Source organism: Peromyscus californicus, unplaced genomic scaffold (genome assembly GCF_007827085.1).
Source record: "Peromyscus californicus insignis strain IS unplaced genomic scaffold, ASM782708v3 Scaffold_6__1_contigs__length_162567912, whole genome shotgun sequence".
Classification (NCBI taxonomy): Eukaryota; Metazoa; Chordata; class Mammalia; order Rodentia; family Cricetidae; genus Peromyscus; species Peromyscus californicus.
Window position 1 is genome coordinate 70,291,371 of NW_026294584.1, and position 576,716 is coordinate 70,868,086.

General features: G+C 43.3%; 2 protein-coding genes, 1 non-coding gene and 1 pseudogene across 6 annotated transcripts; 2 read left to right on the top strand and 2 right to left on the bottom strand.

Moving 5' to 3' along the window:
- The first annotated feature begins 66,492 nt into the window (after nt 1-66,492).
- Tax1bp1 (Tax1 binding protein 1) lies at nt 66,493-130,715 on the top strand. Of its 3 annotated transcripts, XM_052721266.1 has the most exons (18): nt 66,493-66,625; nt 75,546-75,714; nt 84,620-84,722; nt 92,018-92,205; nt 95,984-96,142; nt 99,034-99,182; nt 99,275-99,365; nt 101,992-102,177; nt 105,772-105,984; nt 107,208-107,354; nt 108,702-108,828; nt 111,123-111,223; nt 114,221-114,346; nt 118,619-118,690; nt 122,323-122,497; nt 122,976-123,118; nt 129,244-129,326; nt 130,097-130,715. In XM_052721266.1, exons 2-18 carry the CDS (start codon nt 75,553-75,555, stop codon nt 130,296-130,298), a joined length of 2,427 nt encoding a protein of 808 aa, XP_052577226.1. In that variant the 5' UTR covers nt 66,493-66,625; nt 75,546-75,552; the 3' UTR covers nt 130,299-130,715. The 3 variants fall into 3 exon arrangements, with proteins under 3 accessions (XP_052577226.1, XP_052577227.1, XP_052577228.1); XM_052721267.1 differs by lacking the exon at nt 118,619-118,690; XM_052721268.1 differs by lacking the exon at nt 75,546-75,714 and having other exon boundaries at nt 66,532-66,625.
- Nucleotides 130,716-132,397: 1,682 nt separating this feature from the next.
- Jazf1 (JAZF zinc finger 1) lies at nt 132,398-455,162 on the bottom strand. 2 transcript variants are annotated; one of them, XM_052721270.1, is made up of 5 exons: nt 454,876-455,162; nt 272,490-272,562; nt 187,284-187,480; nt 142,126-142,295; nt 132,398-134,686 (listed from the first exon to the last, which is right to left on the bottom strand). In XM_052721270.1, the coding sequence occupies exons 1-5, from the start codon at nt 454,988-454,990 to the stop codon at nt 134,510-134,512; spliced, it is 732 nt and encodes a 243-aa protein (XP_052577230.1). In that variant the 5' UTR covers nt 454,991-455,162; the 3' UTR covers nt 132,398-134,509. The 2 variants fall into 2 exon arrangements, with proteins under 2 accessions (XP_052577230.1, XP_052577231.1); XM_052721271.1 differs by lacking the exon at nt 272,490-272,562 and having other exon boundaries at nt 454,876-454,895.
- Nucleotides 332,865-333,396, top strand: LOC128098608 (cAMP-regulated phosphoprotein 19-like; annotated as a pseudogene).
- LOC128100224 (small Cajal body-specific RNA 20) lies at nt 394,847-394,967 on the bottom strand. The gene has a single exon (XR_008214736.1). It is a non-coding gene; the product is annotated as a small Cajal body-specific RNA 20 (non-coding RNA).
- Nucleotides 455,163-576,716: the final 121,554 nt, after the last annotated feature.

Below are 576,716 nucleotides of genomic sequence, written 5' to 3' on the forward strand. Positions count from 1 at the left end.
TCTTTAGGTTTTAACTGGAATGGATTTTCTGCAACCAATAAATGTGTCCCTACAGGTTTCTATATTTAACTGCCGAAGTGCAGTCTGCTTTCCCGCTATGGCGACCCCCACAGCAGAGCTGTTTACGACACAAGACAACACATCAATTCATCTCTGCAGCTCCCTGAGTTAATATCCCAGTCCTCTTGAGATTTTACACCCAATCAGATTGCTTTTGTCATTTTTATTGTGGGCTACCGTTTTTGTTTCTCTGGGTTGTTTATGGGGCTCTTTTCTTGAAAATGAGTTATTTCTTTACAAAAGGCTGACTCTTGGGAACACCATCCTCCTAGGAGTAAAAGGAACCGAGGCTGTGAGAGAGCAAGCAGAGCTCTACTTGTGTGCTTGCTTTGGTTTAGTTTGGTTTGATTTTTGCCCTGGCTTTGAAACTCATAATATTGAAAGTTTGATTCTTTTTGTCTCAATGCCATAAAGGGATAAGTCATAATTTTAACTTATTCTCACATTATATAGACTGTTGTCTCCTCCCAGAAGCCCTAAACTGCATCACAAAGGATTTTCAAAGGAGGGTTTACATATGTGCTGTGACTTTGTTATCAATTCTTACTGTTTATTAGGCAGTTACTGCCTATGGTTAGCTTTGGAGGTGGGAGCTAGGATTTAAGACAGTGTCTCCCTCTGTAGCATCGACTGGCCTGGAACTTGCTATATAAACTAGGGTGGCCTCAAATTCACAGAGATTCACCTGCTGTGGTGCGAATTCTAATTGGTCTTAATAATAAAATCCCAGAGTTAGATGTTGGAGTAAATACTGAAAGATCAGAGAAATAAAGGAGCAGCCAAAGTCACCTCTTGCCTCCACATCTCCTCAGACCGAAAGAGGGCTGAGCTCCTGTTTCCACCCACCTTATATTCCTCTCTCTGCCCAGACATATCTGTCTCCTGTCTATACAGACCTCCAGACCTCTATGGTTAACTAGTGGCTAGCTTCACCCTCTGATCTTCAGGCAAGCTTTATTTGTTAGAGCACAAACAAAATATCACCACAACCTGCCTCTGCCTCCTGAGTGCTGGGATTAAAGATGTATATCACCACACCCGGCCCATTCCGTGACTCTTTATGAACCTGGTATATCCCAGACTGAGAACTGGAGAAAGTAAATGTGAGGAGCACAGGAAGCACTCCTTAGGTCCCAAACCCGGGACAAGTGGCTACTGAGGTGCCTGATAACATATCAAAGCGGACCCTGACAGCCTAGCTCTCACAGCATCTCTCAATGCCTGTTAGAGTTGTCCTGACTGGCATATCCTGCCCAGGGCCTGGGACGCCCCTTACCCCAGCTGCTCTTCCCTATAAAATCCAGCCATTTTTGGTAAACTTTTACCTCTTTGCCTCTTGGTCTCCTGGCTCTCCCTCTCTCTTTTCCCCTCTCCTCTCCCCACTCTCCTCACATGACCTGACTCAATATGCTGGTCATGTCTACTCTGGACTCTCCTAGATGTCTCTGCCTCTGCCTGTGCTCTCCCTTATACCTATAATAAAAACCTCAACCCCTTAAGAACAGTCATGTCCTCCTTCCATTTCTTTTCTTCATTCAGCCGGAGAACAGAGAGGAGGTCAGATAGGTGAAGGTTCTTTGGAGTCAGAGATTCCTCAGGTTCAGGAATGCAAGTGGGCAGGAGAGAAAGACTCAGAAAGGGAGAGCTCAAGAGCTTAGGTAAAAGCGTAGGGATAAGGTAGCTCTTCTCATTTGCCCGTTCGCTGGCAGAAGTTAGATAATTCCCGTGAAATATCAGGGTTCAAGCAGCCGTTACGTGGCCATATTTACGCAAAATAGGGATTTTTAAGGCATTTCTCGGAGGAGGAGTGGAATCAAGAGGAGGGAGTTTTTATATCCCATGACTGCAGCCGAGAGGCATGGGTACTGCCATCATCAACAGTGGGCGGCAATGAAGTCCTTTCTGTGAGAATGCTTCCCCACCCTCTTGGTGTCACAGAGGTAAAGAGTCCAGAGTTCCACCCTTACTTGAGAGCAGTGGGGCTCCCCTGCCTTGCTCAGCTGGGATGGTGTCAGAGGACACCTAGGAAAGAATCGCCTTTTATCACTAAGGCGTGTGGGGAACGAGAAAGAGGTGGCCAGCACCTGCTGGCTGGGGAAGTATGGCAGATGTTTCCTGGGGAGCTGAAGCCAGGCCAACCATGAATGCATAACAAGAAAAAAAAATGGAAATTTTAGAGCTGAAAAATGCAGTTATTGAAATTGTAAAAACCCAGTTAATAAGAATAGAGTAGGCCAGGCAGTGGTGGTGCATGCCTTTAATCCTAGCACTTCGGAAGCAGGGCAAGTGTATCTCTGTGAGTCTGAGGTCAGCTCGATCTACAAAGAGAGGTCCAGAACAGCCAGAGCTGTTAAACAGAGAAACCCTATCTCCAAACAAACAAACAAAACAATAGAATGGAGGAAATTGGCAAACTGGAAGATGGAACCCTAAAATCATCCAAACTAAATAGGAAATACACAGCACATGTCCACTCAGGACCATCAAGTATACACCCAGGTGGTAAGGAACAGTAACAGTCAAAAGGTATCTACACCCCAAGACCAAAAGGGGTCTGGGCTCTGCAAAAAACAGACTTTAATATAACAATCCATTACTGTCAAATGCTCTCAGGAATTGATCACCTTTGTCTCTTGGATGCTAAACTAATAAAGGAAACAGGTGCCTTAAAATAATCTGTCTCTGATAAGGCTTACCTCAGGTAAAAATTAAAAGCATGTTCCAAATATCGATCTTTCTGTCTCTCTCTCTCACTAACACTAACCAATATAAGCAGAGTACTAAAACATTACAATAATATGGTCACCAGCTCAAGATTTTAAATTTCCCATGGTTGCTTCTTAATATGTTTAAAATTTTTCCTGAGCTCCAGAGAATCCACCTGGACAGGTCAGCAAGCTCCAGAATCAGCTTGAATCCATCTGAACAGGTTGGATCTGCTTCAGATAGATGCAACCCAAACTTTCCTGGTCCCAGGACACCCTCTCTCACCCTGGGGACCGGAAAAAAATAAAAATAATAATAATTCTTTTTTCTAAGCTTTTCTGTGTCTCACCAGTACTCTCTCAGACTCAAGCAGCCAGAGTCCCAAGCCAAGAAAGATGGTCAACTCCAAGGCAGCAGATGACAGCCCACCATTCCAGGACGCCTGTCTACCTCAGAAGCCCCCTTCCCTATCTCCCCTAAGAGTCAACCGATGCCCATCAAGTCAGCTGGAAGCAGTTTTTCAGGAGAAATGATGCCCCTATTCCAGTTCACCCACTTTTTTATAATAAGCAAAAAGTTTGGAATGTTAAGATTCTGTCACTCCTCCAGCTGCATGACCACACATGTTAAGTAGTTAAGTAAGGGGTCTTACATCATCAGTGCACTGTGTGATTACGCAATCTGTGCATACATGGCGTAGCTCCCTAAGCCCACATGCGCATGTGCAGGGAAATCCTTAAAAAACCGTTCACAGACTCCTCCCCTCTCTTCTGCTCTCTCCTCCTCCTCCTTCCCTCCTCCCCATGTGTCTCTTCCACAGGCCTGGTCACTCTCTTCTGTCCACTCCCCTCCTTCTAATAAAGCTCTGATACTGGGTTTTGTCATGCCTTGTGATCTTTCCTCACAGAGTAAAAGCACCGTATTTAAAACCAACAAGTAGGGCAGGGGGCAAGGGCTAAAACTTGTGTAACTGTAAGAAAAGACCTAATGCTCCTGTTGTCAGACTTAAAAAGACTTTTCCTAATACACAGAACTAGCTAACTCTTCACTTATCCCTAAGATAGTACCCTACTGCAGGAATTTTGATCACACTCTGAGATTTCGACTTCCGAGTCTTTGTTAGTTAATAGAACAATAGAGACTTCATTTAAACCTGCATATGTTAGGGTCCTGGAGTAGTCCCACAAAAGACCATCATCTACATATGCAATCAGCAAGAGCATTTATTATCTCGAGAAAGCTTCCAACATACTGGGGCCGGTCATCCCGCACAAAGGCAAAATGGTGACGACCCGAGGGGAGCTTGCAGGCTCCTTTTAAGCATAGGCAAGGGGAGGTCCTAAGGCAGTTAGGTCATTTTAGATATGATTGGCTTAAGCAAGTGGCAATCATACTAGTATGTTCTAATTGGCTAGGGCTGGCAGGGGCTGGTTAAGACTACAGCTACTCCATTTTGGGGCAGGCCTGGACAAGTCCCAGGCTTTCCCCTTATTTGGTTATTACCTTGAACTTGCTGACTATTGCTCAGGCCTGGCCTGGCCTGATATTGCATGTGCCAGGCCTCCTTGTCCTTGCTGTCGGGCAGCTCTTGGAGATTTTTTGTGGCTCTTTCAGAAACTGCTTGTTCAGTCTCAGGAAACTGAAATTGAGACCTGATCTCTGAGAGAAGACTGAGCAGCCTGTTATGATGTCTGCTTGGTCCTCTCATGTATCTGCCAAGGCCGCTCAGGACCAGAAGGCCCTCAGGGCTGAGGCCTGAGTGGCTGCTGGGGCATTGACTGCAGGGCCCTGGGGCCTCAGAGGATAATTAAAATATCAGTAGATTCATGTGCAGCCACTAAGCTGACAGAAAAACATCAGTACCCTTACTTACCTCCATGATAATATGATACTGTCTCCTTTGCTTCATCACTCTGAGTTCCCCAATTGTCTCCTTATTCCTTCCTTTCCTCCCTTCTTTCTTTCTGCAACAATTTTACTTCTCAATTTCCAAGACTTACTTGGAAGTGACCTTCCCAAAGTCTTTTTCTTGGGTAACAAATAAGTACCATAAATATTTCAGTCTGGTTTAAGAGCTGGATCAAGATGTTCATATAGCTCGGCGGTAGAGCGCTTGCCTAGTATGTGTTGAATAGTCAGCACTGAGCAGGGAGTCAGGGAGAAGGAAGGATACCCAAAGTCACTTGACACTTTCAGAAATATATAAACTTCGCCTCAGGTTTGGCTGGCTGAAACCAAAAGTCCAAAGGACAGCAATTCTTTTTTTCCATGCACAAGTGAAGCCAGGTCTGGAAGTGTAACTTAGTAGTACAGTATATGTGAATCTATGTATATGTGCATGTAGCATGTGCCAGGACCTGCACTCATTACCACCACCATCAAAAAAAAAAAGCTTTTTGGTAGATGAACCGTTTCCAGTATGACAGCCAAGGTCAGCTCTAGCTTGTTTCTGGTCTGGTCTGGTTTCACTACTTTGCACTGCTTTCAGCTTTTCATCGTGTGGGAGTCCCAGGCAAAGGGAAAGATGAAAGGCGTAAAGGAGCCCACTGGCTGTCCTCATGATCACACTCAAACTGCCACCCTACAATTTCTCATCCCATGCTAGACCTTAGTCACCTAGCAATTCCTAGCTCCAAAGAAATATTAAAAAATAATGGAGAGAATGTTTTTTAATTATTTTTCAAAAGAGTGGATCTGGATAGGCATGACCACCAGTCTTTCCCGTAATCAATTTAAAAAAAAAAAAAGTTTTGGAACACAAAACATTGATAAAATAATTGAACTATAGCCCAAGTAGAGAGCTTATCTGAGTTCATATTATTGTGTTTATTTAAGAGGATTAAATTTTTTATAGTAGAAATTCATGTTTAGCAGGTATATATACACAAGTTATTGTGCACACACATATCTCCTTGCTCTGTCATCAAAGGGGGCAATGAGCACGTGAGCACACCTAGTATTATGTGTTGTCTAGTTCCATTTTACAATCTTTGACTGTGGTGGTCAACAGTTGTCTACCCCTTGTAAATAAGAATTACAAAGATTACTGAATGAAATCGATCACCAGATATTAGAGTTGGAACATGAAATGTCCCCCACAGGTCCATGTTTTGAACACCTGTTTCCCCAGCTGGGGCTGCTGTTTGGAGATACTGTAGAGCCTTTAGGAGGCTGATCTAGCTGGTGGACATAGGCTTAATTTGTATTGTCATTCTTTGTGTTCCCTGTAAATACGCATGACCTTGAAAATGGCCTGGTGTATGTATGACATGGTTCCCTTGAAGACCGGATATTTTAACTATCTAGAAATTTCCCTTTATTGCTCTCCATGCCTACCCAGTGTGTCTCAGAAACCACTTGATGCACTTTGAGAAAGAAAAAGAAAGAAAACTGAGAAAGGGGGGGGAGGTCATTAGCCCCTCTTAAGCCACGAGAATTGCATATACAGATTCTGCTAAGACAAATGTCACTGTCTGTCCAGAAGGCTACACTCACACTTGGCTATGCACTGCCCCTTTCCTAAGGGCTCTCTCCATTAATGCCTACATTTAAATTTAGGTTAAAATCTCTTTTTAATGAACTCCAAGTTATTTTAAAAAGCACAGGAAACTGTAATAACCCACCAAGTAGAGATTAATTAATATATTAGGGAAATAAAATAAGGATTTCCACTTTAGGACGTAATCAGCACATTCTATGTGCTCTAGTAAAGTACACAGAAAGCAAAGTCATATTCAGAAACCGTTTCACTGACCCGCCAGGCTTGAGTTCACATGCCAACCCATTCTCTCCCTGTACACAGACCCATACTAGAATTCAATGGCTGCTTCATGGGCATGGCATTGAAAGAAGGGGAAACAAATCAGATGTCCGACAGACTTGTTCTTATTTTTGTGCCCATGATAACTGAAAGTACTCACAATCAATGCCTAAATCTCCCGTGTTTCTTTTTGAGTTAGACATGGTGCTGCCACTGGACATACAAGGTCCAAGTTAGAGGATAGGGTTTCCTCTTGCCTGGACAATGAGCATCAACAAGGGTCACTTCTGCCCTTTCCTATCCCAAGGCCTGGACCAGAGTGTTTTGCTTCTCTTTAAGGAGATTTCACCCCTATTTTTGAAGAAAATATGTCCTTGGATCAATAAACTTTGGGGAAAGGACTGTCTTCATTCTAAGACAACGCTATTTCTTATTTATTTATTTATTTATTTATTTATTTATTTATTTATTTTGTGGAAAATATCTTTTTCCTGTAGGAGTCGATATGTCTTTACATGCCAACTTCTGTCGTTTGGAAAGTTGACAGCACTTCACCGGGTCGTCTGATATTTTGAGGTGGTCATAAAACTGCAAGTCCTGGAAGTACTGCTTGAGCCTGATACAGCCGAATGACAGCATCCTGAAAAGATAACAACTTCAAACTGTTCACACTGACCTTTGGGGGCCTTAGAGCTGTCCTTAAGATTATTTCTCTTTTTTTTCCATTTTGAGTAGCATTTATTAATTGTACAAATAATGGATTTCATTTTGACATTTCATGCATAATATACTCTCATCATCCTCAGACCCCTATTTTTATATACTGCTCCCCTTCCCACTTTCTTCTTCCAAGCCCTCTTTCTACTTTCAAATATTATCTTTATTGTTTTCTTTTTTCTTTATTATTGTTACATATAAATAAAACCTGCTGGTCATAGGCCCAAAGGGAGAACCTACTCCTTTTGTTCTTCTAAATGAGCATAGTATTAAAATGACTCCTCCTGGATTAGTGCATCTCCCAAACCTCATCAGAGAAGCTTCTTCTTGCAATAAGTGACAATTATTTCAGAGATCAGCAACTGGCCAACAGGCACAGAATAGGAGATTACAGAATGCTCAGGCATAAATGGGATGTCTATATCACACCCTTCTCCCAGTGCTCAGGGGCCTTTTTGGAAGAGGTGGACAGATAGATTTTAAGAGCCTGAAGTGGCATTTCCAGACACAGTGTTTCCAGATACAGTGGGACAGCTGCACATATGTACTCACAGCAATTGAGATAGCAAGCACAAGACTTTGGACAGCTTCAGCCAGACAAAAATCCCAACATGGAGTGGAAAAGATAGGCAGGAAGAAGCACCCTTAGCTGAGGAGCTATTGGCATTTGATAGCTGCCGGGAGAGGGAAGAGTCTGTTTTGTCGTTGTTGGTTAATAATGTGACCCTTTGTAGGTAGACCATACTCCAAGCCAGGCCCCACCCTTGAGAGTGTATGAACATCACACATTGGACTCCATGAGTTTAAATGAAAGGAAAGAAGATGAAGTTGAGTGGATAAGGAGGTGGGGGTGGACCTGGGAGGAGGTGGAGGAAGGGGTGAACATGACCAAAATACATTGTATGAAATCCTCAAGTAGTTCATTAAAATATTATCTTAAACAATTTAAACAAAAAAAGAACTGGAACCAGGCATTTGATTCTGACATCCGTGTTAAAAAGCACTATGTAAAGTGATGGAAGCTACCTTCTTATTGGGAATTTGATCCTTAGTTTTATGTGCTTTAACAAAACTCGTGACACTTTACAGGGCTTTGTTTAGCACTCTTAATATTTGGTACATGAAAAATACTCAGTGCTAAACCTAATCTACCTCATGTATATGCAAACAGCATTTTTCACTATTTGTGAATTCTTTGCCTCTAAACTAACTCCTCACTACACCTTTCTCAAAATAATCCATTTATCAAGTGGGTGCATGAGTGTGTATGTGTGCATGTAAAGGTGTACATGTGTGAACATTTATATGGAGACCAGAGGTGGATATTGGATATCCTTCCCAATAACGCTCTACCTTATGTCTTATGAACAGGTCTCTCACTGAACCTGGAACTCACCAGTTTGACTAGACTAGCTGGTCCCAGGGATCTTCCTGTCTCTACATCCCTGAAAATGGAATTACAGTCATGAGTTGTACCTCACTTTAATATGTGAGTTCTTGTAGGCAGAGTTTCTCTGTATCTCGGCAGTCACTCCCAAATAACCACACAGAGACTTATTATTAATTATAAATGCTCAGCTGATAGCTCAGGCTGGTTACTAGCTAACCCTTACATTTTAAATTAACCTGTATTTCTTATCTACCTTCTGCCACATGGCAGTACCTTCTTTTAACACGACACGTTATCTTGCTTCTCTTTGCCTCTCCTTGTAACTCCCAAGACGCTGCCCTTCTTCTTCCCAGCATCCTCTGTCTGACTGTCCCATCTATACATCCTGCCTAGCTACAGGCCAGTCAGTTCTTTTATTAAACCAATCAGAAGGCTCCTTGGCAAAGACACGTCTTCAGAGTGTACAAAATGATTATTCCGTAACAGGTTCTGGGGATTAAAGTCAGGCCCTCATGCTTATGAGACAAGCACTATTGACTGAACCATCTCTTCAGCCCCCAAACTAGTATTCTTTTTTATTACATTTATTTTGTGGGGGTTGGGGAACATGCTCATGCCATAGTGAGTATGTGGAGATCAGAGGAAAACTTGTGGGAGTCAGTTCTTTCCCTCTACCATATGAGTCCTGGAGTCAAACCAAGTTTGTTGGGCTTGGTGACAAGAGCCTTTGCCCTCTGAGTCCTCTGGCTGGCCATAATATACCTTAAAAAAGAAATTTGACCTGGTGCTTATAGTAGATTTTTGGTTCTTTTGTTTATTTGTCAACAAACTTCCTGCTTTAGCTTAGAGAACAACTTGACTATAAGGCCAGCCTTCCTTATTTGCTTTTCTGGAATCTGACCTTGGATGCTGTTGAACTAATATCTGTCTTTCATACTGAATCCTCTAAGCTTTGATGTTCTTCTACTAATCTCTCTAGAGCAGTGGTTTTCAACCTTCCTAATGCTGCAACCCTTTAAAGCAGTTCCTCATGTTGTGGTGCCCCCCAACTAATCCCCAACCAGAAAATTATTTTTGTTGCTACTTCATAACTGTAATTTTGCTACTGTTATGAATCATAATGTAAATAAATATCTGATATGCAAGATATCTGATATGTGACCCCTGTAAAAGGATCATTTGATTTCCCCGAAGGGGTCACGACCCACAGGTTGAGAACATCTATTCTAGAGCATGTCCTATATAACCTTTCCTAGGAGGTGTCTTCTGGGACATATACATTGTATGCCAATTTCCCACATACCATTGGCCTTGACTTTTAGAGTTCTGAGTCCTTCAACCACATTCTACAATGCACAGTGTATCTATGTTAACTCTTTCTCATTGTTTATTTGTTTTGACACAAAATCTTATAATGGAGTTCAAGCTGGCCCCAAACTTCCTAGGCTAACCTTGAACTCATAATCCTCCTGTTTCCCAAGTGCTGAGACTAAGGGAATGTGCCACCAAACATGTTTAAACCAAAAATAATCTACCTTTAAGTCTTCCTCTGATAGGTTCTGTGTATTATTTTTGAGGGTCTCCAAGACCACTCCCAGGGTTAACTGTTCACTAGAAGGACTCAGAAGTATGCATGTGTAAGTCTTAGCTATAATTTATTATAGTAAAAGGATACAAAGCAAAGTTGTGCATGTAAAAAGTACATGAGGTAAAGTCCAAAGGAAACAAATTGCCCTCTTACAGTGAAGCCACACAGGACACAATTCCTCAGCAAGGAGTCATGGCAACACACATGGACAGCTGTCTGCAGGGAAAGCCAGATTCAGAAGGGGACTGTTCATATAGGCACCCTCTGCCTATTGTCCTCTTCCAGGTTCCTAACAAGAAAACAAATGTTTAGCCTAAAACACATTGCTTGCCCAAAGAGTTAGGACAAGCAAGTCTATTTATTTATTTATTTATTTATTTATTTATTTATTTATTTATTTATTCATTCATTCATTCATTCATTCATTCATTTATTCATTTATTTATTGGGTCTTGATCTATAGTTCTGGCTGACCTGGACCTCCTTATGTAGATCCTGAGTCCTGGGATTGAAAGGGGAGTTCCACCACACATAGCCAGTATATTATTTTTTTTAATCCATCAACATAGTAAAAGACTTTCCCAAATCAAGCTTCCTATATCCCAGCCAAGAATCATGCTTACAAGGAGGCTTTTTTAAAAATCAGCAGTCAAGCCGGGCGGTGGTGGCGCATGCCTTTAATCCCAGCACTCGGGAGGCAGAGCCAGGCGGATCTCTGTGAGTTCAAGGCCAGCCTGGGCTACCAAGTGAGTCCCAGGAAAGGCGCAAAGCTACACAGAGAAACCCTGTCTCGAAAAACAAAAAAAAACAAAAAAAAAATCAGCAGTCAAGCTGGACATGGTGCTGCACACCTTTACCCCCAGCTCTCAGGAGACAGATGCAGGAAGATCAAAGTTCAAAGCCAGCCTAGTTTACACTTTGTGATCCAGGACAGCAGAGGATTATATAGTGAGATCTTGTCAAAAAAAAAAAAAATCAATGAAGGGCTAGGACAATAGTTCAGTGGGTAACAATACTTACTGCATAAGCAGAAGGACCTGAGTTTGAATCCCAGCACCTGTGTTTAAAAAAAGAAAGAAAGAAGGAAGGAAGGAAGAAAGGAAGGGACAGAAGAAGGGAGGGAGGGGAGAGAGAGAGAGAGAGAGAGAGAGAGAGAGGAAGGAAGGAAGGAAGGAAGGAAGGAAGGAAGGAAGAAAAAGAAGGAAGGAAGAAAAGAAGGAAGGAAGAAAGAAAAGAAAAAAGAAAAGCCAGACGTGGCTATGCATGCCTATAACTCCATCACCACTGGGGGAGGAGGCATACCAACCTCAGGAATAGCCAGTTTAGCTAAAATAGCCAGCTTCCAGTTCAATGAGAGACCCTGTCTCAATACAATAAGATACTCAATGCTCTCTTCTGCTCTCCATATGCATACATATGGGTAAACACCCCACATGTACATGCATACATTACACACACACACACACACACACACACACACACACACACACACACACAGAGCAGTTATAAAGAGAGCAGTCAAGCATGCTATGCTATGTTAATTTTACTTTCTTCTTTTTATTGTTTTTTTTTTTCCCTCCGCAGAGATGCAGATAAAGGAGATCCGAGGTCTGGTAGAACAGATGCAGGGCAAATTCTTTGAGGGAAAGCCAAGAATCTGAGGCTGGAGCTCTAAGCCATAACTGCCACATCTCAGGAAATGGAAAAGAAGGTAAAAACAAAATCAAAACGAAAACCCTACAGTGAAACCCGCTGTGATGCTGACTGCCAAATTGATGAGATTTAGAGTCACCATGGAAACAAATCTGTGAGTGTGTCTGGGACAGACTATCTAGATTAGGTCAACTGAGGTTGGAAGACCCACCCTAAGTATGGGTGGTACCATTCCAAGGGCTAGGGTATTGGAATGAGTGAAAAAGAGAGTGAGCTGAACAGAAGCACTCATCTTTCTGGACTTCCGGACCGAAGATGCAATGTGATCAGTGACATCAAGATTTTGCTGCCATGTCTTCCCCACCATAACAGACTGTACCCTCAAAGCCAGCCAAATTAACCCTTCTTTCCTTAAGTTGTATCTGTCAAGTTACTTTGTCTCAACAGTAAGAATCGTGACTTACACATCCACTGAATTGCTTTGGTCAAAGGGGACTGATTCTGTGTTAGCTTCATGTTTTTACAGTGAAATAGCCAAGGCAACCAACTTCGTATAGAGAAAAGGTTTACCGAGCTCACTGTTTTACAGGTCCAAGATTTGGCAGGTACCATCAGTTTGGTCTCTGGTGAGGGTAATGAATGAGACTGATGAGTACTAACAAGCAGTCACTTAACCAACTGAAGTAGAAGGAGGGAAGGGAAAAGGAGGAGGAATGAAAAGAGGGAAGAAGGGAGACTGGATGGGACCCTATATCCCTTTTGAGAGCACAACCCAACTACCTAAGGCCCACCCACTAGGTCTTGCCTCTCACAGGTTCTGCTCCCTCCCTGCAGCACCACCCTGGAGACCAGCCCTTTAACTCGTGGGCCTTTAGGGGGATATTCAACAACCAAACCATAGTAGAGCCTAAATGCTGCTGAGTGCTAGAAGGCACCCTTCCAAGGGCTCAACTGTCTCATGGAGCTTAGAGGTACAGAGAGAGTCTCCCCAAATGTCCCCACAGCATGGCAGGGTGGCCATAGGCAGAAAGGCAGACACTGGCTGTTGTGGAGAGTATTTTCTAGAAAGTCAGCACCGTGACAGTCTCCCGGGTCTCATTTTCCTTCTTTCTCAACTTCCTTGTTTCCATCCAAAGTCTGACAACTCCACAGTGTCTAACATGGACCCAGTGGCCCTTTCAGGGTCCATTTGTGGCAGATGATGACTTCTGTAGAGAGTACTGCCACAGCATATGGTCAACTGTTGGGGGAGGGGGGCAGATCCACTTTTGGCTTCAAACCAACTTTTCTGTGTCCCATGTTCCTTGGAATAATGAGAGCCCATGTCAGGAATACTGGGACTTGAACATTGTGATCCTACACATCAATATCCACAAACTTCTTCCCAAATCAGTACTGATGTTAATGAGCTCACTGTAGTCACCTTAGTTACTGTTCAGAAAGAGGGTACACAAAGAGTGTAAGAGGCAAAGGGTAGGAGGGATGCTGTGGATGCTGTCTTCTGGACACAACCTGATTGACTGTTGTACTCATGAACTCATAACAGCTGTGGTTACCTGCATAAGACTTGCACAAGATGGAACCCATCAACATTACAACATGGATTGGGGAGGAACTCATGAGGCCCACCCCCAGCTAGAGACTTATTGGCAGTTAATAGCTGGGAGGGAAGAGGAAATAATTAGTGGTGTAGCCACTGGTAAGTTGCCTGTGCTTGGGTGAATAACCACACAACTCAAGCAGACAACTGTAACTACACTTAGTGGCTCACTGGAAGAAAAGAAATAATAAAGAATGTGGATGTTGGAGGGAGCTTGTTTTGAATAAGAATGGGTCCAAAGGGATTAGGAGGGGGGATAAGAGAGGGCAATGGGGAACTATGATCAAAATACATTACATACATGTATGAAATTGCCAAAGAATAAATGAAAATACTAAAGATGAATAAATATGCTGTGGAATAATCCTTTTGTACACTGTGAAGATGTGTTGCTCTCATTGTTAATAAGGAGCTGACTGGCCAATAGTTAACCAGGAAGAGGTTAGGTGGGAGAGCTAGACTGTGAGAATGCTGGGAAGAAGGAGGGCAGAATTGCCAGGCAGACTCAGAGGAAGCAGGAGATGAACATGCAGTGCTGAAAAAAGGCACCACCATGTGGTAGGATGAAGATAAGAAATATGGGTTAATTTAAGTTGAAAGAGTTAGTTGGTAACAAGCCTAAGCTATTAGCCCAGCATTTATAACTAATAATAAGTCTCTGTGTGAATATGGGGAGCTGGCTGGTGGGACAGAAAAGTCCATCTACATCAATATATTTTAAAATTTAATCTGATATTTAAGGTTGTTTATTTCGTTTCTTCCTATAATAAATGTTAAAACTTATTAGAGGCATATTTTACATTGGCCTTGTCATACTAGATCTTCAAGAGCTCAGGTCTATTTTGCATTTAAAACTCATCTCTGTCTGGCTCAGCCTCATTTCTAGTGCTCAGTGGTGACAGGTGACAGCCACTGTTAAATAGTGAAGCTCTAAACAAAATCCAAGACGACACTCAGAATCCAGCCTCTGTCATAGCTGTGAGGAAACTGGAAAGCCTGTAAAGTACCCTACATTTGTCATCTGTTGACAGTACACCATGTCCCCAGGGCCAGTGATGCCTAGACAGGTGCTCTGTAAAGTGCTTAGTGGCTTCACATCCGGTGTCACTACAGGAGCTAAAGGTAACTACACAAGATAAACAACTTCTCACGGTGAGATTCATCAACTCCGAAAGGCCTCATCTAAAGGAAAAAAAAAAAGTTAACTCAAAATGAAGTCCCAAGCAGAGAGAGAATCCTAGCAATTAAAGCCAGAGGCACCATTTATTAACCACTCTTAATGATTATTCTTGAGTCTCCACAGGCTTTGAAGCAGAAGAAGCCAGAAGCTACTCCCATCATACCCCATTTATTCAGAAGCCTCCATGACCTTGCAGACTCTAAAGGACTGCAAACCTTACCAGAGGCATCGCAGCAGTCTTCCTAGACCCCCAGCCCTTGAGAGGCTGTGGGCATAGCCGACTGTCACCAGCCGGACTGAGAAGACATCTTTCAGGGCTGCTATATGTCTCTAAGTCTTCTAGAAAACCATGTTATATGATTTGGTAATAATTTTACATTTTCTCTTGGTCTATCTCAGGGGCAATAGGGCTATAGTCTATTGCTTATATCTGACCATAGTTAACCCTGGCTAATCAGCCATATGTACGAAAGCTGTGCCAGAGTAGAGCAGATCTCAGAATCAGTCCTGATCATCATGTGGGTCAGGACATCTATGCTTGTCACCCATCCCTCATGACATCTCAAAGGCAAGTCTGAGTCTCTTTTCTGTCACCACTTAACTCATGCCCAAAGATCCACAAGCTCCCCATGCCTGGAATTCCAGCCCTCAGGAGTCAGTCAGTAGATTAACAGTCCAAGCCCAGCCGGGACTACTTAATGAGATTCTGGCTCAAAACAAAACCCCAGAAGAACACATGAACCAAATACTAGACTGTTTCATATTAAAAATGTATTTTTAATTTTATTGCTTTTTGAAAGACTCATAAGTGAATACTGTATTTACATCATTTACACCTTTCTTTCTCCCTCCTCCAGCCCTTTCTATTTCCTCTCCACCCCCTCTCATACTTTAGTTATCATTGTTACATCGATAGACAGATACCCTGTGAATTCCATTTAGTGTTGCCCATGTGCGTGTGTTTGGGGCTGACCGCTTGGGACTGGATAGGCCTGAAGAAGACTAATTCCCCCTCTCTCAGCCCCCATGGATTGCCTACAGCTCTTCACCTAGGAATGGCACTTTGCTACATTTCCCTCACCCACATTCAAGGCATCTTTTGAGGAGGACATTTGCCCTTTCATATCAATTTCATTGAATTTTTAAATAATTCCACACAACCAGAATTAAAAATATGGGCCCACCTTCCTTTTCCCTCCCCCTTCTTTCCTTCCATTTTCTTTTTTTTTCTTTTATTTTTAATTATGTGTATGCCTGTGTGTGGATATGTACGTACATGGGTATGTACGTACCCATGGAGACCAGAAGAGGATATCAAATGCCATGGAGCTGGAGTTGTAGGTGGTTGTGAGCTGCCCAACTTGAGTGTTGGAAATCAAACTCAGGCCCTTTGCTAAAGCAGCAAGTACTCTTAAGCTCTGAGCTGTAGCTAGAGTTTTCCTGCCTGGCCCACAGTCAGGACAAATCTTTGTCACCCGCCAGTCCCACAGCCGCTCAGACCCAACCAAGTAAACACAGAGACTTATATTGCTTACAAACTGTATGGCCATGGCAGGCTCCTTGTTAACTGTTCTTACAGCTTAAATTAATCCATTTCTATAAATCTATACCTTGCCACGTGGCTTGTGGCTTACCGGCATCTTCACATGCTGCTTGTCCTAGTGGCGGCTGGCAGTGACTCCTTCTGCCTTCCTGTTCTTTCTTTTCTCCTCTCTGTTAGTCCCGCCTATACTTCCTGCCTAGCCACTGGCCAATCAGTGTTTTATTTATTGACCAATCAGAGCAACACATTTGCCATACAGAACATCCCACAGCACTGAGCCATCTGTCCAGATATACCTGCCACACTTTTTCCATCTTGGAAAAAATATTAGGCACTTAGCTCTTTGGGACGGTCTATAGGTATTACCAGAGATCTCAGAGGTATTCACTTGTTTATCTCCAAAGTATTTAAGGAAACAACAAAATGGATGTTTCTGTTAAGCACTAGGAACAGCCTGAACTTATAAAATTGTTATTAGTGGGTGGGCTTTTATAGATGAGGTCTTGTTGTGTAGTGCTGCAAGCCACAGGAAAATGTATGGAATCCAGCAACTGTCACAAAAGCTACTACTTAGGAGGTCAAGGACTTTTCCAAAGGTCAAGCCGTGGCTTAAGAAGTCTTGGTGATATTTTAGCTTTTGTATATATACATATTAGCTGATTTCTGCAATGACTTTCTTGTATGCTATGTATGCTTCCAAGAACTCCTAACAGTGTATTTTATCTGAAATACCTATCAAGCATCCAAAGCCAAACGATCTCCTGAATTAAGATAAATTTAGCTCAAACCTCCTTTCTTATGCAGCCTTAGTGGTATTTATACTAACATTATAGACTCTTAACATTTACCTAACCACCTCTAGAAATGTAGTTTGAGCACATAAATTCCCTTTTTTTTTTTTTTTTTGGTTTTTCGAGACAGGGTTTCTCTGTGTAGCTTTGCGCCTTTTCCTGGAACTCACTTGGTAGCCCAGGCTGGCCTCGAACTCACAGAGATCTGCCTGGCTCTGCCTCCCGAGTGCCGGGATTAAAGGCGTGCGCCACCACCGCCCGGCCCTTTTTCTGATATGTTAACCAATATTAGCTCTCAGTTGACCTCCTCCTTTACCACTCCCTTTTTGGGTTGTAAAAGAAAGCCTGATGGTCACTGCCTGAGGAAAACTCTTGTCTGCCTTTATGACCCTGTAAGAATTCAAGCCTGGTGACCTTGCTTTAGCTAGAGCACTGCTATTGCATGGGCATATAACTGTAAACTTCAGAGACTGAGGAGGATTTTGACTGGAGAACTAGAAGAATGAGATGGAAGATGAGGAAGAGCCAGATAGGGAAGAACGAGATGAGAAAGACCACGATGGGGCAGAACTAAGATGAGAAAATGAAGATAGAACTTAGAGGGGACGGCAGATAATGGTAGAGAGAAATCAAACAAGAAAGGAGCTAGGCATGAGAACAGAACTGAAGCTGTGTAGACAGAGTTTTATCCCGGAGGAACAGAGCAGATGGACGAAAGAGCTCCGTGTACTTAGATTCTTTTCTCCCCGAGAATCATTTGCGCCCTTTGTGGCTTCTCTTCTGGGCCCCTGGGAAGAAGGTTATTAAGGCTGGACCATAATGATTCCCAAAAGTGTAGCCCAGGCTGGCCTTAAACTTTCAATCCTCCCTGCCTCAGCTCCCCAAATGCTGGGATTATAGGTGTGTGCCAACGCACCTGGCTGCAAACTGAACCTTTTGCAGCACTGATGCATGTATTATCTACTTTTCTGTTGCTGTGATAAAATCATGACAAAGAGAACTTACGTAAGAAGAAGTTTATTTTGACTTTGGCGAAGGGGCACAGCAGCAAGTGGTAGGCCCGGCAGAAGGAGCAGAAAGCCAAGAGCCCACATCTTGAACTGATGGCAGCAACCAGAGGGAGGGAACTGGAAGTGGTCTGAGGTTTTTAATCTCCAAACCCACCTCCAGTGACGTGCTTCTTCCAGCAAGGACACGCTTCCTAAACCTCCGCCAACACGCCACCAACTGGAGACTGCAATATTCAAAATACCTGAGCTTACGAGGGACATTCTCTTTCAAACCACTGCAATGCAGTATGACTCAGAATAGAGCCCTGCTGGTCTGGGAATGAGCATGAGTGGGCTGAAATGGTGCCTTATTTGTATTTTGTTTTTATCATTTTGTTTCTTGTTTGTTTTATTTGCTTGTTATATTGGACTATTAGCAATTCATAGTAAGCAGAACCTAGAAGTAGTGATATGCTAGTAAATGTTAAAATGACCTCTTCATAGAGAGCATATGCACATACACTTATATGTCTGTTTGTTTATATATATATATATATATATATATACATATATATATATATATATGCTTACTAGAAATTTTCTAATATAAATATGTATGGCAGGTAATTTACAAATAAACTCTAAAATACTTTATATTATATATACATATGTTTATATATGTGTGATATATATAGATATAGATATAAAGATTCTTATAGAATGCACTTGTGTTTTGCCAAACTTTTGTTTCTGTGGCCAACATATGGTTGCAATGAACTATGATTTGACACATGGAGCTGCATCCCAATCTGCATGCTTTCCCCCATAAGCCTATTGTCATTAAATCCGACATGTGTATTTTATTTTTCTTGAGGGTTTTGTTTAATAGCCAGCTTGCAAAATTCCTAAAATTTTATAACCAGCTCTTGCAACTTGGTACAAGCCAACTCCAGTGTGTACTATTGCTCATAAGCTCTACTTCTGCAATCTGGGGACAAAATGATATTGTGATTCAAAGACTACTTTTCTGATACCAAGAACATGTCTTTCTCCTTGGTGATTTCCTTCCCAACCCCCCTCTAGTCATCCCCCATCTCTCAGCCTAAGAAATGCATGTACCTTAAGGACTGTGCAATCAGCTCTCCTTATAATTACCTCCAGAAGAGAAAAATCAGAAATGCAGCTCTATTAGCTAAAGTGGTACATTGGGCAGGGGCCAAACCATTCTGGTATCACAGCCACATGGTGGCACTATTGAAACATGGGTATTGCATCTGCCTCAGTACCCTCCCACCAGCAAGCACCCCGTTTTATTGTCCTCTATCTTGCAAAGCTTTCCAGTGAACCCACATACATCTCTTCTACAAGCCTAGTTCCTTAACCCATTTACATATAGTTCTTTTCTGTTCAGGAAATGCCAAGCTCAAAAGGCTCATGAGTATTCTGCATGCTTGAGATTTATATAAACAAGGTCTTCCTGTTACATCTGTTCTGGCAACTTCTATTTCCACCCCTTGCTCTCCACTGCCCAGTGCTGGGGACTGAAACCAGGGCTGTATGCATACTATATGAACATTCTACCACTGAGCTACGTCCCCAGCCAAGATCTTCTACGTCTTTTTGTGAGAAGGGTGTCTATAGTCTAGGCTAACCTTAAACTCATGTTCCTTCTGCCTCAGCTTCCTAAGCGCTGAGTTAATTTTGACTTCTGATTTTTAGGCTTTGTCATCCATAGGCCACAAGGAGCCTCTCTCTCTCTTAGTGTCTCTGAATATCAGCCCAAGGCTGGAGAAGCTCAAGCTTTCCTTATTATTTGTATCTTTCTGTCTTGTTTAGTTTGTTACTACATTTGTCTGTTGGTTTATATATTTATTTGTGTGTGTGTGTGTGTGTGTGTGTGTGTGTGTGTGTGTGTGTGTACAGGACACAGGGAAGCTTTCAGGAATCTGCTCTTTCCTTCCACCATTTTGGGCCCGGGATCAAACTGGACTGTCAGGCTCGGTTGGCTAGAGTCTTCACTTATTGAGCCATCTCTCCCGCCCCACATCTGTCTTTCACTGTCCATTCTACCTGACTGGCCTGCTAGGCTCTGCTCCACATTAGGCCCCAGTGCAAATCTCCATTGTTGACCATCTTCCATAGGAAATCTGACAAAGAACATTTTTGTGTTTTGGCAACTTCATTAAAATGATTCCAAGTCTATATAAACATTCCCAGGAAGGACCCTATTTGTCCCAGGTCAGGTCATTTGCCCACTTCTGGATCAGAGTATGATCAAAGAGATGAAATACTACACGTGATTAGATCTGCCTGCCCTCCCCTTCCCACCCACGCCATGCTAGTTTTGCGATAAGTGGAATATGAATAGCATCTCAGAACTGCAAGAAACGAAGCATGGGGATCCCCTCTTGTGACACACGGTGTGATGAGAAGAGACAGGAAACGCCGAGAAAACAAGAGTAGCAAATGTCTGACACCAGCAGAGTCTCTGTCTCTCTCAGAAGTCTTGGAATTGTGAAGGAAACAAGGAACCATATGCTTTGTGGGAAAGACTGGCAAAATAGAAACGTGTTTAACATAAAGTAACAGAATGCCAAAAGATGGCCTTTGAAGCATTCCTTTGAAATCCTGGCCAAGAATCTGCAATCTGAAAACCTGAAATCGAAAATGCTCTAAAACTTGTAACTTCTCGAGTGCTGATATGTCGCCATGATGGAAAACTCCACACCATGAAACTTTGTTTTATCACAAATGATGGTAAATATTATATGTGTGGTACCTTCAGGCTATGTGTAGAAGATAGATATGAAGCTAAAAGGAATTTCATGTCCATACTTAAGTCCAATCCATAAAAATCTCATTGTGGACATGTAAGTCTTTCAAGACACCAGGAAATGAAAATCTGAAACAGTTCTGATTCTAAGCATGTTGGGTAGGAGTTCCTCAGTCTGTTTTAGATTATCTATCTATTATAAAGTTTAGATTCTCAGACAACTGTGCTCAAAGCAAGGCACAGTTTTTGAGTGCTTTAAATCCCTCTGACATAATGTGCTACTTTAAATGTTCACTTAACTTGGCATCAGTATAACTTAGGTGTTTCAATAGGAACATTAAATTAGCAGCTTCTACTATTGAAATGGAGCCCAAACAATGTGGAACAATCTTACTACTGTTCGTTCTTCTATTTTAGCCTTTTGTTTTTGAACCTGGTCATTAGTTCCATTTATAAAACTTCAATATATAAAAGTCAAAAGTATATGAAAGAATTAGACTTTGCAATATGAGCTGTTCACCAATGGGAAGCATTAATGAGGTTGGTTGATTTGTCCCAATTTTCTGGCCTGCATGCTGCTGTCCATGTGCTCAGTGCTGGAAGGCAATCTTGTTTCTCGCATTTTATATCTATATAGCACATGCATGTCTCTTCTTAAAATCATTTAGAAGAGTGACTTGAAACTGGGTGTTCATTCCCTGGGGTACATGAAGAATTTGAAAACTCACGTGGCAATGAATATTTTGTTTTTGTTCGTTTGTTTGAGACGGGGTGCTCTGGGATGGTCCTTCTGTATGCTGTGAATGTGTTTTGCTCTCATGGGTTGATAATAAAGCTGTTTTGGCCAATAGCCAGGCAGCATAAGGTTAGGCAGAAAAATCAAGGTGATGGAGATGGCGGAGTCAGGGTAGATGCAAGCCAGCCACCCAAAAAGCAAGATGTCAGAGAACCAGTAAGCCATGGGCCACGCAGCAATGTATAGGTTAATAGAAATGGGTTGATTTAAATGTAAGACCTAGTTAATAATAAGCCTGAGCCATCGACTAAGCATTTATAATTTACAACAGGTTCTCTCTATGTAACCCTGGCTGGCCCGGAACTCACTGTGTAGACCAAGCTGATCTCAAACTCACAGAGATCTTCCTGCCTCTGCCTCCCACAAAGATGTGTGCCACCACGCCCATAGACAATGAATAATTTTAATGCAGTATGTCTGCAGACTCAGCTTGTATGTCTCTTCCCAGGGTCTGGCAATTCCTCCCTTTTCATTAGCCACTTCCTTCCATCATGTGGAAGACAAGCCCACCCATCTCTCTTCCAACCCAAATGTTATCTTGGTGCCCTGTTCTGGGATACACAAATCTCAAGGTAGTTCATAAAGGGTTAATTTGAAATGCATTGCTTTTCAGGGTCTTCTTCCCATCCCTGCCCCTAAACAAACCAAAGAAAGCCTTAACAACAGCTAAGGACTCACTTTATACAAACAACAAATGCTTGGCAAGACTCTATGCCTTTCCTTTACCTCTTCTTTGCCTCTGTCCTGTTGAATTAAGGCTCACAGAATATTGTCCCATTTGCTTCACAATTAAAAAGATAGGCAATAAGTCCAGTATAGTGGGTGAGTTTGACAGTGAAGGCTGACTTCTCTAGCAATGCATTTACATGATGAAGTCACTCCATAAATTGAGTAAGCTAAACCTACAACCCCGGGACTTGATATAAGTAAAAGCGTAGCCAAGTGTGGAAGGCCACATCTAGAATTCCAGTATTTGGGAGACTGAGGCAACAGAATTTTGTCTCAAAAATCAAAAGTATATAATCAAATAACAATATACCCAGAAACACATTCTTTACAATGACTTCAACTCGATAAAACATTTTAACCAGGCCTACAGCACAGGACTATAATCCCAGCTTCTTTCTAATCAGACCAAAGCAGGAGGTTCAAAGCCTGCCTAAACTACAGAATAACATCAAAGCCAGACTGGGTAACTTAACATGACCATGTCTCAAAGTAAAAACAAAATGTGGGAAAAAGAAAAAATTAGCTGCTGATCTAGCTCGGTGGTAGAGCATCTACCATCCAGCACACATACAATCTTAGGTACAACTTCTGTTTTGAAAGGAAAAAAGATAAAACACTTTTTGGCGCCCATGTACAATGTTCAGAGGATCCAAGGCTTTTTCCAAAATTCTTTTGGGATTAGATATGCTAAAGAAAAAATGTGAAGACCTCTGTTCTAGGGAACCTGGAAACCACCTTAAGCAATTTAAACTCTTCATTAAAGCAATATGACCATGTGACTTAGAGCTACAATTAACTAGAAAAGAAGAAAGTGTTGACGGAAAACAACATCTCAGTAAAATGCACGCTTAACTAAGTTTGCATATTCTTATGTCTAGTTCTTTACTCAAGAAGAATCCAGGGGGCTGGGGGTTGCCCTTGGAGAGGCATAACCAAAACCTTCAACCTCACTATACTTCAACCTTTTGTTTATTCTGCAGTTGAGAGGCGGCTGGGCCTTACACTATTTTCCTAACGTTTAATCATGTGGAGCTTGTTTCTGAACCTTTAGAGAAGCAACGTTTTCTGATGTTCTGGTGTTTTCCCTTTCCACTAAAGATCACAGAAGACAACAGTGATTTTTCCAGACTCTGGTAGATCCTATGACTGTTTCTACTCCATGAAGACGAAAAATTGCAAAACTACTATGAACGCTTTGAGTTCCTTGTTCCATTTCTTAGACAGCTTATGGTCACTTAACACAATACAATGCAAAATTAATCACTACGGTTTGATTCTATTAAATTGCCAGACGGATTTACTGACCCAGCGCCAACTGGCTTTCCCACTACCAGAATTTTCCTCCCTGTTTCTAATAACTGAAAAATGTTGAAACACATAAGGATGTTGTAAATACTTAGCGGTGCAATTTTCTCCACTAACAGTACCCTCTTACCCATTAATTAGCTGCCAGCTGAGAGCAAAATTCAGCCAGAGACAAGAGACCCCTGAGAGCTGGAGGGAGGGAGGAGGAGAGGTGACCACAAAGAGCAAAGGCAGCTATTTGGAACTGGTATGCTGGGGACAAGCTTACTGTTGCACAGATTTGCCTGTAACCAAGCTAGGCCTGGAGGACAGCACACACCTTCATCCTCTCATGTAGCTTGAGGTGACCATGACATACATACATGCGTGTGTATGTAATATATATATATATATATATATATATATATATATATATATATCCCAAGGGTTAATTTAAATTTAGATTTCTGTGTTTAATTTTATTTCCTCTAAATATATGTATTGGTACAAACCCTGAGGTTTGAAGAAGATACTCTAGCTGTAGTGTTTGAGGGGCCTTTCCTGTTCCCTTTTCCCACTGTGATGGTTGTTTCATCTACACCTTGCACTTGTATGTTGTAAAGATTTTTTCTGTAGAGTCATTTGAGGAGTAAAAACTCCATCCAGAAGAAAAATTTATTTCATTTTTGTTTTTTTAAAGAAATTAATCGCAAGAGGGGATTATATGACAGTTGGGAGAGGGTAGGAATATTTTCTTCTAAGATCAGCAGGTACTTCTAAGCAATCATTAGACAATGAGAATAAGGCCATAGTTATGTGGAAGTAAGGTGTGATTCATCACAGATAGATGATTAAATGGTAGATATGTTACAGAGGGAAAAAACAACTTAATGACTAGTTATGTATTTTTAAACGATTAAAAACAAACAAGCAAATCCCAATTCCTCTGCAAAGCAATTCTTTCCTAGCACAGACTAAAAGAAGATCTAAGTGCAGTTGAAAGCATGTGCATACAGTGAAGGGCAGGAGATCCTTCTTGCCAGATGTCTCATTTTAATAATGACACCAAGTTCACTGAGGAGTTCACTGTGGCTTTGTCCACAGAAAAACTCCATGTTGACCACTCACAAGACTGCTTTATACAATGTAAGAATAATAAGTTTATATTAACAACCCAGTCTATTTTGTAACTATTGTGTTTAATACTAGGGATGAAACCATGCTATGCACATGAGCTCTACCGCTGAGCTACACCCCTAGCCTCCTTATAATTCCTGTAGCCCAACAAAGATTTCCACAGTTCCTTAGTAGATGCCATTCTACATAGGGTTTCTTTTTTCATAGTCTTCTAGAGCTCTACCAAAAATCATTAAAGCATAGCCTAGCTTTCTACCTCAAGGCACCAAGTCTCTCTTGAAAGACACAGGATAATGCATTCAAAAGCAGACCAGAAGACTGACCAGATCTCTTAGTATGATACAATAAGAAATAACATGGCATAATCAAGTAGAGGCATTCAAGCATGGTAGCACATCTATAATCCTAGCACTTAAGAGATACAAGCAGGAAGATCAGCAGTTCAATGTCAACCTCATACTCAGTAAGCTCAAGGACTAAGTAAGTCTCTGTCTCAAAGGACAGAAAAACAAAATGTGGAGGCAGGAGGAAGAGTGTGAATAAGACATGGATGTTGTTTATAAATACAAATTGAAAATAATTTCCTCCCTGTATTTAGGTCAAGGCAGAAAGAGTTCATTTGGAAGCAACAGTCACTTACACAAACCACCTTCCGCAGCATAATAGATAGAACGTTAAACACATATTCTAAAGCGTTAAAAGTATTCTAAGGGGCAGGAGAGATGGCTCAGCGGTTAAGAGCACTGGCTGCTCTTCCAGAGGACCCAGGTTCAATTCTCAGCACCCACATGTCACCTCACAACTGTCTGTAACTCTCTGGTTCCAGGGGACCTGACACTTTCACAGGACACTAATAAAATAAGCAAATTATCTTAAAAAGAAGAAGAAGTATTCTATTGACTCCTGTTAAAGCACAGTGAGGAAGACCTGAGAACCGAGGCAATAAGCTTTTTCACTGGGGTAGAGAGATGGGCCCCACTCCAAAGACAGCACAGCAAGTGGGAGCTTTCCCCAGGAAAAAGGACGAGAGGGCTGGAGAGGTAGCTCAGTGTTTAAAGTCCTGCTCCTGCAGAGAACCCAAGTTTGGTTCCCAACACCTGTACCAGGTGGGTCACAGTTACTTGCATCTTCAGCTCCAGAGGATTCAAGGCTCTCTCTTCTAGCCCCGCTGGGGGCACCTACACTCATGAGTACAGACTTCACTCAGACACACACAAGGACACATGATGTAAAATAAAAATAAATCTTTTAAAGAAGGGGAATAGGGTGGGGGTGCAGTGGATGGAGAATTTCTAAGAGCGTACATCAGGGTTAGTGGTTATTTCATAGATAAAAAGATTTACAGGATTCATGTGAAGGTCAGAGTGATCGGAACGGCCTGGGGAAGTGGTAAGTGATGAGGACCCCCTATCAATATCAAGAGTGCCGATTCCTCCTAAAACTAGGTTATACAAGGAAGTGTATAGATAGGCATAGGAGGAGGCTTACCAGTCTGACTGACGTTCTGAAGTAAGATGGCCAGGAGTGATGTATGCATAGAGAAATAGTTTGTGTCATGTAGAAGTCATAGTTAATTGTCAGTAATGTGTACAACAACATCCTCTTTCACAGAAAACAAATTTCCCCTCCATCTAGTGTGTGTGTATGATAAACAAATTATACAAGTTTGATTACATTACTATTGTGGAAAAAAGTGCTCTCCTTTTAACACATTGTTGTTAACTGGCAGGAACAAAATATAGAAAGAAAATAGTATTTTTTAATTAGTTTATCTAATGTGTATGTGTATATATGTGCCATGTGTGTGCAGTGAGAGTAGGGGTCAAGAGAAGGCTGGACGTAGGGATGGGGGAAGACAGCATAGGCCCCCCTGACACTAGAGGTACAGATGTTTGAAGCAATTGTGTGTGTGTGTGTGTGTGTGTGTGTGTGTGTGTGTGTGTGTGTGTGTGTGTGTTGGGGACCACACCCAGGTTTTCTGCAAGACCAGTAAGTGCCATTAACCATTAAGCCATCTCTCCAGGCCTCAGGGTGTTCCTTCTATGACTCTGTATTTCTTGAACAGTCACAGTCAGCTTGAATCATCTGCATAACTTGAAAAACCCCATATTAAAGAAACTGTAAAAAAAAACTTTACATGAGGCTAGATTTTTTTTTTTTTTTTTTTTTTTTTTTTTTTTTTTTTTTTTTTGGTTTTTCGAGACAGGGTCTCTCTGTGTAGCTTTGCGCCTTTCCTGGAACTCACTTGGTAGTCCAGGCTGGCCTCGAACTCACAGAGATCCGCCTGGCTCTGCCTCCCGAGTGCTGGGATTAAAGGCGAGGCTAGATTTTACATAGTTTCTAGATTCAAGAGTAAGTGTCAGGGATGAGGATTATAACTCAGAGTTAGAGTTCTGGGCCTAGAATTCATGAAGCCCTGGGTTTAATCCCTAGCACCACAAAAATAAATGATAGATAGATAGATAGATAGATAGATAGATAGATAGATAGAAGGATAAATGTTATTAAAGGAGCCTTTTTTTGAAAGTTAGGTGCATACTGGCTCAGATTCATTGATAAAATTTCTAAATTTCATGAAACTATAAAAGTAATGAATAGGCTGGGCAGTGGTGGCGCACACCTTTGATCCCCAGTATTTGGGAGGCAGAGGCAGGCAGGTCTCTGTGAGTTCCAGGCCAGCCTGATCTATAGAGCAAGTTGCAGGACAGTCAGGCCTATACAGAGAAACACTGTCTTGAAAAATAAATAAACAAAAAAGCAATAAATATTCATTTTAGGAAGACTGAAAAATGAATACAGAGAGAGAGAGAGAAAAAGAAAAAGAAAATGGGAACTGAGGTATAGTTCACTGGTAGAGCACGTGCTTAGCATGCAAGAAAGCCAGGGGTTGACGCCCAGCACCAAAAAACAATAATAAAGAAGTAACTCCAGGACTGGACCTACCTGGACTGAGTCTACCAGGTTGATCTCAGTCCGTAGGGAAGGCTTTGCCCTGGAGGAGGTGGGAATGGGGGGTGGGCTGGGGGGAAGGTGAGGAGGGCGGGAGGGGGGAGAACAAGGGTATCCGTGGCTGATATGTAGAACTGAATTGTATTGCAAAATAAAAATAAAAAAATAAAAAAAGAAGTAACTCCAGTAATTCCAGTCTTTAGAGATAGCAGTATGAACACTTAAATGTATTTCCAGCTGTTTGCTCTCTGTGTACCCATGTATTTGAATATCTTTGTTTGTTTGTTTGTTTTGGAGGGGGGTTGGAGACAGGGTTTCTCTGTGTAGCTTTGTGCCTTTCCTGGAACTTGCTTTGTAGACCAGGCTGGCCTCGAACTCACAGAGATCCTCCTGGCTCTGTCTCCCGAGTGCTGGGATTAAAGCATGCGCCACCACTGCCCAGACTTGAATATCTTTTAAAAAATGCTACCCCTAACCAACACAAAGGTTTCTGACATAATGAAATATCCTTTTCCAGCAGTAATTTGGTGGCAATACTGAAACCCATATATGCTAGGATTACATTTGGCTAAAGCAAAGCAATATGAAAGTGAACTTTTCAAACAGTGTAATGACGATGAAGTCAAGGCTGGCTAGGTAGTAGTGGCACCCGGTGCATTCTGAAAACATGGAACCCCCTTTTTTTTTTTTTTTTTTTTAAGATTTATTTACTTACTACATATACAGTGTTCTGCCTGCATGTATGCCTGAATGCCAGAAGAGGGCACCAGATCTCATTATAGATGGTTGTGAGTCACCATGTGGTTGCTGGGAATTGAACTCAGGACCTCTGGAGGAACAGCCAGTGCTCTTAACCTCTGAGCCATCTCTCCAGTCCCCGGAACCCCTTTTTTTAAAACATGGATTTCCATAGAAAACACTAAGGGGAGAGCCAGATGGCTCAGAGGGTAAAGAACCTGCTGCCAAGCCTGATGAGTTGAGTTCTGTACCAGGGACCCACATGGTAGGAAGAGAGATGATTCCCTCAAATTGTCTTCTAATGAACTGGCTAGTTTTATATCAATTTGAACCAAGCTAGAGTCATCAGAAAGGAGGGAGCCTCAACTGAGAAAATGCTTCCATAAGATCAGGCTGTGGCATTTTCTTAATTAGTGAATCATGGAAGTGAGCCCAGCCCATTGTGGGTGGTGCCATCCCTGGGCTGGTGGTCCTGGGTTCTATTAGAAAGCAGGCTAAGCAAGCCATGGGGAGTAAGCCAGTAAGCAGCACCCCTCCATGGCCTCTGCATCAGCTCCTGCCTCCAGGTTCCTGCCCTTCGGGAGTTCCTGCCCTTGCTACTTTTGATAAGGAACTGTTAAAATAGAACTGTGAGTGAATTAACCCTTTTCTCCTCAAGTTCCTTTTGGTCATCACAACAATAGTAACCCTAAGACACAGCAACACACACACACACACACACACACACACACACACACACACACACACACACACCATAATTTTTTTAATTGGTAAAATGATAAAATGAAAATAAAAGTACTAAAGTATAGGCCAAGGTTGAAGCTCAGAGGTGGAGCATTTGTGGAACATTCTCTAAGCCCTGGCCTGATCTGCAGCAGTAAACCAAAGAGAAGACACTTTTGGTTTGTTTTTTTGTTTGTTTTTTAAACCAAAGAGAAGACATGTTTGGCTTGTTTTCTGTTTGTTTTTTAAGACTCTTCTCTTGATTTATCATAGCAGTTTTTTAATTTATTTATATTTTATGTATGAGTGCTCTGCATGCTGGAAGAGGGCATTAGTTCCTATAAATGGTTGTGAATCATCATGTGGGTGCTGGGAATTGAACTCAGGACCTCTGGAAGAGCAGCCAGTGCTCTTAAACACTGAGCCATCTCTCCAGCCCCCAGTGTTGCTGTTTTTAATCTTCTGCTTTATTGATATTCTATGTAACAGAAAATTGAGTTATTAATTTGAATTTTGTCCTTCATTACATTGAGCAGCACTAGTTTTAAGTACAGATATAGGAGCATTTCATGGGTACATAGACTCGCTGAATTCACAGCGTCTTCTAGCATGTACCGACATTTGTACTGTTATTACATGAACAACGACAACGGCACAAAATGAAGCCACCGGTTTTTATTCCACTCCTTGCTGCACACCTCCACCCACGGTCTCTCCCTTGGCTCACTGACAGTAAGGAGAATCTGAAATGGAAAGATCTGAGTTGGCTGTTACTCCTTTATTTCTACATCATCATTTGCAGAGTAAGTGACTGACCGTCACCATACTGTTGAAATCCTGGAACGTTTGTGTTTCTAGAAATGGCATTGCCATTTTCCTGCATGGAAAATCCAAGTTCTGAGCAGCACATTCTCTGGGTACTTGTTTTGGGGTGGAGTCCTGCTCCAGGCGGGCCCACCAGAACTCAGAGTTTGTCTTGCTGTGTGATAGGTAGGAGAACAGCAAACAGGTGTTGGCGCACAGTCTCTCTTCTGCGCATGCTCCGGGATTCTAGTAGCTCACACTTTGAGAATATAACTTAAGAATTTCAAGGTAGCAGCAATAGAGCATTAAAAGTTGATGCCTTTCTGAGCGTTGTGACAGCACAGCTCACCTGCCCACAGAGCAGGCTTGTTCTACCAGGTTTATAAAGACTTGGATTTCCTTTTCTTGAAGCCCCTTCATCTTCTCTATGGGGTTTCCATTCTCAATGTCACTCGTGGTACAAGTTCATTGCTGGGATTAAACATCAGCAGAAAGGACAAGAGGAGGGGGCACAACGGTCCTCCGGCCAGTTCCTTACAAGGAGCCTGAGCAGAAGCCCAGCCCAGCTTGTGACTCCTACATTCAAAGGACACAGGGAAAAAGGAGTCTTGGTGCTGGATACTTCGCCACCTTGGGGGAAGACAAGGATGTCACTAACTTGTAAAGGCGAATAAATAAGGCATGGCCATTAACAGTCTGCCACACCAGTTTTAAAAAAATAACCTTTAGCAGGGCAATGGTGGTGCACACGTTTAAACCCACCACTCAAGAGGCAGAGGCAGGAGTGTCTCTGTGAGTTGGAGGCCAGCCTGGTCTACAGAGTGAGTTCTAAGACAGCCAGGGCTACACAGAGAAACCTTGTCTTGAAAAACAAAAGCAAACAAGCAAACAAACAAGACTGTAAAGAAAGTTTTAATTTCATTCCTTACAGTTTTTTTGGGTGTGTGTGTGTGTGTGTGTGTGTGTGTGTGTGTGTGTGTGTGTGCCATTGCCAGCATCACTTATGAACCATTTAAACTGTTCAGCTGTTGTATTCTTTTCACTTTTTTGGAAACAGGCTCATGATATAACTCAGGCTGATCTTGAACTCACAATCCTCCTGCCTCAGGCTCCATATATCACCATGCCTGTCTTTGCTTTAAACCTTTAAAAACTTACTATTAAAAAACTAGTATGTTAGCCTTTAAATCCCAGCACTTGAGAGGCAGAAGCTGGTGGATCTCTATGTTACACAAAGTGAGTTCCAGGCCCTCCAGGACTACACAGTGAGACCTTTCCTTAAAAAATAAAAACAAACAAACAAACAAAAAACCCCAGCAAAACTAGTATGCTTCTTCAGAAGAACCTTTCTATTTACTAAATAAAACTCAACAATTTTTTTCTTCATTTAAATGTTAATGATAGTAGGATTCTTTTTGAAGGAAGGGGGCCAAAGCAGGATGATTCCTAGTCCCTAGGAGTTTGAGGCCAGCCTTGGCAATATAGGGAGACTCCATCTCAAAAACAAACAATAAAAACAAAACGGGGGCAATTAAATGTTTACACATATGTTTAGTTCTGAAATAAATGCTGTGTGGGACAAAATGGCTAAAGATGAAAGCATGCTAAATTTTGTGGGTTTTCTGGTCTTCTTATCCTCTACAGTATTATTAATTTATACAACTAAATTACAAAAAACTAAAGTAATGTCAGAAGCATCTGCAGGGCTTTTTTTTAAAGCTTATTTACATTTGTAAGAATCAATCTAGGGCTACAGAGGTTAAGAGCACTTACTGCTTTTCCAGAGGACCTGAGTTCAGTTCCCAGCACCCATATCAGACAGTTCACAGCTTCTTGTAACCCCAGCTCCTGGGGCACCCTCTTCTGGCCTTCATGGACACATTATCTTCACACAGATACACATAATTTAAAAAGTGTATATTACTAATATCTGGAGACACTGTACTATCTTGTATTAATGTTATCTCTATCTAATATTGCTTATATGGGCACCTTCTAAAATATTGATTTGGTGCTATGTCATTTCTAATATTGATACATCATCTCACCCTGGAGTAATGTTCTCTACTGAAGCATACAGGATTACAACACTCCAGTGTCAACTTGAGTATTGTTTATTTCTGCATTAGCATTTTGCATAGCATATAAGCAAGCTATTTGTTAATTGTGGAAACTGGTTTCCTGATGGAGTGACTCAAGACTGAAATAGCTTGAATACTCTAAGTTCATTTTTTATGTTGCTCACATCTTTGCCAAGCTTATCAGATTATTTCCATATGAAATGAAAAAAAAAAAGACTTTACTAGCTTCCAAAACATTTTTATTTGAAGTAAATAACTGTGAAAGAATTCACTTACTCTAGCCAGGTTTTTTTTTCTAACAAGTTTCTAAGTTATAAGAACTTGTGACTTATTAAATAAAACAGTATTTGGGTATTTAGATTCTAACTTGGAATTTTTCTGAATGAATTTGGGCACAATTAGATTTCATAAATTGAGCCGTTAAAATGTGGGCATTATGGGCAAACTATTATTTATAGAGTACAGTTCTACATACTCCAACATTTTGTATTTCACATATAAATATCTGGGTACATGCACCATCTGAGTGTATAAAATTAAACTACCTGAACACCTTTAAAAAATTAGAGTCAAACATAAAAATGTCTATAAAAAGAAATTCATTAGAGATTTCAAAATATCCGTAAGTGCTAAATAAGGTTTCCAAAAATCGGTGATTATGCTGAGGCGTGTCGCAAGGGGAACTGTTAACAAGTGTTACTTTGCCAATGGTAGGAAAATTGCCAACCTTTAATTGGCCTTAAAGTTGGTGTTCTATCAATGGTGTATTGTAAAGGTAATAATGCCCATATTTATGGCTTAATCTTGAAATGGGAACCCTGGGTTTGACTAAATGTGGCACTATGTACTGGTCCTTCTAATTAAAAATATTCAAATGCTTGCCTTTACATTTGATTAAGATGTACTATCATCATGTTTTTATATAAGGCAACAACAAAACAAAAGATGTGTGTATACACTTCACAATGTACAATGACCGGCCAACCCTCATTCTCACATTGCTATGTGTTAACTTTTGTTCTAGGGAAAATACTGAGAAAAACTCCTGGGTGGCTGCTAGGAAGAGAAAATTCTACTAAACAAACCCAAAGCCTGGCATGGACTCAATGTTTGGATTGTAAGGGGATGGGACAGTGTCCTCTTTAATAAATGCAAATGACAGATGATATTATCCTTAGCAAGCAGAGCAAACAATCGATGCTCTGCCTACTGGCTTTGGTATTTCTAACCATGAATTCCTAGATGTCTAACCCTGACCCTGCTGCTGTGCAAATGGAGCTCTTGAATCACAATGATGAATAGGCAAATAGGAAATAAAAGTTCAATCATGCCATTAAGGGGAGAGTCCCATCAGAGAAAACATCACCAATGTGTGGGGGGCTTCCAAGAGTGTGAGAAAGATCCATGGATAGCTTCTGAGAGAGCTCTCAGTAATATTTAGTGTTAGCATTCAGTTGAACCCGGCAGGTTAGTCCTATTGACTTGAATAGCTTTGTAGATTAGAGAAAGTTTATGGCTCTTCCCCACTCTGGAGGTTATAGATTCATGCTTTTCCTCTCTTTTCTTCCTCCTTGCCTGTGTGGCATTCTCAACACTTACATTCTAGCCCATTGCTCATAAGAAATGCACAGGGCATGTGCAGTTCCACAGTTCCCTGTGGCAGACACCATTGCTGCCTTCCCTAGCTCATTTACCCACCTAGACGCCTCAGTTCCTCGCTGGTGGGGCTATCATGCAGCAGAGACAGAAAACGCCAAGGATTTCCATTCCCCTCTGTTTTCCTCTGGCTCCATTTCTGGTTTTTACTGATGTGGAGTTTTCTGAGAATTTCAGGGAAAGAAGACAAAAAACAAAACAAAACAAACAAACAAAAAAAGCCCAAAAAACAAAACAAAAAAAACCCCAACCAAACAAAAAAACTATTTCTCTTCATCTCCCAAACCCAGTCCTTCTGTTTTTAAAGTGTTTGTGTGTACATGTGATGCTCAGATGCCAAGAGGTCATTTTATAACAATGAAGATAAAGATAAAAAATTGCAGAACAGTTAACAGAAAGCCGTCTGGGTTTTTGTTTGAAAGGTAATAAAGGGGCTGGAGAGATGGCTCAGGGGTTAATAAGAGCACTGGCAGCTCTTCCAGAGGTCCTGTATTCAATTTCCAGAAACCACATGGTGGCTCACAACCATCTGAAATGAGATCTGATGCCCTCTTCTGGTGTGCAGGAATATGTGTAGACAGAACACTGTATACATAATAAATAAATAAATCTTTAAAAAAAAAGAAAAGCAATAAAGCAATCTATTTTATCTGTAATAACCTGTTGATAGCTTTCTAAAATATTAGCATACATTAATTATGCATAATTGTCTTAATTATATTTTAATACACATACACAATGCATTTCAATCATATTGACACACACATAAAATCATATAAATAGTCACAGAGTGTGTTAGAGTTTGGATCTTGAACACCCCCCCAAGGCCTATGTGTTGCTGAAGGCTTAGTCCCTGGCCTGTGGAGCTGCTGAGAAGTGAAGCCTTTAGGAGGTGGGGTTTAGTAAGAGAATTAGTCATTGGGGGTGTGCCCTCGAAGCAGGTATTGTGAACCCATTCCTTCCTGTCTGTTTCCTGAGCACCTTGAGATGAGTAGCTGCCTCTGCCAGAGGAGCCTCACCACAATTCACTGTCTTGTCCCAACTCAAAAGCAATAAACCAAGCAGTCGTGGACTGAAACAATGGTCCACAATAGACCTTTCTGTTTGTTCAGCTGATTCTTTCACGCATCTTGTCACCAAGTGTAGAATACTGACAGATACAACGGGTAGCCTTTCGTCAGTTTTTCAAAGGATGTTAATTTTGTATCACTGTGACAAAGTGATAGAACTTAAACAGGAACTCACAGGAGAAAGAAAAATATACTTTGCCTTTCGGTTTCCAAGTTCATTCCCTCACAGCAGGGAGGATGTGAGAGCACAGAGCAGATGGCTTCAGTTGGACAAGGCAGGTCAGGAAGTAGAGGAAGGGGAATGCAGGAACTTGGCTAGCTTTCTCCTTTTACTCCTTTTTATTCTTTCTGGGCTCAGAGCCCATTGGACAGTGCTGTCCACACTCCCCGGTGGCTTCCCTTCTTAGTGACCTCTCCAGGAACTCCTCACAGACACATCTAAAGACACCCCTCCATCGCCTCAGTGGTTCTAAATCCAGTGAAACTGACAGTGAAAATGTCACCATCATCGAAGGTTTGGGGGCTCTCTGTACTCTTTCTGTAACGTCTCCATCATCCTGACATTATTTTCAAATTAAAAAGCTTTTAGAGAAAAGTCCATTTTCATTGCTTTCTGTTGGTGATGATCCCAGACGAGAAGCAGGAGTGAGAGCTGAAGGGGGTGTGGGACCAAGCAACGCCTTCAGCTGTGTCTTACTAAGCAGAGTCATTCACCTGGCCAGGGCCCACGATAAGGGTGTGACTGAAGCCACAGAAAGTGAAACTGATCACTAGAGGTACCATTGTCTGCCAGCTTTTGTTTCTAAGGCAGCGGTTCTCAACCTTCCCAGTGCTGCGACCCTTTAATCTCATGATGCGGAGAACCCCAACCATAAAATTATTTCCCTTGCTACCTCATAACTAGTTTTGCTACTGTTATGAATTGTAATATAATAGTTTTGGAGATCGAAGTTTGCTAAAGGGGTCATGACATGTTGAGAACCACGGCTCTAGGGTGATAATAGATGGCTTTGTGATCTAATATAGTTTTGATCACTCAAACTTGTTTGCTTTACTTTTTATTTAATTTTGTTAAAAGTAATTTTTGTGGTGCTGGGGTCAAACCCAGAGCTTCATGTGTGATACGAAACACCCTAACCAATGGACATCTACATGTCTAGTCGTCTTACTTTCAATCTTTGCATTCTGAAAAGGTAAAATTGCTTTACAAATTATCTCTTTAATCTTCAAAATACTGTTATGAAATATACTGAGAATCAGCTATAATCTTTGAAGAACATAAAGTTAATAACATATTAATTTATAGAACATATACATATTTACTAATGATTGCAGTGTCACATGTAAAATAGACATGCATTCTAAATAGGCCGAATTCTTAGCATTCTGGATAGGCTGAATTCATGGCATTCTGGATATGCTGAACTCTTGGCATTCTTATGTGAACATGGATTAAGTAACAGGGTGGAGTAAATTTTATGCCATCTTTGTCGTGGTAATCTCATGGGCAAGACTTCGTAACAATGGAGGTCTAAGGACACTTACTGATAATTAAATTCATGTTAAACATATACAAAACAGTACTATCATTTGCCCATAGGTGCAAATGCATGAAAACAACCTGAATGCATGGTTATTTGAAAACTGTGAAGAGGTTTTGAAGAGCTGAGATGGAATCAGAACGGAGGAAATTAGTTTTATCTGCCCCATATTGATTTATCTCTCTATCTTCTAGCTTTACAAAAAGCCAATAGTTACATATTATTTTAATAATTAAAATAATTTAAAATGAAATTGTGAGGGTGGAGAGATTAGCTCTGAGGCTAACTATTGGTGAAATTATTAAGGCTACTCCATGTAGTTAAAAGGGAGGTTTATTTTGTGTGGTAACTTACAAGTGAAGGGATAGGTTACAGGGTCTGGGAAAGGTGTAGCGCAGTCCGGTGGTGTTCTCTGGAGAACTCTGCTTGGTCTACCTCCAGCGTCCAGGGTCCAGGAACCAAGAGAGCCGGTGCATCTGGATCTCAGGTCTTCAGGGTCCTCTCTCGGCAACGCCTTGTAGGTATGACAGTTACTGAAGCCACAATGGGGGTTGGAACTTCCAGATCAAAGCTGGAATGGCTACCCACTACAATTAACAGCACTTACTCTTTTTGGCAGAGGACCCAGGCTGGGTTCCCAGCACCCACAATAGTGACTCACAGGAGTCTGTAACTCCAGTTCAGGGAATCCATTGCCCTCTTCTGACCTCTATGTGAACCTGGCACACTCATGATGCACATACATGCATGCAGACAAAACATCCATACACATCAAAGTAAATAAATAAAATACTTTTAAAAGTGAAAATGCTCAATGGGGTTGATCTTTCTCTTTACAAGCTAGAACTGCTACGGTCGTCAGTGGGTCCCTATAATCTTGTTCTTCCTTAAGTCTGCCTACCTGGTACATAGTGATATAGATTCTTTCTACCACAAAGGGTAGACTGGAGATTCGTTCTCTATGAAATTCCTGCATACAAATATGATGGCAGAGAAAGATGACTAGCATTCAGCCCTTAAGGCTCCGGCTGCTGTTTTGTTATAAATAACAATCTGGGGTTAATTAATATTTATTTGGTACTTGCTCTTGCTCTTAAGGAAAGCTGGAAGGAGTGAACAACCATAAACAAAAGGTTAAAACTGTAGTAAGAGCAAAGCTAATGGGAGCCCAAGTTGCCAGGACACCGAGGAAGGCTTACTAGGGGAAGTCATTCCATGCACTATCCCCTCTAGCTGGTTCTGCCTTGCACCGTGGGGACCCTGCCAGCTGGATTCACTGTGGGTGATGCAGCAGCAGTCAGTTGACTCCAAGGCACAGTACAGCTTTGATAGGGGCTCAAAAGGAAGAAGCTACAGAAAGTTACTTAGGTGGAAGCTACGGTTACTCATCAGGTGGTTTGGGCGGTAGTAAATAAACATGTCTTGTGCAGTGGTAGGTGGGAATATGGAAATGAAATGTACATTGGCAGAGTCAGGAGTCCTGTGTGTGGAACACAGAAGTCTGCGAAGTTATGGTTAAGTCCATCCATCTGTGATCTTACTAAGAAGATAAGAATCTGAAAGAGAGAGGGTTAAGTCCATTTGGTCTTGGCAGTGTATGTGGTACCTTACGGTTTCCTGCAGTTTATCTGTTTTGAGTCACGGTGTATTTTCCAAATTGCATTGTTTCATTTCCAGGATCCATTTGTGCAAATATAGAAGGGGATGAGAGGCCATGGTACAAATTGTAAGTGTTTCAGGAAAGTAATTCCTGAGACTAGAAGTCAGGCCCGGGCCTGGGCAGTGATCCATCACAGATGTCTCCCTGCTCCCTGTTGCTAGGCAGGTGCATAGGATCATATGGGTGGTGGATCCAGTCTTAGCTTAGGTTGTGTGTCGGGAGGTCAAGAACAAATTTGTGAGTCTTCAGAAGTCAGGGTTGGAGACGTGTGTATGAGTAGGTTGTCAAAACAAGGGAGCTTGAAATGGGGATCTTAAGCCAGACTTGGAAAGAACTTAGAATAGTCGATTATGCTGAGCAAGTAAATTTCCTAGAGATGTGTTTGCATATTAAAATCAAAGGCCAAGAATGCCATCGGAAAAATCCACACACCAGATAAGAACTAGACGGTCTCTGAAGTCCTTTCCAAATGTAAAGTGCCAAAAGGATGAAGACAGGAAGGACAAAGAAGGGCTGGTGGACATATGGATAGGAAGAGTGCCTGCATGTGCATATGAGTACATGCAAGTAAATAAATAAATGAAATAAAAAATAAAATCACAGGGCTGGAGAGATGGCTCAGAGGTTAAGAGCACTGGCTGCTCTTCCAGAGGTCCTGAGTTCAATTCCCAGCAACCACATGGTGGCTCACAACCATCTGTAATAAGATCTGGCGCCCTCTTCTGGCCTGCAGTCATACATGCTGTATACATGATAAATAAATAAATCTTTAAAAAATAAAAATAAAAAAAATAAAATAAAATCACGAGTCCGAGTCTTCCCTAACTGATGTTTACTGTGCAAATCTTTGGTGCTACACAGAATTGCTTTGTTGTTGTGGCAAGGTCTTGCTGCATGTAGATATGTGCCATCATGACTGACTACTTTAACGTGTATCTTTTCTTCCACACAATAGAGCCTGAAAACACTGTAAAATGAGATAAGTATTATTATCTCTCCAAAATGCATGTGATTTCTACTTAAAGGTCTATTTTTAAATTTTCTAATTTTAGTCCAGCAATTTATTATGTATGCAAAGGAATAAATTCTAAGCATGTGCAAACATTTTAGTCTTCTGAGTATTGATATTGTTACTTTTAATAGTAAGCTGCAATGAAGGGCTGTGGATGTAGCTCAGTGGTCCAACACTTGCTTAGCACACTTGAAGCCCTTGGTTTGAACTCCAACACTGCAAGAAAAACACCCACTATGATTTGAAAGCATCCCCCAAAGTCCATTTTTCACAATGCATTTTCTGCTTTTTATAACCATCATGAAACTCCTCTTAAAAGGTTCAAAAATATGGTCAGCAAGATGGCTCAGTAGGTGAAGGTTCTTGCTGCCAACCTGAATTCAATCCCCAGAACCCACATGGAAGAATGAGAGAACTGATTCTAAAAAGTTGTCCTCACCTCACACGTGCACCCCACCAGAATGTAAACTTTTTTAATTAAAAAAAGCCCAGAAATAAACCTGATTTTCCATATATGATCTGACTAGAGCCTATTCCTGGTCAGAAGCTAGAAGATGAATTAAAACAAAAGAGAAGCTGCACATATCTATAATCTCACTATTTGGGAGGTGGAGATGGAAAGATTAGGAGTTCAAGGTTCAAGGCAATATAGAATCCAATCTCAAAAATAATCTAGGAAAGGAGAGAGGTGGAGAAAAATTGACAGAGAGAGTGGGAGAAGGAAAGGGAGGGGAAGGAAAAGAGAAGCAGGGGAGGAGAGAGGGAGACAGGGGAAGGAAGGGGAGGGAGGGAGAGAGGGAGGGAGGGAGAGAGGGAGGGAGGGAGGGAGAGAGGGAGGGAGGGAGGGAAGGAGAGAGAGAGAGAGAGAGAGAGAGAGGGGGGGGGGAAAGATGTAAGGACGAAAGTAGGGCACTTCTCACTGATTAACTTATTTAATCTACCAGTCATCAAAAAGGCAAGGTATAATAGAGGTCTCCAGCATCACACAAAGCCATATTTCCAATCCAGGTGTACCTGGCCCACCTCCTACTAGCTTATTTTAAGGACAATTATGACCCATCTCTCCCCCCACACTAGTTTATTTTAAGGACAGTATGACCCATATTCTATCCATGTACCGCCCATTGTTCTTCCCAGATGAATACAAAAGGCAGTTAGTCATTCTCTACCTAGAATGAACCCTTTCTCTGAATTCACTTACTTAAACATTTTAGCTGCTACTATGGAAATGGTCATATTTTTCAGGAGGGACTCTGGACAAAAACAAGGGCAGATGGAACACACAGCCCCAGCTGGTAAATGTGTGAAAGATAAGCATGTTGGTAGTTGATCAAAACCTTTTCCTTTACCAACAGGTTTCCAGGAACAATAAGTGCAGGAGAACACTGTACGATTATGTGATTGGAGCTGGCAATAAGGATGGACCGTCGTTAGGAAATCAGCAATACCCAGGTCTATAAATGTGTTGTTTGTTCTAGCTTATGAGATCAGGACACTTATCAAGATTCAGAGGTAAATGGGTAACTCTGTGTTTGTCAAGGTTGAGAAACACTGATTTATTGGGTAGGTTCTACGTGGCCAAGTGCCTATGGAAAGAAAGGCCTTTTTTCTTTTGAGATAAATTGTCAATTTAATTATGTGAGTGAGTGTATATGTTAACTTATCATCACACTAAAGCTTGGGGAAGTAGCTCCGTGGCAGATTGCTTGGCTGGCATATGCAATAACCTGGGTTTAATCCCCAGCACTACAAAGAAACAAAGGCATGTGCCCCCAACTTCAAAACATCACATTATATCCCCTTAAGTATACACAATTATTTGTCAATTAATAACAGAGCTATACCCAGGTGTGGTGGCTCATGTCTGTAATCTCCAAACTTCAGAAGCCAAGGCAAAAGGATCCTCCCAAGTTGAAGAAGTTTAGCCTGGGCTACAGAGTGAAATCCAGTCAGAAAAGAATTGTTTAGATATACGGAAATTTGGTTCTTCCACAGCAGCTGTGAAACTATACACTATTTATAGTGCCTGTGTCATCGTGAGTCAACATTAAGTGCTTGATTGACACTCTTTTTCTCATTAACCTTCCCACAGATTGCAAGAGGAAGAAAGAGGGTCTGATCACCATTTCACAAAGAATGAGCTGAAGCTTGGGAACATTAAGTACTGTTAGTCATTTAGTATCGAGCAAGGTCAGACCCTGGATTTGTCTGATTCCTACATAGGATTAAGAGAACAGTTTATTTGGATTAAACATGAACATATGAGTCTGGGCATGCGTGGTACATGGCTGACCTTGAACAGGTCCACCACCTGGAGTTTGGGATAAAGATGCCCCTCAGAGATGAAATAAACAGAAATGTTCAGTCAGTCCTAGAATGTAATAGTATGCTGTGGTGCTGAGGTCTCACAGTCTGGACCCTAGACTAGAACTTTAGATAAAAGAAAGCCAACCTTCCTCTACAAGTGGATTGATGAATTTGATACATGATTTATTACAACAAATCTAACATCTGTCTTAGTAAAATCAATAGGACAAAATGTTAGATAATCAAGACTGAGGAAACAACTTTCAACGGCCTCTAGGGGTAGAAAGAGTACAAAAAAGGTATGGAAAAATGTATACATAAGTATGAAGAAAATATAGGACATTCCCAGGTAGTTTCCTCCTAAATGGAAATCAACAACAGTAATGATGAGGGCTCAATGACTTTAGCTCTGACTGATACAAGCAGGTATGACTGAATGACATATGAACTTCAGAAATTTATTCCTTAAAGTTCTAAAGTTTTGGTCCTCAAAAGAAGGAAAGGAAGAAGGAAGGAAAGAAGGAAAGAAGGGAGGAAGGAAGGAAGGAAGGAAGGAAGCAAGCAAGCAAGCAAGCAAGCAGGCCAGAAGTTCAAGATCTGGATGCTGGCATGGTTGAGCTCAGGTGAGGGCTCTTTCACAATGCAGACTGCTAACTTCTTAGGGTAGTCTCACATAGCAGAAAGAGGATAACAGAGAGCTCTCTAGAACATCTTTTACAAAGTCATTCATCCCATTCATGAGGGCTCTACCCTCATAACCTCCCAAAGGCCCCATCCGCTTATATCATAACATGGGGCTAATATTATAACATATGAATTTGGCATGGTTACACATATTCAGTGCATTAGAGATAGCAAGCGGTCTGAATGCTCACCATATACAGACACCTATGTGAGTATTTTGTAACTATGAATAAATGTTTCAAAGATGAAGAAAACGAAGGCTTATAGAAGTCAGGTTGCTTTCATGAGGTCATTCAGGTCTGCTGGACTCCAAAACTAAAGAAATATGCCACCCTTTATCCATGTTTATATCACTGATTATACAGCCAGGGTGTCTTCCTGTGCCCTAAGAAGACATGTAGACAAAGAGGAGTGTGGAGAGAAAGTCTGTGAATTACCTGAGGACGAGAGTCCCTGGACAGGATCCTCAGGACAGAGCTAGATTTTGTTTAGATATTGTAGGGTTGGAGATCTGCGCTTGCTCAGCTCCACTGTACTTAAGAAGTTCGTATTTTCCTTGTGTGCACCCCTTTGTTTTCAATCACGTTCTTATGGAAAATTCCACTTGCCTTGCTGGACAGAGGAAAACAATGTTCTTTTGTGCATGCTTGAGCCCAAAGGGAATAATCATTTCTTTGTCAAGAATGACAGGATAGGATGAGGTGGGAGTGTGGGCAGGGCAGAGGTAACGGTGGATATCTACGTTAGAGACGCCTATGTGGGCTGTCCATAAGACACACACAGTCCTGGGCTTTGTATTTCAGTTATGTTGCTACGAAGGGGCAGACAGTGAAGAGGAGCAAGTACCCTCATATTAGGCACTGTCCTCTCTGGTCTGGAGGTGCCCTCTGTGAGACAGGCTGGTGGAGCACAGGTAGGTTCTCTAGGGATGACTATTCAGAGCTTCCCTGCTGTTCAGCTCTTTGGATCTAAAGAAACAAGCCTGACTTTTGTACTGTTCTGTTTAATTTAATGATTTTGGTTTTGAGACATAGCCTTACTATATAGCCCCCACTGGCCTGGTACTCTTCTATGTAGCCCAGGCTAGCCAAGTATGTACCATCACGCCTACTTTCTGACATTTAAAAAAAAAAAAACCACCAATTTCCTTTCCTTTCCTTCATCCTGTTGCTCCTTGGTCTGTGTCACCCCGCCAACCAGGAAACTCATTTGAATGGGGGGGGGGGGACCCTCAAGATGGGTCAAACCTGTCTATCTTCCTCAATGCCTAATTAGCCAAAAATGACTACTTGTAATCCCCACCCGCTCCAAAGTAATCTGACCAATTACACACAAGCAAAAACCAAACCCAAACCACACAACTGTCGTTCACTTGTGCTTTATCAGCTAAGTCTAAAACAGTGCCATCTTGCAGAGCCTCACCTCTGCCACGTGGGTTAGGGTTGGGGTTAGTGTTTGGATTAGAGCTAGGCTTAGGGAGAACGAGCACGGCACTCGACTTTTTGTGCCTGCCTTCACGCCATCATGCCACATGACCTGTCCCGCTCACACAGGCCAGGAGGATGCATCAGTAATGCTACCAGTTTACTACTGACCTCTTCATTAGGTTTAGTTTGGGTTGAACACAAGGAGGAAGCAGGGGGATCAAGGCATGATAAGGAGAGGTAACTCACAACCCTGCTATTTCGTTCAGAATTCCTTTGTGTGTCAGCTCGCTCTGTTAGGGGTGACGGTGGAGGAAGAAAATTAAGCTTTGCTTTCAGCCCAGCCTACAGTGGGTGTCTTAAGGTTTTCTGGAGAATCTACAAGGGAAGTGCAAACTCTATTTCATTCAGTTTTAGCACCTTTCTCAGCTTTGGGGGTGTCTCTTCACAATTTAGAGGTGACAGGGGAACATCTTACTAGCATCCAATGATATATACTAAAGCAACAGCAAAGGCGTAAAAATACGTTTGTCTCAGTTACCTCCATGTAAGACTGAAATGAGATGGTAAAGAAGCTGGCAGCCTCAGTCCACGACAGCCATGAAAGCAGTGGTAGCCATTGTCATTCCAGAATCTCTGATATGGACCCCGTAGGGCCCAGCATGTTCTAGAATTCATCATTCTGTGGTGAGAATAGTGATTCTATTTGTAATGTGACACTCCCCAAGGGAATCAGTAACAAAGCGTGTGTGTGTGTGTGTGTGTGTGTGTGTGTGTGTGTGTGTGTGTGTGCGCGCGCGTGCGTGCGTGCGTGCGTGCGCGCGCGCCCATGTGCAGAGGTCAGAGGTCGTCAGTGTTGGGTGTCTTCTTCAACGATCTTTACCTTATTTTTTGAGATGGGATCTCTCACTGAACCTGGACTTTTCCAATTTGGCTATTTGAGCCCCAGGGATCCTTTGTCTCTATTTCCCCAGTAGTAAGACTATAGGTGTATAGTAAGATATAAGATTATCAGTGCACCCAGGTTTTTTATATGGGTGCGGGGGATTAAACTCAGGTCTCCATGTTAGCATGCCAAGCACTTTACTGAAAATCTCTCCAGTCCCCCACCCCTTTTTTGTTTTGTTTGAGTTAGGTTAACCTAGGCTGGCCTTGAACTTGCTGTGTAGAAGAGGGTTACCTTGAACTGACCCTCTTGTCTCTGCCTCTCAAGTGAAAACTTTCTAGTTAAGTACATGACTCTTTCTTCAGTAGCATACGGTCATAGTAGGTGACTTAAATGATCTAGTGTTAGTTACTTTAGGTGGTGATTTGTCACCAAAATGACTTTAGATACATGTAAGATTTTAGTAGCAAATGAGTTTTCAACAAATTATTGTCAGCTTTCAGTGTTGTTTGAACTTCAGAAAAAAGATTGTAGAACTGTATAAAGAATATGAAAATCTTTGTTGTATGCATGAAACACCAAAGCCCAAGTCATTACACTGTAACCCTCTTCACTGCTGGTTCCCATCAATGCCTCATTGATCTAGCCCATTCCAAAGTAAACTGTGCTTCTTTGACCCATTCATATTTTCCTGAGGCAGCCTATGACAGTGTTCTCTCTAAGTGCATCAATTGTTCAGTCTACCACTTTGGCAAGAGTCATTGGTATCCAAGAGACAAGGCCACTCAGATGACTATAATAGTAGAGAGATTTACTAAGACTGTTAATAAGCTGTTACACACAACTCTGAAATACACCTAAATTATAACCAGAGACGGTCAGGAACAAGGCTGAGTTCATTGGGAACTTAGCTCGCCTTGAAGAGTACAGTGTGCACTCCTCGGTCATTAGCTTTGTAGACGTGTTTCGTTCTGGCTACCTGCGGGTGATTATGCATGCTACAAGCTTTCATTGGCTGGACTCCAGGTCGTCCAGGTACCTTCTACTTTTGAATGGCTGCTTTTTTTCTTCTTACTTAAAAAAAAAAGGAGAATGAAAAACGATAAATTAAATCACTGAGTCCTTAGATTGCTTACAATTATTATTTATTTTTACTACCAATTAGCTGACCCATTTAAAATAATGTAGGGTAGAAAGAGACATGTTATGCTAAAATATTTTAATATTAACTTATTAGAGCACTAAGAAATATTTTTAGCATAATTTAAAGCATGCCCTAGAGCTTTAGAACTGAAAGGGTATGTTCATAATTCCTACAGGGTTGGCACAAACACGATCCCCAAGGACTATAGAGGATGATAAACTCTCACTTCAGAATAAAGCAGAGTAGTGTGAAATGACAGAATCTTGAGCTTCTGATCCTCTTACCTCTGCCTCTGAATGATGGGATTACAGATTTTCTGCAACCATGACTTGCTTTATGTGGTGCTGAGGATTGAACTCAGGGTTTCAGGAATTCTAGGCAAGCATTCTACTAACTGAATTACATCCCTTGTCCCAAACTGTAGCCATACCAGGGCAGTTTCCTTTCTTAAGTTTAAATTGTTTTAAACAGTATTGGGAACTAAACCTAGGGTCTATTTCCTGCTAGACAAGCACTGTGTCACTGAGCTATATCCTCAGTCCCTCCTTTATATTTCTTTGATATACTTCATGATAAATCAAATACTGACATATCATTTTCAATGACCAAACCTGGGTTATACCTTCATGATGATGTGTTATTTTTGTGTCATTTTTAATCAGTCATTATTCCATGCATTTGCCTCTTGGGTCCTTCCATATTTCTTGATTACTGTTCCCAATGCTCAGAAGTTTAAGAGTTATTTTTAGACAAAGAGAAAGGCTTTTCTACACAGACTATAACGCATGATTTCATTTTAACAGGAAGTGCAATGTTTTATTCTTAGAAGGAGCTAGAAAATCCCACAGGCGCTCCTGTCCTTGGCCAAGGCCCACAGGGGTTACCATTTCTGTCCCTTTGGTTGGTGTTTGCATGTCTCCCCTTAGCATTACCTTTGAACCTTTGGCCATGCTGCTATCATGCTCTGCTTCCTTTCTCACAGATACTATTAAAAACAAAGGCATCATTATTACATGGGAGTGGAGTTTCCCAGAATCCAAGGCTCTTTCCTGTAAAAAAATTTATATGCAAAAAAAAGAGCCAGAGTCCACACTGGCCAGCCTTTACAAGATGTGGGAGCATAATCAAGGATCTCTTCCATTTCGTCTCAGAGTAAATGAGAAAAACCTCCCTGCAGGCAAATGTTAAAACAAACATTTCCCAATGCTTATTAACCACTGTCTATACAAACTGTAGGGTTTTGAACAGCTTCTCTTACTAAAATATTGTTCTCCTTTTAGATATCATTACCATAGTTGGTTGACATTCCAAGAGTGTAGTTCAAGTAAGAAGGGTCTTCAGAAGCCACGGAATGTAGCAGATAACTGTAATACTAGTACTTAGGATGCTGAGGCAGGAGGATCATGAGTTACAGGCCAGTCTGTATGTGCTTCTAATGTGCTTGCTCACAGAATCTTGGAAAGATATGTTTATTCCTTTGAAGTAAAATATACCAAATTTAGAATCCTCAAAGAAATTCAAGATTTTTGATATGTGTTACTTCATAAAAGACAACAGGTAGTTTTTGCTGGTGCTGTTCAATCCCTGCTTGGGGAGGGACAGTCATTGTAAAATGGGCAGGTCTACGACCTCCTGGCTCAGTTGGTGTTTCCATTAACTGCTCCAAAGAGCTACAGGGAACATCAGAAATAGAAATAGAATAAGGACAGAAAGTGACAGTCTCTGAAGAGTGTCTAGAAGTCAATGTCATGATGAACAAGGCAAGGAGGGCTAAGAAGGGGACCTCAGGGCCTTTCTAGACTTAGGTTTCACCAGGGAAGCCTCTGGTTTCCTTGATTCCATCAGCAGAGGCATGCTCAGTCTTCAGGGAGTTCTCCCAGCTGCTTCTCCAAAGGCTAAATCTTTTGCTGTAAGAGACCAGAGTAAATTCACAACTATCACAGGAGCAGTCCCTAATGATGGTTTTTGTCAGAGTACGGGACAAAGTCCTGATTGATTTTTGTCAACTTGATGAAAACTTAGACCTATCTGGGAAGAGGGACTCTTAATTGCAAAAACGTCTCCATAAAACTGACCTGTAGGCAAGTCTATGGGGCACTTTCTTAATGATTAATGTGGGAGAGTCCAGCCCGTTGTGGTGGTAATACTCCTGGGTAGGTCAAAGTCAGCTTGGGTAGGAAAGGGTTTGCTTCAGCTTACATTTAGGTTTCAGTCCATCAGTGAAGGAAGTCAGGGCAGGAACTCAAGGCAGGAACCTGGAGGCAGGAACTAAAGCAGAAGGCCATGGAGAAACTCTGCTTACTGGCTTGCTCAGCCTGCTTTCTTATGCATCCTGGTATTACCTACCCAGGACAGTTGGCTAAAATATTTATGACTTTGTTTATGGTGCTAGAGATGCAGGCCAGGGCCATGCACATGCTTGGCAAACACTCTGTCCCCCTATACCTCAACCCTTGCTTTTTTGAGGCCAATTCTCACTATATGGCTCAGGCTGACCTGGAGCTCTTGATCTCCCAGCATGCACCACCACACCCAGCTACAGTGAGTGTTTGTATACTGCTACTTGTGATGTCAGGGAAATAGCAAAGAGGATAATGGGCTAAGAACAAAGGCAGACTCAGACTCAAGGTATTTGTTCAACTAAGGAGAAGGCAAGTGGATTACAATGCACAGATCTATGCTACAGGCTTCTATGTCTACTTGGAATGTTGCTCTGGTAGATCCAGCCCCAGGAGAAACAACAGAGGAGATGACATTGCTCCACCCTTGAAGTCCTTGAGTCCTCTTCCCAAGACACTCCTTAAAGTATGCAGGCAGGAAAGAACATCAACCTTTATAAACTTTCAAAATGATACTTCCTGATAAAACAGGGAACCAGCTCATATCAGAACATGGTCCAAGAATAGAGTTGTATGAGAAGAATTCTGAGTTTTTCCATAGTGGCCTATAAAGGATAATTTAAACATCTAATTGAATAACAACGGCAAGCAATAATGAGTAACACTTCAAGAAAACAAGAGTCTTGGGACCTCAGTTTCTTTAAACTGAATTCTTCTTGAAATGGTTTGTGTTCCTCCCAGGTGTAGTGGATAAGAGTGCATTTACCTCAGATCACTCATTATTGCTTGCTGTTGTTATTCGATTAGATATTTAAATTATCCTTTATAGCCCTCTTTGGAAAAACATATTTTTGCCCCATTTGGCTTGTCCTTGTGATTGTATATAGCTTGAACTCATGAGAACTTTATACTCCAGGATCTTTTTTAACCCTCAGAGTATAAACTGTCTGATGCTCTGGATAAAGTCGGCTATGGCCTGAGACTTTAGTCTGCCTTATTTATCTGATCCATTCTCCCAGGTTCCACCACCTCTAGAGAGGTACAGCTCAGAGAGATCAAGTGCTTGGTATGTCTGGAGAATGGATTTGAATCTGCTCTGTCTAGCCCCCAAAATTGTTTTCACCTTTATTTTCATACACTTTTTTTTTTTTGTTCTTGGCTTTTTTGTGTTGAAAAAGTTCTTTCTATGTAGTCCAGGCTGGCTTGGAACTCACTGTGTAGCTCAGGCTGGCCTTGAACTTCCCATGTGCTAGAGCGTCATGTGTCACCATGCTTAGCTCACATATTCATTGGTTATTGTCTGTTTCCCCTCTCACTATGAATGAAAGGACTTTTCTTATTTTACTTGCTGTAATACTCCTGGATCTAGCAAAGTGGCTGGCACATAGAAGTATAGTGGGAAGGTTTCTCTAGTCCCGGCCCGCAGTCCCACACCCGCTTATAAAATAATTACTCAGAGGCTTATATTAATTACCAATTGCATGGCCTAAGGCAGGCTTCTTGCTAGTTAGCTCTTATAACTTAAACCATTTTTATTAATCTCTATGTTGTCACGTGTTCCATGGCTTTACCTGTGTGCCATTACATGTTGCTCCCTGGACAGCAGGATGGCATCTCCCACACTCTGCCTTTCTTCTTCCGGTATATCTGCCTGGATTTCCTGCCTGCCTCTAAGCTGCCTTGCCATAGGCCAGTGCAGCTTTATTTACCAACCAATCCGAGCAACGCATATCCACAGCATACAGAAAGACATTCCACAGCATAGAAGAAACTAAAAATATGGTTTGAATGGATGAATGTACATGTTATATGACCTTGAGAGGCTTAGGAAAGGCTTTTTGGAGGGAACAGCTGTACAGATGATACAATTCTCAATGGCTCCGTGAGAAACTGTCCACTCCTCTCTGTCTCCTTCAATTCCTTTTTGGTCCCCAGCTCTAAGATGGATTGGAATGCCATCATGGCTGGTCGTGACGAAGAAGCCAAGGAATGATTCCAAATGAGGTACTTCTCTCACCTCCTAGATTAGTATAAGGTCTGATAATTTCAAGTGCTGGTGGCAAAATGGATTAGCAGGAACGCTTACATGCTGCCGTTATTACCGTAAACCCGGCAATCACTTTATTTTTAAAGAGTTATAGACGGATCTTTATTTGAAACCCTAACCTACCAATTCAGCATTTTCCACCGTCTCGCAGAGACCTTCAGACCTCACAGTCTTTGTTTAGGTGCCTCTCTGGGGACCTTGGCAGCAGCCATTGCTGCCCTCTTCAATGCCTTACCCTTTTTGCGTCCTTGGCAGCCCTGACAGCATGCTCTCACTGAGCTTGCCTAACTTCCGGTTTCTCATTCCTCTTGGCCTTTGTATCAGCAAGAGCTGCACCAGTGATGGCCCGCTGGCGTTCGGCTGTGTGGCGGGTTCTTTTCAGTTTCTTCCTACTGTCCTTTTCCCCAGCTTTCTTCTGTAGAGGACAGTCCAGATGATCTGCCAAGGATTCCTCTTGGAAAGGAACGCAGACTCGCATTTTGCATTAAGAAACTAGGAAAGCTTCCTGTGGGTCCTGGCATAATGCCACCCTTGTCGAGGTAAATCTTGTACTCGATGAAATGGTGCGGCAAGGGCTCCAGGCTGGAAGGAAGATGGCGAAGAGCAATCTGGTAATCACTTTAGAAGAGTTTGGCATTGCATTGTGACGCTGACTTCCTGTGGATTCTAAGATTTAGTGACTGCATTCCTAAACCTTATCCCTTGGGTAATCTGACCCTGTTCACCAGGAGACATTTTCACAGTGGCATCATTCATAAAAACAAAAACAGAACAATAAACCCCGGGGTTGGGGATTTAACTGGGCGGTGGTGGCACAAGCCTTTAATCCCACCACTCAGGAGGCAAAGGCAGGTGGATCTCTGTGAGTTCGAGGCCAGCCTGGGCTACAGAGTGAGTTCCAGGAAAGGCTCCAAAGCTACTCAGAGAAACCGAATCTGGGCTTGGTGGTTCCTTCCTCTAATCCCTGTACAGGGTCAGAGGCAGGAGGATCTTGAACTCAAGAGCAGCCTGGACTACACAGGGAGACCCAATCTAAAAGACTATATATCAAGAGCTGGGTGGTTCAGTGGCAGAGTACTTGCTTAGCATGCACAGGGCTCTGGCTTGCATCCCTAATGCCCCCCACCCTCTGTGGAATGGTTGGAGTTGAAGGGAGAAACAGAAAAATAAAAACAAAATTTAAAATGGCAGTTAGCTCTGAAGATGAGTCAGACTGAATAGAAGAGAAACCTTAAATAGGTAGATGAAAGAAATCGACAACGTTCTAGTTCTTCTCAAGTTACCTGTGCTTTATGGCTGTTTTTATTATTATACTATTTCAAAGGTCAGATACAAAACATGTGGCTTCTTCTATATGTATCAAACCAGATGAAGAAAACGAGCCAGCTAGCTTGGGATGGAACTGTGCATGGAGGTTTCATGTCTGCCATCCACATAACCATCTGCTGGTGCTGGCAGGAGAGCACTTTGGCATCTGGAGGCTGCTGCTTACTGCTCCATGGGTGCCAAGAGGTGAGCTGGTCCCGTAAGTGAGAAATGAAACCCCCTTCAAAGCTGGAACTCCCAAATATATACCCAGTAATTACATGCAGAGAGAGAGAGAGAGGGTGGACACCGCTCAGAGAAAGCATACTGTATTTAAATATTCCTTTACTATCTGACAACATAATGATCCCACTGAGAGGCACCAGGGATTTAAACATGCTCTTTTATAGTTTTCTATATGCCCATTGTACTGCACAAAGCTGCCGAAGCTCACTCCTTAGGCTCACATAGTCTCCGACACGGACATGGAGACACAATTTCTCAGCTACACACGCAGAATGAAAGTGTTTGATCTCACTTGGCCGCGTGTGAGGAAAGTCGCAAGTCTCATCAATCTTTCTGGTCTATGGTTTCTGGGGTCCTGGCAGCCCTTGCCATCTGTAAATGGCTAAGTTCATTAATTCTAATTAAGTGTCAGAAATGAACATCGAAAACACACAGAGAGGCCTTTTCCTTAATGAGGACTATTACCAACATCTGAGCTGAGCTGTGTGCCAAACACAGAAAACACTTGACCTGGAGTCTAAGGTGGCAGACTGTTTTGAAGAATATTAAAAGAACTTTGAAAAATAATTTTTTTCATCATTTTAAATAAGTTTTAGACCATAAAAAACCCTACACTTACTTTCTTCATAATGAAAATGAAGACTTCTTAGAGTCTTAAAGAGATGATCAATATAAATAACTTGGTTGTTTTGACACTCTGGGTTTTTGCTTTATGTTGCTAATTAAATGTTTTCATCATGAAAATCAGATAATTGTTATTTCTCCATTTTGCTTTTTCTAAATTAGGTAGAGTGTCAATAATTGATTCAGGTTATGAAGGTAATTTTCTTGCAAATTAAAAAATGGCTTTTAATGAAGCTATTACAGGCACTACCTCTTCCTCCACCCGCACTGTGAGTGTGTGTGTGTGTGTGTGTGTGTGTGTGTGTGTGTGTGTGTGTGTGTGTGAGATGAGCGCATATTCACATACACGTGTGTATAGAAAATCGTTGTTTGGCTTTTGGTTTCTTGAGGCAGGGTCTCAGGTAGCTCAGGTTGTCTTGGAACTCAAAGCATAGCTGAGGATAACCTTGAACTCTTCCTGATCCCCCTGCCTCCAGTAAGTGTTGGGATTATAGGTATACATCACCACATGCAATTGGGAAAAGTATGTTAAAACACGCCTACTAGAATATGCAACAGTTGATTTATAAAAAAGTAAATGTGTTAATGATTTTTTGTTAGATTAATTCACAGGTAGTTTTTCTTTTGATTATTGTTTGAAAATGGCACACAGAGCAAGATATGTGTAACCCAAAGTTCTGGTCTCTTCTAGGATGATTTCTTATATAGTTATTAGTATTTCTTTGCATAAACTCTTGGTTTACAGGCACCATGCTGCCACTATATTCAATCATTTATTCATTCATTTTATTAGGTGCTAAGGCCATGGTGATGAGCAAAACCAAATGTAATCTTTTACCATATAGAAATATCTACCTACAGACGGATAGTGAAGGATGTTAATAAAATAATCACAAAAACTAATAAATAATTATAAAAGTGAATTAACAGTAGATGTATAGTGTCAAAAGATTCTAGTAGGGAGATGGGACTTGGTGGTACAGGCCTGAAATTCAGTTACTTGGAAGGCTAAGGCAGGAAGATAGCAAGTTCAAGGCCTACCTAGGCAACTTAGTGAGATCATGTCTCAAAATAACTAGCCAAAAGAGGGCTGGGGACAGCTTAGTGGCAGAGCATTGACCTAACATGTGGAAGTTGCTAATTCTGAAAAAAAAAAAAAAAAAAAGAATTACAATCTGGGAATTCGGAGGGCCTCAGGAGGCTTCTCTATGGATGGGTGTTTGCTATGAGGAAGGTCAAGCAGAACTGACCATCTGAGCCAGGTGTGGTGGCTGCAATCCTGCCACTGGGGAGGTAGAGGCAAAAGGATTGTGAGGTCCAGGCCAGCTGCATTACACAGTGAATTCCCACCTCAAATAAATTTGACCATTTGAACTTCTTTTTCATTAGAATTCCTTTTAATTACTGGTATTTACTCTCAAAGCTACTATAGATCATTAATTTTAGTTAAATTCACAAAAATTGACTACTTATTGTCTGAGACGTAGCATGGGAAAACACTAAGATAAGGTTCTTGCCTTTCGTGAATTTACTTAATATGGAGAAAAGCTCAAGATGAAAATATGAAAATTTGATAAGCAAAGTAAGACATATGCAAACACTTCCCTGAGCTTGTGGCATGCATTTTGGACTTTGCAGAATGAGTGGGGGTTTGAGTGAAGACACAGAGGGCAAAGCGTTTCCGTAGAATGCATGAAATATATTCTAGAAACTGTGCATTATTGGGGTTTCCTAAGAGGAAGTGGCCAGAGCTGGACAGTTAGATTGTAATCAGGCTGTGGCAGTTCTTGATCACCATGTTAAGACATTTCTGCAAGCTTCTGACAGGAGTATACGATAATTATTAAGTGTGTGGTACTGTACTCAGCTTTTCCCGGAACGTGGCTCTGAGCCAAAGAAATATTAACATTGTGTCCCTGTCTCTGTCTGCCCTAAGCTGCCTCAAGATGAGAGCAGCAAATTATGCGCATTTGGAACAACACGGCCTGTGTCCTGTAGTCCTTAACTTTGCTCTACTTACACTGAGAAGCCCAACACATCCAGTAAGTCTAACCACTGTTAGTTTCTGTTTCTTCTTGATCTGTAGGTAGAGGCTGGGCCATCAAAGAAGGCCTAAATCTCATATATTCTGCTTTTTAAAAACTACATTTGTTTTCAGTCAAGATAAAACAAATAAACCACTTCACAGACAACCAAATATGCTGTGCCTTCCTGAACCTCAGTTTGAGAGAAAGGAACAAAAGGTATTTGTAAGCCGGGCGGTGGTGGCGCACGCCTTTAATCCCAGCACTCGGGAGGCAGAGCCAGGCGGATCTCTGTGAGTTCGAGGCCAGCCTGGGCTACCAAGTGAGTTCCAGGAAAGGCGCAAAGCTACACAGAGAAACCCTGTCTCGAAAAAAACCAAAAAAAAAAAAAAAAAAAAAGGTATTTGTAGGAACTCTTAGAGGCCAACCTCGTCTACAGAGCAAGTTACAGGACCATGTCTCATGAAGAACCCGTCACTTTGTCCCTAGTGACCACGCAGCTGGTTCTGCTGACCCAACTGATGTTGCTGTGTCTCCCTCTGGAGACCCAGTATTAGCCACCAACATGCTAAGTATATATAGAGGACTGAGAGACAGTTCCATTGGTAAAGTGCTCGCCACACAAGCTTGAGGACCTGAGTCTGATCTCAGCACCCTTCTAAAAACAGATATTGTGGTATGTGTTTGTAATGCTTGTGCCAAGGAGGCAGAAACAGGCAGATCCCTGGGGCACAGTGACCACCCAGCAAAACTTAGAGTGATCCCTGGGACCCAGCATGACACCCTGTCTCAGTAAACATGGCCGATAGCTCTTGAGGAATGAGACCCAAGGTTGACCTCTGGCATCTATACTCATGTGCATACATGTGCATATGAACCTGCACGTATGAACATGCACATAGTATGCATATATTGCCTTTTTTTTTTGAGACAGGGTCTCTTCATGTAGCTCAGGCTGGCCTCAAACTTTCTGTCTTTCTGCCTCTATCTCTACTATGTGTGTGCCTTCATGTTCAGCAGAAGTGTGTGTGTGTCCATGTATGTACAGACAGACAGATATAAATATACAAGTAATAAAATACATAGATTTTGTATCAAAGCAATAATGATGGTAGTAGTTAACATTTACTAAAAATAGCTATGTACCAGATACCATTTAAAAACATATGTATCAACTCATGTAATACGATCAATAAGCCTTCGAGACAGACACTGATGCTAACATTCTCATCTGCTGTGACGGAACTGAAGTTCCAAAGGTTAAGTAAATATTTAAATTATCCAAGTCCCCGGAGCTTGGATAGTAATCCAGGTAGCATCTATGTTCTTTATAGACAGCTTCTCTAATACCGACTGTTCTACGATTTTGTTTAGTCACTTACCAATATAGTTGTTAACATTATTCTTTTCATGATGCAAAATGAGGGCATATTACAGTCTAGCCATTCTCTTTACAAATTTTAAAAAGATTATTTATTTTATCTTATAGGTATGAGTGTTTTTTTTTTTTTTTTTTTTTTTTTTTTTTTGCATGTATGTGGGTGCACCGCATGCCTGGTATACTTGGAGGCCATAAGAAGGTGTCTGATCTCCTGGAATTGGAGTTACAGATGGTTGTGAGTTACCATGTGGGTGCTGAGAATTGAACCCAGGTCCTCTGTAAGAACAGCAAGTGCTCTTAACTGCTAAGTCATCTCTCCAGGCCAAGAACCATTCTTTTATGGATCAACATTTCACTTTTTTTTTCTTATTTAAAACAATACATCCTTTTGAGTATTATTTTTCTGCATATACACAAGTATTCTCAAGAATCCTAAAAGTGCAATTGCTGGATCAAATGGTATGCTTTAGATATCATGTATATTCTTAAACTGTCTTTTGAAAAATGTGCTAATTTGTACCCCATATCACTGTGTATAAATATTTCTTCCCCTTGTCTTGTATCCATTTGAAAGATTACATCAATTGGAAACATTTATTTATTTATTATGAGGGCAAGGTCTTTGGATGGCTTAGAACTCACTGTATAGAACAGACTTGAATCAAACTTGTAGTTCTCATGCCTCTGCCTCAGGAAAGCTGGGATTACAAACCTGGACCACCGTACCTGGGCTGGAAAAACGTTGCATGGTAATTGTAAGGTGTACTTAGCTGGTTGTTAGTCTAGCTCAGCAGCTCCTTGTGTGTTCATTGGCCATTTACTCTCTTCTTTCTATGAATTGGCTATTTGTATTTTAACCCATTTTCCATTTGTTGCTATTTTTCTTGGTTTGAGGACATTCCTCATAAAAAAATCTTTTGTCCATTGCATATGCTATTGGTAGTTAATTTCATGTGAGCTGAGAACTAAGGAATTTTATAAGCAATGAGGGGCTGAGGGTATAGCTCAGAGATAAAGGGCTTTCCTGGCATTTATGGAAAAAAAAGGAAATCTCTCTCTGGGGTGTGTGTGTGTGTGTGTGTGTGTGTGTGTGTGTGTGTGTGTGTACATGCATGAGTATTAAATACAATCTGGGGTGAAATCTTAGCAAGCTTGTTGACTAGTTAGCTAAGTTATGCTAATAGCAATTCCCTTTTTGGTATTGTAATACAGTATAAATGGTGTTCCCATTGCAGAAGCTCCTGATACTGGATTTTTAGGGTTGCTAAATTACCACAGACTGGATGATTTAGAACAAGAGCAATCTACTCTCTCACAGTTCTGGAGATGAGAACTCCACAGTCCAGCAACCCAAGGTCAAGACGTTGTCTTGGAGGGATGAGTTACATTCTTGAAGATGATCTAAGAAGCACCCTACCTTCTCTCTTCCTGGCTGCTAATGGTTACCAAGCAATGTGTGGTACTGCTGGGTTTGTGGATATGTTATAACTTGTGTCTCTGTGTCACATGGTTCATCCTTCATATGTCTTTGGCCAAAGTTTCCTTTTTTTTTTTTTAAAGATTTATTTATTTAGCATGTATGACTGCAGGTCCGAAGAGGGCAGCAGATCTCATTGTAGATGGTTGTGAGCCACCTTGTGGTTGCTGGGAATTGAACTCAGGATCTCTGGAAGAGCAGTCAGTGCTCTTAACCTCTGAGCCATATTCAGCTCCCCTCCCCCCCGCTTTTTTTTTTTTTTTTTTTTTTGGTTTTTCAAGACAAGGCTTCTCTGTAACTTTGGAGCCTGTCCTGGAACTCGCTTTGTAGACCAGGCTGGCCTTGAACTCACAGAGATCCGCCTGGCTCTGCCTCCTGAGTGCTGGGATTAAAGGCGAGCGCCACCACCGCCCGCAAAGTTTCCTTTTTTATGAGAACATAAGTCATTGGATTTAGCGTTCAACCTAATCCATTAATCTCAACCTGATAGATCTGAAAAGACCCAATTTTCAGATAAGGTCCCATTCATAGGCACTTGGGATTAGGACTGGAGCATGTCTCTTGGGAGGACACAACTCAGGACACTGGGAACTCTGTATCATTCTTTAAGCTGCCGTCTGGAAGTCTATACTTATTTCAAGAGAATATTTTTTTAAATCTAACTAGAAAGTCAATTTGAAATTATTAATAATGGTTACTTCTTAGAAGGATTTCACATTTTATTTAGTACACCAGTATGTCTTGGCTTTCATTGAAATTTTGGTATATGATATCTGTAAGTAATTTAAAACCAAAAATTTGGAGCAAAGGCGTGGCCCTACCATCCCAGAGACTGGTGCTCAGTCTGTCGGGAAGAGCTTCAGTGGCAGCATGAAGCAGTGATGAGATGGTGAAGGGAGGCTTGCGTACCGGAAGCTGAGAGGCGAGATAAGAAATGTCTATATTCATTACGATAAGTAGGATTGCTCTGCCTGGTGGTGCAGGCTGGTAATTACTTCTAGTTACTTGTTAGGTTAAGGCAGGAGGATTGAAACTTTAATGCCTGCTTGGGCTGCACAGTTGGCAAGAAGGGGTGAGTGTGAGAAACGTCAGGCAGCAGCACGTGCCGACTGGGCGATTTACCGGACTTCCAGGTTCAGGGTAGGGAAACTGGGTCTTTAGTGTTGCCATTTACTGAGGTGGTAGACTGGTCATTCTTCACTCTCCCTTACCCCAAACTCTTCTCCATTCCTGACTTCTCTGCTTTCTGCCCCAAGAAGCTGACTAGGAAGGAATTAATCACTTGACTTCTGAATGCAGGTTGAGTTTAGCCAGTCAGTAGCATCAGCATGATACAATGGAGAGAGGCCACAGTTTAGTCATCGTTATGGTCACAGCTTCTGTCACATGTGTATCATAAGTTCATTGCCTTGGTACCTTTTAGACTTCCCCTGCTGCCAGTTCTGTTCTTAGAGAAGTTTAGCCGATTTCTTGAATGGTTGTGTCAGTGAACTCTCATCAGTGACTTCCTGAGTGTGCCCTGTTTCCAGCTAGGACCCCAATTGGTATAGAAAGTGAATGTAGATGAAAGGAGCTATAAAGAGAGGGATGAGAGACCGCAATGCAGTTGTGTGACAGAGGACAGGCGGGAAAATGTAGCCAGACATGGTGGTGCACGCCTTTAATCCCAGCACTCAAAAGGCAGAGGCAGGAGGATCTCTGTGATTTTGAGGCCAGCCTGATTCACACAAGGAGCTGCAGAACACTTGGGACTACAGAGAGGAGAGAGAGAGAGAGAGAGAGAGAGAGAGAGAGAGAGAGAGAGAGAGAGAGAGAGAGAGAGAGACTATCTCACAAAAGGGAGGGCGCTGGAGAGATGGTTCAGTAATTAAGAGCACCAGCTGCTCTTCCAGAGGACCTGGATTCAATTCCCAGCACCCACATGGCAGCTCATAACTGTCTGTAGCTCCAGGTCCAGGGGATCTGACACCCTTGTACAGATATATTTGCAGGTAAAACACCATTGGACATGAAATTAAAAAAAATCATTATGAATTTTTAAAAAGGAAAGAAAGAGTATTATTAATCATTGAAAAATTTATAGGATAATTTCTGAGAACTGAAAATGGGTTTGGAAACATGAGGATTAGTGATGACTTGTCACGGGGCCTTTGGGTGTACTGGTAGAAACTGAACACACTGCACAGGTGAGGAATTCCAAATGAAAAAGTATGTGTTGGGGGGCAAAATTGATGAGCATGTACCAGTACAAATGTATAGGCCATTGATCAAGCCTCTCGATAGATGCACATTTTATCTGGGTGCATTTGTGGTAGTGCAAGCATGTGATCCCTACACTCAGGAAGAAAGATAGGAGGATCACGAATTCCAGAAGAACCTGGTAGTGACAGTCTGTCTCAGAAAAATAAAGAGTAAGTAAAAACAAATAAATGCACATTTTCACATACTTCGACAATTCAATTTCTATTTTGAAGAACCCAATTCCAGGTTTCTCAAAAATTTGGAGTGTCGCCGGGCGGTGGTGGCGCACGCCTTTAATCCCAGCACTCGGGAGGCAGAGCCAGGCGGATCTCTGTGAGTTCGAGGCCAGCCTGGACTACCAAGTGAGTTCCAGGAAAGGCGCAAAGCTACACAGAGAAACCCTGTCTCGAAAAACCAAAAAAAAAAAAAAAAAAAAAATTTGGAGTGTCATTCATTACTAAGATGGAGCCGGGGAGATTCAGGAACATTAGCCAGGCTGTGTGTGAGTATCCACTTAGACATACTTTACCACATTGTCAGCTCGGAGAAATCACCAGAGTTGGTGGCATGGAGGATGCCCCACATTCCTTCTCTACTTAGAACACATTTGTCCCTGGATTCCTCTCAAACCATTTTCTATGTAGCTTAAATTTTCTTCCCATTTAGGGGTTTGAGATTTTGGAAACTCAAGCCAAAGAAGTTCCCTTCCATGTTCCATTCCTCAGACAGCAAGCATACTGCTTTATAAGGGCAAGGCTTGGGAGGGCTGGGACAATTACAAGTTACATATAGAGAAAATACCAGGTTTGGGGGGCGGGGGGCAGGTTAATATATCAAGTATCATGCCACGCAGATAATAATTTCCTTCTTTTTTTCTGGTACAGGATATTGCATTTAGAGTCTCATGCCAGCTAGGAAAGTGCTATGATACGGAGCTATGTCCCTCTTTTTTTACTTTTTATTTTGAGAAAGGTCTTGAAGTCACGTTGTCATCCCTGAACTTGTGCAGTCCGTGAACTTGGGATCCTCCTGCTTCAGCCTTCTAAGTAGCTAGAGCTGTGACTCACACCCCCAAACCTAGCTTTAAATTGGTCTTTAAAGAAGCTGAATTGCGACAGGAAGAAGAGAGGGATGCAGTTGGAAGGAAGTATGAAGAGAAAGTCCTGCAGTGACAGCACATGTAGTCCTGAGCCTGTCCATCCTTCCCATGGAGGAGGCAGCCTCAGTGACACACTGCTTCACGCTGGCCTTTGAGGTCTATCATTTGCGTTTAGTTCTCCATAGGCACAGAGATGACTGTTGAGAGTCCGTTCCGTTTCTCCCCCTGGATAAGACTCCCTGGTACCTATCGTTGAGTTTAGGAAGGAAACCGAAAGGGAAGGGATGGTATAGATAGGGAAGGATTTGAGAAAGGAAACTTCGGGCCGGGGAAACAGCTCCACAGCAGAACAGTTTCCTAGCAGTTCTGAGACCCTACAGGAATTCAGTTCTCCAGCACTGAACATTCTGCCAGGCCTAGAGGTTCATACCTTAATCCCAGCCCCTCAGGAGGCTGAGGCAGGAGGATTGCAAATTTAAGGACTTCCTGGGCTACAGATGGAATTCAAGACCAGCCTGGGAAATTTGCAAAGATCCTGTCTCAAAGTAATCTGAGCCTGGTGGTGCATTCTTTTGTTGTTGTTGTTTGAGACAGGGTTTCTCTGTGTAACAGTCCTCGCTGTCCTGGAACTCACTTTGTAGATCAGGCTGGCCTTGAACTCATTGAGATCTGCCTGCCTCTGCCTCCCAAGTGCTGGGATTAAAGGCGTGTGCCACCACCGCCCGGGTGGTGCCTTCTTGTAATCCAGCACTTTGGAGATAGAGGCAGGAGAATCGTAAATTCAAGGTTCACTTGAACTGTACAGCAGTTTAAAGGCATCCTGGACTATTTAGTGAGATCCTGTTTGAGAAACATGAATTAATTATAATTAGTCAAGCCTGCTAGTTCACACCTTTATCCCTAGCCACTCAAAGAGGCTGAAGCAAGGTCTTGAGGTCAAGATCTGCCTGAGTAATTTAGTAAGAAGACCCATCCCCAGATAAAACAGTAAGATAAAAAAAAAAGAGCTGGGACTAGGCAGTGGTGGCACACGCCTTTAATCCCAGCATTTAGGAGGCAAAGGCAGGTGGGTCTCTGAGTTCAAGGTCAGTCTGGTCTACAGAGTTAGTTCCAAGACAGTCAAGGCTACACAGAGAAACCCTGTCTCAAGCAACAACAACAAAGAGCTGAGGCCGTTGCTCACTAATGTTTGATCTTTAGCACAACAAAAAATAACCAAATTAATCAATTTTTAGAAAGGAAATTCCATCAACTCACAGCTTGTCTTGGAACTTGACATATCATGCTAAAAAACTTTAAAAAAAAAAGTCATGTTCTAAACATGGTCAGCATAGAGTACTGAGTAAATTATTTCATATTTCCTTTGTCCTTGTGGCAACATGTTTATAAATATGGTGTCTCCTCATCTATTAAACCCAATGTTAAGTGGTAATAAATCATCATTCACTGAATTCTACAATTTAAACTATATTGTCAATGAAATTCTTACACCTATGCATCATAATTAACATCAAATAACAGTACAAAGTTGCAGGTACAGTGAAGGATTGCAGGACAGTCACTCTGGCTGGTCAGAACTAAACTGACTCCCCGAGCTAGCTTGTGGAAGCCAAAGAGAGTGTTGTATCAGTCAGAGGCCTAGAGGCCGAGAGGCCAAGTGGTGATTTGAACAGGGGAAAGTTTAATTGAAAATTTAACTGTAACAGGCTCAGGCTAATAGGAATAAAGGGAACTCGAAGGAAGTGACCAGGGAAGATACAAGGAACCAATGACAACCTGCAGGGCAGAGATGCCCCCAAAGGAGCAGCTCCCAGGCCTGAGTGCTACACTTCTCGTGGCACTGCAGGGGGCTACTGAATAAATAGGAGAGCTCTCGGAGAACTCAGAAGTCTGTCATGGAGAACTTCCTGGAACTCTGCTGCTAGGGTCTTGGCAAGGTGTTGAAGGAGGAGCGTCTCCCTGGGGGCATTCCATCCCAAAACTCTTCAGAGGAGATTGTATGGAGTTTACGGGTCGAGTCCGGCTGGAAGGAGGCAGTTGCAGGGTTGGGGGTGGGGGGTTGAATGCATCAGCCCCCGAAGTTCTGACTTGTTGGCACAGGACACTGGGAAAGCTGAGTGGGTGTTAAGATGTGGACATTGGAAAAGCCACGCATGCTGCAGGAGCCTGTTTAGTGAGTGCACAGGAACCAGGAAGTAGAATACTTTCCCCTGGAGCCTCTCCAGCACTTTCCACCTGTTCCAGACATTTTAACACTGCCAGCTGGTAAGAGAGGGCCATTTTTAAGTACCTGAGTGCAAAAAGGTGCATTTAGAACTGAGAGGTGCTACAGTGATCATTGGAATGGTGATCAATTACGAATTTCTTCTCTTCCCATTTTTTAGGCCCTTCAACAATCTCTCTCTCTCTCTCTCTCTCTCTCTCTCTCTCTCTCTCTCTCTCTCTCTCTCTCTCAAAAAGAAAGTGAATTAGGACTGGATTGGATTCCTAGCACCTACATGGTGGGTCACAATTGTCTCTAACTCGAGTTTCTGGAGATCCAATCCAATGTCCTCCTGTGGCCTCCCTGGAGACCAGGCTCAGAAAATGACCCATATACATAAAATAAAAATAAATGAATCTCAAGAAATTAATAAATAAAAACTTCTTCAAAAGTGAGTTGCTGAGAATCTCAGGCTGAGACAACTCCCCTACAGAGTCTTCCCACACAGATGAGCGAAGGCTTTCTCTTTGTTCTGTATAATAAAAATCCTTGAGTTTCCAGGTTGGGGAGTAGGCACCCTCTGTCAGAGCCAGTAGGGCATACCCCAACCCAGCTTTTCTGTGTGTGTCTATGGTTTCTTCAGTGTCTGTCATTTCTCCATTGTCCAGTCACCCTAGTCAGGTTTCCAAGACCAAGCTTCACAGGATTTAAGCAGTCACAGGCAGACATGAGCTGCCAGATGTGGGTGCTGGGAACAGAACTTTGGGCTTCTGCAAGAGTGGTAAGTGCTTTTACCTGCTGAGCATTCCTGCAAGGTACTCTGTCCAGGTGACTGTCAAAGCCATTTGGATTAACTTTAAAGGGAGGGGGACAATGGTAGTTTTGTTCTTTAGCAGAAAGCCTGAACTAGACAAGGGTCTTATGATCTTTACACAGTTCAGAATATCATGTCTCTACTCACCGTGACATACGGCTCAGGTCACATGTAGGCCAGGCAGCCCTGAATTCACTGTGTAGCTGAGGATGACCTTAAAATTCTGATCCCTCTTGTTAGTTTTTCAGCTGCGTTGTGTTCTTACCCTGCAAGGAAATGCCACGAAACACGACAGAATCCGCTAACAAGAGTTTTATTAAAGGTAAAGGGACAGAGAGTGAACAGGCCTGCGGGAAGCACGTGTGTGGAGAAGAAGGAGGAAGAAGAAGAAGAAGAAGAAGGAACCGGGAACATGGCGCCGGATTTTAAAGGCTGGGCGTGGACAGATCAGCGTCACTACTACACGCAAGCGCGTAGATCACATGGCCACACTGCGCGCCTACGTAGCCAATGGAACGTCACGGATCTTGGTCACGCGAGATGCCCTGACCCGGAAATGGCTATCCTGACCTGGAACTGGCTAGGTGGAAGTGTCTGTTGGGCATATGCGAACATGCCCGACCGTGGGGGCGTGTTGTAAACCTTTCACCTCTGCCTCCTCCGTCCAGAGTGCTGGGATTCCAGGGCATGCATCACTGTGCCCTGTTTATGTAGGACATTCTAGACAATCACTCTAACTGAGCCCTCAGCCCTGGTCCCCAGTCTTTTAAACAGTAATCAAAGGCCTGCAATTTTGATTCCTGGTTTTACAAACTGCTAATTATGAGGGAGGAGTCCATCTTCAATAACTTTAAGCCTGCTAATAGCTGACCAGTTATCTAGCTACTGGTACTGGGTGGTAGGCTCTAATGCTATCGGTTTCTTATATTGATTTTGCTCAAGCCAAGGAACTGCCATCTTGGGGAGTTTAGCTGTGCCCCTTTGCAAAAGGATTATCCTAGCTGGATTTGTTGACTACATCCTCTCATGGAGGGGTTGGAAGACCCTCACCTGAGTATCCAGCCGCCTCCTACCACCTGCTGTACGCAGCTCTGCCTTCATTGCACAAGGAGCTAGGAGCAGTGGGTCTCAATCTTCCTAATGCTGCGACCCTTTAGTACAGCTCCTCATGTTGTGGTGACCCCCAACCATAACATTATTTTCATTGCTACTTCATAACTGTAATTTTGCTACTTTTGTGAATTGGAATGTAAATGTCCGATATGCAGGATATCTGATATGCGACCCCCAAGGGGGGCACAACCCACAGGTTGAGAACTGCTGGGCTAGAGTCTATAGGATGAGGAAGAGTAGGAGAAGGGAGGTGCTCTATCTGTGCTACTAGGGGAAGCCATTATCCCAGCTGAGCAAAGACTTTCGGGTGCAGCCTTTTGGGGGAGAAGCACCTGCAACCCCACCTATGCTCTGTAGTAAGTTCAATAAACTCATTGGTTCCCCAGAGTGAACTTGGGTGGACTCATGCCTCTGTTTGTCCATTTGCTTTTGGGACCTTGTAAGGAGGGGTAGACATTGCTGCCATCTCCTTCCTGGGAAGGCATTTTAGCAGAAGTTGATTACACAATGTTTTTCCATTGTAAAATGAGGAGGCTAAGACTAATGCAACAAATTTCCCTTGAAATTCTAGTATCAAGTGCAATATACAGCATCAGTCTATTTATTGAGTCGGGGTATTCAGATATGGACATTGGAATTGGGAGGAGGGGGATCTGAAAGACAGTCCAAGCTCTGTTCCTTTTTGTACAACTTGATATTGTAAATCTCTGATCCCAGTTTTCTTAATAAAGTATAAGTTTAGAAATATCAGAATGTCTTCATCCTGGGGCAGTAGACTGTCTTAACTCACAGGCAGCCATGAGATCAATCATGGGACTTTGAGTAATCTCAAAAAGGGCTTTCATATGAAGTAATAAAAACAAAACCCTGCCCCTGTATTTTAGTAGCTATGTTTCCTGACCAACAGAATGCCCCTTTGTGGTTAAATGTCTTCGAGGTTGCAAATGGGTTGCTTCTAATATATGTATGTGTATGTACATATATATATATATACATACACACACACACACACACACACACACACATATATATATATATGGCTCCAGGGCATTTTCCCCCCCATAGCTGCAGAAAAATGAAGGGTCTGAAACCTCAAAAGACCTCAGTTTCATTATATTATTATTAGCATTGTGGTTTTGCAACCCATTTCCCTTTGTGGGTTTTGCTAGAAGAACATAGGAAGAAATAGACTTTGTTAATCAGGATGTGGAAGCGAAAATAATGTAAGTTTAAATTTCTAAAATTACTTATATAGTTTACCTTTCTCTGTTAAACGTACAGTTTGAATTGGAACTTCATGGAAGAAAGTGTATTTTATTCAAATCTATCATATTCCTGTGTTGGAATATTAATTATCTTACCTCATGAATACACTACCTACCTCATTCATAATACTTTTTTTTTTTTTTTGGTTTTTCGAAACAGGGTTTCTCTGTGTAGCTTTGCTCCTTTCCTGGAACTCACTTGGTAGCCCAGGCTGGCCTCGAACTCACAGAGATCTGCCTGGCTCTGCCTCCCGAGTGCTGGAATTAAAGGCATGCGCCACCATCGCCGGTCTACCCACCTCATTCATAATACTTCTTCAAAACCCACAATGTTGACCCGAATGTACTGTTACCTCCCTTTAGAATATTTTGCTAAAGAACTTTTGCTTCAACTGCCTATGTTTCAACAGATTCTTTCCCTTTGGAGGACCAGAATGGAGAGACCCCTGTAAAAATCCTAACTTCGAAGATTTCAATATATAAGAAACAAATGAATTAGCAAACATTGAGTGGACTTGAATTATGTGAGAAATGAAAGAACATGAAACAGATTTTATATATTATTGTTTTCATGTTTAATTTGTTACTCTTCCTAAACTGGTGATACTGTAAATGTCACCAGATTTATGTGGCAACACAGGAATTTGACGGTTCTGTCCGTGGGCGCTCCAACCGTTCTTGGGGGTTCCCTAAATATTTAAACAGATGCATTGGCTCAGACTGATATTTAGGACCCAGGTCGCCTCTGAGCGATCCTTCCCACCTTGCTGGCAAGTCAACTAACTTGTCTTAAAAGGACTGTGTTCTGTGGTAACTACATCACTGAGCGAAAGTCCCAGAGGACAAGCTGTCAGCAAAACCACCAAGGGCCCTTCTTCACAGCTGGCGAGTGGGGCGGGTCGCCGCGGAGCATGCGCAGAGACGGCGGCGGAAGCGAGCGTTCCTAGGGCGGAAGTGACGTGAGGCCGGCTTTCTGCTACGAGTCGGTGTAACCGGTCTATGCTGGGAGGCGGTGGTGGTGGCGGCTGAGCTCCGGAGCGCGGCGGAGCGCGCCGGGCAGAGGCCTTGACAGGTAAGGCTTACGGGCGGGCCGCGTGCCTGACGGGGGAGCCGGCGCTCGCGCTCCGTCTCGGCCCTGGAACCTGGGCCTGGCGAGTGTTGGGAACCGTCTCCGGGGTGACGAAGCTCTCCTTCCCAAGGACAAGTTTCTCCCGGGCCGCGATTGTGACGTGTGCGTGGGCTCGGGTTGGCGGTGGAGTGGGAAGCGCGGCGGAAGCGGGCGAGCTAGGCCGCGGCGGGTCAGGGGGGGGGTCTACCGGGCAGGAGACTGGTGGAGAGCCCCGAGAGTAGCGGACGCTAGGCCGCGGCGGGCTGGGGAAGACCCAGCCGGTGACTAGTGGGACTGTTTTGTTTTGAGTGGCTTCTGGAGGAAGAGGCGGGGACTTCTTGCGCCGCCTTATTATGTGTTTACGTGTTTTGGCCTGAGCGCTGGCTTCCCAAGGGCTAAGAGATTAGTTAAATCTCACTGTTTGGAAAGCAACCCTCCCCCTGGTGCCTGCCTGGAGAAGGCTCTGAAATCGTGGGCAGGGTAACTTCGCTCTTTGGCGGTCTGGACTGACTGGCTTTCAGGTCTCCACCTTCCCAACCCCACCCCCTGCCCAAGCTCACCGGAGTTTGGACAGGTCCGCAGGTGTGAGACAAGTTCCTGCTAGTGCTCATCGCCGGAAAACTACTATTAGAACTTAGCAGGCGTGGACGCTAGTATTTCTCTGTTGAGAAATACGAGGTACAGTTTGTTCCTCAAAGCTTGGTTGGAAAACGTTGTGGCATTTGACTATGAGAGATTTCCGGCTTTACAGTTGCAAGTTAGGATGTTAGAAATTTAGATGGGAAAGTTTTCTTCGCTGCTTCCTGCCAGTGGTAAAATTTCTTGATTAGTACACGAACAAATAGTAATTAAAATTTTAGCGTTCAATCCTAGGACATTTGAAAAAGATTATTTGGATAACATTGGTTAAAGTGGGCAGATTGTGGGCTTATGAGCTTTATAAGGTGCTCTCCCTGTGTGGAGCAGAGGCTGAGGCCACACCTCCTTTCTGTTCCAAATGGTAAATTTGATCTCTGTGTCCCTCCTGAATGTTAGGGTTACAGGCAAACAGCACTACTCTGAACTTAAGTTAAATTTCTGCAAGAATGTATTTGGCTATGTTGGAAATAACTTGTTAACCACCTCCCCCTCATTCTCTTTTTTTTTTGGTTAAATATTTGTTGTATTACTTGTTTTCAAGTTATTACATTAGCCACATATACAAGAACCTTTGCTCTTAGGATCACAGCCATGTATGTGAAATTTAACCAATGAATACGTTTTCTGGGACAAAAATAACATCTTTGCATTATTGGTTGCAACTTAAAAAAATTTTTTAGACTTACTTTATGTGTATGAGGGTTTTGCCTGCATTTATACTGTGCACCATATGTATACTTGGTGGCCACAAGTCAGAAGAGGGTGTCAGATTCCCCGAAACTATAGTGATGAATGGTTGTGAACCACCATCACGTAGGTGCTGGGAACCCAACCTGGGTCCTCTACAAGAACAAGTGCTCTTAATTACTGAGCCATCTCTCCAGCCCCTAGGATGCTTAATCCTATCTATACATTTTTATTTCTTTGGAGGAATTACCTTACCTGTAAAGTTTATTTTTATTATTTATTAGCAGGGTCTCACTGTGTAGTCCTGACTGTCTTGGAACTCTTCATGTAGACCAGCCTGGCCTTGAACTGCCTGCCTTCTGAGTGTTGGTATTAAAGGTGTTTGCCACCAAGCCCAGGTTCACCTGTAAAGTTTATTGGATTGTTTTCTTTTTTCTTTCTTTTTTTGTTTTTCGAGACAGGGTTTCCCTGTGTAGCTTTGCGCCTTTCCTGGAACTCACTTAGTAGCCCAGGCTGGCCTCGAACTCACAGAGATCCGCCTGACTCTGCCTCCCCAGTGCTGGGATTAAAGGCGTATGCCACCACTGCCCGGCTGGATTGTTTTCTTTTGGAATGGCTGTTAGTTCATAAAATTGTTTGGGCTTTATGCATTCGTGGCTCTAAAGCTTACATTGTTTTAAATAAGCCTTAGGAGAAATTACAAATTTCCTGTCCCCTAATATTTGTGGCCAAGAGCATAGTATTTTAGAAAAGAACTTATAAAAGGTTAAATCAGGCCTGATGTTTTAGCACCTGGGATTCTAGCACTTGGGAGTCTTAGTGGGGGGAGTGTCATGAGCTTGAAGCCAGCCTGGACTACAACATATAGCGCCTTTCTCAAGGGAGAAAACTACAACCAGGTGGCAACTGGGCAGAATATAGGGACACTCAGCCTTGAAAGCTACTGGAGACAAAGTGTCTTCAGGAGTGCAGATTAGCAAGGTCTTTGTTTCTGCCTCCTAGAAGGTTGCCTGATAACATCTTTCTGAGAGTATGCTATTCTACAAACTAGGCAAAAGGCTGAAGAATGAGTAAGGGATCTTAGTGACTACCAGGCTATTTTTGTCCCCCTTCAGATGTTTCTGAACACTGGAACAAATATGTATAAGAGCAAATATGCTGGAAATAGGCCCCTATTTTTATAACTGAAGATTTTTTTTTTTTTAAAAACATTGGCTGTCAACCACTATCTTAATTATGGCACTTTGCAAGGGTACAAAGTGTTCATACAATGTTTTCTGTTGAAGTAAGTTAGACATAGGGCTTTTTATTGCCAGTTTGATTTTATTGACTTAATTCTTGAAATTTCTGATCGTACACAAAAGGAATAGAAGCAGTGAAATTAAGATTTTTTTTTTTTTTGCTGTTATTTTTATCCCTGACACATTTGTTTTTTCTTCTGGAGTTTTTAAAGCAAATACTAGAAATCAATCCATTTCAACTATAATTAATTTAGTAACTTACTGATGATTTTAAAATACTTTAATTGTGTCATACAGAGTATTTTTTGAGGCTTAATTAATAGGATAGGTGAAATATCTAAAATTTAAAAAGCCAAGTTTAACTTCGTATGGAGCCACTGGAAGAAATACTACCATGATAGACTGCTTTGTTTGGGGCTTATAAAAGCCCAGAGCAGTAAGTAAAGATGACAGCGAAATGATTTTTCCCTTTTAATTTTAGCCATTTGCTTAGCTGAATGCCGCTGTCTCTTATTTATCTTTTCTTTCAATATTAGTAAATTGTAGGAATAATAAAATTGGGTTTTAGTGCAAAGAGTCATAGAGCAGTAGTTCTCAACCTCCTTAGTGCTGCGGCCCTTTAATAAAGTTCCTCATGTTGTGGTGATCCTCAACCATAAGATTATTTTTGTTGCTACTTCATAATTGTAATCTTGTTATTGTTACGAATTGTAAATATCAAGCCAGGTGACGGCAGGCGCACGCCTTTGATCCCAGCACTTGGGAGGCAGAGCCAGGCAGATCTCTGAGTTCGAGGCCAGCCTGGTCTACAGAGTGATATCCAGGACAGGCACCAAAACTGCATAGAGAAACCCTGTCTCGAAAAACAAAACAAAACAAAACAAAAAAACCAAAAAAAAAAAAAAAAAAAACAAAAAAAGTTAATATCTGTAATATCTGAAAATATCTGTGTTTTCTGATTGTCTTAGGCAATGCCTGTGAAAGTGTCGGTTGACACTCAAAGGGGTCGTGACTCACTGGTTGGGAACCACTGCCATGGAGAATAGTTTACAGCCTGACACACAAAAAGAAGTTGTGCTGGTATTAGAACTTTGGGACTGTGGTAGGAAGAGTTCACTGTAGCATTTCAGGCATTGGTTTTTAGACATAATTGTCAGGCCCTTCAGTTAGTGACTGGGAATTTTTTATTTACCTTTGGCTTTCCAACTTACTTGTTTCTGTAGATTGCTTTAGAGACAAGGAAGTAAGCAGAGTATGGCATGGTGAAGTTCTTTCCAACTAAGCCGGCCTGCTCTTTGCTCTGGAATTTAGTGAAGCTGCACTTCCCAGACGTTAATTAACACACACACACACACACACACACACACACACACACACACACACACACACACGGTGATGCAGTGACTTTGCACGTTGCTCCTCCGCTGGGCTGTGTGATTTCCTGATTTGGCGTTTGCAGTGAATGCCAATGTTTTTAGTAGCTTCCTTGTCACTTCAGTGTATTATCTGTGGGAAGAGTTAAGCAGAGTTACTGTGTGGGAGTAGGAATTTTTTTTTTCCAGTCTAAAATTAATGATTCAGGTTGCGTTTATCCATGCTAACTTTTTTAAAATTAGAAGCTGTATTTTAATAAAAGTAAAAAAAAAAACCCAAATAATAATAATAGAATAGCTTTTGTAAAACAGCCCAAAGCTTTTTTTTTTTTTTTTTTTTTTTTTTGGTTTTTCGAGACAGGGTTTCTCTGTGTAGCTTTGCGCCTTTCCTGGAACTCACTTGGTAGCCCAGGCTGGCCTCGAACTCACAGAGATCCGCCTGGCTCTGCCTCCCGAGTGCTGGGATTAAAGGCGCGCGCCACCACCGCCCGGCAAGACTTTTTTTTTTTTTTTTTTTTTTTTTGGTTTTTTCGAGACAGGGTTTCTCTGTGTAGCTTTGCGCCTTTCCTGGAACTCGCTTTGGAGACCAGGCTGGCCTCGAACTCACAGAGATCCGCCTGGCTCTGCCTCCCGAGTGCTGGGATTAAAGGCGTGCGCCACCACCGCCCGGCAGCCCAAAGCTTTTAATAGCATTGATTTCATACTTCTCTGCTCCTGAGGAAAAAAAACCCAGGGCTTCATGCATGCTAGGCAAATGCTCTACCAACTCACCTCCATTCCCAGATCTTTGTGTGTTCTTGTGGAAGCCTGAGGTTTATGTTAAGTGTTTTCCTCTATGGTTCTCCACCGTGCTTATTTTAAAGATAGTCTTTCATTGAACCTGGAGTTTGCTGATTCAGCTAGACTGGCTGGGCAGAGAGTCCCTATGGTCTGCTTGTCTTTGTTCTCTGGGGTTTGCAAGTGTGCGTCTGGGGATACGAACTCAGGGACTGATGCTAAAGCAAGTGCTTTACCCACCAAGCCATCTCTCCAGTCCCCTTGGTTTTGTTTTTGTTTTTTGAGGGGTCTCATATAGCCTAGGCTGGCCTTCTAATTTCTTTGTAGCTGGGTGATGACTTTGAACTCCTAATTCTTCTGCATCCAAGTGCTAGGATTATAACTCGGGGCCACCAAGCCTGGCTTAATCACAGATTCTTACTTTTCTGATATGAACATCATGAATATGTGTAAAGTATTATGGTAGTTTTGCCTTTTTTTTTTGTTAAAAACGAGTTTGGGGGAGGGATTATTAAAATGAGTTTTATATCAACATGGTCATTTAAAACAAAAATAACATTTATAAATACTTGCAGAAATTTAAATGCTGCATTGAGTTATAAACTTAGGTATATGCCCTCCAAGTATTTAAGATATTCCACATAGCTTGGTGGAAAGTAATTGGAGAGAGTAACTAGAATTTAATGACACCGTAAGTTCAGAGGTGTGGCATCCAGTTTAGGTAGTGTTTCAAAGTATGTGCCTCCCCGCTCTGGCTGCTGGGTAGACTTCTTGTATAAATAGTCAGTTCTTTGAAGTGGCATTCAGCCCAGTGTCGTGTGCATCTCCTTGGATGGAATGTTGCCATGGGAGACCTCATCCGGTCAGTGGTGCCTGCCATTATTGGTGGTGAAGCCATGGCCCAGCAGCAAGCATAGCTCTTTTCCTGTTTGCTTGGTTTCTCCCTCTATTTTCTTTTGAGATAGGGTCTCTGTGTGTAGGCCAGACTGGCTTTGTATCACCATATCTAGTTGGATTATGGCTTTTTATTTCTTAGTTTTTAGATTTTTTTTTTTCCAGTCTCATTATGAAGCCATGGCTGGTCTCAAACTTAAAAAAATCTTGCCTCAGCTTTCAGAGTGTTGGGATAGATCTGCAGCATTATGCCTAATTGATAACATTTTTTAAATAATTCCACAAATGAGTAGCATCTACTGCTGTGCTTTCTAAGTAGGAACTTCATTGAGCTGTGAAGTAAATTAGATTAGTCAGCTCCCCACCCCCCTCCCTGTTTCCCTCGTGTTACAGGGATCCTTTGTAATGACTTAGAAGCAAGTGCTATATAGCCAGTCTTCATTTTTTGTGTGACTGTATCAATACAATCAATGATTGTATTGAGTCTATGATGTGCTCTGTGGGTTGCGTCTTTGAGAAATCCTCACTGGTTTTCCTTTTATCAAAAGCATATTAGAAAACCATTTGAAGCTGGGCTGGTGGCACACACTTGTATTTCCAGCACAAGAGAGGCTGAGGATTGCTGAGACTTGAAGACAAGCCAAGACTATATAGCAAGACCCAGTCTTAACCAAAATAAAGACAAAGGAAACAATCATTTGAGTCTTGCATTTTTTGTGATCCGTCTTTATCATTCATTTAGTGCTCATTTACAGATCCAGTGAGCCTTTATTGGATCTGTGATAGATTTTTCAACACTATATAGTTCATGCACGCTATTCTTTAAAAGCTTGAAAATTTTTATTGTATGTATGGGTGTGGGGTGCAGGTGCCACTGGCCACATGTGGAGAGGACAGCTTTTAGGAGGTGGTTCTCTCCTTGCAGTAGATCCTAGGAATTGAACTCAGGTTGCCAGGTTTGCAGGCACCTTTACCCCTGGAGTCTTTTATCTTTAATCCCATTATTTATTTATTACTTTAGTTTTTGAGATTATAAAACAGTGGCATCATTTCTTCCTTTTCTTTCTCCAAACCCTCCTCAATACCTCCTTCCTTGCCTGCTTTCAAACTCATGGCCTCTTTACTCAATTGTTATATATTCCTAAATATAACCTCCTTGGTCTGTGTGCTGTCACTTCTATGTATAGTTTCAGTTAGTGCCTGTTTATTTTTAATAATAAGTATGTATATGGGTAAAGTAAATGAGTACTAGAAGTCAAGGTAGGTTTTTGTTTTTGTTTTTGAAGATAATATCATTAAACCCAGAAGGAAAGGATAACATCAATACCGGTAGAGGAACAAGCAGGATTTATTTATTTATTGGTTTATTTCGAGACAGGGTTTCTCTACGTAGCTGGCCTCAAACTCAGAGAGAGCCACTACCACTGGCAAGAAGGATTATTTCAAGTAATCAGCTGAGAAAGTTTACATACTTACAGAGTTAAATAACTGGCTTTCTATTTGGCTGCTATAGGATTAAGGATATTTAGAGAGACTGGGGCAGGAGAGTGTGTGTATGTGTGTGTGTGTGCACAGAATCATCGTAATTGTTGTTTAATTTTAAAGGCCCTTAATGGGTCTAATATGAAACCAGGGGTGAGAAATGATGGTCCATTTCTCAGTGGTATCACAATCCTCACAGTCACTGGGTGAGAATGCAAACAGAATGTTAGCATCAGGTTTACTTTATGATAATCCAAACTCTAGAACCTGGGGAGAAGAGGGAGGGGGAAGGCCTCAGTTATGAGGGGAATGTGGTGTTCAGGGATTCTGTACGTAATGGAAGAGTTATTTCAACAATGCTTAATAAAATACTGATACTTATTTTTAATAATTCATTTTTATTTTATGTGCATTGGTGTTTTCCTGCATGTATTCTCTCTCTGGGTGCTGGTTCCCTGGAATTGGAGTTACAGACAGTTGTAAGTGGTTGAGTACTGGGAAATTGAACATGGGTCCTCTGGAAGAGCAGTCAGTGCTCTTAACTGTTAAGCCATCTCTCCAGCCCCTAAAATACTGATATTTAATTGTCCTTCCTCTCTTCCTTCCTTTCTTCCCCCCCACCCTCCCTCCCCTTCCTCCCTCTCTTTCCCTCCCTCCTTCCTCCCTTCCTTCCTCCCTCCTTCCCTCCTCTTTTCCCTCCCTTCCCTTCCCCCTTTCCTCTTCCCCCTTCCCCTTTTCCCCCTTCTTCTCTTCCCCCATTCCCCTCTTCCCCCTTCTTCCTTTGCCTCTTCCCTTTGCTTTCTCTTTCCCTACTGCTAGAGGTCAGCAGGTTTGTATTGGCAGTGTCTATACTAAAACACCACTGTTTCCTTTGCTTTCTGTTAGAAGCAGAGGGCTTGGCTCTCCAGGAGAGCTGGATTGGATTGAGTTTTGTTTTGAGACAGATCTAGTTTTTGGCTTTTAAACTCACTTGTAGCTTCCCGAGTCATGCTAGTGTAGCATGAATTTTAAAGAGTCTTATTAATAAAATCAAACCTGAGCCAGGTATTGGGGTGAACTGGAAGATCAGAAAACCAGAACAAGCCACAGCTAACCTCACCTGGCCAACTTCTCAGCTGGTCCTGTTTCCTCAGACTGGAAGCTTCTGTGTCCTCATCCCAATGGCTCTCAACTGAACTGCTGCTCAAAGCCTGAAGCTTAACCAGCTAAAAGCTTAACCAGCCAAATGCTTCTAGTTTTTGGTCCTCACGCCTTATATACCTTTCTTCTTTCTACCGTCACTCCCTGGGATTAAAGACTGGCTTTCTGGGATTAAAGGCGTGAGTCGCCATGCTTGGCTGTTTCCAATGTGGCCTTGAACTCACAGAGATCCAGAGGGATTTCAATCTCTGGAATGCTAGGATTAAAGGCGTGAGTGCCACCATTTTCTAGCCTTTGTATCTAGTGGCTATCTGTTCTCTGACCCCAGGTAAATTTATTAGGGTACACAATATTTTGGGGACCACAATACCACCACATGCTAGCTTTAGTTGTTTCTCAGTTTTTATTTTTGTATTTGGTCACATTTTAAAGGAATATTTCTCACGTTTAAGGCATGTAGGTATTTAAAATTAGACTTGAAAGCTATACTTGTGTGTGTGTGGTGCTGGGATTGAACCTAGAGCTTGATACATGAGGAACAGGCACTGGACCCACTGACTTGTATCCCTATCCCAAAAGTTACATGAGTTTTAGAAGTGTAAGTTTATTCTTAGTTGACAGTGTTTAACTTACATGAATTACTCTTTTCAGATTCACAATGACATCCTTTCAAGAAGTCCCATTGCAGACTTCCAACTTTGCCCATGTCATCTTTCAAAATGTGGCTAAAAGTTATCTTCCTAATGCACACTTGGAATGTCATTACACCTTAACTCCATATATCCATCCACATCCCAAAGACTGGGTTGGTATATTCAAGGTAAGAAAAGCTTTTGAGTGTGTTTTCCATGTAGATTATTTTTATTTTATTTCTCTTTTTAGAAATTACATTTCTTTGTTTTGTATGTGGGGGTGTGTATAGGTGTGCGGGTGGGCATGCCATGGTTTGTGTCTAGTCAGAGGAAACTTGAAGGAGTTGGTTTTCCCTTTCTACCATGTGGCTTTCAGGGACTGAGCTCAGGTCATCCGACTTGGGGACAGGCATCTTTACCCGAGGAGTCATCTCTACAATCTGTATATTTTCCTTAAACAGATTTGGATGTAGCTTATACTAGTCTTATCTTAACAAACACTATATTAAGTTTCAATTTTGTGCTGGGCAGTGGTGGCATAAATCTCAGGAGTCAGAGGCAGGCCGATTTCTGTGAGTTCAAGGCCAGCCTGGGCTACAGAGTGAGTTCCAGGAAAGGAGCAAAGCTACACAGAGAAACACAGAGAAACGCTATCTCAAAAAACAAACAAACAAACAAACAAACAAAAGTCTCTGGAAGCGAAAATCCACATGATGAAAGGCAGCAAAATCATATTTGCAAAAAAAGAAAAGGGGTGGTTCCTTCTGGTGTTTTGGGACAAAGTCTTACTCTGTACCCCAGAGTAGGCTGGAATTCTCTGTATACCTTAGGGTGCTCCAAAAAAGAACAATTCACTTGGCTCAGCCTTTCAAGTGCTAGGATTACAATACGTGTGGGCCACCATACCCTATTGAATCTGTCATTCTTTTATACTCCTCAGTAGCTAAGTTTGAAACTTACTTTTGTGTCCCCTTAAGGCACCTCAGTTTTGAAAACAGAGATATAGTCATTGGAGCATTTTATGAGACTCCAGTGTTTGTTTTGAATTTGTGTGAGATAGCAGTATTAAGGTCATAATACTAATTGAGAACTGGAGTTTCCTGAAAAAAAAAAAAAAAAAAAAGTCGGAGAGAAAGACAAGAATAGGGAAGTGTGGATGAAGGAGAGGAAAGGATTCCCAACAGTGACGTGAGCAATGACAGGGAAGTGAGACTGTCGAGAGAAATGAGTAAGAACTGTATGCTGCTTGTTGTTTTGTGATTCTCATGGAGCTCAGGATTGCCTGTCCTGAGGAGTCATCTCTACAATGATGTTAGCCATGAATTTGTAGCAATCCTCCTGTCTCAGCCTCCTGAGATATAGATATTTTATAGATGTAAAATACAGTGCTGAGTCGAGCTTTAAAATTTTTTTTCCCCTAACATTTATTGACTTTTCTCTGTGTGAGTATTTTGCCTATATGTGTGTGTGTATGTATGTGATCCACATGCTTGCCTTTTGCCTGAAGAGGCCAGAAGGAGGGTGTCAGTCGGATCTCGTGGAACTGAGTTACACAAGGTTGTGAGCCACCTTAGGCACTGAGCCGTTTTCTAGCTCTGTTTTTGTGTTTTTAGACAAGGTCTCTTGTAACTCACGAAGCCTGAGCCAGCTTCAGACTCACTTTCCAGCTCTGGCTTACTTTGAACTCCTGAGCCTCCTGCTTCCTCCTTCCAAGTGCTGCAATTATGGGGGTGCATAATCACATCAGGCTGAGGTCTGTGGTCTTGGGGTTAGTGCTTATGTAGTGCTTATTACAAGAGTATATACTTAATTTAGAGAAGTTGAGGGAGATTTGAACGTAGTCAAGTTTACTTTTAGGCCAATTTGTAGACTTTCTTGGTGTGGGAAATCTTTGTATATGTGTGAGCTGTTTGTAACATTCAAGATAAATCTTTGTATTTCCCTTCATACTACTTGTTTTTATATTGTGGATTTTATTTTATTTTTCATTAATGGCCCATCACTTCCCTTAACCCCAAATCCTATGACTTTCTCCTTAAATTTAGTCAAATACCTGTTCTGCTCACTCTTCGTTACTTTATGTCTATACCCTTAATTACCACTGCTTTGGTTGTGTTTTTTTTCCGTTCTTTCCATTACTATTGCAGTAAGTCACCTATTTACCTTCTGTTCCTCCCCTTGTCTCTGTTATAGATGTCTGAACTGTAACGGAAGTTGGAATCTTGTTTATATTTTTCTCATTTGAACCTCTTTTGGTGCTGGGGAACCCCTGAGCTATGCCTGTAGCCCTGGGGCTCCTTAGTAGTGCTTTATGCTCTACGTACTGGGCTGAGATCAGTAACTGAAAAGTACTGGACCTTTTGTTAGAGTCTCTCTTCCTTATTTTTGTCACTTCTAGTTGCTTATATTTTGGTTTGTTAATGTAAAACAACTTTCCTTGTACACTGTAGCTGCTGTATCTTTTCTCTAAGTGAAAGAAAGAAATGTGTAGAATGTCTTCTCTTTGTCTGGATAGTACTTTAAAAACTCAACTGGAAATTTAAGTCTGTAGTAAAATTTATGATAGTACAGACAGGTACAAGAAAGAAAATAATTTATGCTTAATAGTTAATCAGTATTAACATTGATATCTGGCTACACACAGTGATACACATATGTGATGTATATATGGTATACTCAAGTACAATTGATGTGTCATACTATTTATAAACATATTCATTGGATCAGTTCATGTACTTGAACAGGTTCTTTAGGACTATGTTATAGCTAAAGTGTTAACTTTTTTTTGAAGCAGGGTCTTAACTCTAGTTAGGGTGTGACTTAGAACTCTGACCCAGAACTCACTGTGTAGCCCAGACTTGCCTTGCATTTGGGATGGTATTCTTGCCTCAGCCTCCCAAGAACTAGAATTACAGGAATTAAATAGATTGTGATAAGTATAGGGTATAAGCCACCACACCTGGCCTGGCTCTTGTAGCTAAATAATTATTATTTAATTTTTTTGTATATGTGTGTGTAGCAGGAATCTTAGGAGGTCTTATTAATAAAATCAAACCTGAGGCCAGTTATTGGGGTGAGTGCTGGAAGATCAGAAGCAGAACAAGCCACAGCTACCTCACCTCGCCAGTTCCTCAGCTGATCCGGTTTCCTCAGACGGAATGCCTCTGAGTCCTCATCCAGAATGAATCTCAGCTGAACTGTTGCTTATAAGCCTGAAAGCTTAACCAGCTAAATGCTTCTAGTTCCTGGTCTTCACGCCTTATATATCTTTCTGCTATCTGCCATCACTCCCTGGGATTAAAGGCTCACTTCTTGGGATTAAAGGCTGTGAGTCATCATGCCTGGCTATTTCCAGTGTGGCCTTGAACTCACAGAGATCCATGCCTCCAGAAGGCTAGGATTAAAGGTGTGAGTGCCACCATTTTCTAGCCTCTGTATCTAGTGGCTGTTCTGTTCTCTGACCCCAGATAAGTTTATTAGGGTACACAATATTTTGGGGAACACAATATCACCATATGTGTGTGTGCTTGTGTGAGCTCATGTGCACTGTATGCATGCAAGAGGCCCAGGAGGCTAGAAGTGGATATTGGGTCCCTTGCAACTGGAGTTATAAATGGTTGTGAGCTGCTGTGTGGGTACTAGTAACTGAATCTAGGTCCTTGGTGAGAGCAGTAAGTGCTTTTAACTGTTGAGCCATCTCTCTAGCCCCATAGCTAAATTCTTAGTATTAAGTAATTTTTAAAAGTCTCTGCAGCTGGGCTGTGGTGGCACACGCCTTTAATCTCAGCACTCGAGAGGCAGAGGCAGAGGCAGGCGGATCTACAGTTGGAAGCCAGTCTGGTCTACAGAGTGAGTTCCAGGACAGCCAGGGCTGCACAGAGAAACCCTGTCTTAAAAAACCAAAACAAAAACAAACAAAACAAAACACAAAAAAGTCTCCAACTAACTCCTTGTTCATCTTGTCTGTTTGCTTCATAGGGTCAGTTCTTGGAGGTGGAATGGCCATGTTTATTGAACTGCTGTGTGCTTTTAAACACTGTGTCTACTGTAAATGGCTTCAGAATGGTTTCCTTATGTGCTTTAGTGATAGGCAAGGCCAGACTACTTGGGTAGTAAAGTAAGGAGGGAGGAGTAAAAGGAGAAGTGTGTGCTTCAGAAAGTACTGACGAGTTGGATCTGCCTGGGACACTCAGTTTGAGGAGACAAATGGGAAAGGGTTCGTTTGGATCATTACATTGTAGACTGTTTGAATATCAACTGAGGAAGATTTTAATTTGTGTGTGTGTGTGTGTGTATGTGAGAGAGAGAGAGAGAGAGAGAGAGAGAGAGAGAGAGAGAGAGAGAGAGTAAAAATACAAATGCTTCTTAAGTATTTATGTATGTATGTACAAAATTGTCAAAGAATAATCTTTTAAAACCCAGGTGTGGTGGTGCATGCTAATAATCCTATTGGGAGGTAGAGGCAGAGGATCAGGAGTTCAAAGCCAAGCTTCAGTTATGTAGCAAGTTTGAGGCCAGCATGAGACCTTCTCCTTAAATATGGAGTTGGGTATTGAAGAAGATGAAGTCTTAACAAAACCAAGGCCGTAGATGTGCATGCTGAAGTTGTGAGGCTTTTGTAAAACCTGAAGAGGTTAAGCCAAAGGGTGTCAGGCGCCAAGTTCTGTTAACTAGCTCTCGTTACCCCGATTTGGGGTGCATGCTTGAGCATGTATTGCCAAGAATCACAGGCCCAGAGCCCAGGTTACAGTTTTGGCTCCAATCCCAGCTCAGGCTCCCTTGCAACTGGAGTTGCTAGTACTAGTACCCACACAGCAGCTCACAACCATTTATAACTCCAGTTGCAAGGGACCCAACCCAAAGGTGCTTAGGCCTCCATGAAGACTCCATATGAAGGCCTCTGCCAATTTGAGGAGTCTTGTGCTGTTTCCACAAATAAACCTGCTCTGCAGAGACAAACTAAATCAATTGCTGTGGAAAGTAGATCTAAAACTGCTTTTAAGTAGATTTAAAACCATTTTGTTTCTTATTTCTCAAAACCTTTTGTTGGGAGAGGTGATATAAGTCACCCATTATAGTATGATAAGGTGCCCTCTGGATTGTAATGTTTTGGCTGAGAAATCTGCAGGTATTCTTACAGAAGGTCCTTTGTATGACAGCTTACCTTCCCCCTGCTCCGTAGAAGACCTCTGACAGCTTGATAATGTTTCTTTTTGGGTTTAGCCTAGTTAAAGAGTACTTGCAGGCTGTTTTGTTTTGTTAGAGACAGGGCCAGGTCCAGGCTGTCCTCAAAATCATTGTACCCCAGGCTACCTCAGCCTCCCAAATTCTGAAACTCTAGGCATAGACCACTGTAGCATGAATCTTAGAAGGTCTTATTAATAAAATCAAACCTGAGGCCAGTTATTGGGGTGAATGCTGGAAGATCAGAGAAGCAGAACAAGCCACAGCTACCTCACCTCGCCAGTTCCTCAGCTGATCCGGTTTCCTCAGACTGGAAACCTCTGAGTCCTTGTCCAGAATGAATCTCAGCTGAACTGCTGCTCCAAACCCTGAAAGCTTAACCAGCTTAATGCTTCTAGTTCCTGGTCTTCACGCCTTATATACCTTTCTGCTCTCTGCCATCACTCCCTGGGATTAAAGGCTCACTTTCTGGGATTAAAGGCATGAGTCACCATGCTTGGCTGTATCCTTGAACACACAGAGTTTCAGGTAGATCTCTGCCTCTGGAATGCTAGGATTAAAGGCGTGTGCTACCACTGCCTATCCTCTATGTTTAATATTGTGGCTGTTCTGTTCTCTGACCCCAGATAAGTTTATTAGCGTGCACAATATTTTGGGGAACACAATACCACCACAGACCACCATGTTTTACTATTTTGGGTTTCTTTACTTTGCTCATTTCCTTTTTCATATCTGGTAAATTTCAGCTGCTACTTGTCCATATACACTCAAAGGCTCACTATTTCTTCTAGAACTCTAAAGTGAATATATTCTTCTTGCTTGTTTTTTCTTTGTGAGTCTTGTACTATTGCTCAGGCTGGCCTTGAATTCACAGTCCTTTCTCAGCCTCGTGAATAATGGGATTGGATGGATGTACACGCTACCCTGTTTATGTTTTTTTATTAATAAGTTCCTTATGCTCAATCCCCTTTTCCATACCCCTTTTTAGTCCTGACTCAGTTATTAATATTATTAAAATTTTAAATTACATTTAATTAATTATGTGTACATGTGTGCTAGTGCCTGTGTGTGTGTGTGTGTGTGTGTAGGTTAGAGGACAGTTTTCAGGAGTCAGTTCTATCCTTCCACTGTGTGAATCTCAGTGATTGAACTTGGGTTGTCAGGCTTGATGGCAAGCCCCTTTACCCATTGAAACTATCTCCCTGAATACCTCCCTCCCTCCCCCTCCCTCCCTCCCTCCCGCTCTCTCCAACATCTTAGTCTGGTCGTGGTGGCACCCACCTTTAATCTTGGCACTCGGGAGGTAGAAGCAGGTAGATCTTTGAATTCTAGGCCAGCCTGGTCTACAATGTGTGTACCAGGTCAGCTAGGGTTATGTAGAGAGACCCTGACTCAAAACAAAAGACAGGGTCTTAATGCAACCCAGGTAGGAGGCCACAGACTTGCTGTGTAGTTGATGTCTGGCCAAGTTTGCAGAATCTTTATTCTGCTTAAGTCAGTTGTGGTAACCCTCTTGTGAATTTTTCAATTCAGTTATTGTATTCATCTCCAGAGGTGAGTGTGTCTGTCTGTCTCTCTCATTGTTATGCTTCATTATTTTTGTATAGTTGATTATCTGTGGTTTTCTGGGAGTGCATTGAACTTCATTAAAATGATTATTTTGGATTGTTGGTCAGAGAATTCATTGAATTCTTTCTTGAGGTTATTTCCTTTTAGCTTAATGTTTCTTAAGAGTTACTTTCTTTATTTGGACCTTCTGTTCTTCAGAAGAATTTTCCCATTTTGTGAATTCCATAAAGTAGCCTCCTCTTTGAGCCATCCTAGATTTGTTTTGTGCAGGGAAGACTTTCCCCATATACCCTGCCCAAAGGTTCTTAAATCTTTCACTGGGGTGTGTTAACATAGTGGCCCTTTGTGCAATTTCCCCACCAGAAAGCAAGTTGCGGGAGTCTGTTCTCTTTCTCCCTCTTGCGTCTGTCTGCGGTACTGCACGTTCTCTGTTGGAGCAGGCTGTTAGATGGTCCTTTTTCCACAGTGCCTAGGCACCCAAAGTACCCTGGTTTTGTCAGTGCCAAGTTAGGTGAGGCAGAAACCTGCACAGTCCATCAAAAAGTCAAAATGTTAGCTACATGTCCCACTCTTCCCTGACCCCCTCACTTGTGCCTACTGAGGGGAAGACCCTTGTGTTTGTTAGAAAACAGTTCTTTTGGTTTGCAGTGGAGCTATTCTTGAACTTTAGCTCAGCTGGAGTACTTATGCACTGTTAAATCGATAGTTGCTGCGGAGTGGAGTATGAGCTGTTTAGTCTCCTTGATATTACTTCACTTTTACTTTTATTTGGGAAAAGCTTCTTTTTCATACATTTTGTATTTTTCTCAGTGCAGACAAAAGATTTTTTTTTGTCCTTTATCAAGTAGTTTTCTCAGGAATTAAATACTCATAGTGCCAGTGTTGGAAGGAAAAAGGTGGAGTTTCAGAAGGTATGAAGAGGGTGCTCTGTTCTGCCAGGAAAGGAGTGAAGAGAACATCAGTGGTTGAGAGCTTTGAACTTTAAGCTCAGACTCGATTAGCTCACGCTAATGGCACACAGCTCAGTAAACTGAGGCTAATCAAAATCATAGGACATGGGGCTGGGGAGGATAGCTCAGAAGGGAACACCGAGGCAGGCAGCCACAGTTCAGTTCCCAGCAAGAAAGTTGTCTTGTGGGATGTGTGCACAAGTGCATCGGGGACACACACACACACACACACACACACACACACACACACACACACACACACGAGTGTCTAGAAAAGTCATAGAATATATAATCTAAGGCTGTGTTAGATGTATAGTTTTATGTAATGTTGTTAACAGTGTACTTGCTTTAAACTTATCTCTAATATTTAGTATTTAACACAGTATAATTTGTTTAGAAAACAGTTTGAAATCTATAGTGTATATATTTAAGTTGGAAATAGTACATCTATTTTAATTTTCACTATTGTATATTTATCATGTGTGTTATTGGCTCATGTAAGGACATGTCTCATGAGTGTACAATGTGCTTTGAACATCTTTTCTTGCATACCTCCAAGGTGAAAGTATGTTGTTAGTAGGTGAAGTGTAGATGATCTCTTAGAATGTAAATACTCCCCCCACCCAAAATTTACAAATTGCTTTCAGGCAAAACTTGTCAAAGATGAGAGATAGTGGCTTTAAGTTACAGGAGAGTGCCTACATTAGAAAAAGAAAGAAAAACAACAACAGTAACACCCCAAACAAACCCTAAATATGAGGTATAAAGCAGTAAGTTATTAAAAGTATACAATGTGGGGCTTGGGAAGATGGCTTAATCAGTAAATTGCCATAAGGACCTGAATTTGGATCCCCAGCACCCATATCATAAAGCTGGGTCTACATGTCTGCAATCCCTACATTGGGCAGGCAGAGACAAAAGGATATCTCAGGTTTGCTGACCAGCTAGTCTAGCCAAATTAGTTAGCTCCAGAATCAGTGAGAGACCTTGTCTCATAAAACAAGGTGGAAAGCAGTGAGGAAGACAGTCAGCATTGACCTCTGGCATCTCCATGCATATAAATGTACCTGTGCACATACAACACTCAGACAAAAATCTACAATGTATAGTTATGTAAATATTTTAAATAAAACAAAAGACTTTGTATTCGATCATGTGTGTATATAGATTGTCTTGGAGAAATTAGGTAACACTTTGCATTTGAATATATAGTAGTTTATGTAAATTTCAGCTTTAGGTCACAGTTTAATAAATCATAATTGAACATGTCTGTTAACTAAGATTTGTAAACATTAAATGCATATTTTAACTTTAGGCTGTAATACAAATGCTGTATCTAGCTAATATTAAGATATTTACTCAAATCTCTTCTTAAATTTTTCTCCTTTAGGTTGGATGGAGCACTGCTCGTGATTATTACACATTTTTATGGTCTCCTATGCCTGAACACTATGTGGAAGGATCAACAGTCAATTGTGTACTAGCATTTCAAGGTAAGAACTAAAAACCGAAGGACTTGATTGAGCTAGCTGTCTTTATTATAGTTAGCTGTTCCAGGCATGTCTAAATGACTGTATTTGTTGACTAAAAGTCAGATGATTGTAAATACCAAATCTAGAGCACATGATGTTTTCTTTTTTCTTTTTTTTTTTTTTTTTGAGTCTTCAGCTGAGACAGCGAGGAAGGTGGTTTATTGTACACGAGTTACACTTGGCCACAAGTGAGAGCAGAACTAGTCCAGAATGCCATAGGTCCAGGGCAGAGGGCCACGGGACTGTTTTGGTTATAATGAACACAAAGTCTCTCAGGTGGTCTCTGCGAGCTGATGATGATGTTCAGGTCCATCAGACTTCTGCGATAGTAGCACACAGTCCAACAACTTGCACCAGCATCCCAGCCTTCAGCATCCTTTGCTTCGGTGCCTTCAGCCTCGTGGGTGCATAAGCTGGTTTACTTGGACCTCTGCCTCAGCTTTCCCCTCTTGGCTTCAGCCTGCGCATTCGCTTCTTCCTCCATTTCGCTCTCCTGGCGCAGGAGTTCCAAGAAAGATGGCGCTAAGGCCAAGAGCACATGATGTTTTCATAGCTACTCAGAATGCTTTTCTTTTTTAAATGAAGCAAACTTGGAGTTTCTTAAGAAAAAGTTTTGATACGTGTCTTAGTTAGGGTTACTATTGCTGTGATGAGACACCATGACCACAGCAACTCTTATAAAGAAAATATTTAATTGTTGTGGCTTGCAGAGGTTCATTCCATCATGGCGGAGAGCATGGTGGCATGTAGACAGGCATGGTGTTGGAAAAATAGCCGAGTGACCTACATCTTGCAAGCAACAGGAAGTTGACTATAACTGCCACACTGAGGGAAGCTTGAGAAAAAGAGACCTCAAAGCCTGCCCCCACAGTGACACTTCTTCCAAGAAGGCCACACCTATAGTGCCACTCCTTTTAGGGGCCATTTTCTTTCAAACCACCACACTACAGATTTATGTCTAAGCATTAAGAAGGGAAGGCAGACAAGTAAGAGGACAGAGTTCATATCCTCACACAAAAGCTGAGGACTGATTGCATGTCTAGGACCAAATATTGGCCAAGGATGAAGTTGATGTTGCCACAGTACTCATTCATACTTTCAAAAGACCCTTTCGTTTATTCCAGCTTTTGATTTGTCACTTGGGTCTGTGAGGGACATAAACCTAATGTGCCCTTGTTTTGAGGGTGTTGTCTTCCTCTTCCTGGTTCCTTTGGGATTAATTGTTTATAGAAATGTGTATCCATGGCTTTAGCAAGTCTACTATTGTGTTTACTAGCAGTACCTTAGGAGAAAAGGGATATGACTTTATTTGATGTACTAGAAACAGTTGCTGAAAGATTTTCATCGTGGGTCCTTAGGCCAATGTTTATCTCTAGGTAAGAATAAACAGTTTTTTTTTTTATTTTTATTTTTTTGATGTCCCAAAGCATGAGAGAAGTGCTAGAATAAACAGTTTTATTGTGCTATGATTGCACTTTAGGTCACTATGGATAATGAGCATGTACTGTCTGTCTCAAAAGATAGAATAAAATGACACTGTCTTTTCTGTTGCTGTATTAAGACATTGTGACCAAGGCAACTTATAGAAGAGTTTATTCTGGGGGCTTACAGTTTCAGAGAGAGAGAGAGAGAGAGAGAGAGAGAGAGAGAGAGAGAGAGAGAGCGAGCGAGCCCATGACCATCATGGTGCATAGCATGACAGCACACGAGCAGACATGGCCCTGCAGCAGTAACTGAGAGCTTACATCATAGAGACAGCCACAAGGCAGAGTGAGCTAGCTGGGAATGGCAGGACCTTTGAAACATTGAAGTATGCCTCCAGTGACACACCTCCTCCAATAAGGTCACGTCTCCTAGTCCTTCCTAAACAGTTCCACCAACTGAAGACCAAGCATGCATATATATGAGTGTACAGGGACCATATTCATTCAAACCACCATAGTCACGCACACATGCATATATATTTGTATATATACATGTATACATACATATACAGAGAAGGGGAGAGAAAGAATAAAAATGAGTGTCAGGTTCTGGATGTAGCCAAGGCTAGCCATGGACTTGTGATCCTCCTGCTCAGTCTCCTGAGTGCTGCTGGGATTTATAGGCACGTACCACCATGCCCAGCTAAGCTGGAACCTGGGTAAAAATGCCATGGCATGGGCCTGTAATCCTAGAACTTCACAGTTTAATGGGAAGTGGATACAGCAGAATCGGTCAGAAACTTGAGACCTGCCTCTAAAAAGCAAAGTGGAAGAAGAGAACCAACTCAAAGCACACATACACAGGCATTTTTCTTTACCCACAAAGTATAACATTTGTAGTATTAAGAAAGATAAGGCTTGGGTTATCAAAAGTGTTACTCAGGGGCTGGGAGTGTTGCCTAATGATGCTGTATTTAGCATGCACAAGGCCCTGGGTTCAATGCTCCGCACCTGCCATCAGCCAGAAACATATTTATGTCTGTAGTTTAGTTTTCCATATGTAGACTTTAAAAACAATTTTATACAACATTTTAATTTCTGAAATGTTATTTTTGAAGATTTATTTATTCATGTATTTTATGTATATGAGTGCTCTATCTTCATGCACACCAGAAGAGGAAATCAAATCCCATTATAGGTGGTTGTGAGCCACCATGTGGTTGCTAGGAATTGAACTGAGGACCTTTGGAAGAGCATTCAAGTCCTCTTAACAGCTGAACCATCTCTCCAGCCCCTGTATATGGACCTTGCCACTCCTCCACCTCCCTACCCCCATTGCCACAAGCATTCATTCCCTGTTCCTGCACCTCCTGCTTCTAGCTCTGGAGACCAGTAATCTGCTTTTTGTCTCTAGGATTTATCTAATTGAGACTTTATTCTTCACTGCTGGCGATCGAACCAGGGACTAATACATGCTAGGCAAGCGCTCTGCCACAGAGCTACAGCCCCAGTCCTGCTCTGGACATTGTATGAATGTCCAGAATGTGGTATGAATGTAATCCTATGAATGTAATTTCATAACATTTTGAGTAGCATGCACAAAATCTCCAGTCCTTTTCATGGAAGAATAATAATTGTATAGACATACCACACTATGTTCACTCCTCAGTTGGTGAACATTTGGGATATTTCTGTTTTGGGGCTGCCATGAGCAATGCTCCTGTGGATATTGTTATGCAGGTCTTTGTGTGGACACATGTTCATTTCTTCTGGGTGGATGCCCACGAGTGGAACTGCTAAGTCCAATGATAACTCTGATAGTTTTGAAGAAGCATCATATTATTTGTGTCTTTTGTGAACAGAACTTCCCCCGGCTTTCTTAACTCGTTAGCACTTTATGACTTGCACTTGAAATCACTATTGAAACAGTATATGAACTTTTTTAGGTGATCAGATTTAAACATGTGCTAGAGCTTGTTTTGTTACATTTCAATTTTTTCTTTAAAAGATGTGAATTTATTTCTGTTCATCTGTTTTTGGTTTTGTTTTTGTTTTTTTCCGAGACAGGGTTTCTCTGTAGACCTGGCTGTCTTAGGACTCACTCTTTAGACCAGGCTGGCCTCAAATTCACAGAGACCCACCTGCCTGGTGTGTGCCAGCACTGCCTGGCCCTCTATGTTTATTGTGAATGTTTTGCTTTTAAAAATGAGTTAACTTACTGGATTTGTTCCAGTGACTAATGCATTTATTAGTGACATAGCAAACATGCAAGAACATCCAGTTTATTTGTCTATATACCTGAAGACATTTTCCTGGGAGCTAAGCACAGAAACAGTAAAGAAGCTTGACTAATTCAGTAGTGTTTTTAGTTTGAATTTGATGTGTATTTTACTGAACACTGATGTCACATTACAGATTGACTAATTTTTACTTGCTTATGCTTTAATTTCTAAACAAATAGTCTTAAATTGTAGCACTGATTGAATACATTTATTTGAAATACTTTTAAAGCAGATCATTTTAGGTTTTTTTAAGTAGCATGTAAGAATATCATCTATATTGTAGGGATTTTCTTTAAAAAAATTTTAAATCATTAAACTGTGTGTGTGTCTGTGTCTGTCTGTCTACCTGTCTGTCTGTCGAAAGCACAGGTCAGAGAACAACTTAGAGGAATTGATTCACTCCTAATATATGGGCATTGGGATTGAACTCAGGTTGCCAGGTTTGGTTGTCAGGTTTGGTGGATAATGATTCTGGCCTTTTATTTTTGTTTTAAAGGTTGATTTTATTTTCTGTGTATGGATGTTGTGCCTGCATATAGGTCTGTGTATCTAGGTGAGTGATTGGTATCCACAGAGGCTAGAAGAAGGTATTGGACCTCCTCTGACTGGAGTTAGAGATATCGTGAGCCACCATGTGGGGGCTGGGAACTGAGCCTGGGTTCTTTGTAAGAGCAGCCAGTGCTTTTAACCAGTTGTTGAGGTGCAGGAATCTTAATTAAAGCACACCCTTTGCTCAGGTGATAGCAATGTTTCCACCCATGCTCTGTTCCTGCTGTTAGAGCCCACCCTAACCTCATATGGTATATATTTGTCAAATCTTTTTTTTTTTTTTTTTTTTTTTTTTTTTTTGGTTTTTCGAGACAGGGTTTCTCTGTGTAGCTTTGCGCCTTTCCTGGGACTCACTTGGTAGTCCAGCCTGGCCTCGAACTCACAGAGATCCGCCTGGCTCTGCCTCCCGAGTGCTGGGATTAAAGGCGTGCGCCACCACCGCCCGGCTTATTTGTCAAATCTTAATCTCCTTGGTGTCTTGTCATCCCTGAGGAATGCTCTTGAGCGTGTCTCCTTTGGGATTAGTTTGCTATTTTCTCATGGTAAGATCGAGATTACACATTTTGAGGGGAAGAGTGTCATAGAAGTAATATACTTTTCACAGTGCATTGTGTTTGGGAGTGTGTTCATCTGCTGGTGTTCATCTGATCACTGATGCCATCTAGGCTCTGCTACCTTAAAGTTAGTAGTTTTCTCTTTTGTAATTAAACAATGTTACGGAGTGAGCTACTTTAAAACTATGAAAATACCTTGCTTCTCTTTATGTTTCAGTCTCTAATTTCAATATCCCTCAGTACATTTTGTTTATAATAGTTATTATTGTGATGTTTATGCACACAATTTGTATCTTAGTTGAAATTTTTATGTTAGAGTTATCCTTTTCCATGAACTCATTTTCTTCTAAGAAATAAAGCCTGGTATTATTTTTAAAAATTGTACTTTTTAAAGTAGTAAAGTTTTTGTTGTTGAAATTGTTCTGGCTTTGGCCCTTAGAAGTACCTTCAGGTGGGTTGCCATTTTTTTTTTTCTTCTGATATGCCCTTTTCTTTCATATCCTTTCATTTTTTTTGTTTTGTTTTGTTTTGTTTTTAGAGAGTTTCTCTGTTGTAATTTTGGTGCCTGTCCTGGATCTCACTCTGTAGACCAGGCTGGCCTTGAACTCACAGAGATCCACCTGCCTCTGCCTCCCGAGTGATGGGATTAAAGGCATGTGCCACCACCACCCGGCTCAAATTTGTTTTTGAGGGCCAGCAAGATGACTGAGCAGGTAAAGAAGGCTGATGGTTGAGTTTGCTCCCTGGGACCCACATTGCGGAAGGAGAGAAGGGACTCCTGGAAGTGGTCCTCTGACCACCATGTGCTCTCCTTGGCATGCTTATGCACGAGTGCACACACATCCACACAAAAGAAATACAGGAAGGCAATTTTAAAGTTCAAATGTATTTTAAGGGCTACCTTTTGCTCACTAAGTACCACGAAAAGTTTTCTGGTTTGCCTTGCATTCGGTTTCTAAGAAGAAAAGCCACCTATTTTTTAAAATAGTTAAAATCAGGTGAGTAAAGTAGGTTTCATAATAAGGAATCTAAAAATTTTAAGACATAGATTTGTAGGTATAGATTTTAGATTTTGGGGTAGTTCCTAAGTGAATATACTCATCTTTATGTACTCAGGTATTATATTCTTCCTTTGTATAAGTCATTGTGATTATAGAATTCATTCATAGATCTTCTATATTCACTTAAATATGCATTTGCCCCTTGGTGTGTACATCTATACCTGTCCTTAGTGTTTTGGAGATCTCAGATATAAAGCATGTACAAAGCTTGGTGTGGTGGTACATGGAAGTATTTTCCAGCTATATGAGAGGCCAGTGCAGAAGGATTATAAATTTGAAACCATGTCTTGACATGAACTTTTTTTTGAAGGCTTTAGGATGTAAAGCACTTGCTTAGCTTGATTGAGGCCCAGGTTCAATTTCCAATACCCCTTAGCTTCCATACTCCCAAAGGCATGTACTTTGTGAGTAGAAATGTAGAGTATAGAATTGAAACCTTTTTTAGATTAAAAAAAACCACTTTGTGTTACATTTAAAGAGATGAAGATTAATTTTGAATTAGGACAGTCTAGCAAAATGTAAAGGGGAGGGTAACAAATTGAAAAAGAAGAAACTCAATATCGAACATGGTATTTTTCATATAGTAATGTTATAAATGCATTATCTGTACAGCTTAAAGAACTTCGATGGCTTCATTCCTATCCTAAATAGACTCTAAAGTTGCAAATCTTACTTTTTTTTCTTGTGCTGCACCAATGGGCTTCTTCATCCTTTTTTGCCTTTACACAGTGCATATATGTAGCATATTCCTATATTTAATATCTCTTTTTTACATCAATGAATGTCACATTGGAGGGAATATTTCTTAAGTCATGTATTCCCCAGTCCCACTCCCAGTCCTTAGACTTAACAGGGTCTTCCCTTACTTCTCCATCCAGCCTCTTTCTCATTTTGAAGTACAGACTTAGCTCTGGAGCTTTGAGTTGATTTTACCATAGTTAAGATATAGGGGGACGGGCTGTGAGAGATGGCTCAGTGGTTAAGCACACTGGCTGGTCTTGCAGAGGACCCAGATTCAGTCTACAGTACCCTTGTGGTAACTCACAACCATCTGTGTAACTTCAATCCCTGTGTATCTGGTGCCTCCTTCTACCTCTGAAGGGACCATGAATGCAGGTGGTACGCAGACATACAAACACCCGTACACGTCAATTAAAAATTAATAAGAAAAAGATAAAGGGGGAGTGGGTATGTATGCTTATATCTAAGATAAAACCTTGGAGTATGTTTGAGAAGAAAGTATTTGGGACTGATCAATTTGTGAATAGGAAAGACTCATTCTAGATATATTCAGAATAATAGTATGGAGGAAAAGATGGAAAGTATTGTTAAGTAAATAAACATTTTATAATAGCAAGTTTAATAATTTTTTTGCCCACCTCTTAGGATATTACCTTCCAAATGATGATGGAGAATTTTATCAGTTCTGTTACGTCACCCATAAGGGTGAAATTCGTGGAGCAAGTACTCCTTTCCAGTTTCGAGCTGCCTCTCCAGTTGAAGAGCTGCTCACTATGGAAGATGAAGGAAATTCTGATATGTTGGTGGTGACCACAAAAGCAGGCCTTCTTGAGGTGAGCACCTACAGTGAGGCATTAGAAGTGAATATATGTGTAGAGGCCAGAAGTCAATGCTGACTGTCTTCCTCAGTCTCTCTCACCCTTACTTTTTGAGACGGGGGTTCTCCTTGAACTTAGAGTTTGCCATCTGGGCTAGACTAGCTGGCAGGGCTAGCCTTTTGGTCAAATTCTTTTGTGGTTCTATTGTGGTAGGCATTGTCAGATGAATAACAAGGAGTCCTAATTTAGGGCCTAAAGGTGCCGTGTGCACAGTAGTTAGTATAGTAGGACAGCCTTGGAGAGCTCTTAGACCAGGGCTCACTTCCTGTCCCCACCCAGGGCTTTCTCCTTCAGGTGCCACAGGTGCCATAGTCTGTATGATTGCTGCGTTGTTCGACCTAGATGGAACTGACCGAGAGTGCAGTGAAGCAGTACATCCAACTGTCATTCACATTGTGAAACTGAATGTTGTGGGTTCGCTGGCCTAACCATGCCGTACGTTTTGGGTTTTAGTAATTAGGAAGTGAGAAAAAAATGTGTTTTAAGATCACATTTTCTCCTTTATATCTGAAAGCTAGACTACTGTTTGAAATAATGTGATTAATTGTATTTAGTCCCTTTATTATAAAAATAGCATTTTAGATTGGTTCACTATATTTTTTGTTAATTATGTCTATTTTATATATTGCTGGTGATTGGTTTTTCTTTATGGACAGATCTTTGAAAACAGATATTTTATGCTTTTGATTTGTCTTTGTTTACCTTTAAGAACTGAGACTAGAAAAGACAAGGCAAGAGTTTACACTGTCATCCACTGTCTTCTGCTGTCAGGCTGTCCCGAGACAGTCCACTCGGGAGTTAGAAGGAGCCGGCCATCTTTTACTGTGAATTCTTCCATCTCTGTCCTTCCTTGTCCTAGAAATTCCTCTCTTATCTAAATAAGAAATGCAACTTTTATAGGGTGACTGAGACATTTCATAGTGACGACTGCCTCTGATCAGAGTCTTAACCTGGTATTTGAATGCTAGGCAGAGATACTGGAATAAACTCTGCTCCTCCTAGGAATGCAGTTAGCATTAATATGTGGTTTTGAATACTTGTCAGACCACCCTTATCTGAAGCCCTGCCACGTGATGGACATTCCATGTCTCTGGAGAGTTTTCTGTAATTGGGACACAGCCCAGTTACTTGCACTTTTTCTTTGCTCCACAAATGCTGTGTTACAAAGAAAATTGGAATTGCTGCCTCTTGGGAAATGTTTCTGAGATAAAAATGTTTTTTTTTTCTCACAAGTCCTATATTCATTGATGTCTTTAATGATTTTATGAACACTGTACATTAAAAGTGATTAATGAGAAATAGTCTTATAACTTGTGAACCTGGGTTGGATAATAGACCAAAGGAAAAAAAAAGATTTTAGGGATCATAAGGAGTGTTTGACCAAGGGATGGATATCTATTGCATGATAAATTATCCTAATTTTCTTAGCTCAATCACAGGAGTGGTTAAAAAGGAGACTGCACTGATTATTATTAGAGGTGCTTGCTCTGAGGTACTTAGGGGTGGAGTGTCCATAATTTTGTTTTGGATGGTTTAGCAAAATTACGTAAACTATGATATAATATAAACCAGATGTGGTGGCACATTACATTACATCTATATTCACAGCATTTGGGAAGCAAAAGCAGGAAGCAGAGTTTTAGGCCAGCCTGTTTTGTTAACCTCTCCCAAAAGAATGAAATGGGAAATGAGCATGGTAACACATTGATGATTAGTGAATTGAGGAGTATTTGCATTCTTAAAAAGATTTCAAAATAGAAATTTGGGAGCAGAAATGTATATTTATATATAGTTTTATTTATAGATTTATATATAGTTTTTTGTTTCCTACCTAAGTACTGACCCTGCTTAGCTTCCAGATCAGAAGAGATCTGTCTCTTTCAGGATGGTATGGCTGTAGACAGTTTGTGTACTTAAAGGAAAAGAAAAAAGAAAAAGAAAGGAAAAAAAAAGCTGTGTTGGGGTTAAATTTTGGACCTTGACACATGTCAGGCAAATACTTTTTTGAACTTTTATCTCCAGACCTAGATTTAATGTTCATTTTAATAAAATTTAAATTCCTTAAAATTTTTCTACTAAGCTTTAGTAAATCCTTTATGAAATGTTATAAATTAATCACTGAAAAAATTTGATTCTGATAATTTTTCTATTGTATTAGGTGAAGATGATCATCATTTCTAATCTGCTAGAAAGTTTTGAGCGGATTTAATGCTAAGTTAATGATGATATTAACCTGTAGGGTTTATAAACTTGCTTGGTCTTAATTTTTCATTGACTTAACTGGATATCATTTATTACAAGTTAATTTTCAATAGGTATAAATATTAAAAATTGAGTGATTAAACTTTTACATCTTTATTCTTTGAAAGTTTCGTACATTTATGTAATATATTTTGGTTGAATCCATCCGCCACCATCTTTCTTCAGTTCTCCTTACCATCCTTCCTCATCGGCTTTTCCACTTTGAGAACATTTATTCTGTGCATTTTGATGTGTGTTGCTGCAAAAAGAAAAAATATTCTAAAGGATTTTAGCAGTCCTGCTTTCCTGAGTTATTTTAGATTTTAGTCACTTATATCTGTGATTCTACAGCCCTAGAAAGCTTTATGTGGGGTCTATTGGGGAAAAACATTTATCAGCTAAACACTTCTTTAGAAATTATTAGCTGAATCTCTATTTTCCTCTGGTTAGAAGCAAAGACTTCTTTTTATAAGAAATGCTAACCATCTTATGACCTGTTAGGTCCTTTACTTTAGGTTTTGTTTAGTGGTTCCTGCTGGAGTTCAGATTTTCCTGAACTGAGTAGTTAGTAGCATTTCCGTAAGAACCAGCTGGAGTTGGTATATTACTATAGTCTTAATCTTTAAATTTGCATTTTTACTTAAAACAGTTGTGGGGTGGGGGCTGTTTCTGCAGATACCAGGGCTGGCAGAGTAATAGTCTACATGAAGCAAGAAGGAAATACAGTTCAGTGTGACTCAGTAGCCCGTGTTGGTTGAAATTCTAGAGTCTGCCACCGGGCAGTTTATTTTAGGCATATTTAAGTATAGTACCATTTTGGAAAAAAATTTCCTGGTAATAATTATCTCAATCCCGTATGTACAATAAAGCATAAGGTGTGACTACATTGAAACTCTTGCAAAGTACATATGACCTCTTTCATAAAGATAGGTTCTGTAACTTACGGGCCTAGGGGGGATCTAATGTGGTCTCATTCATACGGATAGCTTAGAGGTGACCAGGCTATAAAGTACAAGTGACAGCTCCCCTAAGAATAGGTGCTATTGACTGAGAAGCAGATCTAAAGATAAAGGTCTAGGGAGGAAGAGTCTGGAATAAACATAATAAATAGTCTGGGAGATTGAGGTGTAGCCTGGCCTATAGGATAGCACAGGTCACCAGGCTATTAACCACATCTACTCCCAGCCTTCTGTCTGGAAAGCAGGTATGCATCTCTTTGTTAAAGAGACAATCCTGCCTGTTTAATTAACATTCTTGGTTTCCCTAGTGCTTATCTGTGAGCACAAGGACTTTGTGCCCTCTGCACAATTGGCTATATGTTTGTGTATATATGTTGCACACACATTGTGAATTTTTCTAACAGAAAGCTAACAGGCTGAATGATACACAGTAGGTAGAATGTAAAAATTTGTGAATTTACTTTTTAAAAGTAGGAAACTAAAATTGTAATATTTTATGATAAAAACTAATTTATTTGAGGTTTTTTTAAAAGCTGAAAATTGAGAAGATCATGAAAGAAAAAGAAGAATTGGTAAAGTTGATTGCTGTTCTTGAAAAAGAAACAGCACAGCTTCGAGAACAAGTTGGAAGAATGGAGAGAGAACTGAGCCATGAAAAGGGGCGATGTGAGCAGCTGCAGGCTGAGCAGAAGGTTTGTTCCACCATGACTGACAGTCAGGTCTTGAGGAAAGTAGAATAAAGGTGTTCATTTTTTTGTTGTTGTTGTGTGGTGTTTTGTGTGTATGGTACATGTGTGCCACTGTGCACCATGTGCATGCCTGGTGCCCTTGGCGGTCAGAATTGGGGATCCAGTCCTCTGGGTGCTAGGAATAGATGAGTCTTCTGCAAGAGCAGCAAGTGCTCTTAACCATGGAGTCATCTCTCCAGCCCCAGGAATGTCAGTTCCTATTGATCATCTTCCACAACCTCTTTTACATTTAAGAATAGTTAAAATACTCTGAGACTTTTTGGTACCAGGCTTGTTGATGTGGTTCTCAAACTTCTTTGTTTTTCTTACTATGTAACCCAGCCCTTGAACTCTTGGAAATCATCCTTTGCCTTCCCAGTACTAAGATTACAGGCATGAACAACCACATCAGGCTTCTTAAAACCATTTCTCAATATTTTACATCTAATTCTACATTTGCTAGAGTTGAGGAGGGATGTGGGGTGTGAAAAATTCACATAGGAATAATAAACCCTGAATAAATAGAAGCTAGAATGAAGAAGTTAGAATTGCTCTTCAAAACTGTAGTTTAGCTAGGCATGGTGTCACACACCTTGTACCTCACACTCAGTGAGCCAGGAAGACTGAGTTCAAGACCAAGTTCACAACAGCATAGGTTGCACAGTAAGAGCCTTAAGTCCGAACACCCAGACAGCAGCAGAAACAAGGTAGAACTCAGTACCCTGAGTGAAGTTCCTAATGTGAGAAAGGCTGTAAATTATCTTCCAAATAAAACAAAACAAAAACCCTACCTAGCTAAAATGAGCATCATTTCTTGAGCAAAGAAAAATGACTATGTAGAAAACTGGATTTGAGTTTAAAACTGAAAACTATAGAAAAAATGCAGTCACCTGGTCATGGGTTATATAATAACTCACAAAAGTAATTTTTAGTTATCGAAAAAACCCCTAAAGATTATGATTTTTATGGTCACAATCTCAATGTTATATCCAGTTGGCTAGCCTCGTGCCTATGGCCAGCTTTCTTTCAGTTGTGAGTTTCTTTTCTTGTTCTTGTGGCCGACAAGGCCTACTCTTAGTAATTATTTATTCAGTCGTTAGTCAGTGATTCTTAGTCCCTTCCCACCTGGCACCTTTTCCTCTTGCATCTTTTTCTCTGAGACAGGGTCTCTTATGTAAACCAGGCTGGCCTCAGGCTTGCTTATCCTACCTCAGCCTCCTGAGTATTGCCATCACAGGTATATGCTGTCATACACAGCTTTTGGAAAATGAAAATACTTACCAAAGTTTTGGTGTATAGTTTGCCATAGCAGCACCTTTGTATACTTTGTTATACTTGACTCAAAATTTTATCAGTGAGCTAGGGGTGAAACTTAGAGGGCATATTTAATTGTCATAATTCATGTGGTGAAGGTATATTAAGCTTTAAAGTAGTCTCTGTTTAAAGTAGAAAGTTCTATTTTTATCTTTTGTTTTAGTCTTTTTGAATGAATCCCACCGCAGAGAATGTTAGGAGCAGTGGTTTAGATATATAGGCATGTTTTGTAGTTCTTGGATGGTACTTAGTGATATATACTGGAGTGGGTGTTAACCTTGATAGTGTCATATGAGACCAGAATGACTGTCACTGGCATTATAAAAGTAAGATGTCAAAAACAAAAGTAAATTAAGTAGAATTTTTTAATTTAATTTTTTTTGCCTGCCCTCTGGTGGAGAAGTTAGTGAAGTCAAAAAAGAGTGCATGAAAAGCAGAGATGGAAATATGTGTTAATAATTGATACACTAATAGTTCAGGCTAGACATGGTAGTACACGTCTATCTCAGCACATGGGAAGTTGAGGTAGGAGTATCAGCAGTTCAAGGTCAGCCTCAGCTACATGGCATTCTTTCAGAACAAAACAAACACACACTTGGGAGCTAGAGAAAGGCTTAGTGGTTAAATGAATGTGTTCTTCAATCATAAGGACCAGGGTATAGATTCCAGAACCCACATAAAAAGCTGGGCATCACTACAAAAGCCTGTAACCCCAGTTTCAAGCTGGGTAGAGAAAGGAGGAACACTGGGGCTTCCTGGCTTCGGGCTTGATGAAGAAAATGCCTCAGGCTCAAGGGGGAGACTCTGTTTCAAAAGACTAGGTGGTGAGTGATAGGAGAAGACTCGGTGCCCTTTTCTGGCCTTCCATAAGGACAGGCTTGCACACCCTGCACGTATATGTGTGCATAGGTTCACGTGGACACATTATATACTCACAAAAATACAAAACAAAATAAAAACAAAAAGGTTGAATGTATGAAAGTTTAACTGTTAGAATTTCAGGTTTATTTTACAGTCTTGGATTATACAACTTGGAGGAATAAATGTAGGATGGAAATTGTGAGAATTCAAAGCTAGATGTAGTGGTACATTCATGTAGTCCCAGCACCCAAGAGATACAATGAAACCCTTTTTAAAAGCTTATTATTTGAGAAAAGGTCTCTGTTCATAGTCCTCGCTGTCCTGGAACTCGCTCTGTAGACCAGGTTAGCTTCAAACTCACAGAGATCCGCCTGCCTTTGCCGCCCGAGTGCTGGGATTAAAGGTGTGCGCTACCACACTGGACTTCTTTTTTTAAAGGAAAGTGTTCTGAAGTATACACAATACTGCTTTTTTTGTTTGTTTGTTTTGGCTTTTTGAGACAAGGTTTCTCTGTGTAGCTTTGGAGCCTGTCCTGGAACTTGCTTTGTAGACCAGGCTGGCCTTGAACTCAGAGAAATCCGCTTGCCTCTGCCTCTGGAGTGCTGGAATTAAAGGCATGTGTCATCACTGCCCGGCCACAATATTGTTTTACTGAAAAATACTTTATTGTTGTTTCTAAGGACCTTCTTGAAGTCTCACAAAGTTTGAGAATGGAAAATGAAGAGTTTAGGAAGAGATACAGTGATGCTACATCTAAAGCTCACCAACTTGAAGAAGATATTGTGTCAGTGACACATAAAGCAATTGAAAAAGAAACTGAGCTGGACAGGTATGTCTGGTGCTTTAAAAAAGTGACTTCAATGCTTAACAAAGTTCTTGATGGTTTATATTAAGTTTTTTTTTTTTTTCATCTTAACACAGTTTGAAGGATAAACTCAGGAAGGCACAGCATGAAAGAGAACAACTTGAGTGTCAGCTGAAGACAGAAAGGGATGAGAAGGAGCTTTATAAGGTAAAGTGCCATTTCTATTATCTGTTCCTTTCTTACTCCAGTGGGCTTTTAGGGTTGGGAATTTGAGCAGTTCAGCTGAGCTGCTGGTCACTTGCATCATTACAGTCAGGAGAATGATGGGCTGTAGTCTGCTAAAGGTTTGTATGGGGCCTTGGGGAATATACTTTCATGGTTTTATAGTGAGGTCCTCATAGTTTTTGTAAGGAGGCCCTTCAGCTATCTCTAGAAGGCCTCCTGCATGTCTCATGATCATGGCAGTCGACTTTAGGGTGAGCAGTCCAAGATGGGAAGGAAGCAAGAGGAAATCATAACTACAATGCATAGTGTCCCTAAAAGCTAGTGTTTAGAAAATATGCTGATGTTTTAGATATGTAGTAGATACTGTATAATTAAAGAAGTTTAATGGTAGCAGGATAGTTGTTTATCAGAATTCATAGAAAGTGTTTTCACCTTTTAAGAATATACATTTCTTCAGAGATCATATTAAAAAATTTTTACATTTATTTGTTGTGTATATATGTGTGTGTACACGATTGTGTGTACATGAGTGTGGGCATGCAGAAGCGATGGTATGCGTGGAGGTCAGAGAACAACTTGGAGGAGTCTGTTCTCTCTTTCCTGCCATAGGGGGGTTGGGGATTGAGCACAGCCATCAGACTCGGCCACAAGTGCCTGGACCCACCTTGCCAGGCCCCTGCTCATACTTCAGATTGGCTTTTGAAAAAATTGTCAGAGATTACAGGTTTATAAAATACCTCCACTGCTTGTGAGTCTTATCTTTCAAAAATTTTCTATCCTTTTAAAGCCTGCAATATGGACTAAATTAGCTTAATCATGGGTGAAAATTGAGATTAATTTTCTTAAGTATCTAAGAAACATTTCCTGTAGAAAGTTCTAAATTAATGGCTGGGAATATTGCTAAGTGAAAAGGTACTTGCACTTAAGTGTGAGAACCTGAGTTCAGATCCCAAGAGTCCATAGAAAGCTGGACACAATGGCAAGTGTTTTAGTTAGGGTTTCTATTACTCTGAAGAGACACCATGACCACGGCAACTCTTACAAAAGGAAACATTTAGTTGGGGTGGCTTGCTTACAGTTCAGAGGTTCAGTCTATTAACATGGCAGGAAGCAAGACAGCAGCATGCAGACAGACATGGTGCTGGAGTGCTGGAGAGGTATCTGCCACATGTTGATTTGCAGGCAACAGGAAGTAGACTGTCTCACTGGACGGGGCTTGAGCGTATATGAGCCCACAAAGCCTGCCTTCACAGTGTCACACTTTCTCCAACCAGAGCATGCTTACTCCAACAAAACCATACCTCCTAATGGTGCCACTCGCTTTGGGGGCGGTTTTCTTTCAAACCACCACAGCCTATGTCTGTAATCCCAGTTTACTATAATGAGGTGGATGGTGGAGATAAGAGAATCCCTGGAAGCTTGTAGGCCAGCTAGCTTGATGTAGTCAGTGACTGACAAGAGACCCTATCTAGCGAAGGTGGAAGACGGGGTCCAACATCTGAGAATGTCCCCTGACCTTCACATGGGCACCATAGCATATGTGCTCTGTGACACCCGCATACTCCAAACATGAATAGACATACATATACAAAGATTTTTTTTTAAAGGTTTGAGATGAACATTCAAAATTGTCGGCCTCAAGTCCCTTTTATGAGCTGATAGTTATGAGCATTAGATAATGTTTTAGAAGTGATGCTGCAGAGATTTGGGCTGTTGACAGCTTCAGAGGACCAGAGATACATTTCATCCCTAGGAACAGGAATTAGTCCTTTAGCTTCACTATGAAGAGTGAAGTGCAAAAAGCAATTCATTTCTCTTTAGCACATAAAAAAATGTGTGTGTGTATGCCCCTGTACATGTATGTGCATGCATGATGTGAGTACATGATGTGTGTAGGGCTGGGAGTTGTGCCACAGTTGACCTATGGAAGTCAGAGGGCAACTTCGGTCTCATGGAAAATAGACAGCATAGTACTTCTTAGAAGCCGAAAGTGGAATAGGACTGGAAACGGCCCAGTGGTTTAAGGGCCATTTTACTGAGGACCAGAGTGTGGTTGCTAGCACTCACATCAGGTGGCTTACAACCACTCGTAACTCTGATACCTCTGGCCTTTGTGGGCACCTAACATTTGCATACACATACCCATAAACCTACATCTATACACATCATTAAAAGGAAGATATGTCTTTTTAAAAAGTATAACTGTTTAAGATGTTCTGAATGTAGCCCATTTGGTTTTCAGAACTTTTTCACTCAAATTTCTGAATATGCCTGTAGCATGGTGTTCCCCCACCCCCGAAAAACACCCAGTCGTTTACATTTTAAAATAGAAAAGAAATGATTAAACTGATGGAAAAGTCTTTAGAGATCATGTAATACATAGTTAGACATTAGAATTAATCGCTATGGGAAACGAAAATCTTCTTAAAGCTGTGTTCTGCCCCTGTATGCCCAGGTAGCCATTTTGCAGAACTTGAGTCTCCTGCCACCCAGTTCCTCCTTTGGCATTTTTGGATGAGAAAGAAATAATGGTATTTTAAACTTTGACTAACTTGGATTATGATGGTAGCAAGAATATTCTTGACGATTTCAAACACTGCTGTCACAGGTACATTTGAAGAATACAGAAATAGAAAATACCAAGCTTATGTCAGAGGTACAGACTTTAAAGAATTTAGATGGAAACAAAGAAAGCATGATTACCCAGTTCAAAGAAGAGATTGACAAACTGCAGTCATGTTTGGTTGAAAAGGAAAATTTGTCCAGGGCTCTCCTGCTTACAGCCTCAACTAAAGTAAGTACTTTAGAAAAATGTTGTTGAAGATGGTGAAACTTATCTCTAGTATGATTGTTTTTACTCTTGTTTTATATTCTTTCCAGCTTTTTTTTAAAATCCTCTTTCCTTTTTAATTAAGATTTATTTTATTTTTATTTATGTGTCTATGTGTGAAGCATGTGGGCACCTGTGGAGGCCAGAAGAAGCAGTTGGATCCTCTGGAGCTGGGGTTACTTAACCCTGGAGCCATCTCTAGTTCCTCAGCCATTTCTTTTGAAAAATTTTAAAATCACAACCAAGTTACTGAACGCCTCCTGCCTCCAGCTCCTAAGTACTGGGATTAGGCATCTATCACCTACCTGGACTATTGCTTTATGTAGCATGATGTATCTGCTTTAGCATTGCATAGAGCTCTTCCTCATCTTTTCCAGTAGCTACATAGTATTGCATGGATACATTCATCTGTAGGCAGAGTTTTCCTGTCCCGGCAGCCATTTCCCAAATAACCAATACGGAGGCTTAATATTATAATATTATAAATGCTCGTTCAATAGCTTAGGCTTGTTACTAGCTAACTCGTACACTTAAATTAACCTATATTTCTATCTATGCTTTGCCATGTGGCTCATGGGTTGTTACCTCATTTTCTACACTTTGGCTAGCTAGCTGGCATCTCCTCTGACTCTGCCTTCTTCCTCCCAGAGTCCTCTGTTTCTGCCTGTCTCTCCTATACTTCTTGCCTGGCTACTGACCTCTCAGCTTTTTATTAACCAATGAGAGTAATACATATTCACAGTGTCCAGAAAGATTATTCCATATCATTCATCTTATTTTACTGCTTAGCTTTCATGGATGAATATTAGGTTGTTTTGGCATTTTGATGTGAATTATACTGGAGGTATAGTTAATGCAACTCTGAACATGTTTGAAGTCTATGACATTTACAATTCCTGATTAAGCCTACAGTTGCTTTTTTGATCTAAAAGATTGCAAATGAAAATATGAAAAGTGTGTTTGATTATATTTATTTGATGTAATAAGATGCTAAAATATCTTTAAGCATCTTTTTAGCATTTAAGCAAGACTTCAGTGAAAATCATAATTTTTAAATAGTGAGGACAGTGATTACTAATTGCTGAAATGTTTTAGTAGATTGTAATGCAGTGTGAATTTATGGTTATAAAAGAATTTAAATAGTGATAAGGGTGCAAACTAAAAGCTAGCATCCTTTCTTTGCTGTGTGGTTGTAGGATTTTAATTTAAAGTTACATTTTAACTCAAATGGGAATATATGAATGTGTGTGTCTGAGTGTAGTTTCCCAGAACTTTTTACTGTTTTTTGTTTTCTTTTGAGACAGGTTCTCATTCTATAACCCTAGCTGGCCTAGAACTCAGTATGTAGGTCAGACTGGCCTGCTTCTGCCTTTGAATGCTTGGATTAAAGATACTCGGCCCCATATCCAGCCCTAAACTTTTTTTTTTTTTTGAGTTATAAAATGTTACTATGGATATACTTGTAAAACCTTTCATTCATGATTATAGCTACACAGTATTCTTTCTTGTCATTCAGAATCTGTGTAGTCAGTACTTCTGTAGTTTACTCCCTTCAGCTTTTCTGAGCATACTGCAGTCAATATTCTTGTTTAGTTAAAGTTATACTAGGCACATGGTTAAGTCTATAGAATAAATTCTATTTAATGGAGTTGGTGGACTAATGGGCATTTAATTTTTGATAGTTATTTTCAAATTGCCTTTCAGAAGATAGCTGTATTGAGTTTTTCTCCCAGTGGTATAATGTGTGCTCTGGTCTACAGTGGCATTAATAACTTTTCATTGTGTGGAGGTATGGTATGGCATAGTTTATTTAGTTCAAAACAACTGCATTTTAGATACCTTAAAATCTTCAGGATTTTTACTATTTTAAAGTATTGAATTCTGAAAGACAAACCTTTGTCTATACCATTAACAGTTTTCTTGAGTACTTTTTGAAGATGAAATCGCTAGATCAAGACCCAAGAGAAGTTTTAAGGTATTGGTGAATCTTGAAAGCTTGCTGGGAGAGAAGTGCCAGTTAGGGTTCGTGTAATTGTGAATGCTCCTGTTTCTCCAAACCTGTCTAAATAATAGCTTACTATTTTGTCTTGGTCAGTTTGAAAGAAAGCATTTGTTTTAACCTTGTTGATTTGAAACTTTTGTGCATAGCAACGCTTTCTTTTCTTTTTTTCTGTTTTTTAATTAATCTTGCTGTGCAATGGTGGTGGTGCATGCTTTTAATCCTAGCACTCTGAGGCAGAGGCAGGTGGACCTCTGTGCGTTCTAGGCCAGCCTGGTGAGTTCCAGGACAGCCAGGCCTGTGTAGAGGGAATCTGTCTCAAAACAAACAAACAAAAATAGTAATAAATAAAATCAATCTTCCTATGTTTGACCATTTGGGGTATATATACTCCCTTGTGATTGGTTGGGAAAATACTTAAATCAGAATAGTATTAAACTTTCCTTGATTGTATTAAAAGAAATTTTCTGTTAGTTATTTTTTTCCTTTCTTGACACAGAAATTGATGTGTGATTAAAACTACTAAGATTAAAGATATAGGAGCTGGAGAGATGGCTCAGTGGTTAAGAGCACTGGCTCCTCCAGAGGACTCAGGTTCAATTCCCAGCACCCACATGGCAGCTCACAACTGTCTGGAACTATAGTTCCAGGAGATCTGACATCCTTACACCAATACACATAAAATTAAATGAATTATGTAAAAAAGATTCAAGATAGGACTCAGGTGGTAGAGTCCCTCCTTCTGTAGCATGTAGGGAGCCTTGTTCGTTCACCAGTACCACATAAAGGAGACGTTGTAGTGCACACATGCACACCCTTCACTTGGGAGGGCGGGACAGTGTCAGAAGTGTCAGATCATCCAGCCTCTGCAGCATGGCGAGTCCAGACGGACCTGGACCATGAGATCTTGTTAGAAAAACCAAGAAACAAGATGCTGTTACGGTTATGCTTAGGAAGATTTTGTACACCTCAGCCCTATATGGTCATTTAATACATTTTCCTGTGGATCTAACAGTTTCAAAACCAAGATTGAATTGAGTTTTACTTTATTTTACATTATTTTTAGCAGACTAAAAATAGGACTTTCATATTCATTATACTTTAATGTGTTGTATGTTTCTTCCATGTTTTCATGATGATATGATGATAGCTAAATATTTTATTAGCTGTCTTATAGGTTTGAAAAAAGGAGACATCTTTTAACTGGTGTTTTTGGTGTTACAAAGAAGTCTTTGAAGTTATTTTGATTCTAGTGAAAAATGGGAGTCCTGGCGGAGATAACGGGGTAAAGAGAGTGGGGTAGGGGGTTGTCATTCATTCGGTCTCAGCAGCTTTCCTTTGTGTTTAGTCCAGTCAGGACTTTAAGGACCGAGTGTGTTAACTGACTTCGGTCATATGTGGAGTGGGGTAGTGAGCATAGCAGAGGGCTGTTACAGGAGAAATCTTACAGCCTAAGGCATGAGTAGAAAAGCATTGTTTAATTTAAAATTCTGGAACTGTTGAAGCTTTCTAAATTTTAATATTTTAAATGCAACTGAGTATTATTTACCTTTCTTCAGGAAGATACAGTTTTTTTAAAGGAGAAACTTCGTAAAGCAGAGGAACAAGTTCAGGCAACACGGCAAGAAGCTATCTTCCTGGCCAAAGAACTGAGTGATGCTGTGAATGTGCGAGATAAAACAATGGCAGATCTCCATACTGTACGCGTGGAAAACGAGAGAGTGAGAAAGCAGCTGGCAGAGCTGCAGTTAACTGCTGCCAGAAAAGAGCAGGTAAAGCGAGGGGTTTCCCATCTGACCCCCAACACACACAAGCTCCATAACAAGAGAGGAACCCATGGTCAACAAGTTAGGTCAGAAAGACTACTTGCTTTTGTTTGTTTGTTTTGAGACAGGGTGTAGTCCTTCCTGTCCTGGAACTCACTCTGTACATCAGGGTGGCCTCGAACTCACAGAGATCTGTCTGCTTCTGACTTCCAGGTGCTGGGATTAAGACATGTGCCACCACAGCCTGGCCAGAAAGACTGATTGCTATTTATTCTATTAAATCATTGTAATTTCTTGGGTTGGAAAGAGAACTTCTATAATTCTTACTTTTAATTGATTCTTGTGAATTTCATATCATGCACTCCTATCCCCCTCATCTCCCCATCCCTTTTTATCTGCTCTTTGCCCTTGCAACCCTCCCTTCCAAAAGAAAATAAAATAAAAATAATAAAAATGCAAAGTAAAAGAAAAAAATCTTGGTGGAAGCTGCAGTGTATCATGAGGGTCACCTAGTCCACCTTTCTGCCCAAACAGGTTTACTTGCAAATGTTTATTGCAGTGAGTCACTGGTCTGGTTCGAGGCCTCTGGCCTCTGCTGCACTGTCAATACTAGGTTCTCACTGAGACTCCTCTGGATATCCTGTTGTTGCCCTGTGTCATGGAGATCCTGCAGCTTTGGCTCTGCAGTGCTGGCACCTCCATGGAGTCTGTAGGTGGAGTAGATGTTGAGGAGGGCCAACTCAAAGCCCTAGATCTGGGCCTGGGTGGTCACTGAGTTGGTCAGTCTGCCTGTTCTCCTATGCCCACACCACCAGGACTAGCTTTCCCGCTTTGCTCAGGTGAGGGCCAGGGCTAGCTCATCCACTCGAATACCTTTGAGGCCAGCTCTAATGAAGCATAATTCTTAGCAGTAAAAGCTGCTCTATTACATAATTTTGATGTCAGATGGAGATTCCTTTTTGTGGAATTTCTGTTTGCTAGCTATAGAAAGCAGCAATGTGGTTATTTAAAGGAGTTACATATAAGTTACGTTATTGCTGCTCAGGAGGTGGATGCTTTTTCCTCAGCTTTTAAGTAAACCTTAGACTTAGAATATAAAGCCCAAACCCCCAAAACAAATATAAATTAAAAGCCAGGGGGAAAATTATGGAAATGAAGTTAGGATTTACTATTACATTCTGAAGTATCAGAATTTTTTCCTTATAGAAGTGCTTTTTTTGCCCCCCAAGGAAAAGAGTGATACATTGGAACATGAACTGAGAAGAGAGGTTGAAGACCTGAAACTCAGGCTGCAGATGGCTGCAGATCATTACAAAGAAAAGTTTAAGGAGTGCCAGAGGCTCCAAAGACAAATAAACAAGCTTTCAGACCAGTCAGTAAGTGTCCCTGAGTCTATGAACTGAAACTTGCCTTCGTCAGCTTTTTGTTTATACATGAAATGTATAGTATTCTAAATAGTAACCTTTTGAATATAAATTGTCAAACTGTATCTTCTATTACCTTTATTTATGTAGGGGTGTGTGTGTGTGTGTGTGTGTGTGTGTGTGTGTGTGTGTGTGTGTTGGGTGATATGTGAAGGTCAGAAGACAACTAGTAGGAGTTGGTTATCCCTTCTAGCCTCTGGGTCTCAGGGATAGGGGATGCAATGCAGGATGTTGTCAAGTTTAATGGAAGTGCTTTTACACGCTGAGCCTCAGCTTATCACTTCTTGATTTTAAGTCATTGGCCTAATACTGTAATGGAAGTCCTCTTTGTGTTTAAACCTGAGATTTGTATACTGAGAGCCAATAAAGGAAGCTAGATCAGCAGCAAGGATAAGCAAGAGCAAGCACTCTTGTCTTTAGGCCATTGCTCTCTTAAGCTCTCGGTGAGTATCTTTGTTAATTAAATTCAGTATGTAGTATTAAATGTCACAGTGGCAAAGTGGACTGCTCTCATTGTTCTCAGGAGTAGGTAGGTTCATTCATAATAAAGCAGACATTTCATTTGGATGGGTTTATGTATTAAAGGAAAGCCTTGAATTGTACTGAAATAGAAGACTTATGTGAGGGAATCTTGGGAGTGAAGTATAAAAACATTCATTACAGGATACAGACTTGTGTGCTACTGTTCTAGGTTCTCAGGGATAAACAGGAGCAAGGAAGCATATGCAGTAGTAAAGTAGGAAGCGTTTTATGGAGGAACGTTGTAATTCACACAGATTTTGGCTTGTGGGTTTTTGAGCATATTATTTTTTTAAAATTTTTTTAATTAGCTTTATTCATTTTATTTTATGTGTATTTTGCCTGCATGTATGTGTGTGTACCACATATGTGTTTTTGGTGCTTGTGGAAGTCAGAAGAGGGCATTGGATCCCCTAGGATTGAAGTTATAGGTGGCTGCAAACCATTGTGTGTGGTAAGACTCAAACCTAAGTCCTGTGCAAGAGTGACACATGCTCTTAACTGCTGAGCCATCCGTCGCTCCAGGCCCACTGGGTACATTTTGATTTGTGGGATTGTGAGATTTCTATAAATGATGCATTTTGGTGATTTCACAAGAAAAAAACAGTTACTTTTCCTTTGCAGCATTTCCATCAGTTAGGAAAAAGATGTAGCTTTATTCCCTTTAGGCTTTCAAAATAAGAAAACTACTTTTTTGATTATTTAGTAAAGTTTAGTAAAGGAAATCAGTATGAGTCATTCAGTGACTTTTTCAATAATTATTCTTAACTTTTGGAATAGGCCAGTACTAACAGTGTCTTCACAAAGAGAACTGGGAATCAGCAGAAAGTGAATGATGCTTCAATAAACACAGACCCGGCTGCTTCTGCTTCTGCCATGGATGTAAGGCCAGCAGTGTCTTCTGCAGGTAAAACTCTCCTTCTGTCTAGAGTGACCCTCCTTGAAAACTGTATACTGATTTGATGCTGTCTGCTTCCATGTATGAGAATCTCAGGCTGCTTCCGTAAGTTCTTGTGAGTGAGAGAATGGAGGCAAAGGAGCAAAATGAGGTTTTAAAGTGAGGTGAAGTTTATATGTGGTGACTCTGCAGAGTGTGAGTGTAAAGGAATACTTACCTTCAGGAGAACGTTCACTGTTCACATAGAATTGAACTGGTCAAACATGGAACAATGAGATGGAAGAATTCCTTACACTCAAGATTATTATAAATACAGACCAGAGACGGTCACAGAGAGTGACAACGGACAAATGTGGGAAAGTGATGGAGTTGAAAAGCAAGATTTTGCAGCACAGTAACCACACTCAACATGGAGGTTTAGTTTGTGCTTCGAGTAGTTATTTTATCTTAATGATTTTATAACATTAAAAAAAATATAATTCTGTGGGGGGAAAATACCCCATTCTCCTCAATCCCTTCTCTTCCCTCCTGCTTTGGATCACTAGGGTACATCTTGCATTAGTGTACCTGTAGACTGATGTTAATGTTAATGGGTTAAATGTTTAGTAGGTACACTAAATGAGTAATGTAATCATTTGAATTAACTCTAGATTATCATTTCTGCTTCTTTCCCCTCTTTATGTAAATCAAATATCTGACATTAAGGAAAATAGGGACCAGCCAAAGTATATATCCATTTTTAGTGTATGGTGTAATTGATGATTTAGTTTTATAAAACACGATTTCTTAGACTATTAAGTATGTAAGAACAACCCCATAGGAAAGTATGTAGTATTCCATCTATTTGTCTACTGTGTCAGGTTAAATATTCCTTCTTTGAAATACTTGGGAAAGAAATGCTTCCAGGTTTCAAGTTTCTCCACAAATTGGAATGTTTGGGTAAACAGTTCATGATTTCCAATCTGAAAATTAACAAACCCGTAATGCCTTGTATCTGAAGCTCTTGAAGTGTCGAATGTGTTCAAAGAGCTTCAGAGTTTGGAACATTTCAATTTTTTAGGGACCTTGAATTTCAGACTTTAGGATAATGATGTTCAATCTGTAGTACCTCCTCTGATATTGTAGAGTACTGATTTCATGAAGACGTAGTAAAGGGCAGCAGAGGCTCAAAGGATGGACTATTCTCAGGAGCATGTGTAGATATAACCAACCGTCTTATTAAATAAGAAACACAGAGCCCATTCAGAGAAGAAAACCAAGAGGTCAGTGGCTAGGCAGGAAGTATAGGTAGGACTGGAGGAAACTCTAGCTACAAGCACGGCTTTCTTGCTGTCCACCCAGTTGTATAAGAACTGTGATTTTTGTGCTATTTTGAAAACACTGTAGCAACTTTTTTTTTTTTTTTAAAGGATTTCTTACTTATTGAATGTGAATTTTGTTCTGGTCAAAACTGACATTTAAAAATCCTCACATAGAGGTCAGATATGGTGGTACATTCCTGTAACCCCAGCACCCAAGAAGTGGAGATAGTAGGTGTGAACTGAAAGCCATCCTGGGCTATAAAGGAACACTGTCTCACAATAAAACAAACAAGACACACACACACACACACACACACACACACACACACAGCCGGGGAGAGAACAACAAATAGATCTCACATAGAATTTGGTTTTTGTTGGGTTGAACTTTACTAAAATGCTAAACAAATACTCTATCCCAAAGTATTTTGAGGATATGAGCTGGATTTCCAAACCACCCCTTTCTTTTTTAAATTTTTTTTTATTAGAGACAGGATCTTACCAAGTTGCCCAGGCTGGTCCTTCAGCCCTCTGTATCCCTTCAACTGTTGATGTTCCCTGTCCTAGCTTTCTGAGTAGTGAGATTGTAGCTCAGTGTACTCCCAGTTCTGGCAATATGTCAGGTCTTGTTCCACAGTCCACTTACTCAAGTTTTTCTACAGGAAGATAAAATAAAGGAAAAAAATACTTGTTTTGGATTTTGGAATGTCGACCAGGCTGTCCTTGGACAAAGTACTAAAATTTTGTTTTTATTAATTTGTTTTAATGTGTATGGATGTTTTGCCTGTATGTATGCCTGTGCGTGACATGCATGCCTAGCACCTTTGGAGGCTGGAAGAGGATATCAGATCTTTTGGGACTAGAATTATAGATAGTTGTGAGCTGCCATGTGAGTGCTGGCAATGGAACCCAGGTCCTGGTAGAGCAGCTGTTGTTCGTAACAGCTGAGCCACCACTCCAGCTTCCAGACAATAAATACTATTTCTGCTTTTGTTACAACAGAGACGGATTTTGACATGTTAACAAAGGATCATGTCTGTGAAATGACCAAAGAAATTGCTGAGAAAACAGAAAAGTATAATAAATGTAAACAACTCTTGCAGGTAAGTTACCTCCTTTTTCAGTGGAAGATTTATCAAATGTTAAATGCCTTGCCTTAGTTGTTTTCATTGATGTATGGAGGGTTTATTCTCCCATTCTTCTATATTGATACTCCATTTGGGATGATGAAAATGATGTTTTGTATACCTGTACATACAGGTCTTTTTGTAAAATCATGGCCATACACATGATAAAATGTCATTGTCTGAATATGAATAATTGATAATTAGAATTTTATCTGTATTAACATGATACATGGAAAGCATTTGAACTTTATAAGGGAAGTCCTTTTTAAAAATTTATTGTATCAATAACAGACAATTGTATTACATTTATGTGCTTATGTGCTCGCTCATGCACTTGCCAGTGCAGATGCATGTGGAGGCCACAGGTTGATTTCCTGATGTCTTCCTTAGTTGCTTCCTCACAGTACCTTTTCAGACAGGGTCTGTCCTGAGCCTAGAGCCAGTGGTTTGGGCTGGACTGGATGCCTGTGAGCCCCTGAGATCAATTGTGTTTGTTCCACCCCTGGGCTTACAGCCACATGCTGCTGTGGCCAGTGAGTTGCTAGGGATCTGAAGTCAGGTCCTCAATGCTTGTGTAGCAAGTACTTGACCCTTCTAACCATCTCCCAAACCTCTGTCTTTTACTACATATTTGATAACCATATTTTCATAATGAAAAATGGAAATGTTAAGCAAATGAGTTGTCTCTGTCTTAGGGTTTTATTGCTGTGAAGAGACACCATGACCACAGCAACTCTTATAAAAGACAACATTTAATTGTGGTGACTTGCTTACAGTTCAGAGGTTCAGTCCATTATCATTATGGCGGGATATAGTAGCATGCAGGCAGGCATGGTGCAGGCTACATCTTGATTAGACAAAAACAGGAAGTGGTCTGTCACATTGGGCAGTATCTTGAGCATGTATGAGACCTCAAAGCTGGCCTCCACAGTGACACACTTCCTCCAACAAGACCACAGCTCCTAATAGTGCCACTCTCTATGAGTTTATGGGGGCCAATTACATTCAGACTACCACAGTCTCTGTGTGACTTTAATTATTTTAAGCAGCATTGTTCAGATTCTTTCAATTTTGTTGGTGATACTCACTTTGCACTATTTAAAGTATAAGGGAAAAATGCTTCTCATGTATATCTAGCTTAGAATAGAGGGCAAAATAAAATAATTTTGTATTTGTGTATGTGGTTTTTAAGGTTTTGTGTGCATGTTTCTTTTTTGCATATGGGAGAGGAAGGTAACTTTTTTAGAACAACAAAATGAAACTTGTAGATCTGCTCAGTGTTACTAAAATAACAAGATCCTTTTTGTTACTCGCTTAAAGGTAATGTTTAAAGTGTTTTACTCAAGTTGTGAACTGGACATTCTGAGATCTTTCTGTAGAAGAAATGATGAGGATGGTACTGATGTTGTGGTGTGATGCAGTGCTTGTGTTTTTATTGATGCTGGTGTAAAGAAGCTTCGTAGGACAGTGTAGCACACATGACTATACAGTGTATAATACTCAAGACTGTTGCTGAGATGTGTATATAGAGACAGGATCAGTGAGCTGTGGCGATCTGTCTGTCCTTGTGTACCTCAGCTTTAGGACTGCAAATGCATGTTGCCACACCTGGCTTTTACATGAGTGCTGGGGATCCGAATCCAGCTTCTCATGCTTCATGTGGTAGGCACTGTACCCACTCAGCCATCTCTTTAGCCCCTCTGTTATCTTTCTGTAAGTGCTGACATAGTTTTAAAAAATCTTTTATTAAAAAGTTGTTCATCTTGCTATGTAATTTTTTTCTCTTTCTTGAAGAGTAGAAACCAGATTTTGCCAAATTGTGTGGTTACTTAAAGACAAAGAGATGACTAAGCAGGGGTAGCTTTATTGTATACGTGTGGTGGGTGATTTTGACCAGCTGGCCCAAAGAATTCACCCTTCATACTAGAGTAGAAAGAACATCATGAATCTGTTAACTGTGCTACAAGAGCCGTGGGCATGGCGCTGTTAGAACTGCCTGCCTGTCTGCCTGCCTGCCTGGTTTGTAGATACAGCTACTTTCTCTGCTGGATGTGTGCTGTTAACTTTTCCTTTCCTTAATGATGTTTGTAGACAATCAAATTTTAATTTTGATAGAGTATCAATTTCTTTTATATTTTGTATTTCAAAAAATAAAAAGACCTGCAAGGTATTAAACATATTCCTCGGCACTGTTTCCAGGAGTTACTTGTTTTGTTTTTGCTGTTCTTAGAGACCACAGCCAGGGCCTTACAATGTTGAGACCAGTGGTCTGCCAGTGGGCTATGCTCCTGGTCTATCTAGAAGTCTTGTAGTCAGCTTAGAGTTGTGTTTGTGTGTATTCTGAAGTGTGGAATGGAAGGTGTGGAATTTAGATGTTTGATCCTTTCTCCATTGAATTGCTCAAAATATTTTTGAGCTTTACCTCCAAAGAACAAATATTTAAAATGAAATTGGCCCATTTACTTTTTGGTCACTATTTGTAAACTCTTCCTTATGGTGTCTTGTGTTTTTAAGAAAAAAGAGCTGTCATAAAAGCTAAACCATAAAATGGTTTATTTAGATTTCCTCTTTTTGCAAAAGTTACATGAAATGCTATAGTCTTAGAAATGTAAAGAATAGAGGTGATTAAAAAGTACACCCATGATCTTAATCTAAAATACAAGAACTATGGGTATTTTGGGTTGTATTTTTCTCTGCAACACAGACATATTAACTGTTTTAAACAATTGTAAGTAAAATGGGATTATATTATCTGTTGCAGTGTGCTCTTAATAGGACACTTGATGGTCAATGGATCACTTACCTCACTTGTTTAAGTAGATATGTGCTATGCTATAAAATGATTTGTTCAGTCTTGTCTTGGTAAACATTTTGGTTTTATACTGCTACAGTAATCATCACGCATGTGTGTTTGTATAGATACCTGCTCTGTGGAGATGTGACGTTTTTAGTAATTATGCTAACTTTATTTAGGATGAGAAAACCAAATGCAATAAATATGCTGATGAACTTGCAGCAATGGAGCTGAAGTGGAAAGAACAAGTCAAAATTGCTGAGAATGTGAAACTTGAGCTAGCTGAAGTAGAGGACCGGTACAAAGTAAGTTTTGCAGTCTTGATGTGTGCTGTGCTTAGTGAACATGATCCTGTAGAAAATGTGTTACCTATAAAATATCAACTGAGTACCTTTTCCAGTATAGATCAGCTAGGTAGTATTTTGTTCTATAAGTGTGCTATATATTTAGTTACACACGATTTATTCACTAAACTGAGAAATGGGCTCCAACGTGCATTGTTTATTAATTTAGTTCTTTGGATTCAGGTAGATTTTAAAATTTATCTTTTAAAGTTTTTTTTTAGCACATATTAATTATATATAGTAGTAGAGTTCAGTGTATTTTCATGCATCTGTATGATGTATTTTTATAATATTCTCCCCTGGGGGAAAAAAAAAGATTTCTCCCGATACACATTACAGCCTCCCACTGATACCCTGTCCAGGTAGTTCCCTTCTTTCATGCCCTGTCCTGTGTCTGTCTGCACCTCCTTCCCCAGCCCCCATGGGTTTCATTAAGTTGTTTTGCGGAGTGTGGGGAGGAGGTTTTTTACAGGAGCATGGGTAATGCGGCTGTGACTGTACACTGAAGAAAATGTCTCTATTTCCTCCAGCAGCCATCAGCTACCTATTAATCCTCAGAAAATGTGAGGCCTCATTAGATTATAGCCTCCATGATGGAATGTTGATGGGCCAGTCTTGTGCAGGTCTTAGGCAGGTAACCACATTTGCTGAGAATTCAAGGGTACAGAGGCCATGTCACACCCAGAAGTCAGCATTCCGCAGTACTCTACCCCTTTCTCTTTCTCTTGATTTTTTCTCCTGCAGTGTTCCCTGACCCTCGGATGAGGTAACAAAGATGTCCGTTTAGGGCTAAGCATTCTATAGTTATTTAATGTCAGCACTTTTGATCAGTTCTGTAACCACCATTGCAAAGAGAAGCTTCTCTGACCAAAGCTGACTGGAGCACTAATGTGGGTCTGAACATAATAGTTAAAAAACAGCTTGACAGATAGATGTACACACACCATGGCCATTTAGCAGTAGACTAGCAGAAGTCATGTGTTCTCCCTAGCGATGGGCTTTTGACTAGATGTACACTACTAGATATGAGTTCCTTCCAGTGGAGACTCTAACCAGGAAATGATTAGTTACACACACACACACACACACACACACACACACACACACACACGCACGCACGCTATTGCACTGGTGGGCATGTTTTGCTTGGCACATTGGTAGTGTGGCACACAGGATCCAGAGCTTAGTGAGACTGGATGACAATTCTTTCCCAGGAGGTTGCTTAGCACTTTCTGTACAGTGCTCTGAAAGCTAGCCAACCTGGAGGAAGTTCACAGCTCAGTTCCAGCTTGCTTTCTCAAGTCTTGCAAGCAGAGTATGTGATGTCTTAAGCAATAAGGTCTTTCCTTCTAGTTCTGGTATGTAGCTAACGGCAGTGGCAATAGCTTTTGTTTGTTTGGACTGGCCAGCAACACACAGGGAGGTAGCCCAGTCCAAAAAAAAAAAAGTGTATCTTTAAAAGTTATCATTTCAGCCAGGCGATGTGGCGCATGCCATTAATCCCAGCACTCAGGAGGCAGAGCTAGGCAGATCTCTGTGAGTTCGAGGCCAGCCTGGTGTATAGAGCGAGATCCAGGACAGGCACCAAAACTACACAGAGAAACCCTGTCTCGAAAAACCAAAAAAAAAAAAAAAAAAAAAAAAGTTATCATTTCATTTTCTTCTTATTATAAATGTGTGTGTTAAATTATTTTGGGACTTTTTTTAGTTCCCCCAATTTATTATTTTTTAGTGTAATGATATATTATCAGTAACTTTCTAGCTTTAAAATTTATCATACAGATTACTGTGATCCTAAATAAAATACTCTGAGGTAAATGGTATAATATTAATTAAAGAAACTTATTTTCGCCAGTGTAATATTAGGTAACAGTTCAAATAAGAAATGTTATCTGTAAGAATGCTAGAAAACAATGAGCAAGCGCCTGGACTAGGAAGTCAAAAGTGTTATCCTTGTATGTGAGAGATTTTAAGATATCTATATGTAATTTACTTATTTTGTAATTGAAAACTGGTGAGTTCTAAGTAATTTAGCATTGCTTCTCGGCCTTTTGCTAAGATCAAGTGTAGTATCTAAGTAATTTAACTTTACCTCCAGCTAGTTATTTTGGTGTGTGCCTGCGTGTGTCGGGGAGGGTGGGGGTGGAGAGGCACAGCTGCTTGGTGAGAACTGTATCTATACTGGAGTAGATTAGACTTGAACAATACCTTGCGGTCAAGTTCTAGAAGGCCTAAAATAGAATTTGGTTCCTACATGATGTTGAGAATTTTCTAGGAGGAAGGGAACTCAGAGTGTATCCTTTTCAAAGTAATTTATAAGCCCTAAAGAGGCTTTGTAGGGAGTAAGGGGTTAAAGCTGAGATCATAAGTAGAAGTATTCTCAGAATGAAGTGATAAAGTACATTTCCTTCTGGATAGCTTTTTTATTTTTATTCGTGTGTATGGGTTTTTTGCTTGCATGTGTATCTGTGCACTCCTTGTGTTCCTGGTGCCTGGGGCAGCCAGAAGAGTACGTCAGATCTCATGAAACTGGAGTTGTGAGCTGTCATGTGGGTGATCTTAATCCCTGAGCCATCTCTCCAACCCCCTTGGGTACCTTCTTGATCTCTTACTATAGACTGGGGACATGAGCCTAGACAGGTTGATCTGAAATGCATCCTTTAGGAAGAAATACTGAAGAGTAGTGGAGTTGTTGTTGTTGCTGTTGTTTGCTGTTTGGTTCGAGACATGGTTGTACTCTCCCTGTGTAACCCTAAATGACACGGAACATTCTATGTAGATCAAACTTCAAAACCTCAGACTCACAGAGATCTGCCTCTCAAGTTCTGGGATTAAAGGTGTGTGTTACCACACCCAGCAAAGAATAGAATAGTTAGATTTGTCTCCATTAATGCAGGTGGTCTTTGGTAGTTGTTGAAGGATTTTCTGACACAGATTGAAAACGTTGGGGAGTGGAGGAGGAAACAGTTGTAGCTTGTTAAGCTTTGGTCACACTGTTGGTTCTCATGGTGTCTGTCAACTAATGCAAAAAACGTAGGTGTGGGACATTTTGTCTTTCCAAGGCAGGAAAGACGGCCATGAAAACATGTGTTACCATTACTTAAAATGGTAGATTTCCCCAGCCTTGGTAGCACATATCTGTAATCTTGGAAGTTTGAGGCAGGAGAGTGTAGATCATCAGGTCCAGCTTGAACTAAACCTTGAGTTCCTGGCCAGCTTCTGGGAGTTTTGGAATTTGGGAATGAGAATGGTATGTGAATTCATATTTCTGGCTTATCATGAAAAGATGAACAGAAAACCAAAGAAGAATGGTTATAGAACGTCTTTATTTGTGGTTGGTAACGAAAAGTAGACACTAAAGAGCAGGCATTAGGATAGCATAGACAAGATGCTGTTTTACATACTCCAAAGAGTCCTTTTCAAGATAAGGAAAGCTGCCTCCAAGGTGCAAGGGACATAGAAAAAAGGTAGGGCGGAAAGAATGTAAGAGCTAGAGGAAGGCGTGGACTGAGGTAGAATTCTGTCCTGAGAACATGACCTCACTGTTGCACTCTTAATCCCACAGCAGTGGAGATTACTGGCTCAAGACCTGCACAGTATTGGGCCTGTCAGTGGCCTGTCCTAGGAGGAAAAGGGCCAAGGACCTAGCGCAGATAATGGGAGCGAGGAGAGAGGGACTCGTAAGGCCCTTGTCCCTCCCTGAATATTCTGGGACTTAATAGTTGCAGGGTGTGGGAGAGATAATTTATTCAGTGGTATAGCCGCTAGTATGGAACCCATCTTCTCCTACCTAGGACCCTGTAAGCAACCCTGATGAAACCCATTGGGGATTATGGGAGTAGAAGGGAACCAGAGAGGACAGTAGGAGGTGAATATGATTTAAAATACACTATGTATGTGTGATGCCATAATGAAACTTCGGCATAATCAGTGTTAATAAATTGTAAAAGCTAGGTGCGGTGGCACACACCATTGGTCTCATGTCTCAGGATGCTGACTGAGGACAAAACAAGTTCTGAGCCAGCTTACAGAAATCCAAAAATAGGGAGAGAAAAAAAAGAAAGAAAAGAAAAGAAATTGGTCAGTAATGGTAGCTAATTCAAAGACTGAGAACTAAGGAAAATAACTGAATTTGGTGATAGAAATTAGTTTGCTAGTATAGTACTAAGTGGATCTCATATGTAAGGAGAAAGTAGATAATAAAAATATTAACAATAATCTTTTTTTATTCAGCTACAGTTGGCAGAGAAAGACAAAGAAATAAATGATCTGGCTTCCCATTTGGAAACTCTCTCAAGAGAGAAGGTATTGAGCAATGCACTTCAGTAAAATGTGGATATTCTGTAACCATTCTTGGCTTTCTTTTGTTGGTCTTCTCTTTGAAAGCTTCCTTCCATGTCTGCAACTCTCGGCTCCCTGGTAGTAAACAGTAATTGGTGGACCATCCTCATTTCCAGGCTACACACCTGCCAAGTGTCGAGAACTGCTTCAACTATGGTCTTCATCACAGAGTTTGCATTTAACAAGAAACGAAGTTTACAATATTCAAATTTAGGGGAGAAGGGAATTGTAATTCTTTTGGTCAGACTTAGAGGTATTTTTTTGCAAAGAAGTAGAATGAAGCTATTAATGCTGGAAAACAATACTATTTCTTTTTTTTTTTAAATTAATTTATTTATTATGTACACAGAAGAGGGCACCAGATCTCACTACATACAGATGGCTGTGAGCCACCATGTGGGTGCTGGGAATTGAACTCAGGACCTCTGGAAGAGCAGTCGGTGCTCTTAACCGCTGATCCATCTCTCCAGCCCAACAGTACCATTTCTTGACATTGATGAAATTCAAGCTCTTAAGTCAGTGATTCTCAACCTTCCCAATGCTGCAGCCTTTGAATGCAGTTCCTACATTTTTGAGAACTTGGCCTTCTGTGTTAGTTTGATGCTTGCCAATGTGGACAGGGTTTATCTAATGAGTCACGTGGCAGTTTGGGTGGTGTAGTGAAGTGTGCAGCATTTTGAAGATCCACCTAAGGAGGAGATCTCTAGCTTGGATGGTGTTACTGTGCTCCAACATTGGATTGGTTAGCTTCATCGCTTCTGTAATTGGCTTTTGTCGTTCTCCTATAACAGGAAAGACCTTTTGTCTTCCTGTGTTTATAGATGTATTTGTGGTTGGACAATAGTTTGATTATCCCAGGAGTATTCTGCAGTCAGTTGGGATGCTACTGTGAGGTAGCATTGCCATCTCCTACAGGCTAGGCCTCAGTTGCATATTAATTAGTTATCTCTGAAGTCTAACTCCCTCTGCCCCTCACAGGCTTTCTGAGACAGGTTCTTGCCATGTAACACTGGCTGGCCCAATACTCTTGATAGAGCCCAGGGAGGCCTTGAACTATGGCAGCTCTCCTGGGTCAGTCTCCTTGGTACTGTTTTTACCACTCTTGGTGTTTTTTTCCTGGACCTCCTTTGGCCTGCCAGTCCAGTTAGATGCTCACACTAAACTTACCCTGGAGCCTACTTTTGTTTCATGATATTTTCCACAACTTTTAATTATACAAATATATTTGTATCTATTTTATGCTTTGTTGGGTGTCTGTCCCTTTCACTTAACTTCAAGGTCCACAAAGAGTACAGAGTACCTGTTTTAATCATGTGTTTGTGGTCCCCATTACAGTACCTGGTATTTGAAGTCAAATATTTGAATTTTTTGTTTAATAAATAAGCTAATGGAGCAAATTTAATTAATATATAGCATTTGCTTATAAAAAGATTTGATGAAAGAAATATACTGAGATCAGTTTTATTGTCAGTTTAAAAACTGTCAGCCCTTTTCAGGAATGCCATATTGGACACTTGCTGGCTGCTTTGGTTTATTATTATTATTTTAAAACTTTGAAGTTCTTCTTAGTCTCCTGTAGTATTGTCATATTTATATCACTTTAAATGAAGTATTTGCATTTATGATTTTAAATATTGGCAGTTTAAGACATTTATACTTCCACTTAATAATCATTTTGTCAATTTATGCAGAAGCCTGCTGGGATTTTTTATTAGGATTTCATTGTATCTGTAGTTAGCTTGAGGGGAGTTACTAGTATAAAAAACGTTTTCTGTGTGTGTACTTGTTATGCATCTTTCCATTTGTGCCGTCTTCAATCACACTCAGGGTTTTAATGAGTACATCTTTTGCTAACTTACTTCCTTTGCATTTTCTCTTTGATTTCACTCTAAATAAATCAAAAATTTCCCTCTTCTCTTTGTTGCTTATCTATAGGGATAGAATTGATTTATATGTAACTTTGTATCTTGTAACCTGCTTAACGTCACTCATTTTCTTAGCCTCTCTGCCTTAGGTTCATTCTGCATGTTCTCTTGTATCGTCCGAATAAAGGCAGACAGATTTAGTTCCTTTCCTGTCTGCCTTAATCTTGTCTTAGTTACTAGTTATGTTGAAGAGAATTAGGTAGTGCTGCAGAATCCTTTACTTATATTTCATCTGCAGTAGAATCATTTGATTTTTACCTTATACTTTTATAGATTTGTATGACAATTTTTCAAGTTAAATTATTTTTTATTCTATCTTGCTGGATTTTTTTTTTTTTTTTGGTTTTTTCAAGACAGGGTTTCTCTGAGTAGCTTTGCGCCTTTCCTGGAACTCACTTGGTAGCCCAGGCTGGCCTCGAATTCACAGAGATCCGCCTGCCTCTGCCTCCCGAGTGCTGGGATTAAAGGCGTGCGCCACCACCGCCCGGCCTGGATTTTTTTTTTTTTTTTTTTTGGTTTTTCGAGACAGGGTTTCTCTGTGTAGCTTTGCGCCTTTCCTGGAACTCACTTGGTAGCCCAGGCTGGCCTCGAACTCACAGAGATCCGCCTGGCTCTGCCTCCCGAGTGCTGGGATTAAAGGCGTGCGCCACCACCGCCCGGCGCGGCCTGGATTTTTTAAAAACCCTGAACATCTTGAATTGTCTGCATTTGTGTTATTTTTTTTTAAAAGATACTTGTCATAGTCTTGTGGTTAAACTCTTTAGGTTTTTTTTTTTAAATATTAGATTTGAATTGCTAATAAGGATTTTTGCATCAGTGTTTATGAAGGCTGTGGTCTGAAGTTTTTTTGTAATATCCTTGTGTGTGTGCATGGGTGCACACACATGTCTATCCAGGTACACATGTATATGTGGAGGCCCAAGGTAGACACATACGGCTAGCTTCCCTAACCACCTGTGCTCTGGGGGTCCAGCCTCCTCCAGCTGATTCTCATGCCTGATCTGCCTGGATGTGGTCCTATGGATCTGAACTCCAGCCCTCCCTCATGGTTGCCACAAACACTTAAACTGCTGAGCTGTCCCCCTAGTCCTTGGCTTGATTGGATAGCAGAACCTGACCTAGTAACTAAGTTGGGAACTGTTTCTTCCTCATATTTTAAAAAGGCTGTACAGGATTAACGTGCATGTGAGTTTTTGTTTGGAGACAGTTTTATATAGCCCAGGCTAGCCTCCAACTTACTGTGTAGCTTAGGATCACCTTGAACTCCTGAGCCTTAGTCTCTACCTCAGTGGCAAGATAGGTGTAAACTAGCCAGTCTGTCACAGGCTTAGCGTTTTAAAATAGATTTTAAATGATTTGATAGAATTCTTTAGTAGAGGGGCTGGATTTTCCTTTTTTATACTAAAATTTTGTTGATAAGTAGTAGGAGGTTCATAGTTTCCCCTAAATTAGTTGAATAACAAGTACTTTTGGCACAAGTAAATTTGGACGTACATTGGGCTTTATCCTGATTTCTGATTGGGGCATTTAAGAGGTGGACGCAGCTCCCCCACAAGCACACACAGAACATACTAGAGAGATGTTAATGCTGTATTTGGGCTGAATGTTTAATGCTGCCTTCAGAGAATATTTGGCTGCTTTGCTTATTCATCTTTGTTTTGTTAATTTTAGGAACTTAAAAGGAGTTTGGAAGATCAGAAAGGAAGGAAAATGGAAGGTCAGAGCCCCCAACAGGTCTCAAGGTGTCTCAACACATGCTCTGAGCAAAATGGGCTCCTTCCTACACTTCCAAATGCGCAACCAGTTCTGCAGTATGGTAATCCGTATACAGCACAGGAAACACGAGGTTATTCGAGTCTTTTTTGGCTTAGTGGTTAGCTGCCTGTAAGAGTTTTGCCTTTTCATGGAATTAGAGAGCTGAGGGTATAATGAACTCTAATAAATTTTCTTTGTGTAATTTGTCATTTCAATGTTTGATGCTACTACTGACATCTGCAAGTGATCAATCATGAATGAGTAGTCCTAATTGCTTATCATAGACTCAGTTTTTAGACTTGTGGGTTAAAAATAAAAACTTAAGAAACTTAAGAATTTTGCTCTGTAGCCCAGGCTGGCACATTCTGCCATGCCCATGTGGCCTCTGCTGCTCTTCCTATGTGGTGCTGAGGCTCCTAGGCCTTCAGGAAAGCATGTTGCCACTGAGTCACACCCCGACTTCCTGTTTACTTCTCTATTCCCCATATCTACATGTAGAGGAGATAATTTCTATAACTGATTCCATCTGATTTTTCCCCTAAGTGTTTCTCCCATAATTCTTACTACAGATGGAGCAGATGGTGCTTTTTATCCAGATGAAATCCAAAGGCCACCTGTGCGAGTCCCATCTTGGGAAGACAATGTTGTCTGCAGCCAGCCTGCCCGGAACCTTAGCCGGCCCGATGGTTTAGAAGACCCCGAGGACAGCAGAGTAAATTGAGTTTTCATTGTTTGAGCCTGCCTGCTCTTGTGCTTCTGGCTTAGCGGAGTGTTAAGGGTGTGTGTATGGAAAGACTGAATTTGCATTTGGATGGAATTGCCTGCTTAATTTTTTTTGAAAAATCTGTGTTTGAAAACCCAACCAGTATCTTTTTTTTTTTTTGCCACTTAACACTTTAGGATTTATATATAAGTTCAGAGGTTGATTAGGATGTCAGTTATCGGTTAGTTTAATCCTAATTATTACTTCCTAAGTAACTTTCTACAATCTTTTGATTGTGGCTCTGCTGACCTGGAAGAACCAAGTGTTAAGATGCAAAGGTATTATGCAAAGCATAGTATTTATATCCTGTAAATGTTAATGTAAATTTTATCTTTATCATATAGTAGTTTTCTTTTTCTGAGAAATTCCTTTTTTTAACATCCTTAATACTTATGTGACATTTCTTATTCTGGCAGCAACATAAAAATGATAATTAAATTAGATTATATGGCATATCATTTTTTAAAAAGATTATTATTTTGTTTTTGTTTTTTGAGACAGCGTCTCTCTACATAGCCCTGGCTATTCTATAACTCACTATGTAGATGAGGCTGGTCTCCAACTCACAGAAATCCACCTGCCTCTTCCCTTGCTGGGAATAAAAGTATGTGCCACCTTGCTTGGCTAAAAGATGATTCCCCCCCCCCCCCCCCCCCAAGATAGTGTTTCTCTTTGTAACAGCTCTGGGTGTCCTGGAACTCTCTCTGTAGACCAGGCTGGCCTTGAACTCACAGAGATCTTCCTGCTTTTGCCTCAGAGTGCTGGGGTTGAAGTGTGCGCCACCACGCCCAGCTAAAAGATGATTTTTTTTTTCACCATTTAATAAATAGATTGCTTACAGCAGCTCTGGGGGTGGGAGGCTCCTTTTTTTTCATAGCAGCTCTTTCATGTGCATTAAGATAAATTCCAAGGAAATGGTTTTATCGTGCTCTTTGCAAGTACAATGGTATCATGACCTGTTTCTCATTTAATATAGTTTGCTGCATTTAATTGCTATTAACCTTTGCAGAAACTGATCAGTGTTCAGACAGGCATGATTTTAGACCTAGTGTTGAACACTCATAATGGAGAAAAATGTATTTCTCCCTCCTGCCTTTTGGCCTCCTGTGTCCATTACTGGGAATAATTAGGAAAACTGTCAGAACTTTTGTAGCCTGTTTAAGGTCTTGAATATCATCTTACTGCTTTTTTACAACTTTACTTTACATTTTGCATATTTAATCTGATCATTCTTGGCACAGATGTTACATGTGACAAGTCTTTTCTCTTCTGTAATCATCTGCTTCGGTTTAATTAGCAGAATGTTCTTTCTGGTCTGTGTGCTTTGCCCTCCTGCAAACCCGTGAGAAGCAGTGTTAGCATCTTGGGCTCATGTGCTCAGGGGTTTAGATTTGGTAATGATATAGTATGCAGTCCTTACTATGCAGTCCTCTGGAATATTTGTGGTTTGTAAACAAAAGATTTTCCGTAGTAGGAAGGACTTTTTATATACATCGAACATTTCTAAAATTCTTGTCATTTTAACAGCAAAACCACTTGCAAATGAGGAGTTTTATTATGTAGTTTTGGTAAGAATATGGAAAGCAAATTTTTCTGTAGGAATGGTTAATAGTCACAATGTCCCAGTGGGCACCTTGGAGTCAGAGTTGGGATGGCCTGCTCTTCCGGCCTATCCTGCTGCCTCACCGGCTGCCTCTTCCTCTTGTACTAGAAACTGGTGCCTTTCAGAACCCTTTCTAAGACTTATTGCAGCAGTTGTAATGATACTGGTGGTGCCAGTGAATGTTTCTCTAGCTATTGCCTGCTGAACCCTGTGTATATGATGCTCATGCGTTTTCACAGTAGTTCCAGAGTGGGTTGTCAGCATGGCTAGTCAATTGTGGAAGAAGCTGAGCTACCGATGATAGTTAGTTCTAACTCATACCACCGGCAAAGAGGAAGTAGGATCAGAGCCTTTGCAGGTAACCTGTGACCAGAGGTTCTGTACTTCTCCGCTCGTAGCACCCTGAACATTTTCCTCTGTAACATTTCCTAGGCCAAAAGACATACCTAGTAAGTTGAGTTGCCATTAAACATAGTATATCTAAGTTAAAATGTCATGTTTATTTTCAAATACCTAGTTATCTACAGAACGTATGACTGTTGGCCGCTGCACAGCCTCTCAGCGTTGGGACCACATCGGACAAGCTAATTTCTCACTTTGTATTAGCTTTTATATAGCACTTGCTTTATGTTGTAGCAATGCCAGAGACTCGGCTTTTCAAGGCTAGGGTGTGTGGAAAGGAGTATTGGCACTATCCAGATCTGAAACTGAAGAGTGCATTGAATTGTGTTTTCACATGGTATCTGACAAATACAGGGTATTTCTGCATAATTTGATACTTCTTCAAAATGAAATCCCATGGAATCATGTATTTCTGTGGCACCCTTGGCACCTGCATATCCAGTTTTGGGAACCATGATCTGCTCTGCGGAGTCGTTGCTGCTCAGTAAATGTGGCTTGTATATGTGCAGTAGTGCCTCTCCCACGATTGCTGATGTGGAGACAGCCTGAGAGTCCGGGATGTGCATGCGTGTGGTCCGTTGAGCCTCACGGACAGTGGTGCAGACTTCTAATCCTGCTCTTCAGGACGAGCTCTCTCCCTCCATTCACACACGTTACCTCCCACTGCCGTGCATTTTTGTTCCCTTTTTCATTCTTACTTCTGCTAATCAAGTTGTTTTATTGCAGCTTTCCATATGAGTCCTTTATAACGAACCCCCCACTTGAAGATAGTTTCTGTTGATAAACATTTTTCTGTCACAATTTTGGCATTTATTGTTAGGAGTGTAATTCTTTTTTTTTTTTTTTTAAAAGATTTATTTATTTATTATGTACACAGCATGTATCCCTGCAGGCCAGAAGAGGGCACCAGCTCTCATTACAGATGGTTGTGAGCCACCATGTGGGTACTGGGAATTGAACTCAGGACCTCTGGAAGAGCAGACAGTGCTCTTAACCTCTGAGCCATCTCTCCAGCCCAAGGAGTGTAATTCTTAAAGAGTCTTGCGACTCTAGAATTATTGAAAATCACAACTTTAAAGAATCAGGGCTGCTCCACATTTGACACAGTCCACCTCTTGAGGCTTCGCTTTACATTGGCCATCACAATAAAAGTATCTGTTGTAATATCTTTACAAACGTGATAGACAGTGGCATTCAATTTGTTTTTACTCACTAGCCAGAAAAGTAGAGCGAGGGCTCCTTTCTGGAGTCGTTCTTGATTAGGCACAGATAGACTCCTCTCTTTCCTTTTTTCCTTTTTTTAAACCTAGTATGCTGTTTAAAATTTAGTTCCCTTAGAATAGTAGTACTGAGTAATAGCTTTATTGAAATGTAATTCACATCCTCCGCGGTTCACCATGTAAAGTGTGTCGCTCTGCTTCTTAGCAGAGTCAGAGTTGTGCAGTCATGAGGGAATCACTTTGGAACCCTGTGTCCTTTACCTGTCAACTAGCCCTTCTGTTCCTTTACCCCAGGAATCCTTTCATCTGCTCCCTTGTAAACTTCCTCTTCTAGACATCCATTTCTAGAGATAGAACCATACCATGTTTTCAGAGCTGTCCCTATTTTACCATGCATTTATGTTTAGCATGGAAAACATGCTTCCTTACTTTATTGCTGGATATTATCCCACTGTCTGAAAATTCCATATACATGGTTTAGATTTATTTATTTTTATTTTCTGTATATGAGTGTTTGCCTGCATGTATGTCTGTACCCCACATATGTGCCTGGTGCCAGCGGAGGCCAGAATTGGGCATTGGATCCCCTGAAAGTGTAGTTGAAGGCAGTTGTGAGCTATTATGTGGGTTCTGGGAACTGAACTCAGGTCTGCAAGTGTTGTTCTGCATTAGTTGCTATTCTATTGCTGTGAAAAGATACTATGAACAATGCAACTTATAAATGAAAGCATTTAATTGGGGGCTTGCTTACCATTTCAGAGGGTGAGTTGAGTCCATATCATCATGGGAAGAGGCATAGCACTGGATCAGTAGCTGAGAGCTTATATGTTGAGACAAAAAGGCAGAAACCAGGCAGAAAGACCCTCAGAGTCCAGCCTCAGTGACACACCTCCTAATCCTCAAAACCAGTTCTGCCAGCTGAGACCAGGCATTCAAATATATGAGCCTATTGAGACCATTCTCCCTCAGACCACCACAGCATCTTAACAGCCCCAGAAGTCCTTTAAAATAAAAAAAAGGTTCGCAGTCTTCTTCAGTTTCTAGTAGAACTTGACTCAAGTTTATTATTTTAAATATTAATATAAGATGGCACCTCATTCTTTTACCTTAAAAAGCTGTGTGATCAAATGGTAAAATATATTGAAAAATTTGAGTTCTTATTTTGCCTTTGACCTTCTGCCCCAGTTCTATTAAGTATCTGCCTTAATAACTTCACTTCCCAATCCATTCTGCCATTTTCATTGACATGGACTTGGGAATGAAGTAGGATAGAAGACCCTGTCTGCTTCTTTGTTATTTTTAGTTCTTTTTAAGAGAGACAGCATTTAAAATTATTTTCTCTTATATCTCAATAGGACGAAAATATTGAAAAACAACACTGAATGTTTTGTATACTAAGAATGAAACATTTTGCAGAAGCCACTCAGTGTTTTGATGGTGTGTGCCTATAATCTCAGCACTCAGGGGCAGGAATGGGAGGCTTGCTGCATGGTCAAGGCTAGCCCTTCTATCCAGCTATTTTATGCCCTGTCTTAAAGCAAAATCAAAGAGCCATTCTCCAATTGTTTTCTGTGTCAGTCTACTTCATATTTATCTGTCATAAAAATGTAATGAAAAGAAACAGCCCATTTTCTGAATTCATACATTTCAACTGAAAGGCAGATGTACAAACAACGTTTTTTACTGGAATTTAGGGTCCCTCTTCTCTGGAAAGCACACTCTTTAGAAGACCCCAGCCCCAGTAAATGAACTGCTCATTCAGGAAGTGGTCCTGGAATGACTTCATTATGGTTGTAAACACACTAAGTGGAGATCTGATTAATCGTTTTGAATATTAAAGAGTCATTATAGGAGTTGGTTGCTCTGAAGACTTTGCATACTTCATGGCTCAAGCTATCCTCCAAATAGGTGATGATTCCTTATTTCCTAAGAAATTGCTGTTTTTCATTTGAACATCCAGAGTCCAATATTTCTTATCATTATTTGAGACAGAGACTCACTTTGTAGCCTTGACTGGCCTGGAACTCACTATGTAGACCAGGCTAGCCTCAACTCGTAGAGATCCATCTGCTTCTGCCTCCTGAGTGCTCGGGTTAAAGGCCTGTGCCACACCATAGCTGGCCTCCCCTAGTCCTTTTGAGACCTTCTTGGCATGCAGCCATGTCTCCATCTCATGTTGCGCCTCGTTCCTCAGCCTCCCATGTTCTAGGATGACAAGCATGTGCTGCCATGGCCAGCCTTAGAAGTCTGTTTTTAAAAGACAAGAATATGTAGATTATTGCCAGTTTATTTATGGCTTAGTGAGTAGAAATTGCTTTTCCTCTTTTCTCTCCTAGTATTTATTTAATAAGCAGGCAGTTAACATGTCTAATAGATTGAGTGTGGCATTTCAGCCTCCACCGTACTGTACTATTGGCTGATTCATGGTTACTTACAAAACTGTTGAAAGTGGGGGAGTGGCCGGGCAGTGGTGGCGCACGCCTTTAATCCCAGCACTCGGGAGGCAGAGCCAGGCGGATCTCTGTGAGTTCGAGGCCAGCCTGGGCTACCAAGTGAGTCCCAGGAAAGGCGCAAAGCTACACAGAGAAACCCTGTCTCGAAAAACCAAAAAAAAAAAAAGAAAGTGGGGGAGTGAAGGTTAGTGAGTTGTATGGTCTGTTACGGTTTGGGCCCCCCAAAAGTTGTATTTGAAATTTAAATATATGTAAAATAAATATGTGTGAAAGTTTAAATAATAGGGCTGAAAATTTAATTGGGTAATTGAAATGTCATTATGAGCTCACCTGGTTTAAAGAATTGATGCTTGGTTTCACTTTTCTCAAAAGTTGCCCTGCTTTGTTTTGTGGCAGGAAGACGACAATGGGCTTGTCCCTCCTGATCCAGCTAATCAGCATTTACGTGGTCATGGAGCAGGCTTTTGCTTTGATTCCAGGCAAGTTTTTTCCTTTGTAAAATTACATAGAATTATGCAAAATAAGTGATTCTAAAAAATCGTTTCTGGGAACTTGTTAAAAAATACAGTGCTCAGAGCATAGCATACAGAAAGTAAATCCCAGGTAAAGGGTCTAGCTACTCACTTTACATTGCTTTCTTGGTGATTCAGACGTGTCATCCTTTGAAGAGCCAGTGGCATAGAAACTTTGAAATAGACACTTTTAAATTGTGTCATGTCAGTGTGTGGGTTCGTTCACTTGAGTTCAGGTGCTCACAGGGGCTGGAAAAGAGCATGCGGTTCCCTGGAGCTGGAGTTCAGGCAGTTGTGAGCCATCCAGAGAGGGTGCTAATCTCTGCTCCTCTGCAGGAGCAGCACGCACTCTTACTCATTCAAGCCCCTAAAATTCTTGGCTGTTAAACCCAATAGTCACTGATGGAAAATTATGAGTTGTATTCATTGTTAGGGTTTAAAAAAAAAAAGAAAGAAAAACACTCAAGTTAAAAAGTGAGAAAGCTTTTTACAGTAACCCTCATTTCACATAATGTCTGATCTGAATAGATTTGGGGTGTCAATCCAATTGTGAAACCAGATTTAGTGGTGGCTTTGTACCGAGAATCTAGAAGCATAAAAAGGTTCACTAAACTTTCAAGACTTTGAGGATAAGCTGTTCGGTACAACTGTCAGCTGGATGGAGTACTTGTTGTGCACTGACAGGCGCGGTTACAATGAGAACATCCTAATTCTTCATTTTCTTCTTTCTTTAAAAGCTTCGATGTCCACAAGAAGTGTCCCCTCTGTGAACTAATGTTCCCTCCCAACTACGATCAGAGCAAATTTGAAGAACACGTTGAAAGTCACTGGAAGGTGTGCCCCATGTGCAGCGAGCAGTTCCCTCCTGACTACGACCAGCAGGGCTTTGAAAGGCATGTTCAGACCCATTTTGATCAGAATGTTCTAAACTTCGACTAGCTTTTATTAGGAGTTAGTACAATTTAGCAGTTAAAAAAAAAAAAAAACCCTCATAGAGACTAAGGAAACTTCAAGGTGTCACTTCCTGTCCCCTCCTCTACTCTTTTGATTGAGAACTACTTTGGAGTGTGGTGTCGCAAGGGCCAGGTTACAGCTTTGACTACAATAAATACAGTTTTAATCTCTGTTAATCTTGTCTGCTTTAAGAAAAGTTCTTATGTGTTTATATCTCTATTTGTCCTCCAGTTAGAAAAGGTATATGAAGGACACAGGAATTATTTTAATGTTACTGAACTGAAAACATAAATGTGTGATAGTTGTAGATTATTTAGCATAATCAGAAGATTTACAAATTTCTGTTGATCTTGGTGATTGAGCATGACTACTATTATGTAATAAAAAGCATCCATCATAACAGTTCTGTGAAATAATTCTTTGAATAAGAAAAACCCATAATTTAGTCAATGATAAATCCTACGTAGATTTGGAGCTGTATGTAGAAATGAGATCACAGGCTTGAAGATACCCTTTTTTAATATGAGAAATACTGGCTCTAGGAATTAATATAAGGTATATTTTGCTAATTTTTAGATAAAAATTTTAGCTTAATCTGGATGATTATTTTTAAACTATTGAATTTGTATTTATAACTAGTGAGAGAATGGACCAAGATAAGCCAAGTATCATCTGTTCTCATTAAATGACCTTGTCAGTGGTTTGTGGCATAAAATGACAGACTATGTATCAGTGTCTTTCTCACATTTTTCCGATGAGAATGCAAATTGGAAATAACATTCCTCAGTAAGTGATTAAATAGAATTTACAACCCAAATCCACCTAATGTGTTTCTTAGTTGCAGCCCAGCGGTGTGGTGTCTTCACATTAAAGAAGACAGGGCTCCCATTTCATTATCACATTTGCAATAGGTTTTCACTGACCTGGTGCCGGGGGCCTTTACTTCTGAACTGTACCCCTTCCTCCTCTATGATGGGAATGTTAATAAAGTACTTCTCATTTGCTGCTTTAGTAGTTAGCAAAAGATTGAGACCTGTTCTGAGCAAACTGGGTATTTAAGATGTTAAGTAAATATTCAGAGCTGGTAGTCTTCTGGGCTGCTGTATGTGAACTATATTATAGACCGTGTTGCTGGTATTTGTAGGAGCAGAATTGGTGTATTATTTGAATCATTTGAAAAGGTATATATGTTTTAAAATACTTCTATTTTTTACATTTATTTTATTTTTACTTTTTATATTTATTTTATTTGAAAAGTTGTTTGAATCTGGGGCAAACCTGTATGTGACATTCAGATGCCGGCTGTTAGGCAGTCCTGGGAGGCAGTGACAGCAATGCATTCTCCTTCTAGCTCCCTGATAAGTTTTACATAGAGTATAACTTGGGCAGGGCTGGAGAGATGGCTCAGAGGTTAAAAGCACTGGCTATTCTTCCAGAGGACCCGGGTTCAATTCCCAGCACCCATGTGGCAGCTCATATCTGTCTGTAGCTCATTTCAGATGATCTGACACCTTCACACAGATATACATGCAAGCAAAACATGAGTGTCCATGAAATAACAAATAGATAATTTGAAAAAGAGTGTGCTCAGCAAGGGGCCGTGGGGAAGGCTTCCTTAGTAAAGTGCTCGCTCCGCTGCGTTCTGGTCCCTGGCACTCCATGACACACCAGATGTGTGCCTAGAAACCCCTGCTAGGGGGCAGTAACTAGAGGTCTAGACAAACCTTGGAGCTCCAGGCTCAGTGAGAGACCACGTCTCAGTGTGAAGTGATTGAGGAATGATACGTGACGTCGACTTCTGGCTTCCACATGTATACACTGCAGTTAGTAAGTGTGGCCCATGCTAACCTGAAAGTCGTCTGGATGTTAAAGTCCTGTCCGGGAAAGAGTTTTAGCCCCAAGCTTAGGATAAATTATCATTTACAGAAAAGTAAGCAAAACATAAGTGACCAAAATCTTTACATATCTAGATTTTGCAAAATCATTGGGAGCCTAAGAGAACAGGCACCAGACAGATGTTTTAATTCCCACAGTAAACTTGATGCAGGTTCTCACAGTGGAGCTAATTAAAATAAGGAGCCATGTTTATTTTGGGTCAGAGGCAGTTTATTTTAATGTGATTTCACGTACATTTATTAAGCAGCTTTTCTTGACAGAAATTTTGAGTAAATTGCCTTCAGTTCTAATACTTTTGTTTCTTTCAAACTAACTGTGCTCTGTCCCCAACAAAACATATGAAAATATAATTTAAAGCCCAGCTTTCACAGACACAGTACAATCCATTCACTATACACGGTGTAACAAATACCCACCTTACCTGCTTAGTAATACTGTCACAATGAAGAAGTAGAAACGGGTTGATCACTGCAAGAGATTTAACATGCACGACTGTGTTCATGACTGTGTGGCTGCTGAACTACTGATCCAGCCTGCAGTTTCTCACACTAGAAAGAGCAAAGCTAACTAATAATTGCTGGCCTAAAACTTTTTGGTCAACTGTAGGTAGGTATGGAGCGAGTAGGGCCTTCTTCTGTACCAGCTGGTTGATTCTCAATTCTGGAGTATCCTTTTAACATCATGTGGCTAACACTGTATAGTCAGGACCAAGACTGCTTTACAGAGCTGAGGACACTTTTAGTGGGCAGCATCTTTATAAATACTTTTTACAACTTAGGAATGCAGAGGCTCGCCCATCTGTATAGCAGAACTGCCTTTTCACACTGTGAGGAACTGGGAAGGGAGCACTACTCTATCTCCGTGTGGGATTTCATCAGACGACAGACGTTCTTTGAGAGGGAATCGGAGTTTGCTTGTCCCCAGTTGGTACTGGGTGGGTTAGCTGTGTCAGAGCGACTCGGATTGCGCCTTAGGCAAGTGGTAAACTCTTGTGTTTAAAGAACAGCACTTGGGAGAAAAGAACACTCAACACGTGGTGGTACTGTCGGTGAGAAACTTGAGGGATGGTCCTGATGCAGGTCACTCTCAGTGGGTTGTATTAATCCCGCGTTGACCACCTGCTGCAAGAAGCACTTCATTGTCAGTAAGGCTTATTTTCAGATCCTGGCAAAGGTTTTCTAAAGCTAAACAGACGTTTCTAGTGAAAATGCAGACATGTACAGTGCGGTGGGAAAGTGCCTTGAAAAGAGTCAACACTGAGCATGAAAGGGGCACTAGGGGTCTTAAGGGCGGTGTTCCTCTTTGAGACATGTTTCACTTTTATTTCAGATCGCACCCCCCAGATCTCTTAGGGCAACAGTTGCAAGAATTGGCAACATATAAACATAACATTGTTGGCAATAGAGAACTACAAAGTGCTTTAAAACCTCATCTGTTGATGAGGCCGTAACTAAGTTTCACACACACACAATTTGCACTTAAGTATTTCAAAGTGTTTCTTAACAGATTTCAGGGGAACTATTTCAGACACTGCTATCTTGGTCCACAGTAACATTAGGTATAAATTCAGTCTCTTGCACCCAGCAGGCACTCAGTGAGTGTGTTGTTAGTGAGTGAACTGAGTCTTTTGCACAAAGATGCTATTTAGAACACTAAAGTGATTGGTAAGTTCAAGGGCAAGAGTTTCAGCTTTGTAAAGGGCAAGATAATCATTAAACAGAACAAAACAAAGCACACCTTTTATGCATGTTATTTAAATATGAAAATACTTTTAGCATATTACGTTAAACATTCTTATTTATATTTCCATTACCTAAAGTCTTTCTACTCACAAATACTAACTCCATTATGTAAGGCATGGTAACCAGTTTGATAATGAAGGTATTATTTTGGTTTGATGTGAGTTGATGTGTTGAAAAGCTTCAATCACATTACAATCTTGAATAGCATCTCAGTGCCAGCCCCTCCACCCCAGTTAACATCACCGCAGTGTGATTAAACAGTACGCAACGTGCCCTTCATTTGATTTTGTTTGGGGAAAATGTGCTGAAGAACCTAGAGCTTTCTCGTTTAGCACCTTATATCGAAGTAATGGAAATGGGTGTGATGATTACATGTGCAAATGTACAAAATCATCAACTCTACAAAGATACATCATTCCAAAATTACAGAAAAGTTTAAAGCATGCATTTAGTTATTTCTCATGAAAGGGTTGCTGAGTGCTTCCCCTGGAAAAGGTGGCTGTTTTCAAAATCAGCAACTGCTGGTGAGGATCTCTTGGCACAGTTCTGACCAGCACGTCACTGCTGCATCTTCCTGATCATCTCCGCTGACACCGGGGGGTGGAAGTTGATTGTGTGGTGCCGCAGGCCCTGAGCGGTCTTGTAACTCTTCCCACACCGACATTTGAATGGTTTGCGGACGCGGATCTGCGTTCGGTGGCCGTTCTTAGCATGGTACTTTATGCCGTTCACGTTCTGTGGAGAAGAGAAAAAGTTACCTATGAGGAGGCGTCACCTAATGGCTTGTCACTCTTGGCAAACCTTGGCATGGGTTAGGTTCCAGGAGAGTAGCTACTGGATGGCATCTTGGGAAAGGGTGGCCTTCACGTGGGGCTGTTAGGCCTGGGCTATATGCACTAGTCTGTGTGGGAGAACTAAGGGTGCACTTCCCTTGGTTTCTTGAGGCCTCGCTTCTCGGGCACTAAAGCTTGCTACTCAGAAGAGAGTTAATTGGAAATCCTATGAATGTTTCAGAATGACCAACAAAATACCTTTCTAAAGGACACAACAAAAATCAGATCGAATGTAAGATGTGTAAGTTTTTTATTTGGAAACTCATGTTTTGTGGTCACACAGCTGTGGTAAGTTCCCTGCCTCTTCCCTGCCACACCTTGCCTGGAATCTGGACGGTCAGAATCTTGACAGTTAGCCCTGCGTGGGCAGAGCTGTGAGTGGGCACTGCCGTTATTGATGTACTGCACTGCAAACAGCATGCTCTTAAAATTTAGATTATTTGTATAAAGTTGGTCCCACGACTGACAAAATGCTGGTTCGATTTCTTAGCAACAGATGATAAGAATCTGGATATTTAGATTAGCAGAATGCTCCAGAAGCCACATGGGGCTGCTTACAACTGCCCCAGTCTCCAGTTCCAGGGGATCACCCCCTTCTGACCCCAGAAGAAACCTTCACTTAGCTGCACATAAACACAGACCCACTTACACACATAATAATAATTTAAAATGTTTCCTGCCCAAGCTGCTTTCAGTCATGGCGTTTCATCATAGCAGTAGTAAGCTAACTAAGAAAAGCTGTGGGTGTTATGTTTGGGGTAGGAGGGAGAGAATGACAATCTGAGAAAAAGACTCCCAGGGCTGTAGAGTACTTGCGTGGCAGGCATGAACTTCCGGATTTAGTCCCTAGCACTTTCCAAAAAACTTGAAAAGACTCCTGAATCCAGTGTGCTGAAGTTGTCCTCTGGTTCACAAAAGCTAGGAGTTTGTCTTGTCTGCTTGCTAATACCCTGTTTTATCAGCTCAGTGGATCTTCAGTGAACACTAGTGTTTCTGTGGGTGAAGGGCACAAACATTTCATGTCTATTTCTGTGAATCTTGTTGGAAGATGGATGTCTTCGGGTTCCTATTGCTGCGGTAAACACCATGACTGAAGCAGCTTGGGGAGGAAAGGGCTTATTTCACTGATAGTTCCATTTAACAGTCCATCATCCAAAGCAGTGAAGGCAGGAACCTGGAGGCGGGAGCTGATGCAGAGGCCATGGAAGGGTGCTGCTTACTGGATTGCTTCGAATGGCTTGCTCAGCCTGTTTTCTTATAGAACCCAGGACCACCAGCCCAAGAGTGGCCCCACCCACAGTGGGCTGGGCCCTCCCCCACCAATCTCTAATTAAGAAATTGCCCTACACGGTGGTGGCCCACAGCAGGCATTTTCTCAGTTGAGGCTCTCTCCTCTCAGAGGACAATAGCTTGTGTCAAGCTGAGATAAAACTAGCCAGCACAATGGATTAAATAAAACACACCCCCTATGCCCACTACCACTCATACCTTGTTCAGGTAGAAGCAAAGAGGCCGAGTAACTGGTAATGCCATCCGGGCTTGGATTTTTATACCTAGTTAGGCCAGAGAGTTGAAGCCAGACAGACATTTAAAGCCTGCCCCGGGAACCCAAACACAGTCCACCAGGAGTGGGACATGAGTCCGGCAGGCTTTGTTGCCTTTTTCTGAAAAAGGACAAACCTCCCATTAAGGCTTTCTGCTGGGAAGAAGGCAGGCAGCCACATGTTTGGAAGCATGTTATTTCTCAGGATCGCTGAAGAGAGCAGGCTAGCACCTCAGCTGCTGTGGTTTCCCAGCTCCCAGGTATCAGTGGGGAAGCCTTGGCACCGTTGGTGTAGGGATCGCATTCTATGTGAGAAGGTGTGTGTGCCGATGGGTATGCAGAGGCCAGATGATGTGACGACTGCATTATCATTCGCTGCCTGGCTGCCTTCAAGTCTCAGCCTGGGGCTGGGACGGCAGCCAGCAAGCCACAGCAATTTTCCTGGCTGCTCCTTCCTGGCTGTGCCCGCCTGCTATGGGTGCTAGGATCCAGACACAAACGCAAGCTCAGCAAATACTCTCTCACCGAGCCATCTCCAGCCCCGATTCTGTTCTGACTTTATTCTGTTTCTATTGTGTGTGCTTTTGTGTATGCCACATGGAATTCCAGGTACTTGTGAGCTGCTGATGTGGGTACCTGGAACTGAAAGGTCATCTTGAAGAGCAGGAAGTATTCTTAAGTGCTGTGCCATCTCCAGCCCCAGCTCCAGATTCTTAAAAGCTTTCTTCCACCTAGTCACTCAAATATGTAGGCAAGAAGATGACAAGGCAAGAAGAGCGGCTACGAGTCACTCAAATTTGTGATGACATTACGCTTTGAGTTTCTGCCCCTCAGAAATATTAACAAAATGCTCAGATCCTCTGGATTCTCAACAGAGGTGAGGGAACTAAATTTTGAAAGAACAGGAAGGTTCATACAAAGCAAAGTCTAAAAGTTAGCACTGGAGGCTTGATGCTGCCGGATGAGCAAGTCACATTTTAGGTGAGGAAATGACACACAGAGAATGACTGCCTTTGGGAATTGGAAGGGAGTCAGGTAAGGCAGTTGTATGGTCTGTATTTCCTTAGGTGTCCTCCCAAAATGCTAGCTACTGCTCAGTTCAAACACAGCTGGTGATTTGGGCACTTTTTCCTACTGTGAAGGGCTGGGACTCCCAATAGTCTTGACCCTGGGCTAGCTAGGAAGGCAGGCCATACAGGGGCCGAGGAAAGGGCTTAGGTTTGGGGGAATTTGGATCCTACCATTAAGACCTCCTGCCCTTATCAGACTAGACTGATGAGTAGAAAAACTGCAGGCTGTTCCATAGGAGGCCTGAGGCAGACGCTGAGCTGGGCCTCTGGCCTGTTCCATGTTTGGTGTTGAGTGTTTCAGCCCAAATCTCTAGTATGTGATGTGCCTAGATAGGAAAACTGAAATTCAATTCCTTGAGGTCCTCCTGCTCTAGGTGAAGGGAGTGGAGAGGGTTCTTGGGGAATTTGGTGAGAAGGAAAGGGACCACAGCAGCTGAGGAGACCATCTGGAGCAGCAGAGGGGATTCTCAACAGCCCCAGGCCGCACGAGAGGCACGCGGCTTGTCTCCACAGCACTCTGGGTGCGTGACCACACTGGGCTAGTCAGGCAAAAGCGTGCCATGCCCACCATGGGTCACGTGCTCAGTGCACACGTCCATATGCAGATGGTACCAAGGGACTGTGGTGGGACAGGCGCCCTGCTCACATCAAAGGCGGCTCAGGATTTAGTGTATGTGTGTCAAAGAAGTCGCCTCTTCATATACAATGTTACCTGAGGAGGTTCCTTCATTGTTAAATACTTCCGGAGAATAGAATTCTGTGGGCAGAATTTGATTCTCTTCCCTTACTGTTAGTTTACTATTTCCTACATCAGTGCCTACATTTTAAGAGAGGTCAGGGAAGACGTCTTGTGGAGCTGAGGGTGGAAGCCAGAGCAAGTGTACCACTGAGCCACAGTCTCAGTCTAGGATACATTTCTAAAAGGGAAATTAGGGACTTAAGGGAGCACAGTGAAGGCTCTGGCTATTTACTGCCGAGCTCCAGTCCCTTCTGGATCCAAAGGGAACTGGGTCCATTTGAGCCCCCTTGTGGGAATACCCCAAAAACAGACTCATTGCTTCTGCTGGCCTGTCTGCTGCACTCTCAATCCAGGGACACCTATGAAGGGACTTGTTTCGCATTTGTTTGGTTTTTTTCAAGAAAGGGTTTCTCTGTGTAGCTTTGGCACCTTTCCTGGAACTCACTTGGTAGCCCAGGCTGGCCTTGAACTCACAGAGATCTGGCCTGGCTCTGCCTCCCGAGTGCTGGGATTAAAGGCGTGCGCGCCCCGCCCCGCCCCGCCCCCCCCCCCCCCCCCCCCCCCCCCCCCCCCCGCTTCTTCCGAATTTCTTAAGTCACATTCAACCCTCACCACTAGTATACAACTCAGAGGGGAGAAACTGCGCAGCTGGACTTGTTTTTACACTTTCCAAGGTGAGGGCCGGGTGAGGGAGGGTGTGGGTCTCTGCTCTTTGGCTCCAAAGCAGAAGAGTGGAAGCTGCACAGAGGTGGGGGAGGGGTCAGTGCCCTTGGCAGGAAGCACTTGGGGGTTTGGAAAAAACTAAACAAACCATGCTGCCCTGTTGTGCCAGCGCGTCAGAGTGTGGAGAGCCCCACGCCCCTCTTCAGGTGCGATGCTTTACTTGGTTCTGAGGTTATTTATCACATCAGGGGCCCGTGCTGGGTGCCTAGGAGGGCTGTAACAGCAGCTGGCACCTTCAGAGCACTGGGTATGGTGAGAGACCAGTCCAGAGTGGGCACTGGGAGCCTGACAGAGGCAGGAGATTTACAGTAAGAGGTACGCGAGACAGGAAGTATGGGGCCCAGAAAATTCCACCCAAGCATGTCTGCCAAGACTGCTGGGCTGAAAGCAGCCGCATGGCTCTCTGCTCTGCCTCTGCATCCTGCCTTCTCTTCAGGGGAGCCAGGTTAGCCCCTAAAGTCACCTAGCAGCCTGGAGATGGTAGCAGAGAACCTGTAGGCAACACTTCATTGGCCACTCATTTCCCTGTGCACCGTGCAAGTGTGGCCTCTGCCTTCTCTCTAGAAATCGGTGTTCGTTGTTGGAAGATGACAAAGCTGAGACTCACAGCCAGCTCTGAAAACTGCTCTAGTAGTCTTCCTTGTCGGACTTCCTCTTGGGGACCACCAGCTCCCAAATAACGACATGGGGACTTACTATTGGTTATGAAAGTTTGGCCTTAGCTTTAGGCTTTCTCCCAACTAGCTCTTACAACTTAGATTAACCCGTTTCTATTAATCTACGTTTTGCCACATGGGTTTTTACCTCCCCGCTGTACTGTATGTCTGGCTCCCTCTGTGTCTCACTGACATCCCTCTCCCTGCCCAGAATCCTGCCTCTTCTCTCCTGCCGAGCTATTGGCCATTGAGCTCTTTATTGAACCAATCACAGTGATACATCTTCACACAGTGTAAACAGTTATTCTGCAACAACTGCTCACTCATTCCTTGCTGTTCCTATGTGCACATATATGAAACATACATGTTAATAAACTTAGGTTTGTGTTTCACCTTTATCTTATTACAGCTGTTGGGGTGGGAGGTATTTTTCTCCCTCTACAAAGTTCTGGGGGGAGGGCATCCTAAGCCAGGGAAGATGCAGGCATCAGGCCCTCCTCTTAGGTTTCTTTTCTGTGTCCTACTCTTTATGTGAAGTCTAGATGGCGTGAGGAGAGCTACATCTAAGTCGGTGTCCAGCAGGAGAACACCTGCCAGAAACTCCCTGCTGAATGCAGTGTAAAATTAAAGTCTGACTGGTCTTGGGAATAAACAATATGGCCACCCTTATGGACTCCGCCTGATTCCAGAGCACACGGGCAGGTTGCTACCCTCTTGGCAATACCAGTGCCACTAAGTACACCCTGAAGATGAACTAATTCCTTCACAACAGCTCTGCTTGTGCTACAGCTGTGACAGAAGCTCAGCATCTCGTTGGGAGGAGGGGCCGGGTATCTCTGGTGTATCGTCACTGGGCATTCTGGCTCAGAAAAGGAAACACTTCTCTTACAGACATTAGGACCGCTAATTCCACCCTGTCAGCTGTCGGTTAATGGTGCCCAAAGCCTTCATCCCCAGCAGCAGAGGTTCCCTAAGGAGAGAACATTCAAGGCTGCCTGTCAACCCAGACCTAGATAATTAAAGGAAGAAACTGCTGGAAACTTCAAGAGAATAAGAAGACAGAAATGCATGGGATACAGAATAGGAACAAGGAAAAATGTATCTAGAGGGAAGGGGGGAGGAATGCCCCTCCCTCTGGACCAGCGTGAAGGTGGAGCTTGTATCTCCTCCCTTGTCTGGTCCCTTGATGCAAGTTATTCCTTGGACTCCTCAACATAGCTGATGTGCAAGGCTCTGCCCACACGGTGTTCAGACACTGGGGAGGAGGCAGAGGGAAGGGGAGCAGCTGATGGGAGAGTGGGTCAGCACAGGCAGGACAGCCCTGCCATTCCCTGTCTGCCTCTTCCTGGAAATTCAAACAGGAGGAAGCAGCTTTCTGCAGTGAGCGCTGCCCCCAGGGCTCCCCATCTCCCTCTGCCCTTTGGGACTGTTAGAGGCCTATTGTACCAGGACTGTTAGAGGCCCTCTTTTCTCTGTGCCTCGAAGCTTTGATAGAGAAGCTGCACAGGTGTGGTCTGTGATGTCTTGACCTGGCCTGAGCAGCCCTCAGGAGGTGGACAGGACTCACATCTCTGTCCTAGGGCTTGACTTCCTGTTTAATGAAGGCCCTCTGGACTAACAGTTCACAGAGAAGGTGAGTGGGCCACTTAACTTTGTGATGCCCTCCTGGTTTCTGCTTTTCCATAGCAGAGGTTAAAATACTGACAATGAATTGTTCCATGAAGTTCAGAGACACAGCTTTCAGGGGCGGTGTGAGAAGAGCTCATGCTCCCTACCCATGTTCAAGCCTTTAAAAACAGCCAGTGTGTACAGACGGGCAAGTTAGAGGGCTGTGGGGTCTGCCAGGCATGCTTGGACTTTTCTACTTCTACCACAGTTGGATTTTAAAGAGCTGCTACCACTGGTGGGAACTTCCTGCAGATACTTCTCCTTGTTGGTTTGTTTTACTGTTTTGTCTCAGTAGAAGAGTTAGTGCCACCAGCTACCCAGGGAGGCCTGTTAGAGACGCAGCAGGTCCACAGAGCAGAAGCTCAACTGGGGAAATCAAAGCATTTTCTTCTCCTGATCTTTTATGGGGAAGGGGGAGGGGAGTGAGAACTGCCCAGCTGGAAGGCAAACACCCTGCCCTGTTTTCCAGAAGGCTCTGTAAACCGGCTAGAGCTTTTACAGCTTTGGCCACCTGGAAATCTGTCCACTGAAGGAAGCGTTTGGCAAGTTGGTAGGCTGCCACAGGCCTGGCTCTGTTTCTGTGGTGCTGAATGGAAGCAGTTCCTCCTGCATGCTAGGCCCCAATCTCTCCCACGGACACTCCAGCTCCTGTGCTGGACATCTGACAGGCCCTTACTAAGAGGATCCAAGCCAGGGGCCTCCTACACAAGATCTCTTTGCCATGAACCTCCTACACAAGTCAAAGAAGGAGAGACCCCTGCCAGTCATCCAGAACCGAAGCCGATGTTCGGCAGAGGGCACTGGGCATGTGCACCCATGAACTCTGGAAAGGAGGTGTCTGTTCCTGGCCCACAGCAGGCTCTCTGGAACAGTGAAGGGTCAACTCTCTCACACGTGCTCCTCTGCCAGGCACTTACACCAATGAAGAGCTCTTTCCTTTACCTTGTATCGCTTTTTACATCCAGGAACTGGACAGGCAAAAGGCTTTTCTTCGCCTCCATTCATGCACATGGAGCTGAGGATTGCTTCAGAGCTGATGGCACTCTCTGTGGTCCAGGATTCATCGCTATCAGACTCCTCGTAGTCCACCTCCTCCTCATCATACTCGCTGCCTGTGGAGCAGAAGGAAAGTGCAAGGACCGTCAGAAACTGTCACCTCCCCACAGATCTGCCCCAGCCGCAGGACAGGAGGGGCAGCTCACAAATAAGGACACTGAGACTTATTACAGTTAGAAAGCTCAGTCTTAGCTTAGGCTTGTTCCTAACTAGTTCTTATAACTTAACCCATATTATTTAATCTACCTTCTGCCATGTGGCTTGTTACCTCATCTCTATATGGCCCATCTTGCTTCCTATCATGTGTCTAGCTGGAGACTCTGCCTTTCTTCTTCCCAGAGTTCTCTCTCTGCCCAGAAGTCCTGATTATACCTCCTGTCTAGCTATTGGCCGTTCAAATTTTTATTAAACTGATTTGTACACATCCATGCTTGTGTTAATACAGATATGTATGTTACCTTTAAAAGGTTGTGTGTTTTCAGAACAAAAAGACCAGACACCAATGAAGACAAGTAGCCCAGGTGATCCAGCCTCTCAGAATGCCTCTGTTGCAATTTCCTCAAAATTCTGCATCCAGAACATCTTTAATGCTGCTAGCTGGGTTGGTCCAGCCTCACAGACTACTTCAGCCAAGACTTCAGATAAGCCCTATATTTTCCCACCACACAGAGACTAAACAAAAAAATAATTCAGCTAGCTCTCCTAGGACTTGACCATTATCTCAATTTTCTTAGGGTCCCCTAAAGATGCTGTTACCCCCCAGATAACAGGAAGCAGTCTAGAGAACACAAAGCCCGCATTCCCAAGAAGTGGGGTAGGTGGTTTTTGGTGGGTTGTGTATGTTTGTCATGTTTAAGGGGTTATGGTCAGGAAAAAAAAAAACTAAACAAAAGAGGTTGGATTCAAGGATCTTTTTCTGAAAAGAAAAGGGGGGGATATAGAAATGATAGAATAAAAGAGTAGATTATTGAAACTACTTTTAAACTAAAAAAAGCAACTACCAGTCTTAAATATTTTACATTGGTATTGACTTTTATATATTGATACAAATTTAAGGTTAATTTTGTTATACTGTATATATGTTTCTATTCTTTTTTTTTTTTTTTTGGTTTTTCGAGACAGGGTTTCTCGGTGTAGCTTTGCGCCTTTCCTGGATCTCGTGCTGTAGACCAGGCTGGCCTCGAACTCACAGAGATCCGCCTGCCTCTGCCTCCTGAGTGCTGGGATTAAAGGCGTGCGCCACCACCACCCGGCTTTTTTTTTTTTTTTTTTTCTATTCTTGTTTAAGGTATTGTATATATGCAGCTCATTTAACAATGCAATGTAAATTTCTAATCCTTGAAAGTTATTATTACAAACTATTTAGGATAATTAAGAAATACAAGTTAGTAGTTAGTCATCTAACAATCAGATTTGTGGCCATGTTAGGTATGTTTTTAAAGTCAAACAGATATATTTTAAATAGACAGATGGTCTCCAAACACTTCAGAGATCTACAGAATATGGCATTTAAGATGTTTTAATAGCATAGTGCTTTTCATGACAGTGAGACACATCTGCTCCTGGTAGCACCAATCTACTTCAAAAAAGATGATGGGCATCTAAGAACCTCCATGTGGAGCTTGCTTTCACTGTGGCATAGTTAGCCACTGGGGAAGAAACTGCCTTGGCCTCAACTGCTGACAGCATGTTGTCCAAATTGGACAAGCAGGACACAGAAGGAGACTTGCCAAACTTTGCCAAGACAAGGTAGAACAGTCCTTCAAAAATGCCTGCTTCACAGAAAAGTCTGTCAGAGACTCTAGGCCTGTAGGCTGAAGATGGATGCCCCAATGTTGCAGAGGAACCTTGGGTGACTGCCCAGGCAGCCAGATGTCTCTGACATTTCTATAATTTTGGAAGTTGCTTGCTCTGCACTTCCTGTTTACTCAGGTAATATTTTATCCTTCTTGGGTCTCTGATGGGGTTGAAGAATAGATAATTATAGTTTTACAGTTTTCTTGTTTACCAAATTCATAAAAGAAACTCACAAAAGAGGTATAAAGTATATAAGGTTGAGACATAAAAGCATAAATTGTTTAAGAAAATGTTTTGAGGTCTAAAAAGATAGTTTTGGGTTGGTAATGTAAGTTAGGATAGAAAATGAATTAGGAACAAAACTTTGGACTCACCAAGTAGGATAGATAATGGAGTATTTTTTCTGAATTTGTAAATGCAAATAGACTAGACATTGTAGATGCAATTCTTACCTGATAATTTTTCTTACTGTATATAGTTTCACTGTGTTAGAGTAAAAAACCTTCCCTTTTTATTTAGACAAAAACAGAGAAATGTTGTAGGATGTTTTGATTGCACTCTGACACTCCCAGGACTGCTAATAAAGTTTACCTTGAATCAGAGGGCAGAGCTTGCTGACCAAAATTAGCCATAGAGGTTTTGGAGGACCCAGGACATACAGAGAGACTCAGAAAATAGTAGGGAGGAACTTGAAAAGAGCGGCCCTTTTGGATCAAGGAAGGAGACAGAGGAGGTCGCTGGTCACTTCAAGGGTCCAACCACAAATAGTCAACAATGACAAACCCTCTCAATACATACACAAGCCAGATCCCGACATTCTGATGGGCAGAACTCTGTCCCTTGGTTTTCTGCTTTCCTAGTCTAGAATACAAACAGTTCTGGGAGGGAACTGAGCTTCATACATTTTAGGTATCTGTCCTTAGGAGGGGATACCTGTCGGATCTTTAGCCTATGGAGGCTATTGTGGAACTGAAGTGGGGTCACCCCAAGCCAGGAAGCAATGAGGGCAGAAATGCCAAGAGCTACAAGGTGCAGGTCTGGCTTCTGGTAGAGAGAACATTCCTTCCCACCTATCTCATCTGCCCTCTGGCTACACATTTCCCAGCAGACCTGATTTGCTGAATCGCCACTCAGGATGGAAGATGGATCCTTTTATATTTGTAAAGATGAAAGGGACTTTGCCTAGAATTGAATTAAGACTTGGCTTCTCTGGCTTCAGGACAACCGGGATGGAGAACCACTTCAACAGTGGTCCCATTTTACTCTTTTTAATGAGGGAGGCCCAAAGCCATTTATTTTCACTTTTGCACAATACAACCCTGAAGGACATAATTCTACAGATCATAAACAGTGTAAAATAATATGTTGACAAGTCCTAATGCATTTACAAGCCCCGTGGAATAAATAGGAATTATAGCACAACATTAATAAGAATTATATGGTAGCAATTACAGTTGTGAAATTCATCCCCCAGGTGTGAGGCTAAATTGCACCAGGGGCCTGCCTAGGTGCTTCATAGGCTCTCTCTGCAACATCAATTATTTCAACACCAAATATTGGCACTTTTATTGGGTTTCATTTTAATAGGCATTAATAAGACTGTTTGAAGAGCAGTTGAGCCAGCAGCCAAGGACGCCATCATCTGAGACTGAACGTTGAAAGGGTCCAGGAAGGAGGGACTTCTCATTTATTGAGTGCCTCCTATGTTTCAAGTGAGCTCCATGCTTTATCTCATTTAATCCTGTGGTAACTGTCAGGTGGGGAGGAATCCGAGCCCTGTGGGGGTTAAGAGGTGTCCATGTTCTCTATGAGCTATGAAGGGATGCTGCTTTCCCCTTGGCTGCTTCCCTAACCTAAGGTACAGCTCCCCAGTTCCCCTACAGGGTCCATCTTAACTTCCTCCACATTTGCTGGCTCTTCACCACTTACTCAGGTAGAATCCAGGCTTTTCTGTTTTGGTAGCTGCCAGCAGCTCTTGCAGAGAGTATGGGGTGGTAGAGGGAAGGGTACAGAAAAAGTGTTTTTTTTTTTTTTTTTTTTTTTTTTTACTAAAATGAGGCTTGGGAATTAGAAGTGGGTTTTAGTCAACCCCGCTATACTTGATTATGACACCCACCCATCACCACCTAAAATAAAAGAGAGCAAGCTTGGAAATGCTCACACCAGACGACTGGGGTATCACGTGGCCACTTTCCCAGTCTGTCCTGAGCAAAGCTCTAAGGCTATTTCTAAGTAGGGCATTGCTTAAGACATTTTACTCCTAAACAAAGGCCACATGCTGGTGCCCTTTAAATTGCTGGTTAGAAAGCTGTAAATGTGATTTGGAAAGGCAGGACTTCAGAAAATAAAAATGACTAATTTACCCATCTAATTGGGCTAATTTGTCCATCTGAATACCAAGAACCACTCAGCATTTATAACCTGGGGGAGGAGGTGGGGAAGCCCCTTAATGAAGCCCAGTAGAAGATAAAACCTTCAAACTAAACTGGATCAAAAGGGACCAGACCCTGAGGGGGGCTGGACAGGGGTGCTGGAAACCACATGGGCCACAGCCAAAGCAGACAGGCAGGCATGTCATAATGTAGGGTACTTTCAGAGTCAAAGGTAGTGTGAGAGCATGAATAAAGCAGCGCTGTGGGCACCAGACTGGGCACGTGTATATAACCCTAGTCACTGGTGCACCATAGCGCCCCAGGGCACTGCATGAAACTCATCACCTCCCTTGCCTGGGAGTGATGCACAAGATGGACCTGTCTGTATTTAGTTCTCTCCTAGAACTGAGAGCTGTCAGAGCTGGGTTCACATGGTGGCTTTTACCAGCCGATTTTCCACGAAAGTGGTACAGCTCTCTTCCCTGCAACTTAAAGATTAGAACCAATGTCAACAGCACACCCAGCACAGGGGGGCTGACATGTAGTAAGTACTCAGATAAATGGACGACAGTGTAAGAAAACTACTCATATATGTAACATATCATACTTTGAGAAAAGCCAGTTCAGAAGCCAGGCATGGTGGCTCATGCCTTTAATCCCAGCACTCTGGAGGCAGAGGCAGGTGGATCTCTCTGAGTTTGAGGCCAGCCTCGTTTACATAGTGAATTCTAAGACAGTCAGGGCTACATAGTGAGACCTTGTCTCAAAAAACAAGGCAAAACAAGTCAGTTCATGAACTAGGAAAAGGGGGAGGGGAGAGGGGTATGGGGTAATATGCTCAAATATGTTATGTACTTGCATTAACATGGCCTCCCATCATCCTCTCCCATCATCATAAACAAGAAAAGGCAGGAAGGAGTCCACAGGAAGCCAGGCCCTGTCTGCCTTGGCTCAGCAGTACCGGTGGACAGTGTCTCCATCTCTTTTCTCCAGGCTGGGGGTCCAGGCTGGGCCCAGGTGCTGCCCTTGACAAGCTGTGTGAGCGCAGGCAAGTGACACTTCTTTGAGCTTCAGGGTCTTAGACAAGGATTCAGCAGTGTGACCATGATCGTCATTAATGCTTACATATGTAGCATGAATCTTAAAAGGTCTTATTAATAAAAACAAACCCAGAGCCAGGTATTGGGGTGAACGCTGAAAGATCAGAGAAACAGAACAATCCACAGCCAACCTCACCTCACCAACTTCTCAGCTGATCTTGTTTCCTCAAACTGGAAGCCTCTGTGTCCTCGTCCGAATGGATCTCCACTAAAAAGCTTAAAGAGGCTTTAGTTACTGGTCCTCACGCCTTTCTGCTTCCTGCCATCACTTCCTGGGATTAAAGGTGTGTGTCACCATGCCTGGCTATTTTCAGTGTGGCTTTGAACTCACAGAGATCCAGAGGGATCTCTGCCTCTGGAATGCTAGGATTAAAGGTGTGTGTGCCACCATTTTCTGGCCTCCATGTCTATCTAGTGGCTGTTCTGTTCTCTGACTCCAGATAAGTTTATTAGGGTGCACAATATATTGGGGGACACAATATCACCACATACACAAGAAACATAATTTAAGGTGCTATGTTGTAGAGAAAACACGTCAGCTCTGATCTGCTTGGGTTGGATTTTCTACCTTTTGGCCCCACAGGGGCACAGGGCAGCCAGGACTTGAGTTGGGAGGGGAGGGAGGGTTTTGTGCCTTGGTTACTCAAGGCAGCATTTCCAGTTAGGGAAATAAGGAGAGCCCAGAAACTCCCACAGGTTGTCGGCAAAGGTTTTAGAAGAAATGGGTTTTGTGAATCACATGAAGAATATCAACCCCACACACCTGTTCACATCTGGATGGACCTCATGTCGCTGTGTGCAAGCCCGGCTGTTTCTGCCATTTGTTCTCGTGGGCCAACAAGGGTCATTTCTCATCTTGTCCTCTCTCCACTCTCTGCTCTCACTTCCCTTTGCAGAGCCCTTTATTACTAGAGAAAGCTCCACTCATCCTCTGTAGTTCTAAACAGAAGAGTGACGTTTCCCCAAAAACCCGACATGCCGCTTTTTTACAGTGGGCATCATGAATGTTCAAGCAGCGGTGGTAAGTGCAGTAACAGCAAATTCAGACCCTGCTGGGTGTCAGGTTCCAGCAGACAGATCCGCAGGGCACCCCTCTGCCCACCCGGGCCTACCATTCATCAGCAATGCCCGCTTTACTGGGGTTGAAACAGCATCCACACCAACTGGGGGTGGTGAGGACAGCAGGGAGCACCAGTGGCTCCTCCAGGACCACGTGCTCCTGGAGCACTCCTCACTTCCTTGCTCCCAGGCTCAGCTCATGGGATGTCACTGCCCCTCCCCAGCAACCATCCTGTCTTCGACCGACTGTCTCGGAGCTGAGGTAACAGGCTTTCGTGAAGACGTCTGGCCGCTCATGTGCTGCGATCTGAACTCTGGTGACCTGGACTACACAGCAAGTCTTACTGTTTTTAAGGATTCATTTTATTTTTAAATTATATGTATATGTGAATGTCTGTGTGTGAGTATGTGCATGAGTGTGGGTGCCTGCATAGGCCAAGAAGAGAGTATCAGATCCCCTGGAGCTGGAGTTGGGAGCTTCCCAGTGTGGGTGCTGGGAACGGAACCTGGGTCTTCTGCAAGGGCAATATGTATCCTTAACCACTGAACCATCTCTCCAGCCCCAACCTCTACTCTTGACCCATGTACAGTCTTCACAAAAACAAAACAAAACAAACAGAAACAAAAGCTTTCACTTGCCAACTTCCTATAACAGAAACCCCCAACACCTTATTTCACATCATTGTTTCCTGAATCTTTAATACCTGAAGGCCTGGTTTTGTTGTTGTTGTTTTTTTGTTATTTGTTTGAGACAGGATCTTGCTAGGCTGGCTTTGAACTTGGGATCCTCCTGCCTTCATTCCGTGGGTGCTGGTATTATAGGCTTGTACTACCACACTCAGGCATGGTCTGTTTTTTGTGTTTGCTCATTATGTTAAATTTTTAAAGATTTATTTTTACTTTTAATGATGTGTATGAATGTCTGTATGTGGGTGCAAGCATGTGAGTGGGACCCCCTCCTCCACCGAGCTGGAGTTACAGGCAGCTATGAGACACCTGCTGTGGGTTCTGGGACCTGAATTTGGGTCCTCTGCAAGGACAGGATGTACTCATGTTCCCCTACAATCAGCCATCTCCCCAGCCCCAGTTCTTTGGTTTGTGTGACAGAGCGTCACTGTGTAGCCCTGGATGGCCTGGAACTCATGTAGAGTAGGCTGGCTTTGAATGTGTGACTCTCAGTGCTGGGATTATAGGCACGCACTACCACACTCAGCAAGAAATTTTAAAAATTTAAGGACTACTTATACTTACTTAATTTGCTAAATGTTTCTACCTATAAATCTACTTAACAAATATTTCTAAATATTCAAACAGTATCAAATAACTAAGCCAAAATCTAATTTCTAAAATAAAATGCTCCAAAATTATAACAATGTTCCTGTTTTAGTAGTTAAGCTTTAAAATACTATAAAGGGATCAGGGAGATGGCTCAGTGGTTAAGAGGACTGATGCTCTTCCTGAGAATCCAAGTTCAAGTCCCAGCATCCACATGGCAAGTTCCAGGGGTTCTAGTGCCCCCTTCTGGCCTCTGCAGGCATTGCATGCAAGAGGTACACAAACAAGCAGGCCAAATCCGTATATGTAAAGTAAAAATTAAAAAAAAAAAGCTTTTATTTAAAAACAATAAATAGAATGTTTCTAAAACAGGCAAACCAAACAAATGATCACAATGCCTATAAAACCTGCCTGTAACAAGCCAGGCTCCCATATCTTGACTTGTATTTTATCACTTCGATGCTTAGCTGAGGTCGTCCTGCGTTTATAAGAACGTGTGAGACTCAGGAGGAGGGGCCTGGCGATGGTGACTCCTGAATTCTTCCTGGTATAGGAGGCTGAGGAAGGATGCTGAGCTCGAGGGCTAATCTGAGACGGTGCCAAATAAATCAATCTAAAAGGAGCTATGTAAAATGTCTTTAGAGGAGGAGGGAGGCAGGCAGGGGGAGAGCAGGGGAGGGGCACTGATCTCGGGCCAGCAGAACATGGAGGCTCAGTTAGTCAGGACAGCTAGAAAAACGATGGGGTCTAAAGGAAAGTTTGTGTACTCCCTGGTTTGAACCCTTGAGAGGACGTCTGTAAGGTCTGTTTGCTTCATAAACAGTCATTTTTATTTAATTTATTTCTGAGACAGGTTCTCTTACTATGTAGCTCAGCTTTGCCTTGAACATGTGATCCTCCTGCCTCAGCCTCCTGAGTGACGAGATCACAGGTATATGCAACCACATCTGGTTAAATTCTCTTCATATTACTTCAGACAGGCTCCGAGAAGCAGAATGACTCACCCAGGTCATAGTGCTCTTCTGTGGCAGAACAAGACAGGTGCCTATGGTTTGACTCCAGGGCCTGTGTGCCAAACTAGTATCCCACACTGCTTCCCAGAATTCAATGCAAACTCTTCTGTAGAACTGGAAACTTCCTGTGCTTAAACTCATCACCAGGCACCCACCCCACCTCCCCTCTCCTTGCTTTTTTTTTTTTTTTTTTTTTTTTTAAGATTTATTTATTAATTATGTATACAATGTTCTGCCTGCGTGTACGCCTGCAGGCCAGAAGAGGGCACCAGATCTCATTACAGATGGTTGTGAGCCACCATGTGGTTGCTGGGAATTGAACTCAGGACCTCTGGAAGAACAGCCAGTGCTCTTAACCGCTGAGCCATCTCTCCAGCCCTCTCCTTGCTTTTTTATTCTCCATGATTCTCCGAGCATGCTTACTCTAGTGCTGACCCTGACCTAACTGTCCCCCACAGGCCAGGCTTTGGTGGCTTCTGTCCTGAGGTTTGGCTTCACCCCCACTTGGACATCTCTTTGTGTCCCCCTTTCTCAAGGTTCTCTGTCTTCTATCTTTCTGGAAACTCTCTTTATTCAAATGCTATACCTCCAAGACTACCTCCAATTGTGTGTGCAGTACATGTGCCCATGTGTGGACATGGAGGTTGAGTGCACCCCTCTATTGCTGTCTGCATATTCTTTTAAGTCTGGGTTTCTCACTGAGCCTGAAACATGCTGCTTTGGCTGGGCTGGCTGGCCATCGAGCTACCAGGATCTACCCATCTCTGTTCCCAGTGCTGAGGTTACAGGCATGGCAGCCATGGTCATCTTTTTACATGAGGGCTGGGAACTTGAACTCTACTCTGCATGCTCCCCGGACCCTAGTCTCCAATATTGTTTATCTCCTCCCATTTTACAAAAGGAGGTGTGTCACTGGCCCACAACAAACCCAGTCTCTCTCTCTCTCTCTCTCTCTCTCTCTCTCTCTCTCTCTCTCTCTCTCTCTCTCTTTCTCTCCCCCTGCTGCCAGCAAATAAGGATGTAAAGCTCTCAGCAACTGCTCCAACACCATGCCTGTCTGCTTCCCGCTAATGATCATGGACTAACACTATGAAACTGTGAGCAAGCCCCCAATCAAATGCATTCTTTTATAAGTTGTGTTGGTCACGGTGTCTCTTCATAGCAATAGAACAGTGACCAAGACAAACTCCTGTTGGAATCTGATAGCTGACACTGCTGTACTGGAACCCCTCCCTCTGTGTTCATACACCAGGGTGAAGTATGAGTGCAGCTGCCCAGGGTGACTGTCCTGACTCCAGGTGGCACCTGTAGGCCTTTTGTCTTGGGTCTGCTTATCCCAGTGACACAGGCCACCTGCCAACACTACTACTTGGTGAGGTGCTGGACTTGTGACACTTGGGATGGCTCTTCACTTAGTATCTAAACATCCTGAGACCCACACCCAGACCCTGGGCCCTGGCTGGTGCTGGGGCTCAGCACCCCCAGAAAACTCACCTCCTATATCTGTTAAGGGCTGTGAGAAGCTGCCACCTGTCATTGCAGAGTCACTTTTACTTATACTGCTGCATTCAGAGATGTCTCTTGCTCCAGTTTCTTTGGGCAGACATCTAAGCTTTACTGAAATACAAGTTACCCCACTGCACAGCTGCCCATTTCCAGCCACACACATGCCAGTGGTTTCGGCGTATCTGCAGTGTTGTGTGGCTCTCACCACAGTCACTGACAGAAATCCACAGCTCTAAGGTACTGCATGCATCACTCACATCGCTCCAGCTCTTCAGCTTCCTGGATCACTATTCCAGCCTGTGCAGAAGGCTCTCCGTCACTTCAAGAGCACATGTATGTGCAAACTGCTGTGCGGAATGGAAGCTCCTTGGCCTTGGCATTACCTTTCTTCCTACCTTGGATCACTTCTGCTTCATTGTGAGGGACGAAGATGGAGGTAGGTGCCAGGCATGTCAGAAGGACAGGCAGTGCAGTCTCTGGGGTGGATCACCTCTGGTGGAGCACTCACATTAGTCAGTGCTTTGTTATTCTAAAATGGTTTATCTCCTCTGTCTAGGGCCACTTAACCCCCTCCTCTGTTCTGTGTGTGTCCCCCTGTCTTTCTAGTCATATTGCCATGCAGTCACTGCGCTGACTCATGGTAAGTGTCAACTTTGGCCTTCCCTGCGGTCCCCAGGGACAGTGCTTTTCTCCTGTCACCTCTCAGCTGCTCACCTGACTTTCTGCTCAGTGTCATCTCTGCCAAGAAGCCCATTCTGATTGCCTCACACAGAAGTCCTGCAGGCACAACCTATGTCCCCAGTGTCCCCTTCTAGACACTTGAGACATAGGCTGAGCCCCAGCACCAGGCAGGAAGATCACAGGTTCAAGGCCTTCCTGGGCAGCTTAGTGAGGTCGTGTCTTAAAAACAAAAGCGCGGGCTGGAAAGATGGCTCAGCAGTTCGGAGCATTTACTGCTCTTTCATAGGACCTGAATTCGATTCCCAGAACCCGAGTGGGTGGCTCACAACTGCCTGTAACTCCACCTGCAGGGTATTGGATGCCTCTGGTGTCTGTGGGCATATGCACTTATGTGCACACACCCTTCCCCAACCAGCATACAGTTAAAAACAAAGTAAGTCTTTCAAGATAAACAAAAAGTGAGAAGGGGGCCTAGTTTGTGGCTTAGCAGTAGAGAGGGCCTACCTAGCATACATAAGTCCTAAGTTCAACCCCCAGCACTAAAGCAAGAGGAAAATTCCTCAGCATGCCAGGATTCCTTACTTGTTCTGGCTCCAGGTTGTGGATCTGTAATGGGTTCTCTGACATAGTTTCCAGTCCTACAGCCTAAGGAAAGGGCCCACCTACCAGGTCATGTCATGAAGGGTGAGCTGCCTCGTGGGCTAGACCCAGGGAACAAAGGAGCAAAGGCCTTACCGGGAGGAGGGTGGGGAAGTGAACAGAGGTAGCAGCAGACTCCTCCATCACTCCCCCAGGCTCACAGCCAAGTTCTGGGGTGTGTGTGTGTGTGTGTGTGCGTGTGTGTAGTGTATGCGATGACTTCCGGAAGGACTGGTCTCATACCTCTCACTCCTGTCTGAGCTTGTCTTCAGCTCATTCTTGGGAACAGAAGAAGTACACGCAGAGCCTGGGGCACTGAAGGATGATGTACCACGATATAGTCCATGTAGGTATTTGGTAATAATACTTAGTCAAATAGACACTAGAGTTTTATACGATAGAATGAAGGAACCATGACAATGATATTAAGGACTAAAATGTGCCAGAGTATATACAAGGAGGTGAGAGCATATGTGTACACAGACATGTACACACACACACACACACACACACACACACACACACACACACACACACTTCCATGAAATGAGGTTAGGACTACTGCAAAAACCAAAGCAAGTGACTGGAGCTGGGAGCAGGTGTAGGGCCTCCGAAGTAGCCCTGTGAATATCCGGGCTCTTAAAATCATCTGGTGGCCGCAGCCTCACCACTCCACCTCTCTCCACCCCCCTTCCCTCCACCTCTCTCCACCTCCCTTCCCTCCACCTCTCTACACCTCCCTTCCCTCCACCTCTCTCCACCTCCCTTCCCTCCACCTCTCTCCACCTCCCTTCCCTCCACCTCTCTCCACCTCCCTTCCCTCCACCTCTCTCCACCTCCCTTCCCTCCACCTCTCTCCCCCGCCTTCCCTCCACCTCTCTCCCCCCCCTTCCCTCCACCTCTCTCCACCCCCTTCCCTCCACCTCTCTCCACCTCCCTTCCCTCCACCTCTCTCCACCTCCCTCCACCCCCTTCCCTCCACCTCTCTCCACCTCCCTTCCCTCCACCTCTCTCCACCTCCCTTCCCTCCACCTCTCTCCACCCCCTTCCCTCCACCTCTCTCCACCTCCCTTCCCTCCACCTCTCTCCCCCGCCTTCCCTCCACCTCTCTCCCCCCCCTTCCCTCCACCTCTCTCCACCCCCTTCCCTCCACCTCTCTCCACCTCCCTTCCCTCCACCTCTCTCCACCTCCCTCCACCCCCTTCCCTCCACCTCTCTCCACCTCCCTTCCCTCCACCTCTCTCCACCCCCTTCCCTCCACCTCTCTCCCCCCCTTCCCTCCACCTCTCTCCACCTCCCTTCCCTCCACCTCTCTCCATCTCCCTTCCCTCCACCTCTCTCCACCTCCCTTCCCTCCACCTCTCTCCACCCCACTTCCCTCCACCTCTCTCCACCTCCCTTCCCTCCACCTCTCTCCACCCCCCTTCCCTCCACCTCTCTCCACCTCCCTTCCCTCCACCTCTCTACACCTCCCTTCCCTCCACCTCTCTACACCTCCCTTCCCTCCACCTCTCTCCACCTCCCTTCCCTCCACCTCTCTACACCTCCCTTCCCTCCACCTCTCTACACCTCCCTTCCCTCCACCTCTCTACACCCCCCTTCCCTCCACCTCTCTACACCTCCCTTCCCTCCACCTCTCTCCACCTCCCTTCCCTCCACCTCCACCTCTCTCCACCTCCCTTCCCTCCACCTCTCTACACCTCCCTTCCCTCCACCTCTCTACACCCCCCCTTCCCTCCACCTCTCTCCACCTCCCTTCCCTCCACCTCTCTACACCTCCCTTCCCTCCACCTCTCTACACCCCCCTTCCCTCCACCTCTCTACACCTCCCTTCCCTCCATCTCTCTACACCTCCCTTTCCTCCACCTCTCTACACCTCCCTTCCCTCCACCTCTCTACACCTCCCTTCCCTCCACCTCTCTACAGCCCCCTTCCCTCCACCTCTCTACACCTCCCTTCCCTCCACCTCTCTACACCTCCCTTTCCTCCACCTCTCTACAACTCTCTTTCCTCACTGGACACTGGAGATAACCTGGGGCTGAGCTCCCAGGCTGCTGTGAAGACTGGATGATGTAGTGCACATAAGTGTTCAGTCCATTTCTGCCACACAGGGGTATATCCTGCCACTGCGGGGTGGGATTGCTGTCTTCATCAATATCTTAAAGTCACTGGCTTGAAAGAAATAACAAATGGGCCACAAAGCCAAAGAGGAAATGATGTTGTTAAGAGGCTGGGATGTAGCTTAGTGGTAAAGTATTTGCCTAACATGAGTGGCCATCTAGTACTGCAGATCATGTGTGGTGTGTGTTTGTGTGTGTGTGTGTGTGTGTGTGTGTGTGTGTGTGTGTAAGAACAAATTTAGTTCAAATTATCTGCCAAAAATAAATAGAGATGCTTAAGATATGGTTTATTTTTCTAATAGAGGAGACTAGGATGCTAATTTAGAAAGCTTTTGAAAAATATAATGCTGATTTAGGATTCTGTTGAATTATATTGAATATATTAAAGTATATAATTATAGATCTATTACATTCAGGGTTATATTTTCAGTAGTTCGCTCATATTGTTGGAGACCTGGGAATAAACAAGATACACAGCCATCTCTCTGATGAGCTGTGCATGCCGTGAGCATTCACATAGTTCACCATCACACCATGAACCACTCAAGGGCAGAGGTGGGCCAGAGCTAAGGAGAAAGGTAAGATCTCCTGTAGCCCAGGCTGGCCTTGAACTCATGATCCCCCTGCCTCCACCTCCCAAGTGCTGGAATTACAGGCCTGGGCTACCACACCCAGCCTGAGGGCTCGCTGAATGACTCCAAGTCTGGGCACAAAGCAAGCCAAACTGTCGCTTGATTCGAACTGTGTCCTTTCTCGGCAGCACTAAGCCTCTGGCCGAAGCTTGCAGCAGGTCCAGTGCTGTTGTGCTGAGTCATGAGACAGAAGGTGTGGGTACACCTCCAGGCAAGTCAGATATTAGGGTGTGCTGAGAGAAAGCTCCCAAGGAGGTCTGGGGAGGGAGACAGTGAGAAAGTACTGCAGTGGCCAGGAGGAGAAATAATTACAGGCCGTCAGCGAGCAAGCAATTTCTCCGGCAAAGGGGTAATTGTCTCTCTGCAGACAGAGCCCATGACAGGAAAATGTGCCACAACAGAAAAGAAGTTGCTTCTCTAGGGAATAATGTCGTGAGAGTCACTGAAAGTTCACGGCGATCTCAGAGCGCTCCCATAAAAGCTGAGTTTCACACTTCGTCCCATGTGGAAATTGCAGCCTGTGCTGCATGAAAAATGAGTTTTATGAGAGCATTTCTGATGTTTAAGAAGCCTGTTTGGCTTCCCAACAGCACCAGTGATGCTGTTTTATACACTGTGTACCAGGCAGGCGTCCTGGTCAGCCAGGCTGCATTTCAGTCAAATGTCATGAGGATGTCAAACTAGGAAACAGTGACTGCAAGAAACTGGAAGGGCAAGAATGTCCCCTTCAAGAGATTGCTGAAAACACGCTCTAAAAGCAAGTGCATTTCACCAGAGGCAAGACGATGATATGACCCGCCCCATGCACACTCCTTATGTGCTGTCAGAACAGGCTTACAAGGCTGGGGTCTAAGGAAGAGCGCCCAGTGACTGATGATGCTGTAGCTCGCCTTTCTGTTTCCTTAGCAAGATCTCACATGGTCATGAGATGACACTTGGGGCCCTAAAAACCGGGCTTCTAAGGCTGGCTTCATTGAAGATTCCACTCCATGGCCTTGGACAGCTCACGCCTGTTCTTTGCCACTATTCTCTTGCTGTGGATTCCACACCCCGGGGTTTGATGAGCGACTGAATGCTCAGACCCTTACTGCTCACAGCTAGCGTTTTCCCCGGGAAGACCCACATATTTTCTCAAACTAAGTCAAGTAGATTGCCACATGCTGCTCTTTAGACTTTTCAAGATTTAGGGTCATCGAGAGACCCGGTGGGTGACACAGTCGATCAACTCTGCTGCCCAAGGTCACGGGCATAGGCTGCAGCTCTGCTGTGGAGCCCCTGCCTCCCCGGGGACTTGAGCCTTCTGTCTCTCCCTCCTTTCTCCAGGCTCTTGCCTGTGTTTGCCCAAGCTGCAGCTTGCTCTATTTTATTCCTGCTACCTGAGACCACCTCCAGACTCATCCACCCTAGTGTGACCATCCTGGTCAGACCCTCATAGGAAGGCTTACTCCAGCATGGCTGGCTGGCTCCATCATTTCCCATGGTCCAAACCACCGTGGTATGTATTCCACAGCACGCGTGATGTATGGGGCTACTTCTTAGACCACGACACTCCTTTACATTGGGGCCCAGCTGATTTTAAAAATGGCTCAAGAGATGCTGTGATAGCTGTGACAGATGTATCACTTTTGGTGCGAGATGGCCTGTGGGTCAGGGTAGGGCTCTTTAACCCAGACCACCACCAAGAAAACTGTGGATCTCTGGGACCTGGTGGCGCCTTCAAGTCCCAACCCTAACTCCTGGAAAAGGAAATGCACAGACAGTGCTAGCCAGCAGTGGAACAGCAGGGTCAGTGTGTGGCAGAGGGCAGTAGAGATCTGGGTGGGCACTCACACATCAGCAGCACACCCTTCTTCAGAACAGGGCGGCTGGGCGCTTTTCTCTCTCCTGCCCCCACCTCCTCTTCCTTTCAGGGTCGTTGTGGATACACTCAAAGTGGAATGGCAGATTCTGCATTCTCAGGCCACAGCTGGGTTTGTTACAGAATAGTTCAGCAGACAGAGGATGCCACATCAGTGCCACATGAAGATAAGCTCCAGGTTTCCCAGACTCTAACCAGTCTAAGAGTTTATTATTAGACCTCTATTAACACAGTAAACAGGAACAGCTGGGACCTGATAAACGACACCTATCAGTCCCCAAACAAGTGACAATAAAAATAAGGGATGCCCATCAGCAACCCAAAGGCTTCCGTGGAAATGGGATGAATGACATATTTACAGGAAGAACCCAAGGCCCCAGTACTTAAATCCTGTCCTGCTCCAAGGGCCAGCAGCTACCTTGCATGGGAGCTGTTTTACACAAACGACAAGGCCAGGCCAGGGTCTTCTGTGACCTGGGGCAGCTGGTCCCACTGGCACCACATCAGAGGTGGAAACATGGCAGCTGAGCCTTGCTTCCCTGGCCTGCTTCCTCTCCTTGTTTATTCGACAGATAACAGCTTGACCCGTGCTTCTGTGGGGGCCACCTCCCTGTGTGACAATCCCACGGAAGACCTGAGGACTGCTTTTGCCTTTTTCTGGGAATCGCTCGGGAGGGCAGGTCAGGAAGGTACCCACCCACCATTATCACCCTAGAGTAGGAAGGAGCTTTTGTAGGGGAACAACACAAATAGAAATCCAGCAACAAAGGCAGTGTCTCAACGCCTTGCCTTTTGTCCCTCCTGGAGTGGAAATGTGTTCTAGCAACTGTAACCTTCCATGCAAATTTGGTTTGAATTTCTGTGTCTCACTCTTAGATGCTCTGCTCCAACACTACCTTCCTAACTACATTCAATGCAGCTCGCTCTTCTGGGACTTTGAAGGTGATGTCCTCCCAGCTCATCTCCAGGTCCTGCAGCCCAAGCACCTGGTATCTCCCCAGTCTCCTCTGGTCACAGTATGGCCTTTCGTGCATGTCTTCCAGATTGGTTTGAAGTTCTAAGAAGCTTGGACTCTGCTTTCTAGTTCTCTGCCTAGGATCCTAATACTCCCATCCGTTAGGATCTTCCTGAGGGTGGGGGAGTCGAGTTAGAAACACCCATGTCTCATTCTGTGCTATCACCATTAGGTCACTGAAATATAATTTCAAGGGTAGAGGATCTATGCCAACCTTCTCTCCTACAGAGGACAAGACAAGGCCTGGTGAAGTGGCCTGTCCTTGGCAATCACCCCCTGGTGATACACAGCAAAGGTCAAGGCTGGGGGTGGAAGCTGGCGCCAGGTTGTCAACACCACCCCAGTATCTTACCATTTAGCTTCCCACACCATACAAACAGAAAGCCAGCAATCACAAATCAGGCGATGGACTTTTACCATGCCACCCTGTCCTCTAGGACTGTGTGTCTACCCAGACACAACTACCCACTGACTTTTCAGAATCTGAGGTTCAGATAGTGAGTGATTCCTTCAAAATCTGCAGCATAGCTAGAAATGCTTTCTCAGCAGCTTGGACTGCCCTTACAGCTCCAGCTAAGCCCTGCGAATAAAGGTGAGCTTCCTGATTGCATGGAGGACAGGAGGGTGGCACGCTCCCTCAGAACACTTCACTCTTCCTGACTCCATGGAGGACAGGAGGGTGGCACGCTCCCTCAGAACACTTCACTCTTCCTGACTCCATGGAGGACAGGAGGGTGGCACGCTCCCTCAGAACACTTACTCTTCCTGACTGCATGGAGGACAGGAGGGTGGCACGCTCCCTCAGAACACTTCACTCTTCCTGATTGCATGGAGGACAGGAGGGTGGCACGCTCCCTCAGAACACTTCACTCTTCCTGACTGCATGGAGGACAGGAGGGTGGCACGCTCCCTCAGAACACTTACTCTTACCGGAAGGTGGGGGCCGCCAGTGCTTTTTGGCTCCACGGAAATAAAAAGGCAGAAGTTGCCAATGCTAAATGCTCACACCACTGAGTAGTGAATACTGCTCCATCCTTCTCCTACTCATCCATCTGTGACCAGTACCAAGCACAAATGACCCATATATTCACATCAGTCTAGCTCAGACACACCCAGAGCCTCCCTGGGAGGCAGAGGCACCATCTCACACAGGGTACCGCTGTGTCCCTCAGCTCTGGTCTAGCAGTGTTCCTTACCTTGTTTTTGTCTTGCACCATAGGGACAATGCCCCATTTGTCTCAAGGTGAACCAACAACCCTTGGGGAGTCCCTTGGGTTGTCATTTAGACAGATTTTCCAAGGGACAACCTGTGTGCCAGAGACTATAGAGAAGCATTTTCCAGGATCTCAGTGAGGATCCTTGAGCGGCTCCTCAGGTCTTGGTAGACACTCAGTCTCAGCACAGCGCAAGTGACTCATGCATCATTCTGTATGTGGTCATCTCAGCCAACCTCAGGGGCATCCTCGTCAGCTTCAACATCCAGGGGAAGTGTTTTAAGTGATTACTGTAAGGATTATGTCCTTAATTATGTCACCATCCTGCGACGGTGTCCCAGCCTAAAAAGCGGGCGTGCCCTCTCTGTGCCCTCACTTTCCACACTCTCTCCTTCCATATTCTCCCCCCTCCATGTGGTCTCGGTCTCTGTCTCTGTCTCTCCCTCTTTCTCTCAATAAAGCTCTAGAAAGGTAACCATGGCTCGTGAGTCTTCCTCCACCGCAGCATCCAGTAGTCTGCATGGCAGCCCCGGGCAGTGGACGAGCGCCGCCGCTTAACCAACAATTATATTTTTTATAAAAATGACAGTTAAAAAAACAAACAAACAAAAATAAAAACGACAGTTTAGAAAGCTAAACCCCAAATGTAAATTATATCATGATCCCAATATTTTGATGGTGGAGTCTAGACTTAGAAGCATGTGGTTGGGGCGGACAGCATTTCTTCTGCGTTAGCAGACTGACTGCATTTACCCCTCTGTGTGTATTGTGCCTGTCTCATCTGTCTATCATTTATCTTTTGCTTCTGCTCTGTGCAACTGGACTCACTGAATACATGGAGAAAGGGTGTCTGGGTGCCCAGGCAAACCACTACAACTGCACTGCCCACCTTGCTGCCGAGACTTTAGAGCCACAGTGGGCCCACAGCCTCTGGAAGTCACTGGACATTCTTACATCAACTCTTCCCCCCTAGGATCCCGTTCTCCATAGAAAAAGCTCTTTCAATAATGAACAGCTGTCTGTTCCACACGACATAGGAAAAGCATGATAAACCAAGTCACATAGCCTCGGCCGTAAACATACTCTTACACATGACTTCTACAACTCTGCACACACAGAAAGCAAGCCATTAAGTGCTTGCAGAACAACACTAACACACGCTGGGCTTCCTGCCATTACACCACAATGTTTTATGGTGCAATTTTATTTATAACTGAAAAAGGTAAATAAGTAAATATATAAAATGGTGAACAGACCCCTCCCTGCCAAAGGCTTTCTCTGCAAATTAACTTTGTGGTCATAAAAGTCATGCCAGCTGGACCTCTCCCTGTGCTCTGTGGCATGGGCAGCCAGGGCAGGTAGCCGGCCGAGGGGAACAAAGTAGGGCATTTTCCACCATCAGCCAGGCATGCTAATTGAACTTTGGCAAAGGTTTAAAGATTTCTCTCTCCATGTTTGAGAAGGAATTAAAAACAGTTGAGCTGGGGAAAAATGAACATCTGTTACTGACTTACACTCCCGACCACAATGAGAAACATTCATAATTAAAGCAACTTTGCTTCCCTGCTAGTTAGATCTGTAATCTTAGGTTAAAAATATAAATGCAGAGGCTCCTTATTGTCTTTGGGCCTTCTTACGGCTGCTTGTAAAAAAGGTAGTTTATACTGGGTTCGTTTTTTTCCGCTGGAATAACAATATCAGGAAACAGCCTTGCGTAAGAAGATAGGGGTGACGACGACAGCAGCAGAGTGCCTCGGCTGCTCAGCCCCTTTTTATGAAGCCACGTAACAGTAGTCAACAAGTGCTTTATATCTGGAGCTCAAGACGCTTTACAGCTGTGTAAAAACCAGAGCCATTTGGGGCCAAACATAAACATTCCAGTGTCTACAAGGGTTACTTATATGGAGGACTGGGCTCCTTTCTCACTGGGAGGATTTGTGTGTTCTGCATAGCAACGCTGAAAATCCTTCCATACCAATCACTTCCCTTCCAACACCAGGAACTGCATCAAGAAAGTCAAATCCAGTTCCTGCAGTTTGGCGGTGGGGTGGGGATGGGGTTAGGGGTGTCTTCACCCTCAAAACTGATAAACAAAGCCCCAGGCACTTCATCCTCAGATCTGTCTTCCTTCTTACTGTAATACAGCATTTCCTGAGTGCAGACCAGAATCAGAATACCATCATTCTTTGAATGTCTTCTCTTATTTAAAAATGGATTTCCCTCTCCCTACCAACTCTATTGAACAAAACTTCCTTAGCGTGGTAAGGATTTTATATCTCTGTGTATGCTCACTAAGTCCAACCACGAATCCACCGCTAGGCACGCCATTACTTGTACTTGCAATCAAGCTGGCACTATGGGGCTGGGTTTCCTGATGGTCAAAGCCACATGTCTACCCAATCTTCTCCGCTCCCTAGCTGTCATTCTTAAACCCCATACCCCATGTTCCCACCAAAAGACTCATTCCTAAGGAGATGTATGGGACGGCTGTTTCACGTTGCCCTGACGCACACCTGGGCTCTAGGCTACTTCTCCGTAGCCACACTTCCATCTGGTGGAGGGTGGTCATTTTCTTTGACTCATCTGTCCTTCTGAAATAGCGACTGGACCTGGCTGCTTGCTTTGAGTTTCCAGAAAGTTGGTCTAACATTTTGTTTTTTGAAATCTTGCTCGGTGAGCAGGTGCTCTGATAAAATTATTGTAAGATGTCACACCAGTCACGCCACCCCCCCCCCCCCATCAGCATCCTGGTAACCTGGAATCCGGCCAAGCATTTACCAGACCTGGGTTCCAAGTGGAACAGCTATCTTAATTAGCCTCTCTTTTTGGTCGGGCCCACGTGAAATTTACTTGTCGGTCATTAACCTCAGTTTTGGAAAAAGAGCTCACAATAGGGAGCAAATGAACTCATCCCAGGTTCAGCACAGGGCTCTGGTGCTAGAGGCCTGGGTCTATCGACCCAGAGGCCAGGGCAGTCACGAATAGGCTGTGAGCTCTAGCCAGCTCTGGCCCAGTTCCCACACCACAGAATCCACTGGGGTGAAGAAGCCAAGCCTGAGACGCTCCCCAGGGAGAGATGGGCAGAGGACAGCATGGCTATTGCGCCCTGAGCAGAGCACGGGGCTTCCTCTGAGGTTTTGGAATACAAATCTGGCTGGTCTTCTTTCAAAGTGGTGTTGGCTCAGCACACCTCTCCCGCCCTCACCACCCCCACAGGAACAAAACCCAAAAGTGCTGAGGGAGCTGTGATGTTTTTCCTGGCCTCTACACGAGTGGGAAGTGCTATAAATCTCTCCAGAAAGCCCAGGCTCCTGGGACTTCCAGAACCAATCCCCCGATTTATGAGGACTGGATCATTCAGACAGATGTCTGAGCCTTGGGGCCTTATGAGAAACATTAATTTATGGGAACACTCCTGTCACTCAGGAAAGCACGCTCTCAAGGTTCTCCACTTATAAGGACATGCCTGCTGTCTAGGGAAAAACATCAAAGCAACATGGCTTATGCTGGCCCAGTCAGCGACCTCATTCATTTTATTTTATTTTTCAGCTTGTTATCTGGGGCTGGGTGTAGCATGGCATTCACTGCATCTGGGCAGAGATACTGCTCAGTAACACTCAGGTCATCAACAGTAGCCTTGGAAACCTGAAACAGAGCAGTGGCTGGCCAGTGCCAGCATGGCTGAGGCTGAGCTGCCAGCACCGGGGGCGCCAGGCACTGACTCACAGCCTCCATACCTGGCTTTGGCTCATTCGGTTTGGGGGTGGGGTCTACAGAGCCATATTTGTCACATGCTCACAGGTCCCTGGGAAGTTTGGGAATGATTAAAACATCATATCCCATTCCAGGGCAACGATTTAAGACCATGTCGTGTTTTAAAAGCAGAATTCTTGAGACTGACAGCCCCGTTCTTTTCACAGTCTCAGGAAACGGCCCTGTATTATCTCCCCCATACCCCAGCTAAGGAGGCAGGAATCTCCCTTCTCCTGTCTCGCCAGCTCCTGCAGGCTCCATATCATCTGCATCCATCTTGATTCCCACCCTACTGGCACGGTTCCTGGACCTCATTGCTTTCGTCTCCCCTCTGGACTGTGGCTATAGCCCCCTCTCAGACATTCCTATTACTGCTCCCATAACGTTCATTCACAGTCACGATACTTTCTTGAAAAACCATTTTGTTTATTATTACCGTGTATGCGATGTGTGTGAGGGCATGTGTACGGAGGTCAGAGGACAACTTTTGAGTTGAGTCGGTTCTCTCCTTCCACTGTGGGATCCTGGGACTGAACCCAGGTTGTCAGGCCTGCACACAAGAGCTGTTACCTGCTGTGGCATCTCCCGGGTGCCAGAAAAACGTCTTAAGAATGAAAAGCAAACCAAGACATTTCTACAGAGGGCTGCCGAGATGGCTCCATAGTGTTGTTTTAGAAAAAAAAAAAAATGTCCCAACTCTTGTCGCCTGGGTGTTTGCCCCCACCTGCACATCTGACTCCATCAGCTCCTGCATCTTCTTCCTTTTCATCCAGGATGTGCCTTTTCAATTTTCCTCTAGGGACAGTCTTTCCCACTTTTTTTTTTTTTTTTTTTTTTTAAAGAATTATATGCATTGGCGTTTTGCCTGCATGTATGTCTGTGTAAAGGTGTCAGGTCCCCTAGAACTGAAGTTGCAGACAGTTGTGAGCTGCCATGTGGGTGCTGGGAATTGAACTCAGGTCCTCTGGAAGAGAAGTCAGTGCTCTTAACCACTGAGTCATCTCTCCAGCCCTGACGGTCTTTCCTATAGTCTATGCTGGCCCTGGATTCTTGATCCTTTGGCTTCAGCCTCCTGATGCTATGGTTACAGGCACACATCACTACTTCTGGCTCAAGATGTGCCTGTTTTTTGAACATAGTTTGGTGATTCCGTCTTCCTAAGGAGTCTGCTGTGGCTCCCATCTAATCCCGAGCTAGGCATCTCTCTACCGGTGAACTTACTATTACTCTCTCTCTCCTCAACATGCTTCCAGGCTGCTGGGCTTATGTCCTTTACCTCTTTCTGTACATATGTTGGGTCACAGGATGCATCAAGTGTCTGTTTAACTAAAACACTTGTTAGTTTTACCTAGAAAATTAATAACTTCCCAAGCTGAACTGATTGTCCTGGGAGGCCACTCAAATGAATCGCATTCTTCCTTTTTGGTTTAGGCCCTTATCAGTTCTGCGAGGCAGGGGAGGAGAGAACCCAAGACCATGTGTTGGAACAAGGCAGACATGGTTAAGATCAGTCACTAAAACACATTGGCAGTGTGGTGTGTGGAGGTTTCCTAGCATCTCTCACTTTTTAGCCTCTAGTATATACAAAATTGGGGGACAACACGCTCAGCACAGTGCCAGCACGTTCTGAGAGCTCCACATGAGAACAACCGTAGTTAGTCCTCCCTCTCCGGTGGGCCGGCTCTCTAGCACTCTTGCCAAGATGGGTAGAAGGCTAAAGGGTCCGGTTTCAACCCACTGCTGTGGCTTCTACTCAGTGATGCATAGCTCCTGGCGTGCTGCGCTTTGTCAGCCATCTAGGTTTTTAACATCACCGCTAAGGGTCAATCCTACTTGTGAGATAGCTCCATGTCTTTGGATGTCTGAATCCACCCCCATTCTCAGGAGAACCCCTGACCAGGGCCTCAAGGACCACACTCCCTTTCTGTCCTGAGCCTGACAACACACACTGTCATCTTCCAGACCCATCGATGCTCCTGTCATTATCACTGTTAGGACTTCTCTAAATTCTATAGTGGGAAGCACATTTGATTAGAAGTCTGAATAGCTGTGCTGTTGATTTTGAGACAGGGTCTCACTCTGTAGCCCAGGCTGGCCCCTGTGGTAGTCTTCCAGCCTTAGCTTCTGAATTCCTAAATATCACTCTAGATAAATTTTGCCATCCTGGCATCTTAAAATGCCACAGGTTAAACTTCCCTTATCCCAGTAACTAGTCATTAATTAGCTTTGGCACACACAAAAGTGAAAGGTAGGATTGGTTCTCTCTCAAAACTCAATAGAGGACATGGGTCAAATTCAAGGAGGCAGCAAGGGCATTCCGAGTCAAGCCAACCAAAAGTTCCCAGTGATACGTCAGCCCTTGGATGCTGGAGTCCAGGAGGAGTTTCCAGGGCTCTTGGGAGAGAGGCCTGTGTTCTGGGTCTTCCACAATGTGTGCTCTATTCTCTGAGCCTTGAGGACTAGAGGCAGTGGTTTCTTTTACTGCTTTGTCCCCTGGAAGTCCCAGCTAGCGATGACTTTATGGGTTTGTATGGTCTAGACAAGAGGGTTACTCTTTGGTGAAATGGTTCCCTAGGGAAGTGTCTGTGAAAATCCCGTCCAGCTAATTACCACTCAGGAAAGGCTGACTGCGACCAGAGGGCGCTAGACTTAGGCCGAGGCTGGGTCAGTCTCAGGGCCAGCACCCCAGCTTTACCACCAACTGTATTTTCTGCCTTGTCAAAACAAGAGCAGGAAAGGGGAAGAGAGAAATCTCACTGTAGGGCGGTGGGGGAGCAGGGGCAGAGGGGTGCTTGTGCTCTGCCTGCCAGGGCCTGCCTGAGAGACAGGTGGCTGTCAACCACAGCTGCATGGCCACGGGAGGCCTGCCCGCTTCTGCGCGACTTCTGATCTTCAGAAAGCACACAGGTACCATGTCTCCACTCTATGTTGGTTACTAGGTGAAATGCTCAATGCCATCGAGGAACAGTGCAGACCTGGAGCAGAGTGGCCTGCAGCCATCGAGGAATAGTGCAGACCTGGAGCAGAGCGGCCTGCAGCCATGGAGGAGCAGTGCAGACCTGGAGCAGAGCGGCCTGCAGCCATGGAGGAGCAGTGCAGACCTGGAGCAGAGCGGCCTGCAGCCATGGAGGAACAGTGCAGACCTGGAGCAGAGCGGCCTGCAGCCATCGAGGAACAGTGCAGACCTGGAGCAGAGCGGCCTGCAGCCATGGAGGAGCAGTGCAGACCTGGAGCAGAGCGGCCTGCAGTTACTTTCACCTCAGCTTTTTTGCTTGTTTGTTTTTGGGGACAGGGTTTCTCTGTGCAGTCCTGGTTCTCCTGAACCCCCTCTGTAGATCAGGCTGGCCTTGAACTCAGACATCGGCCTGCCTCTGCCTCCCAAGCGCTGGGATTAAAGGCGTGTGCCACCACTGCTGGCTTTCACCTCAGCGTTTGCAGGTCAGGAGAGAGGGAGATGGCTACATGGGAGAAAGCACCTGTCTGGAATGCCCTGGGTCCTGACCAACGGACAACTGGCCCTGGTGACAAGAAGGTGGGACCCAGACTCCCAGCACAGCAAGTTCTGATTGGAGATCGCCTTCCCCAGAAATCCTGGACACCAGTCCTGTGCCATGGTGGCCTCTACCACCACAGCCTCCCCTGTTCCTATGTGCTCTCACAGAGACAGAACCTCCCTCACTGGGGCCATATTTGTTGGGGCAGTTACTGTCTTTCCTGCCCTGAGCATGCGGCGTGGACTGACTGGCTCTTCTCCCGCCCTACTTCATGACCCCGTCCGAGATGGTCTTGTATACTAAACACCACTGACTGCCTACCGTGAAGCACTCAGTGAAGATGGGATTTCTACCAAAAAGACATTCAGAAAAACAAACCAAAATAAGACTTCCTTCCTCTCTGCAGGTGAGCTCTAAGGAAGTATTATTCTGGGAGGTGAATCTGGAGTGGGGAGGGGTTGGGGTGGGTGTGTCCCAGGATCTGCAGCCCAGAGGGAACTGTGCAGCCTATAACTAGATGGGGATCTTGTGAATTCAGAACTACACATTCATCATGATAGAAACATGAAAACATACAGTATTTGTAGTGACTAAGGAATAAATGCTGGGGGACATGGTTGCTGACCACATGCCCCTGGGCTTGACACTGCGCTTGTACAGGGGTGAGCCTGCCCAGATCACTCACTGAATTTGATTTTTCAAACTGATTTATTCTACTTTTTAAAATTTTATTTTATGTGCATTGTGTTTTGCTTGCTTGGGTGTCTGTATGAGGGTGTTGACTCCCACAGAGCTGGAATGAGATAGTTAGGAGTTGTCATGCAGGTGCTAAGAATTGAACCCAGGTCCTCTGGAAGAGCAGCCAGTGCTCTTAACCTCCGAACCATCTCTCCAGCCCAAAATTTCAAATTTTTTGATCTAGCGAAGATTATATTTTACATTATGATTCAGAAAATACCCCCGCCCCCAAAGTATCTAAAGTCAGTGTGAATTCTTAGTAAGTGTGATGTTCTCTCTGTTCTGTTCCCTAATTTCTCTATTTTAAAATGCTGGCCACGCCTGGACTACCAAGTGAGTTCCAGGAAAGGCGCAAAGCTACACAGAGAAACCCTGTCTCGAAAAATCCAAAAAAAAAAAAAAAAAAAAAATGCTGGCCACAATTTACAGTTAGTTCTCATGGGCCCACTCACCAGTGAGATGTGTCTTCAGTCTGAAGACAGCAGCTGAGCTGAGTGTACACAGGCCCCTGCCTTGAAAAGTCCGCATGTATAAAACGTCTGCGGCTGTTCACGACACACCGCTCCTCCCGCTGGAGGAGAGGATCCTGAGGAAGCATGTGCTGCTGCTGATGTAGGCACAGCCATGTCAAGGACCCCAGAGCCTTAGGCTCCGAGGCTCAGAGGGATGGCAAAGTCCTCCTTGGGGACTGAACACAAGTGTGCAGAAAATGTCCACCATTGCCTCCCCTCCCCCAACAGGATGTTTACAGCCTGACCACTGCTCCCTACAGACACTGCTTCCACCCAGATTAGCTACGCCTGCCTGCCTCCTCGTTCAGCGTCGCACCATAAACCTCATCTTGTTCAGCTGTGTGCAACAACTCCATCTAATAAACATATTAAGCTTCCCAGGTGCTGAGGCTTCTCCATCAGAGCCCAGATCACCTGGTCCCAGCTTTCGTCTTCTGTGTGGACTTGTCTTGTCTTCATTCTCCCGCCACCCCAGTGGCATCACCCTTTGCTCTTCCATAGAGAGGGAGGGGTTTGGGGTGGCGGTGTACCCACAAGTGCAGAGGTGTCAAGGAATGACAACTTACATCAGAAAGCCACCCAGTACCTGCTGTTCTCTCCACATTGCTATTGCAGTCCCTTCTAGACAATGAGATCTAAAATGATTCGAGAGCATCCCACTTTTAATACTTATTTGTTTATGTTCTCATATGTGTGCACACACACCTGTGCAGGCTTGTAGAAGCCAGAGGTCCATCACGGTCTCTGCCTCCATCACGGTCTCCCTTATTTTTTGAGACATAATCTCTCACTAAACCCGGAGCTTACCTACTCAGTAAGACTGGCCAGGGAGCCCCAGGGGCCCTCCTGTCTCTGCCTCCCCAGTGCTGGGTTACAGCCCACACTCTTCTATCAGGCTCGTTATGTGGACGCTCAGGGTTGAACTCAGGTTCTCATTCCTACACAGCAAGCATGGTACTGACTGAGGCATCTTCCTAGTCCCTTTTTAAGACCTATTTTTAAAATCAGTTCCATAGTCTAACATTCTGAAGATCTTACACACGGAACACAAAAGAGGACAATAAGATGGCCAGCATGTCACAGCAATATTGCCGCCTTGTTACAGAACAAATTGAGGCCATTCCGAGTTCCTGACAGGAAAGCACTCGAAGCTCCTGCAGCCCGGCAGTTTTCCGAGGTACATAGTGTGCTCAAGAAGACTGGGCTTTGCTGTAGAGCCACAACAGTCTCACCTTGGCCCTGACACCTGTAAGCAGAACCAGAGGCGAGCAGATCTTGGGAGAACCTGATTTCCTGTCTCACTGTTCTTTCCACCTTCCCAGGCACCCTTCTCTGAGAATTCTAAGGGCTCAGGCTCTCTGTAGTGAGGCATCTCACCAGTACCAAGGACACACACTACAGCCCCAGGATGGGGCCCAACTGGCCCACATGAATTAAACTTGACCTCACACTTATTGCACTATTTTCATTTTTTTTTTCTAAACGGAGTCTCATTATGTAGCTCAGGCTGTCCTGGAACTCACTAGTAGGCCAGGCTGGTCTCAAACTCACAGAGGATCTGTGTGCATCTCCTCCAGAGTGTGCCAATATGCCTGGCTATCAAATTTATTATTATTTTGTAATATATATATATATATATATATATATATATATATATATATATATATATATAGAGAGAGAGAGAGAGAGAGAGAGAGAGAGAGAGGTGTAAGAGGCATGCCTGTGTGTCATATGGAGAACGAAGTTGTTCTCTCCTCCCACCTTTATAGGGGCTCTGGGGACTGAACTCAGGTTGCTGGGCTTCCATGGAAAGTGTCTTTATCTGATAAACCATCTCCCTGGCCTATTTCAGACTTATGAACACTATGTTCCAGTCATCTGTTCTAACTCCCAGTCATGGAGTGCCAGGCAGCAAGTGTTGCCAACTGGGAGGACAGGGTATAATGTAAGGACTCTGCTTGGCATCCCTCTCTGTAAATGAGAACTGACTGATGGCAAACACTAACCGGGCACATGAGGACACTACGGTTTGTGAGGTTAACCAATGAAGAACACCCTCCAGATAAGAACTGGATGTCACTCAGGAGACACAAGCTGCTATCTTCTAGAAGACAAAGAGGAGAACAATCTTGTGTCAGGCCCCTCCTCTTTATCAAATGCTCTATTATACAACAGAAATCACAGCTGTGGTGCTTTGAATAAGAATGCCCCTCACTGGCTCATAAATTTGAATGCTTAGTTATCAGGGAGTGGCACTGTTAGAGAAGGATTAGGAGGTGTGGCCTTGTTGGTGGAAGTGTATCACTGGGGATGGGCTTTGAGGTTTCAAAAGCCTAAGGGAGGTCCATCCCCCCACCCCTCACCCCCCACACCTCTCTGCTAGTGCATCAAGATGTAGCTCTTAGCTACTGCTTCAGCACCATGCCTGCATGCCCCCATGCCCCCTGCCATGATAACAATAGACTAAGTCTCTGAAACTATAAGCAAGTCCCTAATTAAATGCTTTCTTTTATAAGAGTTGTGTTGGTCATGGTGTCTCTTCACAGCAATAGAACAGTGACTAAGACATCAGGCAATGTAAACAAAGTCTAGGAGGTGGAAAGATGCTAATTTTAAGAAGTGTAGCACCAGGAAGAAGGAGCTACTTTCCAGTTATATACAGTCTGGCTCGTCTTCCAGCCTGCTCTCCTTGCTTGATGGGATTCAATGACAAGATGCTCTGCCACATTTCAGCTTCCCTCGTGGCAAAGACAGCTCTCAGGTCTTGCAAACCGTCTCCCACTTTTTTGGACAATGCCAACAAATAGACCTTTGTTGAAATGTAAAGTAGGAAGGACCTTTCCCCCCACAAGAATTCTTATTACTTACTCATTTTAGGAACCAGGGCTCTGTGGCTTGAAGTCCTCTTTCAACACCTGTGAGACTTGATTTCAGGACATCTCCCTCTCCACGATACCAAATCTACAGGCATGCAATGGTGTTCTAATTGTATATAACCTATACACATTATGCTGTATGTTTTAAATAATTTCTAGATCACTTCTAACACTCAGCTGGATGTAAATGCTGTATAGTAGTTGTGTGTATTGTTTATGGAGTATTGACAAGATAATCATTAGGGGCTGTGGATGTAGCTCAGTGGTAAAGTGCTTGCCTAGTGTGTTCAGGGCCCTGGATTCAATTACCAATGCTGCAAAATAAAAAAATTGTCTAGATTTGATGGCTTACACCTGTAATCCCAGCCCTTGGGAGATGGAGGTAGGAAGAGCTAGAGTTTGAGGCCAGCATGAGTCACACAGTGGGACCCTATCTCACAAACAAACAGGTGAGCCCATAAATAGGTAAGAGTCTGTACATGTTCAGTATGGATACAATTTTCCACTCAGAACACAGGATACAGATATGGAAGCGCTGACGATATTTGTATACTTGTTAAATACAGTCATAGTTGTTCATTTGCTATTTCCCTTCCAAGGACTGTTCATTAGTTACCAAAGGTACATTTATGCTTATATACTACATATTTACTATATAGTTAGTCCAGAAATGGTTTTATTTAAAAGCTTTTGAAATGAAATTTTTTTCATTGTCATTTAGACAAAGCATCAGCCTACAAAATGAGAAAAGATTTTTACCAACTGCACATCTAATAGAGGGCTAATATCCAAAATATATAAAGAACTCAAAAAACTAGACATCAAGGAAACAACTCAATTAAAAATGGGGTATAGATCTAAGCAGAATTCTCAAAATAGTAAACTCAAATGGCTGAGAAACACTTAAAGAAATGGTCAACATCCTTAGCCATTAGGGAAATGCAATCCAAACCACTTTGAGATTCCATCTTATATCTGTCAGAATGGCTAAGATCAATAACACAAGTGACAGCTCATGCTAGTGAGGATGTGGAGTAAGGGTAACACTCATGCATTGCTGATAGGAGTGCAAATTTGTACAGCCAATATGGAAATCAGTGTGGTGGTTCCTCAAGAAGATGGGTATCAATCTACCCCAAGATCCAACTCCACCACTCTTGGGCATGTGCCCAAAAGCTGCTTCAATCTACCACAGAGACATCTGTTCAGTCATGTTCACTGCTACTCTATTTAAAATAGCCAGAAATTGGAAGCAGCCTAGGTGTCCCTCAGCAGAAGAACAGATCAGGAAAATGTAGTACATTTACACAGTGGAGTATTTCTTAGCCATTAAAAATGAAGAAGAAAAGAAAAGAAAAAAGAAAGAAAAGAAATAATAAAATTCTCAGGTAAATGGATAGAACTAGAAAAAAAAAATCATCCCGAGTGAGGTATCCCAGACCCAGAAAGACAAGTATGATATGTATTCACTTATATGCAGGTATTAGCTGTTAAGTCAATGATAACCAAGTTACAATTTGTAGAACCACAAAGATTAGGTACAGAGGAAGAGACTAGGGAGCACAGAGGATCAGGTGTGGAGGGAGAAGGGAGAAGGGGATGAGGGAGGGAATATGGGGAGAGACAGCTAAAATTTAGGGCCAGTTGAGGGTAGTACACAAACCTAATACAGTAGAAGCATTCTGTAGTAGAATATTATTTTAACAGGAAAAGCCCAGAGGCAAAAGGTAGACGGGATAGTTTAAGATAAGGGAAGCTGGCTAGAAAATAAGCCAAGCTAAGGCTGGGCATTCATAAGTAAGACTAAGCCTCCTTGTGTGGTTTATTTGGGAGTTGGATGGTGGGCCCCCCAAAAAAGAGTCAAAGAACAAACAATGACAGCATCCTAAAGTATATACATATATGAAGATGATCTAAATGATCATGAAATAATAGGGAGACAGTCTCAACTATACATCTCTTGTTACTAAATGAAGCTTCCAGTACCAGGACTGGCTTATGTCTAATTGAGGTTTTGGCCAAAGAGGTCCCATGAGAATCCCCAAACAACCCAGGCTGTTGCCAAGACTCTATCTAGGTTGCTCTCCACTGACAGAGGGCCCTGTTGCTGAAGACAATGCCCATCCACCTCACTGAACATGGAGAACTCACTGAACAAGGTGCCTACATAGAGCTGTCATCCCTACATGCTAGCGTCTTTGGTACAGGAGGGTATCTGTGGTGATGTTTTGTTTGTGCTCTAACCAACAAAGCTTGTCTGGAGATCAGAGTGCAGAGCTAGACACTAGAGGCCAGGCAGTGGTGGCACACACCTTTAATCCCAGCACTTGGGATCTCATGCCTTTGATCCCAGTACTTGGGAGGCACAGGCCTTTGATCTCAACACTTGGGAGGAGAAAACAGGAAGTGATATGGCTGGGCAGAGAGAGGAAGTGATAGGGTGGGGGTGGAGACAGGAGCTCCGCCCCACTCCTTTCAGTCTGAGGATTCCTAGAGATAAGAAGTCTTTCCAGTGGCTGGCTGCTCTGCTTCTCTGATCTTTCAGCTTTCACCCTGATATCTGACTCCGGGTTTTTATCATTAAGACCAATTAGAATTTGCGCTACAGTACCCTGTAGGCCACCAAAAGAGAAATGTAAAAACCAAGCCAGTCACAAACCCTTTGATCTACAATGGTGTCCTGCCTGCAAGATATGCTAGGACAATGAAGGAACAAAGCTTGTGGGAGTAACCAACCAATATCTGATTTGGCCTAAGGCCCATTCCACAAGATGGAGGCCACACCTGACACTTCTTGGGTGACCAAGAACCAGAGACTAGATAGCCTGGGGACCTAGGGCAAAACCAAATACTACTGTTCTGAAAGAACAAAAAACAAAACAAAAGCCAAACCAAACCAGATAACAACAAAATATAGCCATAAAATGACTCCTAATGACATTCTGGTATACACATAGATCAGTACCTTGCTCAGCCATCATCAGAGAAGCTTCCCCCTGCAGCAGATGGGAACAAATACAGAGACCCACAACCAGACATTATGCAGAGTGAGAGACCTTGGAACACTCAGCCCTAATGGGATGTCTCCATCAAATCCCTCCCCTCGGGGCCCAGGGAACGCTTCCAAAGAGGAGGCAGAAAGATTGTAAGAGCTAGAGAGGTCTGGGAACACCAAGAAAACAAGGGCCTCTAAATCAACAGAATTAAAGCTCATATAAACTCACAGAGGCTGAGGCAGCATGCATAGGGCCTACAAGGGTCTGCACCAGTCCTCTGGGTATATCTTATGGCTTCCAGTTTAGTGTTCTTATGGGAGTCCTGAGTGTGAGGAAGAGTGGGTCTCTGACTCTTGGGTTTTCTCTTGGGCTCTTTTCCTTCTGTTGGTTTGTTCTCTCCAATTCCAATGTGTTAGTTTTTGTTTTATCTTATTATTTTTATTTTATTAGATTGCATTTTATTTTATTATTATCCCTTAGAATCCCATTTGTATTCCAATGGGGGGGGGAGTGGATCCAGATGGAGTTGGAGGTGGGGAGGAACTGGGAGAGGCAAAGGAAGGGGAAACCGTAATCAGGACATATGGGAGAAAAAAAAAAAACAAAACTATTTCCAATAAAAGAAAAGCCAGTCAATTTTTCTATTTATAGTTACTTCATATTTTTAATTTTATGATTTTCATTTTGAAAAGGGCTTATGAACCTTTGAGAAGACCATCTTTGCATGGAACCGTAGTACCCACAGGTGGGAAGAGATGCCACCAGCTTCCAAGGACCAACTTCTGTGGCAAGCTCATCTCAGAGGCTCATAACCTACCTGTGGCATCTTATGCTTTTACACATTAACTATGTCACGCTTTGTTAGAGTAAAGACGACATTTTTCTTTCCCATGTAACATAGCATATTCTAAATTATATACAGTTTTTCTACAAATCAAGTGGCTTTCATTTAACCTTTTTAGGCTGTTTCCTTTGCATGGCAGCGAAATGCTGCTCACAGCTTTTCAGTATTTGGCCAAATCTAATTTCACTGAGGTGGACTGTGGGGAGATTTCCAGCATGACAAAGGTCAAGTTTCATGGACTGTTAGTAACTTCTTAGGGGGTGGGATGCCTATTCAGAAAGTGGACCACAATCATGTCCTAAAATGTCATCCTAAACTGCCTGCCTGGTCTTAGTCCTGTAACTGCTAGTGCACAGCGACCTGCCCAGAAATACCAGGTCTACCCAGGGAAGAGAGCCAGTGGTGTGCCAACCAAATGCCTGATGAGGGGCTCAAGATCCTGTTCGGCTGTATTCAGGTTAAACACCCTGATGACAATCCTCCTTCTTTTTCCCCTTCTCCTTCCCCTCCATCTCCCTCCTCTTTCTCCTCCTCCTCTTCTTTTTCTTCTCCTTCCTCCTTTTTTTTTGAGCTAGGAGTCTTACTATGTCACCTGGGTGGCCTTGAACTCTTTGTCACGTGATCCCACTGTCTTAGCCTCCTGAGTGTCCAAATGACAGCACAGAGCCACCATAGCCAGATCTACTGAAATCTTAACTATGCAGCTTATCTTAGAGTGTGGACCTCTTTGTGGGAAGCATCTTCTTTACGCTCTGCCAGGAGGGATATCTGCTTTTTCTTTAAAAATCTGGGAAATGTTGAAATATGTATATATGTTAAAACTATATAAACCCACCCAACTGAAGCTGAAGGTCCTGTCGTAGTGGGTGGACTGTGGCAGGGAATAACTTGCTAGTTCATTCAAAGTTATTCAGTTTTCTGGGTGAGCTGTCCTGGGGCCCCTAGGCATTCAGAGTGTGCCTGCCTGTCTGCCTTCCTTCTTCCTTTATTTCTTTTAAATCAATACTTTGTAACTGAGGAACTAAGACAGAAACCATAGTATATCACAGCACTGGCATATGTTAAGTTCACACAGTCACTCTCAAGAAATTCCAGTTTTTTGTGACTGACTTTATATGCCTCCTCATAGCAAACTGAGCCAGGACTTGCTCGGCCGAGTATGAACTGCACCTTTGAGCTGATAAGACCTCCCCCAGGCATGAACAGGAATCAATGCTGGTACTCATTTTTCCTGGGAGGACGGTGTAGGTTTTTTTGCAAGGTGCTAAGACGGCACAACCAGAAACCATTCTATCCCTGGCATCTGGCAGGGTCCAGCAACCCAAGCTTCCCCTTCCTGGCAATTACCACTTCCTTTTTAGTGCATTTCCAAGAAGTGTGAGCAAAGTTCCGGGCAGGGGCAGGGAGGCTCTGTACTCTGTTGTCTTTTTAGCAACAGCAAATTAGTTAAGTCAAAGCTCCCGCTTCCTTTGCGGATCCTCTCTTTAATGCTGTGCAGCTGGGTGTGCCTGGGGACCATTTTATTGTTAAAACTAGAGCCACATGGAAAAGACATTGAAGTGAGTTCGCTGCTATGATATCCACAAAGATGAAAGGGCTTCTCTGATTTTTAACGTGCCACATTTTAGACAGTGGGTGAGGTGAGGGAGGAGGAGAAGAAAGAGTTCTTCAGAGACCTACCCATTTGGCAGGTCTGCAAATCCATCAGGGTGGACTATGCGCCACCCCCAAACTAGAGGTGTGAGCTAGCTTCTCTCCTCCCATTTCCATAGCATTCACACCATTTCTAGGCTTGGGCTATGGGTTACCCTAGCCCCAACAGTGAGTGCGTGAGGGTGGCTGCTGGCTCATGTGAGCTCTGGACCTCAGCTTGAAAAGGTGGAATTCTCTTGGGATGCAGGAGTGTGGGCTGCAGAGTCCCATGTGTGAGCTGTAAAGCAGCCTTGTCATCAGTCTGGACTTTCTGGGATTTGGCCTCCATTGGGACAAAGAAAAATCAACCAGCACAGGTGACATGTGGCTCTAGGGCAGTCAGGATTTTCCAGCAGGAATTCCTAACAGTGGACATACTGTTTTTATTGGGCTTGATTAAACAATAATAGTTAATAGTGGAGATGAAATTTAGGTTTATAACTAAATGTAAACTGTTAAATACGGGAGCATTGTATGAATATTAACAAACACTGAAAAGTGGTGTTAAAATGGTGGGTCTCGAAACATTACAAGTTAAAATGGACATTTTCCACTACTATGAGATCAACCTGTAGGTGCCCGGGTCACTCTGAGGAGTCTCAGGGCATGGGCTGAAATAGGTAGCTTTACTTTTCTTTCTTGTAAATTTCTCAATATAACAAAGTATTTTTTTATGCCATAGGACAAAAACTATTTTAGATATTGGAAGACCCAGGCATTTAAACACTTTCAGCCACTCATGGCTTTTCAACTGTTCTGGAAGGCGGGTTGGTGGCGATTCTCAGTTTCCCTCCTCTTTCTTCTCCCTTTCATCTGTCTCCCGGTGAGATGAGATTGCTCTCTTTGTTCCAGCTATAGCTTCAGTACTGCCCCAAGTTAGGAGGACAATGAATTCTGCTTACTGTCCTTCAATGGCGAGGAAATGCCAGCACTCTAACTGCTGCTTCCGTGGACTTCCTTTCCTCCTAAGTGGTTGTTTGTAGCAGAGGAAATGCCACTTAGAGCTTCAAGGAGCGCGGAAGTGGAGTGACATTTATGTACGGTGAGATGCACAGCTCTTAACTGGGTCATTCGGTGACCCTGGCAAATATATTTGTGTAACCAACAGCTGGGGCAAAAAGTACATCCAGCCCTCCAGAAGGTTCCTGTTTGAGGCCCCACCCCTGGCTGGACTGGTCTGACTTCGACTGGCACAGGTGGGTTTGACTGTACTTGAACTCCTGTGCTCTGCATGGCAGCTTTCCCTCTGCTCCGCAGGCTTCTGAGATTCGGTTTTGTTTGGTCGTTTGCTGTAAGGCAGTCTGTCACTGTCTGGTTATGTTATGACCCACTTGTCCATTTCCCAAGGATGAACTGCTGAGTCTTTGGGGGCTATTAAGAAGAAAGCTAATCTGTACATCTTAATACCTGGCTTTGTGGACACGTGTTTTCATCCTGCTGGGATAAATACCTAGAGAGGAACTGCCAGGCTAATATCATGGCTTTGTATCCCTGAAAAACTAATTTTGTTAGTCTTGCCTCCCTCCGTTGACTAGAGGGACAATGACATCTGTGCTTTCTTCCCTTGGAACAGCTTTGAGGACATTCTCTGCTCTTCCCAGAGCAGGAGGCTGGGCCTTTCAGAGATGCTGTCATCCAAAGTCCTATGGTCCTGTATACTGATCTGATGTCCTTTACATGGCATATGACTTCAGTCTAAATTTTACCAGTGAAGGATTCAGTGCTATCACTTAATGGGAAACTGAAGTATAAAAGCAACCCAGGGTGGGTTGTCCAGTTCTAAGAATTCTTTCTGTGGTGAGCTAATATTTTCTCCTCTTCTGTTTTTTTGTTTTCTTGATTTTACAATATTATACTTTAAGCATTTTTTAAGGGCATGGGAGTTGGCTTCAGCTATTAAAGGCCTTTGCTGCTCTTGCGGAGAACCTAGGTTCAATTCCCAGTAACCACAATTGTCTGTCACATCAATCCTAGGGGACCTGATTGATATCTTCTTCTGACATCTGAAAGCATGGACATATATGGCAAGAAAAACACTCACACAGATAATAAAATAAATAAGATTAAAATAAAAATGTTTTGATGAAGTTGCCCCATGTTGGTGGCATATACCTTTAATCACAACACTCAGGAAGTAGAGGCAGGCAGATCTCTGAATTCAAGGCCAGTCTGGTCTATAGCGTTCCAGGACAGCCAGGGTTATGCAGAGAAACCCTGTCTAAAAAGAAAGGGAAGTCCCAACTGTTTATGTTTCCTTTGGTCTTACAGGCTCTTCTGATACATCCCCGCATCCACTGTGTCAAGAAAGGGTGGGCCTGCCTTCCCCGAAACCGCCATGCCAGAGCAGGTCACTAGCAGACCCCACCTGTACTATACACTCCTGCCACTAGTCCCCCGAGTTAACACAGACCAAAAATAAACACACACAAGCATCCTGGCCAGGGCATGTGAAATACTGTCAGTCTTTTCAGTTAAGGGCAAGAAAATGTCTTCGTGTTGAAAATGTGCATCGCTACTTCAAGAAGCCGAGCCCAGCCTGACCACAGCATAGCAGCCATATCGGCCTCTGACAGCCAGTGGTCCCTGAATACATGGCTTAGTTACCAGTGCAGGGGCTCTAAGGGTAGAGTGGGCTCTGCCTAGTCTAATGGCCTTCAAGGACAGAAGGTGGCGTAGCTCAGGGTTAATGCCAGGAACTGCTTCCTGTTCTCACTGCACGGACAGAGCCTCACAGTAAAGCAGGCATCGCCACCACTACACCAAAGAGGAAACAGGTTTGGGAAAGCTGAAGGCCATTCATCCCCCAGACTCTCTGAAAAGAAGGGTTCTCACTACTTTACCCCCAACATCCAGAAAACTCTAGATTTTCATACCGCCTTTTGTCAACATCTCCAAGTCTGCTTACTAGTTCCTTAAGCTGAGATTCCACAATGATCTGGGGCTGTGGTCTCCACACCACTTTCTCTCCAATGCCATCTTATTTCCTCCAGAATCCCTCTGTGTTTGGCTTAGAATGCCGTAAGGCATTTCATACAGGTAGGCATCCAGTCTACCTTACAGGAACAGCACCGGTATGGCCTATGTGTAACTGCTATCCCGTCTTACCAGTCTGCAGTGCTGCTCGGTACCCTGTGCACATGCATTGCGTTCACTGTTTTCCAGTGTGTGCTTACCTGGGTTCTACTGAGCAATGCAAGTGTTAACACACCAGGCTATGCCTTATGCTCCTCTGAATGCCAATACAGTACCTTATAACAAGACTGAGACTCAATAAATATGTCCAGTGAAAACATCCCAGTGCTGTGGGAAACAGGGGCTACCCTGCTTGGGAAATACCCAATTCAAGCAAGTTACTCAACCCTCTTTAAAGTAGTGTTAATAATGTGTCTCATCAAGTGTTAACTAAGAACAAATTACACAGTGACTGGGAATGTTGTTGTGCTAAACACATAAATGTACTGTTATCATTACAGATCACATGGGTTTGACTGTTGTCTTCCAGTTAAGAACAACATTGTTTGGGAAGACTTCTTGTAAGTGGTACCTAGCAGTAGCTATATAAAATAGACTAAACCCCATTTCTTTGTCTTTGCTCTTCTAACCACTTTGAGAAGCAAGAGGTTAAAAGCAGCCAGCCACAAGGCTAGCCAGGGGTGGGTGGTTCAGCAGCAGGACACATGCCTAGCCTGCCTGAGGCCCTAGGTTTCACCCCCAGCATAGCGAGTAGGAAAAGAGAGCAAAGCTCTAGATTCTCAGGCAACAGGGGCTCTACTAGTCTATTACACACCTGAGAGGAAGATCAGAACTAAGCAGAATGTAAACAACAAGCTGATGGATCTGAGGCCAGGGAAAGGCCTACAGTGGTTCCAAACACAAACAGGCTGGACAGAGGCTGGGTCTCCTCCGCCAGCCACACTACAGTGCTTTTATGACTAATTGAAGTCAGAGATTTTAGGGAAGGGTTTGTAGGCTCCAGACAGTCCATTCCTCCTCTTCTTTTTTGATTGATTGATTTTTATTTCATGTACATTGGTGTTTTGCCTGCCTGTATGTCTGTGTGAGGGTGTCAGATTCCCTGGAGCTGGAGTTATATAGATAATTGTGAGCTGCCATGTGGGTGCTGGGAATTGAACCCGGGTCCTCTGCCAGTGCTCTTAACTGCTGAGCCATCTCTTCAGCCCAGACAGTCCACTTTTCAAGGCAGAGCATGTTAGCCCAAACTAGAGCCTCCCATGTTTATAATAGATTGTGGACTTCTGTTGGGTGGCCCATTTCTCTTCCTGTGCTCCACTAGCACATCTGATAAGCATCCTCGCTATACAGGCCCTATAGTCCAGCCTCTTTGGGCTCGGGTTAGGGGGCAATGGCTTGAGCTTTGTCTTTTTCCCTTGGTGCTTTTCTGCCCTTATGAAACTTGATTTTAGTTTGATTTCTGAAAATAAAGGTACAGAGAAGGAATCCATTGTAGCTCCACTCACCATAAGCTTCCAAATACCTTGAACAAAAGTCTATCAGCTCATTCTGTAAGTCTGTCCTGTAGGGTCTTTTCCATCCTCAGGAAAAATTAATATTTTAAAAAATGATTTTACATTTATTTCTTCTCTTGTGTGCATGTGTGTGGGCACATCAGATGTGCCACCCTGTATGTGTGGAGGTCAGAGGACAAATTGCAGGAACTGGTTCTATCCTTCTAACCCGTGGGACTTTGGATGACCACGGTTTCAGACTGGGTGGCAAGCACCCTTACCCGCTGAGCCACTTCACCAGCTCAATACTTTATTTTTTAAAAAAGGGATTGCTGTGCATTAGGGACTTCGAAAAATTTAAAATCCTTGTCATTTGAACAACTTACTGTAAAAAAAATGCCATAAAGAAATGCTGAAGAGCCTCCTATAAAGAATAGGAAGTAAAATAAAACAGTATAAACATTGCTGCAGTAACAGCAGTCTAAACAACATTGGTTTCACCCTACTGACTACCTGCACTTATCAGTGTGATGTGAAGACCTTCCCAGCCCATTTCATGAGCAACTATGACGCTGTCTTGAGTGGCTGCTGTGGACTCCTCCTCTGGCCACTCATTATTAATTGGTGACTACTGTATACTTTAGATCTCTATAGATTCAGTCCCGACTAGGATCCCATGAACTAAGAATACATCAGATAACTCAGACTCTGAAAGGACACAAGGGTAAAGTGAAGACACAGTACTGTCCATTAGTATAAACACTACTGCTCTGGCCAGTGTCGAAACATCACTTTAACCAATGATTTGTTTGTAACCCTGGCTATGTAAGCACCAGTTCTCTGGAGTCAGCTCGCTCTTAGACCAAACCTTAAGTTAAACTGGTAACTTCTTCAGCTACAACAAGTTGTGTGAGCAACGAGCGAGGTGGAAGAGGTGTTGCTGTGGGGAGGGTGAGCTGCAATTTCCATGCCTTTACATGCCTTGTGTTTGGAGTCTGGCAGAATCAGGTTAAATTGCTGCGTTGGCTGCATGGCTGCATGGCTGCATGGCTGCAGGAAGGTCTAATAAGAATTTTTAAGCAGCTGGGCATGGGGGTGTACATCTGTGATCTCAGAATTTGGGAGGGTGGGGCAAAGAGGATCAGGAGTTTAAGGTCAGCTTAAACTACATAATGGATTGAGGATGGCTTTGGCTACATAAGAGCTGTCTAAACAACCCCTTAGGAGCCCCCAAAGATCATATACAGTGATTGTGTAATCTCTGAGATGAGGCAATCTTTTAAGAAGGTCAGTGAAAGACAATGAAGAGTGGTTCCACAGAAGAGTCTCTTCTTTCATTGCTTTTAACTACATGCCTGTGAGGTGTCTACAGTGTAAAGGGGAAACCTGACCCAAACCCCAGTCTGCGATGTATCACAGCTCTGTCACCACTTTAGTCATTAGACAATTTTCCTTGTCATCCTGTGTCCATGATTGACAACAGTACCCTACATCTAGATGCCATTTCACAGCTCTTCCAGAACTTTCTGCATGGAGGTTCTTATGCCTTCCCCGGAGTGCTATACACGTTCAAAACAGGGAGTTTCAATTTGCAAATGCCCATCCATCAATCAATCAAGAGAAAGATCAGAAGTTGGCCAATGGCAATCTAGATGGCTCAGCAGGTAAAAGGACTTCTGCCTAACCTTATGACCAAAGTTCAGTCCCTGGAACCCACAGTAGAAGGAGAGAACTGATTTCTGAAAGTTGTCCTCTATTTACACACACACACACACACACACACACACACACACACACACACACACACACACACACACACACACACACACACACACACACACAGAAAAAAAAAAAGCAAAAAAAAAACCCCAAACAAACAGATGTAACTTAAAGAAGTTGGCCAGTGCCTTTCAGCAGGTCCATAGACAATAGATCCAAATGCAGAACTTCCAGATTCCTGAACAGCAATCATTACAGGAATAATATTCAAGGAACAAGCTGGATATGGTAGTGCATGCTTATAACCCAGCACTCTGGAAGTGGAGCCAGGAGGATCATGAGTTCAAGGCTAGCTCAAAATAACCACGACAATGACCTCTTAAAGATGTCAGTGTAAATACTGGTTATCATGGAGTGGGCATACCAGAGAAACCACGTTCTCCGAAAAGGCAGACATGAATGGGAATGTGTGGAGCGACTCTCACAGAGGCTCCTTCTCCCGCACTTGGGTAGCAGTGCTCTCCCTGTGAGCCTGATGTCAGAACTGAGCACAGAATCACACAGAAAAAAACACAGTAAATGAATAGTAAACATGAATGTGAGCTGCCTCCCCCTTAGGAATTATTCTGATACTGCCATTTCTAAAGGACAAGGATGGGAAATGTTCTGACACTTTTGTTTCAGAGAACTGAATTGTGATCATCTTAATATTTCCCCATCTCGATGATTTCAACTTGGGCCTGTGGGTCAAGACCTGTATAACAAAGTGTTCACTTTTGATGAGACATGCCTTGCCCACCTGTTCATGTAGTGGCGGATTCTCCGAGAGACTGCAAAGCAAATGTCACTGCCAAAACCACCTAAAAACATTTGAAGAGGGAAGCTCCAGGCTGTTCAGAGAGCATAGCTTAAAAATATTTATAAATGAAATGCTCGACAAAGTGACCACTCCTCCCACCCCAGGATATACTATGAGTATGGAAGCTGAGGGGTGAATTCAGGAGGCAGAGCCGTGGGAAGTTATTTATAACCTGGCAGTGAAAATGACTAGAACCACATGCGCCAAGCAGAAAGGCCGACCTCCCTAACTACAGGTAAAATAACATTCAGAACAGTGGAAAACACCCACAGTCGATGCTGGGCAGGCCAGGGGTTTAAGGAACCATTTCCCCTGCTGATTTTTGATGTTTATGTGGAATGTTCTTCAAGCAGCAAATAACTTAACGGTGATTCTGACAGACTGAAAATGATACATCTTTCCCAGGACATAAATTAATTCTTTTGGTGGGAAATTGCTAAAATGGACAGGGTGTTACAAAAATTTCTTTATGACTGAAGGAAAAGAAATGATTCCATTTCTTCCGAACATTCTTACATGAAAAATAATAAACTCTCACTTCAAACTGTCCCGATATTCACAGGGCTCACGGTGCCTGTTACTAATTGGGGCAGTCCTGTTTATCTGGTGTTGGCCATGAGTCAGTCCTCATTACCTCAAGTATGAAACACATTCTGCTGGAGACTGCTTGCCCCTACAATTCATATTCCATATGAATAAATACTATAGAGGACCACAGAGAAGAGGACCCAGCACTTTCAATGCCCCATTCTGCTCTTCAGACTTACATGGAAAACACCAAGCAAAGATTCTGGAAGCCACTGTTCACAAAACAGAAAGTAGGAGGATCCTGAGGTCACACCCCCCCCCCCTCCATGACCCAAAACCTCCCAACAACGCTGGGAGACTAGTCCTTGAACACTTGGCAATCCAGAGCACTTTGTGACTTGCTTAAGCTAATAGCGTTTCTGAAGAAAGAACTCGGAGGAAATTCTGGTCCTTGCTTGCTTGTCCACACTTGTTCAAAGTGTGGATAAACGAAGGATATCCATCTCTCATGAGATGGCAGTGCCCCCAGAAAGGTCCCCTAATTACAGCCATTCAGACTGGGGACTGTCCAGGGTCTTTCCTTGGAGTATAATTATGCATATTAAGTCTCACACTAAGGACTCTCCTTTAATTTTGTTGAACCTAGCATCTTCCCAGACACTGGAGGGTCCTTTACCCCAATATTTTGTGAATTAATTAATTAATGTGCAAAATGTATTTTGAGAAGTACAACTCTGGCCACCTCCCTTGATAGGAGATGGAGAAAGGGGAAATATGGGACCTGTACATCTCAGTCAAGGAGGTGATGCTAAGGAGATGCTGGTGCCCTCTGAAATGGCTTATCTTTTCTCTTAGAATTGCCCAGAATCTCTAAAGAGCCATGGTGATGTAGGCTCTGCCACCACCTCAGCTGCCTCCTCAGTGTGGCAGTGTGGCCTGCTGTGGGACACACAGGCTTTCCCACATGAAGCTGCTGTACAGTGGAGCACACTTCTTTCCCTCTTTTCCAGGGACACTCCTTCCTCCCTCACTGTGCCTTACTGACTCCACTGTCTTTCCACAAGCCTCTTCTTCCATTGTTAGCGACTCTGGAAGTGCTCACGTCACCCAGTTCTAGATAACAATGTACTTACTCGGGTTCTTCTTTAATTAATGATAGCCCATATTCCTACAATGGGAGCGGAGAGAATCTGCCCCCTGCTTCTCAGATAAGACAAAGAAGGTCCTTCCCAGCCCCCACTCCTTATTTACACCCCTGCCCTGAAGTGAGGCATATGATCAGCTTGGGGACTGCAGTGCTCTGGGATGCTCTCACCCTGGTGTGAGTTTAGAAGGATGGTATGGGAAACAAATGAATCTGGGAAAGATGTACTAAGAAACTCAATTGTCAGGGACCCAAGTTTCCCATCCCACAGTCTGCTTTATGCAGGGATTGAGTTGGTATTTTTATCTTCGGCTTTGACCCTACTTCAGTGTTTAATCGCCACCACACTTGAGAAGATGCCAACATCTTCTACCAGGTGTAAGACTGAGACAGGGCCTGCTCACTTCCGTAGTTCAGTGTCTGACATGTAGAAGGTGTATGCTTTTGTTCCTCATTTTATTATGAAAAATTTCAAGAATAAGCAAAAATAAGGAGACAGGTATAAAGAATGTTCCAGCGCCCACTGTGTACGGGTGAACTGGCAGGGTGCCTCATCCTTGTCAGGCCAAGAAAACGAGCAGATGAAACATGATTGCTAGTTCACACAAAACGGTAAGGTCTTAAAACCTATAAAACTATCTGTAGGCGGAAGTTTCTTTCCCGCCTGCCTGTTCCCAAATACCTAGCAGCCACTTCCCAAATAATTGACTTGGAATCTTAATATTACTTATAAATGCTCAGCCGGTAGCTCTGGCTTATTACTAACTAGCTCTTACACTTAAATTAAACCATAATTCTTATCTATGTTTAGACATGGGGCGTGGTACCTTTTCTCAATACAACATTCTCATTTTGCTTCCTTTATGTCTGGCTGGAGACCCCTTGATTTCCCCTTCCTCTTCCCAGAATTCTCCTAATCTGTTCACCCTGCCTATACTTCCTGTCTGGCTACTGGCCAATCAGCGTTTTATTAAACCAATTCGAATGACAAATCTTGGCAGTGTACAAGAGCGTTACCCCATAGCAACCATCACCATAGACAGGCACATACTGCATAACTCCTTAAAGATAACAAATAGATGAGTGGACACACAGTGCAAAGGTCAGAGTTGTGGGTCTGAGTCCCCAGCGAAGGGCCTTACCTGTTGGAGTGCTGCTGCGGAATGAAGAGGAGGGAGTGATGGGCGGGGTCACAGGGGGAGTAAGGCTTCCGCTGCTATGACGTGGTGGCGTGGACACATTCCCTCGAGACACGGAGCTGGACAGGGTCAGTGAAAGCTTCGGCTGAATCTTCTTCTTCAAGGACTCCTGTTCTCTGCGTGCAGCATCTGTCATGAATCTGAAATGATAGTTGCAGGTGATCAGTCAAGGCCTCAGAGGAAGGCATGAGACAGTGGAGTTTGATGGATGCTCTGTCCTGGGGAAAATACTTGGGGGCAGGTTGGTTCCATTGGAAGTCTCATGAAAACTTGCCCTTTCCTATGCAGTGAAGTATCTTCCTAGCTTGTTGCTTTTGAGTGTCCTCCAAATTGGGCCATAGTTTTGCCAGGAAACCTTGATACAGATCCATAATCACCTCACTGTCTTCTGGTGTTAATAGCTTTTCTCGTGGGAGATTCTCTCTCCTCCCACCTGGAGGAAGCCATCTATTTATCTGTAAGTCCCTGGCCATTCCTGGGCTGGGAGCGTCCATCCTACAGTAGTAAGTGCTCAAACCACTGACCGATGCTTAACAGCCATGGTCTCATCTCTGTCTGTTCTCTTTAAACATTTTTTTCTTCTAGACTCTTCTAGACTCTCATACTGTTATTGGAATTGAGATGCTTCTGGTTACCTGAAGCCTGAGCACACTGCCAAGCTCTGCTAGGCCAATGGCTGCAGAACAGCTGTGCTCGACAGCTCAAGCACAGTCAAGAGGCATGAGAGCAGGAGGAAGAGGAAGGTCACCCCACCCTGCCCATGGGCCTGCTTAAGTTCTGTTTTTCCTTATCAGAAAGGAGGCCTTATGCCCTGCTCGCCTCATCTGGACATTTCAAAGGTGTTCTCCCAATGTCTGTTCTCTTATTCCTGTATAATCTAATGTTTCATAAGTCCATGTAGCATGAGACACAAGACAATCTGGAAATGGTAGTCTTTACCTAAAAACCAAACACTTCCCACATTATTGGCAGACAGACTTTGTCAGCTGCATTTATGGACATGGTCATGATTAGCAGAGTGACTAGAGAATAGGAAAGCATTCAGGTGATAACAGACACTTGTGTCTACCTGGGCTGTGAGGTGGAATACTCCGGTGCCTCTCAAGTCTTCTCTATCAGTTGTAGTCTGACCAGTTCAATACAAGTCACTGTAAACTAATTGCATTGTACTACATCATGGTATCTCACCAAATCCACTTCATTCTGCTTACAAAACTCCAGAGTGTTTTTCTTCACAATGCTACAAATTTTGGAAGTTAACAGATGGTTCTTAGAGTCAATTAAACACCAAACAAAACAATAGTAATACTGTGCCAGTGTCTTTAAATTCCTACTTTTATATTTGGACCAAAGATGGCTCACTCCTAGCCATGTGTGGTGGTGCACACCTTTCATCCCAGCACTCAGGAGGCAGAGGCAGGTGGATCTCTGTGAGTTCAAGACTTGCCTGGTCTACAAAGTGAGTTCCAGGGCAGCCAAGACTGTTACACAGAGAAATCCTGTTGGAAAACCCAAAAGAGATGGCCCACTCCTTAAATGATCCCTGCAACAAGATCCAGATATACAAAGTGACCTTTCTATGTTGCGCTGCACAGGAATAAAGCTACACACTTTGACTGAGTTCTTAGGTCTGGCGCTATAAGTTGGGCATGGTTTACATGACGTGATTGAACAAGGAGCCTCAGTGTAACAAGGACTGTTTGCACCCAGGAACCCGAACTGGTTGATTCTCAGGTGAAAATTTGGTTGCTTTCCTCCTCTCCCCCAAACCTCCACTCAAAATACAGGTGCTCAGGAGAAAAAAGAAGGCAATGAACTGTGGCTTCCTCTTCTTATTTCAAGTGTAACCACTAACTGGCACAGTGCCAAGTGTCTCACATTGGGGTGTACTGTGTGCCAGAGAGTGGACAAAATCACAGCTGAACTACACAGCTTCTTCCAGGAAGACCAATTGTCCTCAGTGGTGGGTAATTCATATAGTAAGATAAACACAAGTATTTCATTGGGCAGAACCAAGTGGGCAGCTTGTCCTTTTGTGAAGAGTGTGATATTTGGAGTCAGAAGGGCAGGGTTAACCCTACTGGATTACTTACTATGTATGTGACTTGAGGCAAAGTGACAAATCTCCCAAACTTTAGCCTTATTCTCTGTAGAATGAGAATACAGGCTGACAGCTCTTAGCGGATGAGATTGAGACCAGAAAATTTAAAAGGGTTTTGAATTTTAGACTATTTGCACAGACATTATCAATTGAATATCACTAATAAGGAAGTCTGGCGTTTAGAGATTTTGGAGCATTTGGAGTTGGGGATGCTCAATCTGTAATGACTGCTGGTAAAGATACATCTTTCTATTGAAGAATTTGATCTTTGTTTAACTGGAAACCAGTTAAGCTGACATGTCAATATTCTTAAGAGATAACTATGAGCCTTGTCCTACATCACCACTGTGTATACTCACGGGAGGTCTGGTACTCTGACTGGGGATTTGCAACAGGCATCCTTGTGAGACAGGAGGTACCTCGGCTGGACTGGGGGTGGGGCCTCCATCGGCAGGCCATCTCCTGTCTGTGCTGTCTGGCCTGCAGCAGACTCAGACTTGATAGTGGACCACAGCCACTGCAGAGGTCTTTGTGAGGACTGAAGGTGGTGACCTGCCTGTCATTGTCATATAGCAGGTGACTCAAAAGTAGAAACTGGTATTCTACAAAGTGCCACAGAGCGGTTTGTCTTAGTACCTGGTCAGCCTCTCTCAATGACAAATTCTTTGAGTTGGTTCTAAAAGAACTTGAGTGAGCAGAAATCCCACCCGTGGAGTGATGGAAGTGAGTCTCGAGAGCGCATATTGTATCATATAGAAACTGTCCAGCATGCAAGAGGGTCTTCACCACTTTCTCTTTGGTTAAAATGAATCAATATCCCATCAATAAAAACAGAAGGAAAAGGCATCAACAAGTCATGCTTACTCTAAGAGTAAATAGCCTTCTTAGCTCAGCTACTAAGCAACTGTGGCCTAGCTCCTTCTTTCCCACACAGTTACACCCATAGGGTTTGGTTGGGGTACAGAAGACAATTTATCTTCAACTTGCTTTTTCTAAGGACTTTCTACAAGTGAGAACACAGCACTCCCGTTAAAAGCACCAAACACTGCCCACCCTCCTTCCCCTTAGTCTTCCCCAGCCATAAGTCATGGCAAAACTGACACACAAAACACAGAGCTGCATAACACACTTCCAGCAACTGATACACAAGCACACACACAGGAATGCCACACCAGCATGAGTTCCAGTTAAAATGGCCATTTCCCAAGCACAGTGGGTCTAGGCCTTCATTCGCCTTCCCCATTCTAACTTTTATGTTACTTGTTTTGGGGAAAGGGTTGACAGTGTCTAGTTATAGAGCTTGTGCTGACCTTGAACTGGCAATCCTCTTTTGTTGGTCTCCTAAGTCTTTCTCTGTATGAAGACTAAACTCTAAAGCTTTAAGTCATGTTCCATCAATATGCTTGTGAGTCAAGAGGTGGGCATGTTCCCAAAAACAAGGACCCATGGGGGATGCCAGTTAGAAGGCGGCGATGAGGAGGGTGGTTTCAGGCAAGAATGGAAGGCTCCCTGTCTGAGCTCCAACCAGGAGGGCAGCCCCAAGCCAGCCTCATATGGACATACCCTGGCATCCCGCAGACATGGCCTTTCCACCGCCGGGCTGGAAACACTCCCATGCTGTAGCAGAAAGGAGCTGAGGATGTCAAGGTCCTCTGGTCTGAGGAGCCTGCCTCAGGGGTGGACACCATCAGAGGTGCTCGGTGATCACAGGAGACAGGAGGAATTCAGAACTGGCAGAAACTGTGGTGAAGTCGTATCCCCAGTCTGATACACTCACTTTTCACGGTTACTGATGAGTGGGATGACCTGCTCAAGGCCACTGGGATTGGGGAGTGGCTGAGCTGGCAGGAAAGCTAGTCAAGACTTGAGACTGAATCAGTGGCTCCTATGGAGAACTGCTTGGTGACTTCGGCTTTAAAGATGTGCCACAAAGTTCTCAAGGGTTTGGTCTGGGGATGCACAAAGAGACCCCCCCTGGAGCTTACAGATTAGTAAGTGTGATGGTACCTGGGTGGGTGGTCAGAGGGGAGTCCTGGAAGTCTCAGCCAACCACTGCAGTGGCAACTGACTAGCTCCTGGAGACCCTGCTCTTCTGTCTTCAGAGTATATCCTAGAGAATTGGCTGGGTCTTCCTTCCCCATTTCCCTCTGCTCTGCAGTGGTACCAGCTGCGGCAGGTACTGGAACCAGATCATGCTGGCTTGTAAGGGCAAACCATTTTATTTCAGGGACTTTATAAATGGGCTGTGAAATACAACTATTATTAAATGTTAAATTATGTAAACTTATTATTAAATAAAAAGTATTAAAAACAAAGGTTCATTGGTTCTTAATTATCCTACTTCATTTTACTCTGACCTAGGACCTCAAGGTTACTCACATTAATGCTGAGCCTATTGGGTGAAAAGACACCACAGTATCTCGGTATTCTGTAGCACCCCAGTGGTAGCTTGGAACTGCCGCAGTAGGCATAGTTATAGAAATGGACAAATGTTACCATTCAGGACTTGTTCCTCTTCAGGAATTAGCTACTAAACATTAGTCAATAGACGTTGTAATCTTATTTTTAATGTGGAAAAAAGCATTCGAATCAGGCTCCTTGCCTACTCACTGAAGGAACTAGTCAGGGAAGGGATGAGGGAGAGACAATCCTTTTCTTTTTAGCATTATAAAAAGGAATACATCTCAACATATTTTTCTATGAATTTGTAGCATTTTTAAAATGATTTTTAAATTACAGGATACAGGCAAACAAGTAAATGAATTTATTTGAAAAGTTTAAAGAATAATGAAATTATGATCCATGTGCCCAACATTACCAGAAACTTTGAAATTTCTTTTATAACTTGTTTTCCCAAGAGAAATATTACCCAGATCCAAATATAGTTGATTTTTTCAGGATTTTTCTTTCTTTTATATATATATATATATATATATTACACATAGAGAAACTGAATGTTTTTTAAAGAAAAAGTAGTCACTGGAGACTTCATTCACTGTTGACTAACAGCCTGGAAGTCTGCGGTCAGCAAAGCAATGTTTTGATTTTGAAACTGAAGCTGCTGTAAGATTAATTTTAATTTTCCTACAAATCAGAAATGCCCAAGTGACCATAATTGAACACAGTCATTTGTAGTAATATTTGTTATTGTGAGGGGAAGTACATATTTCTTAAGTAAATTTTCAAGACTCCATTATAAACCTTTTAAGTCCTCAGACCACAGTGCTCACTCGGGCGGGGAGGTTAAATATGAACCACGAATGTAACGCAGGGGAAATGGTAGCTGCTGCTCCAGGGAGATCAGCTGCAGCCACAAACTCGGGAATGCACACACAGTACTTTTTGAAACCTGGGCAGACACTCCACTGCCATCTCACTCACCGGCCAGAACACTCATCTGTTCTTCAGGGGGTTGGGGGGGGCGTCACTTGGCTCTCAGTGACACTGGAGGCCCCTGAAATGGAAGTGACCACTTGAAACTATGGTGTTTCTTGGAAAAATCTGAAAGAATTTTTCAGATTTTCAAGAACTGGGTTTTATGGGACCGTAGGAAGTCTGAGCAGCGCCCCGTCAGGAGGCTGCCCTGCTGCTGAGTCCCAGCCCTGGTTCTCCTGCCTGCTGGTACGGAGGACTGTGGTTAGAGGGGCCGAAATGCCAAGAGCCCAGTCCTCTCACTAGAAACGATGCCCTGGGCTGTCTAGGAATACATCATCCTCTTGATTTCTCTGCCTTGGCTCTGGAGAGGAATCAAGCAGTTGGGGTACCCTTCCAACAGGAGGGGGCATGGGAGATACTCCCTGCGGTTAGCAGATGGAAATGGAGTTTCAGATTATAACCTGCCTTCCTCCACTGAGGAAGTTCACAAAGAAACTCAAGGCTCCAACCCCTCAGAAAGCATCAAGGCCACTGTGTTTCCCTTGAAGCTGTAAGCTTTGTTCGGCCTTTTAGTGGCCCTGTGGGCACTGCCACAAAGAGCAATTCTGTGGAACTGGGTGCCTTTGAGAAGAGCTTCTGACATGCTATGCTGCTTTAAGCAACTCATTCCCAGACAATAAGACCTTGGGCATGCCAAGGACGCCGCAGAGCCAGTGAGTCAGCAGAGCCATGCATGGGGCAGTGCCCCCAAGGCTCTGGGGAACAGCTCGGGACAGCAGGGACAGCTCAGTCATGATCCTGTGTGGTCTGTGGGTCAAAGATCTAGCCGTCACAGGTCTCCACGTAATGATGGTGTTCAGAGTCGCATCTGCCGGGAAAGCCAGGACTAGGTCTTCTGGTTTTAGCAGCTATTTGGTTAACACGACTAGCCAATGAAATAAGACTTGAGCTCAGCAAGCGTGACTGCAGCTCGTCATAGCTCCTTCATGAACAGAATGGTCTTTTCTTGTGACCTAGGGCCCTAGCAAGTCATTTCAATAAAGAGAAAACGTGAACACTTAAGTAAAACCAACTTCAGAAAGGTTTTTAAAAAGCTTTGAACAATCCTGTTTATTTCTGTCCCAGAGTCCTCTTTTGCTTGACCCGAAGCCCTGGAGAGACTGATAAACTTTATAAAACTTTGCAGTATCAAGTGAACTGGGGTCTTTTAACATGCTGCCATTAGGGCTGGAGAGGGCTCAGCAGTCAGGAGTGAATACTGTTCTTCCAGAGTTTGATTCCTGGCATTGATTTCAGGCTGCTCATAAAAGCCCATGACTCCTGCTCCAGGGGATCTGATGTCCTCTTCTGGCCTCCTTGGGCACTGTATTCATTGTGCAGAAGCCCACACACGTACATGTAATTTTAAAAAATAGTATAAAATTTAAAAGCATGCTGCCACTAAAATGTTAATGCAAAATAGTCAACTGAAGGCAGCAGCAGGGGAAAGCTGCTCCACCCCAGAGCCTTGCTGTCCCCACAGGGTGTGTGCGTGTGTGCGTGCGTGCGTGTGTGTGCGTGCGTGTGCGTGTGTGTTATCCTGCACTCGCCTCCACTGTGGGCATCCTCTGGAAGGACCAGCAATCAAGTACCACAACATCTACCAACAGCCTTGCTACTGCGGAGGCACTATTTCTTCACAAACTTATGTGGACAGATCTTTGAGTAGCTCTGAGACAATCTGTGGATAAAGAAGGAGGAGGCACACCTCTGTCCTCTCAGACTTAGCCAATTCTGCCTATAAGACAGGGGGGAAAGAGGAGGGCTAGAAGGATGACAAACAGGGAAAAAACGGCCTTTCTCTTTCTCTTTGCTTTCTGTTTCTCTCTGTGTGGAACTGAGGAACAAAGCCTGGGCTTCACACATTCCATGCCAGCCTCCTGCCACTGAGCTAGCCCTCCAACCTCTGCAATAACTTTTTCTGGGTAATTCCTTCTTGCTCTTCTTTACTCAGACATTATAACAACAGTACATAGAAAAGTGTACTTCAAGTTTTCTGACCTAGAGAAGGCATAATATAAAATTTCTCTTGATCATTATTCAATAATCGCATCATATATACATATGTAACATATAATTTGTAACAATATATTACTGATAATTATAGATAAAAAGTATTATAAATACTCACGAAAAAGATCCAACTTAGTTTTCTTTTTTTTTTTTTAAGATTTATTTATTTAGTATACAGTGTTCTGTCTGCATGTCTGCCTGCAGGCCAGAAGAGGGCACCAGATCTCATTGCAGATGGTTGTGAGCTACCACGTGGTTGCTGGGAATTGAACTCAGGACCTTTGGAAGAGGCTAGTGCTCTTAACCTCTGAGCCATCTCTCCAGCCCCCAACTCCGTTTTCTTTTATTGTTAAAAATTCAATTTTATCATGGAAGGATGGCCGAGCGGTTAAGAGCATGTCTGCTATCACAGAGGACCTACATTCAACTCCCAGCACCCACACTGGGCAGCTCACAACCTCTAAGGTTCTCTGGCAAGCACCTGAACTCACATGTCTACACCACCCACACACATAATTAACATATAAAAAATAGATCTTTAAAAGTCTTCCGTTTTAAGGGTGGCTGAGCAAAGTGCACGCTTCCATGAGAAAAGATGACAGACACAAACACAGCCAGAGCCAGCAGCTTCTTCCAGGAACTGGGAAGAGTCAGCAAGCAACACAGGAGGCAGAGGATGCAGGATGACCCTGATCCCAGGCCGTGTGCTGCCCAGGAACCAGACAGCATACAGGCCTGTGTGCACGACCTTCTAGACGGCGCCATCCAGAGACCAGAGGCTGTTCTGTGGACAATACTTAGGATTTCCTCCAGCCTCACTTTCCCTCCCTCCCTGCCTCCCCTTTCTCTTACTTTTTATAAAAGCAGCATCTCACCCTACATTTAATCACTTAAGTGAAATCCATGCACCAAGGCTAGGCAACAGGAATCACAAACCCTGAGACACCATTTTTCTGGACAAACGCTGGCTATTTTCTTCAGCACTGTGGAGTATGCATATGGTCAGCTTTACTAGAGTGTAAGTACTGGCTTACTTGGGGTCCAGCAATCACCCTCGGAAGGCACAGTGAAGCCATTACTTTTTATTTAGCTTAGCCACAAGTAAATTAAGACATGGTCTTTTTTGTTGTTGTTGCTAAGAATAAACCAGTTCTAAGGGCTCCAGTACAGCCCTGCATTTGGAAGGCAGACCTACCCTGGAAACTCCCTGCCCCTCAACCCCCTAGCTTTCTCTGGACTGGGAGCAACGATAGCTGCTCCCCATCCAGGGTTTCATTGTTAATTTGACATCCGTGTAAAAACCAATGGACAAAACAAAGAACTGCTGTTTATGAGATGCTGTGGTCTAAAACTACAAACGGCTTTTCAGTTGTCCTGTTTCATCTTCTCTGAAAGCAAACTAAATTGGCTAACATTGCTAATGAGGTGTGGTGTGATTCTCCCCATAAACTGGAAGACACTTACTTTACTTTTCTGTTTTTTTTTTTTCAAGAGGGTTTGTGTATGTGTGTGTGTGTAGTGCTGCCTGTCTCAGAACGCTCTGTAGACCTCAAACTCACAGAGATCCACCTGCCTCTGCCTCCCAAGTGCTGGGATTAAAGGCGTGCACCACCACTACCTAGTTGGAAGAAGTTTAAAAATAGGAGAAAAGAAATCGAATCTAGGATCTCTTGGAGTTTTGTTATGGTTTATATGCAGTATATATGCAACACTGCCTGGGGCATATTCCTAATTTGATTTGCTTGGTTTTCTGAGCCTTGAAAAATTTACCCTTTCTGGACTTGGGTCCCTTATTATAAACCAGACATGATCCCAAGATCTCACAGAAGCTGCTGTCAAGACCTTAGAAGGCGAACACATGAGAAGCACTTGGCCTGCTTAGGAATACCCATCAGGGCATCTCATGGGCATGGCATTTCCATGGGTATTGGTTTTTCCTGACCGTCACCCTGGAATTAGGAGAAACTATTCGTAAGTGTCACAGCCATCCGGTTGGGCAATTCCTACAGAAAGTCACTTTCTGGGAAGCTACATAGTTCAGAGAAGGGCTGAGGTAAAGTAGCTGAATTTGCAATGAGAAGGCTCCATTTTCATATACAAGTGTTTCATGCTGTCTGAACTTGGACTTAGGTGGGCGCCTCCTGTCTCAGTTCCCAGCCCCCAAAGTGGATACTCAGTGGGGTCTCAGAGGTTAGTGAAATGGCGTGTGAAAAAGGGAGAAGGGGAAAAGTTGGTGGAGGATCTTCCATATAAGATCTTCCGTGTATTTTGTTTTTGTGGTATGATCACTCAGGTGCCAGTCACCATGAGCTCTGCTCCAGATGTGTGGCTAATAGTTCACAGCCTCCTTGTCCGCTGTTTTCTTTTTCCAACTGCAAATTTCCCCAGTCGTCCACAGTGCTAGCCACCCATGCCAATGGGGACGACACACAGCGGAGAGGGGTGACCCCTACCCCCTGACAGTTCTGCTGGATCTCAGCCTAGGCTTAATTGAACTGGCAATGACTGAAGACTGAAGATGGCGGACTCAATGCCTGAGAGAAAAGGCAGGATATGCCCCAAACCAGAGCTGCCCCAAAGGTGAGCAGGAACACCAAGCAGACACACAGCAGCTATTCATGAGTGTATTACAGAAAGAGGGACTGAGGATCGTGGTGGAACAATGACATGGGAGCAAGCAAGCTGGTTAAGACCAGGAACCAACAAGATGGAGACCAGTCTGCCATGGATTATCCTTGAGTCTCAATATACTTCACTCAAATTCGCTACCATTGTCAGATCTCTGCTAGAGGGAGCTGTAACACAAATCTAGGTATATTTTGAGCTGTGTGTAAAAAGTAATACGTGCTCTGGAAGTTTCTTCTCTTTACCAGATAAATCATGAATGCCCAAAAGCTGTCCCAGAAAAAGCATGAATACTCAAGTCCTTTCTGCCCAGGGCTGCTCTGGCTATGGAGATGCCTGCTGTACTTCTTTTCTGCAGGCAACTTCCATCTCTCCTTCATTTCAGAATTAGTCAAGTATGATTTTCATCTAACACAGTGGTTCTTAACCTGTGGGACGTGACCCCCCCCCCAGTCACATATCAGAGATCCTGCATATCAGATATTTATATTATGATTCACAGCAAAATTATAGTCATGAAGTAGCAATGAAAATAATTTTATGATTGGGGGTCACCACAACATGGGGAGCTGTATTAAAGGGTCACAGCATTAGAAAAGTTGAGAACCAAAGCTCTAACAGGAAAGGGAGGACCAACCTAGCCTCTGACATCATATGGGCAACTACTCAATGGACTTTATTTTTGTGGATACGTGTTGACTTATGTAGAGTTACAGTCAGTGGATTGTTTAGAAATATTGTGGCATTAACAGCATGTTTTCTTCTTAAAATCTTATTTATGTGTTCATGTGTGTCTGTGGGAGTGTCATGTGTGAGCTCATGTTGTATGTGTGCATGTCCACAGGGCCAGAAGTGGATGTTGGGTCCTTCGGAGCTGGAGTTACAAGAAGTTGTGAGTCACTAGATGTGGATGCTAGCAACTGAACTCGGGTCCTCTGGAAGGGCAGCATGGTCTCTTAACCTCTGAACCGTCTCCCCAGCTCCAACAGGATGTTTTCTTAGATGGATGAATCCACTTAGACAGTGAAACTATTTTGGGGGCCAAGTAGACTCCATACACGGGCTGTCCCTTAATATAGTGAAATGCACATGGGCATCTGAGACTCACAGATTTCAAGTTTCACAGGCCTCAGGGGCTTATATTTTTCCAAGGGTTTCCCCCCCTTTTTATTGCAAGAGTTCAGTTTAATTGCTCTGAAGAGTATTAAATCATATTCATGGGAGGCCATTGTTTTGGACTGAGCTCCTGCATTAGGATCCAGCGGACCAGTCCAAGCCAGAGCGCAGTCACTCCTGTTAGGTGACACTAATCCAAGTGACCCTTGAACAGGTCAGTTTTCCCCAAAATAAGCAGCTTACTAACCAGTCAAAAGAGCTGGCTTGAGCCGGCTTTCCTGGAATCTCAGGACCAGTCCCCTCTGCTTAACCCCACAAGGGAAGTAACTTGAGCCAATCCGCTTTCATGTCCCCTTTGCCCTTTACAGTCCTTTCTGCCCACGGAGCCAACCTCCTCACACCAGAACAAGTCATCTTCTGCAGAATGGGCTGCTGTGTCACCCATGTGTCACCCCAGAATTGCTAATAAACGTCAATTAGATCTTTCAGGTTCGTATAGCCATGCTCTTTGCCTTTGGTGTTCTGTTTTCCAGGAGGCTGGCCTCTCGTCAAAGTGTTTAGGTATGCAGTCACTCAGGAAAGCACACATGAATAATCTTACTTTAAAGAAATGTGACTGTTTCTCCCTCTTCCTCGTCTCTTCCTCTTCCTGCTGAGGAATTTGTGAGTGGAGGAATCCTTGACAAACTAAACCACATGTGGAGAGTATAAGGAGGCTGATGGCTGTGACAGTTTAAGCATTTTAGTAGAGAAGTTTTTAAAATGCACAAACACTCTGTTTTTGTGCTGCACACTCTGGACGTCTTCCTTCTTCTTCACTGACTTTCTCCCTTTCTTGATCATGATTATTGATCATTCACATATTTTTCATCTTGTGCTCACAAAGTCCTTTAAAAATACATGGGGATTACTACCAGAAAGAGAGGGGAGAGGAATCAAGGGAGGGGGAAATTTCAAACAGCCTCCAAAACCGAGTAAGATGGTTCGTAGCGGCGTAACTGCAGGGGCGCAGTGGTGACACACTGCAACGCTTGCTAAGTTTGAGCACTGCTGGAGTGGACGCCACTGAGTTATACCGAAGACCCATTCATCCGGAAGGTCTGAGTCAATGGTTCCCAGGTCTTTCAGGAATGGAGGCTCTGCTGCAGTGCAGACAGGAAGCTGCTCTGCATTGCATGGTGGTACTTTTGCTATTCTTGAAGTTGAGGAGCAAAAAGGAATGTCCCAAAGCCACTATTTAGTAATCCTTTGAAATGAGTTTGTATTTCACAAGATCCCCTAGCCACCTTAACCCCACATGCTTCGCCCCATACACAGGCTCTATAAATAAGGGAATTTATAGGTTATTTGGAAGAAAAAGAGCAGGGTGTTTAAACTTTAAAAAATGTCACTGTACTTAACTGTTAATGAAGTGTGTGGAGGGGCCTCCAGCTCTTCTGCTGTTTGTAGCCAGCAGCCTTCATTTGCATGCCCTGGGCGCGCACTAATCCACACCATCGGGTGCTCCCCAGAAAAGCATGGGCCCCACAATACCATTCATCCCGCTGGTTTATTTAGCAAAGCCTTTCTTCACAGCACACACAGGCCTCCATTTCAGGCCAAGCTGATTACCCCAGATTCCTAATTAGTGTTAATTAAAGCTTTAATGGATTGCAGCCAGAATTTAAAAGCATGCCACCACCTTTAAAGACCCATTGCTGGTTCAGAGCAGGAATGAGCCAGGCCCAGACTTCCTATGGAGTGACTCGAGCTCCTGGGTACCTTGGCACACAACATGCAGGCCACGTCTGGTGACCTGGAGCCTCCTCATTCTGTTTTCACAAGAAAAACAAGTTGCCTGCTCCAATCCCTGAATGTCGACTGAAGCTATGGACATTTTCCGAGGAGGACATCTTTCAGTATTCCCCAAAAGGCTAGCCTCAGGGGGATTTCCCCACTCCTGTGATGGCTTGGGAAACAGGACAAAATACTCTAACTAAAAATAATTCCAAGGAAACCAATAAAAATTTTTTTAGGCCCCAAAAAAGCATTCTCATATTGATTCTGCTGCAGAGAATAGCTCAGAACATTCCTGATAAGTAAACCCCAAATTCAGCAGTTTAAATCTACACTTTTCTTATGTACTCTCTATCATATGGAAGCTGACTCATTCTTAAAATGGCCAGATTGAGTCATGAATATTCATAATACAGAAGGAAGAAGAGAAGGTGTGGGATTTAGTACGAACACACGACTGCCCAAGGAGACGATGAAGTCACAGGAGGTGTGACCCACCCAGCGTGGGTGCTGGGAACTGAACTTGGGTCCTGTGTAGTAGTGGCAAGTGTGCTTAACCACTGAGCCATCTCTCCAGATCTAGGATTCCCCCCCCTCCCCCCAGACAGGGTTTCTTTGTGTAGCCCTGGCTGTCCTGGATTTCACTCTGTAGACCAGGCTAGTCTCGAACTCATAGAGATCCGCCTGCCTCTGCCTCCCGAGTACTGGGATTAAAGGTGTGTGCCACCACCACCGGCCTAGGATTTTTCATTTTTAAAACAATTTTATTCATATTTGTTTTATGTGCACTGTTTTGTCTGCATGTATGTCTGTATGAGGGTGTCAGATCTCCTGGAACTGTTACAAACAGTTATGAGCTGCCATGTGGGTGCTGGGAATTGAACCTGGGTCCTCTGGAAGAGCAATCAGTGCTCTTAACTGCTGAGCCATCAAATGTAGGATTTTTAAAGAAGTCTATTTAGTGCATACTATGCTAGGGGGTTTGTTTCTGTTTTTGTTTTTTTCCCCCTGAGACAGACTGATCTCAATCTCATCATCTTTATGTAGATAAGGATGATAAGAACTTCTGATCCTCCTGCCTCCACCTCCCATGCTGAAGGTACAGGAATATGTCACCATGCCCAGTTTATGCAGTGCTGGGATTGAACCCATGGCTTTGTGCATGCTTGGTAAGCCCTCTGCTGTCAGCCAGTTTAACTTTCCACAGCCACAGGTGGCCAGCTGGGTCTGTGGGAAAGAGCACCGGAACAGGACTTTCTCCCATCACAGAAAGTTCCTCCCGCTGTGCTGTTTTCGCTGCTACGAAGAATTTTGTTTGGAAATGCCAAGACTTAAGTGGTGGTGAGACCCCAAGGCTGTCAACAAACAGGTTACATGCTGGAGGAGGAAACATGAAGGGCAAACATGGAAAGGTGGGTGACAGCTGAGGACGAGTCTGGGGACCACCCACCTTGTTCTTCAGAGAAATGGGAACCCTCCAAATTATTCCAGAGAGAAATAGTTTCTATACTTTCTTAAAAAAGGTTTAACACCTTATTTCTGTTATTTTTTTAAAAGGAGTATTTGGGGTACAAATAGGAAAAAATTATTTTTCCTATGTGTGTTGTGTATGTGTGTGGTGCAAGTACAATTGCATGTCTGTGTCTGTTTGTGCTCCTGCGGAGGCCAGAGAGACCGCCAGGGGTTTTCTCTCCATGGCTCTCTGCCTTTCTGCTTGTAGACAGGTCTTTAACTGGACCAGAAGCCTGCCTCTGCAGCCTGGTCTGCCAGCCAGAGCACTCTCGGGATCTGCCTTTCTGATAATGCTGGAGTCACTGGCATGTGCAGCCACGCTCAGCTTTTTACATGGAGCTGGGATTTGAACTCAGGTTCTCATGCTTTCAGAGTGAGTACTCTTACCCACAAAGCCATGTCCCTAGCCTCAAAAGATTCCTTTTGTAATGAAAAGCACCTTATTTATTTGTTTGTCTAGCATTTTGCACAAAGGTGTGTTTTCCTTCATGGCTGGGAATAACGGCACATTCTGTAATCTCATTTAGGGGGTGACGAAAGAGGGCTGGCTGTAGTGAGCTCAAAGGCAGCCTGGGATACAGGGATCCTGGCTCAAGACTCCAAGAGCAGCAAACAAGAACAAGCAAAAGCAAACCACAGCAGACGTGTCTTCCAGCCGGGCTGAAGTACATGGGCTACAGGAAAATGTCAGCACGGACGTGGAACTTGGCGCTTGGCGCAGGAAGAAGTAGCTGAAATTTAATTTCAAATTGCCCCACGAACTAAGTTAAAAACAAGACCTCTGGGGCTGAGGAGATGGCTCAGTGGGTAGAATACCTGCTGAGCAAACACCAAGGGCCTGGATTCAGCTCAGCAGCACCATAGCAAAGCTGGGTGTGGTGCCATTTGGTGGGGGGAAGACTCTGGATCTCAGGGGCTTGCTGGTTAGCCAGTCTCGCAGAAAGGCCACCCCGAGGTTCAATGAGAGACCCTGTCTCCAGAATAAGGTTAAGAGAGAGAGGAAGACACCTGACACTGACCTCTGATCTACATGTGTGCATACACAAGTGAGTGTGTTCACAGGTACACATGCAAACCCCTACACACACACACACAGAGGCAGACATATACAGACACACACACACACACACACACACACACACAGAGGCAGACATATACATATACAGACACACACACACACACACACACACACACACACACACACACTCACTCACACACACACACACATCTAATACAGGCCCCTCCTGCTGGGATCCCGAACAGAACTGTAGGCAGGCTTCACTCACCTCCCATCAGCCAGGGAATTCTGCACGAACTTATCTGACCCTGGATTTCTTACCCACTGAAGACCGCTAATTCTGTGCATATCTTCCTTATCAGAGTGAAAATTCGGTGTGCACCTTTGCTGTGGGATGTTCTGTATGGCAAATGTGTTGCTAATTAGTCAATAAATAAAACACTGATTGGCCATTGGCTAGGCAGGAAGTGTAGGCGGGACAAGGAGGAGAATAAAGCTGGGAAGTGGAAGGCTGAGTCAGAGAGACACTGCCAGCTGCCACGATGAGAAACAGCATGTGAAGATGCCGGTAAGCCACGAGCCATGTGGCAAGGTATAGATTTATAGAAATGGATTAATTTAAGCTGTAAGAACAGTTAGCAAGAAGCCTGCCACGGCCATACAGTTTGTAACCAATATAAGTCTCTGTGTTTACTTGGTCGGGTTTGAGCGGCTGTGGGACTGGCAGGTGAGAGAGATTTGTCCTGTGGGCCAGGCAGGAAAACTCTAGCTACACACCTTTGACCTTAATCTTGTAAAACTTGAGACCAAACTCTTGTTTACCCTCAAAGAGGATGAGAGAAATCCGAGGCCAGTTTCCTGGGTCGTCTGTACTCAGGGGATAAAAGGAGCCTTGGAGCTCATCCTCATTTCAAAAGGAAACTCGTACCTGCCAACGGCTGCAGGTGATGCAGGGGGCAGCTACAGCGTGCTAGTTGTTTATTTTAAAGGCAGAAAGGATGTACTCAACACTGCTGGCACGTGGTTTCTTATAAAGCACGTTGCCTGGCTATTTACTAAAATTGTCTCTACTCTTGAGAATTTCATACAAGTATACGATGAAATGTGATCAGACCCACCCTCTTCCTCCAGTCCCTTCTATACCGACAGCAAGTCCTCTTCCTGGCTGCTGCTGCTGCTCTTCCTGATAATGTGCTAAGTGCATGGGTCTGAGGTCAGCTGCTGGAGCATGGGAACCTACTAGTGGGGACAGCCTCACAGAATGATCTCTCTCCCCTAGCAGCTATCAACTGCCAATAGCTCCTCACTCTGGGGTGGGGCTTGGAGAGGATCTCCTCCATCTATGCCAACATCGAGCAGTTCTTTATAGGGAATGGTTAATTTTAACTGTCAAGGTGATACAATCTAGAGTCACCTGGAAGAGAGTCTCAAGAAGAGATTGTCTAGATTGGGTTGGTTTGTGGGCATGCCTGTTGGGGAAGTGTCTAAATTGTTAATGGAGGTGGGAAGATCCACCCACTGTGGGGGCCTCTCCTTGGACAGGAATCCTGAGATGTAAGAATGTAGACATTGAGCTGAGCACAAGCATTCACGCCTCTCTCTCTGCCCTTGACTGCAGCTGTGACTAGCTGTTTCCAGTTCCCGCCTTGACTTCCTGCAGTGACGGAGAACCTGGAACTGTGAGCTAGAATCAACCCTTTCTCCTCTAAGTTGTTTTGTTGGGTGTTTTATCACAGCGCCAGGAACCAAAACCAGGGCGGTGTGGTGACAATGTCAGCAAGACACTGGGGTCAAGATGAAGGTCACAACACGCAAACAAACTTAAAAAGCCAACGAAGACGTCGTTCTTTCTTTTCTTTTGTTAACCATTAATTTACAATGGAAGTTTGGTGGCTGTTCATACCACCCCACACACACACACCCCACACCCCCGTGGCCCTAAGGACACGTGCAAGATTTGGCAGAGGAATTCATGCTTCTTCACGGAATGCTGGAACCAGTCAGATGAAATGCCAGGGTTGCCTATTAAAACTGGGAAAGCCAGGGAGGGGGCAGCGAAGCCACCATGCCCCATCCTGGCGTTTCCAATCACTGCTGCTGAATTACACAGCCGGTCCTGGCCTCATTTACAAAATTAACCAGACTTTCACCAAGTCTGCATCACTCCCTGGGAGAGCATGGGGAATTTATGAAGAGACATTATATCTCTGAGGAGACTGGGGGGCCATTTAGCGGGTAATTCACTGAAAGGAACCCCAGTGTCTTTGAAGGAGTTAATTCACCTCCCGAGGCTGTGGGAGTTAGCTTCCTCTTCTGGCCTAACTCATGGGGGAAGGTGATTACAGAAGAGCTGACATGGTTTTTGAAACTTTTCTAACCACGAAATTCATTAAGAAAAGGGAAAACTCTATGATACCAGAGAAGGCCTGACTTCCTGGAGTCTTCCTAAAGGTCAGTGAGGTCTTTCCTATGGCCTGGCTTATCTTTGCTCTGAATGAGGAGAGCCCACATGTGAAGGGAGCTTGCTAGGTTTGGTCACCTGAGGGGCACCGAGGATGCACAGCCGTTAGCTTGTCTCTGCACTAAAATACCCCTTGCTCTTCATCAGGGCACAGTTCAGACCTATTCTTCTCCTCCACCTCCTGACTGATTCACATCTTCAGAAGGAGATGTTCAGTCCACTGCTGGAACCTTCCGGACTCATCATTACCCTTAAATTCCAGCAAATACACACCATTTCATGTCTGACCTGAGGTCCTCTTGCTCTCATTGAAGGCTACTGCCAGAGGGGGACAGGCAGACAAGAGAAACCTGCATCCATCCCCCAGCCCTGCCTGTGGCGGTCTCAGCCCCTCAGGCTGTCAGCTGTGACATAGGAGAAGGTTGTTCACTCATTTATTCTGTTAGTTCTGAAAGAATATCAAGAAACAGGTGTTCGTTCCCAGAGGGGTTGCCGTCCACGGCCTGAGAGGGGTGGAAGAGTCCAGAGGAATCTGCTCCGTGTCCTGCTGGCAGCCTGGCATGGGAGCCTACAGAAGGCACGGAGGGGCCTCAAGCACATGATTGGAAGCATGCTATAAATAAGATGAAGCTCAAGACACAGGACGATGATGGCTGGACAAGGGGACACACTAAGTCATGAACACTGTGAACTCTGTGCCTATCACTCCCGGAAGTCTTCATGCCTGTAATGAAACTGGAAAACTCTGCTCACCGACCCAGGAGGGTGCCTATGGCTGGCGTTTAACTTTGCCACTCTTCCTTGGTCTCCCACTTCTCAAAAAGGACAGAAGAGATCAATGTCCACCACATACAGGGTTCCTTCCCACTGTACCCATCTCTTCACACTTGAGTCCAGCTCAGGTCCCACTTTCTTACAGACCAGTGGTTCTCAACCTGTGGGTCATGACCCCCTTGGGCCAAATGACCCTTTCACAGGGGTCACTTAAGCCCTCAGGAAAACACAGAGATTTACATTACAATTCACAACAGTAGTAAAATTATAGTTATGAAGTAGCAAAGGAAATAATTTTATGGTTGGGGGTCACCACAACATGAAGAACGATATTAAAGGGTCACAGCAGTAGGAAGGTTGAGAACCACTGCTCTAGACTAAGGGCTCTTCTAGACTACAGAACCCACGACTGGCATGCTAATATAACTCATTTTTATTTTGTTTTATAACCAGAGCATCATTTATGTGAAGAATTTTAACTGGTGTAAGCATAGAAGCAGCCCCAGTAACCCAGAAGACGGCAACCCTCTTAGCCATTTTAGCTACAAATCATGGCTAAGAGTTTTCTGTGAGGCCAATTCCTTCACGTAGGCCCTATTAAAAAATAATTGCCATCTGCCAGACTCCCTTCTTTTTTTCATTAAACTGTCATTAATTACGGGTAACAACAAATTTCATTTGGATTTTATGGAGTAATTATAAAATAAACAGGGAGAACATCAAGCTTCCTGCTCTGTTGAAGGCAGGGAATCTTTATAATGCTCCATTCATAAGGCGGCCACGATAAGTACTCCATTCCATTTACTGTGATAATTATAACTCTCAGACTCATCCTTCCTTGGTTAACAAGTGTCTTCTTTCAGCTGAGTTCAGCCTGACTTCAGCATGGGTCAGTAGACTGTGAACCCGTCTTCGCTCTCGGGAACAATAGATCTTTTGTGGGTTATTGCATCATTCACGGAGGATGTTGCATAATTTGACCACTATGTCTTGAAGTTTTCATATTCCACATATATGACAATATATTATTGTAGAGTAATTAAAAATAGAGTGGGTTTTAATGTTCTGATTAGAGCAGGTTTATTGTCTGGATAAGGTGAAGTGCAAAGTTTTACTGATGCTTTTCAACTCCAACATTTAGGTTAAAACATTTGAAACAAGTCATTAATTTAATAACGTGTTCATCCACAACAAATCATAACTCATTTCTTTTTACTGCAGAAGTAATTGAGTAATGAATAATGAAAATCATCCCCCTGAAGAAGGGCAGTAAATATGTTGACTTTATTATTAATACTCAATTTTGGTTAATAAGGCAGCTATTAAATGTGAAACAGGATGGATCTAATTTATTGACTATTCAAGATAACAGTGAAATATTACCTAGTAAATACCTGGGTTCTTACAAGAGAAGATTTGATTCTAAACCAAGGGCTAGAATCCAACTGAGATGCCAGTTCTCACTGAAAACTCTATGACCTTAACCTGCTTCTCCCCGCACCTTAAATAATTTAAAGTAGGTGCATGTGCACACACGCAGGGACACTGGAGAGGGCCACACACCTCCTCTCTTTGTGTTGTAGTGAGCTGGAATTCTCTAGTGAATGAGTTCATGATCTAAGGGAAGGCTTGCTGCTGACATCTCAGAGGCAGTATTTAGTGACTGGTTGGAGAAAGGAAAAAGCCAATTCTCATTAACAGCAAAAGGGTTAGAGCAAGGGGTTTCCCACTCTACCCCTGTCAACAGGATTATAACTGATTCTCGTTATTCAGTATGGTGCTGAGTTCAAGAAGCCTGAACCACTACTCAGGGAAGCATGGGCTGAGATTCCTAGGAGCCTCTGGTCACTCTAATACTTGGGTTTTTGTTTTGTTTTGTTGAGACAGGGTTTCTCTGTGTAGCTCTGGCTGTCCTGGAATTCATTCTGTGGACCAGGTTGGCCTCAGGCTCACAGAGATCTGCCTACCTCTGCCTTCTGAGTACTGGGATTAAAGGTGTGTGCCACCACTGCTCGGCTCCAGTACTTATTTTATGTATGTTTCTGTTTATGGATACGCTATTGGTTCTCTGAAGTTGCAACCAGCTGCAGTGACTCATGTCTGGAGAAAGCTAATACTTGGATTTTCTCTATAAGGCACATCACCCCCCTCTTGTGCTTCCAGACACAAGACAAAATGTGGGACTAGTCTTGGGGAGCATATTCGTGAAAAGCCAACCAAAAGCATGAAACCTTGAAATAAAGTAAAAAGAGTGTCACCAAATGGACTGTGGAGGGGACTCTTGCTAGCAGGCACGCTGAAACAGGAGGACAGCGCCTCGCCCTCTCTGACCTCAAGCTGTGGGCCTGCACATGTTGACAAGTGACAACAAAATGCTTCAAGTAACAGGTCTGGGGTTACGTATAGATGTTCAGCAAGAAGGCAAACTTGCAAAAGCCCAGTCTACAGATAACATGGCCTGCCCGGGCCTTACACTGTGTGCTCCACCAGTCCCCTGCCTGCACGCTACACTCGCTTTCCTCTGCAGTTCTTCTCACTTAGGGGCCTTCTCAGTCCACACACTGCCTTCGGACAGCAGGAAGGGCTAGAACATACACTGATTATTCAATTAACCATGAAATTCATTTCTAGAAATCACTATCTTCTAGAACTGTACTAGACGTCAAAGCCTCAAATAAAACATGTGTTTGGGAACATCTCAAGAGACGGCCCAACATTTTCTTATTTGGATGTTTCAGAGAAGAGCTCCATTTAACTAGAGGTACATTGTATAACACCCTAAGTTTGCTAATGGCTCTAAAGTGACAGTGTCACTTGTGACCCCAAGACTTCCTGCTTGACCTTCAAAGGAAGAGTATTCACAGCTTAACACTAATGATGTGTGACATTTCTACAGGAGAAAATTGCAGTTCAATGACATCTCACACAACGACCTAGACTCGTAGATTCTCTTAAGGAGCATCAGTACTTATTTTAGAGGACACAAATTCCTACAGAGCAACAATGAGGCGCTTGAGAGAAACAACCTCCTGTGTCTCATAGAAGGGCTATGGGCTCTCAAACTCACTCTCTATTATTCTAGAACATAGCCAGGTCTGCTGATTGATGTCACTTGCCTGATACTCCTGAACATTTGATCACTCTTCCCTAGGTGTGGACACATTTTCCCAATACTTCCTTAACAAACAATTAGCTATCTACTAGGTACGAGGCAGTTTGGCTCCATGAGAATAGTTCAAGAAGCCCTGGTCCAAACTTGAGAACCTGACAGAAAGTGAACAAACAAAATATCAAAACCAAAGCTAACCAACTGAGCAGAAACTATCCAGTAGGAAAGGATGGGGTTTTAAAATACACCAAGGGGATTTCGGGTGGCAAGGGATGATAACTCCAGACTCACCCACAGGGGCTGCACTGTGAGGAGGTCCTGCGGCCAATGTAATCGTAGGAACCTTTGCTGTAATGACTAGGATGGAAGGAGTAACTCACCCCGAGAAGGCTTTTAGGGGTATTACAATTTTTAGGTTAGGCACAGGGGGCCCGTTATGTTTTATATGCTTTCTTTTAAAATAGACTTAGGCTTTCTATACATTTTGAATGGTTTCAACTAGCTCTCCAGGCTCATCTACTCCTCCAAACGCGTATACAGGTACCAGCAAAATGGCTCACTTATTGTATTGTCCATGTCACTATTCTGACAGCCAGCATTGATTGACATCCTACAGGCATGCCTGGAGACGAAGGGCAGGGAGGGGGGATTTACATGTTAGTAAAGAAGTTTCTTCAAGCTGGCTACTCCTCAAGGGGGGCAGAGAAGCTTTAGACTTCCTATGTTGGGGCCCAGACAAGAAATTTGAGTCTTTTAAATGTTGTTTTCTGAATCTGGAGCTCTTTGTAGCACTTTGACTATGAGTTGCACAGAGATGGAAAAGCAATGAGCCAACAGAAAGAAGAACTTGTACGGCCAAAGAGGGTCCTCAAGCAGAACAGGCCAGCACTGACTGAGTCTCTGTCCTCACAGGACAGCATCTCCTGAGTCTTGTGGAAAAGCAAGGAGAGGGCAATTTTGTTTCACAGCTAGGATATGTTTTGCTGCAGTTAACTTTATTAATACAGAATCTATCACCTGCAGAATGTTGGATAAAGGGTGATGCGGAGCCGGGCGGTGGTGGCGCACGCCTTTAATCCCAGCACTCGGGAGGCAGAGCCAGGCGGATCGCTGTGAGTTCGAGGCCAGCTTGGGCTACCAAGTGAGTTCCAGGAAAGGCGCAAAGCTACACAGAGAAACCCTGTCTCGAAAAACCAAAAAAAAAAAAAAAAGGGTGATGCGGATAATGTTGGTATGACAACCAATGAACTGAGATTATCCAAGCTTTGTGACCTGAACACACAGCCTTCAGAGAATTCAAGGGACAGAAGAGTTTGGGATGGAAACTAGCGATATAGTTAATGTACCTGCTCTTTGCTGACATTTCACTGAGACACTGATGCATTCACAGGTGGGAAGCCAAAGGTGTTAAGACAAATCTGAGAAGACTATTTTAGGATCCCCACACAGTAGGACCTTTAGGTGACGATTGCCAGTGTAAAGGCTGCTTTCACTCACTGAGTATAGCAAGGATTTCATCCTCCTAAAGACTTCACAGGCAGTGGTGACACGCACTGATGCTATCTCCCAATAATTCTTGCTCTCCATTTTCTTGGCACATGATAGGTCAGAACTTCTTCATTCCCCTTGAGATTAGATATGGCATATGGCTTGATTTGGCCAGTGGCATGCACATGCTAACAATGCTTCTTCCTGACATGGGTTCCAGAACATGGGTCTATCAGGCAAGATTCTTGAGCGGCTATAAGGAGTGGAACATCTTCAAGTGAGCTCTGAGGCTCCTGAAGAGAGCAAGCAAACTCTTGTCATTGAGATTTAGAGATTATTTGTTGCTGCAGTATTGGCAAACGCACCTGAACTAACATCAAGCTGTAAAAATTTAAAGTTTGTTTTTTTCACTTTTAGTTCAATTAAAAAAAAATCTCAATGGTCCTTCACTCTCTGGCTCAAGTAATATGTTTATCACCACTCCAGCCAACATTTCCCTCTGTGTGTGAGCACCAATTCCAACCATAAGAAGTCACAGAAGTCAGCACTTGGTCATCTCTATTTTCTAATACATGTTAACAGTACTTCACAGAGGGATCAAGAGACTTCAGAAGGGCAGGGGTCACGTGGTCAGCATCTCTGCAACATCATCAGCAAAGGAGGAACGTCAGCAGCTTATAGAAGGTGCTGGCTGAGGACTGGAGCTGCCCATGTTTTCTAGTGCTCAGACTCTTCTGCGTCACTGACCCAGCCAGGTAATCCTGAGCATGCACTGCTGTCCAGAGCATGCGGAGCTGACAACGGACTTGCCAGTAGCCACGAGGCTGCTCCATTAAGTGGACTGTGGCAATCTTGGCCAACTCTGCAGATTTCCATTTTTCTGTATAAACTGACTGTAGATAACCCACTGGCTGTAGCTTCCAAACATAACCAAGGAGCAGAACCGAGCAGCACAATAGTGATAACTTAAGGAGAGAAAACAGCCAGTGGGATTTAAAGCGAGATTTGGTGGGTTTACATTGAAGTGCTGTGAAATGTGAGAAACGGCACAGATTGCTGAAAAGGAATGCTTGAGCCTGGTTCAAGTTTCATTAGTGCAAATAATGTAAACATGGCCCCCATAAAGTCATCTGGCCAGCTCGCTCTCTGCCTGGACATTCTTCTTTCTCAGGCACGCAGAGCTGGGAAAGCAGCACAGCTGACTTCAGGACAGTGCTTGGTGAGCAAGGAGGCTGTGCTCACACAGAGGAGCCATTTGAAACACCAGTGAAGGTGGAGCAGAGTGTCTCACTGCTGCAGGTTCTTAAAGGATAGTTTACAAAACGGAAATTTTTGAGCATAGGGAAGGAACCTATTTTGGATCTGGAAGTTGTGAGCAGGAACTGAAATTGGGAAATTTGGGGAGCTAACCTCAGTGCGAGATAAAGACCATAAGTTTGCTCATTCTCCAATTGGTGATGAGTTAAAAAAAAACAAACAAAAATCAAAAAACAACCATTTAATTGTTCCAAAAAATAAGTGAAAAATGTAAGCCTGTCAATCGTGCTCTAAGCACCCGAGTGGCACATTCTGTCACCATTATAGAACTGACAGAGCAAGGAGGTCACCCTGTGATGATGAGGCAGACATGGAATAATAGCTTCGTAGTGATTAAAGAGATGCCCCAAGTGCTGGAGAGCAAACTCAGGGCGCAGAGAGGATGAGGCTACACTTCTGTGGTTTTGTGGGCCTGGAGATTTAGACAACCGAGGAAGATGCAGGGTGATCAGCTGCCCAACTTTATCTGTTTTACTTGTTAACAATAACTAGTCAACTGTTTCAAGCAGAACCAACTGGAAATAGACTCAACTGCTATGTATGACACTATTACAGACGAGGCATGGAGAGAAGTCACTCCTTGTTCCCAGCACGTGACTGATAAGTGACTGCGGAGGCTCTCCCACTCCACCTCAGGTAACTGCCTTGCACCCTGGGATCCTCAGCTGCTGCTCACACAATCCAAGCAATGGGACAACTCACAGGAGTGGACGCCTTAGACCTTCCCTTATGTTGGAGGAATTGTAAACGCCTCCGCCCCTGACCTGGGACTCACCAACCCCTTACTGTACATTACCCTCACTCTGTTTTAGTGTGCTGAGACCTCAGCTTGATTTTGAGGCCTCAGCCTCATTTGGTAACCCATGCCTCTTGGGACACAAAATTTCGTACGTCGTTAAAACTTCATCAAGTAATAATTTTACTCTGATTGTTAACATAAATAACAGCAGTAAATAAGTACAGAGTGATAGATCTGTTCTCGTTCTCTCCAGAGAATCACGGTTTAGCCTTGATCTATGAAGTCAGGACACTCTTCCCATTGCTTACTGCCGCTTAACTTCCCTTGGCACGCTGTCCCTTGCTTTAGATTAGCATATTCCTAGCTGAACGTTAGAAACAGGTCCGCTTCAAACATAAGGTCTCACACAGGAGTGAGGTCTCAATGATCAGGTATCCCACGGCCGGGCAGGTGTTTCCACCTTCTGCTGTGTTTCCTCCTGACAATAGGAGAAAAAACTGTTCTTGTGAAAATTAAGTGAATTCTGTTCAGAAGGGAAAAGGGGTGCTTACGAACAGATGCAAGCCCCCTTCTTCCCTCCAGGAAGAAGTTCTGTGGCAAGCTACTTTAGTTCCATCGGTCTCAGCAGCACAGGACAACTTTCTCATTTGACGAATGTCCCCCTCACCTTTCCACCAACAACAAAGGTATCGCCTGCTAAGATATATTGCCATAATATGATTGCAGGAAAAATATATGGTGTAATACAGAACAGTCTAAATACCTGTAAGTGGAAAAAGACATAAACGACCATTTTAATTACTTTCCTCATGTAAAACGCAGCTGTAGTAATGTTGGCAGGTCTCACCTGCCTGTTTTAAATCTGTGACATGAAATCATGCCACTTAATTAAGTCTTAATGCATAAAAATATTTTTATTTACTTTTTATGGAATATCAGCATTTAAAGCTTTCTATTTATGTGTGTAAGTGCTTTATAAATTACTTGAAATACTGAAGGAAAAAAATTTGACTACTACTAATCAGGAGTTATAAGTACCAGTTTCAATTTCATTAATTAAATGCCTTTTTGGTGGACTCCTGCTGCTGTGTGAACTAGCTCTAGGCTATGAAAGTAATGAGTCCGGACAGAGTCATCTGATCTCACACTTGGTGCAGAACTCGGGGAAAAGGCCTTGCCCACAATTCCTAGTCTGTTTACCAGACTGCAAGCAGACTGGCTGCTGGAAGCATTAAGAAGCCTCAGGGCTTCCCCCTTCCCCCTTCAGCAGGTTCCCAGTTTCTGCTTTTTATGGGGATTGGCGCAGAAAAGATGGTATTCTAGCGCCCTCTGCAGGCCACATGCTTAGCGGTCGCTTGCCAGCGTGGCTTTTCTTTGAGCAGCAGTGATATCATGACTGTCAAAATCCAGAGTCAGACCTCACTGGAAGGACATTTCTTAAGAGCAGGCTGACTATCCCAAAAAGCCTTAGAAAAGAACTCCTTTGTTAACTTGTTCAGGATGTGAATTTCTGCCTTCAAATCTTCCAATGTTTTTATTGTCACCACCCTGAAATTCTTAAGGTCTGGAAGAATACAGGGCTCCCAGTGGTCCACAGAAAATGTCACTCATACCATGCCTGGGCTAGGGAAGCCTAGTTAGGGAGAAGAACTAAACTAAACTAAACTAAAAGTCAACTGTGTGGACACCCCTGAGATGTCCTCAGCCAAGCTTTCATTCTAATGACGTGCCAACTTAAGAAATGCAGTGATTTTTCTCAAGTGTTTTAGGGAACTCAGCATGAACGTTTACAGGGCATTTTATATTGGTTTAAATGTTTTAGATGGGATGTATAGAAAACATTGCTGAAAGAAAGCTACTTATAAAAAGAGGGGGTGGTGCTGGACAGATGTTCCAGGAATTAAGAGCATTTACTGTTCTTCCACAGTACCTGAGTTCAGTTCCCAGCACCCATGTCAGCCGACTCACAACTGCCTGGAACTCCAGCTCCAGGGGGTCAGAAGCCTTCCTCTGGCCTCAGGGGATCTGAAGTCTTCCTCTGGCCTCAGGGGGTCAGAAGCCTTCCTCTGGCCTCAGGGGATCTGAAGTCTTCCTCTGGCCTCAGGGGGTCAGAAGCCTTCTTCTGGCCTCTGAAGGCACCAACATTCATTTGGCATAACACTCACCCAGATACACATAAATAAAAAAATGTATTTTTTTAAAAAGATAAAAATGAGGAAGTGTCTGACAGACAAACAAGGAAACAGAAGAAGGTGGGCCTCTGTTGAGATCCACTCCCCAGACCACACTGTCAGTCACAGGGTCTGTTCATCAGCAAAACAAACGACTTATTTTATCGGTCTTGCTATAGCTACAGTTAGGCGGCCTTGAACTCAAGGTCTTCCTGCCTCCCCTTTCAAACTGCCGGGCTGACAGGTGTGTGCCGCTACAGCTGGTCTGATAACCTCTCAGAGGACGTGTTTTTCAAAATATTTTCAAGTCAGCACAAATGCTAAAAGGTACTGAGTTATTTTTCTTAACAGTTAGGAGCATTAATTTTTTTCCCCCCTGAAGTTCTGGGGACTGAACTCTGGGCCTCATGCTGAGTAAACACTCTTATCAGTGAGCTTAAAGCATTCATTTGAGGGGAGCAGTTAGCCCAAACAGTCCCTTTTAGTGAGGTTATTCAGGGTAGGGTACTTTTCAGACCTCTTGAATCAGGGCATTCTTTTGCCAACAAAGGTGAACAGACCTCTCATCAGAGTGCTCACCCAGGTAGTTCACACTGAGCCTGGAGGAACTTGCTGCGCTCATTTAACAGACTCTGGAGAGACTGTGGGGTACCAGGAAGGCAGAGGCTGAGGATAGGACCAGGCTGCAGTTGTTGGCAGCCATCTCCAGGCAGTGGGACTCTGGGGATTCTGGCAACATCCTCACCCAGAGGATACTCAGTGCTATATACAGACAAGACCAGTATGTCCTCAGGGGAATGGATCAGAGATTTTGGTTCTAATAAAATCACACTCCCAAACCAAAACCCAAAATTAAAATGTCGAGCTTCCAGATTTAAGTTCCGAGACAAGGGCTCTCAGCAGGACCTGTCAACAGCCCCAGTGAGAAGAGAGCAGCTGCTGGCTGTGTGTAGCTCAGCAGAGCCCATCCCAACCATCCCAATCCAGTCACACACCATTCCTCCAGGCTGGAATCTGGCTGCCAGACGAGGCCCTTGCTCAGCTTATCTCCCACTGGGAGGCCGAGGCTGCCTGGGAGGAATGGCGGCTTCCCAGCAGATGTGGGCTGCTGAGGAATGGCGGTGCAACCCAGGCCTGGCGCCACCACGTTTACGGTCATTCCTCTGCTTCTGCCTCCCGCCTGCTGTCCCCTCACTGCCTGCTGGCAGCTCTGGCCAGGGGACAGGTGAGGAGGATTAAGCCTAGCATATTTGCATATCCTCTGCACAGTGAAGGAAATTAACACCACAGTGACATTTGATTTACTGGCTAAGTTTATACCGTAAAAACCCTGCGCCAGTTCTGAGCAGGGAGATCAAGGAAGGCATAAAAACGCAAACTATCTGGCAGGGATGGGCGAGTCACCAGCTAACGGAAGAAGCAGAAAGAACGGATCCGTTTGGGGAGCAGCGCTGTCTAAAATTCACTCACAGTCACCATTGGGCCCAGGAAACTATTTTGCCTCGTTCTTGTTGGGTGGGATGAACAGTGGTAGGACTGACTACCATTCCCTCCTCTTCAGGAGGCTCTGTTATGGAGGGACAGGTCTTGGGTCACACTCTGCCCACTTACCTGCAGCCAATTTCGGAATCGGTCTGACTGGCAGGTATTTCAGAAATGCCACAGGCATTTTCCCTTTATAACAAGAGCATAGAGACGTTTTCAGACTCTTTCACAGAAGTTTAGGAGAAAAGGATTTGCTCTCATGCATGCACGCTCATTTGCCCAGAGTACCTTCCTTCAGGAGGGCAGGCGAGGGGACACTTTTAAATGAGTATTTAGACAGCCATTTCAGGCTGTAATTGAAGCAGGCAAGAAGGCAGTTGGTGTTATTTCAATTTACTGCCATCCAAAGGTACCTAAGAAAATGGATCCCATCAAAACCGTCTCATTTTCATGATTCAACCATGTAGTGGGCACATTTCTGGGCAAATCTATATAAACCGCTGTAACGGTGCCCACCTCCCACAACAATGATGAGTGTCCCTATTAAGTATAACCCCAGAATTGCCAGGAACAGAAACAGCATCATCCCTCAGGATGATAGCTAACAATAAATCGGCAAGCAAGCTACTTACCGACAAATGCCAGAACATACATCGAAAACAGGGCATCTTCTTTAATGCTGCCATCTGAGGTGGCTGGATGCACTTACTCTAACATGCTGCCAATTTAGTCTCCAAAAACATCTTGGATATTTTCTTGAAAACAGCTTAGGCAAATGGCTGAGCATGTCAATGATCAAATTTGGAGAGCGAGGTGTGCAATTCTAGCCCCAGAACTCTTTGGACCAGAAACTGCAGGGCTAAAAATACCCAAATCAAGTAAGTTTAAGCTAAATGTGGACTTCAACACCAATATAGAAGAGGAAATCCTACTGAGGCTATTTCAAATGTACAACTGAAAGATCTTTAAAATTTTTAATGTATGTGACCAATGTGCATGCTGAGGCCAGAGGGGGACATCGGATGTCTTGTTCAATCACTGTTAGCTTATTCCCTCCAGGCAGTCTTTCACTGAACCTGGGGATAGGCTGGTAACCAGCAAAGCCTGGTGCTCCTCCTTGCCTCTGCTTACCTATCTCCACCAAAATTGCTGAGAGTCTCGTTTTGGAATGTTTATGATTCTGTAAGAGGCAAAATATATGTGGCCACACTCAGCCTCTTATGAGTCCTGCAAGTCTGAACTCAGGCCCTTACGCTCCTGCAGCAAGAGCTCTCACACAATGAGCCATCTCTTCTGTCTGAAGATGTGTTTTAGACAATGAGAGAGATATTTATATATACTTGTAGACATCTCACACTTTTACAGGTTAACAACATGTATTGACTGTACAGAGGTATTTTGGCAAATCTGCCTACTATGCATAATTTGTGGACAGCAAGCTAAATTTCCACCAGAGGAGACCCTAACAGTCTTAGCCACTTCTACATCCAGGATCCACTGGAGGCACAGCATCTGTCTTCTGGACAGACAGTTGAGTGGCAGCTCTGTGTGCTGAGGAATAGTTTTCTACAATACTTGGGAACCCAGTGGAGTCCAGCCTGGATGATCTACCACGGTATGTAGCACTGTGTTCTAGTCAGGGTTATTATTGCTGTGATGAAACACCATAATCAAAGGCAAGTAGGAGAGGAAAGGGTTTATTTGGCTTATGCTTCCATGTCACTGTTCATCACTGAAGGAAGTAAGGACACGAACTCAAACAGGGCAGGAACCTGGAGGCAGGAGCTGATGCAGAGGCCATGGTGGAGTGCTGCTTACTGTCTTGCTCATCATCATGGCTTGCTCAGTCTGCTTTTTTATAGAACCCAGGACCACCAGCCTATGGATGGCCCCACCCACAATGGGCTGAGCCCTCCCCCATCAATCACTAATTAAGAAAATGCCCTACAGGCTTGCCTAGAACCCCACCTTTTGGAGACATTTTCTTAATTGAGGTTCCCTCCTCTCAGATAACTTTAGCTTATGTCAAGTTGACATAAAACTATCTAGCACACATTGAATGCTGGGAATTAAGTGAACACATTGAATGCATGATGAGTCTCAAAAAGGGATATTGATGTCACCTCGTGAACAAGAAAGGCTGGTTTGGAAACAGTATGGCATGTATTAGAGGCTCTTTGTGTGTAGCATTGGGGATCTGGAGGATGACAACTGACAGCATGATCACAAAAACGAGACTGGGACCAGAGCCTCACAGAAGCTCCATCACAGCATATCGCAGGAGCAGATCTGCAAGCCAGCAGCATCATGGCTGCTAATCCTTGGGCATATCTTCACCTGGACACTGTAAGAAAGATGGCAAAAGGGAGTCACTCGGGTCCTGGCCTGCTCTTTCCCCTTGGCCTAATAAGAGACTAACCTTTCTGGTTGAGCATGTTAAGAAGGTAGCTGACTGTCTGCTAATACTGTATAGGGGCCCTACTAGTCAGAGAAACTAAGAGACTTCACCATAGCAACACCACAAGTTCAGTATTCTGTCATCTGTCATCTCATTCATTACCTTGCACATATCACATATTCCATAAAGAATCTGTCAGTGCAGATGAAGACCCCATGATGCACACAATTTGGTCAGTGACATTTAGATAGGAAAAGCATTAGGAGGTCCACTCTATAGACAAGGAGACTGAGGGTTAGGGTACCTCATGGCTAAGAGGATGCTCTTGGGAGAAGGAGTTCAAGCATCCTTGCATTCTTCCTAGTATAATTATGGGACTGGCCCCTAGAGGATTTGAGATTCAGGCTTAGTGGCAGGATGCAGCAGAGTAGGGTTTTGAGATAGGAGAATGTGTCTATACACTTTCTACAGGAACAGCTGACTTGTAGTCCATGTTACTGTGGGTTCTCAGAGGGACAAGGAGCTCCCCAGGGAGAGCCTCATTTTGGAATGTTCTTGTTGCTGCAAGAGGCGAAAACTTGGGCAAAGTTTTCTGTCCAGCTGATTCAGATAAAGTCTTTTAGAAGACAGGGCAGACAGGGACAAGGGAACAGCTAGGGGCCTGATGCCCCCAACATGCCCCACCTGCAAAGTATAGGAGAGTCCGGTGAGTACACAGGATGATCCATTGGCCTCTCCAGCTTCCAATAATCCCTAGGGGCAGAGGCTGTGGCACTCTGCTGATCACATGAAAATCCTCTGTGGAGTTCTCTGCCCTAGTGTCTCCACTGAAGTTCTTTCCATGTTTACTACTGACAGGAACAAAGAACCACTCACTATTGGGAAGGCCCTTTGGCAACATGTTGAAGGGGATCTACCTGGAACCATCCCGTTGTGTTCTGAGCACCAACTTGGCCATCTGTCTACTCTGTGTGCCCATGAACAAGCTTAACATCCCTATGCCTTAGTATTCTGCATCTGCAGACTTAAAGTGCTGGCTTCCTTCTGGGACGTTACAAGTGCTGGATCCTCATAAGAATATCTGGTTCACCTCACCCTCCCCCCAATGATAGGAAGAAGTCCCACAGAGGACTGCTTCATCATGGTGGAACTGGGAACAGTGTGTAGTGAGCGGTTCCCATCTCTCTTCAAATCACCCCAAGTGCTGCTCAGCATCCTGGGAGAATGTCAGATCCAATTTTGGAAGCTAGATTTTCTTTCCCTCAAATCAGTTTTCAAGGAATCCCACAATGAAAACCTCTCCTGTGATACGTTCTTGCTAAAATTAAATAATAAATAATAGAATCTGCAGGGCCTGCATGCAACCCGAGGTCACACATCACTTTACATTAACATTCTGGTGTATTATTTGAAAAGCTCATTTATTTAATTATGTATTTACTTAGAAGTGACACAGAGTCGTTCTGAATTGTGCCAAGTGGCATGTGATTGCTGGACTGAAAATGTTCGGATTATTTTGAATGAATGGGATTTCTTTCCCCCTCGTAGCATTGGGAAGTCTGGCCTGTCTGGTTTCAGTTAAGCAATAGTCTGTGGCCAGCATTTTCTGGTACATTTGAAACTGTTGAACAATGAGAGGTAAAAACTCTCCATTGGCAGCATGGCTTATGCCTAATGTCGATATAAACACATTTAATGGCACTTTATTTAGGTACAGCTTTATTATTCTTAACTTTCATAGTAATTTTGAATCACATTGCATTAACAAATTTTTATTAGGTTTCCCCATGGAAAGCCAGTTGCAGGCACGGCCCTTAATGACTCTCCCTTCAGTCCACTGCAGTCAATCTTAGATTTCCTCCCTAACTCCAGAGAGCACAGAGTTGTGAAAAGCTTGCTTTTGTCGTTTTCTAATTCGGCAGGCTCTCAAGCACATGGGCCCTGCCCTGTGCTCTCTGTTAGGTCCCTATCTATCTCTCCCTACTCAACTGAGCAATCTCCCTACTCAACCACCTTGCAGCATGTGGCAGCTGGTGACAGGGAAAAAGCAACCTATCCCTTTGGACTCTTCTTCCCAACTTGCAAGAACAACTCCCTTAGCTGCTGGGCTTATGAATTATTTAATGGCCTAAACAGTTACCCAGTGATTTGGAGTAGGATGGCTCTAGTAGGCAGCTAGACCTGACCTACAGCATGGCCAGCACATTGTGTGTAGTGTGTAGCAGAGGTAGGGAACTGAAAAGATAGTCATGCTGGAAACCCTGGTGCCCAACAGGCCAACCAACGTGTCCTGTAGTCCTATGGAGGAGACCTGGAGCCCCAGTGGGAAGTGAGGGTCATTCTGGAATCGTCAAGAAAGCATCTTCTCAGGCTGCATTGCCTGAGATCAGAACTTACCTAGGCTACTGTGTTCAACACTTTAGCTTACTCTGGAAGGAAAAAATTGTAGGAGGAGAGAGAATCCCTCACAGGAGTTTCTGTGTGAGCTGTCAGTGGGGAGGCGATGTTTTCCTGTGCCTTAGTTTTCACAAGCATACTGCATGCACGGGGGCATACTACATTCACATAGAATACGGGAAGTATGTAAAAAGCTGTAGCAAAGTGTGGAGTCAAACCACATAAATGGCAGCATTACTCTTCCTAAGACAATGCTGCAGCAATCTTTGAAATGCATACACTATATACATGGCAGGGGGCTAGAAGTACACACCTAAATTCCAACAGTGGTTTGTCCAGTGGTGGATTATAGAAGATCTTTTTACTTTTCTGCTACTATGGTGATATTTTATTTGTATTAAAATGTTATTTGTATGTTAATAAATAAAGTTGCCCGGGGTCAGAGCTATTAGCAAGCCATAGGAAAGCAGGGCAGTGGTGGTGTACGCTTGTAATCCCAGCACTTGGTAGGCAGAGCTAAGTAAGTCTCTGTGTGTTCAGGGATACAGACATTATTGGATACACATGCCTTTAATCTCAATACCAATCATGAAAAACCTGGAGGTCTATACAGCCAGGCCGTGAGGAGGCAGTCATGTGGTTGGGTTTATAACCAATGAGAAGGCAGAACAGAAATTCTATATAAGGACTTTAACACAGAAAGTAGTTCTGGTTTGGAGAGGTAGGACCACCGCAGGAGGAAGGGTAAGGTTTTAGCTCTTAGCTCTGACCTCTTGACTTTCTTCTTTGCATTGGTTCTGTGTTTCTTATTTAATAAGAAGGTTGGTTACATCTACATGCTACTCTCTGTTCTTTTCTATGTTTTTATTTCTATAGTGACATACTACCTTTTTTATCAGAATAAAATAATTATGAAAATAGTTACTGTGGTGGTTTGAATGAGAATGGCCACCATAGGCTCCTCTGTTCAAATGCTTGGTCCCCAGTTAGTGGAACTGTTTGGAAAGGAGTAGGAGGTGTGGCCTTGCTGGAGGGGGTGTGTCACTGGGGCAAGTTTTGGGGTTTCCAAAGACTCCTGCCATTCCCAGTGTCACACTCTCTGCTTCTTTCTTATGAATCAAAATGTAAGCTCTTAGCTACGCTGCAGTGCTGTGCCTGCCTCTCTTCCTGCCAGCTGCCGCACTCCACACCATGATGGTCATGGACTCACCCTCTGGAACTCTAAGCACCAATAAACTCTTTCTGCTATAAGTGTCCTAGGTCATGGTGTCTTATCACAGCAACAGAAAAGTAGCTTTGATAGTTATGGAGAACACGATGAGAAAATGTTATTGTAAGTCTGACCATCTTCTCCCTGAGCGGCGCCTCTGGAATACTCTTACATTATCTTCCTTTTCTACCAAAGAGAACTTATCACAAGTGGTCACAGTGGCAGGAATGTAAGAGGCACACTGATGGCAATGCAAACACGGTGCTATAACATGTTTGCTCACTGTCTGATGGTTCTGGGAGCTTTTGGATACACTAAAAGCAAAAGGGAGCATCAAACTTTTTCATAAGAAGAGAAACGGCTCAGATGATTTAAAAATAACTTAAATTATAGACGTTTGCTTTGCCACCAAGAAAGTGTTCATATAATCTACTTCTGTGTTTATGTCTTTAAAACAAGGCATTTGTGTTGTACCTCCAGAACACAAATATTTCGATGAAATTTCTCCTATAAACTGACAGTAGATTTTTTTTTTAAAGGAAAAGCTAAGTGTTGAATAAAGTATACTAAATCCATCACAGTTATAACCAGGGCAGCACCAGCACTTGAGAGCCTCAGATACTGTATAAACCAGAACTGGAGGCTTTTCTGAGGGTGCCTTGCTCTCAGAAGAACAAAGAAGGTGTTGACAATTACTTCTTTACAGATGAGAGACCAGCTCTAAGAGACAGAATGCCTTGTCTAAGTCTCCCCATAAGTCGATGGCAAAGGAAAATTTCTCAGTGTGTTACTTGCACTTCAAGACCATCTGCAGTGAGATCAGATGTCAAACTAGACTTGGCAATGCTTTCTGCAAAGGGTCAGAAAGTAGGTAGGTGAGGCTCCGTGGGCCAAAGGGTCTCTCCTGTAATGACTTCCCTCTGCTGAGATAGTGTGAAAGCAGCCATGGACAATTAGTAAGTAAGCCGGGGTGGCTCTTGCCAACGAAATTATTTCCCAAGTCTCAGTGTGCCAGTCCTTGAGGAACAGACTGCCAGATTATTAAACTGTCCTTTAAGCTTTGTATTGCAGAAAAAAGAAAAAAGAAAAAGAAAAAAAAGAAAAAGATGTGGTATCCATGAAGAGAACAAAGTGTGTGTAGGGACTGAGGATGCTATCATCAGCATATGGATGTTGGCACATGGTAGGACACACTGGGTCACTTTCTGGGAAGTGCCCGGAAGAATTCCCTGGGGTCCATCATGGCTGAGTCCTAGCAGACTCTCATCAGATACACTCACAGCATGGGCTTCTTATTCTTCTTTTAAAAATTAATTATTTTATTTTATGTGCATTGGTGGTTTGCTTGCATGTATGTCTATGTGAGGGTGTCAGATCCCCTGGAACTGGAGTTAGAGACAATTGTGAGCTGCCATGTGGGTGCTGGGAATTGAACCCGGGTCCTCTGGAAGAGCAGCCAGTGCTCTTAACCTCTGAGCCGTCTCTCCAGCCCCATGGGCTTCTTATATATTTAAAAACTTTTAGATTTATTTATTTCATGTGTTTTGCCTGCATGTATGCATGTGTCCCACATGTATACTTGGTACCCATGGAGGTTAGAAGAAGGCATCAGATTTCCTGGAACTAGAGTTACAGATGGTTGTGAGCCACTACATGGGTCCCAGGAACTGAACCCAGGTCCCCTGGAAGAGCAACAAGTGCTCTTAAGGCTGAGCTATGTTTCCAGCCCCAATATGTATTATTATTATTATTATTATTATTTTTTTTTCTTGGTTTTTCGAGACAGGGTTTCTCTGTGTAGCTTTGCGCCTTTTCCTGGAACTCACTTGGTAGCCCAGGCTGGCCTCGAACTCACAGAGATCCGCCTGGCTCTGCCTCCCGAGTGCTGGGATTAAAGGCGTGCGCCACCACCACCCGGCTATTATTATTATTTTAAAGCCTGATCATAGGGAGGTGAAGGACAGGGAAGAGGAGCAAGAAGAGAATGTTTTTTTTTTCTTTTCTTTTTTAATGTGTAGACAGTGAGAAAGGAAAAAGAGAGACTTGAGGGCCAAGAGCATCACACCTGCAGCTGGAAGGCACGAAGGCAGTTAGTTGCCTCAGGGTCTCCTCCAGTTGTTCTTGCACAGCTGTGAGTAGATAGTGCAAGGGCCATCAGCCCATGCAACTGAACAGTGCTTGAAGTAGCATAGTCTTAGCTCTACAGCCAAGGCAGTTGAGGACAGCATGGTTAGATAGGTGTCCCCATAGCACAACACAGTGTCTTCAAAAGACCACCGAGGGGCAGTCACAGATGCCCATCAGCCCCAGTCCAGGTGCAGGTGGGGGAACATATCTTACATTCTCAGTCAGCTGGAAACGAGATGAAACCAGATTCTCAACACAAAACAGGGACATAAAAATGACTTGGAAGGAAGGTTTTAGTTACACATGATTTATTCTAAACCATTTTAATATGTATCCATCTTTTGCAAATTCATCCTTAAACAACTACAGCTAGAACTAAGTCCAGAGCAAAGACAAAAATGAAGTCTTTCAAGATGTGAAAATGAGCTTGCGGCTGGCTGTTGTGTTCAAAGAGGCCTCCCATCCTCTCCTGCAAATCCTAGCTGGCTTTGGAGCTGCTTCCCTGTGTGGTGAGCCTATGAAAACGCTTCTTTCAGCTTTGAAGTCTACACACTCACACACATTGAAGATTTTTATGCTTCTTTATGCTGATGATGTTTTTGCTGTTCTGTACAGACATGAAAGGGCACGTGGGACTCTGCTCCACAAGGAAGGCCTGCTGAGGAGTGCTGTAGTTCAGTGCAGGCAGCAGGGGGCATCTCACAGATGTTTCCAGGGGAGACACTACCACGGACTTGATGCTTCTATTTTCTAGTTAAGGAAGGTAGGCCTACAAGATGTCAGCCTGGCTCCTCAAGAATGTGGGGTTCAAACCTGGGCCAGTCTGATTTCCAGATGCAATGAGCCAGAGTTCCTCCGACAATGACTATGATCCATCCTGGTGGAGTGAGCACTAGCCTAAGAAGCAGATACGCCAGAACACCCAATCTGTGGGTATAATTTTTTTTCTAAGTTCAAAATACTGTACCTTTCACACATAGCTGCTTCAAAAACTTCCACACACATTTCAGCCCTAAAATAAATTGGAATGAAAAGAAAAAGGGCACTGTGAGGATCTCTGGACTCCTGCTAAAGACGCTGTGGTTGTTACTGAGGCCACTGGTACTTCGGAAGCCTGTCCTGACCTGTGCCTTGCTTACCAACATGTCTTTTTTCTTGCTTCCCCTCTGGGCTATTCAGAACCTTCCACTCCTTCCCTTCTTTGATGTCCCTTTTATAAATTTAATTTACATTTATTTACTGTGTGCACATGTGGAAGTCAAAGGACAACTTTGCAAGAATCAGGCCCCTCTTTCTACTGTGTGGGTTCTGGGGGTCAAACTCAGCTCCCAAGGCACAGTGGAAAGTACCACTGACCACTGAGAAATCTCACCAACTCTCCCTCTTCCTTAGTATTTCTAGGGTTTAATCTTTAAAATTTCCATAAACTGCTAGGGGTTGAACAGGGCCTATGCATGCTACTCTCCATCTGAACTACATCCCCACCACACCCCATCTCCCTAGTCTCTCTAATTAGGAAGTTTTTAGACTATTCAGACCCTCAAACACAGTAGACAATCTACCACTTATGTCCAAGTTCCTATCACCCATTCACTTGACTTCAGTCTTCCATGTGTCTACGGCACATGGACAGCTTTCCACCTATATGGCAGAGAGTGGGCTTCTGGGGATGATCCATGATGGGTAACACTGTATCTATGGAAAATGGACTGTTTCCAACCCATGATGTCTTTGGAACTCAGCCCATCTGTGAATTGGTCGGAAGTGCAGAAAAAGTAAAATAGCAATTTTATTGGTTTAGCATTCTGTGGTTATGCCATTCAGAGACTGCATAAGGCCACTTGTGAGTTAACTGTGCACTTTAGGTATCATTCCCACTGGCTAATGAAGGGTTCTTCCCAGTGCTGTGGGCACTGAGCCAGTAAGTGGATTCCCAGGCAGAAAAAGTCTGAGGCATGGTGAATGAGCCAAGAGAAAGCCACCCTTTCATTTCAAGTTGGTAAAAAGGAACACAGAAGCAGAAAAGAAACCTCACAGTCACCTTCACAACAATACGGCCCCTACCTCCCATGTCCCCATCTTTCTTTCACATCACACCTGAGTTTGGATGCATGGCGGCAGCTGTCATAAGATTATACTGATGCTCTGAAGAAACTCAGCAAGAAAGCTGTCAGCTCAGCACCAGATCAAACGAAAAGTCCTCTGCTCTTTCCTGCCTCTCTGTTTCTAGCTACAGCTTCTGTTCCAAGAGCTGGGAAAACGATTCAGTCCCACAATACAGCTGACCACCTTCTCAGGGCTGGCACTGGGCCACCTCAAGTGAGATACATACCAAGCTGGAATCTCTTGCCTCCTAGCATCTGTGTGGAGGTGAGAGAAATACAGAACCGAATTCCATTCAAAGCAGACATCTGTACAGCAAAACTAGTAAATGTTCCCTTCAAATACTTCATTTCTTTTAGATTTATTTATTTATTATGTACACAGTGCTCTGTCTGCATGTATATCTCCATGACAGAAGAGGGCGCCAGATCTCATTACAGATGGTTGTGAGCCATCATGTGGGTGCTGGGAATTGAACTCAGGACCTCTGGAAGAAAAGCCAGTTCTCTTAACTGCTGAGCCATCTCTCCAGCCCCAAACACTTCATTTTTGAAATTTTAATTTTGTTTGCAGTACACATACACAAATTCTCATTCTTATGATCTCTCTTTATATGTGTTCCAGAATGTTCTGAGTAAAATTAAGCTAAGGAGAATTAAATACTTTTTTTTTCTTTCTTTGTTTCTTTCTCTCTTAAGAAATTCTCTAAAGTCAGTGTCTGGGGCCTGAAGGATAGTATTTAATCTACACTCTAAACAGGGTATATCATATAATGTGATTTTTTTTTCTTCCTGTACTAGGGACCGAACTCAGGCTCTGTGCATTCTGAGCGAACAGTCACTGAGCCACACCCTTGCGCACAGCATAGTTATGAATGCAAACACAGGATGGGAAGCAGGAACAGTCACTAGCTGGCCGACAGCCAGTGAACACACAGAAACAGACATTATCAAAGGACTCCTTCAGGTAGAGAAGGTGAGAACTAGCTGGAATGTCAACTCCAGAGAGCAGCAGGCTGCTTCTACATTGGGACAGATACCACTCTTTAGTTAACACCACCCCCCCCCCCCCCCCGCACACTCCACATGCATACACATGAATATGATGTTTTGTTTTAGGAAAAAGTACAAATAAAATCAAGTAGTGTGATCATTTCATTTACAACAAGAGAATCAGCAGGCTTTATCTGTCTAAGTATTCCTTTCTTATGTCCTCGGTGCTGTGGATGTCCTGTGTCAGTGCTGTGGATGTCCTGTGTCAGTGCTGTGGATGTACTGTGTTCCTGCACACTTGTGGACAAGATGTTGGCTTCATATTACAACCAACATCTTGTCCACATCAGGGGAGCTTTCTCACAAAGACACGCATACCATGTGGGCTACCTGCTGAGTCTGGCAAGCTTGGCAGACTGCACAACATAATGGGAAGGCCGTTGGAGTGGAAAAAAACCTTCCTGGGAATTTTTTAAGTGGTTAAAAAGGATTGCGGGGGGGGGGGGGGGGGGGGAGACCACTTCCTAATGTCCCACACTATGAGTTGGCACAGAGGAGACAATGCAGGAAATACTATGTAAAAGTCATACAGGTTCTCTCCGAGAACAGGCATTTTGCAAATAGCCAACATAAAGGATGCATTTCTCTTTAGAAAGGCAACCACTTGAAAGTTTTACTTTTTAATTAGCCTCATACAAGTTGAAAGAGCTGAGCTGGAGACCATCATTAATCCCACATGGGCTCCTGCCAATGCAGCAGCCCGTTCTCAGAAGTGGCAGGTTCACAGTGGCGAGGCACACAGTCCAAACACCCAGCGGCGGAAGTGGATGTGCTTACTGCCTCATGGGGAAGAGTTCCGTGGGTTAGGCTTCCTGGCTAAGTGTTACCTTAGCTAAACGATGAGATATTTGGAGCTCCCATTTGCTGTAATGATTCCTTTTAGTAAATTATGTTGACTTATCAAAACAGGATGTAAACCCTCTAACTTGAGGAGAAAAAAAAAGGAAAAGAAAGGAAGAGGAATGAAAAGAAAAAGAGCAAATGCTATAGCGCCACCTAAGGGGTATTTCAACAGCAATGAAGACACTGGGTGAGACAACAGTAAGGACTTCTCACTTTCCACACACATTCCATACATACATAAACTCTAAATACAGTAGAGTCGGACTGTTACGATAAAGCAGTTTGCCGGATGAAACACTCTGATATAAACTCTGGAGCTATTATATATTGGTCATATATCTTATCTGAAAAAAAAAATCTATTCTACAGAAAAGATCATTTTGTGAAGTTCAAAATTCATTTGAAAGCCGGGTGGTGGTGGTGGTGGCGGCGGCGGCGGCGGCGGCGGCAGCACTCGGCAGGCAGAGGCAGATGGATCTCTGAGTTTGAGGCCAGCCTGGTCTACAGAGGGAGTTCCAGAACAGCCAAAGCTACACAGAGAAACTGTGTCTCAAAGAAAAAGAAAGAAAGAAAGGAAAGGAAAGAAAAAAAAAGGTGTGAGTCAAAATTCATTCGAATAAGTCAAATATATAGGTTATCAGCCTGAAGTCTAAGAGCTGAGGGTATGAAACCACAGGAGGGGCAAACTGACTGGGTTAGGCAAAAGCAGAGTGAATGAAGAAGAGGAAGAGGAAGAGGAGGAGGAGGAGGAAAGGAGGAGGAGGAAGAGGAAGAAGAGGAGGAGGAAGAGTTGGAGGAGGAGGAGGCGGCGGTGGCGGCGGCAACAGAGCCATATTAAAACTAAAGATTTCAGTACAAACGACAGCATTGGTTCAGGCCTCCCACAAGAAGGCCGGGACATGTGCAGATCGTGTATCTGGTAAGGGTTGTGTACAAGACACACAAAGAATTTCTACAACTCAACTGTGAAAGGATAGATAACCCAATTAAACAGTGGGAAATGATATTTGGACAGAGATTTCTTCAAAGACCACATAGGAATGGATCAGGACTGGATTACTTTTCTCTCTGGACCACCGATCCTGCCTGTGGGTGGCATAAAACATCCTCCCCTTTCTACTTACACATTCTGATTTATTTGTTGTTATTAAAACCCCCTGCTTATTATCCCTTGTAGAATGAGCTCCACATATTTTCATTCAGTTTCTTGCTTTACTCATAGCCAAATATCTGAAATCACCGATATGCCTCCTAACCCCAAGTCCAAGCATCCCCTCCCCCAGCAGGTTAAACAGCAGGTGTCTGGGGGTTATCAGCTTTTCTCTATCTGTTCCCCACTTCACCTCTGCCAAAACCTTCCACCTCTGCCTGACTTCAGATTCTCCTTGCAGAGACCAGAGGCGGGTGCACACGGAAGGGGGCTCTCACATGCGAGTCGCTCTCGCCCTAGGGAAGCAGCTAAGTTTAGCGGTAGACATGCGCTCCACAGTACTAACTTGGACACAGTTTGAAACCTACTGTACAACTCACCAGCTTTGTGACTGCTCTTTATTCTAGACGCTGCCTGTTTTCTTTAACTAAAACCCCAGAACCAACACCCCTCTTGTCCACCAGGCTGTCAACACTGTTGAAAGAGGTGCAACACAGTCCCCCCACAAAGCACTAGTTACCACTGTACCCATGACATCTTTGTATTCTAGTTTTCCACCCCAAATGCGGCCCTTTTTCAAGAGAATATACACTAATCTGGAAAAAAAAATTGACTTGAGAACACACAAAACTCTGCCAAGGACATTTATTGCCTATCACCAAGGGGATGAATTAAGCAATCAGTGTTCTCTTGTGTTTTAAGAAGAGAATCAATATGCTATGAAAAAGCTTTATATCTCATTAGGAACTCTCAGACATTGGCTAGATAGGACCATACATTAAAACTTTTCTCCTTATTTCTTTGAAATTTGAAAAGAATAGATCTTTCCATAAAAATAGAAACATTGTAGACTTATTTATAACCTAGAGGAAGCTGGGAGGCAGCGGGGGTTGTTGAGCAGCAGCCGGTGCCTGCTCAGCATGCACTGGGCCCTGGGCTTGAGCTGTAGTACCTCAAAATGGAAAAAAAAAAAAAAAGAATCTTACATACAACCTCATTCCAACCACTGTCAGTTACTGGGGAAACTTCTGGAATGTAAATTTTTGGACATTTCTTTATCAACTTAAAAACCACTTTTATTTTCTTCTTAAACATAGCAACAAATTATGGGAACCCTTTCAGGTTAGTCAAGAGCAATTCACCTTAGCTGATACTCAAGGCACAGCATCAGTCTTAAACTGAACATTTAGTTACTTCTATGGTTTTGTTTTTTCCTATCGAAAATATTCCAGACCCAAGTCCTAAAGTTCCCCATCTGACCCCGTCTCTGGATGTCTAAGCACATTCTTCCGAGTCTCCCTCACAGGAAGGAGCGGTGTCTGTCCTCTGCTGAACGCTGCTGGTCCGTGTCCTTTCTCTTTGGGAACTTCATGTTGCACACAATCATCACAAGGGCTTGCTTGTCCTTTCTCTTTGGGAACTTCATGTTGCACACAGTCACAAGGGCTTGCTTGTCCTTTCTCTTTGGGAACTTCATGTTGCACACAATCACAAGGGCTTGCTTTGGTCTTTAGGTTTCCAACACCTGATTTCTCCTTAAAAGAGCCCAAACCCCAAATCAACAAGACATTTAGGTTCATGTTCAATTCTGGGGGGTAAACAAAAGACCCGGTCTCCCTTCCTCCAGCCCATGCAGCAGTATTCCCAAGGAGGACGGGAGGAGCACAGTAACCTCTGCCTCACTTCTCGCTGGGGCTACAGCTGGGGGCAAGCGGCCTGCCATCTCTGTCTCAGGTGCCCTATCTGCAAAGTGGGTTTAAGAAAACTGTGAGGATTAAGTGAATTCACACAGGTGCCAAGTGCTTCCAAACTGTGCCTGGCAATAGCCAAGTATTCAACACACTGCAGTTAGAAGTTACGTGGTTGCCTTTATTAAGTTTTTAACGTACCCCAAATACCCATCTCTACCTTTTTCCACAGAGTGGTTCTTGCTCTTGCCCCTAACTCCCGCCTGTCTCTTAGCATCACCACTGCTCAATTAGAAAGCAGAAGCTGAAACCACACCCCCAGGCCCCCCATGCTACAGGGGCGAGGGGCAGCTGGCCAGGCTGATGCTCCAGAACACACTAACAAAACTCCGGTTAGACTGGGGCCAGGCCCGGGCGGCTATCTGGTTAACAGAACTCACTGCTGGTCCCTGGAAGAAACACTTCAGTCTACCTGACTAAGCCAAGGTGGTAGAAACAAGGACTGTGGGGAAGAGGACTGAGGACCAGTGTGAGAACCAGCACAGGGACTAAGGAAGGGGAGACCACCGTCCTATTTCGGCCTCAAGACTGACTCCAAGAGCTCCAAGCCAAAGGGAGGCACCTGAGGACCTGGAGGTGGCCGTCCTGCCAGCCAGCTCGTTACAACCTCAGCTCTTTTGCTTCCCCACATCCATTTCCACACAACTGTAGCACAGAGCAGTTTAGACAAGGGGTGACCTGGGCCAGTTGGAGATGGGGTGGCCCAAAGCCCCAGGGCAAACACCACCTCGCCACCAGGACTAGTTGCCCTTCTTTCATATGCCACCAGCCACTGGAAGACTGGCTTCCAGGATACCCGCTCTTCACTGGCAGGCTCCTGCATTCCCGAGGATTCAGATAGGCTTGCTCCCATCCCAGGTCTGCACACACATGCAGGGAAGGCGCCAACATTGCCAGCTCACTCCCTCTTTGTGTGGAACACTTCCCAACTGCAGTTCAAAGTGGCCCAGCGGCTGTGGCCAGTGTAGAGGGTCTGAGGACCAAGAGCCTCCTGCAGAACAGTGCGTTGTCTCTGGCTTCGGCCGTCTGGTCTCCACGTCCCTACTCCCTGTGGATGCAGCACCGGTTCGTCCATGCCATTCAAAGCAAGCCCCAACACAGAGGCCTCTTCTGTTCCTTTCTGGGCCCTAGGAAAAGGCGGATGAGAAAGGCCACAGCCTTTGCCCGTGGCTCTGCAAGGCTGTAAAGGCTCTTTCTCACAGGCCTCCAGGATCCCGGCCGGGGGAGGGTGCTGTCACCGCCTTCCTTACTGTTAGACTCGGGCCTTCTGCTCCTGACTTCGCATCGCTAACATTCAGTTGTGCTCCCCCTGCCTTTACACCAGCTCGGTGACCCAGACCTACCTCCCTGACTTGTGTAACCCACTTCCTCTCTACGGCTGGTTTTTACAGCGCGCGCGCGCACACACACACACACACACACACACACACACACACACACACACACACACACACACACGGTCTTAGGACAAGCCTCAGTCACCACAGCACAATTAGGCTTTAACAAGAGCTCTCTGATGAGGATGGCAAGCTGCTTGAAATTCTTCTAGGCAAAAGCAGTGTGAAGCCAGAAGCAGCCCGAGAGCCACCGTCTCCTGAGGGTATTCGGGTGCCTGGGCAGACACCGCCTAGGTCCTGGGTTTTACACCAATGCAGCAACCTTTAAAACGAATTTACTATTCAAACCCACGCCTCTCAGTCTGATAAACAAACTGCACATTTACTGTGGATTCTGTCTCTGACCTTTTACACTGGTTTTGTCAACAAAATTTACTGTATTCATAAATACTAATGTTCTCATTTGGTTCCCAATCTTCAGCATACTGTAAATTATAAGCAAGTACATAAATGTCTTGTCTGGTAATATAGTGGCCCGAAATTACTTCCTTTTTGCTTTAAGGATGGTGCATGTTTTAATGGTAGGTGTTTTTAATTAACTTGAAGTGCCATAAACTGCCCATGTATGAACCCAAGACAAGTGAGTTGCATTAAATGAAAAGAGCAGTATCTAACTAATGTTAACAAATTAGGCATGCCTTCGAGATGCATGCTTTTTCTGTTCGGAGTCTCCATCTTATTAATGCAGATACCCTACAGTCCCCACAACAGTGGCACCAAATGAGCCCTTCAAAATGAGTCCTTTTGGCCATCAGCTAGGAATATGATCTTGAGCGTTAGAAAGCCTCCTGCCCAGGCATCAACGGCACTTCTCTCTTTCTTTCACAAATGAGCTCCATTTGAGAATCTGATCTTTTTGCCAATATCAGTCTAAATTAGCACTGTAAATATTGAAATCAAATGTTACTACTTGGCCTAATTTTCTTTCAGCCTGCAGTTAATCTTTATTCAGCCTTAATGAGTATTTATTGTGTGACCCTGACAGCTTGCTACTGCTGTGATAAATTATCTGACTCAAGTCCGATTAAAAATGCAACCCCGAGTGCTAATTATCTCAACAGACCTGCTTAATAATAGTATTTCTTGTCAATTATGGAATCCCAGCATGTGTGTCAATAGCAACAAATGCACGGCCTACCTTAGACGCTGACTTCCCATAATGCTCCTTTACTTGCCATATGTAAATCAGAGTACTCTGTACCTGTGGTGACCTTTTATTAGCAAACTGTCAAAATGATAAAACTCACCCTAGTGAAACCCCCACTACCATACAATTAGGGGCTACAGCTCAGGACAACAGGAGGGCAATCAGACATAGCTAATTATGATGCATCTTACTTATGGCCTGTCCAGCAGGAAGAATTAGCTGCGTCTGAAATTTATGCCAGCTTAAGCATGGCCCACAGGAGGGATGCTACTGTAGTGGGGCTGGAGGGAGAGGCAAGGAACCACACATAACTCAGTTTTTCAGGAAATCTGGACTCAGATCTGAGTTCAACTTTCAGCTTGATTACCTACTTGCTGTCTGACTTTGACTAAATCCTTTCCCAGGAAAAACAGAGCCAATACCATCTCCTTCCTAGTCTACAGGCTCATGGTCACAGTAAATAAACATCTGCCATAGTGCTGTTAGATAGAGGTGCTGAGTCTCAGCCCACTGGCCCCTTTCCTTAATAAAGATTGAGACAACAGCTAATAACAGCATCAAGTCCTGTTCATGAAGCTGTTCTTGTACCCAGCACAGTGTAATACAGGGATCCTGGTACTTTAATCTTTTTTCTTCACCTGCACAGAACTGAAGAGAAGAGCCTCTCCACACAGACTGCCCAGTGCACCTATCCATAGGTACAAATGCCTTGGACTGTTCAAAGCAAGGGGGCTCCCTCCTCTAAGGGAGGCCTGAATGAGACATCTAAGGACCAAGCTTCACAACAGTAAGAGCAGCCCTGTCTCAGTTGAGCACTGACCAGCTCTAGTCATCCTGGCCGGGGCTTTAGTGTATTGAATCTACACCAGCCCGATGACATGGCTCCTTCTATCCTCTTCCCACTGAAGATGAGAAAACAGAGAGGTTAAATGACTTGCCTAATACCCAGAGCCTAATATTCAGGTCTCAGTTGCAGGCCAGAGTCAGAGAACTGACCTCCTAAGACAGGAGGGATATGGAGATATTGCATTTACCCCACAAGGGCTGGCAAGAGTGGCTGCAGGATGAAACAGCACACTGTTGTGGAGCACACTAAAGACCTGGAACAAGACATAACCCACACCTCCTCGGCTCTCTGCTCTGACACACTAGATAGAAGAGCAGGGCCAGAAGCAAGCCTGAAATGTGAGCTGGAGAAAGGGCCTCACTATGCAGGCCAGGCTGGCCTAAAACTCAAGCTCCCCTTCCTTCTGTTTGAGTACTGGGACTGGAGGTGTAAGCCAGCCCAGCCCTAGCCTGACTCTTTCAAGGGTACAAGGGTCCTGAGGAGTAGAGAGAGAAATACTTTTAGATTCGGTAATTTTAGGGGCACAAATTTCCACTGGGTATCACATCTAGAGAAGCTTGCGACTTCAGCTGAAACACTACACCTGTTTAATACCACCCTTCTCGCCTCACTCCCTGCTCTTCCCAGGCCAATAGAACCACATCCACAGAAGAGCAGGGCTCTCTGCACACTTTGAGGAAATCTCCTTAGATACATGTTGAACACCCCTCCATTAGAAGGACATGGTCTCAGGTGAGCCCTACTGGAATACAGATGTTCTTATCACCCACATCTGGACTGCCTGGCCTATTCAGAGGTTAGAGCATCATTCTACTCTGAGATGGTCCAAATGGTGTTTTCTGGGTGGCCACACCCCAGGCGACTGGCAGAAAGGAAAGAGAAACCGCCTGGATACCTTGGCCATAGCTGTAGGCTACACACTGATAGCTAATGAGGCCCAGATGTGTGTCTTGGTGACAGATCGGGGAGATATAAGAAAGGAATGCAATCGTTTCCGGCTGAAACAAGGCACTCCCTCTTTCCTAACACTTGGAGCCCACTTCATGACTTCCTCCACAAATGATCTCAAATAGGAAGCCAATCTCTCTCCTCAATACAATACCAAGTCAGTACCTCGAGGGTACAGATCCTAAGTGTGGTGTGGGCTCCTTCTTCTGAGTGATTCTCCAGTCAGCCATCCTGCCATGAATGTTCATTGTTTCCCAATAAAGGAAATGTGCCTGAAGCTCTGATGAGTGCTGCTGATTGTCTTTTGGAGTATGCTACAAAGTTTTTTCTCCATAGAGACCCCAAGAACCTCCTCTGCAGCAGCCTGAACCAACTTACCCCTGCTCTGTGAACCCAGACTTTAGCTGGGAATAAACATGCATACTGACATGTGTCTTCTGATTTTCCCACTTCCTTCAGTTCCTGTGACACAACGCAATGCTGATGTGGAAATTAGTATGTACCATATGCCCCTTGGCACATCCTTAAACACCCACTCAAATTCCACATACAGTTCTGCAGGAACTATGGAAACACATCCTCTACAGACAAGTTCAGCAAGAAAGTTACTGCCCCACAGGGCAGAGCACAATGGCCTGATATAGTTTAACTCCCTCTGAATGCTACAAAGAGACTAAATCTTTCCAAACACTTTAGCAGTAAGGAATACAATCCCTGTGCCCAGTGTGCTGTGGGCTTCACACTTGTCTTCCCCATGTCCCAAATTGTCCTAAGCCTCATTCTGGTTCAGCCTCGAAGTCTGTGCCTCCAGAGAGTGCATGAGAGTTTAACTGCTGTTTGCTCCCCTGTGGATCAAGCCCTTCATTTTCTGGTTACCCAGCCATTTGCCTGACTGACTACCCCTTTAGAAGAAGATGCCTGGTGACACATTCTATTGAAGAAAATCAAGCAATGTGAAGCACAAACCATGACTTACGTGGTGGACTATAGTTTGTTTTGTGCATGGCTGCCAGATTTGAGTAGCTATTATCTACTTTTTTACCCCCACTTCATAATGGTGACCGCATCTTAAAAATTAATTATGCCTGCTATTTATTTCACAGTTCTGGTCTCAGGCCAGCAAAATAATTCCTTGAACTTGACCGAAACATATGGATGACTTTTGGTAAAGTCACGTTCTCCCAGAACTCCTGCAAGGGTCACGTGAGAACCCTGGGCGTTGCCACTTGCCTGAAGCTGTTTCCATTAGCAACGATTTTCCTAAAAACACATGTCAGCAGTTAATGCTCCAGCAGTGTGAGTAAAGCCAGCCCCAGGGAGCTTTGTTTCTATTTTGGGGCCTCACTGGTCTTCCAAGGGGTGGAAAAAGAATTCAGATAATTTGGCTGTGCAGGAAATCCCTTGCCTAATTTCCACTTCGCTAAGCGCCGCCCTCGTTGCAAGCCTATCATCAGCTGCAGTATGACCTCTAATACAATTCGGATTATGAACAGTAATCTTTGGCATCTCTTCACCATGCATTAGCGGCGTAAAATGATCATAAACCTAAAGAGGAAAAACAGTCTGTAATCGAGGATCTTTGTCAGAGCAAGAACTCAGTTGGTATTTTGGGGTAGTGCATTAGAGGGGTCTGAAAAGTATTGTTTCAGGGCCAGAGCTTGAACACACAACTGCTGGGTGACAAAGCTAGAAAGGCAAGGGGAAGCAGATGCCATGATGGTGCTAGCGTAGGAGACAGCCAGTGCAGCCTGCTGGCACGAGCCCCGGCCACCATACCCTTTCTGCACTGCAAGCAGAGTGGTCCTGCTTGTCTCCCCAGCTTCCCCCGGAGCCGGGGTCTGCTTTCCAGGTAGACCAGCAGTGCACTATTGCTGCACAGTCTCAGGTCTCCAAGGCCTCGGACATCTAGTCTTTCCCGTTTTCCTCTTCCCCCTCTTCTCCACCAAACTACCCAGGTTTGGTCATGTTAGTTTTCGAGGTTATTTAATTCCCTTCAGTTCAGTAACTAACACCCACCAGGGGCTCTAGCTAATTATATCTGTCATTCTGGGCTCTCAGCCTCAGCAATGCCCAGTCCTCAGGAGAAAATGGAGACCTCTGACTCCACCCTTGAACTATGGGATGTGTGGATGGACTCTTGTATCTTGGAAAACATTTTATACTGATAGGAGAAATTTAAAAGTTGTTTCTGAGAGTGCATGAGTGATTCAGGAATTGTGGACAATCCTTAAGACACCAATACCCATGGTTACATTCTAAAATCTCTCAGGTGGAATGCTCAGTCTACCTGGATATTCAGGAGATTTGTCTACAATTTCACTAACTTATTCTAGAAAGGAAAAGAACTGTTTATGCAGACCTCTTAGGGACAGACATTTTTAAAGAGGGGCCCTAACATGGCTGTGCCTACCAAGCATTCTTGTTTTGGAGTGACTCACAGTCAGTGCCACCACATTGGCTAGGGATTACATGAGAAGGATCCAACAGTCTCCATGATTTCCCCAGGATGATGTGTCCTTGAAGTTGTGGAACATTCAGTAGCCACTGGGCTATGAGAGGCTTCCAGAAGCTACCTTGGAAAGGTACCCCCCGGGATGTGTCATCCTTCACAGACTGGAAGACTCTGTGGCAGGGCCATAAACAAAATGAAAACCATTACTGAGGCCACAGAGTGGTTCCAAAGGTGTGCGAGACCTTTTCTTTGTTCCTGCCTTTTGTGCCCTGAGGATCGGGTGAAGGCTTCACAGCACTGAGCCACAGCACCAGCTCCTGGTGGCTTGAATACTATGTCTTTGCCATTCAATCTCAACTGCAAACACAGATTTACAGAGTGAGATGAAGATGGGTTGTGAGTCCAAAGGCAAAGGTCTTTGTTTTTGTGCCAGTCCTTGAGATCATGCCTAGCTGCTTACTAAACCCTACTGTATATCCATCAACTAAATACAGTGAGGGCAGATGATCACCATAACAAATGCCATTGCCCTAAGGGGGAAAAGCAGTGTAATTCAAAATATTTTGGATAGCTCTGCTATATACACTGAATTAAGCTAAAAGTAGTTCTGTGTTCTTTGTGTTGTTTTGGTTAAAGTCTTAGATCATTTTTAGTGGAACTGAAAAGCAATGTATTTTTCTTCACAGCAATGAAAATAAAGAACCACATGTCTGTTAGGTAGGACTATTCCTGTACCAAACACAGCAGGCGATGTGAATTTTGAATGTCTTCAGAACATTTATGTGTTTGCACCTTTCTAGTAGGATTAGACTATTTAATTACTCTGCCCAGAAATGCTCACAATGTCACATGCTTGCAAAATAGTTTTAAATGTTTTCAAATGCTTCCAAGATTAAAACAACCGCTTTGAGTTATTTTTCTCTGTGCTGACAGTTCAATTTCACATCATCTCTGGGTGTACTTTGTCTTCCAGGGAGCCGTAACCACTGCATATTAGTAGCCATTCATAAAGAACAGCATAATAGGAACAATTTGTTTGCCAAGAATCTACCCTCACAGTTTGGGCTCTTCTGTTTTGGGCAGTTGTGGCTCATAAGGGCCTTTGATATTCCTTTCAAGTGAATCTGCTTTTGTACAGCATGTATTTCTTGACATTTTGCATAATTTACTCAACACTCCTTAATTTTTTCTCTTATTCATGATGATCTATAAAGCAACCAGATCAAAAAATCAAACAAACAACAAAACAAAACCAAACAAAAAACCCTATGAATTTCCAAATGTAACAAATCTACCCTCCCCACTTCCCCTTCATTTGGTTATTTACATTGCTAGTGACATATGGTAATAAATTGTCATCACTATCCACTCCTCACTGTAGATCAAAGCCTTGGTACTTGATGAAGTTTTATTGGGCTCTGCCCACCGACTCCCACCTGGCTGCTCAGTTCCTTGGGTGTGGAGACGGACACTCTGATCACTAACAGCTGGGTGGCTGCACCAGCCAGCTCTGCCTGCAGCCTCCAGGGCCGGCGCACTGACTCTCAGTTCTGTTTTCACGGTACCCAGGTCTTTGTCAGGGAGCTGGAGAGGATGCTAGGAGAGAAGCAGGTGCACGTAGCTGCTGATAGCATGTGGGATTCACCAAGTTGATAGGCTGTGCTGCTTGGCTAGAGATCCTTGTGTTGTGTATGGGGCTAGCTGGCCACTAAGGGGACCTGAAGGGCTGAAAGTCAGCAGCTAACAGAGAAACTCTGAAGGGCTTTGCTCTGGGAGATTTATAGGACCTAAGGGCGTTTACATCTGTGCTGAGTTCTGAGCGTTTCATGACTACTTCATGCTATGGCCCTCTGGCTTATGCCACAAAGATGGCCAAATAAAAACTACACGATGGTATTTAGTAAAATTTATATGGGGGGCAGCTGCTTCATTCTTCCAACCCGAGTCTCATCTAATCGAATGATTCAAGCAATAAATATTACAGACCTTAAGGTTTCTAAGCAAAGCACTATTCCCCTCGCCCCACGTTACCCTTTCTCACTACACCACAATGCTTACAGAGAAAGAAACCAAATCAAGCTGGGTATGTTGGCTCAAGTCTCTAACCCCAACATTCAGAAGTAGAGGCAAGGAGGGTCACAAGTTCAAGGCCTGTCTTACTAGTCACTAGTAAGACCTTACTTCAAACAATTCAATCCAAGCCTTAGTAACAGTCTCTAAATATGGTGACAGTGGTGACTGAGCATTTACATACCCTGTGTTTTCCAGAACTGGTGACAACTCTTGCAGTACACCCACCAAGGATGGGTCACCTTGAGATACATAAGAACATTTACACCCAAGGGGTCTGGAACAGGATCACAGTGGCGATCAGAATTGATAATCCACAAGGGCTTTCAGACAGATTTCCATCTCAACTTTCTGGTGTTTTAAAAGACAAGGGACACCTGAGTTTAAAATATCACTCCAGAAAGTAACGGCTGAGTTCTAGAGAACTCTCACCCAGACCCACAGTGCAGCTGTGTTCGAGTTTCACCTGAAGGCAATAGCTGGAGGAGGGCAGTTCACTTCCTGAACTTTTCCCTGTCTTTAGATGCATTCAGAAACAGATGTCTGACAAGGCTACCTGAGAGACTGAGTTGAAGCCCCTCTACCAGGCACATATACACCCTGTAAGAGCTGCTGCCTCACCCTTCATGACATTTATAATTATCTAGACTTGGTTTTCTGGAATTCCCCAGCTCAGTAGGCATTCAGATAAAGTCTGTAAAGCAATGCCACTCAATGCCTGGAGGTCAGGGATTTGGGGAGGGGAAAAGTAGGGGCAGACTGGTGACACGAGGCAGTTCCAGGCAGAATTCACTGTTCCCTGGGCTCATTGCTTCTGAACTTGCCCAGCGTCATGCCTGCCTGTCTGCATGTGCTTCCGAAGGCTCCACACTACTGGCTTTAGCATGTATGTCTAAGGACAGCACACCAAAGCTCCATGCGTTGTGATACCTCCACATGCTTCCCAACCTGTAAATTGTGCTCTTGTGACATTTAGAACTCTATCTCATGGCCACTGGCAACGTTTAAAAGTCACCTCTCAGATCTCTGCCAGCCTCACAGAATTTGTCAGTCCACCCCCAAGACTTAGATCAAAATTCTCTCCTTGTTTCTTAACCTCCATGCCTAGGTACTTCCGATGATCTCTCAACTGCCAGACCCTTTCATCTGCACTTGACTTCAGCCACAGTCCCAGTAGACAGAATTTTCCTTGTTTTTCACCATACTTCAACACCAACTTTTCCCTCTCTGTCGGGGTAGGGTGGGGTGGGCATTAAAGCCACCAGCTGTTACTGTTTCTAAGGTTTAGGCTTCCATTGTGCCATGGTGAGTCTAGCAAATGAATTAGGTATGCCAAAACATCGTGTAATCTGTAGGGGACCACAGAGCAGGGGCGTGGTCAGACACTTCTTTGAAAAGGCAGAGAACCACTGTGGGTGTGGTGATCTGTAATCCTTGAGTGTGACAGGCTGAGGCAGGAGGATTATTGAGAGTCTGAGGCCTCCAGTGTCAGGTTCTTCTTTTTTTCTGCAGAACTACTGAGGCCCTACTCTAGAGTCTGAAGCCACACAGGACTCAGAGCTGCACCCCTAAACAGTTGGAAGTAGAGCAACTGAGGGGGTAAATATGCAATACTGCTTCATCTTCAAGATGATCTGATGTCCTGATACATCTTTATACCATCTGCTTCTCAAGAACTGTCCAATGACCCTAACTTATGTGCCAAAAATACAACAATGGGAGACTCTCCATGAAAAAGTACTATTATGTCTGTGAGGCCTATAAATAAGTTTAGGTCGGCAAGGACTTTGGTAAGAACTGAGCTTGGTATGACATTGGCCCCAACAATTTTACCTCTCACCCTACTAAAAAACTATAGCCTAAACATTGGGTTAGTAATTATAAAACCATTCTAACCTTGAGCCAAACATGGTCAACAAAACTTGAATTCTATATTGTCCAGAGAACACAATGAATTCTCATCGTGTGCCATGAGTTTTGTTTGTTATTTAATCCAATAATTTGCATGCATTGTATCACTTAAGACTACATGAAGCAGTTGGTCACAACATGTCAAGTTAGTGGTTTCCAAAGGGCCACGGTAAAACAGAGTAATCACAAGCACTTAGTAGGTCCTATTAGGAATGTACCATGGCTCTAACAGTCTGAATTCCAAGGCCAGGACACAACTTCACATAAAAGAGCATTTATGGAAATGCCAGTGAGGCACATGTATCTTCTGTTCCCAGTGGTGTCTGAATCAGTGCTGCTATGTTTTCTACAACATGGCCCATTGTTTTTCGTGAGTGATAGCAAAGCTATTTAAACCAATTTAATTGTTTCTATACCGTCATCTTAGGAGGCTTAGCTCACTGCCTGGCACATAGTAGGATCCAGTGAACTGTTCTGAAGCCCATCAACCCTATCTGAACACACTCCTTATCATCTGGACGTGAAGGCTTTCCTGTATGATTATGACACTGGATCGCACTGGAGCCCCATTGGACACTGGCATTTCTTCACACATTATCCCTGCTAAGCCAAAGGACAGCCTTGTTATCTTCATAAGATGCATGTTTCTATTATTTCAATAGTGTAATTTCTTACTCAGTTGTAAATGACTAAGAAGCTGAAGTATGTACTCCATATGTTAGAAAGGCAGCCTTATTGTTACAGTTCTGATTCTGGTCAACTTTCTTTGGTGGCTGCTAGAGTCTAGGTGTGCCCATTCTTTTGGGAAAAAAATAGTTCACTCAGCAAACACTCAGGATTCTATATCCCTTTACAAATGAATTGTGGAGCATCTAGGTCTTGCTGTTGCTGCCTATGAGACACTCTGTCAAAAGGCAAAGGACCACTATGGGTGTGGTGACCTGTAATTCTAGCCTATGAAAGGCTGAGGCAGGAAGATTATTGAGAGTCTGAGGCCTGCCTGGTTACAGAGCAAGACCTTGTCCCCCAAACACCAAAACCAAAGTCAAACCTAAACCACAAACGACTAAAAATGAATGAATAAGTAAATAATCGAATAGTAATTACATATTATAGGAGGAATCAACACATGTTGAATGGTGGCTGGTGGCATGCTCCCCGAGCGCCTCAAGGTCCTTCTCAGACTGAACTATTGAGCAGAAATGTGGCTCTTCTTCCACACTTACCCCTTTCTTCCTCAGGACAGACTACAGAATCCTACTCTTTGGGGGAAATGATTCAACTTCCAAGTTCCCTGTTTAAAATCGATGCTCAATAAATACTTGTAGGATACAAAGCAGAAGACAAGGCAGGTAGGACCAGTGTGCATGAGCAGGGTCAGCTGCTGCTCATCCAGCTGTGGGGGGAAGACAGCTCCCAGACCTCGAGGAAGCTGATGGGACTGCACCGTGCAGGCAGTGCCTTGCATAGAAGGAAGAATGAACTCGGAGGGTTGGCGGAGGTTGGGGAAGTCCTTTTGTCAAAGGCAGGTTTGAGGGGTCAACTTACGTGTCAGCTGGAAAAGGCAAGAGGACCGATTTCACATTTAGTAAAATGTTTCTGCTCTTTGCCTGTGGCATCCATCCCAAGACAGGTTCCCCCTCACTTCCAACGAGAGAGGACCAGTGCAGAAACAGCCTGTACACACAATTACATTTGAATCCATCTATTCTCTTTTGCATTCTTTCATGGGGCCCTCAAGTAAACCAACAGCTGAAACACAGATCGGCTGAAAGAAGGCAAATCCCTTCAGGCCTTCCCAGAGTGGCTGGGCTTTAGCTCAGAGAGGAGCTGTCTCTCTCAGTCCATGAATCACTGGGGAAAGGCGACTGGGGCAAACCGTAGCAAGCTACAGGGCTGGGGTGAGCCGGCAAGCATGTTCCTTTTCTATTAAAATCAGATGTTATCAACTGCAGTCTGTTCTCATCTCTTTATAAGCACAGGCACAGAACTGCATTTCAAACATGTTTCAACCATGCTCAGGAAAAACACATTAAGATATTTTTATTCTTATGAGAGCACAAACACGATGGGGATTTGAAGGCACCTGCTATCAATATTCACTATCAAAAGTCTTACCTATTGGATCCCTTAAATGTTACCAAATGGAGCCGCATCCTGGTCAACAAAGAACTTCCTAACATTAACCACGATCATTTTTGGGCAGGAAAGGGGTGCAGTTTCCTCTGGCTCTATGAGAGCAGCAGGAGTGCAGGATATTTAGCTGCAGCATGAGCAGGACTTGGCTCACTCCATTTTAAAAGCATGGACCAAATGTTGAATGATATCAAACTCAAACTTTCCAGGCTATTAAACCACAGAATGAAGAGTTAAGGCATTTAAGGTGAACTAGTCTCATGACTGAAAATAAGTCCAGCCATCAGATAAATGTTCAGGCTCCATTCCTCCTACCCCTAGGTGAGTAAGTTGTAAGCCTGGACACCTTAAGGTGTAGTAAGCTTTCTGTTAATGACAGCCAAGGGCATAAAGTGTCCAAACCAAAATCTGGTATTCATTTAGAAGGTAACATCGGAGATTTAAATGTATATGTATAGAAAGGACCTATAAACTTAACATGGACTCCAAACTGTGCTGTTTAAGTTAACATGACAGCACTTAGCTGAAGAGGTTGTTGACTGCAAATTCAGCCTTGAGCCTGCAATTTCTGTGGGGCCCCTGCTCTCAGAAAGCGTGGATACTAGGACTGTCTTATTAAATATGGCTCCAATTAGGGGCAGGTGAAACCCACATTCTTTGTGGGGTGTGGTGTGAGAGTTACATAGGATAAGAAAAGAAATTCAGCTAGACAGCTAACAAATAGATTGAAGTTAATGCCTTAAAGCTCTTGACACATCAGGACCAAACAGTGCAAAACGTACTGGGGCTAAGTCCTTGGATGTGCTAAAGTGCTGTTCTCACGAGGGGAGTAAAAGTCACCAGACCTCCACTTCAACCATACACACTTAACCCCTCTGTTGCCTTCCTAGTCAGTCTGTTGAGGAAGCAGGAAGAGGAGGCTTCACATGGCATACTGCAGATGGCTGGAGATATCAGCACAACTCTGGGCTGGGGTAAACATGCAGGGACTTGCTCCAGCCTAGCTCTCAATGGTGGATACCTAGGGTTCCAGGGACCATAGCACTTCTCTGGACTGGGTTTCGTCTCCAACCACTCTGCCCTGTCTGCATGGCCTAGTGAGGTCCTACTGGGTGTACAATGGAGATAAAGACCTTAAAGAGTGGTGCTTGCTGGTCAAACCGGAGAGGGACAGTGACTGTGCAAGAGTATTGCAAACAGCTGGCAACCACTGAACTGGGGACACTAATTCAGGATGGCGGTCTTGGTCGGGCCTCCTTGACCACCTGTATGTAGTGTCAGCCTTGTGTTCCAGCTCCTAAATAAAAGCTCATCTGTACTCAACCCATTCACAAGGTCAAGTTCAGCAACTCAGAGAGAGGTGGTGGCTCAGTATAGCCATTATTAGTGTGGCCAGGAAAGGTGTCTGTTTTGTGATAATCAAATGCACGGTAGTGATGTCCATAATGGGGGGTGGTGGGGGTCAGCCTTCCCCAGTGTGTGAAGGGATCATTCCCCAAGCATAGCACTTGATTTTCTCTTAGGCTCCTAGTGGACTTTAATTTAATGACAGTCAAAAGAGCCTGGGCAATGAGTTTGTATGGTCTAGCCTACATACGCCAAATATATATTAGTCTTTTTATTCAACATTAGTTTCTGCCAAATCTGTGAAGTAACAGAAAAAAGCAGTCATAAGTGAAACACATCCTTTGTAACTCACATGAAAATGAGGCCAAGACACATTTCCCGAATTCATTTGGTGTTTTTTAGGAAAAGAAGAGTAAGTTATATTATTTCATTTCTAACTGTGCTCAGTTAATGCTCTTGGCTGCTTTTGGCAAAGGCCTTCCTATCTGGCCGAAATGACTTGTTCTGCGGCACACTTTCTGTCCTCAATTAATTAGCTTTCTGGTGAGTGCTTTCCTGATGGCCATCACTTCCCTAAACCCTTGAACATTTCCTGGCTTCAAAAAAATAAATTACTTTGTTGTTGTCCCAGGCTTTCCAGGGGTCAAGACCAAACCTGCATTTCATGACACGGACGCCATTGCTCCTTAGAGCCTCCAGGAGTCAGCACAGTCCCCAGACCTGGGGAGCAATTTGACTACATTTTACTTTATAATCGATTGTAAGGAGGTCACTGAAGGATATGTTTATGCCAGCCTGGGGTGCTAAGAATACACAGAGCCACAGTAAGGCATGAACTTGATTTAATTTAGGCTGCTGCGGCTGAAGCAATGGGAGCCCGGGCCCAGCAAGGTTAAGTGATTATTTTGAGTGAAGAAAGGGCTCCAGGAGGTCAGTTTGCATTCTGAACCTTTTACATTTGCATCATGAACACTGCCTTTTCCTTATGACATTCCCCGGACTTACTCAACCAATGAATTCCTTGGCTGGGGAGCAATCCACTTTGGTTCTCAGGTGGATGACCTGATTCGCCACAATAACTCAGCTCTGTGAAAGGAGCGGAGAACTTTGCGTTCTGATGCTGGGGTGAAGTCCTGGTATGAAGTGACAGTAACATGGGGTCCAGGGAGCCTTGGGGAAGGTGTTGTGGGTCGTAAAGGCATTTCTCAAAGCTCAGAGTTTTATGCTGCTCCGAGAGCTACCACAGTGAAAAATGTATAGTAAGGGCACCAAGGACTTTGGGTCCACCCTTTAGTCCTCAATGTTTCCATGAAAACAAGTGGGCATATAAAACAGGGCAAGTCCCCTCTACCACACCACTTCTGACTCTCCCATGAGGCCAAACAGTCTCACTAATGGCATGTTCTTCAGGGTTGTGACCCAGACATTCAAAAAAGATTGTGTGTGTGTGTGTGTGTGTGTGTGTGTGTGTGTGTGTGTTGGGGATGCAATGTAGGACCTTTGGGTCCCAGACAGACTTCACCTGCTCTTAAAGAGAGAGATTTGGACATGGTTTTATTTATGAAATAGAGCTATTTTGTGCATTTGATGTTCCAGGACAGGTGACTCTTGTAGGGAGCCAGGCCTTGAGATGTTCATATTCCTGGGACTGGATGTTTCTGCATGTTTTTGTTTTGTTTCGTGATACTAAGGATAGAACACAGGGTCTCAAGCTTGGTAGAGAGATACTCTACCACAAAGCCACACCTCCAACCTCATCTGCAGGAGGATTTCAAGAAATGCAGCAGCTGACTGAACAAACTATTGCAATGTCCAGGACAGCAGAAACAGATACATTTTAAAAACACATTAAAAACAATGGAATAAAAATGGATTTGGGCTGCCAAGATGCCTCTCAATGTCAGGAAAGGCACTAGCTGCCAAACTGATAATCTGAAAGAACTGATTTCCACAAGTTGTTTTCTGACTTCCACACACAGACACACACATTATGGCACCCTGTGTACACACACACACACACACACACAAAAAAAAAAAAAAAAAAAAAAAAAAAAAAAAAAAAAAACCAAAAAAAAAAAAAAAAACCCAAACAAAACAAACAAAAAAAACCCCAACCTGACTCAAAATTCAGTCTAAAAGTGGTGCTCTGGGTGACCTGCAGAGTTGTGCCCCCTGACTCAGCTCCACTGTTGTGAAATTCTTTTATCTAGGAGCCTCATGCTTTAAGCCACTACCTCACAAATGCCTCTGCTCTGTACCAATACTACTGCAATTACACAGTGAGATTAATGACAGAGAGGCACTTGCTAAGGATTTAATGGCTTCTTAATAGAATGGGGTGCACACACAGCTGAAATACTATGACAAATCATAAAAGCTTCTTAATAAGAAGTCTCAATTAGTTAATTAAAATTTGCTAATTGAAAACTCTAAGAATAGCATGTAAAATATTCCAGACCTCTAGATACAGCAATAAAACACACAATGGATGTGCCCACCAGGCAAGCTTTCCATATCTGTGCAAGGGGAGACCTTTGTAAGTGAAATAAGAAATAAGGGAATAGGTCATCCCATGGAAACCTTGAGCAGGGTCTAATACATCAGGTGTGAGAACTGGAAATTATTATTTATCACGTGGAGAGCAGGTGCAAGGGATGGGGCGCTGTTACTAATTTACTAGTGCATTTATTACTTCTGCCTCCTGTATGGGTCCATCTTTCTGCAGTAGCATAAAGGCATATTTAAGAAATGTTCCACAAGTCTTAAAGTTCTGTATATTTTCATATCTTTTTCTAACCTTAAAGGATGCCCTTGTTCAGGGTGGCTCAATAAGAGAATGCTCAAAATACAAACCAAACAGGTCACCAATGAATTTCTATAGAAGAGAAGGTTAGATTCTGTAAGGTATGAATGCCTTTTAAAACAGGAATAGAAAAAAATGTTTAGGGGTACGTTGTCAGCCCTAAGTTAAGGAGAAAGGAGGAAAAATCCAGTGTGTGCTTGGAAGGGCAAGGGGTGCTTTTGCACCAGAGTCACCTAGCTAGTGGGATGGCACTACTCGGCCGAGGTGACTCAGTTGTGCACAATGGCTCTGCAGTACCAACCCCCAGGCCAGGCTCTCTGATTCACTTTCCCAATGAACTCAAGTATCCAGTGATACCTGGGACCTAGGAGGGTAAGGCTCAGCACTTACTTCTGAATTTGCTGCACTAGCTTCATCGAGTCATGTCCAAGTCAGGTTCTCTTACAAGGATTTTTGGAAGACAAAAAGGACAATTGGGTAGGTGGGAAGGGACAACCTGGGAAAGAGCTGAGATCTGACCTACACATAGAAATGACAACAGCAGCAGCAGCAGCAGCAGCAGCAGGGAAGTGTAATGCAAACACTGTGGCTACCTCAGCATGTAATGACATCAGTCACACCAGGAAACAAGTCTTTTAGACTTTGCAGTCATTTCTCATTATCTTGACTTTACAGCCAAGAAAACTGTGACTCTGTGGTTAGGTGACCTGCCCGAGGCACAGGTTAGGTGACTAGCCCAAAGCACAGGTTAGGTGGCCAGCCCAAGGCACAGGTTAGGTGGCCAGCCCAAGGTACAGAGAGCAAATAGTTAACTTGGACGTCAGGCTTAGAAATCAGACATCCCTGGTGCTTCCCGACCATATGAAGAGTCCTCTGGACAAATCTCAGAAAACGCCTCTAGGCCATTCTTTTTCCATGAAGTGCCATTCCTCTGCCGCTCTAGGTGGCCAACTCCTGTTCACACTATAAAGCTCAAACCACCTCTCCTTCCTCTGTGAGGCCTCCTTCATCACTACAGTTCATATCGAGTCTTAGCGTTGACCAGTGGAGACACGAAGTCAGTGCAGGACATGCTCTGGAGTGGCGACACTTTGCACCACCCTAAGCTTCTGTAAGTGCCATCTTAGTCATCTTAGTATGTGGCACCTGTGTCCATCGCAACCACTCTCTAAATGATGCAGTGTCTGTGCAGAAGACATTTTCCAAGTGCTCAGCTAACGATCACTTGTGTGGGTGTGCACATGGCCAGACACGTCCCAGGAGCAGCATGAGGAAGGTCCAGAGGGCAGTCAGGAAATTCTGTACCCTCACTACCTACTCTCAGCTCAACATAAGAAAGTGTTGGCTTGTTGCCCTAGCATGTGCAAGGTCCTGGGTTCAATCCCAGCCCTGTGGGAAAGGAACCCAGAAACAAAGAAACTGCAGATAATCGCAGACAGTGCGAGGAACACTTAGGGGTATGGGAAGCACTGCGAAGGAAGTCAATGGGACACTAGGTGTGCTGCTGAGGGTCTACTGTCTGTACTTCCCTCTGTGAGACCACTGCAGGGCAACAGTAACTACTGACTAAGGCGTTCTTAACTACAGTCCAGGCACTTTCCTAAGGGCTGTTGGAAAGAGTATCTTATTAAGTACTTACAACACTTTAGGGAGTAGCTATTTCTAGCACCCTTTTACAGACTCAGAACTGAAAGAAGAGAAGGGTTAAGTAATTTTTCCAAGGCCACACAGTTGTAAGGGGGAAAGGTGAGATCTCAATACAACAATCTGTCTTTGGAGTCTGTTATTACTAAACTTTCCCCTCTCCAAGAGACCCTGATGTGTAGTATGATAATATGCGATCTATGTAATATATATGTGAATATGTATCATATATATTATATGTATTTGCAATTGCTTAAGGCTAAGAGTCTCAATTTAGATCATTGCCCAAGGCTAATCTGCGTGGGTGAACAGGATGGGTAACCTCTCCTCCTTGCCGATCACCCCAGGCAGCAGCATAACCAGGAGAAGCCTGTTTCTATTCGACATCACACACATGCCCACATATGTCTGGTGAAGACATTAAAGAATTTTTTCAGAAATATTTTCCCCAAATAAAGCTGACCGAGAATACCAGTGATGGCAAGAAAAGAAGGAAAAAGTGAGGTTTTGCCAGAATAGGGAAGACGTCAGTTTGGGGTAAGTTAAAGAACGGAATGCCGACTTTGATGCTGGTAGGGCTTGTCCTCTGGACACTCTATACCAAACAAGGAAATGGCCTTATGAAAACAGTTTCCATAGGCTTCGGGCCAGCGATGCACTGCATATCTGTGTGTGCCACTGTATACCCAGCTGTGGCAGCTGAGACTCTCCTGAAAGCACACTGCATCCTTTCATCATGGACCTCAAAGGCTTGCTGCCGTCCCCTACCGGCAGAATGCTGTTCTGGTCCAGTGCTAACAGAGTGAACAGTTTGATACCCACATTCCGCAAATTGCCATCCATGTATCACAATAACATTTTTTTTTTTTTTTGGTTTTTTTTCGAGACAGGGTTTCTCTGTGTAGCTTTGCGCCTTTCCTGGATCTCGCGCTGTAGACCAGGCTGGCCTCGAACTCACAGAGATCCGCCTGCCTCTGCCTCCCGAGTGCTGGGATTAAAGGCGTGCGCCACCACCGCCCGGCTCACAATAACATTTTAAGGAAGCTGAAGAGTGTTGCTCTGGGGTTCTGTTTCCACTTGCTAAGGTACACCCCCCCAAAGACAAAACTTAAAACAAACCCCATGAAAACGTAACAGCCCCCTTGTTCAGGTCCTTGCAATTCTATTTGCCAGACTCCTGCAGTTATTAAGAGCAAGGTAACAGAGGACAGACAGCTGTCAGTCCTAGGGGTTCCCATACTGTTCTGAAGATTTCAGATGACAGCTCCAAGTCTGAACACTAATGCTATCTGAAGGTTAATGATCCCTGAGCAGCACCTTGTTACTTTAACTTAATTCCTTAAGTGGGGGCGGGGGGATCCCAACACTAGAAGGGCCACTGATGTACCCGGCACAGTGTGGCCACTGGGGACTTCTCTGGTGTTTCACCACTTCTATCCCGAGTCTTGGCATCTATGAATTCTAAGTTTTCCCTGAAGAATGTATAATGAACATTATCATCCAAAATGTTTACCACGGCACAAAAAGTTGAAGACACTCTGTAAATATCATGAAAACATCTAAGCTCTCTTTCTACACAGCACTTCTGAGAAAAGTTCTAAGGAAAATAATCTACGTGCAAAACGTACTTGCCCAATGAAAGACATTTGCCTCAGTGTGATTTGTAACAGTGGAGCTGTCAGCAGAGGTCACAGCAAACCCAGGCCGTCTCCTTCAGTCACCTTAGCCTCATGAACTACTATGTGGCCATCGAAAACAGCATTTTTGAAGATGTAGCAGTATGGAAAATGTTCATGTCACAACAGTTCGACATCTGCCCCATTTATAACCATACACTGCGACTTACAGAATCAGAACCCAACATAAACAACAAAGGGAACACATAAGCCTATGAGGATTAGGACACTGCCTCAGCTCGTCTCTATGGTTTCAAATCTGACTTTCCTATTTCCCTACCAACAGAGGAAACACCTTGTGAATGGTCAAGATGATATATTAAGTATTTTAAGGGGACCCAAGCAAGAGACGATTAAGAGGAACTGACCTAGTCTAGTGGTCTGAATCTTATAGACTAGTTGGGTAAGTTGTGAATCTACTATTCCTTAAAATATTGGCTAACGTGGCTACGGTAGTTTGAATGCAGTTGGCCCCATAATCTCATAGGGAGTGGCACTATTACAAGGTGTGGCTTTGTTGGAGTAGGTATGGCCTTGTTGGAGGAAGTGTGTCACTGTGACTGTGAGGGTGGGCTTGAAGGTCTCATATATGCTCAAGCCATGTCCAGTGTCTCAGTTCACTTCCTGTTGCCTGAGGATCAAAGTTGTAAAACTCTCAGCATCTTCTCCAGTATCACCTCTGTCTGCATGCTGCCATGCCCCTCCATGATGATAATGGGCTAAATCTCTGAAAATGTAAGCTGCCACTTCAATTAAATGTTTTTCCTTTGTAGGAATTGCTGTGGTCATGGTGTCGCTGCACAGAAACAGAAACCCTAACTAAGAGAGTGGCTAAGCTAATATCTAAGAAATAAAACAAAACACATTAAAAAGGGAGCTAACAGGTGAGAAGTATGCCCATGTGCCTTGTGGTTTGGAACTTAATCTCAGCATCATGTCTATGAATGAATTCACATGCATTTCCTTTTCTAGCATTGGTGGTAGGAGAAGGACTAGAAGAGTGCTGTGTGTTTTCCAGAACTGAAGACAGCTGCAGCAGCTACAGGGATCCCCTCACACACCCACACTCACTGCAGTACCAGTCAGACACAAAGGTTAAATACGTACGCTCTGCTCTGCCCCGTGAAAGCTAAGCAAAGATCTAACTCCTAACATCACCAAAATGTTAGTTAGCTTTCTCTTTTTATATTCAACACAACTTTCTTTCTTGGTATTTTTTCTAACACCGATATGCAAAAAAAAAAAAAAAAATTCAAGAACCTAATAAAAATGCATCCACCTACATGTAAAGCCACCGCCAAGGTGGAACAAGGACAATTATGAGCAGAAGAGCCAAACATGTTTATCCTAGATGCAGGCTGCTGATAGCAAGTTTTTCTTACAGAAGCCTTAACGCTCGTGCCTGCTGACGTTTCCAAAGTGCTCCTTGGGAAGAACGAGTCGTGGACGCCACCCTTCCCCAAGCATGACTACATGAAGGAAGCTGGCAAGCACCCTGGGTTTCAAAAGGTTGCATTGGTATGGGACATGCCTTGTGAGACTATACCTGAATATATCAATAAAGGGTTGATTAACCCTTCTTGGCATTTACTTCTGACAAAAAATTAAAGATCCTGTATTTTATAAATCTTAAGCGCTTTAGGTTTGAGATGGTCTAAGGGCTAATGAAAAATGAAAGAGGAAAAAACCAAAGCCAAGAAACCATAAATCGTGCTTAACTGGAGGCATTCCTCCCTTATCCTAAAAGAGACTCACTCCTGAACAGCTTGTTTGAATTTAACTTCTGAAGCTTGTCTTCTTCTATCCCTAGAACAAGCCAGGCAGTAAGGTATGGAGATAGGACAACATGAATGAAAACACATGAGCAATGTAGCCCCTGCACAGGCAAAGACAAGAGGGGACACAAAATATTAACTGTCAAGTGACATGTCATTTGGATACATGCTTCTGGATCTTGTCATAGATGTTCGATCTGACAGCTGCTGGAAGTACCCGATTCTGCAAAACATCGTCATGTGATCAGCAAAAGCAAGTGCTTCATAAGCAGCAATCTGGCTTCGCTTTCTAGGTCTAGACGACTGGCTAAAAGAAAAGTACTCAGCTCCATGATGTACTCTGTAATTCATTCATCAACCCCAGGATGAGGGCAAGACTCTCGCCTACACAATACCAGGTCCTCGGAGCAGCAGCTGGCATGGGTATTGTGCTTGACTCTGGATTAGGAACAGCGCTGGGTCCTTTTTGTTTGTTTTATCTCTACCCACCCTTTCCGACACCAGCCTCACACATCCATAGTCATGGTTACGAGTACAGAAATGAAAGCCCTCTTCGTGCCCACAGAGCAGCGTAAGGGAACCGGGTAGCTGGGCAACAGATGGAGGAGGGGAGTGACATGTAGGTGAGGAAAGCACAACTCGGGGTTGCCCTGGCAACTGAGGAGCTGGGGGCAGGCACAGTAGTAATGACTGTGGTCCTGTCTGAAATGAGGTCAAGTAGGTGAAGGAAAAGCAGAGCATCAGCCTCCAGTGACCCTAACTGGTGGCCAAACTTCTCCAGTGAGAAAAGGTTTATTTTCTGCTTTCACATTAGTTGAATCTTTGGGAAAAAAAAAAACAAAAAAACCTCAAAAATCTTAGGAACCTCTCATGAGATGATCCTGACTGTCTGACCTGGTTAGTTCTTTTCAGTGTTTTCTTAAGCACTTTGGGGTTCTGATCTGGTAACTTCCAAAGAAGCAGTATAAGATGTCAGGACGAGGCAGTGGGGCTCAAGTTCAGACAGGAAAAGAAAACCAAGGAAGGCGTGGTATGGTGGTTTGAATAAGAGTGATCCCCACAGGTTCATAGATTTGAATGCTTAGGCACCAGGGCAGGGTAGTATTCAAAAGGATCAGAAGGACTAGGAGGTGTGGCCTTGTTGGAAGAACTGTGTCACTGGAGTGGGCTTTGAGGTTTCAAAAGCCCATGCCAGGCCTAGGTTCTCTCTCTCAGCTCACGGATCAGGATGTAGCTCTCAGCTACTGCTCCAGTGGCCGCCTACATGCTGCCATGCTCCCTGTCATGATGACAAGGACTAATCCTCTGAAACTGTAAGTCAGCTTCTATTAAATGCTTTCTTTCATAAGAGTTACCTTGGTCATGGTGTCTCTTCCCAGCAGAATAACAGTGACTAAGACAGAAAGAAGTTGGTACCAGGGCCTGAGTATTGCTGCGGCAGGCCTGGCAATGCTGTTTGTTGGAAGAATGTGGACTTTGGACTAGAAAAGCAGTTGGACACTTTAAGCTGGGCTTAGTGGGCCATCATAGTAAGAGCATGAAAGACTGTGTTGAGGGTGATTTGAACCGTGGGAGCTTGGCTCAAAAGGTTTCAGAGGGGAAGGATATTAATAAGTGGCCGAGAAACCATTCTTGTGATATTTTGGCAAAGAACATGGCTGCCTTCTGTCCTAGTCCTAAAAATTTGCTGGAGGCTAAATTGAAGAGTTTTGGATTAATGGTTGTTGGCAGAGAAGATTTCAAGACAGCCTTGTATTGACTGTGTCATATCATTATTAGTGGTCACTCTTAGGCAGATCTATAATGAAACGGAGCAAGGTGACCAAGGAAAAATACAAAATAGACAGGGTGAGGAGAAAGGGCGTACCAGGAAGTGTAATAGCGTTAAGTCCAGTGCTCAAGGAGATAAAAAGTTTAAAGAAAAGCCTGCTACTAAATGGAATAAAGAGAGTGGTGACCTCAGGGCAAGACCCCACCCACCTAAGCTTCCATCTTGTGAAATGGAATTAAAGAAGAGCTTATTAGTAAGGGAAACCATCAACAACAGAAATCTGAGGCAAATGTAATTGAACAAGGGGGCCAAGTTCAAACCCCATCAAAGCAGCAGAACTTGGCAGCTTCGGCTTTAGAGACAAGGATACAAGAAAGGGGTATGGAATCTCCCTCTGCAACTAAGGAAAGCCGCTGAGGCCGGGCATGCTGAGGGATGTCCATGCAGAGGCCCAGAGAGGCTATCACACGAAGCTGTGAAGGTGAAGCTTGGATTTCAGTGGAGACCCCAAGATGTTGGAGATGCCAGAGTCGTAGGATACCTCACAAGGAGAGATGCAGAATGGGTATGAAACCAGCCAGAGAGAGAGAGAGAGAGAGAGAGAGAGAGAGAGAGAGAGAGAGAGAGAGAGAGAGAGAGAGAGATCTGGTGCAGTTAACAAAGCTGAAAGGAGTTGGAGAGTTGAAGAACACTTTGACATCAGACACAAAGATCCAGAATTTGGAGTTTGACCTGCTGGTTTTTGTCTAGTATTTTCTCAAATTCTCTTCCATTTTGGAATGGTAATGTACATTCTGTGCTACTGTATGTTGGAAGTATGTGATCTGCTTTTTCATTCTGATTTTACAAGGGGTTACAGTTAAGAGATTGCCACGAGTCTCAGAAGAGACTTTGAACTTTGGACTTTTTTTTTTTTGTTTGTTTGTTTTTTTGTTTTTTGAGACTGGGTTTCTCTGTGTAGCTTTGTGCCGTTCCTGGATCTCGCTCTGTAGACCAGGCTGGCCTCGAACTCACAAAGATCCACCTGCCTCTGCCTCCCTAGTGCTGGGATTAAAGGTGTGCGCCACCACCGCCCGGCTGAACTTTGGACTTTTAAATGGTACTGAGACTATGATAGACTATGGGAACTTCTGAAGTTGGACTGAATGCATTTTTGTATGCCTGCAGGCCAGAAGAGGGCACCAGATCTCACTACAGATGGTTGTGAGCCACCATGTGGTTGCTGGGAATTGAACTCAGGACCTCTGGAAGAGCAGCCACTGCTCTTGACCTCTGAGCCATCTCTCCAGTCCATGAGTATATTCTTTATGGAACTAATTTAATCATCTATCAAACAGTGTTGAAGTGTTCATAGTCTTGAATTTCAGTTCTAAAAACATTTCATAGGGAGTTACAACATCACTTATAAAAGTGTAAAAAGGAAAACAATCCAGTGAAATAATATGGTATAGTTAAATATGTGCTAGGGACTAATCCTGCCAAACAGTTGTTTGTAAAATATTTAGAAAGCAAAAATGATCACAGTACAGTTTGGAAAAGCAGACAACAAAATTCTGCTTTGGGCACAATCCCAATTTTGTGAAAAATTATCCACAAGGCAAAGAAAAACACACTAGCAGGAAATCTCTGAGTGGAAAGTTTTCCATATTCCCATTATCTTTTTTGTTTTTACCAAATGTCCATATTTATTAGCTATGACTTGAATAAAGAGAAAACTTCTTTTAATAAGATAGTGACTCAAATAGTCAAGCCTTACAATAATGGAATAAATGTATACTCAGGAAAATGGTAATATATAGCTATATTTAGTAATATGAAAATATTTTCACAATGGATTTCATTGTGGATATCAGAAGGTAGAGGGTGCTAGGTACTGTGGCTCATGCTTATAACTCCAGTGCTTGAGAGGCTACGTCATGAGGATTTCCACTGGTTTGAGGTCAACCTGGGCTACATCATAACATCCAGGATAGTCTGACCAGAATGAGAACCTATTTCAAAAAAAGAGGGAGACAGAGAATTATAAATAATGTAGTGTAGAGTGTGGTCCATTTATACAAATGAATTCAAAGCTTGTATGTATATGCAAAGTCCTGGAAGGTCAAGGTGTAATTTCCTGTGAATGGTGTTGGAAATTGTGGTGGTTTGAATGAGAATGGCCCCATAGACTCATATATTTGAAGGCCTGATCCTCAGTTGGTGGAAATGTTTTGAGGAAGGATTAGGAGGTATGTCCTCCTAATTGGAGGAGGTTTATCACTAGGGGTAGGCTTTGAGGTTCAAATACCAACACCAGGCCCAATCTCTCTCTCTTCCTCTCCTCTTTCTCTCTCTCTCTCTCCATTCCTCCTTTTTGTCTCCTCCATCCCTCCACCCCCCGCCCCACTGCCTCCTTTATGTGGATCAGATATGTGCTACGCTCCAGCACCAAACCAGCCGGGTGCCATGCCCCTTGTCATGATGCTCATGGGCTCACCATCTAAAACTGTAGGCAAGCTTGAATTAAGTGTTTTTTCTTATGCGTTGTCTTGGTCATGGTATCTCTTCATAGCAATAGAAAAGTACCCAAGGTAGAAACTAGAGTGTTTATCATTTTTTCTTTTATGTATTTCAGGGATATGTGACCCGCTAAGCAGAATACATCTTCATGATACTCAGGATTTTCAAGATGTTTAAGGAACACTCCAACAGAGATATGTATACACAGAACCAGCTGCAACCAGGCAGGTCCCTAAGACAGAATGTGACCTGTCTACATTCAGTGTCTTTGAGTGACTACAGAGTACTCATATCCAGGGAGTCTGAGCTTGCAGGACTTTCACTAATTTTTCATGTTTAATTAGGATTTGACTTTGACCTGGTCAGTCCATGGCTGGAGAGGTAACAGACCCGAGAGCAGAGCCTCCTCCTGCCATTCTCCTAAATCCACACCACTCCTTCCAAACTGCTTTCTAAATACCTATCCTTACACCCACAGATAAGTGCAGCTCTTATCCTCAACGAAGCAGCTTCTTTTTGTAGCACATGGAGGCTACTTCAGAGAACCAGAACTGATCAAAATGAGTAAGTGACTATGGGTGCTCAGCCCAGTTGGTACATGGACAGCACAACCACTACACTTAAGACTCAGCAAACACTGTGGAAAAGTGGGTGGAAAGATTATAAGAACCAGAGGACAGTGATGTAAGATAATGTCTTCTAGACGTGACAGGGATGTTGAACCCAAGAAATCTCAACAAAATGTTTGTCTAAAGCCTGAATAATGACCATATCAGTTGACATGCCAATGGAGATGTGTGAAGTTCACAAGGCCTCCCCCTTATGTGGAGAACTACAGGCAGTCACTGGCTGCTGAGGGACAAGTTTTCTCCAGGGATGATTAACCTTATAGGTTGTCCAATCCCAGTGGTCAGCCCTAAATACACATACAATATGAATAAAACGGAATGGACTCAGTAGGTTGTGTATTTGGGTGTGAATGAGTATATGTATATGTATATATGTGTGTGTGCGCGTGCGCGCGCACACACACACACACACACACACACACACACACACACACTCACACACCCCAATACACACACAGAAGAAGAGGTAAGGAAACGAATCCCAAATGGAGCTGTGGGGACGATGAGTTGGAGGGAAGGAAATAATGTACGTACAGTGTACTCATGTATGAAATTATCAAAAAAACTAACTAGACTTGACTTTGATATTACATAAGTCCCCTTAGAACTCTAGGAAACAAGACATTGATGCTTCTGCCCTTAAGAAAGGTTTCGCTAAAGATCAGAAAATTGTTTTTTTCAAGAAAGGTAAATGATCTAAGGGAATAATGTACCTCAATTATTAAGAACTGTTTGGCTTTGAGGCTTCAAAACACTTCCTGCTGCTTAACAAAGACTAATGCAACCCAGAAACTGGCCTTTAATCCTACTTCCATGGCCCAGAACTGAACCTCACTAAACCTGGGGTGCCAAAGCCTGTGATAAAATGGGCGACAAGAAAGCAGGGCTGCGTGTATGGGCACAGTGAAGAAGCACAAAAGGCTTCTGAACTAGTCTGCTCCACATGAGTCATCTCAGTAAGGAAGACACAAAGTACCATGGGTCCGTTTTATACCAGCAGGGCATCAACTCTTCCTTGTAGTGTAGGTCATGGAGGAGTTTGGTCAGGGGCCACACATTCCACAGCACTCTTTCTCCACAACAGTGGAGGGTCAACACTGCTTAGTTTGGGTGAAAGGCAAATCTGGACACCCTCTGATACGAAGAGGAAAAGTCTAACATTTGTCCAGTTGATACTGTGCTTCTGAAGAAGATCCACCACTGACCACTGTTGAAGTCCTGTTAACCTAAACACTGATTGTCTGTGGCACAACCAAGAAAACACATACATGGATACTTCCAAGGAGAGCCGGCCAGTCCAAGAGCCAGATTCGGTTTCTGGGCTTTGCATTCTGAGTAACTACCACCATGGGCAAGGAGGAGGTGACAAGAACTGATGGTATGCTGGCCCCACCACGTATAAATCCCATGTGCTCAGGTTGTCACCTAACTGTACAGGGGGAGTTTGGTGTCCAGGAAAGGTGGAGGATGAGGAGGGTCAGTCCTGCCAACCAAACACCACACAGTCCTAGTAAACAGTGCAGAGTGAGCTCAAAGCTGAGGAAATTGTACTAACTGGCATCAGGCGGGGGAAGCCACCCCCACCCTTGACCCCACAAGGGCTGCCATGAGTGCACTGACCAGGGGCGGAATTACTACCTGCTTAGATTAGAGCGAAAAATCGTCCCTCATTTGGTTTTCATCAGCAACTACAGACAGTGATATAGAATATAACTCTATATTTAAGTTATTTAACTCTGGTAACTCCTCATGGTTCACATGTCTGATTAAATAATCAGGCATACATAAATACCAAGCTGCCGGTTTTTAGAAGTTTTGTGTCAAGTAAGACAGAAGCTGGCACATCAGAGACCCCCGTCTCAGCCTCATCTGCACCCACACAGTACTGAGAGTAATCACTAACATCTCTTTAGCAGTCCAGGACAATGCTAGGACAGTGGTGGGGGGACAACACAAAAAGACCTGGGAGCTCACAGCCCAAGTCTGCTGTTAGCTAGCTGTGTGAACTTGGGCAAGCCAATGAATTCCTCTGAACCTTGTAGAAGGAAGGAAGGAAGGAAGGAAGGAAGGAAGGAAGGAAGGAAGGAAGGAAGGAAGGAAGGAAGGAAGGAAGGGAGGGACAGAGAGCGGGGGAGGAGTGGACAGAGGGAGGAAAGGAGGGAAGGGAAGGAGGGAGGGTAGAAAAAGGAGTGTGTGTGTGGGTGGTGTCCAGAGCATGCTTTTAAAGTAGATTTGTGGCTCATCTAAGAAAAGGGAATGATTTCACAAGAAACCAGATCTTTGTAAGTTATCTATGGAGTTAATGTAAGATAGAAAGGGTTATACACGTTTTAACGCAGATGGTGATATGTAAAATACATGCACTATCTTATGAAAGACAGGCATTAGCATGAGGAGGATCTATGACTCAAGAACACGAAGACCTTGGAATTCTAGCATTTGCGCTGGAGGGCTGCAGAGAAAGCTGCTGATGGAGTGTTCACTGTTCAAGCAAGTGGATGGCCTAGAGTTCAATTCCCAACACCCATGCAAAAAGCCAGCTGTGGTGGCATGGTGGTGGCGTGGTGTTCTCCCTCCAGCCCTGGGAAGGCAGAGACAGCTCACTGTCTGGACAGCCAGTCTAGCACAATCCATGAGCCCCAGGTCCCAGTGAGACAGCCGATCTCAACAAAGAAGATGGATGGCTTCTTTGGAACAGTACCTAAGTTTGATCTCTGGCCTCTGTATGTACCCACTCCCCTACATACAAATGTGTGTTAGGACCCAGACTTGCTCACTGGAAAACTGGGACATCTCCAGGACTCAGGAGTTAGAACCTCTATTTGGGATATGGCATCCAGTGCCTTTCCATCATGAGTTTATGAAGCTAAGCACAGCATTTTCAAAATATCTACACCAGTCAAACAGCATGCAGTTTTAGATGACATGCATATATTTCTGTCATAGTATAAATGTAGCCAAAGTCTCCAAATATTTCTGTCTCATTCACATGAAATTCTGGAAGCTATTAACTCAGTGCCTAAGCTTTCTCATTTGAGACTTGGTTAAGAAACATATGTGTCATTATATCCCAAATTTGTCATTTTTACTATTTTGACAACTGTATTTTATGAATTGGTTTTCTTTGTAATCCTATATATTTTAGTTCATGGATTTAAAAACATTATTTTGGGAAGCAGTCCAGGCATATATTCTTTTTAACAGCTTGCTAAAGGGGTCCATCTCTGTAGATGGCTGGCTAACAGGTCCTGCTTCCTCAGATGTAAATGGAGCTAAGTGTTGTGACACACTGCCAGGACCAATGCACAGCCAGCACACTGAGTGCCACCCGCTCCTGAGAACACTGGGCAGGGACATACTCCTCTGTAGGATGCACCTCTTCCCTTAGACACCACCATTTCAGTACAACTCACAAGGAGGTGAACTCAGTGCCGCTTCATGGCTCTCTAGCCTCTTCTTCTGGGTGGCCTCGTGTGTTGTCTGGGGTGACATGTCTATGTGGAGAGCCGTTCTTTCTTGTCCCCGAATTCTATAGCTGGAAACCACCTGTGTTCAGGCCAGTGGTGAGTAATTCCAGGGAAGAGCCTGCACTGTGGCTGAGGACAGGAAGGACTCACAGGGACAGGGAACTGACTCAGCTGTACTGCTTCTGAGCCAGTGACCAAGGTCTTGGCCATGATGGAGGAAATGAGAGCAAGCTCTTTAGAAGCTAGGCCACGGAACTGATCTAAAGCTTGCCTGTGAAAGGCCCTTCAAAGGCAGGGCCAGGCTGTAGGCTCAGCATAATGAACCTCAGTGTGAGAAAATTAAGTAATGTTTCAAACCGAGTCCCAAGCCAACAGTCTCAGCAATATGAGCACACTCTGCAAACGGGAATGTACTGGAGCTTCAGAGGGAAGATTCATGGTCTTCTTAATTAACTCCGAGGTGCCGCACGTAAGGGGAAAACGATAAATCAGGTAGATTACTGCCAGCAATCTGAATTTCCAAATGAAATAAGAGAGGTATAGCACCTTGAGTCATTTTGTAAATGTGTATGGTGGGGGTGGGGAGGATCGCCAAGGTCATCTCTTAGGCTGTAATTTGCCACTCAGTGATTGAGTTTTATGCAGCATGCCAAGTATTTGCCATACACTCAGGTGTGAAACAGCAGGAAGCAAAGATGAGTGAAACACAAAATGGGAGGGAAACAGAATTCACACACACGTACACAGATACACACACACACACACACACACACACACACACACACACACACACACACACACAAACCTGATTGCTATTTCTGCCTTTACCTAAAAAAAACAACAACAACAAAAAACTGCATACCCACCATGCAACAGCATTCTAAGAGCTGAGGATGTAGTTGTGCTGAGTCAGAATACAGAAAGCCCCTGACCCTGTGAGGCTCACAAGTTAGAAGGGGAAGCAGGGACTCAACACACCATCAAATAAGCCAAGGGATTTCAGGCAGAAAGAAGCACTATGGAAAATGACCAAGAAGAATGAGGGCTCAGGGCTGGTGGGCAGGAAAGTCAGGGACGGCCTGCAGTGGAGGGACATCCACCCAGATGCAGAAAGGAAGGAAGGAGCAGCCTGGGTGACACTCTGTGGTCCAAGACTGTCCCAGCAGAGGGGCCAGTGAGGACCACGGCCTGTGAGCATGGGACAGAAGGTGGTGAGAGGTGAGCCTAGAGGAGCAGGAGGAGTCCTGATCCCAGAAGTCCTTTGCAGTGCTAAGGAGTTCTGTCTTGATTCTAAGTGTGGTAAGTCAGAGAGAGAAACAACCTGGCGGAGGTTCTACTTAGGCATCAATACACGCAAAGAAACGCTGGCTAGCCTAGCAAACGATGATTAATTCCCATTGTGGCTTTATTAGTGGTAAAGGGCACAAAAATCACACTACCAAGCCTGGCATAGACCTAAATACCCAACAATCAATGGTAGAAAGGTAGACTAAACATTACATATTCATATATCAGAATTTAACTTAAAATGCATTGGCTATATCTCTGCTGACCTGGAAGGATGTTAAGGAAACACTAAAGAGAAATGTATACCTGTGTGCTCTATGTATGCCTCTTCCTTTCCTCAGCCACACCTCAAGCTCTTCCTGGGAGCATCTTGCCTACAGACAGGTCTGCACGTAGGGAGAATACTGATGAAACTAAATCACTCCATGGTATGACATTTACTTACTTGGTGTGGTAAGTTTGGTAGAAGACTGAAAGAAAAGCTATTGTTCTAAAAATATATTGTATACAATTTAAACTTTTACAATATTTAGTGGTCATAGTGAATGATATAGATTCTATGATTTTTTGGGAAAAGAAACTTAACCAAAGGCATAAATAATTTCTGCAGGTTAGGGACTCTTCATAAAATAGATGGCAATGTGTCTGGGTGAGCAGAATTATCAAGGCCAGAGCAGAGAGAGAAAGGGCCTAAAGCAGAGGGCAAAACACGCCAGCTTCTTCTATGCCTGCGGCTGACAGATGGACTCTGACAGCTCTTCTGATGGCAAGGGGAGGCGGCAGGGAGAAGAGCAGAGGGAAGAGCTTAGGAATTCTCGGCCAACCCAAAACAGCAGGTTACAAGCAGGAAAGAGGGGCAGGATACTCAGACAAAGTGGATACAAATGTTACACAGGGAAAGTCTGAGGAGTTGAAAAACGGGCTGAGAGAAAGAAATAGAAGATGGCTTTGTGGAGTGTAGAAAGCTTGGTGTTTCTAGACTAATGGGCAGGCAGACACCACTGAATGATACTGTCAAGTAACTATTTTGGAGGGGAAGCGATATAAAGGGTTGGCATTGGGTTAGTGCAGCCTGCCTAGAATGTTCCAGTGGCCACAGAAGTGAGGTGGCCAGAAATGAGAATTTAAAGAAACTGGGACAGAGGGGGTCAAAGAGTCCTCTTCAGGTGACAACTAAGTCCACGGAATGCAATGAATACAGCCAGGGAAAGAAACCGCAAGAGACCAGTACAGAGAAACCTAGAATTCTGGGGACAGAGCTCAGGGAAAAACTCACTATTTGCATGACAAAGAGGTAGCAGCAACCAGTCAGAAGCAGTTAACAGCTGAAGAAAGACAAAGGATTTATTATTTATGTCAGGGTCTCAGTAGCCAGGCTGGTCACAAACTTGCTACTGTCAAAGGGGTGGAAAAAGGGGTTTTCAAAACCAAAGCGGCATTACCACTGTAAGCAGGGTACAGTCTGAAGAAAGATGCCGTATTTACCCATAAGAAAAAGACTGAAGTAGGGAAGAAATTCCTAGGATAGGGACCTTATGATATACGTATATGACATGACCCAAAGGCACCAAGGAGAAGGGGTCTGAAGTCTCAGAAAGACGGATGTGGTGTGCTGGTCATGGCGACAGCTTTGAAGAACATGGAAAGAACATGGAGGAAAGATCCAGGTGAATTAGGAAGTGAAAGGGGGGCATTCAGACCAAAGGCTGAAATGGCCTCTGCTCAGCTAGTTAGCTGGGAGCATAAACTGATGAGGGGTGGGGAGTTCACTTGGGGATTCCCAGCATACTGGGAAACGTTAGAAACTAAGCCGTGTTCAACTGAGTAAGTTTCACTAGAAAGGAAAAGACTGTGGGACAATGTGGACGGTACAGCTGAGGCTGGAGAGCCTATGTTTGCCATGGGGCGACTCGCAGTGCTTTTCTGGAGCGAGTCCCAGGAGCTGCAGGGTAGAGAGATACACATGGGTTTTATCTGAGGCCAAAGCTGGAACACAGTGAGGGACAAGCTCTTGGGGACAAGGGAATGCATCTAAATGGTAGATTCAGAGCAGCTACCCAGCAGTCACCCTGATTGTAGAGGCATATCAAGGCAGGAAGGGCTGAGCTACTAGAATTCTGAGACCAACGTAGCTCCAGGGAGGCCACACAAAGGAGCAGCATGGGAGAATATCAACGGGGAAACTGTTTAGGACAGAGTCCTGGGAATGGCAAGGAAACCAAGAGAAAAATCCATGCTTATTTCTAGATGGTTTTTAGAATCAGTGAACTGTTTTGAAAAGAAAAAAAAATCTAATCTCAAGAAAAATACTAAAAATAAGAAAAAAAGTCACATAGCTTAGAACTGAACTCAAAGATGTGTAAAATGAGTCAGAAATACTGACGAGTAAACACAAGAGAGACTAAAACTACCCTGGCCCGAGACAAGATAGATGTGTGAGCAGCCTGTTGAGAGAGCTGACAGCCCCAGGGATGGATGAGCTGTCAGCTCTGGGGCCAGAGGCCTGGACCTAGCGTGCTATCATCTACAAAGCTTTGTGACTCTCCTTTCCTACAGCGTGTTTTCTGCCAGCACTATAACCAATTTTTTTTTTGGAGTAAGCCAAAACACCAGAGAGGGCTCTTTTCAGCTTCCCAGTGTCCCACAAGAATACATGGTCCTTGCACAGCGCAGTGACCAGGCCAGGCTGGGAGAGAGACAAACACTGCAAGGACAATTTGGCAAGCAGCCACCTCAACTTTGTTGCAATGGATGTCCATAAAACATGGGCTAAGAAAATGGTAGCTCAATGTCTGGCATTTGAAACCTAACAGCATGTAACATGTTTATGGCATGCATTAGGCCACAGACTTCAGTCTGGGGCTGGGACACATAGCAGACTTCAGATCTGGCACACAAAGGAGGGAGCTAGGGAAGCAAGGTTTGTATTGCAATAAACATGACTGCTCTTAGAAGACCATAAACAGGTGGTTTTATGAAGAAAAAAATCTGCGCTCTTAGATTTAAAAATCAAATGCTTCAGTCGTGTTTGTATAAACAAGCGAGGGCTAGTGCAAGCTTTGCTAATTACAGCATCTTCTACGAGGCTCTGACTGATTCTAACCTGGCAAAAACGAGGTCAACTGAAAAAGCAAGAGCGAGAGGTGGGAGGATTAGGAGAGGTTTTGGAGTGAGAGGAAAGGGGGCAAAAAGGAAGAAAGCTTTCATTAAACAGCTTACATTCTAGTAGAAGGAGAAATCGAAACAAAGAATCCAGACTCATTTGATTTTTATTCAAAACAAGCTCTTAGTCAGCGTACTTTTACTCTGAACCCTTGAACACACGGTGACGGGGCTTTCAAGTCCGTTCATCCAAGCACCATTTAGACCTCTCCGACAGGGCCTCTGCTGAGGTCTGTCCCCCTCATTCAGGGAAAACTGTACATCTAGTGGTTTCTTAGTGTACATCAGAGGCTGTGATGTTGGATATTACCATGGAGACTGCTGGGGTTTCCTTTAGCACCTAGTTCAACTTTAGGCTGATGAATCTCAACTCATACAGATTTTATATTTGCTTAGGTCAAATTTGTAGAACCCCAACTATATCTGAAGACCATCTAGCTCAGTCTGTCTCCTCTGAGGGTCTTATAGGATCTTGATTTCAAGCACTACTGCTCCTAGAACAAAGTATTTATCTAGAATCTGAGACCCTTCTGTTATCAGTAACATGATTATAGAGTGCTGCCATGTTTCCATGCTGATCAGGCTGGGATATACCAAGGTCTTTCTTCCATTCCCACCCCTGTAGGGGCTGCTTACCCTGATCATGTGCAGTGTATTTCCAGTCTGGGCTCATGGAGGACCCTGTGGTGGTTTAAATGAGAATGTCCTGCATAGGTTCAGATGTTTGATACTTGGTCCCTTGTTGGTGATGCTTTTTGGGTAGGTTTAGAAAGTGTGACCTTGCTGGAGGGGATGTGTGTCACTGAGGGCGGCTATGAGGTTTCAAAGCCACCCATCACTCCCACGTGTCTCTCTCTCTCTCTCTCTCTCTCTCTCTCTCTCTCTCTCTCTCTCTCTCTCTCTCTCTCTCTGCTTTGTGTTTTCAGTGAAGATATGAACCCTCAACTTCTTGTTCCAACTGCCATGGCCGCTGCCTTTTGCCTCTGCTCTACCATCTGGAACTGTAAGCCCAAATGAACTCTCTCTTCTGGAAGTTGCCTTTGTCATGGTGAGCATTACGGCAACAGTTGGAGAGGAACTAACACATACCCTCGTGCAGATTGCTAGAATATCTGTAGCAGCCCCCTTGTTTCCAGTCAGCTTCTACCCCAGTCATATACAAATGTCCACATATACAAACGTGTGTACACACAGGAATCCCAGCACCCATAGCTCTAACTTTAGCTCTGATGTTTGGCTTCTCAGCCCTGAGGAGTGGCTCTGCTGTACTCAGGCTTCACCTTTCACTACGGTAAGGATACCTTCCTAAGTGCGAGATGGTGGTGCTGACCTCTCGAGCTGTCCTTCTCTCAGGGACCAGTCTTGGACTACCTACTGTCTAGAGCCTGAAAACCATTATCTCATATAAGTTCTCTAGCTATGGGGAGAAGGCAATTCGTGATAGCTATTGCTTAGTACATTTTTATGTTGTAAGTTGGATGAAGGCTGAGTCCAAGTATACAATTTTAATTTTTTCCCCAAAGATTCTTCTATGAACATGGGCAGTTTTTAAAGAATTCTTACAGTTTTCAGAATCATTTATTCACTTACTTATTATTCACAAGAGAATCTATACATTCTTTCAGTAAAAATCACTGAGGGCCAACAATGGGCTCAGCATCGTCGTGGAGGCTGGGCAATGAGAATGTCCCTGCATTCATGAAGCTTATTCCATGGTGTAAATTATTCTGGCCTCCTCCACAGCAGCACTCTCTCTGCTACCATCTCCTTCCCTGGTGCCTTGATAAGGGAAAGGACAAGGTCTTTTGCTTACGTGGCATCACTTACGTCATGGGTGCTGACATTGGTTTTATGTGAATCAATCATCTCAATACAGCACTGGAGGAATTACTCGAGGTGAGGGAAACAGGCAGGGGCGTGCCATCTGCCAGACAGCTCATGAACAGCAAACAGGACTCTAAGATGAACAGCCTGACTCTGTATCATGTCTAAATGAGAGAAAGGGAAGAAACACCTCATGAGGAAAACACTGGGCACAGAAATTAGAAGGTGATTGAGTGAGCATGTTTGGGCACAATTTTGTCTTCTTTTCTCGAGCTGATCATGAGGAAAAAGGCAGTTCTGCATTTTGAATTAGAAAAAAAGAACAGAAAGCCATTCTGTATAAAACCTCCTTCCTTGGGGAAGCTGAGGAGGGAGGTGGAAGGGATATGTATCTTAGCAATTTCAAATGTTTTCAGAACACTAGTCCCATTAGGTGCCTCAAGCAAAAGTAACAAAGAACCCCATCAGAATTATATCATCCCTTTTAGAGCCTGAAAATAGATATCAATCATAGAGGAAGAGGATATGATATGCCCTGCTGTGCAGAAAACTTTGAATTGAGATAGGGAATGATTTGCAGCCATCTGGCCTTGAACTTGTGATCCTCCTGCCTCAGCTTCCCAATTGCTGGGGTTACAGATGTGCAACACCATATCCAGCATATCTATTTCACTAAACTCAAGCTCCCCAGCATTAAAGCCTAGAGTATCCTCCTGTGAGTAAACAGCCATGTGGGAGAGCTCTTGAATCACTCTTGAAATTAATGTTCTAGGAAAAACTGTGATTCAACTTTCAGAGTGAACATTAAAACAAATTCCAATCATTCTTAGAGGTCAGTCTACAGCTCACTGCACCAAGCAGAGCAGGGGTCTTACAAGGAGAGTCAGAGCTGTAATAGAGTTAGATACTAACTTTGTCTTCAGCAGCAGATGAAGAGAATGAAGGACAAGACAGCACTAATTTGCAGTCATACATGATGACTCTTTGCATCTTAGACCAAATGCTGTATGTAATGAGAATTGAATGGATCTGGAAATTCCAATTTATGTTATCTTTTTTCAACTTATGTTACCTTAATAAAAATATTCTGGAGAGAACACAGAATAATTAACAACCTTGCCCATGTATTACATTGTATCTTTAATGCTATCTCCAACACCTATTTCTGGAGAGTCACAAGTGATTAAAAAGTTACCTTATAGCCAGGAGTGATGGTGCACACCTTTAATCCCAGCACTCCGGAGGCAGAGGCAAGCACATCCCTGTGAGTTCAAGGCCAGCCTGGTTTACGCAGTAAGTTCCAGGACAGTCAGAACTATACAGTGAGACCCTGTCTTGAAAAAGTCCCAAAGTTACCTTGTTTCCTTAAGGCAGCAACCTGAACTGCTCAGGCAATAACCTGAAGAAATATCCAGGGGCAGCACATGCTCTTCAGCAAGCACTTGGTGGAGGTTCATCTGTTTTCCTTAGCAGCTCATCCACCCCAACCTCTTGGGTGTCTTGGGTGACTAATGGTGGAGGATGGTTGCCCATGTTCTCCCTTTCCTACTGGCTGCAGAGCCACAGTATCCAGCCCCACTGTAGTTGTTAGGTTGGGATCTACTTCTTCCAATCAACCCTGCTCCAACTTTGTGCTGAAGCAGTATCTTGCGAAGGAATTCACGGACACCTCACGTACAGGTTTTAGACAGTCTCCATTGCTCTCTCTGAGCAAGCTGCTGACATGCAGCTATACTGGGTGTGGTAACTGCTCTGTATTATTTTATGTCTTTGTCCCCTCTGACCAGGTGTCCTATCATGTGTATGCAACATTATTCTTCCTATTTTCCTCTTTTCTTCATTGAGTACTTAACGCTCTGATATCCCAATAAATCTGGCTACACAACAGTTAGATTCCAGAGCCCACTGCTCACGTTTGACCCCAAGTCCCCCCAGGGTACTATCACCTGTCTTTTAAAAATTACATTTATATACTTGTTTATTCATTTATTCGTGTGTGAGTGTGTATGTGTGAGTGTGTGTGTGTGTGTGTGTGTGTGTGTGTGTGTGTATGTGTGTGTATGCCATGTTGCACGTGTGGAGATCAGAGAACAACTTGAAGAGTCAGTCTTCTTCTACCATCTCGATCCTGGGGATTGAACTCAGGTCATCAGGCTTGGCGGCAAGCACCTTTGCCTGCTGGTCTATATCACTAGCCCCTATTTATCTTTTTCTTTCTCGTTTTCTCATGCATGTACTGTAAGGTTTTCCAAGGCCTACATGACACATTGCAGCAGGTTGAATGCAAAATCCCAAAGCTAGGTAGTTCCTACGAAGCAGTCCATTAGCTAGAACCACTTTCAAGGTAATTAAGGGTTTTTCCTTCTGCCTTTAAAGGTCTATTGTGCTTACCACATTATGTTAAATGGACAGAACAATTTAAAATAGGTTAAGCAAAGAATAGGTTTTTATATAATTACTGCTTCTCTTTAAAACAGTACAGAAGGGAAACTCTATACTAGGAATCATAACTCTCTGCTGCAGTGTTATTGCGAAGGGGGTTGAATAACAAGATCCCATTTCAAAAACAAAACAAAGCCAGACACAAACAAACAAAAATGGAACCCGGAAACAAAACAACAAAAACAAAGAAACAAGAGTATGGCTTTCTGTCACAGTCAGGACTCTGCTATCAAGCAGGCATTTCTCCATCCTTAGCCCTCTTCCTCCATCAGAAGTGGCTTTGTCTAAATGCTGGCACTAAGCTTCTCTTCTCAAGGTCCCTCTTCTTTGCATTACAGCCAGGTTTTCAGCTCTCAGTGGTTTGAAACTCTTCTTTGTTCCCCCACCAGGCTTTTATTCACTCCCAACAAACAAACAGTGGGCCTGCCTACCACACGAGGAGTGCTAAGTCCCCAACACAGCATATCCCCCCAAAAGGGTCTTTTGTTCAGCACTGATAACCTGGCAATTTTCATATACTTTCTTCATAGCAAGGTCACTAGTGAGCTTGCTAGTCTGCTAGAGATGTCTGCTCCTCAGACTAGATCTGTCAACATCAGTAGGCTATCTAGTAGAGTTCCATGAATATATAACTAAAGATTTTTCAGCTCTCTTGCTAAGTATAGGAAATAGCACAGAATCTGTGAAAAACTCAGATATCTTTATGTAATCTGATGCAATTATTAAGGTATTCTAACAACATATGTCAAAAATATGGGTGATGAAAGACTAGAGACATGCTACTCCTTGGAAAGTCTGATGAACAGGAAATCAAAAAACGATATTGCTTTGAAAATATGTTTCATTACAAGTACTTGAAGCTGAACACAGGTGACTAACTCACAGCTATGTCTGGGCAGGAATTAACTATGTTTCCTAAAACGACACCAAAATAAGAGTGCAGATAATTCATGGGCAGAGTTCCTCTCCAGACCCTGGTCCACATTCTGGCACCTAGAGACCAAAAAAGATCTTTGCCTTATGGGAAAGGGGCAGCCAATAGAAATAGCTCCACTGAATTATGGGCAGAGAGTACTCACTCTCATTAAAAACTAATTTTGCTCTTACTCTCTCCACTTTGCTTTGAGAGTGTGTGTTTTCTTAACCCAAAGGTGACTCCAAGTTCTTGCCCCCAAATTACTGTCTCCTTAATTATTTGAGTTGGTGGAAACACTAAGTCTTCTTTTAGGTTTGATATTCAAGCACAAAACAGTTCTTTAAAGTTAGGTTCAGAATCAATTTAAGTGAAAACTCATGTTCCTCTACACATATTGGGCAGCTGCTGACAGTGTTTCTACTAAAAGATGAGCTGCTACAAAATGACTTTCTAAAATTCAATGATTTCAATTTGTTAGAGTCCAATATATTCTGATATTACAACTGTGTTTTGAATTCATAAAAAAGTACCTTTTCACCCCAAGATTTAAAAGGTTCACTCAAACATAAATCCACTAATCTCTCACACTGCCCCAGGAAGTCAAAAGAGCATGTTCTAACTCTGCATACAAAATACTTCCAAAATGAGCTTGTAAATCAGCCGTGTTTTCAGACACATGCACAGGGGGCTACAATCTGTATCCTTCAACAGAGAAACAAGAAATCTCCACGTAGAGGTTGCTTTAAAATGATCTAATCCGCACGTTTTTAAACTGAAAGCATGTACTGGTAAAAAGATACATCTAACCAGCAAGGCAGCAGCAAACAGCAGCTGTCCTTCTGGATGGCTTACCTATTAATGTAACTGAGGGCAACATAGGTCGGCTGCTGCAATTCTTGCTTTTCTAAAACACGTGGATCTGTATCTGCAATAAAACACAATTACGATTTTTTTTAGGATTTTTTTTTTTTTTTTTTACATCAGAATATATGAGGCTCCCTAACATAAAGTAACAGAGAGAAAAGGATTGATTTAGAATAGGGAAACTCAGTTCACAAAGCATAAATGATTTGTTCATTCATTCATAAAAACAAGATATTACATTGCTTTTCAAGAAATTCCAAACATCAACAGTGATAAAATGCCCATCTGTCACACAAGCTCTTGCACAACCCCCTCATAAAGACTGGCTTTGCTTGCATACAGTTACTATGCTGGCATGGTTTTCGTGTTTCATCGGCCTAAGAAAGCAAGCCTCTGTTAATTATGCTCAATTATACTGGAACAAATTAGTTTACATTGTAAAGCTCCATCCATTTGAAAATCTATGGAGTATTGTTTTTGCTCACGGAACACTTCTGAGTCCAGATTCATATTCTGGAGGGCTCTCCTCCTTTTTGAATGTGCAATGAATTGATTACAGCTTTTCTAGACTCTTAATCAGAAGTCCTCTTAGTGCTTTGGAGTCAATAGGCAGCGAATTCACCAGGGACTCCCCGCAAAGAGGCAGAGTGCCACACCACAGCAGCACAGAATGCCACACCACAGCAGCACAGAATGCCACACCACAGCAGCAAACACCGCACAATGGCGCTTCTCTAGTGTGGGCCAGTAACGAATGTCCTCCTCACAACCAGAAGCATAGTCTCAAGCTTCACATGGGGGAAATCACTTCCTAAATAGATGTAAAAGAATAATCATATAACAATATACGGGGCAGGGGAGTCACTGTGTATTGCTTTCATGAAGAAAGGTTAAAGCACTTCACACTAATTTCTTTTCATTAGAACCTTATCCATACCATCATCACATGATTAGAAGTCTCTCAGCTGCACTCAGCAGGAACTCCTCTGATGTCATGACAGGCGTTTAAAGCACCTCTGCATGTGGTGGATGTGAGATACACTAACTCCAATGTGCGTTACCAGGTGACAGAGGAAGGAAGGGACGTGGTGGCAGAGAACACAGGTGGCAAAACCAATCAGACTGACATTGCTTTGGACCCTCAGACTATACGCCTGGGCAGCAGAGCCAGCTTTATTCATTACTTTCTTCATTCATAAGAGTCTCACGTTCTCGCTATCGTTTTTCCTGTGCCAAGAATTCCAGGGAACCCTATTCAGGAATCTTCCTTCCTTGGTCTCTGTCACTGTAAGCCCTTGAAAGCTGAATCAGGAACAAGGGACAAAGAATCTCTGAAAGGCTCCACCAAGCCCCGTCTCAGGGTTTTGGCAGAGCAGATGAGACCAGATCCCTAAGTCACATTTCCTCCCCTTTCCCTCCACTTCCTTACGCAGCTGCGGCTGCAGCCTGGTCACTGGTTTAGGGACAAGCTCAGCAGCTGTCAAGGTACAAAGAAGGCACTTCTCAAGGGACATGATTTGCTTTTCTCTTTCTGTCTTTCCTTCCCCCCGCCCCAAGACAGGGTTTCTGTGTAGCCCTGGCTGTCCTGGAACTTGCTTTGTAGACCAGGCTAGTCTTGAACTCACAGAGATCTGCCTGCTCTGCCTCCCGAGTGCTGAATTAAAGGCGTGAGGGGGACATGGCTTTCAAACATAACCCTTAGCACTTATCCAAGTCTGCTGTAATCTCCACACATCTTCACTTTTCTGTGCAGAATGTGCTTGCTGGAGGGGAGCACACAGAACCGTATTTCAGAGGGAAAATGTCTTGTCTACATAAACAGCCACTGGCATGCTGGACAGGCCATGGGTGCAAATGGTTACTGATGTGCCAAAGTAACAGATGAGATTGGAGACAGAAATTGTGAAAATAAGAGAAGGAAGTTAGAAAAACAAGCAAAAGCAAAAAAACCCAGTGGAAGGTTTCCCAGTCCCCACACAACAATTCAAATTTGGCTTAGGTGTGGATGGGGGAGCCGTGCTTTTGTGATGTATTGTTACAGAGTTATTATTTTTTTGTTTTGTTTTTGTTTTTTCGAGACAGGGTTTCTCTGTATAGCTTTGCGCCTTTCCTGGAACTCGCTTTGGAGACCAGGCTGGCCTCGAACTCACAGAGATCTGCCTGCCTCTGCCTCCCGAGTGCTGGGATTAAAGGCGTGCGCCACCACCGCCCGGCTCAGAGTTATTTTTAACTAAATGAGCACTACTATGAGCTTACAATTTGTGTATCAGGGGGCTAATGCCATCTTTCATTTTCTCTTTGTTCTTGTGCCCTGCTTCCTATCAGTTTTCCTACAAACCGTCCTCTAACCATCCCCGTTATTATACTGTGTACTTTCTAAAGTCACTTTAAATGCTGCTTTCCCAGGTTATCCTGATTTTCATTTTTCGTGTGTGTGTGTGTATGTGTGTGTGTGTGTGTGTGTGTGTGTGTGCGCGCGCGCGCGCGCACAGGTATATACATTTCTATTATACTTTTCTACTTCAAGCTTGTAAAAATTTGGATCTTGGAGTTGCCCTCAAGGCTGTGTGTTGAAGGTGTGGTCCCCAGTCTGCGGTACAGTTAGAAGGTGCTGAAATCTTTTAGAGGTGGGGTCTAGAGAAAGGAAGTTAGGTCACTAGGGATGATGTTCTCTTTCCCTAGCTGTCTAGCCAGCATGAGGTGAGCACATCCCAATCAGCTACCTGTTCCCAGTATGAGATTCTGCTCTAACAGGCTGCAAAGCACGTGACCTATCAACCACAGTTGAAATTCTAGAACCGTGAGCCACAACCAAGTTTTCTTGAGCCTCTCGACTGTTTTGCCACAGTAATGGAAATTAGACTACCACAGGAGACTGTCTAGAATCACTCTGAAGGAGGAGAGTCAAGTATCTTCTATAGCATGCTACAGCTCCGATGCTCACCAGAAATGCTGTTGTTGACACTCACACCAACTGCATGGCAGTCTTGTTTGACAGAGCATCAACCATGTTCAACACTCTGTTTGCAAAGCAAGATTCAGAAATTCTATTTTATTTTCCTTCAACATACTCTATAAGTTATGTTTGACATGTCTACATTGCCTCAAGTTGTAAGTTGGAGGCAGACTTCTGGAAGCTTCTAAATGTTACCTTCCCTGAAACAAAACAACCACTGGAAGTTCCTTAAGCATGAAGCACCCCTTGCCCCTTTATCTAGAATGCAGACTCTAGTAAGCAATAAGACATCAGAACATTCTGGACAAACACCCCTAAAACTCAACCTTCTTTTTAGATTAAATGATTCTTTAAAACAACCTTAATTAGAACAAACATCCACCAAAGCTTTGTTATCTTGAAAATGAAATGATGTACTTGGTACAAGTCAGGAGAGACTGAAATAAGGCTACTGGAGAGACCACATCAACTGCTGGTCCCAAATAAGCCTGGTCCCATCACTGGCTTGCTGGCTGTCGTGTGGGGATTATGACCTGCCATTTTATAGATTTTAATCATGCCGTTGAGCATCTCACATTCAGTAAAAGTATAATAGCTGCTTTCATTATTTCCCCCTCTCTGACAGCAACATAACTTTCTGGTGCTCAACACTGTGCAAGGAAAGGACTCCAAAGGCAGACTGACTCTGCGAAGTAGGATGCTTCCCCAGCTGTCAGATGTCATGTCTCCTCCACAGGCTATGAAGGAAAAGGAACATCATCACTGGGTACCACTGGATAGTGCTGAGTTCAAATAAAAAGAAAAGCTTCCTTATACTATGCCCCACACTATTCAGAAATGGGTTTGCACATGGTAAACTACTACAATAAGTAATGTAAAAAGAGACCCCACGGCCATCTAACATCATCTCCTAGGTAGTCTGCAGCTTATTTGTTCACAGTGCCAATAAAATGAGGAAGGGAAATGTTGGATGCAGCTTCTCAGAGATATAATTCACCTCAAAGTGCTCTGTAGATAAAACACTTGAATTTTTCAAATTCATATGATGTTCCTTAAGCAGGTAATTTGGCAATTTGTATAATGTGACCAAGGTACATGGACACACAATAGCACTCATACTTTTATATGTCCAAGGAGTGACAGGAAGAGAAGCTTAGACTTTCTAGTGGGGTAGGGTGGTACCAAAGAGAAAAAGGACACGGATTATGACTGTCTCTGCCCCAGGACAGTCCTGCTAAGTTTCTGAAACAGCAAACTGTAAACAGGCTGGCAATAGGCATCGTCTGTCACCACCTCAGGGAGGTATTTTGTTCTGTGGTGAGAACTGAGCTATTGAGCTCCAGCCCCAGGTACAAAGTGAAAGATTTTCCTAGTTGTGATCCTAGCAATCACGGACTGAAGTGAACTGCAAAGTCCTCATTGTCACAATACTAGTTCCAATTGTTTCTCAAACAATAGCAGCGAATAAAATAAGATCAAATAAAAATGTAAATAAATACTAAAACAAAGTAAGGTGATGGTTGAGACTGGGAAGGAACACTTCACCTCCTTTCAATAAGAATGAGAAATGTGATGTGTACGATTGAAGGTTCACAGCCGCCTTGCTCAGGCCCTGAAGCTGATCATTGATAACCAATGCTTGGGACTTGGAACTTTTCTTTTTCTTTCTTTTTTCTTTTTTTGAGGGAAGTCTCAACGTAGTCCAGGCTGGAGTCAACTTGCTATGTTTGTTTGTTTTTGTTGTGTGATATTTTTAATAAATAATCATTCCTAGTGCCATCTTCAAGCAAACAAACCAACAAACAACAGTGTGGTCATACACACCTGCAATCCTAGCACTCAACTCTGGAGGTGTTGTTTGGTGGGTCAACCAACACTCAGTAATGAACTCAGGGGCTTTGGCTGTGACTTAGTACTGGACCTTGCTGGGACTTTCTATACGTAGAATTACTTATAATTTAATAAAGTCAGAAAACAGCTCTGCTGCTTCTCAAGCAAAACTAAGCAAATGTCACTGGTGACCTGTAGGTTTGGGAGCCACTGTGAACAGGGGATGTGCTTTTGGTCTGTGTTGGGGATGGGTGGGGCGGGGGGGGGGGTGCTAAAAGGAAGTGTGTGGGAGTGCTGTGGGATGGTCTGTATGTCAAATGTGTTGCTGATTGGTCAATGAATAAATCACTGATTGGCAGTGGCCAGGCAGGAAGTATAGGTGGGACTAACAGAAAGGAAAATTGAGAGAACAGGAAGCTGGGAGGGGAGACACTGCCAGACGCCATCAGGACAAGGAAGATGTAAAGTACCGGTAAGCCACAAGCCACGTGGCAAGGTATAGATTAATGGAAATGGATTAATTTAAGCTGTAAGAACAGTTAGCAAGAAGCCTGCCACGGCCATACAGTTTGTAACCAATATAAGTCTCTGTGTTTACTTGATCGGGTTTGAGCGGCTTGGGACTGGCGGGTGAGAGAGATTTGTCCTGACTGGGCCAGGCAGAAAAACTCTAGCAACATGGGAGGGCTGGAGGTTGCAGCAGTAGAAGACCTTAGAGAGTCAGGTACCCACCCAGCCAGACAGGTGATTTTGAGGAGCTGGCCTGGAACCTTCACTTTTCTTTGTGATCATTCGGTGATTCTGACACTAAGTAAAGGGTGCAGCCAGCTTTCATCCTTCCCCTCAGCTGTCAAACTTGCAAAGACAGATAGTAGTCCGTCCAGCACACTCTCTCGCAGCAGCATTCTGGGTAGGGCTTGTCCAACCCTCCCTTTGTTCTCAGACCTCCCGCTAGCACCATGCTAACATCCGGGACGACTTGGCACATCTCGACTCTTCCCATTGAGGCCGCACTTGCTCTCCAGTGCCCAAGAAATACACACAGGGGCAGACAGCTGATTAATCCCACGATGAGAATACTGAAGACTTTGAGTTAAACATGGGAGACCCATCAAGCACATTTGTTTCCTTTACCATTCAGGGTCCCAGGAAAATGATGTGGTTGGTAGGAAAAAAAAAAAAACCCACCAAGGGGAGTAAACAGGAGACAGAAATAGGAGACAAGTTATTTCAGTGTTTTGGGACATAACAAAAGAATATGAGAACATAAAGAGGCTCAGCTAAAGTTACAATCTCCAGAGCCTATAGTGGGGACACACGAGCCAGGAGCTGAGCCTTGCAGAAGCCTGAGAGACCCTGCGCTCAAAGGTGCCTGCTACAGCATGGAGAAAGTTCAGAGCTTAGAACAGAACTCTTTGGGAGGTGACGAAGACAACTACGGGTCACCAAGTGCCTATGATGGAGGGATAGAGGACAGGGAGAGCAAGGCCAGAAACAGGATTGCAGAACACTGCAATCAGTCAGGACTCCTGATTCCACTGAGCAGGTGTGGGGGAAGGAGAGCCCAGATGCTGACATCTGGTGATTCCCTAATTAAATGATCGGCCTGCGGTTACATCCATAGCCAACAAGCTCCACCTGTGCCTCCAGCCCAGGCTTCTACCAGCTTTTCACCGCTGTGGTGCAAGGCTGAGCCAGTGACACTCAGGGAATGATGACTGAGCACCCAGGCAGTCTGGTCCCCAGTGACAGTCACCAGCACAAACACAGGAAAGGGCCCAAGAGAGCGAGGAGCGAGGGCGGGAGAGAAGAGAGGGGCAGGAATGTGGAATGGCTGCAGAGAGCACGGATGCACGCGCGTCTCTGTGACAAGCTTCCTTAAATGAAGCCGGCACCATCAGGGCTAGAGGCCGAAGCTCCGGGTTCTGAGTCTTCCTGAGCCAGGATTCCGATCACCAGCAGGTGAAGTCCGCTCGCTGCTCCCACCCAGTTGTAACGCTGAACTCCACACAGACTTTATAGCCGTCTTACAAGCCCAGTACATTTTTGTTGCAACTTTTATTCCATTTTTAAGACTAAATTTGTTGAACCAACAATTTACAAAGACTGACTTTTAAAATTCATTGCTGGTTTACTTCAGATGCTGAAATAAATATTTCTTGTTGGCACTGGACTTTAAAAAACAGTATGAGTGTATGTAACCAGCCTTTGAATGGATCAACTTTTCCTTAGTTTATAGACACGTCATTTGAAACTTTTCCCAGGCCATAATTTCCATTACAGGAAAGTTAGTGCAAATTATACTGAGACTTTTGCCTTCCCCAATTCACAGTGAAGTCCAGATGCAGCTGAGTGTTGCTGTAAACTTTATGAGCTTAATATCTAAGAGTCGGGGATTCTGTGCAATACAATAACAGTATCTATGAGAAAGCATTCATGTTCCCATGTGGAGCCCGAGTTTTCTTGCACCAGTCAATGACTACACATGACTGAACTGAGAACTCTCTAGACAGTGCTCGGGAGGCTGACTTATGCACAGCCACTGCAGCTACAGCATGCCCTGTGACTAGCATGGCCAGAGGCTTGACGTTCTGCTGTTCTGCTTCCTGGTTCTTTATCAATCCTTCAGATCCTGTGGTCACCCACGAAGATCGTAACTAGTTAGGAAACTTGGTCCTAGAAGTCAAATCTAAGCCAAAGGCTCAGTCAACAATTGGTGTCCACCATGATGGAGGCTCAGTATCTGGATGAGCAACAGGACTCAGCTCAGCATCAGCTCAGGGAGCTCCAGATCAGACAGGCCAGCACAGACCCAGTGTGAGCCACTGTGTCCCCGCACAGACAGAGGGAGCAAGAACACATGGCAGCCCGAGACAAAAGGAGACAGGACGAGGCGAGAGGGAGGGCTCACGTGGGAAGGGTTTACTGATGGAGCCCATAGTGAGTCATTCACAGGGGAGGGTGGGAAGCTGGTGTGGCTCCTAGTTCAAGGCAGCAGGCAGTGAGGTGAAATCTGCGGGCACTGCAGAAGGACAGGAGGGTTAACCAGACAATAATTATAGATTTTTCAAATAGAGATACTTGAGGGGGTGGTTCTGAACTGTGGGCAATCCTCGGCAAAGGCAATGTCTAGAGACCCTGGAGGGAGTGTGCTAATGGATCCTGCTAGATATCCTATCCTGGCCATAATCAGATAACCTCACTACAACAAAACCCACCTGACCTCAAGTATCAGTGCTAGGCTGAGAAACCTTGCCGGAGACCCATGTGATGGTTATGAAGAATAGAGCTACTATATGAAGATAATTTTGGGTTTTCCTATGGTCTAAATCAAGAGGCTAGAAGGCAGTCAATGAGCAGCAGAGCAGTGATACAAGGCGGCTAGGACCTACATTTGAGGAGCCCTTCCTTTATTCTTTCTTTCTTTCTTTCTTTCTTTCTTTCTTTCTTTCTTTCTTTCTTTCTTTCTTTCTTTCTTTCTTTCTTCCTTCCTTCCTTTGTTCCTCCCTTCCTCCCTCCCTCCCTCCCTCCCTCTCTCTTTCTTGACAGGGTTTCTCTGTGTAACTTTGGAGCCTGTCCTGGAACTAGCTCTGTACACCAGGCTGGCCTCGAACTCACAGAGATCCGCCTGCCTCTGCCTCCCGAGTGCTGGGATTAAAGGCGTGCACCACCACCACCTGGCGAGCCCTTGCTTTCTTAGTGGAGTCAAAGAAATTGAATTTATTTCCTGAAAGACATCCAGAATTCTTGTCATGTGCTCCTTGCTTAGAGGAAATTCTAAGTCAGTAGCTCACAAGTGAGCAAGAAAGATGATTGCAACAGCCAGTTAACAATGGTCCAAGGCGGGGAGACGGTGTGGCTGGTAAAGTGCTTGCCTGGCAAGCACAAAGACTAGTTAAATGCCCAGCACCCACATCAAAATGCTGGGTGTGATGGCAACGCTTGAAATCCTAGGGCTGGGGAAGCAGAGACAGGAAGAATCCTGGGTTCAGGGGTCAGCCAGTCTAACTGGTGAGTGCCAGAACAATGACAGGCTGTCTCCAAGGAGGCGGCTGATGACCAAGGCTTACTGCCATCCTCCACAGGCATGTACACATCACCTACCTATATACAAGCTGATGTGTGTGTACACACACACACACACACACACACACACACACACACACACACAACAAAAAGCCCCCAATGCTTCAAGAGAAACCAGCAAGTATACTAACTGCTTCAGAAAGGTGGCATAATTCTTTGTGAGGCTCAGGGCAACGTTTTGGAAGCAGTTTCTAAGAGTCTGAACAGAGACTCGCTTGAGCAGGTGAGCAGGAGAAAGTAAATGGACTGGGAAAGAAGGTGGAGAGAGGCTTGTGTGAAAGGGGCATGAAGTGCAGAGCTAGCTTCCTCATGGAAGGGCTGAAGGACTCTGAGAGTCCGCCTTAATTTCACACACAGAGCAGAGCCACTGGGAGAATAAGCTAAGATGGTCCGTGCGTTAGAAAATAGTGAACAGAGGTAGGGACGATGAGGGAAACGGATACAAAAGACAAGATCTGGTGAAAGAAGAAACAGAAATACAGGATTTTTCTCATGCGGAGCGAGTGCCTTATTATCAACAATGAAGAACCCCAAACTGGGAAAAACATTTGATATCCAAATGAGATCTGCTTCTCATGTGTGAAGGATGCTGTGCAGAATCAAAAAGTTGGTGCTTCCGAGAAGGGAGGGATAAAGGGCTCCTGATGCAGATAGGCACAGAAGTGCTTAAGATCTCATCACAACACCACCCATTCCAAAAGGCAGCAGAGCCACGGCCTGCCCTCAAAACAGTGACACACAGTAACAAGCACCCATTAAAGATGCCAACAGTCAGCTCAGCAAGGATAAGGAAAGGCCTGGGGCACACTGCATTTGGAACCAAGTGACTGGTACATTTCACAACTGAGGATAAAAGACTGGGGTGGGGTGGGCTGGGGTGGGGTGAGTCAAACTGGGGTCCCTAAATCAGTGTTTAGTGGACCTGGTATGTGAATCTCCAAGGCTTACTAAGGGAATCATACTCTTGTTTCAATCTTTGTTCTTACTATATTTTTGGTTGTGAGCCTAGCCTTTAAGAGCTGAGCCATCTCTCTAGCCCTGTTCTTACTTTTTGGCGTTAAGACAATGTGCCACTCTTCACAAATCTAGCTGCCTCTGCTTGGCATTAACTGTATAAGCCTTAGGATTCTTTTTTATTTCCAAAATATTGCTAAGAATAGTACTTCCAGCCCAAAGTAGAAATGAGGAGTAAATCTCTAGTGTGAGACTTTTGAAATTAAGGCTTGCACTGTTGTAAATTGTCACTGTGATAGTCAGCAGCATAACAATGCACAGAAAAAATTAAAACTCATCATTCAAATGAGAGTTATCATGGGCTGCAAGATGCTGCTCAACAGACATTTCCCTCTTTTTTACATCATGATGCCCTGGAACATGGCTGCCTGGTTGAAGGACTACATTTCCCTGCATTCCTTGAAACACTGAGTCTACATCCTGGTTAATAAGGCACAGGGCTTTAAAGAAGTCTCCTTAAAGGTATGTACTTTCTTTGTAGTAGTTTTCCTCTAGGGTGACTGGAAGAATGACTGTCACTCCTGAATCTACTCTAAGGTGAGATAATCTTGTAAATGGAAGTCGTCCTGGGTAAAGCAAAGCAGGAGTGTGTGTGGCTGGGCAGGTAAAGCCCCATCTTCCTCCTGGACTGACCACCTCCAGTGCTTCTGCAACCGAGAGAAAGACACCCTCTTCCACTTCAGACACTGCTACTCAATGGCTTCTCAATAAATGAAGCTAAATCAAATCTTCACACAAACAAACAATGAACGCAATACCCTAAACCATCAGAATCCTAGTTCAAAGTTCTACTGAGAAACACAAACTCTTTTATGTCTTTGTTTTTCTGAATTAAAAAAAGACATTAGATTTTATTACACTAAACTCACAGAATAACAACCAAACCACACTAAAGTCACACCCACACTGCCACATCAGATGTGGCTAACTCCAGTGGAATGGTTAAGGAATGGGAGAAAAAAGAGAACATTATGTCAAATTATGGCTGCTGTGGTTGCTCAAGCCTTTTTCCAGTATTGGTTATTAGTGGGCAATAATGAAGCAAATTGCACATGCATATTGCTCCTGAGTTATCAACAATGCGATGAGGAGTAACCTTTGAAGCTGTCAGGATCTTTTCAGGCAGGCAATTAAAGTGAAAAATGAGAGTGTGCACAACTTCCATCACCCAACACTGCATGTACCAACACCACCCACTAACACTGACATCGGAGTGGGCTCCATCGGAATATTTATTAATGCAGATCTGTTCCCATTTGTTCTTCTTCCTTTCTTGTAACCGGAGCTACCCTCACCTGCCAAAAAAACCCCGATTTTTTTCTTTAAAGGTCAACTCTGACACTATGAATCACATTTATCTGAAACTTACATACACTGTGACATATTTCCTAGCTGCATTAAAATAAACTTTCTTTCCCTTTCCCTTTCAGGAAATAGAAGTTTAGGACAAGCTTGGATTCCAAAGGAGAAAGAAGTTGAGAATGAAGTAATCCCACCTAGAAAAGCACTAAATAACCAAGCTGAAAATAACCAAGGATACTGGAAGTTTATGGAAAGTCAGATATGTATGTCAAGTACTGTGCACAGGTATTGAAAAACTCTCTTCAGCCAAAAAAGAAAAAAACAAAACAACCCAGATCTCCAGCATACTAGACTCCTTGCAACAGATGTGTCATCTATAAAACTCATACTAGAGAATCATGCAATAAAGTTTCAAAATTATAAAACAAAACCAAAAATGCATAAAGTTTTATGTTTTAAGTCAGTTTACAATTTTGTGTTGTGTGGCATCCATAGTTATTCAAGGTACATGTGGTCTATGGCCACAGGTTCATCACACTTGCTGGGGAAGTGCTTCCATTTTAAGAAGATCACATTATATTATAAAAACTAGTATTAAAACACTTGCTGTGAGCTGGAGAAAGGGCTAAGCGATTAAGAGCACTGCTTGCTCTTCCAGAGGACCTGGGTTCAATTCCCAGCACACATGGCACATGCCACATGGCAGCTCACAACTGTCTGTAACTCCAGTTCCAGCGGACCCGACACCCATGGCAAAACACCAATGCACATAAAATATATTAAAAAAGAAAGAAGAGTTAAAACACTTGCTTTTCTGCTAACATGTAGGAACCGTTTACTATATGAATGTCTCCTGATTTAAATACCTGTAAGAACTGCAGTGAAATGTCAGAGGTGCCCATGGAGGGAGCTGCCTGACAGACTGAAGCTCCCAGACAAGGATGAGACTCCTGTGCAGAGTCTGAGGATCCTATCCTCAAGCTGTTTGGTCTTAGTTATTTCTATCCACCAAGTGCCTGGAGACCTGTGGTTCTCAACTAGAATGGCACATCAGCACCTCCTGGGTAACTCCAAAGACTCTGAGGGCCTGGCTCCCCTCCAAAGGTTCTGGTGTGAAACAAGAAGAGACAGTTACCACCAATGACTATGGAGGCTTGGAAATTAGAAAGTAGGCAACAGCTCAGTGGCAACCTGGGTTGATTTCTGGAACCCCAAAAAGGTGAAAAAAGGTGTCCTCTGATTTCCATATATATGCCCCCCAACACATATCATACAGACAGACAGACACACATCACACAGACATATACATATACAGACAAACACAGACAGATGAACACACATCACACACACACACACACACACACACACACACACTTTAAAAAGGAAAAAAACAAAACCAAAAAACCCCAAACGATTGCTTGGAAAAGTTATCAAATGAAAGAATTTGAGTTTTTCCCAAACCCAAAAGGCAGTTGTGAAACTAGAAACAAATGATTGAGCATGCTGCAAAAGTTTTTATAGATAACTCCAATGTGTGGTGAAATCTTTTGTTTAAGTGTGTTTGTGTGTATGCATGTGTGTGTGACGGCATGCAGAGGCCAGACGTCGATGCAGTTTTCTCTTTCTCGCCACCTTATTGTAAGTATTATTTTGAGATGGCACTTCTCACTGACCCTGGAGCTCCCCAGTTCAACCAGACTGGCTGGCTTGCAAGTCCCAGGGGTCCTCTTGGTCTTTGTAACAAAACAAAACCAACTAGCCAAACATGCAAACAAAAAAACCAGCCACAGGAGAAAGAGCTGAACCTCTGGATTCAGGATTACACAATGGCTCTACCTCTGAGTCATTAGATAGACCTACAAGTGTGTATTGGTTACAGCTTGACGTGAGTAGCTCTGGCTGGCCTCTGATGGGATCACACACATGCTGTGTCTGTGCCCAGATTGGGGCCAGGAACACAGTGTTTAGGCTCAAGGGCCTCAGAGATGACACATGGTTTGGGATATGCGGCTCTGGGTTCTGGGCAGATTGCACCTATTCTACTTGCCAATGAGTAGGGACACATGCTGAGGAATCTCGACGATGGTATGAACTTGGGCATTGGGAAGTCCCTGGCCCTCTCACTTGTCTGGAACTTGGCAGATGGCCCCTGACTATCTTGGCTTCTGTAGAAGGACTAGGCAACTCTAGCCTTTCTGATACTTTTTAAAAAAATTTAAAGTTTTTCCCTGGGATAGGCAACATATTATGGAAGTTACTGGTTTGTTTTGATGCGTTCTAACTTCATGACTGGAGCAAGTTTCTCAGGCCAAGCTTTAATTTTCTGATACAGAAGTCAGTGACTCACAGCTTATGAAGTTGTTATGAGGTTGTTAAGGGAATTTAAGAGATAAGCTGTATACTGCACAGAGTACAAGGGCGGGAAACATGGTAAATACCTAATAAACCTTAACTATTACTATTATTTCAGGCTGTTGGTGCTCACATTGAGGGATCACAGTTGTGAACAATCAATCACTCTAAGTGGCAGTAACAGCAAATGAAAGTATTCTTACCATCACGGGGTCCTGCCATGTACATACAGGTGAAGACAGAACCAATTGCTCTCCGCAGGCAGTCCTCCCAGCAGAAGAGCACCTTTGGAAGAGCAGGGGAGACAGGCAGACCATGGGTTGTTTGTTGCCCTTTCCCAAAGGAAACACACTGATCAGAAAAGGCTCTACTTTAGGTCTCAAGTGTACTCATCTGACTCCAGGGAGGGTTGCTCTGCCACTCTGCTTCCCTCAAGCACAAACAACTTGAGTCAGGGCATGAAACCCTTTTCCAAGTGCTTTTGTTTTCTTGTAACAGGCTTTCACACAGCTCTGGCTGGCCCTGGACTTGCTATGTAGTCAAGGATGACAGTAAACTTTGACTCCTCCTGCCTTGCCCTCCCAAACCCTGGGATTATGTGAGACCAAAGCAGGAATAAGAACAGTACATCTTACAAGTTAACGGGAAGCCAAAACAGGAACAATAGACTTTGCAGGTTGAGTTCTGTTTGCAGTTAAGACAATTAAGAATAAGTTCTTTTTGGGCCTGCTTGTTTGACCAGTCTGCACTGGCTGTGCTAGATCACATGAGGGCAGGAGGTATGCAGGCAGGAAGTGTATCAGGATATATGCTTGCTCCTGATTGGATCTGATGGGAAATACTACAGCCATATGGTTTTGCCTTTTTAAGCCCTGCAGAACGTGACTTTTAGCTATTTCCTGGGGACCCAGGGCTGGACCTGGCCAAAGTCCGTCATTCTGGCCAGAATTTAATTAAAGCTTGCTTCAAACTTGGCTCAAAATTGTGGAACTGGTTTTTCTCTCCAGAATCTCAGGATTAACAATTCCACAGGCTTGTGTTCCCATGCCCAGCACAGCACTGAGTTCTATGTTACCACTCAGTTTTAATGCTCTCAAACGAAACTGCCAAGTGGTTGTTCCTTTCCAGTTTGTAGAGGTGATCTTATCCCTTGCACAAATGAAAATGAATTTTTAGAGCCAAATTAAAAGAAGCAGCAGATAATCATTACTATGTAAAAGCGTTTTTTCTTCCAGTATGGCTCAACATCACTTCACACATTTCAGAACACCCCGAGCATTCCCTAGGCATTCTTCTGCCTTGTGCATCAGTCCATTGAAAGGTTCTGGAATCAGAGGACTGGTGGCTTCGCTCCAGGCACAGAACTCCCTGTCTTTCTAAGAACATGCTGCTATGTTGCTGACTCTCAATGTCTGTGCAGGAAGGTGAACTGCTCTTGGGGCTGGCTGGCTTGGGTTTTATTGCCACAGTGTTGGGAATGAGAAGTGCATCACATGACCAACAGAGTGGGAACTATACATCTGGGTAAGCCATGTATTTCCTTAAAATGGATAGAAAGGAACAGAGATCTATCCCACCCCCATACCTCTCCCCCACAAGGGCAGACATCATTGCCATTTCCCCACTGGGTTGGTTTTTCCACTAAAAAAGGTGCTTCTTGAAATTCTTAGGATGAGATCAAATATGAGACATATCAAGATCCATGACAAAGTTTAAAGATCCTGAGCATCCATGTCTGTGGTGGTATTTTACTTGTACTGAAATGTATGTATTTTAATGTATTTTATTTGTATTTTAATTGTATGTTAATAAATAAAGTTGTCTGGGGGTCAGAGCTATTGGAGCCATAGCAAGTGTGTGTCGGCGGTGGCACACGCCTTTAAGGACCTGGAGGGCGGTACATTCAGGCAGTGACGAGGCAGTCACATGTTTGGGTTTACAACCAATGAGAAGGCAGAACAGGAAGACTTTAAAGACAGACACACAGGAAGTAGGTCCTTTTCGGAGAGCTCTCTTGGCTGGAGAGGATCCCTGAATCAGGAAGGGTGAGGCTCTTAGCTCTGACCTCTTGGCTTTCTTCTCTGAATTGGCTCTGTGTTTCTTATTTTATAAGACCATTGGTTACATCTACACATGTCTCTTATCAAATTTCTCCTGCCAGTGAACAGCCTTCAACACCAGAGTGCCTAGTCCTGGCTCTACCTCTTTATAACTGGTTTTATCAAGTTAATCGCCTTACCTGTGAAAGCAAGAGGTGACAAATACCATCTACTTCTCACAAGCTGGAGGCCAGCTACTCACATAAACAGCATTCCACTGTCAACTTTACAGCCCCACCTCTTGCTGCCAAGATAAGGAGGTCTTGAAGTTTTATCCTCCACTAGGAATAACCCATGCTGCCATGTGGTCACTTGTAAGACTTTCTGGCAAGTCATCTATGGAAAGAGAGAGCTTACCCTATATACAAGATGCAGACCAGAAGTAATTAGATTTCATTTCCTTCCACATCTGTGGAGCTTATGTAGAACATGCACACACACCTGGAAAAGTGTTGACCTTCCTCAGAGACTTCAGACAACTTCCTGGCTAGCTTCAGCTGAGGTTATTCTTCTGACTCACAAGAAAAGTGCCATCAACTTACAAGCCAAGGCACATTTAGATGATTTTATCACACATTTAAACAAAATGTGAAGGTTCTGTATCATGTTGAGTAAAATGGACATTATTAAAGTGCTCACACGACCTCAGTTCCTCAGTGAGGCTCACAGGACTTTGGGGATTTGGTAAATTTTACTATCAGTAGAATTCAGAAAATGGAAGGCAGAGATACTAACAGATTTTCTAGGCTTTCTTAAGACGAGGTTTAATACTCTAGATATGGCCCCAACGTTATATGATATTGAACATCTTGTATGTGTGAGGGCGGGTTGGTTTTTAAAAGGAAGGTAGAGATAGAATATGCTTTAAAAATGTCTACAAATCCTCTGCCAACACTGTCTCCTCCCTCAGCTCACCTACACCCAATGAGTTAACTATATTTTTCAATATTTCAATGTAAATTACAACCAGATATACATTTTCTATTATAACTAGCACACTAATCTCCCAGATACAAATGTAAGCTTTAGAAAACATTATTTAATTTACTAACATGTAATGTACCTTGATTAATAAATTTCACTTCTTAAAATATTAGGACAATTCATTAAATTGATCTCATGATCTTCTAATAAGTCCTAATTGGATATGTTTAAGAATACAAATCTTGCTAAATTGGGAATCAATAACATCAAGCGTTAAGCCCTGCTTTATTATTTACATGATAACATTATCTTTTTTTTTTTTTCTTTTGGTTTTTCGAGACAGGGTTTCTCTATGTAGTTTTGCGCCTTTCCTGGAACTCACTTTGTAGATCAGGCTGGCCTCGAACTCACAGAGATCCACCTGCCTCTGCCTCCCGAGATAACATTATCTTATGTAGAATACAGAATATTTACAATGTGGCTGCACCAATCAAACCCTCCAAGTATGTCTCTCAACTGTTTTCCCTTCAATGCCTACACCCCAGCAGCTCTTAATGTCTCTGTCTTCTGTACACATCCTTCTTGCTCACTATACTTCCTGTTCACACCAGCCTGTTTGTTCTTCTCTGCCTTGTTCTGAACCCCATGCTCTGTCCTGGGGCGCTCCTGTGGCTGGTTCTCCATTAGAGGCATCAGGATGGAAGGGTGGTATGAAAGCAGTGAGCAGGCGGTTTCTGTCCACCCCTCCCCACCAGGTGTGCTCTGGGATAGTGGCTGCTACTGTCTGCTTGGAGCCACAGCTATGGCAGTGACCCTTCTTTTCAGCTGCCATCCTCTCTAGGCTTTGGCCACAATGTCACTTCTGTTCCTTCAGCATCCTGCTCTTGCTTGGTCTTGGGTACCTCAGGCTCCTTTTGTCTCCCATGTGCCCATATTTACCTCTCTTCTGCTGCTGGATGACACGCCTTTGTACCACATCTGCTGCTTCACTGTCTGAAAGACTTCACCTTCTTCTCTATGATCATCCCTCGATTCATCCTAGAAGGCCCACTGAAGAGGTTGCTTCTCTCCAGTGCGTTCTACCACACTACACGGTAGAACCTGCTTTAGTGCACCCATCTAGTAAAAGGATGAATTACATTGTAGTGTTACTGTTCCCAACAGATTCAACCTCTCCAAAATACAGCTCCAGACTTCCCTTCTGTCCCTAGCACTTAGCACAAAGGTGTCAGTACTTATGATTACAGAACAAGCCAACAAATGAATGAATGTAATAGGACTTAGTTACAGAATGCAACACAGTTATGTGCCACTAGGAATTGTTCCCTGACAAGACTGTTCACAGAGCTGTTTCCCTGTGACCCCCGTTCTGGGATGGTCTAGTCTAAACGCAGCTGCTGGGATCCAGCTGGAGACAAATGCTGATTACTGCAGTGAACCAGCTAGATGGGTCTTCCCCAACTAGTTCCCCACAATCCCACATCACCTGGCAGGGTGTTTTCTGCTTATTATGCTAATTAGAATTTACTTGAAAGATGTAATTATTGTTGTAACCCAAGGAAATAATTAATGGCCAACTTTAGTGGGCAAAATATTCATTAATCAAGTCAATAGACAAGATACCTACAGAGTTTTGGGGGGGAGTCCTTAGAGAGGAAGAAAAAAGATAATCACCTAGAGAGTTCTCCCTTCCATAAATGTGGGTTAAATCTATTCAATTACAGTCTCTTGAAAGTTGACATTTCAGATTTAGTCCTATGCCTCCTAAAGAAGTCTAGGTTTAAACATCTGGGCTTCAAGTTACATTGTAAAACAGGCTTATTTATTTTAAAACATTGTAGGTAAGAATGAACATGTTTGGATGTGTGTGGAGACAAAATGTCAACCTAGAGTATCATTCTTCAGCTACCATTTTTTTTTTCAAGACAGGGTCTCTCCCTGGCCCAGACCTCATCAATTAGCTAGCTTGTGGGTGATTGGCCAGCAAGCCCTAGGGATCTGTGGGTCTCTACAAGCACCCACTATCATGTCTAGCTTTCTTTATGTGGGTTCTGGGGATCAAACTCAGATTCTCCTGCTTGTAAGGCAAAAACTCTACTTCTTAAACAACCTCCCTAGTCCTATTTAATAATATTAAACAAAAACATGTAGTGATCACAAGGAGACCACAGTGGTCTCATAGTTGGTCTCTCAAAATACGTAACCACTCAAGGACTTCTGAAGGTCACAGACATCAGTTTCTGTTCTCTTACATTAAGGGCAGGGAGAAGAAAGTGGTCAGAAGATCAACTCAGGTTGATCATTGTGCCTTATAAACATCCAGCTTTTAAATCCAAGGGAGGGTGCTCTCGAGCACCTTGGTAATCCGAGCCTGGGAAATATGGGACATTAAAAACAAAGATGCTCCAGAGATAAGATTAAACCCACACTTACTAATAAAGGTGTATCAATCCTAAAGAGCACTGCATCTCAAACAAATAAACAAAAACCATAAACCAAACCAACTCTGGCTCGTCCCCCCACAACCCTTTTATACTATCCAGGCCCTCAGATTTATAGTACTGGACATTAGCTTGACACGTCCCTGCTACATTACAGAGATTTAAGGACTGGAGATGGGCCACAGAAGGCAGCATACAATAACTGACAGTCAACTTAAAACCCAAAAGTATTTCCATGTTTTCTTTTAATTTTAAATGCTAACAACCATATTCTAGCTTCTACTTGCCCATAAAGCTGTTTCACAGTCCAGGAAAAAAATTGTTTTAAATACTGTTCAGCATCCACATCTTAATGGTCTAGATGCTGAAATACTTTTCACTTAGAGTAATGATCTCCAGGAGTAAAAATAATATAATTATAACTGAATGACTTGGTCAGCTAAATCACAACCAGAAATACATGGGTATGTATTTCACTCATGTGCCAAAAAAAATCTTCATTCTGGACCATCAGCACAGCACTAAATTTTGATCTGTCGTTGAAAACAGTCACTTCTATTTCTGGCGTATGCCATGACAACAGGGTACAGCAATTGGCAAAGACAGCTAATAATTCACATTAAACCTTCCCACCTGACCTTAAGAGTCCAAGATGGAGAGACTCACAAATAAGGAATTATTTGTTACATAAATAGTTCTTTTCTTTGAAAAACAACACACACACACACACACACACACACACACACACACACACACACACACACACAAAAAAAAAAAAAAAAAAAACCCACCAAGAAAACCCCTCTTAGTCAAAGCATGGAAGGAAGGTCTTACCTTCTTGTGAAGGAGATGAATTATTGGCAATATATTTGTAAGGTGTGGGCAGCACAGACCCAACGGAGAGAAGCGGGTTCTCCAGGTGGCTCTATGGTCTGAAGGACCAAGCAAGCCCCCATGAGGATTTCAGTGGTGAACTCTGGGGTTCAAGGGCATTGTCAGGTCCTTGGGCGTGCCTTTGAGAGGTAAGACTCAAGGAGAGAGGCTGAACTGCACACGGGGAAGCAAGCACATCTCCTGGTATTCTTCCTACCACTTGTTTTGAAACTACACATGAATCTACATTTAAATCACGTTTTTATCTTCCTGTTAGAATTTCTTTAAAAGAAACTTGGAGGAAAGCTTTGCAGGCACTTCCCTTCCTTTATCTCAACCCAAGTCTCCATAGAGTGACCCCCCAGTGTGCCCCATCCTGGCACGGTCCACATCACCTGAAAATGCTACAATCCACCATGGCTGCCATGCTACCAATGAGTCCCAACCACAGAGCTTGGTACCCTTCTTGTACTTCAGCACAGCCCCAGCTACTCTAATTGAACAGGGATGAAAGACCCACCAAATGAAGTACCTGTATGCAGTTTGCCCCAGGTGGCTTTAATGGGGGACCAGGTCTGAGAGCCACTGAGTATGGTTGGTAAAAATAAGCCTCGCTGCTCTCTTCAGAACCAGCACCCAGCACCGAGCCTTCTACATAAACAGAAGGCCATTCAGGATGGGTCATCTACTAGAATATTAAAGAGCTTCTCAAGCCCTGCCTGCAGGGCCTGGTTCAGCTGCGGGGGGTGGGGGGTGGGGGGGGGTGGGAGGGAGCACCTTAGGGTTTCTGATGTGTGGGTCTGGGTACAGTAGACATCTACATTTCAAACAAGATTCCAGTGGCTCTGATCCTGCTGATCTTAGGAGCATCTTCCAGAGCACTGCACTTAATGACCAAAGCAGCCTGATAACCTTGGATTAGGTACAGAGTGTCACGGGGTAACTGGTGGCCAGGACAGTCATACTATCGGAACATTAAGGAGGGACTGATGGCACTGGTCTTTAATCCTATCTGACTGTGGGTCACAGTGAGCCAGGAACTGAGGAGACTCCTCCCATGGGACTCCAAGCTGGTCAGCAATCCTTCACTTCCATTGCACTGCTATGGGAATCACGGAGTGAGTGTTCTTTTGAGACTCAGGGTGTGCTAGCAAGAACAACAGACTGCCACTACTCTTTTTAATAAAAATCACAGCAAACTTTCCTAGCAATGGGCCCAAGATGAATTTTTCTGAAAGCAACTAGTGGCAGACCTGGGCTGGAGACCAAGCCACGGCTGCTTGTTAAATCAACTCAAGCAGTAGATCCTACAGCTGTAAAAACAGTGGTTTACAATCCAAGCTGCTAACAGCCACCCAGATAGACGCCATACTTAAGTTTTAAACGCACACATTCTGCATCTACCATCAGCTAAGAGACATAGAAAGGAAGAAGGAAAAGGCCAAGGGCATCAGCTTTTCTCCAGACGTCACAGGCTGCTGGCTCCCAGTAATCTCCAAGTGTATAAGCCACTGAGCAGTGACTCACAGGGAGTCATGACCTGGGCAGAGCTTCCCTCTCCACCACAGGGAACTGTCCCATGAACTCCAGCCAGCAGTGACAAATATAGGTGTCAGAAAACTTAATACTTCTGGGTTGTCTGATGGTTAATCTTTGAGGAGTTAATGGAGTAGAAGTAAACAGGAAATTGTGGCCTCTGAAAAGGTTCTCTGTTCCTAGGAAGGCAGTAGCATGAAGACGGTGAGGTTGTCCAAAGGACAGTCACAACCTACCTGCATGCACACACATGGTGTGTTGGGTCCTCAGCCACTCCCACCCTAGACCTCTCCAAAGACAAAAGTGTGCATGTCAGGGTGGGTGCACCGCAATCTACAGCTTTGTAGTCCCACACTGAGAGTTCTGAGAGTTACCGACAGTTTCAGAGTCCTCAGAGCTCGTTGGAATAGATTCCTTTGGGAATTCCAAGAACCACATGGGAAAGAGAAGGTTTTTGGTTTTGTTTTTTCATTTTGAAAATTAAGGTACTGAACTTACACAGCCAAGAAGCCAATGGGGAAACTGGCTAAATGTAACAGGTCATCAAAAAAGGAACATCAGGTCAAAACTGAGGAAATCCAAATAAAGCATGAACTCTAGTTAAGAATGTATCAATATACTAATATAATCAAGATGTTAGTATATGGAAAAACTGGGGCTGGGGATTCTAAACAGTTCTGTATTTTTTTCTGCAAACTTAAAACTAAAACAAAAAGGTTGTTTAAACAATTCAGGAACAGATGATGCTCAGAGAAAATAAAAGAGGGAAGTCTCAGACACATTACTTTCTGTGTGTTTAAGATAGTTTAGATGTGTTTGTAATTGACAAGTATTTCAGGCTTTGAAGCTATAAAACTAACACACACACACACACACACACAGACTTAAAAAAATCCTTTTTCCAAGAGAAGGACAGGGTTTGTGTGGAGAAAAATGCTATGCTCACAAATGGCCTGAAATATACCTCAGCAATCCTTTGCTATAAAGTCTTTCAGCAGGAGCCATTGTGCTCCTGACAAATGACCCACGAAGAAGATGGACTTGGTCCACTCACCTCCAAGAACCTAGATCCCGCCTCTCCCTGACATGCACCAAAGTCTCCACATCTCCTGTGAGCACATTTGTTCCTGTGAGGCCTGCCTCCCAACAATGGTGGGTGACAGCTTAGAGAATATTGTCCCTAACATACCAATGGCATCTGAATGAGGGCCACAGAGAGTCTCTGAGCTCCACACCCATGAACTCAGGGTGAGAAGCCAGTCCAGCCTTAAAGCCAAGCCATTTATCCATCTTCCTATGTTAGTCCTTTGCTGAAGGCTAGATGGCCTTAAATCGGTGGGAAATCCCCCAGCCTTTCATTCAGGAGGAGGGACTCAGAGCTGTAATTGCAGCCTTTGGGAGGTGGAGGCAGGAGGATCAGGAGTTCAAGTCCAGCCTCAGCTACAGAAGACAGTGTTGCAAGCCAGCCAGCCAGCTAGCTACCCTACCTTTCATCTTCCCTAGCAGGAGCTCACATCAAGTCATCTGCATACTACTTTCTTACATTTCCCAACTCCTCCAGGAGTTAAAAATAGGCAGGAGCCTGGAGATTCTGGGGGAGAAGAAGGGCTCAGAAGCCAGGACAATCCACAAACTGAATTCAAACCCCTGGAACAGTGGGGCATTCATAGCTGCCTACATGCTCCTGAGGGTGACTGTTTTTGCTCTGCTGTTTTAATGCCAATACCAAGGAATGTGTATGGAGAGCAGTCTTCTCCCAACACCTTCACCCTGGCACTCACCTAGACCAAAGGAAAGAGGACCACAGAGAGGAGCCGATGGACATCACTTTGAAGTTCAAGACACAAACTCCAAAGGTTACCGGTTTGCTTTCTGCACCAAACATACCCACTTCGCATGTTTGATGGTTGCTTCTGCTCTGGCATGTGTCATGACCTCATTTTCTACTGCTCTCCTCTAGCCTTCCCCTTCTCTGACAAGTCCAGTAAGTCCTAAGTGAAGCCCCAAGGGGGCTCTGTTTTCTCCTGCATTGTTCATTGTCTCATTCAAACACAATTTATTGAACCATTACTATGTGCCACATATTCTTCTAAGCACTAGAAACACAAGAGTGAACTAAAAGGAGAAAATCCCTTCTGTTGGGGGCTTACATTCTGGGTAGGGAAAAGTCCATGGGGACAAATATAAATATATCCTGCTGCATATAGTCTGTCAGGGGGTACCTTCTAGGAAGAAAGAGAACACAAGAAGGGGTATGGAGACAGATGCTCTTCTCATGGCGCCTGGTATCATACACTAATTCAGTTAATGTTTCCATGCTGCCTCTTCAGCTGGATACTTTATTGTTTCTTGAAGGACAGGGGTATTTTAGAATTCTTTCAGCGCAGACTAATGAACACAGTAGGTAATCTACCAGTTCTGCTGTACTAAAGCACTTAGGTAATTATTGCAGCTGACTCACATTTTAGAACCATGGACCTCTGAAGGACAGGAGAGATGGTTAGTCCACATGGAAGTGGTGCTTGGTAAGCTGTTGCAGCTCCATCCCACATCAGTTTATCACAGAGCTGTGTCCTGGGCACTGGGTGTAGCACTCACCAGATTCCAGATGCCGGAAAGGAGCCAGTGCTGAGGCTTAGATACTGCCTGAGTGTGTCCCTAAGGGATGCATGGTCCTTGGGGTGGCAACACTGGGGAGTGTTGTGTGCTTGTAAGAGGTAGAGCCTAGTGGATGGTCATTTGGTCATTGTGGAATTATCTACCCAAAGGGTGAAGATCATTCTTTAAGGACCTTGAGCCAGTTCTCCAGAGACTGAGTTGATATTTAAGGGAGCTGACTCCAAATGTTCTCTGGTTTTGTGTTTTGAGAGTCAGTTTCTTCCTTCTTACACACACAGTCACATACCACCCACCTTCACTGTCTCAACAGAACCCAGTTAATGCTGGCTGACATCAACAGCTAGAGCTACTAGTTCAAGAAACCTCTCTCTTTGTAAAGTTAGCCAGCCTCGAGTACTTTCATTATAGGAACAGAAAGGCAGTCAACACAGCCAGTGAAATCCTACATGCATGACATGGGCACCTCGGGAAAATGCCCACCACAGGATACGTGATCACTTCTTTGTGAGAAACAAGCTAAGTGATGAAAGGGGACTGGGCTAAGTGGTTGGGAGGAGGAGGCTGGGTTGGGAAAGACTCTTCTGAGAAGGCAATGTTCCAGTCCTAACCTAAGAACCAAGAAGGAGCCAGCTGGGCAACGGTGAGAAAGGAGTGGGCTGGGGCAGAGAGAGAGAGGCAAAGGCCTAGGAGTGAAAATGTGCTGAGTGTGCAAAGAACCAGGCCCTGCTAAGGCTGAGAGAAGTGGGGGCTGGTTCTCACAGCTCTGTGCTAGGAGTGAGCTTTACTCTGAGGCAGTGGGAATCCATGGCCGCTGCTAAGCAGGAGAGAATGAGATTGACGAGACAGCCCAGAGTCCCTGACCACACGCTGCAGTCAGGCCGGCTGCCCCAGCACAAGGAGTAAGCTGTAGTCAGCCTACGTGGAACCCATTGTAACTACTGGGATCTGGGCTCTGTAACCATTGATAGACATACAGCAAAAGCTGGATTCAATATGTCCTACAGGGGAAATTAAGGCTTCCCTGCATCTTAATTACGGTAAAGTTCTAGTAAGGAAGAAGAGAAAATTCAATGAACTTCTCTCCGTGATGTCTCCTCTGTTTCACAGCCACTGTCAAGGCAATTCCACCATGGTCCTGTTGGAATCTGTCTTCTCTTGATAGGGATAAAAAGGGCTAGTTAATGGCTGTGGTACTGAGTTACTGAGAGGCTTATTCTCAAAGAAGCTTGCCAGAGTTGCCTTGGCAGGGCTCCAGGTTACATAACCCTGTTTCCCTCACCTCTCCTCCTGTCTTGTTTTTCAAATGTGCAGTCGTCCTGGTGGCTCCTCTGCAGATGCCCTCCAAGTTCCTCACACAGACACAGCACCTCTAAGTTAGATTCCAGAAGCCTCTGCTGTGTTCCCTCCCACATCTTTCCAGAAGCTTCAATCTGCTCTCTGCCTCCACGCCAGGCACTGGACAACTGCAAAGGATCAGACAAACTTGGGTCTGCCCCCTATCCCTCTGGTCAGGCCATTTAAGACAGGATTACCATAATCTTACCATCGCTGTGCTTCTCAGGCAGAAGCGGGGCGAGCTTTGTGGGTCTGGATTATACCCTCTCCTCACATTCCATGTCAGAACCATGGAATGCCAGGGAGAAGAACACTTACACCACTCAGTCAGTAGATGTGCAGAAGGTTGATCGAACCGATAGCTCCCACAGAGCCTTCTCTCTACCTGCGGTCCTTCCACCCATGCCCTGACATCCCCATCCCCTTCCCCATCCCCTGCACTAAGGACTTTGTTTAGCCTCTTGTGGGAAGAGAATAAATAGGTCAATGCGTTATTCATAACATGATACCTCCGCTATAACCGAACTATCGTTCAACAAATGTGTTGAACAAATGCCTGACTGGATTTTGTTTTACTGCTGTCTGTCAGTGTGAGGCACATTCTTACTCTGTAGGAAAGGCTGATCTAGAACTTACAAGAAGACTAGGCTGGCCCTGAACGTGCAGCAATCTGGCTGAGTGCTGGAATGTCAGGCATGAGCCCAGCCCTGGGGTGGATTTTTAAGGCTCCCTGTGGTTTGTTTTATAATATGGACATCTGAAACAGTAACATGGCCAGGCTGTGGTAGGTTACCATCAGCTTTCTGAAAGCAGACAAGTCCAAATCCAGGCCCTGGCACTACTTTATCAGTTAACTGTGGGAAGATGGCATGGGGGGACTTCAAGTTTTTTGTGGCGTAAGAATTAGTGAAATGATTTGGAGAGTAGGTAAAGCTTTCTGAAGAGCTCTAAGATAATGGACAAGTGTGCAGGGAAATGTGCTCATAGCTGATGCTGCAGCAAGAGGAAACAGGCAGGAGATCCGGTGACCTGGCTTCTCCTCAGGAGTTAGAAACCGCAGAGGCACAATTTCAATTCTCACTCCAGGACTGGTGCCATAGTGACATCTTGTGGTCATAGGCTTCATGACATGTGGGCAGCCCTAAGGCAGACCCTGACATGCCTGTATGACTGACTACTAACTTTATGGCACAGCAACGTAAACGTTTTCTTAACCACGAGTTCACTGTTCCCCACTAGGAAATCAGAAGTGAGAGAGGCTGGCCTCAGCTTGCTGCTAATACTCACTCCGGCCACCTCACAGGGGCCTCGAAGTGCCAGTTTAAAGCAGTTGCAGCCATCAGCTGAACACTTACCTGTCACCTGAGACTTGGCCGAGAGTTTCTAAAGCTTGTTGATTGTTTTAAAGGTGAAATGAAAACTACATCTCAGGCTACCAAGTACCAGCCCATGCCACCCCCTCATGAATTCTATGGGCAGTAAGGAGGAAAAAAACCAACTTGCTTCTCTGGAATTTCAAAATGAAATTTCTTTGTATACCGATGCCCTAGAGCTACGCAGTGATGGAGGCAGGCCAGCAATCACCCACCCTGCAGGATCCCATATGGTGTTGAGTGTCGCCTGCCCTCAAAGCACTTGTGGAATCCTGCTGTACCCTGGAGGGCTCATGACAACAGGAAGGAACAGGGCCCCATCACCACAGTGAAGGCGTGGAGAGGGGCTGACTTGAGTAGGGACCCAGAAAAGGCTCCAATGGAGTAGGCAGAAGTTGGTCTTTAGTACCATAGTTTGGGGCCTGGGAAGGCAAAGCTGCCTACCTTTGGAACTGGGCAAAACAGGATTTCATTTCTAGGACCACAACTTCCTGATTGTCCATCTGAGAGTGATCCCTGAATCTTCAAACCCTTCCTCATCTGCAAGCAGGGCTGGGAGCTGGCGTCTACTGTGGTTGGAAGGCGAATGGAGTTGTTGGCGAGTCAGCACACAGTAGGAACACACAGAGGGCAGTGACAGGAGCTGTCAGTCAGACAGTGGAGGCAGACAGTGGAGGCCACTGCCTCTGATGACATCAGGAGCCTGTGTGCAGTGGACTCAGCGATCAGAGACCAGGAGGACTGTCTGAAGAGCACGTGGACTTCAGGCCTGTCCCGCCACCTCTTGTGTTCCTCCAGCCCATCTTCATCTTTCTTCCTCATGGCCTCAAAACCTCAGACCTGCCGCCACCAACCAACTGGCTTATTGTTGTTTCCTGTTTTAAATCATTGTGCTTATTTTGTTGCTTACAAAAGATCTACTTAAAGAGTAAGAAATCTAGAAAACTGTGGGAAACAAGGGACCTATAATCAATGGTCCGAAAGTTCAGCCTGTGTATTTTGCTGTAATTCTTTCTAGTCTTCTCTGCATATTTAAAAAACGGCACCAGGCATTATGCTATAACCAATTATAAGCTGAAGATTTTGTTCCATATTTTACTGTTCATAAGACCCTTCCTAATACTTGGCTAATACAAAGCTGTATGACACTTTGGAGGATTTAAAAACCATGTGAGACCAAGTTCCTCTTCTTCAGAAGCCTGCAGTTTAGCTGCTGACATATGATGGGCACAGGAGGGATGGACACAGTACAGGGTCAGAGACGGGCATTCGTACAAAGATGTCCTCAAGGGGCTCACCCTAGACGAGACTCCCACAGCCCCCAACGTCTAGAGAGGATCTTAGAGTCCCGCTACACAGCACTGTAATTCTGTAGGCACATTGTTAGGAAGCCCCAGCTCATTTCCTCCTTCCCAGTGTACAAAATGGCAGGCCCATTATGGTCACTGACACTGTGGTCACTGACCATACCTTTGTAATTATGGGCCAAACTGAGTTCCTGCAAAAGTTCTTTTCAAAATATCATAAATAAACATGGGAAATTCAGAGAAATTTTCCAATTATGTTTTAGGTCATGAAAAACTTGGCACTTTATGTGAAAATCTAAAAAAAATCCTTATAATTAGAAGTGAATTCTGAAATTCCATATTCCTGGTATATTAATAATCTGTAATGTGAAACTTTGTAAGAACATACTCAATGCGATCATGAAGTCGGAATCACCTTTTCCTGGGGAAAGCATTTCCTGATTAGCCTTGGCTATGGGTTGGAAGTAGTGGTTCTCAAAGGTTCATGACCTGGGGGGCTTAGTCCTCAGCATGGTGATGTGAGGTTGGAACCTGTAGGAGGCGGGACTTATAGGGATTAGGTCATAGGGGAAAGATTAATTCGTTTCCATAGGACCTCAGTGCTCGTTCTCTCTCTCTCTCTCTCTCTCTCTCCCCGCCCCCCCCTCGGCCTTTGACAAAGCAAGCCACCCTATGAGCTTGGTGCTTTCTGTATGGTTCTCTTTCTCTTCCTCACCATGTTATGACTGCCAAGGGGACCACTGATAGAGGCTGAATACACAGGGTTGCTCAATCTTGGACTTTCAGTTCTCAAAGAAAAGCTAAGCAACTTTTTATAAAGTTCCAGCTTCAGGTACTGTGCTTAAGGGACAGAAAACGAAGTCTATGTTCATGCACGCACTCATCTAGGAAATCCTGGATAAACATGTGAAGTGGGGTTAGGGATCAATCAGGTGCTGGAGATGAAAGGCAAGTGAACCAGGGAGTTTCCACGTTCTGTGAACAGACAGTTTAGTAGGTGTGACGCTGATAAAGAACAGACAATCACTATCCTATGTGATTAATGTTACAGATAAATTAGAAACTAAAGACAAATGCCATGTTAAGGAATGACCACCAAGAATGAGTGCTATGTTTACCAAGATCTGGTAAATTAGGAAAGTCTGTTCATAGAGATGGCATTTAAGTTGAAAGGCACAGTCAGGCAAGACCATAAAAGAGGGGTCTAAGAGGAGGGGCTAGCATGCTAGGAGAACCGTGAGGGAGGGTGACAAAAGACCCTCACAACAGCTCAGGCCGAGGGAGAGGAAGGGACTGGTGGATGCACGTCTGTCCATAAGCACACACATGTGCACACACATGTAGTCATCTCACTTCAGCCCCACCAGCACACCCTGTTTTACAGCTGAGGAAACTGAGGCAAGAGAGGACATGAGCTGGTGACAAATTAGCCTAGAATTCTGAATGGAAGGGCACAATGGATTTTGCATTATTGGAGAAACATTGTTGATATAGCATAGAGACGCTCTAATAGGGTCCAGAGGAAAGGTAGAGAGAGTTAAGAGGTAATAGTCAAATCTACGTTTTCCAAACAACTGCTCCCTAAAGCATCTAGCTGAAGTATGGGACTGGCTTCCTTTTTTTCAAGACAGCTAAGGTTCTCCTGAGAAAGCCTTGACCATAGGAAACCAGTGACCATAGCAACAGCCCCAATACTTCTCTGGGCCAGAAAAACAGGACAGTGATAGGGTCAGCCCATATCACCTTCCTATAATCACTGTCTTGACTTCATCTCTCAAGAATCATGTCTACTTGATACTTCAACTGCCCAGGGATGTTTTGGTTTGACCTCCTTTCCTGCCTCCTGGGGGCTACCTATTTCATTATCTCTTTGCTGAAGAAATGCCACTCTTACTGACACTGTTCAAACATTAGTTCTCATTCTTAATACACTTAACATTCTCTCCCCTTCAAGCTCTAAGAAAGGAACAGAAACCAAATCAGACTTTTTAGTCTAATCTAATGGTTCTGTTCAACAATACTATTCTAAAATCTTTACAAGAATCACCACAAGAAAGAGATATGCTGGTCCTCAATAATCAGGTAACAATTCTGGAAAAGTGCACCTGGCTTGTCTTACCCTATGTGGTTAAGTTTCGAACTCCAGTCTGACTTTAAGTTCAGGCTTGCTCTACCTTCTCAATGCACAGTTCAGAGAGAAGCACACGTCATTTGAAAACAAGCTGTCTCAGACTAAAAGACCACATGTTGCCGAAGATTGGTTAAGACATCATGTGAGGAATGGGGGCGGGTAGAGACCCAGCTCAATGGCTAAGAGCGCTCACAGAAGGCTTGACTTTGGCTCCCAGCATCCACATTAGGTGGCTCACAGCTGCCTGAGATACCAGCTCAAGGGGACCCAACATTCTCTTTTGTCTTTCATGGGTACTCTCACACATTTGTGCATAAACACACCTAAACATATGCATAAATTGAAAAGGGGGTGGTGCCTAGAGAGATGGCTTAGTGGTTAAGAGCAGTGACTGCTATTCCAGAGGACCTAGATTCAGTTCCCAGTACACACATGGTGGCTAATAACTGTATGTAACTCCAGTTCCAGTAGATCCAACATTTTCTGGCTTCTGTGGGCACTAGGCACACATGTGGTGTGCAGACATACATGCAAGCAAAACACCCATACACAAAATAAAAGTAAATAAATAAGATAAACAAGTAAATAATCAAGAGAACAATTAGAGGTTTAAAATTCTGCAGATGGTCTCCACCTTACAGTGGTTTAACTTTCAGATGGTGTAAAAGCAATAAACATTCAGTAGAAACCCAATGAGTTTTAAATGTGATCTTAGTGACATACAACACAATCCTGTGATGAGCCATAGCTCCTAGTTGGGCTGGTCACATCATCACAAAAGGTTAATCATTCTACATCACTAGTTAAGACCATTCAGACTCTAAAACTCTACATTCAACCCAACCCTGCATTCTGGCATGGTAATGTGTTTGGTCTTGTCAATATGGTCCTTGTGGCACCAGATATAGACTGCTTTAAAACAGATGAGTCTTTGGCCAGGTTTCAAAAGCCCCAAGTTCTAGAACAACTTCTCAGCTGGTCTCTGGTATAGAAGAGATGTAGGTGGAGGTGTATTATTCAAGTGCACACTTGTTATTCTGAGACTGGGCGTCAAACTCCATCAAGATCTGGGTAAGTGTGGGGGTTATGTGTCAGTCAGACCTGAGCCGATTAGCCATTCATTTCATCATCCAAACTCTTAGAGTATTTCTAAGACTGGAAAGGGGTGCTCGCTGGTAATAATTACATTAACACAAATGTGTAGCCCTGACTGGGCTAGGACCAATCAACTCGTGGTCACCACAGTCATGAAGCCTGCTTACCCTCTTGTTTGGGGCACAGATTGTTGCCTCCTAGAGGCCTTGCTGGGTCTGATCCCAGGCTTATAACCTTGTCTTGGTACTAACAGCCGAGAGTTTTCGCTAAAGTGCAGAGCTAGCCCATTAGCCCTGTTCTAACTCCGGAGTGAGCAAGCCAGAACAGGCAGCCTGACTTTCATATCCCTTCTAGGCCTAGGGCCCAGAGAACAGTCTCCAAGCAAAGGAACACAGAGTAAGAGACAAAGAACCCACGCAGCTGCTAGAATTCTTAGAAAACTGTTTGGGCTTCAAATGGACAGTCCCTGGTTCTGGAAACCTGATAACATCTTGCTGTGTGAACCTCTATTGGGTCCTTTTAACCCAAACCCCAGGCTCCACTTAGGGACTGAAGTGGCCCTAATGTGTGCATTTGAACTGTCTGTGAATTCCTGGGGAAAGGAGGCCAGCACTTCGCCAATGAGGACGTCACTAGTGTGACTATTTGCAATACTTGGCAAAGGGCTGCTTTTGTTCTTTTCAAGTTTGCAAATACAAAGCTGTACTTTATCCTAGCAGTCAAGAAACATTTGCCTTTACCTTTTGGGGATTTGTAAAAAGAGTATTTCTCATGGAGACAGGCCAGAGCTTAAAAGACAATATTGGCCCCTTACCCAGAACCCCAGACCCAGTTGTCTCTTACTAAAGGCTTTTAACTGACTGGAACCCAAACTAAGTATTCCTGGAGCCACTAGGGCTGGAGATGGAAGCAAGCCACTCCTTGGATTGACTAACAGCAAGGGGAGGTTCATGGTAGACCTGCATAAGCAATATCATTCACTGCCCTCCTTACCTCAGGTTTCCACTGCGTCAGGGCAGAAGCTGGTTTGATTTGCTGCACTGAGTGGCCTTCACACCTTCCCTCCTATTCTCCTGTGTGTCTTTTTCCATTACCCATGTTTAAAAACAGACTCTCTAATTTATGGGCATTTAGGACTCCAAGCTCTGGGCTCACCACAGACTAGGCCCCTAAATGGTAACAGCTGAGCTTGCTTGTTAGGAGGGTTGAGGCCCCCACTCTGTCCCTGGAGAAACAGGCAGAATGGATGTTGGGGGCTGCCTGAGAGAAGGGGCTCCCTTGGGAATAGGATGGTGCTGCTCCCTCACAAAGAGGGGAACTCTGTCTGATTCTTTATTAGGGAAGGATGTCTCCTCAGCACCAGCCCAGCCTTCTTCTGACCCCCGGCAGGAGATGAGACATTGAACTAGCCTGCTGTCTATGTACAGTCATGTACTCTTTCAGTTACTAAAACAGTCTTCCTTTTGTGAGATGAGGCTTGGCAGGAGATTTTTTAAAAAGTTTTTCATTAGCAAAAATAAAGAACACTAATGAGTTGACACAACACACCCATGTTATAGAAATTTTACTGCTCTGAAATGACAAAGTCTGGGAAATAGTTCACTAAATTCCTGGCCTGGTCCTCTGAAGAGCAGAGAAAGGGGAATTTGCTTGGAGCATAGGGAGAGCATGCTCATTTGAGAAGCCAGTCTGCTAAAACAGCAGATAGCAAGTCAATAAAAGAGGAAGTAAAGATGTCTTCAGGGATTGCTCCTCATTAGGCTCTGACTCACCTAAGCTCAGCCTGTGACTGCCCCGCAAGGAGAGTTAGTGAAATCAGAGCCCATGGATGCCAAGGGCTCACCCTGGAAATAACACTAGTGGGAGCCTGAGCTTCAGGCCTGGGCCTCTTTCCTGTCCTTGCTTGTGCAGTGGAAAGGGGAGGGGGCTTCTGCCTTTCATGGAACAAGTACCTTGCAGCTTCTAAATAAATCAGTCAGTTCCAAGGGGACTTATTTCTAAACCCAGGTTATCATAGAGACATTACAATGGAATTTCATCTAGTTTCTGCATTTCCAGTTATTTTACTTGAAAATGTGTTTTTCAGAATTGCAGAATTTCTGAAGTGCCTTTAATGGAATGGGGCCACTTTCAATATGAAGTAAAAATCTATCCAGCAGGAGAATCAAAAGTAGCCAAGTAGTCAGGACGCCCTTTTACTCCAAGAACTCTGTTGCTTATAACTACTATCAAAGAAGTGAGTATTCATTAAAACTATCAAAGGACCTGTCATATTTATTGTTCTATTGCTGTGAGGAGACAGCATGAGCAAGGTAACATAAAAGAAAGCATTTACTTGGGAGCTTGCTTACAGTTTCAGGTGGCTAGTTCATGATCATGGTGGCAGGAAGCATGGCAGCAGGCAGGCAGACATGACTGGAGCAGTAGCTGAGAGCTCACAACTGACCCACAAGATGGAGGCAGAGTGAGTGGGACTGAGACTGGAATGGGCTTTCTAAACCTCAAAGCTTACCCCCAGTGACACTTCCTCCAACAAGGCCACACCTTCTCCAACAAAGCCACACCTCCTAATCCTTTCCAAATAGTTCCACTAACTAGAGACCAAGCCTTCAAATAGATGCGCCTATGGGGGCCATCCTCATTAAGTTCGAGGAGCTTGAAAAATATCAAGATGGAGGAATTTGAGTGACTCCTGTGTGTAGATTTAGTTTAACCACAAGTTGCTACTTTTCAAAAAGGCACAAATCACAGTATGACTGTATGTATGTATGTATGTATTTTGAGGCAGGGTCTCAGGGTAGCCTGGAACTCACTATGTAGATCAGACTAGTGCCGAACTAGTAAAGACATGTGTGCCTCTGCCTCCAGAGTGCTAGAACTAAGAGCATACACCTAGCCCTGTCACTGTATTCTTGAAGGCATATAACATTCAGTAGTAAATATAGCCTTTTGTATCCATTTAATTGACTAAATACAATGATATGCTGTGAAATTCTTCTTTACCACCTTCCTAATCTATTCATTTCAACTTGTAGATATACAGCAAGTACTCTGCCTGAGGCATGTATCAATAAGCATCCACTCATTAGCATATGCAAATAAAGGTTTAAAAAAAACAAGTATTAGTACACTTAACTGTAGTAGCAGTTGGATCTGGCATCTTCAGAGTATCTTCATTGTCTTAGCAACACTATTAGCACTGGTGAATAATATCAAGCATTCATTCATTCATCCATTCATCACTCAACAAATAGGTACCAGGCATCTATTAATATGTCAATCATTGTTCTCAGGTTGTGGGTTCACAGAACTGAATTTAAAATATAGATACAAATTTTCGCCACTGTGGACTTTTCCCTCTGTTTGGGAATAGACTGATAATAAACAACAAAATCCTAAGTTACTTAAATTAAGATGCAAAGAATAAATTAAAAAGAGTAATTTCCCACTTGACAACAGAAACTCCTGAGTTTCTTAAGTTTATTTCTTCCTACTAGGAGAAAAGTTATTTTCTTTTCTTCTTTTTTTTTTTGGTTTTTCGAGACAGGGTTTCTCTGTGTAGCTTTGTGCCTTTTCTGGGACTCACTTGGTAGCCTAGGCTGGCCTCGAACTCACAGAGATCCACCTGGCTCTGCCTCCCGAGTGCTGGGATTAAAGGCGTGTGCTTGTAAACGATTTAGCACAATGAATGTGCTTAACCTTCTGTTAATACTCAAGTTCCAGGCGTAGCTTCTTTGCAGTTGTTCCGAGGGCTACAGCAATTCAAAGGACGATGCCAAGCTCATTTTAGAAGATGTCTCCAGGGAGGAAAACAGTTGCCAGCTCAGGATCCTCTCTTCCCATGCTCTGCCAAGTCAGTTACTTCCTAAAACTCTGAGGGTTCAGTAAATAACATGGCAAGCCAGGGTTTCACTCTGCAAGCTCCAGGAGAAACCTTGGACTCCCTTATGATGAGAGAAAGAACGAGGAAGAGACAGTGCAGCTGAGGAGCCGACACATCGATGACACTTGGTTCTTGAAAGGAAGGGCTAACAGGTGCAAAGCCGGTCCTAAAATCCCCTACTCGAGTAAGCAGCTATCAAACGTGGGCTTGCAGACACCGTGCAATCATGGGGGCGGGGGGTTCTATGAAGCAATTGATAGCATTTATTATCCCAAGCAGATGTATGGGGACAAAATAGCAGCAGAAGACAGAGAGACCCAAGTAGAGAAAGACAGAAGACAGCAGGGAAGGGTATGGACTTCCAGGAAATCGTGTACTACATAAAACAAAGACTCTTCTACATATTTCAGACAAATGAAATAGATAAAAAATTTCAACTCATGTTTAGATCTTTTCTTATGCTTTATAAGGTAATTATATTTAATAAGATTTTTAAAAGAAAGCATTGCTACTTTGGTTATTTTCTTTTGAGCAAGGTTTTTAAATATTTTAAATTTATTTATTTCTTTTTGAGAAAGGGTTTTACCATGTAGCCCAGGTTATATCCTAAGAGCTTGGATTACAAGCATGTCCCACCACGTTGAGTTTGCTACATCATCTGAAATCAGCAGAAACAAATTTACCAGAAAGGTGAAGACTGGTACAGTCAGCACCAGGTTCGTTTCTAAGAGGAAGCAGATGACAGAAACGGGGCAGAAGGGTCAGACTATGCAGTGTTAAGGCCATGGGTGGCTGAATGGAGTACTTACTACAGCTGCGCCTCGCCAGTACTCACTTAAAGCATTTTTATTTTCAAAATCCAGAAAGTAGTAAGGTAACACTATGGCCTGCTTATTCTATACACACAAAAGCAAGTGAGCAATGACTCTGAGCCAGTCAGAAGGCCAAAGAGTCCTGGAGGGGCTGTGCTGGGTGAGCAGGTTTTTAAAAAAACGAAGGAGTATCTAGTTTGAACATACAGAAGGTGGCCTTGGCTCTGATTGTGGTGCAACTGAGTTTTATAGGCGTATGGAAGGCAGGCATGGAATACAAGCAAACCAGTGTGGACAGGAGAAGGAGATAAACAGTTTTAAATGTCCTTCACAAAAACTGTTTCTGGAGCCAGGTTCAAAAGGGGAGGCCTGGAAACTTTTGGTCTGGCCACTGCAATTATAGAACTTTCTGAGACTAAGACACAGCAGTGCATTCCCGAGAGAAGCGGAAGGCCTATGCAGGTGAGCTCCCCATGAGGTGACTGGCTACAGAGGGCTCTGCAGAAGCCGGCTGCTGGCCCTTCTACACACTGGCTGCATTCCCTCAGAGGGGAGATCTTATAAACCTCACTTTATCTATTTGTCAGACTGAGACTTGCACCACTAAAAAAAGGGTGTGAGTTACTATGACCCTTTCTACTATTTATAATGCAGAGTCCAGGCTGTCAATTACCATCTTACTTTAAAATAGTTTTTATTTATCTTTGTGTTGGCTTAGCACTTTAACTTTAAATAATGTCTGTCTTTTGGTTTAGGGGGAAGATAATAAAAGTTTTGATTTCTATTTTGGTCTCCACCAAAAGCAGTTCATAAACATTTACTGAGCAGACTGTCAAGCACGACCTAACTGCCCTTGGGACAGAGAAGATGCAAACCTTCTCATGATCTATTCTGACGAATATATCCATCATTTTCATTCTCATGTTATGATTCATACCAACAAGGGCACAGTTGTCATTAAAAGTAACCAGAGTCCACAGGCACCTCATCAATAACCCAAACTACCTATTCTTGGCAAAGCTTGGTTACTATACATGAAACATATTTATATCAACTTCATATAAACATCTCCTAAAACTCCTGCAGTGGGTTGAATGTTTAGCCCTCCAGAGATATCAGGATGCCCAACCTAGGCCTATCTCTTCTTCCATCCTCCTCTACTGAGGTCACCTGCATTCATTAGACCCTGGAAGAGAAATCCCCTTCGGAAAGAGGAGTCTTGTGAAGTGGATATGGGAAAGAGGACAGGCAGGGTCTTCTTGATGGCCATTTCTGCCTGAGAGGCCACACAGTGGCTATTCACAAAAAGCAAACAATGGCATACGGGGAGGCTGGATGCTGAACATAACAAGATGAGGTGACTAAGAGTAGTATTCTGTGGGAAGACATCCCCACTCCTCACTCCCCAGCCCCGTGCCCTCTGCCCTGACTGCTTCTAAGGAAGGGGAGCAGAGGCCAGGAGATGTACACGGCGAACCCGTTGTCTCGGTACTCAAACTGTCCTGCAGAGGTCAACAGTTTAAATACTGAAGCATGTTCATACTGTGTAACCTGCCCACTCAAAACAGTGGCATCTATACTCTGAGAAAGACCACGAAGCAAGGCAGGTGCCTAAGCTTTGTCATATGGGATTTACAGTGGGACAGAAGGAGGATGACGAGATTTAGTTTATTTATTTAGAGACAGAAAGACAGACAGAAACGACTTGCTATGCAGCCTTGGCTACCTTGGAATTCACTACATGGACCAAGATGGTCTGTCTTGAACTTATTATCCCCCTGCCTTCACATTCCCCGTGACAGGATTACAGTCAAGCTACAAGTCTGACCTGTTCCCCATTCCTTCTGCATGCAGGAAGCTCTGCTCTTTTGAGAATATGTTGAAAGGCCTCACTTCACAGTCAGGAGAGACCAGACCAGGGCTGCTTCTCTTTCTAACGGAATGACAAGTCTGCAGGGAGTTCTTTCTTTCTTTCTTTCTTTCTTTTTTTTTTTTTTTTTTTTTTTTGGTTTTTAGAGACAGGGTTTCTCTGTGTAGATTTGGTGCCTGTCCTGGAACTCACTCTGTAGACCAGGCTGGCCTCAAACTCACAGAGATTCGCCTGGCTCTGCCTCCCGAGTGCTGGGATTAAAGGCGTGCGCCACCACCGCCCGGCTTCTGCAGTGAGTTCTAAAGGCAGCATGGCCTATTTGTAAAAACAGTATGCATAAGCAAAACAGTTACCACACAATTTCCCCTTTGCTTTCACGGTTACCTTCCCCTTTCCCTCTCTGTAATGTACAAAAGGGCGCTGTGAAGTCTCTGTAAGAACAGATACAGACTGGGGGCTGGGGAGACAGAGCAGTGGGTGAAGTCCCTGGAACATACACATGAGGGTGGAGCTCACATTTCTAGCACCCACATAAAAGCCACATTACATGTGGTCAACCCCAGTACTGAGTTGTGGAGGTAGGTGGATCCAAGGGGCTTGCTGACCAGCCAGTTTAGCCAAAACTTCCAGCTCCAGGTCCAGTGAAAGACCCTGTCTCAAAAAAACAGGGTTGAGCCGGGCGGTGGTGGCACATGCCTTTAATCCCAGCACTCGGGAGGCAGAGGCAGGCGGATCTCTGTGAGTTCAAGGCCAGCCTGGTCTCCAAAGCGAGTTCCAGGAAAGGCGCAAAGCTACAGAGAAACCCTGTTTCGAAAAACCAAAAAAAAAAAAAAAAAAAACCCAAAAAACAAAAAACAAACCAGGGTTGAGAGAAATAGAGGATGACACTTGATGCTGACCTCTGGCTTCCACATGCAAACCTGCATGTACGTAGGCACGCACGCATGCATACACACAAACACACACACATAAACACACATGAATAAATATAGATTATCCACCTTTATATATAAACCAAAGAAATAGGGATCATCTGAAAGGAGCAGACTAAGGACTTAGTAAGTAGTCTACAGTTTGGAAATGTTTTTAAAATTCCTGGGCATGCTTTGTAAGAATCACACTTTGTAAGTATGTCTCATAGTTTGGGAGACCCAGAACCAGAGTTGCTTGGCTCTGTCTGTCTGGAGACCTTCCCTGCTCTGGCATGCGGGTAAACAGTGTATTTCATTCTGCCAGTGGGAGTGACAGTTTAAGAGAGTCAGGCCATCACCTCACTCGCTAGATCAAATGGCCTTTCGTGTTTGTGATAGGTGAAACCTTATCTTCACTTGAACGACAATTTGTCCCATATGTTTAGAATCTGGGTAGGGCCATTTCTGAAGCAGCTGAACTGCCTCTGTGCTTGCTGCCTTTCAAGCTAGGTCTATGAGTCACACACGGTGGCTGGAGGCTTTGCATGCTGGAGCTGACGTAAGGCTGCCTGGGAAAAGGACAGGCAGGGGTCAGGACAGGCTGGATGCAACATTATCATAAAAGATCTGTTCTCTGACCAAACCCTTCACCTGAATATATACCCCACTGTCTCCTTTGATGTGCCTCTGTCCCCCACCCCAGGCCCAGCCCTTCATGTCTCAGCTTGTCTGAGACAAAGATATATGCCTATCATTTCTTCTCGGCCATTGACTGTTTTTCCTTTATTTCCCACTGCACTTCCCAAACCTAACTTAACGAAGTGTGGATTGTCTTAGTGAGCAGTCTCGATAGCAAGACTCTTTCTTCATCTTTTCCACAAGGATATAGCAAAGTGCCTGGTACTTAGTGAAAGAAATGCTGACCTGTGTAAACATGAGGAGACTGTGCGGTCACTGATTGGTCCAGACCAACGATTATGGCATCAGAAGTTCAGAAGGCAAAGACATTCCCAGAGCTTACAAAGGAAGGCTTGATGTGGAGTCTGGCGTGTGGGACTAGCTGAGCGGCAGAGGACAATGGCAGCAGGCCCGGCAGAGCCATAGTGGGTGGACATTCCAGGCCCTGAACTAGTGGGGTCTAGGGAATGCTGGAGGTAGAAAGGGTGTGTGACCCAAGTCATAAAGGAGGTGGAGCCCAGGGAAGGGAGGGCTCAGGACTTGCATTCTGAGGAGGTGCTGCCAAATGGTCACATGGCACCCCAGCTAGTGAAGACCCAATAGATCAGCTCCACATGTCAATACTGTCCTGAGGGCTTGACAGAAACTCTTCCCAAAGAAGCTGTATTGCAATAATCGCCTGGTTTTGAAAGAGCCCTGATTTCTGAACCTTAAACTATGATATTCTATGGGAACTTTTAATTCTTTCTCAAATCAACTAGTCCTGGTACATAAAGAATACCAAAACCTCACTCCAAAAGGATTCCCTTTGACTTGGCTTTTTGAAATAATGCATTTCACAATAAGGTTTATATAGAATCTTATTCTAATGACTAGAGTCAAGGAACTTGAGAAGGTTCTTCAAGGTTAGGACAGGCTTTGCTCCCTTTCACCAATCTCTAAAAGACTTTCTCACTGGGGGTACCACCCCTGTAAGACAAGTATCAGGGTAAAGAACATTTGAAAACACAGACCCCTTTCTGTTTCTCTGGTACTGTAAGTACATGCTGCAACTTATTTTTGAATGTTGTGGGCAGCTTTGAGGTGGTACGTCACAAATGAAATGGGACGTCAGACTAGATAATGCATATACCCACAGTGTAGCTCTATAGCATAGCATTTACTATCCACAGTGCCGCACTCATAATACCCATGTCCAGAGGACAGTCTCCTTATACCTAACCCTGTCTCCTTCCAGAAAGGATTGACAAAAGACACAAGCTTGTGTTTAGCTCAGAGATGAGCACAGAGAAGCCAACCTAAGCTTGTGACATCCTGACTTTTATGTGCAGGTATGTGCCTGTTGCTAAACCCAATGCCTGACTTTCCTACAAAACACGCAATGACACTATCTTTCTCCTGACAGAGTAATGTATCAAAACAGTTCTTGTTTGCTCAGGAAAGAACCTGTGATCGAACAAATGGTAAACACCATACAGCTTCTGCAGTGTGGCTGTTTGCACACACCAGCAGGCTGGCATTGCATCCTGAGGTATTAGAAACAATACCTCAGGATGCAATGCAGGGGGTCTGATGAGAGGCTGAGGTTGTGGAGGCAGGACCACTGCTGTCTCTGAATTGTCATATGTACATATAAAGAGAAATGTCCAGTTTGTAAACCATAAGTTGAAAGAGATATAGTGGGAGTTACTCTCAAGCAATTAAAAAAAGCAGGGAAAATGAGAAATTTAAGAACTTCAAGGAATTAAAACAAACATCATCAAAAATAACTTTTTTAGAAAAAATGATTTTCGGAGAATGCAAACCCATAAAGACAAATGAGCCACCCAATGAAGACATGTTTTTCCTTCCAGCAGTTGACTGCAGGACAGAGGCATTCTGTCTTTTGCTTTATTCCCGGGACAGGAAGAAAAGACAGTTTAGATTGGAGAGTCAAGTATAGATAGAAAAATTAGAATGTGCTTAAAAAGTATTAGCATGTAGTCGTTAGTGAACACAGAACAGAAATAGTGTACTTGGTAGTTTCCTTCAGGGCTTTGAAACCCAATAACTTCTAAACTATCACCTTGAACCATTCTTGGGTTCAGTTTTCAACACAACAGCACCTTAAAGCCTGAGATCAGACCACAGACACTACAACAATAAACACATGAAAATAAAGGACAGAGGAGAAGAGTAGATACAGTGTCAGACATCACGGCTCAGATTGTGTCTCCCTGCATCAATGTGGGAGGAAGCAAACTTAAACAACATCTTTGCCAAGGCAGTCATTTAACAGGTGGCTCTTTGCAATAACTACAACTCCACCATACACTAATGTTGCAGGAGATTTGTTTACACTGTGTGACGATGTGTCGTTGTGATTGGTTTAATAAAAAGTTGAATGGCCAATAGCTAGGCAAGAGAGGATAGGTGGGACTTCTGGGGAGAGAGGGGAACTCTAGGAAGAAAAGTGGTGGGGAGATGCCAGCAAGGTGTACAGCAAGTCGGACTTACAGAATGGGAGAGAGGTAAAAGCCATGTGGCAGAAAGGGAGTAATAAAAACTGGTTAAGTTATAAGAGCTAGTTGAGAACAAGACTAAGCTAAAGGCCAAGCTTTCATAATTAATAATAGGTCTCAGTGTCATTATTGGGGAGCTGGTGATCCCCCAAAAGAAAGTCTGACAAGAAAGCTTGCTACACACTAATGTCTGCCAGACAGCAGCTGTGCCCTCTGCTGCAATGAACTTCAGCCAGAGTCTGATGAATTTAGCCAGAAGATACCGATCCAGGGACACAGTCCAGCTCACCTGACTGCTGTAGTGAGGTTTTCAGAGGCTCCCCAGGGCCACTCACAGCAGCCAAGCCTGCAAGGAGCACGAAGCCCTGGGTGGTGGCACAGACTCCACTCAGTTTGTGGAAACCACCAGGATGCAAGGGGCTGTGCTGGGTGATTTCAGCAGCTGGCTCTGGATAAACAGAGTGTCCTGGTACTGTTCCGAGTGTGGCTCATTTGGGAAGGAGACTGGGACTTACTTGGGGAACACAGGTATTCTGGGGCTTGCTCAAAAATACCCTAGCCCCTGTACCAAACAGGAAAGGAAGGAAAGCTGCCTTACCGCTGTCATCATTGACTTTTACCCCCACCCCTATTTGAGGCCTGGACATTATAACCCTGTCTTGGTACTCTGGGGTGTGGAATGCTGGGGTGAAGGGAAATATGTGGGGATGGAGAGAAGCACCTGGGGAGAAAATACATATCTAGACAGTGGACACCAGACAGCAAGCATGCCAGGAACCCTCAAACACAGTATCTGCAGCTTCAGAACAAACTCCCTTTCCACATGGCTGATGACAGCACACCTTCAATATCTAGGTTCAAATCCCCAGTGGTTAGAGGTCACTGGCCTGGGGTACACTAGGAAGATGCTGAGTCTGGGTCCTAAACAGATGGCTGAGAAATCCTTACCATGTAGCGAGAGCCAACCGCCTGTTTGAAATTTATTGGGGTTCATGCAGACCCTGCTTAGACTATCCACAGACTCTGTATCTCCAGATACTTTAATGTTATGTCTTCCTGCACATGTCCCAACAATGAGGCACAGAGCAGATGAACTGGAAGATAATATCCCAGAGATGCAGTCAGAAAGCAGTTACTTTTTGATTTTTCAGTTTTCTGGAATGTACAAATAATACCCTTTTTAGCATAATTCTCAGCCAGCCTGTAGTGGTTGTTCTGGATGTAGTCTTGGTCCAATTGCATGCTTCGTAAGAAATATTTGAGGGTCTAGAGAGATAGCTCAATGGTTAAGAGTACTTGCTGCTCTTCCAGAATGTCCTGGTTTAATTCTTAGCACTCCCATGGTGGCTCACACCCAGCTGTAACTCCAGTTCCAGGGGATCTGATGCCCTCTTATGGCCTCCTTAGGCACCAGGCACACATGCAGACAAAACACCATTCACTTAAAATAAAAATAGTAAACAAATTTAAAAAGAAACATAGAACATAGCTCAGGGAAGGATAGAAAAGGAGGGTGACCAGGAGGCCAGCGGTCATATTCGCATATCCAGTGATCCGCTCTGTGGTTCTGGAAGAGGACTTCACTTTCTCAGAACTTTAGTCTCCTCTTCTGAAAGAAGGGGAAGAATCTTCCAAATGTAGCTGTGTCTCTGTTCCTTTGATCTCAATCCACTGCAATCTGGGCACAGCTACAACATAAAGAGTCGAAACCAACTCTTTAAATCCCAGTCCACAGGAGTCCATTTTCCTGAGTTGGTGGGATAGTGAGGTTGCCTAATTCGAATTTTAGCAATGAACTCTAGACTGTCTGAGACCCTGAAGCTGTGAGCACCCTTCTGCTGATGTGCCTCCTCAGAACTTCCACAGAGCTCATGTGTTTCCCTCCAGACACATATGCATATGATGCTTTGAAAGGAACAGGCAGGGCGAGTTTTAAACTTTCCCTTCCCACGACTTATTATCGAAATAGGAGAAACAAGAAGCTTTATGCTTCCATTAGAAAAGCATGACAGCTGGGCAGTGGTGGTGCACACCTTTAATCCCAGCACTCGGGAGGCAGAGGCAGGCAGATCTTTGTGAGTTCAAGGCCAGTCTGGTCTACAGAGTGAGATCCAGGAAAGGCGCAAAGCTACACAGAGAAACCCTGTCTCGAAAAACCAAAAAAAAAAAAAAAAAAAAAAAAGAAAAAAAAAAAAAGAAAAGCATGACAATCAGCTGAACAGTTTTACAAATGGTACAAAGCAGAGTAGTTAAAAATGGAAATCTGCCACCACAATACCATCCAGCCAAGCCTGGTGGCATAGGCCTGCAATCCCATGGACTGCAGCAGCTGAGGCAGGAGGATCACAAATGCAAGGCCTCCTTGTGTTCAAAGACAGCCTGGCAAACTTAGCAGGACCCTACCTCACTAAGGACCTAGGAGTCTACAGTTCTGGGGTAGACATGTGCTTAGCATGAATGAGTCTCTGGCTTCAATCTCCAGTTACCATAAACAAACAAGCAAATACCCCACCAAACAACAGTAAAACACCAAAAGAACAAGGGAGAATGGGAGTTTTCCTTACAGAGTCTGTGCACGTGCACAGCTCAAGGCCATGATCACCCTCAAGTTTATAGGCTTCTTTCAATTAAGTACTAATATTGCTTGTGTCCGTGTTTCATTTACTTAGCCAAAAATAAGCCCACAAAGAATTCTGCAGCTGTTCTTCCAAGAATCAGCTCAATATGCCCGCAGGTAAGAAGCCCAACTCCTCAAGCCTTGCAAACAGCTCTTTACTGTGTTAGTATTCATATAGCTAGTAGATATAGAAGCTCATTTTTCAGAGCTTTATGGTTCAGACATCATAAATATAATGTAGAAATGAACTTGTCAAGCAAATGATTCATGTAATTTTGTTTACATAATTGGACTACATAAAAGAAAAGAGAAGAGAAGATAAAATGCTGCTATTGAATTTGTTTTCATTTGGGCATTCATAAATAATGGAGATAATATTTCCTTTAAATATAAAAACAAAAACTGTTTAAAGGTTTTTCAAAAATAATATTGTTACTTAAGAACATTCAGTGTTTGAAACTCATGTTCCTGAGAATTGCTTGCACATTACATGACCCAAATTCCCAAAGCAGCAGCATATACAGCACAGCTCCAGCAAATGCATGGCTAAGCAAAAGCCAGAACTTGGCCAGGGTTCCGGACTGCCTGCAGCCAGCCCTTCATGTAACTTATATATGAGCACAAGGAGCTACACACATGAATTTGAAGCCGAGCTAGTGTCTATTCAGCCTGATTGCACGTGCAGCACACATGAAGTAGTACACACAAAACAAGTCTTTTCTCTCTTTTAACTCTTCAGCTTAGTGAACTGATTAGATATCTACACTGAAATGTTTGTTAAAAATTAATTAATTAACATTGAGAAAATAAATTGTGCTAAGATGTAAGAAGACACACAAAATTTCATTATTGCTCAGTATGTGTGATATTATATCACAAAATGCTTTTTTTAGTATGCTGTGCTGGACATTGAACGTGGGGCCCCATAAATGCTAGGCAAGTACCCTACCACTAAGCTTACTCCCAGCCCCAAGATCATAGATTTTCGTTTTTCTTTTCTTTGGTTTTTGGAGTCAGGGTCTTACTATGTAACTCTTGCTGTCCTAGAACTCTCTCTGTAGACCAGGCTGGCTTCAAACTCAGAGATCCATCTGCATTTGCTTCCTGAGTGCTGGCATTAAAGGTGTGGGCCACCACTGCCTGGCTCAAGATCACAGAATCTCAAGGTTTAAATGGACTTCAGGCATTTATCTAGTCATTCTTAGAACAGGAATCCTCCATGAACTAAGTGTTTTTAACATGCTTTAGTATCAGGTGCCTGGCTGGGAACACACATACATCTTATTATCTTGCAATAGCTCCTTCACAAAGGACACAATAGTAACCTCTCAGCTTGGAAACTGAGGTTAAGGAAGTTATAGAAGAAAGATGAGAAGACAAAGTAAAAAAAAAAAAAAAAACGGCTGCAGTTTTTGCAAATTCTTTTCTAGAGTTGAATATCTAAAGTACAGAAATTATGCACATAGAATGAAAATGTGCCTCTCTGCCCCTACTGCCGGGATTCCATAACAGACTGACCAAGATGTCGGCAGTGGGTCAGGAGAGCTCCTGGAACATGGCTCAGACAGATAGTTTTTTATCTTTCCTGTACCTTGAGAACAAAGAGATTCAGGATTGCTTTTCACCTATGAAAATTTATGGATTATCATGTAATTAAAATGATTGCTAAAAACTACTTCTCTAAAGATAATCACTGCAATTGTGCTTTTTATTTTAACATTCATTATGTATATGCTCCTCTCCCCCCACTCAGGAGATAAATAATGGAATGACGGAATACAGTACAAAATACAGACAAGAAAAGGTGGCACTTTTAACTTTGAAATCCACTATTCTTGTCAGTTAAAGTCAGACCTAAAACATTAATTTATTCTGAAACACTAATTAACTGGAGTTTTTTGCATTTAATTTTCTCTGGCATTTTGGAATCTATTCCAGGCCCTATGGAAATGGCAGGTCTTATGTTATTAAAGTTAGCCTTTCAGAAAGTCCTCCAGCTGAAGACACCAACACATTAAAAAAATGCTGAGAGTCCAGATAATGCAAATCAAAAGTATTATTAAAGGGTATTCTTTACACACTAAAGAAAACTTTTAATTTCATTCTAAACAAGCCCAACTTTTGCAAAGGCTTCACTCTTGTGGAACACTGGATTATTCAAACTCGACTTAAAGAACACAAGCTGGGGCTGGCTGCCTTCATTGAATCCACTTAGTAACTGGTTCCAGACTCTCCTGAGTGCCAACTGTTTGCCAGGGTGTGCTCTATCCTTGGGAAGAGATCAGTTTAGAAGGGAGAGTGAGTCATATGTACTCACAGAAAGTGTGTGTGTCTGAGTGAGTGAGAGAGAGACAGAGGCAGAAAGTGTGTGTGTGTGTGTGATAGAGACGGAGACAGAGAGACAGAAAGTGTGTGTCTGTGTGTGTGTGTGTGTGTGTGTGTGTGTGTGAGAGAGAGAGAGAGAGAGAGAGAGAGAGAGAGAGAGAGAGAGAGAGAGAGAGAGAGATGGGGGAAGAGCTCCATCGAAAGAAGTGTTGTTTTGGCCAAGAAAGAAGTGGTAAGAATTTGGCGACAAGAAGGACTGGAGTAGACATCTGGTGTCATTATGCTGAGGCAAGCAGGAGCTGGCTGGGCAAAGTCAAGTCGGAAGAAGCCCGAGTCTGAACTGAGTGACAGAGAGGTGGTGCTGTCACTGTCACTGCTTTGGAAGGCAGCAGGCATGGTGTGCCTTTGAGCGATCAGAGTTGAGTTGTGGACATGTGGAGTTTAGATGCCCACTACAAAGAATGGCTTGATAAAGTAATAAATAACAGCAACACAGGACCTTCTGGAGTCAAGGGAGGAGTTCAGGATGGAATCCAGAAGAGGATGTGACATAGTTCTCAAACTACCTTGATTTCATGAGCCCTTTTAGATACTGAAGACAAGTAATACTTAATTATTAAATATAAATTATCAAATATACCTGTATAGTTAATGTGCCTTAAAATAATCTAGCAGAAGAGATCAGGCATGTTCAGGGTGGTACAGCCATAGACAAAGCAGTATCATAAGAAAGAAAATCCTTGTGGGAACCACACCATTGTATTCTATTGTGTAGCTAACATAGTGGGTTCTCAGATACATGATTTCTTTCATAAGTTCCAGATTAACGAGTACTCTAGAGGTATATAGCTAAATATCTTAAAGTTAAAATGTATGTAATACAAGCTGGTTTGAAGAAATTAAAAGTCAAAACAGTGTCTCACAACTCAAAGAATTACTTTGTAGCTGGCAAAGCTGTGTGTGTGCATGCACATGCGTCACTGTTGAGATCATTTAGGCATTTGCTTAAGACTGCATTGGTGCAAGAAGGGATGCTGGCTAGTTGTGGGGGTGGGGAGCTTACCACCTTCTCTCCAAGTTAGACTGCCCCAAATGATTACACTTCTTTACCTGAATTTAGATGGGCTTAATAAGCTTTGTTTATTTGTTTTGTTTTTGTTTTTTTGCTTTTTTTTTCAAGACAGGGTTTCTCTGTGTAGCCCTGGCTGTCCTGGAACTCATTCTGTAGACCAGGCTGGCCTGGAACTCAGAGATCCACCTGCCTCTGCCTCCTGAGTGCTGGGATTAAAGGCATGCACCATCACTGCCCAGTTTTGTTTTAAGATGACATAGATGTAGGAAAATGAAACTAGACATTATTATAGTGTGCAAAATTATGAGGTACCCCAGAATCCCATCAGCATCCTGAGCTGAGGCTCTCAGGAAGACCAAGCCTCACAGCTTCCCTAGACATTCATCAGGTCTGTGTCCACACTCATCAATCTGGACAGACAAGCATGCTCTGCATTATCTGATTTGGGATTGTGACCATAATACCACTTAGGGTCCAGAGTTTTGCTTCTAAGTCTTCTTGCCAGCATTTAGGAAAGAACTGCCTTACCACTCCTTATTAACAGTCCCCAGGGAAAGGATTTCTCAGGAACACAGCTGTCTGCCAACAGATGTGTCCAAAAGGGTCCTCTTACATACTGCAGACACATACTATTTCTTATTCACAAAAAGGAGACTATCGCCTCTGTTTTATGAAACTTGGTAAGGAGTTGTTTTGGCACCCGTTTGACTTCTTCTAAAGAATAGTTCCTCTCTCTCAGAGGAGGAGGGGAAGTAAGTCTGTTCAAACTGTGCACCAAGTTTCAAGACCACCCTGGGAAGGTCTGTCCTCCAGCCCAGTCCAAGATGGTGGAGTCAACACAAGAGAGTAAAGTTCTGGGTTAGAGACAATCCTCCTGGGGAAGAAAAAAAGAAAATATCATAAACCAGAAGGAAGGCAGCCCTGAAGACAGGAAGTGGGTCTGAAGGGTGGACAGGCGTTAAGAGGCTTGGAGAAGAAGCCAGTTGTGTGAACGTGAACACTGGAGGACAAGCATCTGCATCTGCCACAGTCCAAGGGGGGAACAGGAGCTGGGGAGGAGGGTGACGCTGGGGAGGCAGGTGGATCCTCACGGGCCAACCAGGTTAGCCTACTTGCCTACTTGGCAAGCTTAAGGCCAGTAAGATCCTGTCTCAAGAAACAAGGCACATAGTGCTTGAGGAGTGAGAGGTAAGGTTGCCCCCTGGCCTCTACATGCATGCACACACACATGTATGTGTCACCCTTTCCATACCCACGTACCCCATGAAAATGTACATGTGTACACATATACACACACAGAGAAATACCATCTTTTCAACTGCTGCTAGATAGAAGTTGTTTTTCCAACATATGCTGCTGTGTGGGCTGCTTCTCATGCACTGGGATGTGTTCTATTAAGCATCTGTGCTTGGCCTACTGTGGGGTTAACACCCTGCAGAAACAGGATACTGAGAGTACTGTAGCCTCTGTAAAGACCTGAGCATCTCCAGAAGGCTTATCGTGATACTGAAGGAGGCTCATGCTAAGTCATGAAGAGGATGAACAGCACAACCAGCAAACTGCCAGGCTGCTGGCTCTTTGGATGCAGTGACTCCAAGTGATGTGGGCCTGTGTCTTGATCCGAGGATCTGCACTCACGGGATGTGGTGCTTCAAGTGTGGGTCTGCCTCTTCTCATGTGACCTGTTCTTTACTACCCAGTGACTAAGCACTACATCTTCTGAGGACCAGAGCATGAATGTCCTCTGTCTTCCCAACGCCATGTTCATTTCAGAACGGCTTGCTTTTTATTATTCACCTTTGTGATCTCATGGTCCAGCCAAGTGCCTGGCATACCGAATGAAGAACTGTGAATGAAATAGAGCCTTAAACATATTATGGTGTTGACTTCTGCTTGTGGAGCGTGGTGGTATCATCAGTGATTCTAGCACTTGGGATGCAGAAGAAATGATAAGGAGTCTGAGGCTAGCCTGGGCTACATAACAAGACCTATCTCAAAATTTTTTTTGCACAATCATGGGGAACAGTCTGGTATATTCTCAAAGAGTTAAACAGACAATTATAGCGTGCCTGGCAACTCCAGTTCCAGTCACTTACCCAAGCAAATTCAAAACGGTTGTCAAAGATTTGCACACAAATTTTCAGAGCAGTGCTATCTAGAGTAAATGAAAAATGAAAAGAACCAAGCCAACCCAAGGCTGATGGATAAAGAAAACGTGACACATTTCATACAATGGAATGACATTTAACCACACAAACCTGAAGTACTGATGCAGCTAAATACAGGCAGACCCAGAAAACACGTTAAGTGAAAGGCACAGACAGTGTATATGGTGGGATTCTACTGACATAAAACATCCAGACTAAGCACATCTGCAGTGTGCTCCAGGAGCACACTGTGCTTGGCAGGAGCTGGGGAGACGGGGTGACTGCTTTATGGGTGACTGCTCAGTACTGAGAGTACACTGAGAAGAACTGAATTGCACTCTTTACAGTGATCAAATGGTGAAATTCACTTGCAAATTGAAACCGAAAAATTTACCTCAACAACAACAAAAATGAATTTTTAAAGCTCAATCTCACTGAAAACTTAGGCATTCTGGGAGCCCAGAGTCCTGCTTTCTTCAGTCCGACCCTTTGGTCTGCAAACAGGAGCTGCACAATGAGGCCACCTTCACTAGTGCTGTTCTGAGGTATGACAGACAGTTCCTGGGGACGGGTACCCCCCTGCAGGGAGCAGGATGGAGGACAGGGCTTCTGCACTATGCTGAGGAGATGAAGCAGTAAAGGATTTTGTCTGTCCTTGTTCTCCCAGGGTTCAGCAAGATACCAGGAGTTACAAAGAAAGCTAATATGCTATTCTTCTGAGGAAAAAACCCCCACAAACTGTATTTTTCTTTAGTTTTTAAATTAAGACTGTCCTTTTTGAGTCTATGCCTGGAGGCAGCTATAGTAATGAAAACCGATTTCATTTCTGGTGATGCTGCCAGTGTGACATGACCATGGAAAGGGCAAGAACCACCCCAGAATTCCAAGGTCTCAACATCTCACTTAATTGCTGAGGAGGGGTGGTGGTGCACAGATTAACAGACATTATAATCACACTAGTGCAAAGGGCTGGCCTCCCTTCCTGAACCCATTTGAGGCAGGATACCAGAACTGAGCAATTTAATCTCAGTTTTCCTCTAATGCTTTCAGCAACTGGAAAAGCTTGTGAGAATGAGCTCAACCCTAAAGAAATGAAATTTTGACACAGAGGTCAATGGCCTTGAATGAGGTGAGACCAGTCCCTGGCCTGAGGGGAGGAAGGGAAGAGGAAGGCTTGGAGGAGGGGAAAAATTAGGTGACATAAAGGAAGTTTGTTGTGCCTCTTCAAAGAAGGCAAGGTGGGGAGAGGGGCAGCAGGTGTGTGGATAAATGCCTTCAGCCCCCAAAGCAACTCCCCAGGCAGTCTGGCTGTTCCTATCTTCCTCTTGTGTCAGCCTATGCAGAACCATGGGAGGGATGCTGCAGGCAGGGGAATGTTCTAAGGGAGGCTGAGGAAAGGTTATGTGAGCACAGATTAAACTATTTCCCCAACGTTCTCCCTGGATTCTGGATCATTCTGATCATTCCATCCATGATCAGAGACAACTCTGAATTGAGTGTCTTCAACATAGCGACAATTGCTAATGGCAGAATGGGTGTGAGGATAGCATGGGGTGCCACCCTCAGCAGAACCACTTCACAGGAGGCTTCTAGCCACTTTTAAAAAGAACGAATCTTGTGAACTTTAAAAACCACAAAGCAGCATTTATTGTTTTTTTTGTTTTAAGTGGAGATTCAGTAAGCAGTTTAACACAATCCCGCAGAGGTATCAGCCTAAAAACGAAGCTCAGCTCTCAGTCCTCCCTTGGGTGAACTGTGTGAGCGTCCTTCTAGAACCTTCTCAAAGCACAAGCAAACCCAGAGCTAGTGGCACTGGCTTTTGCTTCTGCTTCTCGTAACGGGCTCCTCACTGTGCCCAGTATGATGCTGGGATTATCTCACTACTTTCCACACACTCCTCAGGAGGAGGAGTTCATGGCCACCATTTTAACACATGGTCAGCTCTTAAGCTTCTAGGCTGACATACAGCACTGGCCTGTGACAAATCATGAAAATGGTTCCTTCTCATGACTGTGTGACATTACATTCAATATACAGTCCAAATTTCATTGAAACCCTTCCCTTTCTGAAGGATATTTGGCCTATTTGCTTATCACTGCTATAAATGTTGCTATAACAAATTTCCACTGGACAGCAGTACAACTGTTAGGTTGAGTGCAGTATGGTCTAGTTTGAAGAGGTGCCCCCTCCTCAGCAGCTTCTGCATCCACCTTCCAGCCAGAGCACCCGAGAAGCCCCAAGCTCCACACCTTACCCTTCCAAGTAATGGGCATCATCACATATTTTGATATTGACAACCCAATATATAAAATTTGCTTGAATACTTGTTTCCTTGATAGAAATGGGAGGTATCTGGACATCCATGGCAACACTTTCTGTTTCTTTTGTGTTAGGTTGCTCTGATGGTTTTCACTGCAGAGCCCTTTGCTACACAGGTTTGAGGGAACACTCTGTGAGGTTGGGATAGTAACCCTTTACCAGTTACATGTGTTTCACATATTCTCTCCAGTTGGCTGTCTATACTTTAATTTTGTTTATAGTTCCTTCCAGCATGAGTTCATGAAACTGAATTTGTTAAACATTTTAAGACTTCAGGGCTCCTTGTCATATTTTTAAAGGCCTTCTCCAGGACTATAAAATTATATTACTTTATTTTCTTCTACCATTTTAAAGATTTGTAATGTAGTGTGTGGTATGAATTAGGGATCTAAACATGTATGTTTCCCCAAAGAGACTGCCAATGACTCAAGTCTACTTCTTGCCCAGCCCATCTTCACCTGCTGACCTGAGTGCTGCCTTGATCACATGTTAAACCTCCTGTGCATGTGGATCCACTTCTGAATTTTCCCTAACGTGGTCACAGATCTGCCATGGCAAACATTCTCTAACTATTTCTCTTCTTAAAAATATTTCTTTGCCACTCTGCTAAATCACATCTCTATGTGGACTTCAGGAACAACTTTTCAAGTCATAAACAGTTCTCTTGGAATTTTATTGGGATTGCAGAGAAGTGTGGTCCTTGTTACCACTGTGTTCATCAGTAAAGCTCCATCACTTGCCTCATGTATATTTTTATCTATTTTTATCTTGTATTTTTATAGATTATGATACAATTGGAAAAGGTGTTTTTTGCATATAATTATATATTTGACTAGAGCTATTATATGGGGAAAATACTCATTTTTGTTGCTTGATATGCTAAGGATAGTTCAACTTTACTAAAGGTCTCTTCTTGGACATGACTTGAATGTGGTCCCCCAAGGCTCATGTGTGGGAAGCCTGTTTCTCAGTGTTCTAATGTTGGGTGGTAAAGCTTTTTTGTTATTGTTAGTATATATTAACTATACAAAGGACTGAACACCACTGCGATAGATTCATATACTTATATAAGGTATTAGATCATATCCCCCATCATCCTTATCCTCCCCACCAAATTGTTTTTCCCTACTTTCACGTCTTTTATTAAAATTCTAGGTTCTGCATATGTGAAAAAAACATGTGATATTTGCCCTCTGAATCGGACTTATTCCACATAACATAACTTCATTCTCTTTATGGTGTATTAATGCTCTATTTTGGATATATATATATATATACATATATATATATATATATATGTATGTATATATAATATCACATTTCCCCTCTGTTCATCCACTGATGGGCACCTAGGCTCACTCCATAGCTTGGTTCTTGACTAGGGGCAGTGAACACAGGGGTACAGTCATCTTTACTGTATACACACTTAGATTTCTTTGGGTACATGGCAGTCCTAAGTGCAGTTTTTAGAGGACCCACTATACTGGACTAATATACATGGAAGGTGCTATAAGACAATTAGCTTATTGGGTCTATAAAAGGGACTAGTCTAGTTGTCACAGGACTTGAGTTAGCTCACAGAAAAGTAAATCATTACAACAAGAGAAAGTTCAGGCCCTAATTCCCGTTTTCTGCCTCCTGGTGTGATCTCTCCTGCCTGTGTTTCCTCACTGTAATTGATGTCATCCATTCGGAGGCCCTCACCAGAGGTCACATAGGCTAGCCAACTTCAGACTTCCAGTCTCTAGAGCTGGTATGGTAACTAAGCAACCCTCCCTTCTTTATAAAGTACCCCACCTTGGATTGTTGGGGAATATTATTTTAAGGTGTGTTACTTTTGTTTATGTTGCATTTGTTTAACTCTGTGAAGCTGTGTTACTGTGCCTGTCTAAAACACCTGATGGTCTAATAAAGAACTGAACGGCCAATAGTAAGGCAGAAGAGAGAAATGGGTGAAGTTGGCAGGCAGAGAGGATAAATAGAAGGAGAAATCTGGGAGAAGGAATGAGAGAGAAGGAGCCAGAGAAGGAGGAGGACTCCAGGGGGCAGCCACCCAGCTACACAGCAAGCCACAGAGTAAGAAACAAAGAAAGGTATACAGGGATAGAAAAGGAAAAGCCCAGAGGCAAAAGATAGATGGCATAAGTTAAGAAAAGCTGGCAAGAAACTAAGTCAAGCTAAAGCTGGGCATTCATAAGTAATAATAAGTCTCTGTGTGTGATTTATTTGGGAGCTGGGTGGTGGGCCCCCCAAAAGAGAAAAACAACCAACAACATTGGATATTTTGCTACAGCAACACACCATTGGTCCTAATATAGCACAGATGGAGGTGGACAGATGGGTTTCTCTTCTGACTTCCTTCTCTGCTACTGACTTAGTGAAGTGTACTGACTTCCTAGTATCACACTACCCGGTCTTCACGGAGTAAACTCACCACGCCACGGCACACTGTTATTCTGGAACTTTGCTATACTTGGTTTCCATCTATGTTAAGAAGTGAAGACAGTTCCATGCTGTTTTAGTTGCTTTCTTGTCTGGTTTAGGTTATAATAGTTAATTTCGCTTCTCACTAGACCTAGATGGTTCCCAGCTTTCTCTTTGCTTTGGAGACATTCAAATTGCCAGTAACAAAATCTGCTCCTTAGGAGGGAAGTACTTTTCAAGAATTAGATGGTGGGTTGGGAGGTGGAGAAGTACTTTCATTCTGAAGTTACTTTCTAACCAGGTGATCCAGCTTGAGTCAATTTCAATAACGTGTACTTGTTAAAAAATTCACGTTCATTACTAAGATGACAGATGTGTAGAGAATCCACATGAACCTCTTGCTGTCTCTCCTTGCCCTGCAGTGGAGCTTGAAGAGGTTCCTAGCATGGAGCTACAGCTCCAAAGAACTGTTTCATATCTTGTGTAAGTCAGGCTGGGTTTGTCCTCACTTACTTTTGTAACCTCAGAGTGTGTATCTGCTCCGTATGCACCTGCCATTCTCGTTGATTTTGTTGTGCTTCCCCTTACACATCGATTTCAATGCTCGGAACTGCTGGGAACAGGGGCACTAACTGTCTAATGATGAATATACGCTATCCTGTGTGCCCTAGGGGCACCTCTGGCTGTACTTGCTGGCTTCTTTCTCTCTGCACTTCTCAGCAGTCTGCCACTGTCAAGCACCCTCCTCTTTGAGTTATAAAAACATGTTTGCAGAAAAAAACTATGAGCGTTATTTATAATAGTCAAAAGGGAGAAGCAGACCACATGCCTACTAGTGGGTGAGGGCGTAAACAAAATGCATTTCATGGCCCAGCGGGCCGTAGAGGAACTCTGCTTATGCATGCGGCAGTGTGGCTGGATCCTGACCACAGAGCAAACAGAAGGAGCTATACATAAAAGGTGACATATTGAGTAGTCTGGGTTATAGAAAAGCCTAGAATCAGCATAAAGAGATTCTGTTCCTGTCACAGTATTCCTCCACGTTTCACTTCTGACCCTAGACATGTTCTCCCCCGCACACCAAGCAACTGTCCAGTTCTCAGCTGTGTGCTGCTCTTCAGCTCTGTTATAACTGTGGTCAAAGTCAGCCAGTCCCACAGGCTCGGGCTCTGACCCCAAGACTGCCCCCATTTCATACACCACAGAGTGGTTAATGACTGGTCGGCTCTACACTAGAGGTTCTTATGAGTCTCTATAGTTTGAGGATTTGTTAGACTGATCCAGAAAAGTCTCTTAATTTACCATTTTATTACAAAGGCCGTGTCTCAGGAAGGCCCATGGCAGAGGCCTGCAGGAGCAGAGCTTCTGGGACCCTTGGTGCAGCTGTCACAGCAGCACCAGTTCACCAAGCCAGAGCTGCTGCTGCGCTCACACAGCTCACTGGGTGGGGACAATCATCGAGACCTCAGCACACAGCCATCACCTGTGACTAAGAGTCTCCAGCTTCCCAGGAACAGACGCTGAGGATATAAATCCCAAGCTTCTAATCATGGATTGGCCTCCAGGTGACACACTCTGTCCAGGAGGCAGAAAATAGGTTTAAAAATTACTAGGCTTTGTGGGGAGAGAAATGGGGAGTGCCTGCCAGTGGACATGACCTCACATTAGCGATGATTGGACACTTCAGACAAGGGAATGTTTTTTATCTAAATTGGATATCATGTAACTCTAGCAACAACAGTTATAAAGAGTATTCTAAATATCTCAAGTAATTAGACTTAGGAGGGCTGTCCACAACCATTATTACTGCTTTGTAAGTGAAAAGTGTGGACTGTTGCCTGGTGTGGTACTTTTGGAATGTGCAGAAAATTTTAATGTGGCCTGGTCCATAACTAAGTTTTTTAAGTATCAAATGTGTACTTCAAAAGAATATGTGTTCTCTAATTGTTGGGTAAAAAAGGAATTCCAAGCATACTCCTTTAGTCATGCTTGTTAGCTGAGGTATCGATACTCTCTTTGCTGTTTGCTATTGATCCTTTCTGAGAGCCATGAGAACGCCTACTAGAGGGTTCTTCTGTGGCATGCTATCCTGATCGACAATACCTCTGACCCACTGCAATGCCACCTTTCTCCAGCACACCGGCTTTTGCAGCCTGTTTTCAGCCTGCAGAATGTACTAGAGTTCTTAGACAAACTTGCTACAACAATCAGCACCACCAGGGTGCTGTAAATGACACAGTTCATCAATATTTAAGGCCTGTAAACAAAAACAATTAAAATCACTTAGTAGCTCAAAGTATAGCAAAAATCACAAGGAAATAAATGACACCTAAAGTTGATTTAGACTGGCCTTTGAAACCCTATCATGTGATTTACTGATGGAATCTCAACACTCTAGAGTAGCATAGTAGAAAAAAAAGGGTTTATTTTCCTGTTTAGAAGCAGACGCACTGAACCTGTGACAGATTCAAACTGCAGGGCTACTCTGGGGGCAGGTCTCTGTGATGTTTAAAGAGAAAAAAATCAACCTTGTGCATACTTCCTATATTCACGATCATTAATGAAAAGCCAAAATGTTTAACTTGCTCTGATGTTTCTGTTTTCTGTCATTTTTGTATGGTTAACAGGTTCATAATTTAAGTGAGTCACACACTATAAATAAACTGGATATATTAATCTCTCTTCTTGGTAATTGGACCACCTTTTCTTTCTCCAAAGACACTTGTAAACATTTAACTGAGAGTGTAGTGAATTGCTTGTATTGAAAACTAGATGCCCTGAACCCTGAACTGATAAGCAGGAAGGAAACTGCATGTCTTTGCTGCTTCGTGGACACTTGATTTGATAAGCAACAGCAACCACGTTATCCACGGAACCTCTCCCCAATCTATAAAAAGCTCTAGGACCTTGATTTTGATGAGAGCAAAGGAGGTATGGGTGCCCTACAAGAGTCTGTAGTCTTCTCTGCCAGTCAGCTCTTACCTGCAGGTGGGTTCTCAAGCTATCCGCACAAAAGATGAAGCCACTGAGACAAGAGAGGGTAGGCTATTTCACAAATTAAAAAAAAAAAATCTCCTTTCAGCCCTTGGCTTTTACCAGTAGCAGATCAAAATACACCTAGCCAGGGTGCTAAATCAATCCTGCAAAAATCACACTGAATCAGAATATGAGATACAACAGTGAGGGATCATTTCAATGCAAAGAAACAGTGACAGGTGTGGTGACTGGCTTTTTCAAAAGCTGTCACAGCAGGGGACCTGAGACCTTAGCTATTTTGAGTATAGAGTCCAGCAAATGTCATGTATGTCCGCTGTCCTAGTTTGTTGTCTGTTGATATAATAAACACCATGACCAAAAGCAACTGGGGGAAGAAATGGGTCATTTGGCTTACAGGTCACATTCCATCATTGTGGGAAGCCAGGGCAGGAATTCAAGGCTGGAAGCTGGAGGTAGAAGTAAAGTAGAGAGCATGGAGAAGGACTGCTTATTGGCTTGCTCAGTTACCTTGTACTATGCAAGACCCACCTGCCTAGGGATGACACCACCCACAACAGTGGGCTGGGCCTTCCTACAGCAACTAGTAATTGAGAAAACGACTCACGGACATGGCCATAGGCCAATCTGATGGAGGTAATTTTCAGCTGAGATTCCCTCTTCCCCATGACTCTAGGCTTGTGTCAAGGTGACAGCTGACTATAACAGTCACATTGTGAGCAGCTCTGTTTTAAATCTTGTGAAACCAAAACTCCTTACTACTAATTTGTAGTGATTATTCTCCCTCCTTCCCACCCTTGGTAACTGAAGTTCTAACTATGTTTCTATGATTATTACTGCTTTAGACACTCCACTGGAGTAGCATTATTCAGTGTGCGCTCTTCTATGGCTGGCTTGTTTCACTTAACACAATGTCTTGGGGTTTAACAGTGTTGTTCAAAAAAGATTTGCTTCTTTTTAAAGGCTCTATTCTGTTGATATACCATTTTCTTTATTTACTCATCTTCACGGATATATTTGTGTTGCTTCCAAATCTTGGCTATCGCACATACTGCTGCACAGAATATGGGTGCAAATGTTTCCAGAGCTGCTTTGAATATTTTGGATATACACTCAGACATAAGGCCACTCTCACAGACAACATTACAATTTTAATTTTGTTTTGTTGAAGAACCTGTTTTCCACAATGTTGTGTTTCTGGTTTTGAAGAACTATTTTCCAAAGTAGCTGGACCACTTTACATTCCTCTAATTGTGTGCAAAGGTTTCCCACTTCTTTGCACTCTTGCCTATTTTTGGTCATCCTTATGGGTGTGAAGTGATGATTAAGTGATTTCATTTGCAGTTTGTTACAGATAGTGCAAATGAGTATCTTTTATGTGCATGCTAGTCATCTATCCATCTTCTCTAGAGAACTACCTACCACATTCTTTGGTAGGATCTGGAAACATCTCCCCCATTCCACATGTTGCTTTGCACTGGGTCTTTTCTTTACTGTGCATCAGTTTTAAGATGTCATCTATTTTCTTTTGTTCTCGGTGCATTTGATATCATCTCCAAGAAGTCGTTCAAATCTAATGTCTTAGAGCTGTTGTGAACTTTTTATTTATTTACTTACTGTTTTGCTGGGTATTAAACACAGGGCATCATACTTGCTGGGCAATCACTCTACTAAGCCCCAGCCCTTGAGTTGTTTTCAAATAGTGACAGAAAATTCTGGAAAACTGGTACTCCAAAAACTGAAAGTGATCTGCCCACTATCAGAATATTTGCTGAGAGAGTTGATTCACTCCTTTTGACCTTCACACTCTCAACCCTTGTTTCTTAATTTGGTGAACTGATTTAGGTAAGAATAAAATAGTTACACAGGAGAAAGTCATACTTCAGGGGTGCATTCAGGAAATAATTGATAATATTAGCAAAAGAAAAGAATACATAAACAGTATTTTCATATTTCCTATTAGTAGGGAAAATACACCAAACACCTCCAAACTATTGTAATCTCAAAGCCAGATTTCAATAGAGGATAACCTAAAATGAAACAGTGTTCACATTTTCATACCACCAACCACCGAATTCAAGCAAAAGCATGGGATGGAGTGGGAAGAGAAGACATAGGCTAATCCATTCATAGCGAGGAGACACCAGAGGTCCATGGGCCTTTCCACCCCTCCAGCAGCTCAACAGTCATCTTTTAAAAAAAAAAATCTGTTGATAATCAAAAGTACAAAGGAGAGTCAGCCTTTAATCCTATCTCAGGATTAAACTTTCTTGAAATAGAGTGCCTTCTGTGTCTGATTTGCTCCCCTCCTCATCTGTGTGTGTGTGTGTGTGTGTGTGTGTGTGTGTGTGTGTGTGTGTGTGTGTATGTGTGCGCGTGTGCGCGCACGCACTCGCACGTGCATGCACTGAGCCTCATGTATGCTCAGCAGGTACTCTCACTGAACTACACTCTCAGCTCTTTTTCTACTTTTGAGACAGCTGCACAGGGTGGCCTGGTACTCACAATCCTCCTGTCTCACCTTCCCTAGTAGATGGGATCAAAGACCTCCACCACCATGCCTGCCTTTCAGTCCCCATCTTCATTTTGAAAAGTAAAGAATGGTTACTGGCGGGAGACACAGGGATAGAAGGCGCGCAGTGTCTGTGGAAGTCCCTGAGGGAGTGTTGGAGGAGCAAAAGGAAATGGAAGATACCGTGACTGGTCCAGAGGAAGTTGAGGAAGCAAAGGTAAAAGCAAGGCATCCTCACCAGAACAAAAGCCTGGTGGCTCCACTTTTTTTGTAGGAAACAATTGCTGAAAGTGCAGAAGTACTTTGATTCTGGGGATCACAACACGGTGGGAGCAAAGATGAAGAACAAGCAGCTTCCCGCGCATCCCAGATAAGACAGAGGTCTCGGGTGACCACTTCCCACTCCACAGCACCTTCCACAGAGGAAACCATCCCTGGTTGCTGCAAGCTGGCTGATTAAAAGAGCTCAACTGCATGGGTCTCCTAATGTCCTTCATTCTTCTTACTGCGTTACTGACCCACTTTCTGCTTCCTTTCACTATGTCATTGGAGACTGACAGCTCTGTGGGTAGTGGCAGTGTGCTGTTCTAAGGGAGCACGCATATATAGAGGTTTTGGTTAGTTTAACAGCGCACTGGTGCAAAGAACGTGTAACAGAAACTTGAGTAACTGACGTGACAAAAATTGTACATATCACCTAGCTGGTATAGAGCTGGCTCCAACAAGTAACAAGCAAGTTTACCAGCTTTAATGTTCTTGCTTTCCTTACTTCCTCCTAATTACAGCTTTGTGTACTGCTCTTACTCAACTGAAACTCGGCTGTACTGCTTCTTCTGTATTTTCCTTTTGGATTTTGCAAGACAGAAGTTTAAGACCACAAGTAGGAATTCAAGTCCCATAATTCAAACACAAGTAGAAATGCTACAGGATTTGAATAACTGCTTGGACTCGAAGGTCTTACACCCGCTGTTCCAGCTGTAACAACAGCATCTTACCTGGGTGATATCTGACCGTTCTGGTGTGACCTGTGGGACTCCAGCACTTCCCAGCTGTCACTGATGCTCATGCTTCCCCTTAGTTCTGCAGTGCTGGGACAGCTTTCTCTGAGGATGTGAATGGGCGTTCACATGCACTGACTATTGCCTTCACTGTGCTGTTTTTGTAAATGCAGTAGTTTTGCACAACCTTTTATGAATGTATTAATTTTACCATATTAGAAAGTAGATAATGGCTGGGTATGGTGGCACAAGCCTTTAATCCCAGTACTTGGGAGGCAGAGGTGGGTGGATCGCTGTGAGTTCAAGGCTAACCTGATCTACAGAGTGAATTCCAGGATAGCCAGGGCTACACAGAGAAACCCTGTCTCAAAAAACAAAACAAACAAATAAAGTAGATAACGTGCCAAGCAAGAGCAGAGCACAAGCCTTTGAAGCCTCTCTAGGCCAATGTGCCTGCCGTTGTTGCTTTTGTGTAAGAATTGTTTACAATATGGAGCTTATTAGAACACCAAACTAAACTCTCTACTCAGCCTGCTACAGAATTAAGCTTTTTCATTTGTTACTAATATTCATGACTTTCAGTGACCTTGTACAAATATGATATGTTGCTCAGGCATATCTTCTGTTCTGTGCAGAACATTTCATTTTGACTTTAAAAATTGCAATTCCTATAATTTATATGAACTTCCTTAATAAAAATTTTTTTCCTTCCACACTCAACTTTGGCAATATTAAAGTAAAAAAGGCTTGCATTCTCTGCCTTCTATTTCTCCTCAGCCCCCATTCTTCTCTTTGCTTGTGTGGCTCTTATTGGGCTGCTCCAGTTATATGAAAATGTAAGTGTCTATCTTTACTTTTAAAACTTGATTAAATAAAAAGATTTTTATGAAAAAAAAAGAAACATGCTACAATCCAATTAATCATAGAAAACAAAAATCTGCCTCTCAGGGCATCTGTTCCAGCACACATTTAAGTGTGTAAAACGTTACTTTTACTGATGTCTTTCTCAATCAACACCATTCATCTGTAAAGTCTTTCCTACTGGCTCTGGTACAGAACTAAGCCCAGTGTAGCCACAGAGGCACGAACGTACGAACGAGGGAAGACCAGGCCCATGTCTTTTAGAACTGATTCCTGGATATTTAACTAGTTCCTGGCAGTCCAGTTACCTGCAGTCACCCTGCAGAGGAAAAGGCAAATGCATTGCCCATCAGCCCCCCAAAACCCGCCCCCCACCACACACACACCACTGCAGGGCCTGTGCCACCCAGAGCCAGAGAGCCTCTTGGACACTGGCCGCAGGGCTGCTCCTTGTGCTTTGTGTGCGTATGTTCTGGCCACACTAAAGTCACTTGTAAATATTTCTACTGTTTCCTTTTAGGAAGCCCAGACTTGATATAAAATGTGCTTCTCTCCTGCTTGGGGCCATTAGGGTAAATGCTGGTGTCTCCCCACTTAGAGAGAAGGCAGGAAGACAGGCAGACTCTAGACGCAGTCTGCCTCTCTTCCTGCCATCTGGTTAATGTAGGACTGGCTGCTGGGAGAAAGGGGGGGCAGTGAAGGCCCAGGAGCCAGAAGCGAAAGGGTTGGCACTATGAATTCACCTCAGGCACTGGGGCATCCTTCCCCAAGGGCTATGTGAGTGCAGGCTCACTGCATTTTCTGTTCAAGTCCCCAACACCAGTGCTGTCAATGTGTCACATGGTGTTTATCCAAGGCGCAAATGTGAAACAACCATTTGAAAACTTAGTTGGCTACCCTTAGAATTTGTGTACTTTATGTCAAGACTTGGGAAATTTAGTTTTAAAGTTCCCATGATAAATTTACTAAGCAGAAGAGGCCTTCAATTATCCCCGGAGACTGTTCTTCCTCATCGTGGCGATGACCTCCTTCAGCGTTCGGGCCCACTCTGCTGCACTCATTTCGCATCACTGAAACATTAGCACCCCTCAGGCTTTCTCTCATCAACTTGCTTCACTGCTTAAAAACTCCAATTGCTTCCCATGGTTTGTCACTGTCTCTGACTGTCCCTACCTGGCACTCAGGCCCCTAACGGGATCAGCCAGGCCCCTTGCTCCAATGCAGCCTCTGCAAGCATTGCTAAGTCTGTTGGAAGGAGGTTTCCCACCCAGCCTCTGTGTTAGTGCCTCTCTCCTCACCACCATTCTTGAATTTTCACATCAGACCACTGAAACTTCTCCTTTCCAGAGTCCTCCAATGGATTAACATAGTGGTAGCAGGAGCAACAAATACTTGTTTGTTGCAAGTTAAATTGTGTTACTACATGCTATATTATTATTATTATTATTATTATTATTATTATTATTATTATTATTATTTATTATTAATTACACACATTGCAAGCCACAGAAGTAAAGCTGTTGGACTCAAGGATGCACCTCATGGGTTGGGAAGATGCCCAGCAATGAGGATTTGCTGACTCAATGACAATGTTTATGAATACATGAGTAAAAGCTTGTTTTTCTCACAAATATATTTTCAATAAATCTTTTTCTTTTCAGTACAGGGTATTGAAAACTCACAATCCTCCTGTCTCAGACTTCCTGAGGGCTGGAATTACAGGTGGGCTTTACTATACCCAGAGGAACAAATCATTTTCACTCCCAAGACCGCTGCTGTAATTCGTACAACGTAAGCCAAACACTGTGGAGGGTACAGCTCGGCAATACTGAGTGACGTGTGTAGGGACCCATCGCTCACGGTGCTCAGATGCTGCCCCTCCTCCTTTGCGTCTTCAGAGACCATTCCATCACCACACGCTGGTTTCTGTTAGATGTTAGTTATACTCAAACCTGCTGCTGGTTTCTACTCTTTGTAAACAGAAGAAGGGTCTCCTCACCACAGCATCTTCTGAAGCCCCCAGTCAGAGCTTCGGAAGTAGGGTCTTCATCATACGTAGTCAGTCACTGGAGGCAGGTGAGAAGCGGATGCAGGTGCAACCTGGGGAATTTCTCTTTCAAAAGACAACCTGGATTGTGAAACAGACCAAAGCATGGCTGGACAGTATTTAATATAAAGTCAATTAGTAAAAGGCAGTGGTTCATGTCACATATACGTGGCAGTAGTAAGGAGTGGCCCTGCCAATGGTACTCCTGGGAGTGCAGTCTTTAATAGATTCTTGGACAATAATATTCAGAAAAGAAAACGAATGCATTATCTGAACATGAGCAAGAGTTTTCACAGAAGGCACTGGAAACATTTCTGTGCGCCAGGAACACAAGTGCCAAAGTAGTGGATTAAACTCCAGTGCAGACGGATTCTTTGGTCTGGAAAGTTCTCTTGTGTATGCTCGAATGAGTCTCGGGTTACTGTTTGGCCCTACTCTCCCTGTTTTCACCATCAAAATGACTGTGAGTGCACTCTTGTTCTCTGCCTACATTCCGTGTCCTAGGTCCCATGACTCAAGAGTTAGTTGTACTGTGACATTTCCAAATGTATCCATCTCTAAGTTGGAACTACCTCTATTATTCTTTTTTTATTTATTGTATTTGTGGTTACTATACAAAGAAATGGGTTTCCTTGTGACATTTCCATACTTAGATGTCATTATTATTTGTTCCTATTCAATCCCTCACCTCCACAACTCTTTACTAACAGGTGCATGCCAAAGCATTTGCTGTCCTTTCAGAGGATAAGATTTTGAGCTGTCCTAGAACATGCTGAAATATAAATTCACTAAGTTCTTTTTGGAACATGTGAAGAATGACAGACAGAAGTTTGGCTTTTTTCTCAATTTCTCAACATCAGAAAGTAAAAGTAAAGCAAATCTCTATTGAGTCACCATGCCCTGAGAGCCTCCCACAGAGCAGTCTGAGGAAACGGCAGTGTTGCTCACGAACAGCAGGTTACCAAAGACAGAGGCAGGCTGGACTGCAGGCTTGACCCAGCTCATGGTGAACAATTTGCCAAGAATTCAGCATGGTCATTTTATCAGCACACAAAATAAATGTTTTCATGCCCCAATGTGTTTACCTCTTTACTGACATTTTTGTGGTTTTACTATTCTAAATTCTACTTTTAGATACCAATATAGTCCAAGGCCTGACAAAGCGGGCAAAATTTACTGAGCACTTACTGTCACGCCAAACACAGTGTAAGTACTTTGTATGTGTTTCATTTAATCATCAACCATTCTATGTCTTAAAAATGTGGGCCTAGATCTGAAGAGATACGTCCTGTGCAAGGACGAGGAACTGAGTCCAGGTTCCCAGCATGTGTGTAAAAAGCCAGGTGCACAGCTTCATACATCTGGAACTCCCATGCTGGGGAGGCAGAGACAGTCAGAGCTCTGGAGCTCACTGGCTGGTCGGCCAAGCCAAATGGGTGAACACCGGGTTCAGTAAGAGACCCCGCCTCAAAAGGTAAGGTGGAGAGCTATTGAGGACACCTGAATTTGACCTCTGGCCTCCACACATACCTACTGATTCATCATGCTGTGAGACCCTCCCACTGAGTAACTGGAAGAAACAGCAGTAGCTCTCCACTATGATGGGTTTTTAAAGCTCACAACACAGTTAATGTTGCTTTAGAGTTGCTGACCTATTTACCACTTCATTTCTTGTTGCTTAGTTTAGCTGCAGTTTTTTTTCTTTTTTTGAGATCAATTTCCTTCTTTCCAAAGTATATACTTCAGAGTCTACCCTTCCCTGTTGGGGTTCTGTGGTTTAGCCCAGGAACCCCCATATGCTAGAGTCCCCTCTGTGAGGATCTGTTGGTCCATTTCCTCTGGTCTGAAAATGGCCTTATCCACACCTTCACTTTTGGAAGAAGTAGCACACAGTGGCAGGCTGATTGCGACACTAATCCCAGCACTCCAGACAAGGCTTCCTGGTTGTCTGCTTCTGTAATCACAGCTGCCAGCTAAGCTGTTCCTATAACTGTCTCTGAGCACCACAGCCCTCCTGTCCCCGTGCTCTGCACTTCTCCTGGGCACCTAAGGTATAGATGGCTTCCCATTTCTCACCAGAGTCTAGGGAGAGAGCTCAGTGGGTAAAGTGACTGATCCCCAGGACCCATGTAGCAGCCGGGGGTGGTAGTTTTAGAGGGGGCATGTAGATTCAGGTGGATCCCAGGGCCTCACTGGCCAGCCAGGCTAGTGACATGGTGAGCTCCAGGTTCAGTGAAATGGTTCGTCACAGAAAATGAGGCTGACAGCAATAGGGAAGACACCTAGCTTCAGCCTCTGGTCTCCACATATACACCACCTATACATAACACACACAATGATACACACAGAAAACACTCGGTCTGTGATTTGCTGTGTGTTCTTAATCTGAGGACAGAATCTCTAGTCATTTCTGCAAATTTTGCTGTTCTCCATGTCTTAGCTTTCACATAGTTCCTGTATGTTTCTGTTATGCAGCATTAAATTCTTAATAGTTTGCTTAATTTAACCTTCTAGTTCAACTCTTTCTCTGGTTCTGTCTAATGTACAATTAGCTACCTACAGGAGTTTTAACTTCTGTATTTTTATTTCTACATCATATTGTCTTTTGCAAATGCTCATCGCTATTTTAGCAATTCTGCTCCATAGGCATACATCTGGTCTCCTCTTCTATTTTCCTGACAGTCAGTGTCTTTGTGTCTGATGGCTCTGTATCTGTGGCCTTAGGAGACTGGCTCTGCAGACTGCCTTTCATGGTGACTTGTTTTCTTAGGCTTTGAGAATTTAACTGGAAGCTAACTGAGAAATTCTCTGTGAGGGTTTTTAGTGTTAGGATTAAGGGAGGCTCCCACACAAAGGATCTGCACTTGCCTTTGCTACATGCCCAGATTCTTGGCTGAACTGAATGTTTTCCTGACCACTCAATTCGGCTAGTGCAAATTCCTGCTGTAAATCCATCAGCTGCTCTGAGCTTATACATTTTCTAAGGAGATTATTATTTTTTTCTCCTGCACACATTTTTTAGGTTCAAGACAGAATTTCCCTTGGAGGAACCTCAGTTATTTTGGACTTACTTGCCATTACCAAGAGAATGTAGCTTGGAGGTACAGTTCCCTGGTAGGAGGTGTCTCTGCTGATTATACAGCCATCTTGGGTGGGCCCGAGGCTCTCCCCTTCTGTGGCTCTGGAGGCTGTAAAACCTAAGCAAGTTCAGGGCGAAAGACAGCCTCCTGCCCTCAGCTTACCTCTCTAGTATTTGCTGTTTCATTCTGTCTTGTCAGATGACAGTGTAGTGAAAGAGGAGCCTAGATCCACTGATCCTTCAGGCAGTGTGATTTATTCAAGTGCCTACAGTCTTCATAGGCATGGGAAACTCAATTTTGCTTGAGTGTTTCTACTTGAAAAGTGGAAACAAAAAAGTCCTTGCATCGTTTATGGGCAGTGTGAGGACAAATGAGTTGATACATGTCAGCACTCAGGAAGTGTCCAACTGGAGCATCATAATGAGACCTTACAGCCCTGATTTCCTGCTATCCAGTAGAGCATCATGATGAGACCTCACAGCACTGACCTCCTGCTCTACAGTAGAACATCATGATGAGACCTCACAGCACTGACCTCCTGCTCTACAGTAGAACATCATGATGAGACCTCACAGCACTGACCTCCTGCTCTACAGTAGAACATCATGATGAGACCTTCACAGCACTGACCTCCTGCTCTACACTAGAGCATCATGATGAGACCTCACAGCACTGACCTCCTGCTCTACAGGAGAGCATCATGATGAGTTCACAGCACTGACCTTCTGCTCTACAGTAGTGCTCTCATTAGTTACCATGCTGTAAAATTTAGGTCTGCAAAATTTCACTTTATATTAACACTTCTGCTAATGCATTAATTTTATGAAGCTTCTATTTAAGAAGACAAAACACATAAATGTATGTATCATGATGAATGGTAGATACACCCTACCAGACATCCCTGTTTACTTTCCTGACTTAGGACCAAGAAGAGGAACAGTGAGAAGTTACAAATTAAACTAATCAAAAGTGTCTAGTGTCTGGCAGAAAGTCAGTTACCTTCAAGTATGTGGCGTGTTAAAGGGAAAAGGACTGAGGTCACTGTTCCTTGCTGTATGAGAATGAGAAAGCCAAATAAGAGGCAAACGTGTTTTCAGTACCAGAGTATCCTTTACAGAGAAGAGCCAATAAAAGAGACAACATAAAAAGTCAAACATCTACAAGTATAGTCAGAGAGCTGCCTTAGTAAGTCAAGCTGAGTATTTCTTGATATTAATAAGTGCACATTTATGAGTGTCAAAATTATTCTCTTTATCACAAATACATTTTAAAATTGAGTGTTCAACTTAAACTGCCAGTGTAAACAGCCTACGAGAGAAACGATATCCCACTGATTTTCATGTAACAACATTTTGCTGTTCTTGACAATGAAAGGAACACATTTGGCCAAATTATGGTTTGGGGTCATGTTAGTTATAAACTTAACATCACTCAACTCCAATTTCACCCCTTAGTTGCTTTATAATAACAGTCTGAACTCTATTCTGTATGGTGAGTGCCTTGTTAGACCTTGCCAGTAGAGGGTGCTGCAGGAACATGGCTGTGGTTCCTTTGGACTAGAGCACCCGCTTCATTTTTCCTGAGTAGTGCAATGTCTGCTCTTGAGTACCTCTGGTGATGCTTTACCCTAGCTGCACATCCAACAGGGATGGCAGGACTTCACTGAGAGCCCATTGATTACTTCTCCATGAGTCCTCAATGTAACACAGAATGTTTACAGGTTCTGTGTCCATAGGGGTACCCCACGTGTCCCCAGCCACAGCCTTCCTGTATCTTTCAGAGTTGTTTCCTAGGAGTCAAGCAAATGCAGACCAGCTGTGACTCAGGAAGTCCACACAATTTTCTGCTGTCTCCAGTGAACTGCATCTATGCCCTCTCCAAAGCAACCTGAGCCCAGCCTTGAGGAAGGACAGACACCATCTGCTCTGTCCTTCCTTGAGTACTCTTCTCACTGTGCGGAGGGGCCCTTCTCTGAAAAGTTCCTAAACATCTTAACTTTTTCAGCAGTAACATAACAATCTGAAAGTCCCACAGACAAGATTACTAAAAACATGGCATAAATTCTCTTCAGCTTGTGTACAAAGTGCATATGAACACAAATGAATCTCATGTTTAGACTTGGGTCTCCAAAGCATCTTACTTATGTATATACAAATATTTCAAAATGCCAGATTCCAAACATTTTGGATAAAGGAAAAAACAAACAAGTCTTCTTTGGTGCTAAGGACAAAGCTCCTTGATGAAATTAACACCATCCTCTCATGCCCTGAGACAGGGAAAGATGCTGGGATGCATTACCAAGATTATTTAATTCTCTTTTTTACTACATGAACAGATTCCAAGGTAGATATCTTACCACTCAAGGGTTTAAGCTAATTTAATTACTTAATCCTTTCCTATACCTTGCTGTTTCTTCCTATTACAAAGAAGAGCTGATCTTAGCCTGTAATTCCAAATAATGAATAGAATATATTACCATATCTTATTCTAAGTCATTTTATTTTACAAGAATTTGAGGATCTAATTAGTTCAAGAGTCATAGCATACACATAAAAGTACATTTAAAAATATGGATTGCTTGCTCATTTATCCAGTGATACTGGAGGGTCCAGCAGTAGATAGAGAATAGAGTAGGAATTGTGGCATGCATAAACAAACAAACAAACAAACAAACAAACAAACAAGGCACTCTCCTTTGGCTGCCTAGAATATTTCCCCTGAATACAGGAGGAAAAAGAAAAAGGAGGGAGATTTGGTAGTAAAAAACAATAAGGATTTCACAAGAAGTCACCCTTGTGATCACTGGCCAACACCATTAAGTAGCTTTGCAATCTAGAGTCCTTATGCTTGGAGAAGAAGCCAAGTATCTTCAATAATAAAAATAAATTGCATCCATTTTTGACTTGGGTTGAAGCTAAACTAAAATATAAAACAAAACCACCAACTGAGTAGCAGTTACAATACAATAATACATTCAGTGTGCTCTGTCTGAAGTATTTCCCCATATCATGGGTATTGGAAAAAAGCAAATATCTGGGATTACATTTTTTTTCCCCAGAAATCTGATTCACCACTATGCAAATAATCTGACATTTCAAAAATGTTTTTCCAGTAACATTTGAAGTTCCCTAAGTAAACAGTTTCCAATTTATATGACTCTTTCTGACATGAGGGAGGCTTCGGGGAATGTTGTCTGAAGGTGGCATGATGGAATTTTAAATGTAACGGGTGGGGAAGCACGATGCCTCTCTGGACTCCCAGAGTGCTCTATTTCTAAAGTTCTCCTAAAAGGTCAACCAGTCTATGATGAGAAGTAACTGTCAAGAGTTAGAAAAATGAGGCGCCTTGTAAATTATCATTCTTTAAAACTACAAATGACTGAGGTAGGCAAAATTTATGTGCATCACAAAAGGTATGGAACTAACACTACTTGATGGCCAGAAAAATCTGGCTACACATTTCCTTATTTCCATCTTTTAATTTTAAGTAAGCTACTTTTCCACAGAAAAATAAAATATATTTCAAAGCTCAGCATTTTCTGTTAACTGGCGAGTAGGAAACCAACATAAAATCTAAAAGGAAACTATGTAAGAACCTTACAAGAGCAAATGCTTTTTCAGTCCTTAGTCCTACCTTGTAAATAGAAAGCACCATTTATGGAATCTGTCTATGAGCTAGAAGCAAGGGAAAGAGACAGTCCTTGCCACTGCCCATTCAGCAGAGAACCAGAATTCAGAAAACCATCCCCATCACAACAACTTTGACTATGTGGCACACTACCTTTCATTAATTGAATTCTGACTAGGGCAGAAACATATCTCACCAGAAAGATTTTAAAAAATGGCTTGATGCTTTATAAAGGAACACTGGCAGGGCCTTGGCATGGCAGGCTAGGGCTGGGAGAGAAAGCATCCACTGCAAACGGCGGCCACCATCAAGCCAGACAATAGTAAACCCAGTGGTGCCTGATCTCTATTTGGAAAAGCTCCTGCTTGTTACCAGATGGCAGGTGCGGGCTCCGGCACAGCAGGACGGCCTCTTCTATGGCGGCCACCTTGCTGGCTTTGCTGTCATTGTTTCAATATCCTAACTTGAAAAGTCAGTTTGTGATTTCATTTTATGACTTCAAAGAGACCAACAGCCTTGTTTAAAAAAAAAAAAACTTCTGAAAAAAGCCCTATACCATGCAAGCCAAAGTTGGCCTTGGCTCAATCAGAACCAAAGAGAGCTGGCATTTGGAAAATCTAGGTACATGGGGCCAGGCTCTATTCCAAACGATGGCTGTTCCTTCCAGGTAACCCCTTTGGGTAGGCCTCACCCAGACTAGCAGCCTCTGCCACACCACTGCCGTCCTCAGCTACACAGAGAACACAATGCTGGGTCTCTGTCCACTTGGCAAACCACGCAGGCTCTCCTCTTCCAGACCACAGAAGCCAGGCAGGGAAGGCTGGATCGAACAAAGCCCAGTTAGGATAAACAACCCCTCACTGAATTTGTTTTCCTGTCTCATTAGCACTGTCCAGGAGAAAGTTAAAGGCCCCTCTATCATATTAATTATACCAAATATTTGACTAAAATCTAATTTATGCAAAAGTTATTCTCTGGTCCTTGCCCCAATCCCAGTGCCCAGTTGCTAGAATTCTAATAATAAAATTTGAATCTATTAATAAAGCTTTACGAAGGCCACATGAAAAGTCTCATGAGTGGGCTAAGTACAGAAATATAGATTGAAATTTTAGATGCCTTTCCACATAGGTGACACAGGAATTACAGGCTTAGGGAATTTTGAAGGAGAAAACACAAGCTAGACTCACCTAACAGTTCTGGTGTTTTCCTTGGAGGTGCAGAAGCCCTGCACTGCTGGCCCAGACCATTGACTGAGTCATCCTTGGGCATAGTTTTGACACAATGCCTGATATTATGAACACTGTATACTGGCAAATGCCTCATTTTATGGTTAAGTCCTCTACCGGTAAATCCTGTGAATTCATGCATTTCTAAGAAAATCCCAGAGTGCTAGACATCAGGTCCCCAATTCAAAATTCTCTAACAGAATGTAGTATAGACATTGTGGTTCCATCAGTGTCACAGATGACTTAACAGTCTGGTGGCCACTGTGGGGTAGAGAAAGTTTGGTGTATATGGTTACCTGTAAACTCAAGTCAGTCAGTGTGACTGAGAGGCACATGCTTTTCAGTTGATTTCTAATTTAAATTCCAGGGCCTTTTTCCAGTTAGGTTTTCACATTTTGTGTATTTTCCTGACCCCAACAGGGGAAAAGTGAACTTGTCTTCAACTTGCCTGGTTTAGAAATAAGACAGGTGGCCGATGGAGTTGTGGCCCGGGGTTTCCTGGGACCCTTGGACTTACTTCACAGCATTTAAACCCTGGAGTTACTTGTCCGTCCAAGTTATAACATACACACTGGTCTTGGGAGAAACTGTCCCAATCTGCCTCTGAGCTCCGCACCTCTGACCTGGAGGCCTAGAGCCTGGAATCAGGCCCCAGTCCAGGCTCCTCCCAGCATCCACCCTGAACTTCTCTGGCTGCCCTTTGCTTCCTGCTGGCCGCAGAGTACACTTTGTAAAGCTCTCCTCAGAAGGGAGAGGAACCTGGCTGTGGCCCAGGAGAGGGCTTTTCTGTTGCTCTGCCCTTGATGCAGCCCCACTCACAAACAGCTGTGAACCTTTTCTTCTTTTATTTTTAAGCAATTAAAACTACAGCTTGATCTCATTACTGTAATCTCTCCACGCTGTTTAGACCAACCTTTTCTTATTTAAGACCTCACCTCTCTATGCCAGAGAGAGAAAACCATCTAGAGGACCACATATTTCATCAAAGTGACCTGGCTTTCGTGCCTAAAAAGAAGCCAACTACTTTGGAAGGCAGTTGCGAGCACACATGTGGCCATGCCTGCCTCGCCACTGCTGCCCTGTCCGTAAAGAAAAGAAGAGCTTCTAGACATTGGCAAGGTTTTCTGAGATATAAGTTGTAGTTTAGCAAATGTTCTTGAGATATTCAGACTAGGGACAGAGAGCAGATGTTTCTGGGAGCACTCCCACCAGGCAGCCGCAGCAATCCCCAGTATGCTGATGCTGATGTCTGCTCCTGGGCAGGCCACTGCTGAAGAAATTCCGAACCTCTCTAACTCTTGCTGCACCTTAGCGGGAGATCTCTCTCTCCCCCACACCATGTCCCAAGGGTGGAGAAAGGGGCCCTGCAGCAAGAAGTCGGCAAGGAAGTGTGGAGGTCTCAGGGACAGACCAAATTCTCAGCACACCACTTGGCAACAGAGCCTATAATCACGAGGGCAAGGCTTAGTTCTTACTATGTCCTGAGGCACCAAGGTCTCCAGAACCCATTAAAACATGAGCTCCTCCAGGGCACAGGGCATGTTCTTCTTTGTAGGCCCGGCACTAGTGTGCTGCAGACACACTGTAAATTTGATTGACGGCAATGAAAGCTCTGGAGACCTTCGTGGGAACAGGGCCATGGCCAGCAGCAGGCATCTTAACTGGAACTGGCTCCAGGTAATAGCGAGGTAAACACACATGCCTGCATGGCCAGTGCAGCTGCCTCTATGGATGCAGGTTTGCAGCCCTGCGAGCTACGCTGTGCAGTGTGTTGAACAGCAGCGGGGTGGGATATGAGACCCGATGGGGAGCCACTGAGAGTTCAGTGCCCAGCAAAGGGTGGCACCCCATCACACCGAAAAAGATACAAGTCACAGCCAAGGCCCCAGGCACAAAAAAGTTTAGATCACAGCATACTTTTACCCACCAGCACCAAGGCAGACCTTGAGTGGATACCCCTTCATGGCTACACTCAAATTCTTCTAAAAATCCTGTCTTGACCACACCTCAAAAATCTTTAATACTCCTCACAAACTTTTACAACTGAACTCTTGCTTTTCTTTCTTACTGAACTATTGGAAAGGGTTTTAACAAATAAAATAAATACATTAATATACAAAAGTTAATACTTTCCATAAAAGTATTTTTAACCCAGCTCTCAATCTGCCAAGATGTCAGGGGGTCTTTCACTCACCATGTGCCACCCACACAGACCACGGATAGATTTACCCGTCGTGACAACACTCACAGCTAATTAAAGACCAGGAGATGATGTTTACAACATCATAGGAACCGGGGCGGGGCGGGGAGGGGCACATCTGTGCTCAGCAGACAGGCACACGTGTGGAGGAGGAGAGCTGATTGCGATTGTTCTCTGCCTGGTTCACAGGAGATGTCTACTCCCAGCTCAGCGGCACTATGTTCTTGGGCTTGTATTCCAAAAACCTGGGCCCAGACTACTAACAACAGACAGGAGCTGAGTTCCGACACTGTAACTTTACATTCACGTTCTGCATGAAGTCTAGCAGAGGACAAAGCTCTTGAATTCAGTATGTCCTCTGCTCTAAACCCACCAAAGGGAAGAGCTTCTGAGCAGAGGAAGGAATTATTCATTGCTTGCACAAAACCGGGCACACTGTGAGGGTGAATGACTTCAAACCCAGGCCCTCTCCTCACTGGCGTCCGCCGGAATTGTGCCCAGAATATCCCCAGCCCTTTCATTACAGTGTGAAAGTGTGATGGTGTTGTCAGCCCAGGGTGTAAAACTGACTTGAAACAACTGCAATAATCAAGCTCCCTCCAGACCCCTGAACTACGTAAAAGGGCAGATGTAACAAATAATTAACGCAATTCAAGAAGCGGCTGGAGCCCACCACAGCGCTGAATCTTGGCAAGCCGAAGGCTGAAGTTCACCGAAAATAATTGTTAGCACATTTGCTGTGGATTCTAACTATCTGAGAGTCCACCTTAAACACATCAAACAGCCCAAAGCCAGACCTCAAATGCAAATTGTCTCGAAGACAACTGTCTTCAGACACACTTGTAGAAAACTTCAACTGTAGGAGTTAGAAACTAGGTACACAAAAAGAAAATATATATGCTCCTCATAATTGAACTTTTTTTTTTTACCACCCAAAAAGCTAACATTTTAGAAGTCAAAATATAAACACTTAATAGAAGCATCATAAAACTAGAATGAGTTAAGGGAACAAGGCAGGAGTCAAGTTACCTTTCTTTGTATATTCATTATGTTTTTAATAAGTTAAATTATATATATATATATGTGTGTGTGTGTGTGTGTGTGTGTGTGTGTGTGTGTGTGTGTGTGTGTGTACACACTATCCAAATGTTATTCTCTGCACACATTTAAAAACTTTTTACATTGTATGGATGACACAAAACCACCCATATTTAGGGAAAATTCAAAGCCTCTTGCCTGGTCCCCTCCCTCCCTGCCTACTTTGGTGTACAGCCATGGAGACTAACAACCAGCAGATAAGGTATGGCTAAAACCTTTCTCTCTCACAAATTACAGCACCACTGACATCTAGATTTCACTCATCAGAGGACCACCCCTAACTTAGGCATCCCCCATCTCAAGAGATCATACAGGGCCTAAGTCAGCAAAGCAGGTCACATAAGCCTAGCCTGAGCAGGGCCCTGTGCAGGACTTCCCACCCTTCTGGCTATCTGTGGCTGTTGTGGCTCCCTCCTTTCGGCATTTCCTTCAGAGACAGGTTCATTCCCTAGCCTCACTTCAGCAGAGTGGTGACTTCCAGTTGCTCTCCACCCTGTTCTCTTGTGAAAGGAATCCCCCAAGGTTCCAAAGGCAGTCGAGGCCACCCTTGACCTTTAAAACGATTCTCCAGAACAGAACCTCCGCATTTTGCTGTTTTCACTTCACATCAAAGCAGCTAGTCGGACTAAGTCTCCAGACAGTCTCCTCTCCACAGTTTTTACAAACCCCACTCAAAAGCACCAACGCATGCGCCCTGCAGAGGGAGAAGGCGCTCTCAAGCCTCCCTGAGTGGCTTCACCTTCCACTACCCTCCCTGTCTCAGAACAGCTACTCTCTAGGACTAATTTCCCTGGATCTGTGAGTTGTTCTTTGTAGTAAAAGACAAAATGTCTGTGAGAATCTTATGCTTACACAGAACAATGATTAACAAGCCATACATTAAAAACACCATTAGAAAGAAATGGTATAAAAATGGGAGTCTAGATGTCAAGATATGCCAGCCATCTTTGGAACTGGTGTAGAGGCTCAAAAAGACAATCAGCTCTGGCTAGTCGAAGGCATCGAGATGAGGACATGTTCCCCTGCTGTGGAGTCACGCAAGCACACACTAACCTGCTGCGTGAAAGCCATTGCACGGTCTCAAAAGTCCCTCTTAGGTGTCCATGTACTGCTCTTTCCCCTGGTCAAGGACATTCAAACTGACTCATGTAAGCACAGTGAAAAGTCAGCGTGAGGATGTTGGAAGGAGAATGTTGGTTCAAGTCACAGGAGGAGGCTTACTTGTAGCTAAATTAGTAACTGTTGCATTCATAGGAACAACTACAAATTTTTGAGTTGTGAAGTAGAGCTCAAACCTGAAGCAGGATTTTAATATTGTGGGTAATATCTTAAAATGCTTACAGAAAAACAAGTTTATAGACAAAGGAATCCGAACTTGGCAAGATCCAGAAAACTAAAAAATATGTGAAGATAAAACAGAAATCTCTCTCTCTCTCTGGTCATTTCAAGCTTATGGGTAGGCATCTTGTTTTTATGGAACAAAACAGATCTGTGGCTTAATAAATAAATATTAAACAAGCTATTTGAATAGGCTAGTGTTCAGCATTTGGAAGGTTTTAAAATAATACTTCCATAAGTGTTTGAGGCTTTAACTGTTATATGCTACTTCTCATTAATGAGATCATTCCTGCCTGGCCTGCTCTGTAAAACTATTTCTTTTTCAATTGTACCTTAAATAGACTGAACTGACACAGCTTTACATGGCTCATTTTGGGACAACTCACTCACTGCAGAATCCTCAGCCAAGTGTTTATTAAAATGTTTAGAACAACAATAGCAACAGATGCTGAGTTATACACACATTTTCTGAAGAGAAAGTGAGGATGAAGACGGATGTGGTCCTGGAAATAAAATGTGCCTTTAGAGAACTTTTTCTGGATGCCTGAAGGAAGAGGGGGAGGTGAAGGGATGGTCTTTGGGCATCTCCAAACCTGTGTCCTCAGATGCAGGGCAAAGACCCCAAGAAGCACTGGGAGATGCTTTTCAGAATGACGTCTTCAAGCCCATCCCATTCACTCTCCAGAGCAACAAGACTCCTCTCTGCCTCCTCCTGGCTGTAAAAACTCCTTTATTTATTCACAGCAAGTCATGTGTTTGGAGGAGAGCCATCCCATCCCAAGAATACTAAAGTCCTTGGTTAAATAAATGCTAGAAAATAATTTTTAAAATTTGCATAGAATAAACACAACCTCCTCATTCTCACTTTTCTTTGTTTTACTTTTCATAACTTTTTTCTCTATTTGAGCACTCTCAATGTTAATGGATATTTAAGTGAATCTTAATTTCTCCTCCTAAAAAACTGTTGTATTTACATAGGGTAGTGGTCTAGAAATGGGCTTTCTATGTCCTTAGTTGATTTGACACTGGTAATTTTGATCACAGTGCCATCAGATCATAAATCATAACTAAGATCCTGATGGCCTCAGAACAGGAGAGACGGTTGAGAACACTGTCCTTTGGAGTCCTTCTCCTCATGGGCCTATCCTGGGTCTGGGGTTTCTCGCAGTCTCAGGGAATCCAAGAAGCTGATATGCCTAAAGTATGTGTTTCTAGACTGGGTTTCAAGTCCACTGGCCTTGACTGGACGGGGTCCCTCTGCAGTATTAAACTGCTCTAATTGCATTCTTCAAGCCAGCTGAAGGCTGACAGCTTCCGCTCCCAGCTCATTATCAGAGCACTTCAAGGGCTCCATTATGAGCAGAGCACCTGGTCCAAATTTATTTCAACGGCCCAGAGAAAAATGGGAAGGTGCTTAATGTTCAACCACAATGGTGACATTTTTATGAGATATCCAGGGTTCAGAAACACATAAATGAAAGGTTTGAAAGGAGCATGAACAGAAACCATGACAATAAAAATTCAACATTAATATATCAATTTAAAACATATACCACCCATAGACTTGGGGTAAGGCCAGAGGTTCAGTGTAGGCTAGCCAGCAAGAAAGGGGAGGGGCAAAGAAAGCCAATAGTCTAAGCCCCCCACCCCATGACAGGCTTCCCAAGAAAGACAAATGGAATTCCAAGAACGCTGCAGACAATCAGGCTGAGATGTGCACTCTGAGTTGTGGTTAAAATAACAACTTTCTTCCTCAACGCACCCACATGAGCATGAAAGAAAATTCATCTAGAATTTAAGGCATCCAAAATGTATAATGTTCCTTCTTTTTCTCTGGTTTGCTACAAACTGCTGTCTTTAAAATTTTCCTTATGGAACTATGTGAGTGAATCTTTAGACAAATGTTTCCGTAAGAAATCACCGTGGAACTATGCACTGAGAGCGTTTTCATAAATGCACACTAGGGATATTTTCCCAGGTATGTCTCCGCAGACCCAGAGTAAACACGGCACTGCGACATAAATCTGTATCTAGAGAGTGCTCCTTGGAGTGGTGTTCTCTGTGGCTGAGCGCTTGCAGAGGACTCAGTACCCAGACAACCAATTTTAAAGGCCAGAGGCCCAGCTGCAGCACATTAGAGAGCTCTAGCCTCCACTAAGAATTTGTTTAAAGAAACTTTTAAAATAAATATTTGTGTCCTTTCCCTAAACACAACAATGGTACTTACACTGGGACCTAAGAAATGATGAATGAAACCTCTGGGCCTGGCACTTTATGCTGGGATGCCGGCTCAACAGGGACTTCATGGGCTCAGGGGTTTAGTAAATGTTTAGTCTCTCGAGAGAAAAAGAGGACAATTAATCACTACAAGGAGTTTCCCTCCAGCTATTAGCTGCTTTCGGCTTTGGAATTTTATCTTTCTCAAGCATTTTCCTTATTAAACCAACCATGCAGATGTGCAATACATTAATAGGCCAAACTAGAAAGGCTTTAATTATTTTGCTGATTTAAAAAGGCAAGTAGATGCCACCTATTTTTCACATAGATTGTTCCCACTCTGGTTTCAGATTTAAAGTCATGAATCCTGGGTAGCCAGCCTAACTAGGTAATGCTACTTGAACCCTTTTTTTCTTTCCATCAATGAAAAAATAAAAGCTCTTAAAATTAATTTCCTAATAGAATCACCTAACTACAAAAACTGGTGAACTCCCCTGGAATAACTCTGAGAATCATCCAGTGACTGAACACATGTGGCAGACCACCCAGTACCGGAGGCCACAGAACTGGAGAGCTTAGAGAATCTTCAGCTGAGTGTTTAAGGGGTGATTCATATTGTTCTAACTTAGCATCACTTATTCCTTTACTATTTTCTTCTATCTCCTTTGAAATTACTTAAGAAGCTGGAGCCCTAGAGCCCACAGGAAGTTTCCAAGTTCATCACAGAACCAGGGAAAGGGTTGTTTTGGTTACAGAGATCTGGGTCCTGCCTTCTTCTTCACTTTGATACTCAGTAGCCTCTGTCTTGGTTTTTCCAGATGCCCTGTATAGTCTGGTTCTGAACAACTGAGAGCGCAGTGATGGCTGAGCACGGTGGTTTGTATGAGGTCAGCAGCTCCAGCCTTTCTTGTCTCTCTCTGGAACAGAACACAGGATGTTTCGTTTAAAAAAAAAAAAAAAAAAAGGAGGAGGAGGAGGAGGAGGAGGAGGAGGAGGACTGCTGGCACAGGACAGATGGTTTTCTACATTTGTACAGCCCGTCAAATGTGTCAGGAGGTCACTAGGGTGATCATATTGCCCCACTTGTTAGCAGGGTGGAATTCTAGAGACATAGATTCAAGCATGGGGTTTACTGGCTGTGCAACCATGTGCAAGTCACCGTTAAGCCTTCAGTGTTCGTCTGTCTATACCAAGTGGCCATAACGGTGTCTGCTTACCCCTCACAGAGGACCAGTGAGACCACTGCACATGCGTGGATGACAAGGCATGCAAGCTAAAGTCAGCGGTCTTGCAGGACACAGCTGCTTTCTGCAATCGCCTATGCTGCCCTCTTGTGGTAAGCAAACTGCAATGCCACTCAAATGGCCAAACTATTTCATAACATCTCTCAATTGTCGAATGGAGAGGGCCAGTTAACCCAAAATATATAATGCAAAAGGTGTGCTAGGTCTTCCTTGATGCTATACCAGAGCCTGCAATTTGGGAACAGAAGAAAGAATAAATTTAAGAGGGGGAAATCCCGTTTGTGACCAGTGACCAGATGCTGTATCCCTGCAGGTGTCTTGAACTATGAGAAAACATTTGAAAAGTGGAAACATCAAACAAAAGAAAAATATCTGTCAGTACTGGTGAGAATCTCACCATCTCCCCTGTTTCAGACATAAATATCCAGGCCAATGGAACTGTTCACAAACTGTAAGAGCCAACAGCCAATGATAAATTTGCTTGCAGTCTAGACTTAGAGCAGCTAACTTTTAGAACTGGTAGGGATGGACCTAAGACACTGTATTGTAGTATCTCCTTATGCATGGATTTGGTGGGAAAGTCCAGGAAGTTCTGTGGGACCAGTGGGAGGGTAGAAAGGAGAAGGCAAAAATGGAGGAGGAAGCCAATCAAAGCGTGAAAATGTCAAAAACAAGAACAAAGGAAGGAAGGAAGGAAGGAAGGAAGGAAGGAAGGAAGGAAGGAAGGAAGAAAGGAGAGAAGGAAGGGAGGAAGGAGAGAAAGAAGGAAGGAAGGAAGGAAGGAAGGAAGGAAGGAAGGAAGGAAGGAAGGAAGGAAGGAAGGAAGGAAGGAAAGAAAATGGGAAGGAAGGAGAGGAGGGGGAGAGCGGGGAGGAGGGAGGAGAGGAACCATGGAAGAAGTAGAGAGCAGAGGGAGGGGTTTTTTGTTCTTTGACTCCAGGACAACTGGACAAACAGCTGGTGGGGATATGATCCCGTGGAGAAAAGGCCTGGGGACAAGGAGATGGGGCATGAATGATGATCAGACTGGGAGAGGAAAGCACATGCAGATGAGCAGTTAAGTGGAGGACAGCCACCAACAGGAGGGCTGAGCTCTACCTCAGAGGAAGCCCTGGGAGGTGGGGACTCCTCAGAGGATGGAGGGTGGAGAAGAGATCGACCTGGGAGCCAGAATCTTTCATCAATGTTTGGTCATGCCTAGCATCAATGGTGCAAGTCACTGCCTCTAGGACCCCAGGCAATATTGACAGCTATGAACTTGGTAAGTTATAAAGGCCAGAGAATTTGAGATTCAAATCTTCATGTCTTCCAATCTTCTAAGATTAAAAAACAAACAAAAAAACCAAAAAGCCACAGACTGAAGTTTCTCCATCTCTATTACTTCAAATATGATGGTATCTCATATCACAACGTCACTCTTCTACTTTCTTAACAAGGCCACTAGGAGAAAGGGTCTAGTAAGGCACATGCCTGGTGATAATAGAGTAGGAAGAATTTGTTGAGGAAATCAACGGCTTAAGCTACATTAAAGGTCTAGACAAGTTGACTTCAAAAACTTTCCCAGACTAAAAATACCACATTTTGAGATAGAAATAAGTATATTACTTAAAAGCCCCCAGGCTATGTTAGAGTAAATTGTGTCTGAGGATTATGAGAAAGTATATGGAGAATTAAAACAAGATTGCTAAGGCATTATTCAGGCAGGTACCTCCTGACAAAATGTAAGGTTTGGTAGACTTTCAAACAGACCATGGCAGAGATCACCTCCTACATGTATGTGCATGAACGTGTGCCTGCACATGGATGTATGTGTACATACACATATGTGTGTGGTATATATGTGCTGAGAAGCAGGGCTCGATGTCATTCACAATTACACTGCTACTTTTGACAGTTAAGAACAGTGTTATTCACAGGACCCTCTTCCCTGGGCTTTCCACTTCCTCCTACTTCTGACCACTCCTCCCTCTGTCCAGCCTTCAAGGGTCTTAGGGCATGTTCCTGGGTGTTCTGTGCTCTCCCCTTTCCTGTGTTTAGAGATGGCTCTCAAATCTCTTCCTCCAGCTCTACTGGACTATACAGACTAGCAGGACTGATCATGCCTGACTGTTTCAAAGCTCCCCTGTATCTGGTCCCTCCTCTGATTCTCTCCAGGGTGAGAGGCACATATGGGTCCATCACTTACCCTTGGTCCTCCTGGAAACATTACCCTCAGCTAAATCCCCAAGGACTATGCATCCACCTGAGCACTAATGGAGTCTGCTTCTGACCCTGGTCCCAGCAACAGCGTCTGGGCCTTCACCTCCAGGGTCACGGCTATGCCATACTCCACGGGGCAGCAATGGTCAGCTCCACAGACAGATCTGATGACATAGGTTCCAGCTTAACATCCTCCTGTATCCCACAGTCCTAAGAAAACCAAACTCCTCCAACCCTCATCCGAAGGCCTGGACAGCTTGGCCCTGCTGAGTGCTCTGACTTACTCTCTCACTTACTGGGCACTGGCCAGGCTCGCAGATGAAAGGACTTCACTCCCCACCCCCAGTCCCTTCTGTCTGGGGCCATTCCTGGAAGAGATCAGACAGCCCTGTCACAGGCTCCCCTTGACTCTGCTTGTGTCTCAGCTTTGTCCTCACACCTAGACAGAAGTCTCTGATACACTTCCCGACTCATAAACCTTTAAGACCATCTTGTGCATAATTTAACTTCCAAATCTGCACGAGGCCCACCAACTACAGGTGTTCAATAAGAAGAGCGAATAATTATGACTATTTGACTAGTGAATACTTGACTTTGAGTTATCAATGCAAAGTGGATTGATACTCTGTGGATTTTAGAATAAGATAAACCTGGGTCCCCATGCCAGCTCCAGAGAGCCCAAGTTACAGCATCCTAAAATCGACAGAAACTTCTTCAGGCTCTGTTTCCACATAAACATCCACTTCATAGGTTTGTTGTGAACACTAAATACATTTATTCATGCCAGTGTGCTTGGTTAGTTGTATTTTTCAAAAGTGCAGTGCCTTAAACTCACGTGTTATTATATCACTCAATGACCTGTTGCATTAAGCCTATAGGTTGAGCCAATGCTGAAGGTCTTCAGTGAACAGCTTATTCAATGACACACTGGGTCCTGGACAGCTCACTGAGGACCCTGCTGCTACTGACTGTCAACCTAAGGATTATGGGTATGCTCCCATTTTACATTGTCTGATTCCAAGTCTAAGAACATAAAGAAAACAGTTTGTTTCTTGAATGGAAAGAAAATAGTAATGGGATGTAGTTTGATCATCTCATCCAGCATTATGAACAATCTGAATGCATGGCAGTCATGAGCTGCCATATTGAAACACTTTCTGCTGCCTTGAGAAGATACTGGAAGCACTTCCTGCACTCTCCCATCTGGGGCTCTGAGAATGTTTTCCTTTAGGAGTTTGTTACTGCTCATTAGAGGGAATATCATACTTTCTAATAAATGAAAGGGGAAAGATGGAATCTAGAGAGAAGAGAATGAGTGAGAGAGGAAGAAAGCCTCAAAGTATCAGATCTGTGATGGACTCAACACAATCTTGCTAGGCAGAGAGGCATGGGCCTGGAACCCTAGCACACCAGGCTGAGGTGGGAAGCTGCAGAGTTTGAGACCAGCTTGGACTATACAGTGAGGTCCCGTCTCAAACACAAAATGAAACTGACCAGACAATGTCAAACAACACAGTCTTGGTCACTGATTTTATAGCATGCCTAGTACCTCCATCCCCTCCATGACAAAAACAAACACACAAAACCACCCCTTTCAACCCAGCCAACTGGTGGCTTTGGAATCATTACAAAGTCCAGGAAAAGAACCACTTTTAAAATTAAAACTCTTCATGTACCCAGTAAGTTCAGTAAATTGTGGCAGTTGGGCACCCACTTTAAAAGTCTGGGTTCTGACCACAGCTTCTCATCCATCTGCTTCAAATTCCAACAGTAATCCTGGCTTCTTTGGTCTCTGTGCTTATAAACTTGAAGAAGTACTGCCTGTTAAAATTTGTAAGGCATCTCTCAGTCCTTTTGTGAACTGGTTAGAAAAGAAATGGAAGAAGTCCCAAACTTCGGAGGGTGATGCTTGGGGCGATGGACCGTATCCCCCACACAATTTCCATGCTCAGGAGGTGGATCAGAGATGGCCTTAGAGCAGGTCTTTGTCAACTTTCTCTGGACTGAAGACAGGAGGTGGATCCGGGCATGGTGGCATACACCTGTAACCCCAGCACTCATGTGGAAGCAGGAGGGCTGGGGGCAAAGGCGTCTTTGGCTACAGGAGACCCAAAGGCATTTGTCGTCTTATTCAGGGTCCCCACTTCGTCCTCTCCAAAGCTTATTATACTCTGCTTTGTCCCAGAATTATTTTAACCTAAAAAATTGTTTTGTTTCTAGTTTAAGAGGTGGTTGCCCAGGCTAGCCTTGAACTCCTATGCTGAAGTGATCATCTAGCCTCAGGCTCCACACCAGTTGGGACTTCAGTATGTGCCATTGTGCCCTGCTTGTCTCGGAACTCCTGATTAGGACTTAAAACATTTTATGTGGTTACTTGTCACAAAATCCCAAAGAATTTAATACTGAATGATTTATTAAATGTCTCCTGATATGTATAGTTGTGTTTAAAGACAGCTCTTTCAGCCTAAAATGGACAATAAAATGTCTATCTATAGACTATGTCCTTAGAAAAACTAACAAAATGAGTAGTAGGAAACCCAATTATTTAAAATTTTGTATTTAAAGAATATAAAACTTGAATTTTTATATGCAGCTTAGATCCTCATAAACCTAGAACAGTGATCACTTAAATCTATTCCTTAAAACATCTTTGTTCCCCCAGATTAAGGTTCATATTCAAAGTGTCATCCCAAGTGATTTTTTATGACCAAGTTATAAACCCCTCCAAAAAGAAGGTTTTTAATGGAAGTGTTGACATCACATTAACTATTGCTCTGCAAACTGAACCCACTAATCAAGGCCCATTATATTTATGGGGCGGGTAAAAAAGTCTGTCCCTATTAATCCCAGAGTCTTACTGACAGAGTCTGAGTTTGAGACCCAGTAAAACAAATGCATCCTCTTTCTTGACTCCCTGATACCAACAAGAAATTCTGCAGGCATTTCTATACTTCTCAGTTTTAATGTTTTTACAGAAGTTAGGGAAGTAGCTTTGCTGAAATAGTTCATTTATTTGCACCTGTGGTGGTTACTTTTAGCACATCTGCAGACTACTAGAGATTTTACTCTTCCATAGATAATTCCTGAAAATTATATGCACAAATATGGCATTTGATAGTGCTGCATTATAGTAATAAATATTATAAATCTGTTCACCTAACCTGCACTGAGGCCATACCAAATTGTGATTAATTACCAAAAGAATATTCCACTCCTAAATTATAATTCAGCATCCCCATATAAAACCATCTAAAATGTCAGCACTCTGTCTTTATGACATCATGCCATCCCAGTAATTCTGTTTTACAAGTAAATCCCTATTATACATTAATAAGGGCTGTTGGTGGCTGAACATCTTGCTTCCCCAGTAATGACTTGGTTGAAGGCAATTAGGGCAGCCAGGTGTGGTGGAGCTGGGTACTCATAAAAGTTTTTCTATTTTATTATTTCCGTTTGATTTGGGGAGGTGTGTTCCAATCTACCCAAATTAAAGAGGAAGCTACGTCCATGTTCTCAGCTGTTGTTTGTTTTGACTGTAACTGATAAATCCATTTCATACTTCTTTGAAGATGATTATTAGAGGCATTTAAGTTGTAACACACATCTCTCTTGCACAGTTTGTTACAGTGTCTCTCTCTCTCTCTCTCTCTCTCTCTCTCTCTCTCTCTCACACACACACACACACACACACACACACACACACACACACACACACACTTACTCACATACATACTCATAGAACACACCCACACTCAGGCTGTCTCACATATACAGTCTCTCACACTCACACACCATTCACACACTCTCTCTCTCACACACACACACATACACATGCATTCCCCACCCCTCGACATGCATGCACCCACCCACCCCCAGGTAGCAGAGCTGTGTGCACTTCCATTAGGACTTTACCAGCAGTCCCCCTGAGTATAAAACTGCTGCATGAAAAAGGGACTTTACTCACTTGGTTAACATATTTTTGTTGTAATTAGTTTAGGCTAGTAGAGGAGACTGACAAATTCAAGTTTTATGTCATAATAGGGGCGATGATTTTCCCATTACAAGAAACTCAATTTCCTTCTACAAAGCACAAGCAGAACGTGAAGGAATTAGTAAGTGTAAAGACTTAGCACATCTGCAGCAAAAGAAAAGGTTAGCTCTGGGGATGACAAATCTCCTGCAAACAGGTTTGAAGAGTGAACTGCTTCCCCATGGCACAGTGGAAGAGCGATGTGTCTGTGCAATTTCACCACTGTCCAGCAAGCACAGATCCCTCGATTTAAACCTATGATGTATTTTCCTCCTTGCTTTATAATCCATACTGATCAGTTTGATTAATTCAGTTTTTTAAAAAGTAGTTATATGTTGAATGTTATAGACATTTGTTTTGTGGTACCTAACGTCAGATTTGACTGGGCTCCTGTTCTGTTTTCTAACTTGGTACACAGACACACTGACATATCAACGATCAACAGACAGAAGTAACAACCCCCGCCGACAGTTCAGGCCCCGCTGCCTGCAGAAGTTGGCTCATCACGGTGACAGGAAGTGGGGGTGGAGGTGACCAGGGTAAACCTTACTGCACCCCAAGTGTAAAGTTGTAGTCTGCCTCCCTTCAAAAGCAAATATACACAATTACATCTTAGTAAAAATAGCTTCAACGTGGTCCTTAATTTTCTTTCTCAGCTATTTGGGTATTTCCATTTTGTTTGCTTTTAATTTTTTAGGGAAATCTATACTTAACTAGGGTAGAATTTTAAAACCACAGTATCTCAGTATACTATGTATTTAGAAATACATATTAATAAGGAATCTCTCCATTCTTCTGAAGGAAATGTTCCAGGAAACGAAGCCCCCACACAGCCAACCATGTCTTGCTTTCAGGTGGAGAAGAGTGTGCTGTGGATTTGATTATACCTGACAGCGGGGTTGGTTGGTCAACCAACCTTACTTCGCAGGAGCCAGCAAGGGGGAGGCTGTTTGCTGGCATGAACCGTGGAGTAGGGACTTCTTCCCTTCTCATCTCTGTGGTACTTTCTTTGTCTTCCTTCACCAATGGCTACTCTCTTGACTTTTAAAATGGCAGTTTTTAAGGAGAAAACACAAATGCTCCCAGTATTCTTTGGGGGGAATGTGTTGATGGTAGGGAGTTTAAAAGAAAGATCTGACAACAGGCTTGCATCTCTTTCAAGATATTACTAGACAGGTATCTACCTCCACCTCCAAAGCTCTCCTTCACAGCTTCTGAACTACATCAAAGGCCCTGTGTACAGACTGAATGAATGCTCTCCATTGACAATGTTCAGAAACCTGTCATGGTAGTGGTGGCCAGTGTCTGGGAATGTCCTTTAAGTTTGCTTACAGACTATCTCCTTACCTCCAGACCTTGCCTGCCATCTCCCAGGGAAAGGGGGCTGGTTGTGGGATCTCATCTTCCCCCACCCTCTCCACTCACTGAGGCATCTATTCATCACTGTTTGCACTCCAGTGTCTTGTGTTTCTGTTTTCTTCCTTTTTAATAGGTAAAGGGAAGGGGATTGTTTATATGAGTGTGCATAGTCTCTCTCGGGATAAATTCATTCTTTTTTTTTCTTCAATTTATTCTATGTGTCTTTTACATCATGTATCTTGAGCCCATTCATTCTGCCCCTGTACACCCCCCAAATAAAAAAAATTAAGAGAAAAAGGGAAAATAAAATAAAATAAGGGAAAAACTGAAAAATCTTGTCATGGAAGCTGCAGTGTGACACAGTGAGTCACATCATGAACCACTCGGTCTATATATCTTTACTTCCAAGTGTTCATTGCAGAGTCATTGGTCTGGTTTGAAGTCTCTGGTGTCTACTACCCTATTGATGCTGGGCCCTCACTAGGGCCCCTCCTGGATATCCTGTTGTTGCCCTGTGTTGTAAAGATTCTGTAGCTTTGGGTCTGTGGGTCAGGTCCCTTCACATGCTCCATCCATACATGGATGATGGGGTGGGCCAAGTTTTATACTTGGGTCTGGACCTGGGCAGCTGTAGGGTTGGTCCTCCAGATGTGAAATGAGGACAACGCTCCCATGCTTACAACTTTGGGGCTGGCTCACCCACACCTGTGCTAACAGGGTTGGCTCTATTGTGCTGCCCTGGCAAGGTGCAGGGCCTGTTCTCCCAAGTGTTGCAGCTGGTGGGGGTTGAGATGTGCTATGGTCAGAAGTGTGGGAGACCCATCCCCAACCCCCACCAGGTGCAACAGTTGGGAAAGCAGGTCCTGCACCTTGCCAGGGCAGCACAATAGAGCCAACCCTGTTAGTGGAAGGATAAGTTCATTCTTAAACTAAGGGGCTTGATTTCATATCAATTTTTTTCTCTTATAAAATTTTATCAACATTTCTAAGCTAGGAAGTTGGTCACACAATCAGAACTGTACATACTAAACATATTTTCATCCACCACTATTTTTTAGTAAAAACAACAATACTACCCATGTCACAATCTCCCATGAGGCTATTCCCTATTATCCCATTACATGGCAGTAAGCAATGTGGGAAAATGATGCAAACTGGAGATAAAGCCACAGTATGAATACTTATGAGGACTTAAAAGAATCAAAGCAGTATTTGCTTCTTCCTGACACACTGTCCAGTTTTCACAATCTTACATTAACAGAAAGGCCATATGGATGAGACACTTCCACCTCTTCATAATGCAGATGATATCTTAGATGATGGCCTTGGCAGAGCGCAGGAGGGTTAAGTCCACACTCTGAGGGGATTCCTAGTCTTATAAGAAGAGACAAGAGATCTCACTTCCTCTCTCTCTCTCTCTCTCTCTCTCTCTCTCTCTCTCTCTCTCTCTCTGCCCTCCCAGTAAGCACAGTTTTCACTGCTACCTGAAAACTAGGAAAATGGCCTATCAGAACCCCGAGAGCCAGGAAGAAGCCCATCAGAACCCCAGGAGCCAGGAAGAAGCCCATCAGAACCCCAGGGGCCAGGAAGAAGCCTATCAGAACCTCAAGAGCCAGAAAGAAGCCCATCAGAACCTTGACCTCCGAGTTCCTGAGAATATACCGAATGCCAGTTTTTGGCCCTTGTTTATGGAAGCCTAAGCCAGATCTTCCCCCTTGCAAGATCAAAGCACACCATACAGCCAAGTGTAGACCCTTCCACACACCTGGTAAACACCCCCGTGACCAAATCATCTCCTTATGCAGCCCTGCTGGGGAAAGCAAGCCCAGACTCTCTGACCTTGAGTAAGGTCTCACTAGGAAGCCTCTGTGGGCCACCACACGTGTCTGTATAGCCTTGTGTATCTAAGACTGTTGTACTGTTTATGAAGGGCACTGGATGGATAGGAACTAATATTTAAACTATCAATTTTAATTAATTTCAAATTACTTTTTATTTTAAATTTGTTTTTATGTACATTTGGTGTTTTGCCTGCATATATGCCTATGCATCGTGTGTGTGCCTGATGTCCAAAGAGGCCGGAAGACTGACAGGTGCCATGGAACCGGAGCTACAAATGGTTATGAGACACCACAACGGACGGAGCTAGGAATTGACTCCTGGTTCTCTGGAAGAGTTATCAGTGCTCTTAACTGCTGATCCATCTCTGCAGCCCTCTCAAACTCCTTTCTAAAACCTGCCAACAAAGATCTAAAATCTGATGTCCCACTTTAGGGAAAAGGCAAAGAATCATACTACCCAGTATCAGAACAGAGGTCCCCTACCCCCGACACAGATCCTCATTTTCAGAAGACAGTCCCCACTTCAGCTTTGACTTGGTTAGACACACAGCAGCCTGAGCTCTGCTGCAGCACTGTCTGCTCAGAAGACAGAAGAAGACAAGGAGGGAGGCTGCTCAGACTACACAGGGACTTTTCACTCACAGCCAGGATGATCCATCACTTGCCTAACTCCGTATGATTCTAATCTCGTTAAAACACAGCCTTGAAGAATTTCTACTACCGTCTGTTCCAGCCACAATGTGTGCGAAGAACATAATAAAGCACATGGCTTCAGAGGCAGCTTTAGCGCTGCTTCAAGACCTCACTGCCACTCATTACTCCTGTGTCCCAGCATTAGTTGGACTCTGGTACTGTAAACAAATAAAACATTACTGAGTGAATAACTTCAAATGTCATCCTCTGACAACCCGATTCTTGATCAGTCACACCCTAGATATTTTGTCAATGAACTTGCATTGGTCTATGACCATTTCATGTTGTAAAAACTCAACAAAGTCTACCAAGTGGAGTTCAGTGTGCTGACATTAAATTAGCCAGACATTGCCCCTTCAGAGGAAATGGACCAAATACTATCAGGGCTGTCAGATGTCTGTCTACTTTTCAAATGCTACAGTGCCTCCCTGTGGTAATGCCTGTAAACAAGCCAACGATATGGTTTTCTTTTAGGATGGATCATTGAAAATGAGAAAAGGGGGTGGGTTCCAGAAGCCAGAGGGAGCAGAATGAATCTAGTGCTCAGTAAAACCAATCTTCCCTTTCCATCTTCCATATATTTATTCACGAGTCTTGGAATATGCGATAAGCATCACATAATTGTCAAGTCCACAGGGGGGTCCTGGCCCTATGGGAACTTACATTCTGTATGGCAAGAGACAGAAAACAATCATAAAAACACATAAATAAGATCACTGACTGTGACAAATGTCTCCAGGTCTTAGAATAGGGAGAAAGAAATTTAAGTGTTCCAAATGTTTTAAGACAGTATATAAAGAAATCAGCTACACCATCCTTTGAAATAGAGGTCGAAGTTCCATCTGCTTACTCCATGGCAACAGACATTTCTTTTTTCTAGTCAAGAAAAACATATCCAAAAATCACACAGCTACCACCCGACCAATATTTACTCATTCCCCTTTTCCATCAATACAGATCCATAATGTCCCCTGAATGGAGGCCACACCTGCCAGCTCCTGGGTGCACTGCTTGCAGCGTCAGGACAAGATGCAAAGAGCTGGCCTCATCTACCCTTTCCCACCTTCTCACGGTTTCTTGTCCAAGGCTGCAGCATATGAACCGTGGGGGGCGGTCATAAACATTCTGAGCACAGCCCAGGGAGAACGAGATGTGAGATACTCAGTGGCAGAGGGTGCAGAATGTGCGGAGGCTGCAAAGAGAGAAGGGGAGGCAAGTCCTTCTGCTCCTGGAGCCGCTATGGACAATGAGGTCCACAGTGCTGGGCAAAGCAGCGAGGGGGTAAGAAAAGCCCCCACGTAAAAGGCGACACTGTGGCTGATGCACAGCTGATGGTAATGGGAGCAGACCCTCAGTGCCAACCCCTTCAGCTCACATGCACTTGGACCACAACACTCAGAAATGACCTTGGCTTTGTTCTCTTGTCATGAAAAGAATGGAAAGGGAGTGAAAGCCTTGCTGTCCACCGACCAAGTGAAATAATGTGTCTTATAAGTGCGTGAATGAAGTACTTATACAGTCTATATTTATATATATTTATGGATGAAGAAATCAAGAATAAACAAATCAATAAAGACAAAACTACAACTCAAATCTGTTCTGGACAATTTATTTCCTTGATAAAGTGGCCATTAAAAGAATGTTTTAAAACATTTTCTTTTTCAATTAATTTCTCAAAAGCAAATCTCAAATCACACCTAGACAAGCATTCTAGCTCCCTGCTCTCGCAACACACCACATCAGAAAGCTGACTGGGAATAAATGGCTAGCTTACACTGCCCTCTGCTGGTGCAAGAAGCACATTTCATGCTCTCAGTTTACTAAGTTGCCTGAAAAGAACCCAGTATTTTTGAAGCAGCAAATTCAAGACTAATTACTAAAAACAGGTTGTGGAAAATATTACCAAGCAGCTCCAATACCATCTGTACCACATCAGGCACACATTCCTAATGAAAAGGGCACATGTGTGGGAAGCTGTGGTGCCAAATCACATCTGCTAACCCAATACATAGGGTTTGGTTGTTTTTTTTTTTTTTTTAACTAACTCCTTAAAATATACATTAAATTCACAACACCACCTTTAAATTGCCCTCCTTAGCCATCCAACTCCTGCCATGCCAACCACCTTTTCAGAAAACAGACAAATGTGGCAAAAAATTCAACCTTGGCTTCTACCATTGCACTCTGGCTTTGGCCTAAATCAGCTCAGCAATAAATACTGCATGCTGCCACAGTTCACACAATTTAATTTCTAAGCAAAGACTCTTTTAATTTAGAAGCTGCTAATTTGCCAGAATTCTGCTGGAAAAGTTGCCATTTGTTTAAACACACACACCACCACATACACCAGCCTCCATTAAAACGATGACAGCATCACTCAACAGTCGAAAGCATGTATTAGGTGTCTTTAATGCCACAGGGCATTTTGCTAAGCCCTGTATAAGTGAGTTACACCAAATCCCTGCCTGGAGCTTGTTTCCTAAAATAGATGAAGTAACACGTTGACACAATGGAGCAAACAACAGAGGTATATTAACTTCATATACTCTGTCCTGAGGTAAAGCAAATGGCAGCATTCTAGAACTGTTTATGAAGGATGCAGCAAAAGAAATCAGGCTGTCTAATGCCTTTGGGATGAGGTGGGATTGAGGGAGCCCTGTGGGGGTGGAGACTGGGGAGCTAGGAACCAGGTAGACAGCTAGAGGCCTGGAAGGTTGTGTGCATGTGGGACCATGCCGTAAGGAGATTAGATCTGAGGACCCATGAGTCCCACGGCCGACTTAGCAATGTTCTTTAACCAAGATCAGGACACGGTGCTTCTTCTCAGGCATGTCTGGCCTGGTCCCAGGCTAACAGGCTGAGATGTAGAAGTGTTTCAGACACAGTGGGCAGACACTCCCAGTCCCTAGCCATGCTGGAGGCTCACAATCCCATCTGTTGATGGAGGCCTCACACTCTCCCACGACTTTTGGTGCTCACCCAGCAAACACTAAAAACTGTCCACTACGTAGTTGACGGAGGCCTCACACTCTCCCACGACTTTTGGTGCTCACCCAGCAAACACTAAAAACTGTCTACTACGTAGTTCCATTATTGAGTCACCAAGTTTACCTAGGAGGAAAAGAATCAACCGTTTTGCTTAAGGTCACACAACTACTAAGTGACAAAGTCAGTAATCAAATGCGGTCACTTAGTTTCCAAGCTTAAGATCTTAATCTCTATGCCACATCATATGACAAGTGCAAGCTGTGACCAAGCAGAGGACAGACGTGAGGTTGAGGTAGGCTGAGTTCTTCTGAGGATACAGCCACCCTCCCAGGTCCAGGGGCTGTGACCAACACTGTTGGTCTTTCCCCTGAGGGTGGTGAAGGTCAAGGATTTTTGTCCTCATTTAGAGAGGCAGGCAGACAAATCATCCACTAGCATCATCAATTACCACTCCAAAGAAACAGAGGGGGCACATGTTACTTCCTACTTGGAATTCATGGGCAGAACCAATGATATGGACCAAGCTTTCTTGATACAGTCACTACCTGAACCAAGTATCAACCTTTCCATCTAGCTGAGAAGCCCACAAATACATAGGTGCACAGCAACTGTGTACCCCAACCCCAGCCAGAGGTGGAAGTGCACCTATACTGTGTGTCCAGAGAGGGGAGAAATGGAAATGGGAAATGGGAAAACCAGCATAAAAAGCTACTAGGAAAACGTACTCAGTAACACAACATTGTAGAATTGGGGTGTATGCCCTAGCCCACTCTCAAGAATGTCCATATTGATGTGCTCTCCTACTTGCAGTAATGGGCTTACATAGAGGCAGCCATCTAATCAAACAGAACTGCATCCTAAGCAGCCTCCAATGCTCCAGTGGCCACTCTGGCAGCCACTCCTGCCCATAGGAATCAAAACCATCTCCACATGGCTTTACATAGATCCCTCAGATGCTCCCCCGCTTCCCAGTCCTGTCCATGTCACCGTACTCCTGTCTTCACATCCACTAAGCCTATGAAATGGCTCTAGCCACCACCAAATAAAGTGCTAGCCTGCCAGCCCTCCCTGGAACCCCACCATCCACTGGCTTCTGTGTGCACATTGCCGTACAGCTTTCATCCACTCTGGCCCGGTTTCCTTTGGACTCTACTTCCTGATTTTCAGGGCCCTCTTCTGCCTTTGAGAAACTTTATCTGTGTTTAGCATTACTAGTTGTAATAAATACATATTCATCAGAATATATTCCTGCCCCTGTGCTGGAATTTCCTGTTCTCCAGCCTTGCTCTAGCTTCCTCTTTAGGTCCATAAGAACCACATTAATCAGGCATGGTGGGAATGTTTCTCTCAGCATCTCCAGCTAAAAGTCTATTCCCTATTTTGGTCCAGGTGACTACTGTGCACCTCGTTGCCTGAACTGGATATCACCTTGGTTCACTGTCAACCCTCAAGATCAACAAGGCCTGTCCATTCTGTTCATGAATACATCTCAAATTGGATCAATGGTGCATGATGATCAAACACAATTTACCTGGGCTCAAATCCTGGCCTTGTAATTTACAACTATCAGGCTGGACACATCGTTCCTGCTCTTACCTGTCCAGGAGAAATAACAACAGTCCTCACCCAAAGACACTTCTGAGGATGAAATGAGTCAATCTAGGTGAAGTCCTCAGGGAGTGAGGCAGTGAGAACAATGTGCGTGGATGTGACACAATGTGCGTGAATGTGACACAATGTGCATGGATGTGACGTCTTGCGGTTTATCGTCTCTAACATGGTCCAGGCCTTCATCACCACTCGCCTGGAATTTTCAAAGCTCTTCTCAATTGGTCTCCCTGCCTCCAGTTTCCTTCCCTACAATCAAGTCACCCAGCGTGGCCAGGGTGATCTCTCTGAAATATAAGCGCGATCCCATCCTGACCCTCCCCTTCTTGCGGCTGCTTCCTTCTCTTCTCCTCAGGATGGCTGGCACTGCCCACTCCCTCCTCTCTCCAACCTCACCTGCAGCTGTGAGAAAGGCCTTGATGGTCCCTGAATGCACTTAGCTCTTCCTGGCGTAGGCCAAGGATCATCCTGTACATATGCCGGAATATTTCCCTCTTCCCCAAGCCTCGATCTGGCTTTCTCCCTAGGTCTCAACTGAAATGATTCCTTTCTCAGTGAGCTTCAGCTGACTGTCCAGTCACACCAAAGCCAACAATATTACAATATTTAGCATGAAAATCTCCTCTTCATATGTCTCTAACCACAAGAAAACCAAGGCTTCCTGCCATGAGCTGAATGTCTGTTGCTGTCCACTATTCATGCTGGATCTGCAATAATCACACTTGGGGTGATCTGGAGAAGTCTTTAAGGGGGAGGCTATGAGGGTAGACTTTTAGGAATGGGATTAATACTCCAATGAGCATTTCAAGAGAGATTTGAGTCCTTCCCACCCTCTGTCCTGGAGGGAAGGAAGCCATTAGCCCCCAAGGCAGTGGGCTTTCACTAGGAACTGAATCTGCTGGCCCTCCAGCGAGGGCATCCCTGTATCCAGATGGCGAGAATGTGGGCTGTATAGGCCACCCAGGCTGTGCTGTTGTGTTGCACTTCCTAAACTGCATGTTCCCGAGTAAAGGGATCAGCTCTGCCCTCCTCATCCTGGCAAAGCACCTGGCAGGGGCACAGACCCTCTCAGATGACATTCTCACATAGCCTTCCTCATAGAGCATCCATCTGCTCCACAATGGAGCATGCTTCTTCTTTCTTACACAACACCTTTTCACCAAAGCATACCTAGATTCAAGCTCCTTCAAACTCAGGTACGGGCTGGTGATAAGTGCCGAATTTGTGAATAAGCATGTAATGGTGACAGATGGCTGGCAATAACAATGGTAATAGCCACAGCTAACATTTCTTACAGACCAGTTTGCAAGACACATGATAAACACAGAACTTCATCTAGTCCTCAGAGGAGAAAAAAAAAAACCCCAAAACCCCCAAGGGAGCTGCTACCATCCTCTGTGCAACAGAAAGTCCCACAGGAGACAGGTACTAGTCCTGCCGCTCATCTCTTCTGGAAGTATTCACACAACCAAGTGTCCTCCTGTCTCTCACTGTGGCCAGATGGGCAGCCATGAGACACTAAGCAAAAGGGTGAAGTTAGGACAAGACTGAGGTCTTCTAGCAACATTCTCTCTTTCTGTTACTGCTGACAAACTGGTCAACATGATTCAGGATGCTCTGGGAGTTGTTTGCTTTGTGGGATGGATATCTTCCTATTACTTTTTAAAGACTATAATGTACTTAGTCATGCAAATGTCTAACATCTTGTCTTTTATCCTAAAGCCAGCCAGAATTCCAAAGCAAATTTCAATACTAAAGGGGTTGGGACCTTTTTAAAAGAAGAACTTGTATTCAACTTGACCAAAAACAATCGTATGAAATTATCTTCATCTGTTCAAGACTTAGAGAAAGACTAAAATGCACTGTTTACAGCTAACAATTCCAGTTTAGAAAGATTAAATCTAATCTTTGGAACCTCACCAGAGCAGGGGGACAGAAGTGTACAAGATGGACAGTTTGTAAGCATACTTTTAAAAGCTACAGGGACAACAATACAATCAACAAACAAGGAAGGGGCCTTCCCTCCTACAAAGTGATATAATTTGTTTGTTTGTTTGTTTGTTTGTTTGAGCTCACAGATGTACTTCTCTTGATCTTGAAACAGCCAAGGGAGGCGTTTGTGCTTGCTAGGAAAACAGACACACTAAACACTGTGTTCTTTTTAATGGCTCTCCTGACATACATCCAAGTACTTAAAGTCAAGCTTTTTAAAGATACTTGTTTTATTCTGTTAATTGGTCTGAAGTCTAATGTTGGAAGAAGAGAAATGGACAGTATGTTCCACACTCCCAACTTAGTAAAAGGGAAAAAAGGCGAGTTCTGAAGAGAGGATGAGTGAAGAAACCCATCAATCTCAGTAAATGAGAGTAATACTTTTGTTCAAAAGTCAAATTCAAAATAAATTTAAATAGGGAAATCTAAAAGAATACACAAGAGCATTTTTATGAACTACAATCCTTACATAAACTCTGGTTTTATGGTTTTTTCTTCTTGCAGTGATGGGACTGAAATCCAGAGCCTTGTACATGCCAAGTAGGCACTCTCCTTCTAAGCTATGTTCCAGCCCCAGACTCCAGGTTTTAGATCAGTGTCTCTGAGCTTGTCCAGAATGCTGACAAAGTAAGCAAATGAAATGTCATTATACTTCTGAAAGTTTTTATTGTTGAGGGAGCATGTATGTTCACCCAAGAAGATAGAAGGGGAAGAGTTCCTTTATGGATAGGTACAGAGACTTTGGATATATGGAAGGCACGTGTCAGACAACTGTAGATGACACCTGGCACCCTGTGTGGGAAGCACTGTAAGCAGAGTGGCCAGTGTCCTGGGAAAGGAGACAGGGTAGACTTCCTCTAGAGGCACCTGCTCTCTGAACACATTAGACACAAACTTAAGAATGTGGAAACAGAAGGTAGAGGCTCCCAGCCCCTCACTGGCATTGCTTAGTTTCTCCTGCCAACACCTGTGGGATGAAGGACTTTCCAAAGAAAAGCATCAGGACATTAGCTGGATGGAGTTCCTAGCATGTGGTCAGAATCCACCAAGTGAGGGTGTGTGTGTGTGTGTGTGTGTGTGTGTGTGTGTGTGTGTGTGTCTGTGTCTGTGTGTGTAATATTCTGGGGAACACTTGATTTTGTCTTGAATTAAAAACTAGATGGCAGCCTGGCATGATGGTGCACGCTTTAATCTCAGCACTCAGGAGGCAGAGGCAGAAAGCGCTCTGAGTTTGAGGCCAACTGGACCACAGAGTGAGTTCCAGGATAGCAAAGGCTACACAGAGAAACCCTGTCTAAAACGAAATGAAACAAAACAAAATCATAACAGCACAATCCACTTTTTGGACATGGACAGCTCTCTAATCTAAAAGCTAGTAACAGTTCTGTGTGGATCTGTGGTCCATTTACCTGGAAATATAACAATAGCAAAGTGATTTGTACAGAAGCCTGCACCTTCAGTACTGCACTGAGGCACAGTGTTTAGTGATGTGAAGCAGTCAATTTCTTCAACTCTATGGACAACTGCAGTGGTGTTGGGAACCCAGAGGCTCCCCATAAGAGCTCATAGTACCACATGGTGTCTGTAATCACAACAGTGATTTCAAACACGGCGAATCTGGTATTTCTGCACCCCCAGCTTTCCAACATTTAATGATTGCTATGAGTCACATGTTAAGCACACTTCCATCAGAGGCACATGGCCATGCTATGTGCCAGAGCATACGTTATTTATTCACATATTATATACTATACAGTATGGCTTACCAACTGTAAGACTATCTCACATGGGCACAGGCCAGGTGCCCTGGCATGGAATAGCTGCTAGGTTAGGGAGAGTCAGTGTTCTTCAGTGATGAGACTCCTGATGAGCTGACCACACACCAGGGCAGGCTCCACTCCAAGACCAGCTGGGCAACACAAACTGAGCTCAATGAGGAAAGCAAGCAAGCGAGGGAGGGAAAGGGGGTGGGGAAGAAAAGTTGTATGAGAAGGGATAATCAGTGGAGAGGGTGGTTATGGGAGGACTTGGGAGAGAAGCAGAGATATATTCAAAATACACTATATGAAATTCTAAAAGAATAAAAATGTTCTTTAAAAAGATACAAAGGAAGGTCTGAAAGGAATCACAAAAGGACCCCACATTTAACTGTGTGCCTGCTGTATTCAAGAATATGTAAACAACAACCAAAGAAAGCATAAGAACGTTTGCGTAAATGTTCTTTTTTTTTTTTTCTTAGCTAAAAGGGGATCTGAATGACCAGAGACTCTTTGAGATGTAGAACTTTTGTTCTTTAGCAAAGTAAACGTAGAGGAACAAAATCATAATTTCCTGTAAACTGATGAACTGCCAATTAATAAATGGCATCTCATCAGAATTGCTGCCCTGGGTGGGAATCAGGATGCCTACAACCCCTGCACCCAGCATGTGCCACTGCTCTGTCTAGGCAGGTGGGACACACAGCCTGGGCTCAAATACAGAAATACAGTAAGAGAGAAGAGATGGGAAAGGGACATGCTATGGGTCTTGTAGCAGGACCACCTGGGACAGAGCCACCCAAGTCAACTTGCACTCTCTCTTAAAAGAAGCTAGGACCACAATCTCAGGGTCTCAACCACAAAGGTAATGACATTAACCTGTCTCACAGGAGTGTTTTGAGAATGACACATCATGTGAACGTGGTACTTGGCATGGGGGCCAGCATATGATGTGGTTATCATTCTCACTACAGGCCTATATTTGGATTAATTCTACTGGCAATCCTATATCACTTTTGATCACTATGTCCTTGGCAGACTATACTGTATATAGCTCTATAAGCACCATGTAACTTAAAAACTTAAAAAAGTATGTGTTGTATACTAAGATACGATATTTGACACATTGCTGGTTGTTGGGGAATATTATTTTAAGGTGTGTTACTTTTGTTTATGTTGCATTTGTTTAACTCTGTGAAGCTGTGATACTTTCCCTGTCTAAAACACCTGATGGTCTAATAAAGAACTGAACGGCCAATGGAGAGGCAGGAGAAGGGATGGGCTGGACTGTCAGGCGGAGAGAATATACAGAAGGAGAAATCGGGGAGAGGAGAGATCTAGGAGTGAGAGAAGGAGGAGGACATCAGGGGCCAGCCACCCAGCTACACAGCAAGTCACCGAGTAAGAAACAATGAAAGGTGTACAGAAAAGAGAGAAAGGTAAAAGCCCAAAGGCAAAAGCTAGAAGGGATAATTTTAAGTTAAGTAAAGCTAGCTAGCAACAAGCCAAGCTAAGTCTGGGCATTTATAGTAAAGAACAAGTCTCCGCGTGTGATTTATTTGGGAGCTGGGTGGTGGGCCCCAAAGAAACAAACAGTAAGAAAACCACCAATAACAGTTGGTGACAAAAAGTTCTAAACCATTTAGTATGAGAGTCTGGGAGTTTGAATATATTAATTCATGTACATGGTAACTTCTGAGCAGTGTGAAAATTATTAATGGATTTAACTGTTTCCCTTTTGCTCACCTGTTTTTATAATTTTATAAAATAAACATTCTATATTTATATGAAAGATATAAAAAACCAACACTGCCATATAAACTGTAAAACAAAAGCATGGACACAGGTGCTGAGCTCTGGAACTAGAGCAAACACTCATAGTCCACATTCCATGTAAGTTGCACAGGGCATGTATGATGGTCTAGGGAGGTCAGCACGGCCAGAGACTCTTGGAAGAAAGAAAGTGAACCAGACTTGGAGCCTTTAGCTAGCTACTTCCCTGCCACAGATTTACTGTGGGTTCTGTCTTGAACCTCAATTTATGAGCAATTGCTTTAAACTTGTGTGTGTGTGTGTGTGTGTGTGTGTGTGTGTGTGTGTGTGTGTGTGCATTTGTGCATGTGGATGCACATGAACATGTGTATGGAAGCCAGAGATTGACAATGGATGTCTTCTATGCTTGCCACTTTATTTTCGAGACAGAGTCTCAGGCTGAACCTGGAGCTCACCAATTCAGCTAGACTAGCTAGGCAGAGAGCCATAGAACCTGCCTGTCTCTATCTGACCCTAGGGCAGTGGTAACAGATACATACTGCTGTACCCAGCCTTTACATGGCTGCCAGCGATCTGAACTCAGGCTGTCAATCTTGCAAAGCAAGTATTTTACCAACTAAGCCATTTCCCTAGCTCCACTAAACCCTTCTGACCTACTGGCAATCTCTGGTAGAGAAGATACTATCCTCTTCTCTAGGATACTCTGACTCTACTTCTGGCCTCCTCCTTCCTCCCACTGAATCCTGCAGTGGCACCTTCTGCTTTATTAGTTCTCAGATCTCATTCAGCCTGTCGCTTTGATGTCTACCTTAACCTGAAGACTCCAAATGCCTGTCTTCATCCTTGGTCTTTTTCCTGCACTCTAGGCCTGAATCCCAACAACTGGCTACTGAAGAGTCCCATTTCAAGTCTAGCAGGCATCTCCAATTTGCATGGCTAAAATAGGGGTTCTGATTTTTATTCTCTTTCAGAACTGGCTGTGGCCAGTTGTGCTCATCACTTGAACTATAACCAAATGGAGAAATCCCAGAGCTGTGTCTTATCTCATGCACCAAACCCATACCTTTGGCCTTATCTCTAAAATATACCCAGAACTCTACCACTGCTCACCACTGTAAGAGCTTGAGACAAGCTCATGGTATTGTCATTGAATTACTGTGATACCTTCCAAGTCCATCTCCCCACTTCTAGCATTGTCCTCTTCAATGTATTCTGAAGACAGCACCCAGAGGGACAAAAATAGTGTCCATCTACTTTGTCACACATCTGTTCTAATCCCCTATGGCTCCTCACTGCTGTGGAATAATGCGTTTGTACACTGGCTTAATAAAATGCTGATTAGCCAGTAGCCAGTCAGGAAGTATAGGCGGGATAAGCAGACATGGAGAATTCGGGAAAGAGGAAGGCTGAGTCAGGAGATGCACGCCAGCCTGCCATCTAGGGAGCAGCATGTAATGGCATACAGGTAAAGCCACAGAAAACATGGCAACATACAGATTAACAAAAATGGGCTGGGTTTAAGTGTAAGAGCTAGTCAGTGTTAGGCCTGAGCTAATGGCCGAGCATTAAGCATATAAGCTTCTGTGTGTTTACTTGGGTCTGAGCACCTGCGGACCGGGCGGGACACAGGAAAACTTCATCTATACCTCACCTCCCAAGGAGGAAATGCTCAAGCCCATGTACTAGCCAACATGTCCATCTACCTCATCTTATCTCCCCTGTTTTCCTCCTTACTCACTCCAGCCCCGCTGCCTCCACGTCGTTCCTCCAGCATTCTAAGAGGCCATCACCCCCAGGCTCTATCCTCCCCATTCCCTCTTCCCAGAATCCTGTTCTTCCAGATAACTAATCTCTTACTCCTTCAAGCCAGCACTTGACTGCTTTCCCCCTAGGGTGACATTTCTGTTCACCCTCTTCAGGACTAGGACAGCTCCCCACTTCTTCTCCTCTCCTTGTCTTCCTTCCAAGGCAGTCTCATGTCTTGGCATAACCTGATTTCATTCACTTCATTAATTTACAGTTTCTCCCCCACAGATAACATATAAATTAGTACAAAAGCAGGTAATTTTGATCATTCTGCTTCTCCCTAGTACAAGGCCTGGCAGATAATAAATACTGAAAAATATTTATTATATAATTGCATTTATTGACCTACCTTCAGTTCTTCAAGAGTTATAGAAGGAATTTTCTTATTTTCTATGAAATAACAGGAATTAACTATAGAAAAATTTGACACTTAAACATATGGATATTGCTGCAATATGGTTATTATAGTGCAGATGTGTTTCCAGTCCTAACAGATGTGACCTAAAAATTACTCTTGCATGACCCATGATCCTACATCCTCTCTTTATCCATCTCACAAAGGTTGGACACTAAGAATCCCTGCTGTGCTAGGATTCTGGGAAGGATTAGATTCCCAGGCCCACTCAAAGTCTAACCATATAAACAAGTACCTTAATCACAAGTCAAGCTTTTGTCTAACCATGGGAGGATAAGGGAAGGAGAGATGGAGATAAATTAACTAAGTGTGCAAAGGGTGCCTGGATTCCCTTTATTGTGCATTAGAAACAGCTTCACCCCAAGACTGCCAGGAGCAACGAGTCTGCCCTTGACTCTGATGCACTGGCAACAGGGATACAAGCATGTCCCAACCACAAGAGATTTCAGTATAATCTCTTAGAGGTGTCCATCTCAAGGCCAAGAGAATAAAAATATACAAAACAGTATCTTATGCTATGTCAGACCTGAAGGTTATACTTAAGAGACATAAACAAACAGAGCTGAGTTAGAAGACAAACTGTCTTCTAAATGCAGAAGTCTCACTGGGAAAGGAATCTAGAAGACAGGTTCATCTCCATTAAGAATACCCAAACTGAGAGCAGGCCCTGTACCTCACCTGGGCAGCACAATAAAGCCAATCCTGTTGGCAGAAGTGTGGGTGAGCCAGCACCGAAGTTACGAGCATGGGAGAACTGTCCTCATTTCTCACCTATCATGTGGTCATGTGGCAGCATGGGTTGGGGGCGAGAAATCCCAGCCCCCATCAACACCTGAGGAAGGTGGGAGAGCTGGCTTTGCCCCCTTTAGCTACAGCACTCGGGAGAGTGGCCCCATGCCATGCCTGGACAACACAGTAGAGCTGACTTTGAGGGTGTAGTCTGGGAGGTCCAACCCTGAGCACATGAAAGCAGGAGAACTGGCCCCACCCCTTGCTCATCCATGTAAGGAGTGAACTAGCCAGGAAGATGCAGGAGAGTTTACCTTGGTGATGAGGATAAGGGAGAGCTGGCAGGCTGATCAACCCTGCAACTACCCAAGCCCAGAACCAGGGTTATGTGTTGGCCCACCCCAACACTCACCCCATCTGTGATCTGGAGCATGTGAAGGGACCAGTCCTAAAGACCAAAACTTCAGAATTTCCACAACACAAGGGAATAGCAAGATAACCAAGTGAGGGCCCAGCATCAATAGTGTAGCAGAAACCAGAGGCCTCGAACCAGACCAATGACTCATTGCAATGAACACTTGCAAGTAAAGATATATGTATAAAAGGGTTTATTGCATGACTCACTGTGTCACACTACAGCTTCCACAATGAGATTTTCCTTCTTTCTCTCCTTTTTTCTCCTAAATTTTATTTTATTTTATTTTGGGGGGATAGGCTGAAAGGGCAGAAAGTGGATACAAAGGGACGGGGAAATGAATGTGATGGAGATACATGATGTGAAAGACACAAAGAATAAATAAAAAGAAAAAAAATACCCAAACCACATAAAGACTCAACAAAGAAAGAGAATTATTTTTTCTCATTAGTATATATGCAAAAATATTCAATAAAATACTTGCACACCAAATCTAAGAACACATCAAAAAGATCATCCACCATGATCAGATAGGCTTCCTCCCAGAGATGCATGGATGGTTCAACATCCAAAAATCAGTCAATGTAATCCCCCATATAAACAAACTGAAAGAAAAAAAAAATATGATCATCTCATTAGATGTAGAAAAGGCCTTTGGCAAAATCCAACACCCCTTCAAGTTAAAATTCCTAGAGATTAGGGATACAAGGGACACACTTAAACATAATAAGACAATTTACAACATCAATAGACAATAAGCCTATTGTCAACATCAAATCAAATGCAGAGAAACTCAAAGAAATTCTACTAAAATCAGGAACAAGACAAGGCTGTTTACTCTCTCCCTATCTATTCAATAATACTTGAAGTTTTAGCTAGATCAATAAGACAAATGAAGGAGATCAGTGGATAAAAGTTAGAAAGGAAGAGGTCAAAGTATCGTTATTTGCAGATGATAAGATAGTGTACATAAGTGACCTGAAAAATTCCACCAGGGAACTCCTACACCTGAGAAACACCTTCAGTGAAGTGGCTGTATACAAGATTAACTAAAAAAAAAAATAATGATTATTGGTAGCTCTCCTATATACAAACAAAAAAAAAAATGGACTGAAAAAGAAATCAGGGAAACAACACCTTTCACAATATCTACAAATAATATAAAATATCTTGGGGTAACTCCAACCAAGCAAGTGAAAGACTTGTATGATTAAAAACTTCATGTCTTTGAAGAAAGAAATTAGAGAAAACATCAGAAGATGGAAAGACTCTCCCATGGTCATGGATCGGTAAGATTAACATAGTAAAAATAGCCATTCTACCAAAAGCAATCTACAGAATTAATGCAATCCCCATTAAAATTCCAACACAATTCTTTACAGGACAATTTTCAACTTCATATGGAAAAACAATAATCCAGGATACCTAAAATACTCCTGAATGATAAAAGAACTGCTGGAGCTGTTTCAAGTTGTACTACATAGGTATAGAAATAAAAACCATGTGATATTGGCATAAAAACATATAGGTTGATCAATGGAATTGAATTAAAGATCCAGACATAAACCCACACACCTGCCTATGAACACCTGATTTTTGATAAAGAAGCCAGAAATACACACTGAAAAAAGAAAGCATCAACAAATGGTGCTGGTCAAACGAGATGTCTGCATGTGGAAGAATGCAAATAGACCTATATTTATCGCCTTTCACAAAACTCAGGTCCAAATGGATTAAGACCTTAACATAAAACCAGAAGCACTGAACCTGACAGAAGAGAAAGCAGGGAATAGCCTTGAACACATTGGCACAGGAGACAACTTCCTGAACAGAACACTGATAGTTCAGGAACTAAGGTCAACAATCAATAAATGGGACCTCATCAAACTGGAAAGCTTCTGTGAGGTAAAGGACACTGTCAATAGGTCAGCCTGCAGAATGGGAAAAGATTTTTACCAACTACACATCTGATAGAGGGCTAGCATCCAAAATATATAAAGAACTCAAGAAACTGGTATCAAAACCCCAAATAATTCAATTAAAAAATGGGGTGCATATCTACACAGAAATTTTTCAACAGAAGAATCTCAAATGGTTGAGAAACACTCAAAGAAATGTTTAGCATCTTTAGCCATCAGGGAAATGCAAATCAAAACAACTCTGAGATTCCATCTTACACCTATCAGAATAGCTGAGATCAATAACACAAGTGATAGCTCATGCTGGCAAGGATGTGGCGCAAGGGGAACACTCCTCCATTGCTGGTGGGAGTGCAAACTTATACAGCCACTTTGGAATTCAATATGGTAGTTCCTCAAAAAATTGGGAATGGACCTACTTCAAAACACAGCTATACCACTCTTGGACATATATCCAAAGGATACTCCATCCTACCACAAGGACCTATGTTCATTATGGCTTTATTCATAACAGCCAGAAACTGGAAACAAACCCAGCCATCTCTCAACAGAAGAATGGATAAACAAAATGTGGTACACAATGGAGTATCACTCAGCTGCTAAAAAAAATGTCATCATGAAATTTGCAGGCAAATGGATGAAACTGGAAAAAAAATCATCCTTAGTGAGGTAACTCAGACCCAGAACTTGTGGGAATGTCCAGCTAATGTCTGATTTAACTTGAGTCCCATTCCAGGAGAGGGAGCCCATGCCTGACATTACTCAGATGGCCAGGAACTGGAGACTGAATAGCCCATAGCTAGGGCAGAACCAAATAGGACTGGTTAAAAAATCAATGAAGTGATTCCTAATGATATTTTGTTATACTCATAGATCAGTGCTTTGTCCAATTGTCATCAGAAAGGCTCCTCTGGCAGCAGATGGAAATGGATGCAGAGACCCACAGCCAGACATTTTGTGCAGACAGTCTAAATTGGAGGTCTCCATTGGGTCCCTCCCCTTTGAGCTGGGGAACCCCACAGAGGGGGGATTGTAGGAGTCAGAGGGGTTGAGGACACCAGGAGAACATGGCCCACCAAATCAACTACACAAGATGCATATGGCCTCATAGGGGCCGAATGAAGTAGCAAGCACAGGGCCTGCAGCGGTCTGCACCAGGTCCTCTGCATTTATGTTATGGCTGATAGCTTGGTGTTTTGTGGGACTCCTAATTGTAGGAGTAAGGGCTGTCTCTGACTCTCTTGCCTGCTTTTGGAACCCTTTTCCTCCTATTGGGTTGCCTTGTCCAGCCTTGATATTAGGGTATGTGTATAGTCTTATTGTAACTTGTTAGGCCATGTTTGGTTGATATCTTTGGGAGGCCTGCTCTTTTCTGAAGAGAAAAAGAGGAGTGGAACTAGGGGAGAGAAGGAGAGGAGCTGGAGGAGTGGAGGGAGGGGAAACTGTGTTCAAAATATATTATATAAAAGAAGAATCTATTTTCAATAAAAAGAATGGTTTTTTAAAAAATTCTTTCTAATGCTGTAACCTTTAGGGGTCAACAATACCTTCCACTCAAAACACTAATGAGAAGTTATTGCAGATAAACTTCAGAACACTCCTAGTAGTAACAGCACATTCCCAAGAAGAACCAGGTAGAATGGGAACCTTCTTTAAGGATGACGCACAGAATGTGCTGGAGCCTGTAAAATTCCAGCAGGTGTCAAAAACTGCTTTCACTTCAGATGCTGTGTTACAGCTGATATCAGCCTATGGTGTGGTGAAACTAGAGAAGATGAATGGATAGGCAGCAGACCAAAGGATCCACCTCACATTGTTTACATGCCAGTGCTCTGAAAAGCAGTATCTTTTTCTTTTCATTTGCTTTTCATATTGGCCTAATATCACAACAGTTTGAATATTTTCATTACAGACAAGTCAGGAATTCTGGACTCAGTGCTTCTACAACTGCTCCTCCTGCAGGCATGCATTCAGCTTGTGAGCATCAGTGCAGAGGCTGTAACATGCCTTAATCAAGAGAACTCTGAAACCAGTGCTTCTACAGCACTCCTCCAGCAGGCATGCATTTGACTTGTGAGCGTCAGTGCAGAGGCTGTAACATGCCTCAATCAAGAGAACTGTGGTGTCTTGGGAGATATGGGACTGAGACACGTAACTACTGCATTCTACATCCAGGCTTTCTGCCAAGCAGGAGGAATCACCTTTTAACATGCCATGACGGACCTCTGTTGATGAGGACTGAGCACAGTACCTTTATTTTATTTGTCATGTAGCCATTGCTCCCTTCATTGTACAGAACATCTGGCAAATAAAAGCTATGCCAGTCTAGAATATGACTGAGAATTTTAAACAAATCAGTGAGGTAAATCACTTGTGGTGTTCATACCAAGCATGCCTCTGACAGGCTTCATGTAAATACTCCTTTCAGCTCCAACACCATGTGTGCACTCCAGTACAAAATACTGAGCTACATACGACAGGAGACTGAATTCCATTGGTTTTGGAAACAAAGGTTCATGTTTACACTTTTATCTTCCACAGGGGTCTTACGGTTTGGTGGACTCACATACAGCTGGGCCTGAAGGACCTAGAGAACTCACAGGACTTCCTTAGTTCTTGAGAGTTCCTGAGTTTTGTTAAGTTACTTGAGTTCTGTCTCAGTGGCTTTATTCCCGGAACTGGGGACAGAGGTGACTACAAACTTGTAATGGAAGCAGCAGCATCCAAACTTTGAGCAGTTCCAAACAGCTGAAGTTCAAACCTGGAATAAATCTGTCACCTAATCTTGTCTTACAGGTGTGCCTTTTAATTTGTTCCTAAACACTAACCAACCCACAGACTCTCTCTAGTGTCTGAAGGCACTTTTCATCCCATACAGCTTTACAGTCAGCCTCCTGAAGTACTTTTGGGTATTTTTAAAAGCATGTGCATACTCTGCAAATGTTAAGCCATGCAGAAGCCCAGCCAAGTCACCTGTAGAGAACATAAAGTACAGTACAGGGTCATCTGACCTATAGTCAAGTTCTGGGAAGGCCAAGGATGTTCCTGTAATCTGTAACCTCTGGGTTTCTCATTCTGAATGCATGAAGCCCAGAGAAGTGTCGCACAAAGTACATCATGAAAGTCCCGAATGAGGACCCAGTGTCTCGGCTGGCTTCTCAAGTCAAAAGTCACCCAAGCAGCAGTCTAAGCCAGAGACCACTAGGTTAAGTAAAATGTTGCCAGTCTGAGGTGCAGAAATAAAGGATGTGATGACCTCATAGGACATGATCTTACCAAAATAAAATGCCAGTCTATAGTGGCTCCAAGGAAAGAATAAACAGTCACAATTTCTATTACTGGACATTCACATCTAATTTAGTGTGCCGGCGAAGAATGAATACTCTGCTTTCCATATCCCAAGACAGAACTAAACATTTTCATAGAGGCGATTTATTAAATGAAAAGAACACAAGTGTAAAGGCATGTCTACAGCAGTTCATCCAGGCACGTCTCACTTGCCCGAGCTGGGAAAGCATGTGCTCTGCATGGTTGAAATATGACCTCCCGGGCGTGAAGGTCCAGGAAATGGAACAGTGGGTAGAATGCAGTAACTCCTCTTCAGAAGACAGACTTTTGCTGAAGTCAGAGTGATAATTAACTCAGGACACAGCCTTGACTCTTCAGCTGGTTATATAACCATCTTTACTGTGTCCATTTATTTAATCAACGGACATGTTCAGTTCTTACTCTGTGCCAGAGACCATGCTCAGCATCACTTTTCCTAGGTGACACACTCATGCTCAGGCCTGGTTAATTTACTGACTGGATTAACTCTCTGACCTCTCTTTATGTTTACCTTTTCAGCAATGACACATTTATTAAGTCTCCAGAGCACTAAGCAGGAGCCTCCTCGGGATGCTTCTTCCACCACATCTTGGCATGAGAACCCACACTTCTTGGTTTCTAAGCTCATCTTCCTCTGTAATCAAACCAGCCCGCATAGTCTTTATACTTCTCTGCCAGTTTCTCAGTTCCTCTACGATTTACTTACTCAGCATCTCACTGATCTGATCATCTCCCAGGCACCGTGATAAAAAACAGCCTCTCTCTTGCACAGTTTGTAGAAATGCCAATTATTACAGTCATTATGAAAAGCAGTATGGAGGGTCCTAAAAATTAAATGCAGAACTATCTATCATGTGATCTCATTTGGATGTAGATAACTTCTGGGTATATACCCAAAGAAAACCAAGTCAGTGTCTTGAGGAGGTATTCATGCTCAGTCCAACATTACTGACAAGGGGTGAATGGATGAAGAAATGATGGTCTACACACTCCATTGCTACATCCATAAAATGAGGGAAATGGCTTTACACAGTGAAAGATGTATATAGAAAGTCCATAGTTAAAGCCATAGTGGAGGGCACCAAAAGCTTTCTAAGGCCTGAAAGAAGACATGGGTACCCATTTTTTATCACTTTAATTCAATATAATACTTGGAATCCTGAGCACAGAATTCAGGCAGGAGAAAGAAATGACAGTCTCTTAAATTATAAATGAAAGAGTCATTCTGTCATTTGAATATAAGAGCTAGAACAATTTGATAGTCCCAAACACCCAAATTATCAGATTGAAACCAGGCAATACAGTGCTGGAGAAATGCCTCAGTGCTTACGAGTATTGGTTGCTCTTGCAAGAGGGCCAGGATTCAATTCCCAGCTCCAACATGGCATCTTAAACTGGCTCTAACTCCAGTTCCAGAGGATCTGGCACCATCTTCTGACTTCGGAAGATACCAGACATGGTACACAAAGGCAAAACATTCATACACATAATTTTAATCATGAGCAACAGATCTAAACAGACATAATGACAAAACACTAAATATACAGAATAAAAAAAGAATATTAAGAGCAGCAAAGGAAAAAGGTCAAGGAACATATAAAGGCAAACCTATCAGAATTACACCCGACTTCTCAATGGAAACTCTGAAAGCTAGAAGGTCCTGGACAGACGTTCTGCAGATACTAAGAGACCACAGATGCCAGCCCAGACTACTATACCCAGCAAAGCTTTCAATCACTGTAGATAAAGAAAACAAGATATTCTATGACAAAACCAGACTTAAATATTACATATCCACAAATCCAGTCCTGTAGAAAGTACTAGAAGGAAAATTCCAACCACCAAAACACAGGCAATAGATAACCTCCTACCAGCAAATCCCAAAGAGGAGAAACATACACAACTACCACCATAAAATAACAGGAATTAACAATCACTAATCATTAATATCCTTTAATATCAATGGACTCAATTTGCCTATAAAAAGACATAGGTTAACAGAAAGGATACGAGAACAGGATCCATTCTTCTGCTGAATACAAGAAACACACCTCAACATCAAAGACAGACATTACCTCAGAGTAAAAGATTGGGAAAAGATTTTCCAATCAAATGGACCTAAGAAACAAGCTGGTGTAGCTATCCTAATATTTAACAAAATAGACTTCAAACTAAAATCAATCAAAAGAGATGAAGAAGGGCATTTCATATTCCTCACAGAAAAAATCCATCAAGATGAAGTCTCAATTCTGAACATTTATGCCCCAAATATAAGGGCACCTACATTTTTAAAAGAAACATTACTAAAGCTCAAATCACACATCAAATCCCACACACTAATAGTGGGAGACTTCAACACCCCTCTCTCACCACTGGACAGGTCTGCCAGACAGAAACTCAACAGAGAAATAAGGGAACTAACAGATGTTATGACTCAAATGGACCTAACAGACATCTATAGAACATTTCACCCAAATACAAAAGAATATACATTCTTCTCAGCACCCCATGGAACTTTCTCCAAAACTGACCACATACTCAGTAACAAAACAAATCTCAACAGATACAAAAAAAATTGGAATAACCCCCTGTGTTCTTATTGGACCATCATGGCTTAAAGTTAGAATTCAACAACAACACAAAATGCAGAAAGCCTACAAACTCATGGAAACTGAACAGTGCTCAACTGAAACATCACTGGGTCAAGGAAGAAATAAAGAAAGAAATTAAAGACTTCCTAGAATTCAACAAAATGAATGCACAACATACCTAAACTTATGGGATACTATGAAAGCAGTGCTATGAGGAAAATTCATAGCAATGGGACCAGGATTTATCCCAGGTACACAAACTCGCTTTTTAGACCCCATTCCCTATGCCTTACTTAGCCTTGATACTGGGGGAGGGTCTAGGTCCAGCCCCAACTTGGTATGCCAGCCTCTGTTAACTACCCAAGGGAGGCCTCATCCTCTATGAGGAGGGGATGGAGGTGGGGGGAGTGAGAGAAGGGAGGGAGAGGGAACAGGGGTTGGTATGTAAAAGGAAAGAAAAAAATTTAAATAAAAAATTATAAAATGTTTAAAAAGGTAACATAATGAGGTTTCTAAAGACACTGATGAAATGGGAGATCCATATATTAAGTGGAATAAGCCAGGCATAGAAAGGCAGGTATTGTACAATCTCATTTAAGTTTGGATCTAAAAAGACTGATCTCACAGAAGTGCGGAGTAGGCTGGTGGTTACCGAAGGTCAGAGAGAGCACTTGGAGTAGTGGAGAGGTGGGAGGGGGAGTTAAAGGTTGGCTAATGAGCACTAAGTAACAATTAGATGGGGAAATAAGTTATGCTGGGCTTCTGCAAAGCAGGGCAATTGGAGATAACCATAATGCGCTATTATTTTCAAAAGCTAGAAATTTCTATGGTTTCACCACAAAGAAGTAATACTTAAAGAGATAGGTATGGGCACCTTGATTTGAGCATCATCCAGCAAAGCATCACAGAGGTTCATAAACATGTGCAATTTTAATGTTTTGCATATCAAGTTAAAATAATTTTTAAAAAGGAATAAAATCCTGCCATTTGTATAGCATGGGTGACAGGAGGTACCATGCAAAATAAAATGAACCGATGAAAACAAGCACACACAGCTTCACACAGCATCTAAGAAGGAAGACTATGAAACAAAGGGGGGCATTACAGCAGTGGTTTTCAGGGCTGTGAACATGGGAGCAGCAGCTGCTGGTCCAAACTCCAGTCATAAGATGAGCAACTGTGGGAATCTGTGCACAAGGAGACTAAAGGCACCGGCACTGTCCCACAGTGAGTTGTGAGGAAGGAGCTGACCTCAGATGTTCTCCCCAGAAAACGTAAAAATGTTAAGGATGTGAGGTGCTTAACATGCTAGTTAGCCAGCAAGTCAGAACATCATGATACACGTCTCTACGTGTTCCATTTCAATACGGCTAGGGGAAAAGAAAGAGCAAGGAAAGTTCAAGAGTGGCCCACCCTTTCCCTGTTTGTCAGCTTGGGCCCCACAAATCTCAGAGGGTGTACAACTACCACTCCCTGTGAAGATGCCTCTTCGGTAATGAATGATAGCACAGGTCACTGCGCAACAGTCCAGTGAGATCACCTGATTGATCCTGAACATCACAAAGCTGCACTTTGTCACACATCCTGCACTGAAGGAAACCAAGCCTTCCGTAAATGAAGTGACTTTTCTTAAATAATATAACCACAGAGCAGCTGAATGGTGGTGACTCACCTGTGTCAACAGGCCAGGAAATCAGGATTCCACTCCCTACTCTGTCAAAACCTATTTAGGAATTAGCCATGAGAGAAAGGTAGGATGGAGTACTCTCTTCCCCACTCATCTGTGAAATGCCAAATGGACCGGAAAAGTGAAGACAAAATCACTGCTCCCACAGACACAGGGATGTGAGGCTGGGCTCTTGCATGGCCTAAGTAAGAAGAGCTATGTAGTGTACTACAGTGGCTCATGCATACAATCTTGGAAGTAGGGAGGCTGAGGTAAGGAAGACTGCATGAGTTTGAGGCTGGCTTACGTTCTACGATGATTCAAGGCAGCTCAGGTGTTGCAAAATTCTGTCTCAAGAAACAAATGTATCTCATGAGAAGTTCTCAGCAAAGGCTCTCACAAAGTGTTGAGGCTAAATTACACAGTCTCCTAGGTATTTCAGTGGAATACTTGCATAACAGACAGACAGACTGGTGAAAAAGGAAAACTTCCATATCTTGGCTTTTTAGTAGACAGAATCTAAAAAGAAGCATGGTCAAAAGGAAAAAATTCAATTAAAAATACAATTAAAAACATAATAATAAACAAAGACTGCAGGATTCTTAGATTTAACTGATAGACTTGAGTACCGAGGAAGGAAGAAATGGTGTTCTCTGCCTGTTGCTGGGAAAGATGGAGATATGGTCACAGATCCACAATGGCCAAAGTCCCATGCTACCCTAGTTTCTGAAATAATGCTCTCAATGACCAAGAGCTTCACCCAGAGCCTTTCAACTCTGTCTGAAAGTTTTCTGTTTAGTCCTTAGTCTCCCCAAGAGAGCAGAAGAAAACACAATAGGTGATTAACAAAAGGAAAAGTGCAGGCAAGGAACGTTTGAAGCTTGGTCCACAACATTAACACACTACCCTGATGTTCTGTCTAGTTTCCCAAGAGCTCTGTAAGAGTGGACAACTAGAGCAGGCTAAAGAAAGCAAGGAACGGATAGTCAATCTTGGCCTTTCTCCTGTTGACTCAATCCACATGGATCATTTGCTGTTTTTCTGTTTAGTGAAGTAGCTAAACTGACGAAATTGAATAAACATGTTCTGTAAATGGTCTACACCCTCACCAGTCATAAAACAGACAGAAAGACTAAACAGAAGTCAGAAGTACCTACTTGCTATTTGCTTCCATGTTTACAGGTGGTGTGTGCATACGGGAGATAGAACTCAGAACTTCAGCGGGCTACGGGACACCCTTTCCTGAGCTACACTCCAGCCCACAGCTCACATTTTTTGACTGGCAACATTTCTCTTGTTATCTACTTGTTGAATCTCTCCTTCATTTGTGAAGTTTCTACTGTTGTTTCTGAGGTAGAATGTGCAATCCAGGATTTCCCTTTCGGTTGAGGATGAATTGCATACCAGATCTCTATAGAATCTCACTCTTTCTACCACAGGCAATCAAGTCTTTGGAAATGGCGCAGGGCTTCTTTGAGGAGGTTCCTTACTAGTGAAATTAAGTTGAAAACAAAAACTACAACAAAACTACCCTAGGCATCTTTTTTTTTAAAAGCAAAGAAGTTATTTACTTACTTTTATCAATCTGTAAGGTTATCATACAAAGCAATGGGTTTCATCATGGCATCTTCATACATACATGTCCTTATGTTTTGTTTTCATGCCTTCCCTCCTTGACTCTGCCCCACACCCGCTTCTGCCTCTAGCCCCTTCCTTTTCTTGGTTCATTTGTCCCGCCTTCTGCTTTCCTAATGTAAGTATCACACTGTCTCTAATTTTGAGTCTAGGCTACACACATAAAAGAAGACATCCAGTATTCCTCTTTCTGAGTCTTACCCCATTCGTCTTCAAGCATTTTTTTCTGAAAGGCAAACTAAAGGATAACCTGAAAGTACTCTGGAGACCTTAGAGGGCACCACTCTCAGCATACATATCTACAGGTAAGCAAATCTAGTAGCGATGATGATGATGATGATTATGATGATGATAACGATAACATGTTTCCCTTGAAGAGACTTCCTAGGTGTGTGTGCACCATACTGAGCATGTTCTCATAGGCATATTATTGATGGGATGGCTCAGGGCCATGGTGGAACTTACTTCTCTAAGTACCTGTGACTGCTGATTAAATGCTACTGCTAGTGTGCTTACTTAATCCTGAGCTTCAAGCAAGGTGGTGCTACATGACAGCTCATTTCAGTCGCTCCTATTCTATAGCTCTTCTTTTCCTCTACTCTTGCTTCAAGGGCTTGTCTGGTAGAGGAAGGACACTGGAGATATCCCAAATTTGATTTTATGATCGTGGGAACACTGTATCTGCTTCCTGCTGGTGGTATAACTGGTTGCCTTATATTTACTTAAAACAACTGTGACTAGAAGAGAAACTTGTGAAAGAAACCTTAGTGTCATCCCACTTGACAAGTGAAAGGAAGGACCAGTTAAGGATGGGAAGCCACTGACACAAAGGAGGGCAGTTCTTCTAGCTTCGTTTGCTGAATCAGACTTTGGACAAAATCCCTCTTTATTTAAATCAGATGTCAATTTTAAAACATGCACTTTGCTGATGAACTGTTCAAGTTTCTTCTCTTTTAAATATGTGCTATTAGAAACCAGGCAAAGTGCCACTTAATGAGAGCACACTTGAAGTTCACAAAGTTATTCTGAGACAGAACTGAAGATAGGAAAGCTGACTTCAAAAGTCAATAGCTTAAAGCAGTTCTTTGACTTTTACAATCATGTGACAAAAGAAGCAAGAAATGCCACAGTGAACTGAAGACAATATTAATTATACAACAATGACAATGCCTTCTTTTTTCTTTTTTTTCAAGACAGGGTTTCTCTATAGCTTTGGAGCCTGTCCTGGAACTTGTTCTGTAGACCAGGCTGGCCTTGAACTCACAGAGATCCACCTGTCTCTACCTCCTGAGTGCTGGGATTAAAGGCTTGTGCCACCAATGCCCAGCATGACAATGCCTTTTAAAAATAAGTCCCAAATATGGACTGCTGCTAGTTTGAATGATCTGGTGAGCAGGCTCAGAGTATGAGTCCACTCATCCACCTTAGGATGGTGGTAGATAAGACCTGAGTAGGGGTGAGGAGCCAGAGACAGAAGTGCTTATACACTGTGTTCAGGAGAGTCTGTATCAAACAGAAAACTCAACATCGTTCTCATGAGCTTAGCCAGCTTGATCCTGGGCAGCCGTGAGAGTACAATGTCAAGAACTGAGCCCAGGAGACTCTTGACTTTGGCATATGGATATACTCCTGAAGGGGGAAAGTGGTCTCCTCTCCCTCTGGAGCTATTCAAGGTAGTGGTTTCTAAGTACTGGGAGTCTACTTCAGTGAATTAATGTCTTGCAAACAATGACATAGGGCTGCCAAACGCTTCTGTCACTGCATGGAAACAATGCAGGATCGCCGAGATGGCAAAGATGCATCTTCACTTTACAAACAGGATCAAAGGGGCAGAGGGAATCTCTGTGGACTAACAGTCCAGCCACCTCTCTATGTGTTGACTCCTCCCCCGCTTCCCTCTCCCCCACAATGGGCATGAGTCTCTGAAGAACTGTCACCCAAAGCCACTAGAGAGCAACCACAGCAGCCCAACACACTCTTTGCTGGCCTTATGTGTACTCTTATGATACTTCCATACACGGCCAGTGCAAAGGAAAATCTATATCCCTACCAATCCTGTTTTCCAATGCGCTGTGAACCAGGCAATGCTGGGTTCTTGCATCCTTGCATACTTCTGTCTTGTAATACTTAGAAGGCAGAGTGTCTCCACAACCCATTTTACTGAAGTATGAGGCTTACAGAAGTGAGGCAACTTGACTAAACTCTAGGCACTAGGTCAGCGGCAGCCAGGTGTTTTTCTAGAATTTTCCACAACACTACCAGCACTCACAGGAATGCTAGAGAAAGAGTTGTCAGCTGATAATATCTTTGCAGCCAAGAGTGACACAAGCAGCTTCGACTGCTGGAAATAACTAGTGTCTCCCATCAGAAGCAAACCTGTTTCAACACAACAGCCCTCTGAAAACCTGGGTGCAAAGATTTTCTGCCTTTCCCATTTACCCAGCTAAGGCTGGAGATTCTTCCAAAATTCCAGTTTTTCTTTCTAAAAATCTTTGCTCCATGGGTCTTGGGTATTCTGTTTCCTATTCCTCATTTCTCTTTTAAGCAAAACTTTAAATCCACAGGAACAGAAGAGAAGGGTGATGGGAAGATTAGTATCAGGAATAACTCTCCACAGAGAGGGTCACAGAAGTGAGAGGCAGTGGAGAGCCCATGGGGAACTTCATGACTCCAGCTTGTGGCCCTCCTAGATCTGGCTACCCTCCACCTCCTAGCCACAACCTGACACATTTACCTTCTGGAAGCATGGGCACCCTGCCAGCTTGGAGAAATCTGCTGTCTGGATTGAACACAAATACCTCTCACTTTCCAGTCTAACCCCAGTCTGGAAACTAGAGCCCACTGCATCCTCCAGGCTCCCGTAGTCTCCACAGTGTGCCTGTCATTGTTTTTGTTGTTGGTGGTGGTGGGGAAGCTGTCTGGGTAAAGCCAGAATGTTCTAAAGAAATTTTTCCCTAACCAAGGAAGATCTGAGTTCAAGCTTTCTTTTCTCAGTAAACAGACCACATAGAACTACCCTAGGCAAACAGGGCAAAGCATGACAAATTCCAATTTTCCTAATGATCTTTTAGAGATTCTACTGAAGTATCAGGCTCTGGAAGCACAGAGTACAGCACAGGTTCTGCCTTTGAGGAACTCGGGTCTGCTATGGGACCTCATAAGGTATCTGGTATCAAATGACTAAGTACAAACATAGACAAAGGAGATGTTAGAAAATGGGGCGGGGCTATGGCGTAGCTCAGTGATGGAGTGCTTGCCCAGCATAACAGAGGCTCTGAATTCAATGCCCAGTGCCCCAGGAGAAGAAGAGGAGGAAGATGAGAAGAGGGAAAAGGGGAACAGGAATGCTTCACCAATGGAGCCACAAGAACTGGGCTTTCAGGGTAAGTAGGAGCTTTCTAGGCATTGGAGCGGAGGTGAAAGGACTGCAAACAGAAAGCCCATGGTGTTAAAACAACAACAAACTCCCATTTAGAAGCCCAGGGAGTCCAGAGAGGAAAGAACAGCAGCCTTTGTTGAGGGCAGTGGGGGTGGGTAAGGGAGGTGTCTTGGACTGTTACAATGGTCTCTAAGAAAGAGGAGAGTCAAAGTAATGCTTAAAACCAGGAAATGACATGATTATTATTGGGTTATACTTTTGTTTCTACAGTAATTCTAGAAGATACACTAAGAATGGGCAGGAGACTACATCAGCACTATGCAAACAAAATAAAGTGAAAGCCACAGAACCAGGCCACATATGTAATTTTAAATGTTCTAGTAGCCACATGTAAAGTAGGAAAGAAGAAATTAAACTAATACAATAATATGTTTTAAGTTCCCCAATCCAAAATATTATCACTTAACATGTAACCAACACCTTTAAAATTACAACTGAGGTGGTTTATGATCTCTATTTGTACTAAATTTTCTAAAACAGTCACCCTCAAAGTACATCTCAGTTTAGACAAGCCGCAGTTTGGATACTCAATATCCCAATGTGCCTCATGGTTACTATCCTCCATAGCACAGCTCGGGAAAAGAACACACATGCCCCAGTCAGGCAGCTGCAGCCCACAGTCCAAACAGATCAATTCTAGGTTAGTGTGCCACTGACATGCAGTTTAAAAACATGTAACTTCATGTGACATGAATGTGTTGGGAAGGGTTTACCTGGTAATGAAAGGCTTAAATGGAGATGGGGTGGGGTAGATGGGGGAAAGGTGTGGGGAGAGCATTGACCAAGCTAAGAATGTGTGAGAAAGCCATGCCTTACTAACAAAAATATACAGTTGTAGGGGAAACAATGTTTGCAAAGGAGGGCCCTGAATAGGTGGGTAATGCATTCCAGAAAACATATTTTTGTTTTAAGATTTATTTAATTGTTTTATTATGTATCTCTGTGTGGCTATGAGCATGTGAGTGCATGTGACTATGGGGACCAGAGGTGTCAGATGTCCCTAGAGCAGCTGAGGACCAAACTTTGGTTCTCTCTAAGAACCATACATACCCTTAATGCTAAGCCCTTTCTGTAGCCCAAAGCCATAGTTTTTTAACCAAAGTTCCAAAAGATCCAAGTGCCAGGCACAGGTTACCTCCCTCTGAGTTACTATTGTCCATGGGGTCCCAGAGGATCCCAAATAATACAGGCTACTGACATTGCTCCTGGTTGCCCACCAGAAACTAGATGATAGCTGAAGGACAAAGAGAAAGCAAGCTGGAGATGCCTTGGAGCTTCCCCCGAACTGGCTAATGTTCACAGTACCTAAGTAGGCTGTGGAGAGAGAAAAGTCATCCATGGTTTTACTTAGCTGTGGATCCTGTGTGCTACAATGCCAACCTGAAAGGCAAGATATGACTATGGTACGATAGTCGCATGACTGTTTGGGGGAAAACCAACTACTCTGCTTAGAATTGAGAATACTCTCCCATGGAGTATAATACCTTGTTCTGTAAACCTGGCCAAAAGCCTGGGGAGGTCACAGGCCCTTCAGGGGGGTCTACTAGTTTTGTTTTACTAAATGGATGTATTCTAAATATCTGTTTATACTCAGAGATTAGTGCTGCTCTCAGCCTTGGTCAGAGAAGCTCCTTTTTACAGTGAACAACAACAGTTAATGAAGACATTCATAATTGGTCATAATACTAAGAATAAGTGATAGTTCTGTGCTTAGCCCTAAGCAGAATAGCTACATTAATCCTTCTAAGGCCCGCCAAACAGTGTGGATGTAGGTGGGGAAGAATGTAAGAGCCAGAGGATGGGGAAGAGTACCATGAAATGCTGTCTTTTGGACATGGCATGGCCAGTGCACTCATGACCCACAGCAGCTGTTGCTGCCTGCTCAAGATCTGCACAAGACTGGGCTATCAACAGGAGTGGGAGAGGGGCTTGGGATGTCCATCCCTTCCTAAGGAGCTACTGGCAGTTAATGGCTGCTGGAAGAAAGGGGGTAATTTTCTTCAGTGGTGTAGCCACTGGTAAGTTGCCTATGCTCCAGTAAACAACTCCCTACCCATGATTATACAAGCAACTCTAATTAAACTCAGTGGGTCACAAATAAAAATGACATAAAAGTAGGAGAGGGACTAGTTGGGTCAGTAGGAGTGGGAAGGGATAAGAAAGGGTGAATAGGGGATGGATATGATCACAGTGCATCATAAACATGTATGAAATTATTTTTAAAAATGTATGACTTTAAAAACTTGTTTGACTAGGAAATAACTTACACAATTCAAAAATATCAAAATTACAAAAAAGCACAATGCTGTCTGTCCCCTGCTCCCCCGCCCCTGCATTCAGCCACACATTAGAAGCAGCTGCTCTATTGGCTCTCCATTCAAGTGGTAGCCTGCATGGACAGCATCCCCCAGTGTTTCTCCATGCAGATACAAGGAGATATGAATAAGGTCAAACTTTGGCTCCTGTCTACATCAAAGGGAGCATCCTACACATTGTTTCATACCTTGCTTTGTTCCATTTAATGACCCTGTTTGGAGATCTTCACAAATCAGTGCATAAAGCATTTCCATGTTCTCTTTAAATTGCCACACAGCGTTCCACTGTATAGATGGATCATGGTTTATTTAAGTAGCCATCTACTAATGGATACTTGAATCACTTCCAACGTTTTCTAATACAAACAATGCTCTAATGGAAAACCTTCTATGTGTATCATTTTATAAGCATTCAGATATATCAACAGAAAAAACCGCCAGTGCCAGACTGGGTCAGAGGTAACTGCATATAATCCCGACAGGGACTGCCAACTCTGCCTCCACTAGGGCGGTGCCATCGATGGTCTCTCGAGAATCACAGTGCAGACCTTCCCCTATCAAGTCAGGGGTACAACTGTTATTCCTTAGAATTTTTCAGATAAAAGAAAAAGTGCTAGCCCTGCAGTGCTGTCAGTTCACATTTCTCTTATTTTGTGTGAAGGTGAACATGTTTTCTTAGATTTAAAAAATGGCGCTGCAATTCTTGTGTGAACAATCTGCTCCTGCCACTGGCCTCTTTTCCTACTGCCCTGAGGAGTGTGCTCATGCTCATTTGGAGGCATGCTTTCTACAGACAGATTTTCGTATGTATTTTGATTTTTTTTACTGTATTTTTTACCATGTAAAAATTTTTTTTAATTTAATCAAATTTACCTATTTATTTAATGCCTTTTGAATTTTAAGTCACAGATAATCATATAGTTCAGGACTCTAAAGGACATTGTCTGTGTTTTCACATAATTCTTTTGCATTTTAAGCAGGTATAAATATATATTCATACTTTAATATCTTTGTTAAAAATATCACTGTTGAGGCTGAAGGTATAATATGTGAAGCATTGAGTTTGTTCCTAAATACCAATCCAGTCACACATAAAAAATCAATTTTTACTTTTTATAAGTGAGATAGATTGGACATTTTCTAAAATCTCATTCTGGTTTCTCTCTCCTATTTTTCTTTGTCACAATTCTTTTGAATAATCATTAATCATCATATTAAAAGAATGTATTAAGTTCGAGTTTATTTGAACAGTGTGAGAAACAGAATCACTCTCTGGTATATCCTAGCCAGACAAATACTCAGTAAGCCCAATACCATATATAAAATATGTTCTCATTATCTGGGAATAGTTACATCAGTTCCCACAAAGGTCACAACTGAAAATAAGATTTTTATGAATGATATTATGTTTGTGTAAATAGCACCTTGGACTTTTGTGAATGGTTGGGTCTAATTAGCTAGAGTTTAGACAAATGATGCTCTTCAGCTGTTCCTGGGGATGGCCCCATTGTGTAAGACTGCCCCAAACCTTTCTTCTTTTTTTCCTTCCTTTCTTCCCGTCTCCCCTCCCATTTGATTGTCTGAGGTGGGAAAGCAGGGTTGTCCACTCGTGGCAGTCCTTATGATGATGACCCACGATCCTCAAGCCCTGGCTGAGGAGGAAAGAGATCCCCACAGCCCAGTGGACAAAAGGTCCTTAGCACTGAACCTTTCAAGAGGAAGCTTGACTTGGAGAGGCACAATACAGATTGCCTTTCAGAAGCTTATAATTTGGGAGACACTATATTATTTTTCACAATTTGTTTAAAGGGGAAGAAATCCAACATAAAGCCTGGCAAAATTCTTATCAGTGACAGAGTTCACATATGTCTGTATGTGACAACTGGTATGGTATTAGAATTGTGACAAAGAGGTAGAGAGAAAACAGGAAGCTGAATTGAAAAATGGTTCCTCTCAGCTGGAGAGTATAAAAAGGTTTTTTTTTTTTTGAGATTTCAGATAAGTAAAATACAGAACACTGTGAGTGTGTATCGTCCTTGCCAATCTTTCCTGCAGAGTTCCAATTTTAGAATAGAATGCATGCTGCAAAGCAAGCACACATGATGGTATTTTTAACAAGATTTTGACATTCTCAATTATTTCCACTTCCTGCAGTTTCTTGAGAGCTCAATGATGCTAGCAAATTAAAGCCTAAGTCCACAAATTTCCAGATAACAGACTCCCTGCTCCTCTTACTTCCTGTCTACATGAAACTCAGGGTTTCTTTTAGCTGCCTCTGGCCAGTGGGCCCCCTGAAGTGGGGCAGCTGGTACACCCAGGCAGTGATAAAACAGAAATACAATTAACAGTATCTACAGTGCAAAACAGCAATTACCCAACTACAAACATAAACTTGGAACTGACTGGCAGTGTCTGGAAGTCATATACAAAGCTGTGAGGTGGAGCATGCTGCATGAAGGTTTTCACACGAGTTCCAGGTCTGTATCAATGCTACTCTTTCCTGTGATGCACACGCAAGGAGGGGATGTGTCAATCAGCTTTCACCCTACCCATCACAGGCACTGAAATGACAGCTGCTGCTCACCTGTTCCTCAGTCTCCTAAATGTGGAAGGCCAGTCTACATTGTGTCCAAGCTGAAAACAAAGTCAAATGTAACAGCTATGGCTGTGTACAGTGCCCAGTATCTAAGGTCTCAGGTTTACACCTTTCTTTGTGATCTGGCAGAACACAGAGCAAAAAACTGTTCAGCTGAGCAAAATATATCAACCTGCATGTATCAGGTTAAACACTCTGCAGGTGCTGTTTAGGCAGGAGTTCCATATGTTGCAATTAATTTTTTTCTTCAACCTGTAATCACCCTTCCGTGTTTTGGTCTTTTAGGATGACTGAATCCCATGACGGCAGAGGCTGTCAAAATCTGTCTTCAAGCTAGCTTGAGGCCTACAGACTGGACTGGTGCCAATATTCACACAGAACAAAAAGGTTTCAAGACCAAAGAATATTCTTTGCATTCATGAAAACCTTAGAAATAAAAGACTTTTGACCTAACAGCAGCTAGCAAGTGGGGTTGTTTATTTCAGTTTAATTCAATGAATTATTAAAACCTGGGGGAAATGAAAGTAGTCTAAGCTCCAGTTTGAAATCTGAAATCTCTATCTTCCTTTCTGAAAGTATGTTTGAGCCATGTGAGCACTTCACTAGGCTCATGTCTCTCCTCCCCTTCTTCTAGGACAGGACATCTTCTACCTAACCTGCCACTCAGATCACCACATCTGGAACATCCTCTGCAACAGCTCATGTGATTCTCTGACTCTAATTCCAGAACTCAGCACAGTGACCTGGGTTAGTCTGACAGGAACTGTTGACCCAGACCTGGAGCTGGGGCACTTTCAGGACTCTTCTTCTGCAAATAGGATTGGTTCCTGTAATCATGGTGAGGTTGAGCCAGAGTTGGATCTAAAGGGCCTACCAGATGTGCATGGAAGAAGACACAGGCTGGGGATGGCTGGGCCTAAGATTTTCATGAGGCCTGTCTTCCATTACCCCTCCACGTGTGAACAGATGAAACAAAGTCCCAGCTCGTCACAGCTGGGTCATCCCAAGCATCAGCTGGCCAGCACCATCGCACAATGACAACATTCAGTGTTCACTGATTCAAGCTTTATCTCATTACCCCTACAGAGGTGTGTAGGCAGGTACATCTCTATATGGCCAATCAAGTAAAGTCAGGAAAAAGCGGCTCCAGAAAATGTCCCAAAAGGACAAAATAACAAACAAAAATAGAGGGAAGAGTAATAATGCTGTTTATGGTCAGATCTGATCCAAACAGAGAAGTCAATATCAAGCTTCCTGCCACCTTTCTGGCCATCTCCATTATTTGACCACTAAGCAAAAGAGTGAATGAGAGTTGGCAACATGTGATATGCCTTCTATTGGTTGACTATGTTTTCCTAAAATTGTTGAAAATCTAATTCCCGTGCCCAGAATGTAACCCTGACATTTAAGAGGTAGTTAGATTACAATGAGGCCCTTAGGGTAAGCCCAAATTCAATCTGAATTTCTAGAGATGAAGTCTCAGGGAGACTCATGAACTGTGCATGCACAGAGATCAGATCATGTGAGGACACAGCTGTACACCTGCAAGTCAGGAGAGAGGCCTCAGAAGACAGCCTTGGTCTTGGGCTTACCCTGAAGGAACAACGACTCTGAGTTTTAAACCACGCTGTCTGAGGTATGCCAGGGAAGCCATAGCCCATTTAAACAGTCTGTGTGCTCCTGAAGGACAGGGATGGGACCCCCCTCCCCCAGTGCTTTACTACATGGTACGGTGCTACAGAGGAGGCTAGGCTGACATTTTACTTCACAGCTGCTTTTAAATTCTAGCCCTTCTCACTCTACCTTCAGAACCCAAACTCCAAAGATGTGAACCATAAAAAACAAAAGCAAAGTCTCTTTTGCCTTCTGGAGCTTGGCTTGGTGTGATGACCATTAACTGAGCTGAAGAATCAGAGGTGTCTGTATGCAACATCCAAATAAAGTGTTTGAAACGCTGTGAAACCCATGTGACTAGCAGCCAATTTTACCTCTCAATGAGCATTTTAACCAGGGCAATACCAACAAAACATCAAGCTGTGAAGTGCTGTTACTACTAGATGTAACTACCCAGGTGACTGGCTCAGGAAGAAACAATAGTAGCTAGAAGAACATTTATTCTTCAGAAAAACAGAGGCTACCATGCAAAATAAAGACATAAAAATCAAAACCCACTGCATAAAAGACAGAACCTGGTCTATCTACAAACCATGGGAAATAAAATGCAGCTGAATGTGTAATCAGCTGTCTGTCACTTTCTGAATAGTGCCTAATATTCTAATTATTAGCCACTATACAGAGAAGGGGCAATTACGGAACATGGAAGATTGCTTTAATTTTTTTTTTTTTGTTACCCACAATTTGGAAAGCCTTCACAAAAATATGACTCAGTACCCATAAGCTATAAAGGAACAGAATGATTAACAGTTAAAATTCAGTTTTCCATCCTAAAGCATTAAAAGAGAAAAGCTTTGAAGTTGTATTGACAGATATGACTAACCGTTGTAATCACAGAAATAAATGTAGTAAAACGATAATTTGTCTGTCACATTTTACCAAGGGAGAAAGTACAGCACAAGCAGCTGAACTGTGAAGCTAAATGAAAGCAAAGACAGAATCCAATTTTTAATGAAATGGGGAGCATTATTAATTGGTTCCCTAGCAACAGCCAGGCTAAAATTACTTAACATGTCTGCTCAATCAGATGCAAATTTGAGTGTTATCCTTTAAATGTTGATTATACGTGGTCTTTTCAGATGCAAATTCAATGTGTAAAATGAAAGTAAATGTTGACAATGCTGATACAAAAAGATCCCCTGATTAACACCATTCTGTTGTGAGGAGCCGCAGTGGAGGAGCTTCCCTGGGAAGACCTCAGGCTGTCTGGTGGCCATCTTGTCTACTGTCATCCTTCACCTGTCCTTCCTGTCCTGCACCAGCACTGTTCACTCCAGGGCAAACATTCTCAATGACACTGCTGATTCTCACAGGGGCTACATGAGAGATGCTCTCAGTTTAGAATTCAATCCAGGGAACTAAATTAGGGTTTGAACATAAGCCCAGGGTTGATTTCATTGTGGATTTTATGGCTGGAACCAGACCTTTGGTGATACAGTCACATTTCCTAGAGACTGTCAAGTAAGGCAGGCTTCTTCTTCCTGCAGTTTTGTTCTACCCTTTAAGAGTGGCATGTTCCATAGTCAGAGGTGGCAACAGGAAGGGACAAGAGGTACAGAGGAAGATGGGTGTCTAGGGTTAGCCTACATACACATTTGAACCTCACTCGTCTTTCAGTAGACTTAAAAAAATTCACTAATTTTAGCAAGGCATGTACCTGTTATCTGACAAGTCAAGAGGCTGAGGCAGGAGGACTGCCATAACTCTGAGGCCAGTCTAAGCTACATATTGAGTTCTAGGCCAGCTTGGGCTACATAGTCTGTCTGAAGAAACCAAAAACCAAAACCCCAAACAAAACAGTCACTACTATTGGGAGGTCATGCAGCTGAGCTGTTGGGCTCAGCCAGCGTTGAGTTAGGCTCGGGAGTTTTGCCAAGAAAACACTTCTAAGCGTGGCTCATGATGACATCGGTGATCTAGGTTACTTTCCAGGACCTGAAGGCCACTTTCACCGAAAGCCCTAGCTCTTGGATCTGCAGGTGTTCAGTGACTAAACTAGGTGACAAACCTTGGTGTCTGCCTCCTTTGCTACCTTAACCATTAAGGCAGACTCCTACTTCTCTCTGCATATCAACAAAATCATCAACAAGTGTTTTGACAGAGATGCCATACAAGGTTCATTTGACCTAATCTACTTCATCTTTGTCCGTCCTTGCACGGTTAAAGACATCGAGATAAGAGTAACTAAGACAAGGTCCCACTTCAGGTCCACTGTGTAGAGCCCAGAGGTCCTGCCCCGCTCCTCCCCTCCCCTTTAAGCCTTCTATCACAGCACAGCCCCCAAGGATAGTCTCTGCTCCCATCTCCTTTGTTTGCTGGTTTCCCAAATCCATCTTTTTCCTTGCGGCAACAACAAGACCCTGACTCACTGGATCCTTTTGAGTGTCACACAGCCAGATCTGGATTTGTTTTTAGATATATCTCATTCACGGAACTACCAGCTGCCTCAGGACCTTTATAAGTGGTGGTGTGTTTGCCTCATTTTCCCTCACTAATGCAACAAATGTCTGCTGCACGTTTACTATTTGCCAGGCAATGAACTAGGTACCAGACACAGTAGTCAGAAAAAGTGCCTATTATTACCCCCACTGCAAGCAAATGCATACATAAATACATAAGCAATAAGATTTCAGATAGTGATTAGAGCTAAGAAGGGAACACAGTACAGGAAAGACATGGGTGGAGGTAGGGTTCACAGTCCACATTAGTTGAAGGTACCTTTCACATAGACCTTAAACACACACACAAAAAGGCAGTCATCATTGGGGAAAGCAAGTCTACACTCAAGATAAGAATGAGTCTGGAACAGCAGAGACCAGAAGAGCTAGCTGAGTGTGGGGAACGGGAAGGGAGGAAGGTGATGACATAAGAAGAGCAACTGTGGAGAGTGAGGTTAGTCCTCAGACCACTCGAACAAGACCATCACTAAGCCCCTCCCTATGGATACACTGCATGATTGTAAGACTGAGCAGAAGTCTGCTACACAAGAGAAGAGACAGACAGGTGGGGATCAGGATGGGGGTGAGTACATATAGCTAACCCCAAAGGTTCTTTCATTTTCAGGTCAAAGTCCAGTGTTCTTTGATTTGAAAATCTTCCTGGCCAAATGGAATGCAGTCTTGAACTGATCTCTCCCAAAAAGAGGTGGATTGTGTTTTCCAGCCAAAGCTCCCTGCCTGTGAACTTCGAAAGGTTGGGGATCAGTGAACAGATTAATTGTTCAAAACACTAAATCAAGACTCTAGGATATCCTAAGCAGTGATCAGCAATTAGGACATATATTAGAGCAAGTTCAGCAGCTTGCTTTTAGGTAGTTAGCAGAGTTGACAGCTGCATAGCAGATCGAAGGGCTTACACTTCTTTTGTGAGTACTGGGTCAGGGCAAATGGGCAGATCCTTCTCTGAGGCATGGCATTTGCCCTGTAAATCAGGCCTTAAGTAATCCCCAATTCCCTTTATAAAATCATGCACCCTCAGGTCTAGTCCATCCCAAGGTGGGGTGCCACTCACTGATGGCTTTGGGGGCACACAAATGCAAGGAACTTGCAGACCTGGGAGAAACAAGACTGCGAACAATAGTGATAGAGAGATCTGCAAACGGAGTTTTGAGATTCTAACAGATGACGCAAGTGTCTTTCCAGGATTGCCTATGAAACTCTTACATTAATCCTTACAGAGAAACACCACTGACCCTTCACTTAGCCTGAGGGTCTAGACCAGTAGTTCTCAACCTCCCCAATGCTGCTACCCTTTAATTCAGTTCCTCATGTTTTGGTGACCCCCCAACCATAAAACTGCTTTTGTTGCTACTTCATAACTATAATTTTGATACTGATATGAATTATAATATAATATTTGTTATGTAGGATATTTGGCATGTGACCCTATGAAAGGATCGTTCAACCCCCAAAGAGGTCTCGACTCACAGGTTGAGAACCTCTGGTCTGGCTTTGGCAGTCCTAGGGAACTGTTAGAAAGGTATAGCATGTTTACCCCAGACTTAAGAAATTCAAATTCAGGCAGTAGCGCCGAACATCTGCTCTTTAAGCCACTCCCCAGGTGCTTCTGCTGAATCTGAAAACGGCCTGCCATTCTAGGCTAACTGAGCAAGATGGTGTGTCTCTGAACTTAACCCAGCACCAGTTTGCTGCAGCTGAATCAACAGGAGAACGGGAGGTGAACAGCTCCTTCCACAGTCTGGTAGGCATTCAAAACACACTAATTGTCTTAATTTCCTGGCACAATGACTTTTCAAAAGAATCAACCACTCAGAAGACAAGATGCTGACTTGCTGGCTTCTTGGGATAACAGATTAGTCCAAGGAGAGGTGAGAAACAGTTATTCTTTGGAAACTCAGGTTGGGGCAGGCTTCTGAGAAAAATCACTAAGTCCTCTGTTCTGATCCCAGGTTGTTTTCCATGAGCCTTCTGCCAGGACTGCCATGTTCCATGGACAGAGGGTGGGTCACAGCAGGGCCTCTATAAAGAGGCCCCAAGTGTTCACTGAGGATGTGACTCCCTTACAGCACACATTTGATAGAACCAGACACTCGCTTATCTTTCAGTGTTTCTAACAATAAAAGAGATGTTATGCAGATGTACACTTGTTATAAACCTCTAAAACAAACAGGAAACCTAGAAGATGCTTCAACCCTTATAAAGATGAGGAATCTCAGATCAAAGGGTGACTCTCAAACTGAATTTCACAAGACAGTCACTTGCAATGCCTAATAAAAATGCAGACTTTGAAAGTCTCAATATGAAGCATTTTGATTGAGTTGGTACAAGTCGGGGATGGGGCAAGAATGTGCCTTTTCTAACTATGTTTAAGAGATTAAAAATATGCATTTAAGTTACCAATACCATCCCTTCTGCAGTTGTTAAGGAGCTTTGCTAGAGGATAATGAGTTTTTTTTTTTAATTTTTAGAAAAATAAAGCAATACGGTATCAAAAAGAACAAGTTCCCTTTTCTCTAAATGCATGCTAAAGTAGTCTTCATTAAACTAACATTTAACATTTTCTTATTACAAAGGTTAAGCATAACCACTGTAAAAGTTAGAAAAGGAAAGGAAAGAGATACAGTATAAAAATACCTACCATTTGGTACATTGTATTTTCCAGAGAACACTGGTCCTAATACACACACACACACACACACACACACACACACACACACACACACACTCAAACACACACACACAATATAGGTAGTTATTACATATTACACAATTTTAATAGCTAACAACATTTTCATCTACCACTCCTTAAGTCTTTTAGATATAAAATGACAGAATGATAAAACTTTAAAAAATCAAGGAATTAAAATTCTATTTATGTAGCCAGCATATAAGTACAAATATTTGTGCCATTTGTATTATTATAATAAAAATCTGTTTTTAATAATGCAACTTGGTGCTGATAAATTTTCAGTGACTTTTACTAGTTGAGTGAATGCCTGCACATTACTAGAGGCCCCTCAACACATAGAGAATAAACTGATGCAAGCTTTGGAATTTGTGAAACTTACTAGACCAAGGTTTTCTCATTAAATCCAAAGGGAACCAAAAGACCACTGGAATGAACCAGACTCACCCCTAACCCTGTTTAAAATGCCCATAGAGTCTATAAATGAATTCTTTCAACCAGAAAGTAGTGAAAAAATAAGTACATTTTATAGAATGCACCACAACCTGAGAGCTGAGTTTTCGGACATTTATAAATGAGGCACAAAGTATGCGAGTTTAGTTGAGCATGCACCTACATCCATATTCCCAGGCAAGGCCTGCATCAGAAAGCTTGCATTGGCTTCAACACTTAGCTGTTGCTGGAATAGAAGAGGCTGAAGAACAAACTCTGTGCTTATTAAGGGTTTGCTTAGGGCCAAGAGCAGGAGGACATGAAGTCCTATGTGTTCTCTAAAGCAGAACTCGAGTGTTATCAGAAGTCAGCCTGGTAGAGTGAACTCTGAAAATGGGGGCTCACTCACCCTTTCTCTGTCTTTTGTCTGCCACAGTACCCCTGTGCTCATAAACACAAGAGATGACACAGGATACCAAATACATGGATGTTAGCCAAAGAACAGAGATATACAACCAAGGTAAGGAATTTGTTCTTTGAGAATAAGAGGACATGGTTCCAAAGAGGGCTCAGCATGACCCTTACCAGGTGAGCTCTTTAGGAACAAAGACTCCAAGTCCCCCAGTCAAACCATGATTATGTTTTTCATTCAGATCTATACAAAACTTTCAGAGCCTATCATAGTAGTTTCTAGGTCTAATTATTCAGGATATAAAAACTGTTCATCAGTTCCAGTAAGACTGAAAACCTTCAGTATGGCATGACAGTACTGCATGTCAGTAATAGGTGTACTTACAAAGACAGAAGGCTCTTAAAGTCTCACCAAATCAACACAATGAACTCTCTCCATAAGACCCAAGATTAGAGAAATGATTCCCAATCTCTTCCCAGAACACTTCCCCACAACCTTCTCTCTTTATATAAGTAAAACCATAGTATACACTATCAGAATCTTTAAGATCCTGAAAAATTACACATATCATCATCTCTTTCCTTTTTCCCTATAGGTAACAAGCAAGACAGATAGACATTTGGTCACCAAACTATAGTCTTTGAACATGTGTCAAAGTTGTGTATTTGATGTCCCTTTATTCATTCAAAAAGTGACCAAATGAAGCATTTCTCAACACAACCACAGATTTTCACAGGTTATCCCAGAGCAGTAGCCTACATTTTTGGCAGAGTTCAGTTACTACTTTCTTAGAGTCAAATATTGCTTGTTTGGGTTTTTTTTGTCTTTGTTTTGTTTTGTTTTAAACTTCTGGGTTGGAAAACTGGGTTGTCATGTTAAAATAATTTTCTCAATTGTTACTGATGTGTGAAAGTCAAAGCAATTAGATGTGACTTTTGACATGGAAAATGTCAATATACAGGTCTTCCTAGTCACAGTACTAACCTATCAAACCTGGGACATACGGTCAGAGACTGACCACATAAAGTACTGATAGAAAAAAAAAACAACCTCTTTTTGATCATACTGCCCCTGTGATCAGTGGCTTCTTGGCTGAAACATTTCTTCCTTGGAATCCCATGGAGAATATATATATAAAATTTTCCTACTACAGCTGATGAAATTGAATGTAAAAGCAAGTGAGTTTCTGGCCACCTGATTAGCATTAGAGCATACTAATTAGGGTAAGCAGTATGTGGTGGTCTTGGCTGGAAAAAGAGCAATGGATTGATTCATTAGGGAGAAGGAGGCAAGGCTCAGCTCGTTTATATTGACCACAACATGAAATCAAGTCGTGTTCCAGAACCAGAACTCATTAAAAAGTGCTGTGGAAGAAAAGTGAGCAGAGGCTGTTTTGCTTAGAAGCTTAAAGACTGTTGGGAACAAAGGACCAGGGTAGCCCCAGCTTAAGGGAAACCAGGACTACCCACAAAGATTTCAAAGGAGTCAACTTCAAGGACAGGGAAGGATTCTTAGGGTGGTAAGCAGAGGATTAAGTGGAAGTTATAAAGTGAAATTAGTGCAAAGGCAGTTTGAGCTGCACATAAGGAAGCAATTTCCAGCTCTAATTTTCATTAGGAGCACAGAATGATCTGTGCAGTGATGATCCTTCATCATGACCATTATTTGAAATTACTGGCACTCACATGCATAAACAGAGTGGAAATTAAATATACATGGAAGACAGAGCACTGTGATCAATTTTTTTAAATCTTCCAACTGCAGATGACATTTCCAAAATAAAATACCCCAGTATAGCAAGCTTTCAATTTCTAGCATTCGGCTTACCATCAATGCATTTGAAGAACCTCTCCGACTTCTATACTCACCCCACCCCCAATGCCATCTCTTGTCCCTTCCTGCTTTCTGTTCTGTACTACAGAACTCTCTGCTCTGCCACCCTCAGAACTTCCAGGAGATCTGGGAGGAGAGGGAAGGAAGTGGCCACCACTTCCACCACAAGAGCACACTATATTTCCAAGCAAAGGAGTGGCTCTGCCTTCCCCAAAGAGACCCTCTCCAGCCGTGCCAAGGCTTTGTCTCTATTTTGTCATCTTAAGGAAGAAGATTCATCTGTTCTATAAACAGTCTTCAAAGAAGTCAATTCTTTTCTGTGTCCACCAGATCCTATCAGTTATTTACACTATGAATCAGACTGACTTTCTAACTACCAATTATAACTGGCTGCCTTTAAGAAACAGGGATTTGTAGAATGTGTAAAGTGGAGAAAGGAATGGGGGTAGACCCAAAGGAGTAAGGAAGCCACCTGGCTGTGAGTCCATCTGGTGCCTAGATAAAGAGAAGGGAAGAGAAACAGAGATACACATTGTGTTTGCTTTTAAAATCTAGCAGGGAGACTCCAAAGAAGACAAAATTTTTTTACTCAGTAGCCACATGTTTCCAGGACCCAGAATTCAAGCCAATAGTAATGCTATAGTTGAACTTACTATTAACATAGTTTTTTTTTTTCTTTTTGAGGAATGGGCAAGGCCAGGAATCCCTGGTAATAACTCTCTATTGTGTCCCACTAGGACCGTGGCTCCCTCTCACATCTGACAGTGACCCATCCACAGGGGTCTTTCTTCCGTCCTTGAGCAGGCCAACTTGTTCTTACCTCCGGCCTCTGCACCTGATTCTTCCTTTGCCAAGAACAGTATTCTTCCAGAGAGTTTTTCCTATCACTCTGGTCTCAGAATAAACTTCACCCCTCACAGGGGCCTTCACTGAGCCAAACCAATGTTGCCCACCTGTCACTTAAAAAGTACACAACTTCTAGTGTCTATTATCCAGTTTCTTTCCTTCACAGCCTTAAAGGCCCATTGGAAATGCTATTTGTGATTCATCTGTCTTCCTTACTAAAATCCAGGTGTTGTAAAAGCAGGGCACAGCCAGGCGGTGGTGGCGCACGCCTTTAATCCCAGCACTCGGGAGGCAGAGCCAGGCGGATCTCTGAGTTCGAGGCCAGCCTGGACTACCAAGTGAGTTCCAGGAAAGGCGCAAAGCTACACAGAGAAACCCTGTCTCGAAAAACCAAAAAAAAAAAAAAAAGCAGGGCACAGTTTTCTGGTGGTTGCTGTCTATCCCATGTGTGAACTGTGCCTGGCTGGCCTGAGTTATCCATGGTCACTGGTTGTTCAGAGAAGAACCTGAGAAACCATTTGTACAAACTACATAGTTTGTACCTCTGTCACTTCTTTGTGCCCTGGAGATGACTCCAACGTGAGCAGCACAAAGGCACAGACAGTACAAATCTCCAACCTGATATCCATGGCTCTATTTCCAGTTTGGGTCTTGTATTGTTTTCAACTTACCAGTGTTTTCTCTCTCAAAGAACACTGTTGAGAACCCCCTCTCAGAGACTTGTATCTGCCCAAATGAGCTCATTTTAGTCAGGTTGAAAATATGCTCCTATAGTGACCACACAGACTGTACCTCCCAGGCTCCTGACAAACAAAGTTTGGAAGTATGTGTGTGTAGGTTTGTGATTCCCACAGCACATTTCCCAATCCTTTTTATACCAATCTTTTTTATTTGTTTTGAGATAAGGTATCTATATGTAGCCCTGGCTGTCCTGGAACGCACTCTGTAGACCAGGCTGGCCTCAAACTCAGAGATCTGCCCACCTCTGCCTCCCAAGTGCTGAGATTAATGGCATGAGCCACCATGCATGATAATTTCCTGTTTTTATTACGCTTACTTATATTTAAATTTTCTCTTTTGGTTCTTGTGGGATGGGTTTCATGTCTATTCCTTCAACCCCCAGGATGCTTAGCATTGAGGTTTAAGTGAACACACAGATACTAACTTCATTGTGATCTAAAATGATTCAAACTAATGAGTTGTTTGGTGTACAAGCAAGTAGCAGTTCTGCTCAGTAATAACTGTGTGTGGTGGCTAATTTTTACTGCTACCCCAAGTGGACTGAAAAGTACTCAGGGGATGTGTAAGGCTCATGGCTGGTTTCTGTGAGGCTTCTCCAGACAGGACCGGGTCATGAGGGTTCTGGCATAATCAATGGTTTAATCTACCAATGGATTCAATTTTTGAAGATTACTGGGAGGTGTAGAGCTGGGGAAGGTAGGGCACAGCTGGACAAAGGAAGTCACTAAGGGTAACCTTTGGGCGACTTTTTGCCCTGCCCTCTTCCTGCTGACTTGCTTTCTGTCTTCCATGAAGTGAACATCTTTTTCCCCAACATGTTTTCACAGCCATCATGATCTGCCTCACCAGGAGTCCAGAATCAGTGGGGCCAAGGACTGGGGACTCAAGTCTCTGAGACTGTGAGCCAAATAAAACCATCTCCTTCCTTAGATTGGTTTCTCTATCAAGTATACTGTGAAAAGTGGTTAGAAAAGCAACTTCCACACTGGGTAAATCAGAGGTCACAGTATTGTCTTTACATAGCAACATCCTAAATTACCACTGACTATTTCCTTTAGTTTAAATTATAGACTTTTAAACGTAAACATGCATATGCTGCATGGAACACACATAAGGACACAGATCTGAATGAAAATCCAATATAGAAACTGGAATGTGGAAAGTTCTTAGCCCTAAAGCTCATGTTACTTTAAACTGAACAGCATTTTCTCCTTAACAGGCTAAAAAACTAAGAGAAGTATGTTGATACTCTGAACATGTGCTAAAAAGCAGATGGGAGACACAGCATTTACTCTGAAGCACAAAGCACACTGTTTAGCACCAAGGGGTTATTGAATGCTACAATTTTTATATATTTTACAATCATTCCAGCGCCAGCTAATTGCTAATAAGAGTGAGGAGCTCCCTGCCACACACTCACAACACATGTTCTTTGGCCGTTCCAATAAGAACTGGCCTGGGCTCATAGCAAAATAACTTGACTCAGGACTTTCTGCCAAAAATTTTATCTTATAAGTGCCCCCACACACAACATGGACATCTGGGGGGTGCATTTTGAGATATGGTTTTATAAGAACAGGGAGGAGATGTTTTCAAGGGCAAAAGACATTTTCAAAAGAAGCAATTACTTTTATGTCTGATCAATAGGGAAGAACAAGAACTATAAAATGCGTTTTGAAAACTCATTTTGGAGCAAGGCAAAGTGACATTTACAGCAGCAGCAGGGACACCAAGCTGGCAGGGTTTGGGCTAAGGTGGCACCAACACCAGAGGGTGCTTGTCGCTATGCATGCTGGTAAGGGAGGTTATCAGCAGCCTTGTCCCTGGTCTTCTGCTTGTACTAACGGCCTGTGTCATGTACCCTCTCTTCTCTTAAGGAACTCCGTGTGAAGTTCTGCATGCTGCTGAGATTGGCAACTGTACAAATATTTTCTCAATTCTCTGCTTCACCTTGGGAGGGATGAAGCTCATATTTCCAACATATATGGACAGTCTTGCAATCCAAAATGCTGTTACACAAGTCAAAAATATAATACTGAACTCAACCACATAAATCCTAACTCCTGAAGGCTCATGAAACATCAGGTGTTGTGCTGAGTGTTTTTTGTTTATAACCACATGACCCTTACAACTCCATATAAAAGGTATAGTTCCTACTTTACAGATAAAGGGAATTGCAAAACAGAGCTTATGCTTTGTGTCTGGAGTATTCACAGCTAAAGATAAGTAGTAGATACTATATTCAAATACAATTTTCCTAACTCTGATTCCAAATCATCTACTGTATGGAGCTTTTTTCTTGCTCCTATGATCTCTAAATGGGAAGTTAACCTTCTTGGAGAAGGACCAGAGAGAACCCCCCCCTGGATCTTATAGGTACATGACCACGTATGTGCCTTGACACAGGGTATTTAGAATCTAGTGGAAACTATATCTCAGTTGAGGTTAGGCTGGGCTGGGCTGCCTACACAGCAAGTTCAATGTATTAGGTACAGTTGGAGAGCTCAAATCCATTAATGTTTAGGGAGCACCTTCTATATATTCGCCACTTCAAATTATGGTAGAATTTCACTTAGGGTGATTTTCAGTGCTGGGGATGGACCCAGAGCCTTATGCACACCCGGCAAGCACTCTGTCATTGAGCTACATGCCCAGGCCACCATGCCTGAGTTGCAGAGATTGATATCAAGTCTCCATCCTCATACAGTTCACATCATTATTAGGGTGAGAGACTATGGGGGAGTAATAAGTACTCTATATGGCCAGACCCAATTCCCATCCCAGGACTGATTGCTGAGACACAGGGACACGTCTGGACCAAGCCTAAGCTGAAGAAGACAAAGGGCCTACAAGAGGGATTCCTTGAGAAGCCATGAGAGAGCTGGCAGAGGGGGGAGAGCAGGTGAACTGCGGGCTGGATACATGAGTGTTAATTCTGCAGGAGGTTCTGTATAAAAGCACTTATGAACCAGAGACCTCTGAGTGGGCATCCTGATGCTATCCTATAGGCAGCAGCTGAGGCATGGGAAGTGGAGTGATATGTATGAAGTTGCCCAGCAGTTAAGAGAGCGGGCCTGTGTCTGAGACTCAGAACACTCACCCAAAGCCCTCAGGGAACCACAGTATCATGTAGGGTCATCAGATGCAGTAAGCTCCTGAAAAGAGGAAGGAAAAACCCAGGGCTGGGGCAACAGCTCAGTGGTTAAAGCACTTGCTACGCTAATGTGAGGACTAGAATTTAGATCCCAGAACCCATATGAATGCGGCTTTCCTTAGGGGCAGATTTTGTAGCCCCTTTCTTCTATCCTTAACTCTAGGACCATGTGGCCAAAGCTGCTAAGTTCTGCTGCTTATTGGGGCTGGAACATGGCTCTTTCATTTAATTACATCTTCACCAGCTTTCTGTCCATTACTGCCTAAGCTTGGCTGTCCTTGAACTTGCTCTGTTGACCAGGCTGGCCTTGAACTTAAGAGATCCACCAGCCTCTGACTTCTAAGAGCTGGGATTAAAGGTTGCCCCACCATACCCTGCTCTAAGCAGAGCCCATCTATCATGGACTAAAACCCCTTAAACTATGAGACAGAATAAACGTTTTCCTACATGCTACCTCAGATGTTCGTCATAGTAATGAGAAACTGATTAACAGAATCATTACAACAACCCTAGGGGTAGATAGAATTATTACCCATTTTTTCAACAAGGAGACCAAGGCACAAGCAGGAGGTACATGATGGGCAGCCAGTAGAGGCAGGATTCAGTCTTAATTACTACCTTCTTCTAACTCAGGAGAAAAAGTGGGGAGACCCATATTCCAGAACCTTGTCTACTAGCTGCTACTGAGCAAGTAGACGAAACACATTTGTGAGCTTAAGTATTTATTACATTACAATGTGATAAAAGAGGTATGTTTTCAAAACCTTGGTGCTCACACAGCACAGTGGCAACAGGAGCCTCAGTTCTAAGACTGAAATGAAATTCACCAGCTAAGTAAGAAAGTGCAGAGAACAAGTTAATAATGGCCCTCCAAAAGCCACAGTTTCAAATCTAACCTACTATTAATTAATTCATGTATTGCCACTTGGGAGGAGGCAGTCAGTATTAAGTTAGATCCGACTGTGGAGCGGCATCTGCATTGCTGTGACTGCTCCAACAGTAATTACTAAGCCGAGGTGCCCGCCTTCTGTGTAAAACCCTTTATTCTCCTTTGCAGAATGCTTTGCTCTTCACCTGCCACAGTATCTTTTGACAGGCCTGACAAGCTTTCCAGAGACTAGGACACTTTTCAAAGAGAAAAAAGGAGATCTGATTTGTAAATCCTGGCAGGTTTCTAATCCAAACCTGGTCTCTAAAGAATGTCTGCTTCCCATCTTCTCCCAAGGGTCCCGGGCTCCAAGGCTATGCTGTACGCACACTTGCAAGGACCACCGAAGGATCCCTGGCCAGCAAGAGTGGGATGACGACTGAAGAGCTGTAAGGTCCTGGGCTCAGGCCAACTTACACTGTGAGCTATGTTACTCTGTTCCAGGTTTCAGGACTAGAGGACAGAGACATCTACAGTAACTCTCTCCAGAGACTTGGAGGCTCACGAGAGATGTCATACTGAGTATAAAACAGCACATCAAAGTATATGAATTGGTTGTCTAATTAGGTTAGGGTGGAACTGTTGGGGAATACTATTTTAAGGTGTTACTTTGGCTTATGCTGCATTTGTTTAACTCTGTGAAGTTGTGTTACTTTGTCTAAAACACCTGATGGTCTAATAAAGAGCTGAACGGCCAATAGCAAGGCAGGAGAAAGGATAGGCGGGGCTGGCAGGGAGAGAGAATATACAGAAGAAAAGAGAAAAAGGGGAGAAAGAAGGAGCCAGAGAAGGAGGAGGACTCCAGGGGCCAGCCAACCAGCTACACAGCAAGCCACAGAATAAGAAACAAAGAAAGGTATACAGGGATAGAAAAGGAAAAGCCCAGAGGCAAAAGGTAGACAGGATAATTTAAGGAAAACTGGCAAGAAACTAAGCCAAGCTAAGGCTGGGCATTCATAATTAAGTATAAGCCTCTTTGTGTGATTTATTTGGGAGCTGGGTGGCAGGCCCCCAAAAGAGAGCAAAAGAGTAAAACCCCTGAACAACATGAACTGAAGTAAAAGGACTCTATTACTAGCCAGCTTCCAGCCCTGATCATCTCTCAGGGCTCAATCTTCTTGCTTTAGTACTTGAGACAAGTTTCCCATTGTCAGCAGTGATGCCTGATGCTTGTTAAGTTTGTCACAGAACACTGATTTCCTGGGCTCTTGTCAGCTTCTAAGGCTTGGTTCACAACATGGCCAAAATTTTCAAGGAAAAGACACAGGAAACTCTTGGCAAGGCCTGTACCTCTTCCTTGGAACCAGAGACTGGGAATGGGTCATGGCATGACTCTAGTGTTCCTGACAAGCTCTGGCTATCTCAGAATGTATTTTACTTGACTGTAGGACCACTGTAGATCAGTGGTCCATTATGCCTTGCTGTGGGATGGTCTGTATGTCAAATGTGTTGCTCTGATTGGTCAATAAATAAATCACTGATTGGCCAGTGGCTAGGCAGGAAGTATAGATGGGACAAGGAGGAGAATAAAGCTGGGAAGTGGAAGGCTGAGTCAGAGAGACACCACCACCATGACAAACAGCATGTGAAGATGCCGGTAAGCCACGAGCCACGTGGCAAGGTATAGATTTATAGAAATGGATTAATTTAAACTGTAAGAACAGTTATCAAGAAGCCTGCCACGGCCACACAGTTTGTAAGCAATATAAGTCTCTGTGTTTACTTGGTTGGGTCTGAGCGGCTGTGGGACTGGCAGGTGAGAGAGATTTGTCCTGACTGTGGGCCAGGCAGGAAAACTTTAGCTACAATACCTGGTGTCCGTTTGAAAGAAAGTTATCTGGAGACAACCATGGCTCCAGGAGAGCACCATGTGACGATTAGGTTATGCTAATGTGAGAGCCAAAGTTACATTTGAAGTTTTAATTACTATGCCTAAGAAATCCAGGAAACAAAAATGCCTCTGATCTGCAAGCCTCTTGCTCCAGGACAGATAGTTCCGGAAATGCTGGAGGCTATTGTTTATGGGAGATAATAAGCCACATGTCTTCACTCCCCTAAACAAGTTTGTTTGACCCGTCTGAACTGGATGTGTTTGATCACATGTGGGCAGGAGGTTCACTGGCAAGCAATATGTCAGGATGTACACTTGCCCCTGATTGGATGTAGGCTGGAGGTACATCAGGATGTATGCTTGCCCCTAATTGGACCTGATGGGAAATTCTTAAGCCGCTGCAAACCTTGACTCAGACCCATCTTCTGGAAACCTGGAGATGGGCCTGACCAGAGCCCATCCAACTGGTCAGTATTTAATTAAAGATTGCTACAGATTTGGCTTTAAATTGTGATAGTGGTCTTATTCTTGATTGGTGGGATTAACACTGCCTAAGACCAACAGCTTCCACAACTGAGAGAAAACCTGCAACCCATCTTTCTGTCCCCTTCAGGGCAGCATGGCCTCTATGTACCTTGATGCCTCTACATAAGTCTCTGAAACTGTCAGAACATAAATGTCTGACATTTAAGCCACTTCATTTATGGTACTTTGTAACACCAGCCCTTGGAACTGTACCCTTAGCATTTGCTTCCCAGTTGAGCTGCACAGAATCATTTCTTCATTTCACCATGTTTATTGAGAAGCCCCTAAGGGCCAAGCCCAGGATAGAAGGGTGAAGATGATGCCAGTGCCCCTATCCAGTCTAGAGTCAAGCAGAAGGCCAATGCCCCATGCAGAAACATGGTAAGGCGGTTTGGGCTAAACAGCAGGAGGAAGGGAAGGGGCATGGCTTTTCTGGCAAGGCAAGGGAGGGAAGGGAGAGCAGGAAAGACTGCAGAAATGACTATTTTCCCAAGATGAATCTGTAAGCAGCCCCAGTTTCTATGAAGGCTGAATGAAGAAGGCACAGAGCTGAGGGCCCAGAACAGAGGAGAGAGGAAAATAAGGTGATGCAATACAGTGAGAGCTCATAGGGACAAAGGTACTCACGGCAGCATCCTCACTGCAGACCAGGAGACATGTTATCTACCCTTCACCCCCTCTCAGTGATTCTAACTGGGAGACCTGGGTGGGGACAGAACATACATGCCCCTAAATATCCTAGGGGTAGGGTTAATAGTCAGTCCCCATAGATTTTGTTTCAGTTTCCTAGTATTTCTCAGTCATGTATGAACAGTAAATAATAGTCTGCAACACAATTAATTAAAGTAGTAGTTTGTTATTGTCTATACGGGAACTGTCAAAAACATCCATTTCTGTTCTTTATATCACACTGTTATGCCGTAAAAATACTATGGAAGGCACTAAACAATTTTGAAATCACTGACATGTTTACAGAGTAATCCATAGGACTGGTGCTCAAACATACTTTGAATTGTTCAAAGTTCTTTGTGGTTGTAAGAAATGTCCACTAGTTTAATACAGAATGAACTGACCACCATGAATATCTAGCAGCACTTGTGAATCTCTTTCAAGACCCACAGTTAGGAGGCTCAGGCTTATGTTATGCTATGATATCCCAGCTTTTCATCTGGGTGGAACAAAAATTCACAGACTTAAAAGATGTAGCCACAAGCTGGAGCTTTCATTTCAAGCTGTGACTTTCATATATATATATATATATATATATATATATATATATATATATATATATATATATACACACACACACATATATATATATACATATACATATATATATGTGTGTGTATATATATATATATATGTTACTACAACTTGTAGTAAGACATACTTTTAACTGGGCCTGGGGAGATGGCTCACTGCTTAACAGCATTGGCTCCTCAATTCCCAGCACCTACACAGCAGCTTACAGCCATCTGTAACTCCATTCCTTGGGATCTGATGCCCTCTGCTGGCCTCCACAGACATCGGGCATGGATGTGGTACCCAGACATACATGTAGGCAAAATATTCACTCACATAAAATACAATTTAAAAATTTTAAAAAGAAATACATTTAATTATTTACCCTCTCTGACTCTCTCTTTCACACTTGCTAAGGACTGAACTCACAGCTTCCTGTATTCTATCACTGAGCTACACCCTAGCCCCATACTTCATTGAAAAATATCAAAGATTAACAATGATCACAACTGATTCATAACTTATTACTGAGTTTACAGTTAGTGAAAAAACTACATTTAGAAAAATACCAGCTAAATTACAGAATACCTGTAAAGAAGAATGTGCATTTTTACCACTGTGATGAAATACGTGAGAAGTTAAAGGACAGAAAAGTTTATTTTCTGGGCCCTGTGACTTTGGGCCTTTGGTGGCACAGGACATCGTAGTAGAACACCAGGCCAGGAAGTCTGTTCACTTCGGGGTAATAGCAAACGAAGAGACAAGAGGAGATTGGGGGCCTAATATTCTCTCCAGTTGGTCTATATCCTGAATGTCCCACCATCTTTTAACAGTGACACAGGCTGGGGACCAAGCCTTAAAAGCATGGGTCTTTGGAAAGGCATACAAGGTCCAAACGATAACAAAAATGAGGCAGTTCTACTGATACAAAGAGATTTTCAAGAAAGATTAAACTGGACTGGAGATGGCTCAGAGGTTCAAAGTGCATACTATTCCCGCAAAGGACTCAAGTTTGGATCTCAGAATCCATTTGGGAAGGCTTGTAACTGCCTATAATTCCAGTTCCAGGAGATGGCCACTCTCTTCAGGACTCCATGGGCATCTGTACTCATGGGCACATAGATAACACACACACACACACACACACACACACACACACACACACACACACACATCTTAAAACATTAAACAAAAGAAAAGTTAAATATAAGGGTTAAATTTCTAATAATGTTCAACAAATTTCATCTTCTTTGTGAAGAAATTTTTGAACAATTTCTTAAAATGTCATTGGCAGAACCTTATTGACGTTCCTGAGCTTCATTCCCCAAAGTTCTGATGTGGTAGGCTAGTGATAGACAGAAAGCACTATTTTCCTTATGTACCCTCCTTACACTTGTATACATGCATACATAATTCTAACACTTTGATACAGGATTACAACTATAGTTATCATAGTAATATCTACAAGTTCTGAAATATACCATTTTCAAAGCAGGCATTTATGCCCTGGGACTCACTGAAGATCCTCCACTAAAGACCTACTGAACACTACCTCCTAGAGTCAACCAGGAGACCCCACAAATATTTCTCAACCACTCAAGGCCTTCTCACGTGGGTACCTTTCCCTCTGTGCCTCCACTGTCAGCTGCTAGCACAGAAGACCCTAGTATGGAGCAGAAGCTGTCTTTAGAGCCAGGGCCTGTCTCAGCAGGCCCACAGAACCCTGCTATCCCGCGTGGGATTTCAGAAAAGCAACCTTTATAGGAGGAAGAATAATGAGCAGAAAGCAGGGTGGATTTCTGCTCCCTCCCTCACAGGCAATTTCACACGAAGAGTGCCTTGTACAACTAAGCTAGGTACAATTCCTCCTACTGGTCAACCCTACCCTAGGGCTTACTCTTTGCTCCAGGAATACGAATTACAGGCCTGTGTTGGAGCAGAGAGAGCACTCCTTTACAGGGAGTCATGAGAGCTTGCAATCCAAACCCTACCTCCACCCAGATGCTGAACTAGCTTGGGGCTACTCGACTGAAGGCCTTCAGAGACAGAATAGTTCACCTCACTTCCTGGGTCTAGCCTCATCTCTCATAAATCTACTCCTCCTTCCCCATAACCTAGACTTACTGAAATATTTCCTCTTGCAGAAGTCCCCAAGCTATTCCCACACTTCCTCCAGTCCTTGTTTGTCGTGTAGTTCCCACTTAGAAAGCCCTTCCTGACACTTAGGCATCCTGCTGACTTGTATATGAACGTCAGATTTCAGTTCAAGGGTACCTGTTTCTGGGTAAGCCTCTCCTAATTCTCAAAGACTGCTTCAAAGCATCACACCTTGAACACACACACCGCCTTAGGGCAAGGGGCATGCTCTCGGCACTCCTAGGCCCCATGTCTGTCTCTCTGTATCTTCTGGAAAGTCCCACTAATGGTACAGCACTGGTAGTTAACAGGCTTAGCTCTATCCAGGGAATTGGTAAGTGAAGGACTCATATTGTACCTTTAAGCCATCACTGAAACGTTATGCCACATAAAGAAGAGGGGATATTAGAAGTACAAACAGACCTTTTAAGTTTAAGAAGGGAAATGCTGCTACCCACAATAAGAATTTATGGCATAATAGGAATTTATGACATATTCTCATCAACACAGTCATACTGACCTTTAACAACATAAGTCAGGTTAGTTGTTTATCTTTATTTATTGTCTATCTCTCATGCTAAAATGTAAGCTCCTGGAAGCCAGAGCCAGTCCCATGTCCTGCAGAATACTTAGCACTTGGTGTAAGCTGGATCCTGCAAAGTGCTCTGTGAAGTTACTGAATGAAGGAATGAATGAGCTATCAAGCTTATGGAGACTAAAGTAGCTGGATGTGGGGATTAAGAGAAGGGGCACAATTTAGAATAGGTTCTGCAACATGAGAATATTTACAAACGACTTTATAATCACCAATCAGCTTTTCTGAACCATATATCCTTGGATGCAGGCAGTACTGTCCTTTAACTTTTAAGATAAGGGAATGCCAACTCAAGACTACCTAGTGAATCACTGCAAGTTCATTGCTTAGCCCTCTGCTAGTAAAAAGAATGAGACTAGAGATACTGCTGACTTCCAAAAGGCTGAAACATTTGAGGAAATAAACCAGGTAGAAGCAAGGAACCAAGAAAGCTTTGCATACTGCATCCAAAGGAAACAAACATTTTTTTCTGGAATAGCAAGGTGTGTTCACCCCATTATCAGGTGTCAAGTCCCTGACCAAGAAGACATTTTCAGAAAACAATGGGGCCTGCAATCTGACTCCAGAAATCCAGGCTCTGCCTGCCAATCAGCAGTGACACCACTCTGTCATCAAGAGACCAGGTCACCTCATGGTCCCTTCAGACTCTTTACAAAGCAGTTGGAGGAGAAAGAAAAGAGACAAGAAGGACCAACTGAATAAAAATTAAATCAAATAAGCAACAAACTAGCATAAAAATAAATATATATGCAACCACAGTTTAATTACAGTATAATCATCTACAATAAATATGACCATTTGTATTATAAACCAAACTAATTCATTTAAAAGAGAGCACATGGACAAATGAATAAAGATTTCTAATTTTTCTACTTCAAGCTTTTTAAATCAAAATTGAATTTGTTAGAAAATGGCAGTTGATTTCCCAGCACTGTTACTCATATTCCAAGAAGGAAGAATAAGACGCAAATGCTGGTGAGACTCAGGAATTAATTCTGGCTGGTCTTTTCAAATTTACATTTTACTTCATTTGGGAAATGAGATCACTCTCTGTCTTCTGTTTGGAAAATTATTTTCCACTTAAATGTAAAAACATGTTCAGTACTGTTACGGGGACAGAGGTTACAGTGAGATTGCTGAGTGACTACTTCCTGACCCTTCTAAGCTGCTCTGTATTTCCTGCAAGCAGACAGAGTAGAAGAACCCAGTTCAGAAAGGTCCCGGAGTGCTGCAGCCATAGCATTAGAAGGGCAAGCCTCCCACATAAAGATGGGAGCACACCTGAGCACACACCAAATAGGAGACAGAGAGAATCCCCAACTGAGCAGAAGGCACGCCCTGCCCCTCCTCCCTAGCTTCCTCATCCACTGTTTAATCTTAACCTTTATCTAATACTCTATAATCCTTTTAAACATTTAACACTGTGGTTTTTTAATAGACATCCAACAAATAATAAAATTGAACATAGTATGACAGCAATCATCTTTAAAGGAGCAGGAGAAACAGCTGGAAATTGTAAAATAAAATTATTTACTTTTAAATTTACAGTTTCAAGAGTATAGCAAACACAATCAGGTAACTATCACAAAAAAATTTTTGCAGAATCTTTGCATCAGCTCCCTAAAGTTCCTCTGTGCCTCTGGTAGCCAAGTCCCCTCTCCCAGACATAACACAAGGACAACACAAGGATAACCAACTGGCTTTCATCCCTATCGTCTTGCTTTTGTAGAATTTCATATCAATGCCACCACACTGCTGGGAGCCTTGGTGTCCAGTTTGTTTTGCTCCAGATCATGGTTCTGAGATTCATGTGTGTTGCAATGCAGGTGGAATTTGGTCCTTTTCCTGCCCAGCTAATTTCCTGCTCCACACCAACTATACATTCTTCTAGAAGCCCTAACATAAGCTCTACGGTCATACCCTAAGTACTATTTCTTGACTTTCCTTGATAATCCTCTGTAAAAACATCAACCATGGTTCTGGTAAGATACAAAGATAGCAGCTGCTTGTAGGGCCAAGCCTGGCAAGCCAACAGTTTAAACAGAATTAGAAATTCTTAGATAAAGCAATGAAAAGTGAGTGGCAGAAAAGAGGGTAACTTCCTGAAACACTCTCTTGACCATAAAAGACTGGGTCAGTATAGAGTCCAAAAATGTTATTTCCCCACTCATAGTAAGTGTGTCTGTTGTAGTGTCTCACCTGCCATGGTGGTTTGAGCAGGAATGGCTCCCATAGACTCATGTGTTTGAATGTTTGGCCCATAGGAGCGGCACTATTAGGAGGTGTGGCCTTGTTGGAGAAAAGTGTCACCATGGGTTTTGAGGTCTCATATATGCTCATGCCACTCCTAGTGTCACAGTTCACTTTCTGTTGCCTGTGGATCAAGATGTGGAACTCTCCGCTACCTCTCCAGCACCATATCTGCCAGCATTCTGCCTTACTTCCTGCTAGCCCCAATTAAATGTTTTCCTTTATAAGAGTTGCCATGGTCATGGTGTCTCTTCACAGCATGAACTACCTATGGCACCTGAAGATTTGAGAACTCCAGGTGTTTTAAGTAACTGACTTCTAAAATAGCTTAAATTTATCTTATAAAGTACCTGAAGTATTACTAAGTACGATTAGGTGCCAATTCTGTGTCTTGCTCAACAGAGTCTACTGAATATAACTGAACTTTACTTGGTATCTAACCAATGTCAGCATTCTGACTAACTCCTGTGCTCAGCTCTTATGCAGATGTCATCATGGGTTGTCAGTCTGACAGCCTAGTGGCTTGCTATTCTAAATGGCCCTAAACTATTGTTACTAGTTTTATTTTATGTGCACGGGTGTTTTCTGTACATGTATGTCTGTGCACTGTGTGTATGTCTGATTGCCTCAGAGACCAAAAGAGGGCACTGGACTCTTCATACTGTGGATATGTCCTTGCCTCTAACCTACAACTGTTTATCTTTTGGAAATGTTCTAATTATAAAATATTTCCATCATACAGAAAAGTCCAGAAAGGAAGAATCCAAGTGCTCACCACCCAGTTTCATTTTGCAGGTGTTCACATTTGACACACTTATTTCACATTATTTTTTCTCTACTACTATACACTTGTTTCACATTATGAAAGTAATATAGCCCTCTCCAAGGCATTTGGATAATGGAGAAATCACTCAAAATTCACCACAACCATTGTTTACATTTTGGTGAATTTTCTTTTTTTCTTCTTGTAAATGTGATTCCCACAACTCTGTGAGCATGCATATAATTTGGAATTGCTTTCACAGTAATGGTCTAGCACATGTGTTTCTTTTGGCTGCTACATAACTATTATCTTAGAGGCTTCAGAGTGAAGTGAGTTATTTTTATCTGACCAATCTCATTTTTTTATTTAGAATATTTCTAATTTTTGCTATTACACATCAACATCAAAATATCTTTACAAATATTGTTTAACCTTCTTATTGTTAATCCACTCAGAATGCATACTTGAGTTTTATATGGCTTGCATTATCTTCTTACCAAGCAGAGTGACTTCTTGGCATCATCTGAGTGAGGTACAGGAAGAGGTTTCATTCATTCATTCAATAATTCATTCAAAACACATCTACCAAGTTCCTACTTAAGATAGAGATTTTTAAAAAATGTAAAACAAGTTAAAAACCCTGAGGCAAGGTCTATCTATGTCCTGAAGCTTACCAGCTAGCTGGGGAGACAGGTTTACTACTCATGAAGAAGGCAGATAGAGCAAAGAACAGGAGTGCTGCCATGATTATGGCTGATGCTCACTGCCCAGAATTCACAGGAGGAATCCTTCCTGGGTTTTGTAGTAAGGATGGGCAGGGAGACTCTGCAAGGCTGACCTCACACCATCTGCCTACTAAACTACATTGCTCTGACTTGCATGAAGAGATGACACCCAAAGCTTTTTTTTTTTCTGAATTCAATGTTATATGGAACAGAAATGATAACTTCTTTCCCAGCATCAAGTATAGCTTCTGTCATTTTGGGTGAAGAATCATGGGTTCAGGCACCCTTTCTTGGAATGCCAGGAAGCTGTCATACATAAGTTGAGCTACATAGCTTCTCACTAGCTTCTCACATCTTACCAACTGAACAACTATATCCTGTTCCTTGCTCTGCTAAAACGGTCTTTCATTCTTCTTAAGGCCTATCAGGCTAGAAATGTGCCAAAGAAATATGATGGATGCCAGTGTTAAGGAACATGCCCATAAATCAAAGGGGATCATGGTCATCAATGCTTATTTTTCTTTCTCTGAAGATCAAAACATAAACACAAAGGCAAAACCAGACAAGCAGAAAGACTTGGATCAAATACCCAGGTCCTTATCCCCTAATGGTCTCTTCGACATATGGACCCTTCTCTCTGCAGACTATGACAAATTCTCCTACACGCCCCTTAGTGTAAGAAACAGGGACAAGAACCTAGTCACTAATCCAAGAAGAAAGCAACAGCAGGGGGCTCAGGTCATGAATATCAATAAGCTCACACACAAGCACACACTTTGCACCCATGTGAAGCATGCACTGGGGTCAGGTCAGTGTAGCTAGAGTTTTCCTGCCTGGCCCACAGTCAGGACAAATCTCTCTCACCTGCCAGTCCCACAGCGCTCAGACCCAACCAAGTAAACACAGAGACTTATATTGCTTACAAACTGTATGGCCGTGGCAGGCTTCTTGATAACTGTTCTTACAGCTTAAATTAATCCATTTCCATTAATCTATGCCTTGCCACATGGCTCGTGGCTTACCGGCATCTTCACATGCTGTTTGTCATGGTGGCGGCTGGCAGTGTCTCTCTGACTCAGCCTTCCACTTCCCAGCTTTATTCTCCTCCTTGTCCCATCTATACTTCCTGCCTAGCCACTGGCCAATCAGTGATTTATTTATTGACCAATCAGCAACACATTTGCCATACAGACCATCCCACAGCAGGTCAGTTCTCTTTAAACTTGAGCCCTTGCCAAACGAATGATCCACTGAAACATGGGATGCAGCAATGTGCTAAACAACATGGGACAGCTCGCTGGCTCTCAATAGGTCATTCATTTTCTTTTCCTTGTCCATTTTCTTACTCTGTTGTCTTTCCTACATTGATTGTAAACCTGTTACTATGTTGACTGCAGAAGTCCCCTTTGGTGGTGACCAGTCAGTGACTGAAACAGACAAAGCATCACATGCCCTGAAGGCAGGGACAGCTTGCTTTTGAAGGCTTTGCCCTTCTGGGTAGTGTTGCTGGGAACACCCAGAAGGACTCTCTGGTTCCCCTGAAAAGAATTCCTTTCCTTAAGGAACCTTCTAGGTTGTTTTAGAGAAGACAACAGAGAAAGGAGTAAGTGGAACAAGCATTTCTCAGAGAGAGAAAACAGCCTCCAGGCTAGTGAGAGGCAGGTCAGGAAGCTCAAAGGGATGGTGCTCAAGTCCTGACAGTGTCACCTTCCTGTCAGAGGGTGAGGGAACAAGCCTAAACAGAATGGGCTGAGCAAGGTAGTGAGTGCTCCAGACAGGTGGGAATCGCCAATGATTTGGTATGGATGTCCATCCAAAGGGTTCCTCTTAGATTTCACAAAACAAACAAACCAAAAACCAAAAATAAGACACAGACGGGGGACAAAAGCAATGCTCTAAGAGTCCAGAAGCAAGATGCCTGTTATCCTAGTCTTTATAATCACTCTCATAAAAGAAACAGTGACGTAATGCACACTCAAGACAGAGCACGGACGACATATCTAACTTAAACTGCCACTTCAGCATGCCTAATCTTTATTTTTTTCTCATTTCTCTGCAGCTCAGGGAAATGCTGTGACAGTCTAGCTTTGGGCTAGTTGCTCCAGGGCACAGGAGGGGCTCCTTCTCTCCGCCTAAGATGCCAAGCCACTTCCCCGACTTCCCAGTGAGAACAAACAGTAAGTACTGGGTTCAGCCAAAGGCAGTTTGGGTGGTGGATGCTAGTCCACATGCTTGGTACCACAAGTCATCGGGCACCTCATGATACCTTGACACTCAAAACTCTTGATATCCAAAATATGTTTCTGGTGTAAGTAAGCTGGCCTGTGCTCCCAAGTCTCACCACACCCTTACACCTAGGCTTCGCCCTCCAAGTCAGCGCCTTTACTTCTGTCTCCTGCCTAGAAAGGGGAAATGAAAGGCCACACAACTAGTGAGTGAATCTTAGTTCAATCACAGGTCCTTCCTACAAAAGAGAGATAAAGATTTGGGAAGAACTTGCCCAGGAAATGTACCAATAATACAAGTGAATGAGGCAGGTTAATGAAGACTGATTGGTGAGGGTGCAGGGACTGGAGACAGGGCTATGGGTGGGTGTATGAAAACGAAGGCAGGAGACTTGCAAAGGGAAGCCAGTGAGAAAAAATGACAAGGAAAATGCACAATAATAACACACGGGTAAGCAAGTACAAATGCTGATATCCTAAGAAACACAAATGCATTCGAAGATTGGTAAATAAGCAGGTTTTTCCTAACCGTGATGATTAAACTGTTTAAAATCCAGGCTGCACTTTCACAATGGTGACCGAGCAATAAGAAGCAGCTCCTTAGTTTCTAGCAATCATTTGAAAAATGTATAAATTACATAAAAGGTAGGTTGAGCTACCTATGTATGTACAATTTCCACAGACCAGTCTCCAGTTCATTACAGCTCCCCCTTTAATTGGAAGCAAAGCTGGAGAAAATGCTTGAGGAGAGAAGAGTCTCCCTCCAACCCAACTATCCACCTTGGAGAGGCAAGGCAGATTCCGGCATCTCATATAGCAAAGGGGAAGGTTACACACCGTGCATAAAAACACTAGCTCTCCTTCCCACTCACAGCACTGCCTGCAGGGCTCTCCACTTCCCTTCTGTATGTACTGACTCCCAGGCAGCGCCATTCTTTGGAACCAAGTGCAGTCTGCCCTGCTCCAGCAGTTTTTGCACACACAGAGCCCAGTGAAGAAATGTCTGCCCTGTCCTACCACTCATTCTCCCTTCTAGGCCTTGCTCCAGGGCAGCCCTGAGGGTTGCTCTTATACCTCTTTCCATGTTCCTGCCTTCAGTGCACCTCTACTCAGTCCTATGAGCAGCAAGGAGCCACAACGCCCTCCAAAGACCCCTTGATACGCTCAGCATGTGGCTCCCAATGTCATCATCTACAAAGTGGGCACTTAGTGAGCTGGAAATCAGATAGAAGCATCTGGTTCTTTTGCAAGCACTGCAAAGACTCACTTGACACACACACACACACACACACACACACACACACACACACACACACACACTTTACACACATACAGACACGCACGCACACTCTTAACCACAAACATACATTTTACACATACATATGAACACACTTTACACACATACCCTCACATACAACACATACCCACACATACTCACATACACTCACTCACATACATATACCCATGCACTCACATACACAGCATGACATTTTTCTGTGCGTTTCTTCACACACACACACACACACACACACACACACACACACACACACAGTATGACATTTTTCTGTGAGTTTCTTCACAAATGATCAATATTACTATCATGATAGTCCACTGCTAACAATCTTTCCCCTCGATTATGATCAAAGAACAGGAAGGCAGGGAAGGAGGCGGTAATGAGACCAGTGAGCTGTCACAGAAGAAGCCTGGCTCCTACAGTCTCCCTTCTGAGTGGGTCTCGCCCCTTCTACCTGGATCTGTGCTCTCTCACAAGCCAAGCACTGGCACTCTCTCCTCCCTCTGCACGGCACCTCTCCAGGGCCTTCCTTCTCCACAGCCTGTGACAAAATGTCCTCCCTCTATGTAACAGCTAGCACTCACGTGCTCTCGCAATGGTCGCTTTACCACCCCACTGCTAGAACACCGTCCTTCTTGTGACTAGTAGGCCTGGTTGTCACCTGATACACCTAGAGAGGGAACTGCAGTTGAAGAGGTTCCTCCATCAGACTGGCCTGCGGATGTGACTGTGGGGCACTTCCTTGATTGCAAACTGATGGAGGAGGAACCAGCACCTTGGCGGTACTCTCCCTGGGCAGGGGAGCCTGAACTGTGGAAAAAAGACAGCTGAGCAAGTCAGGGGAGGCGGCTGTACTCCCCCAAGGTCTCTGCTTCGGTTTCTGTTGGAGGTTTCTAACTTGAGTTCCAACCTTAGCTTCCCTGTCTTACGGACTGTAGGCAAAATAAACCCTTCCCTCCCCAGCTGGCTTTTAGAGAGTGCTTTTTTTTTTAATTAAGAAATTTTTTATTCATTTTACATACCAATCACAGATTCCCCCCTTCCCTCCTCCTGCCCCTCTGACCTCCACCCACCCCCAACCTATCACCCATTCCCTCCTACAAGAAGGTAAGGCCTCCCATGGGGAGTCAGTAGAGCCTGGTACATTCAGTAGAGGCAGGTCCAAGGCCCTCCCCCTGCCTCAAGGCTGCGCAAGGTGTCCCACCATGGATAGTGGGCTCCAAAAAGCCCGCCCACACACCAGGGACGGATCCTGATCCTACTACCAGGGGCTCCTTAAGCAGATCAAGCTGCACAACTGTCTCGCTTATGCAGAGTGTTTTTATCACAGCAACAGAGAAGCAGACTCACACACTTTTTACAGACTTTTGAGAGCCCAGAATAACATGGGCCCAACAATGAGTCTGTGAAGAAACCAAAGCCCAGATCTCATTTTCAACCATACAGTCCTCCCCTGCCCCCACTGCATCTTCAGCCTGACCTCAGGTCCTCCCCTGCATCTCCACCCTGACCTCAGGTCCTCCCCTGCATCTTCACCCTGACCTCAGGTCCTCCCCTGCATCTCCACCCTGACCTCAGGTCCTCCCCTGCATCTCCACCCTGACCTCAGGTCCTCCCCTGCATCTTCAGCCTGACCTCAGGTCCTCCCCTGCATCTCCACCCTGACCTCAGGTCCTCCCCTGCATCTTCAGCCTGACCTCAGGTCCTCCCCTGCATCTCCACCCTGACCTCAGGTCCTCCCCTGCATCTTCAGCCTGACCTCAGGTCCTCCCCTGCATCTTCAGCCTGACCTCAGAACAGTTAGTATTAGAATCTAAAGGTCACCACTGAAACCACACTAGGAAAAAGTGAAAATGCTAAGAATTCTTGGTCCTGGGTCCTGCCACAATGGAGTGAAATTAGTATATCAACAAAAGACCCTAATGTAGGACTCCAAGGCTTTCAGGGCTATCATCCACCCATTAGGAAAATAACTAGCTGTATAAGGAAGAATCTGCAAGCACAGATAAGTTTTGCTACAGTCCCACAAACTGGCCCCACAACCAGAGCTCTCCAACAATAGAATGGACCAGAATAGACTAGATGTTTTCCTTCATCATTACAACATTCAAACATGGCAGAGGGTCGTTTGTCAGGGTCCCTACAGAAGTGTCCAGTACATTATATAGCCCTTCAAGATTCTCTTGGCAGACTTAACCTCATTCTCAGTATTCTAACAACCAAGAGTGAATTCAAGTTTCAAACACTCATTCAACAGTCAGCCAATCCAAATTTTATTCTTGAATGTCTCTGAAAACTAAATCCATTTACATTTCCCACCCAAATGCCTCCTCTAAGAATCTGTTTGACACTCAGAAGGCAGAGGTTGTTTCTCAGCTTCAAATTTTCTATAGTATCATTGACTATAGATATATCCAATTTCTTAGTAAAACCTACATAATGAAAAAAATGTGATTCCAATTGTAGCATATAATAATGATGTTTTCTCCCTCAAACAATGGTATTCAAACCATACTAGAGAGAGCAAGCGGAAAACTTTTGCAAAAAGAAAAGCTTACAAGTGAATATGGTAATATATGTACAGTTTCTATCTAGCCTTATTTGCTACAACTAAAAATAAAATTGGCTGTGGTTTACTAAATTTGGTTTCAAGTGCCTTTCCCACCAAACCACTCTGTAATGCCATCAATCACTAATAACTGATTGGGAGGGGGACCGAAAGGAGGCTACAGCAAGAACATCCTGTACATTTTCTGGACTACGTGATGAAGTCAGAGTTTCACCTCTTGTCGAGGCTATTTTAGCGCCTTCTCGTTTTATTCCATTTAGTTGGGTAGACTATGAGGAGAACTCATTTTGAGAGGAGATTAAAATCTGATCCAATAATAAAATCTCCAGTTACTGGACACATCAGTCAAACTGAACAGTTCACTCAGATGCAACTCCCTCTGCAGGTCTCTGGAAGCATCGGTGTCACTTCTCTAAAGGAGAACCAAGTTCACTCATTACTGACTCATGCTGCCATAGGGCTGCGAGGTCCTCATTCTTTCCTGAAAAGCTCCCTTGTGTCTGAAGGTGGGAGGTTCAGAAGGGAAGTGATACAGCAGGCAACCCCTCAGGGTTGTGGGCTCAGGCCCACAAGAAGTCATGCTTTCTTTTGCTTGCAGAGATCAGGAGAGAAGCTGTGCACAGAGGACCTGGAAGCAGGTACAGCCTCTATCTCAACTCCAAATTACCATACTATGAAATACCCATCAGAGGAAACAGAGCAAAAGTGACATTTGAGCTGTAACAGCCTGGTGTGTGTGTGTGTGTGTGTGTGTGTGTGTGTGTGTGTGTGTGTGTGTGTGTGTAGGTGCTCACATGCACATACACAAATACAGGAAATACAAAATGACAGCCTGGGCTTAAGTCTGAACCCTGTCTCTTTCTATAGAAACCCACCTTATAAATGCTGATTTCTGACTTGTAAACTGCCATTAAGGACACCAACCTCACACGGTAGCAGTAGCTGTGAGGCTATGTAGGCAAATACATGTCATGTCCATGTACAGCATGCAGCATATAAAGTTATGTTCTTTATGGATAAAGTATTCATTCTACCTAAACTGTGGCTAGCTGGTGTGGAGTGCTTGCCAGGAGCCGTGTAACAATATACTCAGATACTAACTCACCTAAGCATTTGGCTAAGCCATCAGTACTTAATCAACCGACTCATTTGTGAAAGGTTCTCCTGTCTCTGTTTGCTTTGGATTAGCAGTAAGGATCTGCTTTCCTTGGGAGCCTAAGTCACTGGGTCAAGGCTGCTAAGACCCTTTTTCACAGAGGAATCAGTCAAGGACTGAGAATGCTCTGTGTGGTAGTGGAGGCTGCCTGGCCAATTTCATGGAGAGTCCCTTCATGGCTTTGGCAGATTTTGGCACTGTCTACTAAAATAAATCTGGAGCCAAAATGTGGTTTGCCTATTTTGACTTGTGTACATTTTCTGAATACAAGAGACTATTGAGAGGGGCTGAGGTAAGTAGAGAAAATGTTTGTTGATTTCCCTGAAGAAAGCACAAGCTGTTTTTCAGTGATGGGAGGGGCTCAGCCCACCCACTCATCATGGCTATGAATTAATGCTACATCTACAGCAGTGGTTCCCAAGTGTGCACCAGAATTATCTGGGGCTTGTTAAGTCATCAGTTGCTGGGCCTCAGCCTAACAGCTTCTCAGTTTGGAAACCTGGGCAAGAAAACATGGTGCTAAGTACCTGCTACTCAAATCCAGTTCCAGAAGCTGCTGGTGATGGTAAGGTGTCACTGCTCTGTCTGTGGGAGAACTAAAAAAAGCTAAATTCAGATAAGTGCCTAATTCACCACCAAGCAAGGAGGGAGTACTGTTCTCATCCAACATTTGTTAAATGAATGAATCCATGGATAAATGAACAGACAGATAAGCCCCATTCATCAATGCCACATAGCCTGTGTTTTTAATATCACATTTTACATTACATAGAAACCAAGATGGCTTCCAATTTCCTTTAACCAACCACATAGATTCTGAAGTGGTAAGAGACTATGCTATGGACATTCATGTGTGTGTACTATGATGGCCTGCTCTATGAACCTCAATCATTATCACTGTCTTCCCTTTATTAATAAAAGCTGAAGTGTGGGCTGGGTAAGTGGCTGTCCAGCTGCAGACGATGTTTCTCCACTGCCCTGCTGCTATGTGTGCTCACTAACAAACGCTCTTTTTCATAAGCTAAAGAGCAGACAGGGTGAGAACCATTTCAATGAAGATCACAGGGCGTCAAGATGGCACCCTACAATGGAGGTGGGCAAACCTGTAAAATGCTAGGCAGCAAACATTTTTGACTTGGCAGGCCATACTGTCTTGACTATTTAATTCTCCCACTGTAATTTAAAAGCAACTACAGACAGTGTGAAAGCAAACGTGTGACCATGATGCAACTGAACTTATGGGCGTGAAATAATAGTTGTAACTTTCATTATGTTATTCTCTTCAACTATTTAAAACTACAATAACCATTCTTAGTATGCAGACCATACTGAAACAGAAAACAGGCCAAATTTTGCCCATGGGCCATCATTTGCCAACACTTATTCTTGAGGATGATGAAGCAACAAAGAAAAGGAAATGGTCCTTAGAGCTGTGGAGTAGAGATCCCCCCCTCCCCACACACACACACTTGCTTCCACTGGTAGCAGAGAGAAGCTCCTCTGTTCTGTAAGGAACTGTATTCTAGGGTCCACGATAGAAATTCCCAACACGCCCCCACGGTTGGGCATGGTCGCGCATGCCTGGTGGGACATTTAGTCACTTCCGCCTAGTCATTTCTGGGTCAAACGTCTTGTGTGATCCAGGACCCTGTGGCTTTACATGGTTGCGTAAAGCGTGCAGCGCAACCATGTGATCTATGAGCATGCGTGGAATAGCCACGTGGGCCTGTGTGCTCAGGCGCAGCTTAGCCTTTATAAGCTGGCCCTCTTCACATACATGTCTTTCCACAGGCCTGTGCACCTCTCTCTCTCTCTCTCTCTCTCTCTCTCTCTCTCTCTCTCTCTCTCTCTCTCTCTCTCTCATCTTAATAAAACTCTTGTTAGTGGATTCTGTCGTGTTTCGTGACTTTTCCTTGCAGGGTAAGAGCACCGATAAAAACCAACAGTCCATGTTTATGAAGCTTTGCATGTAATCACACCCATGTACCAAATACTCCACGTTATATTTCGATACAAGATGATCTGAGCTCCTTGACCTCTCTTGCCCTTGCTGTGAAGCCGGGGACTCAAGGATGCTAACTAGAGTCTCAGGGACTGTAAAACAAATACAGAAAACAGCAGAGATCTCAGTCTACACACATCCTGATCCCAAGAAAGAGAGAGCAGCAAGTGGGGAGGGAGAGAGGGGGAGAGGAAAAAAGAGGGAGGGAGGGAGAGAGAACACATATATATTAAATAATAAAAATTTCATTCCCCCAAGTGTCTATACAGCCCAGCATGCTGGGAAAAACTGCAATTCTATAGGCTCAGGCACCACTTAAGACCTAAACAATTATTAAAAAGCAAAGCCTTAGTATCCTTTATAAATAAAATGAAATGAGAAAATAAGTGCTTTGAATTTAAAGGTTCCTTTAAGGTAGATTTTGATACACTAAAAACTTTATGAGTTCAGATTGCTCAGAACAGCTTTAAAGCATAAGAGGATGATGGCTGATGGTCCCTCCCAGGGAGTGAAAACTGGGTTGCAAGGCAGGAAGGGGAGTCAGGGCGCGTGACGACATATACACTGTGGACACATAGACTGTACATAACCAGATCTACAATGTGTCTGTGCTATCACAACTTCTTAGGAGAGAGAGGAATAGGAAAGATGTTTTGTTTTCTTTAAAGTATGTGGGGTATGGCTAAAAATAAAATGGCTGAGAAATGACAATTTGCATAAATAGCCCTTGTACAACCTAACACAAAGCCCCAGTTCCCGTTCTAGCCCCTCGAGCTTCCTTTCGTATCACTGCTTAACATGATATGTCTCCTGGCTTCCTGCCTCTGCTTTCTTTTTATTCTGCTCCTGTAAAACACAGAAGCCATAGTCCCAGTCCTTACAGCAGGGCCTGGCACTTAGTGGGTGAGACTGTGAGTACGGAAAGAGGCTGCTGGGTAGACATTCTTAAAGGTTCCTCCACTGTGAAGTTCTAAGACTGCTTTACAGCCCCAGTTAGTTATAAAGCACCATTTGAAGGCCATCCCAGGAGGCCATTCTTCGCATACCAAAAGCATTTCATCAGGAGGGGTTCCCACTTGCTTTCAGCCCCTACCCCAGCGCCAGCTGTGTTTTAGGAAGACTTCTATGTGTTTAGCAAAGCTGATGTGCCCAAGCTTCACTGCATCAGATGGCGAAGACAGGACTGCAGGCTTTCTAAACATCACCAGTAGACAGGAACCAATTCACAGTCTGCTTCCAATTGTCAAGAGGGAGGCTACGAGTTATTTGGGAGTCCTCCATCCTGGTTGGTGAAAAGCTCATGTAACATCTCTATACAGCAACTCTAAGAGCACAGCACTTGGCTCTGGAGAAAGCAGAGCCATCTGTCCCTGCATCAGGGAACAGCTCTGAGTCTCAAAGTGTAGGTTTGAGCTCTGGTTGTCTTCTACTGATTGAAAGTAGGCAAGCTACTTAAGCACACTGCTGTTCCAACTCCTTACACACAAATGGGGAAGAGCCCAAGCACTCCATAGGTGAACTAACTCAGAGAACAGAGCAGGGCTGCTGCTGCATGTGCTATAGACATTTAACAAACGATCATTACCATCACAATCCACCATTTGGTTTTTACATACTGCTTTGTACTTGAAAATCTTCTAAGGAAGATTTACAGCAAAGCTCTGTGAGGAATGAAAATTGCTAGGGCTTTGTAGAACCCCAAGAACACTCCTATTTAAAAAAAAATCCCAGAGGAAGTAACCTTAAGCACATATTTTATCCCCAAAGAGATGGAGGCTCCAGGCTGGAGAACTCCAGGGTAACCTATTTTGGCCTTCTCATGCACAGTTGGCAAGTTTAGTCTGCTAATGGGCTACCCTGCTGTCACCAGAATGAGGAGTCACAAGTGACAATAACATCCAGAAACTAGAGAAAGCAGAGTACCTAAATGTCTCACAGTACAAAATCAGGAAGTCCTTGAGTGGCATCTCCTGATAGAGGGTTCCACAGTTTCTCTGAGTCTTCCCAGAGAATGTCTTCTTCCTGATAGCTTGCTGCTGTTGCCAGTCTTAGAGGCAGTTTATGATTTCACTTTTCTTTACAGCTGAATAGAATTCCTGTGTGTGTGTGTGTGTGTGTGTGTGTGTGTGTGTGTGTGTGTGTGTGTGAAAAATGAAATCATGAAATTTGTGGGTAAATGGATGGAACTAGAGGATATTATACTGAGTGAGGTAATCAGAACCAGAAAGACCAGAAAAACACACACTGCGCATTCTCTCCTGTTTGTGGATCCTAGCCACAAATCTTTAGATGTGTGTAACCTGGAGTAAGTGCAGGGACTAGAAAAGCAAAAAGGGACTAAGGCAGGGGAAGCTGGGGTGTGGAGCAGGACACAGGTACTATGAAGAGGGAATGGGGAAGACAGGGGAACTTTATCTGGGGAAGGGGGAGACAAGGAAACCCTGAAGACAGAGCAGAAAGGAAGAGGGATAAAGAACACTAAGAATGACCTCTAAAGCTATAGGGAAACAGTGTATTTTTATTTTAAATACACATATACTATATATGCATGCATATACACACATAAATAATTTAAATGAAGTTGTGCCATTTGCAGTGATAATGTCCCCCACAAGAGCCATAGATTACCTAACAAAACCCCAGTGCCATCCATGGGATGCCTCACCTAGAGCTGTTGGTCAAAAGAATCCCAGTTTCCCAGTATAGTATATGCTATAGCCATTACTCTTGCTTGTCTCCCTCAACTTGAAGGTAAGAGCCTACTGCTGAAGATACCCACAGTTCAGATGCAGGAACTGGGACCTGGACACCTCTTCCCTGAGGACTGGCTCTCAAAGTACTGGAAGGTATTATGCATTAGGTCAAGGGCAAGAGCTTTGCTGAGGGGAGATGTGATTTGCCCAAGCTAGTTGATGGCAGAGTTAGGGCTCAACTCCATAGAGACTTCCTTCTACACTGTGAGCCGAAAGAGGGCTTGAGCTCAGCTGAGGAGCCCCAGGGTCCAACTTGTCCAGATAGGTTATCACCAATACCACTGTCAACTCTGAGTATCAAGTGTCCATCAAGCAGCAAGGTGAGAGTGACATTTTTACAACCAACAGCTGTCCAGTGAGACTCAGTGCCCACTCACTAGAAGGTAACTCATGCCTGGAACTGAAAAGCTAGCCAACTACCTATGACTGGAGAGGACACAGGACTGAGAAGAGAAGCCACTGCTGTCATTTCCAAAGCCAATGTAATGTCTAACTACATTCTAAATACTTACCCTTACATCCGTAAGTAAATAGAGCTCCCTCTTCTCACCAAAGAAGTTTCTTTTAGCAATAGACAGGGATGATACGGAGGCCCCACAACTCCTCAAAATGCAGAAAACAAGTGACTGAGGTAACCAACCCCAACTGATACACCTACAATGCAACACCTATACTTAAAACACAGGGAAAAATCACAAAAGAGAGAGTGCAAAGATTTTAAGAGCCAGAGAGCCAGGAGGCGTGCTGTGAGACAGCGCCTTCTATACACGACAGGGAAGCTGCATCCATGAACTCTCCACAACACGGCTGCCTGCGAGACCAGCAAAATGACAGCCCCAGTTCACATGACAGCGCGGGCAGGAGACACTCCATATGGTCCCTTAAATACAGAGTTACAGGGGGCCAACGCCTGCTGAGAGGGCAGAATCAGTCTTCTCGAGGGATAGACTCCCACACAGGTTGTCCAATCTTAAGTGGTCAGTCCTGAACACATATGTACATATGAGCAAAGCTGAATGGACTCAGTAGGTTCACACACACATACATATGTATGTGTGTACTAACATGTATACAAAGAACAATAATTGAAGAAAAGATCATTAATTTGGAGAGTCAGAGAAGGAACTGAGAGTAGAGGAAGGTTCACAGTAATAGAGATGCAGATTTCACATATGAAGTTCTCAAAAGAAATTATTAAACAAAAGTAAAGAAGCAGCAGTTTATGGCTATTGTTTCCTCCCTAGGCATCTCCTCTACCCTAAGGTGGCACAGTGGAGACTTTGGAGTCAAGCAGACCTGTTTTTTTAGCATGAGGTGGTCAAGGCTCAGTGTCTTGACTTATAAAATGCAGGTAATAACAGGATGTCTCATGAAGCCTTTCTGGGAGGATCAAGTAAGATGCTGTGCTATGCTGTGCTGTGTTTAACAGTCAACGGCACATAGGCGCAGTTCAATAAAGTATCCCTGCTCTCAACCATTATTGCAAGCACTCACCCACTCCTTTAAACTACTAGACTATTATTAGCTACTCAATAAATGCAAAGCTCTCTAAAACAAACTCATTGTTTAGCGCAAAACATGAACTTGTTAGCTGCTCACCAGAATGTCCACCTCCCTTTCCACAAGCAATAGAAGCAGGAGGCCCAGCTAGGGACTTTGTGGACCAGAGCCTTTACACCTTATGAAGCCCTGTGATTAAGCCCCCACTAATAGAATAGTTCAGACCTGGACCATACACATTATATATGTATGTACACACTCCTCTACATCCTTGCTTCACTCCTAAGGTGAACATGAAGGTTCAAGAAAAGACCACAGGAAATCCATTTTTATCATAGAGTGGAGAAGTCAGTCCGGGAAAGCAGAGCAAAAAGGAGGATAGAATCTGAAGGTCTGGATGACTAAAAGGAACCCAAGAGCTTGCCCTATACCCCTAAGAAAATTTAGCTTCCTGAATCCTTAATCCATACAAGGTTGGGCCTATTAGCTATAGTGGCTGAAAAGATGAGCTTGTGGTGCTGGAGAGATGGCTCAGAGGTTAAGAGCACTGCCTACTCTTCCAGAGGTCCTGAGTTCAATTCCCAGGAACCACATGGTGGCTCACAACCATCTATAATGAGATCTAGTGCCCTCTTCTGGCCTGCAGGTATATATGCAGGCAGAACACTCTATACATAATAAATAAATTAAAAAAAAATTGAGCTTGTTATGCCAAAGTGACCCCTTTCTGCAAACTATGACTTACTGAACATTTACAATGCCTCTAAACATACTCAACAGTAAGATCACAGCCACAACCCAGAAGTAAGTCAACAATAGGAGCCCAAAGCAATGAAGGAAAATATATTTAAATATGCCTGTCTTACTGAAAATCAGCTTCCACATTTCTTTCCTTCTCCTCTTTTCACTCCTCCCTATCCCCTCTTCTTTCTTTTTTTCCTTTCTTGACACGATCATCTCTATCCCAGGCTGGTCTTGAACTTGCTATGTACCTAAGGCTGGCCTTGACCTCCTGACTTTCCTGCCTCTACCTCCCAATTGCTAGGGTTGCAGGCATGAGCTACCATGCTCAACCTTTTTTCTACATGTCTTTCAACTCTTCCAATGTGACAGAAAGTCAGAGATGTATAAAGTGGTCCAATTAGAAGGGAAGCATAAAAATTAACTCAAAGCTTTTAAATTTGTAGCTTCAAAAGTCTTTATTTCAAGCAAAATATGAAAATGAATAAAGAGAATATCTCACTATTTTCAGAAGTCATCTAATCTGGTCCTTGGAGCTGAAGCCATCTTGGTAGATGTTGTAAAAATGAAGACAGTTCAGTGGATATCTGGTTAAATTCATACATTAAAAACTTAGTGCTACTGTAGAGTGGGGACACAATGGTGAGATGCAGAACCATGGCCATGTCTTCAGGAGGCTTAACTTCTAGTCAGGAGAAACAAAACGTACTGGAATAACAAAAATTGAATGGTACCTGTTGTTTGCTCTAACCAATAACAATGAAGACCTTACCAGCTAAAAGTCACTGAGTTTAACATAAGCTAGACACTGCCTGGCTTTGTCAAGTTAACACATGTGACCCTCACAACATCTCTGTGTGGTAGTTATCATATTCCTCCTTCTGCACACGTGGAAATGATGCACTTGCTCATTGTCCAAGATCATGTAACCTTCCAGACTCAAGGCACTTGACACCAATGATAGTTCTCTCAACATATGAAGGTGAAATGTACAGAGAAAATGGAGAAAGAAGGCTCCTAACTTGCTGGGCAACCCCGTCCCTGGTATTGCTCAACTGGGAAAAGCAAGGAAACAGGACATCTAGCCAAGCAGGGCCTGATCGTCACTAACTAAGTTCTCATGGTAGGGCTGGGTCCCATAAGGACTGTTCACACCTCCACCATCCAGCAAGGCCTGATCGTCACTAACTAAGTTCTCATGGTAGGGCTGGGTCCCATAAGGACTGTTCACACCTCCACCATCCAGCAAGGCCTGATCGTCACTAACTAAGTTCTCATGGTAGGGCTGGGTACCATAAGGAGTGTTCACACCTCCACCATCCAGCAAGGCCTGATCGTCACTAACTAAGTTCTCATGGTAGGGCTGGGTCCCATAAGGAGTGTTCACACCTCCACCATCCAGCAAGGCCTGATCTTCACTGAGTTCTCATGGTAGGGCTGGGTACCATAAGGACTGTTCACACCTCCACCATCCAGCAAGGCCTGATCTTCACTGAGTTCTCATGGTAGGGCTGGGTACCATAAGGAGTGTTCACACCTCCACTGTCCAGGCAGGGCCTGATCTTCACTGAGTTCTCATGGTAGGGCTGGGTACCATAAGGACTGTTCACACCTCCACTGTCCAAGCAGCTCAGGAATTAGGAATAAAACATAGAACACAGGACAACCCAAGTGAAAACCTTTGGCTCCTTAAGAGCCTAGGATAGAAAAAGGGCTATCCCCAACAGAGAAGTAGACTCCCTTGTATTGTTTGTTTGTTTATCTATTTATTTATTTGTTTTTCAAGACAGGGTTTCCTTGTGTAGCCCTTGCTGTCCTAGAACTAGCTCTGTAGACCAGGCTAGCCTTGAAATCACAGAGTTCCACCTGCCTTGGCCTCCCAAGTGCTGGGATTAAAGGTGTGTGCCACCACCTAGCTGTTCCCTTGTTTTTTAATGACTGACTGAAAACCATGCAAATGCTTTCTCCTCCACAAGTTTCAACTCCTATGTCTGAAATGTTCATTCATGTCTCCCAGGCATTTACAGAGAATGACTCTGAAGATCTGTGGGACACTAAGGGACAACTACCTCCATTTTAGGAGAAAACTTGTCTCTGCACTAATATCAAGCTTTTTGTCTCTTCTATTTCTGATCAAGGATACCAGTATCAGATTTGGTGATTATTCATTCACATCTCTTCTTCCCTTAGGCAGAAATATACTCCTTTGACCTACCAACTCTGGGATTGGTTATATGGCTTGATTTGGTCAAAAGCATGTTACAGGCTTGACAAGAAGCAAGTCCTTAAACTTCCATAGTCTGCCTTGGCACTTGTCTTCTGCCATCCCCAGTGAACAATGTGAACTCTCAGGAGCAGTTGCCACTTTAACCAGGTTCCAGAATGCACTCTTGGGCAGACTGAAGCCAGTCTATAGGTCAGTGGTTCTCAACCTGTGGGTTGTGACCCCTTTGACAACCCTCTATCTTCAAAAAACATTTACATTCTAATTCATAACAGTAGCAAAATTACAGCTATGAAGTAGCAATGGAAATAATGTTATGGTTGGGGGGCATATGAGGAACTCTCTTAAAGGGTCACAGCATTAGGAAGGTTGAGGACCACCACTCTAGACGATCAGCCTAAAGCTGAGCATCTTGCTCAATCCTTGCAGACACACATCTGTGCTGAGTGTGGAAAACCACAGCTCCCTTTGGGCATGGAATTTCCCCCAAAGACCTAGGAACTGGTCTTTGCTTCCCGTGCTGTTCAGGGGTGGGGAAACCTTTGAGAAGACAGGCACAAGAGAAGGACGCTGGGTCACTGGGGCATGCCTCTGAAGGAGATATCAGGACACTAGGCTCTCCTTGGTTTTGCTTCTAGGTGCCCCGAGGTAAAGCAGGTCCCCTACTCTATACTCCCACCATGAAGTACCACTCCACCACAGTCTCAGTGTAATAGGCCAAGTCTCAGAAACTCTAAGCCAAAATAGAAACTTTTCCTCTTTTTAAGTTGATTTATTTCACAAATTTGCCACAAGGACAGAAGCAGCTAACACAGGCACTGAGCCTTGATAGTTTGTGATGCTGCATTATCGCAATGGCAGCTAACGGATGTGTCACCAGGCATTTTCTATTGACTGAAACACTAAATTACAGGTATAAATTCAGGTATCCAATGTTTTAACTTTCATCCTGAATTTCACTTACGTGGATGTATCCTGTCACCCTAACAGCTGCTTCTCAATTACATGCACAAAGACACTGACAAGTCAAAACAGAGTCCTATGCTCTCGGTGAAGAGACAGCCCATCTTGACAGTAAAACATCTATGCTACATCTCCTCTGAAGATGCAAATTTGGAAAGAGAAACGGTAATCACTTTTTGTGACAGAGTTACATTAAATACCGCCTTTCAGTTGGGAACAAGCCTAGCTATGAGGAACCAGTATCTACAGGCTTGGGGTCTACCACAGCCCTGTGGTAACTGACCAGGTGTCAGTCAAGCCCATTTTGTTTTGTTTCTCACCCCTCACATTTGTCATGAACCAATAAAATCTATGCAGGATTTCACAAAACTACTGGAGAAAATGCTGAACGAATCTATAGGTCCTTAGAGTCTGGAAACAAGCATTATTTTAAATATAAGTTATATATGATCTTTTTCACTCCTGCTTTAAAATAAAATACCAAATGTACTAGATCAGTCAAATGAATTAGTCAACATTTTTATTTATAGACTTTTAAAAATAGGATATTTAAGGAAAAAGTAAGCAAGCTACATCTACAGAGAACTGAAGTGGCAATGTGATTCTTCTCAGATCCCTCTATGGCTTTCAATGTGGTAATAGTCTTTGAGCTGCCTGGTGTTTACACAAAAGCCCAGCAGAAACTAACCGTAATGAAGCCACATTATGTCCCACATCCTCAGTTGAGGCTGGACTTATTTTCACTCCATGTGGTGACATCACGTGTCGACTGACAGGTCCACATATGCAGGCCCAGACTATCCTCTTTCCTTTACACTCCACCCCACCCTCACTCCCTCTGCCCAGCTCTGTCTGGCCCTACTTCCAGAGTCAAATGTCTCCTTCACCTCTACTCCACAGAGGTCCATCAGAGATGCCTTCACCCAAGCAGACCACACTCGAATCCCTCACTTCAGACAGGCCTCTCAGCCTCTGTCTCCTCACTCTTTTATTTTTCCTCACCTTCCAACTGTTGAAATTATTTACTATAGCATGCTTTCCCAGCTTCTCCGTGAGCCCCAGGACTTTAGCTGTGTAGTTCACTGCTCTATCCTCAGATCCTGCATACTGGCTGCACAGCTGACCCTCAGCAAATATTTACTAAGAAAGAATTGGGAGTCTAGATGCTGCAGCATGGAAAGTAGAAAAAACCACTTAAAACTTATTAAATCAACATATTTGTTAGGATATTTCAAAATACAGATACCACTAGTGAGGGAAAAGGTTTCAGCAAAGGGGCTTGGGTGGGTGGGGGGAAGGTTGGAGATCACTTGACTAGGAGAGCCCAGTACACTCTACAATGAGAAAAACTGCTAGCATGTATCTTATAGGACTGAAAATATTTTCAGTGGGAAATGACTGTCAAGTGCAGCATTTAAAGCAGTCTCTATAACCAGTGAACTGCTCAGCCACTACAAAGTTTCTCAAACACAGCCTGTCCCGGGATTTCCTAAGGAGCTTCCAGCATCTGAGAAAGTAACATTTCCAAGACTATTATTAAAGAGGTACATAGCACTTAAAGGGGAGGGCATGGCATTTTGTTAACTTAACAGTTTGTTCTTGGATTCTTCATAAGAGCACTATAAATCCTTTCACAACAAACAATACACAACGTGTCTCCTGTTTTTCCAGCACTTAGTGGTTGGAGGATGAGAAAACCTGTTTTCTGTTTATGTATAGTTTAATATAGTTCTCCAGACCCTTGAAATGCATGCTCTTATGTCTAATCACATGACCTAATATCTCAAAAGCTTAAATCTACATAAACAACACTAAGTTATGGTTGGTATACTTTGAAACCGCAACAATTTGTGTAGGGAATGTTTTAATAGTCCATGGATTCCTAGAACCACTCAGTATGACTTGTACAAACATAACTCAAAACTTCCATGGAAATCAAAGCCCACCAAAAGTATAATTCTTCTCCCGAGACATAAGCACATAAGGTTATTTTGGTAACTATTCCTTCCACTGTACTGCAGAAACATGAAGAGGATTAAAGAGTCTGAAGAATTTGTGGTGCTGGGAGTATCAGCATGGAAGAGGGATCAGAGAGAGAACCACCTTATCTATGAACACTTATAGACTGTTCCCAGTTGGGAGGCTCTTCATATGCATACTCTTATAGAATCTTCACAGTAAGAAGGGAGTTCTATTTCCATCCTCATCAGACCAAGGCTGGGGTCTCAGGGAATTACAATGCTTTACAAAGGTTACATGCTAGTTGGGACTCTAAGGGTAGCATCCAAAATCATCCACAGCCCAGTGCCAACCCAGTCCCTGCAGAGGGACTGATCAACAAAACACTCACCCGCTAACACCCAATCGATGTGTTGTCACAGGACACCCCAAGGTTTGCATGGACTCTTGTCCCATTTTAGAGAGGCACAGAAGGGGACACTGAGTGCTTCTATAACTTGACAAAGGAATAGAGACAAGATTTCTCAGGGAGGTAACCTGGCTGCAGAATCTTCGAGCTCACAGCTGTTCTCTTCCCTTCTCACTCATTCTCACTTCCAAACACTTCACTGCTTCTTCATCCACAGAATCAGTAACTGGACTAGATCACCTGTAAGTCAGTCTAGCTGGATCTAGTTAAGAGACCTAGCTCTTTAAACAATAGACTGCTCAAAGGATCTGATCAAGGAAAGTGTGCAGGACAGTGTCTCTAAGGAAAGAAATGCTACCGCCAATACAGATGTTCCTAAGCTGAGGGCAATTACACCCCAAAAGCTATCACACATGAAAAATACCATGCAGATAAAACTCAATCCATCTTAGTGAGCCACGGTGGCACTCTGTAGAGTATATGTTTCCCCTTGGGACCATGTGGCTTATAGAGCCAGGCTCATCACCATTCTGCCTTGCAACATTGGAATTGTTTATAGCCATGTCTCTCAGTTTACCCAAAATGTACAAATACATATCTACAGATTTCCCTGCCTCTGCATTACTTCCATGTCATTTGCCACATGTGCAGGATCAGGGGCTGAAAGAGCATACAGGATGCATCCACTCAATGAGTTATAAAGCAGTAAGGTGCATTGGTCTTATGTCCAGATGTGCTCCTGTGCCAGCTGTTGGCTGCCTAATGACAGAATGACATGACACTAAGTATGCTCTCTGTGGATATCAGCAGGAAGCGCCAAGCAGAGAGAGCTCAAGCATATGGCCAGAGAACCCAGAGTTTTCTTATCATGTTTACATCTAGATGCCATTATATACCACTGACTCAAAATTTTAAAATAAAGAACATGAACATAATGGAATGATTTTACCTTTGAAGACCCAAAAGAAAAGAGAACTTACATAACACTGGGTATTTACCCCCATTAGGTATTTACCTAATGATATCCACACACACAACTTTGTCTTAGATTTGGATCTTCAAAAGTAAATAAGTATCAGTGAAGAAAACTCATTAGCAGCTTTCAATAATCAATAGCTATAATCATCTTAGGATCAACACACCACACTATTGCTTCCACTGTTCTTATTTCCATGGTGGCATGCTTCCATGTGGCTTCTTGAAGAGCTTCTCTCTGAAGCCTTGAACACCCTTTCTACCAGATAGGGAAGTCAAACTATTTCCCCAGCTGTGCGAGGCATTCCCAGTGGACGGTCAGTCTTTGTCAAGGGCAGCTTGGTGTGGAAGAGCCTTCTATTAAGATGCAAACACCAAGATGCCCAGCTAGTACAGGAGGGGGCACACTGGTCTCTAAAACGCAAACAAACCCAAGTGCTGGGCCTTACACCTGCTGTCTCAGCTACTCAGGAGGCTGAGGCAGGGGGAACATTTGTACCATCTTAGGTGACATAACATGATTCTGGGTGGGAAAAAGGGCAAATATTTTAAAGAGTTTCCTAACTGAGGCTGTAAAAAATAGGTTGTGGATACACCGTGATGCTGTCCCTTCCTTCCCCAAACACTTCACTGGCATGTCCGTGGGACTAGTCACTTGGCCTGTGTCCTGGTTCCCTTTTCATCAAATGGGACCATGACTGCACAGTGTATACTTGAAGACTACCAGAAGGCACTTTATGAATACTAGTTATATAGGATGTCAGAACTGCTGAGTGTGAGGATTTCAGAGATGGTTCGATCAGGATTCACAATCCAGTTTTCTGCTTCAGCTTGTTTCTTCTACTGAGTCCCCAGCCTTCTTTATGCCAAACAGCCTCTCGAGAAAAACGAGGGAGGAAAAAAAATACACTTCTGCTTAGATTGTGTAGGCCTCTGCATGTGCTGGAGTACCAAACATTGTAGGCAAGGCAAGAAATAATTCCAGTAAACTCTATCCTCAACCTGGAAAAAGCACAAATTGTTATTCCAAAAGGTAAAAATGGAATGAATTTCCCTTTTACTTCCCTCACCTGTTTTTGTAAAGCTATTTTTCCTATTCCCTAAATGTGAACTGTCCTGTACCAATTTGATGTTTGTGTATATGTGCCATAAACATTCAAACCTATAACATGCATACATCCAAGCCTAGTTTTAAGGATGTTACCCACAGTCCAAAGGCACTTTGCAAATCACTCTTCTCATAGCAGAGTACTGCTGGGTTTTCTCATGCTGTTTCTGAAAGTACTTCTGGAAGAAGAGAACAGGATGATGACAAGACTCTGTGCTCTAGACAGGAGCTGCATTTTGGAGTGGAGAGAGTGTGCATAGTAAGGGACACAGACAGGAGCAGACACTACAAGAAACAGGGAAGGACTGATTATAATACTGATCTTCATAAGATGAAGAGATTTTCTGTACTGAAGAAAAGTATTTTTACTATACTCTTACCAAACAAAAACATCTTAGTTTATATCTCACTAGATATAGTACTTAACTACCATGATAACATATTATGCTCCAATTTGGAAAGCAGTACTTACATGATGGGCAGAAGGACTGCTTCACATGTGGGTTGGGAAAGTAATGAAATGGCATAGTTTCCAGAACAAGGTGATGAGTCCCTATGAGAGCCTGGAGAATTAATGCAAGTTTTGTACAGCCTACTACTTTATACCTCCTTAGTGGGAAAAATAATAATACTACATGTGTAAAGCCCTTAGGAAATTGATTATTCAGATTAAGAAATGAGAAGAAAAAAAATTTATAAATTGGTCATACCAAAACATTAGAAAGTCAAAATCCCAAAAAAGGGCCTGTGTGTATATTAACAGCTGGACATATTGCTAATCTCTGCTTGGAGCTGTGCACGTTCATGAATTTTCATGACAATAATTTGCATTAAAATCACTTTCTGTAGGTAGAAAGATAAACCAGCCTTCCCTCAAGCACAGGTGATCAAATTCAATTTGTAATTATTAATATTTCAAAAGAATTACCTTCAGCTTCATATATCTTTGTTGGTAATGTCATATCAAGTCTTACAACTGTCAAATTTGCAAATGCCTCTCTTCCACATATGAGCATCAAATCTTAGGACATTTCAGGTTTTGTAATGCATGGACTAACGTCACAGATTCTTTTATTAATGACACTTTGTTGTCACCATTTTTCATTGTTATGTATATTCATGCCAAGGAAACCAGGAAACTTAAACGAGGAGAACCTTTAGAAGTGCACTTGCACTTTCTTATTTGTATCACTGAGCATGTTCCTAACAGAGGAGGACTGAGGTTGGGAGTGAATCCTCCACTTAGAATTTTCCATATCCACTGACCAACTTCTGGCTCCATCCATACTTTAAACCACTCCCCATGACAGATACTGCAGTTCACATTTATGCTTCAATGCTACCTCTGACCCAAGCTTTTGTGAAATAACCCTAGGTGAGCTGGACAATGGCCACAGTTCCTGGAAAGCAATTCTCACCAGAGGATGGCCTGGGAAACTAGATACAAGATGACCATGAAGCGCATCAACATGTCCCACCAAAGCCAACTAAAGGTGTCCCCAGTTCGTCTTCTCCTTAGTTGTCTCTCAAAACCACTCTCAACTTCAATGTTACTGAACCTACGAAGAAATGTGACAAGTTGAATGTAGACAAATATTGAGAGGGCTGTCAAAATCTTTTCCCAACTGCACAAATTCCAATCCTGTGAGTACATGGCTACACATACTGCTGGGCTTCCCCAGCGCCTCAAGTAGTGCTGCATGGGCCCAAGAACATATTCAAAAACTGGCACACACAAACAATGAGTTGTTCAAGGAAAGGCCTTGGGCTGAGCATTGGCATCACAATAAACCTGTCCCTGGGGCCCCTCTAATTTATCTCATCCCTCTATACCTGGTCTCTTCGGATACATTTCACTGCATCAGGGATAAGAGGCACTGTCTTAATTACTAGCATGTAAGAAGTATTAAAAACATGTGGGATAATTCTCACAACCATGGGCATCAACCACTGATGTTAGGGAAAGAAAAGGAAGGAGAAAGAATGAGAATGAGCGTGTATCTACACACACATACAAACATACGTACATACAGACATATGGATTCACATACATACATATATTACTTAGATGTATTATATTAGAGAGGTAATAACCAGTTTTTGCATATCTGGAGTTTTGCTTCCCATGGCTTCAGTTACCTACAGTCAACAGCAGTTTTAAAATGTCAAATAGAAAATTATATTAAAAAAACTATTCACAAATTTAAAATTGATTCTAAATAGCATGATGAAATCTTTTGTGGTCCTGCTCTGTCTTACCTGGAGCCTGAACCATCCCTTTGTCCAGGTGCCCACTTAGTATGTACTACCCACCCATCAGTCTTAGTAATTAGCCTAACTGTCCAAGTATCAGTTATTTTACTTAACTGTAACAGCCCAGAGTCAAAGCACAGAGATGTTAACAATTCAGATATGCCAAGAAAAGTGATATCTTTAAATGAAAGGTCAAAGTTCTCAACTGAATAAGAAAAAAATATATGCTCGGTTTGCAAAGAAACTGTGAAAGGAGAAAGAAATGTGTATAATAGTAAGTGCCCAGCTAAGATGGAAAAGCAGTAAGTCAGGTAAGGTAGAAAATATGAACAGAGTATGTTCTGACCGATGGCGATACAAAGAAAAATAGTGTGCATGTGTGTGTGTGTGTATATATATATATATATATAAAACCCACATATATTCATGTGTATATAACAGTATACATCTAGACACTATTTTATGGAAATATGAGTATATAATCTCTCTCTTCTGTACACACACATTTGATATTATCCATGGTTTCGGACACCTACTAGGTCTTGGAATATAATTCCCACAGACAGACAGACTACAATATACATGCCATTTACACACATTGTATATATAGTAGTTACATATATTGTATAAGCGGTATTCCTCACTGATCCCTATATATATGGTCCACCTTGGAAAAAAGTCACGGTTGCATCCTGGCAGACACTGAGCAGTTCTTTTCCTTGGGGGTCAGTGGGTGAGCCAGACAAGGGACAGTACCCATCAGAAGACTGTCAGTGTTCTTCAATGCTGGGCAGAAGATGTACATTTAGTGACCCAAGTCAGTAAATTTGTCTTCTGCCAAAAGACTTCATCCTTAATGTGAATATCCATTATCTGGTCCTTGTTTGCAGATGGCCTTTTTAAAAACTACTGCAGTATTCCAAGATTCCAGTACTTTCTGTAAGGAGAAAATTAATATGTGTGTGTGTGTGTGTGTGTGTGTGTGTGTGTGTGTGTGTGTGTGTGTGGTGTGGCAGTGTGCATGTCTATGTAATGTGTATGTGTGTGTATGGTGTGGCAGTGTGTATGTGTGCATGCATGTCTGTGGTGTGGCGGTATGTATGTCTGTAGAGTGTGTGTGTGTGTGTGTGTGTGTGTGTGTGTGTGTGTGTGTGTAGGGGGGAAGTATGCTTGAGTGCAGGCCCAAACAAGCCTTAGCACAGATGTGGAGCCCAAACGAGCCTTAGCACAGATGTGGAGCTCAGAGGACAACGTTCAGGAGTTCTCCTCTTTCATCATCTGGGTTCTGGGGACTGAACTCAGATCCTTGAGTTTGTGCAGCAAAGAGCTTTTACCCACTGATATCATCTTACTGGCCCCAAGAAAATGTAATTTTCTTCGAACTCTGACTTAGAGTGTAAAATGAAAGGCATTTTGAAAACCATACATAAATTTCTGACATTTATAGTTCTGATTTCCAGATTCCAAAGGTATACAACATTTGTGGATCAGCACTTCACCCAAGTCAGTGTGAACAAACCCACTGCCTGTTAGACTACCATGAAATAAAATGAATGTATGCAACCCAGAAAGTATTTCTTCAATAGTCAGTCATAGTCAGAGTTGCACCATCAAAATCTGCGGGGAGAGAGAATGTAGAGAGAGAAGGTATAGAACAAAGCCTAAAAAGGAGGATTCTTTTCAGCACTTGAGGAGCATGGCTCCTGCCTCTGACACTGCTCTAAAACAGTCAACCTCTGGCTTCCAGACGATCCCTGGAGAGCCCCTTCCGGGTGTCACCAGCCAGCGTCAGCCTTGAAGCCTCCTCCCTGTCATCAGTGGTAAGAATCAGATCCTGAAAACTGCTGTCGGTTTGCATTTCTAGAACTGTCTACACAGGAGATGTCTACAGAATACAGGACTCTGAAGAAAACCATTTTTTTGTGGAGGCTTTTGTCCACCAATCAGCTGTAGACAGAGCATTGGAATCTATATTTCAGTTACAAGTCAGAAATTGTGTACACTAAAGGGAAGCAAGTAGATATTGGTGAAATTTACTACACAGCATGTTCAATAGGGATGTTTCAAACAGGCTGATTTGACTCGAGATGAGAAATAAACAGGTGGAGAAAATACTGAAGACAGTGTTGGGCGATGCAGGAAGACTTAGAGCTGGGGGCTCTTACACCAGGTTCAGTTGTGTGCCTGTGAGAAGGTACACACTTCAAACCTGCCAGCTCTGGACCCTGAGCCTTCCTGGGAAGGCAGAGAGCTTGCTGCCAAGCCACAGGGTGCAGAGAAAGTGGGAAGGCAGCAGCAAGCCTTTAGTTTATTAAGATCTCCATTCAGTCTTCCCTTCTCCCTACAGGGAAGCTCCTGAGGAGAGTGTGCCCACAGGCCAGGCACAGCGCCTCTTTCCAGTCCTGGTCTTTTCAGACACACTTGGCCAAGGGAAAGGCCATGCTGCAAGCTGCTGGCCTTGAGACCACTTTCCTAGTCCATAGTGGCTAAGGCCCTTGCCAGCATCTGAAGTACTTCTGGCCACATGGAAGTAAATGTGGCCAGAAGCTGCACCACCAGCAGACAGCACAGGGATGACCTCCCAGTCCCAATCGCTCCAGGATGCCCTGAAGAGTTGCACCCAGTTAAACAGTGGTCACAATAGCACTGCAGGTAGGTGGACACACCTCTACTGCTAACCTCTGGCAACTTTCCTGTGAGTATTACAAACATATTATTTAGGAAATACACAAATGGCAAGAAATTGAATGATGTAGATAATTTAATACTGTAGATGAGTCTTTTACCAATATAACCTCATTTAGTCCCCATTAACACCTTATGAGGCAGACGCTTTTATTATCTTCGTTTTACAAAGCAGACACAGTGGTACATAAGTCAGAGGGTGACAAGCTGTCCACAGTCAGAAGGTGACAAGCTGCAGAGGTGTGTGTGATCACTTTCAAGCAGGCAGGATTCACTATGGTGCTTCCCGGTCAGTTACATTCTAGGGGAAACAGACCAGTTAGTTGTACATGGAAAGGACATAGGAAGAGGACAGCCAAATTGTTCAGACGCCGCTTTGTATCTCTCTCCAGAATTAAAATTCCACCTCATACTTACCAGCAATGAAAGCATAGGAAGTTCTGGCTTTGGTCTTCACTGTGAAGCAGGGCTCAAGGCCTACCCGTGTTGTGCAAGCTGCCACTCCACTATCATGCCTCTTGGATGCTGCAGGTACTTACTGATGAGTTCACTTTTGGTGCTGTGACAAACACCTGACAAAAAGCAACTAAGGGGGACAGGGCTTAACTGTTCACAGGAGGAGACACTACATCACGGTGCAGGAGGCCTGGTGGCAGGCCTCTAAAGTGGCTGGGTCACATCTGTCAGCACCAGCAAGCAGGAAGCAGATCAGAAAGGGCACTGGACTATAAAACCCCAAGGCCACCCTTGATGACTCACTTTCTACAGCAAAGTTCCACTTCCTAGAGGTTCTACAACTTGTGGGGACTAACAGGAGCTTATCGGAAGGACTTCACATTCAAACCACAACACTCAGTCTACCCCATTTCCCACAGAGTCGTGGTCATCTCATAATGCCAAATGCAGGTATTCCAACGTCAGAAGTCTCCATAGCCTCTAAGAGTCTCAACCATGAGTGAGGGGTAGAGGTCAGTGGTGAAGTTCTTGACTAGGACACAGGAGGCCCTAGTTCAATTCCCAGCAATACAGAAAGGACAAATGCATTGGGAAATGGATAGACAAACCAGAGCACTCTTTGAAGAGGGAGAAATGGCTGCAGAGATGGGTCAGCAGTTACGAACATGTACTGCTTTTCCAGAAGACCTATGTCTGGTTACCAGCACTCATATCAGGTGGCCTCTATCACCTGTGACACTTTCTTCTCACCTGGGAACCTGCAAATGTGGTATTCACTCACAAAGATACACACACACACACACACACACACACACACACACACACACACACGCACACACACACACACACATTAATAAAAATAACCCCCCAAAAAGGACCCAACACTTTTTCAATACCAAAGTCTCTCCCGAGACTAGAGGCAATTATCTTAACTCTGAATCCATGATATCAAAAAACAAGTTACACACTTCCAACACACAACACTTCCATTCCAAAAGGGAGGAATCAGAGCACAGTAAGGAAAGAGCAGACCAAAGCAAAACCAAAAGCTAATAGGGAAAACACCAAATCCTTCAGCTCCATATTTGGCATTTGGTACTCATGATGGAATCATCTGGACTCCACAGGCCTTAGTAGCCCTGGCCAGCTTTGCCATCTGAGTCTTTCCTCAGTAGATAGCCCATGGTCCTGGAATTTCTAGCATTCTGGAGTCTCCATTGGAACTTAGAGTTCATTTTCACAGCTTCATGAAATGGCCTCTCAGGCCTCATTACAGGGAAGTCAATTCTACCACACAGTGCCTGGCCTTAGCAGCTCTCTAGAGTCTTAGCAAAAACCTATATAATAGCCCTCTTCCCCAAACCCCTTACTCTTACATCTTTCAAGCCTGTAAAATCAGTCACGTGGAGGACACTGCCAAGTTCTGCTGTCACCCTGAGATGTAGCCTGGCCCCTCTGAGCCAAAGCTAGAGTGGCTCTGTGTCCCCTGGTTGCTGAATCTGCAAAGCTTTTTCCTAGACAGTTGCTTTCAGGCAGGGAAGCCCTTTAGTAGCATTTTCAGCTCGGGTGCTCTTCTTTCAAATAAACTTGCATTTTCACTAGATGGAGCCTTTACTGGGAGGGGCTTGTCCTCAGGGTACCTTCCTGCTGTGCCAGTGCAGAATGGGAAGTTTCTCTTTAATGGTGTTCATCTCCTTAACAAGCACACATGCTTTTTCAGACCCTGCCTTGTCTGCGACCTTAAACCTGCTCATGCTCTTTGCTCAGCAAACTGGATATTTAAAAAAATCTCCCTCTGCTCTGTCTGTTGCTCTTGTAAACTGAAACCCTAGATTAAGGGTAGTGAGCAGTAACCATACCACTGCCTCAGAGCTAGTCTGCCTTGAAACATCCCCCAGCAAACAAACTAGTCCATCGCTTTTGAATTCAGCCTCACTAAGTTCCCAGGACACGGACAGAATAAAGAAAGACTCTTCACCAGAAGGTAACACCGACGGCCTCTAGTCCTGTTCCTGATAAAACTTATTGAGCTAGGTCTCTACTGACCACATTTCTCTCAGCATTCTGTTCTCCCAAACAGAATGGCCCAGTAAGCTCTGCTTACAGAATACTAGGGCTTCTCTAGCCTGAAGCTCCAAACTCTTCCACATTCTTCCCACAAACCAGTTCCAAAGGCTTCTGTGGTCTAATTTATTACAGCAACCGCCCCACTTCTCGTCAAAATGACTTTTCTCACTGCTGTCATAAAATACCTGACAGGAAGAACTTACAAGAGCATTTATTTTGGCTCAAGGTATGAGGGTACAGTCTGGCATGGTGGCAAGAAGTGCGAGGTAGCTGGTCACACTGGATCAACAAGCAAGAAGCAGACCACAGGCAGGAAGTGGGGTGGGGCTCAAGGACCCTCTTCCCCCCACTTCCTCCAGTCAGGTTCTTCATCTTAAAGGTTACACAGCCTTCTATAACTGTACTACCATTCGGGGACCAGATATTCAAACCCACGAGCCTGTGGGAGACCCTTCACAGTCAAAGCATAACATTTCCGAGGTCATCTCTGGGAAACCATCTACATTATGATAGGAACTACCTTTAGGTTTCTTTTCAGAAACTTCAATTTATTAATTAGGTAGCCTATATACCCACTCTATGAAATGAAGTACCTGTGGATTTATGACCTTGGTTTTAGAGGAAAACCATCAAGCCCAGAGATATTCTAGGTCTAGAAATACCAGTCCTGGCTAGGGAAAGCTACTCCCTGTGAATAAGACTCCAGCCCCAATGGAAAAATGCATAAATGACAGCTAAGGAAAGGCTCTTACCATGCACGGCAAGTCTTAAAAGGCCTGCTGGTCACTATTATTACAAGAGCTAAATTGGGTCAGATACCTGAGTCTCTCCTCCAAAGGCATGGTCCTGTCTTGGGACCTGGGCCATGTTTGCTCTCCCCTGTCTGGACATCCTGGCTCCCACTGATGTCATCTCTTTCAAGATTGTGACCCTGTATTAGCTTCTAGGGCCTATCCTCACCGATTTCTTTCAAACTCCAACACTCATTACTCCAAATCCACTGTCCCTTACTCTGGCTTTCCTTCAGTATCATTAATTACCTTTCAATACACTCTATCATTTACTTAAGTTAGTGTTCATCTCCCTTCACTAGTATTGAAGATGCCCCAAAGTCTGGTGGTGCTTTTATTTTCCTTCACCAAAAAGTAACAAGTACTTAGAACCTGGCAACAAAACAAAACAAGCAAGTGCTATACTATCACATAAATAAATTCAAAAAGCAGCTGTAGTTTCACAAATGTACCCAAAGATGAAATCACCTAAATAAGGTTCTTAGTATTACAGTTGCTTTCTGAGTCCCAAAGCCAAAAGATTTCACAGCAGTGATACAAGTGTTCATTCACAAGTCTGGGGCATGACCTTCATTGCTAAATTTAGTTTTCTCTGTGTTTCTAAGCTTCCTTGTTACCAGCTTAACCTCACCTATTTATGATGGTCACGCCAAGAGTGTTTCTACAAACTTGAGTACCCACTCACCACCAGAAGCTTCTCTGGTCTCCAGGAAACGACACCAGGGCTCTGTGTGAATTGACAGCAGAGCTGTGAGAGTACCACTTCACAGTTACCAGGCTGTGGGGTGTTTTAAGGCAATGTAAGCGAGTGGGTGTGAGAAGGCTTTGACTTAGAATACTTGAGCTTTTCACTGAGATGGGAACTCACTCCAGTACTGAACTGGCAGCAAGATGAAAGGGCATAAAAGCAGAAAGCAAATCAGAAGAGGTATAGCATCTTCAAGGAGGAGAAAAACTGCTTAAGACAAAGGCTACTGAAAGCACATTTCTTTGTCTTTGAAGCCACAGGCGCTTGTCCCTTACTAGAAATGGGAAGAGGCAAAAACCAGCTGCGGATGGAGCTGCAAGGTAAAACGGGTGTGTTCTGGAGGTGACGCTATTGGCTCAATAATCAGAATCACCATGCACATAAAAATGCATCGAAGTATACATTTATAGGAAAGACTGCCATTCACAAGTTAATGTAGTGATTTGAATGATAAAGAACAGCCATAGTGAAAAACACAGGCTTTGAAAATTCTGTCAGGGCTTTTGACTGGTGATTAAATGGTAACTGTCCAAAAAGAGTCATATCTCTAACCCTCTCAAGGTTATATACAAGACTAAGTAAGACCCGTGAATGAAAGTAAAATAGCACACACATCTTGGGTATTTTCATGAATCTTTAATGTGGCCACTAGCTGATTAAGACATTGAACCAGTAAAGCAACCATTTACTTAAAAATCTCATTATCTCCAAAAGTGTATAGAGTAAATCACAGTAAATCATAAAAATGTAGAGCTTTCATAAGTACTTTCATATTTTTACTCTTAGCTCTCCATCCAAAGTATATTTATACAGTGCCAACTAACCCGGATGTTATTACTCTTCATGAGATCAATTCCTATGTCTGTACGGCCAGCTGCCCTTTAAAGGTGAGGGGCCTAGTCTCATCTCCGCAGTTCCAGAGAAGCTCTTCAAACTTTGGATTCAAGTATTTGCCCATTTTAACATCTATTTTTCAAAAAGTTTGCTGGATCAAACTGTTTCCCAAGTATAATAATTCTTATCTCTGCCAAACAATCTAAACTTAAGTTTTCAATACTTTCACCACTAAAAGAAAAATATTAGCCCTTTGGGAGTAAGATATCATCACTTAATAGTTTAGTTTCAGACAATTCATAAACCCTTGACCCTCCTAAAAGATATCTCTACAATCCTGGGCCAACTTCTGCCAACTCAAGAAAGAAACTTATGATTTACCAACTGCTTGTCTAAATCATCTGACTGCAAGTTAATTCAAAAGGAATAATTGTGTTTAATTCATGTTAACCCTAAATTAAATATTTATATTGTCTTTTAATCAGCTAAGTAGGTAGGCAACCAGGTAAAATTATTACCCAACTTACATGAAATTTTGTTCATCCTGCTACAACTGATGAAATGGATGGGACATGGGATGAGTTTTCTGCAGGTCAGGGGCTACCATCCACACATATTTACATAATGCATACGTTTGCATTTCTATTATTTACATTTATCATCTCCATTTAGTTTAAGGAGTAGGAGGAGAAGAGTGAACTAGGAAAATTTCTCTTGAAAGTCTGCATCGCTAGAGTTTAAGCCATGATGAGAAATTTATTTTGTACTTGGAGCACTTTTAATTATGACTACTCAGTCATGATATGAATCAGCAGGTTTTCGACTCTTATCAAACCACTTTTAAGACCACCAAAACTTGAGAGCCTCACTCGCTCTTTTATCTCACTTTCATCAGAAGAGATGGGAAAAGCCATTAAGGAGGTATGTTGAAACTTTGAAAATTTCAAAGCCTGACAATTACTCATCAGAATTCTGTTTTCAATGTCATTTTGCAAACCATTTTCATGATTAGTTCCCATTCTGGACAGCCCATCAAATCCCTCTGAACAGGCACTTAAGGCTTATTAAGCGCCCACTGTGTGCAAGGAGAAAGCCTTCTACGAAGCAAAGGGGTAAAAAGCTCTGTGTCATTTTATTCTTGCATAAATGCACAGCAGTCGTGATTTACTCTCTCAACTTCGCAGAAACGTGAGCTGCATCCACATGGCCGAATCCATTGCATCCATTTGGTCTTCCCGAGGCAATTCACAGGTAGCCTCACCCAGGCCACCCGCGGCCCTCTTCACCTTCCAAACCCACACGGCCACACCTTTTGCAGGTGGCTGGGTCTCCTGAGCCAGAAGCACCCCACCCATCTCCCCCCCCACCCCACCCCACCCCGGCAGAGGCAGGGATGAGTGTGCAAACGTGGTGCAAGGACTTCCGCGAGGCGCAGGACTTAAGAGGGTCCCAGGATCCCGGGAGACCCAGCGGGCCCCGCAGGGCGCCCCTCCCCCGCGCCCGCGCCCGCGCCGCGCAGGCCCCGCGGGTCCGGGCGCACCTCCGGCCTAGCCGCAACGCCGCGCCGCGCCACGCCCGCTCGCCGCCCGCGGGCTCCGCTCCGCCGCCGGGGCCTCGGGGCGCTCCGGCCGGGGAGGGGCGCGGCCCGCAGGCGTCCGAACCGCAGCCGCAGCGCCAGGCCGGGCCCCGCGCCCGCGCCGCCGCTCGGAGCACGCAGCGCCCCGCGCCCGCCGCCGCCGCGGCCCCCTCCCGCCGCGCCACACCTAGCAACCGGCGCTGACAGGACGCAGGCGGGGGAGGAAGCGGAATGGCTGCCGCGGCGGCGCCTCCCCGGCTCCCGCCAGCCTGACAGCTCGGGCCGGGCGGAAGCGGCGTGCGGCACCCGCCCCCCCCCACCCCACCCCCGCGGCCCGTGCCCGCCCTCGCCCTCGCCCTGCGGCCGGCCATCCCCGCGCCCCGCGGCCCTCCACGCCCGCACCTTTTCGGGCGCCCGGCCCGCGCCACCCCGAGGCTCGCCCGCCACCCGATCCCCCCGACCCCACCCCCGCCCACCCGGGCCTCACCGATGTGGTTGTCCTCGATGTGCTCGATGAGGTCGGCCAGCGTGGGGAAGTGGAGTCCGCAGCCCCCGAAGCGGCAGGTGTTGGAGAAGAAGGAGGCGGCGGCGATGCCTGTCATGGTGCTACATCGGAGAGCCCCCCGGAGTCGGCTCTGCGAGCGCCCGCGCGCGGAGGCGGAGGGAGGGGCCGGGGAGGGGGCAGGCGCGGGGAGGGCAGCGCGAGCCCGGGACGGAGGAGAGGGGGCGCGAGGTGGAGCGCAGCGCCGAGCCTCCGGGAGGCAGCGGGAGGCGGCGGGAGCTCGGGGAGGGGGCGGGGAGGACTCCGCGCCTGGGAGGAGGGACCAGGCGCGCGCCTGCAGCTGTGCGGCCCCAACCTCCGCGACCCAGGCCTCACCTGGCAGCGCCCGCCTCCAACTTTACGTCCCCGGGCCTGCCCTTCGCAGTGTGAGGTGCCTGCAGTCCGCTTGGAGCCTCCTGGGTTACGTGCATTACATTCTTAATAGATCTACATCTATTAATTACACATGGTTCCCTCCGATGAGCACCCAGGGAGTTACCGGGCCCTCCTCGGGGGACATTTGTTTGCACTTGGCCACCTGTCTAGGTGTGACAATGACATTCCCTAGGGACCCAGGAAAGGTAATTGTGTGCACCTTATTCTTTAAACTTTCTCATTTAAAAAAAAAAAAATTAAAAAGTCCGTATTCTCTGGAGGTTTGTACTAACTAATTGATTTTAACGAAGCTTTCCCCCTAGGCCAGAAGAAAATCTTTGCTTTATTTAAATTTCAAAATAGAGTGCTTGGTTGTCAAGTGCATTTGACCGTGTTTTACATATGTATCACGGTCGTTCTCCCTGATTCTTCTGAGAAACAGAAATAACAGAATAAAAACCTCAAATAATTTCCGTACCCCAAAATACAACACATACAGCAACCCGCTGCTGTATCCCAGCTCCACGGCGGAAAGGGCAGCGTAATGGTCTGGAAACAAGAGTCAAAGCATACTCAATTTCCACTTCAAAGTAAAGATTTCGCCATTTTGTGAGCATTTAAACCATAATAACGACCAGTTAACCTCTGAAGAATCAATTATTTTCTGGACCCCACCCCCAGTAAGAGTTATATTTTACCCACAAGGTGTATATTTTTTTCCAGATGCCTAAGGAGCATTATTCATGATACAAGAGTGCAGTTTTAAAAAATTAATTCATGCATTCTGAATTTAGCATTTTTCCTTAGGACAATTCTATTTGCCCTCTGGTACATTATACCTAAAAAAAAAATATAGCATCCCTCTCTTTTTAACCTATATATACCACTTGGTGTTATTTCTAATAATAGGATTGTTAAGGCACTTCGTGTAAGTTTAAACCCAGGCATATGTGGTATTTCTGTCACTGAAAAATTTCACAATCTCCCAGTCACGAAGATTGCGGCTGAGCTCTCTTACCCACTGGCATTTTTATCTAGTTTATCACTTCTCGCAGCCTACAAGGTGACAAATTGGCCAAGGAGAGAGCTGAATTGGGTGGGCCTGGGGCAGTGGGTCATTAAAGTTCAGTTTGGTGCCAAGAATAATTTCTTGGGACCAAGTGAGAATGGGGGAAGAGCACCCAGGGGCCTGAAAATGAGCCAGGGACCCGCTTGGCTGGAAGCTGGGGCCAGACAAGGGTGTAAAGAGCAGGAGTTAGAATTCTACATCTTGAATGAGAAATTTGGCCACTGTGCAGTGTGCTCAGCTGCCCAGTCAGGGAGGAAGGCCTTTAGCGGAGAGCAGGCAGAGTATCTGGCAGATAGACGTTGCACCCAGTGACATGGAAATACAATGCAAAAACTTCAGCCAAGAATGATGCCAAAACAGCTTCCCTAGAGATGGCAGACACCCGCTCCCAACACACACACACACACACACACACACACACACACACACACACACACACACACACGCACACACCCATACACACACCACACACACACACACCATACACACACACACACACCACATACACACACCACACACACACACACACACACACACACACACACACACACACACACTGCAGCAGCTGGGGAGCACCCTGAGTTTAGAAGTGGCAACTCTGTTCTCAGGAGAAATGACTTTCTCTGTGGAATTATCAACTGCAGAAGGAGTGTGGGAGGCCCAGAGGTGGCTCAAGCCAGAGAGCTCAGCCTTGGAAAGGCCAGAAGTATGTAAGTGAAAGAAGAAGGAAGGATGGGGCCTGGATGTTATTAACACACACCTCTTGGCTACCTCCATTCCCTAACCCCTCCTATCACAAGGTGTGACTTCTAAAGTAAAATCTTGAGCATATTGATTTTTTTTAAATGGGAAGAACAAAAGTAACTATAAGATGAGTTACAATTTTCAAAGAGTTAAAATTCTTTTCTGTGTGTTGAGCCATTACATTTTGTGAGGGATGAGTATATTTACTTAACTACATCTTTGTATGTAACTGAAGCTTGCTTATGTGACAGTCTGCTCTTTTAATTCACACACATGTTTTTGGTTCTTTAAAATGAGGTATATGATCATGATCTCTTAAATGTTCAAGTCTGCTGGTTTTGTATATGTGGTAAACTGAGGCAAGGGCATTCTGAGGTCTTCTCACGTGCACCCAGCCTGTATACCCACCAAAGCATCAAGAGACCATCCACAGACAAAGAGTAACCACAGGCAAACAAAATAATAAATGCTTTACAACGAAATATTTACTTCTGCTATACTCACATTTTAGAGTGTTTGTTGCGAGTGTGTTCTTTTAGATAAAGTCTACATCCAAGCTATAAAAATATGTAAACCTAACACTTCGACCTGTTGCTTCCAAGAGACTGGCACACCTCTGTTCTTGAGAAAACATTTATCTGTCTCACTTGGGGGAGTAACGATATCTCCAAGGGCAGGGTAGCAAGAGAACTGGAGTTAGATAAAAGAGTGGCCATGAGCTCCAAGCATCCCCTGCCTTCAAGATCCTTCTCTTGGAAACTGTTCGCCTGTACCTCTCGGTGTATCCGTCAGCCACATAGACGTGGAGTAATGCATAGGCTAGGACGTGGCATTACGGATGACTTGCTGTCCATTAAGAGTCTCCTAAAGCTTAGCATGCCAAGGTCCTCAGGATAGGCAGCTGCCAGGGAGGTGGGAACCCATGGTTTCCTGGAGCCACCTGAAACCACCAGATCTGGTATGCAGTTGTCTGATGTCCACAGAGAGGGATTTCAGGATACTCTCACAGTCAAAGCATGTGTTTCCTGTGCCCCATGTGGACGTCTGTGAGTGCCATAAGTGGGACGACTATATGAATGCCAGGCTTCTAAACCTAGTTCCTTACAGTGCCTTCAACACTACCATTCTCTGGCTTTGTGAATCCCTTCTAAGTGCCCTCAGGTTTCCAGGTTTACTAGCTCCAGGCTCCGGAGTGGCTGGGGGGCATGCCTTTTCCCTCCACTACTTTGAAGAATGACTGAGTCACAAGCTCAGACCTTCAGCTGGGGTAAATCTGTGGCTACCTGTACGAAGGTCTGATGCTTCCTTCTCTCTAGCTCTTAAAAACTAAGGCTGCATTCCCACCAATATCCTTTCTTTCACAGACAACATCCTTTCCTTAGGCCTTGCCTTCTTCCAAAGACGACCATTACTATCCTGCACCCTTGTTGACCATGTGTGCAACCGAGTTTGTCGAATTGATCCTTTTTTCCAGATCGGAAACTGATCTGAGCTTGCCTAACATGGCCAGGCAATGAGTTTGAACCCCACCACCGTTAATAGTAACAGCCAGCTTCAACCACTCTTAGGTGATTAGGTCTCAGTTGGTTCCTTGGGTTCTGTTTTATGTATGATAACAGAGATTCCGTCCTGGGTCACCACATGACCAGGATGAGCATTTTTCACGAGCTTCACCTGGCTGCTTCTCCTCTGCTTACTATATATACACATGGTAATGACAGCCATTCCCAGGTTCTCCCCAGACTTCTCCAGAACGGAATTAATAGATCCCCAGTCAGTTGCTGCAGTTCTAATTGAACAGCCTGGGTCCACTCCACCACCAGTGTAGTTTGAAGGGAGTAATCACTGCTTCTCAGGCCAGCGCAGGCAGAGGTTTAAAATTGGGTTCACAAGAGCTGTCAAGCAATTGCTATTTCATTCATTCCAATGACATGTCTTGGTCCAGCCTCTAGGCAAGGTTCCTAATGCATGGCACCAAGCAACTGCATGAAGGGCCGACCCAGGGTTTGTGGATCCTGGAAGTGTTCATAAGACGGCAATTTGAGTAGGACACATATAGCCTCATCACATGAGGGAGCATCAGGGACTTTATAAGGTCCTCTTAACTCAGTCCTAGGAGACTTCTGTGGTTATGTGCCTGAATCTGGGGACTATCCTGGCTGCTGTGGCCCCTGCTTATCCCCCGTTCCAGTTTTGCCTCCTTCCAGTGATGTGTTCTGTTGCTGTTGATGGCAATAGAGCCTACAGTGAGGCCTGGATGCTTTTCAAAGACTGCACCACTTTTTTTACCCAGCGATGTGTCCATGTTATTGATGATCACCCAGCAATGTATGGCTGATGCATTTTATCTCCTCAATGGCTTCCAGCACTGTTTTTGTCCTGAGCTTTTGAGGTCTCACCAACCTGCTGTTGCCATCTGTTCCTTCCAGGCCTTGGACAGGTGTTAGTAGAAGACTGGGCTAGAGAACAAAGTTGGGCACAGTGCTCCATGGTCTCATCTCCCGGGCTTGCATCTCTTAGCCATAGCTTCACTCTCAGAATCAGCTGCTTCTTCAGTAGCTTTGATAACCCACCTCTGCAGCTGCCTCCCAGTCTTACTGCCCGAGGCTCCCCACGGGCACTGACAGCTTTAGATGGGCCAGATTATCACGGTTTTCAAACTGCTCTCACTTGTTCAGGCAGGCCACCTTGCCTTTGCTGTGCAGCCTGGCTGGAATGTTTTCCCCTCTTCCACTTCACTTCCACCGAACAGTCAGCCTGTTACCTCCTCCAAGAAGCCTCCACTCTGTCCTCTTCCTTCCCTTGCTGAGGTGGGTGCTGATCATCTGGGTCCCAGACAAGTCCCCTTGCATTCTCACTGTTGGTTTGATGATCTTATTTCTCTAGACCAAAAGCTCTAAGTCTTTTTTTTTTTTATTTAAGAGCAGTACTTTCTTTTTTCTTTAAAAGAAAATATTTTTTAGTTAGTGCATAAAATAAAGTGTACCACTGAGACATTTCATAGTTATTCACATATCAGAAAACATGGAATGTTTGTTTCCCCCCCCCCCCACTTGCTCCCTCCCTACCCCCTTTCCCTTTGGGGCTTTTCTTCTTTTCCCAGTCTTCTACTTTCTCTCTGTGTGTGCATATATGTGTGTTACAATTGGTATGTGTATATTTAGATTCTGCATATCTGCATTTGAGAAAGAAAATAAAATATTTGTCTTTCTGGGTCTGGCTTGTTTCATTTAGCATGACTGTCTCCAGTTCCTACCATCTCCCCATTAGTGACATGCTCTCATTCTTCTTTATGGCTGAGTAAAATGCCTATGTGTCTATGTGTCACATTTGCATTATTTATTCATCTGAAGATAGACATCTAGGCTGGTTCTATATCTTGGCTATTGTGAATGGTACTACAGTAAACATGGAAGTGTTAGTGTGTCTATGATTTTAAAATTTACAAAACTGTGTCATCTTTTATTTGTTTTGTATGTGTGTATATGTGTGTGTGGATAGGCATGTGACACAGTGTACACGTAGAAATCAGAGGAAAATGTTCAGGTTGGTTTCCTCTTGTTCAGAAAATTGAACTCAGGCAGTAGGCACCTTTATCCATTGCTGATCCACCTTGCCAACCCCCGCCCCCAAACACTGTGAAAAATTGAACCAGCCTCTTATAAATATTTATATTTTATTTACAAATGACATACAGATGTTGGATTTCAAATATGATGTATACACTAAAAAAAGACTTTTTAAAAAGTTGACTTTTGTTTAACCAAAAACTTAGAGGCCTTTTATCTTCACCCATGTTGCCTGCTAACCTCCTGGAGGAAAGCCTTCATCCTTGGAGGCCATTATCCTTGACCGCATGTCAAAGTTAGCTTCAGCTGTCAACTTGACACAAACCTGGAGGTACCTGGGAAGAAAGACCTCTCAACTGAAGAATTGCCAAGATCACATTGGCTTGTGGCCATGTCTGGGAAGCAATTTTAATTGTTAATTGATGTAGGTGGGCACAGCCCACTGTGGGTGGTGCCATCCCTTGGCAGGTGGGTCTGAACTATATAAGAAAGGTACCTGAGCAAGCTACTAAGTAGTTTTCCTCCATGGTCCTGCTGATGGACTGGAAAATGTAAGATGAAGTAAACCCTTTCCTCCCCAAGTTGCTTTGGGTCATAGTGTTTATCAAAGCACCAGAAAGCAAACTCGGACACCATGTCTCCTTGAGAAAGGAGGGATCTGTCATTGTGCCTGTACATGGTGGTGTGGGTACAGCTCCGAATTGTGATGAGGCAATGTGCTGAGATTTTAGTTTCTAGTGCTCAAGCTTTCCAACAACTTGTTGATGTTCTCTTAGAGACCATCAGTGCAAGATGATCTTTAGTCATTTTTTTAGGTTTGATAGATTACAGCAGATACTCCTTTCTTTGATCGCAAACCAACCTCTGGCAAGACGGTGCTGTGCTCAGAAGAGCCATAAGAAAAACTCCTCTCCTTTGCTTTGATACCACTTGTTTCCCGGGCTCTGCTGATGTAGACAAAGCCATTCAGCTGGACAATGATAAGCAAGGAGGCATTCAGCCATGACATGAGCTCTGACACTGGCTGCCCTGTTATACACTGACTAGGATACCATTCTCTTTTACAGATAGCAAGGCTCATTGTGGTGTTATTTTAAATAACTGTCACCACCATGCACTGAGTGGCTGCTATTGTGCTAGGCACTGGTTCCCAGCCCATGGTATTAAGTGCCTTAACATAGAGCAGCTTTTTAATTCTGTGAGGTCGACAAATAAAATATGCCTAAACTAAAGATGAGAAGAAAACCGGAAGGTAACTTGCTAAGACCCCTAAAGCTGGTAAGTTCTGGGGCTAGGACTTAGACTCAGGTTACTCTGCGTCCAAATTTAACTTATTCTTCATACTTGAATCTGTGGGTTGTAAAGCCTATTCCTTCTCATCCCTTGAATATGGAAAGGTTGGACTCTTTGTGTAGAAAGGACTGTGCTCATGTATATTACAGACATTTATTCATTCCTACCTGTAGCAGAGTGGCAAACACATACTACCTTGCCAAATACACAAAAATGGTGCTTCAAAGGACCGGGACTGGGTACTGATGTTGTAGAGGCTGTGACTCCATCAGGAACTGAAACTGTCTTGTCACCTTGCCCTTCCCTTCTGCTTTGGGAAGTAGTTTGCCTGTTGTTTCCAAGCTTGTCGCCTATTCTTGCTACTGTAGTTTGAATTTCAAATGTTTCCCCAAAGCCCACGTGTTGAAGTTGAGTCTCCAGCTGATAGTATCAGTGGGTGATGCTAGAACCTTTAGGAGGTGCAAACTAATGGACATAAGATCCTAGGAGTTGTGCCTTCCAAGCGGATGTTGGAACCCTGGCTACATCCCTTCTCCTCTCTCTGCTTCCTGGCTGCTATGAGTTGGACAGATTCCTCTGCCATGTACTTCCGGTATGATGTGTGGCTTCACCGCATGCCCAAAACCCTAGGCAAGCCTAACATTGCTGCGAACTCTAAAGCTACAGGTTAAAAAGAAACATTTTTTTTTAAGTTGACTATCTCAGGCGTTTTGCTAGAGCAACACAAAGCTAAAACAAACACCTTGTCTAAAACTAAACTTTATAAAGAAGCAAGACTTAAAAACGATTCCTGTACTTTGCTCTTCCAATGTTTTGACCCAGCTTTCACTCTTTGCCTTCCTGCTGTAGTTTGGGGTGTGATGAGAAACAGGTGTTGCCTATCACAGAGAAAGGTGACCCTATCACAGAGAAAGGTGGACCTTTTGCTTTTTCTTAGTCTCCTATCTTAGAATTGTAATAGTTTGGTTTTCAATCAATAGTTTGGCATATTCATATATTCTGCCTCAGTTTTAGTTCCCAGGGTCACAGAACAAACAACTTACTGAGTTCCATCTTGAAGGGCCCTGAACTTGATCCCTTACTTCCATGGCTGGCTTAAAAAACAAAACAAACAAACAAACAAAAACTATTTTTATGTTGCAGAAAACAAACCAGACTCCAGTAATTTCTCCAGGAAGAACTTCCCCCCTTGGTTTTATAACTAAATGTATCTTCCTATAATGTTTAGCCCAATATGTGCTTGCCAAGGTAAATGATATAATCTTTTTTCTTCTATTGTCTTTGCTTCTCATAGAGACCTCAAACTCCAAAGGTTGAGTTAAATGACAAGGAGCAGGCAGGAGATGTGATGAGATAAGAGGCATGTGGGTAGACATGTATGTGGTACGAACAGTGGAGAGTTTCCTTAACATATTGTGTATTAGTTACTTCTCTTGTTGCTATAACAAAAATGACCTGGCACCAAAACTTAAGAAAATACTTTTTTGGGGGACCCATAGTTTCAAAAGATTTAGTTCAAGATGGCAGGGAAGTCATGGCAAAGAGCTCCATTTACAATGAGAGCATGTGGTAGGGCCTGTTCACATGGTGGAGAGGACCAGGAATCACAGTGAGACAGGAAGTGGGTAAGGATAACACACCCCAAGGACCCGCCCCTTCTTCTCAGTGACTTGCTTCCCTAAGCTAAGCTCCCCCTTCCAAAGTTTCCGGAAACCTCCAAAAATAGAGGCACTCGCTTAGGACCAAGCTTTCAAAACACAAACATTGTAGGGGACATTTGAAATTCAAACTATAGCACACTAGAAGGCACCACAAGTCTAACCTGGCCACAGTAGGAGCCTTAGCTTCCCAGTTTGCAACGCTTCTCTGTTTGTCTTCCATGACTCAGATCTCTTATCACCTCCACTGCCTGTGAGGATCCAGATTAATTATTTCTCAAGTTTCATCACCAAGAGATTAGATGCAATCTAATTCCTTGTGCAAGCAATTCAGAAAGGACCCTTTGCCCTCAACCAGATTGCCAAGGTGATAACCAGAGCTGCTTCAGCGACAGCCATATCTGAAGGAAGAGTTAAAAACGATGAGCTTGCTGTCCTTCAGAGGCTGTCTGTACTTCTTGTCACAGATCAGAGTCACGAGAAGGAGTTCATTAACAAGAGTCTACAAGCACCCTTATTTTACTAAAATGAGTGCTGTGGAAGATTATGTTTCCTGCTGCCCAAGCAGTCCCCATCTACACTTTAAAAGAAGTGAGAAACCTTTCAGCTAGTGGGTTTGTACTTTCTAGTCTTTGAATATCCCCATTCGTTGGTCTGTAGCTTAAGTCACATAATATTGAGAGTGTGTGTTTTCTCTTTAAAGCCAGATAGTAATCGAACAGTTTAAGTTACAGTGAGTCTTTGGTGTCAGAGCCAATTCATGCATATAGTTTCTTTTTCCTTTTTTTTCCCCAGCATGCTCATTTTCTCCCCCTTCTCCAGTTCTCCTGTGAAGCCTCCCCTCTCTCTTATCCCTGATTGTTCCTTCTCAAGATGCCTGATTTCTTCTTGTGTGGGGCTAGGGTATTGTGTTTGAGAAAGTTATACCAGATATGAGCATGCAAGATAGAAACTGGAAAGATAACAACAGAAAAACTGAGCAGAAGCAGACGTTGGGAGGATCCTCTCTTGCTTTCTCTATCCTGCAGGATTTGGTAATCCTGCAGCAGGAGAATTTCTTCACACACTGCTCAGTTTCTCACCCCTTCAAACCACAATCAAGTTTGCAGCTTAGCTTTCTTACTCTGCACATGAGTCCAAAAGGCTAATCAGAGGAGAGGTCTCCCCCACAAAAGGTCAACATTAAAAAGAACTAGATCCTAACACAAGTTTCTTTGCTTACAAGCCATTAACCTTGGGCAAGTCACTCAGTGTCTCTGAGACTTCTTTATCTGCAAACTGGATAGTACAACTCTTACCCAGCTCCCAGGCATGAAATGAGACGCTGCTCTGAGAATACTGGAAACAGTGAACTGCTGGCCCAAGATGATACCCTAGGATTCTATCTTGGAGTCTAATGCCACAGATACTACAGCATGGCCTCATCTCTTCTAATCACATTGTTCTGGGGTTCTTGGAGAAAGCAGGAAGTGGTCATCACTGTCTGCTACAGCAGGGAAGCAGAATTCATAAAATTGAGGGGGAAAGTTTGCTTTTAAACTAGCCTCCGTGGCTGTTTATGAGACACGTGGCTATTTATCAGGTCACGAGGTTGCTTGGGAGCATCCTTTCTGGGATAAGCAGTTTGGGTCCTGGTGAGTGGTGGAGCAAGTACTCAGCATTCTGTGGGAAGTGTGAAGAAGTACTGTTTGTTTACTAGTTTTGGGTCTTGTTTGACTAGGGCTTAGGGCTTCAGCACGACAGCCAGATGGAGTCTTGCTGCCAGAATGATTGTTTCAGAGGTGGGCGTGTAGCCAGAGGTTGGGTCAGCTGAGAGCTTTTGTTTAGGAGTTATCAAGACAAGGGCTTCTTCTCTTCTCACTTAGAGCACAGTCCAGTGAACACTGGCAGGCACTTACAGAACCAGAGGGCTTCTGCCTGGGCTCAAAGCTAGCTTGGCATACTGCAGAGTTGAGAAACCTCTGAGATATCTGAATTTGAGCTCTGATAACTACCTGGAGTCTACCAACAACCTTGGCAGTTACATGTGTCAAAGCCTCTCAGTGTGAGATAAGCCAATTTGAGTTGGGTTTTATGATACTGGGATCTGATATAATTCATCTTTAATGGTACAGAGCATACAGGCTTATAGAGGGGGTATGGGATGGGATAGGATCAGTTTTCAGGGATCTTGCTGACTAGAAGTTGTTCAAGTCTTTCTGCTGAGGTGCACAGCCTATTGGGGAGGCATGCACAAGTTCCATGTCTTTGTGAGAGGAAGGTTGAACAGGGCACCATCACGGGAAAGCTATGTGTGGGTGGATGTGAGTGCAGAGCATGGCTATATCCATGCTGCGCTTTACTGGATACTGCCAAGCTCTCTCCCAAGATGGAATGACTGAGTTAGGTTCCCATCATCAGGCCTTTTAACTATTCCTTTCCCCAACAGCCTTGTAAATGAGGGGTTCTGGTCGTACCAGAGTAGAGCATCCTACAAACAGTAAGTAAAAGGATTGCTACTAGAATGAGACACCAAATAAATGTAGCATCCCTAGCACTGCCACATGCCATGCACGTATGCATATATAAAAGCACATGGAAACTTAAGGTGATGATTTAAAAAAAAATTTAAATTATCTTAAGTTCTTTAAATAATGTATGTAAATCCAAGGTCTTGGGTACCTGCCATCTCTAAGCTGGCCTTCATGACATAGGTATACCTCCACACCCCCTGAGAATTTTTTCTTCCTGTATAGTGAAAAGGTGAGTGTTAGGGTTTGACTCTAAAAGATCTCTCACAGGCTTATGTTTGGAGGACTTGGTCCTCAGCCTGTTTTCTGTTTTGAAGGTCGTGATGACCGACTGGTGGAAGCGGGTCACTAGGGGCAGGGTGTCAAAGTGTAATGACCTGCTTCTGGTTCAAGCCTGAGATCTCTGTTTCTTGATTAACCATGATGTGGGACGCTTCCATCTCATGCTCCTGCCCACATGGACTATTTCCTGCCACTGTGTCTTTCCATGATTGCCTGAAATCCCTCGGAAACATGGGGTCAAAGTAAATTCTTCCCCTGTTAAGTTGTTTCTGTCAGGTTATCAGTCACAGCAAGGAGAAAAGTAACTAATTCTGTGGGGGGTGGGAAAGAACAGGAAAGTGTGTGTGTGTGTGTGTGTGTGCATTCCTGATGGGGAAAGTATAGGAGGAGATAGTGGAGGGAACAGTTTTTATTTAACATAAGACACATGTTAATTTTTTTCACTATTGGGTGAAACAAGTAATAAGATTTAGTGTGAGTTCTTTTGTTACATGATGGGGACCCTGCAGGTGGTCACGGCAGGCAGAGAAGTGAGCCATAAAGACATGAGAATGAAAACTCGGTTCAGATCAACTTCATCAACCTGGATCAAGACTCTGGGGTGTCTGATTCCAGGCAGTTTATTCCCAACAAATTTAAACACAGTATAATTTTTTTTAAAAAAAGTTTCCTGACTTCATACAGTCCCCAGTTACAAAGAAGCATAATTACGCGGAAGCTTAACTCAGAGTACAGGTCATTTCTTCCGAGAAGATGGTTCTAGAGATAGGCTGCCTGTACTAGCTTAAGGGGCTAAGGAAGGCTCTGCCTGGTCTTGGTCATACAGATAGAGTAGAGGTCATTTGGGCTATTAGCTACCTCTGGTCCTGGTTGTGGGGTCTTGAGGGGAGCCTCTGGCTATACAGATAATATAAGGGTCATTTAGACTATTAGGTATCTCCAGTATTGGTTGTGGGAGCTTGGGCGAGCCCCTGGCTATAAGGGTCATTTAGATGACTAGCCACTGCTGGTCCTAGTTGTAGGAGCTTGATACGGCTTAGACCAACAGATAACACAGATCACCAGGCTGTTAGTCACCTCCAACCAGCTTTCTGGATGGAAAAACAGGCTTTACATCTCTGTTCCTTTGAGAGGACAATCCTGTATGCTTAACATTTCTGGTTTTCCTGGAGATCTTTGGACTAAAGGACATTCATTCTGTGCTCCTGACAATTACCAGCTATTTTTTTTTTTTGTTGTTGTTGTTCATTGTGGCTTAAAACAATGTTTAAGTTATCGACACAATTCTTTTTTTTTTTTTTTTTTTTTTGGTTTTTCGAGACAGGGTTTCTCTGTGTAGCTTTGCGCCTTTCCTGGAACTCACTTGGTAGCCCAGACTGGCCTCGAACTCACAGAGATCCGCCTGGCTCTGCCTCCCAAGTGCTGGGATTAAAGGCGTGCGCCACCACCGCCCGGCCACAATTCTTTACACACAGGACTTAGTTAGCAAGCAGCTTGTTAGGTGTAAAAAGTTTACTTGAAGATGCCAGAGACAGTATGCATTTAATGGCATAATAGTCTCATTTAAATATGTATTTCCTAAAAAGCAAACAGTTATGACAGAAAAACAGATTCGTGCACACTTAACTAGTACCTTACCAATTCCCTTATCATCTGTCAATGTGCTTCGTCCTTGGAGTACGGGCCAGAAGCTTTCTGAGTTGGTTTCCATGTTCCCATTGCCAATGTCAACTCCTTCACTACTGGACAAGTTAATCTCATATGTTAGTCACAGTATTACCAGCAGTCATTGTCATCTGACAGCCCCTCGGAGCTGGTCACCAGGCTTCCAGGCATCATCTATGGCTTCTAGAGTATTGTTCCTGTCATGTCTCCTTCAACATTTTCATGTGTGGCAGGTGCCTACCCAGTATCTATTCTCATTTTGCTCCTTAGAAACAGATTTTGTAAGGGAAATGATGTGTCCAAATTAAACCAAATTTACCCAGGCTTCCATGTAAAAAGGATCACAATATGGGTCAATCCTGATCATTGACTCACAAGAAAAGTTGTTGACTGTGGCTTTCTGGGAAGCATCTTTAAAAACACTAACTTAACGCGGAGCACCCTTTCCCTTGGGCATCTTCCCTTCTGTTTCCAAGAGCACTGTGTGATAGTTGGAACGTAGGAACATGAGGGAGAGAGCTGCAATCTAAAATAATGCTTAGAGCTGCCACATCAGCCTCAGACAGCTTTCATCTGGACTTTCCATTCTAAGGGAGAGAAATGAGCTCCTGTTTAATTAAACTATGGCCCCTTTGGTGTCAAGTCCTCATAGTTGAATGTAAATGTTTATTCAGTGTAATACTCCACTTTGGTCAACGTTTTGTAACTGTCTTTGAATGGAAGTCTTTGAATGGAAGCCTGTGCAAAGAAATGTGTATGGCTCATCCAGGTTTCCTAACCTGATCCTTAACAACTCAGCTTTAAAGGTTGGAGCAGGCCACATTAGCCGTTGTGGAATCCGGGATTGGGTGTGAGGATGAGTCCTTCTCCTCTAGTATCAGGTGTCCCACAGGGTGAGATCAGGAGAGATCACCATATCTCAGCTCCCTGCCCTGTTATCACAGCAGGAAGGAGAGATCCTTGGCAACATGTTGGAGCAAGTAAGAGAATTCCTCCCTTTTCACTTTAGAGTCCGGCAGGTCTACCTACTGAATTAATCAAGCCCAGCATTTCAGTATCAGTTTTCAGCAGGTGTAAAACAACCTGTCATCAGCCTATGGGCACTTCCTTACTGTCCTTGCCTGTCACCACAGTGGGAATAACACTGCTCCTGTGATGGAGCAAGAAAATCCCTCCCCATGGCAGCTGTCATTCCCACCCCATCACTATCCCCTACTTCCTTTCCATAACAAATTTGACGAATACAAATGAAGTATTTACCAATAAAACATGCTTTTGGAAAGCAAAACAGGTCAACCGTGTCCTGAACCATGCCTGTAAAGTCCATCTTCCCCATGGCAGACAACTAAAGTAAACTCAAGATTAAGGCAGAAGGAAAAAGAGACAAGAAGCAAGCTGCTCACACTTAGTGAAGGGAGCTAGCTGCTCACCCAGATAAATGAGCCCATTTCCAAAGGGTGCTTTCTGTGCTTCAGTAGTGACTACTTATGTGCTCTATGGCCTAGCATCATCGTTTCAGCACTGACATGGCTCGGAAACATTCTGCTGTCATGTAGTCTCCTTATATTTTATTTTGTTCTCTCTCTCTCTCTCTCTCTCTCTCTCTCTCTCTCTCTCTCTCTCTCTCTCTCTCTGTCTCTCTCTGTCTCTCTGTCTCTCTCTCTCTCTGTGTGTGTGTGTGTGTGTGTGTGTGTGTGTGTGTGTGTGTGTGTGGTGTGTCCATGTGTGTGGGTGCCTGTGAAGGCCAGAAACGGGGAAGGATCCTCTGGAGCCAGGGTTATAGGCAATTATGAGCTGTCCAGAGTAGGTGCTGGGAACTGAACTGGTCCTCTGCAAGAGCAGTATATACTCTTAACCACTGAGTCATCTCTCCAACCTCTCCTATGGGTTCTTACGTCAATCTAAAACCAGCTATCACATGGCATTGAGTTCTCTGAGCAGTCTCAGTGGACCACAGGCTTCTGTGAGCATTAAGGCAGGTGGATGCTAACAAGGAGTTCTCTGTCGTGGTTCCTATGGCTTTTTCCTTATCTCAGCAAGATAGCCCTCTAACAGTTACAGCCCTGCCACTGTCAATGTGAATCCCTGGCAGCCACCCCCACCCCCCTCCCCGACTAATCTGGTCATTCTTTACATTGTTTCTGTGCTTTCTCAGTGCTACTCTACCTCAACCCTGGGTCTGAGAGCCACCCTAAGCTCAGGGGCAGAAGCACAGAGCACTCCAGGGTTCTCTAGGCCTGTCATCTTTCCATATATGCTCAGGTGGCCTCCCACCAGCCATGAAGAAGCTACCAGTGATACAAGTAGCTGGATGACACTTGTCTGGATCCTTCTGAGCCCAGCATATTAGGTCACTGTCTTGGTTACTGTTCTATTGCTGAGATGAAACTTCGTGACCAAGGCAGCTTGTAAAAGGAAGCATTTAATTGGAGGATTTGCTTACAGTTTCAGATGGTGAGTCTATGACCATCATGGTAGGGAGTGTGGCTGCAGGCAGGCAGGTGTGGTGCTGGAGCAGTAGCTAAGAGCTTATATCTTGATGTGCTGAAAGTAGGCAGAAAGTCTGAGGCTGGGCGTAGCATGGGCTTTTGAAACCTCAAAACTCTGCTTCTGTCACCAAATTCCTGGGAATTTATGACAAACTGCTTGAGTGTTCTGTGCCTTGGCTTCTTCATCTTTAACACGGGGACAATTACAAGCCTACTCAAAAAGTCTCTTTTGGAGATTAGGGAAGCTAGTTAGTGCCATGGCACTTGGACAAGCAAGTAGGAGTCAGTGTCCTAGTTGGCATCTCTGTTCCTGTGATAAAACATTAACCAAGAATGACTTTGGAGAAAAAAAATTAGCCAGGCGGTGGTGGCGCACGCCTTTAATCCCAGCACTCGGGAGGCAGAGCCAGGTGGATCTCTGTGAGTTCGAGGCCAGCCTGGACTACCAAGTGAGTCCCAGGAAAGGCGCAAAGCTACCCAGAGAAACCCTGTCTCGAAAAACCAAAAAAAAAAAAAAAATTATAGTCCACTATCAAGGGAAGCCAACAGTGCAGTAACCTGGAGGCAGACCTGAAGCAGAGGCCGTGGAGTGACGCTACTTTCTAACTTGCTCCCTTTGGCTCAGTTAGCCACATTTCCTGTACAGCCCAGGCCCACCTGCCCAGGGATGGTATCACTGCAATGGTTTGGGATCTCTCCCATCAATTAACAATTATGAAAATGCCCCACAGACATGGCACCAGGCCAGTCTGAGGGAGATGATTCCTCAGTTGAGGTTTCTTCTTTCCAGGCGACTCTGGGTATCCAGTTGATAGCTGAGTCTGACTAGGACAGGTTACTTGCCAAGAACAAGGACAAGCCCTGTGAGCCCTAACCTGTACCACAGAGACAGGGCCCGTTGTGTATTTCCATCTTACAGATAGGTAAGGTGAAGTTGGAGGGAGAGTGTCATTTAAAGCAATACAACCATGGTTTTGAGGACCTTGAAGAGTCTCTTCTTATTTTGAGAAGTAATGAATCAAGAGTCATTACTTATTATGGTTTGGATCTTATCACCCCCAATGAATGCATGTTGTGAAAACTTCATCATTTGCCAATGGTGTAATTAGGAGGTGATGGAAAGCTTAGGGGGTAGAGCCTGGTGGGAGGAAGTTAGGTCATTGGGGGTGTGCCCTGGAAGGGGATATCAGAACCCCCTGTCTCTTCTCCCCAGGTCCCTGCTTCTTGGCTGCCATGAGGTCAGCAACTCAATAAAACATGGGCTCTCTGCCCTAGTATTCCACATTGCTACAGGCCCAAAGGAATATGGCCAAATGACCACGGACCAACACTTCTGAAACATTGGGAGGTAGCTAATCAGACATGAGCAGGCTTAATGGTCATTGAGGGTGAATTGGACCTTCATAATCAGCTTTGTCCCCCACCCCTGTGTCTCTGGTGACACAGTCATGTTAGCAAAGGGGAAATATCACAGTTAATTTCCCCAAGAATTTGAAGTGCCATGTAGAGAAGAAAAATGATCACAATTGCCTTCTAAAGATTTTAAATATAGCAAAGGATATTTGGTCAAAAGAATGGGATTTGAATCGTACCTCTGGCCTTGGGCGGAGACATTCTGGCAGAGGCTTTCTCATAAAGAATAGAAGCTTACTGTGTGTCTGCCATTAGGAGCTCATCCAAATGGGTCTGTCAATCACCTGGTAGGAAAAAGCCTCCCAGGGAAGCTGTCTGCTCGGAGACTTTGGACAGCAGTATAGATCTTGCCTAAACACATAGGTGCGCACCGTGGTCTCTAGCTGTTGTCACCTCTCACACTGTGACAATGTTTTCCTCTGCAGTGACACCTTTACCACTGTCCATTCCCATCTCCTACTACTCTGGGTATTTTGTCTGAACTCATTCAGCAGAGAACACAGGACTAGGCACAGAGCAAGATCCTGGTAACACTAAAGCTCCAAATAAACTTCTTCGTTCAAGCTGATTTCTCAGGTATTCTGTCACAGCTGACTGGTGTATCACCATACTTCCCAAATCCAGATGGCTTCCAAAGCTGTTTGTCCATCCTTCAGCATGAATAGCACTAAAACCCCACCACTGTGAGGCTCCTACACTCTTATGAGGCCACATGTGCCAAATTCTCTTCAGGGACCCCATTCTCCTGGCAGAGAGAGGGAGCAGGCCTTGCTGAGAGCAGGAACCCCAGGCCAGGAGCAGAATGGCTACCTAAGTGATAAGGGCTCCAGTTTATGGAGGGGCTGCCAACAGCTTCCTTTCTTCAATAGTTCATACTGTTGTTGACAGCATTCCCAGGGCTCCTGGTCTAGATTTCTAGCTAACACAATCCAAATACTCTCCGACTGTCTTCTCTGCATGCACATCTCTGAACACTATTAAGGATGTGGATGTAGTATGGAGTTTCTCGACAATGATCTTGGGGCCTTTTCTCTCGGCTTCCATCTGACCTTCCAATCTTGCTGCTTTGGGTACACTATCAGCTCCCACACCTAGCAGCTAATTGCCTACATCAGGCGCTGTGATTGATCTGCTCTCCCAGAAGCTCAGAGCAGCGCACCTGCAAACACAATGCCACTCGGGTGTGTGTGTTTTCTTTATCTTGTCTCCCAAAGAATTTGGGAATTCAGTTATGGAAACTAATTTTTCTACCCAGTGAAAGTTCTAGAAATGTACTATACAGTTTAGAGGGGTATGCGGACAGAAAAGATCCTCTCATAATACTAACCACTCCCTTTCCACAATGTCTCTCTCTTCCTAAAGGTAATTGCTATAGTAGGGTGAGGAGCCCTTATCTGAAACTGATCCATTTTTTGGCATATTGGATGTGGGACACAAGTTGAAACACAACATCTGTTAATTTTTTTTCACGAGTACCTATATGCATAGCCTGAAAATAACTTTAATATTTTAGTGCATCTGTATTTTGACATTAAGCAGTCTCATAAGGTCAACCGTGAAGTCTTCTACTTGGGGTGCCATGTCAACTATTAAAAAGTTTTCAATTTTGGATTTTCTGATTAGGGACATTCTGCATGGTCTTGCTTTCTAGAAATGCATGGCCTTTGTGTATACCCCGTACAACAACAGAGTACCATGATAGTCACATTGTCTGGACACTGACTTTTTTCTCAAATAACAATATATCTCGGAGGCCTTTACATTCACAAACATAGACATGGTCTTTATTATTTTAAATGCTTGCATGGTATTCCATTATATATATGAAATACCTATATTGACTTCCCGTTGCTTCTGTTACAAATTAGTACAAACTTTGCTGCTTTAAACAACACATTTATTATCATAGACTTCTAGAGGTCAGAAGTCTGAAATTGGTCTCACTGGCCTTTTGGTTTAGTAGCCCCCTATTCCCTGGTTCGTGAGCTCCAGATGGCAGTTTTATTATGGTAACTTTTGCATCCACCATCACATCCCAGTCTATCACTCTTATTTTATGCCTTCCATTGCACTGGACCCACACTGATAACCCTGGATAATCTCTCCTCCTGGAGACCGTGACCCATGCAACAGCTGGCAAGTTCCCTCAGTTGGCTACAATCACATGTTCACAGAATCCAGGAACTAGAATGGACATCTTTGGGCAGCATTATTGTGCCCAACACAGTATCACACATAATTCATTCAGTCTGCTTCCATCAGTGGACTTTTATATTGTCTTTTATGCCTAAGTATTCAATGACTCTCCTGGTAAATATGCCTTATGGAGTGGGCTAGATGAAATCCCAGGAAAGGAATTGCAAGTTCAAGGGTATAGTGTGTCTTCTAAGGTCTAATAGATCCTTGTCTTGGCAATTAGGAAACTTCATTTTATTTGAGGAGCTCTGAATGTGCAGCTTCATAAAGCCACTCAGAAGTTATAAATTTGAAATAATTTCACTCTTGTGTAACTCCTGTTACGATACTAGCACTAGCTCCCCAACTCTACCAAAGTCTGCATTTGAGGTGCTGCTCCTAGAGAAACTGACTTACTTAATAAAATTGAAAACCCCGAACTATAATTATATCTTTTTAGACTTAACTTTCAGCTAATAATTAAATATTGAGTTCCTAAGTCACAGTGTGTTTCAAGTGCCCCACCCAAAAGCCACATTAGGCAGTCTGGATACAGGATAGTCCTTCTGGCAGAAACATCCTTTGGGCAGTATTATTACAGGGTGCTCTTTTAATCCTCTATCAGATTAGAGCCAACCCATTGCCTTGACTGTATTCAACCCAAACCCATTTGCTATCCACTAAATGTTTAAGGTACCTCAACCCCCTATCCACATGGCAAAGCCTATTCCCAGTACCGGGCTGGCTTTTGGGGAGGAGATTAGCTCTTGTTGGCAGGGCTTCATGAGTGACACCAGTGACTTTCTTAAAGAGACTCCAGCAATCTCCCCGACCCCTCATCTATGATAGAGAGACAATAGCAGGAAGGGATAGCCTAGGAATGAAGAAGTGCTCTCCAGACATCACATCTGCTGGCATCTTAATCGTAGACCTAACCGGTCTCTAGGATTGGTTGTAAGCCACTGTCTGGCACTCTGCTCTAGTACCCTGAACAGGCTAAGCCGTCACTGATGTAATGACCATCTATTAAAAGCCTACCTAGTGCACTGAAGCATTAGAAACTGTAGGTGATAAAAAGGTAATTTTTATTTGAAAGGCTTCTCAGGTGGGTCACACACCGATGGAATCAAACAGAAGTTCTGATGGTTCAACTTTATGGTCAACTTGATGAGACTACAAGGCTCCTAAGAGACACACTTCTGGGGATGTCTGTGTTTCTAGAGAAGCTTTACCGAGGAAGAAAGACCTACCCTGAATGTGGGTGGCACCATCCCAAGGGCCGAGGCCTGAGCTGTCATAAAAGACATGGAGAACGTGAACTGAGGGGCAGCCTGTACCTCTCTCTGCTTCTTAAGTGGATACAATGTGACCAGCCGCTTAGCTCCCCAGCCACCATGCCTTCCCCACCATGTGGAACTGTGTCCCCTCAAACTGTGAGCCAAAATGAACCCACCTTCCCTGAAGTTGCTTTTTCTCAAGTGTTTTGTCATAGAGCAGAAATACCTAATACAGAATGCTTGCTGGACTTGACCCAGGGATTTCAATGAACTGTAAGCAAGAAAATGACAAGTCCAAGAGGTTCTAGAAGTTCACAGGGCAGATGGCCAGCTTTGGACTTGGCATGTAGTGAGTGCTAAGTGAATATTCACTTTATTTGCTAAACAGGAATGACTTCAGCCATTCACAGAGAATCTAGTGCTCCAGTTGGTTCTGGATTGACATGGAAGAGTTCAATGGTTTACAGGAATCTACTGACCAACTAGCAAGGCACATATGATGTATGTCTGGATGCCCTGCCAGGATTCCTCATGAGACAGTAGCACTAAGGAATTTGCAAGCAGGGGGCTTGCATTTCCTAGAGTACTGACTGTGAATTCTGCACTTCCCCTGTGTTAGCTATGGGCGTGGTCTTATGACTGGTGAATTTGCTCGCATTCCATATACTCATTGCTAAGCAAGCAAGTTACATACAGGGCATTGATCCTGATGCTCTTTTCGCATCATTTTGAAGAACCTCTACTTCTGCACACACAGCCCAGAAATCCCAGTTTCGAGAGGGGCACACTTCCAGGATTCCAGTCCCAGCTGCCTTTGAATATCTCCAATATTTCTGTTTCTTTGAGAATCTGACTCTTTTACCTCTTTGACTGGTGCTAGGACCAACCAGGCTGGCCGCCCCTGATCATTAATAGAAGGCTGGAAACCACACAACGGACTATCGGTGAAGGTGCTGGACCACTGCTGACCCTGAGAGCACACCCATCCCTGCTTCCATTTGCAGTTTGGGTCACCTGACTCATATCTATCTACAAAACTTGCTTCTTAGATGCTAAGGGCAACTGGCTATATCTGCAAACACGTGTTATCAAAACTATTTGCACTGAATAAATGCTTAGCATCTGCTTCCGAATGACCAGGGCTGTTCTTTATTGCTTTACAATGTCCACTTCTATTTTAAAGCAAGACCACAGACCTTTCAAGTGTTTTACCAAAGGGGGATGGGAATTAAGGAAAAAAAAAGAAAAGTTATATACCATTGCTTGCATTTTTCTTAATTCAAATTAGCCAAATGTTGGGCAAGCAGGGATGATGAGCCAGTTCACAGGTGTCCCAGTACACTCTGGACCACTGCTTCTTTGAGGCAGGTTAACTCCACAGCTAATGACCCTTCTATCCCAGGCAAGCCCCTCACCTGCATGAGCCCCTGCCAATGTGTCTTGTGATTTTTTGTTTATTTTGTTTGTTTGTTTGTTTGTTTATTTATTCATTCATTTATTTATTTATTTTTTTGGTTTTTTGAGACAGGGTGTCTCTGTAGCTTTGGAGCCTGTCCTGGAACTCACTCTGTAGCCCAGGCTGGCCTTGAACTCACAGAGATATGCCTGCCTCTGCCTCCCAAGTGCTGGGATTAAAGACATGCGCCATCACTGCCCGGTGATATATTTTTTCTTAATGAGCTTATACCACTAGATCAAGCCTCCTCTCCACAAACCTAAGAGGATTTCTCATCCTAACTCCTTTTATAATGTGTTTGCAGATGTAGCCAGCTGTCCCTAGCATCTAAGAAGCACTCAGGTCACCCAAACTGCATACAGAAGCAGGGATGGGTGTGCTTTCAGGGTCAGAGGCGTTACTGCACATTTACCACTAGTCTGTTCCTGTTATGTGTTTTCCAGACATTTATTAATGATCAGGACAGCTTCATGAAGGTCACATGTCCTGTACCATGCAGAGGCCTCTGCGGCTCTCAGGGTCAGACACTCTTGGTCAAGTTGTTCTTGACGTTTCTGACTCTGCTCTGAGGATATTGCCTCCATCGGATAACCCCCATGGGCTGAGAAATCATTCTTCTAAGTTCACCCCACACTTCATAATCTTATAGAAAAGGACATCTCCTGGACCAGTGAGGGAGCAAGATGCTTTATTCATAGAGTTCTCAAGCACAGTGTTATTGATATTTTTGGTAAGATAGCTACTTGAAGGATAGGTCTTATGCACTGTCAGTATTTTGTAGCACCCTTAGCTTCTAGGAACAGACTCTAGCATTGTCCTGCCCTGGCCTCTCAGATTGTGACAGCTAAAAAATCTTCAGACAATGCTAAATGTCCCCAGGGCAAAATCTATGCATGAGCCAAGGCTTAATCCTCTACTCTGGCAAATTCTCTGATGAAAAATCTTTCTCCCTGCTGCTGATAGACAAGACTTCTCCCACTCTCTCTATGGCAAGCAGGACTTTTGACTGCCAAGTTCGATATTCAACAGCCAATGGCCACTTATCAATGACATGGCCTTAAATATAGAAAACCTTAAGGAATGTGCACATAGTCACAGCTACGAGAATTAGTAAAGGAGTTGCAGGATCCATGATGGATATACAAAACTCAGCTCTCTATATACTAATAATGAATAATTGAAAATGCTTTTTAGGGTACCACAGATCAAACTCAGGGTCTTACACATTCCAGGTAAGTGCTCTGCCATTCACTTGGGTTCCCAGTCCTTGAATATTTGAATATAAAATTAAGAAAACAATTTCATTTATAATAGCATCAAAAAGAACAAAATGCTTATGGATAAATTTAACAGGTTGGAGAGATGGCTCAGTGGATAAGAACACTGGCGGCTCTTCCAGAGGACCCAGGGTTCAATTCCCAGCTCCCACATAGCAGCTTATGACCACCTGTAACTCCACTTTTATGGGATCTGACACCTTCACACAAGCATACATGCAGGCAAAATATTAATGCACATGAAATAAAAATAAATAAATTATTTTTTTTAAAAGAATAAATTTAACAAGAGAAGTATGGGCTTGAACATGGGAAACGTCCATGGAAGAAACTCTAGAAGACCTAACTAAGAAAAAGATACCCGCTGAAAGTTTTAAGACTGTTATTTTAAGACTGCATATTTATTTCTACTGTATGTGCATAATGTCTGTGTGAGAGTGTCAAATCTTGGAGTTACAGACAGTTGTGAGCTGCCATGTGGGTAATGGGAATTGAACCCGAGTCCTCTGGAAGAGCAGCCAGTTTTTTTTAACTGCTGAGCCCTCTCTCTAGTCCCTAAGACTATTTTCTAACAAGAGACAGAAGGATATAGATTTGGATGGGAGGGGCTGAGGTTTGGACCCAAGCAGTGGAGCGCCTAACTGTTCTTTAACACTGCAGTGTCCAAGGGCCACAGGGAGTAAAGACCAGTCCAGAATCTTTTCACTTTTTTAATTAAAACATTTAGACAATGTATATATTTTTAGTTATTCAGACATTATTTATCACAATTTATTTGAAACAAATTACATTTTTTGATTATTTTTGAGATTATAATTTAATTACAATGTTCCCAAACCCTCCCCTATGACCCTCCCCATTCTCCTTCAAATTCATGGCCTCCTTTTCATTAACTTACACAATATATTGCTGGGGATGTCTTTTTGTATGTATAGTATAGGCAGGATAAGCAGAGAGGAGAATTCTGGGAACAGGAAGTCTGAGTCAGGAGATGCTGCCAGCCGCTGCCACCTTGAGAAGTAAGATGTAAAGTACCGGTAAGCCACAAGCCATGTGGCAACTTATAGAGTAATAGAAACAGGTTAATTTAAGATATAAGAACTAGATAACAAGAAGCCTGCCACGGCCATACAGTTTATAAGTAATATAAGTCTCTGTGTGTTAACTTAGGTCTGAGCGGCTGCAGGCCCGAGTGTGCCTGGAAAAAACTCCAGCTACAATATATTTTGATCATGTTTTACCCTCCCTCAACTCCTATATCCTCCTACTCCCCTCCCACTCAATTTCAGATTCTCTCTTTCAAAAAAATGAAAATCAAAGCAAACCAAAAAAAACCCTATAAGACAAAAAAAATCCAAAACAAAACAAAATTAAACAAGAAGTCACCCCCATCCCACCCCATCCCTCCCAAAAAAATACCAAAAAACAAAAACGGATGGAGTTCTTTTTATTTTTGTGGAAAATATATAAACAACTTTCAAAGATCTATAAATGATAATTTTTAAGTTATTTGGAATTAAGCAAATAGCAGAATTATCCTTTTGACCTATGCACACTCTGAAGCTTTATTGAGATCCTAAAGGCATGTGAGTTACAAATTCTAGGGAATTTACACACATGCAAGTGTCTATTTACATGCTGGTTCATATCCCCTCTAGGATGCAGGCTCCTGAGGGCTCTTCAGTACATAGTAGAGACACCAAGTCGTGTTTTGAATTAAGAGCAGAAGTAAGGAGGAAGGGCTAAAGTGAATTAGAATGAAGATATATATATATATATATATATATATATATATATATATATATATATATATATAGAGAGAGAGAGAGAGAGAGAGAGAGAGAGAGAGAGGCAGGGATAACAGAAGCAATAGAAAAGAGGTTGTCACATCTGGTGAATAAAAATTATGTGGGATATGACCTAGCAGATGCAGTGACATATACTGGTAATCACGTGTTCTCAGAAGCCAGAATACCTGACTCTGAATCCCAATGCTACCACACACTAACTCCGTGATCTTGGACACACTACCTTACTTCCTTGGGCCTCAGTTTTCTCATTCATGAGAAGGAATTAAAATCAGGTTGCCATTCTGTAGTTTTTGTTGTTGTTGAAATCTAACTTTAAACCATGGTGGTCTGATAGAACACAAGAGGTTATTCCAATTGTTTTGTATCTGTTGAGATTTGCTTTGTGGCTGAGTATGTGATCGATTTTAGAGAAGGTTCCATGGGGTGCTGAGAAGAAGGTACATTCTATTTTGTTAGGATGGAATGTTCTGTAGAAATCGATTAAGTCCATTTGAGTCATGACATCAGTTAAGTCCTTTATTTCTCTGTTAAGTTTTGACTTGGCAGATCTGTCCAGTGGTGAGAGTGGGGTGTTGAAGTCTCCCACTATTAATGTGTGGGGTTTTATATGTGGTTTAAGCTTTAGTAATGTTTCTTTTACATATGTGGGTGCCCTTGTGTTTGGGGCATAAATGTTCAGAACTGAAACTTCATCTTGGTGGATCTTTCCTGTGATGAGTATGTAATGCCCTTCTTGATCTTTTTTGATTGATTTTAGTTTGAAGTCTATTTTGCTGGATATTAGGATGGCTATACCTGCTTGCTTTTTAAGACCATTTGATTGGAAAGATGTAAAACAAAGGATGACTAGACTGCTACTCACAACTCCAGGGAGGCTACCTAGTAAAGAGGACCCTAAGAAAGACACAAGGATCACCCAACGACAGAGAAATGGATGAGATCTACATGAGTAGTGGGTAATGAAGGGCAAAGGTTGGGGGAAAGAGAGCTTAGGGGAGCGGGAGATCCCAGCTGGATCAAGAACAGAGAGGGAGAACAAGGAAAGAGAGACCATGATAAATGAAGACCCCATGGGAATAGGAAGAAGCTAAGTGCTAGAGAGATCCCCAGAAATCCACAAAGATACCTCCACAATAGACTACTGGCAATGGTCGAGAGAAAGCCCGAACTGACCTACTCTGGTGATCTGATGGCCAAACACCCTAACTGTCATGGTAGAACTCTCATCCAATGACTGATGGAAGCAGATACATAGATCCATGGCTAGGCCCCAGGTGAAGCTCCAGGAGTCCAATTGACAAGAAAGAGGAGGGATTGTATGAGCGAGAGATGTTGAGACCATGATTGGAAAAAGCACAGGGACAAATAGCTAAACTAGTGGAAACACATGAACTATGAACCAATAGCTGAGGAGCTCCCAACTGGATCAGGCCCTCTGGATAAGTGAGATAGTCAATTAGTTTGAACTGTTTGGGAGGCCCCCAGGCAGTGGGACCAGGACCTGTCCTTAGTGCATGAGCTGGCTTTTTGGAGCCTGGGGCCTATGCTGGGACACTTTGCTCAGCCTGGGTGAAGGGAGGAGGGGACTGAACCTGCCTGGACTGAATCTACCAGGCTGAGCTGAATCCCCAGGGGAGTCCTTGCCCTGGAGGAGATGGGAATGGGGGGGGTGGGTTGGGGAAGGGTGGGAGGAGGGAGGACAGAGAAATCTGTGGCTGGTATGTAAAATTAAATTAAATTATAAAATTAAAAAAAAATCAGGTTGCCATGATAGGTAGTATTGCTCCTCAACTTGACAAGTTCTAGAATCCCCTAGGAGGCAAACCTCTGGCATGTCTGCAAAGGCATTTCTAGACGTGTGTCACCTTTGCCATCTTAGTCCAGGACATTTGGCTGACCCCTTCCTTCAGGTCTATAAGTTACATAAGTGTGCCCAGTAATCTGTCTCTAGTGATGTGTTTAATGTTGGTGGGACTAATTCTTCATTCGGATGCCTGTCCGTTTTTCTCTTGAAGTTTGTGTGTTACAGGGGGGAAGAAGATGCTGGTGGTTCACGCTGGCTCGTCCTGTTTTATCCCCTGCCTGGTTCCATCACCCCTTCCCCCCCGCCCCAGTTATCATTCTTATGTTCTCTCTCCCTTCTCTTGTATCGAACAACTTCACACACCACGAGCCTCCCATGTGAGTTTACTTACATTCCAACTACAATATGGTCTTCAGAATTTCTTAGCAAGTGGAGGAACTCCTGAGTGTGTGAAGTCCTGAGGAAAATGTGTGCTGTTGACAGGAGAATAACTGGGAGTCTGGGAGTCCAGCTCCTACCTTTCCCACCTTTCCTAGGGTTCTTAGGAGGAGGAGAGAGGGATAAGAAATATCAGATAGAAAGAGACACCTGGAAGACAAGAAGAAAGACAGAAATGCAGAACAGCTTTGGGAAGACCTGGATCAATACCTACCAGCCTTTTCTGTTTATTCAAAAAGGGTTTTCATAACAATGCCAAGGGGCAGGGCGAAAGCCCCCCCCCCCCCCCCCGCTGTGAGATCAAAGCACTCCGCACAGCCAAGTGTAGATCCTTCTAAACACCTGGTAACCGTGCTGGTGGTCAAATCATCCCCTTATGCACTCCTGCTGGGTAAAGCAAGCTCAGATTCTCGGGCCCTAAGTAATTTGGGCCTCCACAAATTAACCATGTCAAGGATCCTAGCATCAGACCCATGGAAAATGGCTGTGGTGATTTGAATAAGAACGGCCCCCATCGGCACATGTATTTATTATTAGTCATCAGGTAGTGGCACTATTGAAGAGGAATTAGAAGCATTAGGAGGTGTGGCTTTGTTGGAGTAGGTTTAACCTTGTTGGAGGAAGTGTCAGTGGGGCAGACTTTTGAGGTTTCAACAGCTCACACCTGGCCAAGTGTGTCTGTCTCCCTCTCCCTCTCTCTGCTTGTGGATCAGGATGTAGAACTCTCGGTTACTTCTTCATCACCATGCTCATCAGCCACCTGCTCCCCACCATGATGATAAAAATAGTGGACTAAACCTCCGAAACTGTAAGCAAGCCCCCGGACCCCCGTTAATTAAATGCTTTCTTTTATGAGTTGCCTTGGTCCTGGTGTCTCTTCATAGCAAAAGAGCAGCCACTAAGACAATGTCAAAGTTCCCCCCCACCCAACCCTGGGTGAGGCTCACAGGGATGGCAGAGCCTTCCTTGAGGTCCGAGTGCAAGCATTTATAGTGTGTGTAGAAAATGCCCGCTGTAGCTTCCCCCCACAGATATTTGTTTTGCCTGAAGACCCTTCCCCTACAGAAACTGCTCCTACCAAGGTTAGCTACATCTGTCTCCTTGATCCAGCTATATACCATAAACCCTGCCTCCTTGTTCAGCTCTCTTCAAATACCCCACCTCTCTGTTCAATTGTACATAATAAACATGATGAGCTTCCCGGGTGCCGTGGTTTCTCTACCAGAGAGCCCGTTCTACCTAGTCCCAGCTTTCTGTCCATGCCTGTCATTCCTTCATTCCTGTCCCAGGCAGATCCATCCCTGGAAGCCATGCAAGGACTCAGCAGGGTTGGTTGATCATGAATTATCATTTTCTTTTATATAATCGTCTTTTATGTGAAAGCTACTATGGTGAGCAGTGCATAGGATTTTCTCATTGACAGCTATTTACAGCACACTGAAGATATTTATAATAAATATATGCCCAAATATATCTATCCTATATTCTGGGCCTCTCAAGCTTGCTTTCACCCCTCCCTCATCTTTTCTCTTGCTGTGTTGTGGATGTTTGTTCTAACACCGCTACTGTGTAATTCTAATATTGAATTTGCAATTTGAGTTACTGGCTTCATTTCCAGACTTATTTTTTAGCTTAAGTTTTTTTTTTCCCAAGATCACTCCCAACATTTTCAAGCTTATGTCTGACAATTCCAGTATCTCCATTGTGTGTGAGTCTTGTCCTGCCTTGTATTGTTTCTGCTGTGCTTGCTCATGATGCCCCCAAACAGGGTTTTTGCTTGTTTGGGGCTCTGTGCTTCTCATTGCCTTTGAAAAGCTGTGCGTGGGTGGAGGTGCTTTGAGACCAATGGTGAAGACCCACCCTCTGGAGTAAGTCTCCTGCCACGGCCACATGAATAAATGGGCTTCCCCTTTGATCATTGCCTTAACAAATTCATGGCATAAAATTCTATTGGCACACACGTTTGATGCCAGTTTGAGGAAAAGTGTCTGTGAGGGTTACTACTTTGAAGTTAAAAAACACCTCCCACCCCAGGTTGGAGTTCCCTCTGCTCAGCCTGCCTGAAGGACTTCCCTACTTCCTTTTACATTCTGCTGAGGTGGGTCAGCATTGGTTTTATGAGGCTTGACATCACCCTGGTTCTTCCCATTGCGGGGTTCTACTATATTCTTTACCTGGTTTGAGTTTTGATATCTTTCCCTTCCCCCAACCACTACAAGTTCTAAGTTGTTCCCTTCTCCAACTGCTTCCTGCTTTTATGTGGAGGCCTTGTTCATTTGTCAGATAAATATCACAGCATCTTACATTGCTTTATATGTGAGGGTTGGTCTGAATAACTTAACGTGCCATTACCAAAGATAGCAATGAATTTTCTTACATGTCACATATTTTTCTATCATATGCATATGCCAATGTTATTTTACCACTTCCTTATGGTGAACATTAAAGTTATTTTAATCTTTATATAGTATAAATAATATTGCAATGAGTGAATTTTGTGCCCACTCAATGCATCCTATATATATTATACATTACATATGTGTATATATAAAATGCATATACAAACTGATTACCTATTATTTTTGTGTTTTTGAGAACTGTGGCCGAGTCATATTCTACGCTCTGCTGTGTATTACTATTCACCACAACTTTCCCTTATAGTGATTTGGATCTGTAGAAGGGCATTTCTCAAAGCCTCCATCTTCAATGCCTTCTTGCTTCTCTAGGAATTATGGCCATGAGATTGTGATTGAGATGGGGACTTAACTTGGCTAGACAGGGGTATTTCTAATGTCCATCATACAGGACAGATACCTCTTCAAGACTCACTGTATTCTGACTTAAAAAAAAAAGAAGAGGAGAACTGTCTCCATTACTCATCTGTCATATGGCAGCATGGGCAGGGGAGAGATGGCTTCTCCCCACCCCCCATTAACTCCTGTGGCAGGTAGGAGAGCTGGCCCTGAGGTCATAAAACCGGGAGAGCTAGTTTTGTCCCTTATCTACTGCAGATAAGGAGAGTGACCCCTATGACAACACAGTAGTGCTGGCCCTGAAGGTGTAGGTGTGGGAAATCTGACCCTGAGGACATAAAAGCAGAACTGAGCCCCTTCCCCACCCGCCATCGCCATCGCTGCAAAGGGTCAACTTGCCAAGGCAATTCAGGAGAGCTCACCCTGGTGGTGAGGAAAAGGGAGAGCTGGTGGGCTGACCAACCCTGTAACTACCTAGGCCCAGAACCCGGGGTATAGGTCAGCCCAACCCAATATTCACCCCATCTGTGATCCGCTGGAGCATGTGAAGGGACTGTTCCTGTAGACCCAAAGCTGCAGGATCTCCACAACACAGGGCAACAGCAGGATAGCCAAGAGGAGTCCCAGTGAGGGCCCAACATCCATAGTGTACAGAAACCAGAGGCCTCGAACCAGACCAATGACTCACTGAAATGAACACTTGCAAGTACAGGTATGTGGACAAAAGGGTTTACTACGTGACTCACTGTGTCACACTGCAGCTTCCATGACCAGATCCAACGTCCCCACCCCCGCTGCTGTTTCTTTTCTTTTTTCTCTTAAATTTTATTGGGGGGCGGGCTGCAAGGGCAGAGGGCGGATAGCAGGGAGGGGAAAAGAATGGGATAGAGATGCATGATGTGAAAGACACAAAGAATAAATAAATAAATAAAAAGAAACTTTAAAAAAAAGGAAGAAGGAAGGAAGGGAGGAAGAAAAGAAAACCAAGGAAATCCATGGAAGCCAGAGCTCAAACTAGAATTCAACAGTGCCAATCTCTCAGGACACAATGCACAGACTCAATCAACTTGTGAATTAGTGGGCAAAGACATTATTTCTTCAGCCCTGAAGTTGTTCACATGCATCTGAAACTTTTACTAGAAACCCTTGTCTTGGAAAGATTTCATTTCTTTTAAGTAAAATACAGATGTCATTATTAATGAAGGGCCTAATCCAGGCAACATAGACAACCCTTCAGTAAAAAGCAATGTTCTGTGCCAAGTCATATTCCTTCACAAATTATGTGATGAGATTCTAATCCCAGTGGCTCAGAATAAGATTGGTTTTGGAGAGAGCCATTACAGAGATAATTAAGGTGTTGACTGAAGAAAAGGCTCGTTGTTTAGAGTTGTTTTCCATTTTTACTTTGAACTTGAAAGTTACCTGAGTAATATATACCTGTGTAAGTGTTACACCTCTGAGGGGGAAAGACTCCCCCAATGGAAGTGTCACAGCCCTGAAGGGAACATCTTCTCCAATGGAAGAGTTACAACTCTGAAGGGAGCGCCTCCCCAAGTGGAAGTGTCACAGCTCAGAGAGGAAAGGTTTCCTGGCAATTGGGAGCCAAAGAATACCACAAAGTCACACCACACAACAAACCTCACACAAGAGATTTATCGGGACAGTTACAGGAGGATGGCTGCCTCTTCTTGGACAAGAAGCAGCAGGGAACTGATCAGGAGACGGGCTTATGTAAGGTTCATTGGGGAGAAGTTTTCCAGGGTGGAGATCAGTGGGGTTTCAAGCTCAGGGACTGGTGAATTTTGGTAGTTTTCAAACTTAGATGTGGGCTCCGACCTTTTACTCTACACTCTGGATGTCCATTCACATAACCAGAGACTCAAGTGAAAACAATTTCTTTGTAAATCATATATTGTATACATACCTAATTCCCATACATATATTACTGTGACACCCTTCTCTGTCCTGAAAACACTGAACAATTACAAAGTCTTGAATATGGAAGACAAATACAAGTAGTTTTAAAAAGTTTGGACCCTTAGATTCACCTGCTTCATTAGAAATCAAGAAACTTCAGGTATGGAGATGTATGCCTGTAATCTCGGCACTGAGGAGGTCGAGGCAAGAGTCGTGAGTTAGAGACCAGCCTAATCCACAGAGTGAGACCCTGCCTCAAAACCAATAAGTAATCAAACCAACATCATGCCATGTAACTGGAGGATCTTTTCAAACTTACTGCAGCTTTTCAGTTTATACCAGAACCCAAAACGAAAGTCTACAAGAAGCATTACAAATTGTACCAGTGAGACTCTTACGTTTTTAGAAACAATTTCAAAATTATAGGAACGTTGCAAGGACGGTTCAAAGAATTGCTATAGAACACTGATTACTGGCTTGCTCAGCCTGATTTTTTATACACCTCAGGGCCACTTACCCAGGGGTGGCAACACCCACAGAGGGCTGGACCCTCCCCCACCAATCACCAATTAAGAAAATACCCCCAGAGACTTGCCTGCAGACCAATCTAAGGGAGGCATTTTCTCAGCTGAAGGGTCCCTCTTCCCAGATGACACCAGCTTGTGTCAAGTTGACAAAAAGCTAGCGGGTACAATCAGTTGACTACATTTAGATTTTACCAATTTTACCCTAATAATGCCTTTCTTAGTAAAATGATTTAACACAGATCCACATGTTGCCTGTCACGCATCTCATCTTCAGTCCAGAAAATTCCATAGTTTTCCCCCCACTTTCATGACTAGAACATTTTCTAAGATAATGGACAAGATACCTTGTGGAATGCTACTTGGCTTAGGGGGTTCTGCCGTTCCTTTACAGGTCAGGTTATGCATGCATCTTTGGCAGGAATATCTAAGACAATGGAAATGTTTCTGGCAGCCTATCAGCTGCCTTGTGATTTGCATTTGATGGTGTTCCAGCTAATGCTACACTTGATCCAGGTGGTTTCTGCTGGGTTGCTGCATTAGAAAGTAATTCTTTTCCTTTGTAGTGAACAGTTCTTTTATGCAAAGCTACTTTGGGGCTATGTAACTATCCCACTTGTCTTCTAAATTTTGTCTGCAAATTTTGGCGTTTGTTGATGTGTCTTGCATGAACTAATTATTATTATGATTGTTGCCAAATGGTGGTTTTCTGTTTCTGTTGTTTCTTTAACATTCAATCGCTGGCATACACTGGCCCAGAGACCTTTCTCATCATTCCCTTCTTTTCCTAAATCTGCTTTGTCTCCAGGTTTTATTCACTTACAATCAATCCCTATCACACTTACTTTGATGCTTTCGTAGTCCTTGTATCCCCGGTGGCTTGAACTGGTTTTTGTGTCATTCTGACGTGTCCCGTCATGTTCTGACTGCTTCTTCATGTCTCAGCATCTCAATGTTAAATTGTCTCTACACTTAAAAACCATAAAAGCAGCCAAGCTTCCAGGGCTGCAGCCTGGACGTCAGTCAGTGCTTCCTGAGGCCTCTTCTCCATGGCGGGTAGAGAATGTTCTGCCATAAATCTGTATGCTTGGCATGCTGACTGCTATTGGCCTCTCACTGCTTCCAGGGACTCAGTGCATAAAACCATGACAGAAGTATCAATATTCCCCATGAGCTCTTAACCATACCTCCAGTTCACTTGAAACACAATAATTGTTCCGCCCTTTTCATATTTAAATTTTTCTTATCAGACAGCAGGAAACCTGGCTCCATAATTCTTCACGTATTTATTTATTTGCTTAAATCCACCCCCCAGAATACAGCAAATCGCTAATCCATTGGGCTACCATTCAGTCCGTGACCTTCGGACTATCCTGCTTACGTATCCCTAATGGGTCTTTAAGTGGACTACTAAGGAGGGAAGGAAGGCAGAAAGGGATGACAACACAAAGGGAGAAGGGGGAAATATTAATAGGGATACTGATTGTAGATGATTCTGTGATGAGAAAGTCTATGGATCAGAAAAATAAAGTAAAAAAAAATGAGATTTACTGGCTCGAGAAGGTGTATTCATGAGGCTAGATTGTGCCAGAATAATCGAGACCCTCATCTGTTATTGCTTAAATCAACAAATGTTGTGAGCGGCCCTGCATGTTAAGTTTCCTTTCTGTGGGCTTAGCAGTCCGGGCCACTTTAGCCTCACTGTCCCTCTCTCTTAGGGACACCAGTCAGAACAAGCCACCAGGGGTCACAGGTCTGGGAGAGAATGCAAGATAATCGAATCTTCAGGTAATCCTCATGGGGTGGACGTACATCCCTCCTGTAACTATTTCTAGGTTAATGGGAGTCACACGATTATACCTAGTTTGGGTGACTGCCTATGGGACGACAGAAAGTACCACAGAAACAGTTTTCTTCCAACTAATAGGAGAATCTAGCAACATTTAGACTGTGCAGAAACATCTAAGGTGAGGGTTTTTGTAAAGACATTTATTTCTCATCATAAGTTCTTTTGAAATCTAAGATAAATAAGCTGTTACAGTACAGACATTGAGAAAACCATTTTAAAATAGTTTACTTTGAACTTTCATAAGACCTTGATCTGAATTCAGAGACAATTCACATAGTTTCGGTTCTAAAATTGTCTGAGCACAGGCGTAAGTCAGTGATTCTCAAACCTGCCCACAGCTGAGAATCACCCAGAGAACACGATAAGCTAGAGTGTGCAGGTGGACCTCACCCTAAGATTTGGGTGGCATCTGGAGGGCACAGTTTAAAGCTATCTGGGTGAGCCTAGGGCAAAGCTCACATTAGACTCCCTGCCTCCATTCCTGATGCCAGTGTGTTCCTGCTGGTCTTTTAGTCTGCATGACACCCCCCCAACAAAAACTTCTATTTTCTAAGTTTGGGTGATATACTCTTACATTCCACTGTCCTCTCCCATCTTATCCTTTGTGATACTGTGCTACATTTGCCTGGATGCTTTGCTACCTAAAGCTGTAAGCTTCATAAAGATAAGGGCAGGTCTTCATTTATGGAAGACCCAACCTCTGACCTCAATGTCTAATTTATAGTAGGTACTCAATTAATGTGTGTTGACTCCATTAGTGTTTTAAGGTACAGTATGAGGGTTAGAGCTGCTTTTATACTGCTTCCTCTTCTAGCATAAGGCTTGGGAACATAGATACGGGATTAAGAAAGACAGACCCAGGGCTAGGAAATATGCTTATTCGTAACCTTTGTGAATAACTGATAAGACAATCTTGGCCCAAGGTCACAATGGACATTTGTAAGAGGGAGTAAAGCAGCATGTCAAACATCTGATGCCTGTTGCAACTGAATGTACTCTTCCAGTGCTAGACACTCCTCAGACTTTCCTACGAGAATCACAGTGGTAATCTATGATTAGCTTAAGCACGGTGAACCTGTATGCATGTTAGTAAGACAATAAATAAATAAATAAATAAATAAATAAATAAATAAATAAATAAATAAATAGCATGCACATCTCCTTCAGGGAAAAGTACATGCTTTCCTGCCCTTTGGAACCTTTATGCTTTGCCCCTTCCTCTCTGGGTTCAGCAGAGGTAAAAAGAGGGCAGATTTAATTCAGAAGTCTTTGAATCACATTGTGGTTCCATAACATCCCACCCGGGACCCTTTGCTGTGGGATGTTCTATATGTTAAATGTGCTGCTCTGATTGGTTAATAAATAAAATACTGATTGGCCAGTAGCCAGGCAGGAAGTATAGGCAGGACAAGGAGAGAAGAGAATTCTGGGAACAGGAAGGCTGAGTCAGGAGATGCTACCAGCCGCCATTTGAGTACCAACATGTAAGATACTGGTAAGCCATGAGCCATGTGGCAACTTATAGATTAATAGAAATGGGTTGATTTAAGATATAAGAACAATTAGCAAGAAGCCTGCCATGGCCATACAGTTTATAAGAATATAAGTCTCTGTGTGTTTACTTGGTTGGGTCAGAGCAGCTGCAGGACTGGCGGGCGAGAGAGATTTGTCCTGACTTTGGGCCAGGTGGGACCAGGAAAACTCCAGCTACAACCCTCAGGCCTGTTTCTTAATTGTCTGTGAGCACCAGTTTTGCCGCATGTAGCGTGGAGACTGGGAGGCACCCGTCCTAAGGAAGACAGCACCAGTGACAGTGCAGGGAAGGCAGGGGTCTGGTCGTCAGCTGCCTGCAGAGTTCCCCTCCTCTTTTTCTTTTTTCCTCTTTTGAAACAGGGTCCTTATAACACAAATCTTAAAAGGTCTTATTAATAAAAAGAAAAAAAAACCCTAGAGCCAGAGATTAGGGTGAAAGCCGAAAGATCAGAGAAACAGGACAGGCCACAGCCAACCTCACCTTACCAACTCCCCAGCCTCCAGAGCTACTTCCTGTATACCCACGCCTGAATACCTTTCTGTCCCTGCCATCTTACTTCCTCTCTCCACCCAGCTACCTCACTTCCTCTTTCTGCCCAACTCTATCACTTCCTGTTCGTTTGTACAGACCTCCAGACCTCTATGACTAACTAGTGCTGGCATTAAAGGCGTGTGCCACCACACCTGGCTCTGTTCCCAGTGTGGCCTTGAACTCACAGAGATCTGGATGGATCTCTGCCTCCTGAATGCTAGGATTAAGGGTGTGTGCTACCATTGCCTGACCTCTATATTTAATATAGTGGCTGAGTCTGTCCTCTGATCCCCAGGCAAGCTTTATTGGTTAAAGCACAAATAAAATATCACCACAGGTCCTGCTGTGTTGTCCAGACTCCAGCAATTCTCTCACCTCAGCCATCCAAGTACCCGGCACCACAGGCATATGCCACTGTGTCCCGGTCTTCCCTTCCTCTCCTGCGTCACTTCTGAGGCAGTGTGAGCTGTGGAAGCCCAGCAGTGATGCAGTGGCCGGGGAGGAACGGCAGCAGGAAGAGCTGTGTGTGCTGTACCACAGCAAGCTCAGACGACTAGAGCCGAAAGCGCTTGCTCCCGCATTTCAAATGTGTCATTTACTTTCAATTATTTATTGTAATCCTTCAAAGCATATTTTGTAAAATTAATAAAGTCTGAGCAATTTGAAACCTTTCCAGTTGTGTTTGCCAAAGCATCTCTGCTGAGAAAGACAGAAAGTGGAACCCTGAGAGAATGGTTTGATCCATGGGCCAGGGACGGAAGGATTATGGAGGGTTGATATGTGTTCCTAGAATGCCTTTCTATTTCAGGAGAAAATGCATGCCAATTTCATCTCAGAGCAGCAGGCAGACTGAAACCATAGAAGTACTGATCAGCTCGAGAAGAGACTGGTACTCTGAATCACACTGCTTACATTTATAGTATTGCATATAGAATACAAGAATTCAGAGAGTAAAAATAATGGTTGTGCTGGGGATGTCTTTCTTATATTTTTTGGTTGTGAGCCTAGCCTTTAACGGCTGGGCCATCTCTCCAGCCCGAGGGGGGGATGTCTTTCTGTATGCTGTGAATGTGTTGCTCTGATTGATTGATAAATAAAACGCTGATTGGCCAGTAGCCAGACAGGCGGGATAAGCAGAGAGGAGAATTCTGGGAAGTGGAAGGCTGAGTCAGGAGACGCTGCCAGCCGCCGTTGCCATGAGAAATAAGGTGTAAAGATACCGGTAAGCCACGAGCCACGTGGCAAGGTATAGATTTATAGAAATGGGTTAATTTAAGATATAAGAACTAGATAGCAAGAAGCCTGCCACGGCCATACAGTTTATAAGTAATGTGTTTACTTGGGTCTGAGGGTCTGCAGGAGTCGGGTGGACACAGGAAAACTCCAGCTACATGGTTGTTGCTGAACTTTGTGTGTGTCTTGAGTGTTGATGTGTGTGGGTGCATATGGACGTGTGTTCTCGTATGTATGGAGGCCAGAGGTCAGCTTTAGGTGTTGTTCCTCAGTATGGAATCTACTAACTTTAGTGTGTGTGTGTGTGTGTGTGTGTGTGTGTGTGTGTGTGTGTGTGTGTAGGTGAGTGTTTGTTCTTGTGTGTGTTGTAGTTACGTTTGAGTGTATGTGTATATGTGTGTGCTTATGGGGTGACGGGTGGAGGCCAGAGTTCAGTCTTGAATCTTATTCCTCAGGATGACTATCCACTCAACCTCTGTCTGTCTGTCTGTCTATCGTCTATTGTGTGTGTATGAGAGAGAGAGAGAGAGAGAGAGAGAGAGAGAGAGAGAGAGAGAGAGAGAGAGAGAGTGAGAGACGGGACGGGGGCGGGGGACGGAAAGAGAGAACAGGTGCACTAATGCCACAGCACACTTATGGAGACAGCATTTAGAAGTCACTGCTTACCTTTGACCTTGTTTTGAGGCAGTGTTTCTCTTGTTTCTGCTGCTATGATTGCCACTGCTCCTGTCTCTGCTTTCTGTCTCTTGATGGAGTGCTGGAACTGCAGATGTGCGCTGCTGCGTCTAGCTTTTTCTTGGGTTCCAAGATCAAACTCGGGTCATCAGGCATGCCTGATGTGCTTTTCTATGCCAAGCCATCTCCCCAGCCCCACCTTTTGTTCTGAGACTGTCTTGCACTGGGACCTGGGACTCATGGATTAGGCCTGATTGGCTGGCCAGTAAGCCACAGGGAACCTCCTAGCTCTGGTTCCCCAGTGCAGGCCACCAGGCCTCCATTTTTATGTGAGTTGTGGGACTGAACTTAAGTCCTTACACGTTGGCAGCAAGCACTTGGAAGACTGTTTTTCCAACTCAGCTGTCACTGAACTTTAAGAAGTGGATGCCAACTCATGACGGAAAGTATTAGGGTTGTGTGAGGACTGGCATTAGGTTTCTCCTGGTAGTTTGCTCCTAGGCTCCTCACTGAGATTAGGAACTGCACCAGCATTGCCCATGCTCATGTCACGGAAGACTGATTCTGCAGGACACTCTGGGACTAGAGGTTTCGTGATGGAATGAGCTTAGTAGCCTTTCTCGTGTTTCTCCCATCTTGTAGGTTCACTAATCCATCTGTCTGCTATGGCTCAGAGCACTCTAACAGTAGCAAGCCTGAAAAACATGGTTTTATTTCATTTGTTTTTTATAGATTATAATATAATTATATCATTTCCTTCTCATTCCTCCCTCCAAACCCTCCCACATACCCCTTTTCCATTAATTGTTGTTGTGTATGTACACACACACACACACACACACACACACACACACACACACATACTCCCAAATACACAAATACAACCAGCTGAGTATGCGTAAAGTTACTTGTATGTGTGTTTTCAGGGCTAACCATTTGATATTGATGATCAATGTAAATTGGTGATGCCAGGAGCAGATATGTTTTTATTTTTATAAAAATCACATTTTTAAAATAAATCACATTTCATAAAATTATGTGATTCATACATTATTTTTATTTTTACAAAGAAGTATTATATTTATTAACATCCAAAGACTTGCTATGGTCTGAGGCAGCCGTTAGGAAACTCTGAATTGTGTCAGTTAAATATATCGACTGGCCCATTTCATCCACAGAACAGCCCTTCTGGAACAGAATTGCAATAAGAATTACATAAATTTTTTACATTAAGCATAACGTGATTTAGAACTAGTCATAATAGGTTTCTTGTAAGGGTTTTAATTAAGATGTAATTTTTATATCATAGGCTCAGTGTACAATTTGAGGTTTGGGGCATCCTTGGAGTTGAATAATCTGTAGTTGTTTTTTTTTTGGGGGGGCTGCCACCCAACTCCCAAATAAATACTTGGAGACTTATTCTTACTTATGAATGCCTGTCCTTAGCTTGGCTTGTTTGTAGCCAGCTTTTCTAACTTAAATTATCCTGTTTCTCTTTAACTACATTTTGCCTCTGGGCTTTTTTTTTTTTAACCTTTCTTTCTTTTCTTTCTTTCTTTATTTTATTTTTGTTTTTTTGAGACAGGATTTCTCTGTGTAGTTTTGGTGCCTATCCTGGATCTCTCTGTGTACCCCAGGCTGGCCTTGAACTCACAGATATCTGCCTGGTTCTGTCTCCCGAGTACTGGGATTAAAGGCATGTGCCACCACCGCCTGCCTGGTGACCTTTCTTTATTTTTATATCTTTCTTTCCTTCTTGATCCGTGGTTGGGTGGCTGGCCCCTGGTGTCCTCCTCTCCTTCTCCTTTTCTCACTCCTTGCTCTCTTCCCTTGATTTCTCATTCTATTCATTCTCTCTGCCTGACAGCCTCACCTATCCCTCTCCTGCTGTTGGCTGTTCAGCTCTTTATTAGGCCAATAAAGTATTTTAGCAGGCAAAGTAACACAGCTTTACAGAGTTAAACAAATGCAAAATAAAATAATGCAACACGTCTTTGCATCATTAAACAAATATTCCACAATGTTCTCCCCTATTTTGTCTAAATAAAAATGAAAGGTAAAACTACATACAACAAAAACAGTTATCAAGTATGAATTACATTCACAATAACACGTCCATTTGTATTTAGAAAATTCAGAGAAAATACTCCATTATCCATCTTAGTGTGTCAAAGTTTATACTTGATTTATTTTCTATCATCACTAAGGAAAACTTAATTCTAACTATTTAGCCTTTAACTCCATCAAAGCCCCCAGAAGAATATAATATTACCTAACAACAAAGATATCTGACTGCCTAGACAATCACCCAAAGTTCCTCTGCAACGTTGGAGCATATATCTTTGGCCTACAGGCTTAGAATATTTGGTAGATTTTTCAGTGGAGCAGGAAATTTGAAGGACCATCCTGCCTTGTACTGGCAAAGTTCAGCAGTTGCTTTCTTGTGTGTTCTGAAAAATGTCTGGCAGACTCTTCTGTGAGGCAGGAATCTCAGACTGTTCTGCCTTGTTTTGGGAAAGTTCAACAGTCTTTTTTTTCCCTCTGTCCTGCTTACCCAGTCTGTACAGCATACTGTTAGCAGTCAAGACAAGAGCAGTTTCTTGCACAAATGGCTAGCTTTGCCACATTGAAAGCAAATTTTATATGGAGTTTATTCAGTGCCCATCTTCCTTTTAGGAAGTAAATTGGTGATGCCAGGAGCAGATATGTCTCATTATCATGAAAAACCTTAGGTTATTAAACATCTTAAATGCCATATTCTGTAGGTCTTTGAAGTGTTTGAAAAATCATCTATCTATCTAAAACCTACATATTTAACCTGAAAACATGCCTGATGTGACTACAAGTTTGATTATTATAGGTTAACTACTAACTTCATTTCTATTATATATTGCATTTTTTAAATGAACTACATAAGAACAATAATCCAAACAAGAGTAGAAACAAAAACAACTTTAAATTTGTATCAATATACCAAACTCCATGCCAAGGCAAAATATCTGAGATTAATTGTTGTCTTTTTATCCAATATTCCTATATTTCCTTAGATGATAACAAATATCCATAACCCACCAAATGACCAAAATTTACCCACCTTACCTCTTGGGATGTAGGTATCATGTTCTCTAGACTGCTTCCTGTTGTCTGTGGGTGAAGGCATCTTTAGGGGTCCCTGAGAAACTGAAATAATGGCCAAGTCCTGGGAGGACCAGCTGTAACCATTGTTGATATATATCACCTGTCAAGATTCAGGAGGTCTCCCCCCAATCAATCCTGATCCATATTAACCCTGAAGGAATCCACAGCCTCTCATTTTCTGTGGCAATAAAAGCAAAACCTCTTCCTCAAAGTAACAGAGTTTTTGACTTTTTTTTAAAGTTAAGATAGCCTTAAAGGATCCAGATTATGTTTGGCAGTCCCATTCACAATCCCATGTCTGTCAGCAGCTGTCCTTTGCTCATCAGCATTCAAAAAATTCAAAATTCAACACCATACTATACAGGGTCCAGACTCCCTGTGTATTTTCCGTCATTACAGGGCTTTTTTCTTTTATATTACTTTTGCTCTCTCTTTAAAGACTTTATTGTTTTTAAACTTTATCTTTCTTTCTATGACTGTTTATACCCATTTTCTTTTCATTCTTAAGCCTACACACATTGTTAAACACACTATAACCTGTTTAGAGTTTTTTTTTTTTTTTCCATGTGGACCTCTTTTACTGTGTATCTTTTAGCCTCTTTTGACCTTGTGAGCACACTTTAGACTGCTAAGCTACAGCTGGGCCATCTGTGCTGCTCTAGCAGCTAGCTCTGCCCCCTTCTCACTCTGGTCCATGAAAGCCAAGCCTTAGATGCATGACAGAGAACTGCATTCAACCTCCTAGTTCCAGGAAGCTGGTGCCTGTGCTGCCACTGGTGCTTTTGCTTAGCTTGCTGTTTCTATTTAATGCTGCCTGCTGAACAACAGTGCCTCTTAAAGGAGCCATGCCCCTTTCTTTTTTTCCCCCCAGCTTTCTCAGGCCCTAGGTGAATATTTGGGTCCCACATTGGGCACTGAAATGTAGTTCATTTTTTAATTCTTTAGGTCCTGCCACACAGCTCCCAAATAAATACATCAAGATTTATTCTTACTTATGAAAAGTGGGCCTTAGCTTGGCTTGTTTTTAGGCAGCTTTTCTAATTTAAATTATTCTGTTTCTCTTAACTACATTTTGCCTCCGGGTTTTTTACCTTTATTTTTATATCTTTCTTTCCTTCTTACTCTGTGGCTGACTGTGTGGCTGGGTGAGTGGCCCCTGGTGTCCTCCTCTTTTTCTTGCTCCTTCCTCTCTTTCCTAGATTTCTCCTCCTATTTATTCTCTGTGCCCACCAGCCCTGCCTATCTCTCTCTCCTGCCTAGCTATTGGCCATTCAGCTCTTTATTAGACCAATCAGGTGTTTTAGGCAGGCAAAGTAACACAGCTTTACGGAGTTAAACAAGTGCAACACATCTTTACATCATTAAACAAATATTCTATAGCATGAATGAATGCAACACAGCTTAAAAATAGTATTCCACAACAATGATCATTGCCACAGTCAATCTTGGAGCATTTTTATTGCTCCAGGAAAGAAACCCTGTCCCCTTTAGCTATAGAACTCATCCCTCCATCCACTAACTTCATCCCTAACTAACCAACCCATTTTCTGTCATTATAAATAGCCTAATCTAGACATTTCTTATGAATGGGCTTACACAATAGGTGGCCTTCTTATGGTTGGTTTCTTTCAGACAGTGTGGCATTTTCAAGGTTTGTCGCCATCACCACATACACCAGTCTACCCTTCCTCCAGCAACAGAGTTTTGAAGATCTACAGGAGACCAAAAATGAGAGTAAAGATGAGCAGGATGGGTTGTCACCCTGCAGAGACCTAGTGATTTCCATTGGTGGCTGCCATGGTGAGTAAGGCCCCTGGTCCAAACATCCCTCTCTGGGAAGGGGCTCAGCTGGCATAGAAATTGCTGGGTCTAGGGAAGAGATGCCATCTGCTTCCCTTTTCCAATATTGTCATGTAATTTATTTTCCAAGTCTTTTTATATACACTGAGTTCTCCACTGCCAAGTCTGCTTCCCAAAGTTGCTGCCTGGTTGATGCAGACACTCATCTTCAACATGTGGGGCATGGAACTTGTACCTGTGCTTCCCAATGAGAGCCTGAAGTCTAAGGTGCTCACACTTGCTTCCCGCTTATTTCCCAGATGTTGGGAGGGAATTTTCAGGAAGAAACTGGCACTTCAGTTAACACTTTTAAAATATAAAAGTGGTCAGGCATGCCAATGCCAGGAAGATTAGGCTTTGTAAAGTGTGTACAGCACATTTCAGTAATTAGCATGTAAGAGCCCTGGAACAGGGAGAAGAGAGTTCCTTTTTCTTGACAAGATGTGCCAGTCAGGGTCTGTCCATTGAATTTATCACCCAGTCAAATCCTCCAAGCAGCAAAAAGGAAGGGGGAGGAAAAAGGAACTTGAAGCTAGGTATAGTCATGCTTGTATATAATATAATATAATCCTAATATTCAGAAGCCTGAAGCAAGAGGATCAAGAGTTCCAGGCCATTCTGGATTACAGTGTGAGTAACCAGAGGCACATTAGGACACACATGTGAGTGCAGCAGCATGTGCACATCACACACACACACACACACACACACACACACACACACACACACACACACACACAGCACTTGAATATTCCAGGGATGAGGTCTCCTGGGGGCTACTGCTTTTGTCCTTTGTAGTAATTTGGCTTTACATCCATGGCTATCTGCTTGCTAATGTCAGTTGAACACAACACCCCTTCTTTTAGGTTGCAGAATTCAAGGGCCCTGGATGGATGTCTTGGAGGAGTGGCTGGTGCTGGCTTTGCTGATCCACACATAATTTGGGTGTGTTACTTTCTCGTCATTCTGTCTATGTTCAGCCTGGGTTATACTCAGAGATCTTGATACTGAAGCTCTGAGATCAGGGAGGCTGCGATGCTTTCATTCATCTTGTTTGCAGCTCTGATCTTGCTAGACAGTAGGCACCCAGCAACAAGTGGGACAGTCTCTGTTCTCAGGGAATTCACAGTCAGACTTGGACTCTTGAAAACCATGATGTCTCTCGGTTCCTGTGGATTCCATGAAATAACAACATCAAACATTCATTTTTTGACCTGAGCTCCTTAGAGACATTCCAAGCGAGTAAGAACAAGCATTTACATGGCTGTCACCTCTCTGTATATGGCATTTGCCTCCTAACATGCCTGCAAGTAGGATTTAGTGATGACCCTTGGTGGAAAAAGTTGAGGCTAAGCAAGGCTAATGTGACAGAGTTGGGACTGGCTGCAAAAGTGACTCCAGACTCCATTTTCTTTTAATGAATCAGAAGACCAGAAGACACCGAGAAACTTTAATATTGATCTTCAAGTTGAAGCAATGCCTAAACAACCTCTTATAGGCAACTAGAGAGTGTGCTGAGTGAGTGAGTCTAACAATAACAACAGAGACATTTTTGCTTTGAATCCTATGTTGGAGTAGAATGAAGATAGGCTTTCAGTAACCAGTGAGAATGAGTCTCCGAAACAATGACTGAGAATCAGAAGTATGTTTATCTTTTCGGTCCATTGGAACGGTGTGGCCCATAGTTAAACTGAGTCTTCCATGTCAATGAACCTAGTCTAGATAATCTCTCCTAGGCACACCCAGGGGCTAACCTAATCTAGAGTCTTCCTCACAGTATGTCTGGAGGTTTGTCCATTAGGTGATTCTAGATCCTATTAAGTTGACAGTCAAGATTAATTATCATAGGGCCCAAATGTGCTAAGGAACCTGGATACAGAAGATAACTCAGCTTTGGCTCTAATCTATTCCATGCTTTGTTTTATGGTAAAATTTTAGTTGTAGTCTGTCAACCAAACTGGTTGCATCTTATCTTTGGTCAACGGACACTGATTGATGCCCACTGTATTCAGATATTGTGTTAAATGCTAAGGATAGGAACACCAGCAAGACATAGCAGGAACTGTATGTTTCCTGGGTTTGGCTGATGGTCTCATCAAGGCCTGCCTGAAAACCTTGAGACTTTGATGTTAGGAGATGTAGGAAGCTTGGGGTAGGGGGAGGTCCTTAGGTCACTGGGGACATGTCTTCAGAGATGCTTCGGGAACCATAGTCTCTTCTTCCTTCTCCTGTGGCTGGGTACTCTGCCACACTCTCTAGAAGCCAAAGTAGTGGGATTTCTTGCTGTTGTACTTGAGCCTCCAAAACATGTAGCTTTTCTCTTGATTTGCCTCACTATTTTATTGTATTTGATTGAAGTAATACAATGCTGGCTGATACACCATCAGGATAAAGGAGATATTATTGAAAATAATAATTATAATAAAACAATAAAATATTTTAAAAGTTATTGAATTGTGACCCTCCATGCTAAGCTGTGTGGTGTGCATACCACATCCTAATAAGCCTGTTTTTAAAAGGCATATCTTGCATCTAAATCCAAAGAATCCTAGATGCCAATGCTTCAGTTTTGTGTTGGTGTAGAGAATGACAAGAACAACAGTGGTTGTTCTTGAAGGGTGGTCCTGAACCAGCAGCAGCAGTCTCACCCAGGAACTTGCTGGAAATTCATACTCTTGGGCTTGCCTCCACATCCGCTTAATCAGACACACAGTGGGGGTAGGTGGGGACAGAAGCCTGTCTGAAGAAATCTACTGGATGATTATCACATACATTCAAATTCGGAAACCACTGGATTAGGGCATGAATGAACTGAGGGAAGGCACTCAGGACGTTACTTCAATCATCCAGGTCAGAGAGGATGGAGAATTAGCAACAGTGGCTTGAGGTAACACAACAGAATGGGGATGAAGAAATGGATGGAGAATCATTTCTGAAGGAGTCCATGTTTGTCAGCTTTCCATGACTATGAGTTAACTTAAAACGAGGAAGGTTCATCTTGGCTCTTGGTTTTGGAAGCTTCAGTGGCCCTATTGTTGAAGACACCACACACTTTGGTCATAGGATTTGGAGGAATTAAGCTGGCCTCCTTCCCAATGGCCAGATTTCATGGTTCATGGTGCTATGTGGCTGCTGGAGAGAAAAGGTACCAATGGTCTCCCTCAACTGTGGACTCCGTGTACAACAATGAGTGACTCTTCTGAGGGATGGAAGATTGTAAGATTGAGGCCAGCCTGGGCTACGTAATGAGATCCTATAGAAAGAAAGGAAGGAAGGGAGCGGGGAGGAAGAAAAGGGAGAGGGGACTCTGACTCCCCCCTAACATACTGCTTCCTAAATGTTCTGAGGCTTTAGGTGCCATCTATGCCCTGGCAACACCTAACTGAACACATTGCCAGCTCTTTCCTGTCACTTACGTTTCCTGGTGTATATTTGGAGTTGCTACTTAGGTGATTAATTAGTCACTTCAAATGTGGCCTGTTCCAGAACACACCTGCCAACACTTAGTCTTTTTTATTTTGTGGTATTGGGGGTTGAACCTAGGACCTCATGCATGCTAAGCCAGTGCTTTGGCATCAAGTTATATCCTAGAAAACCTGTATTCCTTTGCAGAATATCCCAGTTCAATAGAGGGGAACACCTTTCTTCCAGGAGCTGAGGCCAAAGCACACACATTCCCCCTTTGTTCCTCCCCGCTCCTACTACCCCAGTTACCACTCATCAGCTGTCCTGCAGCGTCCCCTCCAGGGGTACTCAGAAACAGAGTGCTTGTCACCTGCTCCATCGCCTCCACCTTGGGGCAAGCAGCCACTGTTGTCACGAGGAGGGTTCGTGCAGTGCAGTCTCCCCATGGTGACCTCATCCTCTTACAGTTCGTTCTCTCCAGAACAGTGATAGTGAGCCTTTTAAGGCTCACATTATACTTCCTCCTCGTGGTCAGCACCAGTGACTATTTCACACTCAGAGGAAAAGCCAGTGTCCATACGTTTCTCCCTGGGTTGCAGCCGCACCTAGCAAAGGATGCTAAGGTTTGTTTCCACCACCAGGGCCAAGCTCACCCTGTCTAGTGAGTCCTCTTCCGGTACATAATCATCCTAAAGACAAATGCCACCGAACACATAAAAGATCAAGTAAAAGCGTGTGATTAATACTAGCGTTTCTTTCTGAACACACGAAATAAAATCCAAAACAAAGCGCACAATGGCTGCTGGGAGAGGGAGACCCAGTTTTCTTCAGAGGTGTGGCCCATGGTAGGTTGCCTGTGTTCCACAGAGGGCTATGCCAATTGGGCTTAGTGGGGTTTAAAAATATAAGCTGACAAGAGGTTGGAACAAGGTAGGGGTAAGAGGTATTGTCGGGGAGAGTGGGAATAGATGTAAAGCATTCATATATGAAATTACCAAAGTGGTGGTGGGGGTGGGAACCAGTTCAATCAAACAAAACAACCAATGAACAACAGATAAAGCAAACGGAAATAAAGTCAAGTTGCTGCTGATCCTGTGGTGATAACTGTTTACATGTTAGCAAATGATGATGTCCGTGGTGAAGCTTAGGGATGGCAGGGTGGGCTTTCTTCCATAGCCCCATTTATATCTACTGTCATCTGCAGCCCTACAGGACTTCCTGAGACAGCAGAACCTCTCTGTGTCTCTGGTGCGGGAGAAAAACATTTTTGAGCAGTCTTGACACTGATCCTCCGGCACTGTAAATAGACTCAGTGCAAAGCAAGCTCAGGAAAAGCAGTTTAGGAAAGCCCCGTGGGGCGTTATCTGCATCTAGGGTTTACAGGCTCCCAAGGGTCTCTGGATTTCAGTCCTTCACATTCACTCAAGGCTTCCTTGGCACTCCACATGTAGTGAACCAAGTGATCTGTCTTCATTTGATCTCTGTGGCCCTTTGATCCAGCACCTCTGGCATGGCTGGTCTGGCAATGTGTCAGTAATATGGAGGCTACTGTGGCATCCAACTCATTCCTGTCATGATATCAGATATAGCCAAAGAGTTTCAAATGCTCTCCTAAGTGGCAGGCAGGTGGCTGCCTGAGGCGCTCTCTGGCTATACAGGCTGCACTGTCACCACTATCCACCTTTTGTAGTTCTGTCATACTGGTGGGTAATGACTTTTAGATGTCCCTTTTGTCAGCTCCAACTAAGGAGTGAGTAGGTTCTCATTTGTTCTTGGCTCCCCAAACTTATTCAGAGGGTCGGTCCTTCCTCACCAGACGTGGCCAGGGACAGATGTGGCTCCTCTGGGACATTCACCAGTAACTAAGCTTCTCCCTGTCTCCACATCACTTAAGAAACACGTTGTTTTCCAAGTCAGCGAGTCAGAGCACAAGTGTGATGCTTGTAGTCCTTAGGAAACTTGGACTAGTCTAGGCTTTGAAATTCAAAATCTCCATCTCAAACTCTTGTTTCTTGTTTCAAAGGTCTTGCTATAATCTGGATCTATAATGTCTCCCAAAGGCCCACATGTTAAAGGTTTGGTCCCCTGACTTGTAGCACGACAATGAAAACCTTGGGAAGTGAGGTCTACTGGGATAGTTTCTGTCACTATACACATGCCCTAACAGGGGACTATGGGACTCCAGTCTCCTTCTCCTCCTGCCCCTTTGGTTCCAGGTTACAAAGTGAATAGCTTAGTTTTAGTGCATGCTTCTTGCCACGGTGTGTTCCCTGACCACAGGCCCCAAAGCAGCAGTCCAGCTGATCACAGGGATCTCCTCAAGGTAGGCCTCCAAAACCAAGGGCCAGAATGAACATTCCCTGTGCAGCTCACTGTCTCAGGCAGGATACAGAAGCAGAAAGCTGGGCAACACAAGTCAATTTCTCAACTCTGCTGTGATCCGAAGAATGTCTCCCCAAAGTCAGATGCTAAAACATAATCCCCTCTGTGGTAGCTTGACAGGTGAGTTTTGTGGGGAGTGATTAAGAGGTCTCTCTGACCTCATGAAGGGATCAGTGCCTTCACAAGTGTTGAAGGAAGCTAGCTTAGGGCCCGTTCTGCCCGCTGTCCATTTTGTCACGTGACACAGCAAGCCAGTCCTTCCCAGACACTACATACTAACACATTTATCTTCGGCTTCCCAGGCCCCAGTACTGGGACAAATCCATTTGCTGTTTATAAATGGCTTAGCTGGTGTTATCTTGATATTATGGAATGAACAGGCTAAGACAGATTCATCGTGCCTTTTCTATTTCTTTATATTTGTGCCATGGAAACCCTACTCTGAGGATATGTGCTTCCCCTCCTCCCCCTCCTGCTCCTCCTCCTTGTCTCTGCTACAGTAACTGGGGGTGGTGGAGGAGCCCAGTCAGCATCCGGAGTAGCTTGGCATACTCAAGAAGAATAACATTTTAAGGTCCTGTTCGTCCCCGCTTATGAAGGACCATATAGCCACAATGAAGCCTTAGTGAGAAAGTTTAAGAGCTGTCGGAGTACTGGTCTGGATGGCTTCAGAGCCTCCTGCTTGCCTTTATTTGACAGCAAGAGGCATGCATGCTGGCAGTGTGGGTTCCATAGAGTTCAGTGGCTGCCACAGTGGCTGCCACGAAGGCTCTCAGGTTCTGGAAACCAATTTTCTTAATTTTACTTTTAAATATCATAGCTTCGACTTTCAGCAAAACGGAGAAAACATTTATTGATTAAATTCTATGTGCTGCTTGCCCCGGCAAACCCATTTTAAAATGTAAATTTCCTCTGTCAGGGAACAACCCTTATACTGCCATTACCTAACCCCTAGAACTAGCTGATTAGGACCAGTTCCATCTGCCAGAGCCAGCTGTGGTCAAGGCCACCTTGGAATCAGGACAGCTGTTCCCAAGGAGGCCCTGAGAAGGAAGAAGATATCAAAAGGAGATAGGGTGGAAGATGGCCCAAGTCAAAGTGCATCTGACTTGCAAAACTTGCCTCACAGGAGCCCTGGGGTGAGTGGCTGTGTGAGCTGAAATCGCATGGATTGGTTTGGCAGTCAGGGAAAGTCTCTGTTTTGCACAGAGGCTGAGCAATGGCCCAGGTATAAAGAGGAATGCAATGAAGCTCATTACTCTGGCAAAAAAGTTCTCACATTTGACTTTTTCTGTCAGTCTGAATTAGGGGATTTTGACTTTATCCACTTCCTTGTTATGTAAAATGTTGATAATCAGATGAGAAAGGAGGTCATGTAGGGAGGCTGGCTTAAGAATTACGACTTACCTTATATAAACTGACTGCACGTAAATCATCACCAGAAATAAATGACTATGGTCTGTTCACACAGTGGAACGCTGTTCAGCAAGAGAGAGGAAGCAAGAAATTACTAACATGGGTGGATCTCAAAAATGTATTGCACAGCCAGGCGGTAGTGGCACATGCCTTTAATCCCAGCTCTCGGAAGGCAGAGGCAGGTGGATCTCTGTGAGTTCGAGGCCAACCTGGTCTACAGAGTGAGTTCCAGCAAAGCCAAGGCTGTTACACAGAGAAACCCTGTCTTGAAACACCAAGAAAAGAAAAAAAAATGTATTACACCAAACAAGACAGATACAAAGTAAAATACATTATATAATTCCACTTTTGCGATTCAAACAAATAAAACTGATTGAAGAAGAAACCAATCTGAAGAGTCGTTGTCAGGGTTAGCAGCAAGGAATGAAACACGAGGGGAGCCTTTTTGGCGATGTATATGTGGTTCATGGTCCATCCTGGTTTGGGTATCGACTGCATGGGTATGTTTGATATTTGTCAAAGATCTTAGAACCTTAGATATGTGCATTCTAACCTATGTAAGTCATTCTACCATGAACAAGGCATCCCAGAAGGTTTACTGATCTGTTTTTCTTAGAGTTGGCTGACTGCATGTTGGTCAGCTGAGAGACTCACTGCATAGGTGTAACTCACCACGAGACCTCAGGGAAATGACGTCAATGCAAACTGCTCAAGTTAAGGTGTTGCTTCAGGCTGTCATCCACTGGGAATTACATAATGCTTGCTCAAAATACAGATGTCACAAGCAAGTTCTACCCACATTCTTCTGGATTTCCTACATATCCAGAAAGGCTTTACACAGGGAAGCCCTTTTTCGTGTTATCAATTCTTCAAATGCCTGAATTTCTTCTAAACTAATCTTGAAATTATTTTGGCCAAAAATAGGGTGATAAAAAAATAAAAGCTACCTTTGTAGCTTACTACACACTATAACTTATGTATACCTGGACATTTCTTTCCAATACACAATCCCAGTGTAGTTCTTCTGTACAGCTGGAGTAGGGGCAAGCAGAGTTGTGGTAGCCTGCTTAGGCCCCCTTGGCCCTTTTCTAAGTGGTCTACTGAAAAGGAGGACCTTGGGTTTCCCCAAAAACTATAGCAGTTTTTTTTCAATAGCATACCTTCTCATTCTAATATTACTTCTATTCTTATTGGGAATAAGAAATATGATAATTTTTGCTATTTATTGGCTTCTGTGATTTATCTAGTCCTCTTTCTTGAGGTATTCTAGTTGGTTGCTATGGAAATGACCATTTTACCAAACACACAGAATTGTGACTTATCAGGAAGAATATGCAGAAGAAACAAGTGACTTCTTAGAAGATAGCTTTTAATTCTGCTAAAGCTAAAGTAAGGCCGCCAGGGTAATGTGGCAAGCAAAGTTGCCTGACTTTGGTTCCACAAGGCTGTGAAAATCTTGAAGTTTCCTCAGTGACCATTGGATCCACTAATGAAGGATATAGTTTGACCACATTTTTAGGCACTAGTAAGGCCTACTATTTTCATATGGAAATAACAGGCAAACTGCGAAGTGTCTAAGGGCTGATACAGAGCAACATTACAGCAAGACCACCCCAAACCTACCAACACAGACGGCTGCCAGCTGCCTTCGGCTTCACCATGATGGTGTCTCTGTGTCCCCAGCCTCACTGCAGTGCCTCTTCCTGTCACGCACCCGAGGCCTTGCCACATTCCCGTATTCCATGTAAGGACAGAAAAGGGGAATGCCCCTGTTCTGGGAAAGTCTGGACACACTTGAAATGCTCTGCCCTTTCATATCCTCAACTTATGAGTAATCACTCCTCCATTAAAGCACGCCCATAAGACATTATCTACAATGCTGCACAGTGGGACTCTCTTGAGAAATGAGCACTGGCTCCTCTGTGTGTGATTTCTCTTTGAAATAAACTTTTCTTCCAATACCTAAATTTGTCCTCACTCCAAATTTTATCTTTAGTGGGGACAAGAACTGGGAAACAGTAGGTGGACATCTTTATCTGGCCACTCTACTTTTGAGACTTCTTCAGCCTTCAACTACAGGAAACACTAAGACTTCGAAGTTAACATCTACCCCCAAATTTGAACTTAAGAGCTCAAAGCAATGGGTAATTTGATAGCAGTCACTTAATTTTTCCTACTTAATATGTCCCAAGGACACACCTACTCACTCTGCTTTGGATGGAGCCATTAAAAGTCAAATTTTGCATTTTTTCTTTTTTTTATTTAAAGAAGTTTTATTTTTAAGTGTGTGTGTGTGTGTGTGTGTGTGTGTGTGTGTGTGTGTGTGTGTGTGTGTGCGCGTGCACCACATGTGTATGGATGCCTGCAGATGCCAGAAGAGGGTGTGGGATTCCTTGGAGCAGAAGTTACAGGTGACTGTGAGCTGCCCTCCCTGGGGGCTGTAAACAAAACTGAGGTCCTCTGGAAGAGCAGCAGGAGCTCTTAACCACTGAGCCATCTCTCCAGCCCCTTTTGAATTCCTTCCTAACGGTATAATTTAACAACATTTATGCAACTTAAATCATTATTAACATATACTTTTATCTACTTACTATATAATAAAATGTTTATAATTAAAATATACATATATTCATTTCTGTATATCTTAATACTTAAAATTTTGAAGTTGTATTTGAAAAACTATTTATTGTGATCCCAAATGGTTCAATATTTATGTTGTATTCGAGTTTTTGCAGTTATAATGGAAATGATTTTAAGTTTCTTGGCGGCAGTCTTTGAAAAAGTTTTACAAGTGATCAATGGAAGATTACTTGCCTATTGTATGCAAGCCCTGAGTTCTGTCCTTAGGGCCACGAAAAGGATATATAGAATTAATTCTGAGAAGCCAGGTTCTGGGTCATGTGTAGAAGGTATAACGTGCCGGGCGGTGGTGGCGCACGCCTTTAATCCCAGCACTCGGGAGGCAGAGCCAGGTGGATCTCTGTGAGTTCGAGGCCAGCCTGGTCTCCAAAGCGAGTTCCAGGAAAGGCGCAAAGCTACACAGAGAAACCCTGTCTCGAAAAACCAAAAAAAATAAAAAGAAAAAAAAAAAAAGAAGGTATAACGTACCACTTTCCTACACTAAGGAGACCCTCCATTAAAAGTTGCCTGAGTAAGGGCACCTAAGCCCACATGCTTCTCTAGGGGAGGTAATAGTTACGACTTTTGTAAAAGAAGCAAAATGGGGCAAGAAGTTGTGAGGATTTTAGGGATGCAAGCAAGCCTCGCACAGGCTGACGTCCAGACAAGTGAGGTGCTTTGCCCCAGGCCCTGCTTTGAGAGAAAGGCCACATTTAGAAACCCCTCTTCCTCACAATGAGATTTTCTCTCCACAGCTAGATGAGGAGCTTCTCAGGGGAACTCAGCATCTTTCTGACTACATCTAGCTTGTTTATTTTTGTGTCCTTTTTTCTCAAAAAAAAAACGACTTTAGGTAGACTGCACAGATCTGTAGAAGAGGGTCACACAACGTAACAAAGTAAAAAAGACAATCAAACCGAAGTAAATGTATGAGCGGGCGAATGGGTATCCCAAAATGCACATGGACGGTCACATGGAATTGGAAAAGATGTGGGTGTCCTTTGGTGGTGAGCTTCTCCCAGGCCAGGAGGAAGAGGAAAAGAAAGCCCCACACTGGATGCACTGTCCGCCAGATAAAAGCCTGCCAGTGGCCCAGAGGGACAATACTTTCTTCTGAGTCATGACCTGAGCCACGTGCACTCCAGATATTGCTAAGTTGCTTCTTCAGCTCTGTGATGGTGAGCCCTCCTGCTACAGCAAGTGCCACTGAAGTAGACTGCCCTTGTAAAGGTCGTCCCAGGAGCACCCACTAGATGACTGCCACTACACGGGTTGTAATAGTCCCTGATGGTAGAGCTTAGAAAGAAATACCACAGAATTCAAACACGTACATCATTCGAACTTTAATACTTGAACATAATGTTGTTGAATGGATTTTTTTTTTTTTTTTTGGTTTTTTGAGACAGGGTTTCTCTGTGTAGCTTTGCGCCTTTCCTGGGACTCACTTGGTAGCCCAGGCTGGCCTTGAACTCACAGAGATCCACCTGACTTTGCCTCCCGAGTGCTGGGATTAAAGGCATGCGCCACCACCGCCCGGCGAATGGATTTTAAATACTTCTTTCCTGAGTATATATGTAATATATAACATGATCATAAAAAATAGAGCATTTTAAAAGAAAAGAAATGGCACCATTATGTATTCTGTGTTGTAGAACCTTTTAGGCTTATGAGTATATTTCTTTACACAGTACAGTTTCAGATGTGTGTGTACATATGAGTGTGTGTGTGTGTGTGTGTGTGTGTGTATGTATGTGTAGTCACGCATTGAATAGTGAGTTTTCAGTCAACAACAAGGATGTATATAACACTGGTAGAATGGAAATATATTACCTAGGGATGCCATAGCCATCTTAATTTGAGTAAGTACATGCAATGCTGTTTGCACAATGGTAATTGTCTAAGGATGTGTTCCTCAGAACCTGTTTTCTTATTAAGTAATCCATGGATGTATGTGTGTGCTTATGTGGGCATTAGTTACTTTACACATTACTATGACAGAACCTGACAAAGCCATTTAAGGAAGGGAGAGTTTGAGGGCTAGAGGGATGGCTCAGCAGTTGAGAGTCCTTGCTGTTCTTGCAGAGGACCTGGGTTCAGTTCCCAGCATCCTCATGACAGCTCACAACCATCTATATTTAACCTGTAACTCCAATTCTAAGGGATGCAACATCCTCTTCTGATCTCTCTGGGCACTGCACAAACATGGTATATGACTAATGTATATGCAGGCAAAACATTCATGCACATAAAACAAAGATAAATAAGTGGTTTTTGGTTGTTTGGTTGTTTTTTTTTTTTAAGAAGGAAGGATTAAAAAAAAAGAAGGTAGGATTTATTTTGGCTTACAGTTCTAGGGCTACAGTCCATCATGTTAAGGAAGGCATAGTAGAAGGAATAGGGACTAGCTGGTCTTTGCATTTGCACCCAGGAAGCAGGAGTAAACAGGAAGTGAAACTTGACTCCAAAATCTCAAGACCCACCTCCAGTGACCCACTTCTCCAGCAAGGCTCTACCTCCTAAAGTTTCCATAACTTCCCAAAACAGCGCCACCAGCTGGGACTAAGTGTTCAAACATATGAGCCGATAGAATGTTGTTTACATTCAACAACAATGCATATGCATGTAAATTTGTACATTTATAGTTATTGTTATCTGTATCATCTACAGCTCACATCTGCATGTACATATATACATACAGAGACACTCTTTTTAAATTTATACTTCTTTCATCAATACAGTCCAACCACAGCATCCCTTCCCTTCCACTCCTCCCAATATCTGCACCACCTCCCCTATCCCCCAGATCCACTGCTCCTCTGTTTCCCTTCAAAAAAGAGCAGGCTTCTCAGTGATATCAACAGAACCAGGCATAACAAGATACAATAAGACAAGGTACAAACCTTCACATCAAGGTTGGATAAGGAAACCCAGTAGGATGAAAAGGATCCTAAAAGAAGTCAAGAGTCAGAGACAGCTCCCCCACTTCGCATCCCCCCCCCACTGTTAGAAGTCCCACAAAATCCCAAGCTAAACAACCACAGCATGTGTGCAAAGAGCCTAGTACAGACCCACGCAGGTTTTATGATTGCTGCTTCAGTCTCTGTGAGCCCCTGTGAGGCCTGCTTAGTTGCTTCTGTGGGCTGTGTTCTCCTGGTGTCCTCGACCCCTCTGGCTCTTCCTCTTCTGTGGGGCTCCCTGAGCTCCACCTAATGTCTGGCTGTGGGTCTCTACATCTTCTCCCATCAGCTGTTGAGAGGACCCAGCAGATGCCATAACAGGATGCTCAGTCTTCTCTCAGAGATCAGGCCTCAATTGCAGTGTCTTGAGACTGGGCAGGCAGTTTCTGAGGAGGAGCTAAAAACAAAAGGCAATAAATCACTGGTGTCCCTGACAACAGGGACAAGGTAGACAGGATGCACCAAGCCTGGGCCACTGAGCCAGCCCCCACAGTCAGTACATGATAGGCCAGTCAGCCTCCATAGCAGCTCAAAGACAAAGCCAGGGACTTGTCCAGGCCTGCCCAAAAATGGAAAACTGTACCCTGACCAGCCCCTAACTAGCCCTGGCCAATTAAAATGTACTGATATGATTGCTGCTTGCTTGAGCTAATCATATCTAAGATGAGCTAATTTCCTTGGACACTTCTCTTAGTTGGCTTAAAAGGAGCCCTTGCTTCCCTCTCAGGGTCTTCGCCATCTTACCTTTGTGTGGGATGGCTGGCCCCAGCATGCTGGAAGCTTTCTTGAGATAATAAATGCTCTTGCTGTTTGCATGCGTGGATGGTGGTCTTTTGTTGGACTTCCCCAGGACCCTAACACTGCCAAGGAAGCCTCTCTGGTAAGACAGACACTTTTAATAGGATCTCTTCTCAGTACAGTTTTGCTATTCTCAATATGTGGATGCCATACAGTGCTAGAGCAAATTTAATATATGTACTTTTTTAAAGTGGTGAACATAAATATTTGTTGTATTATATTTTTCCTGGTCTGTTTTTTAAGTTCTATAGATTTTTGTGCTTTTCTTTTGCACTTTGATGTTTAACTACATTATGTTCTAATTGCAAGTCTTTTTTCCTCTGTAGAAGTTTTCTTGGAGTGAAACATTTCCTGCCAGTGATGATTATGTTATTGCCCCTTTGTTAACTGACACGTTTAAAAATCACAATTATACAAAATGATGATCTCTAGATGGAAACAGAATGCCAGCATTCTTTCCCCCTCATTAAACTTTGTGCACCAACCTTTTCATCTGGAACTAGTCCATTAGTCTTTAATGGGTAATAAGACAAAACAAAACCGAAGATTTAAAAATGGAGCATTGACTTTTCCCTGGCCCCATCCTTCCTTCTTTCTCCTTCAAGTTTGATACTCCCAGTATGGAAGGCTAGAACCAGCTGGTTGAGGAGAACAACAAACGTATGCCCTGGGGTCAGCTATCTTTTCTTACACTGTACAAATGCTTTCCAATTCACAGCAGAGCCTGCTGTGGTATCTGGAAGTCACTCATAATTTCCTACCATTTCTTTTTGTAAGAGGCAGTCTCATTTTGTTGCCCTCATGGATCCCTAATCCTTGAGTCCCAGTGACCCCACCCCACCCGCTCTGGCTTGGCCTCTTCAGTGGTTGGGAGCACACAGTCCCTTCACCCTCTCCAGTTCACCCATTTAAAATAGCATGCGTTTCCACTGGATTACACAAGTGACCAACAATCATAATGCAAGAAAATGTGAACCCTAGGGAACATAAATGTCAAAAGTGCACATCACCAGAACTGTCACTTCCCTCTGTAACCTAGTTTCCTAAAAAGAGCCTGAGCCTTTGGCTCCTGTACAGGTTGTGAAACATTTATTGATGTATCACTTGCTGCCATCTGTCTTTAGTCAAGGGTCACAGACGCCCATGTGCTTCTCTTCTACACAGCCACCAGACAAGTCCTGCAGCCTTCAGAGCTGATGCAGCCTCTTCCAGGTGAGGCCCTGCCATGCTACACCTGTGCAGCTGGTTTCCACAGCGATGACCAAAATGAAAAGGTTGGCTGAGGGGATGTGAGGTCAGCACGTGTCTGACCTAGCCTCTAGCTGTCCTCGGGGAGTTCCTTGTCCATGTGAGTGCGCACACGTGCATGAGGCCGCACAGTTTTGATCTTGGGAGAATAGCACCAATATCAACCACACATTCTCTCCTCTGCTTTTTATTTGTTTATCTGACAGGAAAATGGTGACTCTTTCCCATGTCAACAAACATGGCTTTAGAAAGTATAAAGCATTAGGTAATAGCACATAATATTTCACTGATCTTGGCATCCGAGGCTATTGCCACTTTTATGCTATTATAGAGAAGGCTGTGATGGGTTTATACATAGATCTTTACACATACCCCTATAAAATCCTTGAAATGGAATTACTGGGTCAGAAGGCATGCATGGTTTTAAGGTTTTAAAAAATAAACATTATATGGGTATCAACAAGACCTAGGCCTTATGATTTTTGTAACCCTTTCTAACCTTAAAACTCTATAATTCTGTTGTTCTAAATAGAAATACTGATGGTTCTTATAGGATGAACATGACCTGCAATTCATGCATCATTTTCTTATGGAGTTCTACCCACGACAAGTATATATTTTTTGAAAATAAAACAGAGGCATTTTAAGTTACCATATGCAGCAAAATAGCATAGTTCCCATATTTATCACCCATATGGACAAACCTGTAGTAACTTAAAGATTTTTTTTAAAACTTTAAAACTCTAGATGTTCCCGAAACTGCTATTAATCACTAGTCTTAAATATATTATCTCACATATTTTTAGGCCTCAGAAGTCATTTGTCGATAAATCCATCCTATATCACTAGCAATATTATTTGGAAGAAAATACAGCGTAGATGACAAATGATTTGTTGTTCTTGGAGCAAAGTAATATCATTTCAGTACAGAGGGAAAGAGAAAATAGTAATAAACATTGTGATATTTTTTAAATTTTAGGTTGGTTCTTCAATATTGCTCTGATCTATCATACTGTTTTTTTTGGGGGGGGGGGGTTGAGACAGGGTTTCTCTGTGTAGCTTTGCTCCTTTCCTGGGACTCACTTGGTAGCCCAGGCTGGCCTCGAACTCACAGAGATCCGCCTGCCTCTGCCTCCCGAGTGCTGGGATTAAAGGCGTGCGCCACCACCGCCCGGCCCTATCATACTGTTTTATTTCATTTTTCTAGTCCTATATTTAATGACAAAAATAAGGTCTGAAGTCTTTCATATGGGCTCAGATATGTAAGAAGTTACCAGGGCATCCAACACCTGTTTTCTATAAGAGATGAGAAAATGCGGGTGGTGGTACACACTTTCAGCAGCAGCACTAGGGAGGCAGAGGGAGGTGGATCTCTGTGAGTTCAAGGCTAGCCCCATCTACATAGTAAATTCCAGGTTCACCAGGGAGCTTAACTATGTAAGCCTGATTTTAAAAAAAATCACTGATTAAACATCAAAATTTATTCGATGATTTTTTTTTTTAATGAAACACAAGTTAGGAATTTTAAAAATCAAACATTCTAACACAATGCAATTGATAAATTGATCTGATAACTATATGCTGAGTAACTATGGTAAGAAAATGTTGCTTTCTTGTATTTAAGCCATTTTGTTTTGTAAGAGCAAAAAATTCATATAGACGGTAAGAACTCTGCAGTTCACAACTCAAGACTTTTGAGTCTGAGCTGAGATGTTTTTTGGAACCATTAGTTGCCTGTGCATGGAGTAATGCCATGCACAGTGGGAAGTCACGTGCATTCAGAATTCAGACTGCACTGAGGTCACGTGATGTAACACATGTGAGTACTGCCAGAGGTAGGCTAGATTCATCACATGTTTAATTTTAATTAGTTTTTGGTCTTTGTACGGTCATAAATTTTGTACTCTGTTCAAATTTCTCACAGTTCCCATGCTCAGTTATGTGATCTTGTGTGGTGTTGCAATATGCGTTTTAAGAGGCTAGGCTCTAGGGGCTTGAGAAATGGCTCAGCAGTGCAGTGCACTTGCTGGTTATGCAGAGGACCTGGGTTTGTTTGGTTCCCAGAACCCATGTGGCTTACAACTGTCTGTAACTCCCATCCCATGGGATCCAGCATCCTCTTCTGGCCTCTGAAGACAGACACAGGCATGCATGCAGAGCACTTACATGTGTAAGCAAAGCACTCAAACACATAAAAATAAAAATACAGGAGTTAGGGATTTAGCTCAGTGGTAGAGCACTTGCCTGGCAAGCGCAAGGACCTGGGTTCGGTCCTCAGCTCTGGAAAAAAAAAAAAAGATACATCTTAAAAAAAAAAGGTGGTGGTGGGCGCTATCTCCAGATCATTGTGAGACAAGATGGTTATGGGCAATTTGGCAAACATGGCTGACAAGAGTGTGCCTTGAGTTCCATTTTAGAATGAAATTATCAATAGCCATTGATAGACAAAGGGAAAGTAAACATGCTTTCAAAAGTAGAAAGGGTTAGAAAGCAAGATGTTGAAGCGATGGACAGAGCAGGAGCTGGGCTCACTTGGCGGTGTTTCTTCTTGGAAATGCTTCTTTGTGCTTCGTATGGACCAGGGTTCCATGAGTCCGCACATCACGTGCTTCCCAGGGAGTTGGCAAACTCTTACACCAGCAGAGGGAGAGCCGGAAGTCCAGTTTCTCTGGACTGATGTACAAGTAGCACAGGGTGGGCCTGGAGGATTAAGACTCAGCATCTGAGGTTCTCTTGGCATTGTTTCAGACCAAATGGCCAAGTGTGGATAAGACACTGGTGTCTGACTGGATTCTGATGTACCATGTTGCTGGTGGTAGGAGCTGGGTCTTCATGAAGGTCAAGGTTTTTGGATGCCAGCCATCTGGAAGGAGAAACCATTGGATGCCAAAGTCCTCATTAGAGCATCAACTGAGTTTGGGCTCTGAGACAGTGTCATGAGCATGCTGTGTTAAAACCAGAAAAACTCGCTTGTGTCTTTCTACAAAGTCAAAATGTATTCGGTAACAACAAACTCACAAGGAATGACAGCTTCACTGGCAGCAATTTGCCAAATATTGACACTTTCTATGATAGCCCTGGGTGGGGCAAACACAAACTCTTGTATTCCTAGTTTAATTATTAAATGAACTTTCAGAGTGCATATTTCACAGCACAGTCATTAAGTCTATATATCTATCTGTATATGTACATAAGTGGGTTTACAGAATGGCTATAAAGGGTTAGAAAGCCACAACAAAGTTAAAAGGTTTCAGAAGACTGGAGACACCAGGAAACTGATAGAAACAAAAATAAGGTCTCATGGGTGTGTGTGTGTGTGTGTGTGTGTGTGTGTGTGTGTGTGTGTGTGTGTGTGCATGTGCATGCGTGTGCACATGTGAGATAATTAACCACACCAAGCTGCTGGGAAGCTGTGATAAATGCTAAAGAGTCCAGCTGCAGGGTCACAGGTCATCGTTGAATGACGGAGTTAAGTCCAGCTGCAGAGGAGAAAGGTCAGGAATAAGTCCAGGTGAATGAAAGCTGACAGGCTGACAGCAAGCTGAGACAGGCTGAGACAGGCTGAGACAGGCGAAGAAGAGGATGGGCAAACATCGGTGGAGTAGGCTGTGTCAACAGCAGGGACTGATCCAAGCTGAAGCCCTCGGTACAGTAGGGGATTCTCCACCTGTTCGTATCTTTGATGCACATACTGGGTGGTCAGATGACAGACCAAGGTGGGTAGTTACCATTCCAGTGCTAGGAGTTCACCTCTTTATGGGGCCCAGGCAAAAGAGCTGAACCCTTTCCTTAGTCTGGCCCAATATATTCTTGGGCTTGGCTTTCGTGATATGATTTTAAAATACCCAAGAGCTCTTACAGTACCAAGTCACCTCAATACATATATAGGATGGTACTCTTCCTGCTCCTAGGAGTTAAGTCATTTATCAGTGTGAACTGCATGGGTGGTGCTGGGCAGACAGTGATGCTCACATCTCCATCCAGGTGCAGAAGCATCTTCCATCCTCAAGACTAAGTCAAGCACTGCCAGTAAATGAAGTTTCTCAGGGCAAGGCGCAGTCTGGAAAACCACTGTTCTACACAAGATAGAGAACCTCAGGACAAGGCACCCCCTGGTCTCTGCAGTCAGGAAACGGGGGTCTGGGCTGTTCTTGTTGGCAAAGGCACTGGCTACTTCAGAATGGTGACCGCATTAAGGTCTGGAGCTAGTTAGCAGGCTACTCTCCTCTGGAGGGGCTCATCTTATAACTGTGGGGAGGAGTCACATCCAGCTTGAATTAAAGGTCTTTGCCATTGCTTGGTCCTTTGAGTCTCTCTTTCTGCTACTTGCAATACTTCAGGGAAGATGACCACGTTGGACAGAATTTTGATTTCCTAGTGTTATACACCTGTCTCCTTGTAGGACACACTGTGAGTTTCAAAGAAGAAAAGCTTCTTGGCTTTGTGGGGTTTCTAAATTCAGATTCTGAGGTTCAAGGGGAGTTATGACATTCGATTTCACTCTGCACATTTTTTCTAATGCTTCAGAGAAGTTACATGTACAGTTTGAATGTTAAAATATTATAGAAGGACGCTGGAGAGATGGCTTAGTGGTCAAGAGTGCTTGCTTCTCTTGCAGAGAACCCTCATCGGGTGGCTCCCAGATCAAGCAGCTCAAAACTGCCTGTAACTCCAGTTCCAGGGGATAGAACTGGCCTCTCTGAGCATGTTTGCATGTGCATATATTCACACACAGATAGACAGACACACATAAATAAAAATAAATCCTTAAAATACTATAAAAGAAGCATAACTTTTTTAAAGCTTACTTTTATTTCATATGCATGGGTGTTTTGCATGGTATGAAAGTGTTGGATCCCCGGGAACTGAAGTTACAGACAGCTGTGAACTGCCATGTGGGTGCTGGGAATTGAAATCCAGATCCTCTATAAGAGCAATCAGTGCTCTTAACCACTGAGTCATCTTTCCAGCCCCCAAATGCAACTCTTCACAACTAAAATTCATTGGTTTCCAATGCAAGGTTGAGTGAAAACCATCTGATCAGTTTTGATGAAAATGAGGACTGTTTGCTACCTTTGTGACAGCCAAACAGCTCTCCTTTGCTGCCTTTAAAGAAGCTCATGCCACTCACCACCTTCCTCTAAGAAAAACGTTTTTCCATCACAGATGCAACGTAAATTCCTTTAAAATTTTTAGAAAATAAAAGTAAAGAAAAAGGGATTTCTTGTTTTTTTTTTTTTTTTTTTTTTTTTTGAGACAGAGTTTCTCCGTGTAACCACCCTGGCTATCCTGCAACTTGCTCTATAGACCAGGCTGGCCTCGAACTCACTCAGATCTGCCTGTCTCTGCCTCCCGAGCGCTGGGACTAAAGGCATGTGCTGCCACCACTGTTGGCAAGAAGGGGAAATTTTATTGATAATATCACTTACAAATACTTTTTTGTACTGTATTTTCTTCATTTATATATATATATGGAGAGAGAGAGAGACAGAGACAGAGAGAGACAGAGAGAGAGAGAGAGAGAGAGAGAGAGAGAGAGAGAGAGAGAGAGAGAGAGGCTAGAAAGATTTCTCAGTGGTTAAGAGCACTGGCTACTTTTGCAGAAGACCTGGATTCAGTTCTCAGCATCCCCATGGTGGGTCACCACTATTTTTACCTCCAGTTTAAGGGGATTTAACACTCTCTTCTGGCCTCCTTGGGCTCTGCACATATGTGGAACACATTCATACATGCAAGTAAAACACACACACACACACACACACACACACACACACACCAATTTGTTAAAAACATTTTTGTATAGTTCCAATTACATGGTAAATATAAAATTACACATTCTAGGTTCTTAAAATAAGTTAAAAATATCTCCCAATGATATGACACTGGAAAAAGCTAACACTTAAAAATTCACCCTCTGGAGAAATACCTTATTCTTTCTACTTGGGTGCATTTCTTCATAATTAGTTTTCCTCCTCCTCCTCCTCCATAGGCACTTGTGCAGAAGCTGTGGGACAGATCATAGGCATTGTGTGGCAGATTAGGTAGACCAGTAGTCGTTCCTAATTAAACTCTGGTGACTCAGGACTCTCATTATGACTTAGAGGTGCCACAAGTCATCATCTGTGTTCCAGGTAGAGAAAAGGGTCATTATGTTGCATTATGTCATTCTTCTTTTGTGCAGGGAAAATACCTTTAAAATTAATTTGGGTTTTGTTTCTTAGCAAAGTGACTGGTGTAGCTATTCATAGCAATTGCTGGAAGGGAGCACTCTTCATTACTATGTTAAGCAGTCATTAAATATGCAGATGATTTCCTAGGAGCCAAGTTGCAGGATGTGATTTAACAAGCCCACTTCCTGGTGCTGGAAAGCGGAGGGCAGGCAGCAGAGGTGAAGGAGGTGTGGCTGGGTTGTGCTTTGTCCGAGTTTACATAACCTCAGTGGGAGCCCAGCAGGTTCAAATTTAAGGAGTCAAGGACCCCTCAACCTTCCAGCTTCGAAGTCCTCTTGGACTTCTTCATTTTTGTATATATTTTGGTCAGCTGAACAAATTTCTCTAGAAATTTCCTCACGTAGAACTTAGGGCTGATTTGCTTTTTGAGACATCATGTACTTTAGAAGGATGTACTAATTGCCTTCAGATACAGCTTGAGCATCCCAGTCTGAGCTGGACCCAAACCTGAGAATTCTTTAGCATTGACACAGTACTGAGAGCAAAAAATTCTGCCTTAGGTCAGGCAGGAGGGATGCATGCTGCAGAGAAAGATGAATAAGGAAAGAGGGAGCACAGGACTGTGGTGGGGAAGAAAGGCCTCCCTGCTGAGCGGGGTGGAAGCAGGGAGAAGCATGCAGTATGTGCAGATGTGTGGGAAGGGCTGTCCAGCCTGTGAGTGCACAGCAGCCTCCCTGGTAGTCCTGCTCTCTGGGAACTCTCTGGTTCTCTCAGTTCTGCCAGACTTGGTTCTTACTGCCAACAACTTCTCTGCAGAACATCTTCCTCTTTCAGTGCTCTGGAACCTTTTTGATTCCAGTATCCCTAGCCCTGGGTAATAGACTTCATGGTCCGGTAGGTGAGCTGGCTGCAAGAAAACTAAACAAAACAAAACAGAACTGGGAATACACCATGGAAAACATCTTCAGAGGTTTGCAAAAGTATCATCTATGCTCTGCATGTGCTAGAAAATCATTACAGTAAAGAAAAATTCAACAAGAAAGATAAAAAAACTCTCAAAAAAAAGCTATAAATTGGGCTTATTTTAGACTTACCGCTACAGTAATAAATTCCAGAAGATAACAAAATTATGATGCAGCCACAGACTTTCAAGTATTATGATGCCAGATTTTACACACACACGTGCATATATATATATATGTGTGTGTGTGTGTGTGTGTGTGTGTGTGTGTGTGTGTTTGCATATGTGTATACATATGTGTATACAGACATGCCTGTATCTCACATGCTTTTTCTACTTGTACTTTGTTGAGCTGTATTCAAGTCCACTGCACCATCTTTCTCCCTCTGAGTGGATGGAGCATGGAGAAGAGGGGGGCTACCTGGTTTCTACACCAGCATTTCTTGGCAGGGGTGATTCCTCCTATGGTGCAAGGTGCCAGTCAGTCCCTTCTCCCTCTTCCCTGCTGCCAGCTTATTTTCTCAGAGTGCCACTCTCCGAGGATGAACAGCTGGCAGACACAGCCTTCCTGAAACTATGCCCCACAAGAACAGTCTGCGGAGTTCACCTTCTACTGGAGCCTGGACAGACTCTACAAGCAACAGCTATGTAATAGGACACTGTCCCTATTTTTTTTTCCATGACTTGCAGCTCATACTTGTATGTGAACTTGATTTTCCTTTGCTTGAGGCAAACTGGGGGACCTACGCAGATTCTGAAAGTGAGTTGATGGTCCTTTTTGTAGCTTGAATCAGAAATGTCCCTGAAGGTGTATGTTTTGAAATGCTTGTTCCCCAGCCGGAGGTCTAGCAAGTGGGAGTAGGCCCCTGGGCCAGGTCTGTGAAGGGGATCCAGCCCATGCTTCCTGTATCTTCTCTACCATGATGGGCTGAAACCTTCTGAAAATGTGAGCTCAGATAAAGTTTCCCTCCTTTGACTGTGTTAGCAGTTGGGTTATGAAAACCACAAAAATGAGAGCTGTATTGTGAAGGTCCTGCCCAGTGCCTTCTTGTAGATTTGAGTAGGATGTTGGGCAACACTCTTCAGGTTCCCATCCACAGGTGCTATTGCAATTGGGCATCTGCTTTTACCTTTGATTTAAAAAGGTGAATTATAGACAGCTCACTTCATCTCCTAAAGGGATATAGGCCCAAGTTTTTTTTGTTTTTTTTTGTTTTTTGGTTTTTCGAGACAGGGTTTCTCTGTGTAGCTTTACGCCTTTCCTGGAACTCACTTGGTAGCCCAGGCTGGCCTCGAACTCACAGAGATCTGCCTGCCTCTGCCTCCCGAGTGCTGGGATCAAAGGCGTGCGCCACCACCACCTGGTTAGGCCCAAGTTTTGTCTGAATCCATGGAGGATTTGAGAGTAGTTTGTCATTGCATCCACACACACACAAACACACATTTGCTATTTTTACATTAAAATTTATTTTTATTTAGTACTACTAGTGTGTGTGTGTGTGTATGTGTGTGTGTGTGTGTGTGTGTGTGTGTGTGTGTGTGTGTGTGTGTGCATGACTGCCAAAGCATGCTCATGGAGGCCAAAGGAGTCAGGAGTCAGCTCTCTCTTTCCACCATGGGATCCGGGGAGCAAACTCATATTGTCAGCGTCTGTGCAAGCACATTTACCCACTGAGCCAGCTCACCAGCCCTAGATCTGCTGTCCTTATTTGCACTTTTATGAGTTTTCCTTGTCTTAAAGAAAAGACACCTACATAGCCAAGACAAATGAACTTGGGCTTAAAAGGAAAATGGCATTGAAACCTGTGGTGGTTTGGTAAGAATGCCCCCCAGAGGCTCATAGAGTCGAATGCTTAGTCACCAGAGAGTGGAGCTCTTTGAAAGGATTAGAAAGATTAGGGGTGTAGCCTTGTTGGAGGAAGGGTGTCCCTGGAGGTGGACTTTGAGGTGTTAAAAGCCCTTGCCAGGGCCAGTCCCCCCTCAGAAGGCCACTCTCAGCTAGTGTTCCAGAGCCATGAGTGCCACCATGCTCCCTGCCATGGTGATAATGGATAAACTGCGACTGTAAGCCACCCCAACTTTTCTAAGAGTCATTTGGTCATAGTGTCTCTTCACAGCAATAGAAGAGTGACCAAGACAAAAAACATAGCAATAAATAAAACCTATTTAAATGACTTAAATAATGGCAGCTGGTGGATGTTGGGGTACTTTCCTCTCTTGAAAATGTATGAAATTTCCCTTTTGTCTTAACCAAAGTGTATCAGAATACATTAGTGACGATGTGATTCATATTCAGGTACTTTGCAATATTTTGACAATGGGCCCCTTCATTTTTTTTCTCTTTTTAAATTTTTTTAATTTTATTTTGCAATACAATTCAGTTCTACATATCAGCCACGGATTCCCTTGTTCTCCCCCCTCCCGTCCCCCTCACCTTCCCCCCCCCCCATTCCCACCTTCTCCAGGGCAAAGCCTCCCCCGAGGACTGAGATCAACCTGGTAGACTCAGTCCAGACAGGTCCAATCCCCTCCTCCCAGGCCGAGCCAAGCGACCCTGCATAAGCCCCAGGTTTCAAACAGCCAACTCATGCCATGAGCACAGGACCCGGTCCAGCTGCCTGGATGCCTCCCAAACAGATCAAGCCAATCAACTATCTCACCCATTCAGAGGGCCTGATCCAGTTGGGGACCCCTCAGCCATTGGTTCATAGTTCATGTGTTTCCATTCGTTTGGCTATTTGTCCCTGTGCTTTATCCAACCTTGGTCTCAACAATTCTCGCTCATATAAGCCCTCCTCTTTCTTGCTAATTGGACTCCCGGAGCTCCACCCGGGGCCTAGCCGTGGATCTCTGCATCCAGATCCCTCAGTCATTGGATGGGGTTTCTAGCACGACAATTAGGGTGTTTGGCCATCCCATCACCAGAGTAGGTCAGTTCGGGCTGTCTCTCGACCATTGCCAGCAGTCTGTTGTGTGGGTATCTTTGTGGATTTCTGTGGGCCTCTCTAGCACTTTGTTTCTTCCTATTCTCATGTGGTCTTCATTTACCATGGTCTCCTATTCCTTGTTCTCCCTCTCTGTTGTTGATCCAGCTGGGATCTCTGGCTCCCCAAGCTCTCTTTCCCTCGCCCCTCGCCCTTCATTTCCCCCACTCATGTCCAGGCTGTTCATGTAGATCTCATCCATTTCTCCATCACTGGGCGATCCCCGTGTCTTTCTTGGGGTCCTGTTTTCCAGGTAGCCTCCCTGGTGATGTGAGTAGCAGTCCAGTCATCCTTGTTCCACATCTAGTATCCTCCTATGAGTGAGTACATACCATGTTTGTCTTTCTGAGTCTGGGACCCCTTCATTTTGTATTTCAGACCACATAGTCACCCTTTGTTGATAATGCAGTTCAATGTAGCCTGAGCTGTTTCCAGGTCTAAAGCCAGGTTCACATTTTTGCTTTGAAGGAAAAGAAATTCTAAACAAATGCAGATGGTCAGGCCGTAAACTTAATTAAAATTTCTGCTTTACTGTATGTTATACTAAATATGGTCATACTGCCAAGAAAAATGCAGGAAAATCCATTTGCATCCCATTCTGCTGCTTCCACCCAGTATAAAATAACAGAGTGGGATGAACGTGTGAGTGTGTCTGTGTGTGCATATGCATTCCTGCATGCCTCTGTGTTTTATGTGTGTGTGTGTGTGTGAGTGTGTGTGAGTGTGTATGTGCATATTCATTCCTGCACCTCTGTGGTGTATGTGTGTGTGTGGGGGGGAGGTGCACACATGTTTTTGCATGTGCATTCCTGAATACTTCCATGTGCATTCCTGCATGTCTCTGTGGTGTGTGCCTGTATATGACTGTGTGTGCATATGCATTCCTGCACGCCTCTGTGGTATGTGTGTGTATATAAGCATGTGTGTATGAATTCAGTTCTCTTTGGCTTGGCTGCTATACATGTTTTGACTAATGAAAAATGAGGTTTAATTTAACTCTGGGATTGATCAGCTGTATGTCTGTAAGTTTTCTTACACTTACCACACAAGCACTGATTTAGATATTTCCTGAACTTCTGTGTGATTTTTCCTCTCTCGTGGACACATCTTGGACATTCTCTTCATACCAACTTCTCCAGAATATTTGCTTAATTCAAATTCATGGAGCTAGTCATTCTGCTCCAGAAGGCTTACAAAAATCACTGCAGAAAGCGAAATGTGGCTTTCTAAGAGAATTTGAAGGGAAGGAATGGCCCATGCCTACTTGCAGGTGAGGACCAAGTGAGAGATGATGGAAAATGAAGAGTGGTTAGTGGCTAGGGCATGCTGAGAGCCCTGCGGGGGCCACATCTGGTGCCTCTGGCTGGCCCTGCAGTAGGACCCATCCATGGTTTTCAGGAAGTGTTTTGGTCTCAAAGCCCCAGGAAAAAAGGACTGAACCCAAGGTTCATGTGTAAAGGCGGTATGTGTACAGCTCTGGAGTACAGCTCCAGGATGTAAGCCAGGACAGGAGGAGAAAGTTGGCCACCCACAAGGAGTGTTTTCGTCAGACAGCCTCACGGTGAGGCTGTCCAAGCACAACTTAAGGTGGAGGAAGCCTTGCTTTAAGCTCATGGCTTCAGAGATTTCAGCCTACAACCCATGTTCCAGTTGGCAGACCATCATGGCGGTAAGTGTGGAAGAGAGCAAGGATGGAAGAGAGCAAGTCTGCCATGGGTTCGATTCCCAGCACCCATGTGGTTACTCACAACCATCTGTAGCTCTAGCCTCAGGGAATCCAATGCCATCTTGTGATCTCCATGGGCTCCGTGAATGCATGTGGTGCACATACATACATGTAGGTAACTCACTTATATACATACAATAATAAAATAAAGAAATTTAATTTTTTTATTTTTAAAATATCTGTATACTGGAATCCTAACTTCCCAGCATCTCAGAATGTAATTTTATTTGGAGCTAGGACCTGTACAATGGTGACAATTTAAAACGAGTCTGTTAGAGTATAATTCTTCCTCTAGGATCGGGGACTTGGGAAATCCCGCCCATCTGTGTTGTCAAGTCAACTGGAGTTGCCAGTATACAGGTCTTATTCAGGCAACCGTGTTGTTGAGATTTCACAGGTTAGCATCCCTGTCGTGACTGGAAGACACTATCACAGCACACATACTGGTCCTCTGGCTCTTACAATCCTTTTGTCTCCTCTTCTGCAATTTTCCCTGAGCCTTAGACATATGGGTTTGTTGAAGATCTATCAGTTGTAGCTTGGTATCTCCTAGTTATGGATCTCTGTAAGTCTCTATCTCTTATATAAAGAAGCTTCTTTGATGAAGGATCTTTGGGTATGAGGATAAGTATTTATAATGCAGCCAGATATTATATTGGTTGGAGTAGGTATTCCTATAGAATCTGTGTCTTATCTAATCACAGGTAGTTGTCTAGGTTTATAGCACCATGCATGAATTCCCTATTACTGAATGGGCTTAAGTCCAAGCAGACAGCTGTTGGTTGTTCTCAATAAAGAAGTGCCACTATTACACTTTTTGACAAAGGAGAAAAAGAACTTCTGAGTTGCATATTCTTAGGTGCTGAGCAGCAGCCCCTGGAGTCTTATGATTGGGGTCAGCAGATTCTCTGGAGGATTAGGTGGCAGAAGCTGGGTCTAAGGTGAGTGCCCAGTGGGTGGCAGATGTAAGAAACTCATTGAAACCTGTGTGGTCCTGAGCTGCAAAGTGGTGTGTGTGTGTGTGTGTGTGTGTGTGTGTGTGTGTGTGTGTGTGCTGTAGTAAGAGGAAAAAGGCTGACAGGAGTAGTGTCTGGAACACAGGGTGGTGATGCTGTTGATAATGAGAGTGGGACTCTGTAATGAGCATATCCTATGTGTCAGAAACAAGTTTATGCTCTTAATGTAAGCCTTCTGCCTCAAGCAAACATTCTGGGACTTAGGCACCATTATATTATTACCCCTAATCTATAGATGAAGAAACTGAGTCAGGCTCGGAACTGTCCATGGTCATAATGTACTTGCCAAGAATTAAAGCATAGTTGCTTTGCTCCAAAGTCTGAACTCTCATTCATCTTTTATTAATGCAGTGACCAAAACAATGTTCTAGAAAGGTACATTTAAATAGAGAATTCAATTTACTGAACTAACTTCAGACATGATATTTTATTTTTTTAAAAAAGAAAATATGAAATATTCTAGTCATGAGCTCATCAGAAGAGCATCAGCAAGACAGAGTGGTTAAGAAGTCAGACTGTAGAGCATGGCTCTGTATATTCAAATCCCAGCTCAATTGCTGATCTCCTGTTGAGACTTAGTGCAAGTTACTCAACTTCTCTGGGCCTCATTTTAGACCTTTGGATCATAAAAGTGGCACCTACCTCCTGGAGTTATTGCAAGAATTAGGCTGTTCAGTACACATAAATGACCTTTTGTGTTTAGTAAGTACTTGGTGATTTTATTTTTACAATACTTAAAATATTGATCAAATGTGACTTTCTTCAATAACTCTTCCTCACTCAAAATTCTTGAACACTGCATGTGGACTTCTGAATTCTTGCAGCAATTCCTTTGTTATGAGAGCTAAGGACAGACTGAAATGCTGTCAAAAGTCAGCTGCATAATACCACTGGCATCTTGTATGATGTCACACACGGCAGGTGATTTCTTGGTAGAGGTGCTTCTCAGCAACAGAGAAAATGATTAAATAAACCCTTGTATGATTTGCAAACATTTCAGACTCATGGATTATCAGCTTTTCTGACTATGAGGCTCCTTTCCTTAGACTGCAGAGACCCAGGCTCATGCTTGGAGAAAGCCATGGTCAGAGGCAGGTGGATCCATCTCGCTCTGAAACTCTCATTGTGCACCTGAGTGTATTTATCACGGAAGTCCAGGGAATCACATTATCCAAAATGGGCTGGTTTCTGGATCATTCACTATGGAGAAAAAGACCAGATGCGTCTAGACCCTTTCCAAGGCAGTCAGAGAAAGCTTCCTTGCCTGTGAAATAAGGGGGTTGGGCCAGACAATCCTGCTTGTTCCGACTCTCTGCAGCTTCAAATTCTGTTTGTTTGTTTGTTTTTTTTGGGGGGGTGTATTGTTGTTTGTTTTCAAGGATGTTGGATGAATCATGAGATACTTACTTGATCATTCCAGTTTGGACTGCTATGTCCATAAAGGGAAAATACTTACATGCCCTAACATGACTAATGCTATGTTCTCACATATGTGCCTTTCACAAATATGCAAGAAATTGCAAAGGAATTTTTTAAGATAGATAAGTGATTTGCCCAACATCACACAGTTTATAGGAAGCATGGTCAAGTTTACAAGTCTGCCAACTGCTTGTGCTGCAATGAAATTTCTAACCCAACATGCAGACATAATGACATTTTAAGGACTCTTTGGTTCCTTCAGTGAATGATCTAACATTGATCCTCTTAGCTCTGATTGGATCCCGTGAACAATCATGAACAAATTATTGCAGCCAAAGAAGTACGCTGTGGAACAATCTTTGTACACTGTGAAGATTTGTCACTTGGATTGGTTTAATAAAAAGCTGACTGGCCTATAGTTGGGCAGGAGAGATTGAGTGGGAGAGCCAGACTACTAGGAGGACTCTGGGAACAAGGGTAGAGTCGGAGGAGTCACCAACCAGATGGAAAGGAAGCATAACTTGCAGAAGAGGTAAAAGCCACAAGCCTTGGGACAGCACATAGATGAATAGAAATGGGTTGATTTAAGTTCTAAGAGCTAGTTAGTAATAAGCCTGAGCTATCAGCCACGCATTTATACTTAATATTGAGTCTCTTTGTCGATTATTTGGGAACTGGTGAGTGGGAAAGAAAAGTCCACCTACAGAAGTAAAAAAGTTATGACTGTCCAGGCCTTGTCATAGCCTCCTCCTGAAACTGGAGCTTTTCGCACTTGCCCAAACTCTGTAGCTTAAAATGGGAGAGGAAAAATAAGGGGTAGTCATAGATGAAGAGAGAGTAAATGATGTACAAAAAAAACCAAGGAAAGTCCCAGTATGTATGGAGAACATGTGTAAGGGTGTATGCTTGCCTTGGCACACACCTATGGAAGTCAGAGGACAGCTTTCAGGAGTTGGTTCTCACCTTCACCCTATTGATGGAAGAGTTTCTCACAGCTTCTGCCTTGATGCCTACTCCAGGCTGTCTGGCCCTTGAGCTTCTGGCTTGCCACCTCTCTCTGCCTCCTATCTTGAAGCAGGAGTGCCAGGATGACAGATGTGTACCACGATATCTGGCTTTTCAAATGTAGGTTCTGAGAATTAAATTCAGGTCATCAGGCTTGCATGGCAAGCACTATTACTTACTGAATCATCTTGCTGACTCTATTATTGTTATTTTTTTCTCAGAATCTTACTATTTAGCCTAAGCTGGCCAGAATCCAAGAACATTTTGTCTTAGTCTCTTGAATGCAAGGACTGCAGATGTGCCCCACCACACCTGGTGAAGAGTAAATTATTTCAAATTGTTTGTATTCTATTTTATCTTAATTGAATTTAATTTTTTTACAAATAGATGTCACATCAATTCCTAGCTCCAGGGTGTTTGAGGAAGCAAAGAAATAAAAACTCAAACCTTACAATCCTGGAGGGTTCTGGAAATCTATGTTCATCTAGTGCCTTTGGGTCTCAGCTCAAAGGGAGAAGCTTATTTTCGGGGAAGATATGACATAAGAATTTGGAGTTCCCCCAAGAAGGTGATCCTCCAAACATTTCTTGTGTTGGTGCCTTATGTCCAGAGTGGAGCTTGGTAAGGAGAAGGGGTTGGGTAGACAATGCTGCCTGGTTCAGCAGTTAGGTTATATCGTCTAGCTGTTTGGTACTTTAAACAATTATGATAATTTTTAGTTTTTGAAACTATAACAGAATTACATAATTTCTCCCTTCCCTTTCCACCATCCAACCCCTTTTATGCACCCTCTTGCTCTCTCTCAAATCCATGGCCTCTTTTTTTTTAATTGTTGTTACATATAATATATTTCTAAGTATATAAACACAATCTGCTCAGTCCCTATAACATTATATGTATATATATTATTTTTGACCCGTGACCCCAAGCTTTACAACTGCAACACATTTTCCTTTCAGGGAATGTATTGTTCCAATATCCTTTGGCTTAGAGAAGCTGGTTAATGGGCTGTTTTTTTGTTTTAAAAACTTTTTGGACTATAGTCTGTTGACCACAACTTTCTCCTCAGTTGTCATGGCAACTTTCACATGGCAAGAACTTGATGTTAGCCTAGAAGTTTGACAAGCAGATGACTTCCAGGCAGAAGAGCTGATTTAGGATGTTTGGAGCGGACAGAGGGTTTTACTGTACTCTAAAGTAGGTTCCATAACTCCCAACCATGGAGTGTTTTGTCATATTCCAGTTCCTACAAGGGACCACTCAACGCACGCATTTACGTTCTGCACATTGAGCTGACCAGCAGCCTCAGCCTGGGAGCGGATGAGAGTCATCTCAGAGCAGGTTCCAGGTTTGCTTTCACTTCACAGGATTCTTAGCCTCCCCTCCAGCTGAGCTGTTTCCAAGCACTGGTCCAGCCCACAGCTGACCCTCTGACCCAAGCCTGACTCCCACATGTTGCTGAAGCCGCTGTCAGGAGAGTTCGCTGTGTGTGTGTGTGTGTGTGTGTGTGTGTGTGTGTGTGTGTGTGTGTGTGGTTTCAACTCCTGGTGTGCTCACTGGAAGATGTTCCTGACAAATTTGGGATTACAGTTTGTTTCTCTTCATCTAGAGACATCTTCCTTCAAGCTGGCCTTTTGAGGAATGAGTCTGCTTTTTCAGCAAGGGATTTCTTTTCATTTTTATTGTTGCTGTGTTTCCCTGGAGAGTCACTGGTGGGTCTAGTCTTGAAATTAAAGCCTGTTTCTCAAAGTCATCATACAAAGGAAGAACGTTTTGAAAAAAAAAAAAAAACCACAAAAAAATTTATGAGGGTGTAAATTCATGTACTGCAAAATCTACCCACATGCATATAACTCAGTTCTTTTGAAAGCAAATTATAGAGCTGTATAGTGTAATCGCAAGATATTAGAACAATTATAATACCCCCCAGGAAGACTTGTTTATGGTCACTTTCTAACCCCGCCTACAGCTCCAAGCAGTAAAGAAATAGATGGTGTCCCTATTCTGCTTAGTTTCACTAAGAAATCCTGTAATATCTTTAGGGAGTTTGGAATGGCCATCCACTTGAATGGAAAGAAAGAAAAGGAGAAAGGAAGGAAGGAAGGAAAGAAGGAAGGAAGGAAGAAAAGAAGGAAGGAAGGAGAGAAAAATATGACTTTTCAGCTCTGAAAAAACAGAGAAATTGCTTATATAAAACAAATTCAGAACCTAAGGAAAAGTGTTTCTTAGGCATGTGATGTGTAACAGGAAAGTCCTACTGTTTCTATTTTGGTATAAAATAGAATATATTGTTTGCTCTAATCATCTCTGTGTACATATGTGTGCACCTGTCTGCATGCAGGTGTGGGAACAAGTGTGGGTGTAGAGATGAGAAGTGCCATTCCTCAGACACTGGCCGTATGTTTTCTGAGACAGGGTCTCTGCTCTGGACTTTATCAAGTGGGTTAGACTGGCTGGCGTTCTAGCCCCAGCCATGGACCTATCTCCTCCCCCAGGGCTGGGATTGCAAACTTCTGGGGCTGTGCACACCTTTCTTGTTTTTTTAAATGTGGGTGCTGGGGATCACATTCTATGGACCATCTCCCCAGCCCTGTTTTACTACCTTTTAAATAATAAATATTTATTGAAGAAAATTTAGAGAAGACTTAGGATAAGCCACTCGTAGTCTTACTATAGAGAAATAACCTGTCTTGGCTCGTTTTTGTAATATTAAAAAGGTGGCCTCAGAGCTGTTTCTTGCCTTCCACAGCAAGCAACTGTTTCTGGCAGGTTCTGCTTTACGCTCTTGGTTTCTTCCCAGGTGCCAGTTTGTGTCTTGGACTCAGTGACTCCAAGGAATGTGTCTGCTTCAAGGATTAGTGGAAACATGTCATACCTCTTAAGGCTGGAGGGCACACCTGACACACATCATTGGCTAACACAGGTACACAGAGTCATCCAGCTTCGACAGCAGGGAGTGAGATGAGGCTCTGAACAGTATTTCAAAACACTATGTTTTGATGTTTGTATTTCCCCTTTCCCCCCTCTACATTATAGAGTTTTCTATTACAAAAATGGTTATTTCTAAATAAGCACATGAAAGAATGCTCAATATCGTTTGTTCACTGCTGGAAAAATGCAAATTGGAACAAAAATGAGATTCCATTTCATCTGCATTAGAATGACTGTTAATTTAAAAAGCAAACCAGAGGGTAACAGTTGCTGAATATCATGTAGAGAGATGGGAACCGCGTGCCCTGTTGCTGGGTGTAGACAATGGTGTGGCTGCTATTAAAGCAGTGTGGCAGCTCTTCAAACAATAAAAAGTAAGATAGATGATCACATGACCATCCAAAAGCATTAAAAGCAAGGTCTGGAAAAGATTCTTGTAAACTCATATTCACAGCAGCATTAGGCATCAGTGACTAAAGAGTAGAAACAACCCAGATATCCATTGATAAATAAATAAAGGAACAAACAAAATGTGGTGTATCCACACAGTAGAACAGTTTTCAGCTTTAAAGGGGGGGGGGGCTGGACATTTTCTATAATCTTGAAATGCTAAGTGAAAAAGCCCGGTCACAAAGTATAATTTAAAATATGTAAGTAATCTATAGGTCAGTAGGCAAAATGAAAAGGGATGGGAAGTGTAGGCACAAGTAGGGGTGATTATGGGGAGCAATTTATCGTTTACATGGTTTGAGATGCTGCTGAAGACTAAAGGTAATTTTGCTTTGTTTGCTTATTTATTTGTAATTTTAAAGCTAGCATACAACAAGAAAATTGTATTATTTACCTCTCAGTAGGAATAAAATTCTGTCTTTCATAACACATCCTCCCTGAACAAAAACATCACCAATGTTCCTTGCTCAACGCAATAATTTCTGGGTGACTAGTTCTAGTTTGAAACCAAGAACTCAAACTTCATGTTTCATGATAATAGGGCTTTCTTTAGCTCTCTTGATAATAAAGCATGAGTTTGTAAAAGCCTGAAGTGAGAAAGAACTTACTAACAACTTACAATAAGTTGGACAAAGTCAATTTGTTTCTGATGGCCTAAAAGATAAATTATTTTACAGAAGTGTTAGCATATACAGTGATGGGCTTCTTTTGGGTATTTTCATAGGTAGATGTCATTATACTTTGTTCTTAGTCTTCCCCATTCTAGTTTGCTTTCTGTTGCCATGATAAGCACCATTGCCAAAAGCACATTGGGGCAGAAGGGGTTTACCTGGTGTATGTGTCCTGATCACAGTCCATCACTGAGAAAGGCCAAGGCAGGAACCAGGAATCAGGAACTAAATAGAGGCCACAGAGGAATGCTGCTTACTGGCTTGCTCTCCAGGTTCATATTCAGCTACTTTTCTCATGCCTTCCAGGACCACCTGCTTAGGAGTGACACCACCCACAGTGGACTGGGCCCTCCCCCATGAGTCATTAGCCAAGGAACTGCTTCACATTTCTTGCTATTGCCTACAGGCCAATCCAATATTTTATTTGTTGTCACATGTATCCATTCATTAGCCTCCCCTCCCTCTCATGGTCTCTTGTTTACTTTCATGTCATACACATGCACACATAAGTTTAGATGGAGGTTCTGCATATGAAAGAAAATAGGTAGTGTTTAATTTTTGTTTGCTTGTTTCTTTTTCTTTATTAAACAAGATTCAGGTTTTTTTAAAATTTTTATTTGTGGGGTGTGTGTGTTTGAGGAGGCCAGAAGAGGGTGTTGAATCCTGTGATGATGGAGTTACAGGGAGCTAGGAACAGAACCCAGGTCCTCTGGAAGCGCGTTGAGTGCTCCCAATCACATAACCATCTCTCCAGCACCCCCTTTTGTGTTTCTTGAAACAGAGCCTTATACTGTAGCCCTGTCTAATCTTGAACTTACAACATCCCTACTGCCTCAGCCTCCAGGGTGCCAGGATTATGAGTATAAGTCATCATGCCTGATTGACAGTAAGTTTGGTTACTACAGCCAACAAGCAACGTGTTGTGGGCACACATCATAGACTGCTCCCTTTACTCTCTTCTTAGTGGGCCTGTGACATCACAGTTAGTATGCTTCAGCCTAGTATTCATATTGGCCTCTAACTTCCTCAAAAATAAATTTTTCTAATGGAATGATTTATTCATACGTTACATTGAGAAACGAAACAAGGAGGATGGGGGGGAAGTATATAAAAGTGATCAGGGAAAATTCCACTTCATTCTAGTCCCCCAGCTACCCATTCATCACCTCTCAGCTATTACTATTGACTTCCTATGTGTCTTGCTTGGGAAAAAAAGGAGTTCATGTGCACAACGTATCTCGTCCCCATTTGTAGCTATGCCACGATTCTTCAAAACTCTTTACATCTGGCGAAGCGCAATCGCCATATCCATGAAACAACTCTGCAGCTTCCCCTCAGCTCCTGGAACCCGCAGTGTACTGTCTCCAGGACCATGACTACTCTAGAGACCTCATCTGAGTACCTTTTTGCGGTATCTACAATTTGGTAACTGGCTCATTTCCCTTAGCATGCTACCATCAAAACTTACCTACACTGTAGCATAGGTCACAGTTTCCTTGCTTTGGTAAGGCCAAGTAACATTCCATTTGCTTATCTGTCCATTCATGGGCACTGGGGTCCTCCTGTGTTTGGACTATTGATAACAATGCTTCTTTAAACATGGAGTACAAGTATTTCATTGGGATCCCACTAAATTCTTTGGGGTGTATGTATATCCAGAAGTAGAATTGCTAGATCCTCTGGTAATCCTATTTGAATTAAAAAAAAAAAAAAACCTACCATACTGGCTTCATAGTGGTTGTGCCATTTTGCATTCTTACCAGCAGTACACAAAAGTTTCAGTTTCTCCACATCCTTGCCAGCACTTACTTTTGGAGGCTTTGATGGGACAATCCTAAGGATGTGTACGGTACTGTCTCATTCTGGCTCTGATTCACATTTCTTTAATGAGCAGTGTGGTTGAGCCATCATCGTTTAACATGCCATTGGTCATTCACAGGCCTTCAGAAGATGCTGGTTGGAGTCCTGCATTCATTTTAAAGTAGGGGTGGCTTGTTTTGTGGTTGCAGATGTTCTTTGTTCTTGGCGTCATTACCCATTGTTAGGTACGTAAACTGCATGTGTGTTCTTCTTGCCTTGGCACGCTGTGGTTGTGTCCTTTGATGTACGGTCCCTACACGTCAGTGTAGTTTAGTTCATCTACTTTTGTTGCCTGTGCTTTGGTATCGTATGCAGGAAGTCACTGATAATTCTGTAGGACAGAACTTCCCTGCTTTCTTTTGAGCAGTTTTCAGTTTCATCACTTACAGTTGAGGTGTTTGGTGCATTTTGAACCAATGATTAAATGGTGCAAATCAGGTCTCCAGCACTGCCTTCAGTTATTTCTAACTTCTGTAACTCACCTGCAGAGCCTTTACATTTCAACAACTGGAGTTTTGCCTGCTTAAATGTAACTGTATTCCTTCATCAATCTGCTTGGATATTTGTTAGCATTTGTTATTTATAAATATTCCATTCTTTGAGTTTAAGAAACATTTCTATACAGACATGTTTTATTTGTGATAACTCTGGCATCTAAAGTCCTTTGGGAGAAGAATTTCTAAATTTTGGGGCTTCGTTTCTGTGGACTTTAAGGTGGCCTGTTCTTGCATATTCTTAATTTTTTTAAAATAATGAATTCATGCTTTACTTAGCCAATTCTTTATCAATTCAACAGATAGAAATGGAGTGTTTACCATTTCTAGGATATATGTAGATGTTGGGTATAAAACCCCTCCTGTATGGAATTTATGAGATAGAGAACAAATATGCTAACTATATAATAAGGTAGATATTGACCAATCAATATGAAGCATTAGGTTAGAGTTTCTTGAGGTGTTGTTTAGGACAGCAGAGGCAAGGGTTGAACTCCATGCTTTATGCTTTACTAACTGATCTCCCCGTCCCCCAAAGATCTATTCATAGGTAAGCAAAATGCAGTATGTGCTTATAATGGATTATTATTTAGCCTTAAAAGGAAATGTTGGCTTACTTTTGTTTGTTCCTATCCTTGCCTGTCTATTCTGATGTACAAGGAATTGTTATGTACTGATACAAGAGTCCCTGTAAGAAAGAAGCTTTAGAGAGGTTGAGGCAGAAATTGCTAGGCAGGTGATTTTGCACTTATATAATGGGATCGTAATTCTATTTTAAGCACTATTAGACTAAGCTAGCACCTTACATTAGCATTTTGTTTTTTTGCTATCTAATGTTGAATACAGGTCAGATACAGTTATTAGTATTTGCTACTTGGAAATGCAAAGGTTAAATTTTTATATTATTTTTAATTTTAGAAGTTACTTCAGAAATATTAGGTGTTTTTGTAGGAGGGTTAACATGGCTAGAGAGCTGTGGGGGTGGACCTCTGCCCATCATCAGTTCCTGGGCCTTATGAAGGAAATGAGAAAAGTGGGAATTTTTGCCTTCAAGTTTGATTTGGTTGCATGAAAAAATAAAGAAAATCTCTATTTTTGAAAAACAAGAGTTGCTTGTGAGATAGAAAAGTATCTCTTTGGGAAGGAAATAAAAAACCTATGTGAATCCTCTAGAATGCTTACCTTAGATTATGTAGGAAAAATAAAATTTGCTTGGGTGATTTGGAAGGGCCTAGCTACCTATCTTCCAAGAAAAGGGCATACTGGATTTTGTGAATTACCATTTTGTGTGACCAAAATGGAATCTTTATAAAATCTTAATTAGGCTGCTGAAAGAGATTGATATAACTGAACAATTTACAAAAATGTAGTCCTTTTCTTTGGGCTGCAGAGTCTCTGCCCTCTTGTGGCCTCTCTGTGGGGGGTGTTTGGTTGCTTTGGGGTTTCCTTCAATGCAGGGTTTTGCACTCAAGTCTGGTTTGATAATGGTGTGGTCACCTGACTGCAGGTAGTTAGAACAATTATTCTGCAAGCATTTGCTTGGGTGAGAAGGCGGAGTCCCAGCCTGGAAATGAAATGTTTAGAAGTCACTTGCTGGGCGGTGGTGGCACATGCCTTTAATCCCAGCACTCGGGAGGCAGAGCCAGGCGGATCTCTGTGAGTTCGAGGCTAGCCTGGGCTACCAAGTGAGTTCCAGGAGAGGCGCAAAGCTACACAGAGAAACCCTGTCTCGAAAAACCAAAAAAAAAAAAGAAGTCACTTAGTTCAATCAGACAACAGAAGACACCCTGACAACCAGGCATGCCCCAGTCTGCATGTCCTTTCTTCCTGTCTCTCCCCCTGAGGACAGTGCGATGGGAAAACACTGGGGAAAATACAATGAAGGAAATAAAGACCGCCTACATCCCAGTCACCCACACGGTTTTCCCAGTGCGCGCTAATGCTTCCTGTAATTTCTGATGGTGAAAGTCATTCTTATACCTTTGCATCACGTACATTAAAAACTAAGCACGTTCAGGTCATAAATCATGAAGCAAAGTAAAGACTATAGACCCAACCCAACTCTCAGCCTCCAGGCCAAGAACCGATTCACATTTCAAAAGTCCCAGAGACTAACGTTCTGTGGTAATCATGTAAAATTCAAATTTCAGGATCCAGAAAGGAAGTTTTATTGAAACAGTGGGACATATTCATTTATGCACCATTGTCATACATGACAGTACACAATGACAGGTAAAATCAAAAGTGATCACTATCTCCCCTTTATTAAAAAAGCTATCGCCGGGCGGTGGTGGCGCACGCCTTTAATCCCAGCACTCGGGAGGCAGAGCCAGGCGGATCTCTGTGAGTTCGAGGCCAGCCTGGACTACCAAGTGAGTTCCAGGAAAGGCGCAAAGCTACACAGAGAAACCCTGTCTCGAAAAACCAAAAAAAAAAAAAAAAAAGCTATCAACCTTGATATAGAATAAGCATTTTCAATACCCTTAAATATTTTGTAAAAATATGATATCAAAGTTATTTTCAAATAGTCATTTTAAAAATTCTTATTGGGTTGGAGATGTAGCTTAGTGGTAGAGTGCTTGATTAATTTATTAGATCCCCAGAAACACACACACACACACACACACACACACACACACACACACACACACTCATATACACACACATACACAGAGACACACACACAGACAGAGACAGAGTCGAGTGATGCAAATATACAGTAATTGTCATATTTTCAAATTTATTTAATTTTCCCCCTTTTAATTTTGGCAAAATAAGCAAATTGTTATAAAGACAGTGTAACCTAACTCCGCAGTTAAAATAGAAGTAGTACATACTTAAGATAAATTCCACACATACTACTATGCTTGCTGTGTTTAACTATTTTTGGAAGTATAAATAATGTTTATTGGGCACATACCAGGGGTCTGTGGGTATTGAGGAACTCTGTGAAATTGTTTTCTTTTCCACATTCTTTTCTGCCTGTTTCCAACCTCATGAGCTGCTGCTTCTCCAGGCCGGGGTGTGGGCCCCCTCCGTCCCCTACTTTACTGCACTGTCACTGCCTTCTTGGACTTGCCCACATGTGGCAGACACCCTGGGAAGACAGTCACTGGTGGTTCTAGCAGTACACCTCTGGGGACTGAGGTGGCCGCTCTCCACTTCTTCTTGACACAGGGTGGAGGCTCCTGCAGGCACCTTGAGGAGTCCGGGGTAGTCTGGCTTTGCTGGAAGTGGTGGTGGTGGGGGGGAGCAGAGGGGTTGGTGCTCACACCCTTGCAGAAGAAGGCTGGGTATGTTAACTCGTTTCTGCAGAAATCACCAGAGATGTTGATGCCCCCCCCATGTGACCCTGGGGTGCCTGTCTGACCACAGTGACGCAGGAGGTGGCCCTGCTCTTCACTCACTTGCCTTTCCAGACATCTTTCCAACCATCTTGACTGTTGTCCCACACTGGTACAATTTACAGTCCCACTCTCACTGTGTGAGTGGATAAGCTTTTCAGAAACCACCAATATTTGTTTTATTGCTTATTAAAAGGAAAATGTGAATTGCAGCCCTCCAAATTCAGTAACATGTCACTGGAGATAGGATTTACACTTTCGTAACGACCCAGTGTTGAGTAGGTATGTGTCAGCTGTAGATGTCTTTTATAGGATTTACACTTTCGTAACGACCCTGTGTTGAGAAGGTATGTGTCAGCTGTAGATGTCTTTTATAGAGAGACATCTATTCTAATTCTCTGCTCCCACACTTTTTGGTTGGGTTACTTGTCTTTGCGTTGTTGAGCTATAAATCTGTGATATATGCTAGATAAATTTCCTTATAAGAAATGTGATTTGAAGTATTTTTCCCATCCTATGGGTTGCTTTGATGTTATACTTTGAATTATAACTCTTTTTGATTTTAATGAAGTCCAATTAATTCATATTTCTTCTGTCATGAGGCTTCTGGATGTACCTGAGGAATTATCCCTTAACCCAGGTTTGTAGAGATTTATGCCCATGTTTTCTTCTAGAGGTTTTGTGGTTTTAATTTTTACATGTACTTCTGTACTTTTTTGAGCGTTTTTTTCTGTATGTGTGTGTTTGCAGGAGATAGAGGTATATATATTTAAGAATGAAATTTTAAAAAAATGAAATTAAAAGTCACGTTAGAGGGCAAATATTAACCCATACTCAATTTCTCTTCTTCTAGCTTAAAAAAGACCATTTAAAAATAAATTTATAGTCACCATGAACTAATAGGTTTTAAATTCCTAAAATGTCTTGCTTCAAAGTTTGTTTTCTATTAGGTTAAACATTTCAATGGATGATCACTGGACTGACATTCAGAAAGTTATTTAAAAATGAAGTTTTCTCTTTATGCAATCTGGTGAAGCAATTGTCAGTGGCCACTGAGGACGTCTATATGACAGAGCACTGTATTCTTATTTTCATAAGAATAATGGCCATAAGAAATGCATTTGGCTTCCCTAAATCTATTTTCCTAGCTACTATGGTAAGTTCTCAAATAAGGTTTCTGTCTTAACCACCTCTGCTGTCTGTCCCATGTCCATGGTGGGGGTGTTAGCCTATCCAAAGAGTAACTTTCCCAGAATACATAGAGCTGAGCAGAGCACATCTGCTCAGCTATATATGGTCCCGACCAAAACAACCAGCTGCAGCAGCGTGACTTCATCTTTGCTTGTAGAACTGAAATCAGTTCTCCTAAAGCTGGTAACAGGTTTCTGATGGGCAGAATGCGTTTACGGCAGGAAATAAATACTGGTCTAGTTTAATGTTTGCAATGAGTACCAATGTTCCTTTCTCTCCCCAGCATGGCATAGGACTGACTCTAGTTCGTTTTAATAGAATGTATGACTGAGTTAGCCCAGGGAGAGACTGTGCAGGCTGGGAGAACATGTTCTGAAGGGGGAGCGGGGTGGACTCCATCTATACTGTCAAGTCTCCTGAGAAGCATTTCCTCCCTGGAGGCTGTGGTGTCCAATCATTATGCCCTAGTACACCGAAGTGTGAACCTGGGTTTCTTTCCTTCTTACCACACCGAACTGAATTTGGCTTTGAAACAAACTAGGCTGTTGTTTTTTTTTTTTTTTTTTTTTTTTTTTTTTTTTTTTTTTTTTTAGTTACATAGCAGCTGGTATACTTTGGAGAGGGTTATTTTCTTCCACAGTTCTTACCCCTCATTTCTCCACCATCTTTCTCTGTCCTCTCTACCCACACCCCTTCCAGCTTACCATACCTGATCACTATACCCAGACTCTCTCCATCTTCTGCCCCAAGGAGACACTTCCTTCGCTCGGCTGCATCTACAAAGAAACCAAGGCTTCTCTTTTCCCCAGCCACCTGCTCACTATGCGCTCAGGAGACCAATTATAACTGAGAGGAAAATCCCCTTTGAACAGCTGATTTGGAGCATGGATTTGGAGACTTATCTTCTGTCTGCATCACGGAGTCATGCCAGGGTCATCCCTTGAGCACATGTCTCTTTGGCTCCTACTGGGCTTACTCTGAAATGTGCAAATGGGGCCCTCTTCTTTTAGTTTATGAAGCTATTGGGCAGAGGCTGCCAGTTTGACATACTAATCAGAGTATGACGTCACACACACAGCAACCACGGCAGTTTGCTAGTGTTCTGCAAGCCCCCCGCCCAGTACTTACTATTGATTTCCTTTAAACCTAAAAAAGACCTTCTAAAGAGTAGGGCAGCACTTCTCAGACTTCTGCATGTATGGATTCTGCAGGGATGTCACAGGAATGAAGATTCCGGTTCAGCCACTCTGTTTTCCTACCAAGCTCTCTACTGACCTGATGGTATGGTCCACAGAAGCACTTTAAGTATCCCATTCAGGGCACCACCAACCTGGAAACAAGTCAGCATTATTTCTGACAGCCCAAGAATCTCCTCTGTACAGCTCTGACTTGGATAAGTACGCATTTGTGCTTTGTTCCCTCTACATAGATCAACTCTATCCTTATCATCAACACTTTGAATGATGCTTGTCTCCATATCTGCCTCCTAGATTATGAACACACAGGGGTAGAGACTTAACTCTTAAATCGATTTTAAAGTGAGTTAGAATAGCACCTGGAAAAAACAGTAAGCATTTGACAAATATTTGCTAAAATGTCGCCCTCCCTCTCCCCTGCCCCTACACACACATAGGCTCATATATTTGAAGGCTTCATTTCCAGTTCGTGGAACTGTTTGAAAAGGATTAGGAGATGTGGCCATATTGGAGGAGGTGTATCACTGGGAGTGGGCTTTGATGTTTCAAAAGGCTCCTGAGACTCCCATTGCTCTTTCTCTGCCTTGTGCTTATAGATAAAGATGTGAGCTCGCAGCTGTTCCTTTATTCTGCCATCTTGGATTTTAAGGCTCTCAAACTGTAAGCTAAGTTAAATGCTTTATGTAAATTTCCTTGGTCATGGTGTTTTGTCGTAATAATAGAAAAGTAGCTAGCATGCTCATAGTTAAAATTCATGAAGTTAAAACCATCTTTCCCAAACACCATACATAGATTAGAAGGCAAACAATAAATGCAGAGACCTAACTGTAGCTTATGGAGATCTGAGCTCTGGTTGGTTGAATTGCACCCTTCCCATATATAGTAAAGTCCTTGCCCTCAATACCCATGAATGTGACCTTATTTGGCCACAAAGACATTGCAAATCTAGTCAATTAAGATGGTCATATGGAGTAAGGTGAAGCTTCCACCCAATCAAGGTGCTATCTTTGATAAATTGATTGATTGATTTTTTTTTTTTGAGCTAAGGATGACCTGGAACTCCTGATCCTCCTGCCTCCACTTTCTGAGTGCTAATATTATGAGACTGTATCACAACGTCTGTTTGCATCTTTATATGAGGGTGTATTAGTTAGGGATCCTATTGCTGAAATAAAACACCAAAACCAAAACCATCTTGGGGAGGGAAGCACGTATTTCACTTTACAACTCTCAGTCACAGTCCTTTAGTGAGGGAAGTCAAGGCAGGAACTCAAGCAGGACAATAACCTGAAGGCAGGAACTGAATCAGACCCCATAGAGGAATGCTGCTCACTGGCTTGCTCCTCCTTGCTTGCTCGGCCTGCATTCTTACAGAACCCAAGGCCATCAACCCGAGGGTGCCCTCACAGGAGCTGGACGGAGACATCTGCAAGCCAATGACACCTGGGCTGTCAGAAGCTGGAATAGGTTGAGACACTTCTGTCCTGGTGAGGTAGAGGGAGTGTGGCTCTGCCAAGCTTGATTTGGAACCTCTAGTCTCAACTGTTTGAGAGAAACAGCCTGTGATTTGAAAGCCACCTGTTGGGTGTATGGTGTTACAGTAGCACTAGGTGGTACAGCCTGAAGCCAGAAGAAAAGAATGACTTGTCGTTCCAGGCATCAAAGAGCACACCAGGCAGCATGGGAAAGAAGCAGCTGCTTACAAGCAAGACATGTGCAGCGGCTGTCATGCAAACAGCGAGGGAGGCAAGGCTGAAGTTCTGCTCTAGCGTTTTCTTTATTCTTTGAAGGAGAACAAGTATTGTGTGGGAGTCTGGAAAGAGGGCCTTCTCGTGAATTTGAGCAGCAGCAGCAGTTGACATGGTCCCCAAATAAATCCTAAATGCTTCTGATCCTCTGCATGTCTTCTGACACCACCTTCTTCCAAGACACTGTTATTGAGTTTGGGACAACTGGATAATCTTCTATACAGTCTTGTTCCTTATCAATCTTAGGATAGCTGAAAAAAATTATGACTCAGATCACATGTGACATCTTTGCTAAAAACTCTTTATGTTCATCGATCAGAGGTATACTCAGAGAGGCTAAGGTAGGATGACTGGAACAAATTTAAGGCCAGCCTGGGCTACATAATGAGAGGAAAGTCAGGCATGACTTTCAGGAAAACAAAACAAACAAACAAAAAAAACCCCAAACAACCAAGTAAGAACCCCTCAGACCAAAAAGAACTCTTCAGTGGCCATTTCCCTGAAATTTTCATGGTCCATGTGCGCTTCCTTTCTTCCTGTCTGTGGGATACTGAGTTCCAACCCAGGGCTTTTGTACTTCCTCTGAGGAGTGCTCGCCCCAGGGCCTGCACACTCAGCCTGTCCCTCTGTCGCTTGATCCCCCCCTTTCTGGTCTCAGCTTCAATGTCACAAGGCACTGACTTTGGCATGCCTCTCTGGCCCTTCCTGAGTTAGGTCACTGCATTGCATTTTCTGTGGAACTTTGTTCTTTTCCTTCATGATTTGCCCATTCTAAGTGGGTGTTTTCTTAAGGGCCTATCTCTGACTAGATTGTAAATGCTATGGAGGTAAAAGCGACATCTATTTGTAACCTGACTTGAATCAGGATCCAGACTCACAGCTTGTGATCAACGTGTATTTGTTGACTGGGTAAATGGAAACTTGTTTGGCAAAAATGAGCCAAAGACTTTAGAGATGTATTAATTATTTCAATTAATAATCAATTAATTATTTCCAGGAAAATAATTGAAGAAGTAACTACAGATATATGTCAAGACACTGTAACTTGGATAACAGAAAAAAATAGCAACATATTGGGAGTAAAAATAAATGTTTAAAAAAGACAGGTATAATAAACTATGGTTTAAACTTGCACAGTGAGAGAATTCAGGCAAAAATGTTGGAGAACAATATTCAGATACATACTTTCAGCGATCATATATTTATTATGTTAAATATGTCATAGATTTTATGTTGTTCTATAGCATGTAAAACTATACAACAAAAATGTTAATTATTTTAAATAATTAATTATTAAAATGTGAATTATTATTTTTCTCTATATATTTTATTTAGTTTTTTTTTATGATACAAGGATGGAACCCAGGACCTTTCCCGTGCTAGGCAGGTGCTGCACCCCTGGACGACCCCACCTCCTCTTAAATGTATAGACACATTCTATGTAGAGGGTGTTTTTTGGTACAATTAGGGGAATAAAAGTAATCCAAAAGTTTCCCGAGTAAATGAGTGGAAATTAGCTGGAATTTGGTTTGACTTTCAGACTTTCATTCCCGTGAAGGAGAAAATAACCGGTATAATCAGATCATCAGGACAGCGTTGAGATACCATGCAGTGCCCACACACCGCTTGGCCCCACCACGCAGGAGGCCCAGCTGTGGTTCAGTCCCAGGCCACCCCATCTTGCCCATGACTTAAAAGTCAGTCTGTGTATCTTGTTGTGCAAACTCCTTCTTTATAGGAGAAGTTCTCTTACGTCATTTTCTCCTCTGCTTTTGAGTAAGCATGGAAAACAGAGAGCCACAATTGGAAACCCTCCTCCCAGAGTTTCAGTCCTGTGCTTTGGTAGGGATCCAAACAACGCATTCTACTGCACAGACAAAATACTGAGTAGGAAGATAAGCTTTAGGCCAAATTTATGCAAATATGCAAATGAATTTTATCACTTGAAAAATTTCAGAGGCAAAATTTTACCTAATTTTAGTTCCTTAAGTTTTTAAGCTACCATTCTGTCAGGACCTTGAGGGCCCCTGTTTTCTCTGGAGACTTGTTCCACCTTGGTGGAGAGCCATGTCTCTTCTTGATTTTACACTTTTGTTTGGCTACTGAGTAAGGTCCAGATAGACTCTTGGTACCATCATGTTGTAAGTCCAAGATTGGTTTACTTCCAATATCAAGATTTAATGGGTAATGTTAATTTTCACCAAAAAGAACAAACTAAGGATTGCATGAATAGTTTGTGTGTTTATTTCTGAATACACATAAACACTTACATATTAAGCAAATATGAACTTTTAAAATTTACACATTTGTAAAAGGGTCAATGACACTGTAACATTGGAATAAGTTTTAAGCGATGTCCTGAAGATAAAAGAATTCTTGTAAAAGCAAACATGGGGTTGGTTCCTGACACTAGGTTGTACCAGCAAATGCTATTTGAAGGCCAGTCTAATCCTTCTGCTTTGGCTCTTCCCAAGAGCCTAATTTGAGCCTGGAGTAGTGCTCTGGTTCCTGTCTTCTGGGCTATTATATATTTTTTCCTTGGGGTTGAATAGAGGTTTCCATCCAGGAGAGGGAAGCTATTACCAACTGGTTCATTAGAATTCAAATTTTTGTGAAAGGCAAATCTTTGTAGGCTTAAATTATTCTAAGCTATTCATGAAGTCTAGTTACACTCAAAGGGTATTCATGACAGAAAAGTCTTCAATGAAAATAAATCCCAAATATGTAAGGGAAATGAACCTAACATTAAGTAAAGTTCTTTAAAAAACGATACTGGTAACCCCTGTTCTCTGGGCAGCTACATAAGTTCTGAACATATTGCAAAATGAAGATGCAGATTTCTTTGTTCAGACTGTGATGAGTTTCAAGACTGTGATAGTGGAAGTCTGACCCATGAGCAAACCTCCTAAACCAGAGGCCCTGTGAACTGCCCCGTCACATGCCCATGGAGTGGGTCCTGTTCTCAGCAAGGAACTGTCTTTGTGCAGGATGGTGGTGAAGATGCAGAGTCGAGAGCCAGGAGACCCGGGTAGAAGTCCTTGGCTTGCTGCTCTCTCACCGAGAGACCATGTGTGGACAGGTTGCTGATTTCTCTCTGGGGACCAGTTATTCACTTGTGTGCATTGATAAATGCTATCAAATTTATAGAACACAGTGAGCATCAAGTGAAGACACACATAAAAGTGCTTCAAACGGTGCTCATGACACTGTGTACCCATTTAAAGTTCAGTGTGTGTGTGTGTGTGTGTGTGTGTGTGTGTGTGTGTGTGTGTACGTATGTATTGCCCTACATTGTTCTATTGCCTGTAGAAGCAGCATTCCCATCTTTGACGTTCAAAGATGCCATCATTTCCCCTTTTAATTATCTAAAAGGCTGTGTGTGTATCACAGTTTCGCTTCCTTAGTTATGCCTTCTCAATCCCACTCATTTGATTGTAAATGCTAAGTAAGATCTTTAAAGTTTGTGACCCTGTCATTATGATACTCCTGGCTGGGGTAGCCAAGCTTAAGGCAGCAGACAGCTTTCCTTGTTTTCTATTTCTCGCCCCATTACCTGGTCTGTGTGACCTTAGACAAACTATGCCTCTATGCTTTCTTTCCATTGCACAGTCTAGGTTATTAGCACAGAGCAAAAGCCAAAAGCAAGCTTTCACACACCCTGCTCCACTTTGATACGATATTTATTTAGTTCTAGGTGCCATAGAAACAAACAGATCAAAGTGGTAACACGTCTCCAGACACCAGGCCAGTGGCAAAGAGGGATTTCAGCCAACTAGCAGAGGGAGCTCATTTTGGAAAAGGACAATACTGCTGTGCACAAGACCGTGGAGAGCACACACTGAGCTGGGAGGTGACCTGAGAACATCTGCTTCCATGCTGAGATGAAGAGGTGGGGGACAAAATCAGCTGTGGTATCATCAACTAGCTAACTTGGGCTCTATCTTGTCACCCAACTGATACAAAACAGTTTATAAAAGCACATTTAATTTAGATCTGTGTCAGAATTGATTGGTGTCAGAAGCAGCCCTTTTGGTTTTCTTGGACCATGATAGTACTGGGTTATGAAAGAATCATGATTGTGAAATTGAACCCTTCTAGCAGTTTATTCTACAGACAGCCAAGTTCAGTATTTATGACCATGGCCTTGAAGCAGGAGGAGTTCTGTTCATGCTGAACTTCTAAGGAATGGACTTCCAGGGAAGGAAGCTGCCTTGAAAAGTTCATGTCCCATCCAGTGACCAATGGAGTGGCCGCTTGCTTGGGTGCCAGAAAAGCAAACAAAAGTGATAACACATCTCCAAACACAGGCAACTGGTGTAGAGATAGTCTGGCCAACTCGCAGATGGAATCCATTAGGAAAGGGACAATTCTGAATGATTCCAGAGCTCACCATGAGATCCACGGATGCTGTAGCAAGCTTTCTTGTCAGACTATCTTTGGATCACCAGCCCCCAAATAATGATATGGAGACTTATTAATTATAAAAGCTTGGCCTTAGCTTATGCTCTTATAACTCAAATTAACCTGCTTGTATTAATCTACATTTTTTATGTGGCTTTTACATTTCTTCAGTATGGCACATCCAAATTGCTCCGAGTCTGCTGGTGCAATTGAGCACCTAGATTTCTCCTCCCAGTTTCTTTCTTTCTGCCTGGAAGTCTTGCCTATTCTCTTCTGCCTAGCTATTGGCCATTTAGCTCTTTACTAAACCAGTCAGAAAGTGCCTTAGGTAGAGACACATCTTTAGAGTGTAAACAAATATTCTGCAATATTTCCCCCTTTTTGTCCAATTAAAAAGGAAAGGTTTTAACTCTAACATAGTAAAACTATATACAATAAGAACAATTATTGGGTAAAAAATACATTTATATTGTCCAGTCCATTTGAATTTGGGAAATTCAGAGAAAGTATGCATTTTCTATTCTATCTTAGTGAGTCTGAAGTTCTATACCTAAAGCACTTTCTGTCACAACTTGTATTACCATCCTAATAATATCTTTTTAGACCTAAAAACATTTTCTTAGGTAAACAACTTAAGCTTTTATATTTTTCAACCTTATGCACTTTATATCTCTTATGTGAGTTTCTTTTCTGAATTTGGTAACAGGGAAAACTCTAACTATCTGATCCTCAACCCCATCAAAGGCCTGAGAATGATATAATATTACTCAAGTAAACAGGAAGTTCAGAGCAAGCAAATTCCAAAGCTATAGAAATTACAGAAACATCTGGCTACCTAGACAGTCATCCAAGATTCCTCTGCAACATTGGGGCATCCATCTTTGGCCTACAGGCCTAGAATATCTGACAGACTTTTGTTGTGAAGCAGGAAATTTTTGAAGGACTATCCTACCTTGTCTTGGAAAAGTTCGACAATTGCCTTCTTTTGTGTCCTGCTCATCCAATTTGGACAGCATAGTGTCAGTAGTTGAGGCAAGGTCAGTTTATTGTCCAGTGGCTAGCTTTGCCACAATAAAAGCAAACTCCAAATGAGGGTTCTTTGATGCCAATCATCCTGTTTTGAAGTAAATTGGTGCTGCCATGAGCAGACATGTCTCACTGTCATGAAAAGCCTTAGGTTATTAAAATATCTTAAATGAAGCCGGGCGGTGGTGGCGCACGCCTTTAATCCCAGCACTCGGGAGGCAGAGCCAGGCGGATCTCTGTGAGTTCGAGGCCAGCCTGGTCTCCAAAGCGAGTTCCAGGAAAGGCGCAAAGCTACACAGAGAAACCCTGTCTCGAAAAACCAAAAAAAAAAAAAAAAAAAAAAAAAATCTTAAATGCCATATTCTGAAGGTCTCTGAAGTGTTTGAAGACCATCTGTCTGTCAAAAATATATCTCTGTTTGACCTTAAAAACATTTCTTACATGCCCACAAATTTGATTGTTAGGTGACTAATTACTAACCTGTATTTCTTAATTATCCTAAATAGTTTGTAATAATAAATTTCAAAGACTAGAAGTTTACATTACATTGTTAAATGAGCTACATAAGTATAATAACTTAAACAAGAATACAAACATACATACAGTACAACAAAAATAACCTTAAATTTGTATCAATATATAAAAATCCATGCCAATATAAAATATTTAAGCCTAATAGTTGCTTTTTTAGTTTAAAAGTAGATTCAATAATCTACCTTTTATCCTATCATTTCTATATCCCCCTCTTTTTCTTTTCAGAAAGAGATCCTTAAATATAATCTCCTTTGTTTAGCTTTCTCCATGACCATAACCAATAACAATTTGCAATCAACTCCCCCTAACTGATGACAAACATTCACAATCCACTGAACAACCAAAAACTACCTACTCCACCTTTTGGGAATGTGGACATCATATTTTCTAGACTGCCTCCTATTGTCTGGGGGTGATGGCATCTCTAGGGGGCCCTGAGAAAATTGGGATAATGGCCAAGTCCTGGGAGAGATAGCTGTATTTTTTGTTTGTTTAGTCTCTGTGTGATGGGAAAATGTAGAGCTTATCTGAAGTCTTGGTTGGATAGTCTATGAGGCTGGACCATCTCAGCTAGCAGCTTTGAAGTTGTTCTGGATGCAGAATTTTGAGGAAACTGTAACAGAGTCATTCAGAGAGGCTGGATCACCTGGGCTACTTGTCTTCATTGATGTTTGGTCCTTTTTTTTCTGAAAACACATTAACTTTTGGAGTTAACATATATATCTGCATTAACACAAGTATGGAATTGCAGTGTGTCCAAGGCAGTTAAAAATTTTCTTTGTTTTTGTTTTTGTTTTGTTCTATGTTTGAACAGATAAAAGGCACCTGTTAACTTTATAAATCCATTTGGACTGAATAACCAAACCTCTATCCATGACATATGAAAGGATGGCATGTAAAAATGTCATGAGGACTCTGTAGCCAACAAGAATTATTATGTCTCATCCAGTTTCAGAGCTATTGCCATAGGAGAGGGATCAGCATATATGTCATCTGTCCTGTAGTCTTCCTTGGTTTCTTTTCTTACATCTTTAGCTAAGATTTTCAGGAGGTCCTCCTAATTAAATCTGATTTTTATTAATTTTGAAGAGAACCATAACTTTTGTTTCCTGTGGAAACAAAGGCATCACCTCTCCCCCAATGCAACATATTTTCTGACTTCCATTTTGAAATGAAGACATTCTTAAAATATATAGGCTGGTTTAATTTGGCAGTTTTCATAATCCAGTGTCTCTCATCAGCTATTGTTTTCTGGACATTAACATTTAAAAATTCAAAGTCAACAAAGCATCATAGAGGATCCAGACACCCTGTGTATTTCCCATCTTTACAGTGTAAACAAATATTCTGCAACAGGAATCCTTTCTTGTTCTGGCTCTTTTCTGTGCCCAGTCTGTTTCTTGCACTTCATGTAGCACTCATTTTGCTCTACTGTAAACCTTCTGCTCAGAAAATACTTTTCTTCATGGCCACCTTTCAAGGTCTTCAGACACCTGGGAATGATGATCTGAGCTGGGGCGCCTTTTCTCCAAGGAGACATTTGGTAATTCCCAGGGGTATTTTGTTGTTGTTGTGGGAGTAGGGTGATGGCAAGGCAAAGATGGTACTGGCATCTACTGACTGAAAGCCCAGAGTGCTACTCAGTATCCCACAGTGCACAAGGCAGTCTCCTCTGTGGAGGACCATCTGACCCCTGATGCAACAGTGCTGAAGTTAAGAAACACTGCATTAGACATGTTTGCAACATGGTTGTTTCTAAGTATAAGAACAGGAAGTGATGTCACTCAGTCATCAGATAATGCTTAAGCAAATGGCCATGACCGTGAGCCCCACCATCTGTCCCCAACCTCATTTCTTCTTCCTGTATTGCTGCTGCCTCTTGATACCAGCATAACCCTCATTATCAATTAAAGCTTTCACCCCAGAAAACAGAACACCACCTCTCATTCAGAGTGTTTCTTTAATGATGCTTTTTCCTCCACTTATGCTGTCTATAAACTCTCCTGTCAGCTTAGGAGGAGAGCTTTCTTAATTAAGCAGGGTTTTTTGTTTTTGTTGTTGTTTGTTTGTTTGTTTGATTGGTTCCTGTTCTTAGTTGGGGAGTGCCTATGCTCTCAGGGTCTGGAACTATTTTTTTGCCTCACATCAGGCCAGGCTGAGCTGTGCCATAGAAGTGTCACATACTCAGCAAATAGCTGATGTTGTAGGATATGCTGTGCCTTTGAAGCTCAGTGTTGACTCTCTGCAGAATCAGACCCACTGGGAACTGGGCAGCTGGTGGCTTCTGCACATTCACTCACCTTCCCCATTTTTTAGGAATGAGAGACATTTGAGGGTTTCCATCCCAGGCTGTGGAGGTGAAATCAGAAGTGAAAGAAGCGAAATGTGAGTTTTTTGTTTTTTTTTTTCATATCAGCTATAAGGTAAGTCAAGAAGTTCTTCTGTTAAGTGAAGAAGCAGATGAGAGGAGAGGAGATGCCACAGACAGGAAGTGCGGCTGAGAGGGAGATGCTCACGAAGTTGAAGGAAAACCAGCATCAGGCTGGTCCAGCAAACAAAGCAGGTATTCCGAGGAGAGGAAGCTGGTCAGCCATGTCTGATGTAGAAGAGAGAGGTCTTACAGTAAAGTAAGATCAGAGACTGACACTGGATTGGATTTGAAAACTCAGAAAATTAAATGAGAGCTGAACCTGATCACGCAGGATTACAGAACCCGAGCGACTCAGGAGGCTGGTGCCACAGGTTTGCAAGTTCAAGGCCCTGACTCAAAATCAAAAAACAAAAGGAGGCTGTGGATACAGCACAGTGGTAGAACACCTGCCTGGCAGGCATAAGGCCCTAGGTTCAATCCCCAGCACAGAAGAATGAGGAGATCGGTGGAGTAGGGGGAGGAGAAGTAGAGGAGGAGAAGGAGGGGAAGGGGGAGGAAGGAGGTGAGGAGAGGGAGGAGGAGGAAGGGAAGAGGGAGTAAGGAGATGAGGAGGAGGGGGAGGGGGAGGAAGGAGATGAAGAGGGGAGGAGGAGGAGGTTGGGGAGGAGGAGGAGGTGGAGGTGGGGGAGGAGGAGGAGGAGGAGGGGGAGGAGGAGGAGGAAGGAGAGTAGCCAGCTGCAGCACATGCTCGGCACTGGCAGGAGTTTGCACCTTGGCCTCAGCACATGGATTAATAGCCATCTATTTAAATAGTCCCCAAAGGAACACCCACTACCTGCCATTTCCTTTACTTCCCTCCTCATCTCGCTCTAAATGTGAAAGCCTTGAGATTTCATTATAAGAGTCTGTAGAGGGTTTCCCTGGGTAAAAGGGAAGGTGTTGGGAACAGAGAGCTGATGGGAAAGGCCTTTCTCTGTGTTCACCGTCTCTGGAGCCATCTCCTTCGGACATGCACTTTCACCACAGTAGATATGGGCCTGCTTACCGAGTACTACCCCTGAATGAGCCTCAGTTTCCATTAAGTGATCTGGAGGTTATCAATACCCTCGCAGATCCCATATTGCATGGACCGAAGTGGTTCCATTCCATTTGCCAGCAGTGGGAAGCAGCAAGTCAACCCAGTCTGCAAGCCAAGCAGTCAAAGCGACACCTTCCCTTCTCAGCTGTGCCCGCGCAATTCCCAGCTTGGAGGAGCTTGTCTTAGAGTCTTACGACTGCGGGCTACATTTATTTTTTGCTAATGATCCCTGAAGCTGATTGTGGTTTTGGTCGTACGAGTCCAGCAAAGCAGACACTCAGATTTGTTATACAGACCGTGAAATCAATACAGAAAAACCTTGGGTTATCTGAGCCTGCTACCACTCAGTGAATCCCATCATGCACTATTTCCTAAAAGATAATGGGTTTCAAAACCCAGCATGAATCTTCAGGGACAGGTTAGCCATTTGTCATGTTTTCTGGTGGCAGAATTACAGCAGCTTCAATAAAATCCACTTGGTGGCTGGGTCATAGATTAATATCTGATACAATCATGGTCTCGGGACCACAAGAAGCGAAGTGCAGGGGAGGGAAGCAAGTTTGCGATTACTCTAGGGTTCTAGTAGCACTCGTATCAAATGTTGGCCCAGAAATTGCTCAAAAATTTAACAAAGAGCAACATGATGTGGGGATTTAATATGAAGCACTGTAAAGTGACACCATGTTCTTAACATGGGAAACATGACTCCCATGCATGGCCCAGCATGCACAGCACAGCCAACCATAATGCAAAGTAAACTGATGTGCATCTCTTGCTTACACCACTTTAACTCCCAGCTTTGTGTTGGAGTCCTTGACACAACATGATTTCCTCCATGTTTTTCTTGACTTACTAGAAATATTTTTCCCCATGACAAGTAAAATGAAATTGATTCTCTGATTAAATGACTTGGGTGAGTCCTTCGGAGTCCATTCTGCCTCTTGTGACAGATGAGTCAGCAAGGTTTATTGAGCCTCCACTGGGCTAGACGTTATTTACAAGGTGTTACATGAACCTGTAAGAACAATAACTTGGTGGCCTTCCTAGCCCATCCACATTTGGAATTCAGCCACTACTTCTGTCTCTATGCCAGGCTGACACCTAATTCTCTGTGTTATGGAGAAGGGGAAAGTTGTCTTGACAACCGTTTGGAAAAATTCAACCAGAGGAATTTACTTAACCTACAACTACTATGGTCTTAGCAATTAAGTATGGGTGCAACCTCTCCTTGTAATTTACATTATTGTCTGGTAGAGCTCTCTTTTTTCAAATAATGAATTAAAATATATTAAACATAGGAAATACAGACATCATCTGTTGCGTGAACGAGAAGGGCACAAAGGAGCACAGAAAGCTATCTCCCCCACTCTTAACCCCACAGGTAACCACTGCCCCAGTTTCCTGTACGTACTTGCAGAGATTTTAAATGCATGTGAAGGAAAAATAGGCGCATGATTCTCCCCTCCCTCCCTGTCAATATAAATAGTGACATACCATGTACATTGTCATGAAAGACTTACAAATGATATCTCCTGAAGATTCTTGCATGCATGCCAGGATAAAAGAAGTACCTCCCATTTTTAAATGGCTCCTATCCGCTAATCAATCATGTAGCTACACCATAATTAATTTAACCAGTTTCTTGTTGACGGATTAATATATATCCTTCGGATATTATGAACAGTGTACAAAGGATACTTTGGCATAAGTTTCACCTCTCCTGTGTAGAGGTATGTTGATAGGAATAACTGTTGGGATTGGGATCGCTGAGGCATCTTGAGTTTTGGCAAGTATTGACAAGACACCCTCCACAGGGTGTGTAAGTTCCTATCAGCAGTGGATGAGAAGGCCTGTAGGTCCAGACCCACCCAAATAATACGCTGTTATATAAGCTTTTCTGGCTCTTATTTTTTTCCCAATGTGAGAATGGATACAGAATTCTATCTCAGTGAATTCTGAGGAATGGAAGGACCGGTAAAGTGTGAGCTCAGTGGAGCTGGAATTCAGGCTTACCTTCCAGTCCAGAACTTTTCCCTTGAGAGGGCTCAGAAACAACACAGAGGGGCATATTTACAGGATGAATGGAGATGTGGGTGGATGAGTGGACAGAGGAGGGCTTGCTGTAGATGGGATGGTTACTGTTTTTTTCCCAGTGTTGGGGATCAAACTCAGGGCATTGTGTATGATAGACCAGCTTTCCAGCACTAAGCTGCACCCACAGGAGTGTTGCTTAATTTAGTGTTTATTATAAAAAGGTGCTCAAACACTGCTTTGAGTTTCAGGATTTCTTTCCTTCTATATCCTGGGATGATATATTTTTCTAACGTATGGTAGTTTGTATATTAAAGCATAAAAAGCTGTACTGGGCTTTCTCATTCTCCTGTTATTGGTGGGAGTCCTTTGTTGACTCTCTTGGATTTCCCAGACACAGAAACCATGCTGTCTCTTCTTTCCAGCCATGTCTAATTGTTTGTATGACAGTGGTGGAAGTGATGCTGTCATCTTGGGCCTAGTGATGATAGAAATGATTTTTCTTTCTCCATTAGCATGTTTCTGAGTTGGGAGCATATTTTGTCATTTTGGAAAATAGTTTGTTTAATCTAATTCCTTTTAATAAAAGCGCTTGTAAAAAATAAAATGAATGATAGCGATTTTTATTAAGAGTGGATCAAAGCCATTCACGTAAGACCCAAACTCTGAAACTTCTGGAGGAAAACATTGGCAAAAACATTTCAAGATGTAAGAATAGACGAAGACTTTCTGAAAGGCTCCAATAGCTCAGGGAATACTTGCAAGAGTTGACAAACCAGGTCACACAAAATTAAAAGTTTCTGCACTGTAAAAGAAACAATCTGCAGAGAGAGAAGACAGACTACAGAGTGGGAGAAAGTCTTTGCCAATTATACATCTGGTAGAGGAGTAATGTCTAAAATCCATAAAGAATGTCTAAAAAATAAATGCTGGAACCCCAAATCATCTAATAATAAGTAGGCGAATGAGCCGAACAAAAGAAAGAAGAAATATAAATGGCCAAAATATGTAAGACAGATGCTCAATATTCTTAGCCACCATGAAAATACAAATTAAAACTAGATCAAGATTCCATCTCACTCTGGTCTGAATGGTTATCATCCAGAAAGCAGGTGGTAACAGATGCTGGCAAGGGTGTGTGTGTGTGTGTGTGTGTGTGTAACCTGAAAACAGACAGAAGACTACTTGGGAGGAGGGGAAGGACCAGCGTGATGGGGAAGAAGATCCGAGAGGACAGTTGGCAAGATGAATATGAACAAAGTCGGATAGCGCTTATGTATGATATGTATGATACCATACATATCAAACCGATTACTGTATGACAACTGAAAAGCTAATTTAAGACAGGATGGGTATCGGGTCTTGAAAAATTAAACAGAGAATTATGATCTTTGTAACTCCATTGCTGAGTGTATACTCAGAAGAACTAAAAACATGAACTTGAACAGCTATTTGTAGGCACATTATTCCTATATTAAAGGTGAAGTATCCCAACTGCCCATGAATGGATGATTAGATAAACGAAATGTGAGATATATATATATATATATAGACATAGGAGGGGCTATCATTTCACCAAACAAGAAGGCTATTTTGATGCATGCTACATATGGATGGACCTGAAGATACTGCACTCAGTGAAGTAACAGATGTTTACTGTATGCTTCCATTTATGTTGAACTCTGGAATAGTTGAACTAATAGAGACAAAAGATAGCATGCTGGTTGCCAGAGAGGAGGGATTGCAGGGAATGGAGAGTTCTTGCTTACTGGTTACAGAGCTTTGCTTGGGGAGATGAAAATTTTCTGATATGCATGGTGGTGCGTGTCCCCAACAATATGAGTGTATTTAATGCCATTGAACTTCACTTTTCAAATGAAGTGGTAAATTTGATATTATGTGTATTTGACCACCACAAAAAGGAATGGATAGTGAGTTTTGCCAAATTTATATTCGGCATGCATAAAAGGGATCATCTGAACTTCCCTTTGGTCCCCGTACACAGTGAATTAAGTTAGTAGATGATCTAATACTGAGTTCCTATATGTCTCAAATTCACCCCTCCTAGATTTGACTTAGTTATTTTTCAATGCTGTTGTTGGCCTGTGCCTGTGTGCCCAGCATCTAGCAGGTGAAGGTGGGATTGCAAAATCCACTCTGGAGTACAGAGTGAAATCTTACCTCCCAAAATTCCCTCCCCAGAAAAAGCAGAGAACAACTGTATTGCTGACTGTTATTCTTATAGACAGGATTGAAAACTCGAAGTTCATAAATGAGATTTTGACTTTCTCCTTCCCTCTCTCTTCCCTTCTTTCCTTCACTTCAGCTCTTGCACGCTCTTCTCATGAGTCTCCTTGTCGTCATATTACTTTTCTCTGACTCAGCTATGTCAACACCTCCAGAATATTTCAGCTACGTTTCTGCTTAGTCACAGAATTTTGAAGGTTTTTGTCTTGGTGATAAATACTTCCCAATCAATTTTAAATAAAGAATATAATCAAAACAACAAATCGAGGCAAACAACAAAGAATACAGTCTCAAGAAGAGGTGGTGAGTTCTTGAATGCTGCTGGAAACCATATGATGGGCAGTGAGAGGTCAGAGGGCAAAGGTACTCGCGGTGCAAGTCTGACGACTTGAGTTCAATCCCTGGAACCCAGGCAAAGGTGAAAGGAGAGACTCACTACACAAAGCTGTCCTCTGACCTCCTCTAAGTGCACCGTGACACACTTGTATGCACATACAAAACACACACACACAAAAGAGAGAGAGAGAGAGAGAGAGAGAGAGAGAGAGAGAGAGAGAGAGAGAGAGAGAGAGAGAGAGAGAGAGAGACAGGCTTCTTATAGCAACACATTTCAGAAGCCTTTGCTAATCTCCTTCTGTGAGCAGGGGTATATGTTATATTATGTATGTTATGTACAGGGAACAAAGCTAGGGTTAAGGCTGTTGTGGACACGGAGAACCAGCAGGCAGAAAGATGAGACTATGAAAGAAGCCTGCCCTAGACCCACAGTGGGGAACTCCTGAGGGCATCGGGGAAGCCTTCTGTGCAGAAATCTTCACTTCTTATCTTGTACAATTCAGTTATCTCGTGGAGTCTAGAGAGAATTTGTTCCAGGACCCCCACCCCCACCAAGGATGGCAAAGCCCATGCACGCTCAAGTCTATTATAATAAAATGCTGTAGTATTTGCATAATCAACACACACGCTATGTACTTTTAAATCACCTCCTGTGATGCATAATTTCCAATAAAATGCAAATTATATGTTAAGTTTTATGCTACTATATTGCTTAGGGAACCATCATAAGAGAACCAGGGTATGCCTATTCAGGATCCATACTACATTGTTTCAAGGGCTTTCAACCCAGGAGTCACTGAGCTCACAAATGTGGACTTCAGAACTGAGGGACCCACAGTGAGAGAGGTCCCTCACCTAAGCTCAGAATTGGTGTGCAGATTCACAGTGGACAAAAGTCTCCCTCCCCTACATCTCCTAGTGTTGTGCCTTTTGTGAGATCCTGGACTTCTGTATGATCCCCACAGAGTTTAAATCATCTGCTGTGGCTATGGGGCAGCCAGTAATGATGTCAACAAAGGGCTGAGCCCAGTGTCCATCCAGTCTGCCATGGGAACATCCTCTGGGCACAATGCTGGGAAGCCCGGGACAAGGCTCTCCTTGGTCACTCCCAGGGAGTGACCAAGGAGAGCCTTGTCTGGCTGATTTAGTGCAGGTCTGAATACACAAAACACTGCTCCTAAGTCTCCATTAAGTCTTCCTGTTTCTTTAGGGCTTTGTCTTTCTGCTCGAATCACCAGCACAAGTGTCAACTCATGCCAATCAGGCCTCTTGAAAGCCATGCAATTTCCTTAGCTTGGGCTTGGGATCTCTGCATATGATCCAGGGAAGATTTGCAGATTCTGTCACTTTAAAAATGTCACCTGGAGTTACACTGTGTGAAATCGTGAACTTCCAGAAGATTCTTTTTTTTTTGTTTGTTTGTTTGTTTGTTTTTTGTTTTTTGTTTTTTCGAGACAGGGTTTCTCTGTGTAGCTTTGCGCCTTTCCTGGTACTCGCTTTGGAGACCAGGCTGGCCTCGAACTCACAGAGATCCGCCTGGCTCTGCCTCCCGAGTGCTGGGATTAAAGGCGTGCGCCACCACCGCCCGGCAAACTTCCAGAAGATTCTTAATGCGGACTCTGGCCCTCTTGAGTCACAGCAGACAGGTGTGCCGTCTGCTCATTAAAATGACTTGGATTGGGGATGGCACAGATCTCTTTCAGTTACTCTGCCTCTTTCTCTTGCTCCCTAGAATCCACGTAGAAAAGGACTTGCTGGGCAGTGGTGGCACACGCCTTTAATCCCAACACTCGGGAGGCAGAGCCAGGTGGATCTCTGTGAGTTCGAGGCCAGCCTGGTCTACAGAGCAAGATCCAGGACAGGCACCAAAACTACAGAATAATCCTGTCTCGAAAAACAAAAAACAAAAGAAAAGGACTTGGCTGTGTTTTAGACTGAGCGTTTTCCCCACGAGTAAAAATTCAATATTGGAAAATGAAATTGATTATACACCCAAATTCTATAGCAGTGTACTCTAATTAAAACGCCATATAGCTGCCCCTTCATAGCCTGTGTCTATACCCATGGATCAATCTATTGCAGATGGAAATTTTTATGGAGGAAAAGAAATGCTTTTGTCCTGAACATGTATAGACTCTTGTACTTGTCCTTACTCTGCAAATAATGCAGCATAAGAACAGTTCCCACCACACTCAAAGTATATTCTGTATTATAAATAATCTAGACATGATTTAAAGTATACTGAAGGATTTTCATAGGTTGCATCCAAATACTTCTTCATTTTATCTGAGGGATCTGAGCATTGGTCAGTCACTGACGGATATCGAGGATAACTGTGTGGAACACATTCAAATTCCTTTCCAGAGGATTAGCTACAAGAGCCAGACACTAATGTGGGTTTTGGAATACGTTGGCTTAGTGTAATTATAAATGTACATAAACTGGTGATTCATGAGCTTTCAAATTATACATCTGCATTTAATTTTACGTTGAAGTGTTTTTAAATCCTCAGAAAATGATGTTACCAAATGTTTCTGGCTCACTAAATGTTCTATTTTTTTTCCTTTAAAAAGTCTTAATCAAAGGCAAAGACTCATCCAACACCTTCACATAAAATTTGATGAGTGGGGGATACTTTCTTATAATGTAAATATATTGGGCTGAAGGAATTGAGGGAGAAACTTCTTGAATTTTAAACACAATAACCTGCCAAGTGGATTATTGCTGTTTGGGGTCTCTACTTAAACAGGGTGTAAGAAAAAAAAAAGCAGGAAGTGACTGTGACAGAATTGTGAATGGACAGGTTAGGTCACCTATCTGTTGGTCACACTTTAGCCTTCTGCCAGGGTAGGAGCCTTTCTGGCCTTTGCTGGCCCAAAGGATCCAGTTGCAGTCAGAAATTTAATCAAGCATGTTGCCACTGGGTGGCACAATTGGAAGTCTGTAGAGAAATCTGGCCTCTAAAGGAGCCTCTCTCGGCCTGGGATCTATAAACACGGGCGGGTGCTGGGCGGCTGCTGCCCTTCCTGACTGCTTTCTCTTCGGGTCTGTTTATAAAACGGAGGAAGTCTGTGGCTTTTCAAAGAGTGTGGATTTCACTCTGGAAGTCTTTCTGTTGTGATTATATGAAATTAACTAGAGCCTTTCCCCCCTCCCTCACCCCCTTAAAGTTTATCTTTTTTTTGATCTGAGAATTGCAAGTAGTGAAGCCTGAAGTAGGTTTTGGATATGGTCATCGGCTTGTGGAGAGAAAAAGTGGCAGAACATTCGTGCTCTGCCATTGTTCTCTATTCCGAGAGGTGCAGTCTAGCAGGTATTGGCTACATGTAACAATCTGAAATGAATTAACGTTCTGTGAATTAAAAATTCAGACTCTCTGTTACTGTAACCCTATTTTGGGCTTGCATGAAGAGTCTGATATGGTAGCATTCATACTGTACGATGCAGACAATATAGTTCCACCCTCATGGAAAGTTCAGTGAGATAGGAAAGAAAGTATCTGTCCACACCACCTAAGGACACTGGGAGGAGGCCATACCTGGAAGTTCAGGTCCCTAATGCCAGCTGTTGGGGAGTCTGAGACAGGAGGACCACATGTTCAAGGCCTTCCTGGATGGGATGGTGCATCTTCATTGTTAACTTGCCTGTTTAGAATCACCATGGAAACACACCCCTGGTTGTGTTTGTGAGGTTGTTTCCAGAAAGATTTAATTGAAGAAGGAAGATGCACTCCGAATGTGGGCAGCAGCACCAACAGGGTGTGGCCCTGTCTGGATAGGAGAACAAGCTGAGCACGCACATCCTCCTCTGTCTGCTTCCTGACTGCAGTTGGAGTGTGATGAGAATCTCCAGTTCCTGCCATCAAGCTCTTCCCACTGTGATGCACAGTACTCTCCAACTGTGAGCCACCATCAACTATGCCTTGCTCAAGTTGCTTCTGTCACCGTAACAAGAAAAGTAATGAGTTCAAAGCCATCCAGAGTGACAGTGAGACCCTGCCTCAAAGTAAAAATACAGAAAGGGCTGGGAATGGAGTTTGTAGGGAGGACACTTCCCTAGCATTCGTAAGACTCTAGGTTCAATCCTAGCACAGGGCAAACAAAAGACTTAGAAAATGTGCTGTATGGTTCAATTCAACCCTAGTGTACATTTGCTTAACATTCAATAGACACATTTTCATTCTTATCATGTTGTTTCCCAAGCTTCAGAGCTAGAGTGGGTGAAGACATAGACACTGGGCAATAAGTTTGATTGACAAAATTACCTTCATGTTAAACGTACATATTGGGTGACAATCAGTCCAGAATCAGTAACACCAGGATTTGGGTAGTTAAATGCAATTATTCAGTTATTCCTGATGCCTCTAGGCCCATATTTATATCATATGCTTTTGATCCCTGTCATATCTGCTATCGATTTTGTTTTTTATAGTGCTTTCTTTGTTCTGTTTTGCTTTTAACCTTAAGTGTTTCGTTTCAGTCCTGCGGGGAGGGCTGCTCACCTTCTCCACCTTCTTCTGCTTAGCACTCCGGGATTGCCTGGAGCATGCTTTGCGATGCTCCCATCGAGAATATCGTATTTACCAGCTGAATGGCTGGACTCCAAGGAGATAATTTTCCTGTCTAATATTTGTGAACATTCTCAGAAGTTTCATTACATTTACATGTTGTTAAGGGAGGGCAGCTTGGTGAAAAGTGAAGATTTCAGGTAATTGTGTAATTTCTTAACTGAGTAATTTCCCTTTTTCAGGTGTCTGGTATTGGAGAGTTTATAGATAGATCTGATTCTACATTCAATGCACATGTTTGTGCATCTACCCTGGGTCTTAGTATTGCGGGATTCAAAAGCATATTCAAAGATGGCTCCAGTTTTGGGGGTCCACATACTACTAAAAATGAATACATATTTGAACAAAAGCCCACTCTATATTTGGTTTTGCCAAGGGATGGCACTCTAGATAGTCTGTATGTAAATTAGTTGAGTATAATTGACTATAATGACACAGATTTTAAGAGAGATGGATATTGTGGAATTATCTTTTTGTAAACTGTGAAGATGTGTCTTTGCTAAGGCGCCTTCTGATTGGTTTAATAAAGAGCTGAATGGCCAACAGCTAGGTAGGAAGAGGTTAGGCAGGGCTTTGGGACAGAGAGAGGGGAATAGGAGATGAATCTAGATGGGGAAGACACACCAGAAGACACGGAGAGGAAACAGGAGTTGCAAGATGGAAGAGAGGTAAAAAGCCATGAGGCAAAAATGGAGATTAATATAAATGGGTTAATTTAAGTTATAAGAGCTAGTGGGACAAGTCTAAACTATAGGCTAAACTTTCATAATTAATAATAAGTCTCCATGTCATTTTTTTGAGCTGGTGGCCTAAAGAAAAATCCATTAGAGATAGGACCCAATCTAATTATTTTAAAGACCCCTCTCCTCTTTCTCTAGAATAGAAGTTATGAAATGAGGTTACACATCAGTTCTCTTGAAGGGATTCTGGAAAATTCTAGCATCCAGGATTAGCTGCTACTGTTTCTCAAAATGTGACCCACCGATACCCACCAGTGAGCATCACCTTTGAACATGGGGGAATGAAGGTTCTCAGGCTCTGCCCTCACCCTACTGAGAGCCTAGGTTTGAGGCCCAATCAGCTGTGTGTTAGCAAACCCTTCAGGGATTCATAAACATGCAGGATTTGAGGACCACTGCTCTGAAGTCTCCGGTTCAATGAGTCTCAGTTTTGTTCTTTCAAAGGCTATCTAGATGGTTCTAATGTATAAACACATTTGAGGATCTGCTCTGGGAGAAAAGCTACTCTAGATTCCCCTGTGGTGGGGAACTGCTCAAGTTGGAATGAGACCAGAGAAGTATTTGTTTTATCTAATCACGCTATTGTGATCACACTGTCTGGAAGGAGTGTTCACACACATGAGGGTTAACATCCACTGGTTTTGACTCAAGTGTTGGAGCAAAACCACTGGGAAATAATCTCTGCACCATGGCTGCTACTCAAGCACTCATGCTCAAATATATCATTGGGGACTTTGTTAAACACACTTTCCAAGTCAGTGGGGCCAGCATTGAGATTCTGCAGTTCCAACAAGCTCTTGGGTGATGCTGGTGCTGTGGGCTACAGGACTTTACATGGGCAGTTATAGATCAGAACTCTGCTCTATCTTGCCCATTCAACAAATATTGAAAAAAGAGGTCATGAATTGGAAAGAGAGTAAGAAGGGGTTTGTGGGTGGTCTGATGAGAAGAAATGAAAGGGGGAAATGATGGAGATTATAATCTCAAAACAAACAGCAACAGCAAAATCCTTGATCGTAACCTTGAATTTACTGAATCTTGAATTTTAAGAACCTCTCTATTGTTCAGAGATGCTTTATACTCTTGACAGAGTAAAGAAAGTATCCAAGTTTCCAGGTGACACAGGTTAGTTTTATATAGTCCAGAAGAGGAGGGTATGGGAGGCACATTCAGATTGAACTCCTAATGTGACACAATTGTTGAGAAATGCTTTGGGGGTTGGGGAAATGGCTTGGCCTGTACAGTGTCTACTGGATAAGCGTGAGGGCCTGAGTCTGAATCCCCAGCACCCATATAAAAGCCCAGTGTGGTGGCACATGTATCTAGTCCTAGCACTGTGGGCAGGCAGATACCAGGGGGCAAGTGGATTCCAGGAGTTCACTAGCCTCCAAGCTCACCTAGCACATCAGTAATCTCTGGATTCAGTGAGAGATCCTGCCTCAAAAACCAAGGTGGAGCATGATAGAAGTCACTAATGTCAGCCTCTGGTACACACACACACACACACACACACACACACACAGAGACAGACAGAGACAGAGACAGAGAGACAGACAAACAGACAGAGAGATAGAGAGAGGGACAGAGACAGACAGAGGTAGAGAGAGACAGACAGAGACAGAGAGACAGAGACACACTGATACAGAGACACAGGGATAGGGAGAGGATGTGTTTGGATTTAGCACTTGTTCTTAAAACCTATTACATTAAGACAACGTATTTTTAGTCGTTTTCTAAATAGGTAAACTGAGTAAAGAGTTTTGGTTATTTGCTAGGGAATTGTATTGGAGCTACTTCAGAAAACACTGAGTGATTGAGTTGGAAAAACTTTTAATTGATCCATTAAGAATGTATTTAAATGACTGATGCATCAGTGAAAAAATTAATTTGATAATAAATTTGGTGTATTGTTTAGACTAAACACAATGAAGTGTGACTGACATTTCAGCATTCCAATGTACCACATTAAAATATTAACTCTCAAGTTTTGAAGCAGCAAATTAAAAGAAGTTGCTCATGTCTCATCCCATGATGAATTTCATTAATATCTTGAGGACTGGTGATTCAATTTTTAGTTTCTACTCAGAAGAAATGCGAATTTCAATTATTCAAAAAACCCAGTATTGACATAATTCTCTTTAGTGAATAACACACATTAAAAACTGTTGTAGTTTGAATGACTCATATGTTAAAGCAAAACCTTCTATAAACTTTAATGATCTTTTGGTTGTGTTTATTATTAACATATCAAACTATATAGAATACAATGATTTCAACAGTGTGATTTTAATATAATGAATTCATGGAATTCATAGCTGGAAGGGATGGTGGGTTTTGAATCCAGTCATTTCCCTTAATAGATGAGGAAACAGACAGAGAAACTTCAAGCCTCTTCCAAAGCCCCAGCGAGCAGGCTTTAGCTCCTGATGGGCTGAGGCCAAGAGGGGCAGACAGAGGCTTGGAAGTCCTGCTCCCCAGTCTGTGGGGCCCCCAGGGTTGGGGGGACGCTTCTCACCTTCTGTGGAGGCCAGCTCTCTCTCCAGCGCAGAGGAGAGCCTTCAAAGCACATTTAAAGCCCAATGTGGAAAATCACTTTAGGAGAACCGAAAACCACATCTGTTTGGCTTTGGACCCACAAGAATTACAGAAATCACCTCTTCTTTGCCCACCAATTATAGTGATTAAATTACTAGAAAAATCAAACTTGAAAGAGAAGGCGATTCTACCAGATGACGGCATGATGGCAGGGTATGGGGCTGCTCCTCAGCTCCCCCCATAGTTCTAAATGGCTAGTCCCAGTCTTAGAATGAATCGCAGCTTGCCTTATCCAAATGCATACACAATATATGTATAATAAGCAGACCTATGAAGGTCCTTATTGGTTTCGGTAAAGGCTATTAGCCTAGCCCAATCCATAAGTATGATTTTCGAGGCCACATGAAATTGAGGTCCTCAGATTTTGGCACAGTCAGCTAAAACACAACAGAGAAACAAAAGTAGCATGTCATTATAATTTCATTTCACTACAAGAAAGAAGCCATTAAGCATTCTTCTAAAATATTGTAACAATAAATCAAGAGCAGGGACGTATCCAGCCTTGTTCTAGTTAATGCTCAAACACCTTAATGCTCAGAGCTGGTACTCTAAGTGTTTCTAACTGGGCCGTATGTAAGAATACACCAACACCCTATAAACGTTCTTCGGATTGGGTTGTTTGACACAAATATTTGCATGCTTGTGGAAGATGAATAGGAATTGAATACTGTGTTGGGACTTCTACGAGTCTGTAAAAGAATAGGATTGATATAAATATCCAATTTGCCTCCAACAGCCAATTTCTCACTGTCTAAAATCTTGTGGACACAATCCAACACACACACAAATGCATATGTATTTAACTTAAGATTACTGAGAATAAGAACTTGAGAAATGTTAACTACATTTTATAATATTTTTGCACAAGTGTTCAGGAATAAAATTTAAACCCGTGTAAAGAAATTATCCATTTAATTTTCATTGATAGTGAAAAGAAATAAACATAATTTAGAAAATTAATAAAAAATCAGACAATATTGCTAAGAGTAGCCACTTTTTGACCTACTCCTATGTTAATATTCAAAATGGTTTAAGGGCTCAAATGTATACATAGTATATTTATAGTTAAGGAAAGTTAAGGAAGACCTAGGCTGCAGACTGTTCCCTGTGCTCTGCTTTAGTCTAGAAGTCTTCCATTAAAGATGTGAGCACATCCTTTGCTCAGCCGTCATCAGAGAGGCTTCCTCCTGCATCAGATAGGAACACATACAGGGAGAGACCCACCACCAGACACTGTGCAGAGAGTGAAAGACTTTGGAACACTCAGCTCTAAATGGAATGTCTCTATCAAATTCCTTCCCTTGGGGCTCAGGGAACCCTTCTGAAGAGGAGGCACAAAGAGTGTAAGTGCCAGAGGGTTTGGAGAACACCAAGAAACAAGGCCCTTTAAATCAGCATGATCAAAGCTCATATGAACTCAAAGAGACTGAGGCAGCAGGCACAGGGCCTGCAAGGGTCTGCACTGAGCCCTCTCTGTGTATAGAGTGGCTTCAAGTTTAGTATTTTTATGGGATACCTGAGTATGTGAATGAGTAGGTCCCTGATTCTTGTGCTTTCTTTGGGGCGCTTTTTTCCTTCTGTTTGTTTTGTCCAATTCTGATGTGTTAGTTTTTGTTTTATCTTATTACAGTTATTTACATTTTATTTTATTTTATTATTAAAAAAGACTGAGCACAGTCTTAAGTAAAAAAAAAAAAAGTGAAAATCCTGATAATTTTTTTATTACTGGAGCATCGAAACTGTTTATGGGTTAAATAATACAGATTTATGAGAAAAGAAAATGGACAGATTTGACTCAAATCATGGATTTATAGCACAAGAGGATGGATGTATCTAATGACAGCAGGTGAAAAGTTCACCTTCATGAGTAATCAAAATTTTTTACTTTAAAAAAAAGCTTTCCTGATAGGTGGTGGTGGCGGCATGCCTTTAATCCCAGCACTCGGGAGGCAGAGGCAGGTGGATCTCTGTGAGTTTGAGGTCAGCCCAGCCTGGGCTACAGAGTGAGTTCCAGGAAAGGCACAAAGCTACACAGAGAAAGCCTGTCTCAAAAAACCAAAAAAAAAAAAAAAAAGCTTTCCCTAGGGGAAGACACAGGACACTGTTCTGCTAAAGGAGGATAGCAATAAGATGACTCCTTAATGACATTCTGCTACACTCACAGACAGTACATTGCCTTGCTCACCGGCTTCCTGAGCTTTCTCCTGCAGCAGATGGGAACACATACAGAGACCCACGACTGGACAATAGGCAATGAGTGAAAGACTTTGGACCATTCACTCCCGGAGAAACCTGACCCTGCGCTAGGTACTGATCTTGGGTTTTCCAGTCTCTGAAACGGAGAGAAATACATTTCTGCTCTTTAATAAAATCATGCAAAGGGGGTCACTCAGCCACAGCAGAATCCCAACCCAACATTTCTGGCAGTGGGGGCCCCCTTGAGGCTGAATTAGAGCTAAGCTATGTCCACACACACTGCTCGAGCTCTGTGTGGCTGGAACTCTTGGGATTCCAAAGGTAAGACTGGTTCCTGGTCACAGAAGCTCACTGAGTTGGGAAGAAGACAGACAATGGTGGGGCATTTCACCATAGTTCTGCTGACTTGCTCACAGATAGGAGCATGGACTCCCGCGCCATGGGTTAGGAAGACATTTTTTTCTCCTTTCTAGTATTGGGAATGGGAACCAGAGTCCTAGACAAGTGATATGCCACTGATTGATAACCAGCCCAAGGTCAGCTGCTCTAGGCACAGGTAACAGCCCCGCAGATGCTCTGAAGTCATTTCAGAGACATGGGGAAGCTGGCAAGCTTAAGATCTGGGCGACTCCTAGAGGTAGCTATAGGTGAGTCTATGCTGAGACCTATTCAGAATAAATTAGGATACCTTACAGGCCATGGCATGGGTTTGAGTCTCTTTCCTAGGGTAACAGGAGACCTTAGGTGAGTTTCAACTGGGCGACTGAAGTAGATTTATTTTGTAAAACCATGGGCCTGAAGTGTAAGTCAGAGTCCTTATGCTCCTGGTCCCTTCTTAGGTTACAGTATTTGAAGAAAAATTCAGGTTGAGCTTTCCAGAATGCCGAGAGCACAGAACAGGGTTGTTATATTCCTTAAACTAAAGCCAACAAACAGCTCCACAGCACTGACTTGGTGCCAGGCTCACAGGACCTGCATTATGTTTGGCCAGCCTTTGGCTTGTGGGCTTGAGATGTTGCATTGACTTTAGATGTTGCTATTTGCTTCATCTTAAAGAGGAGGGAAGTGGGGTGCCAGGAGAGGAAGTGGCTCATTCAGGCTTCTAAATGGTTGGCCTAGACTGAAACCAGGCGGTCTGGCTCCAGTGTCTGGACTGCAGTGACTGACATCCAAGGTCACTTCTCCTTCTTCACAAGTTAACTGGTCTACCTCTCATCAGGTCATCTGCATATCCTGTCCAGTCCAGCCCCACAGGCTCCTGCCAATGCTCTCCTGGCCATTGCAAGGATCCCACCAGGACAAGCCTCTTTCCATTTCTGAAGCTAATGGAGACGTTTGTAATGTGACGACTTGACTGGGCTGTGGGGTTTTCCAGTCTTCGGTTAAATATTAATCGGTGGCTTTATATGACTTATCCACGCATCCAGCTTGTGGGGCTGGACTAGACAGGGTATGCAGATGGCTTGGGGAGAGGTGACCACTTCACTTGTAAAGGAGGAGGAGTGGCCTCTTATGCCAATCACTATTCATTTACCAAGACTGAGGCCTTTCTGTCCAATCAGACTTTCTGTGATCATGTTTTTAGAAGAGATCAACACAGCTGCCCTCCATAATGTGGGCAGGCCTTATTCAATGGGTAGAAGAACTGAACACAGCCAAGGGCTCAGCTTCCCCTGAGCAAGAAGGAACTCTATAGTTGAGTGCCTTAAGACTCAGACTGGAGCATCAGCTCTCCTGAGTCTGTCGTACCACCCTGTGGATTTCTGGACTTGCCAGACTCCATAATTCAGTGAGCCAATTTCTTATAGTCTCTCTGTATATCTATCTATCTATCTATCTATCTATCTATCTATCTATCTATCTATCTACCTATCTATCTATCATCTATATATTATCTATCTATCTATCCATCCATCCATCCATCCATCCATCCATCCATTCATCCATCCATCCTATTGGTTTTATTCCTCTGTATAGCCCTAACACACCTCTATACTCCTACTATTTGGCTCAGAGTCTGTACTTGGTAAATATGAGAGGAATTAGCAAGCCTGGGACACTTGACCATACAGTGTTGGCCTCTGGCTTTCCTCTTCTCTTCAGGTCCATCTACATGCACAGCTTGCTAGCCTGGTGTTGTGAAGATTATCTGTCCCAGATTGAAACAATCTCACCTGGAAGGAGGAAGGAAGCTCACAGAACTCAGGAAGCTAATGAAGCTTATACAGCTTAGGAAACTCCCAATGAGAGAAGAGTCACACACAACGTGATAAAGCAGCCAGCGATTTCAGGGAAGTAGAGATGCTTTGGTGGTGGTGACTGCAAGCTGTATGGTGTTTATGAGTCATCATTTACGTTGGGTGGAGTTTTTGGTGATACCCAGAACCCTATATGTATCCGTTCACCTATGCTCTTCAAAGTAATCCCAGCAACCCCATGGCTCACCACCACTGATTTCTGTGGATTACTTCTTTGGTCTGACATCGGTGCTTTCACGGCGAGGAGTACAGGTTTGCTCAGAGCTCCCTGGGAAAAGGCACACAAAATTTGGTTTGGGGCTGTGCTCCTGGGGATGCATGCTCCATTTTGTTTGTTGGGGTGGAGGTCTGCCCTGGTCCCTGGCTCTGGGCTGACATCCTGCTTGTCTCTCATCATCTGTCCAATTGAGTACCTACTTGGTGATGCCATATCCCCTTTACTGAACTGACTCTCCTGATTTTGCTCATGTCAGAACAGTTCCCATCTAGCCTTCCCATCATAGGCTGGCTTCTCTCAGATCCTGATGCTCCCAGCTGGGAGAAGGTCAGGTTTCTTTTGCACATTTGTAAAGCATGCTTGGCTTTGAGCTCAGCCCTCTCACTCCCTCCTTTACTACTTAGAGAGCTGACCACATACCTTGTGACATGGCTTTGAGTGGACCTCCTTGACTTCTTTGGCCTCAGTATCCCCTTTTCTCTTCTTGTTCCACCTTGATGTCTTAGCATACCTGATATGAAGGTATCAAAAAGTGGTAGGCCATTTAGGTGCCTGACTATAAAGAAGAAAGGAGGTAAGGGCCAGGCCATAATGAGGCTCAAAACAAGGGCTGGGGTATCCAAAGAGGGATGAGAATACTTTTTGCTAGAGGAGGGGTAGATTGTCCCATTGTGCTGGGCTTTGAAGTGACATTTAGGAAAGAATTTGAGATGGACCTTAGAGAGTGGTACAAAGTGGTACAAAAAACTGGAGCTATGAAGGATGCTGGGAACCTACGGGATAGGGATCCTTGGGAATAGAGAAAGAAGTAGAAGAAAGTGTGGGAAGGGGATGAGACTGGAGAGTGTGGGGAGAATCATCTAATGCAAACATCTATCCAGGATGAGTAAATAAGCTGTTAGCTTTTGTAAGATAACCATGGGTGATGCCTGTTCAGCCATACAGCTTTAAGAGTTTGATATAAGTTTTGCTCTCTGGAGTAGTTCTAATAGCAGAATGACATATTTACAGTTATTTGTATGAGAAAATTTTAATTATAAAATTTCAAACATACACAAATTATGTCTACCCCCATTGTTAAGATCTTGCCACATCCAACTCTTCTCTCCTTTAGATTGAATTACTTTAATATATTAAAATGCCATCTACCATTTTACCCCTACCTCCTGCAGTTTTCTAAAGTAGGAAGATGTTAAAAAGGTTTTCAAGTTTATTATTATACTTCACAGAAACAACTTTGACCTCTTGTGCAGATCAAGATAATATTTTTCCAGTTGTCTTAAAGCTGTCTTTCGATTGTCTGAATCAGAGCTAGGTAAGGTTCACATGTGACATGTTATATCAGTTTCATTTCTTTTAAAGAACAGACACCTTAAATGCAAACATGATTTTGTTTTTTGCAGAACCAGCAAGGATCAACCTTAGGAAAGTCTAAGAAGACAATAGAGAGGACCTACTGTCTGGCTGCCTCTCCTCAGAGGAGGAAGGTGCAGCTTGTATCACCTTGGTTTTTGTTGTTGTGGTTGTTTGTTTTGTTTTTGTTAAAACAGTATCCTTTTCTCTAGTCCTGGCTAACCTAGAACTTGCGATGTAGACCATACTGGCTTTAAACTCACAGAGATCTGCTGGCCTCTCCCTCCCGCATGCCAGGATTAAAGAAGTATGCCACCACATGTAGTAGGACCTCTTTTCAAAGAAATATGCAGAGCTTAAACTGTAGCTGTTTCACTAAAAACAGTAGAAACGGGGCTGTTGAAACTCTGTGTAGGGCCTTGAATGCACAAGCCTCTCAAGGATTAATGACTGGTGACCGGAAACAGGCTTTGGAGTCTTCTTTCTTTTATAAATTTTAATCCCACCCCACCCCCCACCCCCACCCCCGCAGTAAAATAGACACTTGGTCTCTTCTTACCAGTTTCCTGCTGACTTTGATATAATTCCAAGTCAAGGCACACTGCTTTAGAAAACAGGAAGCTAGGAGTCACAGGAGCTGGCCCTGGCTCTGCCAATGCCTGGCCAATGTGTGCTACCTCTCTGGACTTCTCTTGATAGTAGTTGGAGACCTTGACTAAATCAAATGGATCATGGAGTAACTGATCAGAACCTTCAACGTAAGACTACATACCTTGACTCTGATAGAAGAGAAAGCAGGAAATCGGATTGGACTTTGGCACAGAAGACTTTCTGAGAAAGATACCAATAGTATAGGTGCTAAGATCAGCCATTAATAAATGGGACTTCATGAAACTGAAAACCTTCTGTCCTGCAAAGAACATCATCATTTAAATAAAGTGGCAGCCACAGAATAGTAAAGACAGGTCATTATCAATTATACATCTGATAGAGGGTTAGTATCTAGAATATACAAAGAACTAAAAAGACTGAACAGCAGGAAAACAAATAACTCAATTAAAAAATGGGATATGGAACTAAGCAGGAAATTCTGAAACATGAATGACTGAGAAACACTTAAAGAAATGTTCAACATTCTTAGCCATGAAGGAAATACAGATTAATACTACTTTCAGATTTCACCTTACCCCAGTCAAAATGACCAAGCTCAATAAAACAAATCACAGCATATGCTAGCTGGGGTGTGGGGAAGGGGCAACACTTATCCATTGCTGGTGGGAGTATAAACTTGTACATATACAATCAAAATTGGTGTGACAATTCCTCAAAAAAGCTGAAAATTAACCAACCTCAAGATCCAGCTAAAGTGGCAACTCCACAGAGTTTGTCTCATAGTCAAAAGGGATTTATTCTGGGTTAACTCACCGTATTTATAAGGGAGTTTGTTGGTTGCAGGAGCCAGGAGGAGTGAGACGCAGTCCAATGCGGTTCTCTGAAGAACTCTGACTTAGTCCGCAGTATCTGCATCCAAGACTACGAGGTAGCAAAGAGAGAGCACATATGCATTTCAGGTCTTAAGGGGTTCCCCCTTGGCCACGCCCCTGGGGGGCGGGTACCTAGCAGTTACCTGCTGCCTACTAGGGGCAGTGCAGGGTAAAGCACAGACAGTCACCCCTACATCCAGCCATGCTACTTTTGGACATATACTCAACTATCCTACTACAGAGACACTTGCTCATCCATGTTCATTGTTGCCCTATTTACAGTAGCCAGAAATTGGAAACAGACATCAACTAATGAGTGGATAATGAAGGTGTGTACATTTACACAACAGAATGTTATTCAATGAATTTCAAGATAAATGGATGGAACTAGAAATAATCATCCCTAGTGAAGTAACCTGTCCCAAAGACAAATATCACATGTTTTCTCCCCTATGTGGATGTTAGTTTTTTAAGCTTTAGATATGTGTGTTTTGTTTAGAATATCCAAAGGTTAGGTAGTGTGGTGATTTGAATAAGAATGACCTCCAAAGACTCATATATTTGAATGCTTAGTCATTAGGGAGTGAAATCAAATAGGATTTCAAATTCTACTTGAAAATAATTAGGAGGTATGGCCTTGTTGGAGAAAGTGTGTCACTGAGGGTGGGCTTTATGCTTTCAAAAGCCCATAGTCAAGCCCAGAGTCTCTCTCTCTGCTTATGAGTAAGGATAAGTTCTCAGCTACTGTTCCAGCGCCTGCCTGCATGCTGCCATGCTCTCTACCATGATGATAATGGACTAAACCTCTGACACTGTAAGCAAGCTCCTGATTAAATGATTTCTTTTTATAAGAGTTGTCTTGGTCATGGTGTCTCTTTACAGCAATAGAACAGTGACTGTGACAGGTTATATCTTGTTGAGTCATTGCCAAAGGGTCCCATAGACTTCCCATCCACAAACATCACAGGCTACAAGTTACCCTTCATAACCTGATGGCAAGGCCCTGTTTCTGAAGACATCACTTACTTATGTCATGGAACATGGAGAAATTGAGCTGGTTCCAAGTAGAAGCTTTACCCTTACTGACTAGCATTCATGATGCTAGAAGCTACTTTGCACACCACTGGAGGAGAAAAGTAATCATCAACATCGCTTAGCTACAAACTCTGTGACCTACAACAAAGACTTGTCTGGAATAGTGGCACAAATGTTATGGAAGTAACCAACAACTTTTTGATTGGATTTAAGCCCAACTCCATGAGATAGAAACTATTCCTGATACTGTTAAAGTGGTCAAGAACCTGAGACTAGATATGTCATTGGCTCTAGGGGAAAACCTACTATTATTATTCTGCTAAAGGAACATGGCAATAAAAATGACTTCTAATGATAAATTGCTATACTCATAGAACAGTGTATTGCTCAAGCCTCAGCAGAGAAGCCTCACCTTGCAGTTTATGGTAATTAACAAAGAGACCCACAACTAGGCAATGTGCAGAAAGTGAGAGTCTTTGGAGCACTCAGCTCTAAATGGTATATCTTCATCAAACTTCTTCCTTGAAGGCTCATGTATATGTGCAGAAGAGGAGATGGAAGATTGCAAGAGCCAGAGGTGACTCGAAGGAAACTATGTCATCTAGACACAACATGACTGACACACACATGCATGTGACAGCACACATAGACCTACACAAGTTCAAACCAGATAAAATCCCAGCATTGAGAAGGAGAGACAGGCATAAAGTTTCATGCCTGATCAAGAAGCCATTTGCCATTAATACCATCTAGAAAAGGGAATATTGGTTATCTTCAATGGTGGTGGCACCAGGGCAGATGCCATGCCCAGGAGTAGTTATCCAACACAAAGTGGACTCCATGGTTTTTTGGCACTTTTTTTTGTTTAGATAATTTTTTATATTGTTGGGTTTGTGTTTGTTTCTTTTTTTTTGAGAGAGAGAGAGCATGCAAGAGAAAGAGATATAAATAGAGATAGATAGATAGAAAGATAGCATAAAGTTGGGTGGGTAGGGAGGTAGGGATCTGGGAGAACTTAGGGGAGGGAAAGAGTATGATCAAAATATATTATATGGAAAAAAAAGGAATTTCTTATTGGTGAGTTTTTCATTTTTAATCTCCTTAGGTAAATGTCCAGATTTATAATAGTTGTTGTGAGAATACATTTTAGTTTTCTCTATGAAATTTGCAGTGTTGCCTGGGTCAGGACTGAGTGTTGATAAAGCATTTTCAAAAAGAAAAAAAAATGTAGAACAAGACTCCTATCAGGCTCATGGTCTTCCAAGGATGAGTGGCCTCTCCATTTGGACCCTCACTCATTGGTTGAATCCTCTTTGCAGTATTCTTGCCAAGTTATAGTTTAAGCCGCTGCTTCTTAAATGTTCCTAGGTGTCAGAAACACCTGAAGACTTGCTGAAGTCCAGACTGCCACAGACTTTCTGAATCAGAGGTCTGGGTGGATCCTGAGAAATCTCATTTCTAACACATCCCCAGGTATTGTTGCTGTGTGCCTGGGAACCATGCTTGAAGAACATTTGACCTAGATAAGACCTAGCACATCCAGAGGTAGAGAACTCTCTACCACCTGAGCCTTTCTAACCCAATTTCCAAGAGCCTGACACATTCACACATGGAATTAGAAGGAACATTTTTTTCATATTAGTCTGAAATCTGCTTCACTATTCCTTGGGCCCAGAGGCTCTTTGCCATTCCTCTTTGACAATAGAGCTAAAAAATCATTCATCATAGCTTTAACAGAAAGCATTTTTATTAGATTTGGTTTGTGATTCACTATTCTCCCAGCAAAAAGAAGGCTGACTATAATTGGCACTCAGAAAATATGGCAAAAACCTTAAGCCATTCTAAGGAGAAGATAAAATGATCTATTTCTGGGATAACAATGTCGATCAAGCAAATTCATTTAAGGTGCTCAATGTGTTTGGGGAAGGAGATACATAAGCCACTGTCTCCCTCAGGAATTCCTGGAAAAGCTACAATAGCTACTCTCAGTTTAAAGGACACAGATTTTAAGTGATGGACAAGTCAGTGATCTTCTTCTTCAAAGCCTTGTGGACACATGACCAGTCCAGCAATGAAATGCATATTTTGGCACATAAGGCGCTTGCTGAAGAAGTAAAAATTTAATAGACATATATCTGAAAGTTCCTAACACTTTGGGGAGATTTTGAGATTTATTCTAGCATGCCATACAATGAGTTTTATTGGGAACTGCTAAAATATATAATTTTAATAGGAATAGGTAAGCACAAAACATTGACACCACTGAAAAAATATTAGCCATGCCAAAGTAACCGCCATAAAAGTTCTCAGAAAGTTTCAGAAAAGAACCAGAGACTTAATAGGGGTTGACGGTCTAGTGGAGCCTCAGCCAGGGTCTCATTTTAGGGAAACACATACAGGTTTCCAAGGAAAAGCATGCGGTTACCATCTCTGAAGGGGTCTAGCCTGCTTATTTTTATACCTACACAAGGGAGGATCATGAATATTTCACCATAAATACTTGATGAAACCTCCCTAATTAACAATTAGAGTTACAACAGCCATATTAAATCAGGTGTGGTTTAGGAAAATACTTTGAGGGGAAATGTAGTTCTCCTCTGCACTCAAAGGCTAAAAATGTAAGTACAGCCATACACTTACTGAGCCATACACAACTGAGGGTGTGTTTTAAAGGATGTATCCTATGTGGTTCTGTCACCATGCAATCAGAACAAAGACATCTCTAGGCAATATGAGGGACCTTCGTTAACGATGCAGCACATCACTGACTGAAATCTCATGGTGTATTAGACAACTCTGCATTTTCTCCTTAGAGATAGTACTGCCTCTGTTACCCGTAACTTCTATTCTAAGCTAAGACACTTGATTTTTTTCTTATTGATTGTAGGGTGCCAACCCTGGAGCTTTAAAAACACTGCTGATTTTTGTGGTAGTCATTCTTTTGAGTTTCAATTCCATTGTCTGATCTAAAATGGGAGAGGAGTACCTGCCCCATAGACCATTGTGAAATATAGGATATTAGCTATAACACACTCCGCACAGAGCCTGCTGAACAACATCTGTCCCTGTCATGGAGCATAGTGGTGGTGAGCTGGCTCAGAAGGCGAGGAGTTTCTTGTGCGGGTATGAAGACCCAAGTTCAGATTCTCGAGTTTAGAGGTTGAAGCCAGACTCAGCAGCTTATTATGCCTGTAAGATGAGAGGTGAGATGGCAGGTGGAGATTGGAGAGTCCTGGAGGTTCGTGGACCAGTTAGCCTGGTGTGCACAGTGCCAGATGGAGACCCAGTTTCAAAACAGAAAGGTGGAAGACAAGCACTGATGCTCCAGGTTGTGCTGTGGCTCTTCTGTGCATACTGCACCCCCCCCCCCCACCACCACCACCACAGAGACACACCATAAACACAAACGGAGTGTATGGGGTTTGAGTTTTGGGATGAGGGTCAGTGAGCAGCATCCCTCATTGTGGGATAGAATCTTTACCTCAAAGAAAAGGAACACTTAGGCACGTTCTGAAAATGCGTGGTTCCAGAGCCACATTGGCTTTTCACTAAGAACCTGCAGTCAGCTATGAACCACCGATGGCCCATCAGGCCTCAGGAAGGGTGTGTCTACCACCAACAAACTTGGCAGGTGCGACGGAGAGGGGCATATTAAAAGCTGTGAACTACCCAACTTTCAGGAAACCTGTTTAACTTCATTTAACACAGCATTTTCTGACCTTCGTCTAGCGAAAGGTGCTTTTTATTTTTCCTGATGAGACCTTTAGCGCCCTGTGGGACATCGGGTACAGCTCCGCACACAGGCGTGAAGCTGTTGAACTATGTACCCATGACACCCTCAGAGACTTATTGACCTTAGGGCTTGGTGTGGTCCCGGCCTTCAGAATACAGGGTTGAATATAGGGCTCGATGTATACACCAGCTTCTGGCTGCTTCTTGCCCCAACAATGACTTCCTGTGGGGGCAGTTTATTTTCATTATCACCACAAGCAAGAACTACAGCACAAGATTTTCGTCCATAAACTTCTG

Excerpts from the sequence above, each read along its gene's own strand:
- Jazf1 (XM_052721270.1), bottom strand. The coding sequence starts at position 454,990 with ATGACAGGCATCGCCGCCGCCTCCTTCTTCTCCAACACCTGCCGCTTC. Across the intron at positions 272,563-454,875 it reads CATCGAGGACAACCACATCG|ATACAGATCCACGTGTTTTA; the intron begins GTGAGGCCCGGG and ends GTTTTATTGCAG. Across the intron at positions 187,481-272,489 it reads GCCCTCAGTTACATTAATAG|ATTCATGACAGATGCTGCAC; the intron begins GTAAGCCATCCA and ends CTATCATTTCAG.
- Tax1bp1 (XM_052721266.1), top strand. The coding sequence starts at position 75,553 with ATGACATCCTTTCAAGAAGTCCCATTGCAGACTTCCAACTTTGCCCAT. Across the intron at positions 102,178-105,771 it reads TGCTTACAGCCTCAACTAAA|GAAGATACAGTTTTTTTAAA; the intron begins GTAAGTACTTTA and ends ACCTTTCTTCAG. Across the intron at positions 107,355-108,701 it reads ACAAGCTTTCAGACCAGTCA|GCCAGTACTAACAGTGTCTT; the intron begins GTAAGTGTCCCT and ends CTTTTGGAATAG.